Source organism: Osmia lignaria, chromosome 16 (assembly GCF_051020975.1).
Source record: "Osmia lignaria lignaria isolate PbOS001 chromosome 16, iyOsmLign1, whole genome shotgun sequence".
In the NCBI taxonomy this organism is placed as follows: Eukaryota; Metazoa; Arthropoda; class Insecta; order Hymenoptera; family Megachilidae; genus Osmia; species Osmia lignaria.
The window spans coordinates 3,776,877-4,264,463 of NC_135047.1; the positions used below are offsets into that span (position 1 = coordinate 3,776,877).

Here is a 487,587-nt window from a genome sequence, read left to right on the forward strand (position 1 = left end):
TGCCTCCATTCGCTCGCTGCCTCGGAGGCCTCGCTTTCGAAACGGCGCAAAGCTCCTTTCCAAAGAGCCTTTACTAATGGACCGCGGCCACGCCAGGGCCGTATCGATCTCTCTTTTATCCGCGATTTTATAACAAAATCTCCTAATCATTTCATTATAAACACTTTTGATGATCTAAGACATTTTGGACATTTATTTCTAGCATCCCTTTCATCTTAAAATGGTAATTCTTGAAAAGAATTAGCACCAAAGTTAACAATGGATATTCAAAAATTTGTGTTGCAAATCTTCTAACGATTCGAGTGTACGCTTATTAAGTGCAAGGGGAATAATTTTAGAATGTTAATGACTGATGCCGTTGAAAAGAGAGCGATAGGTCAAATACGACCCTGAGGGCGATTAAGGTTCGCTCGAAGGGCCACCAGGTAAATACGCACGCGCTTACATACACGCAGGCCACGATTATCGACCTGCACGTGTACGCCGTTTATACTACAAATTAGTAGGCAGTTATAAATGACACCCGGTATCCTTATTATCGTGCTAGCCTTATTATGGCTCTCGAGATCGCTGACGTTTCGCCGTCTCTGCCCGGGATCCAGTTGGAGAAGCGTAAAAAGATGAGCTTCTTTCGAGGATACCGGTTAAGAAAAATTATTCGATCCATACATCCTCGGACAGGTCTGATTAATGCCAGTTGCGTGATTATTGTTAAATCAAAGTTCTGTAAATTACGTGGTTAAAATTCTTCGCGCGAAAGTAAAAGTAAGGAGAAAGAAGAGACGGGTCGTGAAAAATCGCTAGGAAATTTACGGTTACCGGGAAGCCACCGGTCGAAGGGAAAGGGGGAGTACTTTAACAACCCGCAAACAAGGGGCTGACACGTTTAAACAATCGTGGACGAACCGACGAACCTATAATTAGTGTAGGATCCCTCGGAGAATCTTTTTCGACGGTCGTTTTCTCGACCGTGCAGACGGGTCACGAGGATCCATCGAGCCTGTTTCCGTTCGTTAGATCGTCATCTGCGAGTGTACCGACATGTCGAAGGGACTCTCAGAAGTCACCGCGCAAAATTGGCCTAAACCATGAAGAAGCAGCTTTTGTCTTCTCCTGTCGATGAACGATTTTCACGGATCCTCGTCGTGTATTTCTTAAAGGACATTGTAAGACTCGAAGTAGGGGAACAATGAGCAAATTGCTTTGAAATTGAAGAACGGACCGGAAAGTTTTCATTTTTGAAAAGAACGTACTTGAAGATCTTGAACACGATCATGGTTGTAAGAATTATTTCTGACTTTGTTTGACGTTGCACTAATTACACGAAAATGAATAATACTCGTGATTAACAACGCATGGGGCTCAATGATTATCTTTTAATAGCGTAACCTTTCTTTTTTCCTACGTCTCTTCTACACGATAATCTAGGTTTCCTTGTTATTCTACGAAAATATCGTCGACGAGCGAACAATTTACGAGATATCTCGCGGTTCATGCCAGAAATTTACTTTATCTCGACAAGCTGTTGAAACTGTTCTCTGTGAATTCTAAGAACAGCGATATCGTGTTTACTACATCGCGTTACGATCCGTGCATAATTAGCTCGAATAGCGCTTGAATCGTGATGAGATATCTAATAGGGTCTATTGAGGAAAACAGACGGTTACTCTTCTCTTGTTTCGAAAATAGAATCCGAGACTCCGCGTTATTACAGAGAACAGAGCAATCTTCGAATATACCGAGGGGAAATAATTCTTTGACAGTGTATCTCAACTTCGTGGTTAAAACGAAAACGAACACGAAAGCTCGAGGTTTCGATGGAAAAATAGGTGCACGCAACTGGTGAAGAAAAATCCTCGACCTGCACGAAAGCTCCCTTATCCATCAGTAAAACCAGAGGACGATGCTATCGCGATCTGAACTATGCCACGTACAATTAGTTGAAAACAAGATAACCGGAGCGGGAAACGATGTCTACGAGAGAGAAGGCACGTTTTAAATGCACTTCGAATGAACGCGTGTTCGCTGCACCTGCTCGAACACCGTCGTACATTCATACACTATTTTTATATAACAGAATTGCGAACGATAAATTGAAACATTTCTAGACGCGTTTCTATTACTATATAAATTATAAAAAGATAAAATGAAAAATTTCACAATTTTTCTGAACTTTCTATGAAGTTTAATAAATGTTCTAAGACTTTAAAGCGATAAAATTCATGTGTATGTATGAAGTTCACTCCCTCTTCCCCGTCTAGTGTAATTAATTCCCGGCTCGTCAACGCCAGCAATTAAAATTATACGTTAATGATTTGCAAAAACTTGTTTTGCTGCGGATGGACGACGGTTCGCCTTATCTCGACGCCTAATTATAGCATCCGACTGTTCTGACACACGGCGGGAAACAAATGGAGGAAGATGAAAAAGACCCCCCTTTTCTTCGTTCGCTTCTTCTTCTTCTTGTTCCGTTTCTTCCCCTCGTTCCTTTTCTTGCTTGAAATTCCCTTTTTCTGCCTTTTTGTGCACTTGTTCCTCGGTGCTTCTTGTTTTCGAGTATCGTTTGTGGGAAAATGAAAGAGTTAGGTAGCTGGAATTGTTTGATGACGTTTAGGATCATTACTAATTAACATTTCCAAGACTTTGGAAACCTCAAAAATTAACAAAATTCTCTGATTTCTAAGTTTTAATGTTTGAAATAATTCTTCTTTCCCCGTCTTTCGAGGAAAGCAATCACGTTACTTTTCTTGTTCACACATTACCAATTATTCCATTTGATCGAACGATTCTCGGTTTGTTTACTTTCATTCATTACATCGTGTGATTACAGCTTATCATTTTCTTCGCTGTCCGGGTTCACTTATAAACGTGAGCGCAAAAAGGATCGCTTCTGATTTTATTCATGAAAAAGCGAAAATAATAGGAGCAGATAGATTCGTGATGATTTCGTGCAGGGGAAGCTGGAAAATTCTTTCTTTGAAAAGCTTTGTAACACGCGAACGTTTCCGGAGAAGAGATCCAACGAGTATCGGCTTAACGAGCCCAGTTGTTTTCCGTTTGAGCAGCTGTTAATTGGCAGTGACTAATTACAACGCGTTATCGAGTAGTTATCGCTTTGCTGCGTTTTTGCTGAAACGTTCTTGTGATCTTACTACAGCCTCCCCCTGTCGCGAGGAACGATTTTAAGATGCCTTTAGACAATTAATATTATCGATAATTTTTGGCACTATTTAATTTTCCCTAATGACATTTTTTTTTTTTCAAATCTATAAAATGACCCAGTTGCGTAACAGTATGAGGACCACTTTATTTTCTTTCTTTTAATTTGGTTCACCCGTTTTTTCGGTAATAAAGATACTTTGGTAACAGTTTCTCGCGATAAGACGAATTACGACAGAGTTCGAAGGCTAGATCTACTTGACGAGTTTCTGACGTGAACTAATTGTTGGTGACGCAAACCGAGCATTAAGAGCGTAACTTTGACGAGGATAGGGTGACCTTAAGCCTCGGTTATTAACCACTTAGTTCAGATTTTGTTGGACGAATTTAGACCGTCTAGAATATTGTAGAATTTCATTTGAGGCTTTTCCTAAACGAGTGATTGACACCATCTATTGTAATGCAAATTTTATATTATAAATATTTTCTATAATCTTTTTAAGTGTAATAATTAAATTAGAGATAGTAGTGAATCACCCTAGCGATGAAAATTTAAAAAAATTTCAAGCTGAAATAAATAAAATTCTACAACATTATAGAAATAAAATTCTGAATGGAATTGTCCGTCTCCGAAATATCTAGAGTGTATTGCTTTATCAGGAAGCAGAAACAAAAAGGCAGCAGTCATTTTCGCCGAAATTTGTTTGGTTTCGTTTTGGGTTTGATACGCTGGTATCAAGTGTAACCGCTTAATTAATAATTAGACGGTCGATTCATAAGTCACGCGACTTTTTCCAGGCTGGAAATCGATGTGAATGCCCAGCAGACATTATCACTCTGTGTAATTAAAGCGATACAAGCATCGGAATATACGAGCACGATATTAAAATGTTAATATCAGTTTGCGTAAACATCAAGAGAAAAAAGGAAGCAATTGGATCGCGAGGATATCGTCTCGAACAAGCACGTTCGAATAAATATTTCATAATCTGCCGAACTCGTAAAGCGAATCGTGCTCGATTTTATACCAGCTCGTTTGTTCGACTACAATTCGAATTATTCCAAACTCGAAGCAACGCTCTCCGTTCGACTTATCGAACACGCGATAACCTTAAACGAACAAGCTTTTAATTAGGTAATAATTTCTTTGAGCTATGAATATCTTCGTTTGTTAATTCCGTTTGATACGATGCTCGTATAGCCAATAAAAATTGCAAACACGTATTAAGAGAGTCATAACATTAGTTCACTTAAGATTTCTAATGTAATTCAATAACAGTTCGTACGATCTCAATGAAAAATTGTTTAAAAATTAATCTTCTTACTTAATGGACAGTTAATAGCCAATTACTGTACTGGAATTAATTTAATTAAATGATTTTATCGTGGCCTCGATTACCAACCCCCAAATGGCTTTTAAATATCACAATTTCTTATAAATACCAAACATTTTTCCTTCTTATCCCATAAATCTTTGACTAATAAGTACTTGAGATATAAATAACTTTTCTGTATATTTACCATTGATACCGCAAATTCCTGAGCAGATGAAAAATAATTTTGCTGCAATTAAATCGCAAATCTCTTCAACGAATTCCAAGGATACCAAACAACGAACGTTCAGAGTAATTTTCCAGCTGTCCAGCGGACGAGGTCAAAACTGGTCCTCCGCTCGATTACCAGGTTGACCGGGGGATGCATTTCGGGTTCCTTAGACGGTCGAATTTCGTAAGAGGAGGTCGAAACGTCGCCAGGGCGTGGCACGACCACGTTTCCGAGCCGAACGACCGGCGCGAATTTCTTTTTGTCTTTCAACCATCCCTTTACCTCTCAAATTTTTCGGCCTGACCGTGGCTCGAACGCTGCCGCACCCCCTTATCCATTTCTTCCAGTCGGCCTCTCTTTTCCCTATCGACAACCAGGCCAATTTGCATGAAACTGAGTAGCTTGATACGAGACTACGCCGGCAATTAGTCATCAGTGTCATTGTTCTAAATACGACACCGATATCCGCTCGACGAGGCGCCGCTTTTCCAATTAGCCTTTGGGGGTCACAAGAAATCTGCGGGGCGACTTCCACGATCTTTCTTTCCACGATAAAATATATATTTTTTTTTTTTCAAGATACACCTTTCCTATTTAATATTCTTTGAAATATTTTACGAAGAATTATTTCAATTTTTAAAAATTTCATCTACTATCTGTTTACCCTCCCTGAAGTGTGTACGAGTACAATCTAAATAGTCCAATTACTCCATTTAGCGGGTCGATTAAATCGGACTCATACGATCACGAGTAACATGTAACATGCACATATTTATCTGTACGATTCTTTTTCATGCCCCTCTACCGTCGCGGCAATCCGTGAATGCGTTCATTGTATCGAATTTAAAGTGTTGGTAAATAGTTACGATTACGCTGGTATCTCATGAGAGCGCGATGCGTGTCGAGCCTCGGTCAAAGTTCGAGACTTTCTTAATTACAGTTGCCTTGATACAGATACGGATTTATTAGGCTCGTATACATGTTTATTCTCGGGATATTCGAAAATTAATTTCTGGAAAAATTCTGTGCCACCCTACTGACTGTAAACGAAAGTACACTCGTGTTCGTAGGAAAGTTAAACACCCCGAGACGACTAATTCCATGTAAAACGATTCTACTCGTCCATTTACGGATATTTACAGGCTATATCCGGCACCTTAATCGACGATCGTCAATTTCATTCGAATCGCAGATGGGAAACTGTCAACGCTCGTGCATCCTTAAATCAACGCACAATAACCCGCTACCCTTCCGACAGTTTGCACGGGCCATCGTCCATTGTGAACCGCGACACGCTTGGCCGCTGTTCCGTGAAGCGTTGATTAAAAGTGTAACGTTTAGAAATTACAGGGACCCTCCCATCCACGCGTTCCCGATAATCATCGTTAATTAGATCTAGCGGACGTTCTTGGCCGTGTTATCGTATTACGACACTCCGATATCTGGGTTAGTCAATCACTATTTTTAATGGCAAGGAGATCGCAAACTAGGAATAAATTTCTTCTATTCGCTTCTGAATACGTGTACTGTCTCGAGAACGGTTCGAGGACTAATGAATTCACGGTCGCGCTCCGGCACCTCTGCCGCCGCTCGCCGATAATCCGAATGTTTATCCACAAGGATTATCCTTTCTCGAGCGCGGTACCAATTCGAAACAAATTATATTTCGCATCCAGGCGTAACAAATTTATATTATACGATCGCTAATTAAGATTTCTTTTTAATTTATTGATGAGTACTACAAATAGTTTAATTGCTATTAACTTAATAACAAAATAATTAACCATAAATTTGTAATTATTATTTTATTACTGATTCTATGCTTGTAATTCGTCAATAATAAAAATTTATGTAATAAACCGACTATTTTATTTTATTTTACCAAAAGCACAGGAACCATAAATATGTTTCCAGTGCGTTTTTAATCGTAATCTATGAGAGAATGTGTCATGACTTACGATCGGAGCACGAGGAAACACCGAATCCAATAAAGCGTTGAAACGCGTTCGCGATTAGAAGTCACGGCCTAGGAGAAGGAGCTTTATAGCGAAGGAAATTGCAGGTTGCCGTATAAATTGCATTTTTATTGTCCCCGACCGCGGCTACGATACCCACGGAAACGCACAATGGCCCGTCACACCCGTTAAATTCACCTCATTTCTACTTACGATAATTTTATTACGCGTTTTCATGCGAACTGTCGTGCACTCGTGCAATTAACCGGCCTCCTTGTACTAACTGCACTTGCTATTAATTGTATCATGTAATAGAAAATTACACGATCAGATATTCCAGGAACTATTTCAAAATAGACGTTATTCTGCTTCCAAATCGACTTGAATTTTCATTATAAGCACAGACTGTTTGTACGAGTAAAGTGACTGTTAAGTAATCAAGCATTCACTAAAGATGAAAGTTCATAGGGGAGAAAAATGAAGGGAACAAGGGATTATCGCGTTCTACTCCTGTTTCCTGAAATCTCAGTAATATTTTCGTGGAACAAAACGCGATGGGGGTTGAAAGATCAACAGGGATCAATGACAACCCTCTATACGAATGAAGCCATTCCTCTATCGGGCAGCTGTGATTTTCTAACGAGCCTTTGATGGAACAACGCCCCATTCAATTTTCTTGAGTGCTCTTGCTTCGATTCGCCTATCAATTTTGGCAACGTGCCGTAAATGGTTCCATTAGGTGTCAATATTCCAATAAACACGAATAGACAAATCTATGAGTACCGTGGATAATGGATTGTGCGCGCTCAAACAATCATCGTTTACTTCTTACATTAACAAAAATCAATTTTTCAAGTGTCTGGAAAATGCATGCAAAAAATAAATTTGAAACCCTCTTCCAGGATTTCATCCCCCTCTGCTTTCGACCCAAAGCGAGCACCCCAGCATCTGTAATTAAACAAACAAAAGAATTAGAAAAAGGAGCGAAGAAAAAAAATCATAAATTCTCACAAAACCGTGAACATCGAACCGTCCGAAGGAAAGAATCCAACCATGAAAACGTTGTAATCGTCTATACCGTTACTCCCATAGAAAACCCATAGTTTCCCGCCTCCTGGTATTTGAACGTAGCCAAGCGTTCATCTCAAAACAAAGTAACGGTGGTTGGGTTTTGTAGATTGGATTAAGGGGGTTGGACCACGGAGGGGTACGTGTAAAACAACGATCACGAACGCGACTTAAGTCGTCGCAAGAGTACGAACCCTTAAAGTCTACCTGCAGTTTGCAAACTGTCGAGGAGGAGGAGAAGAAGAAACGGGCGAAGAAATTCGAGCGAGAAAGGGAAAGCGAGGCGACGAAGTGACAGTGACTGGAAAGGCCAAACACTGGGAGAATCCTCTCGGCAACCTGCCAAGGTCTTGACCTAATCCCGAGATCAGATGAGCCGGACCGCCCTGTCAAAACTTGTCATGGGATTTGGAATTAGAGAGTGAGTCCTCCTCGACACCGCGTGAAAGATTGCTCGGGGTAAAAATAAATAGAAATCTACAGAGTTGCTGGTGAATGCCAATTCGAAACGATGATTTTGCGTCAAATCTGGCTTTTCACCTCTTCAGGGACAAGATATCTCTTTATTAGTCTATGTTGTTCAATGTGACAGAAAGAAGCTTCGGGAGTTTCAAAAATTATTTTGCAACCGTGCACACGAATCATCTTACGAGGGTGAAAGAAGTGGAAGAAGCAACTCTTATTACATCAACTTATCCACCGATCATTGAAAGGATGTACGGCGTTTCTGGTGGATTGAAGACGAGAAGGTGGCGATGGTGGTGGTGTCGAAGTAAAGGAGGGTTGGGCTGTTACCACGATACGACGGTGTACAGGGCGCGAGGGGGTTGTTCGTCGCACCTCCCTCGTATCTCTCACGCTTCGCGGGTATTTCTATAGGAGGGAGACGCCCGTCTAATTTCCTGTCCTGAATTTCGAACGAGCGGGAATTTGCACCCTTGAGTTCACATCAACGCGACGATGGAAGAGTGAAGAGGAGAACAGGCTTGCGAACGGTGTCAGGGTGAAGGAGGGAGAGGGGAACGAGAGAAAGAACAGCCGAGATAGAGGGGTTGTAAATGGAAGGGGTGGTCGAGCGGCCATAGAAGGAGGGAGAACGCGCAAAATCGCGCGTCGAGTCCTCGTTCCCAGTCGCCATTTTTCGATACCACCCATTTTTCCGGTACGTTCTCTTTTTCGGTCTGCTTTTTCCGTTTCCCTGCTCGCTTATGCTTTTTTTATTTTCAATCCTGTTTGGGAAACGACAGCGACCGACACGCTTTTTCAATCCAAACACGATGCTACGTTTATATGCACATACAGTCGATCGAAAAAATTTTATATGCACCTCGTAGGTCTTTTATAAATTTTGTGCCATCATTGAAAACTGCGATTTTATTACCCTTTTAATGGATAATACGAGTTTTAATTGAATTATACATAAAGCCTGAAAAATTGAAGAGGAAGTCAAATATGCCAATGAGTACAAAATGCAAAGTGAACGAAATGCATATTTGACCGGACTGTATGCAAAGGAGGACGTCGCGACGCGGCCGGTGATCGACTGTCTTTATCGTGCTCGATTTTGATTCACGCGGACAGCGGACGTCGACTGGTTTTATCGAATGCAGGGCCGGCTAAAAAGGCCTCGAACGACCCACCTGGATTTGACGTAACGTTATTTATACCTCGGACACGACAGAAGCGCGATACACGGACCGAGCCGATTAATTTCCTGCTGAACATCGGAGAAAAGAGAAAAGAAAACGATCGTCGAAGACGTCACGATTTCAACGGATAAAAGAAATTCGTCGTTTATACGAGACGACCTAAAGCAACCTAGCGAAGTTTAGAAGAGGCGTGGAGAATATCCGGGAAAAAGCTAGGGCATTGTAAGAGGAACAGCTCGAGCGTGACGACGCACGAGATCCTACCGGCGAAGCGGACTCCGGACAAAGCCATTATACGCGGGCTCCTATTATGTGATTGTTATGAATTTCCTATTAATAATAAATAAACAAACATAATGGAGACCGTCGCGGTGCGTTAACCAGCAGGACGCATCTGGTTTCGTTCGGGGGTTGCTACTCGACACTATATCCTCGACTAACATAAAGGCGCGTGTCTGAAAGATCCGCTTTACTCTCGCGCGATTGGCTCGACGCAAGTTGCATCGAATCGTCATTGGTTGGCTGCTTGAACAATGACCGGTTACAAATCATCCCCTTTTATACGCCGGGCGATCAAGTACGCGTGACGAGACCCTTATTCTTCCTTTTTTTTTCTCCTCCTCGAGGGTAAATTCGATTCGCAAGATCCGGCTACGAAACCACGTCGATCGTTTCACGACGCGAATGCAGACTTGGCCAGCAAATTGAAATTTATCATCCTTTCAGAATACTCGTGTTTCTCGTTTGCTGTTGAATGTGGTTCAAGATTCAAAAGAGGGATGGCACAATGGAAAATTAAATGAGAATAATTATTCATGGCAATTATTTAGAATTGTATATGAAATAAATATTTTCTAGAGTAAATGAAACCGTAATTAAGCTTTGTCTCGTCGTTACAGAGCTGAGTACAAATTTTTTGCACGCAGCACCGGCTTGAAAATAATACGTGGGACGCTCGCACCGCGTCCTGCAGCGTCGGCCCTCTAATCCGGCCGTCTCTGGGGACCGCGTAGCCCGAAATTCGCACCACGCCTACAGTTTAACGAAATAATGCCGGTCGTTTAAAAGGTACAATGGAATCTTAAATACCTGGAGCTTTGTCGAGCTAGGCACCAGCAACAACCACCGAGTACCCCGGTTTATCGCAGGTGACCAACTTACCCCGCCTCTTTCGACGTTTTAAAAATTAGAATTCACTTACACGTTCGAGAATTGTCATTTACATTCGAATGTTGAAAAGTATTCAAAGTAAAAGATAGCTTTCGTGATTCTGAAAAATAAACGTATCGATTTGCAAATAACGAACGATGTTTTCGGATTAGAAAAGAGAGAGAAGGCAAAGAGGATTGTCAGTGGGCGTATGACAGAATTATTCGACGAGAAACACCAGACAAAACGCGGCACGAACTCTCATGGAGCTTGGAAAATCCAAAAATAATCAAACAGAGGCTGTGCAACGGTTCGCTCGTCCTGCAAACAGGATTAGGATGCACGACGGGTTACCAAAGTTGACCCGGCTCGAAAAGCGCCGCTTTACCTGTTCGTGGAAACTTGACTTTGCGACTCTGACGTTTTCCATCCCATCATCGATGGTCGAAATTTGTTTCCTGAACCGAGGACTGTTTGTACCGTCTTATCTGCTCGCGAGTCTACCCGCCACGTTCGAAACGACGGTGTGTTTGACGATCAAACATCTCTGACCTGTTTTCAAAATACCATTAGGGGGTTGCGTACAAAACGAGACAACCGAAAGAAAGCAGGGTGTTTTTAAAAGAATTCCTCAAAGCTCGAAAACTCTCCTTTCCGAATCTGAATCGCGCGCGGACAAAAGCAGTGATTCTACGCTCGCACGCGAGAAAAAGAGAGGGACGGTGATGGCGCAGAGTCGATTTCAAAACGACTACTTAACTCGCAGGAGCGTCGAAACGAAATGAGCAGAGGTCGACAGAGAGCAGCTAGGGGAGTCGGTCGAGCATGAAACGCCAAACTAAACGGCGCTTCGAGGCCCAAATACGAGGAGCCGAGTCTCTACGTGTCCTTACACACTCCCTGTCGTGTTCTAACGCACAAATACACACACGGCCGTGTGTATTTATACGTACGGTGTACGTAGGAAAGCGCAAAAAGGGCATAATGGACCCCGTAGCCAGATAGGTGTACATAATGAGGTTAACAGAGGGGTGGAGTAAGGGAGGGTTGAGTAGCGGGGTGGTTGTGTCGCGATACGAGAGAAAGGAAGACAGAAGAGAGGGAGAGAGATCGTTCCCCCTTCGTTCAGGACGCATCTGCCCCATTATGCTGCCCTGGGGCACTCCCGAGACCATTAATCCTCGCTAAACGACAGCCATTTTGTACCTAAACTGGATTGCCGACTCACTAACTGGTTTTGAGGACGCTTAATAGACTACTCGCCGCTCCTATTATGGCGATCGCGCATCCGCGCTATATTTCGGTGTCGTTTATTCCCCGCTAATGTGCAAACGGCTTTGGAAATCGAGCCAGCTCCTCCTCGGTGAACATAGCTACGGCGAGAACGAGATGTTTTTTTTTCAGACTCATCGTTTCTTTAGAACAAGGGTTGATTTTGATAAAAAATATTTCAAAAGAATCCATGGAAACAATAATAGTTTGAAGGGAGGTTCATAAAGTTTCGCGAACATCGTTTCCCCCAAAGATCCTTCATTTTCGGTGGTTTCTATTCTGGAAGAGACGCCGTAGGGTTCCTGTCGTACAGTTGTAACAAGATTTTGGTTAATCGGCTTGACTCTGAAGTCTGGGACATGGTAAGTCTGCTCCTCTTCCCTGTTCGGGTTTCTCCCTCGGGACGTTGTGGATTTTAGCTGTCACTCTAGGATATCACCACCAACCTGCCAATCGGATTAGTTTAATCCTAAAACATTGTTTACCGGTACGTAACAAAATTGCCAAGATTTTGCGGACCTTGAAACTTTGTACCAGGTTTCGTCTGATGCTCTTTTTGAAAAATGATTGTATTAGTCGAGAAACAGTTACCATAAATAAATTACTAAATAGACTTAAAGCATTATTCTAAGATTTATATATCCTGTCAAAAAAATCAGTCTGAAAAAAAAAATGAAGCGTTAAATCATAAAACTCTGTCACCCCACCATGCTCCGTTCATTTCCTGGTTCCAGCGAACGACCACTTTGAAATCCACAACAACCACGCTGGACTGCCAATCAAACTTCCAATTTCCATCGATCATTTACCCTTCAACACCCCTGTTAGCGGTCTAGGAACACCTCCCGGTCGTTCGGTAAACCAGAAATCGCGAAACTTTTCGCTGGCAGAGAGAAAAAAAAAAAGGCTGGTGTAACGACATACGTCGACGAAAGCGTCCCGACAACGTCGTTATCCCGTCACAAAGCTCGGCAACTCGCGCGGACGAGGGCGGGAAACGGTGGATGGTCGGTGTGCGCGCACGCACGCACGCAGACAGGCGCGGAAAGGCACAACCACAGACGCAACGGGGATTGCCAATCAATTCGCGCATCGCGCACGGGAATTAGACAATTAGGAGTCGTCACGTTCCCCGAGCAGTTGCCTCATCATCCCGGTCCCCGCGTCGTTCCGCTTCAGCCCCTTTCGACCGACCTTCCCCCATCGACGATCGTACTCCTCGTCGTTTCATCCCCACGTCGTCGGTTTTCAATCGAAGCGACTGTTCGTCCCAAGTATTGCAATGCCATCTGGCGTACGGTGAACGCGTAAACCCGGGTCGATTTCCCCCCCACTGTCACGAAAGGAGAGAAGGTTCGAAGCACGTCGAGAGAGTTTCATTGGCGGAGCGAACGGCACGAAACACGCCTACCATCGAGGGGTCCGGGTTAGGTGCGTGGTGTGTCTGGAGTGGTTGGCATTGGTCGAGGATAGGACACGGTACCGGTTCCACGGGTTTCGCGGGGGCGGCGCGCACAGGCGGCAAGCACCGCGACGCCGGCCGCCACCGAAGAAGAGAGAGAACGCCTCGGCAGGCCTGTCCGCAGTCGAGCTGGTAATCAGTGTCGTTTCCGCGGCAGCAGTGGCCACCACGCGGCAGATTACGCAGATTACCACTGTACACCCCCCGCGTATCCGACCACCGATCGTTGTGACGAGCTTGTGACAGTGCGACTACCGCTGCAACACTTTGCTTCCGGTTCCTTCGGAGCACACCTATCGAACAACGAGTACCGCGAAGTGGACGAGTGCTTCGATTTTCAGTTAGATTACTTTAACTCGAGTGACTATCAAGGTCTAATCCAAACACAGGGCTGGTCGTTGAAGAACCATCTCCAGAGATAAATTTAACCACAGTGTTAATTAATCTCACTCTAGGACCACTCGTACAAAGAGGATAGGACTCTGTTGTCCTGTGTTGGCGCAAAACATTGCAGGGTTTTGTGACGAGATCATCGCGTCAGTTTATGTTCCTCATCGTCAAGGGTGGAACAGAGAAGAAACTCGTATTGTCGTATCAGTGGGTCAAGAGAAACGTGGTCAACCGGAGTAGGATAATGTTGGACGTCCGGAGGAGTCGGAACGTCATGTTGATCTCGTAAAGAAACTGCTTTGACTTTAATGGGGGGATCCGCTCGTGCCGGCTCGGTCGGTCCGCGGCGATGCGGCGGATTCCGAGAATAACGGGCTTTGAAATCGCTCGGGATGCCAGCTCGTGAGAACAATCTCAATGACATTGCGACTGAACTGATTGCGAGCTGATAAAACGTGGATCGAAGTTTTCGACGTTGAGATGACGCTTCTCTGTTGGCTGTCGCGCTGATGTTTAGCAATTCGCGTCACCGCGAGCCAGCCCGCGTGGATAAGCGACGAAAATAGATAAGGATGATCGTATCGTAAAAGCTCGACGATATTCGTGGTGGTCGACGGACAGTTAGGAGGGTAGAGTTAGCCGAGTTAAGTGGAAATTACGATGCGGTTCAAGTGATCGTAGGTGAACTCGTCTGAGACACCCTTAAGACTTCGACATTCACTGTGTGTATTTTAAGGAACAGGATACCAAGAAATTATTGCCTAGTGTCGTAGAACGTTCATCGATCCTGTTAAGAAGAAGAAGAGGAATAAGGAAAAAGTGGATCGGTATGAGCAGCAGCGAGGGCGTGGTGACAGGTCAGGGTACCGGGAGCGATCGTCTGTGCGAGGACGTCGACATGGCAACCTCAACGTCCGCCTCGTCGAACCTGAAGCCGCGAAGCGGTAAAATCAGCTTCAGCGTGGACTCCCTGCTGAGCGACATGAAGAAGACCGCCGTTACCGGCGGAGCGTTCGCTAGGCGCGAGAACGACGATCGAACGGAGACTGAGAAAAACCTGGACATGGAGGCCAGGTACCGCGAACTGCTGATGGAACAGCAGAGACTACAAAGCAGAGAACTGTTAGCGAGGTTGAGCCCGCACGGGCTAGCGTTTGCCAATCACCATCATCATCATCCTTCGAGTAGAATGGATCAGGATCACCCGTCGGCAGGCCGGCAAGAGATCCTCACGGTGAAGGACTTCTCGAGAACGACCAGCCACGACAAGTCATCTTCTCCAATTAGGATAGACCAAGAGGTTCAGAAGGATCGGGACGAGAGACGACTGTCTACCGGTTCTCCGGCCAGCCGGATCACCGAATCGATGATCCAAAGGGAACGCGGCCAAGAGGATGACGAGAGGATGGACAGGATCGCTAATCCGCGATCGGTGTCGCCGGTCAGCAGACGAGAGATCATGGACGATAGAAGCGACTCCGAGGCGAACCGTTCTTTGGAAGGCGACAGAGCCGATCATCTGGATCTCGAGGATCAAGAGATCAGAAGCGTGGGCCAGTCGGAGGATCTGAACGTGATGGATTCCGACTGCGAGTTAGAGAGAGACCTGGACAATAACCAGGAGAAGGAAGAGAAGTCGAGCCCGGTAGTGCCTCAACCGATTCATCCTGGAGTTCAGAGGCCGTCACAAGGACCGCCTTACCTGACCGGTGCACCCGGTGCGCCCGGTTGGAATCCCGCGGGATTTCCGCATTCTCTGGCGGGCTTCGCGTGGCTACCCCCACCCCCACACCCGCACAATCCCCATGGACATCTGTACACACCGCACGGTGGACCCACCAGTCCGAACGGTAAGTGTAATGATCTTAAATTTTTCTACGCTCGAGTAAAGCTTCCTCTGTCTAAGGACAAGGGTAAAAAACCTTGCACCGACTTGCTGCGTACGCAGAATCCTAAATACAGAAGTGGTCCGACGCGATCTTTAAAAATTGTCGCGGGTAGAAGAGAAGCTGACCGGAAAGGGAAGGAATAGATCGCGGAGTCCGTGCGCTGATGCAGAGGAACAACCCCGCGTAAAATGGGAACCGGTTCGCGTAAACGTAAAAGATTGAGTTTGAAATTCAGCGAGGACCATAGAAAGGAGCATCGATTCGAGAGGTTTCGAGCTGCGTTAGGCGAGCAAGCCATTATTCTTCCGCATCAAAGCCATCGCGGCGTTTGCCGAGGGAATATTAGCCGAGCGTTGGGGTACACACTACTTATCAAGCCGATTTACGGGTCGGCGTAACTAACTCGCCTCCGTAAATCGTTATTCTCCTTTCTTTTTCGCCTATCGTCGAGGATTTCAGCCGGTAGCCGGCTTACAATGTTGATGATTAGGAAGGAATATGCCAGCCGTATGGCGGAGCTAGCACGACACTCGCCAGCACGCAGCCCCATAACGCTCGATATTACTGTCGCCGGTCACGCGAGAAGCCGGTTATTATCGGAATTACGTGCTAAAGCATTTGCCGTGGCCCATTTCGCCTATGGCCTTCTAATCGAACTACGAGGAACTCGGAAGTTGTTAAGGATGGAAAAGCTTTTGTTCTATACGAGAACACTTATCGCTGTCCCGTAGGCTCTATCAAATTTATATACCGTTCTATACTGTTCTCGTGTTTCACATTACACTTCATAATTTTTATGAAGCACGTTTTATTAAACAATGTGCAACGTGAACATTAGGTGGCATTAGATCAGATCAAAGATTAAGCCTCGAACGAAATCGTTTCTCTAATTTGAATATAACTTTCCTGAAACAAATATCTAAATCCAGGAAACCGCGATTATATTCAAACGATAGTTTCACCGAGAGTGAATATTTTATTCTCCAAGAGCGCGCTACCCTTCCAGCTTATTTTATTCGCGAGATTTCGCTCGCTTTCTTCGTTTCGACCCACAAACGTCGGATAAAATATGTAGAACCCACGAGATCTCAGTTGCGAATTTAACAAACCACGAATAAACGAGCCGATCAACCTTTCTCGATCACAGTACGATGCCATCTATCTAGGCTATTAGACCGTTAGATCTAACATTTCCCAGCTAAACGTTGATTTTTATCGCTGCTAATAAAATTATCCGTCCGATCACCATGAAAAACTAGCACCATAGTGCTTTGAAGCGAAACGGTGTGTTGAAAGATTCATGATTCATCAAATAGTTCAGAAGTACTTAATAACTTTACCTAATAATCCGGTAATCAACGGGAGGGTAATTAAAGAGAATTGCAAGTAACATTAATATTACATTAATTGCGCAAGGTAGCAAGTGACAGAAAAACGCTAACTTTCACCTCGTATAAAATAACAATAAACTTTTAATTACCTATCAATAACCACGTTACTCTAATGGAGAACACTGTTTCCCTGAAACTTACATAATCCTCGTGTATCATATCTGTAGCGCGTACCGTATCTACTTGACGCTCAGCCACGTTCATTAAGAAGCCATTCATACCTCAATTACACTCTCTTTAATGAAAGGTGCGAAGATTTCTCCGATCTTTTTCGCGAAACAGGAAAGCGCACGAAACGTCCAGCAAAACATTGGCGACTCGTCTCGAGGAGGTTCCACCTCGAGTGGCTGGCGAAATTACGAGCGACGCGTGTAATGAGAAACTCGCGCCGTTTCCAAGAAAGAAATCGCCTTAGACCATTAAAGGCGTGCAGAACAGTCAAGGAAAGAGGACGCGAGGAACGGTTTGCAGAGAACAGAATCATTCTGTCGCGTTTTGAACGCGCGACCGATCTATCGTACGACAAGAGGAGGAAGAGGAATGAGAGGGTGGAGGACAGAGGGAGGATCTTCATGATAGAGTCATACATAACTCGGACCATCCATAATGCATTCAAGCCAGGGTAAAAACTGCCCTTGTTAGGTACGCCCTGGCACACCCAGTTTCCTGACCAACGTCATCCACCAGCCGTTTTTGCTCGTGATAACGACAAGCTTCTGTCCTCTTCGGTCTCGCTGTTAGAATCGCCATGTTTTGCCTTCTTTCCGCGAGCAAGCATCCCCTGTCGCCAGTTTTTCCTTCGTTCAGCGCGAGACCAATTACCCGCGTCTTTCAAACAGGGTTGAAACCCGTCCGTTTCGAATTTCCTCGTCGCTGATTAACGCAGTCCATCCCGAAGCACGTTTCTTCACTGTCTCGATGGATGGCCACTGATTAGACAGCCTTCTCTTCGAGGTGAACGAGTTTTGTTCTTTTTTTTTCTATATCGTTGGATGCTGTTTCTATCGCGCTCGTGGGTGACTCGGTTCGACAAGTTCGACTTTCGAGGGTGTTGTACGACGATCCGCGGATGGCAGAAGCTTCTTCGTTGGTTAGGTTTCCTTTGCGATCGAGTACCGGTGCTTTTTGCCGGACGCGGTTACAGCAGTTTTCTGAGAGATACGACGATTTAACCGCGGGGAAGAGATCGTAGCGACACGAGTTCGAAAACCTTATACAGGTAAATATTAGCCTCGCTTGCATCGTCAAAGCGTTGATGTTTCTACTTGAAAAATAGCCACTTAAGAATTCTGAATTAATAAACAATTTGCACACTTCCGTGAACCAACATGATTTCCCTACGAATGTTAATCGTCGATCACCGATAAACGCAGAAGGACTCGTTTCACGGCAATTAACGCGGTTGAGGGTAGATTTTCTTGCAACCCCTGTGGAAAAAGCAGAGCTCCACTTGGAGACTCTAGTCCGTTGTAAAACACCCCGTGGACGGTAATTACGCTCGCCAAGAATGATGAATCGTTCCAAATATTTTGTGGAACATCATTGGGACGGGCGTCGTTAATTCGTTCCTGGACGCGGAGGCCAGAGCCAGATAAATGCGTGCTGGCCGACGGTGGCGTTCGAGCGTTATAAATGACGGCCGTATTCATAATTTTCGAAAGCCACCGCCCCAGTGACAGGAGCACGGATTATCTATCGGCTGGACGAGCCTCGTATCGCACCCCCGTCCCACCCCCAACGGCTGTTCCTCTGATAACCGTGCCGCGCCGCGCTAATGAGCTTTTCACCGTCTAATTTTTCGATGACGCGCGCCACCGTTTATATTTCACATCGAAAATGGGGTGGGTTTTCAATTTCTACGTTCATGGATAGAAATTCTGACTTTCTAGTCATGGATGGTTGAAAGACCATGCTTTTTTGAGAGAACGTTACGAAAGCTTGTCCTTATTGGAGAGATTTATAGTTGATTTGCACGGATTTTAATTTGTTCGGCATGTTAATGGGCACATCGATGCTAGATAAGTCACATTATTGGAAACTGAAACTAGGATAAATGGTGCACACCTGTTCCAAGGATTACTTTACGAAATCGTACCGGATTTATCGAGAATTTCAAGAAATTTGTTCATTATTTTGTTAATAATAAAGTTCACAATATCTACTTGCTAAATAGCAAAGACAAAAATATTTTCATTGTTAGATAAGTCAATCCGTCGCATTAACGAGAATGCCGCTCGCACGGAGATAATTATTAATGCGTTAATTAACGTACCCTAGTGTATTTCCACGACTCCTCCAAGTTACATGCTCGCGATTTCTCGGCGAATATTCGACAAACATACCGAACAATGAGATCGTACGCCTAATACGGATCCTTAGTCGACCGCAACAATAATCGTACGTATCTGAGCGCATGGTAATTAACAGAAATTAATTAGCAACCGAGAAGAGCATATTGATCGTTTGCACGACCTTTGTTTCAATCTGTTTGCAATGTATTAGATTTGCAACTAAATTCGCGAGCTATCCACGTATTTCGCTTGAAAAATAACTAAGGATTGTTAATTCGAGTGGTGTTTATCTTTATGAAACACATTCATTACAAAACAAACGGAGGGAAAGGTGAAAACGACTTTGTTACTGAATCAACGAGCCTCTGAGAATCCATACGAGGCGATGTGTACACATGCGTGGTCGTGTATCGATCATAAATCATGCGAACATTTAATTAGCAGAAATTAATTGGCGTTCATAAGAAACATATTGAACCGGGGGCTGGTCATTAGCAAGATACGTAAGTAACTGGCCGCGATACGCGAATTGTCAGCGCGATATCGCGGCGGACAGCGAAAGACGACGAAACCCGTTTTCGTTTCATCAACGACCACTATTTTGCCCGGCAAAGAATTTATTGCCGTCGCTTGTTGGAGCAACTTCATCGTGAATTCATTACGCTTTCCTCCTCCCTCGTATCGTCGATACAAATGAATCGCGACAAATCAGTAATTAATAATGAAAATTTTTACGCGACCCCCCCGACACGAGGATTATCAAAACGGACAAAAAAGGCATCGCGGTTCGCGTGCAATGTACCACATATATTTTTCTCTCATTTTGCACGATGCGATCGTTCAATGTTCCGCGGAACGAAATGTTGTTGGATTCGAAATGGGCGTTAATTATCGCGAGTACAGACTATTTCGAATTTTATGGACGTTTGATTTCACTCGATCTTACATCGGCCAGGACTAATTGCTTTCTACTATCGCGTTACCGATTAACGCAAAAACTTCAACGATTCTAGTAGCTTGTCTTATCGTAGGCGCGATTTATTTCCCATCCAGGCGGTTCAGAACGCGTATATTTTTTACGAGCGACACCTCGAGAAACATTATATTACATGTCCGTTGATATTCATAATTATATGGGTCAAAATTTTAATATTTGAGGGTTGAAAATTTTAACAACACAAGTCAACCCCTTGTTTCGATCCCATGATAGTTACAGCGCTACTTATCTCGACTGTTTATAATTCAACGATCTTATTAATTTAAAACAATGCAAGGGGATGCGAAAGAGAGGCCACTTCCGGCAACCAAGGTATCGGGGCAACGCAGGTGCTTTGTCCACGCGCTCGTTCCAACGCGGAAAGTCACGGCGCAAGATATATTTCCTCGGGGATTCTAGCGAGCGTTTAATTAGCAGAAATTAATTAGCTTCCGAGAGGAACATATTGATCGGTTATGTGAGCGGACTAGCCAACTAGCCGTTGAATACCGGCGAAACCGGGAACGGCCAAGCAGAATGGAAGACGTAATACCGATGTCGCGACAGAGAGATCCGCTCTCGACAATGCCGCCAGGCTGTTCCCTTTTTTGTCCCTGGCCGATCGTTAATTAGCGCGCGGAATTCACCGTTGCCCTCCGGTTGCCCAGAAATCGTCATCCTTTCGAACTGTCTCCCCGGTCAAATGGTACTTTTTTATCACCTCAACTAACCGAATTCAACGGTAATATCTTCTTGAATACACCAGCGGACGATTAATGATCGGTTAATCGATTCTTTATTTCATTTAGAACAGAGATATCGTATAACGATTACGTTAATTTCATTTTAAAAAGGGATGTTTTTAAAGTACCCTGGTTGACACATATTTTTATTTTATCGGCAATCATTCACGTCTCGTGCACATCTATTTATTGTTCCTGACAGATACGACGATCCACCGAAAATTGAATCGTAAAAATTAATTGACGAGTCATTTAACGGAGTCGTATTGGTCAATCCGTTAACTCTACGGTCCAAGTATTCGTAAAAACATCTTCAGCGATCGAGGAACTCGGGTCTCCGATCGTCTTTTTCTTTTCGTTTAAAATTAAGAACAAGCACGAAGGAAAATCGAGCAGCGAAGGAATTTTATTCGATCTTCCGCGTGATGAAAGCGTGGTCGAGCGTAAGTTCGCCAGGAAGAAACTCTCGTTTCACCGTCGCAAAGCGGCGGGGAGATGAAACCGTACGAGTCAATCATCGAACACGAGGATAATTATCGTCCGGGAATGAAACGATCTCGTAACAGGGGACAATTTATTTTTTACGATTCAATTTCACCGCTCGTTTCAGCTCGATCAGAGTGGCGGTTGCCGCGCGTCGTCGTTACCTCGGCACCGCTTCTGCAAATCGAGGGATTAAGGACGAATGGCCGACGCTGATTGCGGAGAAACGCGTGTGCGAGCACGCACGATCGACCGCCGGGTAATTTATGTAGACTCGACCTGTACTGAGCGTGATCGTTAACGCGAAATGAGGCTGAATTTTCGCGCGGGAATCGTCGTGTCTTTTTATTTTTTCTGCACACTGCTTATTTCTTGCCGTCTATGAAAGTCGTCTCCGGTGTCGAGCTATGGAAATATGTAAATTAATTGGATACTCGAGTTAACCATCCTGGATTATCATTTTTCTCTGTTCGCGAACGGTGACTACTTCGTTTGTCAAATATAAAAATTTATTATTGAATTAGGGATTTTACGCAAAAGCGATTGCTAGAAAATTTTAAGGATAGAGGATACATTTTCGATCCGTAGTCATCGACCGGGTATTAATTAACGTTATCACCGGCTCCCGTATAATTATTATGCAACGCGTGCACTGAAATAACGAGCCGATAATTTTGCACCGTTCGAACAAATCTGTGTAAACATGATTAATATTACGAAGTTTGCATTGCCATCGGTTTATTCGCGGAACATTCGTCGATAATAAAGCTTAAACGATATTAATGCCGTTTTAATTTCCATGCTGCCTTACTTCTGACGTGGATAATGTTTCCGTTTAATTGAAATTCCGTTCGAGGTACGTTCATGACCGGCGAAAGAAGTAATCTTTCGCATTAATTATACATTATTTTAAATAACCACCTATAATAAACATCTGTAAATATCTTAATCGGGACCGGGCGTGACACGTAAGGGAAAGAATAAAAAGAAAAATCGAATAATTGGAGCTTCTTGTCGGTATCTTGCCTCTCTGTGCAGCTGCAAAGACATTGAACGATTTATCAGTACCGATAGTTGGTCAATAATTATGCAAGCTATCGCACCGCGAGAAAACACTCTTCGACCGGTCGATATCTTAATTCACCTTCGCAATGTAACCGGTCGCGTTAATTATTCCGCTCGTACATCGTTTAATCGTGTTACGCGTCGACTTTTCGGGGCTACTGTTAATTCATTTTCTCGTCTCTCCCTCGAGCCGGCTCGATCAGTTACAATCTCGCTATGAAACGAGCCTTACAAAGCGTAACATTCTACTTTCGACTACTACATTTCCCTCCAGCCTTTCGACAATTAATCAACCTCTTTTTGCATAATCTATCTTGAGTTTTGTTTTAATTGATTAATCAAACATTCTGATTTATTCCTTCTGTAAAATAATATTACTGCAATAGAAATGGCCGTGTGTGGTAAGACGCACTTAGTAGAAATATCAATACCTAGTGCGACACGCTATAATATGAATTATTATCACAATCGACGCCTTTTGAATCGGCTATGTCTCTTTAAAGGATTCAAAATAAATTCCTACGGATCTTCTAGAAAACAAAGATTCCCTTCAATTTATTACACCCTCTTCGAGAACCAGTCCCAATCGTGTTTTGCCACTGATCGACAGTTTTTCGGATTGATTTCAGGCGACTTGAGGCTGCCGGGTCCAGGACCTGGGCCTGTCAGGTGCACCCTGAGGAAGCACAAGCCAAATCGCAAACCGAGGACACCGTTCACCACCCAACAGCTGCTCTCGTTGGAGAAAAAGTTTCGCGAAAAGCAGTACCTAACGATCGCCGAACGAGCGGAATTCTCGTCGTCCCTTCACCTCACGGAAACGCAGGTGAGAGATACTCGTCGGTGGTAGCCATTAAGCTTCGCGCAAGCGACGATTAACCATTAGAGTAGCATCTTGTACACGCTTGCCTTCGGGAACGCGTACACGATGTCTACCCTCAGGGAATAACGTCTGCTGATCGCTTTAAGAGGATTACACGTTGGTCAGGTTAATTAGAAAATTGTTCCTTTAAACGACTTAATTGAACGAAGAATGCTAGTTACATGAAATTAAGGAGCGGCAAATTTTTCTCGGCGGAAGTTAAAGAAATTTTAAAAAATATTTTGGACTGAAAAAATGAATAGATATTTTCATACCGTGTTCAGCTTGTAAATTTCTAATTCAATTATCCCGGAGCTCATTTCTTTCCATCGCGTTTCCATCGACGCGGTTCGCTTTTCTTTCGGCGTTCGTGTTTCGTAACAGTTTGCCGGAGTACGATGAAAACGAGCAAATTCTCTCGTCTGGCTCTCGCATCAGGTACATCACGTTCAGCCGGGTAATTACACACCCTTCTACGGAGCGGATAGCAATTAACATGATTGACGTTAATTAAATTGAACGTAATGAAACGATATTATAGTTAATTTTTGTATCAGCCGAAATGATCAGACGCTCGTTGCACCGTGCCAGGCGTCAGAAGTTCGCGGTTTAAAATGGCAAAAGAATTGTTTGGCCAAGCGTGCAACACGACCCGGCGCGTCGTCATTTCTGACACCGTAACAAATGATTATATATGAATTCGAGTGAACCGAAGCTTTTCGTGAAATTCGTGCTACCTTAATGACTCCATTGAGAGCAGCACGGGGCGAGTCAAGTTTCGCCAACGTGTATTCGCAAGAAATATGAAATACGAAAGAATAAACACGCCTGATATCATCTTGACTTCTGTCAGAATGAATTCAACTAAAATTATCGTGATTCCTTATAAAATTTCTTTTGCCATTTGAAAGTTCATCGAATCCCACGAAGGTTTCACGATGTACATTAATTCCAAACGAGAGTAGACGTTCGTTGTCTCGTGACACGTGTAGCAGACAAAAAGACAATCGCGAGGAAACCTATTATCGTGCAGTTAGCGTGTTCAAATACACTTTGCGCATACATTAGAACGCATCGGGACGAAATGAAGCTTCGTCGTATTCATTTGCTTAGATAAGCTACGATCGTCCCCGCAAATCTCCTCGCCTCCTCTCCTCACCTCGCCGTCCTTCCGAAACAGAACTGGATCGCCACCCCGTGCTGCTCTCACCTCTCATTATTCACTCGCGACGAAGAGGTATGTTCGCGATTTCGGTTGCGATATTCACGCCGTTAGAATGCAATAGTGTCGTTCGTGGAAATAATTTCGAGCCGATTCGACCGCCTACCTAGGCAAACCGACGATATCGATCGGGATCCTTCGATTCCCTCTCCCCGTTCCGAGGATCAATTTTAATCCTACGTGCCGATTAAACGGAGAAAGGAGGCTTCAGAAATTAGAAACCCAGCGTTAAATTGCTATTAAATTATAATTACTAGGATTAGGAAATCGTGGAAGTAGTCGAGAATAGATTGGATCATTTATATGGATAATTGACGATCGAAAGTCTTTTAACTTCTTCTTTAAAAGGATCAGTACTAATTCGATGTAGTGATTGAATGGAGAAAGGAGGCCTCAAGAAGTAGAAACCTATATTAACTTTATAATTACAATTGAATTCGATCGTAGTGGGTAGTAAAACCGTCGGGTTTAATTGAACGTGACTATTAAGGAATGGAAAGAGTTTTGAAAAAGAGGTACAGAAACTTTACTATTCGCATCCCTGGAAAATTGCGCGCAAACGTCGTAACGCGTTAGCGTAGGACCGTGAAAAACAGGAAGTCGTTGGGTTGAGAAAGAAGAAGTCCGTAGAATATTGCAGTGTGTCTTTCCAGTTAGAGAAGCAGTAACGATTTGATTGCACATTGTCACGCGAGGCGAGATTTCTACTTTCTAAGCGACGACGAGTATCCTCCAAGCCGCGTTACCTTGCCTACCTAAGAGCCCGACATTCCGTCTGATTTATTAAACAGTTACCCGATTCGTATCGTTTTTTAACATCTGCATTTTTATTTACCCCCTTCGGTCGTACAACATTTTACCCATTTTAGCGATCAGATTACGGCTCCTTGAACTCGTTACGCGTGCTTCGGGGTGCTTAATGCTAATTCGAAGGGAATCAGGCAGCCAACGAGCATTATGCTCGATAAAAATAATGGTAACGAGAACAATAACGATGATAATGGTAATATTGTCGTCATTATCTGCCGACGTTAAGATTCGAACGATGAACTAGTTCATATGGAGGATATTTTTATAATATTTTCATATTTCCAGGGTGTCTTTTCATTTATATGATAAAATATATCATTCTTCATTAAAAAATTTCAATGACTCCGATATCAGATGATTCAGGTAGATATTGTTTTATTTTTAATTAGGATAATTTGCTTCTTTTTAAATTTCTATTATTCTGAACACCTCCGAAGCATAAATCGCTACATATTAAATTAGAAATCACTTCGGGATCGCGTGCAACAATGTTGCAAAAAAGTAGCTATTCATTGTCTGTACTGATTAGCAACATAGATTAACAGCTCACGAAGATGCCAATTAATTTGTTGCTGATTCGTTAATTGCAGACGGTAGTCGTGTGAACGTAAAATTTTCCGGCGAACGATTTCCACGGAGAAAATCACGACCGCTTTCAACATATATCGCAAAGAAAAAGAGCATATTAGCGAACGGTATGTCGTAATTCGACGGTCCCATCTGTCCAAACACGAAAATTGAACGGCGACTGTGCAAATACAATTAGCGAGACGAATTCGACATATTTTTCCAGGTAGCAAGTTTCCAATACCGTACATCGAACGAATTCCTGTCGCCTCGTTCGATCCTTGCTTTCACCAATTTCAACCGGCTAATTACGCGCTAAATAGCCGTTCATGCAACGCCGCGCGTGTGTTTTCTACTTCGCTGTTCGCCAATCCTGGCGTCCCTTGTTACACCGCTTACGTACGCCCACTTGATCGATAGCGTAATTATTTAATTACGCGACCGTATCAAAGCTCCTCCTGCCGTCCGTTCACCGCTGACATTTTCTACTTTGCTACATGACTCGTCGTGGATTAATCGCTCTGAAAGTTTGGAGAACCGATATACTAGATTGCTACTGGGAAAAATACTCAGAAATGTTGTAATTTAGAATCGTGAATGGATCTTTTAAAAATGGGGAATCGAAAGATTTCAAGATACAACACAGACGATACCACCCGAACGAAATTAATTTAAGAACCTAAGCAACCCAGAGCGAACCAACTCTCCATTGGCAATTTTCCGATGTTCCAGGTGAAAATCTGGTTCCAGAACAGGCGAGCGAAGGCGAAGCGTCTCCAGGAGGCCGAGATCGAGAAGCTGAGGCTGTCGGCGAGGCCGTTGTTGCACCCGAGTTTCGGTTCTGGCTTGATGTTCTCCGGAGTGGGGCCTCCAGGAACACCAGGAGTGCCTCCCTTCATCGCGGCGGCCATGGCTAGGCACACCCATGTCGCGGCCGCGGCAGCCATGTTCATGGGGCCCCCTGGACACAGACCTTAATAAGGCAGACTCGAGGCTCGCGAGCTCGAGTCGCTCGTACCCTGGCGAGTCTGCTCGAAACGCGTCGCGAGTTCCGTCTGTCTCTCGAAAAACCGCAACCGCGGACGATTTTCCGGAAACCACCATGGGATTCCGTCTGCAGAGGCTACGGGGTCGAAGATAAAAGGTTCGAGATTGTGGTAACAGTGCGTCAATTGTGAACGATGATGGAGATTATGAATGAGACGAGAGAAAGTGATATCGGGGTACCAATTTATTGGGGAGATAAAAAAGATTCTTAGGAACAGTGAAGCCAATTACCGAGTATTTATTGGAAGTTCAGGAGCAAAGAATTCAGCGTCGGAAACGAAGCTATAGCAGCTGATTGAATCGGAACGATCTTCGAGTCCATCACCGGTGGAATTCCATGGGAGCCAGAAATTCCACTTCCAAAATTCGAAAAAAATGCATGTATGACTTGAATTTTATGGAAAAATTCAGCTGTTAGCTCGCGACGAGCAAAGAAGTATCAGTGGGAAAACGAGGCAGATTCGTGGCTTTATTTTTCTACGTTCAAAGTCGAAACTCTGATTGTGATTAGCTGAGTGTCGAGTTTAATCCTTGTGTCGATAACCAAGCATCAATTTCCATAGTGACTTTAATTCCCGTTGAAATATTTCGAAATCGTATGAATAAATTGAACGATTTGGTTCATTTCCACAAGGGTTAAACGAGATCCACGAGTACCATGGCGAGTGACAGCATTTAGAAAGCATTTCATGGCGTTGATCTCACGGGGAAACTGTACGGAACCGATGTACATATTGTAAATAGCCGTCTAACCGTAAGTGTACGTATGTATATACGCGTGTACAGGACGTTCGATTACATTCGTAATAAGAAAACAAAAGGGTTCGTCGCGGAGAATTAATGAACGAGGTAGATCGACTAGATTGAAAGAAATAATTAGTTGATTTCACACGAAACGAAAATTCGTGCATTCGAGGCGCACGGCGAAGAAAATCAGGACGATAAGATCTCTAGATGGTTTCATTTTAAGGATAGACGAACGATACGAGACTGAAGAGTATGTACATACGTGCGCGTGTCTAAGGATTGAAAGAAAAGATGTAAATTCTGTAGTTAAGTTCAACCAAGACACAGACATCATCCCTCGCGATGTGTCCCGGTTGTACCTAAGCGCCCTGTATAAATGTAACATGATAATTTATCCATGGAAGTATACCATAGCGAAAATAAAAGCGATTTCAGTATTTAAACCGACTTCACCCATTCGTACCTCGATCAGACAGTATCTCTAACATCCTCGATGATTTTCAAGGAACACGAACCGGGACAAAAGGTAAGTCATTACGCTCGATTGAACCGACGAAAAGAAAGAAAATTAAAATAAAAAAAGGTTCGATGGGCGACGACCTCTTGGTTGTTGAAAGAAGTATTATACCCGGAGGAACTAAGCAAAAAGAAGAAAAGAGGAATTTCGTTGGTCATAACTAAATGTATCGCAAAGTCATCGACGAGGTGAGTGGCGGCCCGGTATTATGGCAAGTAGTCGAGGCAAGTATATAGGGCGGCAGAAAGTGTCCGGCGGATAATTAGAAATATGTTAATCCGGCGTAGCCGCTAATTGGTTTTTGACTAAATTTTTAATTAAGTCTTAAGCCCGGGCGGCGCGCTGATTTATCGAACGGATCCGCTGGCTAATTATAAAATATACGTACGGGATCCACGCACACGACACACCAACTTGTATCTACGAGAACCTCGATTCTGTGTACACAGCTGTCTCGAATAATCCGTCCATGAGCGTCGAGATTGCTTCTTTCGAATCGAACTCAAGAATCACTTATTCATTTTATTCTTAATTGAACGGGGTCACTATGGTACTTTTCCATTTATTTTGATTACCCTTATTCCATTTACTCTTCAAATTGATATGTTATGACAAGTATTTTCAAGATAATCTTTTGGAAATAGCTTTTTTAAGCTTGTTGAAGAGATCGTCGTTATTTGTGTCAAGAATAAAATGGCAGAAGGTAATTTGTTCGACGATTCGATAGGATTTTCGTAGGGAACAGGTGACGGTCCGACGCCACTGTCCGACTTACAGGTCCACCTTCCCTATCTGCGAGAACAGGGTAACCAGAAGAGCCACCTTCTTCGGCTAAAACGAGAAGGCCAGGGGATCCGTTCCACTGGCACGTCCGATCAAAGAACTTTGCCGCCTTCTTTGAATCCTTCGACCGCTCGTAACTGTCGTCCCTTCGGTCGAGACCAGTAGCCTAATTGTTCGTACCGGTGCCGTTGATATATACCGGTTATTAGAACGGGACAAACATCGCCGGAAGTTGTCACCGTTTTACGAGCAGGTCGAGAAACCTTTGCTCTCATTGCCGGCTATTTTCGATGATAATGCGATGATCCGTTAAAAACAGGAAAACCTCCGTAATACCATGTACGTGTTGAAAAATGATTTAACCAGGAAGTCGCACTACGGTAAAGCGTTAACGAGGATCATTAAATCGTAACGATTAAAAGGACGGATAGAATGATTCAAAAGCGTTAGCGAGTAGCGTGACTTGAGGGCACAAAGTACGATCGAAGCCGATGCTGGGCCCGGTGAATCAACTTTCCCCTCTTTATACGGAACTCCATCTTAACCGGAGATCACCTACGTGAGCATTCAGGGGAAATATATAAAGAAAAGAGAGGTGAAATGAGGAGAAGGAGAAATGGAAGAGTAGCCGAGTAAACGCGCAAAGAGACCCTTTAGAGCGACGATTTACCGTTAAAGGGTTTACAAACAGGCGCCAGGTATTTGCTACCTCCGCGGATCGGAAGCTCTCTCGACTCTCCTTCTTTATTTCTCTCTTTTAGTCGACGTTTCTCCGGATCCCTCTACGAGAGAGAGAGGGACTCTTACACTCGCTCAGTCGGCGCTCCCATATAGATGAAATTTATGTACGAGGCCGACCGATCCTACGCATGCGGCCACATTGAGCGCTGACAATTAATTAAAGAATAATTTCTTGTCTTCGCGATACCCGGAGGAGCGTCGCCAGTTGGCGGCCAATTATGCCTCCGGACGAGAACGGAATACCAAGCAGGCCTGTCCACGACATCTCCGAGCCCCTTTCGATGTCTGCTTCGTGCTACTACTCTTCACTCGTCTCTTCTCTCTAACCGTCTTCTTTCTCGCCGACTGTTATACCGTGGAACCGTTTATACACACCAGAAACGCGGATTTTCAACGCTATCCAAGGATTTCACGGACCCGAAAGAATTTCGTTGCAACCAACGGGCCCCGTGAAAGCGTTCCAACATCGAAGGTATCCCATTCTTTTTATACCAACGATAACCACCGCTTTGTAAAAGAAACAGTCTGATCGGTTTCCACGTCGAAACCCTATTGATCCGCGTTTCATCCCAATTACCGGCAACTTAAACACGAAGTTTCATTTCCTTTAACGACAATCGGTATCGGAGCGAGAACGATCGGGAGCCGGTAGCCGATCGGAAATAACAAGCGTGTAATCAGACGATCGTACCCGTTGCTCGATTTCCACCAAGCTCATCGTGCCCGGTCCCGAAAAAGGTTTCCGAGACGAGTCGGGCCTGTGTGCTTACCGGATCGGACCGGAAGGCAAGAGAGTAGGGAGAAAAAATTCACGGTTAACGCGTGCATCGAAAGCGGGCCTCCCCTCATTCAGTTTATCCAAATTAATTGGTCGTAAATTAAGCGGGCCCGGTCTGACGAGACCCAAAGCCAGACAGAGATGGTAGCAGAACCTTTCTCGTGGCTTCTTCTCAAGAGAAACGGAAAAGAAACGATCCTGTTTGATACTAGCCCGACGAAGAAGCTCGAGGAGAAAGGATAACGCGAAGAATACGTGGACTGAAGGAAGAGAACCGAGAAAGAGGGAGTTACCTGAACACGAGGGGAAAAAGAGAATTAAAAACGCAATGCTAGCCGGGGGACAGTAGCGCATCGACACGCCATTATGTGGCGGCTGGGACTAATTTATACAAGAGAAAGACGAGGATGCCGCGGAAAGTCAATCGTGCCACTGGCCAACCAAGAAGGAAAGGGATGCTCAGGTGGCGGTCGTTGGGAGGATAGAGAAAGACAAACCAGATCGCGGGCATTACTTAAAAGAGGGTTCCTAATTGGGAGCCAGCCACTGTTTCGACGGGTGTACCGATGCTCGGATTCGTGTCCTCGAGAAAGGGAATTAAGGAGGAAGAAAAAGGAACCGTGCTGGATTCGAGGAAGGAAAGCTTCCCGTGATACTTTGATCAAAATAATTTGCAATCTTTTGATCCCTACAAACCTTTGACCCAAGGGTCAGCCCTCGTAATAGCCATCATAATAAACACTCTAAAGAATTTTCACACACTCCTCGGACTCGTTATTTAAACGCGACTTACGACTCCGCTGTTGCGCGAATCCAATTTCGAAAAGATTCTCAAGCTGTTAGGCCGCGATATTTTCTAAGGAAGGAATCGCGGCATCTTTATCGTTCGTGCATCTTTCGAGGATCGAATAGCGATCGAAGAGGGTCGTGTTGTTTCCCGACAGTGGAAGCCACGATAGCTCCGACGCGTACGCGCGCTGACTACGAGACGATGGAAGAAGACGAAGGAAGACGAGGGAAAAAAGGAAAAAGCACGAAGGGGGGGGAGGGGAAGAAAAGTCGAAGATATCGATCGTCCGGGAACGATCGGTCGTGTCAAGTTCGGCTTTCGATGGAAACGCGCGCAAGTAAAGTAATCGTTTCTCCCGAAGCTTACACGCGTTTCCCATAAATCGAGCGCATCGGTAGGCAGGTACGCGGATCATGTGCCGTTGCCGGTAATTGCCGGCAAGATGAATCGAGACGAAATCCCGTTTCCGACTTCGTAGGAAATTTACGAAGCCGCTCCGTGCAGAGGCTGGCTTCGTTCGCGCAGCGTTTACGGCGAGAAAGTTTCAACGCAAGAAAGTCGCGGCCGATGCAAACGCCGACGACGAGCATCGCTTCAAAAACCCTCGCACGGATACGCGCTCCCTAATTAGGTACGACCCGATGGCTGTTCTTACACGTACGAAAACGATAGAACGAGATCGAAGAAGACTGGTCGAGAAGACTGGCTGAGAATCATGGCTAATTCCTCTATTGCGATGTTTCAGTGTTAAATAGTGCATCAAGACTTTGAGATAAAATGGTTCCCGACACCCTTGATAGGCGCAGATTTGATAAAATCTGTAATTCTTCGAAATGAAATTATTTTTTGATTAAAATATTGATAAGGAAGAAGACGGATTCGATGGCGGGGGCGTAACTGGGCCGACGGAATTTCAAGAATCTTCCTGAAATTTCTCCATCTGCCAGTAGCGTGTCGGTGGATTCCTTACCAACGATCCCGGCAAATGGCGTTCCGTAATAAAAACTTTTATTACCGGTACAGAAGAGAGATCGCGTTGAGATTGAAGATGCTCCACGAACTTAGCGGCCGGGCAAATTTATTCATGGCGGTAGCCTCGATGTCGAACGTTTAATACAGCCGGGTATAAAATTAAAAATTATCTTCGTATAATGCAATTGAGGCTTACTCTCGTTCACTAAACGACAACTTTCCAACTACCCATAAAACGGTCCCCTTAAAAAGACTGATAAATTTCGGATCAGCCGACTTCATTTCCATAGATGAAGAAAAAAAAAAAAAAAAATAAAATAAATGAGAATAAATTTCTCGTCGTCGTTCGACTGACAATTTGTCACGATTCCGATTATCCTCTGCTCATTCTCGTTCGTTCGTGTTTGTCCAGCTGAGAATCAGCCGCTTAATGAATCCGCCTATCGCGATAATTACCATAAAATTCCAATTTCTTCCTCGCCGCAAGGAAATCCAAGTCCATCACTTTTGTTACCTCCATAATTATCAAATCATAAAATACTTGATGTTCTCAATTAAATAAAAATTGTTTCTGGGAACTGGTCGAGAAGTTTTAGTAGTCATTTTAGACAGGATGCATAACAGATTCGGCAGAAGATTGGAAGATCCACTAACGAGTGGTAGAACCGGAAATGAAGGTAAAACGCTCTCAATTCGTGCTTGGACAGTGGTCATGGACCTTAAGACGGTTCATAGAGTAAAATGATAGAATGAACCATCGATGATCGACTGAACGGTAATAATTTGTCAGATAGTTTGAGCTGGACGCAATCGGCATTCAATTATTGTCACCGAAGTCGTCGCTCGAGGTCTCCGTGGCCGGACGTTCGCTCTTTTTGCTCTCTCGACGTGGCTCTTACGCTTAAGACGATTGTCGCGCGGAATGCTAGTTTAAATAGGTGTTTCTCCGCGAACTACTCCCGGCATTCGAGAGGCAATTAGCCGGCCGAGACCCGGTGCACCGTAACACAAATTGAACCGGTGTTAAGCTTCCCGGCCCTATGACTTCCTCTGCTGGGATAGCCACGTTGCTGCTTTCGTCGAGTACCGGTAAAAAGGAGTAGCTGTTTGCTAGCTACCGAGCACTGCTTCGAAACGTGTTTGAAATTGAATCGTTCCTTTACTTGGAACAGGAAGATTTTCAAGTCGAACAGACTCACTTCGTCGCTGCTACGCGAATGGTCAAGAGAAGTTATCGTTAAGCCAACACTTGTTAACCGTGCTTCAGAAGTTGTTTCAAGTTGGAATTTTACTATCGAGTAGCTACTTGTATTTTTCAACTCCGAGTACTTCAAAAGCTGTTTCGATGTTGGAGAACTTTACTGTCGAGCAGTTTCTTGTCTTTTAAATTCCGAGAATGAAGATATATAATGTACTGTGACGAAGTTCGCGAAGGCATACAGTCGTTCACAAAAGTATTCAACGTTCGCGTATAAAATTATTTGCAACTGAAGTAAGGTGGAAGTATATGGAACGATAAATTCTCAAAACTTTCAGCCTATCTCGCGCTTAATTAACTGCTCATCGAGGGAAATGAAAAATTTCCTAGAAGCAGACGCTATTTATTACACTTCGAGCACACAGATCAGGTAGAATGGTCGATTCACGTAAGACGCGAGAAAATTCCCATTCCCCTGGAATTCCTTCTAACGAGAAGCGAATCGACGAAGAATTCGAGCGACGCTGAAGAGATAGAAGGCGATCGTTCGTTTTAAGGGACGTGCGAAGGTTGATATCGTTCTTTCTCGTCCGGCGAACGCGACCGGTTTTCTAAATCAGAACATAATGCGCTTCCTCGTGGTTATGAATCGTCGCGAGAAAAAGAATCGATCGCGACATGTTATGAAATTGTATTAATTGATGGGAGCCACGAGTATTTCTTAATCGCCGCGACCGACCAGATTCCACGGATCGCGGACATTTTTCGGATACGAACATCACGAAAACGAGTAGGTTAATGCATCCTCTGTCATGATCCTTTGCTAAATTAGCTATCTCATTATATAATTGCTACATTATTTTATGGTTGAAAATTAAATTCAAATGTTAAGGTGCATGGTGAAATTTATGGAATCAAATCAACCCTTTAACAAGTGCATTTCTCTTGCATGGAATTGCATTGAAATGGAAGAAAGTCAACTCTCAACACTGACAAAGAATCTTCTACAATAAGATAAAATTGGGATAGAGGAGATAGAAAAACTCCCTGGAATTCAACGACCCCGTTAACTCAGATCAAATCAGAATTATCATCAGCGAGGAGAAAAATTCTAAGCACGCGGTGGTAGCTAGGAATTAACGGATTGAATAACTCGCTTGTCTCGCCGTGGACAGAGATGGACATTAACGAAGGCGAGTGTCGTGATTAAAATGCTTGCATCGAGAGGGTCCAATAAACTGTCCTCGCGGTGTAACAACGGATTACGATAACGATGGTGTATCTTTATGACACCAAGATGTAGATATAATATCTCAACGAGACGTGTAAGGATGATCGATCAAAAAGCCGAACAAATTTCTCCCTTTCAACCTGCTTTTTCCTGAGCGTTCATTTGCAATTTTAATAATTTCCAAACTGAGAAATCAGACGTAAGAAATTCGAGATAAGTGAACATGTTCCTTCAAAGGGAAAAGGATTCTTATCAAGAAGAGCGGAATCGGAGATGCCTGGCGAATTCGAGATTTCGGAAACGTTCGGTGGGCCGATCACGTTCCTCTTGCAAGGGTACGGAGCGCGGCAAAAACGACGCCAGAATCCTGGGGCAATTAGTCGATATTTTAATGCGCAAAAAGCCGGGCCCTCGTTAGATCCTCGCTGAGAAGGACCAGGCATCCCGCCACTTGCCAAAGGGCCATTGATAAAAACGGACTCGGTTACTCGACCGGTGCGGCACCTTGTTAGCGCAAGGATTCTCGGCTTGACAGCTCGAAGCAAAAATAACACGGACGTTCACCCGATTCCGCTGCGGACAGACCGCTTCGTGAATCGAAACGTAGGAACTCGCGGGTCGCTGTATCCATCGAACGCATCCCCCGTGGCTGAAATCTTTCGACCGGTATCGCTTCTGACTTTCGGCACGTATTTTTTTTTCTCCCTTTTCTCCACCTCTTTTCGCGCTCTTTTTCTACCGTTCCTCTCCGCCTCTTCCAATTCCGTCTTTCTCTTCTTTCCGTTAATTTGTTCGACACACCGTCCCGTAAATCTTCCTTCCCTAACCAGCCGTTAACTCGCTGTGTAACCGTTTAGCGTTACACTCGATCTCTCCAATTTATTTGGCTGTTTATGACCGGCCTATGAATATTCAAGAGCGGCCCTCGTAGACGAGCCTTTCCCAATTTTTACGGCCCCTAAATACTGTTTTGTGTAAATTGAATCAGCGCCCGGGCGTAATTTGATCGTATCGACCGGTTGGATTTCAAGAAAAACAGAATCCACAGATGGAATATGTGATTCGAGAAAGAACACCGTACGTAAGGAGATTCGTTTTTAATTATTTTCTTTTTCCGTTTCTTCAGTATAAACGGTACCGTGATTCCGAGTAACATTCTAACGTTTCCTGTAATTATGGCGCACCCTTTGAGGGTTATCGCCGCGATGGTCATCGTACAACTTTTAACCCCCTTTTCTTCGGCCCCGATAACGCGTTATTAAGCAAGCGGAACGTTAACCCGGTTCTCATGCAACGAGGAACATTTGTATACAAAATGCACAAGAGCTTCGAGCGTAATCGCGCCATAACTGTTTTAACGATATTAAGCGTACTTTATCTCTTTTATGCCGCATTAACCCCGAGAGTGTTCTCAATCCCGTTCCTTTTTCGAGGGTCTCGCTACTCGAGACTTTATAAAACTTCGCGAAATATCTTGGTAAATCTTCCCTTTCAAAATTTTCCCGTTCGCGAGATCGCGTTATTTCGTCGGATCGGAAAATAGGTAGGTGTAACACGCGCGATAGAAGCGTGACTGGTCATTAAGGCGAGGGGTTAATTTCGCGTTACAGGCAACACGGACTATCGGCGTGAATCGAGTTGTAGATGGTGAATTACACACGTTCGTTGGCTGCCAATTAGATATGCGAGCTATCGTTACCGCGCCGATTAATTGCACGTACACTTTTGCACGCGCTGGAGAAACGTCGAATCGGACGCGTCGCGAGTTTAGTCGCGGAGATAACGGGCTCTAACTACGGGGTTATCTTTGCGTTCGATAATCTGCTAATTCCATGGAATCAAATCAACGTTATTACAATAATTAATCATTGTACCTTAACGAACATCAGAAATTTACCACGTGCAAAAGTGTTGAAAAATCGAAGGGGAGAATAAAATGGAACGTGCGTGCGTGTTGATGCCCTATGGCGAACGCGACGACGACGACGACGACGGCGGCGTCGTCGTCCCGGTAGACGCGATGACAATCTCCGGGTGCTGGAGGACCGGCTAGGTGTGGTCCTACGTTCGAGCCCAGTGGCTTTCCAGGAACGCGAGCCATTAGACCTTCTGGCTGGTGTTATAAATTGTACATCGTTTAATTAGGCTCTCTTCCCGCCGGACGGCTCAGTTATTTACCATTTACCCCCGTGGCCCTTGGGCCGCCAGTATCTCTCGAGGCTACTGTGCATCAAATTGGATCGGGATTGGGTTCCGGAGCTGGACGCTGGCTTAACTCCTAGGAGATGGTCACGGTATAGGGGCAAAGGTTACAACACTCATCCTGTCTAACGTTGCCGCAGGAATTCTCGAAGACTACACCGGGATCATCTTATAAGCCACTTATTAGTGAAGTATAAATGAAAATCAAATGTTTCCAATAACCGTACGATCATAAAATAAACGATGTACATACAAGCATTATGAAATAAACTTATTGATTTTAGAGTCAATTAAGTCTGTTGGTGTATTTTCCCTTCTATTTCAATTAATTATAAAGATTTTGCAAGTTGATCCGCACCACTTATCTTTGCAAATTTTTTGTTAAATACATTTCATAAGCAAGGATGCAATATAGTTTCTAGTCATCATCGAGATAGAGACTGGGATCGACGTTACGTTTTGAAACATAATCGTTGCTCGCTAATTTTGCACTATCTACCAAACGTGCTGCGATGTTTCGCGAGGAGGCCTAATGATCCCGAAGACCGGAATTTCTACTGAACGCCGAGATTGCCGCGAAAATGAAGAAGTCCGCGATTCGAAGACGACTCTGTTGGACGACTGACAAAAATTCCAGCCTTATCTGCATCGATGAGATCGAAATTAGTAGCTGGCGATCGGACGCTGGTTTCTCGGAGCCGCGCCGAAGATGGACTAAATAAAAACTCGAAATTATGCTCGCAATTAGAGAGGATACCTCAGATGAGAGAGAGTGGTTCAACGGCGACCGATAAAATAATCAAATTTAATACGTTCATTTGATTTTTTGCCCGCTCGGTCGCTTAAATTACAGCTAGTTAGGCGTCCAATCCTTTTCGATTCGGTTGACAAAGCGAATCGTTTCGCAGAGAGAATACAAATTTCAAAGATATCAATTAGCTACCTTCCCCTCCTCCCCCCGCACGATATATCCTATTCGATTCTTGATGAAAAAGGGTTAACGATCAGGGCATTAATTTTTACCGTCTACCCGAATCTCTTCTACCAGTGACTCGTTAATTTTCATAAAAATATTTTTGACACTGAACCATAAGTTAATGTTTTAAGACGAGATGGTTTAATAACTTCATAGAATCTGTCCATTTTTAATGTGATCCAATATAAAACTCGAATGGAGTCTACCAATTACCAGGATCGGAATGGCTACACGATCCGATCCGGGGCAGAAAATTAAGGACTCTCGGGGTCCGTGTTAGCGCCGGCTCTCTCGAATCGCAGTGGCAAAAATTCCGGTCTTATCTCGACCGATGAAGTCGAAATTAGTAGCCGGCTACCGTACACGGTCCCTCGCTAGCGAGTCGATGCTTGTGAAAATCGGTGATGACAGTGTGTATCGGTAGTAGTGTCGGCCAGGACAAGGATCCTCGCGATGAGTGAATGTAACTGGGAAACGAGGATGTGCCGTATCGGTGAACGTGACAATATTAATAGCCGGTATGCCAATAGCGACCGTGCTGTTCGTGGTAACATCAATGGCAAAGTTCCGGTAATACCGATCGTTTCAACCAAGAAGACCGCGAATGAATTGCTATTTAAAAACTTCTCGATAACACGACTGCGCGAAGTGCAAACCGAAATTCCGAAGTTCCATCATTATTAGCTTGTTGAATATCAATGATATGAAGTCCGACACCTTGTGATGACATAAACGTGATACGAAATAGCACTTGTGGCATATCAATTTAAAGCTCGAAATTTCCTGAATATTACTGTACAAACGTTCGCAATTATTGTTTTCAAAATTTTGTTTTTGGAACGTGGATCTCGTAACTCAAGAAGATAGTAAAATAGTCGAGGAAGCAATAACGACTAATCGTATTGTTAATAGCCCGGTAATAACAGTTACAACGTCAGTGGCAAACGATGATCAGCCATGGCAGTAGTTGTAATCCCGGTGGTAATGGCGCTGGCGAACCAACACAAATTTACCCCCTACGATGTTACAGCGACGAACGCGAGAGTGGAGGAGCGCAACCGTAGACATCCGTAAGTGTTGGATTCTCGGCCGTTGTTAAGTAAATTGGGTCCCAACCGGTTTCTTATTTCGTGGCCACTGTCTTACTCTCCGCGCTCGTACGCCCAACGGCAAGAAACACTCGCCCCGATCGCTTCCCTTCTTCGTCCTCTGGTTCCGTGGACATTCAGGGCCGTACGATACTCCCTACTTATCGTTCGATCTTATATTTCAAGATAATACATAAATTGTCGAAGGTTAAACATTTCTCAAAATTATACTAAATGTTTAAAATTTTCACAAGCGCTTCGAGATTACAATGTCTAATGGTAAGAAATTGAAAAAACTATAGAGTTACGTCTGGACGTACAATATAAGTCTGCCCTATAAACTTGAAGAAACGTTTCCTTTACTTGTTCCCGTTCGAGGAGCTGCACAACGAAACGATCCGCGAAATGGAAACATCGAGCAGCGGTACACAATCCTATGAAATCTCTATTCCCGGAAGTATATCGATCATAGTATTCCCACAGGATAACCGTGTATCTGCGAAAAGCATCGCTGATATCTTACTTAATAATGCGAACCTTTCACCGTGCTGAGTCAAATGCGAACGCAACGTGACCATGTACGAAGCACCGGTCGTTTGCCATTTTCTTCGAAGCTAACGCGAAAACTCGTTAATTGTTCGTGGCTCGTTAACTTGTCCAAGAATAATCCCATTATGGACGTTGAATGCATGTCATGTTAATGATGGGATACCGGTCGGCTTAGGGGGATGAAGCCGGGGCAAAAACACCGTACGAGAAAGAAGTATCGTGCAGGTGGTTTTTTGAACCCTACAATTCTCTGATTCAACGCGAAAAATTATTCAGAATACGAATTCCTGCAATTACCTTCAGCATTGAATTGACAAAAATCTACGGTACGCCGGGAAGATCGTTTTCGTTTCGCAATTTGTCCCCCGTTCGGCAAATGAGATCGGAATCCAACGTGTTCGGCGCGGAAATCACGATTTCTATAAATCCTCATTCCTTCGTCCGGTACGAAAATTAAGAAACAATTGGAAATATCGAACGTTCCTCGGAACGTTTCGAGCGTGCCGAAAACTTTAGCCCGACGATCGTGGTACCGGCGTTGAAAACGAACGCGTGCACACGTGTATCGGGTGAACGGCGTGTCCTGGCCACGTGTGGATGTATCGTGCATGTACGTGCGTGTGTCCAGAAGTATGCGCCACGAGGAGGTGGGTCGCCTTTTGTTTTAGCATCAGGGAACTAAAGGGAGAGCCCCTTCGAGTGGGTTACCACGAGATCTCGCCAGCTGATATCCCTGCTTTTTTGTCAATTTATAAGGATTTATACCGGCGACCCGCGGATACGCTGCTACCTTCCCTCCCGACCCCTCGCCCCGAACCGCGAGAGCAACGTTTTACCAAGGGGTGGTCCTCGTGGCTGAGAATCGACCAGCCTGGCCGGGAAAGGGAGAATAAAGCTTCGTCGGGACAGGCGAAAAGGGGGAAGGTGGGGATCCTGGAAGACGCTCCGACAAAAGGATACCCGACCAAGGTGCTCGTTGTTAGCTCGAAACTTTGCTTTTCGATTTTTCCTTGCCTCGCTCAATTGTTGCAACGCTTCCAAAATGTAGATAGAATTTCTACCTCTACCGGATAAATTGTACGGGGTTAAATAACGGTTATTTTACGGGGTGATGTACGAAGCGTGACGAGGAAATTCGCGAAACGAGTGGACCGACCCTCAGGGGGTGGGAGGTTGACAATTAAGCAATTATCTTCGGTGTCTTCCACCTCGGCCCATTTCTCTCGCCCCGTTCCCGTGATCGTCGTTGCAACGGACAAGGAGGACCCGACAAGAGGGAAAGTGTCGGTCGACGAGTGGAGCAGAAAGACGCGGGGCTCGAGGTGCAAAAGGGTAAAAACGAGCGAACGAGGATCGCGTGAGAGAAACGAAGAGAGAGGTGAAAGAAGCAGAGGGAGGAACCGTATCTTAATGATATTGTAGCCGGCTTGCACACGCGCAGGCTTCCTCTAATTGCGCCACCGAAGCGGCCATGTTACCTAGGGGGTGCAACGAAGAGGGAAGATCCTCCGTCAGGACCACGTTCTGCGCGTGTATGCTCCCATACACACACACGCTCGCCGCCGTGTGCACACGTGTCAAAGAAGGACGGACATGCGTGTTGAAGAGGAACAGCGTCGAACAGAGGGTGTCCGATAGACGAGGAGAAGAATAAAGGGGAGAACGAAGCGAAAGAAGAAGACAGAGGTAAATAGAAGATGTTCCGGCGAGAAGAAAGACGGCTTCAGGTGAAAAGGATACGAAAGGGGCGAGAAAGAAAGAGAAACGAGCAGGTTGAAGCGAAACGAACTAAATGGGAGAGAAGGAGAGAGAAAAAGAGGGGAAGGTGCGAGCAGGAAAGAGAAAGGTAGGGGTGGGAGAGAAGAGGCGACAGAGAGGGGGATCTTGGAGGTAAAAAGCTGGAAATGCAGCATGGCGGTTGGGAATCGGTAGCAATTATTACGAAACGACGCCGGTTGAATGCGAATACCTAGCAAGAGGGAGAAAAAGAGACAGAGGAGGGAGAATTTCGGGCCAACTCGATGTGGGTGGCGAAACGATGCGATAACCGCGTGGAAGAGCCGATTGCAGCTCGTTGCCTTCTAATTGTCCCTACGAGTCCACTCGATTCGTTTGAATATATTAACCCATCTAAAATATCATTAAAAAAGCATAATCACCCTCTGCTTCTACTACCCCTATCCTGTTTATTCGTCAACTCTTCAAGTTTTCCTGATTTGTTTGAACATAATTTGCCATTTAATGATCAAGTTGATGCAGCATGACGGCTGTCGGTAAGAATGCCACTTTTCGAGGGTGCCATTTTACAGACAGACAGACAGCCTTTTCATCCTACAAATGTTGCCTTTCGAAATAAGAGAGCAACTTAATCTCACATTAGCCCAGACCGTATCTCACGTTTAAGGCGAGCGTACAAACGTGACTGCACTTCTGACATTTCGAATATCGTTGCATTTAACCGACACGTATCCCGCTACAAATACCCGTGCCTCAAACTTATCTGCCGCATGCCTATCTAACTGTGATCGCCCTACGCCGAGTAACAATGCGAAATAATGAGAATCCATTTCGCCTCTCCACCTGCCCCTCTGGCAAAATCGTGGTCAGTGGCGAAATGAAATAAAACTCGAAACGACAATAATTCAGTGGAAGTGCCATTATCTCGAATGGTAAAAAAAAAAAAGAAGAAGAAAAATCTAAAAGATACGACAAATTTATGAGGTGCGAAACACGGAACGATCTCTAATGGTAATACTTGTGATTTTAAAGAAATTCTGAATGAAAAAAATCTGATTGTACGAACGCGTAACGTAAACGGTACCATACTGTTGGCAGTTATCGCAATTGCTCGAGTGCTTATCGTAACGTTATAACTGTGGAAGCTCCTCTCCATTTGAACTTCGCTACGTTGCCTACGACCTGGCCGAGTTTGCAACGGGGACGTGCTAAGATAACAGGGATTGTTTAGACACGCTGTTACTTTGGGAACACTTGCACATTGCCGGTTAATTGTGCCGTCGAGAATAGTAACTTCGTCTTCGGCCGGAAACACGGATAGATATGACGTCAGGAATGTTATATAATTGTACGAGGCGGCGATGTGCAAATCGACGCGATTGTCGGACAAATTAGAAGCTAATGGAGAAACAACGATTCGACATTTTTTATTTTTCTACGATCAATAAAAGACTTTCTTCTTTTCATACACCGTTAAATGGCTTGATTGCTGAGGGATACACGAGCAATGGGCCAAGTGAACCGTGACAAAAACACGTATCGCAAGGCGAAATTGCAATAGAAGGTGGAATAGCACGCGCCATGAGCATCGCAAGACCAGGTGGGGGATGCGAGTTAAAATGGGAGGGTTGTTCGGGCAAGCAACCACTTTGGCGCACGCGTAACCGCTGCCAGTCAATATTAACCGACGAGTCAGCCCCGAGACTTTGGTGTCACTGACGTAAAAAGCAGCCGCGTCGAATCAAACCTTTTTTATTAGTCGATGGTGTACGTATCAAACAACCCCTTATGATACATCCTGAATTCCATAAGTAATTATCACTGACACGTGATACTTTGTCACAAGAAAGTTCTTAATTAGTGATCGTTCTGTATCTGGCGCCCTAAAAATTTTCTATACTTCAAATTTTATTTTTTAAGGGTTGAAAGAGACCATACCTCTTTCAATTGTAATACCAAAAAAGGGTCCACTAAAAGAACCTTTAGTTCCCAAGAAATCATCCAACCATTTCCAAACGAGCGGTCGGGGGTGAGAAAGGGTGTGCGCGCGCGATGTCGCAAATAATTGGTCAATAATACCCTCACGGCTGGCGAAAAGCAGGCTGCTCGAGGGACGAAACGTCGTCGGGGCGTTATCGTGAACGGTGTAGCCGTGTTCAACGAATACCAGCCCCCTTACTCTGGTCGGGGCCCCCCCACCCGGAGGCAGCGCTGACAACTTCTCATTGTCCGGGATTCAGCTTGACGTCGCGGGGACGTGCTCATTGTTAATTAAACTACGCGTCGCCGCGCCATTGCCGCAGAACTCCGTGTTACTCCGATAACTGCGGCCTCTACCCGCGCCTATCGAGCCGCTCGCGTTTTCTCCTCGCAACGCGACACGTTTCATCCGCGGCTTTCGCTAATAACCGCGCCGCTTTAATTACCACAACGAATTAACGCGATTGCTCCCGATGCTACTTGGTAGAGGTTGTGCCTCCTGCGTCAAGGTTAAGGGTTGAAAGGGGTAAAAACTGGTCTAGACGAACCCTTATCTTACTGTAGGAGTAAACTTTGAATGAACTGATGATAATTACTCGGGTGTATTCAATGTTTATCGTGACATATTCATTCTTTCTTCGGCAAACAACCCCAGAAAATAATATCCATTGTGAATAGCACAGAATAAAGAGTATATTTCTTATAGGATCTTCTTTGAAGTTCAATATTGTAAAGTCTGTAAGCTGGAAAGCCCTTGTAGCGCGTAATACAAGATTGCATATTACACCGCAAGATCACGATGGTCGCCCTAATTCTCTCACGATCGGGCGTCTCGATGCTCCTTAAGCGGCCCATAAAACGCAGGAAATTACCGGGTAGGAACGCCGTGACGTTCTTCCCGATACGGACCTTATCGTAACTAAACGCCATCGCTTCGAGCTGGCTGGATTCCTGAAAGTTACTGAGTACATAGCTGGAGGGGTTGAGGCGCGGGGGCGAAAGAAGCGAGATAGAGGGTAGTTTCTTCGGTCCTTTCAACGAACCATCTCACGTGCAACGATTCCCTATTGTGTGTCACGGTTGAGGCGTCTTTTTCACGCTTCGAAATCGTCGCTCTCCTAATTTCGGAGTCAGACGATGGGAAGGAATATCACGGTGTGAAGTGTATAATAAAAGGGATGACATAAAATGAACTGCTGAAGTATTTCGTTTTCCACCAGTCGTTTCTTCCTCTCAACATTTTCTATCGAACTAAATTTTCAGATCTATAAGCAAAAGCTTTATTCGGAATAATCGTAGATTGTTCTTAAAGTGTGGTTCGCAGAAACAAGAGGCCAATGGCGGAACGTTCGAAGAATCCGGATCCTGGACGTTCGTGCAAATTAGCAGCGGCCGGTGACAGTATCCATGATCACCGTGACACCAAGTAACCACCGCTCGTCGTTCCCCATACATTCCTATCTGCAATCCTTCTGGCTGTCCGTGACAGCCGCGGGATGGCTGTCGTTGCGATCTCTGCAGGAGCGAGAACTCGAAGAGAGTCGTACGATCTTCGGGAGGCCTTTAGAACGAGAGGTCGCTAGTTGGTAGCGTGCCGTTTACCTCTTCCTCTCGCCCCCGTCTTTTGTCTCTTTTCCTCAGACAACACAGTTTGCTTGTATTCTCGTCTCGTTCCGTTGCCGCATCTCTTTTCCTCTTTTCTCTCTCTCTCTCTCTCTCTCGACACCATCGTCCTTTCCGTTTCTCCTTCTCTTTCCTTTCGACCGCGTCTGCGGACGATAGTCGAGCAGAGCCGTAGAGTAGAGTCAGCTACGAGCACTCCGGAGTGCCGACAATACCCAGGAAATTACATAACTGTTGGAAATATCAACCAATACCAGTGCTCTCCGGCATAGCCGCGAGCCGGCGGCGTCGGTGGCGTCGGCGGTGTCGGTGGCAACCCCTCCGTGCCATTATTATAACTGGGTAGGTGGCGTATTATACGCGGCCGTCGGGGGAACTCAGGCGGGCGAACGAGATAGCACCGTGCTTGGAGAATGAAACGAGAAATTGAGTTGTGCTGGAAACGGGGAAAGGGGATGCTACACCACCATGGAACCCGGGGGCGGCGGAGACGAACGGCGTCGCGATGGACGCGAACGACGTCCCGGGAACGAACAAATTCTTTCACTTTTCTTTTACTCTTCAAACTTTTAATAAAAATCCCGATACTTGTTGGCAATTGTGAATTAATTAAGTCTCAAGTGTCTGAACTCTTTTGTTAATAAATAAAAGGATCATGATTCTTTTTATAAATGAAGTATCTGGGTAACCCAAGTATTCTACTTGAAATTAATAAAAATGTCTAAAAATGGGAATTTTAGAGATGTATGATTTTTAAATGATTTTCAAAAAAGATCGATACCTCGAGGCCATCGCTATTCAAGAGAGACGAGCAACGAGAACGAGGAGAGATAGTGCTCCAGTTGCACGTATACCGGTGGCAGCACGTCGACTGCCGAGTAATTCGCAAAAATTAATTACTAACTTGTTCCACGGCGAGAAAGGATCTCTCGTACCGACTGTAGTCCGGGGACAAAGGAAAAAGGAGCTGCTTCAGGAATCGTCGCACAATGGAACGAGAATAGCTAGCCGTTCCTCGAGAAAACCACCGCGCAATCGTGCATTTCCTCTGACACTGATTTTCCACCAGATTTTTTAAGGCTTTCATCAGTTATTAAACTTAAAAAAAAATTAGAAAGAATAAAGTATCAACTACTCGAAAACCAGCAAGCTCAAATCGGATACTGTATGCATAACGATAACACCAAACCCCAGGACATTTCAATTCGTAAATACAAAAGGGTCCATAAAAACTGGTCGACGATATAAATAAGCATTTAATGTTGCGCGCTCCTAAATTGAATCTCGGCCACCCAACGATCTGTGGACAAGATCCTTAGGGGTGAAATCTCTGGGAAACTATTGTCCACCCTCCGACGCCCTGACGGCTCGTATAGAGGTAAGTGACTTGACAAATCTTTCTCCTCGCTTAATGCACCCCATAAAAGCTGGCATTACATACGAAAAGTCAAGCGCCGCGACGATGGACCCCATACGTTCTCTGTTTGCCTATTATGTATGGTTTACCGTGGTTTAACCAGGGGAAATCTGGTAGCACGAGAGGGTCCGATGGAGGGAGTGAACCCCGAGAGACTTATGACTGTGATTAAGTGTGATGTATCGAGAAATGGATATGAAAAGTTTGGGGTGGAATTCACCCTTCGTCGAAATCTTCGTAATTCCTTTCCTTTCGCGCAAAAATCTTATATCTTTCTCACAGGGAAGCAAGTATGTATTCCTCAAAATTTACATGTTTCAATTACCGATTCTTATCGTTCAAAACATTATTAATCATTTGCATGAAGAAACAGATTTTTCCTTTAGCCTCATTTACGTCATCATTTAAACTAGACTTTACAAATGCGTGCAAAAAGCATATACGTCAAGGAACGTGACATTTAAACGCGCAACAGTTAATGAGGAATATTCCCGGCAAGACGGAAATGAGCTACGTACGTACATATCTGCTTCACTGCAACTACATTATGCCTGCGTTTATTCATTAGAGAACAATCGAACGATCCGCGACATGGAGCATTATTGTAAAAACCACAACAGGGAAATTCAGCCGGTGATATTCAATTATCCTGATTCAAAAACAATTCTTTTTTCCCATGTTTGTCGTCGCCTTTATGCATTCCCGTAAAATTCCTCTTGACATTATCCATTGAAACTTTGTACATCTATACGAGTATCAAAGATCGTTCTATTCATTTCATTATTCTATTTACTAATTTAACGAAACATCTACAAAAATCATCCCCTTCGAAAGTATATGTTAAGAAAAACGAATAGCTTTACTAGTACGAACACGAGCAGAGCATCTAAAACGAGGGCAAGAGACAAAGAAGCGTGATCGAATAAGGAAACGTGGAGAAATGTTAAAGTGACCGAAAGGAAAATGTAAGGGGGATCGTAATGCGGCGGAGAAAGGGAACATTGTGTCGTCTGGCAAAGGGGTAATTCCACAGTAGGAAGCCTTATTGGAAAAGGGTAGATAAGGTAGTAGGCGCTGAGGGGAGGTAAAGGGGAGGATGTAGGTAGGTGTGAATGGGCGTGCAAAGGGTGACGGTGTAGGTGAGCTGGCGAATAAGTGCTGCGGATGCACGCGTGTGTTGGATGGGGCGAAGGGGTGCGGGGGGTGCGGCAGCGTTGAACGGAAATTAAATATGCCTCACTCGATAAGTCAGAGTACCATAGGAGGGCTCCGTATCAACGCCGGGAGATGAGCTATTGTGCTATTTTCGAGCGAAATCTCGGCGAGGCCATCCCCTCGAGTTCTGTCTCTGTAAAACGCTTTTCGCTTATTCCGTCGCCGAGGCGAGCGGATATCGACATGGTCGCTGCTTCCAGCTTGATTCGAAAATATTTTCATTCTTCTCCTTTTTTTATTTTCACGCGAATGACAAAAAAATGAAACATCTAACAGTGAAGTACAATTAACAGACACTTCGATCCGACCATCGTTCGCCCTTTATTATCAATAAAGAAGAATGATGAATTATTCCGAGAATCGTTTTATTTGGCGAGAAACAACGAGACGAGGAGCGAAGTTAATTTAACCGGACAGTAAAGGCCGCGTTGCGAGCAAAATAATTATATCGGATTTATCGTCAAAGTCGGTACAACGCCGCGAGCCCTTAGATAATAGGCTTTTTACGACTCGGTCGCACGAACTACGCGATTCGAAAGTTACGATACTGTAAAGACCTTTTTACGAGGCCGTTACTCGTAACTGTTACTCATATTCTTTTTCTTTTTTTCTCTATTCACCCTTCAATGAATCCAGAGACACTTCGAACAATAAACAGCCAAGAACAATCGTGCATCTTTGTCACAATCTCGATAGAAAATAACGAAATTTAGTTCTATGGGGTGCGTTTCATTCTATTCAGGTTTCTCAATAACGATTTCATAGAAGTATATCGGCATCAGGGGGTGAATCTTGCAGGAGGACAGAAACGTCCACTCGAGCCACAGAATCATCCTCTCGAGATCATAACCGTGACTAGAGCGGCCCATTCACGTTCAACAACTCTCCTGAATGAATTCGTCCCGTGAAATCGTCGACAAAGCCCTGCTCGACCGAACATCATCATCCTGAAACGATTTTCCAAAATCACTGCGCGTTCAAAAGAAGCTTGAACGCATTCACGCGAGGGAAGTTGTCGAGTCGTTCATTGTTGCGGCACCTATTAATGAAGTGATCGTTGATAAAAGATGAGTCGAACGCTTGTCATCGCTACCGAACGCTCTCCAACTCTTTCAATGAATCTTACCACTCGCAAAAATCCGTGCAAAGTGGCTCCTCGAGAAAGCGTACTGTTCATTGAGGATGAGCAAACAAGCATGAATGAATCTGAACGAAGAGGTCTCTCGAGAATATAAACATAAAAGCTGTTGATGCTGGTCATTTTACCGATTCATCCCGATAAATCAATTATTTATATCGGAAAGAAAATTTCAAGCTTTGAAAAATTCTTAGTCATCGTCTTTTGTTACATTTTGCAATTTGGATCACTGATCCTTGAAAATCTAATGCCTAAAAAAAATCAGGAATTAGAAGTTCACTGACCCAAAGCAAATCGTACCAAGATGACCCTCCTCTGGGACATTAGCGATACACGATTTCAGAAGATGGTCCCCATAAAGTCATCATTAGGATTGAGGCCGTGACAGGCTCTCGATCGAGCGGAAGGCGGTCCGGGTGAAAAGTTGGAGCGAAAAATGAAACAGGCTCACGGGCCAGTGAACTGAAGCGGGCTCTTTCGGCCGTTTCTAAATCCGACATAATACGACCCGAACGAGATTATTTCACGATTTATCACCGAGTTCGCTGAATGCTTAGGGTGGTCTATTAGGTATCGGGAGGGTGGCCAGGCAAGATGGCGGCCAAGACTGGCGAACAATTGAGCGTTGGACCGATGACAAATGACACGAGGAACCGTCTGCCGTCTTCTTTGACTTATGACTTTTCCCTTTGTGCGGCTCGAACCCGATACCACGAAACCGAAGCTCAGGTGTTTTCTTCGACGGAGCAGATTTTTCACCACCACTCTGCGTTCCCACCCCCCACCCCCTACTAGATAAGAAAGATTCGCTTTACACTTTGAAACAAATTTTCGTGCTCACCACGCTTTCTCGAAGAACGAACTTATTTTTTCAATAACAATGCAAAATGTCTATTAATCTTACTCAGTAAGTTTCCACGTATTTGCCTACACGTAGGTCAAGTTCAGCAGTTAAAAAGATACTCCGGAAACAGATGAACCTTAACCTGAGTTAACTGAATAAAAAGGAAAAAATAGAACGAACTAGTTTTCAATCGACGATTCATTTAGCTTCGATTTTCCAGCAATTTCAAAGTCGAAGGAGACGAAGTTGACTCCCGGTTTTTGTCCACCGAACATTACAGCAATACGAATTGCATTAGCATCGATGAATGGCCATTAATTCCGACCGCATAAGATATTTTTCACGGCGACGTTAATGAGGTCACTTATCGGTGGTGTATAGCGTTACCGATGCGAACCGTTTGCCAGTACATGCTCAATTTCTCGCAAACAAGTCGAATACGACGACACAATAACAATGCTTGCTCTGTTCCGAATGCAAATCCGGTATCGAAGAAAAGAACAACGAACTCTGGCATTTTCCATTTACCATGAATACGTTCTAACGAGTAAAAGACGAAATAATCGAACGAGAATCGGTGAATATCGATTCGGTATCCTTTAATACCTTCAACAAAGAAAACGAAGAGATTTATACGGAAAAATTTCTACGGTCAAAGTGAAATATCGTTCCGTAACACGCGTGAAACGAAGCTTCTTTCGAACCCACGGTCGAATTCGTGAGGCGTAATGCTTCCGGCGATTGTCGACCGATTATCGAGTCGATTAGAATCGCGGTATAATGAAAATAATTGGAATACAATCACTTAAATGCGAGCCGTGGGTCAATGCTTCGTGCCAGCCGGGGCAGGCATTGACATTTATGCGTCAAACATACACGCGTCACTGATCGGAAGGACACGCGGTATTCCGTTTCGAAACGCATTCAATGGTCCCGAAAATCAAGTGAAATATAATTGAAATCGAATCAGAGGCATAGGATCGAAATCTATTAGGATTCCAATTGAAAATGGAATAATCATCAGAGGATGATTCCTCTCGGAAAAAAGCATGCCGAATCGAATTTGCCGTGTGTTGTATCGACAGTGGTCGCACGATCGCGCGGCAAGATGGACGAGCACCGTGGCTGGCTCCTGTTCCTCCTTTCATCCCCTCAATAAACGAAGAAGCGAGAGAGGAGGAGAAACAGGTCGAAAAAGAATCGTTGGGACAAGGGATAGACGATATCGGGGCCGGAGTTCGCTTGAAACGAGAGCTGCCAACGAGTGGAACACGAGCCAGGTGCAAAGTGACTGCTGGTAGAGTTCCCTGAAGACAGAGGAACAGACTTATCCGAAGAGGTCGAAGAAGGAAGGAGAGAACGATGGACAGAGTCCTCGTATGTCGGCCAGAAGTTTCTCGGAACACAATCGCATATAATACATATGCAATAGTCCCGGTGGAGTCCGCTGCCAGTCGGCCGAGTCCCGAACGAGAGTCCAGAACGGACACCGAAGGTGGACATCGGATCGTGCAACATGGCCGCCTCGCTGCGTCGCGTCGCGTCGCACCGCGCCACGCCGAGCCACGCTCGATAATTGAAGGGCTGCCCACCGAATCCCTTCCTCCTTATTCACCCACCTCCTCACCGGTTCTCTTTTTGCCAGGATCCCTCTACCGACCTGATCGGTAGCCGTAGAATTATGAGTCCTTCGGATAATGTCGCTTGTTATTACGCTCCCTATCGACGTTTCCTAATCTACGGCGAGCAAGGACCACCTTCTCGACACGAAGGCTAATTAAGATCGCTGGCTACGGGACGATGCTCCTCTAATTGAACTTCGCGAGCCCTGAACGTGCAGAGGTACTCTTTGGTACCTCCACTCTCTGTTCCCTTTTATCGTGTTTGCTTACGAGGCTGATCGACGATCGCTTTTTTAATACGAAAAACAAACTCGAGAGGAAAATTTTCTTATGAAATAATGCGAGTGAACAAGGATGATTCTAGAATCGCTTAACAAACAACGCTTAGTCACCGATCGAATCTTGATAATGATTCCGATTTTCTCGCGCACGCGGCCTGCCAAGAGAACGACGGGGGGACGTCGGGACGCCCAGTTATCTCCCGACTTATCGTTCAGATACAATAATGGCCCGGGAAAATGTCCCCGGCACGCAATAATGGCCTGTTAAAAGAGCCAGTCTTTCTCTCTCCTGCCACGTGTGCACCTTTCTATTCCCTACTCTTTTCTTTTGCTCCTTCTTGACATCCCCTACAATCCTACAACGTCGTAAGCAGTGGCGTAGCTCGATGATCGTACCGGAAATTTGTGGTAGCTTGACGTTTCGATTAATAGTAACGAGGACAAAAATATTCCGCTTTTATTCAAAAAAGAAACGCGTTGATTTCAGAGAGTTCTACGCGGCTGCGGATATTACACGCGCGCAAGCTCCAAACGCAGTTACACGCGGGCGGAGGCAACAGGGCGAAGGACTGCATCCTGGGGGTTGATTCGTATTACTCGTGTTTGCCGAAGGGATTTTCAGGGTTTCGGTGCGAGGGGGAAAAATAATTAAAAGCGTTTATCTTGCGTAATCCTGGACACGAGCGGTTGATGGAAGCCGTGGGGGAGGATGGGGTCTACGCACCTGCAGTTTCTCCGCTAAATATGATGGATCGCCGGGAAATATTGCCTGTATGCAACCACCGAAAAATCATTTTTATCACGTTTCTTCGAAAAATATCTTCGTGTCTCGTTTAATGTTAAAAAATTGTTTCGAGTAACCGCCGATATTCTATGAAAATTGAATATTCAAATATCTATACGGCAATGAGGAAAACAATCGGCACAAATATCTTATACAATTATATACGAATCCGATCAAATGTGTTTGGTTCAAATTCAGGGTCTAATGATTACCAAGCACTTCCGCCGATGAATATTTATCAAATTTACCGATCGTTGTCTCGACACGGACCGATACGACGCATCGTTCCTTCTTTAACTCGTGTACCGTCATGCATATGCATGATATCGGGCTGATTTAGAAAACAATATCTACGTTATTTGTCCCTTTACGTAAAATCAACGCGCGATCGACCGACGGAGTTCACAGTTTAATAAGTTCCATCGCGTTGAATTCGATTTCCATCGATTCACCAATGGAATTAAAATTGGTAATTTCCATTGTTCCCTCGCTACACCTAGCCTCTCGCCTTTCTACAAACGGACCCTCTCTTTCTCACTTTCAAATTGCCAAGTTCACATAATGGTAAACAAAATATTTTCCAAAATTTCCGTCAAAAGTGGTGATTGAAATTCGAAGCAAGGAACACGGATTAAACGAGATTGCCACGGTTCATTGTTTCCCTTAATTTCGCTGGCCTAGGGCTCCGAGTTTCGACGCGTTAATCGGCAATTTCGCGGGCCGGAAAAATCTTGACGATGTTACGGTGAACTAATAACGTAAATACAGGTCGGATATATTCGAGGTAGGTAAAGTAAAGCCGCTTCAGTGTGGCGAACAGTTAATGGGAGACCACCCGTAGCCATACTCCTAATACCGACGCGATTAAATGCAGACAGGATATTAAAGCACGCTCTATACACCCGCGCTGGTCATAACACATTTTGACAATGCATCGTCCGGGCAATAAAGTAAAATCGTAAACCTCTTGCCACTCTCATCCGCGACTGGGAGCTTTCAATATCGTCCTACGAACGGAACGCGATACCCTGATGACTTATTTATAATAATTAACCTATGGACCAAAAAATCACAATTTTCACGGTGAGTCAAAGTCTTCCGAATTATACGGGATTTCGAGGAAAAGGATTCGAAAGGGATCGGAATCGAAGCGTGCAACGGTACAAGGCAGCGTGGAACGCTCGTTTCTCAGCGGTGCAAGTGAAATTCGAGTCGGCAGATCTAATGGTGGCAAAGGCGAGTCATCACGTACACCGGTGAACAAGCTGCGACCTGGGTAACCCGTTACGGGGACACGAAACAGAGAATGGAAATCACGAACACGCGAAAGAACCCGTGTCGTGTTGCGGGCATTAGCTAACGCGCGTGTCATCGCGTCGCGGATCGAGCTGGCGGACACGCGAGAATTCATGGAAAGAAATGGTTGCCGGTTAACGATACCAGGGGTAACGAGCTCGCCATGATCATTTGCCTAAGTTGCTCGACTCGCGTGATATTATTGCTTAACATTGGAATTTGATCCGAGGGTTACTTGTTTGATTCGATCCTATCGGAGATTTTTAAATAGCGAACACAACTCGTGTTTCTTTCCTGAAACATTTCAACAATTCGTTAATGCCCCGGGGTAATTAGATTATGGATTTCTGAGCAATTTCATCTATGTTGTTCCAGTCGCGTGATGTTATTGCTTGAGATTGGAATTCTATTTAGCGATGGAAAGAAATTGTCAGGGGTTGCTAGATTTTTACATATACATCGTCGAGGATTAATTTTTAATATTATTTTTTTATGTTCGTATTTTCACGAATGCTGACATTATAAGAAACCGGGACAACGGTGGATAGTTTGAGCTGTCCCTTCATAAAATCTTTGGAACTCGCGAGTGAACATCGCATTACTTTAAATGAACGTAAAACTGCCAAATAAAGAGTGCCATTCGGGGCATGAAAATTACGCGAAGTAGAAGGGGAAACGACTCAATTTATCGGACCGCGAGTTAACACAATATCGCATTAAGAGGCTGCGAGGGAAGCTCGTTTTCGAGATGGCTACTCGTATTTTCGCGCCGCTTGATTCACGACTCGCTTAAAGCGGTTTTCGTACATAAACAGGGATATGCAAGACGTTTCGCGATACGGTGGGCGCGTTCGAGATGATATACCGCCGTCAGAATCGGATAGGGGGCGACGATTCCGCGAGGAGGATCATCCGCGTTCGCAGGTTCATTCGACGTAATTGTCCCTCTACCCTGACGAATATATTTCGCGTAATACTAAAGATCGTTCCTCGCATTTTTCATTTTCACAATATAACGCGAACAGCGACGAGATCGGGCATAATAACGTCGCGATAACTGGAGGGGCCAAGGTTCGTCGTTTTCCTCTTTTCATTTCTCATCATTTGCATTTTCATACGTTGGCCAAAAGGAAACTCGCGTTCGCGCAATTTCGTCGGTTGTAAAATAAAGATTCCTTGGATTATTCATTATTTTTTAACCGATCAATGGCATTCGATTGTTCGTCGCGTTACGCGAAATTGCGATTACGTATTGGAAAGTTGAAGCAATTTTTATCACCTTTATAAATTCTGTTAATTGATACAAATTCCAGTAACAATCGTCGTAGAAATATCTGGTCGAATAACTCGAAGAAACCGTCTGGTTTCGATCGTTTCCTCCCAGATAGGTGAACGGACACCTTTTCAACGAGAGAATCGCTAGTGCCATCCCGTCAGAGAGATAGGACACGGTGTTTCGCGCGGAGTGCAGGATCGACGCGGCAAAACGCCTTTTAATCTTGTTTCTTCGAGCGTCAGGCATTTTTCTGAGAAGACACGGGGAGGGAAGCCGTCTATTTTCGCCCTCGGAGACGAGGATACTAAACGTTAAACGGTGACAAACGCCACGAGGAAGATAGGCTCGCGCGACGCAACTCGAACGGATGCTTGTACCATTAACCGCAGACCACGGATTGGGATAGATCCGAGGACTAATGGAGTCGTTCGGCTGTAAGCGACTCGGCAGAAGAGGGAGAAAAAAAAAAGGAGAAAGAGAGAAAGAGAAGGGAGGAGATTTCGTATCTCTTGTCAAACAAATATCGTCGTTCCCACGCGACTCACGGGGTGCAACATCTGGACACGTTCGCGGTTAAAGTGAGAAAATTTTGGTAATGACACTTGAGGATCTTTTCGAACCTTGCATCTTGCATATGGAATTTCGGAATATGAAAAGGGTGACTCAAATGCTTATGGTATATCACAGTTTCTTAATATAAAATTGTCGATTGTTATTTAGGACGTATAAAGTCTGAACCGATTTCATCACATAAAAGTATTGCAAAATAGCATCTATGGTATATTGAATGGAAGCTTAAAGTTGAATAAATATGACTATATAAAAGTTTCATCGATATTTTTAATATCAATATCGATGGTATTGGTAATTTCCTAAATTGATCCTGAACCACTCGCAAAAATGATGACCAAAGGGTCTGATAGTTACGGCACTGCTCTGTTCCCTTTCCCTTACTGCTATATTCTATCTCTGTTTGGTTGGCGACGTTTTAACCCGTGTGCCGGTCTTTGCCGGGATATCATCTGGAAGGTGAGACGCAGCAGAGAAGCGCACCCGGTACGGTGGACTAATTGGCCGATAAATCAACCTCCGGCTTACCTTCTCTCCACCGTCGCTTCGCTGGACCTTTTAGACTCATAGGTGGACTTTCCGGACGTAAGGTATACACGCGCCCGGAGTCTAATTTTGAACGACGGCTCGTACCTCGGATAAATTCACGATACACTAACGTTTCCGACAGTCCCTTATACCTTTGTGTTTTTCTTATGAAACGTATCGCGTTACGGTTGGTCAATTAACACCTTCGAAGCATGTAATTTGATGCTCGAGAACCATAAGCTTTGAAATTAAGACGAAGAGAAAGAAATTGGAGAATTTAATTTGAAAAGCGCCTTGATGATTAGAAATTATTTAAAATTCTACTCGAAAGCTTGAAACTCTAATGCTTTAATTTTTAATCGCGCGTTCTTGTTAACAGTTAATTACATGCGCAGCTGATTACATATTCAAATTGACGAGATTCAATTTAAAGCATCGATTAAACGATTCGCGGCACGAAATCGGTCCGTATACTCCTCAACTTTATTCCCAGGCGTCGTTTCTCATGATTTCGAGCAAAAGCTACGCATACGTTCGCGTATTTAATGCACCAATCAAGTCCCGGACGGAACGACGCGAGAACGCCGTCCAAACGAGCACGACGAAGATATTTTATCAGCGAGGATCGAGATCATCGCCGATAGCCAACAGTCGACGCGATAAATTCTCAAACTCGACCCTCTCTGCCGAGCCTATTCGCATTTTCGTGAAAATTCTAATTCCTTTTCTGCGTTTTGCGCCCGCGTACCCGTACTATCTGGATCGACGTAAATTTAACACTGTTTCAAATTTCAACTATGAAATTTCCGAGAGGATACACGGTAAGTTCGCTTCATGATCGGAGCCAACAACGTCTCAAAGCGAAAGCTTAAATACAACCGACGTAATTCATAAAATTCCTTCACTAACTTACACAACGTCGTCTGTAACGAGTGAAATTCAGAAAATTATGGTCTCAAATTCTCAACGCAATATTACTGTCCGAATTACCTAGTGCTATGTTTCATTCTATCTAAAAATACAATTCTAACACCGGTGGTAAGCGATAGTTTTCAAGAAAGTTCATACTTAGAGTTCGTATCGAAAAGGGTTAATAATCCGCGGCGACCACCGGCAGCCCCGAGCAAGAGATTATCGCGTCGAGACGATCGGTGTTCGATGCTCCCGTAATTTGTGTTTTCGTTATTGCGTCCGATTCCAGTTGGCCGAAGGCACGGGAGAACAACGACGGTATCTGGTGTCGCGGAGCAGCCGAGAATGCGAGAAACCTCCACCGCGTGTGGAACAGGTTCTTCGTTTTCCGGGGGCAGATCGGTGTTCGCTTGTTACCGCGAACAGAAGGAGGAAGAGGAACCGCATGGAAAGGTGGAGTAAGAGAGATAGAAGAGCGTGTGTGAGCACACCACACCGTACCACCACGTACGCGCACTAATCGCATCGAGCGAACTTGTTGGAATTAATTGGTCCGGCCAATTAACGCTCACGGCCTGAAACGCGTCGAGGGCAATGAAGGCGCACGATTGGCCTCGTCCCCGCCACCCTTCGACGCTCGATATCCTTCGCGGCGAGCTCGCTTCCTGCGAAACCCCTAATTAATTTCGACTCAAGGCTGTTCGCTGAAAATTGGACAATCTACAATGTTGACAGAGAAACCACGTTGTTGATCAATGTACGAATTGCTTTCCGATTCCTTTTTGGGATAACGGATCTTTTAGCATCTACTAATCGAAAGAAACTTTAGAAAGCTGGTACTTTGATATTCCCTTTTTAAATATCGTAAGTCCGGAAGACCTCTCAATAATTAATGAGAAGGATAATTGATACTTGCCACAATTAGTGGAGAAGTTAACGTTTGGATGAAAAACGACGTAGGAAAACGTTATACCCTGCGATAACTCGATTATTACGGAACATATTGATTCATGTATGCTGCACGAGCCGGCCAGCAAAAAGCGAATTTGAATCGGCCGGTAAAACAATGAAATAACGATGTAATCTTCGACAATGGACGGCATAACCGGGCCGTAGTCGCGCGTTGTCCGCTTGTTAGCGATGATATATCACATATGTACAGCAGCTGTCATCTTACTTGTCCTTTGACGGCATATTTATACCGGTTTCACCCTGTTCCATGTCGGCCGATCGCCGATAACGGATGCACCTCGCTAATGCTACTTGCTCACCGAGACGCCTTTGCGCTTCTGACTTCGTTACCGATTCCCTAGATATTATACACGCCTAACCGAAACTAATTACCGAATAATTCTGATCTAATCGTTCGTTATTGAAAAGATTCGTTGGAGGTCGATCGAAGAAGACAGAAAATCCTTGAGATTCTCTATTGAAGAGACGATTTGTTTTCGATAAAATGAAATAATTTGCAAATATCCCTCGTGGATCTATCATTAACTATCTCAACTGTGTTTCTAGGCGCATTTATAGCAAGTTCACATTGTGCATGATATCCAATGATCGATAAGCGACACGCGCATTAACGTCCGCAATCAGGATGAAAACAGGATCGGGATCCGTAATCAGGATCGGCTGTTACGTTCTCGGAGGCCATTACTCAAAGATTCGACACGCCGGGAAAATACGCGTCACATGACGATTAAACGCGCGTTATACTAAGCTCAATTTCTCGTTAACCTGTCGCTCGGAGTTACGTACCTTGAAGTAAAATCGCAATAGGTGTGGTGAATCAAGAGTAAATCGAATAGGATTATCGTCGTTTTTGCGTGCTTCGAGTCACGAATCGAATCGATTATATAATTTAAACTTATCGCGTTGGATTATCATTGTTCGTTGTTTGATAATACACAAATAAATATCGAATATCCCAATGCAGAGGTAAAAAATTGAAAAAGAGAAGGAAGAACTGTTACGGTAGTGTCGGGTTTTCGATCGAACGCGATCCCCGTGGAAAAACACGAAGCGAGGAGAAGAAATGGCGGATCCGTTTAACAAGGTGCTTCGCCTACCGGATAATACATAAGGGGTATTAAGGCCGCTACTCAATTGGGTATGAGCTCACCGAGAGGTGGACGTCTCAATTTTCTTCGCGACTTAATGACCGATCGTTAAAACCCGGCTTCGCCTCGAACCGGCTCCAAGCCGCACGAGAACGACCGAGAGGAAACGAGACGAGGATACTCGGGATCCTCTACGGAGCCTTCTACACACACCCTCGCAGACCATGCTCTCGACGTTCTAACGTAATCACGGTCTTTCTGTCGTAATGACGTTTATAAGTATCGGGACTCTACCGATTCGTCGTCACAATTTCACTTTTCTATGTTATCGAGCCTCATCAGTACCATAATCAAACCAATCCCGACGTTTTTTCAATAATTTACAACATCCATGCTAATGGATCTTTTTAACATTTTGGAATTATACCATTTGCCCCGGACTCCACCCTTAACTCTTTCAGCCATGTATGCCGTCACAAGGTAGCATATTCAACATCGCAAAGTCGCAGTATAAATATTGACTGGTTTAATGACCAGTATACGATTTTGAGTATAGAGGGATCAAGCAAGGAATCATGTTCTAAGATTATTGAATTTGAATGATAACTCTTTCGTCCCGGGCTATCAAACACTAGAGACATCTCTCCTTACCGTCATTACTTACTTTTAGCTTATAGTCGCTAACTATCTATCCAACAAAATTTGTACCTCGAAAACGAGCACCATCTACTTTACCATAGTACAAAAATGAAAGAAATCAAAGCATGTGGTAAGCATTCTCAACCGATGGGAGTTAGAGTCTCACATTCTATATTACCGACGTAATTTAAAACCGTATTTTCGCCAGATGCTTTGTGGTGCACTCTATGATTCTAAAGCATAAGTTTAAATGGCTAAGACGACCGGGAATAATTGGATCTTAGATAAATGCCGCAAGTATGAACACTTACATATTTTTGCATACCAGCTCAAATGTATTGAACAAAATAAAAAATATGAAATTAAAATTTATTATCGTTGGCAAAGACGCGCCCTTTTAGTCGCCTTTTACGACAAGCAGGGATACTATGGGCGTATTCTACTTCCCCCCGCCCATAGGGGGTGATTTGAGACAATAACAGATACAGTATAAAGTTACAATAAAAATGATACAATACAAACAAAATATAATGAGCCGAATTTCTTAATCGTATTTTTACACGATACAATTTTCTTTGGTTGATGAACAAGAAATTATCAGGATTGACTTCTCATAGAAAATCATTCTTCTATGTATATTTTGTTCTGTCATTTCTAAGATTTACTTGAATATGACAATTTCAAAAATTAAGTGTGAACGACGAAATTGCGTATACACATATAAAACTCGCAGCCATTTGCTCATATTGCTCATAATAAAATAATTAAAAAATTATATGATAATACCTTGCTTATATATAAGCCATGAATGACTGAACGTCTATAAATGATTAGTAATTATATTATGGGCAATATGATTGCCCAGGTCTCACCACGTGGAGGTTGCCGCGACTGGAGACCCGCCCGATCCGCACCCATCCACCCTTCCTTTTGCAGATAAAAAAATGTACTATAATACAATACAACTAAATCTTACTATCATACTATCATACATCTTTTCAGTAGTACTCCATTTGTTGTACAGTTACACAACGTACGACCCATGTACGATCTGTAAATGTTACACAAATGGATATATCAGCTAGCCTACCCGGAAACGGTACTAATTTGGAATAGACCTCAGCATGAATCTTGAAAACACACAAAACCATTATGGTACTGATAGAAAGTACCCACAATGGTAACAATGAGCAAAACCATTATGATACTGATAAAAAGTATCCATAATGGAAACGATACACAAATCCCATCGGTGAAGAAATCAGAACATAACCATCGATGATTAACATTTTACCTTCAAATTCATAGGAAATGAACCATATATTCCAGTCACGTGACCGAACCTACCTAACTAAAAAGCTAAAGATACAAATCAATAATTCCAAACCTTCATTCAATGTACATTGAATCCTCCCTAACTAGAAGCTAAACCATTTTCAACAATCGTTTCCACACTGTAACCTGCCTACATAAAAAGCTAAGATACAACCTCAGTGCAATCATAATGCCGTTTTACCCATTTCAAAATTTCGTACAAACCATTGTTTTTTACAGATTAAATCCTCCCTAACTAGAAGCTAAACCATTTTCAACAATCATTTCCACACTGTGACCTACCTATATAAAAAGCTAAGATACAACCTCAGTGCAATCATAATACCGTTTTACCCATTTCAAAATTTCGTACAAACCATTGTTTTTTACAGATTAAATCCTCCCTAACTAGAAGCTAAAAAGTGATTCCAACGTTGTTATTCAAAACGAGAACCAATAAACTCTTCGTGTTCATGATCATCCGCGTCCAAAATTTTTCTAATCTGAAACAAACACAGGCACACACATACGTTGATAATATGCTGAAATACCGTCGATCTCAACTCCTGAAACACACAGAAATAAGTATTAGAAAAGGAGAAAATAAAAAAAACCGAAATAAATAATAAGAAATAAGAAATAAATAAATAACTAAGATCAAATAAAATTGAAATAGACACTTATCTTCTTTTTTCTGCTACTGCCACTGTCTCATGTGCTGCCATCGATGATTTTGTAACGTCCACTTATGTTCTGCTACGTTCTCTTCTATTCTGCTGCGTCCCCTTCTCTTCAGCTGCATTGGCTTCTGTTCTGCCGCATCCACTTCTGTTCTATAAATTCCTCTTCTCTTCTGCGGCCTCCTCTTCTATTCTGCAGCGTCCTCTTCTGTTCCGCAGCTTCCTCTTCTGTTCTGTAGCTTCCACTTCTCTTCTGTAATATCCCCGCTTCCCTCGCTGGCTCTAAAACAGATCTCAGAAATAAATCTCCACCAAAGACTACACCCTGGCATCTGCAATCTTCGCTGCTGTGTCCTATGCCTCCTGTACTGCTTGCCGACTGCTACATCCGGTGACTCCACTACTGCTTCCGGTGCTTCCACTGCTGCCTCCTCTTCTGTTTTGCAGCCTCCTCTCTTCTGTTCCGCGGCTTCCTTTTCCGTTCTGTAGCTTCCACTTCTCTTCTCCAATATCCCCGCTTCCTTCGCTGACCCTAAAACAGATCTCAGAAATAAATCTCCATCAAAAACAACAACCTGGCATCTACGATCTTCGATGCTCCATAGCTTCTTCTCTTCTTTCCTCTTCTGCCGTGTTCCCTTCCATATTGTAGCATTTTTCTTCTTTTCTGTCTCCTGCTTCAGTCTTTCAGAGCGTACTCTTCTTCGTCCTAACTGCAGGGTCCTAACCACTCCTTCCTTCTCCGTTTGTCATCTTTCTTCTCGGTTTGTCTACTTTCTTCTCCGTTTGCCTTCTTCCTTCTCCGTTTGTCATCTTTCTTCTCGGTTTGTCTACTTTCTTCTCCGTTCGTCTTCTTCCTGCTCCGTTTGTCTTCTTCCTTCTCCGTTTGTCTTCTTCCTTCTCCGTTCGTCTTCTTCCTGCTCCGTTTGTCTTCATCCTTCTCCGTTTGTCTTCTTCTGTCTCCGTTTGTCTTCTTCCTTTTCCGTTCGTCTTCTTCCTTCTCCGTTTGTCTTCTTCCTTTTCCGTTCGTCTTCTTCCTTCTCCGTTTGTCTTCTTTCTTCTCCGTTTGTCTTCTTCCTTCTCCGTATGTCTTCTTCCTTCTCCGTTTGTCTTCTTCCTTCTCCGTTTGTCTTCTTCCTTCTCCGTTTATCTTCTTCCTTCTCCGTTTGTCTTCTTCCTTCTCCGTTTGTCTTCTTCCTTCTCCGTTTGCCTTCCTTCTTCTCCGTTTGTCTTCTTTCTTCTCCGTTTGTCTTCGTCCTTCTCCGTTTGTCTTCTTTGTTCTCAGTTTGCCTTCTTTCTTCTCCGTTTGCCTTCCTTCTTCTCCGTTTGTCTTCTTTCTTCTCCGTTTGTTTTCAGAAGCAGCCGGTTCTTGCAGCAGTGCCGCATTGTCTTCTTCATTGGAAATCCTACTCTTTCCTCTTCTGGAACAATCCCTATTCTTCTTCCGTCTCGCTGACAATTCCGTCGAGTTTTTCTTTTCTTCCGCGCTTTCTTCGCTGTTCTACAGCATTCTCTTCTCATTGGCATCGTTCTCGTCTTCATTGCAAACTCTTCTTTTCTTCTGCACCATGCAACCTAACCTAACGGTTGCGAATGTGCCACCGTCTTCAAAAACAAATACTGATAAAATGCGAATACCAGTATAGTCGATCGTATTCCTACGCACGAATTAAAATCGTTCGACACGGAATCTCGCGAATATATCACGTGAGCCTTTTCAGTTTCCCGACGCGACGCGTTGGCTCCCTAATCACCGCCATCACGCTCGGTAAGCGTGGAATAATATCAGTATAGTCACTCGCATTCCTACCCGCGAATTGAATTCGTTCAACGCAGAATATCGCGAATATATCACGTGAGCCTTTTCAGTTTCCCGACGCGACGCGCTGGCTCCCTAATCACCGCCATCACGCTCGGTAAGCGTGGAATAATATCAGTATAGTCGCTCGCATTTCTACCCGCGAATATATCACGTGAGCCTTTTCAGTTTCCCGACGCGACGCGTTGGCTCCCTAATCACCGCCATCACGCTCGGTAAGCGTGGAATAATATCAGTATAGTCGCTCGCATTCCTACCCGCGAATATATCACGTGAGCCATTTCAGTTTCCCGGCGCGACGCGTTGGCTCCCTAATCACCGCCATCACGCTCGGTAAGCGTGGAATAATATCAGTATAGTCGCTCGCATTTCTACCCGCGAATATATCACGTGAGCCTTTTCAGTTTCCCGACGCGACGCGTTGGCTCCCTAATCACCGCCATCACGCTCGGTAAGCGTGGAATAATATGAGTATAGTCGCTCGCATTCCTACCCGCGAATTGAATTCGTTCAACGCAGAATCTCGCGAATATATGACGTGAGCCTTTTCAGTTTCCCGACGCGACGCGTTGGCTCCCTAATCACCGCCATCACGCTCGGTAAGCGTGGAATAATATCAGTATAGTCGCTCGCATTCCTACCCGCGAATTGAATTCGTTCAACGCAGAATCTCGCGAATATATGACGTGAGCCGTTTCAGTTTCCCGACGCGACGCGTTGGCTCCCTAATCACCGCCATCACGCTCGGTAAGCGTGGAATAATATGAGTATAGTCGCTCGCATTCCTACCCGCGAATTGAATTCGTTCAACGCAGAATCTCGCGAATATATGACGTGAGCCTTTTCAGTTTCCCGACGCGACGCGTTGGCTCCCTAATCACCGCCATCACGCTCGGTAAGCGTGGAATAATATCAGTATAGTCGCTCGCATTCCTACCCGCGAATTGAATTCGTTCAACGCAGAATCTCGCGAATATATGACGTGAGCCGTTTCAGTTTCCCGACGCGACGCGTTGGCTCCCTAATCACCGCCATCACGCTCGGTAAGCGTGGAATAATATGAGTATAGTCGCTCGCATTCCTACCCGCGAATTGAATTCGTTCAACGCAGAATCTCGCGAATATATGACGTGAGCCTTTTCAGTTTCCCGACGCGACGCGTTGGCTCCCTAATCACCGCCATCACGCTCGGTAAGCGTGGAATAATATCAGTATAGTCGCTCGCATTCCTACCCGCGAATTGAATTCGTTCAACGCAGAATCTCGCGAATATATGACGTGAGCCGTTTCAGTTTCCCGACGCGACGCGTTGGCTCCCTAATCACCGCCATCACGCTCGGTAAGCGTGGAATAATATGAGTATAGTCGCTCGCATTCCTACCCGCGAATTGAATTCGTTCAACGCAGAATCTCGCGAATATATGACGTGAGCCTTTTCAGTTTCCCGACGCGACGCGTTGGCTCCCTAATCACCGCCATCACGCTCGGTAAGCGTGGAATAATATCAGTATAGTCGCTCGCATTTCTACCCGCGAATATATCACGTGAGCCTTTTCAGTTTCCCGACGCGACGCGTTGGCTCCCTAATCACCGCCATCACGCTCGGTAAGCGTGGAATAATATGAGTATAGTCGCTCGCATTCCTACCCGCGAATTGAATTCGTTCAACGCAGAATCTCGCGAATATATGACGTGAGCCTTTTCAGTTTCCCGACGCGACGCGTTGGCTCCCTAATCACCGCCATCACGCTCGGTAAGCGTGGAATAATATCAGTATAGTCGCTCGCATTCCTACCCGCGAATTGAATTCGTTCAACGCAGAATCTCGCGAATATATGACGTGAGCCGTTTCAGTTTCCCGACGCGACGCGTTGGCTCCCTAATCACCGCCATCACGCTCGGTAAGCGTGGAATAATATGAGTATAGTCGCTCGCATTCCTACCCGCGAATTGAATTCGTTCAACGCAGAATCTCGCGAATATATGACGTGAGCCTTTTCAGTTTCCCGACGCGACGCGTTGGCTCCCTAATCACCGCCATCACGCTCGGTAAGCGTGGAATAATATCAGTATAGTCGCTCGCATTCCTACCCGCGAATTGAATTCGTTCAACGCAGAATCTCGCGAATATATGACGTGAGCCGTTTCAGTTTCCCGACGCGACGCGTTGGCTCCCTAATCACCGCCATCACGCTCGGTAAGCGTGGAATAATATGAGTATAGTCGCTCGCATTCCTACCCGCGAATTGAATTCGTTCAACGCAGAATCTCGCGAATATATGACGTGAGCCTTTTCAGTTTCCCGACGCGACGCGTTGGCTCCCTAATCACCGCCATCACGCTCGGTAAGCGTGGAATAATATCAGTATAGTCGCTCGCATTTCTACCCGCGAATATATCACGTGAGCCTTTTCAGTTTCCCGACGCGACGCGTTGGCTCCCTAATCACCGCCATCACGCTCGGTAAGCGTGGAATAATATCAGTATAGTCGCTCGCATTCCTACCCGCGAATATATCACGTGAGCCATTTCAGTTTCCCGGCGCGACGCGTTGGCTCCCTAATCACCGCCATCACGCTCGGTAAGCGTGGAATAATATCAGTATAGTCGCTCGCATTCCTACCCGCGAATTGAATTCGTTCAACGCAGAATCTCGCGAATATATGACGTGAGCCGTTTCAGTTTCCCGACGCGACGCGTTGGCTCCCTAATCACCGCCATCACGCTCGGTAAGCGTGGAATAATATGAGTATAGTCGCTCGCATTCCTACCCGCGAATTGAATTCGTTCAACGCAGAATCTCGCGAATATATGACGTGAGCCTTTTCAGTTTCCCGACGCGACGCGTTGGCTCCCTAATCACCGCCATCACGCTCGGTAAGCGTGGAATAATATCAGTATAGTCGCTCGCATTCCTACCCGCGAATTGAATTCGTTCAACGCAGAATCTCGCGAATATATGACGTGAGCCGTTTCAGTTTCCCGACGCGACGCGTTGGCTCCCTAATCACCGCCATCACGCTCGGTAAGCGTGGAATAATATGAGTATAGTCGCTCGCATTCCTACCCGCGAATTGAATTCGTTCAACGCAGAATCTCGCGAATATATGACGTGAGCCTTTTCAGTTTCCCGACGCGACGCGTTGGCTCCCTAATCACCGCCATCACGCTCGGTAAGCGTGGAATAATATCAGTATAGTCGCTCGCATTTCTACCCGCGAATATATCACGTGAGCCTTTTCAGTTTCCCGACGCGACGCGTTGGCTCCCTAATCACCGCCATCACGCTCGGTAAGCGTGGAATAATATGAGTATAGTCGCTCGCATTCCTACCCGCGAATTGAATTCGTTCAACGCAGAATCTCGCGAATATATGACGTGAGCCTTTTCAGTTTCCCGACGCGACGCGTTGGCTCCCTAATCACCGCCATCACGCTCGGTAAGCGTGGAATAATATCAGTATAGTCGCTCGCATTCCTACCCGCGAATTGAATTCGTTCAACGCAGAATCTCGCGAATATATGACGTGAGCCGTTTCAGTTTCCCGACGCGACGCGTTGGCTCCCTAATCACCGCCATCACGCTCGGTAAGCGTGGAATAATATGAGTATAGTCGCTCGCATTCCTACCCGCGAATTGAATTCGTTCAACGCAGAATCTCGCGAATATATGACGTGAGCCTTTTCAGTTTCCCGACGCGACGCGTTGGCTCCCTAATCACCGCCATCACGCTCGGTAAGCGTGGAATAATATCAGTATAGTCGCTCGCATTCCTACCCGCGAATTGAATTCGTTCAACGCAGAATCTCGCGAATATATGACGTGAGCCGTTTCAGTTTCCCGACGCGACGCGTTGGCTCCCTAATCACCGCCATCACGCTCGGTAAGCGTGGAATAATATGAGTATAGTCGCTCGCATTCCTACCCGCGAATTGAATTCGTTCAACGCAGAATCTCGCGAATATATGACGTGAGCCTTTTCAGTTTCCCGACGCGACGCGTTGGCTCCCTAATCACCGCCATCACGCTCGGTAAGCGTGGAATAATATCAGTATAGTCGCTCGCATTTCTACCCGCGAATATATCACGTGAGCCTTTTCAGTTTCCCGACGCGACGCGTTGGCTCCCTAATCACCGCCATCACGCTCGGTAAGCGTGGAATAATATCAGTATAGTCGCTCGCATTCCTACCCGCGAATATATCACGTGAGCCATTTCAGTTTCCCGGCGCGACGCGTTGGCTCCCTAATCACCGCCATCACGCTCGGTAAGCGTGGAATAATATCAGTATAGTCGCTCGCATTCCTACCCGCGAATTGAATTCGTTCAACGCAGAATCTCGCGAATATATGACGTGAGCCGTTTCAGTTTCCCGACGCGACGCGTTGGCTCCCTAATCACCGCCATCACGCTCGGTAAGCGTGGAATAATATGAGTATAGTCGCTCGCATTCCTACCCGCGAATTGAATTCGTTCAACGCAGAATCTCGCGAATATATGACGTGAGCCTTTTCAGTTTCCCGACGCGACGCGTTGGCTCCCTAATCACCGCCATCACGCTCGGTAAGCGTGGAATAATATCAGTATAGTCGCTCGCATTCCTACCCGCGAATTGAATTCGTTCAACGCAGAATCTCGCGAATATATGACGTGAGCCGTTTCAGTTTCCCGACGCGACGCGTTGGCTCCCTAATCACCGCCATCACGCTCGGTAAGCGTGGAATAATATCAGTATAGTCGCTCGCATTTCTACCCGCGAATATATCACGTGAGCCTTTTCAGTTTCCCGACGCGACGCGTTGGCTCCCTAATCACCGCCATCACGCTCGGTAAGCGTGGAATAATATCAGTATAGTCGCTCGCATTCCTACCCGCGAATATATCACGTGAGCCTTTTCAGTTTCCCGGCGCGACGCGTTGGCTCCCTAATCACCGCCATCACGCTCGGTAAGCGTGGAATAATATCAGTATAGTCGCTCGCATTTCTACCCGCGAATATATCACGTGAGCCTTTTCAGTTTCCCGACGCGACGCGTTGGCTCCCTAATCACCGCCATCACGCTCGGTAAGCGTGGAATAATATCAGTACAGTCGATCGCATTCCTACCCGCGAATTGAATTCGTTCGACTCCGAAGTTCGCGAATATACCACGTTCTACATCTCAGCCTCAGCTTTAGCGTTCGCCTTAGTTTTCGCTTTAGCCTTAGCTTTAGCTTCCACCTTAGCCTTAGCTTTAGCTATCACCTTCGCCTTAGCTTTAGCTATCACCTTCACCTTAGCTTTAGTTTTACACCTAGGCTTTGGATTCGGCTTTCACCTAGGCCTTAGCTTAGGTTTTCACCTTAGCCTTAGCTTTAGCTTTCACCTTAGCCTTAGCTTCAGCTTTCACCTTAGCTTTCACCTTAGCATCGGCTCTAATTCAAGGTTTCGCTATCTCTCTAATGTAATCACGACGCGACGCGGTAAACATTGTCTCGTCATAAAGTAAATAAAAAATTGGAAATTCTCAAAACGACTGGTGTTGCAAAATATGTACGCACATAGTTCTGATACGTATTTTAAGCGAGCGATCTGAGTGTGCCATTTTCCTAATCCCCTATCCGTCCGCGTACGCCTGGCACACTTAATTCAGGTTCCCGATTAGTATATCGGATAAAATACGTTTCGGTGTTGGTACCCCCCGGCCCTATCCCCACCCACATATGTACTATCATTCCCCATAAGCTATCCTACGGTGCCTTTCAAACACGAATTTTCGCGAAACAAAAAAAAAATTAAGAACGACGAGGCACACAAAAATGTTCACGTTCGCGAGCATGCAACGCGAAGAACTTTGCTCGTACATATTTCACTCGCCAGTCACGAAGAGATCTTGTAAACTAGTGAAACTAAGTATGAAGTGACAAGACAATACTTGTTTGAAAATGATAACATAATGGTACAAATGCATCGGAACCATTAGTTCGCAGTTCCCGACTCATCGTCAACACGCTCGGTAAGCGTGGAATATCATTGTAATCGATCGCATTCCTACCCGCGAATTCAATTCGTTAGTCGCGAATTTCGCGAATGAACCGCGTGAGCCTTATCAGTTTCTCGTGGCGACGCGATGGCTCCCTAATCCCCGTCATCACGCTCGGTAAGCGTGGAATATCATTGTAGTCGAACGCATTCCTACCCGCGAATTCAATTCGTTAGCCGCCGAATTTCGCGAATGAACCGCGTGAGCCTTATCAGTTTCTCGTGGCGACGCGTTGGCTCCCTAATCCCCGTCATCACGCTCGGTAAGCGTGGAATATCATTGTAATCGATCGCATTCCTACCCGCGAATTCAATTCGTTAGTCGCCGAATTTCGCGAATGAACCGCATGAGCCTTATCAGTTTCTCGTGGCGACGCGTTGGCTCCCTAATTCCCGTCGTCACGCTCGGTAAGCGTGGAATATTATTGTAATCGATCGCATTCCTACCCGCGAATTCAATTCGTTAGTCGCCGAATTTCGCGAATGAACCGCGTGAGCCTTATCAGTTTCTCGTGACGACGCGATGGCTCCCTAATCCCCGTCATCACGCTCGGTATGCGTGGAATATCATTGTAGTCGAACGCATTCCTACCCGCGAATTCAATTCGTTAGTCGCCGAATTTCGCGAATGAACCTCGTGAGCCTTATCAGTTTCTCGTGTCGACGCGTTGGCTCCCTAATCCCCGTCGTCACGCTCGGTAAGCGTGGAATATCATTGTAGTCGAACGCATTCCTACCCGCGAATTCAATTCGTTAGTCGCCGAATTTCGCGAATGAACCGCGTGAGCCTTATCAGTTTCTCGTGTCGACGCGTTGGCTCCCTAATCCCCGTCGTCACGCTCGGTAAGCGTGGAATATCATTGTAATCGATCGCATTCCTACCCGCGAATTCAATTCGTTAGTCGCCGAATTTCGCGAATGAACCGCGTGAGCCTTATCAGTTTCTCGTGACGACGCGTTGGCGCCCTAATCCCCGTCATCACGCTCGGTATGCGTGGAATATCATTGTAGTCGAACGCATTCCTACCCGCGAATTCAATTCGTTAGTCGCCGAATTTCGCGAATGAACCGCGTGAGCCTTATCAGTTTCCCGTGACGACGCGTTGGCTCCCTAATCCCCGTCATCACGCTCGGTATGCGTGGAATATCATTGTAGTCGAACGCATTCCTACCCGCGAATTCAATTCGTACGTCGCCGAATTTCGCGAATGAACCGCGTGAGCCTTATCTGTTTCTCGTGTCGACGCGTTGGCTCCCTAATCCCCGTCGTCACGCTCGGTAAGCGTGGAATATCATTGTAATCGATCGCATTCCTACCCGCGAATTCAATTCGTTAGTCGCCGAATTTCGCGAATGAACCGCGTGAGCCTTATCAGTTTCTCGTGTCGACGCGTTGGCTCCCTAATCCCCGTCGTCACGCTCGGTAAGCGTGGAATATCATTGTAATCGATCGCATTCCTACCCGCGAATTCAATTCGTTAGTCGCCGAATTTCGCGAATGAACCGCGTGAGCCTTATCAGTTTCTCGTGACGACGCGTTGGCTCCCTAATCCCCGTCATCACGCTCGGTATGCGTGGAATATCATTGTAGTCGAACGCATTCCTACCCGCGAATTCAATTCGTACGTCGCCGATTTTCGCGAATGAACCGCGTGAGCCTTATCAGTTTCTCGTGACGACGCGTTGGCTCCCTAATCCCCGTCATCACGCTCGGTATGCGTGGAATATCATTGTAGTCGAACGCATTCCTACCCGCGAATTCAATTCGTTAGTCGCCGAATTTCGCGAATGAACCGCGTGAGCCTTATCAGTTTCTCGTGACGACGCGTTGGCTCCCTAATCCCCGTCATCACGCTCGATATGCGTGGAATATCATTGTAGTCGAACGCATTCCTACCCGCGAATTCAATTCGTACGTCGCCGAATTTCGCGAATGAACCGCGTGAGCCTTATCTGTTTCTCGTGTCGACGCGTTGGCTCCCTAATCCCCGTCGTCACGCTCGGTAAGCGTGGAATATCATTGTAATCGATCGCATTCCTACCCGCGAATTCAATTCGTTAGTCGCCGAATTTCGCGAATGAACCGCGTGAGCCTTATCAGTTTCTCGTGACGACGCGTTGGCTCCCTAATCCCCGTCATCACGCTCGATATGCGTGGAATATCATTGTAGTCGAACGCATTCCTACCCGCGAATTCAATTCGTTAGTCGCCGAATTTCGCGAATGAACCGCGTGAGCCTTATCAGTTTCCCGTGACGACGCGTTGGCTCCCTAATCCCCGTCATCACGCACGGTAAGCGTGGAATATCATTGTACTTGGTCGCATTCCTACCCGCGATTTCAATTCGTTCGCATCGCTACTGGAAATTTTCGTAAAACAGCTCGAATGCCTTGATTAAAAATTAAAAATATGAAATTGAAATTTATTAACGGTGGCACAGACGCTCCCTTTTAGTCGCCTTTTACGACAAGCAGGGATACTATGGGCGTATTCTACATCCCCCCGCCCACAGGGGGTGATTTGAGATGATAAAAAATACAACACAATTGATACAATACAAATGTACAGTGCAATATCAATAAAATATGATAAATTGAGTTTTACTTGTTTTTGGATAATATCATTTTATTTTTATTGATGAACAAGTAATTATCGGGGTTGGGTTATCGTAGAAAATTATTCGTCTATGTAGGTAAATCTTGTTTTGTCATTGTTAAAATTTACTTGAATGCAATAATTTAAAAATGTAAGTAAAATGGAAGCTAATAAAAAATTATAAAAATTAATTTAAAAAAAAAAAAAGAAGCGCGTGACTTTACTTGTTAATGTAGCAATCAATTTGATTTAAATGATTTAATTTAATTTGATTGAAAAACAACATATAATATCAGTTCACAATGACGTAGTTATACTTGATGACGTCATTTGTAGAGAAAATGTAATACAATTTGCAATTTAACATGTTTGCTACTAGAATCACATATATCTATCAAAATATTTTGTATCATATGTTTTAAAATACCTGCAATTCAGAGTCTATCACAAAATCCATAAAATAATATAATATAATAATATGCATAGTCTATGGTAATATTTCTTTGTTTTATGTTATTTCATAATATAAGAAAAGAAATAGTCTATGATGGACGAATTTCTAATTAAGTGCTATTACTGAACATGTTAAATTGACAATAGATATCTAGTGAGCATAGTGACTGTAAAAAGTAGTAAAAAAGATATTAATATGTACTTAAATCAGAATTGAAGGATGACTTTCCATAAAAAGAAGGAAAGACATCCTTTGGTGATGTGCGATGATGTCCCACGATGTCCCACGACGATCTTCTTTCTTCGACTACTCAATGAATCAGCTCAAAGATTCCATAAAAATGTGAAATATATTGAAAATGAGTGTCACACACAACGACCAACTATTAAATAGAATAGCTGTCCGAAGCATGCAACAAAAAAAAAGGAATTTTTGAACAGATTTCATTGAAGTAGTCCTTTTTCGTCCGGGCCTAGTGCCGCGGGCGACCTTACATACTAGGTATAGACCAGAATTTAATCAAAATCAATTAACTAAAAAGTAATTGATTCCGATTATACTACCCCAGGTGCAGACTTTTCACCGGACCTATAAGCCTACCCGAAAGAGAAATGTGATCGGTCTGCTTTCCTGGCCCTTCCTACTTACATCTAAATCATACACACCAGAAGTAAGCTACCTGCCTGCCTATCCCTATATTTAAAAAAGCAAAAATCATTCATTCCAACACACACAATCCACGGTACTCACACATAACACCTGGGTGCAAGCCTACCCTAGAGAGAACGTCCCGGGACGCCTCCGTCACCCAAGCTTGTAACACACACATTTATACTTTATGTACGTACCATTTCCTGTAATCGACTGACAACGTAGCGTATATTGCGTTATTATTAATATAATATTAATGTATTGTGTCATATAAAACTCTTATTGGAATGTGAAATGCTGACTTTGAGTCATTCTGTTCTTTATAAAACTAAGTACAGTAATAATTAGTATTTCATTGATTTAAAAAAAGAATATGGTATTCAAATGGTATATTTTCTTCATATATTGTAAAATATTATTATGATTTTTATACATGAAATATTCTCAAACAAGTATCCATTCAATGTAATTTGATTGTATGATATTATACATACAGTATGTAATATGGAAAATATTGATTAGATATGTAACATATTTATTCTGTATGTATTTATATAAACTATTTAAGTTGAATAATAAAATCGACGTACATTCCACTAATTTAAACACACACACACACATGTGAAACGTACATCGTGCACGATACGCTAATACGTTTGTCAATCGCTGCAATATTCCTTAATTCTAAAACCGTACCCATCGCCCTTACCCAACAACGCACACCTGGGTTCGTTGATGAGCTCAGGCTAATAAGTAATGAATACGGGCAAAGAAATAACACACCTACCGTGTGAAGCTGAAAATCCTAAGCTAAAATGATAGATTAATACATAGTAAAGCTAACGGGCTAATAAACATTTTAAATTTGAAAATAAATTATTATGTAAAACATTCTTACGTTGGAACTACGTTTTCTTTGAACTGATGAGATTGAAATTGATTAGAAGAATAAAACATTAAAAAGTGATTCTATTTGTAATACAAGACTCCGATTATTAAAAATTAAAATAAAAAATTGCAATTGAATTAAATAATTATTAAAGTAATTTTATTAAAATAATTAAATTGTATTTAATCATAGCTAAAGAAAAAAAAATGTGTAAAAAAAAAATCACTCTACTTTAAGCAAAAACTTGAAATATCTGTTAAATGGATCTGTATCTGTTGGAAATGCAATTTAATAATTAATATACATGTAATACATCCTCGGTTGATTGCATGTCGAAGTAAATTGTCTAAGTTACATCAAATGCACATTCGAAAATGTTACTTCGACGTTAGAATCTAACCGTCGCGAAATGTCTTCTTGCTCATAAAACATATTTAAATGAATAATATAATAAATATTGTTAATAATAAATAATATTGTTATATAATAAATATTAAAATGAACAATGCATTGAAATATTATAGTATAATCAATGTATTGTAGCAAATGTACGTAATATTTACTGCGTATAAAATATACAAATTTTGTATACATTATCAAAATTTAAGTATCTTTTAATTAAAAAAATATTTTAAAAGTTGTATTTTATTTGTGAAATCGGAGGGTCATCCGACTTCTATCCTACAAACTATTTTTTAAAAAGAGACAAGAAGACCCTAGCCTGAACTAAGAAATACAACAATATAAAAATGAAAAAAGATATGAAGAATATGTAACATATTTCCATGAGTATACATCCACTCATGGGTCACTATGCTCACTTAAAATAAGAATAAAATTTGTAACTCTTGGGGCTCACCCAACCGGTGACTGACTATTGAAAAGTAGCTGGAAGAAAGCACCCGGCGGATGGTCTCCTAAGTAGACTGATGTTGTAGAGTAGTGTAGTAGGTAGGGTGTTGACATACAGGCACTGGCTGATAATTCGGTAATTAAAAGAACAATAATATTACATTTGTGGCATTTTAAATTTACCACAATAATTTACTGCAACTACTTAATAATAAAACTTACCTTCAATTTGGCGAAGATTCATTTAATGGTTCCATATCAGGCTTTTGATGTTTTATTCGAATGTACTTCTGCAACAAAAGAGAACACAACACACAACAATAATATTACATTTGTGGCATTTTAAATTTACCATAATAATTTACTGCAACTACTTAATAATAAAACTTACCATTAATGTGAGCAAGATTCATTTAATAGTTCTATATCAGGCTTTTAATGTTTTATTAGAATGTACTACTGCAACAAAAGAGAATACACAACAATAATATTACATTTGTGCTATTTTAATTTTACCATAATTTACTGCAACTACTTAATAATAAAACTTACTTTTAATTTGACGAAGATTCGTTTAATAGTTCTATATCAGGCTTTTGATGGTTTATTAGAATGTACTTCTGCAACAAATGAAAACACATTTTTTCACACATATGTATATATCAGGTATATTCAATCAATCAATATTTCAAAAAATGTCCATATCCACAAAACATAAATTTTTGAATAAATATTTTTTAATTCTTTAACATTAATCAAATTTGCATGCCTATTATATTATTAATCGTGTCTATCACCGTATAAAAATTAATTCTGAATTGTGAAAATGCGATAATCAACAAATACGAAAGCTTGAACAATGGCTGGAATAAGTGAGGCATTTGAATTTCCCGCTATAAAGTATCGAAGATTATCGACGACATATTGAAATAAAATCAAGATTACTTTTCTCAACTTTAAACACCAAAATATAAGAAAGAAAGTAGGAAAAATGTAAGATATTGACGGGATTTAAGAAATTATCGATAAGAAAGCAGAATAAATGAGGAAAATGATATTTTAATGCACATTTATATCGGCAGAATAGTCAACCACGGGGAGATCAATTATAACGATTTATAACAATAAATTATGGAAAAAATGTAACAAAAACATGAAAAAATGCAATCATGTTCAAGAAATTACTGATATAAAGGGAAAATATTTCAGATTTTGATGTTCCAATTCCATTCTGAATTCACAGCAAGAGCAACAAATGTCAACTCACGTATTTCTAAGATAACCTCGAATTAATGTCAAAAATCAGGAATCTAGACTTTTCTCCAGCTATTCTTTCTATTTTTTGTACCTTCAACACCCGAAAGACAATTTAATTTGATGTTTGAAGATAATTTAATCTTACCTGTTGCAGACGCGTGGAAAGCGAACGAAGCTTCGAAGAGGAATGCTGCACTGCGCCACAAATCGACGCACTCGCTCACACAAGGACGTGTCTGATTGGTCGAAATGACAGGACGCCAACATGGCGCGACCAATCACAGCCATTGGTAGAAGTTTCGTATTACTTCGAAACTTTAATACTAATCGTAAGGGAAAGGTTCGTTAAAAACTATCGACGCCATATTGAAATAAAATCAAGATTACTTTTCTCAACTTTAAATGCCAAAATATAGGAAACAAAGTAGAAAGAACATAAGATTCTAACGAAATTTAAGAAATTGTCGATGTAAAAGCAGAATAAATGAAGGAAATACTTTTTTATTTCGTATCTATATTGGCAGAATAGTCAGAAATGGAAACATCAAGTATCACGATTTATAACAGTAAATTATGAGAAATATGTATTGAAAACATGAAAAAATGCAATAATGTTAAAGAAATTATTGATATAAAGGGAAAATAATTCAGATTATGCTCTTCCAACTTCATTGTTGATTCACGGCAAGAGAAAAAATTTTACCTCTCGTATTTTTGAAGATAATGTCGAATTAATGTCAAAAAAAAAAGAGCTAGACTTCTCCCCAGCTATTCTTTCTATTTTTTGTACTTGCAACACGCGAAAGACAATTTAATTTAATGTTTGAAGATAATTTAATCTTACCTGCTGCAGACACGTGCATAACGGACGAAGTGTCGAAGAGAAATGATGCACTGCGTCACAGATCGACGCACTCGCTCACACAAGGACGTGTTTGATTGGTCGAAATGAGAGGACGCCAACATGGCGCGACCAATCACAGCCATTGGTAGAAGTTTCGTATTACTTCGAAACTTTAATACTAATCGTAAGGGAAAGGTTCGTTAAAAACTATCGACGCCATATTGAAATAAAGTTAAGATTACTTTTCTCAACTTTAAACGCCAAAATATAGGAAACAAAGTAGAAAGAACATAAGATTCTAACGAAATTTAAGAAATTGTCGATGTAAAAGCAGAATAAATGAAGAAAATACTATTTTATTTCGTATCTATATTGGCAGAATAGTCAGAAATGGAAAAATCAAGTATCACGATTTATAACAGTAAATTATGAGAAATATGTATTGAAAACATGAAAAAATGCAATAATGTTAAAGAAATTATTGATATAAAGGAAAAATAATTCAGATTATGTTCTTCCAACTTCATTGTCAATTCACGGCAAGAGCAAAAATTTTACCTCACGTATTTTTGAAGATAATGTCGAATTAATGTCAAAAAACAAAGAGCTGGACTTCTTTTCGGCTATTCTTTCTCTTTTTTGTATTTTCAACACCCGAAAGACAATTTTATTTAATGTTTGAAGATAATTTAATCTTACCTGTTGCAGACACGTGCATAACGGACGAAGTTTCGAAGAGAAATGATGTACTGCGTCACAAATCGACGCACTCGCTCACACAAGGACGTGTCTGATTGGTCGAAATGACAGGACGCCAACATGGCGCGACCAATCACAGCCATTGGTAGAAGTTTCGAAACTGTAATGCTAATCGTAATGGAAACGTTCATACAATATATATCAGCGAAGAAATCGAATAATGTACTTTTTTCAGCAACACCCATCTTGTATTATATTTTATATTATTGTAATTATGTAATAAATAAAGGGAAATATTGCTTTAATAACACTTTCCTATGGTGTGATTTTGATAAGAAATATTTAAGAACATATTATTTCAGATATAAATTTTGACACTTATGTGCAATGTATGTACAAAAATTATATAGAAAAATTATAATCAATCAAAAAAGCATAGAATTCTCACCAGCTAGTGAAAACATTATGGGAAATACTGATGGAAGATAAAGAAAAATTCAATCCCCATAATAGTGGGTGGGGATTTTAGCTCGCAAATCGATAACCTCAATCAAGTATAGAAGAATTAGTAACAAAAAAAATAAATGTAACACACAGCAGGAAAGTATAAGATATTGCACTAAATTGTACAGGAAAATGCTATGACAAACAATAGAATAAATTGGCTTGATAATACTACATAGATATAATCACGGTTCAAGAAAAAGCAGGTATTTGAATAATATTAATGAAAATTTAATTTATCCATTCAGTAACTTCAGTAACAGTGACTGAAGTACCAATAAAAACTTTCAATAACAATATAATTGCAAAACTGAAAGTAGAAGCAAACAGATCTGCATAAAAAATAGGAGATAAGGCACAGATCAAGAAAAATAAACCAATGTTTGATTAAAAATGATACAAATCTTATAGGAAGATATAGAACAAATCAAAATTAACAACATTCTGCGTACACAAATAGCAAATGGAAAAAGCTTCTCCTTACAATTAATCAATGAAATATAATATTGTTATACCATGTTTTTCTCTGGCATCAAACTTATTTTTAATACTATGTTATTAATACTATTGTATTAAATATAACAGATTTAGAGGAGGATAGGAAAGCTTGATATACTCTTGTATTATCTACTTAATGTACAATAGAAAACTGTATGTTATTTTATAAAATGCTCTCAATCGATATGAACAAATGACTGATTATTCTGATTTTGTTTGGCTGTGTAAGACAGAATTACTGAAATTTTATTTATTTTGCCTAAAATGCTGCATTTTTTTAAATTTATGAATCTCCCCTACCTCCTCTATTACTGTAATTTATATAAAATATCTGTGCCTTATCATAAATATTAGAAGCCCACAGCTAATCTTAAATAAACTGACATAAGTATGAACACTGTACTTACCCTTACATTTAAGTAAAGCTTATGTTAAGCAAAACACATAAATATAATAACCATAAAATATAAATACAAAGAAATAATAATGTATCTTTATTCTTCAACCAAATTATTATGTAAAAAACTGTTATACCGGGACCATATTTTTTTTCATATTAATAAAATTGCATTCATTGAGGACAATGAAATATTCAAAAATAATTCTATTTTAAATGAGAGACTCTAATTTTGAACAGTGTAATAAAATAATTGATATTTATTCATAAATACTGATACTATTAATCATAATAATGAAAAATGCTGATATACATATGTAATTGTTATGTAAAAACTACATGCATTTTATTTATTTCAAACTCTAATCAAAGTATATTTAATTATAAAAAAGAAGTAGAGTTTTTTATTCTTTTACTCACCAAACTAATAAGCAGATGTTGAATGGTAGTTGGATGGAAACACTCTGCTCGTGATCTCAGTAGGTTGATATTGAGAGATGATATATTAACATTGGTCGATAATTCTGTAATTGTTAAAGCAATAACACTGCATTTACATTGCCAAGGATTCATTTAATAGTGTTTTATTTCTTATCCAAATATAATTCTGTAAAATGAAAGAACATGTTTTTGCAAACATGTGCTTCAATGATACATCATGTGTACTCGACTAATTAATATTTCAAAAAAACTACTCATACTCAAAAGAAATTCTTTAATAATTTTTTTTTAAATCATTAATAATAATCAAATTTCCATCCCTATTATATTATTATACGTGTTATGCATTGCATAAAAGTTGATTTTAAATCAAAGCTTAAACACTGGTTAGAATAAGTGATACATTTGAATTTCCCGCTAAAAAGTATTGAAGATTATCGACGCCATATTGAAATAAAGTTAAGATTAATTTTCTCAACTTAAAACACCAAAATATAGAAAATAAAGCAGAAAATAACATAAGATATCAATGGTACATAAGAAATTATCGATATAAAAGCAGAATAAATGAGGAAAATGATATTTTAATGCACATTCATATCGACAGAATAGTCAACCACGGGGAGATCAATTATAACGATTTATAACAATAAATTATGGAAAAAATGTAACAAAAACAAGAAAAAATGCAATAATGTTCAAGAAATTACTGATATAAAGGGAAAATAATCCAGATTCTGATGTTCTAATTGCATTCTGAATTCACAGCAAGAGCAACAAATTTCAACTGACGCATTATTAAAGAAAACCTCGAATTGATGTAAAAATTCAGGAATCTAGACTTCTCTCCAGCTATTCTTTCTGTTTTTTGTACTTTCAACACCCGAAAGAGAAATTAATTTATTATTTGAAGATAATTTAATCTCACCTGTTGTAGAAGCGTGCGAAACGAACGAAGCTTCGAAGAGGAATGCTACACTACGCTACAAATCGACGCACTCGCTCACACAACGACGTGTCTGATTGGTCGAAATGAGAGGACGCCAACATGGGACGACCAATCACTGCCTTTGATAGAAGTTTCAAAGTGCTTCGAAACTTTAATAGTAATCGTAAGGGAAAGGTTCGTTAAAAATTATCGACGCCATATTGAAATAAAATCAAGATTACTTTTCTCAGCTTAAAACATCAAAATATAGGACAGAAATTAAAAAAAGACACAAGATACTAACATACTTTAAGAAATTATCGATATAAAAGCAGAATAAATGAAGGAAATATTATTTTATTTGGTACTTATCTACATTTTGGCAGAATAGTCAAAAAAACAGGAAAATCAATTATAACGATTTATAACAATAAATTATGAGAAATATGTATTGAAAATATGAGAAAATGCAATAAGTTTCAAGAAATTATTGATATAAAGGGAAAATAATTCGCGGCAAGAGCAAAAGTTTTCAACCTATGTATTTTTGAAGAAAACGCCGAATTTATATCAAAAATCAAGAATCTAGACTTCTCTTCGATTTTTCTTCCTGTTTCTTGTACTTCTAACACTATAAAGAGCATTTAATTTAATATTTAAAAATAATTTAATCTCACCTGTTGCAAACACGTGCTAAACAGTCGAAGCTTCGAGGAGGAATGATGCACTACGCCACACGCTGCGCACCTCACTCTCCAACGATGAATCTGGTTGGTCGAAATAAGAGGAGACTGTAATGGGACGACCAATCATAGCCATCAGTAGAAATTTCAAGTTGCTTCGAAACTTTAATACTAATCGTAAGGAGAGGTTAGTGATGCTGTATAGGCGTCACATACGATTTTAACGATTATTGTCATTTATTATTGTTGCATGTATTGAATAATTGCTTTTGGATAACAGTTCATAAACTATTTACTTTGATTATATCTAACTTTTATGTTGATTGAGAATGAATAGTGATCTCGGTACACTCAAATGCGCCAAAACGATGACGACATATATTACTTAAAATTAAATGAAAAAGAGTTTCAAAGTATGATTTTGAACACCTACCTTTACTTGAAGACTTCTATCAGCAATGCCCAACAATATTCAAGGGCTTAGTTCGATTCATCTTATTATATCGCACTACACACACGTACTCATCGATCGACGAACAACTGAATGTCGAATTCAACATGGTGTATCATACTAAACGCGCCCGCTGGGGGAGAGTCTGGGAAACATTTTACTTTACTTCGATACAAGCTACAACCGATACAATACATTATGCGCTCTATGATTGATATACATACATATTTTAATAAAATAAGAAATATAAAACGCTTAAGGATTCGTAACAATTTACATTTATACAGAAATAGTTTAAATTTTTAACTTTTCCTACTATGTGTTCGTGGAGGCATCTCGGAAGTCTATCGACGACTCTGTTTGATCAATCGTAGGGGAGCTTGGTTGGACTTCTGTATGTAATATTTCCGGTGCGCTAAATGCACGTTCTCTTTGTAATTTCCGTGTTTCTTTGGTTTGAATATCTTGCACATTAGTGTCCACGTATTTTTTAAAATTATTTGATCGAATTTTCGATATTAATTTCGCGTCTCCGGAATAATGGACAGAACTTTCATGATTCGAGAACTTGTTAAGTAATGCAGTTCTTTCAGTCTCGTTTTCGAACAATCTAGCAATAAGGAAATAAACCTAATCAGTATTAATTAACTTAAACAATTTGTAAAACACAAACAAATGTATTAATAAATTTGTAAACATACAAAATTTGTTAAAGAAAAAAGGGATTATATAAAAACAAGCAGAGATAATCTTCTTACTGAATTGGCAGCCATTTGGTAGATCCCTGACAGTATTTTCTTCTACTTTGCGTGGCCAATTTAGTAATAATCTTTGCATCAATGTTTATTGACTTCGGCTTCTGTGTGTAGCTCTTTAATTTTTCTATATTTAAAGTTAACTGCTGTATCTGTACCTTAAGTACCGCATTTTCATGAACCAATCGAGCGTTTCTTTGTACCACCTAAAGGTGCACATAGCAAACAATAATTACTTTTTTAAGCAATAGACAATGTATATCTTTCTATTCATAACTGAAAGAAATTACAATATTTAATAAGATTCACCTGCAAAAATTTTGCTTTACTAAGCGGCAGAGGCTCTTGAAATTTCTCTGAGACGATAATATTCAGCTCTCCACGAGCCTCATCTAACTTCTTCATCATGTCTGCCATTACTTGCAGGTGTTCATTCAACAGCTGATCAAATTTTTGCCTCAACGAATCTTTAGCGTATTTCATACGTAAAAATTTGATACACAAATTATATGTAGTTTCAGTTTTCTCATTAAGTTCCTCTCTGAGTGACTTGTTTTCCTCTTCCAAAGAATCTCGCGTCTCCTCCAATTCTCTTCGTTGTTGTTGCAATTTCGAGGTACCGCTCACGCATCGTGCTTTCTGTCGTTGCATTTCACTGTTGAAATAATCCTTTTCCCTTTGATAGAAGAACTTTTCATCGTCCAACTGCTCTGGAATTAATTCAATACATTTAAGGATTGCAATAAGGTTAAGAGGAAATTTCGAAAGTCTTACGTTTGATGTTCCTCACGCATCTCTGTTGTTTCTTCAGTTCTGTAGATAAGCGTTCGTTACTTCGTTGCACATTCTGCAGTTGCATGTCCTTTATTTGTATAGTATTCTCCAGAGAAACAACCGTTTCTTTCAGATCCGACACCTATTAATTAAAGTCTTGTTAGTTAATTATCAATGTATAGGATCATTTTTGGTAACCGTACCTGTTGACGTAAGTTCACTAGTTCCTCGTTGATAATTTGACATTGTGCATTCGTACAGAAAACTGTCGCATCCGTATTTTTGATCAAGCTATTCTTTGAATTAATATTCTGCATATCATAATAGCGAATATTACGTTCCAGCGACAAGCGGTAAAAACAGTTTAGTTATTTAAATAATTTGTAAATTTTTCTTTTTAGGTTCTGTCTAGTTGTAGATGGTTTCAAGATTCTTCTTACAGAATAAATTAATGTATCATCCACACGCTGGAAATCATCGAATTATTTTTCTTTTTCTTTAAGTTACTTTACCGAGAACTGTACAAACGAGCAAATTCTTTTGAACACATAATGACCAAAAATAATTTTCATGAAATTATTAACCATGTTTAAATTGTATCGACAATTGAAGAACGTTTTGAATGTCACAAAATTGCTTAACCTACTTTGACAATAAAGTTGACCAGAAATATGGATAAGGTGCTGAATAAAAATTACATCATACGATACTGATTAAAAGTTGTGAAATTTTTTATTGTATCGTATATGTACAAAATAGGTGTACAGACTACTTATCAATCGCATGGGCGCGTTTTGTACACGCTTTGTATATGCATTGACCGCATATAACACTGATGTAAGAGCATCACGTTGTGTAGTACACCTGTAACCCCCCCCTCTTCCTATTATCTTTCATCAAATGGAATGAATGTCGTGATGACGCTTAAATGTTTCTTTTAATTCAGATCTCATTATCATTTTTTTCCTCTTTACAATCATTAATAACATTCTAGTAATAAGGGTTTCTTGTGACTATTACCCCTTTCCCCATCTTGTACACACGAAAATAATAAATTACACTGGAACGTTATCTTTGCATTTTGTTTAAAGAGCGTAGTAGTTCGTTTTTCTGAATCGCGTTTACATGACTACGGTAGAATAGTGTAGCTTCAATTCACTGGAAGTGTCGATGTGTGAACACGGCATCGGAGAAGACAAAAAAGGAAATGATACAAATACACCTCACTGTAGGTCCGTCCGTGCTTTCCACTTATTTTATTAACAACAACTGGGCCAAATGTTTATGTTCACTTTCACACGTAGAAAACGGTATTCTTGCACTGCCTCGCAAACTCCTTACTAATTTTGATCACATTTTTTATTTTTTTTTTTCCTTGATAATTCCATTGGAACGAGATAGAACAAGTTACTATGTGCGTTTAGCTCTCAGAAGAATGCCCTTCGAACTTTATAAAATTTAGTCAAAAAAATAATATTTGATTCACGTTTTTAATATTCCACGAAATTCGTCTAATCTGTTTCAGGGATCATTCTTCTAAGGCATACAGAGAAATCTTCGAATAGAAAATTCTCACTTTTCTTCTATGTTAAACCTTACATTACTTAATTAAAATGGCTATGGACCAATAAAACTTGCCATTATTCATTTTATACTATGTAATGTTACACGTTATACTATTTCATTGGTCCAGTTGTGTCGTAGAAACGTGGAAGGCAACGTTTGTCGTCTGATAATCTGGTGAAACGATACTAGATTCGCACAAATGCGGATGATAATGATGGACTTACGCTTATTAGCCTAACTTAAAAGTTTGTTGTATTTCCATTAGTATTAAGGCTCATGCTTATTTTTTCTTGTTCTTATTAGCTTGATTTTTGTATTTGGCTGCAGTTGTTAATTTGGCGTTCTTCTTCTTGGGTTCATCTTCATCATCTTCCTCGTCTTCTGGCTCCTAACATATCGAAATAAGAAAGAGAATGTAACTCTGTAGATACTTCGAAAAAGTTTTAATAGTGATACAAGTAACATTAAGACAAACAATTTAGAAACAAAATTTTTCGTATAAAAGATTGTATCGCTGACATTCTAATGTTTCCTTTCCCTATAATATTGGAATTACGAGTCCAAAACTTAAAATGTAAAAGAGGAAGCATGATGAGTAAAGAATAAAAGCAAGCGTTTCGAAATGGGATGATTTATTATGCAGAAAAAAAAATAAAATAGACACATGGAATGAAGACACAAACGCAGGAAGTTATCTCCACGACTTTCGTTTATTCTTTAAACAATCTTCAGAGCCCTCCCGCCCCCCGCAAATCTTAATACTTAAAAAACGTGACTTTAAAATATTCTTGGTAAAATTCATTTTTGGAGGATGATTGAATAGCAGCATTTTAATATTACGATTCTATTTGTCTACAGCTTCATCCATCCTGGCACGCTTCGTGCCATTTTTTTTACCCTCTGCAGAATGCTTTCGTTTCTTTTGCGGTGCCTGAAATTTGTATTCCTAGTATATAGAAACTGAAATACTATCACTTCTGATAATATACATAATAAAAGTATACTGAGAACTGTTAATATCCATTTGTTTTGCTCGTATATATGTCTGAAATCATTTTGCCGAAAATATTCTGCATTTCTTTTATGTCAAGACTTAGGTGATTCTCATACATCCTCTATTTAAAATGTCAGTCACAAATACAATCTTTTTTTTTCCATTATAAATTTCCGCGTAACTTTTAATATGTACATGTATATCTATTATTTTTGAGTAATTATTTAAGGATATATATATACCTTATCATCATCGTCATCATCGATGTTCTCTTCTTCCATCTCATCATCCATATCATCAAATTCTTCCATGTGTGTACCTAAAAAGTGGAATTAATAGAAAATCATTTATTTTTGTTTGCAGTATTCTTTTCGATTTTTCTGTAAAATAACAAAATGTTTTTAAGAAATGAATATTAAACAAAGAGATCAAAATACGAAGTTTTTCGTGTATATATCCAGTTAATTAAAATTTGTTTCACATATAACTAAAATTGTTTAATTCTACTATACATGTATCACTATATATATTATTAAAAGGCGTCCCGTTATAATTTTCGCCCTTCCATGTGCTCCTTTGGTCCAAACATACTAAAATACTGAAAATCCTATACTTTAACATGCATTGTAAATACTATTGTCTACTATTCAATACAAATACATTATGGGAATTGTAGAATATACATAACTGTTATGGATGTACATCAACACATGATATATGTTCTTACCAAGAAGATTGTGTCCTACTATGTGAACAGGGCCACTGCCTTTAATCAAAGTAAACGTGACTGGAGGGTCGGGAAAACTAAGGTCCAGGATAATCTGTGCTGTTTTTCCCATCTCCAACAGCGCAATTGGTGTTTTAATGGGTCCTTTCAAACCCATTGCTTCTACCTGTAGCACATTGAGCTCCCCGGATTTAGCCTCGGGACCTAAAAGTGCCTATAAAAAAAATAAACATGACCAATTAAAATGAAACTTGCTTTAGACCAGGATAGCTGTATTATTTCTAAAAAACAGTGTATCCAAAAATAACAAAATTATTGTATACTACCATATAAATGAAACATATATATCATATTACCAGTACATACAAATAGAAACTAAGTTTATTACATATGTATAAGAAATCACTAAAAAATTACATGATTATGTAAAATAAGTTTTAATAATAGATTTAAGTTAGGTATTACAAATTATAGTATAAGCAAGTAAAATATACAAAACTTCTAGGTTAGCGTTATTAATATACATTTATAACAGTTTTAATATGTAAATACAATTACAGATTCAATCATAATTAACAAACTGTTTATAGGGCCACTATAAAACATACTATTAGTGCAGCCAAGAAGCAGTATCGAACATTTTGATTGTTTCATTTCTCGAAAATTCGAAATTGAAAGGATATAACCTAATTTACGAAGACAAAGAATATAGGCAACGGTGAAGTCCAATATGTTAGTTTTATATCAGGGTTAAAAATTCGCGCGCAAACATAACGAGATGTGATGAAAGCGCTCGAAAAATCGGGATTACCAGTGACGCCAAATATTGGTCATATAATTCTTGCACGGTTAATAGAACGATAGACAAAGAGCCGCTGTGCTTCGCAAAACTTGAAGAGCATTAGAGTCAAATAAATCGAGAATTATATACATCGTAGATGAAATAGAAAAGCTGTTGCCAGTGTGATCGCGCGTCAACGAATATCCACCACTTGTAACGGAAGACAATGAAAATTCAACCAAACATTCATGGCATATTAAAAACCGATAGAACATAAAATAACTCTGAATATTATCTCATCGATAAATTTCACATACCATTTTTATGATAAGCTTCTGATCGGCACCGAAATGTTGGTTCGTGCCGTCTGCATCGTCGTTCTTGTGTTCTGGATCCCATACCTCGCTAGAATTGAGTCCTTCGAGAGTGATTCCTGAACACACAAATCACAAAAGTACGCACACGAAATATCGTAAATGATTGCCGTTATATTACAGATAGATAAAAACGCAAGTTCGTTAGATCTTCAGGGACAATGGGGGTTCGTCACAATGGCCGAAAGCCAGCCGGCGTCTCAACCATAATACCGCTCGCGTCCAATGGCCACTGACGACGAAAGTATTGGCGTGTGTCGTAAAATAAGGAAGCCGCAATATTCACGGCAACACGGTTGCTGATATTTACCGTAAAGATATTCTTCTGCCATGATGATCGACTTGATATTAAAGGATTCTCGTTAGTGGATGTATAGAAGTCCGTTGGAGTGTGCGTGCCGAATGAGAATGGAGAAGCTAAAGACGCCGCGCGCACAACGGTCACTGCGCGAAGAACAGTGGTCGCACGTGCTAGACGAACGCGTAGCAAATGAGTTTCGCGTACTCAGCCTTGCGCGCCTAGAATACGTTCTTCTGTTTGATTGGTTGATGCACATTCAACTATCGTAAGCAACGTTGCCACTTAATGTCATAAAACATCACTGAAGGATTTAAGACGGGTGTTATTTAGCCCCCTATTTTAGGTTAATCATGAAAGAAATTAATCGAATCGAAAACGAATTCGTTTAGTTCCGTACTCTTCAGAATTTTCTTCAGCTAATCAATTTAAAAATCATTGTATACCCTTCAAAATTAATACATGAATTATTGTAAAGAGAAGGGCTATCTCGCTCATATGTATATTTTAATTATTAGTATTTTTTCGAACATTAAATGCGGAAATTACACGATATTCTTTTATACATACAATTATACTTTACAATGAATATAAAAACATGAAATATCATATATTTACAAATATAAAAATTTCAAGAATATAAGTTCTTTCTACAATAGATATAATAATATTTATTAGGCGTAGAAAAACGTTATAAAATGAATAATAATACGGTCTGAATGAAAAGTTTGGCAACGACGCGCTTAACGACTATTGGTCTACATAATCCTTGATGGTGAAAACATGAAACTAGCATCGATACATTGCCTGCATAAATATCAGGCGCAACACATGAATAACATTTAAATTGAACAGATGTGCGATGAAAGAGCTTCGTAAAAATATTAAGAAAGTATTTTAATACGGTTAACAAAAATTTATTGAAAAATTATAAAGAGTTTTGCGGAAGTTGACGGCGTATCTTGAGAAAAGTTGTATCCCTTGGTCAACGGCAAGAACTTAGAAGAATGCAATCTAATACGATTATTCTAACATGTTTACTCTTGTTACCGGTAATATCCGGTAACACGGAAAAAAATGAAACGACATTTATACCAACCCGGGAATGGCAAATTGTAAAAAAAGGTAAGTAAACATTTATTTAATATTCTACGACGAAATGTATGGGACTACTTTTTTACGCAGCTGATTGTGCTCTTCCTAATACCACGTCAGTCAAATTTGGCATCCTGATTTTTTCGAGAACACGAATTATAATTCCTCTGTCATTGTTTAAATGTGATATCCTCGATCTAATAAAAGATTTTCTGTAAAAATTTTGGTTTATGTTATTTCGAAATATATTAAATACATATATTTAAATATGATATAGCACAAAATATATACCACAGTAACGTACACAGAAATGTATTTATGGGTGCGAATAAAATCGTTTATAATACGATTCATTTTTGTATTTATTATATGTTTTATTAGGTACACCACTACCTAGAGGGTTGCACATACGGCACAATGTGCAAACTGGAGTTACAGAAGCCAAATTGTTGGATGTTGAGGATCTGGATGAAGAACATTCTACTGACAATTTGAATGTTACACATTCAATTACAGATTCAGCCACAAATTCTTTAACATTACATCCTGAAAAAGCAATTTTTGAAGATGAAGACACTTCTGTGACTACAGAAAAACCTGACTTGTTTGAACATCCAATACAGGAATTAAAGGCTAGATTAAAAAAGATGAAACAAGATAATGCAGAGAATATTCCAGAATTAGATGTAATTATTTCTATTCTACACAGAAGATTAGAATAAATTTTCTATATATATTGTACTTTTAGGACGAACATGCTAAAGAAATAAAAAAAAAATTTCGCGACTATGAGACACTGAAAAAAGAGCTTAAAGAACTTGAGATAAATATTACAACCGATTCAGAACTGTTAAATAATTATATTCAAAAGTTTCAAACTCATAAGAATGCAATCACTATGGGAACTTTAACAATAATAGAAGTGAAGGAAATATTAGATATTTTGCATAACCTAGAATATTTACTTCATCACATTGATAATGCCAAAGTGTTTACCGATATGGAAGGGTAGGTATAAAAATGACTTACCTATAATGAAATTACAAGGATTTACATTCTTAATATCTCAATTCCAGCATGAGTAAAATTGTATCTCCATGCCTTAATGGAACAAATAATGAAATAAAAGCTGAAGCTTTAAGGCTTCTTGGTGCAGCAGTTCAGTCCAATCCTCAAGTTCAGTTGAAAGCATTAGAAAGTGATCTTGTTCAGAAACTTTTATATATATTATCTACAAATAATATAGTAGATGTGAAATCAAGGTGTCTCTTTGCTTTGAGTGCCTTAATAAGACAGTTCCCAGCAGCTCAAAAAATTTGGATTGATCATGGAGGAGTAGAAATATTTGGAAAGATTTTGGTTGATGATGAGTTGCAAATACAAATAAAAGTCATGAAACTAATCAGTGACCTAATTATTGAAAGACAAAATATAGAACAAATCACGGATGCAAAACAAAAGCAAACAAGAATAAAAGCATACGCACCTGCAGATATAGAAAAAAAAGTGCTAATGTACGAGTATTGTAAACATTTAAGTAATCTAATGATAAGAAGTGTTAAAGAGGATCTTAGTTCATTATTTAATGATGAATTCCTTGAAACCATTGCCGAAAGTATGAACACTATTACTCCGATTTGTATAAATCAATTCAGAGAAACCAAAGATGTATTACTTCCAATCGTAAAGCATTTTTCGAACTCTTACGATATCTTAAATGTGCTGGTTGAAAAGCTTCAAACAGTTGAAAACACCCGTGATGAATTATAAATAGGAAATATGAAGTGTGTGTGATTGAACATTCGTGAAGAAGGAACTCTGGTATGTTAATTCATGTTCTAAGTCATTGTACGAAGTTTTACGCGTAACGAAACTCCTTTAGGCATAGACACTTTGATATCGCTTGTTGATATTACACAAAGACTGTGAATAACTACATATTCGGTAACGAATATGTTGCAAATTTTAATAAATAAATATACAGTGTATTATACAACGAGTGTGCGTGTGTATGTGTGAATCAAAGAAACAAAAAATAATACATAATGTCTGTATACAGGGTGTTCGGCCATGGGTGAATATCATTTGAGAGGATGGCAGCTGGGCTGATTTCGAAAAACTTTTTCCCTTACCGCAATACTCATTAATATTTAATTTTTAAATTATTTTAATGGAAAACACTGAGAAATCAGAACGCACATAGAACGTAGGCTAAGCTGCGCGAGTGTCGGCTACAAAACTGGTTTAGAGCGTGCTTGTTTACAAACTACTCGACAGCGAGTCGTGCTCAGTTCGTAGCCGACATTCCTGTGGTTAAGCACGCATTCCATACGCGCTGTAATTAGTCGACGTTTTTCATTAATAATTTGAAAACTAATGTTTAACGAGTATTTTGGTAAAAGGAAAGTTGATCATCTCGGTCATCACCCTCTTAAAGGATACTCCCCCTAACCGACAATCCTGTATATGTATAGTATATAAGGTACTTCAGTTACCTGTCTAATAAAGGTAAAGAATTGTTATGTTTCTTATGTTCTAAGAAGATTGTTTAATAAATTATTTTGTACTATTCTAATTCGTGTTGTTTGTTAGAACGAAAAAAAGATTTCAAACACACCCAGGCTGGTTTTATAGAATAACATATTTTATTTACAAATTATAATGGTTATATATGAACAATTTGCTTGTTTAGTCATAGTTTATAGAAAATATACTTGCCAAATTGCTGTTTAAACCAGCTTCATAAGTATAGAACCTCTATTTACACATGATTGAAAAGAATACTCATGTGTCAAGTTTTGTTGGTGAATACCTTGTTTTCTTTAAGTACAAGGATTATATTTGTTTTTGTGCCGTTCATTAAATCGCACATGATACTATGGAGAACAGATGGATTCTCCTTTTAGGTCAATGACTCACTTAATCCATGATCTTACAAATTTTCTAAAATACTTGATTTTACACGATTTTTCAAATTTTATTAAATACAATGTCTATATCTACATACCAATTTTACAGACTTTGCATAACACTTTAATGGATTATTTTTCTTTATGTACTGATGTATGAATTTTGTGTTTTTATATCTGTAATAATTTCTTTTTTTCCTTGTTACTTCCACGATAAAATAGTAAATTCGATATATTATTTACAAAACTGTGTAGGAACTTAAAATATACATCTGTCGTGTCGGAGTACGTGTGTCGAACGAACTGACGTTTATATCCGAAAATATACTTGCTTTTTCTGTGTGTAGTTTACAAAATGTTCTTTCATTTTTTTTTTCTTTTTTTCAAACACTAAACAAGGAAGCATAAACATTATATACACAATGATTCATTTCACAACGTGAAAGTCATACGTCAATACTAGATTCACATATGGAATTTCTGGATAACAAGGTTTAAGTGTGTCGATATCTCAAAAACGGAATCGCGTTTCTTTACAACATGCTTTCGATAGTTTATAGAGGAACATGTATATATTCATGTATAAACTATGCAACTGTTTATAACAATATCTCTCAAGGTATTAATATAAATTGATAATACCGAATTGCCAATAATACGATCCCCAATAAACGATCGAAAAATATAAAAGTAATTTGTATAAATACTTCCTTTCATTTCGTTTTCATTCTCTTACTTCTCTCATTTTCAGAAAAACACGAACATTACTCACCGCAAAACGAGACCGACGTACATCACCGAGGTGCAAATGAAACTCCTTCATTAAGGATGATCACAGGTAAACTCAAAACCAGTATTAGACCGATTTAAAAAAAACGAAAAGAAAATACTACATTCGCGTAATGAAATCATGGTTCCTCGTTTTCGCCGTCTCACAACGTACATTCACCCCTATTGAGCAACAAGTATTACACGGTACAATTCTTTTTTTTTTATGGCAAACTCGAATTACTGTCCTGGTACGTACCGAGATCCTACCCTCAAAAAACTCTATCCTCGGTAAGCACCAACATTAGTAGATCGACCACTGAATTCTAAAGGCTATTATAAAACAGCCTAACCCTAGTCGCAAAAGATTGTTAGAATTGCCATCACGAGAATACCGAATAATAACGCGGTGAACTGCTTTAAAGATTCTTTGGGATTAGATTCTTTAAGCAGTTCAGGCAAAATGGTTACCAATCCAATGTGTAGAAAACCACCCGCGGTGAATGGTAATATCCAACTTGTTTTTGCGCCTAGACACAAAGTAACATTTCAATTAAAAATTGATACATATTTTAAAAGATTGATCATAAATGTATATAAATATACCTACCTACTTCACCGCCGGAGAAACATACTGCAAACATAGCTCCAAAAATGCCACCAGTGGCAGTGAGAAGCTGCGCCCGCGCAGCATCCCATCTGTTAAATCCACTGCGTAACAGAATAGCAAAATCTCCAACCTCGTGAGGTATCTCGTGTATGAGAATAGCAAAAGTAGTAAGAACTCCCAAACGGAAGGAAACAAGGAATGAACCACCCACGGCCAGGCCATGAGTGAAATTGTCTATGATATTGGCTACCAAATTAAGGTAACCGGTTATGTGTTTGGCTTTGTCTGTCGTAGGAATCTTTTTAGCGCTAGGGACGTTACTTTTTGATGATTTAATCGAGAAGCCATTGGTTTTTGTCAATTTCTTCAAGCAATCTTCCGCATCATTTAACGACAGTCCTTTCAGAGTATTTGAGAACTCGCTGCACATTAAGACTGGCTTGATACCATTGATAAAGCCATTCTTATGAGTATCTTTGTAACCATTCGACAAGTGAGAGTATCCATTCTTCTTCTCCAAAAATGGTTGCATCTGCAAAAAACCATGTACATGAACATGCATGTAGAAAAATCTTTGTCCACGAGTATCTTATAGAAATTAGGAATATTGATATATTACCTCGTTCATAGCCTTTTCGAAGTCAGTCTTGGTGTAACGTTTCGAGAAACCATTTTTCAGATTGTTTCCCATCGACGTGATACAATTGTTGTTCTCCATTTCCTTCTCATCATCAATGCTCGTTTCATCGAGTATTTCTTTCTGATTCGCGAACGCATCATCGGGTTCAGCTTCCTGCTCGAATCCAAAGAGTTTTTCCGCTATGACGAACACCAGGAAGCCACTAAGTACCCACATGCCACAGCTCATCGACGGATGTCCAGCGTCGGTCGCTGAAATGACAACAATTTTGATTAACTACAATTTAATGAAGCAGGTAACTCGGAAATCGCATGTGAACTAGAAGAATCGAGTCGATTTCATTCAAGAGAGGACAACTGGCAATTGAAATCCGCAACTGAGGCACAATAGACTTTCAGAGCGTCGTTTGAACCGCTCACAAAGAGGTCGACGAAGGCAGAGGATCGCTTCGAGTCTGGCCTAGCATACACGATAGAACTATTCAATATTGTCTCAATTAATCTGGACTTAAATGTGAACGAAAAATTCCTGGAAAGACTGTACATTCGTCTCTGTCGTTTGAAACAGCGATAACATTCGGTGACAGGAAACATTCTAGGTAAAAATTTTTGCAGACGACACGGGGTCGGTAGAGTTCAAAACGATTAAAAGAGTGATAAAGCAACCGGTGTCTCGAGGGCATAGACGCCATAGCGAGCGCACAAAATTGCGGATGGCGCACGTGAACTGCACATGCATTCTTGATTGAACGATACAGAAAGAGAAGAGTAGAGAGCCTGTATAGGATGCGCAGATATTATTGCACTGATCGATCGGTTTCTTAATATTCGAAGTCGATAAACAGGGGGACTTTCCGGGCTGCGTCGTTCAAGGCTTCATTAACCCCGTGACACTATTGCTGCTTCCTTGTGTCGCATATTTACGTTTCATTGTTATATAATTTGTCATACTCATTACGCAATGTTTTGTCAATAATTTGTTTGAAATTGTAAATTATGGACCATTCTGTGCAAGCTGATTTCGTACTTCTAAGTCATTCTAGGAGCCATTATTAATAAATGATAGGATATCGTAGCTAAAGAGCAATCCCTTATAGTTTCTTCAAAAATTTTACAGTAAAGTAGAAATAAGCCTGCAGAATTTCGTTCGAAGTCCATTCATGCGGGCTTCGCGATTGGTTTATTCATTATCTAATGTGACTCATCTTTCAACTGAATCACGAAACGCCTCTGTTGCCATTTTGTGCGATGGTATTGCAAGCAAGGGCGAACCACTAGTTGCTAATACCTTCTATCTCCATTTCTTCCGATAAAACGCGTTTTCTTCGGTCGAATCGCAAGAGGCATCCAAATCCTCCAGTATTATCGTACCTTTTTGCATCGAACTGTTCGCCCATGCTTCCGGCAAAAGGTGGAGGAAGACGTCGCCCAAAAGACCACCGACTGCGAAGCTCAGCAATACTTTCAACGTACCGGCGCTGTCTGTAACATAGAAACCCAATGGAGATACGTTAGATTCATAGTATATTGCGTTACTTGAAGGATCTAAAATTCGGTCGTTAACCTTTTACACTGGAGAGGCAAAGAGACTCTCACTCTCCGCTTGATTTAACGCAGCAACATGAATGATGACTGAAAGGCAACAATTACTGTTTTATCAACAGATATCTGTCCTCTTTACATTTTAAATATTGGAGTCTATTGTCTAGGAGCATTTTACAACACAGCATTGTATTTGAAGTTATTTTGCATTTGGTCTGTTGATTTTACATTGTTTCATGATAGAGACATCCGGTTGAATAGGAAGTTTTCTGTCGTGATTAATGAAGGAAGGGTAACATCCGAAGGCTTTGTTATTAAAATTTCTACGTCGAATGCTAGCAATTATCGAAAATTAGGTCCACTGAACGAACAATGTGATCCTAGCAAATCCCATTTACTAAACCATACATATGAGTAGAAATATCGACACGGATGATGAGTTGGTTTCTCCTGCGAGTTGTCGATAAATTTCGAAGCCAAATCGCGTATCATCGATAATTTCACTCGCGATTGATTTCCTCGCATGGATAGAAGGTGATCGTATTAAAACGCGATCCAGTCAACTCGATACCTTTACCCTACATTTTAGTCCTATTTCAATCGATCACCCACACTATTCCACACTTAATAAGTTAACCTTTTGCAATGATTTTCCGGACCGCTTGAGAATAAAATCCGAGGGGATTAAAAAGTAAAATCAGTTTAATTCTCCTTCAGAAACAGCCACTTGAGAAGAAATCAAACACCGTTTTCCCTATCATTCTGTACGATTAGATGATATCAATCACTGCCGGCAACCGATCGCCAATTATATAGATTATTGTATTTTTCATTACGTCAACTGTACTATCTTCTTAGATTTACAAAAAGAACCAAATATAATTGGTTTATCGCGATTAGTCCAGTCTTGATTTTGGACAAATGTTCAAGAAATTTTACGGATTATTTTTTGCGATTAATTGAGAAAGATAATCGGGATCTTTTTTTATTTTAATGAAAGATTATTTTAAAAAATGTGTGCCTGCATCAATGCGAGATTGAGATAGTTGCTCGGCAGACCTTGATCCACTTTTTGTGGAGCAGATTATTAAATGAAGAATTAAGAAGAGCGCAGAACGCGCAGTATTCTTAATGAACAGTATAGACACTCGTTCGTTGAAAAATTCATCAGTTCAGTTTGAAAACAATTTCAGAACGATAACGTAAGACGGAATATCAAATCGGGTATTCAAGACAGTCGACGTACCCTCGATTAATTTTCTCATACGACAAACAATAATAATCGGACAATTACGACCGCGGTTAATTATTCTATAAAGATAAACGTTCGTTCGTTTCGAGCGAAAAGTTCAGTAAACCCCCGAGTTTTCTCGATACGACAACCTTTTCGTGAAAAATAGTTGCAGCTAGTTGCACGTCTTGTCCTCGTGAAACAGACCTTTACAATTCCACGTGGAAATCTTTTATTCAATCGACATAAATCTCCAGCGTACGAGGGACTTTTCGTCTCGGACGTCGAACACGAGCACGCGATGCAGGGAAATTGGAACAAATAAAGTCATCGGTTGCAAAAGTTGCACGAACGAGTAATTTCCCGAGTGTAATACGTACGCAGAGGAAAAAGAAGGAAAATGTATATACGATTAATCATTGAATTTCTTTACTTATGCGCTACTTTCACTCCATTCATTGCTTGAATTATTTATAGGAAAAAGAAATTTGTAATGTGTAACATCATTTTTTAACATTCTATCCTTAATAATATAATTCAAATGTATGTACATTTTCTTTGATGCGTGCAGAATCAGCATGTATTTCCCCTCGCGGAATCGCGAACCTTGCACCGACCTCGTGATCGATGGGACGGATCAATAAATCTTGCGTTAGTCTCGATACTTTTTAAGACGAATCAGTGTTTACACACTGCACACGAGCCACAGTTACTAGGATATATGAAACATGTCAACCGTTGTTCCTTAAAAAAGATTCGGTGTGTTTACAATTGAAATGATTGAAGTAGGAAAGAGTTGTGACAGCGGTTCTACGAATGAATGCAAACAGTCAAACAATAAGCCATTAGTAATAAAAGTTGCGATGACACGTTAGCGATAAACTCTCTGCAACGGAAAAACCCTTTCCCTGTTTCGTTTACACCCACTGATGGTCAACCGAACCGTGTCTAATTACATGCGCGTTTTTTTGCATTATGCAACTTAAACTGCATTATTCCATCTTTTTTTTTCGGATGCTCGGTTCTGATATAATTTTAGTACAGTTGAAGTATTCAATTTTGAAGGAAATTGTCACCAAAACAGAATTCATACAAAATTAACTCGGGTAGCAAATTTGTAACATCTTCTATACAGAATCGCGGATAGTTTTATTTTAACAACGTTGCTTGCAAAATAAGTGCATGAGGAAAATAAGCGCGTTTATGGCGCGTGACCAATGATAAATCTGTGTTATCTTCAACGACGAGTTCCCGAATTGCGCTACGCGATAATTAGTTGTACGATAATTTGGAAACATGAGTCCGAGGCATTGAATTTTCGTTTCTGTGTCGCGTGGCGCCTTGGAATCAAGCGCGTCTTGCATCTTCATCTTACGATCTTCATCTTAAACGCGATTCTTAGAATTGTTTATGGACAAAGAAGCATTTTTCATGATGAAACAACGCAACGTTATTGCACTCAACAATCTCCACCATCAAACTTGCTTAATTGTGCTATTACGACGCGCATGCATTAGAATAATTAATCCCTTTCGCGAACGTTTTCTCGCTGTTCTTTGAAAACAAAACTTGGAATATACAATTTAGAGAGGATGAGACAGTAATGTATTCTGTTACTATCATCGCGACATTTTAAATGGAAACGAGATCAATTTGCATGGCAAATCGTTAGTTTCTTTAAATTCTAAATTTACCTGCTCCGAATGATAAATATTTTTAGTATCGAGAATTTATTAAATTCCTGTTTCAAATTCAATTGATAAGGAATCTTTTCGTTCTACCGAATCATATATCATTTTTATTATCTCCGAAATGGAATTTTTAATCCTATTCATTGCGTAATATTTGAAATACTTCAGATAACTGTGCAATTTTAGAAACATTTTAGTTATGCTTAAAAAAAAGTCGCGATTTTATACACGATGGTATCATTACAATGTCGCTGTAAAATTATCGATCAATTTGATAGCTTTATCAACATTCGCTCGCAACAATATCAACGGTCATTTTGTTTCGTTTATTTTTATTGTTTCTTATCGAAAACATCATATTTACTGAAAAAGTTGCAAAAGATTACTAGACGGACACTTGACTCCTGATTGCTCCGTGGTCATTTTTGAAAAATGCACGGCAATTCGATGAAATTATAGATACGATAGAGGATCAATCTTCAAATTGTCATTTGCCAATTAATAAAAAAGTCTTTTCTGACAAGAAGTTTGATGAATTAGCTTGGCAACTAAGTATTGCTTCAAAGTAGCACGCAGCTGGATCGAAAATTTGCCACAAATAAAGTGAAATCTATCATTTATCAATTTTGATAAATGACAGGAAGTGACTCAAGGTCTACCGCGATGGAAAAAATATAAAATTGAGAGACGATTGCGACTGAAAAAGAATTGAATAACGAAGGAATGCATGTAACATAATCATACTTTCCATTCCATGGAGTTGATCACGATTCAGAGGTTCAAATACAGATTGCATTAGAACGAGTGTCGTGGGTAGCACAACGAGACAAGCTTGATAATAGACTCTAGAATAGTCGGTGTCTCTGAGAGAGAGAGAGAAACGTCATTTGATGCTCCATCCGTTTCGTCATTTCCAGATTCGTTCAGAATCGCTGCGTTCTAAACTTTAACATTCCATCCTAATCCTTTTATACGTAACACGTTTCAAAGAATGCAACCAGAGCGTAGGAGACAATAGAGGTGCGATAATTGCACTTTGCCTGCACACCTGGTGCTCCATTTACGGCTAAGGAATTTTCCTGCTCTAATTCTCAAATTCCAGCGAACATCGACTATTTTTCTCTGGATGATTTAGAATTTAAATTGAAATCTACCAAAGAGAATAAGCAATGAGAAATTCAACGAAAGTGCAGTTTGATCGAATCGCGAAAAAATCATCTTGCTCAACGTTGCATCATCGATTTATGTACAGTTTCGCAATTTAAATGGGATACTTTGCTTAATCCTGCACCACGATACGATCATCGAGACACCAGCCAACGAACACCATCACGAAGAGGAGGTCGATGACCAAACACGGTAACTGCAGCTGTCGAAGAACGAACAGAGAAACGATTCACGTGTTTCAATAAAGGGAAAAAAAGAGAGAGATACAGAGGTCTCATTTGACTTGCAAACGAGGAAAACAATTAATAGCGTGGGGTAAAAATAATCTGTCAGGATACGGTCAACCATTTAATCCTTTCGCTGCCCTCGACGTGCATATACGTCGTCGAAAACCGATTGCCAATTGCAGTACTCGGCTTATCAATTGAAACAGAGTAGTAAAATAAATAATGAATCAATTATTTATCAATAGTTGTGCGTGCGACCATAGCATGCAAAATATTCGATAGAATTTTAAATATCGTTTGCAAGTTGTTTAAACGTCCTCGACCTTATTGATCGTCCTTCGAAGGAAATTTCTAGAAGAATTTCCGTCAATACTACAGCCTGACGCGTGTCTAACCAACGAAAGTGCAAAAGTGAAAACCGCCTCTACCGTGTCGTTGACAAGTTTTCAATAGAAAAAAGTATAGCAAAGGCAAGCAAGCGTATCGATTTGTTTCGTAATTTTCCTTCTTCATCTCCAGACGTAATCGAGGGTTCTGGAAAATGCCAGGTGTTGGACTTGATCCTTTATACTTTGTATGGGAGGATTTTGGGCACCCTTAGGAACCATAGGTGTTACCTGGTCCGTATAGATCGTTTCGATCCAGACATGTATAAGATCGTCTTAAAATATTTCAATAAAAAGAATAAGAAATTTCGATGGTTAGTGCGACTAGCGAATTCCAATAATAATTATGCAGACAGGAAATCCATTTGAATATAAAGAACCAACCAAAGTATTTACGACTGATATAACTCGTTACGAGTTTTATGAGAGGCCTAATAAAGAAAATCGTCATTTCTTCGTGATACGAATTATTATTAAATGAATTGTCTGCATAAAGTAATTTATAGACACATTCATTTTTGATAGGAGAGAACTACTGCAAAACTTTATTACAGTTATGACCGTGTGCACTGGTATCATTGCAATGGCGCCCTTGAATTGACGTGTTGATTAAAAACGGTGTTACGTACACTTCTACTGTCCTCCTACATACGAATTGGAAATTTCATTCGTATTCTCCATTGTATCCAACAAGTTCCACGACCTTCGAGGTTCCCTGTGTCGTGACACAATATCCACGTTCATGTGGACTTCGCGCGTTCTTTTGCTACATCCAAATGTTAAACATCTTTGAAAAACACAATAGAAAAGATAGATCCTATTATACTCGAAGATAAGCAAATTTCTTCAAAAGCAAAATGTGAAAGAAAGAAGTGTAGAAAACATTCGACTAGATGAACGGGGCCAAAATGGGGATCCACCTTTCTCGTTCGTGATCTAGATACTTAAAAAAGGAATTTGCATGTTCTCCTCCATTTCTTCTTGCAACTAGCAAATTCCATTGACGCTACATACATTCTCAGGAACTAGTTCGACGAGCTTGCATGAAAGCATTGGCGTGGAACAATGAGTGTCGCGGATTAACACGAATCGCGAATTCTGTTAACGCGTTACTCAGCTCGCACAATGGATCATCTTGTCGTTGCGTCGACCATGTTACTCTGAAGCATTTGCAGAATTTCATGGCAGCGTTGTTCGCAGCTTACGAACGAGGCAGTGGCGAAAATTAACTCCTCGAATGGGGAGGGTGAATACAGACCCCCGTGCTTATGAAATAAGAGGCGTAGAGATATTGTCCAGATCCTCCTACGTTTCTGTCTCCCCCCTAGTGATACAATAAACATTCATCGCAAATAGTCTGGCTCGATACGAAATGTTTTCCGCTAAGAGACAAGATTACACTTCGGGAGAAGACGCTGGCACGATGCGCAGCAGTGAATAATGTGCGCAGCAGAATCTTCCCATACGGGCCAAATGTGTTTCTTTTTAAACACCGGTGGATCCTACCCGACGTAACAACCTATCATTATTTTTATCCCGTCCACGGTGCCACGGTACCGTGTATAATTTCGCGTGCACGAAATCGTGGAACTATTAAAAAGAACGAACAAGTGAACCGCAACATCAGCCAACGCGACCAAGTAATTTCTAAAAATGGACATCTCCACCAATCTGAGAGCCACGTTGCGTTAATACGTCGTTTCATTTGCAATTTGTTTCTTATAACAGTTAATTCGTTCCAATTAGATAGATAACGGAGAAAAGGAGTAAACAATATTTAACTTCAATCAGTAGATCTCTATGGATCAGCTTGTCTGAAAAACATCCATAAACTTATTTATCTCTGTTTTATTAAAGAAAAAAATCAGCTTAGTTTTATGCGACAAGATATAGTACGAATAATTTTTGCATTTGTTGTGTTATTTCAGAGAATTATGGATATTAATTATTTGTTTGGAAACTAGGAATCCGTGATATAATAATCCGTGACCTCAGACTTGGAAATCATGACAAATTCCTTTCGTACAAATATTTACCTCCTGTTTCGGTCAAATTTCTGTGCAGAATTTTGAAATTATCTAGGTAGATTCTAACATTTCGTTCGAAAGCATATCGCGACGAAACAGAAACTTAACGAGATAAACATTGTCTGATAAAAATACAATTTGCATCGGGTATTAATATCCAATTGCGTCCGAAGAATTACAAAATCGATACAATAATTAACTGTCCCAATAAAATACGGAAATGTTACAATTTAATTTCTAATAATTTTACTTGAACACGATTCGCTATTTGTACAAAAGATCATCGATTGTTATCGTGTACTTATGGCTAAGGGAACTTGGTTTCGCAAGTCAACTATTGGCGTCCAAACTAATCGATATAATTTTGTACAGCCCATACAGATTATTAATTTCATTTATTTCTGATTATCTTTGAATCGTACAAAAGGAAAGAACACAATTTCATTAAGCGTTATCTGTCGCAAACAAGTCGAAAAGGTGTATTGATTAATTGATGATTAAGTAACCAATCGGACGGGACCAACTAAATATAGTATAAGATTAGATTAATTGTTAGTGTTAAAATTCATAAAAACTTAAACTCATCCACTGTAAATTTGTACTCTATCTGAAAGAACCGGAAGTGCATATACCATTAAATGTATATACCACCGCATCGCAAAGTAACAAACCATCTCATTGGTCCACTTGGGTGCAACAAAGGCTTTTCTTGGTTAAAGGGAAAGGTAGAGGGAGAAGTCTCCCGCCATTTGCTTTTAAGCTTGGGGAAACCCCCGAGAGAGTCTAGCCTAGAACTTTCTATACCAACGCTTAAAAAACATGGACAAATAGGACAAATGGTGGAAGGTTTCCTTAACTAAGGGAAACCAAAGTTGCACCTGATCATATAGATCATCTGTACTAACCTATTGTGAGCTATTTCTCGCGTGCGCGTTAAAACGTGTACATAACCTCCTATTCATGATCGTCAAACTTTTTCATAGTAGAAACAAATATGAATCGTACACAGTCGTGCTAACAAAATATTAATAATGATAAAATAATCCAATGAAAGGAAGAAGCATTACCTCCTGTTTTTAGATTGGCACCTTCTTCAATAGGGATGATCAGCAAAGGGAAGATACCAGTTAATCCGATCATAGTGCTACCGATCAAAGAAAACAACCACGGGGTTTGTTCTAAATATTCCACCATGGCCTCCAAAGGTGTCCACATATCCTCTGTGATCATTTCATACAAAAATCCAACGGAGTCGGTACAATTCTGTTGCATGCACATGTTTGCCGCCATATTTGTGCGTTGCGTATCGAACACTTCTGCTTGTCAAAAATGAAATGTTTCTACTCTTCCGTTTTCTTCGATAATCTTCTTAAACAATTTCAATGATCCTCGTAGAGCTCGACACGGTTGTAATGAAAGAAAAATCACAGGCAGCTTCCAGCTTCTTTTTTTGTCACAGTTTGTTTATTCTAAGATAACCCTGCTATCGTACCAGAGCACCCCCAATAAGACTGTATCTTTATCCTGGCCAGTTATGTAGAAATGGCACATAAACGTGTAGAATCTCTCGGAGATAACAATCTCGTTATCGTGCGAAAAATATCAGCACGAAGAACGAGCGTTTAGGAAATCGTCGAGAGGACGACAAACCGAGCGCCCGACTAACCTACACTGAGGATTGAGTACGGACGCTACAAATCAGACGGTCTCCGCCTCTACCGTTGTCGATTTTGTTGATCAAATCAAGCCTCTTGTTATTTCATACCGTCGCGATGCAGAGTGCAAGAGTACCAAGATCGTACCTTCAAAAATAAATGCGCTGAAGTAATTGTCACAGTACGAGTACAACGTTGGCTGGATCTCAATTGTTCTTGCGTCTTTTATACTGTTACTGTTCTTATTTTTTACCGTTAAACTTGTGCTGATCATTCGATTCGTGCACGATGCGATAGTATATCATCGAGATAAGAACACAATGGAAAGTGACGTCGTCTGTCACTGAAAACATCAGCCGGGTTTCTTCTTTCAAGTTTCTTTATCGACTATGTCGATTTATATACGAATTGGTACACTTTTTAACAAATTATTCGTGGTCACTTTTACCGCCAGAAATGATAAACACGATTACACAACGAGTCGCGATACAGAACGTACTTCAAGTCGGTCCGGATCTTCTCCTTTGTGTTCTTCGTTTATTCTTGGATTATGTACGTTCTCAATTTATCCTGTTTTCATTCGAACAAGTGTAAAATACACCGTTCAACAGTCAGAATCGTAACGTTGTGTTTATTTTGTGCAATGTTTGGTTTGATTTGTTGGTTAAGAAACGACATAGAATTTCACACAGTCAGCACATCGACGCAATGGTTAATGCGCGTTACGACGATGGCGATCCCTTTTTATAGCTACCCAAGCACTCCGTCAGGTTGCTGCACATGCAAGACAGAGAAGTGGAATTGTAGACGATTCGGATGACAAGGAAAAATAAAGAAAGGATGAGAAAGGGTAAGAAAAACAATGAAAGAACGAATTTTGAAGCAATTTTACAGAACAGTGAATTGTTTTTGGATGTTAGATAAGAATCGATATTGAAGAAACAAACAAATAACCTATACGTAGAATGAAATTTTAACTCAATCGTTACCGAGTACTGAAACAATAGAGGCGCTACTGTAACATTTTTAAATGAATTCAATTTTTAATGCTTTTTCCTGTGTATTTTTCTCCTCAGCTAGATTAAATCAATTCAATTTTATAATGTAATTATTTCCAATGAAATACTTGATTCATCTGCAGAGATATTTAGCATTTTTATCGCAACACTTCTGTGTATTGCATATCTCCTCATGTATCTTGGTGATAACAAAAACGTCGTAGCAGCAGTTAATTTTTAAAGGATTAAAATTACGGAGATAATTATATGAGATAATGCAATTCCAAGTAAAATAGACACATGATATTCCATGAATTATCTTTTCTATGTATAAACTAAAATTTGAAGAATGACGTACTCTTTCAATCGTATTTTGTAAAGTCTTTCTCTATATTACAGAGAAATGATTAATTTTGAAGCTGAAATCATCGCATAAGTCATATTTTATACATTTATTAAATTTAAACAATACCTTTAGCGTCATCTAGCGATTCTGATCGAAAGAACATTGATTTCGATGTTCACTTCTAGATAGCGCCAGGGGTATCATTTTTAAAATATGCGCTTCAACAAGTACAAATGTTTAACAAGTTAATTATGCAATTATAAACAAACCGTATGCAGAAAATTTACATCATACAAGATTCTGTAGGTCATCATCGTTGCACCTGTGTTATACGTGGCCTTAATTAATCAAATTGCTAATGGCGCCGAGCCAAATGGTACCTATTTGGCCTGCAATCAAAAGGATATTCTACAACTGTCACGGTTACTCGACGTTTATCATTCCCAGAACTTTTACAGTAGACATAGAAAGTCGAAATTACACAAATTCATATTTCGTTTCATTCATAAATCTTTAATTCTTCTTATTTGAATGAAAGAATCTTTTAAAGAACGTATCATCATTCATTTTCATTGTCTTCTTTCGTAATTAATTAATTTTAAGAAAATCTCGTTCACAATATGAAAAATAGTATTAATTATTGAATACATATTGTTAATAATTTGAATTTATTGCCCAAGTAAAACATCAAGTGGTGTAGTAAAATTTATGTAGGTTTGAGTTAGCACAGAGTTAAATGTTGCTCAACCTTCTGACAATTTAATTATCGTCGATGTTAATTAGGATGTAAGGAAGCAATTAGAAATGAGAATGTACGTATTTTTTCTTATTGTGTTTTCGAAAAGTCCCGCAAATGTAACGTGACGGCTCTCTGTTGGCTGTGCATCCTTGCGTAGCAGAGCACTCCAGCGATTCTATTTTAGGGAACGACAGAAAGTTAAGATTATTTTAGTTACATTTTTCACCTCCGACCCAGAACGTAAGGTGCTTAGCACAAGAACATCACGATGGTCGAGTAGGTTAATTTTTTTCACCATCATCAATTGCATACGTTCTCAATCATTAATTAAAAAAAAAAAGGAAAAAAGGAAAAAATTGATTATGCAAACCAGTTACATAACTGAAAGATTAATTCGTAAAAATTATTTCACGTTCCTAATTTTTGCCAGAGAAAATTTTGAAAGGAAATGAGAACGAAGAACGTATGCAATCTAGATTTCTGTGTTACGTCGTGTCTTTCTTTTCCTGGTGCTTGTGACGTTTATTCGTGCAACAATCTGTCATTTGCATATTCGACTAAGTATCAATGATATCGCAAGAGTGCCTAATAACATTTTGGTTGAACAAATCGTGTAACGTCCGAGTGTTAAACAGCTTTCAAAGAAAGTTCAAGTTTTAATTCACTGATGTTTGAATCCATTCCCGATCTACGATTAAATCTTCATCATGGACATGCGAAGAATGTCCAATTGGAACGTCCTGAGCGTGGAAGCAGCTCTTCAACAACTGAACACTTTCGAGGATGATAATACAGAGATCATAAGACGTCCGAATACGGTAAATCATAGATAATAATATTTCTTCCTTCGTTGCAAGGTTTATAAGAAACTGTTGCAACAAGCAATCTTTGATTTCTAATTAGAATTATTGCAAAATTTCGAGACAGTTACATTTGGAAGAAACCAAGACCATCTATTATTAATTTTTCCCTCGAAAGATTATCATGGCTTGTTAAGATAGTTGCAAAATTCCTAGATAGTTCAGTTCCTAGAACACCCTGTTAGGATCTACTGAGAAATTTTACTTATTATTAATCTTTCATTTGAACAAACGTCACAGCTTTTATTTACAAAGATTCTAGTTATAAAATGGTTGCAAAATTTCAATACAGCAGTGTGTAAAAGATAGAATTCTTTCCTAGATCACGTTGCTAGAATTTACCGATGGGGTCTACCTATTCTTGTCTCGTCTGCTTGCCTGACTGACTGACTGCTTGTCTTTATTTATAACTAATTAAGCTAGATGCAGTTCGAAGTGTAGTATGATCGAGTCAATCGGCAGACTTCTAACAAATTGCTCTCTTCTTACTTCGTTTCGTGCTTCTCTGAAATGGCTCCCAGATTGACTTGAATAATTTTTGGTGTTTGAAGTGAATCTTTCTGGATTAATTGTTAAGTTTGAGACTAAGTTTTTATAATGAGTACCTGGCATCAACTGAACGTGGAACATGCGACCAGCGCTATATCCAGGGAGGATCTGGGTGCTAGTGTCTATCGCAAAAAAATTGTGTCGAAAGCGGTAATATTTTAATTAAAATAAGGAGATAAGTAACAAAAGATCCACATTCCCTATATGTCTTTAATATTTGTCGACTTTCATTTGATTTGCGATTATTGCACAACAGACGCCTCATTGAAATTCATTAATCATGGTAATCGAACGTAATCGCATTTGCAATATTGCATAATACTGTTGCAACTGTATGGAATGAGGAAAACCCTCCAAATGGAGATGTTATCGATCTCCATAACATATGACACCTCTTATCAAAACACTTTTAATCTTTTCCTACGATAAAACCAACTCTTGGAATCAAGAAGTATAAACTCAATTATTTTATGTGATTAAACAATGTTACTCATCTTGCTATGAGATCGAACCATTTGATATCTCGAACAGGTGATAACTAAACAATATACACAAGTGTTTCACCAGGAAAACTTGTATTTATTTAAAAAAAGTCTTTTGTTCTGCTGCATGTATCTCCACGCAAGTACCACGTGCATTAGTGCACCTCATCTACGGTCTCGTGTCGGATAAGTTCCAAGTCTTAAATCAACTTGAACATTTTGGCAGATTTTTAGAAAACCTAAGACTTATGGAACACTAAAAATTCTACAATTAATTGCTCGACGCTTGCAAAATCTCATTAACCCTTTAGCTACCAAGGGTGACTAGAATCGTCCACTACAAAGTGGGTATATCTCAAAATAAGGGAGATACAATAGAAGTTTTACAGAGGGTTTTGTTTATGGTATTTTTCAGTAATTTCTAAATTAATTGAGTAGAAAAATTTTTGTGGAAAGAAAAGAGATGAATCGTTGAAACGGTAGCGGACGAAAGTTTTGAATATTTTATAAACTTCAACCCGGATTTGACGTTTCACGGGGGAAACACAAGGAAATGCACCTTGGCTGCGGGTGACGAGTTTAAAATTAAAGCACAGACGGGTCTTCCAAGTCTTATATTTAGGACGACGCGCATGCGTGATCCGATTAGAAATCCCGTGAAGACTTAGAATTTCTGGTTCCTCAAATTCCGACGTTCGACGCGATTTTCGCGAAACACACGCACCAGCAATTATTATTACCCTTTTCTGCTAGTGTTTCCTCGAACGCGAATTTCAATTCACCCGCGCCACGTCGAATCCAGAGTTCGATCGATAGATCGTTGTTCCGTGGATCATTTGATGAAGTACGATCAGTGATAAGAGTCTTTGTAATAAAATTATTAGTGTAACCGAGCTGATTTTGAGAAAATTACAAAATGGATCTCGGAGGCGTCGATGTCTGGGGTCAAATCGCCGTGGAAACGTCTCAGATGTTCGTTTCTGAAGGCGGTGTCATTAAAAGTCGTTTTGCAGGGACAGTAAGTGAATCATTCTATTCGAAAAGTAAAGCAATTGAAAATCTTCAAGGTGTCTGTCGAACAATAATTGCAAAATCACTACATCTTTTTTGTATCGAATTGGGGTAAAAACCACCCCTTTAACGAAAGGGGTAAATATCTATCGTATTAACTTTTCAAACACTCTGTCCTTTCAGACTATAGAAAAATTGCCAGACAAGGTGCTTCTGAACGTCTTCAGCTACCTCTCTCATCGCGAGATATGCAGGGTGGCACGTGTGTGCAAAAGGTGGCGGCAAATCGCTTACGACACACGCTTATGGAAACACGTATCCCTGAGACCGGAAATCAGTGGATTACACGTGAATTCCTTGGACAATCTACTGCATTTGATCAGGTAGAAAAAGATAATGTAAAGAATGTTGGCAGAATATCTCGTTACCGAAATATGCCCTACCATTTGCCAAAATACTATCGTAGGATATTATTCAAAAAATTTCCATTATACACTAGCACACGTTTTGGAGCTTCCTTGAGGTACATTGAATTACCCATCGAACTGATCACCCACACGGTGCTCCATGAGCTGGCGAACAAGTGTCCAAACCTGACCCACATGCTCCTCGACTTCTCCACTGCGATGCAGCTGCACGATTTCTCGGAAATGCAGGCGTTTCCTACGAAACTGAAGTACATGTGTATCTGTCTGTCGGAGGTAATCTTCATGGAGGGTTTCATGAGGAAGATTTATAACTTCATTAATGGTTTAGAAATTCTCCATCTGATAGGTTCGTATTTGATTCCCGCGATATTAATTTTTCATGACCCAATTATTAATCGAATAAATAATCCAGGGACATACGAGAAGGTGGAAGAAGAGGAAGAAGAAATCTACGAAGTGATAAACGTTCACAAACTTAAATCAGCCACCCCAAATTTAAGGGTGATCAATCTGTATGGTATCAATTTCGTAGATGATTCACATATTGATGCATTCTCTTCGAACTGCATCCAACTCGAATGTCTGGCTGTGAATTTCTGCGCCAAAGTCACTGGCTCGACCATGAAGACCCTCTTCCAGAGGAGCAGAAGATTAAAGTGTCTCCTGATGCAAGGAACAAGTACTTATCATTCTTTTCAACTAGCACCTTGATTTTTCGAGCTATCAAGGAGTTCACGAATTTCTTGCAGATCTTCAAAGTGAATACGTAATGCAGGTGGAATGGGAGAAGTCTAGTGTCCAGGAGCTGGACGTGACCGGGACAGATTTGTCGACGGAATGTCTGATCGATATGTTGACCAGAATTCCAGGTCTCCGTTTCCTGAGTGCAGGCCAGTTGAACGGCTTCAACGACAGCGTGTTGAAAGCATGGGCTGAACTTGGCAATCCACGGAACCTGATTGCCTTGGACTTGGACAGTTCCGACAATCTGAACGACGATGGTCTACATAAATTTTTGTCCAGATACGGTCACCAACTGTGGGGGCTAGCTTTGTCCGGCATGCCTCACATTACCGATCAATTATGGCAGAGCGTGTTACCAATATTAACAAACGCCAAGTGAGATATATTTTTGAACGAATCATGATGTACATAGGGTGTTACAATCTTCCTTTTCAATTTTTCGAAATCCATGCCTTTTAGAATTCTGGTAATGGGAACGCATGAGAGATTGGGCGTGAATATTCACGTGGATCAATTGATGGATGGAATTGCGAATAATTGCCCGAATTTAGAACGTCTGGAGCTGCGTTGGGACCCGGAGAACCTGAGGTTCTCCGACAAGAGTCAGAAGGCCATAGACATACTTCGCGTGAAGTGTATTAAATTACGTTGTCTAAGTTTGAGGTAGGCAGAGAATACAAAACAGATCCACATGATTTATGCTTATAAAAATTGATACGTTTCAGCGATGGAAGATATTATGAAATAGTCAAAGCGAACTTCGAGCGTGCCGATAGGCTGACGGTCGTTCGAACGACGACGTGTTGCCGCGTGTCGAATTACTACCTCTTAGCCAATTATAAGGATCTAATTTTTAATTAATACTTTCTATAACTATACATTTATAAACGAGAGGGATTTATGCGTAAGTTTTGTTCCATAGGATCGACGAGTCACCGAGGCGACCAATGATACCAAACAAGTAAGACGGAAAATGAGGAAGATCAATCAAATTTCAGGAGATCAATTGTTTAATAATTAATCTATGTTCCAGATAGTGGATCATGACTGCTATTGACCAAAGGAATCGACTCAAGTATTTATTCCACGTATTACTGTAAGAAAGACCGTGCAAAATGTCGGATACATATTTTTTTACGCTACTTTCGATCATGTATATAGATAAATTTAATTGTAAGCTGTAAAAATTGATTAAATCTCGAATGTCTACGACAAATAGCAATCCTGTTATTTGTACGAGAGCTGAGGAAGTCATTGAAGTCACTTTACCTTGGTTGATGCTAAACGTTTTCCTCCTTAATTGTGTTATTACCTTTTGATTAATAAGTCAAAATTTTCTGTAATTAACAAATTTTTTTCTTGTAAAATTGTTATTTTACGCGGTACGAAGTGTTCAATGGAGGGAATTCAACTCCATCGCGGGGGTGGAAACGTCTTTCAGGCGCAATATCGACAAGGTAGTGGCACGCACAGTGGCGTTTGTAGTTTTATCGATTATTCGCTAATTTATTCATGCAGCCGACGACGACGACGTCGCACTGGCCACAGCTGGTGGTCGGTCGATTCGCTCGATTTCATTCTCTCTAGCCACATGCCAGACCCTTTATATGTTACATTATAGTCGACGAACAACCGTCGTTACATTCACAACTTTTTCGTATGATTTCCTGTTACTTTTCTATCTTTGGGTTTATATTTTATATCTTCCATAAAGATCTTCCTCCATGTCTGAAGCTGAAGAGGAATTGATCACGAAGAGGCTGAAGATCGTCCTCGTCGGTGATTCCGGAAGTGGAAAAGTGAGTGTCGATGTGACCTGGATATTTTTTTTTTTTAAATAAGGAATCATATTGATTTATTGTCTAAATTATTCAATTCTAGCATCGATCTTCCACTAAAATATTTCTAAGTTTCTAAATTTGATTTTAGCTTTCTAGCATTAAGGGTGAGTTAGTATAATTAAGTCTTTAGATTTTATTTTCGCAAAATTGTTTATTCGTGACTCGAGTCATTTTATAGCTGTCTATAGTTCTTTCTTCAATCACAGGTCTTGTGCTCTCTAATTAAAAACACAACAGGTTCTCGAGGAAATTAGGGTTGCACTACTAATCAGCGAACTGACATAACACGCGAGTTTTCATCGATGTAGGATTTCCATCATCTTTGCTAATATTCTTTGAATTGAATGAACTTTTAACTAAAATCATTATAGTTTCTATACTGATCGAGTAGACGATTCTATATAGAACTGAAGTTCAAGGATCCCTGTTTAGACGAGCATCGCTCAGAAGTTTTGCAACAACGAGTTCACCAGACAATATACGCCAACGTCTGGAATTGATTTCTTCCTGAAGAACGTCAGTGTCGGTTACTATAAGAATGTAAATCTCCATTTGTGGGACGTGGGTGGACTTGCTCTTCATGGAAGCATGTTGGACAAATACGTTTATGGTGCTCATGTAAGAAAGAAGAGCAAAATTGTCAGAAGATATTTTCAACCTTTCATCATTGACGTCTTTTTTTCTAGATAATCCTGTTAGTCTACGATGTTACAAATAGTTTTAGCTTCGAAATTCTACAAGAATGGATAAACAAAATCAGAAAACTAAACAGTGATTACGAAGAAAATCCTTTGATGGCTGTGGTTGGAAATAAATGCGATATCGAGCATCAGCGATCGGTGAAGAAGGATCGAACACATAAATTCGCGGCGGAAAATGGATTTCCATCTCACGACGTATCCGCAAGGACTGGCGAGGCTGTAAGTAAAGGACTAATTGTTAATTAAACTCACTAATTTTGACGGATCATTCTAATTGCAGGTGTCTTTGTGCATAGTGACTCTAGCAGCACAGGTATTAGGGGTTCATTTAACGAAAACGGATAAAGAGTACCACAAACCCATAATTATCGCGGAAATAGGTGACACGGTCGACATAAACACGGTTCACAAAGTTGTAAAGAGAATTCCCGTGAAAAAGCAGAATCACATTCCCTTTTATCCTCATTTTCCCGGTTCAAAATCGGCGGTGTGTGTATTGCAGTGATTAAATAATTTTTAATAAGAAAATAACTCGAAATTTTATTACATATTTTCGACTTATTTTCTTACATAGGGTATCTTGTATATTTAGAGGGGCCAATGCAATAATAAACCACTGGTGTCTTCAGGGATAGATTTAAAAAGAAATTTATTTATCGATAGAATCTTACTAATTGCGTGTGATCGTGTTAATATGGGTCGATGTAACAATGTTAAAAATACTTTTACAATAATAGGTAATATTATACATTCAGTAATTTACATACATTGTAGATTGAGTACATGCCATGAACTCGGTATTAGAGGCTTGAGATGATTTTTATAAGTGCTCTTAAAAAGATTATCCGTGAAGTAATCACAAAGCGAACCGAGTATTATAACTGGTTCTTCTTTTTAATTAATTAATCATAAAATTAAGTAGACTATAACAACAAACATATATATTTATTCGTGTTTTGAACACGATAGAATAAAAATTATTTGTAACACTGGTTTTCATTAAATCTAATTAATGGCACTATTCATGCAATCAATACACATTGAACGTACGTATAAAATAAAACGCAATTAACGAGGGAATACGTCATGTAACAGGTAAAAAAACAGGTAGGATCGCAATGTGTGCGCATTCTTGGAACAATCAGCTTCGAATAAAAGACGAATTGGAAGCCTTCGAAAAGGGTAAAAAATTGTTAATAAATTAGCAAGTAAGTTAGTCGTCTTAATCAGAAATTATACGAAAAAGGGGTATTAATAAAGAAGAGTATACAATGTTTCCAAACGACGCTACAATTTATCAATTTTAAGATCAATTTTAAAATTAGCACTTCGTACTCTCAGATAATTGATCTCGTTTCTATATGTTTGTATATACAAGCTTGAAGTTTAAATTCATATTTTGGAAATGCTAATTGAAAAACTGTATTAAAGTCGCCTTTTTTAAGTGCACGGTTTACTAAAGACTTTGAGCCTGATTCTTAAAAGAATAAACCAGACTAAATCCACGGACGGTGCAGTCGTTTGAACTGAGACCAAGATACGAGGTGCAAAATTATAATTTTGCTAGATTTCATATAGTATCGATCGATGATCGATTACTCGTCCTTTTAAAAAACAAGGATTCTAAATATTTCAATTAGTACGTCGTTTTTCTTTACCCTAATGTGGTCTTCAGTCTCTCATTACGCAGTATGGAAGCTAACTTCATTTTTCAATTTTAATATTCATTTTACTATAATTCTGATTTTGTTAGCGGTCTTCTTGGCCACACGTTCTTTTCTAAAATTTTCTCTTTAGCTTCCCACAATTGTACAAATTTCTCATTCATTGGAGTAATGTATGTCTCTACCCATTCTTGTACCGTGTAATTATCGTATATCTCTTCCAAAGCCGATCGCATCTCTTTCTCAATATACATTATTTCCATTTTATGTCTGTCCAGATCAGCAACTGCTCGTTCCACGTGGCTAGGACTTGAAAACGAATACTTCAGATTGTATGGTTTCAACCATCCCTTGAAGGTATTGTCCTGCTCCATTTTATTAACTTCTTGGGTCAAGGCGAAAAGACGTAAAATTGTGGCATAAACTGATATACCATGATAGCTACATTTAGTCCACCCATACTGTGGTTCTGGGATACTTAACGAAATCATGCCCTCGCATTGTAGTGCTTGTAATACAGCGGTAGGTACTTCTACTGGAAATCCGCTTAAATCTGGAGCTTGAAGAATGGCTAAATTTACAGCAAGAGAGGGTATAGCAGAGGGTAAGAGTTCGCAAAGTACGCTGAAATGATCGTATCTTTGCCATCCCGTCAAAATAACGCCTTTGAATGTAGTTTGAGTGGAGTATTTATTAATAATCTCCAACCAACGTTGATGGTTTTCCATGTGGTATGCGATATCTGTGTAATATCTATCAGGTGCAGTGGCACCTTTGAAAGCTGTAGCAACCCAAATATCTTTCCAAACTGATGCATAGCTCTCCCACAGCTGATCAGTTAATGATGTTGCAGGATCAGTGGTATATTTCCAAACAACTGGCTCCACCATTAAATGCAAGCCTCTGTCTATGATCTCCTGAGGTAAAATTTCTCTGAACTCATCATCCCACATGAGAATGCTCAGCTCTGGGTATTTGTCTTTAATGTATCTTACTACTTTTGAAACATGATCCAAGAACAATTGCTTCTTGCCCCATTGCCTCTTAACCATTATATCCAAACATCTGGTACATTCTCCTATCTGATATACCTCATCAGCTCCTATATGCAAATGCTTTATATCAGGATGAGCAGCTACTACTTGATCTATCATTTCATAAAGTAATGGTAAGGTCTTGTTGTAAGTAGGACATAAAGCTTGTGGATAATGTGGCACTTCTCTGTAATCTTTATATTTCTCTAATTTCAGAACAAATTCCATGTGACCAAAGGTTTGAATCAATGGTATAACCAGGAGTTTGTTTTCCTTGGCTATCTCTTGAATATTTGCAATATCTCTCCTGGTGTAACAATTACCTGCACTGATATCTTGTATCTTACCATCAAAAGGGAACATGTCCTCATATTCTATAAGTATACCAGTGGCACCTAATCTCTTGAGCAATCTGAACAAGTACTTGTAATAACTTGTTTTAGGAGGAGCACCCTTTAAATCCAAATGTACAATTTTGTGACCTTTGAACAAGGGTATATTTTCTGCATCTGATCTAGCATAATTGAAGTCACTAAATAATTGTCCTCCACCGCTTTTCAATTTACCCATTATGTGAGCCTCTATTCGTTGTTTTCTGGCAATATTACGGGGGTTTTCTGTGAGATCACTCAATGGGTAAACTTCTTCGATCTTTAATCTTGGATTTAATTTACTGGATGCGATGTCCTCGACCTCGTTACTGAGAATGTGATAAATCACAATCAACAGAGTAAAACTGATCATTATGATGACCATTAAAGAGGCTCTGCCTCTTAGTCGTGTCATGATTGTCAGTCCAGCAGAACATCAAGATCGACTCGCTTTATTATTACTTCTGTTTAATCGAACTTATTACTAATTAACACGATTTAATTGTTCATATCACCGAATGTCACTTTACGAAACAGATGTACAATCGAATTCTTCAAAGCTCAAGATTTCTGTCAAACGTAGTTTTACTATTTGAAAATAATTTAAGGTTTCTTAAATAATTATTCTTTTAATAGAGATGAGCCTTTTCTTTATCACAGATTAATGATAGAAATAGCAGACCGTTGTTGCTGCTATATATATATAGTGACTATAAATATAAAAAGACTGAACATATCATTGTCTACGAAGGGTCATGCTTTTGGGGTCCAAGATATCCCCATATGAAGTTAGGTCTGCGTGTAAAGAGCATAGTCGGTATGACACACGGGTCTGTTTTACCAGTTCCTCTTTTACCATACTTCGTCTATAAATCATTTTAAAAAAGTAAGTGACTTATTATTTAAATAACATATTTCTTTCTTTGCTTTTGTTTTAGAGTAACTATGAAACTTTTTATTTTATTTCTTACGACATATTATAGTAAAACGTATAGTAATAATGTATATTTCAGTCATAATTGGGATTCATGAAATGTCATGCAATATTATAATTAATTAGAGATTATAACATTGCAATATAACGTGCATAATATTTTTCTTTTACAGAAAATTTATACAAGCGAACATGTATCAAGAAAGCAGTAATATTTAGTTCCGATATTCGTCGCTAGGTGACGCATCAGACTTCGCTGTAGCGCGGAGCCTTCAATCAGTTATGGCGTCACCCCCCGCGTGTAGTTCAGTGGTCCGTGTGGTGTTAATATATTCAAGTTTTTCTGCCAGAAAAGGATGAGTTGAACATAACGAGAGGGTGAGTGACTTTACTAGATGTTCTTGCTCATTAAATACAGTGTCATTAAGCTGAAAGTAACAATTAAGCGACGTATTTCGCGGAAGGCGAAAATTTCGTATTCACCGCTAGAGCGGAGACGCCGCCATTTATCACATGCGCATTAAGCATCCCGCCCAAGCGAATTTGTTTTTTAAAAGAAAAGCTTTATCATATCATTCATACTTTATCAAATATAATTATTAATGATACAGAGGAAATCTAATTGCGTTTAATTGACGAAAGAATATGCGTTTCGTCTATCTTCGATGCGATACAATATTGCGGGGGGGATTTTGAATTCCAAATGCAGGGCCGTCGTGTGCATTGAGGCGGAAGTGGTTCGTTGTCGGCACTGCAACGCCAAAATTCGATTAAAGTTCTCGCGCATGGGCCGAAGGAAATCCTGTTTTCTCAAATTTCCCGGAGTCTGTCAGGTGGCACCACGGCGTTCACCGGTCCGGGGTACATCGCATCGTACATACGAGAGCAGTGCGATCGCTTTTCTAGGTTATAAAATATACGGAACCCGTAACGTATCCCTCGAGTAGAGAGTCAGATATTCGCCACGAAAAAATAGACAACGGTGGCCCCTTTAGTCGTGCACCCCCGTGAGAATTTCGTGAGTGCTTTGAGCTGTGGCGGGCGGTGAGATGGCTGTCTCTCTTTCTCTTCTTCTACACCTAACTCTTTCTATATAACTCTCTCTCTCTTTCTTTCTCTTTTTAACTGGTGTTTTTCTAGATGTTCGGTTGAATAGATGTTCTCGAAATACTGTAAACCACGCGATACGCGTAACACAACGTGTATGTACACATACATCGATGTACACAATGGTCCCGATGTGTCGAGGATCAGCTCGATTGTCAGCTACCTAACCGGAAGTAAATAATTTAAACGAAATTCACGCAATACCCTATAATACATCGCATTCCCGCGAAATTAATAGCTGTATATTTTTAGAGAATTTGAAACGAGCAATTTGTGATTTCTAAATTTCTATCTGATACAAATTACAATTAAAAAGAAGATTACAGCTGATCATTTTTGGATCAATTCCAGGATCGTTATCGCTTCTGAAATCGATAATTAACGATCGAATAAATCAGAGTAATTTCCAGCACCATTCTCCCTGTCCAGTCGCGAATTTCGTTGAAATTATTTGACAAAAGGAAATTGAATCATTCCTGTTTCTCTATCGGGCCGTCCTGTATATACGTGTCCATTACTGCAATGTTTTTCATTTCATGGCTGTTCGGTGTTTTTCGTTTTTCTTTTTTCATTTAATGCTATACCATAGCATAGCTGTCTCACCTGCCTTGATCTGTACTTCTTTGCGTATCATTTTTGTTCATTGCATCCCCTTACAATCAGAAGGTTTTTCGTCTCCGATACACAGTTCTACGAATGATATTGTTATCGGAATCTCAATGTTTATTTCTTTCTCTCGTCCGGCAACGTTTTACGAGATTCCGTGAACTGTAACGTTGCCGACGAAGTCTTACGAACACAGTCGAAGAAGAAGCATTATAAAGTGAACTGTTCCACAACGTATCCGTCGTGTCGACGCAAGAGCTTCCTGAATGGAAGTGATCGAACGCAATTGCCGATTAATTGCGCCGTTCCTCTCCTCTTCTCTAATTCGATAGCCTGCTACTGATAACACGTGAACCATCGAGGATCGTTTGATACGCGACACGAAGGAGAACCGAGCATGCAATCACGATTAACGATAGACATCAAAGATGATCGAATCATTTTCAATGGTTACCTGAACGAACTTTCATTTCTTACATTCCTTTATTTTCACTTATTGTAAGCACGTATTAAATTCGTTATTCCGAGGGTTGTATACGAATGCAATTCGATAGACGAGAGAAAAAAACAATCCTTCCCAAGGGCTGTATTGATCACGGAAATTGAAAAATTTTGATAACATTGCACACCCGTAGGAGTTAATCGTTTATTGATTTTTCTGCGATTTCGAGTGTGCTGTCCTAGACTGTTCCATAGTATTGTACTATTTGACGTGAAAATCTGTGCGAAGCGACTGTGTTCCAATTCTTTCATAAATATACATAGATATACAAACCGGTGTATCTAGTTGTAGAAAGGAAAAAATGTTAACACGTTGATTAGTACAAGGCTCATTAGTAAAAATCGTTACAAATTTAATTTACTCCAATAATTAAAAAGAAATTGGCAAGGCACTTTTACTACGTGTCTGACTATATGGTTGAATCTACTGTGACAGTGAAAGCGTTAACTGCAGCAAGCAGAGTTCTTGCGGTTCGAACAGGAGGCGGTCTCTTTTTTTTTTCCTTCGGGGGTGGGAATTACAGGGCGAAACGAATGAAATTAAGCCATATGGTTATATCGTAGGGGTGTGCTCGACCCGATGCGCGGCGCAACTGGTTGATTTATCGGTGCTTTCGCGTCGCGAAAACTAGCAAGAAGACCGAATTGGATTACGCTGCGTGCACAAATTGCTTTATTCAAATGCAATTTAAGGGTCGCGCGTCCTTCGTTGACTGCAAAAGGAGAGTTTAAACAGGCTATTGTGTTAGACACCGTTCTCACGTATACACTCTCCTAATTTATTGATTTTGTCCCTTTTATTTATTTATTCACCTTGGTAATAGTTTCGATCGATCATCGGTAGATTGTTTCTAGAACAAGAATTTATTTTACGTAACAGCTATGATAAATTTCTGAAAAATCAAAGGGGTGGAGTTTAATCGACTTTCGTCGACGGTGCGTCTTTAAGAGGTTCAAGCTTGACCTTTACAGTAACGTAGGTGGATGTTGAAATTATCTCAGCTCGATATGTTCTAGTTATATCTTCTTCTTTGACCAAGGAATACTCGAGATTGATCACATCGTCGATATGTCACCATTTCATACCCGCGTGGGTAGAGCTTTATTCTCGTCAAACTTTTCTATCAACTGAGATATATCAACGTCTATCGATTATGAAATTATTTCGACCTTGTGGCTTATCGATTCACCGGTACATCGTTGCACGGATTAGATAGTTAAGGTACACTTTAGCAAATCACGAGTCACTGCGTTACGGTTGCTTTCATCTCGGGGTTTATACCACGATTTATTCAAACGACCATCTCCCTCGACCGTGCAATATCGAAGCGTGATTCCGTGCTTTTCTACTCGCTGACCTCCGCGTTGCTCTTACTTCAATAATCCTAAACTGTTTACCTAACTCGGGAAACGAGTGTGAGATGGACTCCGGGGGTAGGTTTAAGACCACGGTATACCCTTCGATTCTGAAAGGTTCGGTGATCAACCGTTGGAGGAGAAATCGTAAGGGGCTTACGAGTGAATTGTTTTAAATAATCACCCTGATTCGATTTTGTAAGTGAAAGCTTACGTAGCGTATGGAAAGTTCGTGTAACTTTCGGTCGTAAGGGATGATTTATATTTGAAAAGGAAGAGACTTTAAGCGGTAGTTTGGCGTTACGTAAATTTTCACTAAATTTCACTTTTGGTAAGTCTTAGTTGGTCGGGGGCCGATATTGTTCGCCATCGTTTTGTATCACCGTGGAAACTTCAGCCATTTCCCGCGTCACAAATCATTTCAGTCGCGACACGATTTAATGGCAGCAGCAGCAGCCGTTAAAATGTCGCGAAAGCTATCGTTGCTGAATTCTCAGTTGCAGATAAAGAGGTGTGTGTATAGTGTGAAAATAACCACCACCCCCCCGGCTAAACGGTAGATTCATTTCGATCAGGACCAAGCGAACGCGACACGTTTTTCAATCCTTCCTTGGTGGTTGTATTGGACCAAGAGTATACGGGGTGTAAAGTAATAAACTAAACACTATAAAGTATAAATTTATCAATAGTACCATTTTCGACGAGGAAAGAAACCGTATATCCCTTGAAATATACCATCATCAAAGTGTTAAATTCAACCCTGAAATAAACTCTATATATTAAGTTACACCCTGTACATTCAGTATATAGAACGAAGTATTAATTCTCTTCTTTATCTCGTTTCTAAAGCTTCCAGGGCGGGATTGGTAATATTATGTTACTTCATCGCCCCGTGAGGTGGTAGGATCTTTATTATCTCTTTCAAGTCCGTTTTTCTTCTTCTTTTTTTTTATCCTTGGTAAACGTTGTTTCCTGTTGTATCGTGTTCCTGTTCCCATTCGAATGAGAATTTAAGCCGACTTAGCGCATCGTTATTCACCAGGCGTTGTCACGAGGTGCAAGTAAGAAGCGTAAACACCATAGAACCTTTCGAATGTATTTCCGGCCGGCATTGGATGGCGTTTGCCGGTGATATTTACGATGGAAAATAACGACGATCGTGTTCCAGGGGATCGTTGCTGGTTATTAGGACTGTGAGGAAAATCGTTAATCAAACTGTTCCGCGAAATGGGACGAGCGAGTCTAATAACTTGCTCGCAAGACAGAATAGGCTGCACGGTGAATGGGAAGTAAGGCGTCGTATTACGCCAATGTTCCGAAAGAGAAATCTTCCTTATAACGTTGGATTGTTATGCGAGAGGAAGGCTGTATAATGCCATTGTATCGTCGGGTATAATAGGGCTATTAAATTTGCTATGCGAATATCATCGAACGATAAAATATCCGTGATCGCTTATTAAAGTTCCCCTCGAGCTGCCCTACTTAGGCTTGTCGTTCAAATAAACATTTGGACATTTCAATTACATGTACAAAATTGTTATGTAAAATTATCTAACCAATTATAACAAACAGATAATGAATAGATTGATGAAATTAAAAAATCAACCCCTGTTCAAAAAATAGAAAATTTCATTTGATTATGTATGCAGCCATCGAAGTGTTAACGAGCTTAATTAAGAAGGGAAGTTGGTGGGTCCGAAAAATTGATACTCCATCGAAGATCGTTAGAGTAATTTCATGGACAGGAGTATTCTTGGCGATCGGACGGTGAAAGGGTGTAACAGGAACATTGGCGGTATACAGGAACTAATTTGATAGCGTTTTGGGTCAGTCAGGGTCGTACGGGAAAGGAAAGAGCCCCTGAAGGTTGCGTCCTACTTCGAACGTCGTGATGCTGGGGGTGGGGGTGCAACAGAAAGCAACGGGTCGGATAAGGACTGGGTGGATCTAGGGGGTGGGAGAGGGGAAAAAACTCTACCGCGAGAGAAAACCGAATCAATAAACCTACGATCTCGCCTCCAGTTTCCAACCTTCTGCCTTGCACCTACTTATGTAACTAGGCGACCAGTTACGACCCCCTTCGAACTGCATGCTTGCATTAAATAGGTGAATCGAGTGTTGCGAATTAGTCTCTACCTCGGGGATAATTAATTACCACCTGAATCTTTTCCCTTGATTCACGAACTGTTTTATCATCTTTCACTTAAGATTTCTCTTAGATTGACCGCGATTCCTTTCTTTTTTTTCCTTGAATTTGTTACGCTCTTTCTTGAATGAATCGTTCCTTTCTCACGAATTTCTTTCATTCTTCACTTACTCGCCTTTCGAAAAGATTTTTAACGAATTTAGAGACTGATTCGAGGCTAATGCACGTAATAGAGTACGCGATGGGGTGGGTGACACCCCAAAAGGTGTCTCTACAATGACCAATTTCATATCGCTCCCCAGTCGACGACAGAAAGGGAGAGCCCCGAGCAACGATCTGATTATACAGCGTTTAGGATCTTGTATGTTTGACGACGAATAATTAGGAACGGAGTGTATTTTATCCCCTTAGAGAATGAAGGATATTAACTATGGGACTTGATTATTTGATATTGTATTTCAATTTTCTTTAAACGTGGCCCATCCTATTTGAAACATTTTATCAATGTATTTACTGTCAGAGGAGAATTGAAAATTCAATCAAGAACGGGAATTTGATCAAACGCCGAGATGCTATTACGCTTCATTTTCCAGCGGGACAGTTATCGTAATGCTCGCGCAGACAGACACCCTGGCAATTGTTACTCCTCTTTGTTTCCTCGAGACATTGTTCTCTCATTACGACAGGATGTCACGAGGTTTCGATTTCCGCGGTACATTTAAATCCTTCTCGTTCGATAGTTTGTTAGCTTTGCCTGTCGCCTCCGGGCCGAGTAATTACCAGCCGGTGCTGTACCAATTATTTTCTAACGGTAAGATAAATTCAAGATGATTAATTACTCGTTAGATAATCAACGTACAGAAATTAATATTTCTCCCTTCACCAACAGTTATTCCGTTCGTGGCTGATGAATTTTAAACATCGAACCGGGCTTCTATTTTATAATTCATTAAATATTATCATTGTTCCATTGAACGATCTGATGAACTTGAAAAACTGTCTGGACACTTTAATGGCGAGAAAAATGCGCTCGTAATGGTGAGAGAAGTGAAAAGAGAACGGAGTACAAGGCCGGGGCACAATGCTGTCTGCCTTGAATTTTGATTGGAACGTCCATTGTCTTCCATCTCTTAATTATCTTTTTAATGCTGGCCCTCGCCTCTTCTATTCGTACATGCTTGTCTCGTATGATCTTCGTGTATGCAGATATTTTTTTTTTTATTAATCGTTCGCAATTAACGCGTCAAATGAGAGTCATCAGCGATCTGCACCACAAATTTAAAGAAAAATTAAAGGAAATTCTAAATAGTATTAAAAAACAAATACTAAAATAATAATAAAGATTCCTGTTTGGACAGTTTGATGGGGGTTCTCGTTTAATTTTTGTATTAAAGTTTGATGGGGAAAGGGAAACGGGATCCAAAGAGGGGAATCCACCTTCTGTTTCCGATGAAACGAAATATTTGGTTAGTTTCATCATCTACAGTCTGTTACACAAATACAGTAGCCACGTGCCATGAATGGAACTTCAAACGATCGCCTACGAAGGGAAGATATTAAACTTCGAACGTAATGGTAGCTAGATGTCTGAGAGCGTGTAACCCACGGGAATTTTGGAAAAGAATTTGAGAAATTTCAACAATCCTGCTCGTTCTTTTAATACCTCGTATAATCTTCATACAAAATTTATATTCATTAGGTAAATTTGTCGTTGGAATTTTGTTAAATTAATTGTATTGATAATTTCACTGCGTCACTACTTTATCGAATATTCCACTAATTATCAATATTCAATGGTACAATTCAAAGTTATTGAAACGCTTCTCAATTACTACAATAATTCTCCCCTATTTCATTCGAGACTAGCAGAAGCCTCGAAACAAAACACCTTCTACATTTTCCATGAAACTTAACCAGCTCCCTCGAAAAAAAAAGATATTCTCAAATCGTCCTTTCGCGCGAGTAGTTTGGAAATCGCTCGGCAAAGCTCGAGATATACGCTCGTGAAACGACCGACTGCCAGGCAGAAGTAAATAAGACAAAGGATTCGAAAAAAGGGACGGTAGAATGTGTGTGTGTGCGGTGACTAGGATGGTAGATAGCTTTTCAAGGAAGAAAACGTGTGCGCGGGAAACGCGGCAGCTCGTGTGCCGGCTTGCCTGTGGACAAAAGCGTGCTTCGAGCTTTTTTTAATTGTGTCCCTCCTACACCTGCTCCACGTCCCTGCTTCATTCAACCCCGCTGACAACACCTTCCACGTGGCCCCATTATTTTGTTCGTCCTTCCTGAATCGGCTCGGTTTTATCGGGGTATCGCTCGACTTACCCCAAGGATGACGATGGTGTGCGGATCGTTGGTGAAAACGCTACGATTTCTACGGATTCGCGATCGAGGGAAATAGGGAACAGAGGGGGTGGATAGAGACGCGTGAATCGAAGAGATAAAATTTTATTTCTCCATAGGCGTAACGTTTATGCAACTGCTACAAACCGAGGGCTTTCCGAGGGTACAGATAGATAAGTTGCTTCTCTTATCACAAACTTGATGATTTATTTCCTTTCACGAGTATTCACATTTTTTCATTTTTTATTACATTTCCCGCAATATTGCTGCAAACCAATTTCGATGATATTTACACAAAAGAAAATTCTCAAATATTTCTACAGTTGTAAATTTCATAGACTATTGAGCGTGGGCGCAACCTACACGGGTCGAAATTTAATTTTCCCGGAAACGAACGTAACGAATTTATCCCACGTTCAATTTTGCCGTGTAAAATCACCGGTTCCTACGATTACTGTACGTCCTCTATGTTCTCGTTTCGTTGGCTCGCTGTCCGATTCGTAGTCCGCGACAGCTTTCAAAGCTCTCTCAATTTCTCTGCTTCTCTTTTTCGAGGACCCACCTACGCGAATTCGTACTTTCACAGGGAGAGACCTCGGACTACCCGAGAGTTCCCTGAAGCTTCACCCAGTCAGAAGTCCTTTTTCAGCTTTTGTTACTTCGACCACTTGAATTCAATGCGCGCCAAAAGGGATGCTGCTATATTTCTACTCTACGATTTGCTACCAAGTATTCAGCTTTCGAGAGAACCAAGTTCACTCTATCTACCAGCTTCTTGTCCAGCTGGTTTCAACGGTTATGACCGTGCTAATGAAACGCGTGCTTCATTGAAACATAGATTACCTAACGAATAGATTCTACGTTTGTAATTACCCTATAATTCTACCGGGCTGCAAATACAGTTGATTTTGCCATGACCGATACCAGCAAAACATGATTTCGTGCAACATGTCCACAGTAGATACGATCATATTTAACCAGGCAAACGTTAACACAGGAATAGGGAAAATTCTTGCACGACTGATCGCGAATTCCCAAACAACCAGTTTCTCGACTTCAGCAATCGGTTGTTCGAAGTTTCTCAAATTCGTTTTTCTCCAGAAGGAAATCGTATCATCATCCGGTATCGGTTCGGCAGGGAAAACAAAGTTATAACAGTGTCCCTCTCTATGGTATCGACTCTTTGTCTTGCTCTGTTTCGACGGCAAGGAAGCTCGTTCGTGCGACAGAATAAAAGACGAGGCTGAATTTCAAATTACTCCTTCCTGTCGCGCGAGTCCTCTGAAGGATACGCGTGTGTGCTCGGTGTGTAAAGGAACCCGAGAGCGAAATCTCGAGTTTCGATAGAACGTTTCGCTGGTTAAAACAAACACAGTCGAACCCCTGCGAGGTATTTATCTTACGCAACAGATTGTCGGTGAATACTATTTACGTTTGAGCGATCCTGGATGAACGAAATAACTCCTCCTGGATCATAAATTATTTCAGTTTGTTTAGTTATGATTAACGAAATTTCATAAAATTGTGATTTCAATTTGATATTTGAATTTGTATTGATTTTCTTCTAAAGAAATCTTTTATATCTGCCTATCTATCGCGATACAGCCTGTACTATAACGCAGCAAGGAGTTCATTTCTCATTGAAATACCGTCCATATTTTCACCATACCAACGCGTTTTGTACCCATAGCTGACTAAGATTTACAATTGAACCGTACTCGGTCCCGCTAAGAAGCAAATCGTGCGGCACACTTTCTGTGCCTCGAATTGGAAATAATGCGAGAAATGAAATCTCACCTCCCTCCGGCACCATTCACCGAGAGATCGTTTTATCGTCAATTTTAACATTCCTGTCGCTGACAAATCTCCTCACTTTCCTATGGATCACAAACGTGATATCTATCCGCGTATTTCCTTTCAGAATCGAGTGGTTTCTAAGATCGTGCAATTCGTATGAAATCGTCGATCGAAAAATAACATTTCCCGATATTTTCTAATCGATACGCTCGTCGAGTTCTCCTATCAATCGAGCAGGTATTCGCAAAAGTCCTCGATTGTTCCCTGTTCCCAAATGAAATTAAAACCGATCGATCTCGCTGTCAATCAATCCCGATCCACTCATAGATATTTGACGGCTGCCGTGAAAATACGCATCGACGGGCCCTTCTAGAAATTCTGTTACGCGCTTATTATCCGTCGTTGCTCACCATCGAATTTATATATATATATATATAGAATATTTAATTAAATCGCTGCTGACTGATCGAAGCCAGACACGCCGAGCTCGACTTTAACGAACCTGTCAGCGCGTCATCATTTCCCGAAACGACCACTGGATATTTTACCAGGCAAATGTTCGATCGCGTTATTGTTTCGTCGTGTTTTCATAGAAATCACGTTACATAATAATCGTACATTATCCGGTCGAACAGTTTCGTTTCAGGGAAAAGTTTTCCTCGATCGTTTTATACCGACGCATTATCCTTTTACAGTCTTTTTGTTTCCATGCTCATCTATTTCAACCCTCGTTCATCCCTCTGTTAGATACTCAAAGCTACTCCGTTGAAACTTTTACTTCCCCCTTGGACCAATTGAAATTATCATTTCGTCGTTCGTTCTTCGTCGTTACTTTTTTCTTTTCCTTGCACCCCTGTCTCACCTTTTCAACCCCGGTACGTCTGGCAGCCTCCGCGCAAACCGATACGCTCGGGGAAACAGATAAAGCCGTTGAGCTGATTTCGAATTCTTTGCCGCGACAACGAAATCGTATTACATTCATTAAAGGCTACGAAGTCGGGCTAAGGATACAAAACACGAGGAGAGGGATGGCGCAGAGGGTGGTCGGATCGGTGTACAAGAAACGTATCGAGGGACGAAGAGAATGGAACCGTCTGAAGCGAGCCAGAAGAAGAACGGAACCTTCTAACCGCGATACCGTTGCAAGAAGACACGAACTGCAGTTGCAGCTTTCACCCTTTCCCCTTTTGCCTGACCTCCCTTGCTGGCCGACTCTTCGATGCGCTTGCGATCCGTTCCTCTTGGTCCAAATTTCCTGTCTACGTCTACTTAGCGATGGCGTCGAACCAAGTATCTTCTTCAGAGTATCGTGCCATTCGAAATCTTTTCACTTTTTCTTACCTTCTCCTCTGCGTAGGCTGCTCATTTTAAATTGCGCATTTACTGAACTTTAACCTATTCGAAACATGAAGGTTAATATTCGATACCCTCTGACGTAGACAGGAAGACGTGTTTCAGGGGTTCGCGAAATCGTGTGGGAGGGAAATCTCAATCAGTGTGGGCAGCGAAATTGAATACCTTTTTGTAAGCTCACTGCCCACGTTTTTTGAGAAAATGGCAAAATCATCCGAATCGAAATGTCACGATCTATTCGTTGCAAAGTAATTCTTTGCGGTCGTATCTCTGGAAGAGACTACTGTAATCTGTGTTTAGATATAAAAGGAACTTGAATCTTGCTAGAGTCAAAGATTCCATCGAACGTATCACCCGGCAAAGCGTTAAATACACGTTTATTCGTTACTTTATCGAACGGCGAACGAAAGCAGGAAACATTCCCGATAAGAATCGACAGTTTGCAAGGTATCGATAAGTCGACGCGAGGGTATTGGTCCCATCGCTAGCCGCGTTAGGCTAGAGCTCTTCAGGTATCCAGAGGGTGGTGGAGGGGTGAGATTGGGCGCAGAACCGGCGTCGGTAATGGTGACTACGTTGGCTGGTAGATTCCACGGGGTTAGCACGGTCCTAGAGAGGGGTGGTGGTAGTAGTAGTAGTAGCTACGAGGAAGGGGGTTGGTACGGCGCGGGGGTGCACCGCAAGCTCGAAAGTTGGGAAAAAGCCAAGGAAGGGGTTGTGCTTCGAGCAGAGACCTCGACAAGGGCGCAAGCTCGAGGTCGTCCCTGTATCCTCCCACTCTGTTACGCGATAGGTGGAGCTTCCCTGGCCGCCAATACATGTCCCGGACCCGTGTACGCTACGTGCGTAAAACCCAGTCAGTCCTTCCACGTCCGAAAACGAAAACGCGCGCTCTACGCACCCGGTGCGAGCGAGCTTAGCGCGGGCTCTCCCTGCTCTCTTTGCCGCGCTACGCTGCGCCCAGCGTAGCTAACCGAACAGGTTAGCCATCTCGCGCGCGATCCAATTGTGCTTGATTAGCCGACATTCATTCACGGGATAATTGAGATTTTTATTGAGAATCTAGTCAATACAGAAATTGTTTGCTCGAGGAGAGACACGTCTGTGAAGTTGCTAGAAAATTGGTCGTGATAAGTTAGTCCTGGAATCTATCCTTTTCGATGGGTCATGGTATCTTCTTATTTATGGAATTTATGGTTACTAGTCTAAGGGTTACGTTTAGATTCTCGGAAGTTGGTCGGGATGATAAAATCATCTTGGAACCAGTCTTTGGTGACACGTTGATGGGTCGTGTTATCTTCTTTCTCTTGGGATTTATGGGAATATCATGGGTTATTGGTCCAGGAGACATCAAAGAAGTTGCTTTGAAGTTTCATACAATTCCCATTTAAAACTTCTCTTTGATGGTACCTAACTTTGTTTGATGAGTCGTATTATCTTCTTTCTCCCGGAATTAGCATTTACATCTTCAGTTACTGATCTAGAGGATATCAATAAAATTATTCTGAAGTTGGTCGTGATGATTCTATAAACCTACATTCGATACATCTTCGGTGACACGTTATTCTGTTCGATAGGCTATGTCACCTTTCTTTCTCCTGGGATTTGCATGAATTTTGTATGTCATAAAGTGCATCGTTTGCTGCGCCAGCTTGCTTTTTGGATACCGCTATGAATCCGCGAATGGCACAGTTCAGTGGATTTTTATGTTAAAGCGAAGTTGAAGTGAACAGTTGCGAAAGGATGGTGTAAGAAAAAATGCAGGTGCAACTAGATGTTGCAAAATTAAAAAATGGTACCGTTCAGTGGGTTTAAACGGTAATTGAAATGCTTGAAACACGGATTGAAATTTGTGTATCGTGTCGGAAATAATAAATACATGAAATTTCATTCGATCGAACCGATTATCGTGCATCGATTGAAATTGTTCTTCCGATCGACTTGGAAACACCAGTCGATTTTCCTGTGTTTTCGAGCGATAGAAAGAGATTACTCCGACGATACCATTCGACAGAAAACAGACAATGATGCGCAGCAACGAGAATCAGTGTCGATGAAAACTAATCCGGTGGTGAAAGCGTGGCAAACGTAGAATAATAAATAGCTGAACCGTGCGATTTCTATTTTAATACACAACAATGAAGAACCATCTATTCCTCTATTCTTTCGAACTAACGAAGCTGAGAAAAAAAAATTATAGCAATAATTACTGCGATTGCAGATCGTGCGGTGCAAAAGATTTCATTGTTAATAGTACACGTTGAAGATGGCGCGTTTAGTTTCACCTAGCACGATCCATTTCTACTTTCCAACGGCTCGTGTTGCGCAAAGGGATGCAATTATCGAAAATATACATGTCAGTGATGCAACTAAACATTGCATGCCTCTTGCATGAGTTGCATTTCAATAGAAGTACCTATCGCTTGCTTCCTGTCCATCGTCAAACATTTTCCTTTGGATCTCGTTGGACAATAAATGAAGCAATTAAAGAGTGTGAATAAACTCTGGACATGATCGCACCGATGGCATTTTAATCGTTCTACGATGCGTTTCTCTGATTTTCTCTACTGCGCCTACGAATACGTATAAAGCTTCTTAGAAAAGTGAAACTTTCCAATTACATGTACTTTCGAAGGTGGTTTAAGCTGAACTCCATCTTTACCGCATGATTATTTTCTTTCTTTTTTAATTAATTTATAATTGTATTATACAGGGTGGTCCATATCTGGATCCATACATTTTTATAGGATCCTCCATTGTCATCCTTGAAATACTTGAAAGTATAACTATGAAATTGATAGATCAGGATTTATGTTTAAGGAAAAACATTTGTAACTATCGAGGAGCGCATTTCGCAAACTGTCGAGGTCATGTAGTCTACATGGCAGTATTTTCAAAGCCGCGAGGCTGTAGGGAAAGGTGTGCCACACAACCGATGGCAAATTTCTGTTCAGTCGACGTTGTCTCGGTCAATAGTCAACACGTTCCTTTCGCCTCTCGTTCAGTTTTCTACAGTTTCTTCCCTCAGCTCGATTGAAAGTGTTAACACAATTCCCATTGGTTAGTTTCTTCTTGTAAACGTTCGAACAGGACGTTTCACTTGGTGATAAATATTGGGTTCCTTCATTCGTTGCACGTGGTATACCAAGGGATTTTAATTTCATTTTATTTTTTACAATTTTTATAGTAACTTCCTGTTTCTATTAAGATTTCAATTTCTCTTCGATCAAACAACTTTGAAAATTCACCGAGAAAATCTTTTGTTTCGAACACGTTTCGCACGATGGTTCCGGGACGAAACGTTCTCAAGGATAATTGATCGTTTCGTAAAATTTAAAGATTTTTCTGACCACGACAGCTCGGAGCACAAGCGAAAAAATAAGAGAGAGCAGGCGAATGAAACGGAGGAGAAAACTGTCGCGAGGTTTCATGGTGTCCCTTTCGAATTCCAGATCAAACGTAAGTGCGCGGTGTGTGGTTGGTGTGTGGATACATACATGTGCCATCCTTTGCGTTGACGAACGGAGGAGAAGAGGACTCGGGCCAACAGAAGCCGGAACCGAAAAATGGATGCGACGCCACTGCGACTCATTTCCGTACTGCTTTTGTTCGCCTACACCACGTCACACTTCAGTAAGTCATTTTGCTTAATAAAACTACTCTGCTTCTGAATGCTTTCATCCATTGTACGAAATTACTCGTTTTGCTGGACCCCGAGTGTGACACGATGAAACACATTTGTCTTTCGTACTTACAATTCTAACACTGAATTATATTGAAAAAAATACGTTTAATTTTATGCAATTTATTTATTTTCTTTTTAATATGCTTAGGTACTGCCTATTTTTGAACACCTTCGCAACCCTTTGCGTATTCGTTCATCTAATTAACATTTCTCTACTTGCAACACTTTGCATTTCCTGTCTCCCTTTTCCACCAGCGAGAAAGTATGTCGATCGAGGTAACGCGTGTTTATATTCAACCGACATTCGATACGAATCATTGAGCGTTGCACGCTCGCGGTTTGATGTCCGACAAAAGTGCATAACACGCGAGGAAGATTTAAAAAATTGCGTTAGATCAACGACGTTCGTCAAGCCTGCGGTGAAATAGTTCGATTAAAACGAATCGTTGTTAATTAGCGGAAATAACGCGGACGTATCGGCGGTGACGGTTATGGTAATATGAAAACTTTGAGCGATTTAGACGGTAAATTGCTAAGGGAAATGAGGACGTGGTTGGTTGGGCCGAGGCAGCAGTGGAAAGACGGCAGCAAATGCGTCGCCGTAATTGCATAATGGCCCTGGTGTGTTCGCGTCGAGATACGAAGCCCTGGCCTGGTTTTTACTTGAGGACTTTCACTCCGCATCACTGGACTTCTCTCTTTCCTCTTTCATACACTGTTTCCCTGTTAGTCTATCTCGATCTCACCTCTCGGCCATTTTTCTGTATCTGTTTCTCTCTTCCTTATTTTATTCCACGCTTCCTTTGTTATTCCCCGTTTCGTCTTTTTTGTCTGTATTTTTCTTTTTGTCTCTACCCTCAGTCTGGTCGTTTAGCTCCGGCAGGCTATTATTTTTATCTTCGACTCCAAAGAGACCAGCGGAGCTTCGCGATTTCGGACGCGAACGCGACAAAGTAGATCTACCCCCCTCGATAGACGGTATCTTTATGCACCGTTGCGCCTTTGTTGCTGATTTCCACCTCGGTTACTTTAATACGAATCTTCATTGACGATTATAATAAAATTAAATCACATCTTCGAGGTAAACCTCGAGGAATGTTTCTCGTGGCGATTTAGGGGTTGAACACCCGGTACAAGGAACTGACGGGGCTGTAACTCGGTATTAGTCGGTTTCAAGTACGGAATATTGTTTCTAGAGATCCAGCCGCTCAAATTGCTAGCATTTAGCAGCTTATCTGGATTATCGTTTCCCCCATGCACAGCCTGGGGGAGAGAACGTTCCCGTGGGGTAAAAACTCGGCACGGACGAATCACGCTTTTCGAAATTCATCGTATTTTCTATGGAGCTATTCTTTTTTTCCAGCGTTGAGAATCGGATTAAACGGTGGAAAGGATTAGACACGTTTTTCTTTCCATTATCGTCTTGGCTACTTTGAAGGAATCATCCCGAAAGAGGGAGTGTATTAATGAATTCAGACTTTTCTGTTTGCTCGAATAGTATGCAACTATAAAAAGAATGCATATCCATTAAAAAGAAAGTATATTTGCATTTCTCCTTCTCTATTGTTTCTAACAATAAGTTTTCTTTACAACTTTATAAAAATTGTTTAAATCTTAAACCAACAATACGTACAGGTGTGCATTTCTTTCCAAGATTGAAAGTACACTGTAATTGTTCTAAGGAAATTCAAAATATATATCCTCCGTATTCATGGAATCTTAATCGTGCATCTTTCAACGATCATTAAATGGTAAAAATCGCTGAAACTTCCCGAGTGGAGATGCGTCCTAAAATTTTTAATTCGACGGAATTGTTAATTGATTGCAACGTTTGCCTTGATTTCTTCATCTACAAATACACGCGGATGAACGTTTAACGTTTGACCTACTTTTGGGATAATTTGAAAGGTTTTTCAACGCGTTCCAGGGTCAATCGCGCGTCCACGAAATTTTACCTTGGAATTAGAACCGATCGGAAATTTATTTGTAAACGAATGTCTATGAATCGTATGTATTTTACATACGTGTCGTTAGTTAATCATTTAGGAAGCACTACGTGCAAAACTTCCGGGACACCTTGTACACTAGTATATGCAGAGATAGGAAAAAAAAGAGAATAGACTTGCACATGTAGCTTCCAATAAAGCTTCGTTCGGTGCTCGATCGGCACTCGACGAATCTCCAATCGGACAATACCCTCATGGCACGTCCATCTGAAATAACCCATAAGGTTTAACCCATCAGTGTACAGCTACACTAACGCACAAAAGTATTTATCCCCTGTTAAATATATTACTTTGTTGTGAAAAGTAACAAGTAGACAGCAATCGTTTATTTACTATACTGATGGTATAATTGCGAAATTAATTAAGGTCCATCTTTAAAAAAATAATCATGGATCATGTGGGGTTGAAAGAAAAATATTTTAGAAGGATAGTGTATGTAATATAGGATTTAGTACTGGCTTGTAGAACGATTACGAGTATCCTCCTCTGTACAGCAAAGCTACGTTTTTTATCTTCTTTGCAGGGATTACTTCCGGGTCAGTAATCTTGCCTCGATTGTGTCCAATCCACAAGCTTACAGATTATTGGACACACTTGTCACGATGCGTGTAATCCGCACAGTATTTTCCTCACTCTTTCCCTGTTTTTCTCTGTTTCGTTTTTTTTTCCTCGCTATGAAATCAATCCAAACAGGTGAAATTTACAGGGGCATAATATTTTTATTGGAAATCGCTCGGCTTCAACCGGAAATGTTTTTTTTTTGTTAAAAATACCATTCGCGTATGTAGGTTAAACTCGATATTCTTCGTGCGTCGAGAATTTATTGACGCGTGGAAGAAGTCTTCATTTAAAAACCAAAGTACTCGTCGAATCGCGGAAGTGGAAATCTCGAATGAGGGAACACGCGTTGGTACGCGTGTGCGATCGCGATGTTACCACGCGACAATTCGCGTTGCAAAAGTAATCGAACAATTTTTTTTCCTTTTTTTTTTTATCTTGCTTTCCCTTGGGATTACTTCCGGTTCAACGAGTCCCGCTCAGTCGGGTTCAATCTCCGTACTCTGTGTCAGATTACAGAGTACTCGCCGTAGTAACATCTATAGTAACACGTGTGTAGTATGTAAACTCGTGGTGTACGCGTGCGCATCCATGGACTAGGCGCCCATATGCATGGCAGCCAACTGCATACACCGATTGAAAAACTGCATACACCTGCATCGGTGTGCGCGCTCGATGCACATCAGGGGCGCGTCTTCCTTTCTTTCGATAGAGATTATAACGCATCTTCAAATCATTTCAATTCCATCGAATATTATTCTAAATTATCGTTTGCATACTATTTCAAGAGAATTAGTATAATTTCTGTAGCTTAAGATTAGGAATCAAAAAAAATTTATCAAATTGAACCATGGAAATTAGAAAAATTTTGATGAAAAATTTAAACTTCTTTTTTCGTATGGGTGCCGAGGGTAGAGTGAAACGTGGAACGTTGTGTACGAGGCTTAAGTAGCCCCTGCCACGAGTGGAGAAGTGGAGGGCGTCGTTTCACCGCTCAGACAACGGCATCCCTTCCATGATGTTCCCCAGTAGTAGAGGGGCGTCATTTCAGCTCTCAGCCAGGGGGTTGATGCGTACCAAAGAGCACCCCACCATCCGACTTTACTATGGAAGTGGAATAGGTCAGCCGGACGCTCTGAATCAACCTCGTAGTTACGATTATTCCTATACATCTTCAAACTTTCGATTCTTCTGTATACTTTTGTCCAAGGAGCGAACTCGTGGAATGTTTAATACAGAAAGTTGTATTTTAAAGTTACTTCTCCTCTGGATTCATAATGATGCATCTTTTATAGATTCGATCGATTGTATCAAAGTAGCACTATTGAATTACTTGTTCCACTAAGTAATTTGTCCAATTGTTCACACGCTACGGAATTAATTGAAAATGTAGTACTTTACTGTTATCTTCTTCTTGCAATCAGCACACCTTGACACAAATGAACTGAATACCTAGCATACTCAATGTAGAGTTCTGGAATTCAATGTCTCGTCATTCTATTGTCCATGATCTAGATTACACGTAAAATCATTACACGCGAGGCTATTTTTACTGTGCCAATTAACAATCTAGAAATGGATATTCTCTATCTATTAAATCATCAAAATTCTTAACATTCGTAGCAAATACCAGCGACGAGATATACGGAGTATCGCAATTAAAATTGCAATTGTAATCAGAGGCAACTGTGCAATCGAAGATAGAGGATCGCATGTGCACGTGGGTGACAGGGTACTTGGAGTAATTGGAGTCGGTAACCGGTGTACATTTAATGCGTGTACTTGTTGCTTGTCCGCCAGATGTGTGACTCCCAACGGAGCGTATATGGTGGTTTCAGGCGAGAAATAGACGACCACCACCCCTGAAGATCGTGGTTTGCCGTGTTACTAAATGTACATGACCAATTTCGGAGTCGGGCTAAAAGGACTTCTCGATATCTGTTATCAATTAACAATCCCATCTGTGGCTAACGCCACCATAAAACGTTATTAATTTCCGGTGAGAAAATGGCTGTCTAACTACCAATAAATAAATTCCAATTAACGTCTGATGAAATAGATAAAAAGTACTTTTCGCAAGAAATATTCGCCACCGTATTAACCGCTGGCTGATACAAAACGTTCAGTTTGTATTGTCACAACCCCCTCTTCCTGTACCCTTAATCTATCCGCAATCAAATGATCACCGGTCTCCCTACGGGGATCCCTTTCTCCTTTCATACTATTTTCTTATCGACTCGTTTGAGTGGAGGATAATCTGGAATTGCATCGTAGCTGCGCCTATCTTGTAGCGAAGTGAAACGAAAGCCGGAGTCAAAGAGCGCGGACGTATCAGGGAAACAATTTAACTAATGGAACGGTATTGCCTGTAGAAATCTATGATCGCACCGCCGACTCGTACCTCTACCTTTGTGCTATATTATCCGTATCTTTCGGTACTCGCGTCGGTCGTTTCTTGTTATCGGTGATCGATTCCAATTTCTACGACCATCCACTGATATCGGCCGCTTCCATGAACGACCGGGCAGAATTGCAGTCTTTCTTTTTTAAATTTCATGAAATTCGAGGAGGTCGAACAGAAATGAAATCTACTGTTTTAAAATATAACATTCGTAACTTTATTTTCAGAGAATAATGGAGATATAATATGAAAATTGGTATCTTTCCTTTTAACGTTTGTCACGTATGGTGACGATGTATTTAATTGGCTTCCTCTCCTATAATTTACACGTCTTCAGGGTGCATAATATTAGATGAACGGCTGACACGTGCTCTGACACGATGTCATTATCGACCGTTTCACGCGTTTCACATTGATGCAATTATTTCCCATTTCCCGTACCTAAGTACCAGTACGCGAACAGAAGGGAAAATTTTCTTCCGCAAGGGTTAAAATCTGTGCGGATCAATTGAGACCAAATGAGAAAATTGCCAGTCAAATATTCTGATGGAGCATAGTGATCATTATAGCCGAAAGGGGACGATATTACAGTGTCTCTGGTTCATGTTTGAGTTCCACTGCGATATGAATGTCTCCCTATGGGGGTGTCGTCGCATATCGATTGGAATGAGGTGCTAGCTACGCGTGCATGTATGCATCTCCGTACGTGTGTATGCACGTCCCGTTTCGAGCGGTCCTATATCGCAACGCGAATTTCGTGGGAACTATAGCTACGAAACGGAGGGAGTCGACCATGAATCGTATTCTAGCCGATGACACGGTCACCATCGGTTCTCGGGACGATAATGGTGTCGACCAGAAACGTTTGTCACGTGTTCGCATTAGGGCGCGTCGTGCGTTTCAAACACGCACGGCAAAAGCCATCAAGTCCTGATGTCGAGATCAATTAAAGTTCGATTCGGTTCATTTGTACCGTGGACATCCTCTAACTCTTCTTGATCTTTCCTTAGGATAATTAATCATTTTTCAAGATTTTTCTTAAATAATTCGTTGCATTCATACGAGAGTAAATAGACTGGTTATCGGATTACCTGTTCACCCTTCCACGCGTCCCTTAAGCTGGTGGGGTCATTTAAAAGACCGGCGATACCATCGGAAAGATAATGCTCCCTTCAAAGTTGCCATTACCCTAAGCTGGCTTTTAATGAGCAACCTCCTGATCAAAGATAAATACTCCGTCAACGGAGTCCGCTTAAATGACCATAACCGACAGGAAACTTTGATCCGTTTACTTATTGTTTGAAATCGAAGTAGAAACGTAACAACGTGTTCTATCGATCGGACGCTTTTGTCTGTTTCCTCGGTCGGCACTCAACAAACGCGAGAGGTAAAAACAAAAATAAATTGAACGGCAAGAAAACGTTTTATTTACAAAAGTTTCTTAAGCCACGCTTTTATTTCGTACAGCAGTTGTTTGTCGAGCTCCTTGAGCCTCGAACACCGTCCTCCCAGCACGAGTTCCATTTCCCTGAAATCCTGTTTCTCCTTCGACGTCCTTTCAACCAGGAAGTTAATCGTCCTGGGAGGTGTCGCGATGTTTCTGTCACGCGATTTGACTGCTTGATATCGAGAATACGTGAAAATGCCTCGAGATGAAAGCACGTTAGGCGATGAAACTTTTAGGAAAAATCATTTGTTAAAAATAATTTTATCGTCGTTGTTTGTTTGTCGATGCACCGGTAACAAACAAGGTGCGAGAAACACGGTGTGTATTCTGACTGCGGACCGAGTCGCACAGTCAGTTCGATATTGCCAGAGGGTGGAGGGTGGTTGTGAGGAGGGGGTGGTCTTAATGCATTTGTCGAGGTAGCTATGGTACGCATCACCAGGCACCCTTTCTGCAAGCTCAGCATGCTCTCTCCCTACGTTCCCTTTCTCTTCGGCCCTTTCTTCATCTCGCTTGTTCCTCTTCCCTTTTTGTCTTCCCTCTCCTCTATTTTCCTATCCACCTCTTTCTCTTTCCATCGCCTCTTCTTTCAATCGATGGTGAGATCTCTCTCACCGTTTTTCTTTTTATCTCGCCTCTCTCTTCGATTCATCTAACCCTTTCATTGTTCCCTCTTTTCTTCCATCTCTGTTTTCTGTTTATATTTTCATCGAGTTTCGTATCTTTCTCTACGATCTCATTTCACCTTTCTCTCAATCAATCTCACGTTTCTTCCCTCATACCAGGTTCTCTCGGACCGTCTTCGTTCACCTGTGCTCCTTCTCCCTCGATCGTTTTTCCTTTCGTTTCTCCATCCTTTAGCAGTCCCCTCTCCCGAGAGTATAATGGCTCTAAAACGAACGCGGCCGACCCCTTGGCTTTAATCTCTTAACGGGCAAACGACAGAAAAAAATATCATTCGTATTCTTCTTAGGAGACGGACAAAGCGACTGTCTGGACTGATCAATTAAGAGATTGCCTTGTCTACGACAATTATACGGATTAACCGATACGCATCGAATGAATTCACGGATTAGAAGGGTGCACCCTAACCCTGACCCCCTCGATTAAGACAAAGTTTTCCGTTAACCATCGAAGCGTAAGGAAGGAAAAGGAAGATCTTGGGAAAATCTTAGGGAAGCTATTAAACATTCAGAGGAGACGTCGTCTTGCGATGAAATAATCGTAGCTGAGTAATCGAATATCGTACAGGAAATCCGGGTTGTTTCGTCACGAATCAGGCAGCATCGTTCCTCTAGCGTTCGTTACTTTCAAATTCTCGGGTAGTGTCGCAAGTAACGCTGTCGGTCGGGAGCACTTAGAAAATCGATAAGCCCTGGCTCACTTGATCCGCCGTTGGCTGCTGCCAGGCCATATCTTGATTAAAATCAGTGCCGCCCCGGCACTCTCCTTTCTTCACCCTTCCCGCCAAGATTCACCCTCTCTCCTACGTTCCCGATGAATCCGGTTAGTCTCGTTAACGTCTTAAGTCACCGGCTCCTCTCCAACCACCTTCTCAACCATCTCCTCGTCCTCTTCCTCGCTACTTTCTCCTCTCGACGACAATGGAACGTCGAGCTTCCTTGAAAACTTGCACTGGCACTTCTCTTCTCTAACGCGTGTCCGATAAAATCGTTCACCGGCCTTGATTAACCCCCCTGCAAACGATACCCGGCCACTTTTGACCCGTCTCTCGAGCGATGAAAAGAGAACAATCATCGTCGACTGCTAAATGCTGGAACAGATTATCAATTCATTTTTCTTTTGTCTAAACTTTCATTCTCACGTTTCGCACCTATGAGAATCATCTCCTTCCTTCGTCTCATGCTTTCCAATTCGAGCCTCACCTTTGTGCATTCTTTTCGTGGCACCTCGTGCATATTTAAGATTCTCTTGCCTCATCAAACTCGTCTGATGTTAGAATATGCGTAACAGAACTGTTTCGTTATGAGAAAGTGTGTCTAGGTTCACTGACCCCTTCATAAATTATTCTAGAGGTGTACGAATCGCCTAACAAAAGAAAATATTTTGAGGAATGATAAAATCCGATTTCCTTGAACGATTGATGCGTTTTCAACATGATCGGAAAGTCGTATCGGTTCATTGCTCTTTCCACGATCTCACGGTGTCTTGTTTTGTTCGTTTGTTGCCGAAGGAAACCGGCCGGCAAGAGGAAAGTGAAAGTGGAGGTGTAGATCTGGTCGAAACGGCTGGTTGGTTCGCATGTAAAATCGGATCTTGTGTTGATTTTTTCGTGGTCTGATTATCCGCGGTTATTCGAACGGGTTAAATCGGTCCCACGAAGGTGCGAGTTACAAAATCGGCGAGAAAGCGTTTCCCATTGTGCAGCTAGGTTGTAGAACGCTATTTAAAAGCTCTGATTTCTATAGAAATAATTTTTGGAAAATTTAAGCTCAGAATATCTTATGTCTTGCATGGCTGTATCTACTTGCGTCGGTCAACGCCTAAACAGCCGGTTTTCGCGACATTATACACACGACTGGTAGCAAAAGCGTTAGACGAGACGTTAATTGAAAGTTTCAATTAGAATTCGTTATGACATAACGACTTGCATGTTACGCAATAGAGGGAACCAACTGTTTACGCGTAACATTTAATACTGCATAAATCATCGTGCAGCAGAAGGTCGGTTCAAACATTGGAAAGATTTTTTTATAAGTTTCTGAACCTTGAATAGAATGATGCATCTTGTGCATCCTGTTTCCACGCGCGGTAAAAACGATGGGGAACACGTTCACGGGTTTTTCTTTTGTTCGAATAATTGTATAGCGCAGGGAACACAAGACAGATTGATTTTACAGCGTAACAAAGAAGCATTCGTGGCTAATTGATTCTCCAATTACCTCGCGATTCCTGCAATGTTGGATACATATTGTATGCCGTATAATATACTCGTAAAATCGATTTACGTTCGACTGGAGGCTGTGGGAAGATTCGAAACTTGATCAATGTCGCGGAGAGAAACATTATTTCCGTTCGAAGTTAAACGGAGAATGCGTGCCGTGGAACGGCTTCTTTAACAGCGAGGTAACAAGAGAATTTCTTAAGACTTTTCTCGTTAAATGTCTGCCCGAGGGCACGTAAACGAGAGCGAAGCCCTAGAAACCGTCCAGTTCTTGCCACCGCGTTAAAAAACGTTTATTTCTAATTAATTGGTTGGAAGGTGGAACGTAAAAGGAGCCAAACTTGTCGTCGCTTCAAACGTCAAGCAATATCGATGAAATATTGTATTAACGATAGCAAAAAATAGATACTCATACGGAGAAGTACCCAAGTGTTACACTCACTTATTAATGAAACTTTGCCAGCTTGTAGTGCTATAATCATTGCATTTATTAATAATTAATTACACTGCACTTTTAAAGAATATAAGTTATTCAAAATAGAATATAGAATTTTAGTTTAGAAATATATAGAATTTTAATTATTCAAAAACAGAAATTATTATCAAAAAAAAAAAAAAAAAAAAATGGGAACCGAGGATTTGAACCGAGGACCTTTAGTTTGCGAGTCATGTGTTTAACCACAGAGCGGATCCATGACTCGCAATCTGAAAGTCCTCGGTTCAAATCCTTGGTTCTCAAAAATTTTTTTTTTTTTTTATGATAATTTTTATGTAATAGTTATTCAAAAAAAGACAAATTATCATTAAAAAAAAAAAAATGTTGGGAACCAAGGATTTGAACCGTGGATCTCTAGATTGCGAGTTGTATGTGTGAGTTTGTCATACTTCAGAATGTAAGGAGTAACTAACTGTAATTGTTAATATCTTTTATACAATTAGCCGCTAGTCCCCAAAAGGGGGTAAAGGCGTGTTCAGCTCGACGAGCTCTACAAGCTAGCAAAGTTTCATTAATAAGTGAGTGTAACACTTGGGTAGTTTCTCTTGTCACTCTGAAATTATACGAAAGAACAGGGAGTCATTTGCACAATTTGTTACTAATTAAGAAATTGTAAAATAATCGAGAGGCAAATGAATTCAGCTCTGTCGGTTCTCTAAGGTTCGTTTGAAATTCCGCGACAAAAAGATGGGAAAAACGAACGCAATTCTTTAATTTCCTCGTCGTTGGCGGTGCGTGGACGAAAATAACGAGTGAATTTTTCACGAGGTATCCTCATTAAACGCGTGGCCTCAGGCGAGAATCGAGGATCCGTTGAATCCGATCGAAAGAGCAAAGACCATCGGCGCCAGAAGGTAACGAACCCTGACGTTTCCCAGCCCTCTGGATGCGATTGTGTACTTGGAGCGCATGCAATATGCTTTGTGCCAGGATGCCCGGGGCTAAGGTATTCCCTGCACTGGTGGCCCCCACGTGTAAAGCCGTGGCTAAGACCGACGTGTGCCAAGGGACTCTATTCGAAGGACCTGTGCACGATTTCGGAGACTCATCGACGTGAGGACGGACAGATATAGCGAGGAGGGTTGGTCCAAGCAAAGGGAAGAAGCGCGACTGAGCGATACGATGTGTTTACTCTGCTCAAATGTTGACCGAACTCCCTTCGCCACTCTCAGATCATATCCTGCGCTTTCGGACGAGCCTCTCAGGATATACGCGAACCTGGACCACCCTCTAAGATACCAGTCACCATCTATAGTCGATACAGACGATACACTAGAGGGAGATATTTTTAAAACAGTAAAAAAAATGAAATATAATAAACGTGAGTTTTAAGAGACAGCACCCAAAGCCTAAGTACTGTGCGTCGCCGACTCTCCGCAGCTGCAGTAATGATCCAACTCAGGTGACGGTCAAATTGTAACAACTTTCTCTTATATAATGAATGTGTAGAGTTTGTTGCGTAACTACGTAAAAATCAACGATTTAACGTGGAAAATTGTTGCCCAGATTGAAATTGCGTTTGAGATACTCATACGGTTTTAATTAATTGGAGGTTGATTATAATTTCCTGACTTTTCATTAGAGTTCAGTATACGAAGCAGATAATGAGCAGCGTACATTGCCAGAATGTTTGTCTAAATTTTCCAGTAAATATTGCAAATACCTAATCCTTCAGTAAACAATGTTAAAAAAGGAAATGTTTTTTTTATTTGTACGCAAAGAAGATCGCCTTAGATTTCACTGGACAATTCTCCAAGCAAAGTTTTAACCGTTGATATTTTTTTTTTTGCACTAAAAACCGATACTCTGCAAATCTTCTTATTCCGTACCCGTCGAATGCACGAACGTCCCTTCGAATCTCGTCGCAATCGGCTTAATGGTTCGATCGGAATTTTGGATTTAGGACACGAGCGCGCACTCGCTCGAAACGCGTGTATTTTCAACCAACTGGATGAATCGCGTGCGTATTTCCATCAGAAAGTAATAAACAATTCTATGGATTTTAAATAACCGAGTTCGAACGGAAAAACCTTGCATTATATCGCGTCGAATCTGTTTCACGGCTAATAGCAATGGTACGCTGTCAAAGGCATAGTTTTGTTATCATTAAGCTCGAATCTTCCACACGTGTTCACCGTGATGATCCAATATTAATACAATTTCTAATATCCGAAATGGACGTTTCGATGAATTAAATATTGAACGTCAACTAATACAATGATACGTATGACAATCCGGTTACATAACGGATGCAGTGCTTTGATTAAATTGTATTTTCATTTTCCATCAATGTTCGGGAAAATCGCGTAACATATTTTGCGATCATCCAAAAGCAATTATTTTACATAATTCAATTCGATGACCCTTAATAAAATTTCATAAAAATTCGACAATGATCTGAAACTTCGAAAACCTCGAGAGTCTAACTATAGCAACGGTGATTAAGGTCCGTCCCCAATTAATTTCCATTGAAACGTTCGACTTGCTTCCACGATTTTTGCTGTACGCGAAACATCGGGATAATTAACACGTCGTTGGTGCTGGTGTTCGACCAAAACGTAGACTCGAGGCTTTTAGTCCACCCTCGTTCCCCATTCACCCCGTTCGTTGGTGGTTGTATTGGTGAACGACGAGGTTCCGGCAGTCGTTCTTCTCCAACCATCCTTGTCGACGTCGTCGTCGTCGTCGTCGGTACACCCCCTCGCTATATAGCAGGATATTACGGTGATGCGACAATGAACGCAGTGATCGCTATCTGGTTGGGTATTGGGGATGTCACCCCTGTCTACGCAGCAACGCGTACAAAATCGGGCATCGAATGGTAGAAACGAACGGAAAAAAGAGGGAAATCGAAAGAATTTCTGGGGGTAGAGGGTTGTAAAAAATATCTAGTAGTAAACACACGCTCGTACACGATTCAAACCAGAAGAGGAACGTAGTGCAATACACTCCCTTCCATAAGTCATGGAAAATTATCATTTTAAAATAAATTTGGAATTTAGAGAATAATTGAAGATAATAATAATTAAGGCATTGCTAAAATATAGAAAAATTGAATTTCAATCCCGTTGGAATAAACTGTGTACAAAGCCCCATGACTTATGAACGAGAGTGTATGTAGGTGCGTGCCTAAGCGGCAACCACCTAAACTACCCCCGACTGGTGCTTAAACTGCCTCCCCTTTTATTATGGGCCGCGACGGTTATTGGATTGTACCGTGCTATTTGTTGGCTGCCAGACTAATGGATCCATAATCACCGGGACAAATTAACGCAATGCGACGAGGACGATGGGGTGCTACTTTAAACACGACGCTTCTTCACGCTCGACGACTCAAACGTGCTTCTTGATTCAACCCTCACGAGGCTATTTTATCTCTGTTTTACTATAACTAACACATCAAACTTTATTTTCAAAGATTGAAAATCTTTTCAATCTTTGAAAATAAAGTGACAACGACTTCTCGGTTAATAAAACCCGGAAATAAATTCCATCCTCCTTCGTTTCTTTCTATTTCCATCAGATGGACTGTTAAAAATCAGAGTATTCGTTTTGAAACGATCAAATCTCAGAATCCGATCTCTAATACTCGGTGAACAACTTTTCCGAATTAAACGTTCGTCAAACTTTATGGGCGAGCAAATGAAATGAAATGAAATGAAATGAAATTCATGCAAATCGCGGCACAACCGACCAGTCTGGAAGGGCTTTTGTATCGGGGCGACGATGCGTCCAACCTATATCACGAGGGTGAAACCGTACTTCCCCCTTTGAAGCCACGAGCTTAGTGAATGAAACTTTGAACCAAGTCCCGACCACCATCGCGTCTTTTCGTGGTCTCGTTCGTTTAGGGTCGCTTTCGTCCATGTGCATCGTTACATTAAAAATTTCACTGTCCATATACTTTGACCATCGTTCGACCATTTTAAAAATAGTAAAAGCGAAGATGAAATCCCTCTAACAATTGAGTTGTCATTTCTGTTACAGATCATGCAAAGAACGGACCCAACTACTACGGTTCATTTGTCGGCAGTCTAAAAGAATATGGTCACGGAATCAAGGGCGATGTATACGTCCTGGACAGCTCAATGATATTCATCAAAGGATTCTGCTACGATGGAACCGGACCGGATGCCTACTTCTGGGTTGGAAACACTTCTGCGCCCAGTCCGCAGGGTTACATCGTCCCGTATCCAGAGATCGATAAGAACAGGTGAGAGATAACGCCTGTTTTGACTCGATTTCAATCACGGTTAACTCTTCCTGCGCGGATAAGCAAGGGCGATGAAGAAAGGAGTTGGTCAAGGATGAAGCGTGACAAAAACGTTTCGGGAAAGAAGAAAGGGACGTAAGCGACGTACCGTAACCAAGGGACGAAATGAAACTCAAAGAGTTTGTTGTATACGACGCACGGGGTAGTCAAGGGTGAGACAAGGGGGATGAAAACAGACGGAAGGCTAGACGAACCGTTCGCGGGGGTGGAGTTAATAAAACGGGAATTATACGACGATCTCGTCCGGATTTTATCCACGCGAGCACTTTATTACGTTTCGACTCGTATTTTGTTAAAAGTATTTCTTCCTCTTCGTTGTGGGTCAACTCGATACTCGATCGATAATTGCTTGTTTGCCGAAATCGTCCAAGTGTAATCGATACGATCAGATTCTCACCAGTTTCAGCGTTAAATACCGTGTCTTACCTAACACGATAGCGTACACATCGTACATCCTTCAAGCTCTATTTTTTTTTTGTTTCGTTACTTCCCGTCTGTACAGGGATCCACCGGTGTTGAAAGCGTACAACTATACGGACATCTTTCTGAAGCTGCCTGACGGGAAACAGATACGGGACATCAAATGGCTGAGCGTTTGGTGCCGTCGATTTACCGTGAGTGAACTCAAACATCTCAACGTTCCTTTCTTCCTCTATTTACCTGAAAATCGTAGCATCGAATGTTTGTAACGTACGTGCCTTTAAACCGAGGGAAAAATCGAAGCCAACTCGAGGAAGGTCTTAAAGAAAGAAAAAAGAAAGAAAGAAAAGTCTCGCTCGATTTCCTCTTTCTTCGTACAAATACTCTTGTCTCGTTGGATCCGATAATAAAACGACGATCCTCTGTAATCTCGCGCACGATATTTCCGATAGATTTGTACGATACAAAGTCCTCGATCCGCAACCCCCTCTTCCCCCATAAGATCACCACCCCTCGCAGTGACGTTTTATTCGAAACCCCAGCGATGCACGGAGAATGGAGATAACTTGATTTTTGAGGAGGTCTACGGCCTACCCTATCGGACGTGCATTCGTGGTCAATGACGCGTGTGAGATGGATACGGAAGCGGTAACTAGGGTGGTGCACGGGTTTTCGCAGATACGCACAAGTACGCGTGCCAAGGGCTTCGTTGTTGTGCGTCTGAACATGTGCGTTTAAGTCTCTCTTTACTCCCCTATTCTCTTCCTACTTAGATTTTTTCCGCCCGGTTTAAGATCAGCGGGTTACCACTTGCCTGATGTATTTGATTATTTGCAATTGGTACTCGTTATATTTATTTGCAATTAATAATTAACATATGTATAATTGAAACGGTCCCGCATACTAGGAGACACCTTGTATATTTTTACGCTTCCTCAGGAGCCGTCAGCGCGAAGTTTAATAAATCTGCCCATCCCCTTTCCAGGATCCACCCTCGCACGCCCACTCGCTTACCCACGAAATCCTGTCGTCCGGTCGGTCGCACAAAAGTCAGTCGGTATCGGTAGCTTGGAAATTTCCGAGAGGTAGGGGAAAAGGTTTGAAACGAGCATATCGACGGTAGAGAGCAGAGCTTTTGCTCTTATATTAGAAGGGCTTTAATATCGAAGTCTGAGGGGTGCTCTCGTACCGTGACAACCCTCCATCAGACACGCTCTGTCACCGCAAAACGCGTTGTCCGCCGCCTATGCTCGGTTCTACAGGGTGTCCCGTTACGATGTGTCCCAGCAAAGTGATCGTCCTTTCCTATAAATCCTACCCTTCTCACCCTCTGGTACGTTGAGTGCACCGATCGGGAACGTGAGTGGTAGCCGAACGTCGAACGTGCAAGGGACCACGATGAATCGTACGATCACGATTTCGCGATAGGAATATAAAAAGGACTCTTGTAACGTTTCGAGAAATGGTACCCTATGAAAGATTAAAGCGTTTCTCTTGAAAGCTGGTGTACCTTCCCCTCGCTACCCAGCAACGATTAATCGCGGAGAGTACATTTTGATCGTTGGATTTGATGATGAAAAATAATCAGATATTTATATAAAATTTTAGGTGATAGATTTATCAAATCCGGATCACCATAGAAATTTTCCTTGTTAGCCATACAATTTGTGTAATGTATGAATGCATCTTGATACGGCCATCAAATCCGAGTTCCCTTGTTTCCCTATCCTCTTTCATCTACTTTCGATTCACAGAAGTCTCGGAACGAGTGAAGTGTACCGATCTCTCGAAGGGGCAGGGGGTTGTCTGATACACACTGGGGTAGACGTAGGTTTTGCTTGGGTATCTGGTAGACAGGAGCTGTCTGTCAGTCAGCACACCCTCGTCGAAGGATGTATTGTCGGAATAAGCCTTCTTCTTGTTCCGCTTCCCCTCTCTGTCATTGTACCCTCTCGATACACCACCGACACGGGGCTGATTTCTTTTGAAAAGGAACAGAGATATCCTCGGTCGATATCAAACCGCCGTTCAATGGACCACTGATTCAGATAGGATTTAGTAATTTTTTTTTTTCTTCTTCTCCCAGTGTCCGTCCCCTTGCCGACCAACGTCCAAAATGGTCCCGCCACTTTTGCACGCGATTGGAGAGGGGAAGCCGAACGGGATCTCTTATCCACGGGGCTTCCTCGGGGAATCCAAAACGTTAAAGCCGTTGATCGGTCTTTCATCTCGTTTCGTCCCTTCCTTTTTCCCTATTTCTCTTACCTAGCGATACCGTGTCCATTGCTGACCCTTGGGAAACTCTGTTTGACCACTGTCGGGAAGCAGTGATGAAAAAAAAGGTCGATGACTTGTGAAAGGAACATAGATCCTTTAACCCTCTCGAGATAGCGACCTGATTCGGGACCAAGTATTCTTAGTACTGCAAATGTTCGTTTACATCTTCGTCAAGTTAATGGGATAATGAAAAAACACCTGGTATGTGTTATACAACTAGTCGGCGCTATTAGGGGGCGTTTCACTTGCTGTCTGACCAATGCACGACACACTCTACTGCGACATGTTCAGGGTAAAGGATCTCGCGGAAATGGTGGGATAAAAGGAAAAATCGAATCGTTTTATCTCTTAATCTCGTACGTACCTTTCGTATTACGAACACGATTCGTGCTACATAAATTTAATCTTCGTTCCTATCTTTACCGCAATTACCATCCACGCAGTCGCGAAACCGGAAGATAAACGTTTGCGTAACTAGAATTTTATTACCGAGTTTGCAATTCTGGTTCGCGCACGAATATATTACAGGGACAATTATAAAATATTATGCTAATAATCGTCAGAAACGAAGAAACTGTCGAGTGGTTTCTTTGTCGATTTTCTAATTCGATCCCGACAAAACTCGAATGGGATTTAAATTCTTTCGGGAAAAGGATATCGTTTCGACCAGCGGTTTTCGGTGATGCCTGTGTTTTAACCGGAAGAAGAGAAGGGTCGGTCCCGTGGGCGTGTCACGGCATTTGCATCTGAATTCTCCTTCTCTTTCCACGAACACTGGAGTTAATTAAACGCCTCATAGTTTTCGGGGTTGGATGACGAAGTACGACTGCTTGTGGCACCAAGTGGACGATCCTAGCCCGCGACGAGCGTCAATTAATAACCGTTTCAAACGGATTCTAAACGTCGAGCACCGTTTTTATAATAGGATTCTTAACAAGATCCCTCTGTTTACCGTCGCCTATTATCTACACTCGAATACCATTATACAGGGTGTTCGGTATAACGTTCGCCGTTTTTTCGCGATTCATAGACCTCTGTGTGTTTCAATTTTCATTGAAAACAAAAGTAGATGAGTAAAAATTTCGATCAAAGAAGCCTTGATGTTTAAAACGTCGATTGCCAATACGATAGGAATGAAAAAAATAATATCTGTACGCTCGTTGAAAAAAATATTCTGTCGTAGATTAGGCGCGTTTTGAAGATGAAAAAATGGTGGAAAACAACGTTGCAAAAACAGAAGCGAAAGCTCTCGTATAAATCGTTTGCATTGACAGTATTTATTGTGCCGGAACGGTAAATGTTTTCCAGTCACGTTGAAGGACTCCTCGGAAAACATTCCATGGCATTCCCGTTTCCCTCTTTCCAGTCGACGCTAATCGCCGATCGAAAATCGGTAATATCGTCCCCAAATATTTTACAGACGTATTAAACACAGACAAGGAATATTATTTTAAACAATCAAAAGATTTCCTTTATATTCATCGTCAGTCATAACATGTCATTAAAATCTGAATATTTTCCTGAAAATTTTGCAACCAATTTAGGGGTCTTTTAAAATTGTTCTGGTAACGTTTCACGCAGCCACCCTTTTGTGACCATTGGGAGTTAGTAAATTTCAACTTGATCTTTAGAATAACGTAGAGAAATGTTGTTTGACAAGGGTGACAACAAAGTCGTTATAAGTTGAGAATTGGATCGGGCCCATCACTAGTCCTGGGTAAAATTGTTGCGCATGGGCAGAGAGCAGCTCACCGGGTCGATGTTGGCCGGGGCTGGCTGACTGGCTGCCGGCTGCTACCCGAGGATGCTCTCCCCTTTCTCTTCATCTCTATCTTCCCACCCTTCTGTCCTCTGTCCTCCCTCCAACCCCCATTTCCACCCTTACTCTCTAACCTTTCTCTGTCTCGATCTCGCTTCCTCTTTTCCTCCAAAAATTCTTCTCAAAACCTTCCTTGTCACCTCTGTTCTCGCCCTCACTTCCGCTTCCTCCTTTTGTACCGTTGCATCTACACTCTCTCCTCCCTCTACCTTTTTGAAAAATTATTTAACTTCGTCGCCGTTTCTTCGTTCTCTTTCTTCTCGCGAACTTTTTACCTTTTTATCGTTCTCACGAATATTTTTCAAAGATTTCTTCCGTGTTTTATTATTCATTCTTAAAATCACTTCGAGGTAGTTTTCTTTTACTTTGTTGCCAGTCATTCTTACTTTGTGCCTCTTGTCGGGTCCGTCGACTTAAGCAGCCGCCATTTTGAGGAGACACTGCCGCGTTCAGAGCCGGTACCGACTTAAGAAAGCTGAAAGATACTTCGATCGAAAGCTGCGAAAGGAGTTCTTTGAATTTTAGAAACCATATCGCGGTATCTCTAACAAGGATTTTTCTGACGGGAAAAAACGAACGAAGAAACAAGCAGAAGTTTCGTGAAACTTTTCTTGTTAGCCTGTTTTAAAAGATGAACCTTACCGCGTTATCTGATCGGAAGAGAATCTTTTTTTCTCTTTGCTCGGAACTGGAGGTGGAGGGACAAATTTGTTATAACAAATTGTTCAGTAAAACGTTGTTTGATATCGTTTGAATACCAGCTCGTAATCTCATAACTCGAACGATGAAGGGTGGTAGTGTGTACCGTAACAGGACGCCATTTTGAAGCCACCCCAAAGCTTTGCACACACTTCAAAGCACCCACAGTGGTGCATCAGGTGCACCAAGCTGCAGTCACGCATATAGGGCGATACAGTGCAGCAAGTACCGTTGGAATCTCGCCAAAATTGTATAAAATTACCTCCCACCGTGACCAAAAAAAGAGAGAGAAAAAAAAAGAAAGAAAATTCGCCGCTCTATCGAGATTTTAACGCATCGAAAAACGCGAAAATCCAGTTATCCCCGTGTTTTTCTTTCCTTCGTCAAGCGGAACGTTATTAACGAGCGGCATGTGCTGTCGCTTGTTGCAAAATAAAAAACCAAAAAAAACGAAAAGAGTGCAAAATTAACACGAATACGATACACTAAATGGTTGTTCTTTTACTAAACCGACGGGCTGGTCTATCGAGTGTTAAGTTTGAGAGAGAAAATTCGTAATAAATGTCACTTTATGTTTGAAACTACAAATGGAAAATTATATCCACCTGAACTTATGTCCTGTGACTCGTGTCGCATAACGTAGTTTTGAATAAAATGGTTTCATACTTTTAGCCGGCAGTGTATGAACTGTAACTGCGTAGCCAGCATTCGGATATACACATAAGTGGTCGAGTACACACGAGTAGACGTGGAAATGAAATACCGGGCAAAGTGGTTGGCCAGCGATGGAGTAGAAAGAGTAAAACGCCGGTACCAGAGGTTCGAGGGAATGAAAGGGGTGAAATGAGTAGAACGAAGTTAGCATCTCGCGTCTGACCACCAACGTGCTTCAACAAAAGTTATCATTTTTCATTCCGTTCATCCCATCCCCTTTCTGTCTCGTGTGGTCTCCATCTTCACCCTCGTCCTCCCTCTTCGGTGTCCCTTCTATTTGTTTCCAAGTTTCTCTTCATTATTCAACAACTTTTAACTGTTCATTATATTCAGAAAAGGTTGAAGCATCTTTTAGTATAAATGACTATTGCATACCTTTTATTACATGTCATTATACTTCGTTCTTCAACCCCTTTTTTCTTTTTATTTTAACACCTTTCCCTTTATTCTTACCCCTTTCTACCTCTTACTCTTCTATCATTTTCTTTTTCATGTAACTCATCCGTAGCTCTTTAACCCCTCTCTTGGTCTGCCTCGACTGTCTCGATTCTTCGTTCTCTTTCTAGCATTTCTCTCTTCTGCAACTCTGTTTTCCTTCTTCATCTTCGCTTTTCACCCCTGGCTTCTCCTTTCTCGCGGTTCTTCTGTCCGTCTCTTTCTCACGATTCTCTGTCCGTTCGCTTCTCTTTCGCACCCTCTGTCATCCGCTACCCCTCTATATATCTTCCTCCGTCCCGACACGCCGATTGGACGCGAGAGCTTGCGAAAGTTCCAGGTATCCCGGAGGACCGCCCACCGGTCCTCCTGCAGCCGGGAAAGTTTCGTCGTTCCATGCAGGACAGGGTGGGAATCTGCTGCTGATGTTGCTCTATCCGCGACGTTGTATACCTTGGCAGTCGGCCGGTCCTATCGTGGTACACGCTACTTTCTAAGATCCGCTTCAAAAAATTAACCTTAGAGATTGAAATTTATTCGTTACCCTTGAAAATTAATACATTTCTTTATTTTACAGCTGGGAATCCTCGGGTATTTGGTGACAAATAAACGGTATCAATTCGCAGGGTTTAGGAAACTGTTGAGCTAGAAAGAAGTTGGAAGTGACGCGAGAAATCCGTGTAATTAGACTTCCGGAACGTATTTAACGGGAGCTTATCCCGGCTAGTATAAAGTTTCGGTCGAAAGAGAGAAAAAAAGAAAGTTCCATTAAATCCGTCGTCTAAGATATAGAGGTATTACGAAGAGGGTGGCTGGTTTAATTTATCACCTACTTAAAGTCCGACCGGTGCTCCCGATGGAAGCGACTCTTTTCAGCTCAGGTTTCAAGGTTCCTGCAGCCAATTGCCTGAGACTCCAGGCTGGAAACTTTATGAGGGATTTGTAAAAAAAATTCGATACATCGTGACCTTGTTAAAACATAATAACAAGGTGTATCCTTGTCGCTTTTCTTGTAAAACGTTCTGTTTGATCGAGTACTTCTGTAGATGATACAATTTTAAACAATACTTGCAAGTCCAAAGAAGGGTTAATTATTCGTTAGAACATGATTCAGGAGCAATAAAACGCAATAGAATGCGCGTGTTGGTCCGGTGTTCGATGGAACAAGGGGCGTTGCTATCGAGCCTAACGAGGCTCGATGTCTCAATTTCCGTAAGAACGTGCCCCTCGCGACAGGAGGGGGTGATCAGCGTGAAGGGGAACGGCCGACTGACTGGGGATGATACGGGGATGATAAGGTGTTAAAATAATATACAGCTATGACCTGTCCGGGGGTTGCTCGATAGTGATCCTTGTTCCCTCTTTCTATCAATGCATGCGAATAGGACGATGATAGCAAGGGGGTAAAAATAATCGGCAGATACACAGGCTGGTTCCCGCAAAATGAACCGTGTAAAAAATGATACGAATAACGTATAAAATAGAAAGAAATGGCATAAAACAGTATTTACGATATTAAACAATAAAATCGTGGGGGTATTTGCTAGTTATCCGGACAAATTATTAGATTTCTACGTGCTCGATCGCATAGTCGCTCCCTTTCTCTGCAATTGTTTCTTGATGCTATCTCTGACTCTCCAGTTTGTTAGGGGGATTTATTTGATTGAATATCGACTGCTCGAGCAGCCGCCTGCGCTATAACGAGTATATCAGCATCGGCCGTATCGCGACCGTCCATGGGGACCAGCCAACCCCGTGAATTGTGTCCAGAGGGTGCTGCGTGGATGAATCGTAATCCAGATCGATGTAACGTTCACGTTTTTTCCTAAATAATTTGTGGAAAAATAACCAGCGATAGATTTCTTCCTTCTATTGTTTTCAATTCAAACTTAGAGAAATTTATTTTCTAAAATGAATTCGAAAAAATTTACTTATAATTATTTATACTTTAAGTATTCCCTTGAATACTGTCTTTTATGGTATTTGGAAAAGTGTCTTTGGGTTTAAAGAGGTTCATGCATCGCTGATTGCACGTCTCATACGTAGATCTACCAGTGGTATAATAGAACCCGATCCGAATCTAAATCCAGGCTTACGAGATAAACAGTCTATTAGGGGCTGCAGCAACCCCTGTCGAACCTTGGACCCATCGTATAACGATCAGATCAAAGGTATCGAATTGACGAGGAACCCTCGCGACTACCGCATCCTGCTTTATAAACTGCTGCTGGTGTCTTATCATCAAAATGGTAACCGGAAATTGTACCATTTACCAAAAATACCACCCCTTCGATTCTAAGTAACATTAATCATGCCACATGCTCCTCGATAACTGTGTTCATTTGAAATGTAATAAGATAATATTCTGTACCGTAGAATATTTGAATATTTTGAATAACAAGGAATAAAGGATCGATTAATTCGTTCAGCTCGAAATTGAACGTGGAAACTGTCGGGTAAACCCTCGAGTCGCGTACTCGCACGAGGACCAATTTTGAGTAGATCGTGCCCACTCAAAACACCATTAAGCTCGAGTCCTAGTTCATTGGTATCCAACATCTCCGTTCTATCTCCGTTCCTCTTTATCTGTATACGTGTGCACACAGCCACTCCGCCGAGGGTGGATATGATTGACGAGCCCTTAAACGAAATGGGATTAATGCGTGTGCAAATTTCGAGACCCCCCCCGGGGGAAACGTCGACTCCGCTCGCCGATAATCATTATTATTAACGATGGAATTAGTACCCGACGAGGTTGCGGACTTGGAAGAATTCGAATCGACTCCGCTTTTCTTCTTAATGTCTTTCGAACTATGAATAACGAGTTTCAGAGAGTTTCGACTCAGGATGGACTTCGATGATTTAAGATCGCATCTTGGTAATTGAGCTGAAGGTGTAATTAAAAAATTACAAAAGTGTCGAATGTAACATTGACTCGGGATGAATGGGATTGAAGAGCAAATTATACTTTTACTATCCTTTGAAGTTTCGCTTGATTTCCTTCACTTTTCTACCCCGTAACTCGCAAAGTTGCCTTTCACTCTGGTGCAGCGCCGTTTAAAAATAAAGGTCAGCATTAATTTGCCGGTTGAATGGTTGAAAGGAGTGTATATCGGTGCAGGATTAATTTCCAGAAGCAACGCAGAGACCGTCTTCCTGATGGTCCCTCTTTCAAAGGTACTGGCTCAGTTAATGAACAAGTTTTCTTGGCCGCCGACTTCCGGGCTTAGCGGAGACTTATTAATCGATTTTCCTTTTCAAGTTAAAGTCGCATTTACGTTCCAAATGTGTATCTTCGTTTGATAATTACCACAAATTAGACGGTAAGCAAACATGTTTATGAGCCTTTAGAAAATTGTGAAAAAAGGGATGTTCCAAAAACTTTCTCTACTTTTTACACAAGTTATTCTGGAAACAAAGTTAGATTCGAGTTTAAATGCTAACAGGATAATTCCAGTGAAATTATTTTTTGAGATTTTTCACATTTTTCTCCTCGACGTGGGAAACTTTCGAGGCAATAAATGATAAAAGTCGTCGAAAAGTTTCTTTTCCTTGAAATTTCGTGGCCGAGTTAAGGTGACGTTTCCAGGCCAGAGGTCGGTAGAAAGGGAAAAGCAAATAGGTAATTTAACGAATTGAACGACCCTGATATGGAAACTCATATCGCCAGTTCAAGGTATCGCGCGTATCGATTCCTTTGTAGACAGAAGTCTGGGACCCGTTTCCGAAGAACATCTCGAAACGCCGGAATCAGGCCACGTATACAGTAGCCTTGAGCGGAATATCGAAGACGTCGAAGATATTCACCGACTTTTCAATCTTCGACTCTTGGCACACTTTTCAAGAGTCGATAAAAAAGGAAAAAAGAGGAAGATGAAGACAATAGAAAAATACAAGGCGATAGAATCGGTTAATCGCTGCGCCAACCATGCGAACACGTATTACATAAAGCATCGATTTGATCGAAATTAATAGAAAATGAACGAATAGATTTAAATAAATAATGCTGAAGGTAGAAATAAAAGAAGGGAGATGGAAGTATATAAAATTGTATCGTACGAGAAATAGATTTGTCCGGGGTTACGGAATGAGTTGAGAAATCGTCGCGAACGTTGAATTTTCTCCCATAAAATGCTCCCTCGAGGGTAAAGAGAGTAGATCACCCTGTATACGGGGGTGGAATCCGTTTCTCGGATTTTACGAGCTCCCGTTTCAGATCTTTCTCTTTTTTTTACTTTCACCGTTTTCCATCCCCTTCCCTTTCTTTTCCTCCGCTCTTACTCCCTTCTGGTCTTACTTATTCAGAGGTTTGACGGAACTTAGAATATAAACGATCCCCCGAACCAACCCCTATCGGTACGTCAGTTTCAACAGGGGAGCAAGGAATGATAGATCGACTTTTTCGACTTCGAGGGTGTAAATATGCGGTCCCTGAAAGACAGGTTGATGAGACGATTCCTTTACGAAGTCGGAAATCACTCTTTTCGTCTTTTTACTCTTTGAAAAGCGAAAAAAAATATATATTCAGACCTTCGTCGTTACTTCGATGAAACCTCGAGAATTTTATTTGTTCTATCATCTTTCATTTGTTTCATTTCTCATTATCTTTATTCTTGTTATCGTTCACCATCACGTGGAAGAGAAAATTTCTGGAAGGATCAAGCGTGTCCCTAATTTGTCGCAGGTTAACTTTGGCGACGTGTACATTCAAGCGAATCTTACAGTGCCCAAGACAAGAGTGTTGCCGGAATTTTCGAGATTGGCTCACGGTCTTCGAAGCGAGAACATCACCATCCTAGATAGCAAAACTTTCTACATCCCTAATTTGCATTACGACGGTGCTGCTCCGAACGCTTATTTCTGGGTCGGAAATGGCTCGGAGCCCAACACGTTTGGCGTCAAAGTGCCCAGCGAAATAAAAAGGTGCTGCACTTCAGTCATTTCGTCGCGAATAATATCATCGAAATTGATCAAATCAAAACGAATCGTGTATCTTTATTTGTAATCTTTGCATTTGAATAGTTTGGCTCCGTTAAGATCGTACCAAGGAGAGGACATAGAAATTGTATTACCAACAAATTTGACTGTGTACGACATTGACTGGTTAGCAGTATGGTGCGTGGATTACAAGCAGAATTTCGGCCACGTCCTCATCCCGAAGGACATCTACGTTCCACCAGCTCTTGGTCAAACTAAAATCACGGTAACTAAATACAATCGTTCGTCTACTTTGCTAGTGTCTACTATTTTATAAAATAAACGTAAGCTTTAATTAATAAAACCTGATCCTATACGGAATAGCCGCCTTGGTGGTATGATCCTGTAAGTAACACGAAGACAACTGTACCCGATCCCTTCGTTAAAAGCTTAAGATATCTATTACACTATTACAATGATATTACACTACGCGTGTAGGTGGTCTTCAAAAAGTGCACAGAGTGTTTTATTCTCCAGTGTAACATCAAACAAACGTTCCCTTCTAACGTAACGTATATCATTTTTCCAGACGAGCAGCACCCCGCAACCTCCTCTGTCCAAACACGAGTTGACCAATTGCAAAGAGATGCTGGAGGGTCGAGTTCAGGTACAATGGGAAATGATAGGTGACGCTATCCAGATTAAAGTATCGGGACGTATCAGGGAGGACCAGTACATCGCGTTCGGTTTGTCCGGTCAGGATGGAAAGGCTGAGATGATCGGCGGCGACGTGGTCGTGGTCGCGTACATAAACAAGACAGGTAGATTCATCGCAGAAGATTATTACATATCAGCGTACGCGCAGTGCGACGGCAGAAAGGGAGTTTGCCCGGATGTAAGGATCGGAGGGAAGAATCATGCCGATTTCGTGGATGGAGAACGAAACGACGGAGTGACGACAGGTTGGGAGTCCATGTTTCTAGGATTGATCGTCGAACAATTCTTCGTTTAACCTTCGACCCGTTCGTATGTTTCAGTTACTTACACGAGACCATTGAGAACGGACGAACCTATGGTGGACAGAGCGATACCGTCTACGGAAACGAGCGTGATCGCGGCGATAGGTCCTCTGAACGTGAGAGGAGAGGCTAATGCTCACGAGAGCTTCGACATGACTACCGCGGACATTCGTATTGATTTTACGTCGAGGAACGTCCACGAGTGTACAAATTCCCTCTACAACCTTCCGGATATGCCTGACATCAAACCCTGGCCACCGATACTGATTACCAACGAAACTACCTTCAGCGCGAGGATCGGGCCTGCTGCTGCCAAGAGAGGATACACGAGGCTCACAGGTATCTCTTCCGATGAATTCTCCGAGTTCAATTGGATTTATGTTTATTGCGGCGATCATCATAGTCAGATTTGTTAAATCCATCGTGATACGTTAAAACATAGGGCAACCTGGCTGGGGCATCGCGTGGTACATCAACGACAAGCTGATCCCAGAAATTACCGTGGAGAGAGGACAAACGTACACGTTCATAGTGGAAGGTGGAAATAATCCTACTAATCCAGCTAGGTGATTTCAAATTTCAAACTATTAATCACTGTATTTATGCATCCCCTCCTGATTTCGCTGTTCGTTAATCTCATAGAATTCCACTCTTCGTGAGGGGCTGTAAGGGGCTGCGACATAAAATTGAATTCAAGTGCATGTTTTGTAACACAGGTACCATCCATTCTATATCACCGACAGTCCAGAAGGTGGATTCGGCCAAAAGACTGAGGAACAACAAAGAGCACAAAGAGTATTCGCCGGAGTGAAATACGACGCCGACGGAAATCCTTATCCAAGCGCAGCTGGTCGTTACTGCGAATGGGTTCTCAAGGCAGGCGATACCAGTGCGAACTCGGAAACCTTTGAGAGTTTCTTCGAAACCCTTAGACTTGATTGCAACGAAGGTCAACCAGCCGAACTCAACTGGACTGTAACCGAAGAAACCCCAGATTTAGTATACTACCAGGTAAGCACCCCTAAAATAAGCAATATTTAACGAAAGAAATTAATTAGAAGATCGATCATCCTGAGGTTCAAACGACGATGTCTGTGGTTTAAATTATAATATCGATTAGGTGTTGATTAATTATACAAATTTTCTTTCTTCAGTGTTACCAGCACAATCACTTAGGCTGGAAGATACACGTTGTCGGCGACGCACACGCAATCGTGCCATTAATGTCAATGGTTCTAACGACGCTCTTAGTCGGTGTTTTAAACTTCTTAAGATGAATCTTTTGATCGTCATCTTACATGCAAAATACGCGGGACAAGTATAAATTGCGCGATAGAAGGCTCTACAGGGAGAAGGGAAAGCACAACTCGGAAGGAAACTTATGGAAAAATAACGATGGTGATACAAAAAAAAAAAGTAAAAAATTAAAACAAAAGGCGATTGTTTAAAATCGGCTGAACACGATACAAGGTTGTAAGAAAGTACTTAGCTCGTAAGGTTTAATCGTAACGTAAAAAGATTAGCAAAATATTTTTAAGATCTATCAGATTCAATATTTCATATTATACGATATATGTATATGTATATTTATACATATACCCAACACTCATACATATATATATATATATACATAAATACACACATTAACACGGCACACGAGGAGTACGAGATTCGAGGTGATTTTTAAAACGTTTAAGAATTTAAGAAACTACATACTTTAGGGAAAGGGGAGGGAAATATTTCTCTGACAATAATAAATAAATTGAGGCGTGGTGAGGGTAAACGTGGAAATTCTGACAATAATGAGAAAATAAAAAATGAAACGAATGTTGTTCATCCGGGAGATTTGCTGATGGTAGAATTGATCGAAAGTTGTGATGTGTTGATGAATGACGATGTGAGAGAACGAAAAAGAGAAAAAGGGAGAGAGCGTATCCGTGGTACATGTACAATGTAAATTTTGCACAAAGCTATATAGTTGAATATATGATGTAACTTTAAAAAATCGAGTAGCACGTAAGGTAATTACATTTATAAATGCTGTCGACTTGACAATAATACGTAGGTTAGCGAACGATGAAGGAATCGCTGGGGAAAAATGAGAAACGAGAAATTATGTACAAGGTAACGTCAGACATTAATTATTATGTAATTTAAAAAAAGGAGATACAAGTTACAAAACTATCCCCTATATACGTGTAACAATGCTATAACATGTACATACTATAGAGTGGACCTTCCTAAATGAAAACGGAATGAAAGTATAAAATGTGCCTTGGGTACAGATAATGAACTTCTTTAATTACACGAATTAGGAACCACTCGGACAGGAGATACCCTATGGTACTTAGGAACTGGTTTCCTGCTCGTACGTCATGAATTAAAGAAGATAAGCATTATTCCTTTCGTTTTATTTGATGAAAAATTCGAAAATACGAGACGTACGATAGGTGGAAGGAATGAAAGAGAGTTTACAACCAAGAAATCAGAGAAATACATAATCACTCTAGAAACGTAGGCGTTATAACTTAGCGAAACCTCTCAATCTCTCGATGAAAATTTCCATGCTCTCCTCCGTTGTCCAGGTTCTAAGTAACGGGGTGTCCTCAAAATTAACCAGCTGCGAAACATTCTTTACAATTCCAATTGCTTATCACACGAAGACCAGTCTGTATTTAAACTACATACGCAAACATACCTAACATAAACATTATATACATATATATATATTAACGCATATATTAAAACCTGCATAAATTACTTAAGGTACTATATGCATACGTATAAATGAAATTCGAGGATTTACGTGATTTAATAAGCGCAATGGCGTTTGTGAACTTAATTAAGCGACAATAACGAAGTCTGGATCCCAAGTATTCCGGCAACACTCTCAATGGCGATCTATAAAAAAAAAAAAAGGATTCTTACACGACTTTCTTCGCGTTTACGCTGCTTACAGTTGTATCCTTCCGCCACTTCCGTTCCCCGCGCGGTCTACCCTTTCCTTTGTTGTCCTGTTTTCTAAGCGAGTCCTTCGAGCGAGCAAAGCGGATTCTAGTAAGTAAGCGGACGTAAAACACCTGTTTCTGTGAACGACAATAATAAGATACCGACTTGCCGGATTGGAAGTTAAACGGGCTGCTCCGTGAAATCGACGAAACGCGATAGACTTTCACGCGGGTCGAGGAGATACCGGAAGTCCCGTTTCAACTTGAGACAATAACAGTCGATCAGAATCACTCGGACAATAAATAACGATAATAATTGAAAGATCCTATATTTTGTCTGGGGGGGAGTAAAATCGCGTTCATTCGTACGGTTTATCGTCCCTAATTTTTAATGTAATTCGGACAATAATTGTGCTTAGAGTTTCTAGAGTACAAAACATCGATGGTCGACCTAACGATCGTTTAGATCAGACAATAATAATGTAATGAAAGCTCTGTTACGGGACAATTATCTTAGGAAGCAGATACAGTAATGCCCCTTTAATGGTCCCAGGTTTGAAACCTTGTTTGCGACTACTATCCGGACAGGTAGGTCTTGTCTTTACGATCCTGTTTGCAGTAATTCAATTGAAATTTTGATATTTTTATCATTGATCAAAATTCCGTGACCATTAACCGAGCATCACTGTATCTGTACGGATCAATTATTCGAAGTGTAAGGTGTGTAAAAATGAATAGAACCCCTCGTTAATTGTAACGAATGTACAGAACGAACGAAAGTCGTAGATAGAAATGTAAAATCTCACCTTTTTCTCTTCGGTATCTACTATATACGTGTACATTTTCTACGTACCAATCTTCTATCATTCTATCTCTCGTTTGACACTTTATCTTTTTAGGATACTAATGATAAACTGTTTCAAACATTCACGGAGCAACCCCTTGTCAATATCCCACAAGTTGTTAGTGGTTAAGAAACGAATAATAGCTTAGAAGCTAAGAGAAGAATTCCTTTTCTTTTTTTCGTTGTATCGACGTGTAATTTAAATGAAAAGAATGATTAAGATCAACCAACGTGTGATCTGGTTCGGTGTACCGAATGTGGAACGTGATTTTCGAATTGTTAGCGATTAAAATCGTTGAACATTTTGTGTCTCTCGTAGTTAAGATTCTGGATAGCCTTTTCACTCGTCTAACTTTTCTTCCAGTACCACCGCGACGGTCTCGTGGAGATCGACGAACTCGAGGATCTTAACACTTTGACGGTCGCACATTTCCTTACAATTTTATGTTCACTTTTTTAAATAGAAAATTATTTTTCAAAGCTTTATTTGCAGTGTAGATTTTTCTAAATTAAGGGAAAGTGTAGGGGGTGGAATTTCCTATTATTTAATCTTGGGAGATCCGAAGGGCAGCCTGTGTTGCACCCAAGTAATTACTTATTTCCAAATTGTAATTAGTAGATATAAAAAATTGTGCAAAGTCAAAGTGTTAAGAGAAAAAAAAAAACATAAAGATGATAGAATGTGATTCTATCTTGTTAGCGTTCAATTCGGTCCAGCTGTCTAAATATCTATGTATAAAAAACATTTTTCTCCTTGTGTAGTGTAATCTTCGTTGGTAAGTCAACGAATTTGATCATTCTTATCTCGTCTGTATTAGAATTTCCTTTTGTGACACCTGTTCACATATCTCTACGCACATATCCCTAAAGTAATGTTAAGCAACAAAATTTTCCAATGAAATGTTCTCGATCGTCGTTTCGTTCTCAAACAGCGGACTAGTATCTTGAATTTAAATGTATAAATTTTAAAAGTATTAGATAGAAAAATTGTCGCTCGTCCTCGAGATCGGCGTCTATGTGTCTGATTTGTCCCAAGTGGCCGTCTGATGAATATTTCAGAAAGTCGATTAAGAAAGTAATCGGAAACAGGAAACATTGCGCGCGGTGATCAATTTAGAGATTAAGTAAAGAACAACATTCGAAATAGCGAATTTTAAATGGTGTCGATTAAATCAAACGGATGTATAACACACTGTCAATATGTATGTAACCAAGAAGGTTGTCCTCTTGTTTCGACGATTATCGTAGGGGTAACTTGAAAGCTTTTTAACTGGACATCTTTTTCCAATCTTATCCTCGTGGTAGAATATATTTTCACACATAAGAACAGGACGTTGAGAGCCGGAGAACGGTGCTTTCGTCAGCTCTTTGCACTCTTCGAGTATGCTGGTTTTTCTTGTATGTTGTTCAATTAATACGTAAGTGACGAGTGATAATAATTCACGATTGCGATATCGAGAACGTACAAAAGAAAAGATATAATAAAGGTTCGTGTAACTGGTGGTACAAATACCGGTGATTCTATGTAAGAAAATTTATTCGTCTAAGGATTTCTTTTCGATCAAATGAAAAATGGATAAAATTTTCTTTTCAGAAAAATTCAATAATCATGTCTAATGTTATTTTACATTTTAAAATAACAAAATAATGTTGATCATCTTATGTACCACCACTTAAATGATACCTTATACATATTGTATACATATATATATATATAAATATACATATATGAGAAGAATTGATTCGTTACGATAGACCGTCCTGAGTTGTGTTTAAAAAATTTCAAAGATATATATTTTTGAACGACGAGTATCGTTGAACGAATGTTGTAATATTTTATCGTCAAAGACAGGGGTGGTCTCGATTATTCTTGAATGACTGCGTCTCAAGAATTCGAATTCGATTGAAAGTAATTAGAATAGTCGCTCAATCATTGAAAATTAAAGAGTGCAAAGAGTTGAAATGTGATTGAGAAGTCCACGAGAAATCATTTCCCAACTATCCGTAGGTAGGTCGTTCTCGAACATGCTGACACGAAACCCATTTAGTAATTAGTACATCCCGTAGATGAATAAAACTTAGTTCGTGAATTAACGAAGAAACGAAAACAAACCAAAAAGAACAAAAAAAAAAAGAAGAAGAAGAAGAATAAGAAACAAAATCAAATTTATCGACTGCTTTATCGTATGGAAGCAAAAACGAAGGGAGGATAAGTTGAATATCTAATGTTGAATGGTTTCGGCGAATTTAACAAGCTCTCGCGTTCGAAGAAACAAGAAAACATAAAAGAAATAAAAAAAAAATATGATGTAACGTAGCATTATCGAGAATGGTAACAATTGTCAACCGTTTTTTTCAACGTTTTACGTGTTAGACTATATAGATTAATCAGCAAAGTAACTCTATTAATCGTGTACTCGTATTACTGTAAAGTCGATTCCGATTCTCAAAAATTCCTCGTGTTTTTTACGAGACACGTGCGAAAATGTTTTCCCCCCCCCAAAAAAAAAGAACATATCGACCTCTTGATGATTTGATCTTTTTCCTGATCGATGAAATTTACGTGGAATATCATTAATTATAATTAAGACGTTTACTGGCACAGAGTGGAAATACCTGCGTATATTCACACACGTTATTTCATTTGGCACCTGCTACCTTGCGTAAATAGCATAATATTAATGTTACATAAAATTTTCTTTTTAACGTCAGTCTCTCACGTGGCAGTGAACGTGTTAATTTCGCAAACTGTTGAACGTTCGTTCCATTCGTTGCAAATACTCGCACGTGTCCGAAATCTATCGTCATCGTGAATGCAAACAGAAGAAACAAAAAGAGTCGCTTGTACAGAGCGCAAGTCAACTAACTGCATACAAAGATGTATACGAGTTTGAATTTCGATGTCAGATACAGAACAGTGCGTTTTGAGTCGTGTATGTGTATGATGTTGCACTGTGTCACTCTTTCTTTTCCTCTTATCTGTTTTTCGCAATCATTTGATTACATTCGAGATATCATTTAAATATTGATTTACCCAGTTAGAATATATGAAGAACCATTCACATAAATTGTTAATTTTTCTTGATATATAATCTATCGCATGGTACAGAAACTAACGAAGGGTTTTTCATTTCCTTTTATCTATTTTCTTGTAGCGTTAGTCTGTCTCTCGAAGAGAAGAGGAAAACGGAAAGCATACATACAATATAATATAATATATACACGCATAATCAAAACACAAAGAGAAGAAACGCTATACGCGTGTTCCGACTGAACAAAGCTCGAAAGCCACAGTACGAAATATAATACTATAATGAGAGAGAAAAGAAAATATAAAAAGACTGCTCTCGCCGGCAAAAGCATCATTGTCCCATGGAAATAGATTTAGAAACACCAAAACATATACACCACGCGTCGCGAAACATCTTTGTTCCTTCTTTAAACTTTCTTTCTCCTTCCATTTCATTTTTTCCCTTTTGTTCTGTATTTCTCCATTGTATGCAGATCCACGTCCGAAGGTTTACGAACGAAACAAGAGATTAGAAGTGGCTAACTATATCGTGGAATTACGATGATTATTATTCAAATGAAAAATATCTCAGGATATTGTACTCCTTCATTGTCCCTCAGTTTTTCTCCGCAACGTTTCACGCGTTAAATCTACAGCTTTGACAGCGCTACATTTATTAACGATTGGGTAAAAGGAGCATCTAAGTAACCATGAGGTATATAATATATTATGATTATGAATTATTGAACATTGTATCAAATTTTATATTCACTTCTTGTGGTTGACAATAAACTGGTTTTATAAAAAACAATAGAGGACTTTCATACAAATTTTGTCGACGTTTCGCTTGTGGTCGCTTTGCGTATGTTACAAGGTATCTTATATATTTTTCAATTATTGTCTAATTTTGTAGGATCAATCATTTTGGATAACCCCAAGGATCTTTCTTCTGATCCATCAAAACTAGGGATGATTCACAGATTTTTTTGAACACTTCCCGTAGCCTCCCCTTTTGGAATACCTGAAATAGATCAATAGAATTAATAGTTTGATCATAATCACGATGATACAATTACATCTAAAGTCTAATTACTTTGTAAAGTTGATATTGTTCGGAGGCAAGAATATCTGCTAGCTGAATGCATCCAGCGTGCTCGTTCATTTCAGACATTACAGAATGCAAAAGGAGGGTAATTTTTGGTATACAAAGCTCTCGTAATTTTTCCATTTGTCGTTCGCGTGATATTTCTTCTGGTGTACATGGTTCGTCACCATTGTTATTTGAATCGACGAGCCAACCACCGTCCGGAAATAGTAATACGTTATACAACAACTGTTTAACTGCCTGTAAAAAGAGTATTATTTAAAATTACTATTCATTGTAAACCGACCATCTTTTTACAAACCTTTGTATGATGTTGCATCGTAGTTTTCCACCTTTCCATTTCAGCGTTGTATTGCGCTTGCTTATGTTCGTATGCAACCTTTTCTGTGAACGTGGCATATGGTGGTAATTCTTCTAAAGGGGTAGGTTTACCGTGATGGTAATGAGAGAACCATTCGGCAAAGCCTTCTTGCGCATCCAAGTATATTTTATAACACAGGTACTCTCGAATCGATGAAGACGCCCTTCTTGATAGATTATTCGTTATCGTAAGGTTCGTCAGTGTGCCTTCCATAGTTGGATATTCAGCCACGATAGATTCTATGGTGTCCGCTGGGATCTTATTGAAAGCTTTCCGCGCAGCGTCAATTCTTTCATTCTTCAAAAAGTATCTAATGAGAGCATTAGTTTGCCATAATGCTTCTTCCCGCTGGCTTCGATAAAATATTAACCAGTCTAAGGCGTTAATCTTTTCTATATCCGCATCGGTTATGGCGCCTTTTAAGTCTGCACTATCGATATCTACATCTTTGCTACGTATTCTTTCTACTACTAATTTCGTGATCGCTTCCACATTTAAATTAGCATCCTCCGCCGCGGTCAAGCATTTCTTTCGTTGCTCGTAATCTTTTATAGTCTCCAAGTAGCTTGCGTAATTCGTTATCTGAGCCTCTTGCGGCAACATAGCTGTGTAGAAAGCGATCAAAATCGGATCGTCCATTTCGATTAAAACTCGAACGTACGACAGCAAAACTTTATCCCCAACTTTATCGTTTGTATTTTTACCAATTTGTCGGAAAAAGAATATCAAATGTCCTAAGAATCTTAAAAAGTGAGGATCACAGTTCTTCGTGTCTATCATGGTTTCTATCTCTTCCATTAATTTCGGTATCTGATCTAATATCAAATATTTCTGAATCAGATGATCGGGCTTGTTTGACTGAGTACGAATGATTGGATTTTTCGATGCGTGCAACTCTTTAAACACATCTTCCAAATACATTTCATTCTTCCAATACTCCTCTGGCATGTCCGTGAAACTTTTTGCTACTAAATCCCTCATATCTCTTTCGACCTTAATATCTAATAATGCTTTCATGTAAGCCCATAACGCGTCTTGCCACGAAGATGCAACTTGAAGCATTTGTTGAACGTTTCCGCAAAGACTAGCGTAAATAGAGCGATAAAATTGACCTGAATATAATAGAAATTTTATTATATACATACATAAATACATTTCACTTATATATTTAAAACAAACGGCTATTACCTACGCGTTTATCCTGGCACAGTTCCCACGCGCATAGCTTCCAGAGACTTCTATTAGGATTTCCTTCAATTGGTAATTTGGTATCAGATAATGGATTCAGATAATTAGGATCATGGTTAGGTATCCATCCTAAAAGACAGGCAGCTCTCCAAGGCTGCCCACAGTGTTCCGCTAATGCCTGTGCTTTTTGAAGACGACCGCAACGCACCTGTTACATAAAAATATATATTTCCCATCTTATAGTCTGCTATAAAATTGTTTAATTATCTTTAATACAAAACTCTGTATACCTCTATAAACATTCTTTTTTCGAGTCTTGCATCGTCTTCCCTATCCAGATCATGGAGAGGTTTACCCTCTCTTATCGGAGCATCTGGGTCTAGGGATGATACTAATGGTCTAGACGAACGAAATGGAATCTGATCTTTATCTTTATATGTAAGTAACTGTCTGACTGTATTCTCCCATGCTAGAGTTTTGTCTGTAAACTGTTCTGTGGTTGGATATTTATCCGCATCATCTAATGCATTCTTTTCCAACCAATCAATTATCAACTGATATTCTCTAATGTAACTTTCAGTCTTGAATAAATTATCTATTACAACTTTTTCAGATATGTAAGTATTATTTTCTTCTGAATCGTCCTCCATTGCAGTAGTGAAATTTATACTATTTATTCGATTTTGATATAAACAATAAATAAGTCTCCATGTATTTCTTTCATTCTGCAAGGAAATCTCTTCTTCTGATACTTCATTGGTTTCCACTTTAGATTGCATGCCTGTACAATAAGAATTTGAAATTGGTATGAACATTATAGATTAGGATGTAAAATTAGTAAAAAATTATTTGTATACCTCTCATTATATCCAAGGTATCTGAGCAGTTTTGTATGAAATCTGCTACGGTATCAAATATCTGTGTCTCTGAGAAGTTCATTTGTATACTATGTAAAAAATCATAATACAATTTGGACATGATTTCTCTCCATGGTTCCTTTGTCTTTAAAATAATCCCTGTTGCACTGCTGTCTTCCATCATTTCTCTCAATGTAAGTTCATTCTTTTCTGAGGTAGTCATTATATCTCGAATTTCATGAGGAGCAAGTGTTATTGAACTATCAATATCCATGAGATCATGAACCTTCATTAATTTTGAATTGTTATATGACTTAGCCAACATTCTGGCACTATCATTCAACTGATGTACATCGTCCAATTCTTTTCTTAAATGATTGGCATTTTGTAATGATATTCTCTTAGGAGTTGTACTTTTCGTACTTAACCTTAAAAATGACTTGAGCTGCATATTTTCTTGATTAAACCCTTGAACAGATCGTTCTAAATTTTCGGAACTATCGTTCATCGTATCCATTTTTATATTATGAGTAACAAATGCAACGTTTCAGTGAAATTATTTTATTTAACAAATTAATATTTACAAACGTACATACACAATGCTTGACACTCATGCCGGTTTTCGAATCTTACAGTAATACCAATAAAACAGAGCCTGTTGGAAAGCCTGTTTCTCTAACCCCATCTCACGAAAGAGCATATTTCTTTGCGTTTTCGCTTATACCACGCATGTTTCGATTCTATATATTTGCTGATCTATGATGAAGCGCAAAAGCCAAGAAATATACAGGGTGTTCGACAACAGGTGGACAATATTTTAAGGGGTGATTCTAGGGATCAAAATAAGACGGAAATCAAGAATAATGAAATAGCGTTTACGACTTTGTTTTCCAGTTATTAACGTTTAAAAATTCGAGTAAAAAGCGCCAGAAACCTGCAATCCGCTCAGCACCGACGACCGAACGTCAGGTCAGCAGGGGTCGGTACAGTCATAACCAAGAATCGTTAAATAGTAGAAACTTACCTCGTGCTATTCTGTTCATCAGTACTACAGTATTCGGCTTCGATTTTTGGTTATGACTGTACCGACCCCTGCTGACCTGACGTTCGGTCGTCGGTGCTGAGCGGATTGCAGATTTCTGGCGCTTTTTACTCGAATTTTTAAACGTTAATAACTGGAAAACAAAGCCGTAAACACTATTTCGTTATTCTTGATTTTCGTCTTATTTTGATCCCTAGAATCACCTCTTAAAATATTGCCCACCTGTTGTCGAACACCCTGTATATCCGTAAACAGAAAATTTTATGATTTTTGCCGGTAATGTCACCACAAGGCCTAAAAATCATTAAAATAATTGTTTAACAAATTTAACTTCAATTACTTTGGAAAATAAATCATTTTAGAAAAGCAATAAATTAATTAAAGAATCGAAATGTATTTGTAACTGTTATTATTGTAAAACGTTCAATAACTATTTGATAAAAATCAAATTTATATTAAAACACAATAATCACTTCTTAATATTGTATAAAAATTAAATAATTCAAACAAATTTACTGGATATCCGTGTTTACAAGTTAAAAAAATAATAAATTTCAATAGATATAACAATAATTTAATTAACAAACAATTGTAAAATTATAAATAGTAATTAAATAAATTTGAACAGAATAATCAAACAAAATTTTGCAATATACCCACGCGAAAATTAAAGAAATAAACAATTTAAACAGATATAACAATAATTTGATTAATAAACAATTGTAAAATATAAAATAATAATTAAACAAATATTAACAAATATCAGATAGAAATAGTTAAATCTGCGAAACTGGTGAAGCGGAACGTCATGCTTGATTGCGCGCGCCGCGCGCCGGTACAAGCGCGACCTGGAGGAAGGTCAAATCTAGTCAGTCTTATCGCGACCGCCGAAGGATACGGATGGAGCTGTCAAACATATACCGGTACGGGTTGACACTATGGATATTCGTGCATGGATTTATCAGTGTGTTACCACAAGTGTTTCTGTGTGTGCCTATGGTGTTTCCTATAGTGTTTCCCATATTTTGGAATAATTATACGGATATATTAGTGCGACTTATGGTGTAGTCATCCATGTGTTCTGACATTTTTATACAAGTGCATTAGTGCGCTGTGTGGTGTGGTATCCCATGTACCTGCATGTGCTTTATTGTGTTTTATGGTGTGGTTTCCTTTGTGTTTTGGCATATTTATACGGATTTATTAGTGGGTTTTATGGAGTAGTACCCTTTGTGTTTTGGCATATTTATACGGATTTATTAGTAGGTTTCATGGATTGGTACCCTATGTGTTTTACTATAATTTTGCAAATATTTTAAAGTGTTCTATGGTTTTGATCTTCAAGTGTTTTGGGATGTATTTGCATGTGTTTTACCGTGTTTTATGGTGTAGTTATTCCCATATAGTTTTGCATGCATATTTTTGAATTATCCTATGTATTAGCATATTAACTACAACAAATTGAGAGAAAACATATATCCTTCAAGAATCGTGATTTTTATGCTTTCAGATGAGTGCTTTGGCCAGTGGGGATACCGTTTCTTTGACGAGCCAACAGACGAGCTAATAAGATGTGTGGCGAGTGCAGTGGTGCAAGTCAACGATCGGTGAGTCGCATGCTTTAAAGTTCCTCCGGTTCCCATCATGTCGTAGGACGAATGGTCCGTAGCGACACGGGAATTGGTTGTAATTTTTATATTTTGAGCGAGCATAGTGACCCACGAATATCACTGTATCATTTTATACAATGATAATCGTACAAATTGCTTTTTTCTGTATTTTATGCCTTAGCTCAGGATAGGGTTTTCTTGTACATATTTACACATATAGATTTCAAGTTTAAAAATGTAGAGAAGTCGGATGACCCTCCGACTTCACAATACATATTCTTTTTTATATGTACAAGAATTTATTTCGCGATGAGCGGATTTCAATATCAAAGTAATAAGCATGAATACTATAAATTACTATAACTACTTACTTTGATAACGAAATCGCTCTTGAAATTGAAACGTTTTTCCGATTTTACTCGTGAAATTGGCATCAGTTTAGTATATGGGCTGGCCCCCAGAAGGGTCGGTATTTGCTCTTCAAGCATTGTATAAAGTTCTCCTTTCGCACTTGAAATTCATTCTGTAACGTTCACAATTCTCGACCCTAAACACTCATCATTCGCACTTCAGCCTCACATAATCATTTATCCACCCGCATACTCTTGTGTAGGGAAATATTACCCCGTTAGGATTTTCAAGTTTAAGTAGTGTTGCGAAAAATTTTCAACGTGAGGGTAAATATTACCCCGTTACGATTTTCAAGTTTAAATAGTGTTGCGAAAAATTTTCAACGCGAGAGTAAATATTACCCCGTTAGAATTTTCAAGTTTAAGTAGTGTTGCGAAAAATTTCCGGCGCGAGAGTAAATATGACTATACACTGACTAGTATTCGGTGGGAATCCTTTTGGTTTTTATTTGATAAAATTAGTTACAAGGATTCCGCGGCATAAGACCGTGAACACCACCTCATGGGAGATAAAACCATGCATTACTAGGCCTTTGCAGGCACAGCCATAGAGTACGGAACATTTAAGTATGTTGCATCCCATACGCTAAGCTGTCTTAAAGTCCTTTTGCCTATACTATGGGCGTCCACCACTCGGACACGTTGGATGCAACGTGTTCGATGGGTGGGTAGCGCTCTTAGCGAAGGGGTGCACCCTGCCTGGGCCTAGAGCCTTAACAGGCGGGGTGGGTGGTATGTAGCGTCGGGCGTAAGTCCAGGGGGCCTAAGAACCTCCGTTGCCAGCTGATATTAGCAGTGGACGAATGTTTGAGTCATATTAGCTCTATTTTGCTTTTCAATATTTGCTCTTCAAGCATAATTTAAAGCTCCCCTTTAGTGATGTTGCTAGATCAGGATTTTCTATTTTAATTAGTGTTGCGAAAAAAAACGCGAGAGTAATTATGACGATGCACTTACTAGTATTCGGTGGGAATCCTTTTGGTTTTTAAACTCAATGTTTTATTTAATTAATCAAATTAGTTACAAGGATTCCGCGGCATAAGACCGTGAACACCATCTCTGGGAGATATACCCATGCATTACTAGGCCTTTCAAGGCGCAGTTTAGAATGTGGCGCACATCCATATGTTCCATTTAATAAACTGCAGTCCTTTTGCCTATACTAGGGGCGTCCGTCAATCTGACACGTTGGATGCAACGTGTTGGACGGGCGGGTAGCGCTCTTAGCGAAGGGGTGCACCCTGTTCTAGGCGGGGTGGGTGGTATGTAGCGTCGGGCGTTAGTCCAGGGGGCCCGAAAACCTCCGTTGCCAGCTGATATTAGAAGTGCACCATTTTTGCGTCATAGTTGCTCTATTTTGCTTTTCAGTATTTGCTCTTCAAGCATTGTAGAAAGCTCTTCTTTCGTACTTCAAATTCATTCTGTCACGTTCACGGTTCTCGACCCTAAACATTCATCATTCACACTTCAGCCTCACGAACTCTATCACATAATCATTTATCCACCCGCATACCTTTGTGTAGTGAAATATTACCCCGTTAGGATTTTCAAGTTAAAGTAGTGTTGCGAAAAATTTTCACCGCGAGAGTAAATATTATCCCGTTCGGATTTTCAAGTTTAAGTAGTGTTGCGAAAAATTTTAAACGAGAGAGTAAATATTACCCCGTTAGAATTTTCAAGTTTAAGTAGTGTTGCGAAAAATTTTCAACGCGAGGGTAAATATTACCCTGTTAGAATTTTCAAGTTTAAGTAGTGTTGCGAAAAATTTCCGGCGCGAGAGTAAATATGACTATACACTGACTAGTATTCGGTGGGAATCCTTTTGGTTTTTATTCGATAAAATTAGTTACAAGGATTCCGCGGCATAAGACCGTGAACACCACCTCATGGGAGATAAAACCATGCATTACTAGGCCTTTTCAGGCACAGCCATAGAGTACGGAACATTTAAGTATGTTGCATCCCATACGCTAAGCTGTCTTAAAGTCCTTTTGCCTATACTATGGGCGTCCACCACTCGGACACGTTGGATGCAACGTGTTCGATGGGTGGGTAGCGCTCTTAGCGAAGGGGTGCACCCTGCCTGGGCCTAGAGCCTTAAACAGGCGGGGTGGGTGGTATGTAGCGTCGGGCGCTAGTCCAGGGGGCCTAAGAACCTCCGTTGCCAGCTGATATTAGCAGTGGACGAATGTTGAGTCATATTAGCTCTATTTTGCTTTTCAATATTTGCTCTTCAAGCATAATTTAAAGCTCCCCTTTAGTGATGTTGCTAGATTAGGATTTTCTATTTTAATTAGTGTTGCGACAAATAACGCGAGAGTAATTATGACGATGCACTTACTAGTATTCGGTGGGAATCCTTTTGGTTTTTAAACTCAATGTTTTATTTAATTAATCAAATTAGTTACAAGGATTCCGCGGCATAAGACCGTGAACACCATCTCATGGGAGATAAAACCATGCATTACTAGGCCTTTCAAGGCGCAGTTTAGAATGTGGCGCACATCCATATGTTCCATTTAATAAACTGCAGTCCTTTTGCCTATACTAGGGGCGTCCGTCAATCTGACACGTTGGATGCAACGTGTTGGACGGGCGGGTAGCGCTCTTAGCGAAGGGGTGCATCCTTTCCTAGGCGGGGTGGGTGGTGTGTAGCGTCGGGCGTAAGTCCAGGGGGCCTAAGAACCTCCGTTGCCAGCTGATATTAGAAGTGCACCGTTTTTGCGTCATGGTTGCTCTATTTGGTTTTCCGTATTTGCTCTTCAAGCATTGTAGAAAGCTCTTCGTTCGTACTTCAAATTCATTCTGTCACGTTCACGGTTCTCGACCCTAAACACTCATCATTCACACTTCAGCATCACGAACTCTATCACATAATCATTTATCCACCCGCATACCCCAGTATAGTGAAATATTAGCCCGTTAGATGTTTATGTACTAGTCATGTTTTTAGATCAGGATTTTCTATTTTAATTAGTGTTGCGAAAAATTTCCAACGCGAGAGTAAATATGACAATGCACTGACTAGTATTTGGTGGGAATCCTTTTGGTTTTTAAACTCAATCCAATATTTTATTTATTTAATCAAATTAGTTATAAGGATTCCGCGGCATAAGACCGTGAAACACCATCTCATGGGAGATAAACCCATGCATTACTAGGCCTTTGTAGGCGCAGCTTTAGAATACGGAACATATGAAAATATGTTACCATATTCTAAACTGCAGTCCTTTTGTCTATACTATGGGCGTCCGTCAATCTGACACCGTTGGATGCAACGTGTTGGACGGGCGGGTAGCGCTCTTAGCGAAGGGGTGCATCCTGTCCTGGCGTTACGACGTCCAGGCGGGGTGGGTGGTATGTAGCGTCGGGCGCAAGTCCAGGGGGCCTAAGAACCTCCGTTGCCAACTGATATTAGCAGTGCACCATGTTTTCTGTCATAGTTGCTCAATTTTGCTTTTCTGTATTTGCTCTTCAAGCTTTATATTTGCTAAGTCGAGTCACTTTTATTAAAAATAAAACCCCCTGGAGGGGGCCAGCCCATATACTAAATCGGAGCCGTGAAATTTCGCCGATATTCTTACTTTTAATAAAGTGAGAATATCACCTTTAGTTTTTGCTAATCATACGTTTTAGCTTAGGCATTTCAGCACACATGAAGAAAACTGGTAGGTGAAAATACCTTTGGCCTTGTTCATTTTTATGCCCAAAGCTCATTCGGGTACTTAGATGTACTCGCGTGGGTGGAGGGCGGTGGACAAGGTTTAGTTTTAAGTGACATTTTGGCGACTGACAAAAGTAGTGAACCAATAGTGAACCACGATAGAAGTTCCACATGTGTGTGTGTGGTTAGGATGTGGGATTTGTATCGTTTATTAACAATCTTAACTTACTATAATATTACAAAATACTTATCAAGAATAAATTGAAAAATTTTTACATTAGATAATTCAATAGAATACGAAAATGAAATGTATTACTTTAGCATAATGTTCACTATTATTTGTCAGTCGATTTCAGCAAAAAGGTATGATTTTATTAGAGTGTGAAAGTTGAATTGAACTCGGGTGTCGGAGGCGTCCCGGGACGTTCTCTCTAGGTGTAGGCATTTTTGCACCCGGGTGGTTGTATGAGAACCGTGGAGTGAATTTTTGTGAGAATGATTTTTGCCCTTTTTTAAATATAGCGATAGGCAGGCAGGTAGTTTACTTCTGGTGTGATTGAGTTTAGTTTATAAGTAGGCAGGGCCAGAGCAAGCTTTCATGTTTCTCTTCGTACTCTCCTCTAATACGTGAGAAGCTTGTATCTGGGGTTGGGAAACCAAAAATCAAGAGAAAAGATGAAAATGCAATTTAATTAATTTATCAATTAATTAATTTAGCATTCTCTCTTGATTTTTTCAAGGCCAAGCCTTATTAGTTTGTAAGTCGTAGTCGTGGTACTAGACCCGATTACAAAAATGAAGTATTAAAGTGAAAGTGCAGTGAAGTGAAGTGAAGTGAAGTGAAATTAAAAAGTGTTTTGTGCTTGGACATTTGCAAAAATTGTGCAGGTATGCGAGTAGCGATTCAAGGAATCGTTGTTCGTTTACGTGTTACATTTTTACAAATGTCTGAGCAAACGTAAAATTTTCGCGAGTGATTTTTGTGAGGCTATTGCCGAAGAAAGAAGAGGCTATATGCTGAAGAGCCCCGGCAAAATTTGCCCAGAAGAGGGGAACTACTAATGGCTCTCCATCTTCGGATGGACAGTCATTCTGTCACTATGCTCGCTAATTTGTTTTTTCATTTTTTGTGTTTTTCCTTGAACGGTATGAATAATACCGTCCAGGACGTATTGAACTCGACATTTTACGAGTTCAATACCCAGCTCGTTGAATGGTCAACTCGCGATTTTATTTCCCCTATTTCTTTTTCGTTTATTGCTTTATTGAAATAAATTATTCTTTTCTTATTGATTTGCACATGAATTTGCACTGAGATTATAATGGTAATTATATTTTCTGTTGTCGGCATTTTTCATTTCAATTGTAATCGAAATTATGATGTTAATTATATTTTCTATTTCAGCATTTTATTGTTGAATTATTTTTTAATTGTTACTGATATTATGATGTTAATTATATCTTCTATTTCAGCATTTTATTGTTGAATTGTTATTTTGTTAATTGTTACAGAAATTGTGGTGTTAATTATATTTTCTATTTCAGCATTTTATTGTTGAATTGTTATTTTCTCAATTGTTTCTGATATTAGGATGTTAATTATATTTTCTATTTCAGCATTTTATTGTTGAATTGTTATTTTGTTAATTGTTACAGAAATTATAATGTTAATTATATTTTCTATTTCAGCATTTTATTGTTGAATTGTTATTTTCTCAATTGTTTCTGATATTAGGATGTTAATTCTATTTTCTATTTCAAGATTGTATTGTTTAAATTTTTATTTTATGTTGTCTGTTTTGAATGGTTTCACGTTATTGCATATCTAATCCTAATAATTATGTTTTCCGTTACAGCATTTTATTGTTAAATTATTATTATTTTCTCAATTGTTTCTGATATTAGAATGTTAATTTTATTTTCTATTTCAAGATTGTATTGTTTAAATTTTTATTTTATGTTGTCTGTTTTGAATGGTTTCACGTTCTTATGATTTTAGGGTGGGTCACTAACGTAGCCACCTCCACGTGGTGTGACCTGGTAATTGATATCGTTTTCTGAAGATAACTTTTAGAAAGCGATATCAAGCTAAGAGCTACTATAAAAAGATTTATATATTTTTTAATTGGGAAACAATAGTGTAAATTCAGAAAAGTATTTTCGGGATTGCAATATTATCATATAGAACGTATAACTATAGTAATTTTATAGTTCCTGAAAAAGGAACTTGTATGATTTTTGACTAATTACAAATGACTAATTACCTCCTTCTTTTCGAAGTCGGTTAATAATAAAATAAAAAGAAAATCACAAAATATGGAATTTAGAAAGAACGAAGTTGTTTGATACGCAATGGTAGGAAGAAATCAACCCTGACGAAGATATTTCAAGCAGAGACGTTGTACATTGGAAAGACCATGACTTTATCCATGACTCTGGTCAAACGCCAAATCTCGCTCTTGTCCACAGAACACATTGACTAACAAATGTTGGTCACACATACGTTGACTAACAAATATTTTTCTTATAACAATTTTCAAGAGGAATTTATTATTGAATGAAAGTAAAAATTTGCATAAATGGAGGGTGGATGGGATGAGGTAGAGCGGGTCTCCAAACCACAGCAACCTCCTCGTGGTGATAACTGGGCAGTCGTTATTATTTGATGACTAATTAATAACTGTATCATTATTTCTATTATACATTTATTAATTATACAGCAAATAATACGAGCGAATTGGCTGCGAAATTTATGCTTCCTTTTCTATTTAATCTCTGTTATATATTTTTCAGGAACTATGCCTTTCAGATTCTGAAGTGTATCACATTGCAACTACAATTTTACGGAACGAAAAGTAATAATAATGAATGCATGGTCAGTATTGTTTAATTATGTACTTATACATATAGCTATCGTAGCATTGAGTTGATAGGGTTGATAGGGTTGATAGCATGCGATAATTGAGGCGGCGCTTAAATCAGTTTCTGTTCGGCCTAATTTTCGATGAAACGTTGACTGTTTTACCGACGCGGAATTCAAAGTTCGGCCTCGACGCTAATGATTTATTTTTATTAATAAAATTCAAATAACTTTTCTGTACATCTCCCCCTGTGGCCCTGGGGTTTAGAATACGGCCACGGTAACCCCCTGCCTGTCGTAAGAGGCGACTAAAAGGGGGATGTAGAGGAGTGAATGAAAGAGTGTGAAACTAAAAAGTATGGATAAGGATGAGTGGAATTATAGGGAAATTTTCTGTATATTCATCCCGAAGCACCGTTGGTACTCTTTGCATGTTGACATTATCACATTGGGGTGTCAGGGACCCCTGTGCATAGGTGACGCATCGTCAAGTTGTGACAATGGCTGCTCCGGTAAAGAAACGCGATATTCAACGAAATATCGACAACAGAAGTAGTGATGATGATGATCAGAGTTCATCAAACAGCGAGGATAATGAACAAGATATGCCAGAAGAACAGGTGAAAAGATTACCTTAAATATTACCGATACAAGTTGCCATTGGTTCAGATAACCTTTCTTTCAACCACGAGGTTGTTGATTTAATTTTGTTTGCATCTATCATTCGCGATGATCACTATTTCTTGCAAACAAAATTGCCATAAAATTACTACAATTATTGTTATAATAAACATAGCAATCACACTACAATGATTTTTTTGACAGTACTGTTCCTTTTTTCGTACAAATTGAAATCCAGAATGATTTTATTCTGTTCTGTAATTAAGTCAATCCTTAAAAATCCTTACATTACATAATTCATAATATATAGTTACAACATAGAATTCTTGATTAGGGAATGGAAATTCAAGTAGATTTTGAGGGAAGAAATCCATTAGATCCAGATTATCATGGCATTAAGACCCTTTTAAAGCAGCTCTTTTTGAAAGCACACATTGATTTAGGTGGTCTTACAGACTTGATTATTTCTCAAAACTATGTGGGTTCAGTTGTCAAACAATCAGAGGATTTAGAAATTTCAGATGATGAAGAGAGTGACATTAATGATGTATTTGGTATCACCACAGTAATTAATTTATCCAATGGACAAGTAAGTGAATCACACCAAATAACATATAGCTGATATTAATGGCATCTTCTGTACAAAAATTTTATTTTTAGAATTATCTTTGTGTACAACAACTCAGAGACTTGCTAAGGCAGATGGCTAATGAGCATGCAACGGATGCAACAAACACCATGATAAAACATGTTCTTGAAAATGATTCTGAAGCATTAGGCTTATTAATTAATGAAAGATTTGTTAACATTCCAGCTCAAATTTCTGTACCACTATTGGAAAACTTAGTTTCAGAAATAAAACGGGCAAATAGCAGAAAAATGCCCTTCAATTTCTCGTATTATATACTGATATGCAAACTGTATAAGACACAAGACAAGAAAATACAAAAGAGATTGAAAAATAAAAAGAAGGACAATGTGGAGGAGCCTATCATTATATGGAGTAATCCGGAGGAAGAAATTTTTGCTGAAGAAGCTACGGTTAGTTTCGAATTTTCGGTAGAAAAAGATTCGGATAGTGGTTTATGTGGAACATGGAGCGAGGGGGATGATGAAATGACGCCCTATAGAAGGTTGCTTTTGTTGGACGCCAACAAACTTGAACCAATTATCGACAAAATAAAAAACCAAATTTCTTAATCAATCTAAATATTGATTCATCACATATTCCTATGAGATCCTTCCTAGTGATATAATAAAGGAAGGTATAATGCTTTCAAAGAAGAACTTCTTTGATTATCTTTTTGTACAATGAACTGTATTTTTACAGTACATGTAATCGGCTTTTTATAATACACCTTTTTCATAATGCTTGCTGCAAATCTGTCTCCTATCACTTGCCCTTCAACCGTCTTTTTATTTATCTGCTGTACATATGAAGAATACGTCCTGCACACTATACAAATGTATTTCAACTTCATCATATAAACCTATGTATCTTATATATGTAATAGTAAAAAAGAATTTATTTTTTCGGCTAAATAAATAATATCATTGTAAGCAGATCGTCTCGCAGAATTTCGAGATACATCCGAAGATTTTTTTGCACCTTTCTAAACAACGTCCTATTTTTATGTAGGTGGGTCTGTTGATGGAAAAGATTGCTTTACCGGTTTGGCTCTTCTTCTCATGGTACCTAAAATATTTAACATTTCCGAGACAGCCGGCGGTGCACTTTCCGCTTCCTGTCGCCTTTTTCTTTCTTCCTCTCTTTGTTTCTGCAATGAATCATTTCGCATTGGACACGTAATTCACGTAAGAAAATATTATTCACGAATACGAAATACTTACGTCCGTCTGTTTCAACGTGAATCGTCCACCTTTTATCTGATTTATAATATCGTCGATAGCTAGAATGATTTAAAGACACATAATTACGGATAGTTTATCAAAAAATCTGACACAGTTTCAACAAATTATGAAACTCAAAACTCAATTACCAGGTTGTTGCGTAACTGTCGGTGTTTTCTTGGTGATACCAAGCATACTTTCCATGTCGGTCACCGCATTCCGTTCCGAATTCATTTTTTCCCTCGTCAGCAACTTGATGGACGATTGACCACCGTTGTTGTTAAACATTGGTGGCGGTGGAGGTGGTGGTAGAGGAGGTGGAGGTGGCTTGGAAAGCTTCTCTTCCATTTCGCTGATCTTCTCTTTCAAACTTTGAACCACACCTTCCAAGTTCTCCACCAATTGTTCCGCCCTTTCTGCCCTTTGATTAGCAACTTCTAACTCTGATTCAGCCAACTTCAACTTCTCCTCGACTATTTCGAACTCCACGTTCGATTCTTTCTCTTCCAGTTTCTCTTCCAGCATTTGTATATGGGAAGCATGATTCTGTTGCTCTTCTTCTAATGATCTCTTCAATGATTCCACTTCTTGTAACACGGTTAACAGTCTTCCATTCGGGTCATCACCAACTTCGGCCATCAAAAGGGCGCTCTGATGAGCCAGCACGTTCCTTTCCTTTTGCACCTGTTAACATTCGTGTAAGAAATATTCAATTGATATGTGAATCTTAATTAATCTTACCCTTTCTGCCTCGATTTTCATTATCTTCGCGTTCTCCCTTTCGCGATCACATTGAGCCTTCAACGCCTGCACCTCTTCAGCAACCATTTTGGTAACCCTTTCCATATTTTCTTTGTGCACCTTCATCTCGTTCACTTTCTCCTCACCTGTATCAAACGGTTATTTAGTCAGTGAATATTTATGATATTACAACTTTCTTTCTTCAATTACATTTCTGCCGAAGAGTTCTTTCTTCCTCCAATTGGGTTGTTAAGTGGGTCACCTGTTCCTGGGCTTCGAATTCTTGAAGACGAGCGGAATGCAATTCGGTCTGAAGCCTCGCTATCTCTTTACTCAATTCTGAAAATAATTCTCCTGATTAGTTTATAATTAACAGTGGATACTTGACGATCTAGAGATCTTCATTTACCCCGGACAGTTTCTCTTAGCTCGTCAAGATCTTCAAAATTCGAGTCCACTTCGTCTGATAATTCAATGTCTACTGCTCCTTCCGGATTTACTTGGAGGAATTTTTGCGTTATGATCTGAGATCGTCTCTTTAATTCACGATTTTGTCTGTACCACTAAACGTAATTTTGTATAAAATTAGTTAAGATGTAAAATTGAAGTCGGTTGTTTTAGATTTACCTGAGATGCTTGTTGCATTGCTTTATGCATCGCACCAGTCTCGACATCGTACTGATGCTTCAATTGCTCGTACTCTTTACATACTGCCTCAGAAACTAAAAGAAACATTAATTTTTTTAAATAGATATACTCCTAATCAAATGATCGAATATAATTACCTGTTCGCAACTTTTGTAACTTTTGTTCTTTATCTTGGACCTGTGTCTGTAGAGTGTTATTTTGTTTCTGCAATTGTTGATATTTCTTCTCCAATTCGGCATGTTCTTTATTCGCTGTAATTGATGATAAAATATTTCTATATTCATTTGTAGATACACTCATGAATGTGAAACGTAACAAAAACACCAGTGGAGATATTTTATTCCGATCAATTTATAATTTTATCGCGTACCATCGGTGACTAAGAAAACGTCACTGGATTCGTTTTGCATGCAGCAGTGAATCACAACCGAATAATGGTTAAGCTGCATTACAGATGATTGGCCGTGAACTACAATCACGCATCAGTCACTTCCCTTTCGCTGTGTATTTTGCTTCAGGCCTGACTTATTTTACGTAAGTCCCTTACGAATTTTTATTTCTCGACTAAATTCAATTTGTAACAATTACCCTTTAAAAATTAATGATTTAATGGAACTTTCAGATATATAAAATTGCAAAGGTCATAGATTGCACGAGGCTCGTGATCATCGAAGCGTTAAGTATCCTCAGACTTGCAATTAGTAACTTTTTCTAATATTACAAGGATTTGTGTCAGAAAAGGAGATAGCAATTAGCCTACAAAACTCGGGGAAAAAATACAAAAGAAGAAACAATATGAAGTCACGTTCGACTGTTAAGATTGCAAGTGCAATTAAGACATGGTTCCATATTAACCAAGTTCTTATCGCAGCTGTTTAATCAAATTGAAAACCAGATAGAAGGAAGAATCCATGTTTCGTCACATCCTTAATGATGACTAATGGATTCATAATAAAGTTCCTTAACGACTTTAGCTGCTCCCCATCCAACTGTTCATTAAGCTACGTGAAACTTGTTACTAATTATTAATTACCAGCCTCGCTCTTCTGTAGCAACAATTTCCTCCTCTTCTCGGATTCCTCATATTTGCTCTTCCATTTGCTCTCCAGGCTGTTGCTCCTGTTTAATTTAGCGATAGCGATCGGTTCGTGGTTCGTCTTGCAGTTGATCGTCGACGAGGCGAGCTTCTCCGCGGAGTTTCGCATCTCGATGCTCGAACTCGACAAATTATTGTTCCTCGATCGTAATTGAACCGCAGCATCGAGCTTCTCGAACGATGCCCTTTGAGCCGCGACGGATACGCCTCTTGATAGCTTTTCGAAAGATCCTCTTCGCGGCGGAGGACATCTTTCCTGTGCTTTAATCGCATTCGTGATCCGCGGCACTGGAATGTGCGAGTGAATTACGCTCGAGGATGTCTTTGCCGGTTCTGTGCTCAGCACAATGTTCAGTTCTGTTTTATTCATCTTCTCTCTGCGAACAATGGTAGTTTTCTCTGGTAATTAATCATCCCACGATAGATATACGGCTTAGAAGATAAGAAATATTTTAAAAATTTGTAAAACTTCTCAAGTTCTTCTATTTGGTGAACGGCACGAATGATTCTATATACCGGGTGTCTAGAAACAATAATTTCATGGATAAATCCTCGCATACTGTACAAACGGGAATGAATTCTATTGAAGTGCGCGTAAACGGTAGAGGGTTAATAACATCGGCGTTTCCTAAAAATAAGCATATTGGTCTCACCCCCTGCAGCCACGGCACGTTAGAAATAGCCGCACTGTCAAAACGTACTCGTGACTAATCTGGTCTCCGGGAATCGCGAGCTACTCGGTATTGAAGATAAGGTGTTTCACTAGCCACGTGAACTTATCGGGAATTGATAAACTCCTGTCGAACGAAGCTGCAAGTTACAGGTAATTTCGAGAATCATTCATTCGACGAATACTAAAGAAAGTATAGTAGAATCTCGATTATTGCCTGTACGATTCAATAGCTGAGGAAGGTTGGAATAAATTATCATTCTTCGGGTGACACGTAGTCATCCTGTGAATCACTCGATTCCCTAGGTCATTTTCCAACTAATGACCTGGGATAATCGAGGTCCTACCACCGATTCGAAGCGGTGTTATACCATCGATCGGTGTTAATCGAAACACGTGTCGAATGTCAATTATTCTCCTCGGACATTTATCGTCTTACAGCCACTCCTCGAATTTTAAATATTACTACCGCGCCTCTTACGTCATCTCTCAATTGTTCTCCATCGTTATCGTCGAACATTGTTGCTCCTCCGCTAGACACGATCGTCTTCGACTGATATAGTAATCTCGAGTAATATTCTCGAGAATATTACTTTTGTTTACACTGTCTAGTAGTCACGTGCAAAGTGTAGGAACGTGTACAATGAGAATAAGAGACACGTGTTGGGTTTGTCTTCGTGGGAGTCAACGAGACCTCCCTTAAACATTTACAAGTTAGTTAATTCGTTGGAATGCGTGCGTCACTACTTCCCTAGGATGATCGTTAATACCCTGTCGACGTCATTCCGTCGAAAGTTTGACGTTTCGACCGCTTTCACGATGCATTTTGGATAATGGCCAGGTTAACGGGGAGAAATCTTGCCATTTGTTCGTCTGCCACGAAATATTGATCTTAACTTGCAATTTATTTTACTCAAAATTACTGTTTCCATTACTTAAAATTCTTTCAAGTTTAACGATTTTAACTTGCGATATACCCTTTACTTAAATGGCCATTTCGACTAATTAGGACTTATTACTTTGTCTACTATAAGACTGTTTAAATTCTCTGCTATAATTCAGGTCAAAAGTTTCTGAATATTATTCCCCCAGTAATCACTGACGTTTTCCTACAGTGATTACACTTAATCTCCCAGAAAATGATTCTTTCCGTCGACCGTCTTATCTAACCAATACCGCGCAATTTCTTCGACGCTCGTTTAAAATCATTTCACAGGAATAGGAGAAATTCGAAGAATCTTTACGGGTTCAACTATTTTTAATTCACGCTCAGCCTCGCCTCGATTTAACGGATGCATTCTCTTCAGGAAGAGAGAAATGATTATTTGAAACGTGCCGTGTCATGCTAGCCTCGGGCCTGCAGGTCGACGGTCACGTAGATCGTTGCACTTTTCCGCTTGCAATTCAATCGATCACCTTGTTTGTATCGTTTCAACGTTTACGTTGCTCGACTGGTAAACCAGTGACGTTAAGACACTTCTCCCGTGACGATTCTCGTTACATCCGCAAAGAGAACTCTTTCTCAAAGTGTCCTCTTCCAATTTTCACGAAACTTTAAGGGATGCATTTTCCATCAAGAACCTACGCTATCCTAAGGGGTTCTCTTATTAATTTTCTTAAAGTTTCGAGCGTTTGAAATTGGAAAATGGCACTTCGATATGTTTCCTCGTCGACCGTGCAACTCGGTCGATTTGAATAGCAGTTTACTTTCGGGATTAAACTCGGTCAAGAAAATAGTGAATTTTATTCTGGCACGTATGAAAGGTAGAACCACGTGCTGGATTGCCTCTACGGGAAGTCTATGATATCCTTTCACTTTTCCTGTTTCCCACTTCTGGATGTTGAACGCTGTCAAACGGACCGTTCCCGTATCGGGCACACGCTCGTTTAACTTCCCGCATTCTTTTCCCTCGAGAAAAGCGTTCGATCTTACGTGAATCAATCCGGAAGAAAGGTGGACCATTTAGAATTTCAGATATTTAGAAAGATTAATAAAAATTATACTGTTTCATTCTATTAACTCCTGAAACACCCCGTATACGTTACAGTAAATGTACTAGTCAATGTACACGCATACTAATTCGATTGGTAAATATGTACACAAGCCATGAAATTCAAACTTTAAACTAGTAATGTAACACTGACGTTGCGGCAAATGTATACATCGTTCGGTAAATGAATACCAAACATTCGAATACTTTCTTGTGCCACTGTGAGTGAACTTAGAAGGCAGGTGAATGGTTCCATCTTGCAACTAAGATCTTCGGTGAACCTTTGCTTCGTTGAGTGATAAAACAAAGTGGAAGAAAGTATGATTTAAGATCCTTAGGTGTTAATGTTGGCACAGATCCGCGATAATACTATCACTGTATTTTTAAAACTAAACTACTTCACTGCTTAACGATTCTCAACGATGAAAGGAAAGAACTATATAAACTTACAGTTGTCTTTCTCAATTTCTTAACGTTGACACCAATAAACGAGCAGATCGAAATGTCACGCGATCGGACACGTCACTGCATCTTTCGAACTTATCGATCAGAGTTCGTGGAGCCAGGTGAATCGTACAATGACGATTTCCAATCGAGTTTACAGCGGGTACAAAAGTAAAGAAGGTGCGCGTTCTCCGACGTTCGCGCGCATACTGCTCGCACGGCTGACCGTAATGTCACGTTATCTCAGGAGGTTCCAGACGACGGCGACGACTCGAAAGAGTTAGAGTAGAAGTGCGTGCCCTTCCTTTAATGAAAGCCATCGATGTGTGCGCTCGTGGCCGCGAGGTTTTTTCATTGTCAGCGGAAAAAAAAGGAAAGAGAAAAATGTCGCTCCACGCACAAGTCCTCTTTCTTTTGTTTACAGATAATTTCGCGATGTGTTGGAGTTTCGAAAGAAATGCAGTTGCCAAGGCGCAATCGATCCCGTACGAAACTTGATTCTGTCTTTTATATTACCAAATCGAACGTTATGTCATTGTAATCGATAAAACGATCGTTTTTATTATCCCGACACACAAAGTCAATAAAAGTCAACCGTTCCTCATTTATACCCGCAAAAAGAACATTAGAAACGTTTCTTGCGCGCTGCATCGAGTAGTTCGCTTTAATAACACGCTATCAATGGATCTATCAGCCGTGAAAGACCCTTGAGAGCGTATAACGAAAGCATGCATATGGCTGGCAACTGGAGAATTTCCTCCGGGCATGTTGAATATTATTCGAGCGCAATTTCATTTGCTGTTCATTTGATATTTGATTTCAATTCATTATTCGGAAAAATGAATTTCTTGAAATTATAATTTTTAATCAATTCTTCGACACGTAACATTGCCTAATACGAAAAAGGAATAAAATTCACTGCCGTTCGCTCGTTATCAACATTGACAAACAGAAGATGTGTATTTTGTGCATACCGCGACAAATAACAGATTTCTGATTTCTCCGAAACACCCAAACCGTCGAAGAATTTTGTACAGAGAGAAATAACAAAGAAGCCAGTTTTATCAGGCACCTTCTATTACTGTGAACATAGGATAAGTACGTATGCTGATTTTTTCTCTCGCGTTCACGCACCGCTCTCGAGTTTCCGCTTAATTGGATGGTAATTAAAAATTGATACGAATACCACGCGACGATTATCGGGGGAGTTAAGTCAGGCAGATTAAGGATGGCACAACGACCTTCTCGATACAATTATTTTTCCCATGTAACAGCTGCGTATGTAAGTACGTGTTCGCGAAAAAAGCTGTATAAACATAGATACAGCGTCTGCATGTGCGGACTTGAGTCATGATTTCTGAATAATCGTCCAAGCCAGTCTTTGTCTCGATTCCGTCGCTACAAAAGCATGTTGACGCCTTTACGATTCAAACTCGTACAATTTCTTTGTAGAATTAAGTATGTTCCTTTTTCTTTTTTTAAATTATAAGTCGAACACAAGATCTTTGTGGGTTTGAAGAATTGTTATTATAAATTTTTAAATGAAATTGATTTATTATGTTAGGTGAATCGTTTTCTATTCGTATCTATGATATTAGAGATTTACTTTCCATTGCTTCGAGCATGGTTATCGATCAGCAATTGCGCGGATCAGCGCGGAGAACGATGCAATTCAAAATCCGGCTTTCTCTTCAAACAGCAGGAATAATATTTTCTCACGAGACAAATATCTTTCCCCTGACACAATCCATACCGCATCGGTATGTTAAAATATGAAGGAAGGTATCCTTCTTTTTGAATAATTTCCTGTCACCTTATCAGTGATGGATTTTTTATTTGAAGAGCCCTAGGTAAAATGAATATTTACATTGCCTGTTGATCATTTTTATTATGTTACAACTCGTGTTGTAGCAAGTTGAATTCAAACTCCTACAGAATGGCATCATTAAACAGCTTTATTGTCTAGAATTATTCCCCTACTCTCGTCATAACTAAACAAGCGTTAGTCACGTTCATTAAGTATGTAACGGGTGGCCGTAGAGTTCGCGGAAACTGGAAACAAGATAAAGGACTTAAGGATTTAAGATTTCGCCGTGCAGGATTCGATTACACTAGCCTCGAGCCTCTCCGGTTTCGCTCGTCTTCGATTCTTTTCTCATTACGCATACGAGAACTCTATTTTCGTTCCTAGTATTCCATACTGTCCCTTATTTGTTTCGTATTTTATGCGCCTAATCAACGCGTATTTGTACCATAAATTGGCGAACGCCTGAAATTCTTTGTACTGGCGTGTTTTATACTGTGATAAATTGACGTTTCAAGGGATTGGTTGAGTAAAGAAAAAACAAAGATAGCATAGAACAAGTATTTATTTAATATCGTCATACACCCTCGATCTCTAGGGAAAATGTTGGTCTAAACCAGCGGAGGGGAAGGTGTTCCCGCCGCTGGGTATGACATTCGAGCCAGCAGGCATTATGCTTAATTCACAGGAGACACTTTTGTACTCTAGAAAGAATAAAACTTTCTCAAATAAATAGTCGGTAAAGCGAGTCGGTTCGTTAATTAACCAATAAAATGAATAATGAGCTCGATTCGAAAGTCGGTTGTCAAAATAATTAATCATGCTTAGCTGCTTCCGATATTGAAAGCAATTGGAAAGTGGCTCCCTCTGCATTGACTACCACCAGTGATTACAGATCCAACAAGATTGGGTCATCAGGGCCGCTGGCGTTGGGAGTGGGGGCTCCAGACGCCCTTGCACACGGCCAAGGAAAAGCCGATACCGGGTGCGACCCTCGATATCGGCCACATGCTAGGCACCCGAGTTAGGCACCAGTGTGCCAGGCGCGGAGGGCTCCGGAGTAACATGCGTAAGGTCCCAGAGCTCTTTTAGCGCCAGTGCCGGTCGCCGTGGGGTTTTAGTCAGTAGGAATCTGACACTCCTTCGCCGCCCACCCCCAAAGGACGGTGAAGGGTCTTATGCAAGATTTCCTCACGTTAAAAAATAAAAAAAAAAAAATATTTACAGGCATCGATTCAAGTAAATGAAAGTAAACATTGCTGTAAAACGCGTAATCCAGATTTATCGCTTTGCAACATTGTGAAATATACTTATTTTATTTCCTGCGTTCATTTAATTTACAGTATTTACCTTTTCAGCTTGTTGAATAAACTCATTAGTGAGTTTCACGATTTGTTCGTTTTTCGTTCTTATATTTCGCTAGATTCGGTCAAACCCATCACTATTCCGAACAAGTGAGTTTCACGATTTGTTCGTTTTTCGTTCTTATATTTCGCTAGATTCGGTCAAACCCATCACTATTCTGAACAAGTGAGTTTCACGATTCGTTCGTTTTTCGTTCTTATATTTCGCTAGATTCGGTCAAACCCATCACTACTCCGAACAAGCGAGTTTCTCGATTTGTTCGTTTTTCGTTCTTATATTTCGCTAGTTGTTGCGGGGTCCTTGAAACCCCAGGTAGCATAATATCGGTGTCACCGTTCCGCGGGGTCTCAGACACCCCGGATGCAGTAGTGTCTGTAAGTAAAGAGTGCCGTCGGTGCTTCGGGGTCCTTGACACCCCGATGGTATAATATTAATATGCAGAGATACTCGCCGGTGTTTCGGGGTCCTTAGTACCCCAATATTGTATCAGGTCGGTACGTAGAGATGGTGACTGGTGCTTCGGGGTCCTTAGCACCCCGGAAGGTATAGGATCGATATGCAGAGATACCCACCGGCATTTCGGGTTCCTTAAGACCCCAATTTGATATCAGGGCGGTAAGTAGAGATGGTGACTGGTGCTTTGGGGTCCTTAGCACCCCAGATGCTATAATATAGGTATGCAGAGATACTCACCGGTGTTTCGGGTTCCTTAAGACCCCAATTTGATATCAGTGCGGTACGTAGAGATGGTGACGGGTGCTTTGGGGTCCTTAGCACCCCGGATGGTATAATATAGGTATGCAGAGATACTCACCGGTATTTCGGGTTTCTTAAGACCCCAATTTGATATCAGTGCGGTACGTAGAGATGGTGACGGGTGCTTTGGGGTCCTTAGCACCCCGGATGCTATAATATAGGTATGCAGAGATACTCACCGGTATTTCGGGTTCCTTAAGACCCCAATATGATATCAGAGCGGTACGTAGTGATGGTGACTCGTGCTTCGGGGTCCTTAGCACCCCGGATGGTATAATATGGGTATACAGAGATACTCACCGGTATTTCGGGTTCCTTAAGACCCCAATTTGATATCAGGGCGGTACGTAGAGATGGTGACGGGTGCTTTGGGGTCCTTAGCACCCCGGATGGTATAATATGGGTATGCAGAGATACTCACCGGTATTTCGGGTTCCTTAAGACCCCAATATGATATCAGGGCGGTACGCAAAGGGCGTTATTGGCGCCGCGGGGTCCCTAACAGCCCAGGATGAATTCAGGACCGTATGAAGAGGGCACAACCAGTTTAATAAATGTCATTTAATTTTTTCCAGAGTTTATTTAATTTATTTCTTTTATTTTTTTTCGCTTATTAAATAAGCTCATCGAAGGGGAATAACATTTATGATTATATCCCTCTTCTACGTCTTAACCGAGGACCCCATTTATTTTATTTTTTCTAGTTATGTATATAATTTTATCCCCCATTATAGGCCAAGGCCATCTTTGCATCCCTTACATCCCTGCATACCTGAGATTCCAGCAAACCCTTAAACCCCCATTTTTTTTTTTTTTTTTTTTTAACGTGGTGGAAATCTTCAGAAAGACACCTCCCGCCCCCCTGGGGAGGGGCCGGGGGTAGTGTGGGATTTTTACCCACTAAAACCACCACGGTGACCTGTACAGGGGCTGTATTGAGGGCCCTCTGTCCCTTCGCAATGCGCCAAACTCCGCCGACATCGGGGGCCACACCCGATGCGGCACTACTCGGGCCGCGTGCAGTGGGGACCGGGGCCCCAGCCCCGGACCCCTGCGACATCCTTTACATCCCTCGTTTAGTTAGATCTCTACACCCCTTGTATCATTACATTCTTTTCATCCCTACATTCTATTCATCCCTACATTCGTTTCACCCCTACATTCGTTTCATCCCTACATTCTATTCATCCCTACATTCGTTTCATCCCTACATTCGTTTCATCCCTACATTCGTTTCACCCCGACATTCGTTTCATCCCTACATTCTATTCATCCCTACATCCCTTTCATCCCTAAATCCCTTTCATCCCTACATCCCGTTCATCCCTACATCCCGTTCATCCCTACATCCCGTTCATCCTTACATCCCTTTCATCAGTAAGTTAATTTTTCGCCATAAATTTTGCAAAATTTAGTTCCTTTTTTCGCCACCAGAGGGCACTGATTCGACTTCGAAATTTTAGTTCAAATTTTTGCCGCTAGAGGGCCAAAAACTGAGCATGATTTAGTTCCTTTTTCCAAAACCAGATGGCGCTGATTCAACATCGAAATTTTAGTTCAAATTTTTGCCGCTAGGGGGCGCTTTATTTTCGAGATTTTTCGCGAAAATCTCGAAAAAACAGCGCCCCCTAGCGGCCAAATTTGGAACTAAAATTTCCGAAATTTTTTTAGTTCGAATTTTTGCCGCTAGGGGGCGCTGTTTTTCGAGATTTTCGCGAAAAGCTCAGAAAGGTAGCGCCCCCTAGCGGCAAAAATTCGAACTAAAAAAATTTCGGAAATTTTAGTTCCAAATTTGGCCGCTAGGGGGCGCTGTTTTTTCGAGATTTTCGCGAAAAATCTCGAAAATAAAGCGCCCCCTAGCGGCAAAAATTTGAACTAAAATTTCGATGTCCGATCAGCGCCCTCTGGCGGCGAAAAAAGGAACTAAATTTTGAATGATTTTACATAAAAATGTCGCGAATGTGTGAAGGATGCAGGGATGTAAGGGATACAGAGATATAAAGGATGTAGGGATGTAAGGGATGAAGGGATGAAAAGAATGTAGGGATGAAAAGAATGTAGGGATGAAGAGAATGTAGGGATGAAAGGAATGAAGGGATGAAAAGAACGTAGGGATGAAAAAAATGCAGGGATGTGAGGGATGCAAGATGTAAGGAATGTAGGGATGTAATGGATGAAGAGATAAAAAGAATGTAGGGATGAAAAGAATGTAGGGATACAAAGAATGTAGGGATGAAGAGCATGTAGTGATGAAAAGAATGAAGGGATGAATAGAATGTAGGGATGAAAAGAATGTAGGGATGAAAAGAATGTAGGGATGAAAAGATTGTTGGGATGAACCAAATGTAGGGATGAAGAGAATGTAGGGATGAAAAGAATGAAGGGATGAAAAGAATGTAGGAATGAAAAGAATGTAGGAATAAAAATATGTAGGCATGAAAAAATGTAGGAATAAGAAGAGTGCAGGGATGAAAAGGGATATAAGGCATGTAGAGATGTTAGGGGTGCAAGAGTGTAGGGAATAGAGGAATGTAAGAAATAAACGAAGGTAAGCGTTAAAGGAATATGAAGTATAGAGGGGTTGAAGAAATAGAGGGGCGTAAGGGATGTAGTGGCTTTTACGACAGGCAGGGGATACCATAGCCATATTCTAAGCCCCCGAGCCACGGGGGGTTGACTAATAATGAGAAATGGAATATAGTTTTTGATATCGAAACAATCTGCTATTACCATCAAAGTGCGTTAGACTGCTGCATTGCAAAGTATTTTTATACTAGGATAAAGCAGATGGCGTTCGTTTTCAAGGCGCATATTCTAAATCCTGTCCAGTATTGTTGGATCTATAGCAATCTATAGTCATTGCGCAACGTTACTCGTTTATAAGCTGGCCTATGCCAACTACTATAGTTGCAAATCCGAAGAAATGGCGACTCGTCTGCTTAAAGTTAGCTCCGCTTTGCGGACGTGCACTAATAAAACCAGCCTTGTAAAGGTAATGAAATAGAAATTTTATATTACAAATCTCATTGTCAAAGTAGGCTAAAATGATTTTTTTAAAGTTGTATGTAAATTAAGGTAACTTTATCGAAACCCAAAATCCCATTGACTCCGTCTACTCCTTACGTAATAAGACTAAGTTGTTTAAAACTTTATAAAAGCAAATGCAAAATGGTTAAATTATTATTAATCTACAACAAGCAGAATTCAATAAATTTAATTGTATGATGTATTGGAATTGGCATAACCTTAGTATGTATAAACGTTTACTGAGCAGTAATGTTACTAGTAAATCGTTTGACAGATAGAATGCACTTTATGGTTTTGTTTTAGGTACAAAAGCAATGGCAATCTACAGCATCATCTTTAAAGGAGATACTTATCAATCAACCTGCAACAAAAGTTACAACTTTAGACTGCGGTATGAGAGTAGCCAGTGAAGATAGTGGATCTCCAACAGCCACTGTTGGGATATGGATTGATGCTGGCAGTCGTTTTGAAACTGATGAAACCAATGGAGTTGCTCATTTTATGGAACACATGGCTTTCAAAGTAATTGATATTTTCAATATATTTAATAATAAATCAGATGTTTTAGTTACAAAGCAGAATTATTAATAGGGAACTTCAAAACGCTCTCAAACTGACCTAGAGTTGGAAATAGAAAACATGGGAGCTCAGTTGAATGCTTACACAAGCAGAGAACAAACAATATTTTATGCTAGATCTTTGGCAGAAGATATTCCAAAGACCATTGAAATTTTGAGTGACATCATTCAGAATTCAAAACTGGGTGAAAGTGAAATTGAAAGAGAACGTGGTGTTATTTTAAGAGAAATGCAGGAGGTTGAAACAAATCTGCAAGAAGTTGTTCTTGATCATTTACATGCAAGCGCATATCAAGGCACACCTTTGGGAAGAACAATTCTTGGTCCAACTCAGAATATTAAAAGTATTACACGAAAAGATCTTCTTGAGTATGTTAGGACACACTATGGTCCACCTAGGTATGTAATTACAACTTGCAATGATCCACGAACTATTTTATTTATGTTAAATTTTTCTCTTAGGTTTGTTTTAGCTGGTGCAGGTGGTGTAGATCATAATGCTCTGGTAGATCTGGCTCAGAAACATTTTGGTCAAATGAAAGGACCGGTCTATGATGAAATTCCACCTCCCCTTGTACCGTGTCGTTACACGGGATCTGAAATAAGAGTTCGCGATGATAATATTCCCCATGCACATATTGCCATTGCTGTTGAAGGTGCTGCATGGTCTGATGCTGATACCATTCCTCTTATGGTTGCCAATACTCTTATGGGAGCATGGGATCGCAGCCAAGGAGGAGGTTTAAATAATGCGAGCTATTTGGCTCAAGCTGCTGCAGCTGGGCTAGCCCACAGTTTTCTAAGTTTTAATACTTGCTACAAAGTTCGTATTACCTTATAAATATATATATTTTTTTAAGTTATTATATACTAATCATTTTTTCTATATAGGACACAGGACTTTGGGGTGTATATTTCGTTTGCGATCCCATGTCAATAGAGGATTTTTTACACTGTATACAAACTGAATGGATGAAATTATGTATATCAGTTACAGAGAAAGAAGTAGAACGCGCAAAAAATAGTCTTAAAACAAATATGCTTCTTCAATTGGATGGAACTAGTGCAATTTGTGAAGACATTGGCCGACAGATGCTTTGTTACAATCGACGTATACCTCTTCATGAACTTGAAGCTAGAATAGATGTAAGTACTTCGTCGAAATAAAATTTTCGATTTATAATGTACACTTTTCATCCAAATAAAATTTTTTACAGGGCGTAACTGCTTCAAATATTCATGATGTTTGCATGAAATACATTTACGATCAGTGTCCAGTTGTTGCAGCCGTTGGACCAGTTGAAAATCTACCCGATTATACCCTAATTCGTGCCGGCATGTACAGATTGCGAGTATAAATATATTTCTTCAAAAAAATTTAGGGCGAGTCGCCAACAGCATCACTAGCTAAAATTAATATTCATGATTATTAAATCTATAATATATAAAACAATCCATTCTTCATTTTTTAATACTCCATAGTCTCATCTAAATCCCAACAAATTTATGGCCATGTATTATCTGGCTTCAGTAAAACAATAAATTTAATTTAATACAATGTATTCCTTTGATTTATTGTTATGTCAACAGAATAAATTTATTTAAGAAATAAAATTATTTAAATCAATTTCTTTGGTATTCATTTATTTCAAATTATTTATTAATTGCGAATAATAAATAATTTTTTATAACGGGCTTATTACTTTGTACTTGTTGAATAGTTAGTGGTATTCTATTTATCTCGTTGTATTGTTACATCTCATACAAAATATGACATTACATAAGCATTTGAATAGTAAAAAATTATTTATACAATTATGAATTTTTATGAAATGATTCTATAAACAATGCATCATTTTTTCATGACATATAATGTACAAAACCGAGTATAGTAGACTTCCTCGGGGAATGTGACGATTCCCCGTAGCGTACTTCTCACCTCACCGGTGTTCCCGAGAGAAATGGTGATGCTTGGGAGGCGCCGCTATTTATACATATAGGTCTGTCCACCCCCACCACCTGAATATGGACGATTCCGCGGGAGAGTTTGAATTGATATCTATGTTAACGCCATTTTCTCTAAGGAAGCCTACTTCGATTGAGAGTGTGTAATGGTAAATGTAACTACTAATATGTAATTTTAAGAAAGAATATAGAAAATTATTTCGAGATATCTACATACAAAACATAATTATTGATTACTTTTTACTATACATTCATAAAAATGTGGATATTGTAAAACATATACAATTTTCGAAAGAATCGTAATATATTAATCCTTAAGTTTTTAATTACATCAATTCAATGATGTTAATGCACACAGAAATAAATGCACAATTTATTTCCTGTATAATACGATTAACTAGAAAGAGATATACTTACATTAATAATTCATCCCTAAACGGGAAAATTATTTTTACGATTAGTGCAATAATGGAAAGATGTAAGCACTATATGTAATGAAGTTTCCAATGCAATTTTTACTGAATTTCTAGATATAAAATAATAATAATTTGTGGCAGTATGACAGAAAACAATTTTTCAGTATTTTTCCATAATATAATACAGAGGTATACCTTGAGTTCTATACTTACATTAAAAGAGGATTTACTTTAACTAATTTCGATTTCATTATTATGCCTTTAACAAGTTTAACCACTATCTAGCATTATTTGATGGTGCTGTGGTTTGTGTTGGTGATGCAGTATCCTTACAAACCTTAGAAGTCATTTCAGCCAATGGTTCCAATTCTTTTGTATTTACTAATTCAAATTCTGTTACAAAATAGTAAAAATGTTTGTAACATGTATTTACATGTGCCTCCTGAAATATAAAAATATCTTTAACTATATCAATATAAAAATGAGATATTATTTTATCAAATACACACAAATCTAAAACTTACTGCTCCTATGGCAACAATACGATCAAAATGATGTATGTAAACATGGACAAAAACCCTAAACAAGCGTGTCAAAATTTTTCTACACAATGGTACAAATGTTTTTGGGAATGGAACATCTATAATAAAATTTTAAAATAAATGATTTAACAAATAAATTGTTATCTAAGCTTCCATAGTTTTATACCTGTTGAAACAGGAAATATAGTTTCATTATTAATTTGTGCTTCTATCCAATCCATGAGAAGACTAACATATTGTGGTGCTGGTAATGCAGTAGGTTTTTTATATTTTTCACCATCTGCCCATAAATATTCAAATCGAGCCCCACCGCTCATAGTAGGACAAGATGCAGAATCACAATATTCAGAAACAGTACCATATATTAGATTTATTCTATTAAAAAAATCTACCACTGAAATTATATTAAATAACATAGAACAGTTATATTTCTTAAGCTAAATTCTTTGGTAGATAGTTAACAATTTTTAATACCATGCACAGCAATCCAATCGTTCAAGTCCTCTCCAGGAGGTAATTTTACAACAGATCTTAAATTAATTCCAGAATTCAATGAAGCTTGTGCTTGTTTATGCAAAGAATATCGCAATGTTCCATGGGCAAATCGCTTTTTTGGTCTGAATGTCTATAATAGGAATTGAACATTAAAACAATGGGGAAACTATCATGTTATGTTACAATTTTATAAAGTGGATATATCATTTAAAACAATGAACTAACAAGAAATTTATTTTAAAAACATAAAACTCTGAAAATCAAACGTAACGTGTTATATTTATATAAGTACAAAGATCGGTAAATAGTATCTCGTACGAGGTTAGGTGTTTTGTTATATTACAAACGAATGTAATATAAATAACAAGTAATATCTACCTTTCCTTTTTGAAAAAACTCCATAAAACCACTTAACGCGGTCATCGTGAACAAGATTATGCAAAATACGTATTTATTACACGAATATCGGAGTAATATAAATTTACCCAACACTCAGTATATTCGTACATGTGCTGACCAGAATTCTGTACCGTATATATGTATAAATCCTTATTGGATTTTCTCATTTTGTATTTATTGATAAATTTTGTAATAAAATTAACATTAAACAAATACTTTTCATTAATGTATTATAACTACTAGAAGTAATAACTGGCGTGATAACCGAAATTCCAGAAACGTAATATGAAACTAAACACGCAAACAAAATTATCACAAAAAATATATCAAAAATGTATATAAATATACATTTTTAATAAAAATGATTATACACCTAAATTAGAAGAAAATCGTTAAAATTTTTATACAGATATTTTATTACATAAACAGGTAGTTTGATGCACAAAAGTAAAAAACTAAATGTTACCCTGGGCATCATTACCATTCGTGTCTTTCTCCTGAAATAGATCTTATTTTTATATAACAATATTTGTACATACGTATATTAATTAGATTGTAATTTTGTGCATGTGTGTATACTACTACAAACTTGTATTTCAATTAGTCTTGCTGTTTAACTGTTATTGGAACAATGCTATCAATAATTGAATTTTCGCATTACAAACTTATTACAAATAAATACAATGTGTCATTTACTTTCAGCTGTAATTAATGTTCAATAAACATTACATTTTCCTTACGTAATGCCTTTATCACTCAAATATTTTACATTTTATTACACAATAGCATTCTTATGTAATCAATACATGTAGTAGCTAACTCTCTGTTTATGTAGTTTAATATTAATAAAATTATTTATAAATATACATCTCTTTTCAATCTTGATCATAGAAGTACATATTTATTATTATAAAGCAAAATAAAAGTGATCAGTAATTTGTACACTACAATTCTGTAATAGCAATGAACACTCAGACAGATGGAATGATTCCTTATGGTATTATATTTTGGAATTGAGTTTTATTCAAATAAAAAATGAATATTCCTGTCATATTTCACTGTTAATCATGATAATAGTATTGTCACGTGTAATTTCAGAAGAAAAGAAACATTTTCTACATTAATTAGGAATTTACATGAAAAATATCGTTTTTGTGACCAGCACAGTTATCTTGCAATTAATAGATCAATGTATTGATGCCATTAAATGCATCACAGTCTTCATCATTCAGGATCTGCTTTAGTCATAGATGCAAACATTAATGTTTTTTTTTTTGCTTTTAATCAAATATTATAAATAGTAAAACTCACGTATGCAGCAGCAATTAAGAAATACCTTGATACATACCTGATATCATTGCAAACATTTTTTACTATACAACTTCACTTGTAAAACAAAGATATACAATGTCATAGCATAGAGGTAGAAACATAATGTGGAGATGAAAGTGCAATATCTCTCCTGATTAATACCCAATAAAAACACTGTATTCATAATTACATACACCGTACGGTAATCACAGCTGTTTAGAGCCTTCCGCTTTTTTGGCTGGTGGTGGCACTCCAGGGGCTATTGGAGGATTTCTAACCGGGTCGGAAGTGGAATTACTTTTAAGAACCGCGGCTGACCTTTCTTTTTCCGTTTCGGATGAAGATGTGCCAACACTTTTCTTAGAATCTGCAACATTTTCATCTAATTCCTCTTTACCATAACCTTTTTCAGTCGTTACAGGCGTAGCAGGAACCGGAGATTTAGGCGCAACATATTTTGTTGCAGTACATTCTCCATCTTTAAGTTTTTCACTTGTTTCCTTTTGTAATGTTTTTTGTATTTGATCGTCTGATTCTAAAATTTCTTCCTTATCAATTAATTCAAGTAATTCATCTACTTGTTTTTTGCTCAATTTAATATCCTCCTTTCCAATTAGTTCTAACACCTATAAATTAAATATATAATGGTATATAAATTTTGTTTACCCCTTTATTTATTAAATACCATGTATTACCTTAAGGACGTCTTCGACTCTTATAGCACCATCTCTATCGTCATCAATTTTTGCTAAGATTTCAGTTATACGTTGTAATCGATGTTGATCCGGTACATTCTGAATTTTCCTAATAGCTGAAATTAATTCCTCTATTTTAACTAATTCTTCAATGGTTTTAGAACTTGTGCCTTTTTCTTCATCAACATTTTCTTTCTTTTCGGACTGTTTGATTTGTTTTTTCGACTCAAGTTCTGATACAACTTCATCCATCTTATGAATCATTTTATTCACTTGTTTAAATAATCGTATAGCACCCTTGGATACTTTAATATTTTCTATATCCTTTTGACCCTTTGCAGCCGCTTTAATTTCGTAAAACTCTTTAAGATCTTCTTGATAATCGGCCATTTCTTCTTTCAGTTCTTTTAGTTCTCCTTTTTCAACTATATGCTTCTTATCCTTGATAAAATCAGAGATAAACTTTACCTTTAAAATAAACAAATAACTACTGATCTTCTAACCGTTCACTAAAATACTACTTTTACAAACCTCTCCAAGAGAATCTAATGCCTGTTCTATTACTTTCACATCCGTTTTCGTAATCTCATCAGTTTTGTGTTCTTGATGAACAGCAGGTTGCGGTTCTTTTTCTTGTCGTTCCTCTTCAATCTTACGTTCTTCCATCTTTATAATTTCAATATTCGTCTTATGATCCATTTTACCCTCCTTCTCTCCTATTGCACACTGAGTACGCGCAACGACCGTATCGGGAAGAGCTGATATAGTAGCCTTTAATTTGTCTGACATAGGGATCGTTTCTGGGACCATTAATGCTCGTGAAAGAAGCAACAACGACGGTGGAACCTTTTTGTTTAAACTTAAGTCTAACCATTGAGACAACTGCTCTTTTAATTTACTGTCTGGCAGTCCGTACGCTCGCATTCCACGTGCTCTACACGCCTGTTGTAGCTCACTTCTAGTAAGAGAATCTATACCTTCTTTCTCAATTAACTATAAATATAAATTATGTCATTATATAAATATTTAATATTATTACCTGGTAATTTGGTTATGCTTGAAGAAGAAAAATTACTTTATCATCTGCGGTAAGACTCCTTAACCGCATTCTAAGTAAAAATCTTAAAAAATTCGTCGTTCCAAGAGTTTGCACATCTAATACTCTACATAATGCAACTAATTGCGGTCGACTAAGGGAGTCTAAAGTAATTTCATCCTCAAAAAGTTTGCTGAATTGCATTATTTCTTCATTGCTGGCTACAGAACCAGAACTACGAACTTTATAAAAGAATTCGGCAAATTCTTTGGCTCTTTTCGATTTATAATCGGACGATTGCACAGCCATATCACCCAACGTTTTTTGCAAAAATTTAGCCATTTCAATTTTCATCTAAAATAAAAAATTGTTATGTAATATTTGTTAAAACAATTATGTTAATAATAAAAGACGAAAACAGATCTATACTTTTAATGCTTGTTTCAATTTATTCTCCTTGTCTGTTGCTGTTTGGAAGGTGGATGGTAACAACCCAGGGAAGAATTTAATGACAATTGGAAGCAAAAATTCCATGAAGGGTACAATAATGAAAACGGAGAAAGGAATAAGCCTGAACACATCCCCTGTTGTTTTTACAAGCTGAAAGTAGTTTACAAAAATTATTGATAAGATTAGATTGATCAGAACAATAAAGTAATCTGGATGTAACTTACAAGTCTATGTTCTCTTCTACTAAGTTCATGACCCTTCAAAATTCTCCAAAGTAGCTTTGATGATATTTTCATATCAAGGCCCAATAATCTAAATCCATGATAATAATGTAAAATTTCACCCTTTACTTTTTGCCATAGTGTAGGCTTTTCTATAATTTCTTTTGGAACACTTTTAGCAACAGAGACTTCTGCCTTTGCCTTTTCTTCTGCCTTTGCCTTTTCCTCTGCCTTTTGTTCCTTGATATTCTTTACAGTCTTTTCAACCTTAGAAGATGACTCTTGACCCTTCCATGTTGGTGTTACATAAAATGTACGGAATTGTACATATGGCAAATTATAATTATAATTAGGACAATTTTCTGCTAATGCTGAATGCATTAACAATCTACTATTTCTTGGGTCTCTTCTACCCATATAAACAAATGCTAAGCTACCATTTATTTGATTGGTACTGTACCATAATTTAAAGCAGCCATACTCTGTAAGAAATACATAACACATAACTTTCAAAATAATTAGTAATATTATTACCTAAGGTAATATTATTACCTAAAACATTACAGTTAGCATTTAATTGATAATTATTAAAAATACAATGGAATATGTATTACAACAATGAATTACAATATAACCTGCTGCTAGATGTGATTATATAAATTACAAAATGAAAACAAAAATAATACAGCAAACAAGTTTCTGTTGATTTATCATAGATATTAATAGATCTATCTACAAATTTACTAGTTATATGTATATAATTGGTACAATATGTATAATCTGTGGGCCGGAAAATGTTAGCTTATCATTCTGATTAATTTATCGAATATAATTAAGGTACATACGGCGTATTGCTGATCTGTGACCAGATACCATTGCTTTTGTATGAATTAACGAATTCATTTTATATTAAAATATTGTTTTCGTAATTTTCGTTCTTTATTAAACTCGTATGTCGCCGTAGTGTGGTAAAATACCATATGATACCATACCATTACACATTTTCTAACTTGAACATAGCGATGAGAGATCAAAGATCAGATGGTTGTTAAACTGATAACCACGTTGCTAGGATAAATTAATACTGATTTATATTTAATTATTCTTGCACAGTTATGTTTCCAAATACATTTACGATTCAATGTATACTACAATTATGTTGCAAAACTGAATTTTCGTTTATTTACGAAACGATGATCGGTATTTAAGAACATTCAGGCAGTGTTCTTATTACCCTTACCCTTACCCCGAATTTCGCCCAAAGGCTGGCATTTTTGGAGACTTTTCTGTCTCCATGTTGCCCAACGAACGCTTTCCACCACGCGCCTTCGGGGATGGGTTGGCAGCCCCGCCAACCCCAAACCCCGCGCATTTTTTTTAAATTTCATTACTCATACTTGTCTATACTTTTAAATCTTGCACTCGATCCATACTTTTAAAGTCTGCTCATCTTTTGTACGTGTGTGTATGTGTTTGTGTGACCCCTTTTAGTCGCCTCTTACGACAGGCAGGGGATACCGTGGCCGTATTCTAAACCCCCCGAGCCACAGGGGGCTGTTTTTATTACAAAACGCTTTAATAGAAACGGGATAATATACTTTTTTACAAAGCAATTAATAACAAATCATTTAATAGTTATGCCATATTTTCATAGCCATACTATACTATATAATATTTTCCTTGCAGAAGTGAATTTCTTTAATAAATTCCAACTACTTTCGACTTAGTTTATCAGCGCTAAGTTCTACCAATGCAAATTAAGTTATGGGTATATCGGTATGTTGATGAGTTGAGGAACACAAAGGAAACAGGAGATTCATTTTCGAACACACTAAAAATCTTGTGCAAGAACTGACCAAGTGCCAGTAAGCAGGGTGGGGGAGGTGTACTAAAGCTTTTAGTAGCCGCCATGTTTTTCTCTGAGTGGGGTGTGTAGAAGAGGCCGGGGTGAAAATCATCTCTCGAGGCATGCAGGTATGTCAAAAGATTGAACATTTTCGTTGATCACGATTTAAATGACCACCATGCTTAATATTAGTTGACAGTACGTCACGTACAAAGAGAGGTTTGCTTTCGTTTCGTAACGTCATATAGTTGTTCTTTTTACAACGAAAGAACTATGACTCAGGCGAAACGCATAGCGCAATTGGCAAGGTTATTCGCATTGCTCGACCAATGTCTTTGCCAACAATTCCTATAGACAGCTGTGCTGCAGCGTTATGCGTTCGAATTTGCAGTTTGTTTTTGTGCACCAGTTCGAGAGACATCTATCAAGTGGACGAGGCTGGTTGATAATGCGTCCAAAACTCAAAAATTCATATTACATTCCACTTACTCGTACCGCGTAATCTGGTGATAAGCATTTTTTGACAGCGTTGATAACGGTTCCGATCCGTTTCGATCGATCTTGCGGCTTGTTTTTATTTTGCAAAATGTAGGGTTGGTAACCCGTTTTTTAGCCACGACGTGGAACATTTATTTTGGATCCATGGTTCGTGCAACGTGACTTAATAGCCTCTAACACAAATACGTTTCTAACTACGTCTTATATATCTAATTGCATTTTGCGCAAAAATGATTGCGATTGTTTGAAGCTTGTACACGCGCGTAATGAACAGAACGTTTGAAAAACGTAGATCATGAATGTTCGTTTTGCGTTTTAATGAAACAAGTAAAATTTAACATGCAGTTGCCTTATTTTCTTTTTGTCTGAAAAAATAAATATTCTACTTTCACTTAGGTTTAAGAAATCAAATTTTTAAGACGTTTAATTTACGTACCGAGAAAATGAACACATTCATGATATTCTGTATCATATTACATCGTGTTTATTAAATAAAAAATTAAGTTTTTGATACGATTTATTACTTCATCTAAAAATGAGATTAATCTCTAATTTGATTTCTAAATATTGTGTTAAAATATCTATGACTGACATTCCTTTATCTTCCTTATAATATGATAACAGTTATTATGGCAGACTAACTGAAGTTAATTATAAATAGAACACTACATATTGGCTTAATTTAATAAAATTTTGTGCATGGTTTTCTTTTAACAAATTAGGGCTCTAATATTATAACAATTGTATTAATTGAAACATCCATAGTAGATTTAAGTTATGTGTAAAAGAATAACGCTGTTAATTATAAAAATAAATAAAAATAATGAAAAACTTTGTATTGGATTTATTTATTTCTGTAAAATATGTTGTTATATTCACACTGTTCATAAGAATAATTTGGAAATCATAAAATTTCAGTGTCAAAATGGGAAGGAGACTATATTTGTTATCCTTCGCTAAGACCTGCCAGCCTCATTTCCACAAGATATCCACCACCTGTGCACAAGAACTAAGTAATTTTTAAACAACGTAACTGAAATCACAAGAAGTACTATTCACTGATTGTGGGCAACGAAACTAAAAGTGAGAAATTACAAGTAACAAAGACAAAGAAAAACGTTTATCGAACTAGTAAATGTCAAGGTGGTGGATTCAGTAAAATTGAAACATTAAAGGACAATAATATAATACCGTAACTCTATTGTAAATAGGTAATTTGATTTATCATTCGCTTTATCATTGAACACCGTTGTAACAAAATTTGTGCAAAGTGTATTAATTTATTTATCTTTTAAGGAGAGAAGATGATCACCCTGGAGGTAGTGGAATCCGTGAAAGTTCCTGGGTCTAGGAGGAGCTTAATTAAAAAGAAATGAGGAATCCGGCATTGCATCTGGTCGGGATAGCGACGTCCCCTGGAGGTGGTGAAGTGTTTGGTACAAGGGCCGAGGAGGAGTTGCGTCAGTGGCTAGAGACACGCTTGGACGCATTGGGAATTGACCCCGTTGCGTACTCGCGATTTGTACTTAGCCTGCTACGCCGCCCCGACTCGGCCCTAAGCCCTCCAGAAGAAGCAATAGGTACAGGTAGAAACGGAGGACGTCGGATTCGGGCCCGACCTAAAGCTAAGCTGCCAACGCAAGGAGACAGAGAACAAAGACGTGCTGTTGTGCAATGCCTGACAAGTGCTGCCGATAATGTAAGACATATTAATAATTATAATGTAAAATGTAAAACTGTATATAATTTACATAAAATAATAATGTTCGTATTACTTCTTTGTTTTTAGAAATGTGGGGTGGAAACTTTGGTCGATGAATTGTGCATGAAATTACGAGATTTAGAAGGAGGTGGTTCAGATGAAGCGAAAGAAGAATCGAAGAGCACAGATGACGATAATAAAACAAATTTAGAATCGCTTACACCCCGTGACAGAGCTCTCAGATACTACGCAGCATTTCCTGCTTTGCAACCTGCAACTCTTAAGAAGTTTCCCCAGAAAAAAGATAGAAACTGTGGAAATAATAACAACAACAACAATAACTTTAATAACAACAACAACAACAAAATCAACGGGGTCAACTATAATAATAATAAGAATAACAATAAATCACGCAATAAGAAAACTAAAATGTCCATTGTAAGTGGTGAAATGAATGATTTCATGCATCATTTGTATGCTAAAGAGCATGTTCCATTATTTGTTTTACTTTTCAGACTATTGACTCACGAAGATCAGACGATAAAGGGAGCTTTGGGTTTGCTAAGTCAATGGAACGCGAACGGGAAAAAGAGCGGGAATTAGAATTGGATAAACTGAGATTGGCACAGTTGCAAGCGAAGTTTGACGAGAGCTTAGAAGCACTTTGGGATTCAGGACCAGGCAATGCACAGGACACGGCTTCTATTTGGGCAGCACCTACTCTTTCTATTCCTTCAGGACCCCTTTGGCCGACAGACACTACCGAGACAATCTTTACTTTATCCACCTCAGACAATGGTTATGCTTCTGACACTCCGTACCAGGAATCTATTGTCGACGACTCACCGCTCATTCCATGGGATATTGATTTGATCAGCATTGAAGATTATGCGGATGAATGTAGTAACAAAAATAAATCAGGTCAGTACTTCGATCATATGTGTAATTTCACATCATGATATAGTAATGTTGACTTAAGTATACTTACGGATAGGAGATCGTTCTAACATGTAAGTAAATAACAGCGTATTAAGTTAGTCAGCGTTTCGTCGTGTCCAACTTTTATGATCATTCCTGTTTTGTACGTACCCATGAAGATGGTAATTACGTTAACTTTAAACATACTATTTCAGAAAGCAATGTTAACTGGTCTGACTCAGCTATGGATGGATCATGGTGTTGGAAAGGGCTTGGCAGTAATTTAGCTGCCTTGGGCCACAGTCCTCAGACAGGTAGCTGCTTCTTTCCAGTCGCACCGCGTAAGACTCCCATTGGAACACGCAAAGAATCTCGTTCAAACCTGAAGGTAAACAGCCTTCCAGAACCGGACGAGGATTTGCTTACTTCCGCTCGCACACACTTTCGTCCAATAAAGGATGACGGACAGTGGGCCGATGGGACAACATTTCCTGTGAACAATACTTTAGAGCGGGTCGCATATCGCAGATCTGAGTCAGGAAACTTGTTATATCTTCCTGGTGGAGAGAGCCCTTATATGGAGTATCGAGAGAATGACTCGCCGCTTCCTCCAGTATCTTCGAATTTAACATTGAAATTCAGGGTGCGTCAATGCGACAAGTGCGTTCAAACCGAGCCCATACGATCTCCGGTCAAACGCAGAATTCTCTCCGAACAGGATCATGTTCGTTATACTCCAGTCGGAGTGGAAGATACTGTTATTCGCGAAGAGGAAAAAATCGAGAAAGATTGCTATGCATTGGGTCAGCTGGGCTGGGTACGATCTAATGTACCTCTGCACAATGATAGGAAAAGGTAATGAAATGTCTCTAAAAGGATCCATATTACGTGTCTATAGCTTTGTTTTTTGTTTTCTCTTTTTTTTTTTGCTTTGCACACGTTTTAAGTTCTTTTTTTTTACTGTGTCAGTAAGGATGTGTTCCTACTATCTTCCATTAATTATTCCAATACACGGTGAACTTTAAATTACGTTCGAACGTGAAAGCCTTTCTCGTTTGTTCAGAGGTACGAATGTGTAGCTAGACCAAAGATCATAACGAATGAACTTTATGTTACTGTTAAACGATCAGACGTTTACCTTTTTTTTTCTGTTATGTTTGTCAGTCTGTAATCCAAAATCGATAAATATGTATACGTATCTATATATCTATATACACGCACGTAATCGTGATATGTAACACGCTACGAAATTAAAGTATATATTTTGAAAAAAATATTAACACAGCGAGCACGTATGTCTTCAAACATTTGTTACAACTTACAGATCGGTTTCTAATTCTCAACGCGTATGTAAATCCTAGCATAGAATTTAAATGTGGTCTGTGTACTTAGTTGCATCGTTGCAGTTTTACGTAAAATGTTATATGTTTAATGTATTTTGTTTCGATAGAAGGCACAGTAGCAGCTTCGGATGCCAGCCTCTGACGACTTTGCGTCCGTTGACCTTATGAACTGGATAAAATACGAGCTGCTAAAAATGCTATATGACTGGAGAGTTTAAGGTTTAGCTATACTTTTTTTTCCAAGACGAAGACGAAAACTGTTAAAGAGAAGGTATGACAGGGGGGCCTCTTGGCATGTGGAATTTGTTATGCATGTATCCAAGATGGTGCCGTTATATACACATATATAGAGAAAAAAAAAAACAAAAAAAGAAAAAATAAGTATCCCCCATTGTCGACGAGCAGAGTGGAAAAAAATAAAAAGGTCAGAAAGAGAGTGAAGCGAGATGAAAGGAATATTAAACGTTCATTTAGATAATTATTATTAACCCTTTGACAAATAAAAGAAAAAAAAGAAACGGAGCAAAATAGAGGAAAAATGTATATGTTACGCAGTGTTTAATGACGAAAGCGAGAGAGGGAGAGAGAGAGCGCACGAGAGATAGAGAGAGAAAGAAAAAAAAATATCGAAAACGTAGTCAATGAGATTTCGTTTGGTAGCTTGTTGATAATTTTATGTAAACTTTTTCAAAGAGAAAGAAACGAAAAAAAAATTAGTGCGCTGATTTTTTTTTGTTTAGAAAATGTAGCGAGCAGGTGATTTTTTTTTTTGTTTCTCATCCGATGTGCAGGCGTTCTATTATGTGTGTTTGCATTGGATGCATCGCAGAACGAGAAAGAAAGAAAAAAAAGAAATAAATGTAACCAAGAAAATGCCAAAAAAAAGAATGATACTGAAGAAATTGAAAGAGTAAAATTCGAGGACGGAGTACTTATAAGTATAAATAAAAATAGGGAAGAGAAGGAAAGAAAAAAAAAAGATAAAAATGCCGCACGACATTAAACCAAGAACCATCAAAGTACCATTCTATTTTCTTGTTGTTTTTTTTTTTCGTAATTATTAATGAATTATCTTAATTATTATCCCTTTAATTATAATTTAACGTCCTAGAAGATTAATGTCCCTTTGTCCCTATCCATCTTCCACCAAATCCCATGTTTTAAAAGAATCCAGAGTATCCAATGCTTTTCCTGTACTCCCTCAAAGGAAATACATGTTGAATCGACGAGAACGTACATACGAAAGAAAAAGAAATGGAATATGTAACTTGAAGAAGGAGATACAGAAAAAGAAGTGTATGTATACGTCCGATAAAAGAACGTGAAAGAAACGTTATTAGGAAAATGAATGCCTTTTAAACGAAAGAGAGCGAATATAAACGCGATAAGAAGAAGAGGAGGTGTTAATGTTAACACAAAGGATCGTTTATGGTGTTGTACATGAAATGTAATGCGAAGAGAACAATGGAACTAAGGAGAACGAAAAAAAAAAAAATCTAAATATTCTCTGCGCGAAATAATGTACGCAAAGGGAGTAACCAAATAAAGGCATTGCAAACGCTGAAAATGTATATCATTTACAATTCCCCTTTCTTTTTTCTCCTAAAAAGTTTTTCATTATCAAAAAGACTTATCCTCCTTTCTTCCCTTTCTTTATTGCTCGTTGAGCAGTAACGAGCATCAACGTCCTGATACGGAATAAAAGATCTTGAAGAACAGGATAATCGAATCTTCGTGTATTTTCTTCATCTTACAAGAAATAACTTTAAAACCTCGATCTGACCTGGGTTGCTTGGAAACCGTGAGTTGGGGCTGGCTGTAAATTAAATCTAAGTGGTTTTATTTTCGGTAGATTACCTTTGCTAGGGCTGTTGCGATCTATCTTCGTGATCTTCGTACGATGCCGATAATACCAGTACTCAAAGGCCAGGGTGAAACAAGCAAAAATAATACCGAGGAATATCACTACAAATACACCCCCTATATTATGAATACTTATACCGTCGCTTTGACTGTTCTCCGCGTCGCAATTCTTTTTCTCAGGATTCTTCTTCCACCATTTGTCCTTCAGCTTCTCCAATTTTCGTTGGTTCAATAGTATCAGAATTCTATATCGAAATAAAGAATAGAAATACATTGCGAAATCACGTTTATAGGATACCAATCGAAAGCTTACGCATTGTTGAATTGATCCTTCAGCGGAGATCCTTGTTGAACCGCAATCGCGTATGGTTTCCTCGAGAAGTCCTCTCCAACTTGTACCAGGTCACAGTTCGTCATGGCAAGATACCTGATGGTGGTAGAATCCTCGATATAAGCGAATTCATTATTCGAATCTTCACGTCGAACTCGTCGCAAAGCTTCTTCGATAGTGGCTGGAAAACCAGCTTCTTCCATCGCTTGCAACATTTTCGTGTACTTGTCGCTGACGGGATAGTCCCATACCGCTAGTTCAGCTCTCTCTACGTCCGACAAACTATCGTTAAGACTCATCTCCTTCCAAATGCTAGAATAAACGTAAGAAATCTTCAGATCAATCGTTTCTAACTTACACGTAACGCGAAAACAAACTCACTCGTAAAATCTCCATTCGATAGCAGCCATCCTCTTGAAGTAAATGTATGCCGAAGAGTAGAGTACCGGGGCGTATTGAATCTTGTACTGTTTGCTAAGATCTTCCAATGTTTCGATCGGTATCTCTAACCTGGACACGGTCAGAAACGCGGCCAGATTAGCCGTGTACGAGGCGATGATGATAAATCCGAACAACCACCATGTGGCAGCGACCAGTCGTCCGGAAAGATTCTTCGGTGCTTCGCCGCCACCCTGTGGTGTCAAGGAAGTCATACAAAACCAGAAACACTCTCTTAAATTAAACTCTCTCTTCTCCTCATCGTTCTTGTACTTCGCTCTGTTATTTTGGTAGCTGTACGGTGACCAACGATCGAAGATCCACAATAGGACGCTGGTGAAAATGTAGGCGGCGAGTATGCAGAACCAAACCTCGTTCTCCAAAACGGTCAAAAATTTGAACAACGAGGTGGTGGTTTTAGTTTTCAACATCATGATGGAAAGACCTACCAGATCGTAATAAGGCACCGTGAAATCTACCACAACTTCCCTTTCCGCGGTGACCCAAAGGGAACCAAGAGCTATGTCAGCTCGTTTCTCGATCAATTCCTTCATCATACCGTTCCAGCTACCGTTTGGATTCAAATTCCCGTACATTTTGTCGTCCGCCTCGCGTATCTCGTACTGAAAGCCCACCGTCTCCCTGATCTCGTTCAACAGGTCAATGCAGAAGCCGAAGTACTCGTTCTTCTCCTCGTTGTACATCACGAACGGGGGATGAAGCACGGTAACTACCCTATAGCTCTTCACCGCCGTGGTGTTCATCACGTCGCTGTTCGTTATCTACGCAGAAACAGATGGGTTTATGTTGATGGTTTAATCGATATAGGAGGGGGTTAAGGGATGTTCTTAACACTTCCGTTACGTGTGGCACGCGTCGATTGTGCGACGCATATTAACATTCCGACAGACGCATATTTTATGTAATTGCTTCTCATGGTAAATGGAAATAAAGTGAAAAATACGACCGTCGAAGTGGAAGTAAAGTAACTTGAAGTTTAAAAGAAAAAGAACCTACACTCAAGCTAGGACTATCGAGAGCTTCTAAAAAGTATTTCCAAACTAAACATGTAACGCGACATTCACAGTATGAAACTACGAGTCGAAAGAGCACAATTACATAGTGGTTCTTTTTTTTATGGATTGCACGAGCAAATAGAGTTGCATGTGTTATCTTCATCAGTACTCCTTATTATCAGTAATCGGTGTAAATAAACGTAGCGGCGGTGTGTCAAGGGTATAACTATCGCGATGGTTAACTTAATCAGGGGTCATGACTAAGAAATTACTTTTACTTTGATATTTTCTAAACGAAACTTTCCTTATATTCCTCACTCCTATTGTTCCCAGTTCGATCGAAGTGGAAAACGTGGTGATTGTACATATCTTTAAGGACGGATTTTAATGAAGTATTTATTTTCATTCTATTCACACGATTCAGTGTTATCTTCCAACCGTGACATTCGATTATCGAGTAGCCTCATCCTCGCGTGACTAAAAACTACCATTTTTTTGCTGATCAATATTAGACCGACCTAATTTAGTTTAGTAATGACACGTGCACGGCACTATCCATTTGCTCAGTTGATTTTGCCGGTTATAAATTTTAAAGGTGCTCTTTCGGAAATTAAATGAATTTTATATACCATCGTTGCCGTCGATCGTTCCGAAGTAACGCGCTTTCAACGAGCCATTAAACATTCATAAAGATTCTAAAATACCTCGAATGTTTCTGTATTTCATTTCCTCGACGCAAGATCTAAGGGAAAATTAATTTTCTTAATTTGCCCGTCTCTGCACGATACAAAGAAGAAAGGATTACCAAATCAAAGGAATTAATGATTGGAATGTTCGAAACTTACCTCCAAGGGTGAATCGATGCTAGCGTTCCAAGATCCGCTATCCACCATATCGGAAATCATCTCTTCCTCGATGTTCACCAGGTGAATGGACATCTCGAAGCGAGCCTGGTGCTCGCCGTTCTTTGTTCCCCACTGGATTCCAGCATAAGTTGGCGTCATGTTCGCGTAAGCGGCTTTCAATTTCCCGAAGAAGTCCAACTTCCTCACCGGCGTGTTCGTGTTATTATATTCGTCGCAGGTGATTTGTTTCGGCTTCAGTGGCCACTCGCCGTTGTCCAAGGCCGATTTCATCGCTTGAACGGCTAACTGAAGCAGGTCATAATAGAAAGCAGAAGAGATAATCGGTTTCGGCAGGATGGCCTCCACCGCGGGCTTCTTCTGCACGAACTTAGGCTTCATAAAGAGGACCGTCACGTTTTTGCACTCGCATTTCGGCCAAATCTCAGCTTCCGGAGTTAATAAGAACCAACCGTACTTTTTCCCGGTGAAGCTCAAAGTCTCCGCTGCTTCCAGGGCTACGTTGATAGTGTTCTCGTCTCCTAGAATGAAATAATTAACGATATCGAGGTCCCTCAACCGTGGTAGCTGCCTCTTCATCTTCGCCACTTGTTGAGAAGCTTCGTTGATCACGTGTCTGGTGGGTACGTTCAACAACAGACTCTTGTACTTGTGATCCATGACGAAATTATGATCATACAGGATCGCCGCGTTCGTGATGTTCAACTGAATCGCCAATCGTCTGACTGCTTCTGGTATTAAATCAGTCGGAGGCATCACCTGTACTAGATAACCCTGCTGATCGTCATTCAAATTTCGCCAATAGAGAAGATCTCCCTGTTGGCCGTATTGGGCGGATAGCGTAGGGATTCCTAGGGCAGCTGTGAACGAGTTCGTTATCTTGGCACCCAGGCCAGCTGTCGTAGTGTCCACCACCAAATCCGGCACGTTCGTTCCCCCTTCCTCCACCGCCGCACCCCATAAGTTACAAATACGGTCCAGAGTGACGTTGATGTCTGTACCATTCACCTGAACCATCCACACCCTTCCCAGATAATTAGGATGTTTCTCTCTGACCGTCTTCAGGGCGGCTATCAGACTGGCGTTGGCCACTTTGTTACCTTCATCGTTGATGATGACTGACGGAGGTACATACGATAAAAGAGAAGATCAAGATTATTTCGGAATTTAGAATTTCGGATTTGAAGAGTTACAACGAATGCGAGGAATCGTGGAATTAGGAATGGCAGTAGTTTAGTAGGTAATAAGTCAGACGCGTTCGAGCGCCAGGAGCTCATCGATTCCCTGGCACTTTTCACAGGATTCTAGAGAAATTAAAAATTCAGAACACGAAATTTGTTACTTACAAAGATTAACTGGTCTCGTATTCGAGGCTTCTCTATCCTTCCCGTCGTTTCCTTGTCCATGGACCGAGTATCCACCACGAAAACCGAGGAACACAGCGAAGATAAGATACTTGAATTTCATTCTGAACTTGTGAAAAGAGCCACTCGTCAAAATTATGGTACATAAATGGCTGATTCGTTTCGGTTTACAGGTGTTCCGTTTCGAGCCCGGTGATATCGCGCGAGGAAATCGGTCGAGCAACTGAAGGGTGGTCTAGAGACCCAGACCCAAGTTGGCTCACTCGCTCTCCCTCTGTTCTATTTGTGTTTGTCCATCGGTTACCGCGGGGACGACCTAATCAATTTCCCGTATCAACGCAATTTGTCTCTTCTTTCCTATATCCTTCCCCCTTTTTTTTTCGTTCGTCAAAATTCTGGCTCGCCATTGACCTTTGGGTGCGCGAGCGAGCAATTGGGTGAGCACGACACGAGAACGGACCGCGACACTTTGCGATGAATTTGCATGCGGCTGGCTCGCGTGTCCTGTTATCTAGTAATCGGCTAGTCGATCGTTGGTTTTTTTCCCCTCGTCACGTATCACTTGAAACTTTCGTTTCAACGGTAAGTAACATCGATAGCTTCGTGACTGAAGTTCATAAACGTTCCCAACGCATTGCACGCCCTTCGATTGTTCCTTCACGAAATTGTTATAGGGCCTCGTAATTGGATGAGCTCGAGATTGTAATTCGTGATAGAAGACGTTTAAAAATTAAATTTACAACCGTTGCAACTCGTGAAAATAAGGAAACACTTGGAAATTGAATTTATAGGTATTATCGTTCATAAAGGAAAGAAAATTTCTCTATTTACAACACCTCTGTATTGTAGAAAGAAAGATACGGAAATGGCAAGAGAAAATTGATGCAATCATGCTGAAATTAGGACAGAGCAATTGCAGTAGACTGTAATGGGTTTGAAAAGAGAACTTTGTTGAAGAGAACTGGAAAATCGCACTACTGTTATGGATTAGCTAATTACTGTAAATATCCAAAGAAAATCTCAGTATTTCGATTCCCAGAAAGTAGGCTATGGAAATGTCAAGGGAAGGTACTTTTCCTTTGTGTGTTCAACATTTTTATTAAAGGGCGTAAAATGATTTGTTTAAAAAGATGCAATTGAACATTGGCAAACCAAAGAAGTTACTTCTCCGATGTTCCTTTGATTTTAAACATTTCATTAATTTCCGTATTTCTGCCCGAGTCGAGTTTGTAGCATTCTTACAAAGAGGGCATACCTTTTCAGCTGCCCTTCTTTAGTTGATATCAATACCAGCAATATCGGAGGCAGAGTATTAAAGCAGCAAGCAATATGCCGACGAGGATCAGTAGAAATGTAACTGTCAAATTGTCGAGGTTGAACCTCGCGTTAAAGTCTTTGTCGGGCGAGCAATTCCCTCTCAAAGGGTTTTCATTCCTCCGTTTCTTCCCCTGCAGCGTTTAATCTCTCTTTCAATTACCAACCGTGTAATCCTTTAATTAACCGTTAATTGTTACACGTAGCAATCTGCTTTGTAACACTTTACAAGAACTGAGAATTGTGCTACGATTATTTCTGTTTTCTAAATAAGGGTCTTTTGAACTTTATGTCCTCGAAATTTTTGCCAAATCATTGCCAATATATTCTCTGATCAATTTTTTGAGATGTTTTCTTCTTTTCGAGAGGCGATCGACGCGAACGCGAACCAGAAGAGCTCCTTCAGCGAACAGGATCGATCGTTCGCCTCGTCTCGATACTTTGCCCGATTGTTCCGGTAGCTAAAGGGCGAGTACCTCTCGAGAATATATAATAGAAATATCGTTAAGAGGAAAACGAACGGGAAACCAATCCAGACATCGATCTCCAAGATCATTAGGAACCTGAAGAACGGATTCTTTTCTTTCCTCAGCATCATTATCGCCGGACCGATTGGGTTCTTGTACGGAATCGTAAAGTCTGCCATTTGGAAGTTGAACTTCTATGAAAAATCAATTCATTGAAATATTTAATCATCAGTTTAATCGTGCATAAGCACAGAGTGTTTCAAGACTTTTCTTTCATACCTGAGTACTTATAAAACTTCTTAATGTTGGAAGAGATTTCTGTAGGGAATATAAATAATACAGAGGATACGCTAATTCCAGTAGGAACTAAAATTAGAAATCTCAAAGAAAGGAGTTACTTACAGGAGAGTACGTAGAAATAATTAACTCCTTCAATAAGGAAGCGTTGCGACGAAAGTCGAGCACAGACTGGTGATCTCGACGGTGATTCGAATAGTAGCATCCAATTTACAAAGCACACAACAGTACATATTTACGACACGAACGTAACCGACGAAGTCCCGAGTAACCGGCTTTGGGTTTACGTTTCCTTGTTAACTGCAAACTTCCCTCTGCTGTTCGGACGTCTTTGAACGTCGAAACCCGCAGTTAAGGGTAGTTGTTAATCTTACCAACTTACAGCCGGTGTTATATCTAACTTCGATCACAATCGCTAACGCTGAGCAACGCCATTAATTTCCTGGCTAAACCCTGCGTCACCGTTTTTGGTAATTAAAGTGACAAGGTACCTAATGCAGGAACAGATATGTATGTCCTAGAAACCTCGATTACCATCTCTAAAATTTGTACCAGAGAAAAATATTTTGAAAATTATGTAAGCTTTCAAAGTGATTTTCTCTTTTAATTTAAACTATACTGATATTCAGATGGTTAACACTTTACCAGCCTGTAAATTTACGTACTTATAAATTTTTTTACAACTCCGGATCAAAGAGGTCAAAGTAATTTTCTCTTCGATATTTCAGCGAACGCTTCGGGGACGGAATGATCAAGGATCGTAAATCTTTAACGAAGGGTGCAAGGGTCGCGTTAACACGCCATATAATTACGAGCCTCGTCCACCCTCTGACCCGTGCAGTATCTCTACCACGATCGGATATTAATTCGTCGGTAACCTTTTAACAGGGCCGATATCGGAATCGTGAATTTATTGCCGAGGCTGGTGTGCTGCAACAAAAGCAAGCAGAACAATTCAGTTCTGCCGAAGAATTAACGCTGATAAATGACAGCGATAAAAAATGTTCGAATATCGCTGCCATAGGTAACAATTTTATGCGGTATTTACTTTTGGGTGTCAAGAATTTATTTCTAGTCGAATAAAAATAAATCGAAACTCTGGAATATTATATTCCATTAGTAATATTTTGTGAGATATGAAAAAGAATTAAAAATTTTAAGAGACAAAAATCGCACAAAATGTACTGCCATCAAAGTTTTAATATACTTTGTATTTTTAGATCCCACTAATAATACAAGGTAGTAATATCTCACCTTATATTTCCTCGTAATTTGATGTATATAGAGCTGTATTTTACACGTTCAATAAAAATTCTACCATAGCAGCAAAGTTTAAAATTGGTTATTTTTTCCCATTGTCCTTTATCGTTGGCTGTACCGCGATTAGACTCACCTCGAATTCGTGGTTACTTTTTTATCGCAATATCGATATGTTTGCGTGCTAGTGGAGGGTAATAACCAGAGAAACTATCCCGCCCCTCGAAAATTGGATTGTGAATTCTATCGTGGTAAAGCAGGAACAATAGAAGCATAAAAAAGACCCGTTCACGTTTTTCCGAGGTGCGAACTTTAATTGCTTCGAATCAATAGAATAAATTAATAGAATAAATGAAACGTCGATCGTTCAATAAATTCACGGTAAATTGAAGCGGATATAGAAAGATTCTTTCCGAACAATTCGCTAACGAATGAAATAAAATTAAAGCGTTTCCGAATGAACGACTAAACGTGTGAATTCGATCATTTGCTCTAAGAACGTTTTGCATTAACGTGTCTAATTTCAAACGGGTAGATTCTGTGCCAAATGAATCCTTGACGAGTTATTACAGATGGAGGAGCTTCAACGGATCTCTCGAAAGGATAAATTGAACGCATTCATTTCAAAATCCTCGTGAATTTCTCGCAGGCATTTGAAGGATTCCATCTCTAGCGAAAGATTATTATATCAGATTGTTTCATATCAAATTGCTCGTCTAAAAATCTGGAAAATTTGACGGAATTAATTAAGATCCTTGAAAATCTCCTCCCGTTTCCTGTCACCGGATAATGTAATACGTATCCAAAGTTCGAACCTTTGTTCGGGAAAGTCAGGCCCGTATTGAACGTATCTAATTTCTAAGTGGCAAGAACAGAGACGGTAGTCGCAAATTTTGAGTACTCTCGTCTCGAAACAAGCTTCGTCGGCGGGAAACTTTCGATGACTCGAGGAAGTCGTTCGTTCGAATGGGTCGTGAGTGTAAAATCTTGGAGAAGACTGATCCAGGGGCTCGTTTATGTTTTTTATACCGGTTGCCGCAGGGATGTCACAGTCAAAGCTTACCCGTTGCTTTTTTCCACCCCCTTCGCTTTTCTCTCTCTCACGCTTCCTCGCTTTCCATCCACCTTTTTCTTCTCCGTGTCGCCCGTCCTACTCGCTCTTTTTTCTCCTCTCCTCTCTTCTCTTTTTTTTTTACACAAAGTATTTCTTTCTCAACAATGCCAAGCACTATATTTAGGCGCTGTATTGTAAATCAGCAGCGAGCTTTTTCCACGTATTCGCACGCAAATTGGGGCACCTTGACATGCACATACATAGATACATTTGTTGCTTTCCCGCTGTTCGATTTTCCCCAACGTGTACGATATTGTCTTCGTGGCTGTGCGTCTATTCGGAACTCTGTCCGACAAGAGACAACCACCGTCACGGACGAAAATGAAGCCCCCGACGGTACATCGGTCCGTCGCGTTTCCCTCCGTTGAATGGATCTTAATTGCCAAACGACATTATTCTACGCTACGAGAGGAAGAGACAGAGGGAAACGGAGTTTCTCTTCTGTTAACGAGGACTAATATTAATTAGGAGTTCTCATGTTGGATCAGGTTTTCGTTTTCAAAGAGGTATTATGATCCTACAGATCCTTCATCAATTAATGACATCTTAGATTTACGATCCATCGAATTGTTCATTAAAATTCATTCGTTACCAGAGTCGTTTTGGTAATTAAAATAAATGCCTGTATTGTATTTGTAAACCATTATTCGACGTAGATTGAAATATGAACCCTGAAATTTCTACCTACTTTTTTCCCTTTTTTATGTAAAGGATTGAAATTAAACCCCGCACCAAATATCTACCACGTCGATCCGACATGGGTAGAAATTAATATACCAGCAGTATCATTGTCATCTGGTTTATTCCACAAATGACGTATCTTCTATAACGAGACCCGAATTTTCGATAAATAATTTCTCACGTTAAACATTTTCGACACGTGTCATCCGTCAATGTTCCATCGATGAAACTAACTTGCTTTCCATTCTATATAATATTCCGATTGATGCGACTTTCGAGCAATTCAATTCTAATTGAAATCGTTAAATTCATTGGAACAACTTTAATTTCGAATATCATTTGGAATTGAAAATTCATAATGTTATATGAAAGGGTATCGATAGGAAAATATAAAACGATAGACTAGCAAAGGTTTATGAAATTCGAATATTTCCAAGGGTGTTCAATACGAAACCCTTTTGAAAATACAGAGAACGTGATGCGTGCACGAGCGGAACGATGGTATTCAATTTAATGCATCATTAAGAAAATTTTCAACCTCTTCCTTCGAAAGTGGTATCCCGTGCGACGTGCTTCCTTATCGGCTTGATTTGTGCAAATTACATAATTTCCGCGGAAACTACGGCGAGGTGGAATCTGATATCGAGAACTATCAAAGCACGAGCGTGGCATGCTTATTCCCAGTAACAATTATGGAAATAAAGACTATCATTATCTTCAATTTCGTTTTGAACGTTCGAGTTTGCCTTCCTTTATCGAGAAGCGTCCATATATCCAGCATTGATTTCCTAACGAAATTGAAAATATTTTTTCAATCGACCTATCAATTCTTTTTAAACCTCCATTCGCACTACAATGAATAGATTAAAATTGATTGATTGCTGCTGAAACTATTTTGAATATCTAGTATTTTAAGTCCTTGTCAATTAGAAAATGAAATTAATCTTCTGGAAATCATTGGAAGATTGCTTTGCAACGTGAAGCACACTCGTTATGAATAATCTCATTAAAAAGATATTACATGATAATTGCGGGATTAAAAAGAATTACAGGATTATCAAATCCAAGCGATACAATCAGTGTTAGAAACGAACATGTACGTGCGTTAAAGAATTTAATAAACCAGTATCGCTTGCCAATCAATTCCTACAAGTTTAACGCTATGGTCTCTGGCGGCCGTGTCATGTTCAGATAAACAGTCATTTATCGCCGCTTTCGTGTTGTAATTCACCATTGTATCAGTAATTTATTGCTTTGTCGCAGCGGTTCTCCAAGCTCCTGCTGTTCATTTCTTCCGTGCAATTAATGGTAGAAAAAAATGCCCATTAGCGATCGAACACTCTATGAACCGTCTAACACATTCCCGATCACTATTTCCTGTTCACTTAATATAGTAGTAATTACTAGAACCTAATTCCTCGATTTCTACTTCTAATTTCTAACACGATTTCCTCTGAGTCTCCAGTTTTTTAATTATTTATAATCGAGTCAAGTACTCACCGTTGACGACCCAAGTGACAATCAGCATATCGATGGTACCAAGAAAATGAAAAGAAAAAAATAAAATAAGGGGAGGAAGAATGAACGAGTGTATTTTCAATGGGCATTAAAACATTGGACGTGGGTGGCCAGAGGAACGAAAATGAAAGAGCAGCTACACAGCTATCTAGATCTCGGTGGAAAGTTTCATTATGGGAACTGCAACGCGAGAAAGCGGGAACAGAAAAGTGCGCGTTCGTTCTCTTATCGCGATCTGCACGTTCGTTCGGTTCGCCATGCTTGCGTGAATCTCGAGAACCGATGCCTAATGGGCCTATTAATGATTCGAGATCCACGGACAATTACGCGAACACTGCACGTGATTTCGCGATCATTTATGTATGCATTTGAACCCTCGGATCAGCTTTCCGAAATTTCTATGCTAATCTCAGGTGTATACATACCGCACCTTGCCATTTCATTAAAATTACTCCCCAATTTTCATTCATTTTTTTAAAATAAAACCCATATGGGGATTTAACTAATTAGGGAAATGATGAGAGAAACAAAATTGAAAAAATCACTCGTCTAAAATGAGAAATTTCCCAGTAATTATTTTCGGAAAAATCCCCGGAAGAAGCGGTATCGCGATGCATAAAACATTAATCAAAAACATTAGTGGACACTCCGCTCTCGTGGATTTTATAACTTACCTCGGTAACGAAGTACCTCGGAGGGCACTCATGTATTTTTCATTGAATTTGTCCCGTCTATCTCTATGCATATTTCCTTTTCATTCCACCGAAATTTTTCTTCTTTTTGTCAATGTCATATTTCGCGCGTGTCCGCGTTGCTCCTGCGAGTGTGCAGGAATAAAGCGATTGCGAGGAAGAGAAAAGAACGAATTCCAGGCTTTTAAACGGGGAAATTGCATTAAAAGTGAAACAGGGAAGAATAAACAAGCGAGAATCAACTCGCCATCGTTGGACTTGTTTGGGATAAATTTTTCTTTTCCATCGCGCGGTTCTTTTGCTTTGTTTAAGCAAAATTTAATTTCTTCGAATTTCCGTCTCGAATGGCCAGTCGTTCGCGGCTGAATCGATAAAAGCGATTCAGTGCAAGCTCGATTGTTAAGGGGTGGAAAACGAAAGGTGACTCAGGAATTTGCTGTGCTTGTAATGCTTGACCAGTCTAAAGAAGCTTAGTCAGCTTAAATCTACAAATTAACTGTTTCAGAATAAAGAACAGCTCTTTTGTTCTGTCAGCGTAAATCACCTTTTTTGTATGCCGTTCGCTTAGCCTTTGTGACGTTCTCCTGGCCATTGACCGAGGCTGCAAATTTAATTTCATCAAACAATTAGAAAAATTAAAAAAAAAAAAAGTACTCGAGAAAAGTACCAAGGGTCGAATGAAACTCGACGATTGTTCGAGTAATTGAGAAGTAGTTTTTACACCTCTTTTCGGGTGGCTCTTTACGTTAAAAAGTCTGATTTTTATACGGGGAGTGAATGAAAGAACAGGTGGTTCAAGTATCAGATTGTTACATATCGAATTTCCAAACACTTTGCGTCATCAAATCAGACACCTCTCAGCAGAAAAATCGCATTTTTAACATAAAGAGTGTCACCCGGAAAAGGTGTGAAAGGTATCGCTCGATTGCTCGAACAATCGTGCAAGTTTCGGTCTACATCAGCGAACTTTTCTGAAGTTTATAAGGGTGAACAGTGGACGAGTGGCAGGAGTTTCACGGGCGGGAACACTTGGTCTCCTCTTTACTTCCGTTTCAAAAGACAAATTCCGCCACGAATCATTGTAAAACACGAGAGAGAGCCTTGTAATTCCTGTGGACGATTCGTTCGCAGACGATTCAGAATGTCGCGTGCAAAATCGTGGCTCGAATAAAATTGCGCTAAAGTGCTGGCTCGCGCTGTTAAATCTCTCAGGCATGGATTAGACAGGTGAAGCAGGATTTTAAACGTATCGATCATCCTCGCGAACGAACCGCGCGAAATGTGAACTTTCCACGTTAATGATGCGCTTGAAAAGATCACTCGTCCCGTAACAAAACGAGATTATTCAAATCGGTTTATTATTTATGGCTACGCGAATGCATATACGCGACTCCCCGTTGTTTCATAACACACCAGATTCAGATCCATTGTACGTTTCGCGATAACTGATTGCGTGAAAATGTTGAAACGATGTTAACGCAAACGATGGAAAAATAAATCATTTCGCTGATGTCAAATATAATTTCACGTTTTTCCCACGGGAATAATGGGAACCGGGTGCGGTATATTCGGTGAATGCAAGCTTTTGCCTGCGAAACGCGGTATATCGAATGTAATTTGTGCAAAAATTGTGAATTTTTTTCGAGCATGCGATTTTTCCTTTTATTTTTCGAATTAGTTGCGTCTATACAGGATGTTTCTAGATTAAACAATCAAATTGTGTCAGTAATTTCTAATCATTCCATGGGACCACGTTTACAACGCGTTAATATTCACAATTACTTGGAAAATTAATTAATTAAGAGGGCGTGGATATTGTATTTTGTAGAGAATTTTTAAGAGCACCGTCACGTTTATTCTGTTGTTTATCAGACTAGAAATGCACCGAGTGCTTAATTCGATTTTTCAACGGTGTCGGAGTTGCGTCGAGTAAATGGTAGTCGACGTTTTGAATTGCAAAAACTTTTTGAAAACCTAGGTTTATATCACATTTTATCTTACACTTTTTATGCAACTGACATAATTTGTTAGTTTCATTTGAAAACATCTTATATACACATATGAGCCTGGGAGAATGGTCGAGGATGCTTTTAGGAGATTAATCACATCCGAAAAGGGTTTCCACATTTTACTGGTACATATGTACTTAAGTGTGTCTGTGTTGGTGTGTACGTATCATATGTATTTTATCATTTCTTTCTCACATTTCACTTGAGATAGACGCACGAAATTTTAAATGGAAATTTAACCCCGATGGTCCACGTGGAAATATAGTCAACCCTCCATCGTCCAGATTTTCTGTATTTACAAACAGAAATTCGTTTCGAAACACAATATCGATGTTCTATCACTTTATAAAAAATAAACTCGTTACATTAACAGTGGTGCACTAAGAATAATGAGGGAAAGGATTCATTACGTCAGTTGTATAGAGGGTTAAAAATCGTCCCGACAATTATCCAGTTGAATAAACAAGACCGGTGGCTTAATCGAGTCGCTCGTTTATCGCTGAACAAAAGCGTGGAAGAATGAGAACTGGATTAAATTTCGACTTAACCCCCGCAGTTAGAGAGATCCGAAACGCGTTTCTCGCGCGTGTACGTTCGAGGCTGGTGATCTCCGAGCGTTAGCCTCGCTCGGAGATCGCGAAATTGAATGAGAACCCCGCGACGTGGACCTCGGCTAATCCACGTGAAACGGGGAAATGCAAAATATGGAAATCAGAGACGCGGCAGACTTTCGGCCTGAAAATAATTAAAACGATTCTCCGCGGATGGTGGTTTACGCTGTGCGAAAAGCTGGTCGCGAGTTTTCGGTCGAAAAGCAACGAATGAATTCCACCTGGATATGCAAATTTTACATCATTCTCTGCTTTTCAATTCCGATGAATGTATATGGAGAAGTAGAAAAGAAGAAAAAAAAATGAAAAGGGTGTTAAACATTTGGAAAATTGCGATGAATACAGAGAGGCGGGAAATTTCGTGCGTCTTATCGAAAGAGATTCATTTTGTTTTACATTTCATTGCGAAGGATAAGGACGATCGTTTCGATAAATTTCTTTCTTTCTTTTTTTTTAATTTAATCATTCACACGATACTCCACACGCTTTTATTCAATACACGTACACGAACGGCTTCTGTTTTTTCTTTGTTCATTGATTTATTTTAATATTTACACACTCAAGCGGCAGGCTCACATGAACGCTCGATGGTCCACGCTTTCTAGAATTTCAATCGGATCGTTTTCCTCTCTCCTTCTATTTCTGGTTTACATTTCTGTTTGTGTTTAACTTGTTAGCTTTCACGAGCGATTTCCAGAGCTTTTGTATTTTTCCCCCCTTTTCAACTGTATTAAATTCGTGATCACTGACGAACTGTACCGCTCTCCTTGGTTAAACCGTTCGATCCGAAGCACCTAATTAATCGTCACACTCGCTGTTCGTATACATACTTCGAGGAATAATAAAACGATAAAACTTTATCGTTCTCCGCTGTTTCAAAATGTTAATCAGGAAAATTGAAGTAAGGAGGGCAGTATAGCGAACGCGATAATAACAATTTGTATCCGTTCTCGCTATGTTCTCGCATGAATTTAATTAACATCCGGAATATCGATGAAAACATTTTTCCTATAATTTAAGGTACGCATTTGTCGCATGATATCCAGGGTAATATACGATCTAATGAAATATTTTCCCAAGAATTTCTGACAAATTTACGAGACCGAAATGTTCGATCAGCGTTCCGATATTAAAGATACGATACACAAGATATAGACGCGAATGCGTTAGAAATATTTCGTATCGTTTCTGTAGCGATGGCAACGAAAGTCGGATATAAATTAAAAGGGAAATCTGTCGAATTAAATCGGATACGAAGTGCTGTCCAAAAATTTCAACCAGCACGACATCGGTTTTAATCTAATAAATTCACCGGAGAGGGAAAGTCTGTGCGCGATCTAGGTCATGGAATTCGAGCTCTCCTGTATTGCTATACTTGTAAATCACAACCAATGGAGTATTAGTTTAATAACTAGATGTGTATATATATATATAATATATTTATATGTATATGTTATACGTATCTAGCGTAGTGTTTCTCTCGATCGGGCGACCAGGCCCAATTATAGAATAATTTCATATTTATACACAGGGTGTTTTTAGAAAAAATTGTACACCATGAAAATTAGATTTCTCAATGGAATACAATCTTTTTTCGGACAACCTGTATAATATCGTCGTACCGTTTCGTGGATCGAGGTGCAGTTGCTCGTTGACCAAAGTAAATGAAAAATTAATGATTAATTTCCTGATGTGATTATGAAGATACAAAAATAGATTAAAAAATATCTGATCAATGGTATCAATGATATGGAAGTTCAGTAAGGAATGTATAGAGAGAAAGATATTTTGAATAAAAGAAAGGGGTGAATATGAACACCCTGCGTTTCGATCCCCGAAACTAATCTTGAAAATCAACCTGCGGATACGGATGTACAAGTAAATGTAATGTATTAATGTAATATATAACGCAGTACAATAATATAACTACCGAGATTCCCATCCAAAAGGATTACCGAGAACACTTTGCGACCCCGACGTTTTCAAAACGAAGAGAGAATACTATTGTTTAAGGTGCGGATCGTGTAAATCCCAGAAAGTAATTAGACCCTACAAACGGTCGCGTTAGAGCGTCAGGGGACGGTTTCGCATTCTAATGGCCGACGAAACATACGGTGCACCGGCTCGAATTAGCCGAAATGTAAGGTAAAGCCGTTCTTGTTCCGGTCGTTTCGTGGCCAGAATAGTTTCGTGAGACACGAAACAGTTGGAAAATCAAACGATAAAAGAAGTGGAACAGACATCGAGCGATTTGAAATTCTACTCTGACACAGCTATTCATTTGCATCCCGGTTAATGAGTACTTTCAATTACTTCAAATACATTGTAAAACATAATAAAATAGTCGTTGATTAACCGTAATCTATAAAAATTTGCGAAAGTACAGAGTACCCGTCGTTAACAGCCCGATTACTAGGCAACGAGTAGTACGAGTCAGGCATTAGTCAGGCCTGCCAGTAGCAGAAGCGAAACGAGTGAAATGCGGGCTATTGTGAATTGTCAGGACAATTTCCGGTTAATACATGAAGGCATCGTTTAAAAAACTTTCTAATTGCTTTGCAACGTGTAATTGTTTTCGGTTCCTTCGAGCTTGTTCGTGACAACTTGTGAAACCATCGGTGAAACGTTTTCTTTTCGAAGAACATAAAACGCGATTTCCGGGAAGAAACTTTGGATATTCTTTCTTATCGTACCGAAAATATATCTGTCACGTTGTTCGGAAATTCGGGAGTTTGGAAGATTCGACGCTATGGGACGCGAATCTAATCCAAAGTTAACCGAAATTTGGGAATATTTCGGAGTTGGCTATAGGAAGTTTGCAGAATATTTTGGGGCGGAAGTCGGATCGACGAAACGAAATATTTGTGTGTACACAGCGATATCTGAAGAATTTCTTGACTCTCGGTCTAATCGAAGTTTTAATTAGGTAGATAATTAGCAAGCAATGTCTCAAGAATGCGCTAATTGCCCGAGCTGAGATTCATTCTAATTACTTTTCACGCCTATATTAGCAAATTTCAGCAAGTTTCAAATCAATTTCCTACTGATGCTATTCAAACTTGGTTGAAAATTTATTTCCGACCAGTATTTTGGCACGCTTCTACCGTTCTTCCGCGAGGAGAAAATAAAATCAAAAGGGAAAATATCCTGGAATACATAGTTTCAATGCGGGTATCCAGCATTGATTGCGAGTTTTTTTCTAAAAGCACGTACGTCCATAGGGGTATACGTGTGATTGAAATTTCATATCGTCAAAAGAAACATGAAATAAATGAAAATTGAAAGACTGATATAAAAGGATATTCCAAACGTCTGTGCAACTTGCATGAAATAGTATCTCCTTTGGTGAACATAAAAAAAATATTGAACAGTTGCTTTGAAGTATCTCGCGTATCAAAGCGAAAAAGGAGAAACCCTTTAATCGTTGATTACTTAGGACGATCGTTCGCTAACTGGATCTATACGATCTAAATGGAAAGTATAAAATTTGCAATAAACGTTTTACCCGAGCTCTTGTTTTACGACCACTTTGGAAGAATGTAAAGTCCAGCTTCAATTTCAGCCTGGTACTCCGTAATATTCACTGTCACCTTAACTCTCTATGTATAGAGAGAAAGAAGGGGCTTATTATACGGTTCTACTAAATAAAAGAAAGAAGTTATTTAGCGCGAAACTAGTAAAAACCAATCCTTCAGTCTGCAACTACATAATTTTAAAATGAAATTAAATAAATTTCAAATAAATTTTTCGATACAAACGAATAATTACTCTTTTCTGTAAAAGGAAAAAGATAAAAAGAGACACTTGAAAGTTACATGACCACGTAAAGAGTTAATACAGTTTGCTATTGTAAATGGGTACGTAGAGGGAATAAATTTTTCTCTGAAAGACGAACAAGAGAATAAAACGGTAAGAACGTTGGCGAGTAAAGATAAAAAGGTAGGAAAATTTCTCGCGAAATTTTTCAGCAAAAGAATTAAAGAAACGTTGAGAAACTCGAGGTCGGCTTTAACGTCCAGTTAAAACTATTCAAGCGTCCCGTTTAATTCCCAGTTGGATAGGAAACTCGGTGTCGCGAGTTGGACAGTGCCACGAATAAAGTAAGGTTTCATTTGTCTATCCTAATAATTAAAAATCTTGTGTTGTTCGTAGCACGGCTACGAACGTGTTCTCACAACCTTATCACAACCTTATTATAGAGTGCCCTGGTGACGAGGTCGAGTATCAATATTAGCTTCTCCGTTCACAGTGTCCTAGGGTTAACATCTCTCCCCCTTTTTTTCCCTCGTTTTTCTATTTTTCATATATATATATTTCTTTTTATTCGATTTGGCGTGGCACTCGAGGGGACGGCAAACGCGTCACCTATTCCCTCGTTGATCGGTAACGATTCGTTTAAATTTTCCGAACTCGCGCTTCAATCGTCCATCGATAGGAATAAAAAACCAACGATACGCGATTGTTTTCGATATTCAGTTACCAGTATGGATTCGTTGCCATTCGTCTCGTTATTCGACGGCTGAGTGATTAAAATTTGTTCACGATTTTTGTCTCGATTATTCGCCGATTAATCGTAAGCTTTCAGACCCACATTTTGTCGAACGTTGAAACGCGAGGAACGTTATTTCTTTTTTTTTTTTACTTTTCAAGTAGAATGACTGCATTCTGTGCACGATTCGTGTCGGTCTAACTGAGTGTCGATGAAACGAACACTGGAGGCGACTTAAAATGTAATTTTATACAGAGACATGCACACGTTCGCATGTCGAGGATCTTTCTCCCTTTGTGTACGTGTAGCTGTGTGTTCGTGTTTACAGATTCGTCGTATTCTCTTTGTTATTTAAATATTCACAACCATAATGCTTGCGATTTGATAACGAACGGGGTAGGTAGCGTACGTTTAAGAATACGCCTCTCGCTCGTTACCGTTGCTAGAACGAAACTAACAAAACGAATTGCTCCTAGGAAAATGAACGTTCTCTCGAGGAATCTTTGAACTCGACCGCCCTATAATTTCCACGGAAAATTAAGGGACAATCAACGTGGTTGTCGATTGATCTGAAGGATCCATTAACGACTAATCGCGCGAATGGAAGAGTCGGATTGAAGTCTAATGAATCGAGCTAAATTATCGCGCGAAAACAGCGAAATACTGTTCGTTCAAAGAGGTCGATTTCGACGTTCAAAATTGGGTCGATTCAATTACAGGGATTATCGATTCCGAGTTTCTATTATTTATATAAACGCGTTAGAAATTAAGCAAAATTATTGCGCGAAATTAGTGAAACGCGGATAGTTCAGTTGCAATTTGTATATTTAAAATCCGGGTTGATTTGGTTACAGGATAAATCGTATCCAGTTCTGCGAAAGCAGAATTTCATATTTTATAATACTAATTGTATAAAATTAACGAATCGTTGGTACCTTTCTGACGATACAGACGGAAGCATTAGAGATAATTTTATTGCGTGAAATTAACAGAGTGCTGATATTTCGGAAACGTTGATTCTCAAAGAGAGAACCTTGACTCGATTGCCCAAGGGATTCCCACCGATTTCCAATTCGTTATCTCTGCGGCCATGAAATCAAGGCATTTAACTGGCACTCCGACCTGAAGGTTCTTTGAAGGAAGAAAGGAAGGTTGAACATCAAGGAAACTGACGGTCGACATCAAACAAAACGTTCTTTCACGAACGCTACTCGAGAGAACGATCATTGGCTATCCCGAAGGAGGGTAACCGTTCTCTATTGTTCCACGAGAAAATCCCCGCTCGTTTCCTGTCATTAAGAGAGCAGAAAACGTCTTCCATCCACCTATGTCACGGTCTTAAATAGCTGCGATACAAGTACGGGTGCGCATACCATCTAAAGGATACGGTAATCTATCATCTAAAACGTCTTAACAGGAGTCTTGGTCGATTTTCGTAGAAAATTCCTATCCGTAAACGTGTGAATTGCTCTGCTTTCATTTAAATTGCCGGCCAGAAGAATCGTGTTGCCCTTTCGGCCGATCGTTCCATCATTCATCCATTTCTTTTTTTTTTTTTTTACCCCCTTTCCCATGAAATATCGAGCTCTTTCGATTCCTTGCGAACCGGAAAGCGATTCACTGTATTCGCAAGTTTCCGGTTCACGACGATATAATGGAGGAGGGAAAAAAGCCTGGAACGAGGAAACTCGAAAGTATTTCCACCGATCAAATATCACCGAGGTGATATTTGAATTCTCCTTTCGACGCGAGAACACTATTTCCACGAACGTTCTTTGGAAAATGGAACGATCGACTCGATGCCAAACCCCGAACAACTTTTCCAATATGATATATACACCACCCGTCAAAAGTATGGGATCATCTCACCAATAAAATTCAAATTCTATTCACGACCTCTTGAGCCGCGAAACATTTTAATGCACGAATAGGCAAATCAGAAAGATTAATTACAAAATAAAAAATATATGAAACAATAACGTGCCATTATAATTCTATCCATGTCCTTAAACTTGCAAATAAGAAATTGAACATATTTTTTATAACTTACGTTATGGAAAAAATAATTCTGAATAAAATGGTCCCTGCTTTTGACCGGCACTGTACACCACGTCTAAGCCTCTCGTTTCGAATTCAAGGCATCGAAGATCGTTTCTCCTTTCATTACGCACGATCGAATTCTAGAAGACCTAAGGATTACGTTTTCACGCGAGAGTACGTCGTGATCTTAAAAGTTGCATTTCGATAGCAGTGGATTTGATGCCGCGACAGCGGAAAATCAGAACTCTCGTCAGATATCGCGTGAAAGCGTAGTCTAAGAGGTAACCGGTGTTAATCGTCGATGGAAAGAAAGGTAGACCCGTGTTTCTCGTGACCGAGAGAATTGAGAAGACGGGGGGAACGATCCGAACGGCGAACGTCGACAATCTAACCTGGTGACTTCGTTTCGTTTCTCAAGATCCCTTATCCGCGTCCTTGTTTCCTTCGCTAACCCAGGCCACGATTAATGGGGCAACTTTAAACGGAACGACCTTCGCCGTTGTACACGCGCCCTGCGAGAACTCTAGCGCGAAATTAGACTATCGTGTTCACTGTGTTTCACAGCACTTAATCTCTAACCACGATTTCGATACTCGTAGCCAGCCTCGTATTCGTTATCCTTCCGGAAAAGGTTACATGGGGATTAACCGTTCGAAATTACACGCACGCACACTTCATACACACTTCCGATTGATCATCATCCCCTATCGTCGTCGTTGATATTATATTTACAGAATTCTCGACCGAGCATGGGACACACTCGGCGAAGCTCGTTCGATTAAAGTTTCTTTAATATCCTCCAGCTCTAGTCGTTTCATTTTTTTACAAACTCGAGATCCATCCGGTGTCCTGGGATCGAGACGATCCTCGAAATTAGTACGACTTCCGTGTGTTATCATCGAAAACATTCGAACACCCTTCCTCGAGCAATTCCGATCGAACCGAATAACCATCTCGACGCCTCACGGCGAATGGAAACGGAAAGGAGAAACCGAGGAGCAGCGTTTCCCACGAATTCGGAATGATATCAGCCACCCGGCTTCCTTATTTTCAACGTATACGCAGCAACCTTCTGAAAGCCCTCCTGTAGTCGAGATTGAAGATCGTGTAGATGAGCGGGTTCAAGGCGCTGTTCACGTAACCGAGCCACGTGATGAAGTAGACCATTCGATCGGAGGGGCAACAGGCTGGACAGAACGGCACGATTACGTACATGAGGAAAAAGGGTAGCCAACAAACGACGAACACGCCCATGATCACTCCGAGTGTCCTCGCGGCGCGTCTCTCCTTCGACAAAGAGATCCTTTGTCGTTCCTCGATGAACTGGTAGACGGTTGTGGTGGTGGCTGCGGTTCCTCGACCGCTCGCGGCACGTCTCGAGGAGGTGGTAACCGTGGCACCACCTCCTATCGTTACCTCGGTCGGTTCGTCGTCGATCAACGAGGGTTTCGCGTGCGATCGCGGCGTCGATCTTTCGTTATGATTCGTCTCGGAACTTACGGATTCCTCGGCGTCGTCCACCTCGCGATGCCTGGTAGATTGGACCGTGTTCAGTCCGCTCTGTCTGGCACGTTCGCGAAGTCTTCTTCTGGTAGCCAAGAATATCTCTAGGTACACCAGACTCATCAATAGCAACGGTATGAAGAAAGATCCTAACGAGGAATAAATAACATAGCCTTGCCTTCTGGTCAACTGGCAAGGTGTTCCCGGTTCCAATTCCTCCGGCCAATCGTTCCAACCGGCCAAAGGTGGCGAACTGATCGCTCCAGACAGTATCCAGACTCCAGCTATCGTCGCCAAGACCCTCTTCAACGTGCGTTTCTGAGCGTAATTGATCGGATCGGTGATCGCCCAATAACGATCCAAAGCGATCGCGCAGAGATTCAAGATGCTGGCAGTGCAACAGAGCACGTCGCAGGTCAACCAGAGTTTGCAGAGATGTATACCGAAGATCCATTTGCCCAGAAGTAAATAAGCGACGTTGAACGGCATCACCAAAATGGCAACCGCCAAATCGGCCACGGCCAACGACACGATAAAGAAGTTCTGCACGATCCGCAGCGGTCTGTAGGTGAACACGCTCAGGATCACCAACGCGTTACCCAACACCGTGGCCAGGACGAGGAAACCGAGTGTCAGAGATGCTGCCGCGGCTTCCCAGACCGGCAAGTTTGAACCTGTTTCCTCTTCCGGTGGACCGCAGCCTGTTACCTCGTAGTCCTCGGTCATCGTGCCGCCCGATTCGCTGCCCGAATTCATGTTGTCCAGGCTGGACCCTGAAACAATAGCAGCTCGTTAGCGAAGGGATCTTGAATCGATCTGATTAATCGAACGTCGATTAATTTCACGTAAACCGGTCACCGCTAACGCGCTTAGTTTTCCTTAGGGAAAAAGGGGATGTAGAGGAAGGAATCGGTACTCTATTCAACACTCCAGAGTTACCGTGTACCAAAACTCGATTTAGTATTCCGTAATGCCAACTAAAGTTTGGAAAATACTCGTAGTTAAAAAAAAAAAAAAATAACTCGAAACGAGAAGTGGTTGATTGCGAAAAAGATCGAAATTCAGTGTCGAGTTTTAAAACGATCGTTTGATTCGAGAGACTGCATATAGAATAAGGGGGAAAAGTCAGCGACGAATTTAAGTACCACGTAAATCCCGGCAGCATGTTCCGCTTTTACCGAGTCCCTCTTCATCCTCATCCACTTGTTTTATCCCTCGACGCGATGCAGGATTTTACACGCGATGGGTCAAAGCTATTTGACGCGGTACCAAGATAATCCTTGATCAACGATATCAGAACGCGGCTGATAACACCCGTAAATCTCTAACTCGCTCCTACATCCTAGTCAATTTTCTGTTATCGCCCTGCGTTACGTTTAAAAGGTTTTCCTTTTTCCTTTTTTAAACTGTTCCATTTAACCGGATGAAATGTTTCTTCAATTTTTTTCAAGTTACAATACAGTGTACACTATAAATAAAGTTTTCAAACATAATTCTATTAATAATGTTGCGTGTTCCAGGAAATATAGGTCGTCAAAGTGTTAACTACAGCCGGACATTAGTCTCCGTGCTCATTCCATAATGAACGACTATAATCAACGTTAGCAGCGAAAGGATTAAAGAAGACAAACGTTCGTTAACGGTAGGAATAATCCTAGCCGGAGAAGTGATTAACTCGGAAAACCAAACAGCAAGACCGCAAAATAACGCGAACAGAAGAAGAGAAAACGGGAATTTAACCCGTAGAATTGTTCTCAGTGGATGCGCTGTTGGAATAATCAGATTTAATTCAAAAACAAAAGGATTGAAAAGGGACGATTGCAGGTACGGTGTTTAAGGGCTGAGGATTAAACGGCAGTCGGCCTTGTTTCAACGTACGGCTATTTCCTGCGACTTCGCCGTTACAACGAGCTTTCCACGAAATTCCCAACCACCATATCGAGACACTTGGTCTCTCTGTTTATAGGACGGAAATTCCGTGGCAATTCGACGGGACTACCGCCCGATAAACTATTTCTATACCGCTTTACACGCCTTTACCTTACTATGCAATCTCTGGTCGCGCGATATTTGACCGCGGGTCATTATAAATTTAAATTAACAACGCGGAACGATAGGAATTTTTGAATAAAATGCTCGACCACCTCGTGCTGACTCGTTGCTCCGTGTTCTTCCGTGAGAGAAAAAGAGGAAATTAAAAAAGGAATTCTTGAGCGAATAACGTGCCACTAGGCGCGTTGCTGTTCCAGGGAATCGAATTGAAACGGAAACGGCTTTCGTGTTTTAAGCAATCTTGCTACGTATCAGAATATAATTCCTTGGAAAAGCTGTTGATCGATGTGAAATTTTTATTTCCTTTGTTTGCCGGCTGATTTTTCTGCTGTTAGCAATCTTGCCCGTCTGGAAACCTAGTTCCATGGAAAACTGATGGATAACGTTAAAATTCTCCAAGTAATTTTCTTCGAACTTAAATATTTACTAATTGCATTCTGCTATCGTATATTTTAAATCCTGATCTGTTTCGTGATACCAGCGAATCTTTGTTAATAATGATCTAAATGGGAACGCGGGGATGTGGTCATCCATTTGTTCAAACTAGGAAAATTCGTTCCGACATTAAGATCGAGGATACGATATTACGGAAAACGTTAATGGTTCTGTTACAATTTGATCGATATTTAAGGCGGAGATTTATTTTGTACCCATCTTGTTTCCTCGTTAAAATACACTTATGATCATAATAAATAAAATAAAAAATATTAAATGGAAACGCGTATTGTTCGATATAGAATATCTGAAATTTTCATCAATATTTGTATGTCCTGAATAAATTTCACCTGGTGGTTATGTAACGCGTTTGCGATCATTATCAGATTAAAAATGAACATGTAACCAATTGTACGTTTTAATCATTAGCAAATTCATGCATACGTGAAAATCGTAGGTGTGAAACTTTGATACCTCGAGTATTTTTCGATTTTACCTATTCATGGAATTTTCTTTTGATTTATAACAGTATTACAAAGTGCCTTATGTTTCCCTAAGCATTTCTATTACGTTCCTATGTAGTACCCCTCTTCAATTTATGGTAGAGTGCAATACAAGCTTTGTAACACGGTACTTGTGAATAAAACATTTTTATTTCTTACGTTATTTCCCCGAGAAACACATCATACACGCTATTATCAGAAGTACCGTGAAGTTCACATTTCTCTAAGTGTTCCTGTTACCATTCTGCATAGAATTTTCATTCGATGTATAATAAAATCGTTGTAACATACAGACATTGTAACGCTTTGCTAGCGAATAAAATATCTTTTATTTCTTACGATGCCTTGTGAATTCTACCCTTTTCCCTCGCTTGTAGAAACAAGCGTGAAAGAAACACAGTTATTCCATCCGTGTTTCGCCGATAGAAAAGCAGACAGTGTTGGAGGAAAGCGAACGCGGGTAGAGCATCGTTCGTACGGAAGCGCGAACTAGCATGGATAAAGAAATTCGTTTTTCTCGCTCCTCCCGGCACCATCCGTGGAGTTCGAACGGATAAGAGAAAACGGATAGAACGGGAAACGTCGTTCTTGTTTCCCGGAATCAATGATCCAGGGGAAAAAGCGACGCTTCGCAGAGGGAACGTACAAGGAATTCAAATTCAACGAGCTCTTTATCCCAAAATCGTTTGCTCCTCGAGTACGAGACGAAGGAAAGGAGGATGGGCGAATACGGTACCATTATCGAGGCGAACTCGTACTCGAACGGTAAGGTACAAGTTTGCGTTTGAGGATCTCCGAGCTGTGGCACACCATTAGCGAACTTCTCCCTTCCCGATTCGTCCGGAAATGTCAATCGATTCAAGACGCTCGATTGACCTTTCACTTTCATGATGAATGTAAGAGAAGATTGCCATCTTTCATACACCAACCAGGTTCATACATCTCGAATATCGTCGTTTAAATAACTACGAGAATCTAGAACGGATCTGTACATCGTACAACCTGGTCCATTCCATCGATATTCTATTTAATAAAAAGGTTTCACTATCCTAGCTGTACATTTGTACCATCCCTTGATAAAAGCTGTTCGACTGTCCTCTGAAACATACTCAGGGAAAAAGGTATCGAAAACCGTGCACTTTGCGTCGTTAACGCTTCGAAATCGTCTTCCAATCCCATTCACGTTCGTTTAGAAAAAGCTAGCCAAAGGTACGGTGGCGTTTTTCCCAGCAAGAAATGAACCTCGAGGAAGTCCAAGTGCCGTGCAAACAAGACGGCGCGCCGTTTCGTTGTCCTCGTAATTTTTAATACCTTCCGCCCGCCTCTTCTGTCCTACCCTCGTTTTTCGACGAGTAAGATCGATTTTCCCGGAGACTAGACTTGCCTCGTCGAAGGACGGGAGTCGACTCCGTCGAACCGTTTTCCCGATCTGGTCGTCGGAGCTTGGACTCGCGTCTAATGGGATTGATTTAATTACATTTTCTTTTTTTTTTTCAGAAATGGAATCGATTTGATTAATCCCGCCAGGGATAAAATCAAATTTCCATATCGAACAGACGGATATCGACTGACTCGAGATTCTTATTTTTATTTTATTTAAACTTCCCTCGTTTATGGAAATGAAAGTTGGATAAAATGTTCCACCCTCGGATGTCGTAAAGGAGAGCTTTATTCTATAACGTTGGCAAACTTCCACAATGGGCTAGGTTAAACGCATTAACGAGATGTTGGTGGAAGTAATTAACCCTTTGCCTAGGGTAGAACTAGACGCATAGCTGTTCCTTTATACACTAATAACTCTAATTAGTCTGTACAGTGCTACACGCTTCCCGCAATTACAGATTATACCCTGAACGCTAGTTGCGTTAATTCGCTGCGGCTAAGATTGAAAGATGATATCGTGGAAATTGTTCTCACAAATATTCGCATTGTATATCGTGTACACGGTGCGATTGTTGCAATGCTCATCCCTATCCTGGAGCAACGATGCGACTGATAGACTGATCAGACTTCGAACAGTGAGCAAACAATCGTTCCTGGTACGAGGGTGTGCAACGGATGGCACGAGAAGAAAAGGGGAAATAGAGAACTAAACGGAAAAATAAAACGATGAAGAGAATAGGGGAGGAAAAAGTGCACGACAGCACGTGAGATCAGGGACGTGGAAGAATCCGGGAGTAGAAAGGATTGAGCGAGAAGATCGGTGAGACACTGCGACTCGCAGCGAATACTAAGCATCCGTGAGCGTATCTCGTGCGAGTAACAATTGCTCGGCGATAAATCGCACGGAAACTCGTAGTCCCGTGAAAAACCAACGATCCACCGTGAATGCAACCTTTATCCACAATGCACTTTCACACGCGTAACAATTTATTTCTGTTGCACCCATCGCGCTCGGTACCATAGATTGCCAAGAGTTATCGGAAAGTGCAACCCGAATGCGCACGGACGTCTGGAAAATTGGTGAGCGTGTAACAATTCGTTGGTGATAAATCGTACTTAGTCAAGAGTTCTCTCGTTATCTAAGCACGCACGATCACGGAACAACTACCACCCCCTAAGTGCTTCGACCAAGAATCACTGTTTCGTGGATTAATTCTGGTACCGGAAAGTTCCGACAACTAGTTTCATTATGTCGCGTTTATTCTGACAGTGCGATCGTATCCTGAATAAGATATTTCCTGCTGCGTTCCTTGTCCCGTCAACCCCAGAATTTAGGGAACCCTTCCTAGATCAGGGATGGGTTGCTTCTATAGTCTTACGAGCTAATAACGCTCTTAGATCAGTTCTACGACACGATAACACCCTATATTCAGCAATATACTCCCCTGAACTTTTCCCTAATTCCAAGGTTGCTATTTTGCCTTTACCAAGGAAAGTGGAACGGTCGAAAACTCGTAATGCGAATAAAATGAGTTTTCAATTTAAGAAACTTGGAGAATATAATTAGAGCATTTCAGAAGTAACCGGAGTAGTTAGACGACTATTAAGAGTAGCCTCATGTTCCCTGTCTAATCGAACCGTTCAGCTGATAACGCGATTTCAGATCTGCCACCCACTCGGGGCAAACAGGTGGCGGGGTAACGTTACACAGCGAAGCAACGCGGTGGATATCGACAGCAAGAGACGTATCAACAATTTAAATCGAGTTACGATGACGATGGTCGACCACCTAGCCAGCGATGCTGCCGGCGAAGCAAATTCATTATCTCCGGTGGATGGTGTTTCAGGCAGCCACGGGGAGGGGGACGGAAAGCGGTCTTGCGAAGCAGCCTTTAAACAGGAAATTGGATTTCTCGTTCGCGGCGATTGGAAATGCAAAGAAACGTCTAATAAGCGGCGGGAAATTAAGCCCGGGGAATTAAGAGAAAATTTACTAAGCTTTGACTTGGTGCCGATTGAAATTTACTCCTCTCATTTTTCTTCCATCGATTTATATCCGACGATGGTTGATTAAAATTTCCTTTGATCGATCGACGGTATTTGCAACGATGTACCATTCGGTAAAGCGAACCTTCATCAAGATCCCCTATTTACATTTCCTTTTTATAATTTATATAGGATGAAAATTGAAAAGTCAAGAACATTTTATATTTCTTTTCTTTTTGGAACACCCTGTATGCAATATTGTAGAGACGGCGAAGAAAGTCCCTGGGGATCAAGCTGAAGCCAGTGTTCTATCCGGCACTGCTCACCGACCACGAATATTGAATAAGGTAAAAAGGGCATAAAGTTGTAGAGTTCATCATAAAAAGTTGTTGTTCTATTTTACACGAAAGCGTACCTAAGAATGTTATAGCATAACAGTATAAAAATATAACAATGTTCGATCCTCCAGTGATTCTCAACAAGCCATAGCTATTTTTGAACATCAAATAAAAAATGAATAAATTGGCTTTTAGTAAAGACGAATATACGTTAATTGCAACGTGAATATTTAACTGTACGCTGCACGAAAATGTGGGACGTAATTTTTGCCACGAATTAAAAGAACTTATGAAGTTCAGTAGCTCGAGTATTATGAGCGCGATGGGGTTACGTTCGTAGACCATTTACGCAGCTCCATGCATAATCATTTGCCTAGAGAAATTATTGCCTTTTATGGCGGTAATAACGTTAAATTATTTAGAAGCGCGAAAACATTGACTAAAGCTATAATGGAGAGTACTACCTCTCTCTCTTTCATTCTAAAGCCTCAGCCTTTCGTTCTATCCTCTCTTTTCCGTCAAAGAGGAGTAAGCCTCAAGCGCATTTTCGTAAGGCGCTTGTTCCTTTCCTCCATTACGGGAAATAGTTTAAGTTTCTTTCGAGAATGGGGTGCTGAAAAGGAACAAGCACTCGTACCTTTTGATAATTTCCTCCTTGCCACTGTAACGGGTAGAAAGATCAGCCGTGACTGGCTTCAGTAAAAATGATTTTTCAGAACATTAAATTATCCTGAAAGTCAACATTCATTTAAAGAAGATTAATAAGCCATTGAACATTTGATATCTTCCAATGGAGGAGCTGTAAATTGGTTGATCTATGGTCTGTTACAGCGAAAAATCAGTCATTGTCTATTAAGATTATCGATGATACCTTAACGTAGTTATTTTCTTCGGACCTTAAGCTTTAAATTCATATACCATACGTGCTATTTCGCGATACTTTTCTGTCATGAATTCACTCCGCAGACTTTCCATGTTCCGAAATCAACTATTTGGCACGCCACGACCTAGTAATGCCGGTTGCCGGTGACACGTACGAAATTTTACAAGAACTGCAAGTGTTCCAAAGTAAGCCTTCAATAATCGAGTCAGGTTAAACGCGACGAAACGTGGTTCACAGTTGTTACGAATTGACAATGTTTAAACGTTGTTTCAGTCAATGTGTGCATGTTTGTTCCACGTGCGGCTTTGAATTAAAGGACGCTCGCATGCTACGCGGGCGTTACTTGTTTACCAATTGGGTAAATGGGATTTCGAATATGGTAATTGAAGCGTTAATAGATATCTGATTATCAGGCATGATACCGTTGGGAATTTCCCGTGCGTATGATTGCGTTTAATTTCTGATTCCTTGATAATTAACTATGCGATATCTGTTTGAACTTGTTTCACGCGGATCAGTTTGATCTACTCCGAGTTCGAAAGATCCTTCTAACTAATGATAAAGATCGTAAGGTTAATGAATTTTAAAAGACACCTCTAAAACTCGCAAGCTTTCTTCGTGCCAATTATTGGGCTTACCCATTGTTTTCTAGCAAAATCGATACTCTCTTATTTTGGCACGAAACAGCAACGAACGCGTTTCGGGTGATGAATGGGAAGCTAAATTTTCCAGAATCCGAGGGACCATGTTTCACTCGGACAATAAGACCTTTAAATCTTGACAGATCCTATCGTTGTCTGTTTGTCCTAGTCCAGACGAGAAACAAGTCGTAAGATAATTATCAGTCCGCCTTTAATCTACTTAATTAGATCGTTAGGTGTTGATCTCGCGAGTGAACGAAGTTGTAGGAAAATTAATTTTATTCTACAAGACAAATGAATTCTTCTAAGATTTCATAAGTTATTGCTCCTTTGAGAATCTTTCACTGCTTGATATTTGAGAATGGGAGTTGGTTATTTGAGATAAGAAGTCGGCATGGAAGAGGAAATGAGGAAATCGTCGGGGGAAAGTTTTAGTCGTCAAAACTCTCGTTTTAATTCCGGAATAATTGCACTTTCCGGCGTGTATTTCGCCCCGAGTCTTTGGCAGAAGGATGCGTAAGACTGTTTGCCAGGTGCTGTGCACTGTATTGAAATTGCATTGTGCTCGTGGTCCTTGATATTAATCCCCGGGGAATCCGTGAGTTTCGCAGCCGAGGGAGAAGCAATTATATTCGCGTGGCAGTTAACGCGACGGTGAAAGGAAACGGGGATATTAAGAGATGAAAAGTTCGTGGCAGAAGCGAAAGAGGAAAATTCTTCGGAGTGCTGCTGCTTGATCGAGATTGATCGGAAAAAGCGTCTGAAAGACGGAAGCTACTTCGGTTGAGTACGTTTCGCGTTCTCGTCTGTTACCTTTAGAACATGTCCTTCTTGATATTCTCGAGTCGACGCCGGGAAAATCAGTTTCGATCGAGAATTTTCACGGTTAAAACACGATGACGGCTCCTCGACGTCTGCTCGACGCGTGAAGAGAATAACAATGCGCGACTCCTCTTTTCCGCGGTTTTCAAAACTTCCTCGACACAACCTTTTTTTCACCGCGAAAGCTGTTTTAATCCAGTGAAACCCGTGTTCAATCCGTTTTTCAACGCTGTGGACGTGGATACGTAGGTCGAAGCAACGCGATTATTGATTTCACGGCTGCAGTATAGATACAATTTTTTTGAATTGCATCCACGGACTTTCGGTCTCTGATTGATAAAAGCTGACGAGAAGCACCATGTCAAATTTGCAAACTTTTAATTTGTTATTTCAACTTTTTCGATTCAGGATTTTGTACGTTAAAAAGGATTCTTTTGTTCAAATGAAATAGAGAAACATCCAATATTCTTTTCACACTGTTTCCACTTGGAACTATGTATACAATATTAAAGTGACCCAATTTACTTTCTCCTATTCAACAGCACTTCGTCGAAAGTATTTAACAATAAAAGCCTACAATCAGAGCGGCGGTGAAAAATAAATGAAATTTTCGTTGCTCCTCGGTGAGAAACGATCGCTCACGGCGAAGTTTTCCTAGCAGACAGGATTCCCTTTTCACGGTGTAGAACGAAGAATGGCGTAATTGGTCGGAAACTTGACGCGTATCTGACGTTTCTGTTCAAGCTGGCTTCTTTCACCCTCGCCACCCTACCCCCTAACCCTTCGTTACTTTATTCCCGCGGGTTGTCTGGTCCTCGAATCGCGACGCGTTCGTGCAAAACGTTTCAGACACCGACGTTTCCTCTTCCGTTGTTCTCTTTCCGTTGACTCTCATTAATTAACATTCTACCACCGTCGCGAACGAAAAATCTTGACGAGCCACGGTGAAATTTCCGAAATAGAACCACCATTCGCTCGACGTTTACTGCAAATCTTTCTGTCTCCTCTCTTTTTCTCTTTTCCCTCCTGTCGGTTCGTTCGATCGCGGGAAACGAGGACTTTTAAACGGAACACGGAATCCCTGCTTTAAATGCCACGCTTGTTTTCGTGAAAACCGACTACCCTCTGGAATATGCAAGCAGGTATTGGGACGATTTCGGCCGTCTCGGTTACCATGAGTTTACAATCGGTAAAAAAATTCTTGCCAACCGGTGGAATAATTAATGATCGACTTCAATTACTCGCTCTCCTTACAAGTGATACAGTATCCATCATTCAAGTTTGAACACTGTGTATGTATTAGGTTTGATTTAGAACTTGATCCAAAATTTAACATATCGACTGCCACGGGTAATATTTGGAACGATACCGAATCAATACTATCAATTCCAACCCGTAAATTATGGTACTGTGTCGAATAGACGTGTAGGTATCAAATAGAGTCGATATCCCTTTGATACCCATTTGTTATTTGAAATAATAACAGACATTAATATTTTGTTGAAATTTGAACCAATTTCAAATTAATAACAATAATTTGGTATTTGTATTGAACAGTGATACCAAGTATATTAAGTTTCTATAAATATTAAATTTTAATTAATAAACAAAATTTTCAAATAAAAGAGGAACACTTTTGCCTATTTAACGCTTAGGCAAATTCCCCCAGTTTTGATAGTTCTATCTATTCGAGGTAGGAAGGAAATCCTTAGGAGGATCTTCTTTCTTCACCAACGATTCCCAAAGGATCAACGCGAAGAAACGAACAAAATCCGACCTAGCCAATTCTAGCAGTTCGTTCTCCTTGCAAATTCGAGCCACGAAAATAGGATCCTCTATCTTCTTTTTCCTATTTTCGGCAAAAAGGGAATTGTAACAATCGGCCGCGCGGAGAGAAGTCTGGATAAAAATTAAGGGCAATTTATCCGGGATTTTTGCACGGTTCCGCTAAATTGACCCGTGTGTGAAACGCATAAATAATGAAAGCGCGCAGCTGGAGAGAGAGAGAAAGGGAATGGAAACGATCCGTTGCCGAGTAAATTCGTTGTACGTGATTCATGATGGTTAGAGATCATGATCAGAGATAATCGCAAACACACTGGAAAATAGCGATTCTCTAACACGGAATAGAGGATTAACGAAACATGCTCGATCCAATTTCGCATTGTTTTTGAACGATTTATGATAAACGATTGCGAGTGTAACTAGTTCTGCAAACGATAAAATTAGACTGCAAATATCGTATGAACCGAAAGTCTAAATATTCGAACGCAGGGTGAATTATAAAAACAGAATAATTCGAACAGAAATTATTCTCTTCCCAAACCATCGTCATGCCAATTAGCTAAACAACTGAATTACCAATAACCAATCTGCTCGCAAAATAAAATCTCGTAACAAAAATAAACGCATCTGTTACCAAACGTTACGCGAACAAGTTATACATTTATACAGCCGTAACAAAACCTGATCGCACCGCTAACGATAAAAAAATAACTGGAAAATTCACGGACGTGAAAACACCGCTCACCGATTCGCTTTCACGGTTTACAAATTTATGATATTGTTGTAAAAAAGGAAAAGGCAAAATGTTTACCATACAAGCCTGTATTTAAACAATTGTAAAGGCAAATGAAAGCGTTACTCGTTCACGCGATGGAAATGAAATTCATTCGAGGGCACTTTACGCTCGCGGTTCGCAACTATTTACGAATTACGTACGAACCAATGCCAATTAAACATTGCGGCGGGCAACGCGTTGCTCGAGTTGATTTATCGTCCGGGAACACGTTATGAATCAATCACAACGGTTTGCAGGATCGGTTCGAACCTTGGCATCCTACGAATCGGTTTCCCCTAACAAGTTGCACCCTCGTAACACGTTCGAATCACGAACTCCGGTTACCAAGCTGCCAGCCTTTACAACAACCCTCCCACGTACATATATATTTACCAGTGACTCGGTAAAATAAAAGTCTCGTTGTTGTATTAAATGATTTATATATTAATATTTCCATAACGCCCACCTTTACAGCTGTTTTTGTTAGAAAAAAACTTGCCCATCTGTCTTCGAAACGCCCACGAGACCTCATTTATCATGTATTCTCAGCAGTAATATCATGAAATATTATTATCAGTATAAATATAATACGAAATACTTATAAAACCGCCGATAAATTCAACCTACCAGCCTCGCAACTGAAATAGTTACTCGGTGCATGGAATGTTACTCTGTTTCCAGTTTCCATCCGCGGCTAAACTTTACATTCCTTGGCGCATAGGTGTGGTTTGTAAAAAATTACATGAAAATCCTTGCGGTACGGTAGAATGTGCGTCGGAGAAAATAAGATTTCCAGTATTTATGCGCTAGGAATTAGAGGATAACATCAGGACGATAGCGCGATGGATATGTGAGTCTGTTTCCCAAGCCCAGGAAATTTGTTAAAAGTACGATAAATCACGCAGCCGGCAAGTCGTGCAAGAACTTTCCTAACTTTTCGCGGACACTATAAACCCCGGGCAAGACGGCCACAATTTCCCGAGACACAGATGTTCGAACGTCCGCCGGTGAATCCGTGTTTTCCGACGAAAAATGTACCTTCCCATTTTCTCCGCGCGTTTTCCCCTGTTCCGTGTTTTTCCTAACGTTGCATCGATTCAACGAGAGAACAAGGGCAATAGATTTCCGTCGGTTTTTCAAGGGAGAGAGGAACGAGATGATGAACGAGCAGGCAGGAGGACAAAGTGACGACACCGGGATTCAGGACAGATTGGAGGCAGAGAAAAATAGCGGGAAAAGTAACGAAATTTTTCAAGGGTCCGGAACTGAGGGAAACGATAGGGTCCGTGGTCAGGTCGATTGTCCTGGGGGTCACCTGTGACCGACGCCAGAAAAACACGTCGAATGGCACTGTCAAATGTGTAATTGAAAGTTTAAGTTAAGAAAAAGTATTGATTAATAATTATGCCAATAGTCTACTTTCGGCTTTTCAAATTTAAGTAAAATTGAACTAAATTTTGAATAATTTACCGATGACACTTGCATCTTTGTAATTACAGGACCTGTAATTTTATTAGTAACATAATAAAGAACATTCATTTGCTCATTAGCATTCAGTTATTTAATGAAAATGTCGATCGTTAGCGACCCCGGTGACATTCGACGGGTTAACCGTGCAAATTTGCACAATGTTGCAGAGTGTAGCTTTAACAAAGCTTCACGAGAGCGTGAGATAAGTCTGCATAATCAATGCATTCCATTTCACATGGCCTGGCGTGATATGGCATAGCATGGCGTGACACGAGCAAGTATGTTTCTGCATTCATGCACTTTTGAACGTAATCCATCCCCCCCTTTTCCACGATCCCGAGGGTCGCGCAATACTTCCATCGCGAGGGCCAGAAATTTTCAAGGACTTCTTCAAACTTTTCGAATCCCGGCCAGTTCCTCTCCCGGCAATGAAACCCGTATTAAAAGCTAATTATTCCTCAAGGAATCTTAATGTTACTCTTTTGAAAAATATTTTCTTGGTGGTTAAAACGCAAAAGATTTTGAATATCACGAAAATTGCATTAGAAATTCAAAACAGCAAACTGAGGATTTAATTAGAAAATTAATCTATAATTTAGCTTCCAGTTGAACAGCCAAAGTGTTAACGAAGACGTAAGTTAAAGCTAACAAATTTTCAGGTGGCAGCATTGTTGATTAATTGCAACGTTCGCGAATGCAACGGGGAATCTTAAATCAAACACCTTAAATAACAGCGGACACCGCATTTCAATGCGACTTAACTGTGAAGATTGTTTAAATTAAGAAGCACTGTCATCGATTAAACTCGGGCAGAATTTAATTATTCAAAAGCATTCGAGTTCCAGAAAAAACTGCTCCAGAATATTAGTTGGTTATTAAAACAAGCTCCTCTGTTATTTTTCGCTTACCTCCCGAGCTCGTTTCCCATTCAACATATGACAACTGCTCGTGAAAACGAACTGATATTTGATGACAAACTAAAAAGATCGCGTCACTAAATGTCGTCAAAATTGACCAAGACTATTCAATAGAATTTCAGATAGCATTTACATGATCTATCGCAGCTGTTTGCACGGTCATGTGAAAAACCGTGCTCGACTCGGCCGGTTTGCTAATTATCGCGTAATCTCATCCAGGCTGTGCTCGCGTGCACAAGCGAATACGGTTTAATGAGTCCCCAAGGAAGCCTGAAAAGAATCAAGGACGATCGTTTCGATCGTACTGACAACGTTTCCTTTTCCCTCTTTATTTTCTCCGCTGGAAAAACGAGAAAATCGTCTGTCCACTGATTTCTCTTCCTGTCTTTTCTCTCGCAGTTTTTACAAGAATTTATACAGCCACTTCTTGTAGCATTTCGATTTAAAGAAGAAGACATTGTGAGGGATCGATAAGGAGGAGGAGAAACTGAAGAAATAACGCTGAGAGGGGAGAATTTTGTATTACTGCGATTCGATTGCGACTTCATCGAGCAAGAAGTTCAAGCTTTCACGAGATACCGATTCAAAGAGCTCGAACGGTCCCCGTTTATTCCCAGGGAAAAGTTTTCGCAAATCTCTCGAGACGATCGTGACCAAAAGACTTCCTTCCTTTATCCAAGATCTTTTCTTACACACGCAGCTCGGTCCCGGTATATTTCCTTATCGGAAATGTACAGGTACTTCCGAACAACTTTACAAATTACCGGCTCGCTTTCTGACGATCCACGATTTCATTGTACCGCGTTTTCCTCGCTATTGATCAACCAACTTTTCAGGTACCAAGTAATAAATTCCGATTGAAACGATAAGGACCCGTTGAAAAGTCAGCCATTGATGGCATTTAAAAAAAAGAGTGCAGCTGCATTTTTTAAACGCATCGTTGCACTTACGAAAAATCTGAGATTACAGATTTTCTTCTTTTGAAACTTTCCTCTATCTCAAGCCAAACTTGAGTTATAAACCGTTCCAATTGACTGATTTATCCTACATAGCTTGAAGAATATCGTAGCGAAGGGGTTGCAGAGAACCAAAAGAGCGGAAATGAAAAGAATACGAAAATTTATCGCCACGATAAATATTCGGCTCTCGTACGGTCACGATTTTCTTGTTCGAAAACAAAAGCAATGAAAAGAGTCGTACAAGACAGGGACGTGTTTGTACAGTGTTCACGGTCAGAAAGAGGCACGTTTTATGAATTTTTCTGTGGAACGACTTTTATGAAACATTCACGTTCGAAGGATGCGGGGTGAATATTACCGTAATCTTTTTCTTTTCTTCCCTTTTCTTTTCTTACGTCCCTTGAAGAGTTCGAGTTTGCTCTCCTTTTGAAATTACGCAAAACCGGAAAAGTCACCGGTTCTTACATATTATTCTTCGCATTACCTCGGCCGTAAAAACACTTTCTAGAGGTGCACGCGAATTGTGTTTCCCGGCGACAGCGAAATGTCGAGCCAACCTACGGAAGCGACAATTTTTTACGACATGTCGAGGAAAAGTGGCTTCGAGCCGCGTGCATTTTCGAGGGAAAAACGTGGCTAACCGCGATCGCGACCGAGTTACCAGACTGCATTTATGATGAGAAAGCACTTTGATATAACACCCGTTTCGACAGCGAACCCGTGTCTCTTTTTATTCTTTCTATTTTGATAAATTGAAGTTCTTTGTTTTATTCGTTGTTCAGTTTTTGCTTGCGGTCCTACAAAATGTTGAAAAAAAAAAGAAAAAAGAACAAAGGAGGTAATACTTGGTAAACTGACAAGTGAAAAATGGTTGAAAAAAGAGGCTCTTCCTCGAAATGTAACATATTTGTTCGAAAGAAAATCCGTTTAATTTTCTATACCAAAATTTCATTAAAGAATTGAGTTTAACTTAAATTAATTATTCGGTGATGTAATGCAATTTAATTAACGCTAATTACCGTGCAGATAATGCAATATAATTGGAACGAAGAGATTGAATGAACGTTGCTGACCTACTATTAAATCGTAATGTATCAGCAAACTCGCTTTCGTGTTCAAATATTTTTGTTAGAACTTTTTAATAAAGAGTTTCCGCGCCTATACCTATATCACATCTTTTCCTTATTCCCACTCGTCGAATATAACGGCGAACTTTGATCATTTAACTCCGGAACATTCTGTATTATCGTATTATTACCTACGTATTTGCGAAAAGTATTTCACATATTCTCTCCATTCGTTCCTACATACATTTCACATCTTGGTATTGTAAAATTGGAAAACTTTGCCTGTCCACCGTTTCCTGAATATTTTTAATTATTTTTCGTTCCCAATTTCGAGATTACACGAAAACACCAAAGAATTATCTTCATTTAATTATTAGACAGGATGTAACAAAGTATCTACCGCAAAATACCCACCGCGGGCTGGGAAAAAGATCCACAGATAATGGAGCTTTGTAAATTACAACGCGCTGTCTTATGAAACGGCGTTTCCACGGGGGTAGATGTTTCTTCGCGTTGTTTCCACCATGGGGATTTTTTGCCCCGAGAGAAAAAAGATCAGGATAAAAACGAGGGCGAATGTTGGTTATGACCCCGGGTGGAAGCGTGGCAAGGGAAGAATGATACGTCCTTCGAGAATGAAAACGAATTTCTTCGGCGACGAGTCAATTTAATAAGCGGATTGATACGACACAGTCGATCTTATGAAAAAATAATATCGCTTAAAGGGGGTGTATCGGGAGAAAAGAAATCTGGAACGAATGAACCGAAGGGTTATTCGTTCCAACGAATCGTTCCAGCAGCATCATCCTCGATCCTAAATACATATTTTCTTTAAAAATTCAATTTATCCCGGCTCGAACGAAAGGAATATTAAATCGGATAAGCGAGGCTCACGAGAAAATGAAAAGTCGACGAATCAAAAGTGAAAGTACGTATCGGGGCGAGAATTAGAATGCAAGCCGGGACAAAAATGGGACAAGGCTTTAGGGTGCGGGTCGGGTACGTCCTCCACAGGCATCTATATAGAATATAGAAAGACCGCGAGACTTTCTCGCCCTCTCGAACAGACAAAGGTATTGGAAAAGAGATAGAAGAAGAGAGAAGAGAAAAAGGTAAATGCATTGACTCGATGATGGTTTCCTTATTGCTTTTAGCGTGGAAGCTTGCTGCAAAAGACCATAAAGATCGAAACGATTCCTTCGTAGGTGTGAATAGAAAGAAATTATCTTGTAACGTTTCCATTAAACCGTACGAGTCTTAAGTTAGCTACTTTTTTTATTATCCTATCAGAATGCAAAGTTTTCGAAATATCCTGGTTGCATTAAATCATAAAATTGAAGAGAAATGAAACGAAGCTTAATATTTCCAAAATGACTAAGCAAACAATGACTAAAAACAATATCGCCCATTGGCAAACATTTAATTTCCAAAATGTTGTAATTTTTTTATTATACATAAAAATACAAATGATTGAAAATTGGATATTCGTTAATGGACAGTGCTAAGCTGCATTATTTGTTCGAACAAAGTGCCAGCCATTTTATATCGAGAATATTGATGAAACCTTTATGTAGTTATGTTCGTTAAGCTTTAAGCTACCCATTGATATACTACAATTCCAATTGTGCGATACTTTTATGTGATGAAATCGTGGCAGACTTTCCATCTTTGAAAATCATACACTTGATATGCAACAAGCAGGGATAAAAATTCAAAGTTCCTCAACAATGATAGGCAATCGTATGGAACAACACTTTTCCCATCTATTTGTCCTCGGTACGCCGTAATTTAACCAGTAAGTCCTGGGTACATCAGTTCCTGACCCGAATTCCCTATTCTCAGGACTAATTCATACGGTTCCCATTAGTCACGGTCGCGGCGAACCATTTCGCAAATCGCCATTGTTTCCGCTGTCGTTGTCCCGACGTTTATTACTCGGGAATAGTACGTATCGAACTCGTATCGAAGCTTATAAACGTTTTACGGACGACGATCTTTATGGTGGACAATCGACGGAGCCATCGAAGGGGATCGATAAACATAAGTCGAGCCCGTTAATAAAGTAACACTAAACCTTGCTTCGAGCCGGGTACAGGCAACCGTTCGGCCAGAGTTTGGGTTCGTCTTTGTCGTCGAGGCAATCGATAGAGCTTAATTGACTCGAACATGAGAGAGAGAATTCGTACGTTCGACGTTACATCGACTTCATCGCCGATTGAACCAGGTCACGGTTTCGGTGGTAACCGAAATTTTCGAGCACCGACCGACGAACGTTAAGAGAGAAACTCGATCGAACTGTTCCAATACCAGATCTGGTCTTTTGTATAAAAATGAAACAAAATTTAAAAAAAAAAAAATCAATTTCCACGAAGAACTTTATAAATCTTGAAGAATATCGACAGAGTTTTATAATTTAATCTCCTCGCTTACTACCTGGGGCAATTAATATTATACATTCCACAGTTAATTTGAAACTTTCAATTTTCTACCTTGTATCCTGGGGAAAGTGCTGGACAGCTATTTCATAGACCAGTATGTTTCTAAAGAAAAAAATTCTCGTTATCGAACGAGTATCCTTAAAAAGTCTAAGTACCGTTGAAAATTACGCAACAACGGAAACGTGGATAAACAAGGGAAAGAGAGAGGTAGTAGAAGAAAAGTGTTACGTAAAGCAGGGATAGACAATTGACTGCACAATGGGTCGGATAAAGGGGTTACCGGTGACAAGTGTTTCACGATTAAAATCATCGAATATGCAGCGGTCCATTATACACGCTCAAAGTGACGAATTAAACCTCCAATTACGGCATCGATTAATGACCGTCGCTGCGGTTCAAACAACGAGGGAATTTTTCAAACCGGACGGCACGCAACAAACGATTCTTTTTGCAGGGAAAACGTAACCAGTTATTCCGCTGCAACGAATTGAGATAATTCCCGACGATTAATCGTTTCGTTTACAGAATATAAAAAAAAAAGAGGAGGTGGGAGGAAAAACTTTGAACGAGAAAATTGAACAGAGAACGAACTCGGTGCCTTTTGTGTTATCGATGAATTCATTCTCTGGCCCAGAATGAAAAGTATTTCAAGAAGTATCGTAGCGTGACGCAAACAATGCAGTCTAAGTATCCTGAATATTTTAATCGAATCAAGCGATTCGTTCGGATAATTCGTTTGCAATTAGCCAGCGAAAACTTCGCGATACCAAAGTTTCACGTTACTTTCAATCGGATCGTGTCGTGCAAAAGAAGTTCTTTTTTTTAATCTTTTTTTCTTGCAAAAGCGATCAGACGGAAATAGAATTTTTTGTAAAGCACGACCATGCACTTTGTAATATCTTCTATCGTTCAAATAAAAATTCACGATAACGTTGGTAATGTTTTTTTACGGTCACCCGATAGCAGGACCGCTAATAAATTATGCAATCATTCGCGCCATTATTTGCAGCGAGAATAGGACATCACCAGGCCATATTTCCTGCCCCGGAAGCTGCTTTGAAGACCGACAAGTACATCGAGGATATCGCGAAGCTGTCCGAACAACATGGAATTTAAAATCGAACCATCCCATTCAGCTGCTGCATTATCTCTGCTACCAAAGCGAATATAAATATATTCTATATTCTATTAAAAAGTCGACATTTCGGCTCTCGACGATGGTCCTTATCGGGGCCGCACAATACATTTCACGTTATAGAATATTTGAAATTAAATCTGCTCGATTTATAACCATATCTATCTGCAGCCACGAGTTTTTCAGTTTTCAAAAATCGAACGCGATACGGGAAATAATGTTATCGAGGATAATACTCACAGTCAATCCACCGTCACGCTTCCAATAGTCGTCCAGTCTTCTCTATTCGAGCCACGACCGTCGAGTGACCCCCGCGCGTCACATTTTTGGTCGTCTGTTTCCGGTAATCGGGCCTTCGATCAATTCGGGTCAATTTCGAGGGCTGGCCAGGCCAGTAGAGATCATCAATTCTTATCCAGGATTATATCACCTGAAAGCAAAAAAAGGTATCAACGTTAGTAAGTTTTTACACCAAGGAACACTGGTGATTTTATCGCGTCGATGTTCATCAATTAGATTTTTTTTCTTGTTCAACTTGTACATCGATGATCCACTGTTCTCTTGTATCTTAAATCTCTACCTTCTGTATTTTGAAATCTACGTACGATTAATATACAAGCAGATGCAAGCAACAGTTTGAGATAAGGAACTGTCATGACGCGTATGCACGCGGTTCAGACGAACGAACTTATTAGCGAAGTTAATATTTCCCTTGGAAATGCTCGGTCGCGTTTATAATCGTCGTCGCGAGTTCGTCCTCGAGTTGCTTCGGCTACGAGGAAAAGTCGTTTCCAGCCTGTTAATCCGGCTGTTATCGAGGGATTGTCGCGCGAAAGCCGCTCGAGCGGGTCCCATTGAATGCAAGAAGGCAAACGGTTACCGTTTCGTCGCGCGAAATCTCTCGCGACGAATACGGGCAAGTTTAAATGTATATCGTTGGAAGGGTCTGTAAGGGTGACATCGTTTCGCGTAATAGCTTTATCATGTTGCTGCCAGCGTTCCTCCTGCAGTCTGGCATTCTGGCGCCGATGAAAGCGTTACATTTACTGCCGTGAATGTTAATCCAACGAAGGGACCTTCTCTCCCGCGAGAGGCCTCGCTAGGCCAGCAAGTTAAATTAATTGAAAGTTGTTTTTTTTTTTTAACCCTGCTTCGCGTCGAGTTGCTCGATTTTCAGAGCATCGATCGACGACAATACACGAATCGTTCCCGTGGCGAACTTTCGAATCAACCCGGACGAACAGGAGAAAAAGAGGAAAGGATAAAATTCATCTTTCTCGTTCGCGTATACGTTCTGTCCTCGACGTTGCGGATATCAAAGAGAATTTCGAAATAAGAAGAACCGTCTTACCATCGTCGCTGCCGCGATGCATTTCCCGGCGAAACGATGTGGCTCGCAAAGAGGATTTGAAATACTCGCGGACGCTTTTGATCCGTCGCGTCCAAGATACGTCCAGTCTCGTACCACTTTCTTGCGGAAAAATTCTGCAAGACCTCCTTTCGAGCGGTTTAACGAGACACGAGGGGAAAAATATACCTCGCGAGATTGGAAATGAATTTTCAACGATTCGAAAGGAGTCGCGCTTCGATGACTGCCCTCGAAAAGGATCTTAACGAGGAAAGATTTCATCGAACTAAGAAAGAGTTGAAACGAAGGATTTCGTTCGATGAGGCGAGAGAAGAAATCGTTGCTTTATCGAGCGTGAATAAAAGTGCTCCTTAAGAATTGTTAAATGGTCGAGAAACGTGTTATCGGTGAAACTAAAGGAAGATGTTAAAAAATGATTATTCCTGGTTTCCCCAGAGTAAATACATTTTAAATTCTATAAATTTTGCAAAGCAACGAAATCGATTCGAGGAATTCGATGGACGATGCTCGTATTGGACATAGCAGATTTACGAGTTCTGTCGGTGGAAAAACAGGGAATTCGTGAAACCCATAAACGACTGACGGTGATTTACTCCGATCAATCAACGTTACTGCTAATCTCCAACTCGCTCCAATTATTTTTCAATTCGAATTATTCATTTCCGTCAGTGGTTCCGAGCAAGTTCGTGGTATTACATAACACAGTATCTACCGTTTAAGTTTTCCTGAAACTACCTAACTGTGTTTAACTCTAACTAAGATCGAAATTGCTTCTTATTTCGATTAAACTTGTTGGCAGCTGACTAACCAATTCGAGTGTTCGCTGATTGCTACCAGACCAACTGATTGCTCAATCAACTCTGTCTGCAAACCGAATTTCGATCGCAAACCTAAATTATTCTAATTTCGATATCGATATCGATTCAAAGCTGCAACAACTTAAAACCATATTTCATTATGCATAATTTCAACTTCTTTCGACTTGGTACATTCTTTTGTATTCCATTTCAAGAGAGTAGCTTTGTGGTTTTGTTTCCATTACATGGAAGGGTTCGAAACAATCGGTTTTTACGATCGAGCACGTGTCAACAGAAGCAGCGAACATCCGATTGAATCCTCGTAAAACATCTCGTGTTCACACGGCTCGTTGGATAGGCGTTTGCAAGGAAATCGTGGTTTTGTACTTAATCGTTCCGAAGGTACGACCTGTGAAATTGACTCGTCGAGACGCGCGAAACGATATTTCTCCCTTCGTTATCAGGGGAAAATTATTCCGAAGCTGCGCTCTTGTTAATTAACAGGTCACGCGTGTCGAACGAACAATATCTGGCCAAGTGTAGAGTAATAACGTAACTCGTAACGAGGTTAGCGTATCCGATTTACATATCCAATTATTAATGCGGAAATTGTAAAACGAACGTGCCTGTTATTTACAGTTGGAAAATGAATGCTCTAACGATGAACCATAAATTACAGTGATATTGTTTATTGGGCTTTCACTGCGAAAACACTCTGTGCCCGCGCTCTTTAACGCAATTTTCCATCAGATTCGATTAATCCAAGTGGATCGATTCCACGATAAAAGGCTAAAAGGTAGATGTAAATAGAATTTACTTTTTCCCGTCCATTCGGTTGTCCCTGTACGAAGTTATTAACCGTATCATACATGTCCTCCTTGTTTTTCCAACCACCCGTGGTGTATTGTTATTCCATGGAAACGCACAGGAAATATTGCATCCGCGATTATCTGGAGAACGATCGAGTCGATGGATGCAATTCAAATCGCGACGAGTAAAATTCTTTCCGAGTGGATCACACGCAATATTCGCGTCTCTTCCAGGAATATTCGATTCCACCGTGCCCGTTTCGGCGGAATCCGTTTGACGATTTTAAAGGCAACGATTTCACGTACGACTAAACGCGACCACTTATCCTTTCTTCCAATAGCGTGCCTAACTTGCCGTGAACAGAGAAATAACGACGGCGGGCTTTTGCGTAAAAGCTCGGCTCCCTCGTCTTTCGCGACTTTACGTTTCAACACCTTCGCTTGGGGTTGAAAATCTTTCTCCGTTATAAAGGGTGATTTAGGAATATGTGGCTAAACTTTAACACACTGTACTTTACTGTTGTTCACGATATTGCTTTTATAAACTTCATTCTCTTCTTTCAATTAATTGAATATATTAAATTCGCGGACACTTCATGGCGCGAGATAAATTTTAAAATTTATCCCCCCATTTCTGTGGGATTTCTTCCGAAGCAAGAAACATCCCTGGCAATGGACTCGCGTAAAGTCAGCATATAGCGGCGTGGTCCTTTCAAACAATTAGCGTCACGGTTTCACCGACATCACCTGCACAACGCTAACAACACAATCGCGTCTCTACTTTCCTCCTGTCAGTGTTAAAAGCAACAAATTCCATGTTACACGTATACCACAGTCGTTGAAACTTTAACCAGAGAGAGAGTGAGGAAAATTACAAACAATAGGAACGATAAATTATCAGGATACCCTTGCTCCTGGCTTTTATTTACGTTCACGAAGTGGGAGATCAGGATCCGACCGCCATAACGAGCCGATAAAGGTGATATAGATGAGGCGGGTTCAACGATTTTCCCTGTTTCTGACCGATATAATAGTTCTACCTTCTTATCCAGGTAAACGAACAAGTCTCCCGCCTGTTCGGCAATCGACCCGATGGTAGCCGTTCATTCATCGTCGAACTCGTGCTGGGAACTCGTCATTTTCAGCGATTCCCGACGGTGCGATTTTACAGAAAAGAGGACGAACGTAGAGAGTCTGGGAACACGATAGAGGAAGGCGAATTTAAGCCGCACGACACCGGTCGCCGATGTTGCTGGCAAACTTCCACAGGAAAATGAATTTCTCCGCTCTACAATTCGCCGATATTGAACTGTTCTCTAATGGAAACTAGCGAGTGACGGGAACGAATGCCGAGCTCTTTCACGCTACGATGTTTCCGCGAGCAACGCGTGTTCTTTGCCGGTGACTACGACGATGAAAAATGTTTATCCTCTTAAGCTCATTGTGACGGCCGGTTTCCACCTCGATGTTGATCATGGATCAAAGGATCTGCATGATGTTTGCATAGATTTCTTGGTTACGCGGAGGGAATTCCGGTATTTGATAACGTATCTATCGAGTCGTTCCATAAGCAATGTCGATTTCAAACTAACTTTTATTTTAACACGGTTGAAGAAATAAATTCAGTAAAATGCAGAAGATTTATCCATAAAGCTAGCGAGAAAAATAAAATCTCTCTGTACGAAATGTATTTGAATGGATCAGTCAAGTGGAAACGTACGATTTCATCGTGGAGAAATATTATAAAACAAATCAATACTGAAAATCCCTTTAACAGGATTAAGAAACCGATCGAGAAATATTCTGCTCGACTGATATCTTTTCCTAGGTTATCGCGGCAAACCACCGAGCGTCTGTTTCCCGCGGAAAATCGTACGTTTACGGGGAAGATTTTCCGATATACGAGCGAGTTGCCTGGTTTTCTCCGTACACACCAACTCCTTTAACGAAATCCCACCATTGAATTTCACCGGTGGTTGGAAGAAGTTTCGTTCTCGTCCCTCGACGAGCTTTTCTTTCACGCGAACCATCCACGAGGCTGGTTGCCGGTGACTTGGGGCTTTTACTTTTTCGAAGAAAAGAAGAGGAGAAGAAAAAAAAAAAAAGAAAAGAAGTCGTATCTTGGGGAATCGTAAATGGACGTATTACCTGGACCGTTTCCACGTCCGCCCGTTTTACGGTTTAAATAATAAATGCGATGTTCGTCCTGTCCCCTTATGCCGGCTTTATTTTGAGCGACGTTTCGTTTGTTCCGGCGTTTTTCATGTTTGTCGTATTTTCATTTATGGTTGTTGTTTCACGCCGCGTTTTTGTGCATTGCGCAATTGAAAATTTCTTGGGTCATCTACTTTTTGTTCCATTATATTACAGAGAGTAAAGATCGCGAGATGAAAGCAAGAAAGAAATTTAAATCGTTGAAGATATCAGTCCTTTAGGAAAGGAGCCTCTCGACAGTGGACGCACCGCGCGGCCGGACTCCTTTACTTTTAAGTAGTAGAACACGTTATACGTCAGACCGTTCGTTCGCGCCAAGTGAAAGCTACCGATCAATGGCGCGGCGCATCAATGGATACTTGCCATTTCTAATTCTACTATAATAAACTCTCACGAAAGGCAATTGTCTGTCTTGCATTACTAACATAATTTTCAATGGCACAATAGAACTCTATTTATGTAAGCTCCATTTATTCGAATGAAAACTAAAGCCTTTACTGCTAAACCTCTCCTAGCAAACTGTAGAACAAAGTAGTGAAATTTCATGCTCGAATCCACTTAACCGAACGCGATTTTCTGTTATTCGAAGAAGAAATTTCTGGGGAAGGAGATCAGTAAGATTCTATTATTTGAACAGTCATCCGAACCGACTTGTCCCCCCTCGGATGTTCAAATAAATGGAGCTCTATTGTATTTAGAATTTTCTTTCTTTCTTCGTCTTTTCATTGTTTGAGTAGACGCGATTCATATTTGGACAGACCGTCTTGCTCCTCTTCCTTTCTTTATCTTTTTATTATTTAATTTAATTCAATGCCTCAGGGTAGCCAATTGAATACCGTCCCGAAATTGTTAATCAATAGTCTCTCATTTGTTTGCGACTGTTATTGTCTACAACGGTTGTTTCAATCTGCACTGCGTTGAAAATTGTTCGAATAAGCGAAGCAGTGAACAATACAATTTATGCAAAATCGCATAGCATCAAACCAATGGAAATTGAGAAGATTATATCGCGTAGATTAGCTGTCATTTAAAAAAAAAATTACGACGAGGTAATAACGTAGGTTAATGAAGGTATTAACGTAATTATAAAAAAAAAAAAAAAAAAAAAAAAAATAACGCGTTAAGAACGTAATCTACAAGCGTTAATAGCACCACTTGAGACTCGGATGAAATTTCAAGAGCAATTAATCGTAAAGAAACGATCGCATAGACGATAAGAAAATAAGATTTGCATCGTTACACAAAATATATGTTTCCATTTGAAACTACTCGAGCTTCGCCTATCGCAAAATAATCTTTCCGGGGTTAAATTCAGCCGGTGTTTGCCATTCGAGCGTCGTCCGTGAAGCGCGCAATCGCCTCCCTCGTGGTTCGAATCGCAACTCTCGTGGGGCTCGTTTCTCAAGCATATTTGCTCGCAAATGTATACAAGCACATGTATACACGCACACACAGGTTAGATATCGAAGGATACCAATGCACTTCACCGGAAGTCTACGGCCGAAATCCGGAGACACAGATGCCAACCGAGACATCGCTTATATCTTCAAATACTGTTGGATTATCTGGCAATAATCTAGTTACAAAAATAAGTCGAGTAATAAACTTTATCCAAAGAAAATTTCTGGGAAAACTTAATCGATAAACCCAAAATTTAATTAAGATCAATGTAATGAGAAAAGAAGATAACACAGAGATAAGCCACTTAATAGTGAAACAAGCTTTTACTCTTCGTTTTTTAATGCCTCCTAATTTCCCGTTTTCCCAAGAGCGTCATAAATGCCGTTTCGTAACAGCTAACGAAATAATGATCCTTCTTTGTGATCCACCGTGAAACGCGTACCGTCCGTTTATTTCATGAATATAAACTAACCGGAAGATATATTTATATAGCTGAATAAGGGGAGTTTGGTGAACGGGGGTGGAGGATTATCCAGAAATACATGCACCAAGGAGCCAGGAATTTTGATATGAACACACCGAAAATTTATATAAACCCGTAACATCGGTGCCGTGAAACGCGCTCGTCTCTGACTCTTTTATAGCCGCCAGCGAAGAAATACGAGAAGCGTCAGGTAACCATCTGTTTTCTTTAGATGCATGCTCGATCGGACGAAAAATTGTACCGGTAAACTGAAAAATTGTATCGACAGGTGGCGGGCATATTCTCCCGAGCTGCGAAGAAACGAAATGGAAAAATATCTGGTTGAAAAGTCAACGACGATCTTTTCTGCTTTCGCGCTTCGTCTGTTTGTCTATTCTGCTTGCACGAAAATGCGAGACGAGGAAATAATCTGTGTATTTTTGAATGATTTTAAATAAAATCTGAAAACATTAACATTGTTTCAATTTCACTGGCACAGAGAACCTCCTTCCTCCTTCCTTCGTTCTTTAATTAACCATCTAAATTAAATCCACAATGGCAGTCGACGCGTTAGCGTCCGCCCGCGTGTTGACGTTAAATTTACATTCCAGCCAGAAGCAGAACGTCGAACGAGAGTTTTCCACGTGCTCGTAAAAGTATCGTTTTATGCAACACGAATGCTAACTGGATACGACAGCTCGCGATACGTTCCTCGTTACTGTTTGCCATCTGACAAATCCTACCGCTATAATCTTCGCCACGGCTGACATTGACGATCCATTACTACTTGCGTCTGACAAATCCCCGTCGCTACACTCTGACTACTTAATGCCCGATGCGCGTCTTGTCAACCGGTAATTACTCGATCGCGACTGCTTCGTACGTAGCCAATCAATCGGGGACACGAAGCAGACCGATATCTGTGTATCCAGCAAAGAAATCGAAACGCTTTGAAAAATATTTACGGAACGTTTACGCGGCGATGTTCCCGTTGAAATGCCCGCGGCGTACGCATTATCGGTCGCTACTTATCACTGTCATTGATACGAAGCAATCTGATAATGGATCCGGATGAAACCAGCGTTTGTGCGCCCTGAAAATCTTTCTCCTCAATGATCGTGCCTCGACCGGACGATTTACGCGTTTCAACGACCCTTTCTTGCCCGATATAAACAAGCCCCGACCACGAAACGAACGATCGAAAGAGGTGACGAATGTCGACGATCAATCTGACTGACATAGAAAAAAAAAAAAGGAAATTGTTGTGTCTACGATCGCTGGTAATTCGACGATTTGTCTTCCGGATAGCGGAATAAAGAACGCGACGGGGTGCCGTGTTCTGGGAGATGAATTAGAGGGAAAAGAGCAATCGAGTTAACTAAATTTTTTTCACGCTCCAACAGATAATTCCATGGTATTACCTTTCAATCTACCCGTCGCTCGGATCGAACGTTTAATCTTATACTAGATTTAACGGATCGACGAAGCTGACGGTTTTTTACCTTTCTGCCTGAAATTCTAGCAAAAAGAATTAAAAAAGAGAGATGTTTCACGTCAGTTTTATGTTCCTGTTACAAACGTTCGATAAAGCTGCGCTCGTGCAACTTTTTCAACTGAAAGAAATCCAAGCCACTGTATACGTTACGCAGTTATTTAACACCGGTTGCAAGCGCAGAGTAGACAGGTGCGATTGAAAAATACTTTTTCACTCGCGAACGAGTTCGACGTAAATCCGATCTACATACTTTTCGTCTCTAAAAGTGGGAAAGGGTGGCTTCGTTTCCTCCCGGCTTGTCAAGTTGACGTATACTTTCCATTATGAAGTTGCCGTTCGGTCCTCGCGACGATCCGTTTACCCTTACCAATGAACTTACTTGCCGCAACTCAAACAGTAATCTCGTTACCGGAGAGTTTCGCTGGCGTTCGAGGAAAAACGGGTGCCAATTACGCGAAACGGAAGATGATCGCAAAATCGAAAGAAGTACGCGAACTCGGAGATAGAAGAATAAAGACATTTTTCTGCCGTAAGGAAACGGGTCGGGCTTATCTCGAAGCATTGACGCTTTAAAAAAGACGATCCTGTTTCGAGTGACAAGGAGACGGTAACTAATTCAACAGGCAACGAAAGTTAAGCAGACGCCTTTGAAACGAGGCGGGGACGGTATCGTAGAAGCAGCCGTTTCAAAAAACGAGAACAATCGGCGAAATGGCTGGAGATTCTTGTATCGATACAAGCCACGCAGTTACACGGCATTTCAGCTTTATCGCTTTTATGGAGAGCATGGAACTGGCCAGATACAACGTCGCTAGAACCTCTTTTCCTTTACTTTTATAGCCAGCGGGATAGACCCTTCTATTCTCTTCTTTATGCACCGACGATGCATCCATAAAGCGAATCGCGCTTCGATGAATGAATGCATTTGATCGGTGCATATCGAAATATAGAAATTCTTATGCGATTTTATCGTATAAAAGTATTGCAGAATATCTCCTGTGATGTATCAATTTAAAGCTTGAAATTTGATCGAAATGACTGTACAAATGTTTCGATAATATCCTTGCTACAAAATAATTGATTCTTCATTGAAAGAAACGATGAACTTATGAATTTTCATACAGGTTTCAATATTTTCCTACAAAGTCTCTAGAAGTTTGAATGAAGAAATTTACTTTATGCAATGTTGCTACTAACCAAAGAAAATTTGCAACTGCTTTACAGCTTATATAATGCTTCCAAATTGAACACTTCAAAATTTCAACAGAAATGCTCCCCAAGCTATATTCCCGGCGTCGAAACGAATCGTACCCGAAAGCAATGTTCGTTGAATATTACCTCGTTCGCGGAAGAATGCCAGGAATGAAAGGAATATTTTCCGCGATATAATTGAAGGTTTTCTCGAACGCGAAACGAAGGTCGGCTCCAGGAGATCCCCCGTAATTGTGCTTCTAAGAAAGAGTAACTTACCGACGCTTTGAAGGGCAAACGTTATTACGCAAACACAATTTAATCCGGCCAAAGAGATGAAGCCACGTTCAACCTCCCCCCGTTTAACGATGAAAATTCAACCGTATTCTCGTCGGCTGCGAACGGAAAAAGAGGAAAAAGCCGCGTGACGGGGCGGCAGGTTTGAAAATTTACGTTTAAGCGACGCCTACTCGACGGAACTCAACGTTTATCACCGTTTTACCGAGACGAGGGGAATAATTAATTTCCGTGCCATTAATTTCACAAAGTATCCTTGTAATCTCACGCGCACGCGAGCTATTTCGTATTCCATAACTCTCTGCCGGAAAGTATTTCATAATGGCCGCATCGCGCAAATGCGGGGCGAAAATCAGCTATGTTGGTTGCCAAAAAAATTAAGGAGGAACATGCAAAGGGAGAAGATCGAAAGGCGAAACGACGACCGGGTCGGGGTAAGAAGCTTACCGAATGCTCTGACAAAACAGAGAGAAAATAGAAATCAGATATCGAAGGCGAGCCTATTCTTTTCGCAGAGGGAATCAAGGCCGTGAAAACTGTGCGGATACTTCGCGATTTTTATTTTTGAACAGACATCGATCTACAAAAAAGAGACTTGTGTCACGGATACTCGACGCTTGTTTCCAAGGCCTTTGGTCGTCATCGAGAAGAAGAAGGGTTCGTAGAACATCCCTATGCTCAAGTCCCAAGTGTCGATTTACAAACAACCAGGGATGGAAGGGTAGGCAAGGTTTAACTTTGACCCGCCAGGTGTAAGGAGAGGAAGGAAACGGCTCGTTGAATGTGTTTCGAAAATAAGAGCACGATTCAAATCGTTCGCGACGGCGAAGTTTCGTCGAAAGCAGCTTCTTTCGTTCGGGGATAAGACCGGATTTAAACGCGACAGAATACCAGCGTGTTATTTAAATTGCATGTACATAGATACACGATGATGTATAAAAGAGAAATATACGTGTACCTTTGTCCAAATAAGAAAATAATTGTATATGATAATTTATTTCCCATCACTTATTCAGTTCTTTAATTTATTTTCAACGCTGATTGTCCCGGTGTTAAATTAATTACCCTTCAGGGCAAATCGGCACGCAAATGTTCGTGACATTTATTAACGAACTTCCGATCCAATTATCACACACAATTCCGAGTTTTATACGAGCGCAATAAAGGTAAACGCGACATAAATTGAGCACAGTTTCGAACGACTAGAGCATGGTCAAAATAAACAGACGGGAATTACAAGATCGTTAACCCTTCGTAGTCAATCTGGGTCGTTGCACAAACGCAATTCGACTCGGCTGGAAAACTTTAAAATTCCAAAAATTAAACAAAAATATTCCTGTCGCCCGTCTATGTTCGTCGCATCAGTCGTCGATCAATTTTCCAAGGGAAATCTGGAAAACGAATCACCTGAAGCCAGTTTTATCTCGTGGATCTCGTCTGCTTTTGGCATGAATTCGTTCACATCGGAATTAACGAATAAAATTGACATAGTCTCGCAAACGAAGCGACAAGTCGCAAAGTTAATCTGCTAGGACACGAACGTTCGATCGGCACGTGTGTGCTGATCGAGTTAAAGCGTCGAGTTATTATCAGGAAAGTTTGCTATTTAAGTTAAACGGAGTTTGGTACGAATATTGTCGAATATCTGGCGCTAATATCGTTCGAGAGATTCACCTCGATCAATTCGTGCTGTTTAACAATTACCATGCGATGTTGGTGCGTTCTCGCGAGTGATTCGCAGCATCAACCGAGGTTAGACAAAGTTTTGAAGGAAAATTAATGTTTCCTTAACGTATGTAAAGTAAACTACTCCCCGTCCGCTTGCAGATAAGCGTCCTGGAGCGTTTCGCCGACTGCGAGATGAACTTTTCTTTGCTACGATACTCTACTAAGCTGTTGCCGAGCTCAGACATCTTTGTCAGAGTTAAATAGACATTTCTCACCCCGTTAATCGCCAGCACATGTTCGCGTAAAGTTTCACGGGTAAATCAGCAGCCAGTTGCGAAGGATGCGTAGAAAATTGCAGTACAAATGAAACGGAGGTTGCCTTTCAGAGAAACTATTTTCATATTAATGTAAATTTAAAGGAGTGAGCCTTCTTTTGATCGCAAAGCAATTTCAAGGATGCCTTGTGCATCTTTCAGCGAAATATGACCGAACATGGATAATCAGTCTGCATATTCTCTTCCATTATCTTGGATCCGCTGTTAAAGTATACTTTGAACGTATTTGGGGGAGATTGAATATCTCGATACAGATTGAATATCGGGATTCATTTCCGACCGATTAAGCACTTACGGAAATGGAACGCGATTTGATATTCGCCCCTCGACTCTGCTAGAAAGTTAAATTCCCGATTAAGAACGATTTTCCCGTCGATAACGAGATCATCGTTGCGGCGAGCGTGACATTTTCTCCTCCTCCTTTCGAGATAATGGTAAATCGAGCGTGTCCTCAACATTTTCGGCTCGCTGTGCTTCCTGTCGACTCCATTGATTTTCTCAACGGGAGCACCTTTTACCAACCCGCGCCCATATTTACACGGTTAATATTCCCCTCCTATTATCGTGGACGTTACATAAATCCTGCCATTTTCCTAGCGCGAGAAACGAAACAATCGGGGAACGTATAGTGTAAAATTACACGTATCACCGTTAAGGGAGAGAGAAGCTTTTAAAGCATATTTCACCGGCACAAAGGATACCAACATTTCTCTGTACTTGTTATCAGATGGTATTGAAATCGAAGCAGTCGATTCCTATTGTATCACCGATTTCACGGGGAATTTATAGAACGGGAAGGTTCGACAATTTTTACCCGAGAAAGGTCTTCGAGCGTCACGCAATTCTAAATATCCGGAAAGTTGAAAAGACTCGCGTGATGGCAAAGAGAACCGAACGAGAAGTGAAAGATAGCATCGTTCACAATGGAAGAAAGGATATGAAATATCGTGTAGTTGAAATGCGCAAGAAATGTGAATCTTACAAAGTCAATTCTAAAAGATATACATAATGGAAGGTTCGGATGATTTCTTTCAAGTGTCAGACGAATTGATATTCCTGACAAATTAGGGAGCATTGATAATCTACTCCCACAATTCGAATGTCATCCATCTTCGTCTAATTCGTATCCAGTTTCTCCCATTAGTATTATTTTCTTTCAGACCACGTCTCCCTATTTTGCTGTGTCATACATCTGTTTTTCTCAGCTTTATTAACAACAGTATTGTGTCTTTTTTCCTTTCCACCTGGAAACTTCCTTAATTTTTATTTTTTCTTCGTCATCTCTTGATCATCTATGTGATTAATGATCAATGTTCATAATGTACATGATCCTCAGCCTACGCTACAATGCTACTTTTGCTAATTAGCGAAGTGGGGACTTGGAAAATTTTCCCTCCAAGGCTATCAAAACAATGTAATCTCTTGGAGATTATTCAGGGACAGAGGTGCGAACGAATAGGGAGGAAATTTCAACGCAATCTGTACCCAGATAAAACTTATTCTTTATACAGATTAGCGAATCGTACCCGTTTATTCCATTGTGAAAAAGGGACGACAAAATTCGTGATGCTCTTTTTTTTGCTGGAAACGCTTATGGACAACGTGTAACCGTGTCTGGCAATTTTGAAAAACGTGTTATCAGCAGCTGAACACGTGCTGCAGAGTTTGCATAAGTTTGCACTCGCTTTGTTCCCTGATAAAAGAAGCTTGATGAAAATTTGAACGGCTTCCCGGCTCGACGATGAAAAGAACGAGAGAAAATGATCGGTTTCTAGATAATGACACCTGCTCGACGCAACAAACGAATCAATTAACAGCGAAGAGCAACTTCATATGTTCGTCATCCATTTTATTACGTACGGGATCTTGCCAAACGAGATCCCCCCCCCGGCTCGTTTTTCGCACTCTAATTAATCATTTCCCAAACGTCACAGTCGATTGGAACCGCGAAGGTACGTGAATTATCGTCGCAAAATGACTGGATAAATCTGGCGAAGTTTTAAACTTTGCTGATCACGATCGTTCGACGAAAGAAAAGGCGCGGGGGAGGGAAAAAAACGAAGAAAAGAACGATCATCCAGCTACGTTTAATCAAGCATCGAGAAGGTAGCAATTTAGCAACGCCAGGTTACATTTAGTTCCGCGGAAAATTAACTTCCCGTTATCGTGCTAGGAAAACAGACTTTTAATTTGGAAACTCTCCACCTTGCGAGGCACGTGAAAAATTTACCGACTTTACATTTATTTTGTAGAGAAAAGAAAAAGAACAAGCAAGAGACGAGCGAACGAGCCGCCTGAGGCGTTTACAGAGAAGATGAATTTAAGCTGGCCCACGAGGGTTAAATCGTCGCGTGAAAAGATTTAATCTACCACTTCGTTTTCGGGAACTAAATTTTCTTAAAATGAACGTACACTCTTTTTCTTCATTTTAACCAATTATAAAATAAAACATTTTAAATGACAGAGATTATTAAATGTAAATTCAACCTTGGTTGTTCTGAAATTAAGGAGGAACAATATTTTAATTCCAAACAATGGATAATAGATAACAGATTAGCGTGGGAAGGTGTTGTTAAGGAAGAGAAAAGAATCTATTAATTTCGTATTAGACAAAGTATCCTACGAATGGTATGTAAATTTTCTTAACAGTGAAATCGTAGGTGTTTCACTTTTAGAGCTTGTCTAGCGTGGATGATCATAGAGTGTGGTGCGAACGCACTATTACGCCTGTAATTGGTTGCCATTAGGTGAAATTTATGCGAACCGCTTGTTGAGTTCGGAGGGAAGGTTACGTCGACCGACATTTGCATATCCGCCACCACCGACCAATCGAAAAGAAATACAGTTAAACGTTTGCCGAACGATGGTCAAAGATGAAACAGGAACGATAGCTGACTATTAAACACCTCGATAGAGTAGTGTTATTGGAAATTCTCTTCTTTTAAATTGAAACACTCGTATCGACGGGGTTTAAAGTGCAAATATCTCTTTTCATTCGTAATCGGAGAAAATGTCATCCGCCCAATTTGACAGACCGCAACAATTTCATAGACTTTCGCGACTCGCACAATACGCCGATACTTATTTGTTTTTCACTATTTACGATGTCTGAATGAAAATCAATGGTACGGAAGTGGTTGTGCTCGAGGATACAGTCGACGATCTACTAGCAGCCGATGAGACACTCGAGTTACCACTTACCTTATTAAAGCTATTTTAATTGATGGAAAACACGACACTATTTACGTCCTTATTTCTCGGCGAGCTTAACAGAGCGCTGCTCGTTACGTAAATAAGGGCGAATGTCTAACAAATACTCGTGACTTTGTCACGCTTTATGAAAGCTACGTCGTGTTAATTAATATAATGCAATATAAAAAAAAATAAATTTATTTTTTCACGATCAAAAGCCCTGTCTGACGTTTAACGACACATTCTCCTCATAAACTACAAAATTCTTTAAATATTCAATCCGGTGAAAATCGTGTTTAAAAAGGAATTTAATATCCCATGAGAAAGCATATCGTGTGACGAGCAGAATTATGCAGTATCCAGTTTTAATCGAGAGGAAAACGAGTAGATATTCTTCGGTAGAATTTTAAAATAGTCTACGGGAAAAATGGAACGGAAATGATATCGTAATTTTCCAGAATTAAACAGTAGAATTTAATTTCTCATTCCAGTAAGTCTGAAATCGTATCTTACGGTGGATTGATGAGAGATATCGATTTCGGGCGTAGATATATCAATGCTATCAAAACAGATCTCAGTGTTTACCTGATAAGCGAATAATGGGAATTAAGATGAGAATTCGAGACGAATTACCAGGTTATCGATCAAACGCGGACGGATTTCATCCCCGTTAGAACTGGCACAGTGGCTGTTAGAGGATCGTGGCGATTTTAAAGAATCGCCTGGCGAACGATATTTACGCGTCTCCGGTGGCTGCTCCTACACGATCGGTTATTTATAAAGCCATTCACGATAATCAATAACCTATGCCGCTCCCCCTGTACGGCGAAAATTCACCAACACTTCGAACACTTGCAAAACCTTCTATCTTCCTCTCTGTCTCTGTGGAACGATACGAAGGGGATGTGAATATTTATCGAGGGCCTGACACCAGGGATACCCGATTCGAGAACACGATATAAAACGAACAAATTCACGAAAATCTTCTACCTTGAGCCGTGTTAAGTCTCGTTCGCCAGTTTAATCACTGCCAACAACGAGAGGGATGTTTATTGAATACCATCCCCTAAGGTATACAGACCGAAGGAGGGTTAAGATTTAAAATAACACACCGATTGCGGGGAACGCGTGAAATTCAGGAAATAATAATGTTTCGAGGAGAAGCATGAAGTTAACCCGTAAAACTGTTAAAAATACGAGCGGATAAAAAATGACTGATAGTAGTCTCGAGCGGATCAGTCGCGTTGAAAAAAAGAAAACGTAAAATCTTGGTTTACTACTGGCGAGGAAGGATATTTATTGAATGCCATCCCCCGAAGATATACCAGATTGAGAGAGACTCAAGATTTAAAATTGATATATCGTGAATGTTACTATTTCAGGATTAAAGACGCGGTGACCGATAAATCACGAAAGAGATTGTCGTCAATTTATGGCTATAAACGTTTGCGATACACGCGATAAACAATCACTGATGTATCCTCGGCATTGAATCAATGGGAAGCAGTAGGTGTTAAATTTATCCTGGTCGAAAGTAGGAGGATATAAAAGGAAAGGATGTTGTATTCCATCGGATACGATGATGCAGTAGTTCTTTCCCCGGGATCGCGGCCTTCTTTTCACTCGAGCATCGTAAAAATTTCGAGCGACACGGGCAAATGGAGGGAAAGTTTCGCGGTCGCTTGAAAACTACCCTCTTCCCTAACGAAACGACGACTACGTAGACGACGCGACGTTCAAGTGAACTTTGTTTCGTCGTCGTGTAGAGAATGCACGCTGACCGGCCAACCGAAAACTCCTCTCCTCCTCTTTCTGTACCATTAATCCGGTCGCACGACATAAAGGCCGTGCACGAGTGACGTGCAAGAATAGCTACAGGAATCCTCCTAACGAGACAAGACGGGACCAGCATTATTTCCTGTCAGTGAAAAATATTCCCAAGCCCGTAACAATGAAATATCTATTCTGTGTCGCAGCCGAGATACACTCGCTTGCTCTGGTACTCTCGCGCGTGTATCACCGCTAAACCGTAACGAAGCGAAAAAAGGAACACGGTAAGATGTTACCCTTTTCATTTTTTTTCCCCGTCCGATGCGTTTTGTTTGTTTCCTTTTCCCGTCTCTTTAACACCAATGTACCTACGTCTTCTTTTCTCGCGTGGACGAGAAAAAATAATCGAAATTCGAAATCAGTCAGGTTGTTTTTAGGGTGGAACCATTCGAAATTGAGGGATGAATTGCGAACACAAAGGGGATTATTTTAAAGGAACAATTCTACGGGGATGTAAACGAGTAATACGAGTAACAGAGAAGTTTAAACAATTCGCAACGCGGTTTCGATTGATTGAAACGTTCGTCGAAACGTCCGGTCGAAGTTCGGTTAACTACGTTAACTGGACTACGGTTTAACTTGCCCCTGTTTCTCGGGCCAATCGAAGAAAACCGATACTCTTAACCTGATCGACCAAATACTTCAACTTTTCCAACAGTTCTATTCCCCTTCGTTTTCTATTAATTTAACTTTTTCACTGAATCAACATGCTCGGCCACCAAAGGATCGCCAAGAATGCAAGTGGGGTGTTTTTTCTGCGGAACTCGGCTCCAAATGTTTCGATAAAATATAGGATAATAAGAATTTAAACATTCCTACAGGGAATGATAAATCGAAAAATAAATAAATTCTAAAGTTACCGAAATATTTCCACTTACAATTCATACAAAACAGTAAAGTGGAATCATTTCTGTAACCGCGTGGCATAGCTTGAATTCCTTGGACATTCGTGAAACTTGGACGAAATAAAAGCCATGCTAAAGAATTTTATACAACTACCATTATATTATCTTCAGTATCCCCTTCCAGCATTCAAAATCAACCTAGATTATTTATTCGAAAATTCATAGATATTTTTCTCATCCATCCTGTATACATTTTGTGCGTCACGTTTCAAAGTGACGCTTGGATATCATCGCTAATTAAGGTGGTTCCTCTTAAAACGCGGCTCTGGCCAGGCGTTAAACATTCAGGGGAAGAAAACGTTTAAACGAGAAAGAGATCGGTCCCCGTTGGCAAGTAAACGAGGTAAACCGTCTGGCGCGCAAGCAGCACCTTTATCAAAAGCATCCCCCTTCTGAATCCGTTGGAAATCTGCCATACAATCCTTTCGCGCTTCTTTGATCTTCGACACAGAACGGGTCTACACACAAAACGGTTTTAATCGTTTCACACGTAGTCCCGGGACGTACACAAAACACCGCTAACGAGACGAGGGTAAGCAGAGAGACCGCAAACTGCCCAAGGACCGACTTCATACCCTCCACCGAAAAGTATCTCACCCTTCTCGCCGTCCCTGGTGACATCGTGAAAGCTCTCCAGAGGCAAATAACGTTTTAAAGCTTTACCGTATATAGGTTGCGTGAATCGCAATATCTGTCTTTCTCCCTCTCTCGGAGAGTATTAAGAAATCTCTTTTTTCCTATTCGCGCTTACGAAACGGTCGATCGAAACGCGATCGAGACGCGACTAGGAGATCGTCGAGAAAGGAAACACGACTGTAAAAGAAACTTTGCTTCCCTCGTGAGGAAGAAAAAAAAAATCGAGGACATCGACTGAACACTCATCTGGCTGGATACGATAATAATTTCCTCCCTCGAAGTTCCTCCGTTTTCCATCTCCTTCTTTTTTTATAATCAATCGATAACTGGTCGATGATTACGCGTAACCCCCGACGAATTTCACACGGAACCACAGAGAAGACGAATAAATTGAATTCGAATCGTACTTGAGATTCTTTGAATTAAAAATCAGACACGGTATTAATTAAAAAATCTCGAGTAGACTTAATCGTTGCGCTTGTCTGTCGCGTGCGTGCCGAAACCACTAAACCGCACAGAAGGATCATAACAGAGAGAGAGAGAGTGGTAGGGAAGAGGAAACAGCGAAAAGATCAAAGCGAGTTTGTCGCACTGGTGACCACAATGAGCCAGCGTGTTGCTACCATTGGAACACACGAGACCGCACAAAAATCGCGATGAAAACGAACGATCGACGGTTCTCCACGAGAAAACAGATTCGTCTCGATCTATCATCCGGCGACGAGTCACGTTTCGATCGAAACGAACCACGAGATACGCGGTGAAGATAAAACGGGAAGAGAAGCGATTCGTCGCGGGGGTTGTTCGATGTATATGAAGCAGTTTCTCGGGGGATGATAATGATGATTCTCGCGTACCTGAGATCGGTTGATCGGTGGTGCAGGGCGCGGCGGCATGGTCCCGTCGCAACACAGCGCCGTTCGACGAGCACTGAGCAGCTATTCTGCGCCAACGGGGTTGCGTCGACGTCGAAAAGACGTGAACGGTCGTCTCTCACCCCCTTCGCTCGGCTCTCCTCCCACCACCTATACTACCGACGCCACTCTTCAGAGGGTACTCTCACACGTATCAACCCCCCTGCTCGTCCTTCTTACTCGCACCGAACTGCATCCACTCGTCCTCTTTCCCTTTTCCTCTCGTTGTCTCCGGCGCTGGTTACGTCCTCGAGGCTGCCACCACCGTGGCACATGCGCGGATTCTCCTAACCGACAAAACTCTCCTCGTAGAGCTGCCAGAATTGGGAAAAACGAGCCGAGGGAAAAGGAAGAGGCCACGAGGGGTAGAAGAGAGATCTGAAGGGCGGTGTTTTCTGAAAAACGTATGTTCTCTCTTTCTCTCCTTCCCTCTTTCTCTGTCACCCCTTCCTTACTTTCTTCACGGTTCCTTCTGCTCCTTGTTGCTTCTTTCCACCCCTCTGCGTTCATTATTTACCACCCTCGTTTCGTCTACCCGTTCGGTTCGCTCTTATATTCCCTCCTCTTACCGATTTCTTCTTCCCATTACGTTTCTCCCAATTAATCTCTTTTTCAACCCCTTCCGTTCTCTCTATTTCATCCTCTTTCTTGTTTCTATCTTTTCGACCATCTTCTTCCCGCCCACGCTTCATTGTTTCTTGTTTCGAGCTTGTACGGCCCGTTTCAAGCCCTGGCTTCCGAGAATAACATCTTTTTGTCCATTCGTGTCACGCGAAGTCGAAGTACATCCCTGAAACGCGTGGTTAAACCGCCGGTACCTTCGAGTTTAATTCAATGAATCTTCTGTTTGCCCGCGCTTCTGACTCCGGCAGGGGATTTCCGCAGGCTTTTGTTGCTTGACGGGGGGGGGGGGGGGGGGGTCGTGGGCCAAAGTACGCGACGATTCGCTGCAGTTTTACCGCTTCTGTTTTCCCGCTTTTCTACTACCCTTTCTTCCTTTTCTTCGCTCTACCTCCTCCGCCTCCCCGTCTACCCCTGTCTACCTGTTCCGGCCTAATGGTTGCACGCGCACATTCTTCGTTATTTCTGGTACACTCGGAAATCCTAAATAGCCCGGTCATTTTTTTGTTTCTTTTTCTTAACAACGATCGTGTTTAGCAGTGCTTTTCATTCGCAGACGAGTGTTTCGCGTTCCACTTACTTCCGTCGAACGAGCGAACCGATACGATGGCGAGGTGGAGGAACCGTACACGAGAAATGCGTTCTCCATAAAGGCGAGGGTATGTTCTTACGTTAATCGCAACTTTTATCGTCGAATAAAACGATAAGCAGCGATAAAACGAGGCAAATGTGAAATCGTATCGCGCCAAAGCAAAGAGGATTGTAACCGATACATGGTCGGAGGTACAGAAACTCGAACTTCCGTTTCGAACACCTTTCCCCGAATGCATCGACTCGATTGGCAATGAATTCGAGTCGCAAGTAACTTGGAATATTCGGACAAACCAGCGATAATCGTGTTTCCGTCTCGATAAAACACACGATTCTCTTAACACCGGTTCGTTGTTTATAAGCCTGGAATCATTGTTCTTGCCACGAGTCTCGGTTCAAGAAACGGTTCTCTCAATGATAAACATTACATTGTGTCGCGGTGGTTGCGCAAATTAATGGCAATGCCGGGCCAACGATGAATAGAAGAGGAAATTCACGAAATAGAAGATGAAAAGGTTTTACTTCGGGAGCAGTGAAAAGTGCTTTCTACCTTCATAATCACCCGACGTGCTCTTTGTATTCGAGAATTTCGCCTAAACAGACCGACCAGTTTCTCCGGTGATCTCCTCTTATCCAGAGTAGCAAAACAATGCGATCGAGATAGGATTTAAGCATCGAGCTCCACGCTTTCTACCCCTCTTAGTCAAGTTTTTTCTTTGTTCTTGCCGGAGATTCGATGAGTTCTCGGGAACTTTTACCCGCTGCTGGAAAACGAACGGGATACGATGGTATCGCGAGCCACGTTACCTATCAACGCCAACATTTCCTTAATTTTAAGTGAATTCACCAAAAAGGCTGACGTTATAACGTGCGGCCCTGCCAACTTTAAATAGCTTTCGAAACTTTTCGACTCTCCAAGAAGGATTGCTCTGTTTTTCGTACGGAGAACAAAAGGATCCCGTGGTTAATACCTTTACTGGTCAGTCGACTATCTTCCTGGTTTTCCTCCAAGATTTTCAATGTTTTTAATCGAATACAACGCGTTCGATGCGATATTTCCGAAATTTACCTCCCACGATTCGAATCGCATCGATTGGCCTCTCTAGATTTCGCAAATCAGCGTAAAACTACGGTTAATCGGTGAACACCGTTAATTATTTTTATCGGCAATTACGATCGGCTCCGCGCCAGTTACGTAAACCAGCACTCGTTAACGACGACTGTTTATGGAAATACTTCATTTTCCTTTTTTGTTCCGTGAGAACGATTAACCCATATCCATAGTGGGCTATTATTTCCTTAAGCATTGAACTTGCTAGGTATCTTAAAATTTAAGTATCAAAGTCACGAATAGGCGACAGTGAACTATTTTTTATGCAGAAAGTTCCAACAAATCCGTCTATCCGTACTTTCGGAGTTTTCATTACATTTTGATGAATGAACATTCGCATTTCGAAGATTTACAATTTCAATTTCGATTCGAATATTTGACAGGCATTCGCGGCACCGTGTGCCTGTCCTCAAAGGACCCTCAGATCGTCGGTCGATCGACTAATTAAATTCATATTTCGCCATTCGTTTGCACGCGAACGAACAAAAGCCAGATAAATCTCCGGTCACAAACGTCCCCGCGTGAAATGCACACGCAATCAATCGAGTCAAATCGTTGTCCACAATGACGAATAAGTAGTCCACTAGGAACAATGGATCTGACAGTGTGGATGACAAACAGCGGTTCTATCGTTGCTACGAATCGAGCGATATTGCGCGTTGACGTGATTTACAGCCATTGCTGATTCTTACGGGCCACTGTCAAAACTGGATAACCAAAGAGCAGCAGGGTTCCTGTATACGCGGTCTCGTAACATCCGGTTCAAAGATTAAAGCAAGCGGGAATGATCGATTATTAATCCCCCGGAAGCACTTGCAGAGTTTCACTCTTCGCGTGAACTTATATTTTATTTCCTTCGAATTCAACAAATTCGAAGATCAGAGGGAAAAGAATTTTTCTACCGGAGATTTTAGAACGTTTACATCTATCTAATTGAAACATCTTCTGGAACACGGTGAATTCCCTTTGGAACATTATCTTGGAAAGCAAATAATTGAGAAGATAATTGCATGGATAAATTAAAATGGAACATTTTGTGTAGCGTATAAGCCGTGCTGCTGGTTTCTAGTTCATTCAACGATGTCGTAGGGATCACGTTGGATTACGTACAACTAGAAATTCACCTAGTACGATTGCCCTCCGGCTAACGTGTTCCTGCTGTTTACGCGAATTTTAATTGCGCCCTCAACTCGCAACTCCAGCACACACAGAATCGCGTAAACAACAAGGTATTTCATATTTTCCGACACGTACCCTTTTCGTGATTCGCATTTTCAATATGACTCTCATAATTACGTCTCTCAACGTTACTCTCTTCCCTCTTTCTTCGACTGAACGTGTAACGCCTGACCATTTTGTTAATCAAAAGAGTTACTCGATGGTTTTCCTCGCTTTCATTAGAGTAACTGAGAGTAACGACTGAAATTTAATTTTTACTTAAATTTTTATTTAAAACATCCCTAACTATACATTAGAGGAAACGCGTTTCAGATGAGTAGAAAAGTTCTTTAACCCTTTGACTGCTATGAACGCAGATATACGTCCGATGAAAGCTATCGGTGCAGACTATAAACGTGTATTTGCGTCCATGGATTATTTCTTGTATATACTAATTATAATTAAATAAAAGTTATCAATGCATATTACTAATTACACGCCATATATTATCACATGGTAATGATATGACAAAACACTGAAAAAGAAAAACAAATGAAAAAATATACTGAGAAATGAAATAGAATAAAAAGAAAAGTAATAATTTCGCTGAGAATCCTCAGCAGTCAAAGGGTTAAAAAAGTAGCCACGAGAAACTCGTTAATCCGACAAAAGTGCGTCATCCGTCTAGAGAATCTATAATTCCCTAGCAAACACAATCCTCCGACGCTTTCTAGCGAGCATGATTCCCTAGTAAACAACGATGCAAACAGACCGATTTACAAAAGCGAGAAGAACAAACATCGAGAGGCCGCAACAGCTTCCTCGTTTGCACAAAATCGTGTTCGTTTCCTGCACGCGTGTGCAAGCGATCGTACACACAAGATCTATCTGACGAACACTAAGAGACATCAACGAAAAAGAATGAGTCAAGACGCGAGAAGAGAGATAGCCGGGACGCTATGTTTGCTCGATTTTACCCGGGTCAAAGTTCGCTGACTCTTCGCCGACTGCACCGTGAATTTCTTTGCACAAAGGGCGCACGAAGACGGACTTTGCGTGGCCTTGGATCTCTTGTCGTCATCGGAGGCATGGAGGATTTTTTCGAATCGTCATCGCTAAGGTCGGTCATCGCGTGCAAACGTCAAGACGGCCCCCGGAGAAGAATCTTCCCCCACCGATTCGTACCGCACGTTACATTTATTCAAGGATAAACTTCTAATCTTTTACTCGCGATAACGAGCTTTTCTGCCGCGATTTCGTCGAGCACCAAGTAGCAGTGTGTCGTTGACCATCGTGGCGACCGCTCAACATCAATATCGGAGAGCTTCACGTACAATCTAACTCCTCTCCTCGACTTCCGTCTTTCTTTCCCTCTTCTTTCTCTTTCTTTCTTTCTATACCATCCGCAAAGAAAATTCACCGACAGAATTTTCTCCGGATTATCAGATTTTTCCCCTAAGAACCTGTCCTTCCGATCGGTAATTAACCGAACCCCATCGCACCCCTTTCCTATCTCGAGGAACATCGGTTTTCATCGTCGAGCAAAAGAGAGACACCCGAATGATCGTCCGGCGTACGTTCGATCGTAGAAAATCGTAATTGTGTTGTTACTTCTTGTGAGATCGTGAGAGAAAAAGAGGCAACCATGTACGCGAAGCTGTTACTATCGAGGTCCACTAAGGTTGGATGTTTTCCAAGAAGATTGGCCTCGTCCTCGTCGAAGCTAAGGATTCCCGAGCAAGCAGTACGTGCAACTTTTCTTATTTTTCACCTTTCGTCCGACGAATTCGAAGCCGAGGGATCGTTCGATCCAACGGGCGCGATGATTGGACGTTCTGCAGTCTTGATTCGATTTTCAACGCGTGCTCGATCATCGCTTTTCTAATCGAACGTTGCCGTTCGCAGAATCTATGCGTGTCGTCAGATGGTGCAATTAATCGACCTAACAAACCCATGCACATTTATGCAACCATCAACGCGAACAACTAAATGAGGGACAGATTCCCGATTTTGCTATGACACTTCAGTCGAAATACGTGTGATTTTTGATTTTAAAAAAATCTGTCGTTTCTCCGAGGATTTGATATTACACAGACACATAATCAAAACATGGTTATAATCATTACGAGATAAAAGTGTACCGCTAAGAATCTCAGAAATCTTCTGTTAAATATTTGCAGAATGTTGTGGAAAACTTCGCTAAATCTCTTTATTTTATGAAAATTTCGCCCGATGCCGTAACAACTTCCGCTGCGATCTTACCAAGTTCCGATTTAAAAACTTGATACTATTTATTTTATTAGAAACATGAAAATTCATAGCGAAACAACTTTTTAACCGGACGTTTTCCGTTCAAAGAAAATAATATTCATTAAAATCCTCCAAATATTGGCTTTCAAACGTGGGCATACCGTCGTAAGCAAATTGAATAATTTCATGATGAAAATTTGCGTTATGTTGCGTTATCTCAAACAACGAGTCTCGTCGAAATTAAATAATCCCCGCATCGAAAATTGTTTATACGCAAATTGAACCAGGGATATAAACAACACGAATAGATGTTGCATAATAACATGCACCGTTCGATAAGTTTCTAGCAAACAGTACGGAATAAAACACATTTTCGAATGCACGATACATGATACGATTTTAAAGATCACTGATATAATTGGCTGTACCGTAACATATGTAACGCGGCGTTATCACGAATACATAATACTAAATGATATCACTGTACACACACGAGCGATAGGATATTGAAATTATAAATATCATTTTCATTCGCCCATTTTGTTCTTCCGCAATTACATCGTAATGAACTTTCCCGGGGCGGTCATGGAATATTTTCTTGTTTTCAACGCGATTAATGTATCGAAAGGCTATAAAGTGATTGATTGTACAACGCGATTAACGATGTATCAGAACAGAATTTGTTTATTATTGGATGGTAACACAAGTTCGTTGTGTTCTTCTTATTTTTTTTAACATAAAAATTTTTACGACCCGATTGTATTCGTGCTAACAGATAACTGTTTCTTTCCTCTGTAATATCTTTATCTCGTATTTTCCATACGTGCTTGTTAATTTTCTTTCGCGGGAATGCTTCTAAATTGCTTCGAGTATCTACCTGGCGTCGAAAGAAAACTACTTGTTTCATTCGTACTTTTTCTTCTTCACGGGAAACGATAAGAATCGTGTTTTATCAAATTGTCACTGAATTACGATCCACTTGCTTGCTACGATAAGCGAGAGTAACGTGAAATTATCATCGATTATTCACTGGTTCAACATATGAATACCTTTTTTGCATTTCGAGAGCTATCAATCCGCGAGCTTCTTCCATGCCAGATGAGAATCAATACCGGTGAAAATCAACAGGTCGAAACAGATAGTTCCCAAAAATTTGAATTTACTAGGTGATAAGTAGAAAGGAAAAACTGAAATACCGAATTTTCAAGATACTGAATTACGAAATTCAGGATTCGAAACTTCAGGATTTTCACCTTCTCTTTTTAAGAAAGCACCTGTACAGGTTCAACAACTTCGGTATTCCCCACAAGAGATCGGTGATAGGAAAGATAGAATTAATTATATTAGATCCGCTATCGTTCTAGTGTTTTCTATATAACGTTAGAATTAGAAATTGATACCGTCGAGAATAAACTGCGCCTCGGGAAGTTAGATAAGAAGCATCGCGACGATATGATTTACAACGCACAATCGGTAATCTTTCGGTTACGAAACTGACAGAATCTGCGTCGGAGCGAATCCAAAATTGGCTATCTCCCAGTGGAAAAGAAGGGATGCACTGTCTTAGAAAAATCTGTAACCTCGGCGAACCCGTTGGGAGCCACGATAACGTGTTTCTATTGGAAATTAAACTAAATACCTCTCGATACTCGGGGGAATCGACGATGAACAACAGCCAACAAGAGTTATGAAACGAAACAAATTGCTGTTGCCGCCGGACGAATTGTTTTGATTTTCTATGAATATTCATTCGACGCAATTCCATCAACGTAGATTAATGGAAACGGTGTTGAGGTAGAAACTAAATTAAATATCTAACCACGGTTCTTCATCTTTCTTTTATCTTGCCCCCCTGTTTCTTGAAAAATTTGCACGCGTACACACGTGATAGTGGTGTGTCGAGTGGCAATCGAATCGAAATTACATTCCAGGGAATTTTACGTTCTCGAGTGAAGTATTTCGTGGACATAGATAACCTTCGTAATTTGGACGATTGTAAATACAGATACGTAAATCGTGATGCTGGATCATTTAAAACCCGGCATTAAATCTATCTTATATCGAGCTCAGACTGCGATACTTACGTGACATTCACTGATTTATCGTTCAATTATATTTTCCTGTCGGTTATCATAATACTGACAGGTATGATTTAAGAAGCTAAAATATTCGATTAAATAAAAATCTGACCCATCAGCTGTCAGTTAAATATTGGCGAAATATCAAATCTGATTTCATCGAAAATAAATGGACATCCGATCGGTGCACTTCTGTTAGGATAAAATACAAATTAATTCATTTCGATGCAAGAGACGGTACCGAGAATGCAAGACAGATTATAGAAATTGTTCAAGGATTTTCATTTGCAAATGGAATCGTCTTCGCTTTCGATTACTAACCCGTCTCGCCGTATACGTTTCAAGAAACAATTCCAAAAAATGTCTAAAATATTGCGCTATAATAAAATGCATATCTCATTGAAAAATCTCACTGTTCGTTTTTCATCGAAGCACCTTCGCACGCGTTTCGCATGTCTGAGCCACGATTAATTACGCTCCGGCGTTCGAGAGTTGATTAATCAATTAATTATTTTAAAGAGATATAGAATGGACTTACGTAGAGAGCTGCAGACGGCAGAAGGGCCTCGGAAAACAGCGATATTCAGCGAACGCAGCCAGTTGACTTACACGCGTCGTTTGGTGGTGAAATTGGGCAGCGCTGTTATCACGAGGGAGGACGAACACGGACTGGCGCTGGGACGCTTAGCTTCCATAGTCGAACAGGTAGCCGAATGCCAAAACGGAGGTCGTGAATGTATTATGGTCACCAGCGGTGCGGTTGCATTCGGTAAACAGAAGCTCGCTCAGGAGTTGTTGATGTCCTTATCGATGAGAGAAACACTGAGCCCCGGTGGCCACATGAGGAAACGCTCAGGTATGATTCTATATGACAACGAAAAAATAACAATTATACCGACCTAACGAAATATTTGTTACTCTCGTATATTTTACAAGTATTTTAACCCTTTGACTGCTATGATATTTGAATAAAAGTTATCAATGCATATTACTAATTACACAGCCTATGTTATCAGATTATAATGATGTGTTAAAACAATGGAAAAAAAAATGAAAAAATAAATTGAGAGGTGTTATTGAATTAATTCTTATTTCGTACGCACAGAAGACGTTTAAACCTGAAGTACTCAGCAATCAAAGGGTTAACTGTAAACGTATTTCTGTTCGAATACTTTATTTTATTCCTTCGTCGGATCCTGGAGGATAATACTTCAATTTGCCGGCAATTGCGTTACCGATCCCTTGATTCGTAGAAATTACAGTCGACCTTTACAAGCGTTACTGCCAGCCCATGAAACCGAGAAACTTTACACACGATTCGCATTACAATGGTGCACGAGATATATCTCGTTCGAAGAGAATCTCTCTTATTTCGCGAGAATGCAACGCTATGACTCGAATATCCGGCGGTAATTCGTGGCTGGAGCCCATCGTTTCAGCACGAACTTCATTTTCGGAATTATTATCATCTAACTGCAAATTGGAGTGCGCGATATCCGTGTGTCTGTATCTTTCTCGTTTCGTCGACGAGCTGGGTGAATGGTGCGCGTACTTAAAATTCACCGCTACCAATCGATATTCATTTTATTTTCCCTTCGAATTCATTTTTGCGCCTCGTTAATTAATCATAATAATGCCTCGGCCGCGCTGGCGGCACGAAAAACAACGTATTTTCACGTTCGCGGTGCGAGTCGATTAAGCGACTAATTAACAAGGAAATTATAAACGATTAAATTTCTCATATAAATCATGCAGCAACGTAATCAACCGAAAACATATTATTTTTCCACAAACAAGACACGCCACTTAATCTCCAAGAAATTACATCACGAACTGTATGAAACGTGAGCGTAAGAAAAATTCGAGACACATTTATAACATAACACGTGGTTATTGTACAAACGAATTCCACTAGCCAAGCCACGGTAAATAAATTACGTTTCACGGGAACAATCTTATTTCTACCTAGAGAACAAATAACCCCTTTGCGACTTACGGTAGTAAAACCATTCTAGACGCTGTTTTCTCGTATCAACGCGTTGACGGTAACAATAAGAACAATACCCCTTAGAACGGTACACGTTAACGGATTATCGAGAATTAACGTTGGGAGATCAAATGGAATCTTATCTACGATTGTTAATTAATTCACAAAATCGATCAGCAGCATCCGTCGTCTCAATGAACGCGTTTCGGGGGAAGCTGTTCCTTTTTTTTCACGGATTCACATCGCGTCTGTATAAAAAGGACGGATACATATGATCGTAAATTTCAAAGCGAGCACATTCGCTTAGAAAGGCTCGATCGTTTCAGCTGAAACGCGTTGGAACATCCCCGAGGTACTTTCGGATGTCCAGGAACTGTTCGCAAACTTGACAATGTCCAGCTTTCCCATGTAGGTTAAACTAACAACTGGCGAGCCACCCAATTCTTTTACCGACAATTCCTTCGAGATTCTATTTGCCCGGGAAAACAGTCGTGGTAATTTTCCTTTCGGGAGGCAAGAATCGAACACGATAGACTGAAATTGTTGAGAAAATAGCGCGGCCTTGTTTCTTATTGCCCCCGAAGAAACGTTTGTACAAACAACCGAATGGTCATCGACTTCCTGCGTTCTTCTAACGCGTTCAAAGATAATAAAAAATCAAATCGCGTCGGTCGCGCGAAGCTTTGTGAAAATAAGAAAGAAGAAGAAATTAAAGAAACTTACTGGCGCAGGTACTCCTTTGGAGCCAAGAGCAGCCGCGGCAGTGGGTCAATCGGGTCTGATGTCCCTGTACGACGCCATGTTCGCCCAGTACGGTGTAAAGTTGGCCCAGGTGTTGGTCACCAAACCAGATTTCTATAACGAGGAGACCCGGAAGAATCTCTTTAGCACCCTCAGCGAATTGCTCAGCTTAAATATCGTACCCATAATCAATACGAATGACGCGGTTTCACCTCCTCCGCAAGCGGACGAAGAAGTGGCCGGTGGCGGAGGAAGAAGAGGCATCTCCATCAAAGACAACGACTCCCTGGCGGCTATGTTGGCTGCCGAGATCCAGGCAGATCTGTTAATTCTAATGAGCGATGTCGATGGTATTTACAACAAACCACCGTGGCAAGACGGTGCCAAGATGTTGCACACTTTCAGCTCTGACCTAAGGGACACCATCAAATTCGGTCAGAAGTCAAAGGTTGGCACCGGTGGCATGGATGCGAAGGTGAACGCTGCATTGTGGGCCCTCGATCGCGGTGTCTCTGTGGTGATCTGCAATGGAACCCAAGAGAAAGCAATTAAAAGCATCCTGTCTGGAAGGAAAATTGGCACCTTCTTTACTCAAACATCCGAATCCACCACCCCTGTGGAGGTGGTCGCTGAAAATGGTAAGTTTCACTTTTATATCGACCCTCTTTATGTCTTTATGAAATTGAACAAACAAACGCGCAATGTTTAGCATGGTTTTAAAAATTCTGTTTTTATAAGGACACTCGAGAGATCGATTAATTTTTCTTTGCAAAGCAAATTATTGGAGAAAGATTATCGCGTCGGACGCGACAGTTTTTTCGTTAGAGGGATCGGTCACCTCGCGTCATTTCGTTCTACCGACCATAGAAAATATAGGTCATCGATTATCGAAGGTAGAAATGAAACAGCTTACGGCCGCTGTATCGTGGCCGTTGTACCATTATCTGCGACACGTACTCTGCTCTCCTAAGATACAAAAATAAAAAAAAAAGTGGCGTCGTATCATTCGGGAGTATATTTAATTCAAACAAGTTGGCTGGCGATCCCATTGAAAAAGTTAAGCGAGAAGAAAAGTAGTTGAATATTCTTAACTGGAGAGCTTCTCGGCAGATAATTTTTATCGGTGTCGGGTTCCATTAAAACTTATTCAATATTTCCTTTGGTTGTGCCACTCAGTGGAACAAACAGAGGGAAAAATCTCCGTGAATTATAGGATAATTCTTTAACTACGATCTAATTTTAAACAATCAACAAGTCTCCTTTGCTCACCGCTGACTAATCGGTGATTTTCAGCTCGAACCGGCAGCAGAGCTCTTCAAGCACTCCGGCCGGAGGAACGAGCTAGTTGCATCAACATGTTGGCCGAACTCCTGGAAACCCGTCAGCGGGAGATTCTTCAAGAAAACGCGAAGGATCTGGAGGCCGCGGAGAAGACTGGTCTAGCAAAGGCTCTTCTCTCTCGTCTTTCTCTGACACCCGCGAAGTTGAAGTCGTTGAGCGCTGGGTTACGGCAAATTGCCAATGATTCCCTGACGAACGTCGGCCGCGTTCTCCGCAGGACAAAACTGGCCGAAGGTCTGGAATTGAGACAAATTACTGTCCCCATCGGCGTGTTGCTGGTGATCTTTGAATCGAGGCCAGACAGTTTACCTCAAGTGGCCGCGTTGGCGATGTCCAGCGCAAACGGTCTCCTCCTGAAAGGTGGCAAGGAAGCTGCCAACAGCAACCGGTACTTGATGGAACTCGTGAAGGAGGCGTTGAGCAGTGTCGGAGCCGCCAACGCGATATCTCTAATCTCGACGAGGGAGGACGTCGGCGATCTATTGTCAATGGGAAAACACATAGACCTTGTTATTCCTCGAGGTAGCTCGGAGCTGGTACGCTCCATTCAAGAACAGTCGAAACACATACCGGTCCTCGGACACGCGGAAGGTATTTGCCACGTGTACGTGGACAAGGACGCGGACCTTTCCAAGGCTCTCAAAATCGTAAGGGACTCGAAATGCGATTATCCTGCCGCTTGCAACGCTATGGAGACCCTTCTTATTCACGAGAGTCACATGAAAGGAAACTTCTTCTCCGATGTCTGTAACATGCTTCAAAAGGAAGGAGTAAGTAATACGATAAATACTATAGTACCAAGTATTGCGAACTGTTTGTACTGACGTTTTGTTTCTCCTAAAATTTCAGGTGAAAGTCAACTCTGGACCAAAACTGAGACAGCTGCTGACGTTCGGACCACCTCCAGCGAAGAGCATGAGGACCGAATACGGAGCTCTCGAATGCGCCATCGAGGTCGTGTCGGATCTCGACGACGCGATAAATCATATTCACAAACACGGTAGTGGACACACCGATGTTATTGTTACCGAAGACAGCCAAAGAGCTAGCCATTTCCAAAGGGAAGTGGACAGTGCATGCGTCTTCCACAATGCCAGCACACGGTTCGCTGACGGATACAGATTCGGTCTTGGCGCAGAGGTGAGTCGTTCAAATTGAATGGGTATTCGTTTATTTTTAAATATTCTGTCCACCTGGGCTCCTAAAGAAAATTTATTTATATTATTAATAATTTATGACGTGTTTTGTTTGAAAAGGTCGGCATTTCCACGGCAAGAATCCACGCACGAGGCCCGGTAGGAGTGGACGGTCTGCTGACCACAAAATGGGTGCTGCAGGGTGACGGTCACGCGGCTGCCGATTTCGCGGAGGGTGGTGATAAAGTGTTCCTTCATCAATCTTTACCGTTGAACGAGTCGGCATGAATCGATGCTACAAACTCGGACAAGCAGGATAGCGAAAACTCTGCTGCAACGACAGGGAAGATCTTACACCGAGAGGAACCAGCGGAGAAAAATCGCGTCGCTCCTCCGGATTCGTTTAAAAAACGCCCGAAATCGCAACGCGTTCATACATTTTTCTGTACCATTCGATCTCTCGTCGCTAAAGCCCTAGAAATTATTAAAAGCTTTGTAAAATAGAGGCGCACAGACCCGCGTGAAAAAAATGTGCGCCTTTAATTAAAGTGGACAGTAGAAAAAATATTACGTTTTCTACTTGACACTCGCAATTTTGTTAATTAAATGTGAAATTTCTGCTAGACTAAGTATTATTCATAAGAGTTACTGCCGTGAATGAAATATATTCTTTTTCGACATCTTCAACGAACCAAAGAAAATTCCAATATTAGGAGAAGTGAAAACAATGTAATTTAACCGTGCAAATATATTGTCGATCAATTTATACTTGATTTGTTTGGTTGAATTTTATTATACATACCTCACTTCCTTTTCTGAAACAGGGAACAGGTAAAGATCAGGATGGGCTTTTGATTTTGATGGGTTTATGACTAGGGTTCGTACCGTCTTTGACCCTCGAGTAAATAGGCGACTGTAAACAGTCCAGATACTCGATGCAAGGTGGAGGTCCGCAAACGCAAGTGGCTATCAGGTGTTATAGGGATGGATTGTTTGTAAAATCGTAAAGTTCAGGATAGCAAGCAACCCAATACTTAAAAACAAAAACAGCCTATTATTTTTTAAAGACCTGGCTATGAAGCAGGGAAAGGAGACATCTATCCTGGTACCGGAAAGGAACCAACCCTTTCCGTTTAAATTAGTGACTCCAGGGTCCAAATTCATGATACTTTCAACTGTGATGAGTGATTCTATGTGTGTTTTATGTTTGTGTTGGCTACCTCGTGGAACTACTGATGAAACGAGGATAACTGGAAAGGAGAAACAAGTGGTAAGTATGTAATATAAGTATTTAAAATTGCGGCGATGCCGCCGCAAGAGCAACGTTGACTTTATCAACGTTTTTTATATCTTTATTTATATCATTAAAACATTCGAAAAATGCAAAACTAATAAGAAATATTATGTGATACATCGATAATTTTTAAGCCTTTCCAGTACGATAAATAATCCAAAAAATACTTCCAATGAATTTTATGAAAATCGGAATAAAACTCAGTTATGATTGTTGTAATTCAAATTACAAATGATATGTGGGATTATTTATAATTATATTTATCAACTGTGACGTAAAACTGCACGCAGATAATAAAGCTATAAGTACGAAGTCCGATTCCGACGATTGACCGAATAACCCAGCACAATTTCCGTGAATAGTGTTGAAAAGCTTAAAAATCTCGGTCAACGATATCAGCGCCGAATATTTCTTATCAGAACCAATGGAATGTTTCAATTTTTATACAGGTTATCATGGTACGCTTTGTTCACTTTGTACCAGCTAAAACAATTGATACGATAGTATCTTAAAGCTAGCGAATCAAACGGAATAATAATACCGATAATAATTCCTTTATCTATGAAAACATACGAAAAAGGAATGGGCGATTAAGAATAAATGTTTATTCATTCTCCCGTCATACAAAAGTGAACTATTTCCGTACAGTACAGTATCAGAAATAGCATAGTCAAATATTTGTTTTCGTAGAAATCTTTTTACATACATTCTGGCGCCCAGAGCTTGAACGTTCTATCGTAAGAAGTAGTCGCGATAAATTTGTGGTCAGGAGAAATATCAACAGACATCACTTTACCATCGTGGCCTGGTAAGGTTTTCAGGGGTTGCCAGGTCTTGTTCGACCATATCTTGGCAGTGTTGTCGTACGAGGCTGTAACCAAATACTGTCCTTCTATCCTCTGATATTTAACATCTGATAATAGATTCGTATGAGATGGTATCGTGTACACGCAGGATCTCTTTCGTAAATCCCATATTTTACACGTGTTATCTTCGCTCGCGGTCGCTATATGAAACCCATTAGGAGAGAAATCGATACCAAAAATAGACTTCAAATGACCCTCCATAAACATAATACATCTTCCCGTGCGAAGATCCCACACCCTACCGAAGGAATCGTGTCCACCAGTGGCGCTTACGCTGCCGTCACACTGGAAACTATAAATTTATGCCGATTTGAAAAGATCCCTTTAATCAAAGATATAATTAATGATTATAAGTGATGTACGTACCTAATACAATGCACAGCTCTAGCATGACCCTCTTGGTGTAAAACCTCTGCCTGTTGCTCTAAATCCCAAAGTCTCCACGAAGCATCGTGACAGCATGTTCCAAGAAATCTACCAGAAGGATGGAATGCTAATCTCGAAACTCTGTGCGGCTCGTGTCCTTCGACTTCGGCTAGAGGTTCTTCGCCTGACCCACCGCTCCACAATTTCACTGATCCTGCACACACAGAAAGGAGATGTTAGTTTATCACATGTTACAGATTTCTAGCATAATATAAAGAAAATGTTTATATACCATCAGCAGCACAGGATGCCAATACACAAGTCTGTCCTGCTTTCTCCCCTACCACATCCTCAGTAACAGTAGCTTTTGGATGAAAAACAATGCAGCCAACATTACAAGTATGCCCTTTAAGGGTTCTTAACAGAGTACAGTCAGGTACAGACCATATTTTACATAAACCTGACCACGAAGCTGTTGCCAACAATTTGGAATTTGAACTAAACTGACAATACGAAATTGGCCTGGTATCGCCAATTTGAGAACAGTAAATCGTGAGTGCTTGTAATTTCTTCAGAAGCTCTTGACGGCGTGCTGTACGGGTAGCCGCTGGTAATTCTAAGTCTTGCCTTGCTTTGTCCAATCTACCCTTTGCTCTAGGCAATGAATATGCTGTAGAATGAATCAATTATAAACATAGAATATATTACTGAAATTAAAAGAAAATATATTTTATACTTACCAGCAATCCATGAACGTGCTATCTGAAGAGATTCTGGTCCCTCGTGATACCAAGTTGTCTCAGTATCTCTTTCAATTGGATGCAAAGGTTTCTCATCTTCTTCGTGCTTCTTTTTAATTGCATCTTCACCTAGGTTGGCCAGTAACTCTCTTAATCTTGTTCTTCTATCAGCAGGCCCCTCGCCAAATAAGCAAATAGGTTCGCCTAATTGTCTTAAATTTTTCTTTACTTCCGAGTCATCAGTGGAAACATTAATTTGGCGCGCTTTTTTTCGACGCTCGAACTCCTCTAAGAGGGCTTGTCTATCTTTGGACATTTCATCTTCAAGTTCCATATATTCATTAGATATATGCACATTTGCCAAAGTAACGGCAGCATTGATGCTCTCGCCCAAATTCGTAGAATCTTTTTCTTCCTCGGAAGATTCGGCTGCCGCGGCCAACCTTGCGCGTTCGACTTCCTCGAGCGATCCATAATGAACAGTTTTCTGTTTCTTTACATAAACCAAATCCTCGTCGTCTGACATTATGAACAATTATTTCTAATAAAGTTTGACTACGTAAAATTAAACTATATAATTCATATAGTAACCCAAGAAAGAGGTTAGGAAGAACGTGATTATAACCTATAAAACAGAAGAGCTGCTTGTTATTATTTTACATACAAATTTTATATGTAATGCATGTAAAGTAAAATGAAATACGAAATAAACTTACTTTTGAAACTTATTTAGTTAATGTCATTCATAAAATCACTTCACAATATAAACAAACATTTCTAATAGCCAACTGTCAAGCGGTAGACGCTTCCTCCGTTACGAACCACCTAAGATGGAGAATAATCGATAGTGCCACTAGCAATTTAAATAGATTCTTATGGAAAGTTCAAACAGCTTCGCAATTAGAACATTTACAATTAGTATAAATGGTAGAGGGTATGATATATTGTTAGGTATAATAACATCTCCACATATGTTTTTTGTCCTGTTCCTGAGCCATGCTGTCGTTATTGGTAACACTGAATGTATACCGCAGTTCACCAGAGTCCATAACTGCGACGCGCAGATTGGAAGATGGTGGGGGAATGCAGCGAGCTCTCAGCTAATCGCTTTCCACTTCGTTTGGGAGTATCGCCAATCAGGGCGAAGATGCGCACTGGAGAAGCGCAAAGAACGAAAACTGTTTTCGCAGTTATGGACTCGGGTGAACTGCGGTATAGGGACTTTAGAATGGTAAAGGTTTTTAACAGTCTCTGGAAAGAATCATGGAAATTTGATTGGCGCGCAATTACGTTAACTTATTTCAATGTGATACTTACTAAATTTATATTTTTAATTTTTGCAGAGTAAATATCAGTTTGTATTTTATAAAAATTAATTATAACAAGTTTTGCTCGTTGGAAATTACATTCTACTATACACTTCCTGCTGTCTGGTCTGAAACACAAGAATTATCTACGGATTGAGAAAATTGTTGGCCCTAAGAAGGGCCGATAAGGAATAGTAATAGGAATAGTTTTAGGAATAGTAAAGGATTGAAACAATACCGTTCACTTCGAACTGGTGTATTTGGTAACTGCTTTGGTGCCTTCAGAAACAGCATGCTTCGCCAATTCACCAGGCAATAGGAGTCTCACAGCGGTTTGGATCTCCCGGGATGTAATGGTTGATCTTTTGTTGTAATGCGCCAAACGTGAAGCTTCAGCAGCAATTCTCTCGAAAACATCATTCACAAAGCTGTTCATGATGCTCATAGCTTTGCTGGAGATTCCAGTGTCAGGATGGACTTGCTTTAATACTTTGTAGATGTAGATAGCATAGCTTTCCTTCCTCCTCCTCTTCTTTTTCTTGTCAGTCTTACTAATATTCTTTTGAGCTTTGCCGGCTTTCTTCACAGCTTTTCCACTTGCTTTAGGAGGCATGATGAAATTCAATCGCTTCAAACACAAGATACGATCACGTCAAAGAGTGTAGAGAGAATGTGCTCTGGCGTACCGTACCTGTTCTTATATAATGGGGGAACGTTGCCTACAGCGCACCAATCACGTTAGACCCCATAGCTTCTCCTATACAGCGCCATTTGCATCATGCACCATGGTGGGGTTGCATATGGCCGTCTTATTATCTTTGTTGGGATTCCAAGGCACAGGGAGTGGATCTGAGGAAAATAAAAATAAAATTAGTAAAGTTAGTAAAGTTTGCAGTGTGGATATTTAAGAAATTGTCTTTATGTATTAAATACAAGTACAGAACAAGAGTAATTCTGCGTATTAAATATTCCGTGGCCCTGAAAAGGGCCGTTTTGATATGATTGGATGTTCTTATTTAAAAACAAATTATTTTTTGGCTGATTTTACTGCTTTTGGTGTTACAGTTTTCTTGGGTTTGGGAACCCTGGTCTTTGCTGCTGGAGCTTTAGTGGTCTTCTTAGCTTTCGACATAGATTTAAGAACAGCTTTAGGTTTTTTGGCAACAGCTGCTTTTGCTACGTTTTTCTTTATTACTGCTGGTTTCTCCTCTACTTCAGCTTTCTTAGACAATGCTGTCTTTTTAGCTGCAACAACTTTCTTGGCTACAATCTTTTTCTCAACTAACTGTACTTTCTTCGAATCATTTTTCTTTGGTGCTTGCAACATCTTCTTTAGCTTAGAATGGTCGGAATGTTTTCCAAGAGGAAGTTTGAAAGAGCCTGAAACTCCTTTACCCTTCGTTTGGACTACAGCTCCAGATGTTAAAGCAAATTTCAAATATCGTTTTATGAATGGAGCAAATTTCTCTGCGTCCACGTTATATGTTGTAGCAATATATTTCTTGATCGCTTGCATAGATGATCCTTTGCGATCTTTTAGTTCTTTAATGGCGGAGTTGACCATTTCAGAGGTCGGTGGATGCGACGCCTTTATATGCTGGGCTTTTGCCTTAGTTTTAATGGACTGTTTTGACGGCATGGTTAAATCTTCTGCCATTTCGACTGCGGTATCACCAGAATTGGCCTTGATTTCCATTCTTCTTACCAGTAGTAGCCTGGAGAATCCTCGACAAGGGTGTCGGCGGACAGTACAGGCTCGCTTTCACAGAGACCGTTGGTCTTAAGGTCTCAGAAAACCCTTTAAGGGTATGTTCCGGATCTTGAGTTCTTCGGTACTAGCCTCAAAGGATAGTCACAACAACTTCAATATCTGAATTACAACAATAAATGATCGCTTGGAAATAGAACGCAATATTACGCACGAGAATTGAAACACGTCTGTACACCACAACGTCTGAGACGCAAATGTATCGTCAAACAGGAACGCTCACTCCATCTGCATTATATAAAATCAATGTCGTTGCAGTATTTCTACTAATGATATCAAAACAATTACTAATCACAAATTTCATACTTCAATATTATATGGTTAAACAGAAAAGAGCACGTGTAAAATTTTTTAATAATATAAAATTATGTGAGATAACTTATAGTCAGTTTTAGATCATATCATCTGTAACAAATGTAACACTTCCTTCATTATTATTACTGTTGAAAATGTTGATGCATTATTTTACATTTTATATTATAAGTTAAAATGAATATAATGTTATAAATTAGAAGAGAAATGAAATCATTGATCGCTCTATTGGTTGTTACACGGTACATACTGCGCAAGTCAAATAGCAACCGCGGAAACTATTCAGGACTTAAGATTTTAAATTAAAATGATAAAATAATGTAACTAACGTTATGACAATTAGTGTAGTTACTTTTCACACTTAAGATGTTTAAAACAGTTATAAAAAAACTTAGGAAGTAATTCATAAGTTGATCTGATCTAATATCAAGAGATGAAAATTGGAAAATATGTTGGCAACGAGACTGATTTACGAAATACAATTTGTTGGCCCTGAAAAGGGCCGATTAGGGAATGCTGTAAAGCATTTACTTCGAGCTGGTGTACTTAGTAACTGCTTTAGTGCCTTCGGAAACAGCGTGTTTTGCCAATTCACCGGGCAATAAAAGTCGCACAGCAGTTTGGATCTCCCGAGATGTAATGGTTGATCTCTTATTGTAATGTGCTAAGCGTGAAGCTTCAGCAGCAATGCGCTCAAAAACATCATTTACAAAGCTGTTCATGATACTCATAGCTTTGCTAGATATACCAGTATCAGGATGGACTTGCTTCAACACTTTATAGATGTAGATAGCATAGCTTTCCTTCCTTCTCCTCTTCTTTTTCTTATCAGTCTTACTGATATTCTTTTGAGCTTTACCAGCTTTCTTCACAGCTTTCCCACTTGCTTTTGGAGGCATCTTCGCAACGATTTCGTAGACTTGAAATACACCCTTTCGTAGTGATGGTTCAAGACTGAATGTCGGAACGCAGGCAATGGCACGGTATATATGACATAACGGACCAGTGGTGGCGCACCAATCATATGCCACTGCTTTCTCGTTGGGCGATTCAAAATGGTAACGGTCGGTATAAAAGTGAAGCCTCATCCCCCCTCTTATGTACACTATTAAGTGAAATCGTGTAAGGTTCGTTTCGCTTGTTTAAAAAGATACTAAAGAAAAAATGTCTGGTCGTGGCAAAGGTGGAAAAACCAAGGGAAAGGCAAAGTCTCGTTCTAATCGCGCTGGACTGCAATTTCCTGTTGGTCGTATTCATAGACTTCTTCGGAAAGGAAATTTCGCAGAACGTGTTGGTGCCGGAGCTCCAGTATATCTTGCTGCTGTAATGGAATATTTGGCAGCTGAAGTATTGGAATTAGCTGGTAACGCTGCTCGTGATAATAAAAAGACCAGGATTATTCCTCGACATCTTCAACTGGCCATCCGTAATGACGAAGAATTAAATAAATTACTTTCTGGCGTTACTATTGCTCAAGGTGGTGTATTACCAAACATTCAGGCAGTGTTGTTGCCAAAGAAATCAGACAAGAAAGCATAATTATATAAAGAACCACAATAGAACTGGCCCTTTTCAGGGCCACAGAATAAATCAATACAAAGGAATCCTCTGGGTGTTCATACATTTTAAATTATCTTTTATTTCATTTACTGCAACATCTGCTAAACCTGTTCTAAGGTAGCTGAAAATTGAGGGAACAATACAATAGGCACTGTTCAGGAAAGTACCATTCTAAAAACCAGGTGCTGAGAGCAGCTGTTTCATTTTAAGCGGAAAAAACCTCATGCGACGTTCTTTAGATATTTTTAACGGTCATAAATATCATTCCGAGATAGTATGTATTTAGTTGGCACCGATTGTTATCGAGAATTATAAAGTTATCTGCAATTGATAAGAATGTTGAACGTAGGTATTATATTGGATGGAATAAGTCTGACAAATATTTTGTTCCTAAATTCAAAGTAAAACTAATATCGATATAGCTGAAACCGCGAATTACTACATTACGACCAATTTTGGCCCTGAAAAGGGCCGATTGTATCATAAAAGCTAATGCTTAAGCTCTTTCTCCACGAATTCGTCGAGCCAGCTGAATGTCTTTAGGCATGATGGTGACGCGTTTTGCATGAATTGCGCACAAATTGGTATCTTCGAATAATCCCACAAGATAAGCTTCGCTAGCTTCTTGTAAAGCCATTACAGCAGAACTTTGGAATCTCAGATCAGTCTTGAAATCCTGAGCGATTTCACGTACGAGTCGTTGGAATGGTAATTTACGGATTAAAAGCTCGGTACTTTTCTGGTAACGTCGGATTTCACGAAGAGCAACTGTTCCAGGTCTATAACGATGAGGCTTCTTAACACCACCAGTAGCTGGTGCACTTTTACGTGCAGCTTTAGTAGCCAACTGCTTGCGTGGAGCTTTTCCACCAGTCGATTTGCGAGCGGTCTGCTTGGTACGAGCCATAACTTATATCAAAACAAAAACTGACAGCGAAACTTTCTCTCTCAATGTAGGATGCAAAATGCGTGCTTTCTGGCACTACGACGCGTCATTATATACCATCCGATTTGCGCAGCATGCTTCTGATAGGCTACAGAAGAACTGGAAAGGGAATAGTGGGTATGGTATAAAACGGCCAAGCTGAGCTGCGCCAAGCATACTTCGCAACGTCTATTCGCACTGTTCGTATTGTACGTGGAAGAATTCTATCATGACTGGTCGTGGAAAAGGAGGAAAGGGGTTGGGAAAGGGAGGAGCGAAGCGTCATAGAAAAGTTCTTCGTGATAACATCCAAGGTATCACGAAGCCAGCGATCCGCCGTCTGGCTCGCCGAGGTGGAGTTAAACGTATATCTGGCTTGATTTATGAAGAGACACGAGGTGTTCTGAAGGTGTTTTTGGAAAATGTCATCCGAGATGCTGTAACTTACACCGAACATGCTAAAAGGAAGACTGTTACGGCAATGGATGTTGTCTACGCCTTGAAACGCCAAGGAAGAACTCTCTACGGATTTGGTGGTTAAAACCCTTAGTTTACGCTTCTGTTCAACAAAAACGGCCCTTTTCAGGGCCACTAAATTTTTCCTATCGTATGAACTCTCCGTTTCAATTTTGTAAAATTGTCTACTTTAAGATTTTAATACTCCTAAAATTAAAAAGAGGATATTGCACCCATAAACTGTGTCAATTACTGTATTAGCAATACGACACTTTACGATGACAGAATAAAATAGTTAAAAACAATCTTTGGTTGCTTACAGGAATTGTGCACTGTATAATACTGAAATAGCGAAACAATACTGTTATCAATAACTTATCAATAAATATTTACAGCCTAAACATATGCCTAAACCATTGATTTAATTACATTACCCAATTTTATTTCATTAATTTAATATACCTCCATTGAAATGTATGAGGTACATGGAATGATGGATACAACTCATTAAGTATATATAAGTAATATTATTTTTCATAATTAAATGTTATATTTTATCAGAGAGAAGTGGGCTTTTAACGATGTCAACCTTTACATTAGATAAAATTTAAATTGCAATAATATATACAAGCATATAAGCACTCTTGTAACACCGAAATACGATTTCAAAGCACCTACATATAGTGTTCGATAAATTTCCAACTAAAATGTGTGATATTCTAAATTTATGTAAGAAAACTTCTTAAATAAACAATTTTTATATTCTACCTACATTTCCATCCATAATTAAATATTAATAATCAAATTAATCGTATTATACAAACGAGTATCATGTCAACTATTTGCCTTGCGTCTTCATGATGATTGTATTTCTCTCCTTGTAAAACTCTTGAAATTTATGATGATATCTAGGCTCCATTAACAATTAATGAATATAAATTGATAATTCTAATATTAGGACGTCTATTCTAACAAGAGAAATCAATTTGAGTCAAATATTCTCCTATTTATTACACAATTTTCAATATTAGTCTACTCCTAACTCAGAATGATCGTAGGACTGTGTCAATTTGAACGAATACAACAACTGAAAAACTAGATAAAAGTGTGATTGAACGATACTGTTGGAAACTACTGACAGTAATTGAAATTTTACATGCATAATATGCGCTTTGAATGCGGCAAATAATTGCATAAATCGCAAATGTTTCCGTGCAAGTCTCGGATTCTCAGCAACGTAGTATTGGAAACACAGCAGAGGTCTTTCTTGCAGGTCCGCGTTAAAGAGGTAGGTTAGCGATTTCTGGGGTCTCTAGCGCACTCTGTGAACGAATCGTGAAAGTTTGCTGTATTTGAGTAGACATTTGCTGTACGTTTCATACGTAATGGAGGACAAGAATAATTCTGAGAAAACCGCTGCAGTGGAAAATGCTACGGCTAGTCCATCGCCAGCGAAAAAGTCTGTAAAATCGAAAACTAAATCGCAGCGTTCGAAGTCGTCCCATCCACCAACTTCGGAGATGGTGAATGCTGCTATTAAAGGGCTTAAAGATCGCAAGGGATCGTCACTTCAAGCCATCAAGAAGTACATAGCATCGACCTATAAAGTCGATGGCGAAAAAATGGCACCGTTTATCAAGAAATACTTGAAAGCTGCCATAACCTCTGGTGTAGTGGTACAGACTAAGGGGAAAGGCGCCTCTGGGTCGTTCAAACTCTCAACTTCCAAAGGTTCCGAACCAAAGAGTAAACCCAAACGCTCTGTGAAGAAGACCGAATCTGTTGCAGCTGAAAAGAAACCTGCTGAGAAAAAACCAGCGAGTCCCAAGAAACCGGCTGCTCCGAAGAAAGCAGCTGCAGTAAAGAAGCCACCAGCACCGGCCAAGAAACCTTCCCCGAAGAAGGCTAAAACTGCTGCTGCGAAGAAAGCAGAATCTGCGAAGCAAAAGGCAGCACCAGCTAAAACTTTGTCGAAAACAAAGAAAGTCACAAAAGCACCAGCAGCTAAGACGAAAACACCAAAACCTAAAACAGCGAAATCGTCGAAAGCTGCGAGAGCAGCGGCGAAGAAATAATTCATTGCAGAATACCATTGGCCCTTTTCAGGGCCACAAATACTATTTTACAAAGAAACAATCTCGATTTGCAACTTTACAGAATTAACCATACATCCTGAAATTCCTTTTCCTTTCAAATGAAATTTTAACATAGAACACAGATTACACATAATATGCATCCCTTTCACAATCTCATAGTAACCTAAACGAAATAGAATATCAATAATTAGCAGGTATATAATTATGAAGATTGGTAATAACGTGAAAAAGTCGACATGGCGCGTGATAGTAGAGCCCTCTTCCAAGTAAAATTAGTAAATCCCCATCATCAATACAGAAACTCAAGACCCAATTAGAAAGTCCATCATCTGAATTATAAGACACTGAAATTGTAACTTTCAATTAGAAAAGCGAAAATGAAAAATATCATACATGTTATAATAAAAATATTAATTCAATACATAGTCAATGTATCCACATTAAGTTATAGGTTATGTGGTTGAAATGCTTATTTGTTAGTCAGTATTCATTTAATATATCTTCACTAAATTAGGGCACAGAATTAGTATTTATAGTTTAAATTTCATTGCCTGTAAAGATGATCTCATAAGGGACAACTTGAAAAGAAAGAACCTTAAGAGCAAGTATATGTGCATTAAAGTCTTGCATACAGTGCATAGGTGGAAACTATCTTGGTTAAATTAAGTTTTCTAATCTCAAAGAATTGCATTAGGGAGTCCAAACATTATTGGAAATACATGATAGCTTTCTCCACAATGTGTTATTTTCTTTTTTAATCTTTAATGCAGAATTGAAACATAAGCTTGTAATAACTGGAAACCTTTCTTTGAACTATGGCACACTGTTTCAAAGTGGGAGTAAGCTTCGTTCTAGCAGGGTAGTCAGATAATACCTAAAGAGGTGACAGAGTAATTCTGAAAAAAATGGTAATTCTTTTTGAGTTGATGCGTGCGCGCGCGCGTGCACACGCATACTTGCACCGAGCGTGCAACATCAGCCCACCAATCAGAAGCAAGGGGTCCCAGCTCAACCCGATTGGTTAGGAGGGCGCCCCCTGTAAAATGTATAAAATGAATGCGTCGTCCTCCACAACCATCACTTTCCAACCATCTGTGGTGGAGAATTCATCGAGACTTTATCTTTATACAAACCATCAAGAGAAATGTCTGGTCGAGGAAAAGGAGGCAAAATTAAGGGAAAGGCAAAGTCTCGCTCTAATCGAGCAGGCTTACAATTCCCGGTTGGTCGTATTCATAGACTACTTCGCAAAGGCAATTACGCTGAACGAGTTGGTGCTGGAGCGCCAGTTTATTTAGCAGCAGTTATGGAATACTTAGCTGCTGAAGTATTGGAATTGGCTGGTAATGCAGCTCGGGATAATAAGAAGACTAGAATCATTCCACGACACTTGCAACTTGCCATCAGAAATGACGAAGAATTGAATAAACTATTGTCTGGAGTAACCATCGCTCAAGGTGGCGTTCTACCAAACATTCAAGCAGTTCTATTACCAAAGAAGACCGACAAGAAGACATAATTTGTTTTCCATTCATTATCAACGGCCCTTTTCAGGGCCACCAAATTTATAACGAAGGATAGTCTCGAATTGAACATGTTCCCTAGAATTCTTCCCATTGAAACTTATAGTTATTTATCTTGCTTCTTTTTTAGTTACTGGTCTGTTATAAAATAATTGATATTAGGGCATTGATTGTGAGCACAATGAGTGCATTCATCGTGTAACGTAGCATCATTATCTGCTAACCATATGCTGATATGAAAATGATAGCTCAGATGGTAAATCGACTAGCGGGGAGAAGGTTCAGCTGTTTAACGACGGCGCTGGTGGGTTACCTAATGATAGTGAAAAGAAAAGGAGCGCATTTCGAAGGCTGCTTTGTGCAAGAGCGTTGAACCCTTTTTGTTATACGAACAACGTACAAAAGCGAGTCATAGATGCAATACGAATTTGTTTCAAATGAATTCATGTTCAAAAAATATATTTTACGATAGAATATCAAGTAGTTTCCGAAGGGAACTTGCAAGTAAAGAAACGAAGGAACACTCATCAGTTCATTGCCCCGAAATTATGACCCAAGTTTTTAGCTTTTGAAGGTCGAACATCCTACATTGGGACGCGATACGAAGAAGCTAGAAAGAGCGCAGACTAAACTGGAATTCGTCAATGCCATTGATGATCGCACACAGACGATCCAGGTGACGATGATCACTCGTCGATGTGCGGAGGGAACGTTGTAATCGTGTCCATCCGCTGCCGACGAAGCGTTACCAGGTGACTCAACCGTTGTAACTCGGTTTCAAAGCATCGAAAGAAAGGGAAAGTACCCGGGACATCGAAGCATGGTAGCTTGCCATGCTCTCAGTCCGCGGAAAGCAACTGAACGCACGCGAGAAGAAGCGATCCTCGGCGCCTATCTATCTCGCAGTCGCGAAGATCGCGATCGAAATTCGTATTTGGAGTGACCAGCGTAGCCGGTAAATCCCTGTGCTGATCGAAGGGAGATCGGAGTGTGACTGGGAAATCGTTGACCTCAGCCGTTTTCCTGCAAGGTGGACAGTGCCATATCCATTAAAGGTGAGAGATCATGGATAAATTTATATTATAGATATATTTTCCAAGGATTATTATGTAATTAACTTCATCGAAATTCAAGGATCCTACACTTGTTAATTTCTCCTTTTCCCATTTTATGAACATAACTTTGGGTTTCTTCGAATGCGCTCGAACCCCTCGAAGGACGACGCGGTATCGGAGAAGGGATCGAAAAATATCTGGAAGTCCTTCACCGGTCGATCCATTCTTTTCCTTTGACCTACAAACACGGGGCCCCAATTAATAACCCTATATTTTCCATTCTCGCTAAGCACATAGCAACGCCATTATGGAAATCTATTTCGGCACGTTTCTCGAGTAAATAAAATATTTCACTGTATGCTAAATAAAATTGTAAATTTTCGATCAGCGGACAAATTACAAGAAACATTGCAACATTAATCTCCGTTGCGTGAACAGTGGACCTTGAACACTTTGGGTGGCCTTCGATCGTTTGGTCGGATCATTTTGATATAAGCTCGACGAAATACTTATGCAAATGACGATGCGACCAGCCCTTGTTTGTTCTTCCGAGATTGGCGAAGAAATAGAATTCGAGGATTATAAGAGAATCTATCGTAGTTTCATCAATGATACGTCGCTTACATCGAATAATAGTATTATGCGAGCATTATGCAATCGTGAAAATTTCACTTTCCACACAGCGATCGAGGCTGTTGTGTGCGCGTTCGCGCGATCAACTACCATGTCAGGATAGAACGTCTATAAATGTGCATAAAGTGCACGCGCGTTTTGCTTCTAGATATCCGTTGCCGATTTTTATGAAATAACATTGCACTCGCGTTACCTGTCTCTTTTTCATACTTTTTCTTTTTTCGCGCGGCTTGCCTAACCGGTCGCTCTGTCACGAGAACGCACGTAGTCGTACAAGGACGACCATACCGAACGTGCTTTTAGGAGATCGGGGTCTCCTTTGCTCGAGTTTCGAAAGCAAATTCAAATTTTCTTCATGAAATACGATATTTTCGATGTAAACCGAGTTGCCATGTTATATAGGGGCAAAGTTGCTTCATTTTTACCGGTTGGTCCACCGCGTAAGAGGAAATTACGTATAGGTGCGTTAATATAATTAGAAAAATGCTAAAAGATTTTAATGTACTGAAACAAGATCGGACCGCGAAGTGTTAAGTAAGTTTGGCTAGAGTAGAGTGTTAATACACCATCGGTTAAGAAAGCTGCTGACATCGCAAATGAAATTCGTGGCAGAGAGCACAATGGCCGATTACACAATTATTACAAACAAACCGGTGGCACGATTGCGCAACTTGCAACCAATATGTAGCCCACGGATCGCATTATTCCATTTCTCCGTGGTCGAGCTAGAAAAATCCTGGTTCCACGCGGAAAATAACTAGCTCGATTTATCCGCGTGACGATCCGCCGCGGTCTGCTGCGCAATCCTGCGATCATTATTTTGTATATTGTACGGAAGACTGGCTCACCTTTCCAGCTAAACTCGTCGTTGTGATGCAACGGACAAGAACCGTATCCTTGAAAGTGGCGATCGTTGCCGAGCATCGATGGAAAATTAGAATGTTGTCATTCGAATCTATCGAATCCTCGTACGACGCCATCGATTCGATATCCGATTCTTGTCCTGATTTTTAAGTTTTCAAAAAACCACTTCACAAAATTAACGAATCACTAATTAAAATAAGAGCTGAGAACTGAACTACCCAAGTGTTACACTCACTTATTAATGAAGTTTTGCCAGCTTGTAGAGCTCGTCGAGCTGAACACGCCTATACCCCGTTTTATGGGCAGATGGCTAATTGTTTAAAAGATATTAATAATTAAAGTTAGTTACTACTTACATTCTGAAGTATGACAAACTCACACATACAACTCGCATTCTAGAGATCCACGGTTCAAACCCTTGGTTCCCAACATTTTTTTTTTTTTTTTAATGATAATTTGTCTCTTTTTGAATAACTATTACATAAAAATTATCATTAAAAAAAAAAAATTTTTTTGGGAACCCAGGATTTGAACCGAGGACCTTTAGATTGCGAGTCATGTGCTTAACCACGGAGCGGATCCATGACTCGCAATCTAAAGGTCCTCGGTTCAAATCCTGGGTTCCCAACAATTTTTTTTTTTTTTAATGATAATTTTTATGTAATAGTTATTCAAAAAGAGACAAATTATCATTAAAAGAAAAAAAAATGTTAGGAACCAAGGATTTGAACTGTGGATCTCTAGATTGCGAGTTGTAAATATGTGTGAGTTTGTCATACTTCAGAATGTAAGTAGTAACTAACTTTAATTATTAATATCTTTTAAACAATTAGCCGTCTGCCCACAAAATGGGGTATAGGCGTGTTCAGCTCGACGAGCTCTACAAGCTAGCAAAGTTTCATTAATAAGTGAGTGTAACACTTGGGTAGTTCTCCGTATGAGTGGTACGAAAGTCAGACCGGTATCGTTCCGTGCCTATGCCCTGAGGAGACTAAAGGAAAACTGAAGGAATAGCTTTGGTATTTCTGAATTGCAAGAATCCTGTGTGCTATTTCTCCATTCGGTACCTCATAAACGGAGGAGCAATTCGTTTGAAAAGTGCAACGACAGGGCTGTCTATAAAGAAAGCTAAAACCCATTGACCTTCGCCGACAGCGACCCAAGAGACCCAGGAGGATCGTAAATTAGGCCCATCCTAAAGGTTCCTAAATCTAAACATTTCAATCCTCGTTTAGTGACAGAATAATTAAAAATAAACTATGATCTTTTCTGTGAAATGAAATTTCATATCGGTGTACCTATTTATAAATTCCTCTTCCTTTCAGGATCGTTCTTCGATGAATAATGGATGATGATTTTAAAGACGGCTGATAAAATCAAACTGTTGCAACGAGTCGCTGCTTCGACGTTTCTGCATGCCTGATTTCTTCGTTCATCAGGATTCGCGATGTTGGATCCGATTCTGGGAATATCGTCGGTATGGTGGTTGGTGATGTACGCCAGTATTTTGCTGCTGCTCTCCCCTCTGGTGCTGCTTTTCATCGTTTTCCTGCCGAATTTCCCGATACTGCTGCTCAGAAGGATGTGCTACATTCCTATCGAGTCCATATGACGAATTAATGTGAAAAGAATTACCGAAGTTCTAACGTTATTTTAATAATAGAAGCCGGGAAAAGGATCGCGGAGGTTTCTAAAAATTGTCTAAAAGTACAACCTCATCGTTATGCTGCTATGTAAATTGCTATTTAAATAGTTACGCTTGGTCGATGGAAACTTCCATACTTCATTGCACGATTCTTACCCGCTGTACCGTTATGGAGAATTATAAAGGCCTCTAACGTCCGTGCAAAAGAATAGACGAACAATGGATATGGTTTGAATGGTCAGGCCAAGCGAACAGCTGGAATATCTGGTTTTGATGGCGCCCATTTTCCATGTCTGGTTCAAAGTGTAATCAAAATCGCATCAAATTAACTGTACAGTTATAATGATACCTTTAGTCATATAAGTTATATCCGATACATAGAGTCTATTTCTTTTTCCTTCAGCTTAAGAATTTCACGAAAATCAAACGATGTTTGCATCAACCGTAAATAAATTATCTGGCAGGATAGAATTTACTCAAGCCAAACATTCTGACTTGCGCAAACTTCAAATTTCTATTCTGCGATCTAACTGTACGAATTACGCGAGCGAATAAACTCGACAAGCGGGAACGGTGTTTCGCAAAACGCGGGTTACGCTCGTTTCCGGCGCGGACAGCTCGACAATTTTGCGAGAAATCAGCAGATTTTTCGAGGTCTGCCCGTTTCTTGCGTCAGCGGGCATTTTCGAGAGTAAACATCTCGAATGTAGAAATATCGAGCGTGATTCTACCGTTGAGTGACATTACTTGGTCACGAATCGCGTTGTTCACCGTTCATTTTTCGTCTCGCGTGTTATGTAAACCGGCGCACGTCATTGAACGTTCACCATTGATCTTGCTTTTTCTTGTAATCACCGGACTCGCGAACGAATTACGCGGCAATAAATGGCACCTGCGAAAAATCTATCGACGAGAACCACTGTTAAAACCAAATGATTGACGCGTGTCACTTCGCTAGGGGCTCAAGTTTTCGTGACCCGTCGTTATTTTTAATAACAGAGTAGAAATGTCGAGGTTATTTTTTATAACGGGGAATGTTAATTCAGGTGCAATTTATTGCTCGTTTGGTAAGCGAGCGAAATATTGCACACCTATTTCCAGCTATTCTATTCGTTCTAAGAGAAACATTCCTGCTCGAACGGGCATAATTAGGCGGTCTGTGTAATTAGCAGACTCCCTTAATTATCGCTTCATTATTCTTCTTTGATTTCTTATGGTTAGAAGAAACAGGCGTTTTCAATACAATTTACAAGCTCTTGCAGAGAAATAAAATGTATTGTATTTCGTGCAGTAATATTTGTTTAAAAAGGTTTTTTAAGGGGTACTAAATGCATCGCGTATTACCGATGATGCGCTTCACGTTTTGCTTATCAGTCGGACACGGTGCATCCTGTGCATGGTAAATGCACGTCCTTCTGCAGTTCACCAGGTGATATAGGCGGGCCCGAAGTTGAACATTACAGTAACGATCGGAGAGTACTTTCGCCAAGTAGCGTTCGTAGTGGGGGAGTTGAGACTTGAACCCTGGGACCTCATGGGCCATATATACAACGCTTCCATGCAGCTCTCTTGCTACTTGGTGTCAGCATCTCGACGATCCTTGCCGTTGTACGGGAAAGATACACCGAGTGGAGGACCGATCAAGTAAAAGGTAAGCGTCGTTGATTGAACTCGCTAACATACCTTGAGCAATTAACTCGAAATACCTTCTTCCCTTTTTTAAAATAAAAACCCATCGGAAAATATAGCTGACCATTTGAAAAGGATTAGAATCAAACGGTTCATTGCACTTGGGGTAAATGAAAATGAAATAATCGAATAAACGTTATGAATCATTGCGACGAGATGCGATCGCGTAGCTTTCTGATCGTGAGTCAATCCTTTGGGTATTTCCTTTCTAAATAACTATTTAAATTGAACCGAGGAGGATAACAATAATTCTATGGATATATTTTAAATTCTATTCAAGTAAGGAGCAACTTTCGTGTGAATTAATCTAATTTATCGTTAGAAATGATCGTCTAAGGCGGTTCAAGTTCACGCGACACAAGAATTTCACCTAGGCGCGACAATTCAATCTCACACGCACACACTTACAAAGAAAACCGAGGAAATATTCCGTGCACGCGTATCTAAGCTCTTTTGTATGCGCTCCTTCTATCGCACACACGCGATGTCCTTTTATCCACGGGTGGCAATCACCTTTCCAGAAACAATGCTACCTACCTGGTTGACACGTGGCTAGAGCGTGCCCTCGTGTTTTCCAGAAATTCATTGCTCGGGATTGTGAACAAGGATCACGGCACCATTTTCTATGAAACTTCGAACGCAAAGTCGGTTTCTCTTTCGTGACGAGTTCGAGAGATTGATAGCTGCGTCTGGGTACAATACGACGTTGCTGCATTGCATTGTCATTGCATCAATCGTTGTAATTATCTCGTACGTTACTTTAGGGTCACCCGTCTGCGCATGCATGCGTGCTTGTTCTAGATTTATCGATGCTATACTTAGACAAAGGACTATTAACTATATAATTCAGTCGATGACACATTTTACCTGTATCCGCTTCAACTATGTTGTCATAATCTGAAAAAAAAATTTGTATTATAGTTTCGTCATTGTTACCATTATCTTGTTGTATTTTTCTTTCCAGATGATGTTATTAATATCGTTCATGATGATTGCCCTGGCGATGGGAGAGCCAGGGTTGCTGAGGGTGCCCAAAGTGTACAACGCGGTCATCACCAGCAACCAGAATCTCTCTCCATCGAGAGCATTTCCTGTGATACAACCAATAATTCATCGAACAGCGGTCGGCTACGTGCCACCCTATTATTACACCCAAGTGTCGCCTCAATTCGCTGGACCCGACGTGGTGCACCTTTCTCAGGGTCCCTTGAAACCTGGCAACGAGGGTGACGTTCGATCGGAACCATCAGCCACCGTGGAATCTTCCCAAATAGCAGGTACGAAGGCAGAAACAGAAACTGATCAGGGTGGAGAGGAGAACAAAGACATACCGAGAGGCGGCTCGAAGAACAAGAAAGAAGAAGAACCCCTCAGTTTTTATCCCAACTACCAGTCGCTCTATTACGACCCCTATTTCTACACCTACAACGGTTTCAACCCTCACGTCGTTCCGGGGACTTATTACGTGGACTACCAACCTTTCGGTACCGTCCAACCGATCCCTGCCTCCACGCCGAAGAATGGCCTCTCCCAACACTTGCTCCCCGGTTACCACGAGGAAAAGAAACCCGTTGCAGCAATGAAGGAGCTGAAGGAGAAGATACCAGATGTGCCGCCGCCACCCCTTCCGACAGCTGTACCGAAGAGTTCTTGAAACGGTACCCAGGATGATTTTCTCTTCCTTCGTTCAGACTGACTTTACGTGGACATAGTGTGCGATAATAAGTGACTGTAAAAAGGAACTATGAATTCGATGTATGTAAACGTTGTGTATTTCACGTCAGTATTCTATGTACGTCGATACATGATCTCGTTACTAATTTTACTATCGTAGAATCATCAGATCATCCGGCTAATTGATCGTTTAGGGTTTAACTCTCTCGCAACGATCGCCCGTTTTATCAACAGCCCAGATTTTTATAATGTACGACAGCAATCCCTGCTGGAAATCTGTAATCAAGAGTTGCACGAAGTTAAACGTACCATCTGCCGCGCGATTAACGTCGAATGATACGGTGGCTCGGGTCATGTTCATTGGTAAAGCTCTGATGCAGGCGATGCAGAATGGTCCCTCTACCGAAGTTGTCAAATTCACTTGGACGGACGTCGAATTGTGCACGTTCACGTTCAGATTATGTTGGTACACTAAGTTTCCCGCGCAAGTACCCCATTTCATTGTGTCCTTCTTGTTATCATCCTGAGAACAAACATTTATCATCGCTCGATTGTAATTTTTATATGAATAATAAATTTAATTCGTCGTCACCTTTCTGTGTTGAAAGAAAATAAATTTGTTTTACTTACTGCGCTCCATGGCTCGTCATTAACGAAGTTTACAGAATTTGCATTAGAACGTGGTTTATTATCGTCCATCGTGTAATAATCGTAGTCACCCGATACATCCTCTTCGTTATTCACTTCGGACGAATATTCCGTAGGCTGAACTTGTTTGGGATAACTATCACGATCCACTTTTGTTGTAGCTTTTGTAACTGGTTCCGGAGTCTGTGTCGTGGCAAAAGTGGTTGTACCGAGTTCTTTATTTGTGTCTAAACCAAACGTATAGATATATTTAGGAGTAGTGGACAATTTTTTAGCATATTTCTCAGCTATCTCCTTTTGTCGAGCATAAAATCTTTCCATGACCGCTTTTCTCTGAGCGTAGTAATCAGATTTGTCGTCTCTCTTCGATCTCCCTCCATTAACATGATAATTTAATTGTCGCCGCTTGATTCGCTTCTTCGTCGTTTCTTCGTCCGCATACTTTCTACCATCTTTGTTCTTCCAATTTTTCAAACCACTCTGAGTCTGCGCCAACTTCAATTTCGTGTAGCTTTTCTTCGCATCTTTGAAGTCGTCTAATTCGGTCACGTTTCTTCTGAATCTTCCTTTATCTTCTCCGTTTCTTTCGTTCACTTCGTTGAAAATCGAACGTCGTTTTCTGTCGTGGAAGTTATTCGATTGTAATTGAACTCTCACGAATTTCTTACCTTGAAGATCTTCGGCCGAGTTGTTTTCGCTCGTAAATTCGCGAGCTTTGTACTTGATCTTCTTTGTCCTGACATCGGACGACTTCAGCGCGTTTTGTTCCTCTTTGTCGATGTTCAATCGATTCTTGGCGGACGTTTCCGTTATCGCGAGAAGCACTAATGTCAGAAGAACGATGGAAAGACAAAGATTTCTCATCGTCTCGTCTGGATGGTTCGAGCATCGGAGATGTAAATGAAGGAGACTGGAGGCGCCGGTGCATCTTTGACCTCGGCTTATCTACGATTTCTGGGGTGAGGGACCTGCTTATTGCTCATGCACGGGAATGATTGCTCTTCTTCAAAAGATAGCTAATTATAGCGAGTTAATTTATAAAATTGCTCGATCCCCAAGAAATTACTTATCGCGAATCGGTGACAGCAAACTGACTGCTCGTTTGATGAGTAAAATGGAACTCTGTTAGAATTCATTTTATTGCTAATAAAGATTCAATTTGTGAACTGTCTTCCACTTTCTAAAGCGTGTATTCATGATTCGACCTGATCTAAATACCACATGATCCATCAATTCTTTCTAATCTTGATTTACGAGCAAAAAGATTTGGTAAGCAGATTAACTGACGCAAATTCTAAATGCGGACAAAGTTGAGCACAGGAAATTCTCAGCTCTACACTCCACGATCTCTGTAGAAAATTAATTACAAAATTAATAAACTTTATTCAATCAAAATCAATTCACGTGGAAATACAAAAGAGACTGGTTTCATATTGAATCTACGGTGATGCTGTCGTCGTCGTCGTTCTCGTTCTCGTTGCTGTCAATTGGTTCCTTCATTTCCTTATCCGGTTCAACTTTCGTGTCCAATTTCTCGAGGCCATCATCGCTTTCTTCCGTTGGTTTCATGGTGGTCGTTGACGGTGGGTTTGGCTTAGGCAGTGGCCCTGGTTGACCAGGTTTCAATAAAGGATATACCTACAACAAGCCCAATTATAAAAATACCCTTCAAAGTTTGGTCAATAAAACAGCAGGATTACACACTGGGTTTAATGGGAACCGGAGGTCGTACACCGGAGTGCCATAATAAAAATTATAGGTAGGTAATTGGGGGACCGCTGGCTTTCCATTTGCAAGGATGGTTGCAGGAATTGCATTTAAGTCCGTGCGTACCTGAAAGAACAGACGTAAACGTCAATAAAATAAAAATGAAATAAAGGAGATTAATTTTCACGACGCATTACATTGTAAACGTAATAGGGAGAATAGGTGTCCTGGTACTGAAGGAGTTGCGGCTGCACGCTGATGGCTTGCGAAGGATAATTGCTGACGTACAGATTCGGCCAGATCGGTTTCGACTCTATCGATGCGACCAGGATCACAACGACGATAAGCAGAGCAACGTGAATCTTTGAACAAGAATTCATAATTAAAAATAAAAAGAAAAAAAAATTGGAACTGAAATCCTTTTTTCATTTATCCCGCTATCAGTGAATATAAAATGAAAGAGAACGGAATGACGGATACTCCTTGGAGCAAGATAAAAATGTTTCAATTTATGTGACACGAGAAACAATGCGGTAGTTGGACTCGGAGATTGATCGCTCTCTGCGTCGAATAAAGAAACAGCGCGAGTGATGCGGATCCTTTTTGATAATACCAGCTTGGTCTCGATGCGCAGTAACCGTGTTTCGCATATCAATGATCTCGATTCGCGAACAACGCGGAAACAGATTTTGTCGATAGGTGTAACGGTGTTCTTGTGCCGAGAATTATTTCTAAAAACAAGCGAAACGGTTCCATGGAACCATTGGCATTTTTTCAGAAACATTTCATATTTTTCGCACGTAAAGAAACAAATAGAATTGTCATCATACATCACACGAATACGTAAAACGTATAAAGTTGATATTGTTACAATGTTTAAGAGTAAAGTTGTAAATAGACGAATAGACGAATAGGACTCACCTGCATGGCGTGATCACAGCTTCGCGATAGGCTCGGAAACTATCTGTACTAACCTGAATTTAAGCCCTACCCGCGATTTATATATTCTTCGTGGAGAATAAACCCCCACCCTACCGAATATCATCCGTGATTGTTTCTTTTTTTTTCCTTCGCTCCTACGCTTAACTCTTCCGTTGTCTCCTCTCGATCCTCCGCCATGACGAACGGGATACCTGCTCGTGATTCTTTTTTTCGACGATGTAAGTGCCGTATAATAACCGAACATATTTGGGCCCATTGTATTTTCATGATCTATCCGTGAATCAGAGTGTGAATTTCAATTTCCTCCTGTAGGGGTGGGTTTTGTTCCAACCGGATATCGTGGAAATTTATGAAAAATTATGGTCACGCATTTCCAGTTTATGTAAAATTCTGAATACTTTTATTATTTCGGGGATATCCTTAATTAACGGAGAATGTCCATACTGATGATTATAAAAAATTTTTGTATTATTCATGATATTCTATATGAAATGTTGTATTTATTGTTACAAAGAGAGTGACTAAGACGAGGTGAAGGAAGGACAAATACGTGAACCGGTTAACGTTGGTAAATTGTTGTTTAGAATATGAATGAAGGGTGTGGCCTGGCACCTCTAACACCCGAATTTACATTGCTAATGCGCTTCGGCTAGTATACCTGTCATCGTACCGTTTCTTCGATTTTGATCGATGATTATGTACGAGGAATTCGAACGCATTCTTAAACTTCAACAGAGGAGAAATAGGAGAAATAGATATTCGGGATTGACTTCAAGGAGTTTGATTTATGAATATTGACATTTCGGCGAGTAACCTAAATTCACGATCGTCGATGAGAAATTTCTCGGTCGGAAGAAAATCGTGGAGTTGATAAGGACGCGATCGCTCGATCATGGACGTGTTGGGAATTTTCCGGGACTGACGATGAGATGTTTAATTTTGATGTGACATGGCCCTTGAAGCATGCTCTTCGAGGCTGATTAATCAAGGAAAATGCGAAAGACAAATAGCAACGGTAAGAAACGAAGACGCGACGCGGCGCGTTGACAATCAAGGGAAGAGAAGCGACGCGAGCAGATGTCAAGCTGATATTCTAAGGTACGTATTAACCTGCAACAAAATTAACCTATTGAAAAACAAATTTCATCCCACTGGATATTTTTACCGGGCTGGTTGGATCAATGAAATCGAGTTTGGGCGATTGAATTCGTACGAAAGACCCGCGCGAATTGCGGATAAAACGGTGGTGGACCAGTTTGAACGAGAGCGCCGTTTCGAGAATCGATAGGGCGAAGCTCGTGAGGCGTCGACTGTGCTCGTGAAAGTTCGCACGGCTACTAATCAATCCGCGGGAGCTTTCGTGTTTATCAACAAGTGCCGCATACGATTCCGTGACAGCACCCACTGCTTTGCGAGCCACCGCGTTCAGGGATCCGTGACACCCATCGTCGCCTATGGTGCTCGACAGTTGTCATCGACGACGAGGTTAAGACCCCTGACCGTGTCCTTGCACCGCCGCCACCCCTCTAGCAACGAACAGTGCGTGTATTTCCGGTCGTTCATCGACGAGAAGGTTACCTCTGCCTGCACTTCCTCCACCCACTCATTCCTTTCTCTCCTTTCATCGTTTTTCCTCTCGATTTTCTTGCTTCCCTTCGCGGATCCATCGAAGACGCAGCGCTCTATTAATAACCGCACGGTGTCGTTGCTCGTTCGTGTTTTCGCCTTGGTCATCGTTGTTTTCCCCAGGATTCTCAAGCTCGAGGACGAGCAGGCTCCGTTCAGCCGAGAATTTCTCTGCCACCCTCGTCGTTACATGGGTTTAACGTCGTGAAAGATACTCGAGTGTAGGCTGAATTTTAATGGGGATGGTTGGAAGTTAAGGGTGGTTCGGGTTTCCTTGGAATCGTCGAGAAAAGGGGTTGTTCTCGTGGTTTTTAAGAATCAAATTAAATTGGAATATGTTTGAATTACTTGTCCGTGAAATTTTGGAAGTGTATTCATAATTATTTTCGCTGACTTCGTTTCGACAATGTACGAATCTATTTAAGGATCCTCGAGAATCTCGATACAACTCGTTTGGAAATGTCCGTGCGTGTCATTCTTATTTAAATCGTGAATATTCCATTCGCCGAGTCATGTAATCACCTGTTCCTCATAACTTAAAGTCACACGTTCCACCGAAAATTAATGTGCCTCTAGCAAGGTGGCATAACGTTTTCCATTTTTTGGCAAGTTGATTTCGAAACAGTTCATAATGATTTACAATCTCTTTGTTAAAAACTGTATCTAGCCTCGCAACAATGAATATTTTCAATTTACGCAACAGAAGGTGGCAGAGAAATTTTTATATAAAAATTCGTAGTTCATAGGTTACGGTGCGAGGATGAAAGTGAAGTGCAAGTTGGTTTCGCAATGGTTTCTACAAGTGGCCGGAAGGATCTCGCGACGATGACTATGTCATCGCGTGAAATTTTCATGGTGCTGGTGGTTCACCCGTTCGTCCAGGAAACCGGACAACCCCCGTTCGTCAGAGGGTGCTAACAAAGGGGGTCTCGATGGAAAATATGAGAAAAGGGGCGCGGTTTTCGGAAAGCGGCCGTCACTATAAATAGAGTCGCCTCGTGCGTGCGTGGTATGCTTTTAAACATAGTTTTGGCAGCGCGAAACGTCAAACCGCCTCGGAGTGGCAAAGCGCGTGGATCGTTCCGCGAATTTCACGGGAAACATTGACCGAAATCCCTGTTTCTCCCGTCCGGTATCTTGGTCATTCGTGAAATGTGACATCGGCAAACGAGGCTTTACTTAGTCGGTCGATCGTGTCAAGAGGTTCGCCCGCGACACGAGTGTAAAATCGTTTAAACAAAGAAGGTCGTCGAGGTAATAATCGATATCGGGACGCGTGTGTGTTCGTTCCTGGAACCCTTCTCTTTAGTGACTTGTCTTGGAACGGAAAGGAATAGCGAAGAGTTCGAGGAGGGAGATAATGAAAAGTGCATCGGAGAAACCCGACAAGGAGAACCAGCGGCCGATGGAGACGAGCCACGAGGCGGAGGAAAACGCTCAAGATGCCCAGGACGAAGAGTAAAAATTCCAACACTAACAAAAACACTCGTCCCCGCGTTTCGTGCGTGCGCTCGTCGCACTTTGTCAGGTTTCCGATCCCGTTCTGAACGCACATCTCCAGACGTCGCACGCTTCCTTCGCTCATTCACGCTGTCATTCGAACGATCACCTTTCCTGGCTCTCGAAATTTATTTGAAATCATTTTTCTACGAAGAGAAAATGCTTGGAGTGACGATGAACGAAGGAACGAATTATTTTCATGGAGCGACGTTTGAATATTTTACTGAAACACAGAAGTAACCGTTTGGCTGGACGGGGAGATAATTGCAAAATTTGTATTGGCACCGTGAGACATCACTCCGGGCCAAGTGAATCGTTGTATTGTTGGAAATGTTCGGCTGTTTTGCCGACCGTAATATTTACGGGCAGTAATTTAATCCTGATGTTTTACAATGTGGTTCTCGAACGTGGACTTAGTTGTCATTGAAAAATGCAGGTAGTTGGACCTTGTCGTACGGGATTGTGTTTTCTACCTGCATTTTTATTGCTTAGACGTTATCGCTTAGAAACCTCCTCAGCTTTTATGATGTCTTTACTCAACTTTACAGCAAACAATTTGTTCGACCGGTTATCCGTGTTAAGAAAACAAAAGACAGGGTAAAGATACCATGAAATCTCGACGAGGAAGAGTAATTGGCCATCGCTGCTGATTGTTAATTCACATAACGAACGTTTTCCAACAATTCTTCTCTTGTGGCTACATTTTACAACCATTCGCGCGGTTTATTTTCGATCGCAAGTTTCTTATACGAGCGTGTTAATTAACCTTGAACGAGACGCGAAACGCTTTCCAACATTCGATCTTCATTTCTGCGACATTGGCTAACGATGCTCGTGAAAGGAGATTAATGCGCATTATGTTCGAAATTGGCCGGTCGCCAATGGACAGTCGATTAATACCCGCGAATGACACCGACGCATACAGTTTAACTCGTGTTTTCCTTCTAAACGGAAAAATCGTGATTTCTTTATCGCAGATAGACCAAGGACTATCGTACACGACGAGAGTAGGACGAGTAGCTGCGCTCCTTTGGTTAAGTACAAACACGAAAATGAATTTCAGTTTCTTTTTTTAATTTCCCCTTTTTGTGTGACTTCAAACGTGACAGACCCAAAGAGATTTTCTTCTTCTATTATTTTTATGAATTACACGCGAAAGACCGATTCGATGAACGACGAATATCGCGTGGAATTTTGATAGTTTAATGAACGATGCAATTAAGCATCGTTGGGCTTGCTATGCGTGTGCGATTTTACTTTTTATTTTGCAGAAATTTTTGATACCGTCTCATGTGACTTGGGCTTCCTTTGATTAAAAGTAAGCCTAAGGGATGAAATGTTCCACCACTCGCCTGGGATCTGTAACAGAATATCAAAGGAATTAGAAGCATGGAGTAGAGAGCGTACAATTGTCGTTTGCGAGTAATTCAACATCTCTCGTTCAAAATCTATTGTCTCTTTGCGGCGTCTAAATAATCTAAATAATCAGTAATAAATAATCTAGCTGATACAGTTTGTGATCGATCTAACATCGACAGAATCGAATATTCGATCGCGGATGGAGTCATAACAGTTATTGAATAAATTGTCTTTTTACCAGATTTCTTCTCTTGTCATTTCTCGCTGATTTTCCTTACCCTTTCGCGCCTTTGAGAAACTCAAAGTTCGATTACCACTTTGAGATCGATCGATCACCTCTTTTTTTGCCGAGATCCTCGCGTCAATGTCCTTGCTAAGAAATAAATACGGTTACAGATCTTTACGTAGGAGGAGAGGAGGTTCTAAGTTAGACTCTTCAGGGTTCTCCAAAGATCAAAGGCAAATGGTGGGTGGTTTCTCTCTCCACTTTACCCTTAATCAAGAGAAGCCTACGTTGCACAAATCATTGCATGTTTAACCATCGGTGTGCTACGCCTACGTTTTCACTTGCAAATTCCACTTTGTTCTACCCTGACTGACTGATAACTGTGCGTTCATTCTTGATTTCTGCGATCTAGTGTGATGTCACCGAGCAACAAAAGCGTGGACGAGGCTATAAACGATGCATTGTTGGAGAAACTTCGAAGTTGCGCCACGAAACCTCAGGAGACCGGTGATACGTTCCGAAATGTCGTGGCGAAGATTCAAGCCCGAGTTACATCCTCAGGTAATCTCTCAAAGTGTCAATTTTTATTTCTTTCTAGGTTTCATCGAACTTTCTTCTTTCATTCATCCTTCTCTTTTCGGAGCACGAGCAAACGTTCAGCACGAGTCTCGAATGCGGCAGCAAAGTTTTAAACGAATCGAAACAGATTGGACACTTTAAGACGAGGCTCGTGCCGCTAAATTGCTATTTTTACCGCGAACGTTGGCTTCTATTTCATCGGACTAATCACCAGAAACTTGCTCGATTTATTATTACTGCCGTCATAACTTGCACGCCGCAGTCCTTTACGCGAGATCAACGCTCGATATTTTTCACCCCTTTGAAACTTCGCGTTTCCCATTTTCTCCTTCTGTTTACGCGACAATTGAAGCAACGTTTAATTAACGGCACGAATTGTCGAACGAGAAACGTCAAAGTTTCGTGTCGAAAAAATGAACCGGTCGCGTGAAAAAGCGTCACTTCGTACTCTTCTAAACACGTGAAAATCCAGGTCGCTTTCGATTGTTCCTCGGCCTTTACCTTTTTTTCATGTAACATACTTCTCTGAAAAAAAGGCAGGAAGTTGAAAGAAGGAAAAACGATGAATAGCAACGCAACGAGCAAACAATTCCTCAGATGCATGCATACATTCGTGTTTAATCGCGCTTCAACATGCCACGAAATTATCACCGCTGTCTAATCGAAGCTGCATTTCGTTGGGGTATAAATTTAGACTACCCTCTGTTTATTTCGATACAAGTGTCAGTCACGCGCGAGTTGTTGGAGAAAATCACGCGTTTCTGCGGATCGACGAACAGGTGTTTTAGCAACGGGCTACGTTCGACGTCACTTGTTATTTTCGAAAAGCCGGCTATCCCGTTTGTTCGATTACATAAGGACATTCGGTGATAGATCGTTTGGACGTGGCCCAACGTATAACCGGCAGAACAATACACTGTTAGACGATTCCCGAAGTGAATTGCGGTCGTGCCAATTTGATAAGGGCTTTTTGTCGCGTTGGTCGATATTTCTGCACCCTCGAAAGCTCATCGTCGACGCGGTGTCATCATACTGACTCATCGTTTCTGGTGTAACCAGCCTGTCACGATCGAGGAAAAAAGCTTTGATAAGCTTTTTGATAAGTCACCTTGTTATCTCTTCGTACATTATGTCGCCTTTGAAGTTCGACACTCGCTTTTCCCTGTGAAATTGAACACCATGTTTCCTCTCTCACCCACTAATTTTCAATCAAAGACGCAGATAATTCCTGAGAAAAGCAACCTTTCAAACGAATTATTCGGTGTGAATTATCAATGTCCAGTTTTTTGTAGCTGGTGATCATGGCATTGGAAATGATTGGCCTTGTGTCAAGTCTGAAACGAGAGCCACACGTTTCGCCAATACACAGTACGCCTGGTATTGCATGGAGGACACTGTTCCTCGCACCTGTTCCCTCGATGATTTATTATACCAGATACTTATAACGTCTGGCAGTAGGAGGACGTGTTTGTCGCCTAAAGATTTACATCGTACTTTCTTGTCTCTTTAATGAAGCTCGTTATACGGTTTCGTTGCTGCAGACGAGTGATAATCGATCAAATTCTTTTTTCTTTGAATTCATAAAACGGCTTATTCCTTAGTCTAATGTATGCATGAAATTGCAATTGTAACATTTTCATTGACACGTTTCAGATCGACGTGTACGGGAACGCACGCTGGAGAAGTTATGGCGGAAGAATTCCGGGGCGATGGAAATATTCATCGCGACACTGGAGGTGGGTGATTCTTAATTACACTGCCCGTACAAATCAAGTTTCGTCGCTTTGGTTATCACGGTCGTCCACTTTCGTTTAACGACCGCTATCGTGTCCCATTCGCGATTATTCGAGAGCGGTGGTTTTTCGAGGCCTCGCGTTTAATCAACGATTAAGCGAGCGGATAACCGTGTCACGACGAAGCATTCAGCACGAAATGGCGTGGTTAGGTCGCATCCCATTGTCCGTCCTTTCGACAGAGCTTCCTGCAGCGTGCAAAACTGGAAAGCAGTTCGTTCCATTTTCTGATAAGCACGCACGCCGCCTCCGATAATTATCCCCGTGGCCTTTCGTCAAACATCCTCCTTGGTTCTCGATAAAAATCATTGCATTTTGCTAAATTGCATCCATTGCAACGACCATTCTTACCCCGGGAAATGCGTTTGTTTCAGAATTGCAAGGATCACGTGATAAACTGCAGTATCGCCAGCATTCTGCACGAGTGCGTGTCGCCTCGATTTCCCAAGGGGAAAAGCAAAGGGAACAAGAACAAAAGTGCCACAAGTAATAGCAATTTCTAGCTTTCGGCAAGTTAGTGTCCCTTTGTTCCGACGAAACTCGATCGCGTGGCTTGTAGAAACTGATCGTTATTCGAGGAGGACAGATCAATCGTAGCTGATAGATAAATGGGTTTACCGATAATTGAATCGTTAATTTGCTGTCGTTCACAGAAACTAGCAGTCGAATGGCAGTGATGCAGTTGATCAATTTAGGAATCACGCAGGTGCTGGTTAAGCTTTTGATTAATCTGCTGCACGTGGACACAGTATCGAGCGAGGTCCTCACGCAGGAGGTGCTTTGGATTTTGGGCCAGGTACGACGTCCTTGGTTTCTCCTAATATCCTTTTAGAACCTTGAATTCCTGTTTTGAACGCAAGGTTTCGCGCATTGCCAACGAAAATTCCAGGTGGCACCGAGGGATCAGAAGTTCGTGTCCAAGATGAAACTGCTAAACACCATTAAAGTGTTCCACGCGCTTCTGAAGCTGCATTACAACAACAGCAAGACGCTATTGCCTTTACTGTTGATCATTAAATGTCTTGCCAGAAACAGTGAGTAATCTTACCAGCAGTCTTTTCGTGTTCTCCTATCATTTTCTTAAAAATTCATTCTTTTGGTTAGCATACTCTCTTCAGATATTAGTGAAGGACGGAATCGCCAGTACCATGGAGAAAACCTTCGTTTCCATCGGCTACATGCCGCACCTGAAATTAAGAATATTGTTAGAATGCTTCAAATATTTTACGACAAGCAGTACGTAAACTGTGTTGAAAGTGGTAGCTCGAATTTTAACGAAACAAATTATTCGAATAGCTCATCTTTTCAGGATTGTTCTGCACGAAGTTCGTAAGGACTGGCTTGGTGTACTTGCTGATGAGAATCTTCGACAGATGGGAACGATTCGAGGGTCCCATTAAGCTGAAGATTTTAAACTGTGCCTTGATCACTTTGCAGCATCTCAGTGTCACCAGTGAGTTTATTCTTCATCCCTGAAAAACAAATTATAATTTGTATATGTGTCCCCTTCTTCGGTTGCATACATTTTCTTACCAGGCTGGTCGTTTTTTTTAGCACAAACGTTTCGTATGCAAATCGAAGTCCCCAGTGGCTGTTGCACGGAGTCATTACACTCGTGTTCCTTCTGCTTTCAGAAGCTGGCAGGAAGGCAATCAAGTCGAACAATGGACTACACCTATTGTACCGGTTCTGCAGCAACTGTCCGGAGGATAAGGCATACGATTGTCTGCTGTCACGCGTATGCGGGGTTATTAATCAATGTCTGGAGAAGAAGGAGTTGCCGATACCCGAAATGTCTCCGGCAAGGTGAACGATACTTTCAAGGTTCATCCGAATCGATGGACGCTCGAGTCGATTTTAGAAACGGTAGTTTACCATCGATCTGGACTAAATGCGATCTAGAAAGTTTCTCAACTAAGTCGTCTATTTGCTCTAGAAGACCCTTAAATGTTTTCTTTCTTTTCACGCTCTAACACTGGATTTCCCATGCAACATAGAATCAAATTATTACCAGTGGTTGTCAGGATTAGAACTTGACACGCTAACGGAGAAAGTTATATTTCATCCAGTCGAGCGTTCGTGCGATACATCGATGTACTTTGAACTTGATCAGTGTAACACACGTTGCATTTAGAAACGAAGAAATATAATATCTAGATGGACGAAATGTCTCAGCCATGTTTTTCTTTTGCAGATTTGTACTACCAGTAACGAACGTCAGGTCGAACAGTGCTGAGAGTGGCAGCGACGTTGATAGTCAGGTGCGTATTTTTGTCGAACGGAATGATGTAATGGGTGAAACGTAACTGTTCGGGGCGTTACACAGTCATGAAACGTGGTATAATTGCATCGAGGTGTGAGATGTTTCATAAAGTTTCTTTGGGTCGATGAACGTGGATGAGATCAGGGTTTTTATTTAGGCGAACAGCGTGGCTTCACTTGGAAGATTGTACAGTGATCTTGATTCGGGAGACGAAGAAGAAAGTCAGAATTCGAGGACCGACGATAAAACAGTTCATTCGGCCGACGAAGTGGACGAAAGTAAATTTTTCGCTGGGGTCTTCACGTCGCAGAGATCGGTGGAGGATCTGACCGAGTAGGTTGATGATATTTTTAATCGATGATAAACGATTAATTCACTTCATTTGTTGGCCAGGTACGAAACATTCTTCAAGGAACTGAGCAACATAAAGTCTCAATTGTCCCTTCAAAATTCATCGACAGGTATAATCGACCCTGCGAAGGAAAATAAGTCCAACGTACCTAACACGAAGATCTGTGAAACAAAGGTTTTCACAAACAATTCGATGAAAGAAGAAGCGAGCAAGGAGAACGGAAGCAACTCGATTAAAATCTTCAACGACATATCATCGAACGTCACGTATAGACAAACTTATTGCTTAGTGGCGAGTAGAGTGAAGAGCGTGATTGGTTTCGTGAAGGTAGCTTACCCAGATTTGGTTGGTGGCGATGGTCTAGGAAAAGATGAACCCCTGAACAGCAAGGACCGGAAGGTCTGTCGTTCGAAGCTACTGACGTGCGTGGAACGAGGTCTTCATGGTGGAACCATGTTGGAAGAGGTGGTGTACGACCTCGACGATGTAACCTCCATAGGCGAGCAAAATTCCGACGACAGACATTTGTGTAACTGGGACGATACCAGAATAGGAAAACGTTGTTCCAACACTAATCAATTGCAGTTCGAGTCTCGATTCGAGAGTGGAAATCTGAGGAAAGCTATTCAGGTACAAATTCCATCTGAAACGTGTCAGGTTAATCGCAGCAAATCACCGTCATTTCTTTCCAATTCGCTTCCTTGTAGATAGGCCTGAGAGAATACAATCTGATCCTGACGCCGGACGTGAACAGCGGCTCCAGGCACCAATGGTTCTACTTCGAGGTGTCGAACATGGAAGCAAACGCGCCGTACACCTTCAACATAATCAACTGCGAGAAGGCAAACTCGCAGTTCAATTTCGGGATGAAACCTATTCTCTTCAGCGTGACCGAAGCTCAGCTAGGTAGACCAGGTTGGGTGAGAACCGGCGCTGAGATCTGTTACTATCGAAACTGTTACCAACGACCAGCAAAGGGGAAGAATTACCTAACCACCTCGTTCACGGTCGCCTTTCCTCACTCTTACGACGTCTGTTACCTAGCGTATCATTTCCCATACACGTACAGTCAATTGATGACCAACATCTGGAAATGGACCAAGAGAGTCCCCGCGAACACTTACTTCCGCGCCGAAACCCTCTGCGAGACTTTGAATGGCAATGAAAATCCTCTTCTAACGATCACGTCTTTGGATTCTAAAAGCAACCCTATCGAGGTAAATGAAAAATTCAGGCTTCGTAAGATCGATCGCGACATTTCTTTTCTAATTTTTCAGAATCGTAAGGTGATATTCCTGACGTCGAGAGTTCATCCGGGTGAAAGCAACGCCTCTTGGGTGATGCACGGCACCTTAGAGGCACTGTTAGATAACAGCACTTATGCGACGAGTTTGCGGGACGATTACGTGTTCAAGATTGTACCGATGCTGAACATCGAGGGAGTGGTGAACGGCTGGTGAGTTATTTCGATGATCTGAAACTGGAATACCTCTTATTTGCTGGCAGCATATCTGTAGGACGCTGAAAATTCATCTTCCCCGCCGTGACAATGTATTTCGTACCTTTATTAATATTCAATTACACAAGTTGCACATTCGCGCCGTGTTTTACGCAATAATATTCAAAGTTCCATGTGTCAATGACTTATCGTAGCAATAGAAGAATCGTTTCATTTTTTTTTTTTTTTTTCATCATCATACGTCTGGATGACGGAAACGTTGCGATTCACGCTTCTTCCTTGAATAACGTCGATTCGTTAGCTATCCTTCGAGAGCCCAAATTCTCCGACTTTGCAGCAAACGTTGACAATAGATCGATCGAAAACTTATTCAACATTCTGAGTACCATATCTGGATGACTCGTGAATCTGTCAGCTATTTCGATGGAAACGATGTTAAAATGTAACAACTGGAAGGATTTTCTGGAGTTTGAAGATGGCACTGGATGCGTCAAGTCGGTCGATCGGTTTTTTCCAACATTCGATTCGAAAGCAAAGGAGAAGGAGGGTCAGGTCGATCGATTGCAGAACGTTTCATCTTGCAGACGTAGGGATAATATTACCTAAGATGATTACATCGATATGCATGAAGATTCGTGGCGCTGGCAGACTACCAACTCCCTACAACGATCATTATCCTCGGTCAGCTTTAATAGCTGCAACCGTTTCCTACCATAATGCCTGAGATCCCACGCAGACGAGTTCTCGCGTTCGCATTACTATCTACCCAGCTACTTGCCTCAAAGTTTCCATTAAACATCATCAAAGAAGAAGAATCGATCAGTAACGCAGATGCAACACGTCTGCCAGCGTCACAGAATGGGCGATTAAGAAACGAGTCGAATGAACGAGTTTGCAAATACTCCAATTAAAAGGACGTCGGTCATCGTCGGGAATTCAGCGACGGAAGGAGAATCGTCCACTTAAATTTACCCTTTCGTTTCAGTTTCTTTGAGCAAACAGTTTCAGCTTAATCTATTAATCGATTGAAATCGTCTTTTCGTTTAGTCGTCGGACAAAGCTGTCGAAAGCAATGAAGTTTCTCTCCTTCCGTCGCTCTTGAACGACGAAGATTATTCCGACGAGTATCCGCGGGAATGCGTTGCTGGAAATCAAAACGAACAAATGAGAGATGACGGCACTCGCGTGTGCCCGATAATTATCCACGATATACACATGTGAACGTACATAATACATCTAGTTCCTCGAGAATCTCCCATGCTTCACTTATCAACGAATAATAACGCGGGACGATATAGCCTAATGAGTAAAGCGTTTACTTGGACGGAGGATCTAATACTTTGCCGTTGGTGCGCACTTTAATGTTGTACCTGTAGGCCGGTTCCGCCTCTGGCAGGATCGTGCTGCTGTCATCGTCCTGATCCTTCATCATCGACGATTCAGCCGCCTCCGGTTGGTCGTTCGCGTAGTAATCTTGAACGCTGTCGTACGGGCCGACAGTGTGAGCGTCCTCCAGACCGTTGTTAGGAGTTTCTGTCTCACCTTGTGGTTCCACGTAATCAGGCGACTCTCGATGTTCGACCTTCATGTCGGTGGACGAGCGCAAAGAGGAACGATGAATCTCTCGCGTTTGTAGACCCTCGAACACGTTGTCCTTTCTGGCCTGTGGGCCAGGACTGTCGGTGAACAAGCTGGTTATGTCCGGAAGATGATCTGGCCTGGCGTTGTCCAGCTCAGCGTTGGTCGGTTGCTCGTGATCTTCCTCGGTGGCGACCGGCGAAGATGTGGACGGTGGTTGTTGCTTGTCAGACGCGGGAACGGCCGTGGTAATCAGCCTGCTGACGACCGGGTCTTCAGGTAATTTCTCCTCGACGGAACTCTCCTCGGGTGTTGCCTTCTCGTCGACGATGCTGTCGATGCTCTCGTTCTCGTTCTCGTCGTTCTTGCTGCTATCGCTTTCCTCGTGGTCTTCGACCTGGTCGTCGCTGGCTGGCGCCGAGGTGGTTGTTATGTAGGGTCTGCGATTTCTGGAAATTCGGTCACACCATTCACAGCCGAGTGTCGCTGTCGCGCAGTTCAAAGGCAAAGCGATAAATTTTGGTTAAGTTGAATTCACACGTTGGTGCAATTTCCTCCGACTTGCTTGTACCAGTATCATCGTGTGAACTCAGCTTTGAAAAGAGTTCGATCATTAGATAGGTATAAAAAAAATGAGTCGTTGTTGTGTAATATTAGCGGTGTTAATTGGTTGTAGCATTAGGAGGCAAGGAAAAAAGTCTGGAACCGCTACCAGGCTGATAATAATTAATAGTTCCTACTCGTAGGATCCACACTTTTTCACACTTGCCTGTGATGTGTGTGTACGTGTGTTGCCTGACGTTTGCGAGAAGCGAGAGAATGCGTTATTAATTAAAAAAAAAAAAAAGCTGCATCACGTTTTATCCTCGTGATATTAATATCATCGGTAATAAGCGATTACGTTCGAACGCCACCAAGAGTTGTACAGTTTCCCAAGTACCATTATATCTTACTTTCTTATTCAGACTATATTATTCAATGAAGCGTTATCGGTTTGTTCCATTAAGTCGCATAACTGCACGGAGAAAAAAATGTCCCTACGATAGGTCCGTTAATTCTGGACTGGTCGGTTCGTTAGATCACCGATCTAATTAACCAAACGCAGAATCACTAACCGAAGCTAACGAACTCGTATTATCGGAACTTCGCGTAGTTCGCTATGTTAATTTCCATACGAAGAGACTAGTTTCGTGGAAAAATCCTATCTATTAAAAGTACGCTCGCTGTAAATAGCCGGGATATCTCGGCGAGTCGACATTTTCTAATCCTTATCTACCGTTTCTATTTTTTTGTCCGTGCGACGTCAAGATTCACCTTGGAACACGTTGGATTCTTCTGATAGCCTATCTCTCTGAATGTCTATCTCTCTTTCTCTCGGCGGTTTCGTGTATTTTTGTGACAAGTATTATCTCACCTCTTACCCCTGAGTCGCAGAGACTGGAATGCTGCCGTAGTTGTAGTAGTAGCATCTTGTTTGCTCGCAGATGAAGTCCTTAACGAGGGTGCAGTCCTGTGCCTCCCAGGCTAACGTGGGCGCAGCCATCGCGACGCATCCGTCCGCGCTGCCGCTGTCGCCGCTGCAACGGACAAGTTTCCGGATTAGAATTTCAATCACTCGACCCTCGGTGACGTTTACCGATTCGATGCACGCGTTTCCGGGTGGAGACGCGCTCCTACGGAAGGGACGCACCGATAATTGTCGTTCGTGACAATGAATCGATCCACGGTGCTATTGTCTTCTTCGATAAGATAGCATGATTCATGTTTCGACTTCTTGCTTCTGCTTTTCGTAAGAGTATTGACCTTTCGTATGATAGGAGAATAGGGGTTCGATGATTTACGATGCGGGTTGATATTTTGGGTGCCACGGAACGCGATAAGTTCTTTTTACAATTAACCCGCGTTCGTATCGTTTTAGATAAACGTTAGAGGAAGTAAGAATAGTAAGGAATCATACCTTTCACGCGCTACTCGTTGAGGTTCAGTACCAGGTGGAACATCAGCGGGTCTGTTGCCAGGTCGCCTCAACATGTAATCGAAGGTAGCGTTGAAGGGGAGACCCGTGCTCATCCACAGGAACATGTCCGTGCCCAATTTGTTGCCCGATGTCCAAAAGTCGTATTTCACGTAGCCGGCGTTTTTCAAATATTGCGTCATCGTGTCAGCTTTTTCCTTCGTCTCGAAAGAGGCCAGTTGAAGGCCCAAAGAGCGACAGTATTGGTAGGCCAGAAAATAGTTCAGTTCTGGGCTGTATGGGTTCATCCGGGACACAAAGTACTGTACACCGTCCAGCTGAATCGTTGTGATCCGTTGAGCTGTAAATGAATTTTTGTTAATTAATTTTATTCATTCCTATTATGCTTGGAATTATGCGTTTCTCCTTCGAAGTTTATTTGAACAGCTTCAAAATTTATGAATACCAGATGAGCTAGGCTGCTTTGACAAAAGCTAGCTGATGAATAAAAAAAGGAAATTCCTTTCTTGATGTCGTATTATCTCATCGAGGCACGTCTCTGCCATTGACTTCCGACCAGACCACAAATGGCAGCCCCCAGACGCGGTAAAAATCATCCTGTGAATTCTAATCTACTCAGTGTCCCATTTTAGCATCGCTTATGAAAACCGTTACGTCTGGGAGCAACTGTGAATATTTGAACTCGTTAATTAACAGATGCATCCTATTCTTCCATTGTATTATTAATTTAATCTACCGAGTTCCATTTTATCTTTCTGTCTTTCCCATCAATTAAGCTTAATGATAAACGTGATAAGAAAAAAATAGTGTCTCTTACAAATTCTATTTAACTCAACACCAGCCTCTGAATAATTCTCTAACGAGATTTTAATTTACCTTTGGATGTATACACTCCATCGACGCTGTTCGTTTTAACTAATTTCGCAGTGACTCTGTGCTTTGTGAGAAGTGCCGTCTGTTCACACGATACACCGTGCGAGTTCATTCAACTTATACGGCTATTTGGTTAACTGTAGTTATGAATTATGACCAGTTTAGGCCACCAAACAACCTCCAGACGATGAATCTTTCTATTAAATTTAGACCTTGAAATTTCTTTTGCGAGTTATTTTGTTGGTTACATGAAAACAACCTTGAATTTTAGGACGATCTAATCTTCTTCATAACTTCTTTAATATCGCGAAGCAGAACAAGTGGAGAAAATCTTTTGAAACACACTGGATCATGGGGTGGGAACGCGAACGCTTCGAAGCGTTTAAAGAGAAACAAGTAAAGAGTTAATCGGTTGCATTTAGCCTTAAAAACGTTCTGGATCGCGAAGCAAGCGGCTCAGGTGGTGGTAAATGACCCGAGGACCTTGAGACGTCTGCCGCCACTGTTCTCTTGAAAGAAGACGCCTGCTTCGAGTGGCAATTTCATTTATGAATTCGCCATTTGCGTCTTAAACGAAACTTGAAGCTCGAAGAAACTTTTTGTCCATTCAGGACTGAACAAAAGAACATTGAATCGTAGCGTAAATAATGAATCGTGGAGGAACGGCTGAGAAGGACGAGCGATCTTGAAGTCGCGTGCGTGATCAACGCGTTTCCTCTTCGCTCTTTGAATGCAACCGGACGTCGAAGTCGGTGTTTGCCCGGAGAGACAAAGAACAAAGTCACGTAAAAGTTAAATGCAAGGATATTGCAGGAGGTCGATCGAGAAAGCGGGAAGAGGTCCTCGAAAGAAGAATAATTGGAATGATTCCAACGCGAATTATTCGTCTCAAAAAAATTATCCAGACACTGTCAGAATTCGTAAATATATTTCAAACCTAAACCTTCCAACACTAAACCGCATGATGTACAATAATTTTGTTGAAATACTAACCTGAAGCGAAAGCGACGACGAGCATCAGCAGCATAGCGATCTTCATGGTGCCTGCGTGTAACGTGGATTAATCGGCGTGGCGTGGATTAATCGATCAAGCAGTCGTTTCCGTTTCCGACTCTCGGAATACACCGGATGTTAGTGTTAGGGTCGCGTTCTCGGACTGGCCTCGCGCTACGCTGTGGGCCCCCTTAAGAGTCTTCTGCCCGGATCCCAGAGGAGGGGGTCGTTGAAGATGATTCACTGGCTAACCTAGAGCAGGACGAGCGAAGCTCGCTAAGGGACGAGCGTGTACGAGTGGGACAGCGAGAAGGAGAAAGTGAGAAAGAGACGTCGTCCATCGGGGGAGAGATACGAACCGATCCGAAATGTAATCGACTTGACCGTGTAAAAAACCTGCAAGGTGACAAGGTCGCAAAAAAGGTACCACAATAGACGTCGCCGTCGTCGCCGGAGGGTTACCGAGGATGATGCGGTGCGTTCGTTGAACCTCGAACTTTGCTCTTGAAGAAGAAGAACTTTTCAGACGGACATGGGAAGGTGAGCTGAACGACCCGAGAGATTCATGGGTGACTTTGCTCGAATCGGACAATGCTCTTTGAAAAATCAACGAGATTATACCGGGTGTACTCTAATAAAACACTTTTCCACTTATAAAAATTTCTCAAGATTCCAACAACCTTTCCCTATCGCTCGAACATGGGGGAGTAAATCGTAGTTGGTTTTGCACCGTCAGAAACCAGAAATCTCATCACTGCACTTTTCCAGATGACTCGTCATTGTCGAATGTACGATCAAAGTTATGTATACTAAAATAGCTATCGATCGAGTGTTTTAAATTGACGACTGCAGTTCGTAGGTCTCTTGTTTAACCGAGCCGCGTGCGGATTTTACGATAGAAACGAACGAGTAGACCTGTAATGATTTTTCTCTGATAACTCGGTTAGGGATGAGATTGAAATTCAATGGCGTGTCACGGTTCGCGTTCTATTGGTCACGGACCGAGAAGATGAGCCTCGATGATCCTCGCGGCTTGATGGAACGAAGAACGAGAGGCACGAAGCGGTCTATCCAGGCGGACAGCACTCGCGAGATCGTTTGTCGCTGAACTCCGGTTCTCGGATCTATTTGGAGTGGCGGTGCAACGCTATTAATAAACGTTTCTACCGTCTTTTAGTTTGTTTTACGTTGTTCGGCGGTTGCGAGCCGATGGAATTTCGCTCCGCCGTCTGTTCATGGTCTTCAACGTGCTGAATGGAATCGTATCGACGCCGAGGCGGTAAAAACACACCGACCTCAAGGTAGACTTCATTTCTGAGCGTGCCTGGGAACGCGTCATAACATACCATCCCTCAAAATCTCTGCGATCGATCGATTAAACGACGTCGAAACCATCACCGTTTAACGACGTTATCTACGTCCTACCTGTCGTCGCTCAATGCAGAGCGAGGGGCTTAAACAACCTCGTCAGAATCAATTTCAAATATTTTGTCGTCGATATACGGGGTGTGGTCGAGGAAAAAGATTCGAGGGTAGATAGTACCGAGCAGAAGGTAGAAGTAAGAAAATAGGACCGTGTATCATTTTAAAATTGATCCAAGATCGTTAAAAATTTCTTCCTTTGTTCAGCAAACACGTATCTATGATCTACCCTTAAAGTTTCGAATCCTATCTTTGTTATCACTCTGTATATTTCGTCGAAGGAGCCGATGATAAACTCTTAACACTCGTCAGCGTGACTACCGATCCCAATTACTCGAAGAAACTTGGCGCACGGTTGCAGTCGAGCAGGATATTACGAGGATCATAGGAGCGTCCGATATATTGTAAGGCGGTCGAAGTGACGCTGGAATCTCCATGAACGTCGTGTACACTCTTGCAGGAGGTATGAACCGGTTCCCTTGTTAAGCCTTTGGCGCCGTCTATTCTTATTCCTTCTTCTTCCCGTGCTTAATTTTTTTCTCGTCGACGTTGAACGGCCCTCCCCGTTAAGGGTGCTGGTATCTCCGATGGCTGAGGAACGAGTAATCGCTTCGCGATCGTTTAGATACAAAGATTTTCAGTTGAAACCTTCGCGCTTCCACCCTAATCGCTTCGAGTTACCAAAGCATCGTTACGAAGTTTCATCCTGGCGTTTTCGCCGACTTATCTACTGGCGGGACCAAGCGGATAAAAAGCCTCGTGTACTCTTCAAGGTAGTCTTCATATCTGGTCGCGTGTTTTCGTTCAAAGGGATCACCTGCTTCTGGAATACATACGTCTAACAACCGTCCCCGGACTCGCCCTCGGTTACGACGTCTAACCGGTCCCGGACAACCGTGCACCCTACAAAGCAGATATCCTTCTTTTTCTTCATCTTCCTCTTTCTTCGTACTCTTTGTTCGTATCCCGGCACCGATCGATTCGGTATCTTGTAACGTACGCTGGATCAATGATCATACGCGTGTTATTTCTGTTACGCGGTGTGCGACCAGTCCAGCAAAAAGGAGCTCGCGTGACATTCGAGACCCACCGCGATCCTCCTCCCCGTTCGTTTCTTCCCTGCCACGAATGCACGCCGATTTCGATACCGATCTTCAGTGGTCAATTTCCTTCTGTATCGCTCTGCGAACCACTCTCCTGCTACCTCATTAAACAGCAATTGCAATGGACGTAAGTTTCGATCGCGAAATAGAGATGAATAATTACGAGCGACATCGGACAGTCGCAGGAATTATAGGTGATTATGCAGAACAGGGTACATCTTGATGATTTCAACGACCTTGAGGTACGTTATAAACGTCGATGCCCTGAGTACACATCCGACCGTCTCGTACCTTTACTTTTTAATTACCATGTACCGCGGTTGAAGGTTCTTTACAAGTACGGAGCTATAATATTGTACGGATGATTTACATAAGTGTTGAATTTTTTTCTTTTTAGATCGACATCAGGCCCTCTGGACTGAACCGTGAATCATTCGCGATAGCTCTATCGTTCACGGTCTCCGTTACAAATTTACCGCGACCAAGTCCTCTTGCTTTCCAACCGGAATCACCGATGGAAGCTTCGTTTCCATCCCCCCCTGTTCCCCCTTCGTCACGGCTTCGAATTTACTGCAACGACGTGGTTCGTTAACAAACAAGCTTCAGTTATCCGTTTGGTGAAGCAAAAAGAGGAGGATCGATGGGTCGGACGCGGTCGAATCTAGTATGTTCGAGGCTTGGCTCGTTGCGTGGGTCACGTTTTGCTGGTAACGTTGGCGCAGGTCAGTTTAGCAGGTCGGATTCTCAGCGACGCATTGCCATGGGAATGCAGTTGGAGTGCAGTGGAAGTGCACTTAGGTCCGGCAATGCCTACGGGGCCCTCTGTTCGTGGCCATATATCGGTGGGTGAAGCGAAAGCAGAAGCTCGATCCTGGATAAACAAGCGATCCTCCACCACCTTCTTCTTCGGCGTCCTCGTTCTTCCTTCGTTCTTGCAGCTCCTCGCACGAACGAGACTCTAGAAACAACTTCTCACAGCCCGGTCGAGGCACTTGGTCCTTTTGTCTGAAAACAAAAGCAAAGAAAGGGCGCCTCGAGCTACAGGCAACGCTGGTTGCCGGACGAAGAAGAAGAAGAAGAAGAAGAAGAAGAGTCAGAGGAGAAGGTGGTGGAGGAGGAAGCGGAGGAGGAGGAAGATAAAAAGGAGGTGCTGGTGGAGGAGAGGATGCTACAGGGGGATTCTCGAGGTCTATTTCAGGCCCTGCCAGCAATCGCTATGTAAGGCCCCTGCTTCTTCCATCTTTCTCTCCACTACTCGAAGAACTCTTCTTTCTCGTTCGTTCCTCGGTTTGTACGTTGGTACCTCGGGCACGGAGCGGACTCGGTTTTAGCCCGCGAACAGCCTCGACGTTCGAGACGATCTGAAGAGCCACACCGGCCCCGAAGGCTTCCACAGCGTCGACTCTCTTCCATTCTGATACTCCTAGGACAGTGATCCTCATCGTCCTGTCTTCTCTTTCGATATTTATCGCTCTGTCTAGCTGTCGTCTTCTTAGATATCCTCTTCCTCTCTATCGACAGGTGGAGAATTCTAATTTGTTGCGTTCTTCTGCAAGGCCCAGGACATCAGGCTACCTAGGAAAGAATATGATACGTTAATTATTTGCAGGACGTCCAAGATTCTGTTCGTTTCCTAGAGAATCCAATTAAACGCACGCAGAAGTGGTCGGACGACTTCGTAGTACTAAAGGGTCGAACGACCTTGCACACTTCTCTTCTGATTCACTCTTAGGGTCTATAATTCAGTTAGCTCGTGGAAGAATTTTTACGAAACCATTCTCACGAGAGCTGAAAATCTTGAGAATATCTTGGAATGTTATTTCTACTCTCAGCGCGATGTCTTCCTTGTTAGCTTTTCCATTAAAATATTCCTCGATGCTAGGCCATTAGACTTTAGATAAAGTCCAAGTGGTGTTGGTGAATTTTCCGGATGCGAGAGGATGGAAAATAAAATGTAAATTTGTTGCACACTCGTTCGTCGAGTTTGACGAGTATCGGGGAGGGGAAAGGGTTTGCGAACTCGAGCCTGTTATCGATGATATCTTGGCTCATCGATTACGTGCCCACGCCTTGTTATGTATATCCCCGGCTGGTTTGTACATATTTAGACGGTGCTGTTCCTCGGCGACTTAATGCGATTATACGGTCCCGTGGTTCACCGTAGGAAAAGACCAGGTCCATCGCGGTAGACACGTAATCCCGGTGCATTCTTTAAATCATGAGAGGTGTCGGAACCGCTCGCGTATCCTGTGCAACCTTTCTACCTTCCCAACGCGTACCGACATCCGATCGCCGCTAGAATGCAGAAATGGATGATAATAATAGCCGTCGACTGTGCACCGTCATTAAATGCACCTCGTGCTGCCCACCGTTTTACTTGAGCCCCCTGTTCTTGCCGCTGTTACGTGCCTTGGCCTCCACGGAGTGACCTAGAACCTGAAACCGTGAACCTCTCCGCTTCTGCTTGCGGTTACACGCTTTCGAAACGAGGCCTGACCCATCGTTTTAACGTAACACCGAGCCAACCTGCATCGTTTCGCCAGACTTACGAGAAATTTTCATGGAAAAGCGAATGTTTTGATTAGAACTGTGTTGGGTCTCCTTCGCATCCGGTTTCAATCAATTAGACGCGTCGTTAGGATTTATGAGCTCATCAAGGATTCACAACGGAGGCGTGAATTCCTTCGTCATTACAAGGAACTCATTTATATTCCTCGACTATGATCGAGTGATCTACGTTATCGAGAGTGGGGAACATCTAGAAGCGTCGAATATTCAGGAGAAGATTACATATTTTCGACGTGGCTGAACTCGATAAGAAGATCCGTCATTGGGATTTTTAATTATTCATTTATTTGATTGAATATCTCTCGTTTTTTAACGAATCGAAGTTGGTTCCAAGTATTGGAAACTATCAATTTGGTTCATCGTGGAACAGCCATCAAAGATCAGCTTCATTAGGAGCCTTTAATTTCTTTTTCATCCTATTTCGAGGCTAAATTCCTCGTTGCCTCGGTTGTATTATATAGTTTCTTGGTACCGCGTGGATTTACCTAGAAGGATTCCACCGTTCACGGTTCGGTCGGCTCTCTAAATTAAATCTCGTTTCGGATAGGCGCGAAATCTATTCGCAGCTGGTGCAGGGACATTCGTTTCACTAACGAAATCGCGAAATTAAATCTCGGAATTTATTGGACCGGTTCCAGGAGCGTGGCCAATGAATGTTTTGCGTCGGTTCGATGAAAAATATTCGATCGAGCAGTTACAGAGATCTTGTAATTTCGTTCTCGGTGAAGGTACGCGTTTCAGAACGGCGTGAAATCGCTTTTTGTTCCTTCACGGACGAGCTGCTAGTCCAGCTTAGTAATTTCCTGGTTGCCCGTCCTTGAAGTTGACGTGTTCGAATTAACAACTACCGTTAATAATCCTTCTTATTCTTTTTATCCTGCCTCGTTTTTTTGCGAGTCAACAGCTAACACAAGACACCGATTACGTCCAAGCAATATTTGTCGAATTTACACTTCTTTTTGCCTCGCTCAATCTATTCTGTCGGCTGTTTCTATTCCTGTCAGCCGACGGCGCACCGTGAAACGCGAATTTTACGAGATCCGTGGACGCGTTCGTTGCGAAACGAATCGCGTTATAGCAAAAACCTCCACGGGCATTCCTCGTTTCGTTCGTAAGGGACTGCGCGCCGCGTAAGGGCTGCTCTTTTGCCGGGCCTCAGCTTCGAAGAAACGATCGGTCAAGGTACAGAAGAAGTGGCAACGAATGAATTAGCTCTCCCTGTTCGCCTGCGATCGTGGCAAAGGAGGAAATAAAAAAAAAAAAAAAAAAAGGAAGAAAGGGAAAGAAAAGAAAAGGGGACTCCGAGAGGCCTTGGTTTCGCGAAGGAATGCAAATCGGGGACCGGTCACGAGTATTCTAATGCGCTCCGGTGTTAACCCTTCGCCGCGGCGAGGGCCCAGCATCCTGAAAGCAACGTCAACTCTGTTCGGGCCCTTCGGGTATCGCATCGGGTTGACGCTATAAAGATACTCGAACGCTCCTGTTGCCGTGTTTCTCTTTCGTTGTCCAACGACGTATGGAGCAGCTCTTTAAAGCGGCTCGCGATACGACCGCGAGGAACATTTCAGATAAGCGAGCCGGCAGCTACGAGAAGGTGCACCGGGGTAATTTGCACGTTTTAAAGACGATATATCGCGACAAATTTAACGCTCCTTCGCCGGATACCCGTGTTAACTGTGCACCACTTTACGTTCCATGGAAATTCTTCATTGAATCGTTCTTAGCCACGATGGAATTCCTTAAGAGGAGTGTATTTCCTCCGCTAATAGTCTTATACCAATTTCCACGCTGATGTCAAAAATGATGTGCATTTTCGTTTCTGAAGAAACTGTACGCAACACGATTGCGTAGACAATTTCATAGCGTGTTAGATGGCAATGAAAGCGAGTTACGGTGGTGTTTGAACGGCGCAGGAAATAGATTTCTTACCGGGAGCTGAGAAGTAGGGGCGGGCAAAAGAAGCAAGGGAAAAAGGAGTTCACAGAGCGGTTACACGATCGAACCCTGGGATAACCTCGAAGAAAATGCCCGCGAGGCGAGAAGAGATAAAACAAAGATAGAGGACGGACGAGCCCCGGCTGGTAGTAAAGTTCACGGAAGAAATGCGTGATACGTGGAAGACGAGCGTGTTCCCAAGGTGCCCAAGGATTTTCGCTTTACGATTACAACAGCGATTCGCGAATTTTTCTTCCTCCTCGCGCTTCGTCGTGGCTGTTTTACACGTTCCTCGAACAACCGTGACTTTTGGCCGTGTTTCCTTAGGAACTACGTAATTCCTCGATCGGGAACCGGTAGATAAACGAGACCGGAATAGCTGGCCGATAAACTGGTAAAAATTATGCATAACGGGTTTGAATCAACCTTTACATAGGATCCACGATACTCGTGTTTGCAAATCGCTAATGCGTAAATAACGCTTACGTCAAAATGCAAACTGTAAAATTTCTCTTGAATCGAAAGGAAAGAAAAATGTAGGATCGCTAAAGGATTCCTTCGATTCGCGTCCTTTTGCGGAAGGATAATCGCCGATCGTGGGGAGCGAAACGAAAGAGAACGCGTACAACCACTTTCGATGTAATCCGCGATCGCAAACTGCATTCTGCCGCATCGGTAATGCGGTTCAGTAGCTTTTGTTCAGTGGGTTTCGATGCTGGAAGAAATTGTAACGAACGAACGAGAATGAAAATGACAATGAGATGTACGCCACGGACGCGGCTTCAAACGTGATTTACGATCGATGAAATTATGACGATAAATCGCGCGCGAATCGATGCTCGTTAATCGTAATCCAACGAGCGTCCAAGTAATTCACCATTTTTTCTCTTTCTTTTTTTTTTCGGCGATCCACCGGCACGATGCGAGGCGGCCCCTTTGAAAATCTCACGGAGCGAGTCCGGGACGAGCCACTCGGTTAAGGGTAATTTGTACAGGATCTCTCAAGAGGTGAGAGAAGTTTGCGGTCAAGGCTCCTCCGTTCGAGTCATTGACATCGCCTCGCTAGCACGAACAGACTGATGCTGCCCATTACATCGGCTGGATAATAAAACGGCAAAGAAGTTCGTTGTACAATTGCTTCATTGTCGTTCACTGCGTCTTCGCTTTATCCTCGAATAAAATCTTCGCTCTACGCTCGATTAATTCCCGTGTTTATTATGTAGGAATTTTTCAATTCTATACAATGTTCAATGGCAACATTAACCCTTCGCTTTCATTCGCACACCGAATTGCGTAACATAATACAGAAACTCAAACGAAATAATTTCATTCGACAAATTTGATTTGCAACGAGGAAGGGGTTGAAATCGCGTCGTTCCTTCTTTCCGTTCCGAGTTTTTCCAACGTATAAATACAACTAACGGTAGCAGGGTTTCGAATAGCGTTAGAGTTCCGTGTCTAATGATCGTTTTTAATGAAACGATGATTTCGTTTTAATACACATCCGGGAGTGATAGCTTTGTCGAAGGTTTTTTCGTCGTTCTCTCCCCTCTCTCTCTTTATTTCCCACCGGACGAAATCTATTATATCCGATGACTTTTGTTTCACGATAATTTCTGCTAATGTCCGCCGGTGAACGTCCACCGCCACGAGGGAACATTTCTTCGCGTACATCATCCTCAGGTGCATCGTCACCGGCCGTTCATTATTCTTATTATTCCTCGCCATCTGTTCGACGTAAGGTATCGATCGTTACGTTGCTATCTTGGACGTGTCACGTGCCTCTGTTCTACCTTAAAGACCGGAAGCGATTACGAGGCGTCAAATTGCTAATGTTTCTGTTACGTGGCCGACGTCTCGATCGGAAAGGACGCTCGACGATTCCTGTCCAGCGTGTACCGATTGTTAATACCCCCGACGAGCGACTTTTCATTTCCGTGACCGCTATTTCGTAATTATTTTTATCCTGAGCCATTGATTCATCGATACCGGAGTCATTGTGACCATCGATCACTCGGAAATTAAATTATATATTCAAACGACCGATTTAGAGACACAGAAAGTTTGCTACGGCACGTATTGCATATCGATTTGAAACTTAAATTTTGATGAAAATTACTGTATTCAATTGATATGACATCGATGGTAGACGTACCTGTCGAAGGAACGTTTCAACGTTTCTGACAAAATCGACAGGTGTAATTAGTATTCCATGTACGGTGCATCGTACACATCTTAAAACAATGTCAAGACGATAGGTCTTGAAACGAAGCGACGCTGTTGTGTCTCGGCTATTGTCAGGGGTCCACGGTGCCCCGCCATTAGCTATGCAAGACGCGGAGGCGTCACTTCCTCCGGATCGGCTTCCGGCCGCCGGAAACGTCCTTCTAACCGCGGCTGAATCCTTAAATGAAAACCATCTCCGAGAAGGCCCTTTTCCTTCTCGGTTGCAGGCAGCGTTCGACGATACGCTTCAACGTGCAGCATCGACTCGCAAACTGACAGGAAATCCTAACCAGCCTGCTTTCTCGGAACTTCGTTTCGCATTATAGACGTTCTAATCGATTTAAAAATTCATTTTTGACTATTTAGATATTGCTTTACAGCAATCGGTACGGATTGACGAACGAAGATCTGAACAGACGATGGAGCAACCCTAACCGGACCCTCCATCCGGTCATCTACCACGCGAAGGGTCTGATGGAGTACTGCACGAGGGTGTTGCAAAGACCTCCCCATGTTTTCGTCGACTATCACGGCCATTCACGGAGGAAGAACGTGTTTCTGTTCGGTTGCTCAAGGTCGGGTTCTTGGAGCGCAGCGGACAGGGCGAAACCGGACCAGCCGGTGCAGTATTTGGTAAGGGACGAAAAACGAAAGGAAAAGTCCGAAGGGATGTTATTTTTAGATCGATCGCGGTTACATGTGACGGGAACGAGTACATCGGCTACGAACGGTAATCTAACGCGATTTATCGAAGTCAATTTACGAGCGAAGCGGTTCTCGCGATGGTAACACGCATTCGTGCAAACTTGTTCGTGCGAATAATTTACGGTGAACAGGATTGAACATCGATCCGGTGCTCCAATTTTAGATCCTTTTAACCGGGAACATAGACTAACGAAACGATCCTATTCGTCTTCGTAGCCCGCGGGGAATCGATTTTGATTTATCATTGATTACGAAATCCTTGAAATTCTACATTGATCGAGCAGCTGGTTTCTCGTAGAGCTTGTTAACAAACTGTGCATATCTGTTTTTGTAATTTCATTGATTAATCACTGGATGTTTCTTTTCGTTCGAATAATGGCTGAGAGTCTCGTTTCTCTCCTGAAGGTCTTCAGGCCCTTACAATACATCCGTGTTTCAGATGTTGCCGCATCTGATGCAAAGAATATCTCCAGCGTTCGCGTTGCCACTGTGCTCATTCAAGGTCGAGAGGAATAAGGAATCCACCGCGAGGGTAGCTATATGGAGGCAGTTAGGTGTTTACAGGTACTTTTGATCTTGCTTCGTCCACCACCGACTCGGTTTTGCGTTAACGTTTCATTTCTTCGATTTCAACAGAAGCTACACAATGGAGAGTAGCTTCTGCGGTTGCGATCAGGGTCCATTGGCCGGCTTGCATCTGGACACGAAACACCTGAAGGCCATCGGTGAAGATTTCTGTCAGGCTTTGTCGATGATGAAAAACTCGGGCATAGATTGGGATATCGACAAGTATGTTAACGAGCGGTACGATTTAATTGTTGAATGAAATTTGTTATTCGGTTAGGCAATCAAATCTTAATGATCTTCTGAATATAGGTCGATGCTGGAGGTCTGTTGCCCCCTAAAATGTGTTTTGCAGGATTCCAAAAGGATTGCAAAATGCATTCAAGATAAAGCAGCGGTGCATCATATCGCTGCTATTCCTTAGCAAACACTGAAATAGATCGAAGGCAAGATTTCTGAATCTCGTGTGTGCACATGTCACAATTAACCCAATTATTTATTCAGATCTTCTGTGGTTTTTCTTAGTCGTTGCTAACACGCTCAAAAATAATCTTGCCTGATCGTCTGTACTAACTGGAATTGAAGTGCTAACAAAATGTTGCAAATAATTGATTTCTATAGGATCAATTTATGTTTCTTATAGGATTCCTATGGGAGATGGTATTCCTGAGGAGTCAGGGTGTATGGAGGGTGACATTTCATCCAGCTGCGAATCCGACGAGTCTGATTTCGAGACTTAAGCTCATCCTGAAGTATCAGATACATCGACGATGATCTTCATTTCTTCCAGGCCTACGTTGTGCTTCCTTGCGTACATCGAAGTGGCTATGCTAGTTTTGGTTATCGAATAAATATGAACAGATACCACGGCGAACATTCTGCACACTTTGAAGAATTTTTATTTCAAACCCGTAACAAATGTCAAGCTAATTCTACGGAGAATCCTACCTACAACCGAAGCGCCGTTTTGTATATAACTTCGAAAACGTACGCGTCATCTGTCTTTTATATATTGAAACTTCCATTAAATTTGAGCATCACGGACGAGCAGGAGAGATCGTTAACATACGAACATGTATATTCCCTGTAACCGGAATTTGTGAACTTCGTTCGAGAGGAATGTTAATAATTAACAGAAATAATTCAGGCAATAAGAAGATCGCAAACTAACCAGTTTGACAAATATTCGGAACTGTTATAATCATCTGGAAAACGAAATTTTCCTTTCCCCTTTCGCTGTTTACTTTGTGCATACGGTAATTTATCAAATGTGATCATGAAGAATAAAGGCTACTGATTCAAACTGATATTCATTTTCATTTTTATCCCTATTTTCCGGGTATTCTTAAAATCTTAACGCGTTGACTACCATCGTAGTCACTTAAGATCGACGCCTAAAATTTGTAATTGAATAATTAATAATGGAAAAGAGAATGCGAGATGTTAAATTGAAAGCTTAAAATTACCTTAATAATGTATCTCACTACTGTGGCAGTCAAAGCGTTAACCATATTCGACATGGTGATTATTCGATTTCATTGTTCTACAAAGTAATTAGTGCATAGATCACTACGAAGTTTGGCAAATTCGGGTCGTTTATCGCGTTGCTCATTTTTAATATAAGCTTTACAAGCGGTACATACACTGGATCGGTGCTTACGATAAATCTAAGCCTCGTGGCGAGACACTCTTGAAGCGGCAAAATAGAAGGTGTTCGAAATGGAAACGTGTGGGTGTAAATTGAAGAAAAAAAGAATCGGGCGAAAAAGCTGAGATTAAACTATAGAATCGACGAACAAACAAGAACTTTTTCTATGGCATAAAAATGTGTAAAGTTAGTAGGCGATAGAAATATTCAGTCGATTTGTCGTGTAAATTTTTGATAAGCTTGACAAAAGATAGTTCGACCTGCGATCTATCGTCGAACACCCTAAATCGTGTCAATTTACGTTAATCAGGCAAAGCTGGTGAATTGAATTCTATGATACTCTGATGATTTGCTGGCTTTGTGCGACATAAAAAACTGTGTCATTCGAAACAGCTATCATCAAACGATTTACAAAATCGTTATAATTATATTTTTATGGAATTTTATAGAATAAAAGTTTACGACAGAGAATAATAATACTTTCTTCTTAAAATCGGATAATAAATATCATTCGCTTGGAAACTTTGTCCCTTTTCTGCAGCTTCTGTTACTCAAAGGCAGTCGAATTTCACGTAGAATTATAATGATAATCGTCTACGAGGATCGTACTAATTAGTATCCTAAAACTGGTCTAATCGATGAGCGTTTTAAAATACAATAGTATCGATCAACTAATACTGTACGGTTTACCAACTACTATTACAGCCTCCACGAATATCAGAGATATTGAAATCCCTAAAACAACATAGAAAACAAGAACATTTTTGTCGTGGATAAACTGTGGCAATGAACGTGTGTAAATTAAAAAAAAAAAAACGGTGACACAGCCCCAATTAATAAGTTAAGAATTACTCTTTAATGTGAAACGTACATCAATAGATGATAGGTAACATAGCCTTTAAAAACAGACTACGAATCGTTCTATCAGAAATTTGATAAAAATTGTGCCCTGTACAACATTAATTGACCCGAAACGAGATTGTGAACTATTCGACCGTATTTTATAAATCTAGCAGCGATTATTAAATCATTCCCATTTAACATAATTTAAAAAAAAAAGAAGATAATTATAATTATATGATAGCGAAGCGAAGGATCCTCATTAGCTCGTGGTTACAGTACGTCGAAGAATTAACCGGAGTCTAGAAAAGAAAGTCATCGCGATACGGTGTGTAGCTCTTTTCAACAAACCTTGCAAAATTCTTCAAAGAAATTTGTTGAATCTTATTGTCTGTCTGGCGTTTCGTAATGCGTACGCAATTTTAATACTAGCTATCCATAGAGGAAAATTTTCGTTCTTTCTATTGGCCTACTTAGATTACCTAAGGTTGACTTACATAGTCAAAATGTTTCTTTATGGATTATTCAGAGATTCCTATAATTGTCCCGATCGTACGTGCACTTTTGAATTGTTCATTTGATACAGGCCAATTATAATTTTTGACGGATAATTTTCTTCCGTGTTGAAGTTATCCAATGACGAACGTTAATGAACATTAATTTTTAGATATTAAGTGCACGCACGGTCACAACTATGGAAAGAAAATTAAAGATACAACGATTGATGGGAGAACTGGCTGCCGTCATTCAGAACAAAGCTATCGAAATGACAAAACTAATCAATATCATGAAGTATCGTAAATGTTAAGTCTGTTAAAATTAAAGTCTGAAGAAAAGTCCTATTTTCGTGCGAACAGTGTATACTAAGAAGCAGCATTTAACTTTCCCTATCAAACATTCTTCACCCTCTAGGCATGTATAGGCAAGAATTCTATTTATTACACACGAAGTTGAACTAACGAATCGATACAAAATAACATGCAGTAAAATTATACGAATAACGAGTTGCAGAAACGATCGATGAGACGACAAAGCAGCAGACAAAGATTCTATTCGAAACGACGAAATCTAAACAATACACGACCTAAACGTTCTCCCATCCCTAATCTACACGATCAGAGTACAGATTATGAAGCTGCAGTTGATTAAAACACGGTGTATGCATGTGTGTATATACGATCGATGAGGAGGTTCCGTGGCGAACGGTGTTTACTGATTCATGTTTTTCGCGTAGATCTTGAACTGCTCGTAGGTGATCCAGAGAACGATGTTCCAGGACACCAGCCGAGTGAAACTTGGCACGAAGCCTTTGTAAAAGGCTGCCAGACCTTCCTCCTTTATCATACGAACAGCGCATTCCTTGACGCCTTTGTATTCGCCCGGGGCGCTGTTCATGTATCGAGTCTTCACCACGTCTACAGGACTCGCGGCGAGGGTTGTGCACAGGCCAGCTGTGACAGCGGCAGACAAATGGCAAGGAATACCATCCCTGAGGTAGCCAGACTCCAGGATGAAGTCTTTGATGACGTCGTAGCAGACGATCTCTGCCACGTTCACTATGCAGTTCCTCGAGATGTTAGGAACGGTTCCTGGATAGAGAGACGATTGCTTTGAGATTCGGCTTTTAGGCACGATTCAGATCTCGAGATACCATTATTTGAATTTTTGGAGGGAAATTTGGAACGAGGATACAATCTACCTTTCCAAAGACCTCGGGTCCCTTCCTGGGTAGCGATGTTCTTGTATGCCTGCAGGGTCGAACTGTATCTCACCGTTGATCGTCCAATGCTTCCAGCCTGTAGACGAACCTTGACGACATCAGTCGGTTGAGCAAGGAGCACCGCCAAGGCGCCTGTCGTGATTCCAGCGGCAATTCGTACAGAAATATCCATCGATCCGCTCTTGTTATTACCTGTCAAGACAAAAATCTACGATGAAAACGTTGACGTTAAAGTACATCTGGCGGTATTTTTGCTTTTATTCGAAATACGTTCGGTTTTTGTCTCTTAACAAATTGAAAGTAGGATGCAGGGTGGGTCAGATCGCGCTCTGCGCGGTTTATCACGTTTATTATATCTTCTGATTACAAACAATCTTCTCTCTTAAGATCCGAAGGTTTTTCAATGAGTATCACGACATATGAGAGTACAATTTATTGGAGTGGTTATCGAGATTATCGAGACGCGTACCTGAGATCAATTGAAGTTAACGATACGAATGTTAATTCATAAGGTAATAATTTTAAATCGAGATGGGAGAATCATATGTATTTTTTACTTTGATCGCAGGTACTTTGACGTCCTCGATCTCAGCAAACATATCTATGCAAATGGTCGAAATGGAAAAGCGATCTTAAGAAGTTACAATTATATTGATCAGTTGCGAAAGGAAACGTTTATAACATGCGACATTGAAGATCAAAGACGGAACTCGAAATTCGCGGTACGATCGTTCAATACATTTCCATTTTCGCGGGTGAATCTTCAGGATTGTTATTAACAATCATTAGTTACATTCTAATAAATAACCGATTCTCGAGTCGGTGTAATAGAAAAGATCAGTCACGATTATTAAAACAGATACTTTAAAAGAGAATTCAAAGATGTACTTAAAAATCTTCTGAACGCGAAAATAAATAATAAAAATAAAATAAAAATCAAAGATACACTAAGTGACAGCAATTTATTAAGAATTATCCAATTAGCAAGGAGGAGGAACGCTGTTATCTTAACTCTTCTTTTTTCTTCTCTATCACTTCCTTTCGACGGTCGACTACCTCAACCGTGGACGACGATCGACCAAACACGGCATTACTTTTAATCAATTGAAAATAAATAAAAAATAAAAAAAATAAATAAAAAAAGGGTAAACGATGTCGAAGATGCTGAGTTCCGGATCGCGCGAAGAACAGCTCGTCAGGTTATCTTGCCAGAGCTTCCATTTATTTTTTAATTTTTTTTTTCGTCTGTTGATAAAAAGCACGCGGCAGCCGATGGTGGTTGATGATACATAATCAACCAACCAGCCGTTACTTACGCGTGTGTTTCTTACTGATTCGTGGTAACACAGATAGAGATGCACGTGTGCGAGATGGTCGCACACGCGTGTGTAGGTCTACCCGGGTTATCGTATATCGTAAGGATTACGTAATCAAAAGTTAGGAGTTTGTTGGATGTACCGTCGATGATTCCAGCGTAGCGTGACTTCACCCCGTCGTAGAGGCCCAACCGTATGCTGGCGAAACACATCTGTCTCTGGAGTCCCGCGGACAGACCTCCGTACAGGCTCCTGTAACCACCCTCGCTCAAGCTCACCGCCCTCACAATTTACCCTCAAACGCAACCCAGGGTAATATTTCTTTTTTTTACATTTCTTTTCAACTTGTTTTTCTATCTCTCTTTTTTTCTCTTTTTCTCTCTCTCTCTCTCTTTAATTTACTCCCCTTCGTTTAAATTGACTTTACAATACGCTCGAAAATTAGTCTCTCCCTCATTCTCTCTCTTTCTTTTTCTCTTTCTCTCTCCCATTTTTTCCTCCAGTTAACCCTTGCATGGGCAAACAGGCATCGAATCCCCATTCTATGTTTTCAAAATAAATCTGAATAGACGAGCACCTAGTTGCCCATTCAAGATTCTATCGTTACATAAGACCTTTAACCATCTCATTGCCGGAGATTTCAATGGGCGTCGAAGGCAATGAAAGGGTTTAGAGTCTGAGATTGGCACACGAAGGGAAGCCAATAAAGCGTACGAAACATTGGAGGAGCACGAGAGAAAAGAGAACGGTTCGAGAGTGAAATTAAAATTGAATAAATACCGGGAGAGAGCTTGCACCGAGAGAGCTGGACACGGTTATGATATAACGTGCTCGCGATGGAAACGTGAACCAAAATAGGCACTGTTTCGTTAAAAATCGTTAAAGAAAAGAGATTTTAACCGAGCAAAAGACAAAATAAACGGAAGCAGAGATAATAGGAAAAGAATTCGAAAGAAATCGATAAAGGAGATTAGTACTACGAGGTGCTTTCCTTCGTACAGTTAATATTTCGAGGAAAAATTTAAATTATACTGTCGGCACTTTCAAGGACATAGATAACCGAGCAGTCATATTTTATGGTTATCGGAATGAAGAAATTAGGAACGCACCTCGCACATTCGAGAGAGAAAACAAATAATAAGACAGATAGAGAGGTGAATGCCATAGACGTATTCGTTTATCGATCAAGTGGTTATTAAGTAGACGACAGTAATTGACCACGTGCGAGACAGTTGCGCAATTGTCCGTGGATTCAATGAACAGTCGATGGCACTCAACGCGAAAATTGAACCGAAGCTGTATAAGAAAGAAAGAAAAAAAAAAATAGGAGGTAACCCAATTAGCATTGTAAACGAGTAACGGTAATTGAAATAAAATGCCAGTGCGTCAACGGTTTATCAAACTTGTATATCGCGATTTCTTTATTGCGATTACGCTATCTCGATCTCTGTCCGTCTCTGTCGATGATCGATTAAATATTAATCGTTTTCTTTTGGTACTTTTTATTGCATGCATATCAAGCCGAGTAACAGCGCAATTAGAATACGACAGGGACGGAGACATCGATCGACCCATTAGCTAGCAAACAATGGAATTGGAAGAGCAATCGAATCACGAAGCAGAGAACTGGAGAACCGAGCCACGGAATACCAAGAGAAGCTACTTCGAAGTGAATTAAAAACTCGTTAATTCGAGAAACAACCCTACGATCAGCCAGTACGGAATTTAAAAGTGAACCATCGAACATTAATCATTGATTCGGATCGTAAGGATCGTACACGCGTACGATACCCCGTATGTACAATTGTATCGCATAATTTTATATTTACCTACCCCTTTGCTCGTCTTAAATTTACGGATAGGATCGTGAATAACGTACCTTGGTCCTTCGACTCTGATGATGTTCCCTACTGTCCTCCATAATCCTGGCTGCGTGTTTCGAATCGCTAACAAGGAGCCGTCCGTTGCCGCCAACTGAATTGGACGACTTTCTCCAGCGATCTAAAAATCCGTTAGAAAATGATAAATTTAATGAAATATCGAAAAGTATTATTTCGGATTACTTTCGAAGTAGTCCGTGGCTCGACTGCCTATCTGCAAGAACAAAACTGCTCAAACGTTTTAAACATTGAATCTAACATGTTAAACGTTCATTATACTAGGATAAAATGATGAATTAGATTACGGTAGACTTACCTGCATTCTGACTTTGGCGGTGTCCAATGGGAACGTCGCTAGATCAGCGATGCAGGCTGCTGTGCCTGCAGCGAAGATCCTCATCCACCAAGGGAAATCGTTCGACGCTTCTTGCTTCACTGTACTCATTTTCGTATCTTTTTCTCTCTGTTTCTCTGGCTTATCCAGTGTTGTGGGGCGATTTTTGATATCACCGGTGCGGTCTAGGTGCGTCTGGTGTGCGTCGGATGTATCGGGAAGGTGGGTATAGTGCAATCTTTTCGAGCTCTCTGGACTCCTTTTAAATCCCCGCGTGACTGTTCGATCCTTCGAGCTTGCTCGGCTTATCTGAGCGAGACCCTTTGTTAGAAAAGCGATATGTACACTATATACAGAGTCCTACCAGAGGACAGGAACCTTTAAATGTTCATTTAGCAGACGGCTGGTTTAGAGGTAGAGCTTATTAGGTTCCCTGAAGTGATCAGGATACGCATGCAGTCCCCTTGACCGCGAGCACTCGTGTTTGATGTCTTGATTGTGAAGTACTTTATACATACTATTCTTCTGTAACAAAAAAAGAACACGAACATCGTTAAAAAATGCGACCGTCAGTCCAACGGACCATTATTCATCACGTGCACTCTGGTAATTAAGGTCCCTCTAGTTTCAAGAAAATTAGAGGATAGTATTATACAGGTATTTCACCGTTTTCATGATACGAACATAAAGGGTTATCGTTGAACACGACGCGGACGCGCGTGTTTCTGCTATAATAACGTCAAATTGTTTTGTCTGGAATTGTTGTTATCGCGACACGTGCATCATAATCGGCACGTGCAACTCTTTAAATTGTTCCCACGCTCAATCTTTATGTAACTGTCACCGATACTCTGCTCCCTCTGATAGCGTTTTTTGCACTGTGAACGCGTGAGCTGTCGAGTTAGATCCGATGAAATAGAATGGAAATAGAACAGAGAGAAAAGTATTGGAGGGCAGCCAGTAAGCAGATGCTCGCGCTCGGCAAACGTCAGCTGATTCAATATGCTCATTGTTTAATTTCGCTTAATTTCGTTTAAATTAACGAGGTAGACAAAACAAAAATTTAATGAAGAGAAGTGTATCATATCTATCAATGTCCATCATTAAAGTGATTTCCATGTATTTTGAATCTCCCTGTATAGATCAGGGTAAAGTTCAAGGATTGCAAGGAAGTTGACTGACTCGACTGACAGAAGTTTCAAAATAACTTTTCCTCATCTTTCGCAAAAACATTTCTCAGACACAAATGTTACTGTTTTTATTGATATTTTTCGTTTTCCTCGCGAGCTGAAGATTTTATCTGATCTCGTTCGCAAAGTCTGAGCGGGTTATATATATATAACGAGTTATTGCGGCCGTGAGGCTATTTCGGTTAAAAGTTTCAGGTAGGCGATTCTTCGACGGAGCCAAACTAGAAAGATCTCTTGTTCTTTCATTTTTCGTCCGTGGTCCGAGGATACCACGTGGCCTGGTTACGCGATCTTCGACCAGTAAAAAGAATACCGTTTGCTAAGCAGACTCGAACAAAGTCCGACGCGATTTTGTGCGAACTCAGTTCCGCTTGCTTTTTGATTAATCGTGATGAAACGAGTTTCGATTTCAGGCCGGGATTAGGCCATGGAGGGGCACGATATCGTACGATTTCGTTTCCCATCGATGACAGTGATGCATCGTTTTGTGAGAATTATTTGAAAATTTTGAAATTCAAATGAAACGAAAAACAGGCGATAAATGAAAATATTTTTGAAGTGTCTGTCATAAAATAAATGATTTTCATAACTACTCAAATGATAGACTATATCGATAACGTCTGTGTATGTTGAGAACCGCTTGTCGTAACCTTCGGCATGTGATTTCCATGAAAAAAATTTGATTCTATCCACACTCCCGTCGGGGAATTCGCCATTAGGAATGCGTAGCGTTGGTATAGAAAGACCATGGAACCATCTTGCAAATAATACGATCGATCAGAAGGGTCAGCCATGCGCCTGCACCCTTCCCTGCATTCATCGCTATTATTTGCACACTGCACAATTCTCTTTTTACCACAAACAAGATACATGTAAGAACGTTACGATTAAAAATAAAAATGAAAAAGTTATTTCTAAACCATCTATTCTCGTTCTCGAACGGTTAATTAAACAAAGCGTTCGTATTTTGAAAATATTTCTTTACGTTATTTTATGTTGGTCATTCGAAGAAAGAACCGCGAATATAAACAAAATAACTCGATGAATGCCCGACATCTTTTCTAACGATCTCGACGAACCTTGAACGAACAGTTGTGCAATATCCTTGCGCACCAGGATACAGGATACGGTTGGAAAGGTGCGGGTATATTGATTATCCTCGACGCGAACGCGACACAGAAATCATGGACGCACGGCGAACAGAACATAATCGTATTGTTCTAATATTTTCAAATGCATTCAGAATGTTTTTTGTTCCATTTTAAACGCGAGAACAAAGGCGAGTTGATTGATCCGTTGCTGTTTATTGGCCATTTTGCTTCGGCCTCGAGTATACGCCCTCGAAAAATGGACGCTTGAATGGACGCAGGAAGAATACCGAATGCTAAAAGTATAATATTATAGAAAATTGAAGAAATAGAAAACGAGTCCTCGGTGAAAGTGGTAATCACGATGTTTGGTTTCTTTTTTAGAATTTTAGATGACACTTTAACTGCCACAATGAAAACGGTCGTACGTAGTCAGACACGCTATTGGGGACGAATAAATGAATTATTCATGGCAATTCCACGAATTTTCTGTGGTTTATTGAACAGAGTTTGATAAATCGATATAGCTGGCTTTGACCATTCGCGCATATGCATTGCAGCCACAGAATGCGGACGCAGGAAATCGAATATCAATTTTGACGACACGTCGAAATTTTTATTTGCACGATACGTTTGAATGATAAAAGGTATATGTAAACATCATTGACACAATTATTCTTTGAATCACGACTGTTGCATTCGATGGAACGTTCTATGATTGCAACTGCAGTTTGCACAATTCGCTTAGGGAAAGTAAGCGCCTTTAATGGTCGCGCGTCAAAGACGTTGACAGTCATTGATTTCTGTCCTATTACTGTGAAATATTCAAAAATGACGAAAGGTGACACAGGGACGTCAATATTTTCGACTAGGTCGCGTCGACAGCAGTAATTTAAATATAAAAAGGGGACTATAAGACGTTATATTTAGATCACAGAAATTTTAGTACGATTCAGAAGTATTCACAAGAAGGATATTGAAAACAAAGAAGGATTGAGAACGAAACACCTGTAATGCTAAATTAGGATGCAAAATTCAAAATTAAAAATGAAAATTAAAGATCAAAAGGGAACAAAATTGTTAATAATACTGAAACGATGGTATATAATGAGAAAAAATGATAAAAAAATAATTTCAAGTCGAATGTATCGTACTTACCAAGTGTACAGTGAGTGAATAACAACACAACTGGAACAGGTTACTGTGAAAGCACCGTTTATACCGGCTCGCCAACCAATGGCGAACGTCCACAGTTGAATTCTGCCTATCAGCTGCCGTCTGTGACGTCAGTTTTAACCAAAGAAAGCTCAGCTTGCGGGCGGATCGATAACTTCCAGGAACGTGGTGGTATAATGCTCCTTTAGCTGCATACATGCACTATAACTATATGGATATGCATTTGGAGGGTGCAGGCGCATAACGCACTCTACTTTTGCCAAGCGACGCTGGCATGTAGCAAAATACAGCGATGAACCATCATTGGAAATTACCATAGCTCATCGTGGAAATTTATTTTGTCGCATATACTGCAACCTTTTACACCTACGAGTTCGCGATGGAGCTAACAATACTTTTCTACACGTGCTACTTTGAAAAGAATACATTCGCGTATGACTGATAGATCCTGATGGATGTTTGATCAAAAATTTGCTCGTTACACGAGTCGAGATTTTTCATTAGAAACTCTATTTACATTTTGCTATGTGCCAGATGGAATTCAGATTGTGCTGATAAGAATGTAGTTAGACATTCATTGAAATTAATCGGGAGATTGCGATCAAGGTCTTTGGCTTTTCCAAGACACTTCAGAACTAGACACGAGTACAAATGTTCAGAGAGGCTGGGCCTATCTTATCGTTTTGACAACGATGATATAATATTTACAGTAACATCGTGTTCACGCGTGTCTTTCGTTAACTTTCGATACATGCGATTTGATACGTTTGACAAAACGTGCCTATCATTCGAGTCGTTCAATCGATTGAAAATGCATAAGAAAATGAAAACGAGTTGTCTAAACAGAGTAGATGATTCGGGAAAATGTATGGATGATAAATAAACACCCCGAAGATGAATAAAATTCCAAAAAAAGTTAATTCCATGGCCCATGGGGGGATCGAACCCGCGACCTTCGCGTTATTAGCACGACGCTCTAACCAACTGAGCTAATGGGCCGCTGGCTATTGTTGAACTATATAAAAATTTCAAAAATTATTAATGTAATATAAATTATTTTTTCCGATAAAGGGTTGCAGAGTTAATAGAATGCTTTGTTTTAAACTAGAGATGCAATCTATGGTAACACAGCGAAGTTCATTTGTAATAGTTAATAATTGTACCCTGAATCGTTCAGTCTATCATGGCGATTTGCAAGTCATTGCATTGAAAGCAATTGATTAATAACGTTTTATTTATTGACCGATGCTCATCTGCGGTTTGGACTTTGCGTACAAAGAGTCAAACAGAGTTAATTTTTGTAATCTCCATCGATAGATAAGTTATCAAGGATAGCTTGTCATATGAAGAGTAAATAAAGGAATTACTCTGTTATAGTTTGCATTATATATTACTACTTTTTATTAAATTCAATGTTCAAATATATTTAACTATAAATTTGATTATTAAATCAGGACCAGATTTAGTTATTTAAATATTTGCACGTGTATAATTCTCAATATGTTATGAATCCCTTACGTCCCTATATCCCTTATATTGCTATTTCCCTTATATTTCTATTTGCTTTACAACCCTGTAATTAAATTAAGTACTACTTATATAGTTCAACATAGTAGACAGATCATTTAGTTCCAGATCTCATCACCAGGGAGCGCAATATCATCGTTCCAAATTTAGTTGAAATTTTTACCGCTAGAGGGTCAAAATTTTTGAAAAAATTAGTTCCGATTTTTTACCACTAAAGGGCGCTAATTCGGTGCTGAAATTTAGTTGAAATTTTTGCCATTAGAGGGGATATCTCTTCCTAGAGAAACACTGAGCATGCTCGAGGATGTATAATGTACATACTCGTTGATGTAAATACAAACAATAAGTATTATACTAAAAACACGGTAATCATTAGTAATGTAATGTGAAATGTCTATGTAATTGAAATAGAAGATTACTTTTAAACATATAACTTATAAATTCTTACTATAATCTGAATGTTTTATGAATTGTATGTAATTTTATCAATTGTAAGTTAGGTTATACCATTAAAAATGAGTGAGAAACAGAAAGTTTTAATATGCGGCGATGTAGAGGGTCATTTTAAATTTTTATTTAACAAAGTCGAAGCCATCAATAAAAAGAGTGGCCCCTTTGATTTCTTATTATGTGTTGGAAATTTTTTCGGCAAAAATAACGACGGTCTCGAAATGTATAAAGGTGGCATGAAAAATATTCCCGTTCCAACATATATTATCGGCCCTAATAGAGAATCCGATGTAGATAATTATCCAGACGTTGACGGATGCGAAATGTGTCAGAATCTTACTTATCTTGGAAAACGTGGCCTGTATACTGCTAGTTCAGGACTTAAAATAGCTTATATCAGTGGTACAGAAGATAATTCATCAGAAACAAAAGTTACCTGTTTCAATGAAGGGGATGCCATAGCAGTTAAACAAGCTTGTCTAAAAGGGCAACCTAGTTTTAGGGGAATTGATATATTATTGAGTTCACCTTGGCCTGATGGTATTACAAATTTGGATCCTAATAGACCAAATTTTAAATATCAAGGTTCCAAATTAATTGCTTGGCTGGCTACTCAAGTAAAACCCAGGTACCATGTAGCAGCTTTGGAAGGATATCATTATGAAAGACCACCATATAGGTATATAAAGGAACATGGGTTTATGATTCAGTATCAGCTTTTATATTAATTTGATGTTTCTACTTTCAGGAATCAGAGTCAACAAGAGGGTAATATTGAAATAGCAACAAGATTTATAGCACTTGCACCTGTAATGAACTCTCAGAAAAAGAAATGGCTGTATGCTTTAAACCTAACACCTGTTGATAGAACACGCTTATCTGATTTAGTTATGAAAACTACAGATGAGACAGATAGTCCATATCCAAAATCAATGTTATCAAGTGAACCATCTATACAGAAATTAGAACCTAAACGAACCCAGTTCTTTTATGACATGGAGTCTAAGGAACCTACTAGGAGATCAAGGCACTCAGAAGGACCTAATAAAAGACCAAAACCAGAATTTGATCAAGCAAAATGTTGGTTCTGCTTATCAAGCCCTGAAGTTTCTAAACATTTAGTAATATCAGTTGGAACAGAGATTTATGTTGCCCTTGCTAGAGGTGGATTGGTTGAAAATCATTTTCTAATTCTGCCAGTAACACATCATCAGAGTTTGTCTATTTTACCAAAAGAAGTGAAAGAAGAAATGGCTTTGTATAAGGATGCCATAACAAAATATTATGCAACTATGGATTGTGTACCTGTACTTTTTGAACGTAATTATAAAACATCTCACTGTCAATTGCAAGCTGTACCTGTTCACAAAAATCAAGCACCTGCCTTGAAAGAAACATTCCAAGTAAGTGTATCGATTATGATTGATACTAAATGTTAAACAAGCTATAATTACAATTTCGTTTCAGGAAATGGCAGAATGTAATAACTTCGAAATAACTGAATTACCTCCACATGCAGATTTGCAGCAAATTGCAAAACCAGGGGTTCTATATTTTTATGCAGAATTACCAGATGGAACAAAATTATACCACAGAATTAAGAAAGATTTTCCATTACAATTTGGGAGAGAAGTACTAGCATGTGATAGAATATTAGACATCAATGACAAAGTCGATTGGAAAGATTGCCAGCTAGATAAAGAAGAGGAAATTGAATTAGCCTCGCGAATTAGAAGAAACTTTCAACCGTTTGATGTAGATACTTAAAACTGTACGAAAATTAACAAACTGAAATTGTAAAATATGTATATACATTTATACATCAATTTTTTTGTACAATATACGAGTATATTAACTCATCACGACTTACAAAAATATGGAATGAAGATCATGATATTAACTCAAATATTGTAACTCGTAATCAGCCGGAGTTGCAAGCGGATCTAATCCACTTAATTTCATTTGTAATGCTATGTCAAATAAATAATCATAACATTCCGTCCTGAAAAGAAAAGCACTTATATTTAGAAAATCGATATATTAATATACTATATAATATTAATTTACATACATAGTTTTGGCTTGCTGCCATGTATCACCCCAAACATAGACACCATGTCTCCTTACTAATACAGCACAAGTTTCTGGATAAGCCTCAATAGTTTTATCTAATTCATCCCTTAAGTCTTCTTCAAATGGAGTATTTTCTATTATTGGCACTACAAGTTCTTCATCAAAACGATAAGCTCTTCCCAATTTCTGATTTCTAATGCCTGTTTAATGTAATAGGAACATGTTTTAATAGACAAATGTAATAGCATTTTGTATTTTATACAAACAGTTGTTACAGATTGTACCCTTTATCATTTCAAGATGAGTAACACGAAATTCCTTTCCAGGCCAATGTAATGTAACCATCACAGCAAACTTAGAATGAGTATGAATTACAGCACCAGCATTTCTTCTTGTGTATGCACATATAAATAATGGAGTACATTGTGATTTTTTCAATTTCTTTTCTGGCGGAGGCAATTCTAAGTCTTGTCCGTTAATAGTCTGTACAAACATTTCATCTGGTAAGATACGTTCTTTCTGGACTCCAGATGGAGCAATATAAATCTTGTCCCTGAATGTACAACAAAATATTATGTAATGTAAAAAATTTGATATAATATGAAAGATGTTACCCACTCATGTTTAACAGATATACCACCACCAGTTCCAGTAACCCAGCCCAGATTATAAAATTGTCTGCATAATTCAGGTATCAAATTTCTTGGATGTTCCTATGAAATAAAACCATTTATACAGTATAATAAGTTTTTTTTATTTTATTTTAATGATAAGGTAAAATTAATTTAAACATTTTTAATATAATACCTTATCGTAATTATCGTCGTGCGCAGACATTGTTAATATAAGTCACAGAAATGTGTTTCAAATTTTACGACGATCTGTAAAACGATCATAAAACGTTTCAATTTTAATTCAGAAATCACGATAAGAGCGCCCATTCATATATGTACTGCGATGTGCAGGCAATAAATTTTCACTCATAATTTTAAAGGTGGTACACCCAACTGAAATTCATACATCGTGATGTAAACACTGTGATGCAAATGTCGAGGCTGAGCTCCGAATTCCGCATCGGTAAAACAGGCCATGTGTGATCGAAAATTAAGCTGAACAGAAACTGATTTAAGCGCCACCTCAATTATTGCATCCAACTAACGGCATGCTATACTACGTTACCTTTCGCAAATACCTATATGAGGCATGTATGCTATATGTATAAGTACATAATTAAACAATACTGACTATGCATTCATTATTATTAATTTTCCTTCCATAAAATTGTATTTGCAATGTGGTACGCTTCAGAATCTCAAAGGCATAGTTCCTGAAAAAAATATAACAGCGATTAAATAGAAAAAAAAGCATTTTCGCAGCCAATTCGCTCGTATTATTTGCTGCATAATTAATAAATGTACCATAAAAATAATGATACAGTTATTAATTAGTCATCAAATAATAACGATTGCCCAGGTCTCACCACGGGGAGGTTGCTGCGGGTGGAGACCCGCCCTACCTCGTCCCATCCACCCTCCATTTATGCAAATTTTTACTTTTATTCAAAAACATCATCCTCTTGATGCACATTTGCAAAACGTTTCGAGTGTTGTGCAAACGAACAACAAAAGGAGCATTATTTCTATTCACTACCTACCTATCTACTTATCTATACATATATTTACGTAGATTTTTATTTTTTATTCCTATCGCAACATTTTTTCATTTTGATTTTGATTACAGATCAGTAATTAATAAATTACTTATATTCCTACATACTTATATTACTAAGAATACCTATCAATACGAGCGCTCGTAATTATATTAAAAATTAGCTTAAATCTAACGCTTTCTACTTAAACACTGCAGTGTTTGACGATTATATTTTAATGACCATAAAGTCATTAAGAAGTCGTTAAGTCATTAACATCATTAATCATTTTACAAAACCATAAATTTACAACGTGTTTATATAAAAATTTAAAGGGATGTACATAAATAAATACAATGAATTTATTGATTTTGTTGTCCTCGCCAGAATACTTCCTGAAATAAACTACGAAAGATTAGATACAATTTTCAAAAATAATAAGGCACATATTACCTTAATACGCGAATAGTTCCTGAAATATATGGAAAAGGATTAGATACAATTTTCAAAAATAATAAGGCGCATATTACCTTAATACGCGAATAGTTCCTGAAATATATGGAAAAGGATTAGATACAATTTTCAAAAATAATAAGGCGCATATTACCTTAATACGCGAATAGTTCCTGAAATATATGGAAAAGAATCAGATACAATTTTCAAAAATAATAAGACTCGTATTACCTTAATACCAGAATACTTCTTGAAACAAACTAAAAAGGATTAATTACCAAAATATGTCCTGAGATATTTCTCTGCAACAGAAACTTATTAATTGAATCCATATCAAGACAAAAAGTTTAATAGCTGAAAAGAAGTTGCATTAGTACACACAAAATTTCACAAAAATCAGAGTCATTGTTAATGACTCATTTCCAATGAAAAAAAGGAACATCAATTCAATTCGTTATTTCAGTACCAAAACAAAGAAAAGAAAAGATTTAGAAAAATATATCGTCACTCAATGATTTGATTTAAAAGGATTAATTGTTTTTCATTTTATAGTATTTAATATTCGTTCATTTGTTAACAAACAAACAGTACACGATATTTTAATTGAAACAATTATCTTTTACTGCAATATACGTACAACCATGACTTTACTTGACTTTATTGTATTATATTATTCAATACACCTTTTAATGCAAATTTATTATAAATGGAAAAACTGAAAAGAAAATCGCGAGTGGACTTTGCTTTTCAGGAAAAGAATTTGAAAATTTATAAAAGTAATTTAATTAGCTTCTCCGTAAGCTTGAAACGAAACATCGCGATCAAAAATTAAAACTGAACAACTCGAACAACAATTATCCTCTACTTTTGTTTAAATAAAGTAAAATAAAAATTTAATAAGCTATCTCGAATGAACAAATATTCCTTGAAATAAATTATCACCAATCATCAAAAAATAAAATGAATTTCCATTTTAAATAAAATTTTGAATAAAGTTCTCTTTAAAACTTTATCGTATTTAATAATATCCTGAAAACATTAAATTCATATATTATTTAACAGTATTTCCAATAACCGAATGCTCAAAATTTTCAAAATTAAAAAATGGGAAGAAAAAAGAATGGGGGCGTGGCAGTGGGAGGGAAGGTACAGGGGAACCTGAAAAGAAAAGTTTGACTGCCCATAAGAGCAATCCCTAAGCAAACCCTATATAACGAACCGAAATCACACGCAACACTAATTTCAAAATTGCAAACATTTCTGAACTATGACAAAACATCGGCTGGCAACGAGGGGTCTCACGCCCCCTAGACTTACGCCAGACGCTACATACCACCCACCCCGCCTGGACGTCGTAACGCCAGGACAGAGTGCACCCCTTCGCTAAGAGCGCTACCCGCCCGTCCAACACGTTGCATCCAACGGTGTCAGATTGACGGACGCCCATAGTATAGACAAAAGAACTACAGTTTAGAATATGGTAACATATTTTCATATGTTCCATATTCTAAAGCTGCGCCTGCAAAGGCCTAGTAATGCATGGGTATATCTCCCAGAGATGGTGTTCACGGTCTTAGGCCGCGGAATCCTTGACTAGCAATGGATTCCCACCGAATGTGAGTCATAGGTACTTCCACTAATTTAATAACAATCGCGAATTCAGTCGTAACACTAATTTCATTAATTATATAATATGTACAAAAGCGTACGCGTGAAGGCTGCTCCATTATACGCAACACTAAGCTGAAAAAAAGAAAAAAAGAGAAAACGCGAACTGTAACGCAACACTAGTAAAATCTACCGAATTTTGTAAGACGCAACACTAATCTAAAAAAGGGGTACAGCCAATCCAAGGCTGTACCACGGCAGCTAGTCCATAGCTGCCTTATGGACCATGGCAACTCCACTGGATCGTTTTGGGGCATTTCTAATGCAAAACGCGAATATTTATTATCGCTACACTAATTAGCAGGGAACTCTATAAAGTAATGCAAAGCAATCGCGTATTTATAAGTCGCAACACTGGGAAACAATCGCGCTAATGTTTATCGCAACACTATCTTTAACAGACATGCAATTAAAATGCAGAAAAGGGGGATTCTCAAACCGTGAATTTTTTACTCGCAACACTAATTTTATTAATTATATAATATATACAAAAGCGTACGCGTGAAGGCTGCTCCATTATACGCAACACTAAGCTGAAAAAAAGAAAAAAAGAGAAAACGCGAACTGTAACGCAACACTAATTTTATTAATTATATAATATATACAAAAGCGTACGCGTGAAGGCTGCTCCATTATACGCAACACTAAGCTGAAAAAAAGAAAAAAAGAGAAAACGCGAACTGTAACGCAACACTACTCAAATCTACCGAATTTTGTAAGACGCAACACTAATCTAAAAAGGGGGTACAGCCAATCCAAGGCTGTATCATGGCAGCTGGTCCATAGCTGCCTTATGGACCATGGCAACTCCACTGGATCGTTTTTGGGCATTTCATCATATATCGCAACTCTAATGCAAAACGCGAATATTCATTATCGCAACACTAATTAGCAGGGAACTCTATAAACTAATGCAAAGCAATCGCGTATTTATAAGTCGCAACACTGGGAAACAATCGCGCTAATATCATTCGCAACGCTATCTTTAACAGACATGCAATTAAAATGCAAAAAAGGGGGATTCTCAAACCGTGAATTTATTACTCGCAACACTAAAGCAATCAACATTAAAAAGCAAAACTCTCAGAAATCTTAAAGCAATCAACATTGAAAAGTTAAATTCCATTTTAAAGCAATGCAAGAAAGAAACGCGATATTTAAAGTTCGCAACACTAAATGAAAATCGCGATAATCATGCATACGCAACATTAAATTGAACCGCGATCGATATTCATTCGCAACACTAAATTGAACCGTGGTCAATATTCGCAACACTAAATTGAAAACGCGATTTGCCCAAAATCATGGGGGTCACGGGCCCCCTCTTGTCCTGAAATTACAAAACTACAACTACAGGCAAGCACAGTGACAAAGTAGTAACGATAATGATTTCCCATCCTTTTTTGCAAAAGGATGCAAAATCATTAGTAGTTCCCCTCTTGAAAGACAGTTTGTCGGGGCGCTTCGGCATATAGCCTTTTCTTTCTTCGGGCGGTCCACCCACCTGAAACTTATATCTAAAGCTCGAGACTTGCAAATCCGCAAAACAAAAAAAAACAATCAACAAAAAAGAAAAATCGCGAAACTCTAATTGACACGTAGACGAAAAAGGACTTTATATAAGTCGTTGTTCGTACACACGTGCCGTGCTCGAGCAGAACTTGTGCGTTTCGTATCATCGCGACCGCGTATGACGACTTATGAAGTCGCCAAAAATTTGAAAAATTGTACAGATAGATTCGAAGGCGAACGGCATACTCCGTTCGTATCGATCGTATCGTCAATTCTTCAAATATATTCCAGGTACAGGTTGATCACGCGAAATCGCGCCTACCCGACCAAGAGACTGTGACAACCTGTCCCGGCCCTACCTACTTACAATCTATCACACACACCAGAAGGTATACTACCTACCTACCTAACCCTATATTTAAAAAAGGCAAAATCACATTCTCACAAAAATTCATTCCACGACCCCCATACACTCCACCCGGGCGCAGAGCCTAAACTAGGGAGAACGTCCCGGGACGCCTCCGTCACCCGAGTTTCATCTCACATCACACTCTACGGTACGTACCATTTTTCACTGAAATCGTCTGGCAAGGCTAGCAATCATTGCGTATAATGATAATTACAAAATTTAATTAACTACTTTGATATGGAATATTTCATAGTAATGGTAATAATCATGGTAATAGTAATGATAACAATAGTATTTGGTTTATACGTTCATCGTACATCTTGTTGGATAAAATATTATTTCAAATTAAAAGTAAATGAAAAAGTTATTAAACCGACGCAATCCCACAGCCTAAAAACACACACACCATATGTGGAGATTACGTCGTGCACGATATACTAACACAATGCCAGCCGCTTATTAATTATTATTCTTATGAACTAGGTCATCATGCCCATTGCCTCTACCCATCCAAGTAGCACCTGGGCACGTGAATGGGCTTTGGCAATAAACACGGAAGGGGTTAAATCTGAAAATCCTGATCTAAAAACATGATGAGTACATAAACATCTAACGGGCTAATATTTCACTATTTTAATAAAAATGACTCGACTTTGTAAATATAAAGCTTTAAGAACAAATACTGAAAAGCAGAATAGAGCAACTATGACGCAAACATGGTGCACTGCTAATATCAGCTGGCAACGAAGGGTCTCACGCCCCCTAGACTTACGCCAGACGCTACATACCACCCACCCCGCCTGGACGTCGTAACGCCAGGACAGAGTGCACCCCTTCGCTAAGAGCGCTATCCGCCCGTCCAACACGTTGCATCCAACGGTGTCAGATTGACGGACGCCCATAGTATAGACAAAAGGACTACAGTTTAGAATATGGTAACATATTTTCATATATTCCGTATTCTAAAGCTGCGCCTGCAAAGGCCTAGTAATGCATGGGTATATCTCCCAGAGATGGTGTTCACGGTCTTATGCCGCGGAATCCTTGTAACTAATTTGATTAATTAAATAATAAAAATGATTGAGTTTAAAAACCAAAAGGATTCCCACCGAATACTAGTCAGTGCATCGTCATATTTACTCTCGCGCTGGAAATTTTTCGCAACACTAATTTAAGAAATGCAAAATTTTAATAAAAAAGAATTTAATGTCTTTAATTAAGAATTCTTTGCAATGAAACAAGAATTTGTTGTGAAAATTAAAAAAACATCCTCGGGAGACTCCCTCCTCAGAGTAAATTTTCAAGAATACGCAAAATGTGTTGAAATAGATCACTCTGAGTTGGAAATCTACCCGTCACGAATTGTCTTCTTGCACATAAATTGTTCATTTTTTCATGAACGTGTAAATAAGTTAAACTTCGTTATTGAATGAATGAAATTTTAAAAAATTCTCAAATCATATTTGAATTTATAGTGTACAAAATGTAATTAAATCAATGTAACAGCATCATTAATATGTATATCCAGTATACAGATTACATAATACTATTAATATTATATTGTTTTGAACCATCGTAATAATTAAGTCAGATAGTATTTGACTTCTCTATTACAGACAAACTAAATAAAATTGTTTCGGTATTAAAATATTCTAATTCCACAGTTAAGAATATTTAAGAGCATTCATATATTTCAAAAATATCTATTAGAATATGTGGAATTGAAATGATATTAAAACGCGGAGTACAAGAAGACCTATCCTAACTAAATGAAATGAAACAATAAACATGTTACTACTCATGGGTATGTATAATCATACCCATGGTCACTATGCTTGCCAAGCACGTATACAACTAGTAGCCCGTGTCGATTCGGACCATTCGTCCTACGACATGATTGGGCTACCAGAGGAACCATAAAACATGCGACTCACCGTTCGCAGATATACTCTTCTTCAGGTAGGAGGCTGCCTTGTAGGAGAATACTGAAGTCGTGAAGAAATTCATCTGTAACAAAAAAAGAAGAATTACGGTTAATTTTGAAAATTATAAATTTTTATTCTAATAAAATTATATATGAAATTGAATTTTATAAAATATTAGCAATTAAAAAGAAATCTCAATTATCAAGGGTTGAAATTGTAAATTATTCTATTATAATAAAAAGCAATTAAGTGACGTACCAAGACGGAAGTCGTGAAGAAAGCCATCATCAGGATATCCAGGAACTCGGCAATAAAAAAATTCATCTGTAACAAAACAAAAAAGAATTACGATTAATTTTGCAAATTATCAATTTTTATTTTAATAAAATTATATATGAAATTGAATTTTATAAAATATTAGCAATAGCAATTAAGAACTTTCAATTATCAAATATTGAAATTGTAAATTATTCTATTTCAATTAAAATTAATTAAATAAAGTAATAAGATACTTACACTCTTTCCTTATGGAGCAACGCCCAAAACTCCTCTTCAGTGGTACTTTGACTCTAATCCCGAATATATCGAGCAATTACAAAAAAAATTAAAAATAAAAATAGTAACGCGACCGTGAATAATTTCCGGCGAACAATTGTAAAGACTCTACTTTCACGATAGAAAAAGAAAAATCAGAGCCGCGATGCTCTAGAAAATGTTTTATTATACGCAGCAAACACTGACTCTACTTTCGCGTGATTCCTAACTGTACAAGCGCAACTCTATTCAGGGCCAGTTCACCCTTGAAAAAATCAAAACATTGGAAATATGTACGTACAAACACTGACTCTACCGACCGCATTGCGCGCGGCCACAACAATTCCTGAAAGAAAAACTTAGTGAACAGGGATGGGCTGGGTGGAAATATACAAAACAACATTCTTCTTATTGAACATTCGTAACGGAAATACTGTTATTAATGACTTGTAAATGAAAATATCTATGTTCGTGAAATATATTCGACGAGCACAAATATTGTTAAAGCTGAATATTGATTCTAGATTGAAATGAAATGTTTTGAATAAATGTTCATAATTATTTCAATGAATATTACATCGATAGAAAATCATTTTGTAATAAAGATAATAGACAATTGTATTAAAACAGAGGATTTTTGTTGTTAAGATTGTAAGCATACTACAAATTATTGGAAATTCTATTATGGCATGATTTATAAATTATCTAATTCTTTTCAATAAGCAAAGTCCAATAATTAACCATGCTTAAACAGCATGTGATTTTATAACGTGATTCTGTTTTAATTTAATCTTGCATCAAAAGCTGTATATTATAATATAATTACTATGATTTAATAAAAACAAATTGTTTAAAATAATGAAAATATAATTAAATAATTGTTGAAGAAAAGCAATCATCTGCAGTAGAATACACGTTGTTTCAATTTTGTTCTAATTTAAAACACACGTATTAAATTATTAGTTGAAATTATTTAATAAAATGAAAAATTAATTATTCTTTTTCTATTAACTGATCAAAAGAAAATTTCTTTAATCTTTTTTTCCTTGACCTCGATACCAATTAATTATCAAACATGCTTACACTTAACAACGATTCAAAAAAAGCATTAATAATTGATTATAATAAATTAAAACGTTACTAATTATATTATATACCCTTTACAAAATTATATTTCGAACCAATATCAATGGCGTTGTATCCCATGGTGCCTTTTTGAAATCAAATAAATATCTGTAACAAATAAAAAATAAAAATTTATGCAAATTAAATTTAACCAACAAATAAACAAACGATCGAAGTCGATAATTTATGCAAATTATTTAAATAAATAGACTATGCGTACTTTTGCAATAGCTTATGCGGGAGCACGACCTAAACACGTCTTCTCACTTCGACGCTCGAGAGAGCAATGGGGAGACCTTCCTTCCCATCGTAGACCGGTCGGCACTTCGGCAACACTCGGCAATGTTCGGTATATTCTGCTATAGGCCGATCCCTAAGCAAGTACACGACACGAACACGTCTAAACAGGAACAATATTACGATGCTCAAGAAAAGATGTTATTAAATTAAAAACAGCAAATTGTGTGAAACAATATGAAAAACATTCGATAATGTTTAGGAACTTAACGATATAAAAGAGAAAATAATTCAGATTCTGCAATTCCACTCTTATTGTACATTCCCGGCGAGAGCAAAAATTTTCAACTCATGTATTTGTGAAGAAAACGCCGAATTAATGTCAAAGATCAAGAATTCAGACTTCTCTTCGATGTTTCTTTCTGTTTTTTGTACTTTTAACACCCGATCGGCAATTTAATTTAGTATTTAAAGATAATTTAATCTTACCTGTTGCAGACACGTGCTAAACAGACGCAGCTTCGAAGACGACTGTTGCACGCCACCACACTCCGCCCGTTGCACCCTACAACGATAAACCTGATTGGTCGAAATGGTAAGACGCAATAATAGACGACCAATCACAGCCATTGATAGAAGTTTCATATTGCTTCGAAACTTTAATACTAATCGTAAGGGAAAGGTTCGTTAAAAACTATCGACGCCATATTGAAATAAAGTCAAGATTATTTTTCTCAGGTTAAAACATGAAAATATAGGAAACAAAGTAGAAAAAATATAAGATATCGACGGGATTTAAGAAATTATTGATATAAAAGCAAAATAAATGAAGGAAATGTTATTTTAATTCGTATTTATATCGCTATAATAGTAAAAAACGAGAAAATCAAGTATCACGATTTATAACAATAAATTATGAGAAATATGTATTGAAAACGTGAAAAAATGCAATAATGTTAAAGAAATTATTGATATAAAGGGAAAATAATTCAGATTCTGTTCTTCCAACTTCATTGTCAATTCACGGCAAGAGCAAAAAATTTCAACTCACGTATTTTTAAAGATAACCTCGAATTAATGTCAAAAAACAAAGAGCTAGACTTCTCTTCGGCTATTCTTTCTCTTTTTTGTATTTTCAACACCCGAAAGACAATTTAATTTAATATTTGAAGATAATTTAATCTTACCTGTTGCAGACACGTGCTAAACAGACGCAGCTTCGAAGACGACTGTTGCACGCCACCACACTCCGCTCATTGCACCCTACAACGATAAACCTGATTGGTCGAAATGGTAAGACGCAATAATAGACGACCAATCACAGCCATTGATAGAAGTTTCGTATTGCTTCGAAACTTTAATACTAATCGTAAGGGAAAGGTTCGTTAAAAACTATAGACGCCATATTGAAATAAAGTCAAGATTATTTTTCTCAGGTTAAAACATGAAAATATAGGAAACAAAGTAGAAAAAATATAAGATATTGACGGGATTTAAGAAATTATTGATATAAAAGCAAAATAAATGAAGGATATGTTATTTTAATTCGTATTTATATCGCTATAATAGTAAAAAACGAGAAAATCAAGTATCACGATTTATAACAATAAATTATGAGAAATATGTATTGAAAACGTGAAAAAATGCAATAATGTTAAAGAAATTATTGATATAAAGGGAAAATAATTCAGATTCTGTTCTTCCAACTTCATTGTCAATTCACGGCAAGAGCAAAAAATTTCAACTCACGTATTTTTAAAGATAACCTCGAATTAATGTCAAAAAACAAAGAGCTAGACTTCTCTTCGGCTATTCTTTCTCTTTTTTGTATTTTCAACACCCGAAAGACAATTTAATTTAATATTTGAAGATAATTTAATCTTACCTGTTGCAGACACGTGCAAGACGGACGAAGCTTCGAAGAGGAATGCTGTACTGTGTCACAAATCCACGCACTCGTTCTCACAACAACGTGTCTGATTGGTCGAAATAAGAGGACGCCATAATGGATGACCAATCACAGGCATTGGCAGAAACTTCGAATTGCTTTGAAACTTTAACATTAAAAGAATGAAAAGATTCGTTGAAAATTATCAACGCCATATTGAAATATGATCAAAATTACTTTTTTCACTTTAAAGCACCGAAATATAAGAAAAAAGGTAGAAAAATACATAAGATATTGATGGCATTTAATAAATTATCACCATAAAAGCAGAATAAATGAAAAATATGTTACTTTAATTCATATCTGTATCGACAAAATAGAGTATAAATTTTCAGCTTACGCATTTCTGAACACAATATGGAAATGATGTCAGAAGTCACGACCCCGGTCTTTTCTTCAACTTTGTCTTCTGTTTTTTGTATTTTTTATACCTAATACACAATTTAATATAATATTTTAATACTATTTAACGCGATGCAAGCGTCGAGGCCGCTTCACATACACGAGCTGCGAATGATTACGCGATCGAACATACTAAACGAATGAACTGCGCCCTACAGAAAAAATGAGGAACTAAATTTGTAGTCTGTTTTACCTTTTCAACGTCTTTTGCGAATGAATAATGAATGAACTTTAATAATTGCTGTGATTAACTGTAGTTAATAACCTATAATATGGCTACCTGGATCACAGTAACACCGCGGTAGTATTTAAATTTTGTAAAAGTTATTAATAAGACTTCTTAGAATTCCTCATATTTGATGAGTGTTTGAAGCATGAAATTGCTTTGGAGCATCAAATGTCTAGAATGTGATATAATTTGTATATTTTAAATAATAGGCATTGATTGTTTTAGGCTTGAACAAGGTCTGAGAATAGCAAATCAAATAGACAGCAGTAAATTTCGATTGCTCATCAATCGTATTTGCCAAACACTGCAGTCTGATGCAAAGGCAAGAACATTTAGCGAGGAAGAGGAAGAAAAATTATTAGTCTCTCTAGTTTTGAATAAAGATGAATTAGCTTGCCTTCTAGATGCATTAATCTTGTTTTATAAACAAGCTGCATGTAATATCATAAAAGTGCAGTCTATGGAAAGTACTTTGAAAGATACTTTTAAAACAGATGACGATAAGGTTCAAATATATTTAAATGCATGGATTGCATATGGTAAAGGAATCATTGATAATTTTAGACAGATATCCATATTCCCTGTTCAGGTATATTATAATGATAAACATTAATATTTGCATTATGAAATATGAGCATATTTGGTATTACTTTATTTTATTTCAGGTCAAAGACATTGACTGGTGTTTGAATATTCAAGCTGCATCATCTACTATCAAAAAAGACGTACGTCCAACTGCATTAATGCAGTTAAACTTGACAAGAGAGGAGCAATCAAAATTAACAGTTGAATTTGATAAACAAAAGCTGATAGATTTGTATCAAAATTTAGAGAAGATACAATCACAATTGGATGCTCTTAAATGATCCTTAATTAGCCATTGTTTTTAATTTAAGATATATATTTTATATTACGAATTATTAAGTATAACAAAATAAATATTTATCATTGTATTTTTATACAGTTTTTAATAATAATTTCAATCCTTTCAAATCTTATTTACGCGTTTCTGAACTGACTACAAAAGCAATGTCTCCAGTAAACAATTTGCGTGCAGATTGGCAGCAGATCTAATACTGTTTCCGCATTTGGCTTGGTTTCTGCAAACAGAACCTGCTGACAGAATCATATAGCAGATTTTGTTATATTTCTGCCGTCAATCTGCTACAATTGCTGAATTTAACACATTCTGCATCAAATCTGTCGCCATTGTTTACAAAACCTAACAGCAATTCGACAGAATTTGCTATGCGCAGGATTGACTGATTGGGTCTATGAACAGTCCTTAAAAAGTTCATCCACTTCAAATTCAGATACATTAAATTTATTCAAACTTCAATTTCCATAATAATCTTAATGTTCCAAGCTTATGTTCTTATAATTTACATTAAGATTAAATGATATTCATTTATGATTCACAATAGTGAATAATGATGCCTGTAGGTGTCATCAATGAAACAAATGGCGACAAGTGCAAAGTTGAAATGAATCATTTGAACGAATAAACCGTAAATTTCAAGGATTTGTTTCGGATAGCTATTAGTCCTACGACGTCTGTTTGTTATCAAGTAAAATCATACATATTTTATACTCCCCGACGAATGTAAGAGCAGTTTCCTACGGGTTTCTTCTAGAGATCGATAAATTCGGGTCAAACGTCGAACCTTGCGCGCAGGTTCGCCTGTAGTGTGTATTATTTCTCCCGTCGAAGATCTTCGACGTCAAAAGATGTCCACGTCGGTGACAGCGAAACTTCAAGATGACATGAACAGTATACCATTGGCAGATGATGATCCTCAGGGTAAGGGAATTTATATATTACATCTCTGACCCAGTTCTCTTGATTTCGTTAGCGCACCTTGCTCTGTTATAACCTGCCTGCTGTTCTATCCCTAATCAAAATATTGAAATATCTAATAAAAATTACCAAAAATTATCGAAACTCTGGTAAATTTGGAGCATTGGAGGATGTAGATTGATATAGGAAACTTTATATAGAGATACAAGATAATTAAGTTAAATGTTTTTATGTATAGTGATTATTCCTGAGGAAGAAGTTTTGGATAATAGCTGCCACATATCTGATGCATTGGGCAGAGGACGCAGCATGGATTCCATTCCATCTACATTCACAAATGGCAGCTGTAGCCCTAACAGTAAGTTCTAAACTGTCATGGTTTTATAATGATATATATTGCTAAATAATCAATATGATTTAATTGCAGGTTTAGATCCTGATATCAGTCCTGATGAACAAGAAGAGAAGGCAAGATTGATAGCTCAAGTGCTTGAACTTCAAAATACATTAGATGGTAAATAATTTGTGCCTTATAAACATCTTATCTAATTGTATGAAATAATCTTAAATGTATATTCTTGTTCTACAGATCTATCACAGAGAGTAGACAGTGTAAAGGAAGAGAACCTAAAATTGAGAAGTGAAAACCAAGTACTGAGCCAGTACATTGAGAACCTGATGTCAGCATCCAGTGTTTTTCAATCTACAAGCCCCAACACCAAGAAAAAGTGAATTCACGTTGTTAAAGTAGATAAAGAAATATGTTCGAGAAACAGGGATCTTAAACTAATGTGATCTGTAATCTTCTATGAAAAGCATGTACTCATATCTATAATCATGACTGCCTTCTTTTACTCGAGAAAAAACAAAATTATTGTTGATGCGAGAATTTCCAAGATATCGTCTTTATTTCATCTGTATGTGTTCTATCGGTGGGTACATACTTTTCATGGGAGCGAAGTTTATGAGCGAAGATTACTTTAAAACATTCGTTCGTATTTATCATTCGAATTTGAGCATTGCAATTTTTTCTTCATTCACTGCATATGCTTCTTGCTTGTAGAACAACGCGCTTATGATTATTATCACCAAAGAATTTCATTTTGCATTTATGTAAAAGTATCTTATCAGCCATGACATTTAATTTATAAAAACAAAAAAAAATCCAAATATTGCTTGTTGAGACGTGTGATTGAATATTTCTAATCGAATATTATTTTTTTAACATTATTCGTTGATACATTCTTTTCATTTTTCCTACAAAAGAAATTATATTTATGTTAACCATTGGCGTTGTATTTGATATTTACAAATAAGAAGCGAGGGTAATAAATGTTTGTAGTTATCGTATTTAATCAAACACCAACGTTTTTTAATTGAAGCTTTCGCTTAAGGGTTTCGATATATGCAATGTATGTAGGTGTACAAAAGAGATAAGAAATAGTTATATATACAAGGTGTCCCATGAAACTGGCCCAAGGTATATTCCTGAAATGGTACAAGACAGAAAAAAATGTCATTAGATAAAATTAAATAGTGTCGTATGGATCATCGCGTAATGCATGTGTCGGCTCCATTCGATGCCATTTAATTTTGTCTTGGCCCAGTTACATTGGACACTCGGTATACAATTATTTATAAATATAAATATATGATTATAATATATTATGATATAAATTAGCGTTCATACGAATGCTGCGAGCACAGTGTAATTTTTCATGCATTTCTTGTAACGACTGATTTCAAAAATTCGATCGACACTCTGCCTGCAGCATAGTCGATCAACGATTAATATGATTAATAAAAAGAAAGAGAGAAAAAAAAAAGAAAGAAATATGTACTGCAATATAAAACTGCAACTTGCGAGAAAGTTTCAGTTGAAGGGCACAAGCAGAATGCACAATCTCAAATTATTCCATTGTTGAGTAACACAGTGTTATAATAAACATTATATTCTATTGGAAAGTAACGAAGTTATTTATTTATTGTAGAAAGCTCCTTCATCTTTCATCCTCTCCAACGAATATATTTATTTACTAGGGCAACTTTCTTTATAATATAAAGAGCCCAAAAGAGGAATAGGATAATAAATAGTTAGGGAGCGTGAGTCTTGGCCCATAAAGAAGAATAAAATAATTAATAACTGAAAGGGGTGGCCTTGGCCTATAAAGAGGGATAAAATTATAATAAATAACTGGAAAAAGTGAAATAAAAGGGGCCTCGGACGAGGCCCAGAAGAGGGATGCAATCATAAATGTTATTCTCCTTCGATGAGTTTATTTGATAAGCAAAGAAAATAAATAAATTAAATTAAATAAACTTCGGAAAAAAATTAATTATTATACTGGTTGCACCTTCTACGTACGGGCCTGATATCACACTGGGGTGTCAAGGACCCCGAGGCATCGGTGGTGCCCTCTGCATATAGCCCTGGATATCATCATGGGGTTTCAGGGACCCCGGCGACTCTATCCGCGCACCGACAAAATATTGTCTTGGGGTTTCAGGGACCCCGGCGATACTTTCTGCGCCCGACAAAATATTGTCTTGGGGTTTCAGGGACCCCGGTGACTCTTTCTGCGCGCCGATAAAATATTGTCTTGGGGTTTCAAGGACCCCGATGACTTTCCGCGCACCGACAAAATATTGCCTTGGGGTTTCAGGGACCCCGGTGACTCTTTCTGCGCGCCGACAAAATATTGTCTTGGGGTTTCAGGGACCCCGGCGACTCTATCCGCGCACTGACAAAATATTGTCTTGGGGTTTCAGGGACCCCGGCGACACTTTCTGCGCACCGACAAAATATTGTCTTGGGGTTTCAGGGACCCCGATGACTCTCCGCGCACCGACAAAATATTGACTTGGGGTTTCAGGGACCCCGGTGACTTTTTCTGCGCGCCGACAAAATATTGTCTTGGGGTTTCAGGGACCCCGGTGACTCTTTCTGCGCACCGACAAAATATTGTCTTGGGGTTTCAGGGACCCCGGTGACTCTTTCTGCGCGCCGACAAAATATTGTCTTGGGGTTTCAAGGACCCCGGCGACACTTTCTGCGCACCGACAAAATATTGTCTTGGGGTTTCAAGGACCCCGATGACTCTCCGCGCACCGACAAACTATTGTCTTGGGGTTTCAGGGACCCCGGTGACTCTTCCTGCGCGCCGACATAATATTGTCTTGGGGTTTCAGGGACCCCGATGATTCTCCGCGTACCGACAAATTGTGGTCTTGGGGTTTCAGGGACCCCGGTGACTCTTCCTGCGCACCGACATAATATTGTCTTGGGGTTTCAGGGACCCCGATGACTCTCCGCACACCGACAAAATATTGTCTTGGGGTTTCAAGGACCCCTAGCTTTATACATATATGTATATATATATAAGATTTGAAATTTAATTTTCGATTTTATCAAATACATTACATAAATTCTTTATAAAATCTGTAATGTTTTATGTTTTTTTTATAATAAAATTTTTGATTTGTTGTATCGATTGTTGCTTTAGAAAGATCCTGTTTCTGTAATCTATCTGTTAATTTGATTCAATGATTAATTATAAACAGAGCATATAAAACATAATTCATACGAATTATTCTTGTCGTATTGCTAAAAATTGTATCGCTTTCTGTCCCCATCGTGTTCTTGATCCTGGTTTTGCTCGCCCATTCTTCTTTATCCCTATCCACCATCCATAATTAGCGTACTTTTTCGAGCGAAAAGCATCATAGGAACCAATGTTCCATTGTTCCCATTCTGTGGTCTCCTTATTTGCATTTGGCTGAAAGTTAATTAAATATCTCTGTTAGCAAAAATTTAATAAGGGATATCTAACATACTCCAACTGCTGAGGGTTTTTTTTTCTAGAATGCACCAAAATTAAAGAGTAAAATAAATGATTTTTTTTATTAAAAATTCATGGTCTTACTTCCCCGTATAAGCGTCCTTTCTTGTTGAAAGCCAGATACAGACTAGTCTTGATACTTTGTATTCGAATCACGCCGAAAGCAACCGGTATGATATGAAGCAAACCTAGAACATCACGTAGCAAAATCCATAAAAAGATTGTTAATTTTGCATGATCCCAAATTTCTATCGGGTCATTCCATCAAATCTTTGACGATTAAAGAAAAGTCATTATAATCTCCATTATAATTACCGTGTGGTTCGTTTGTAGCACTCAACCCTCTAACACAACCCGATTCCGAAACTCCAAGATGATAACCAGTTCGGCAAAACAGTTTAATTACCAAGCAATTGTACACCGGATTCTGAGCTGGTTTCCTGGGATCCCATATTACGCAAGGAGGAGGTTTAACCGATTCGTTGGTGATGTAACGTGACTTTCTGTAAAGAAAGAATCGAATTGCAAACACGTACTTGAACTCCTTGGAAATGTGAATTCGAAGTCTGTAAATATACTCTCAACTTTGACACGAATTTCAGATAGACGAGCCTTTGAGAACGTTTCAAGGAAATGTATTTCAAGTTTCTAGCTTTCTCTTAATCATATTTCAGCATCGAGAAACGCGATTGCGCTTTTACAATTCGCTGGCTTTCCCTTTTAGCGTATTAAATTTTTTACGACAGAATATTTTTATTAATCGATGACGCTTCATCGGAGGTACATAATGTTTGCGGTCATTGAAAGAAATAGGACGAGAGGAAGGGTGCAGCGCATTGTTAAATCTAACGCGAGGTGACACATAGGGGGTGCGCTCTATTTATAACATATCATTACGTTTGGAAAAACGGGCCGATCGACTTTTCAGGTCAGCAGGCTTCGTGAATGAAGCTTCGCTTCATTGCATCCTACACGTTTTCCAACCCCATTAATTTTAAACGCACGCTCCAGGGGAAGAAACGCAATGCCGATACACACTTCATCCAAGAAGCGCAACATCAACTGATAACAATCAAGTTAATGGTACCGATCAAGAGACTGGAATACATTATTATAATTGAAATTAAAATTGCTTAAATAAATTGACAAAAAAAAGAACATATTTTGGGACGAAGGTTACTATGGAAGCAGAAATTATTCTTCTCGTTTAAAATTCATCATCGGCAAAATTACTCGTCTTAACGTTGCGTAAGGACGCCTCCGTTAATTACACGTGGAACGTGCCGGCGATCTGTTTGTTGTAACTCGAGTATGCGATCATGAACGTCGATCCTAATTTTGCGTTACGTGTCGCGCGTGCACTTTAATGCAATTCTCGCGAAATTGCAGGTCTGGTCGGTTTCCACGGTGCTCGAATGCCGGTAATAATATAACACGAGCCGGTACCTACTACTACACACACCTAGTGACCCTGCAACAATATAGAGGAGAAAATTAATCGAGTCAAGTGATCAATGAATGCATATCGGAGGACAGCTACGCGTTCAAGAGCAATGTGATCAAGGTGTATCTGCATCAGAGATGGATCCAAGTACGAAAGTTTCTAAATTTCACAAGAAATTCCATTTACCCGAAACGCGCAAATGTAAAGTTTTCTCTTCCTTATCTATCCATCCGACAGAAAATGTTCTAACCGAAAGTCACGTACAGTGAAATCGAGGACGTGTATGTAATGTTGTTAAATATTTTCCTGAATCGTCGGAAGGCAGCATTAATATTTTATGAAGCAATCTCCGCACAGCTTACGTGAAAGTATTTCAACTAATATCATCGAGTTCACGGTTAGAAACGCGTCGTCGTTTAATTAACAATCCGGTTAATTCGCTTCCGAGAGCGCGTTTAAAGTGGCACACCGTGAAGATTGATAAATTTGCATCATAAAAGGTGGCGCGAAGGATTAAATAAATTTCGTTCGGTTGATCGATGAACTCGTTACGGTTAACCGTGCAAAAGCAACTGCTTTTGTTTACCAATAATAATCGTCTTCGTTCCTCGCTTCACTCGTTCGCTTTGCCTCCCTGTTCACTGACCTCTTTCACTTCGGAATAATCAATTAATTTCGCTCCGCGATTCCATGGCTAAAAACATTCAAGAGATCGTTGAACGACGGAGAAGGAGCCCGTGAAATAATAGGATATTTTAAACTGTTAACTTAACTGCGTATACGAGAGAGAGAGTTAATCGATTCAAGTGATTAATGAACGCTCGTTGTACGGCACGTTAGAGGGAAATTACGTTCACGGACTTATTGTTGGTATGATCGAGGGAAAATCGCTTGAAACTATACATCAGTCTTTCGTCGGTGTCAGAACGTTCATGCATCATTGCATAAATCATTGCGTTAATGTCGATCAAATAAGATCTCCGGGCATGATGGATCGATCCTCCTACTCTTAATTTGTCAACTAAATTTACATACTCGAGTTAGTTTTCTTTTCTAGATCAAAGAAATAAATTTCTAATATTAACGAGCCTACTTTCATTTCTCTAGAATTACCTAATCAATAGACTTTCAATCTGTTAAACAAAGCATTCAAACGAACCCCATCTCGATTACTCATTGAAACATCACAAAGATTCGATCTCGTCAATTACTGATAGTTTCTAATTATTGGCAAATACCCATTCTCGTCGAACTTCATTGTAGCCGTCGAGTGTCGTCTGCTTTCCTTTTTCCATCTGCGATCCCCATTGATCTCTTTCTCGTTTCCTGTTCCTTTCTCCTCGCCGATCGATAGATCGGAATCATAGCTGTCGTCGCTGCAACTATCATCGATGTCGCTGCATTCTTCGTCGCATGTCGGTGCTTCTAAGTTTTCGTGAATCCAACGAAGACTCATCCTCTTATGATAATTTTCTTTCTTTTGATACCTTGATTAACAAACAAGAATTCTGTCAGAAACACTTTCATTCGATTCTATAATTGTTCATCTTCACCGGTGTACTTTTGTGGAAAAGTGGAATTCCGAGAAAGTGTCAGTGTCAGATTTGGAGCAAAGGTAACGGAGAATGGTACGGTCCAGGATTAGCGGTATTTTCGGTCTGATTAAACAAAAGATTACCTGAAAGAAACCAGTTTTTTTCTATTTTCATTTATATTATTATAACACTTTGATTTGATAATTTTTTAAATTTCCATCACTTCTATTATATTCCATCAAATTTTAATAAATTAAACTGACAGCTCACCTGAAAACACCTTGGTACCAATTTCTTCGGTGTTTAAGACGCGACTTCCGAGTTTTTAATTTCGCACAGATCCGAATAAAAACACGGTAGTGAAACGACACTGGATTGTTTCGCAACACTTTATTGAGCTGGTCGTGTTCCGTTTCGCGGGGTCCACGGGCACATTGTTCACCAGCGTGTCGGATGGATGTGTGGACGCACCTACCTAGGTGCTCCACGTTTATCACACGACTGAGCCGGCTCCGCGTAGCTAGGTTGGATAATACTGGATATGACGCCGGTCTCTTGGTAGACGGCGTAGTCAGCAGTGGTCAGCAATTCGAGGTAGACTAAATTAAAAATGGGACACGAGGCGAAATGCGAACCAAGTGAAAGATTCTTTGCGATCCTCGTCTATACGGGATTCATAAAAACGTCACCGGATACCTATTCGCTCGGCTATTAGTGTCAACGCGACGAATGTTGATGACTTGTTTCTAATTTAGCTTCCGCGACTTGTTGCCATTTAATCGAACCTTTTAACGGTAGATATTTTTTTCCTCTTCTGGATTATTAAAATATACAATCCCAATAATTAAATTTTTAGAAGCTTTGTTATTTTTCTTAATCATTGCTCGATGAATGATGACTCTAATTGGTCTTAATTGATTTTGGGAACTCTATTCTTAAAGGTACCGAGTATTTACTAATTAATTTGCATTCTGTGCTTCCTGAACAGTAGATAATGTACTGATATCTATTACACGCTTTATGCTTAGTCAACGTGTTACCTTTACAATGTAACCGAGCCTAGCTTCCAGAGTCTCATTAACCGCTCTAGGATATGTGGTTCCTGGACAGGCAACAACGGTTGTGGTCAGATCAATGCATATAATGCATCAAACAACCACAGCATTTCTCTGTGCAACTTCTAACAGGATTATCGATAAGCAAAAGAATTTCAAAAGTTCCATCCTGTTACCTAATTAAAATCATAAAATAAACAAGAAACTTATAAACATCGAGTATCGATAAACTTTTTAATTATACTTTAAGCATTTTCGCAATATAAAAATTCATTAACGGTACAAGTGTATTGGTATTCCATAAAAAAATAAGCTAACTACCTGCTTTATTAGATGATTCGACGTGTAGCCCATCAGAGCAGGTGTGTTAGTGTCTATTAATGGAAAGTACCAAAATTAACGATGCCGATAAAACGACTCGATAGGTCGTGTTTGCTGTTACGTCAATGCAAATGATTTGTCCTAGGTATATTTGAATGTAAGCTGAGCTAAGAAGAACTCGAGTTCAGATCAATAAGTCTTCCCCGATGATTTAAAAATCATTACAAAATTGCAGAATAATTTCTTTGCCAATTATTCTTCGTTCTATAATTCGAATCTCGCGTGTAGTTGTTCGTTGCGAAAGAAATAGTGAAGGATATTACAAATGGTACTTTTGAAGAAATTAAGAACGAACCGGGGGGGTTCCGTAGGAATGTATGTATAACTCGAAATGACCTGGAAACAAAATTGCGTTCATGTGCAAGTATTCCATCCAATTGATTACCTATTCGACAGGTAAATAATTTTATGGTGGACAACGATCTAGGTGGTTGGAACGGCTACGCTCCAGTTCTACGTTCGTGTTCTTTGTGTTTAGTAAAGTGAGGATACGCGTGTTTCACGTGTGACCATGCTGTGTAACGGTTTCAAAGGATTGCGAAAATCCATTTCCTTTTTATTTACCGATAGAAATATAGAAAAATTTAAATTGGTAAAGGTTTCTGAATTCGAGATCTGCTTCCTCTAATTGAGATGTCTTTAGAAATTGTTGAGTTTGAAAGTCAAAATGATGACTTGACATCATGACAAGACTCGAAATCTGTAAACTATGAAGTTCATAGAAAAGTTATAAATAAATACCTATACACGTGTACTATGTTCAGAGGAAGGGAGTTATCCTATTAATAGAGGGACCACTGCTCAAATTACTGAAACTGATAAAGCGTATCGAGAGGTGACTGAGTAATTCAATTTCGCGTGACGAGCTGCGTCGTAGTCACAGTCACCGATTTCTATCTCTCTTCGATATTTTCCACGGTGATACGCAACTCGATCTAGAATTAATTGTTTCCAAGGAATGTGGAAGGGTACGGATGCTTTCAGCGACCGGGCATTACGCTTTATTTGCTTCAGATATTGTTTGAGAGTTTAAATAAAATTTGCGGTAAACAAATATTGGGGTATTTTATAATAAAAGTGTTTCGTGCCAGAAGAGTATCACAGGAAAATGTTTTTTTTTCTTCTATTCTTATGATCTAATCTTGCGATAAAAATACTTAACGTTAACGCTAAAAATACTAGGGCGTGCCAGATTAATTGAACCCATAATTCATCGGCTATCTTCGTTCGACGACCTTTAACATCCTTCTTGACGTCAGAAGATTTTTTTACCTACATAAAAAGATACCCTGCATCTTCATTTACACTGCTCAAAGCCGCTAAATATATCTTGCTGCTGTATCAGCAGAGATGTCCTCTTTGGGAAGAGATTCATCTATTTATTCGTATCCTGTTTCCTGTGCTATGATCAACAGCTCAAACTACCGTGTAATTAATTCGAGTTCATTATGCACTTACCGTTATGCAATCAATTTAATCAATCATAGCGCCAGAGGGTGAAAAGAAGATTTCAGAGGATCGAAGAACGGGTCGAACCACATCGCTATAATAAACATTTATTCTCGATAATATATAAAATTACATGTTGCAGTAACACGAGATACGTATCATACAATATTTCACAATAGCAAATTAGCATTACCAATGCGAACGATAGATACCCCCTTGGCCATCATCGTCCCATCGGTATCAGAAGAAAATAAAGAAAGAAAAAAAAAAGAAATTAATACTCGAAATCGCATCTCGTTATGCAGCTTCTATGTGTTAACGATCAATTAAAAGATCCGAACGATCTTCATAAAAGGAATCAATCAATTTAACTGAAATTAAAAATCATCTACTGATTGTAAGCACTGAAAAAAAAAATTAATAAAAATAGAGAGAAAATATAGAAGTGTAAAGGATAGAGGGTTTGTTGTGTTATTATAGCCTTCATATATCCGGGATCTTTCATAAATACCACGGGGTAACTATATTACAAAAATATACAGTGAATGATTGCCGATATCGAGGCTAAACGGCGGACAACAGCTGCCTTTGTGATTTCTTCTCTCAATTCCCTATCTTTACGCTAATTACATAAATACACGTTTATTTACACGTTCTAACGGTTAGTCGATTGAAAAGAAATCTTGTTACCAGTTCAAAATAAAATTTACGAAAAAGGTGAACTTCTCGTGTTCATTGATCTGGTTTGCTTTTTTTTTGTCTGTCGGAGTGTTATGTACAGAAATATAAAAAGAAAATCTGTTGGCGTCACTCTCGCGTGTTACGGCTAGCTAAATGGTCAACTATAACTTATAAAATATAGCCGGACGATGCTATATTCAAGTTAGTCAGTGTGCACCCATTAGCCTGGTTCCGTTTCGTTTCACACGCAACTGAACTTGACACCTGCAACAAAATGAACGAGACAAGCGTTAGATGTAACATTAATTAAGTTATTCGTGAAATCAACTCGTAGACGTTATGCTCAGGGCTCGTCTCAAAGACATAAGCGAAGATAAATAATTTGTTGGAAATTTTCTAGATGGGAATAAATTAAACGTGGATACCGTCGTCACTGGAGTAGCAGTTATGGCAGTGAAGCTTGTGATTCCGAACACGCACGTCTGTTCCCATTAGTCCGTCACCGAGCCGCACATGACACACGCAGCACTTGAAACATTCCATGTGATAGAACAGTCGCAGGCTTTCGATGATCATTGCAGCACCTCGACCTGACGATCCAAAATTAGTTAAATCATCGATTCTTTGAAACGCCTTATCGTAAATCATTTGCTATTTCAAGAAGCAAATATCTGATCAATTTTGAAGAAGATCCGCAGATACCAGTACATCTGAGAAACTCTAAATTACTTTAATGATTAAGAAATTATTTTTATCGTCATTCGAAGTTACTACTTCAATTCTATTTCACTCTCTTCGTACCTAATTCATCTCCACAATGCGAACACTTCTTTTTACCACTGACGCTCAACATTTTCTCCTGATTTTCATTGTTGATCGGTGGTGGTTGTTGAGATTTTTGTTGCTGGAGCACATGTTGCTGCGGTTGGTGCAACGTAGACAGATGTTCCTGGCTGGAACTATGTTCCAATCTGAAAATAAAAGTAAAAAGAAACGTGAACACGTAGTTCGAATTTAAATTACTTTCACCAAATTCAATTTAAGACCTTCTTCTGGGTGGTAGAGGCTTCTCTTGCGCTCTGTTTTGTACCCTTTGTGTGAGGGTTTGTATAATAGAATCAGGTAATGGTTTACTGTCCGTCCTCGTTGGAGCGGTAGCATAAGGAACCGAGGTTCCTGTTACGTGCATCTGAGATTTCCGGCCTGGGGATCGCTGATTCTTTTCGCTAATTCTTCTCTGCTCCGCTTCCTGCGTATAATTTCATAACGTTAGCAAGGAACATAGAAAATATTTCTATAATATTTACTTGAATGAGCCAGTGCTGATAATTCAAATCGTGAGCACCCCTTGGCACGTCGCTCTTCCTTCGTTGCACCCACTGATCGCTCTGAACAATTCGTGGTCGAGGAACTGCACTAAGCGCCTGCAACGTCTGTCTGCTCATCTGTTGGCCTGCATGGCTCGAAAGTGTCGTGACCGATGCACTGTGTCTCAAGGATGCATCCACTTGTTGAGGAATCGAATCCGCCGATGGAATTCTGCTGTTTCTATTCATTTTACAAAACCATCACATATTTGTGAATAATAATTTTTTGTTCAAGCGTAATTCAGCGTTTAGAAGATTAAGAATGATCGAACTGCAGTCGAAGACTGACAGAACACGTCGTCCAGACCCAGAAAACGTTACATCAGACGCAACAAAGCGGAAAGTTTCAGCAGGAAATTAAACGACACGATTAATGACATTGTATTCCACCTCTAATTTGCATTTCCTGCTAGCTACCGTCGCTATAAAACGCTGACATAACAATATCCTGATGCAATTCGGCAGAGTGCATAGGATTACGTCTTTCCGAGTGCAACTTGCTTTCTAATGAAATCTAGCTTATTTTTATTAGTAATTTTGTGAAAGTAAAAATTATAGAATTACCTAATAGTAACATCCCTTTGCCTTTGATCTACCAAACGCAACGGTTTAGCCGGAGGTATCGGAGGAGGTGGAGGTCTTCTTCTTTGCGCGTCTTGAAGCTGAAGATTCGGCATCGATGACCTATAATTCACCGGTGGCTGACTTTTGAATGGTTGAATGTTGTTCGCCGAGCTATGTGCAACATCTTGCAACGATTTCCATTGTTCCTGTAATTGTTCTGCCAGTTTAAGCTGCTTTTGTTCGCGGTATGCTAGATTGTTTCGTTGACGTTTCAATTCTTCCTGTTCTAACTGAAGCAATTCCCTTTCCACTCTGAGTACTTCCTGCTCGAAGGAGATAAGAAAGGGAAAAAATGATGATTAATTAATTAATTAGAAATTTTGTTTCCTAATTATTATGTAGTTTTAATTTAAATTCTGAACGATGCTTTGAAGTATTGTCCATAAATTTTTATCAAATATTATTTACAGTGTGTTTTGAATTTTGTAATTTCTCATATTTTACATAATAATTTGATCCTATTATAATTGCCTCGTCTCTGTTAGAAGCAAGCAGTGAAACAAAGTAGTGTTTGCCCTTACCCCAGAAGCAAATTCGTCTTCTTCGTCGTTCAAACCAGCACCACTCAATGTTGTGTTCTGCGAATAATTATCAACGATATTCCCGTTAGCGTTTGCAGTGCAATGTACTTAATTTACAGCATGCAGTTACCTCGAAACTAAAGTTAGGATACTTATATTTATAATTTCTTACAATTGTCATTATTCTCTTTTCTCATTTTTCTCTTCTCTTTATTTCAACAAATAAGTAACTCAAATTTCTTCAATTTCATGAATTTTCGAAAAGCTTACGCGGAATTTCACATTCTGCATAAATGTGTCCAAAGCAACCACAACCAAACAAATTATCATAATTTTTACCTCTTGCTCGCGAATTTGATTTTCCATAGCCCTGATGCGTTTCTCTTCGATTCTACGAGCATCAGCGATTCTCCTTTCTTCCTCAATTTCATTCTGAATCCTCAATTGTTCCGCCTGCACCCTGAGTTCCTCCTCTTTCTGCCTCATCTCTTCAGCGCGTTTCGCTTCAGCCTCGGCACGTGCCGCTTCTTGTTGTCTAGCGGTTTCCTCTTGTTGTTTGCGCAACGTTTCCTCCTGTTTGCGCATGTTGTCCTCGTTCTTTCGTAGAGTCTCTTCCTGTCGGCGAAGGGCCGTTTCCTGGGCGCGTTCCCGCTCCAGTTGCATCTTCTCCTCTTCGAGCTCGCGCAGCTTGTGCGCCAATTTCTCGCCCAAGTCACTGTTTCGTTAGGAATTTTTTGTTGTTGCGATTATTTCATTTGAGTGGTTTGTCACATTTATTTTTACCATATATTTATTTATTTAATTTGATACACAGTAGAATACTATTAGATTGTTGCATTTTGAAATGTAACTTTTTTATTTATGAGAGAAAATCATGAGAATGGATATGCAACGATCTAATATTATAATAAGAGAAAGAGGAATATAATATACAGCAATAGAAATGTAGCGACAGGAAAGGATTACCAGATTAAGGTAAAAGTGTTTATTTTATTTATAACCGTTTGTACATCGATCCCGGTATACAAGTTTATCATAATTTTGTATTTACATACAAGATATCAGCTTAGAGATGGTATCAGATCAATCAATAGATTCGTGCATATTTTATTTATCATGGTATAAAGAAGATATCTTTTTATAAGGATCTGAACGAATGTATGGATTGAACTAATAGATCTACTATTAGCTATCGTCGAAGGTGGCAATTCGAGCTTAGAAAAATAAAGAAAAATGTATTCCTTTAATGCTGGGATATATTACAATAAATTATATGTGTTAATAATAAATTATCAACTACTCTTGTGTGTTTCTTCTAAAGAATTATAAATAATTAATAACCCATATTATAGTATTTCTACTGTGACGATCAACGTGCTAATTTGGCATAAACAGAATTCAAGCAACAATTAATAATTGATTGCAATTAAAAAAATAATAAAGAAGCTTCAAGATATCAGAATCGGCACCTTCGATTTCATTGGCATGCATTCGAATTAAACAATATTACAATAAGAATCTTCATCCACTTAGCAGAGCAAGTTAAAGAAACCTCAAGCATGTTTAACCCTTTCACTATTAAACTTAAGAATAGGAGGCATGCAATAAAAATTAAGAAGTAACAATTAGAAATAGAAAATACCTACGATGATAGATAGTGGATGCCACCGTAAGATGACACGTTCTACACAGCAAAGTTCAGAAATGTTAACTTTGAAAAAAATTTAATAAACAAACATACGAAGGTGTTTTCCATCAAAGACAGCCATAGCGAAAGGGTTAAGGAAACATCTACATAAATAAAAACTAAAAAGCCGACGAAATTTATAGACGAAGAATTGACACTGAAACCCGAAGAAAATTCACATCCGTCGAAATAGAAGCATCATCGAACCTTACAGTTAACCCTTTCCGTCTAGGAAATTGCCTCGAAGAATTCCTACCTGTTCAATTCACGATTGTTCCCGTACCGCCACTGTTCCTCCTTCTCAAGCACCTCGATGATTTCCCTTTCTTTCTTCGTGATTTCGTCTTCCTCCGAGGAAGTGACACTCGCACCAAACGGTTCGCTACTTTGCCTGCTATGTTGGGACATATCAGGGCTGACCGGTTGTTTCGTCCAGTCTTCGGCATGGCCTAATTCAACCCCAGAATCTCTTTCGTGGCTGGAGTCTTGCTCATAGTTGCTGTCTGTGTCGTAGGAACGACGATGAAGTTGCTCGATGCGTCTCTCTTCGGCGAGAATCGCTGCCATGTCTGGTGGTTTCGTCAGGGTAAGCTCGCGTTCCAACTCGTCATCGTTTACCTGGAAAATAAGAACGACGCTTTTGGAGGATACAGTGGGTGTAGAAAATATGTTAATCCGTTCCCTCGCACATTTAATAATATTTAGAATATTAGATGAAACTCGGTATCTTTTTTTATTTCACAATATCAGTCATCAAAAGACTCCATCATTCGTCAAGTGGGACAAATCTCCATAATTGCGTTCGTGCGTTACGTAAATCCATTCACGTGCTTCAATTAATACTATTAAACGATGTTACGCCAATGATACTATCTTTCGCAACGCTAAACGCGACTGTGCCACCAGCCATGGAACACATTAACTTCCGGAAACAAGTGAAAGCCACCGGAGGAGGTGGAAAATCGTGAGAAGAAACGAAAGTAACAATGAAAAAGTGTCGAGTCTTATGGCGAAGAAAAAAAAAGTAGAACGTTAAATAAATTTAGAAGGAGAAATTGCATTTGATAATTAACGATCATACCCCTTCGATTCCAAGAAAATCAGAGCGTCTGGTACGAAGTTCCTTCTTTATTCTACGGGTAGAATTCAATCTCTTCAAGGGTTCTATTGGAAGATTTTCTTCGTCGCTGATATCTACTGGTGGTGGGGGTGGTTTTTCTTTCGGAGGTTCCACACTGGTTGGTGGTCCCAGAGGAAACGATAGTCCTGTGACTATTTCCTCATCACTGGACAAATTCAGTGGCAGAATCTGTTGAATTTGAAATTCCGTATAATTAATATTTCATTGGACCACCCAAAATTAATTACGCTATCGATGTGCCAGTTTTCATTTTTGGAAAGAGGGTGATTAGGATCCCTTACCTGTTTCGAGATGGGCGATACCGGGCTGAGTAGATTCATCGTGTCCATCATCGGGATTTCCGGTTTGCCGAGGGTCAAGGTCGTCGGTCTTTCAGCAGCAGGGACGTTCGCCACCTCCTTCTCAGGTGCATCGTGTGCATCGATCGACTCTTCGATCGACTTTCGCGGTGGTTCAAAAGTCTCGATCATCGCAGTTTCCTTTCCCTCGTGCTCTTCGTGGACGACTGGTGAGCTCGTCTGGCAGATCGTCGATGCTTCCTCTTCGTCCGCTTTCTCGGTAACGATCGGTTCCTGAAGAGACGCACCTCGTTATTGCTTCTGCAGTAGTACGGAAGGAACTGGGCCCACGGCCTAGCACCGCCACGAATTTTGCAACGCCACATTCTATGCAAATCGACATCGCCGTGCTTCCACGACGCTGTGCTCGAATGGACAGGGTTTCTCAAACTTTACCGAGCTCGATCGCCTTTAAAATTTAACCCTTCGATGCACTCTTGGCATTTGGCAACATACCTAGATTTTTTAACGCGGACGTAACTACGGTTAATTATCCTTCTTTGGTAAAATAATACTTGGTTTATTTCGAAATTTGCAAAATTATGAATGACAGCCAAGAAGCTTTCGTGTTAAACGAGGTAAGTGTTTATCGAAGCTTGAGAAACACTGGATTTCGAGCAACAGCTTGAGATGCAACATTATTTTGAATTCATTTAAGGTGCATAATAAAATGCATCAGGAGTTCATGCTCGACTATCATAAGTGTTTTTTTTAAATTTGTGCAAAAATGAACATACGAATAAAATTGTGTTAATTTACAAGAATTGAGAGGTGCAAATGAATAGTTAAAAGAAAGAAGATATTACTGCTCTAATCATAAATCGTGCGTCTGATTAAAAACACTTTGTATCACTGAATTAATTCATGCACCACGAAAAAGTAATTCTTATTCACCATGTAGCTCACTGTTTCGTAAGTTTTCGAACAAATATGATGTCACGTGCTATTACAATCAGCTGACAAAGTGCGAACAAACAATGATAACACCCTTCTTCAGCAATAGTGATAAAACGTTTATCTAAATCCAATAGGTAAAGAAGGCGACTGAATTCTCACCGACTGCTCCAGATTAGATATGTTATTTGAAATATCACACAATGATTTCAATAATCATCGAATTCTCACGTTTGAAACGTGAAAGTTATCCTGATATCAAGTTTCTTGCGAAGTTTCGTTTTAATTAAGCACGTGAGAACGGAAAACAATCCTCAAACTTTCGACCAACTCCTTTTGTACAATTCAGAATTTTTCCAAGGAGATGTTCAATCTTCTCAACTGAGAAATTCTATGAAAAATCTAGTCTCCTGTAAAATTTCCTTCATAACTTTCAGTAATTTCTTGAGAATTATATTTTTCCAGAAAATACGCGATAAAATTTTGTCGAAAAATAAAAACATTCATTCGAATCAGGATGTAAATATTTTTAAAAATAACTTTACGAGGTTTCTCTGAAAATTTTAATGATAAATGGAAAGTGTGTTTCGATATCGGTGCAATAAATCATCTCACCGAGAACAGTCATGATAAGATCCGAAAACAAACACGATCGTAAACCGCCTATGATCGATTATGTTAATTCCATTGGTCTTCACTTGCGAAACAAGAGAAATAAGAAGAAGATTAGATGTGTCGACCTAAAAACGATTATAATTGATTTTTGCAATTATCCAAAGGTTATTCAGATTAAAAATCGTGTTTGGTTCATTCTGATTGAAGTTTTATCAATGAAGAACATGAATTTAAATTTAAATTTATTTTCATCTGGAACGTAATGGCAAATTATACAGTGATATGATTTTTGACGATTCATTCAGAATAATTTCATTGAATAAAACACTGAAAACGATTGAAGATAAACAGACAATTACATTCCATGAAAAACTCAAAACTTAGAAGAAACAATACGTACCTACATTATTTAAAAAAATTGTAAAAACGAAAGAAAAATGTGAGTGGACACGAAGATTACCACTAAACTAGGGAGGTGATAAAAAGCTGGAGCCATGCATCAATTGATCAGGGATAAGCAATTATTAAAAATCAGCGACAAGCGGAAAACTATTATAAATCAACGAATCAATCGTGGGGGAAAAACAACAAAGTTTTCGAAAGCTTCCTCTTACCTCTTCACAGTAGCAGAATTTTCAGATTTAGGATGATTGTTGACGAAGAATGAACTAGTAAAAATTCAAAAGCCACGTCTCGACGATGGCACGATCTCGACGTAGGACGAGAAACGATAAGTTATTCCCCGGAAATATCTCAGAAATGAAAATTTAAGTGATCATCATGGCAATCAACGTGTTAACGAGCTTTCTAGTTAATCACTAGGAAATTATGTGGATATCAAACCAATCGGGGACACTCCGATCGACAACAGAAAAATTCTGGATGATCACAGGATTGATTCTTACCTCTATGAAAGCACTGATCACTATGTCAAATTGATCGAGCACTGCAAACGAGAGCACTTGTGACAGTCGACCGATTAATCGTAACAATTCAGGACACTTTTATCGTGACTTCTTTCGTAATAATTAAATGTACGACCTCCGATCTGCTCGGGTCACGAGGACGACACTTCGGACGTCGGATTACAAATGCACGTCGGAGTTCGACTGGTTTGTTTAATGATAACGATTCCGTGAAAACGATAACACGATTTTTGATGACGGTTACGAAACGATCGTTGAAATTTCATTTTTCGCTACAACCCGCGATCGTGACGGATAAAGTAAATAGAAGAAAACCGATGAAAATTTATTGTTTCCCCTTTATTTGCCATTCAGCAGAATTTCCAGCTTTCGTTTCGAACAATTCGAAGTGGCACAGACAATAAGGATGATCGATAAGTTAAGGGTTTTAATTCGTTTCGATATTCGGCAGTGTATTTCGTGTGGGTGAAAGGCGTTTGATAAGATTCGACGAGGTGAAATCGGGATTTTCGGAAGCAATAGAGAGGCTACTTTCCAATTTTTCAATTTTCCTATTCGTTTGTGTTTCAAAAAATCCCATTTTCCAGGAAAATTTCGATGCTAGTCCACCATGGAAACACGAGGGGTGTATTTTATAATTTATATGTTCTTCTCGAATACTACAATCGATCGTTACCAATCGTATTAAAATCGATTATGAATCTATCAAAAATTTAAATTTTAGAAAATGGTAGTATAGTCTTTCCTAAATATCAGCTTAAGAGTATCTATAGAAATAAGCAATTTTAGATTTAAAAGATCGAATATTATTATTAAAAATCGATCGATTGATATAGGCATATTTAGGTCAAAAACATGTTCCCTGATAGATTAGGCCACTATTTCATATGAGTCACCGTAATATTAATTATAAGTCATTGTTCAACAAATTGCAATTATTCGTTCAAACCTGCAATATTCAATAGAATTTTCTTATCAATTTTTCTTGCAAATTTTTCACCAGCTCCTGTAAATTTTGGAAAAATTTAATTAAGAAATCCTTATTGAAAATTATAAATCGAAACACTCGTTGAACAATGCTTTCAATCTTCTTACTCGAACTGTTACATCGTTTACCTCCGGCTAGTACGTGTTTCCGGTTACCTGATCTAATTCTACTCAATACTGGGGTAAAGGAGGAGGGGTTTGGGAGATGAGGTTATTATATACGTTTTGCTCCTGCGTCGTCTATTTACATCGTTAGCTATGGTCTCACGCCTTCGTTTCCAGCCGAGATTCGTGCGTAATAACGGATAATAAATACGTGTGGAAGCGATAGGCGAGGACGGGTTACATTTAACCGGTAGTCCTAAGTGGCAGGATTTAGTTTCCTCGTTTCGACCGATTCGAGACGCGGAAATGATCTTCCGGGATTATCTTGGATCGTGTTTGCCAGGCGGTCTCTTTCAGCTTGGAACGAAGACGATCGGCATGGATCGCGTACCACCGCTAACGGAATCGTTCATGAGAAAACAATCTCTTGGGACATCGTTGAAAACCGTTCCAGATGATTTCGTATCCCGCCACTTGGACGACCCACTCCGACTCTTATGTACAAGATCTAATCGGAAGTTAGACGAATAGCTAGGTCTAACTAGGTTGCCCTGAGAGACAACGGCGCTACTCAACGATAGCCATGTTTAACGACGAACGGATATCCATGTTAGGACTTTCTCAAAGGGCTGCTAGATGATTGCTGATCGATCCTAACCTCGGTCGTTGAGCTCTGCTTCTCACCGACGCGATCCACCGTGATGAATGGCGTCACTGGAGGGCTAGTGGGTGTCTTGCCACGTGGTACCACCACCTTCTCGCAAATCTCCACCACCGTTCGCCGTCTCTCCGCAGCTAGTGTCTCTTCGCCCACCGTCACCTGGTGTTTGGGACTGGGAACGTGTTTCGAGGACTGTTCCGAAGTGGACGAGGGAGAAACAGGTACGGGTATTTCTGAGGCTTTCGAGAACTGAGGAGATGGCGACGATTGATTAGTTGGACTCTTAATGCTTCTTACCTTTATGGATGGTGTTTTGGGAGAGGATGGTGAGATGGGTGGGCTTAGGGAAGACGTGGAACTCGTCGGGGATGATTTAGCGCCTATTGTCTTTCGAGGAAGCGGGGTAGGAATCTTGGAGAGTGCGCGTGGAGAGGTGACTGGGGTGGTTTTTGGAACTTCTTTGGATGAGGTAGCGTTTGGGTCTAGTTGAAGGTTCGTCGGGACGATCGCCGTCCTGACAGGCGACAGAGGACAACTGTCTACTATGGCTGAGTCGGGTGATGGCGAAGAGGTCGTAGTTTTGGATGAGTCCTCTTTCGAGGGACTCTGATTCGTTTCATCGACGCTACGTTTGGAATCTTGCTCTTCGGAGCAAAACTTGGCAGACTCTTTAGCAGACTGGGAGTCTGCTTTGCTTTCGACTTGATCTTTGAAGATGGGTAACTTTGGTTTGGGAAGAGTTTCGGGAGGTGTTCTTCGCGGAGGTACTTTGGGACTTTGATAAACGATCGGGCGACTCGTAGCAGGACAGGGACGAAGTGTACTAGAGTTAGTAACCTCTGTGTGTGCCTGCGATTGTGATTTGTTAGTCGACAGTTCCCCAGAAGTGTCAGCAGTACCCTAGAGAAGCAAAGAGTTATTCGGTACTACCTGGCCATCCCGTAGCCAAACAAGATTAGGTTATTTAAGTGCCAATTGTTAAATATTGCGATCCAGGTGCAGTCGTGAAGTAACTAGATTCAATAGATTTTTATCCAAACCCCAGATTATAGCCAAATGAATTTGTTAAATAGACAGAAGAAGCGACAGAAAAGTATATGGGAGAGATGCCTAAATCAGCTGATAATTGTGAGATAGAATTAGAAATAAAGAAAGAAGAATTTTGTTTCAACATTTTCAAAATGCATCAAGCAGACGTTACTTGACGACCGACCTTGTAAATGAAACTGTCCCGAACACATAATGATCTGATCATTCAAAAAGAAAAAATACTTTCAACGAATTTAAAGCAATTCAATTTTGTATCCCATTCCAAAGATTCTCCTCTAAAATACGTCACATAAACAGTTACGAGTATACTCTTACCCGATAAAAAACCTAGCATGCAGTATCATCATTACACGTTACCTTCTTTGTTACTACTGCTTCCGGCTGGCTGGCAGAAGTCGAAATGTCGTTCACGGATCCCGCGGTGCACTGTTCAGAGACAGTATCGTCAACTGTCTCGACGTCACGAGGTTCTTCCGGTGTCTCTTGGATCACTTCCTGTTGTCTCTCAATAATCGTGCTGGTATGCACGATATCCTCATCCACCGGTTCGTCAGCTTGGCTAACAGAGCAGCTCACGTCTGCTGTATGAATCCCTGAATCCTCTCGATCGGTATCGTTCAACAATTCAGCTGACGACGAGGATGCCGGGTAACGTCTGCCATAATCGAGTTCCTCCAGGCTTTGTACACGCTCGAAGGTGTCGGGACCACTGGAGGCATCAGCGTCTAGAGAGTCCAGGCTTCGGTGGAAGGCTGCCCTGGGCACTCGGTACTCCGAATCGGGTGACGAGCTTCTTTCGCTGGGAGTCGAAGTGTCGATTCTATTTTCCTGGTCCCGGAAGCACAGCGAGTGCTTGACTACGGAGGATCTCTTCTCGGCTTCCTTGCTCCTAGCAGCGTCCAGGGCGTTCAAGCGATCCTTGATCGTCCTGGCTGACAACTCGCCATTGTGTCTGGACTCGTGAGCTGTACCCGGTGCGGATGACTCGTCGCTGCTGCTATACTTTTCTAGAGTGGACAATCTCTCTCTAAGAGGTCTGACTGTCTCCAATTCCTCGGTACTCAGCTTACGATGCGCCGAATTTTTGTTTTCCCTCTCGGAGGCCTGTTTCTCCAGGTGTGATAATCTCTCACGTATTGAGCTCATGTCACCGGACAGTCTGCTCAACGCCTTTCCAGTTTTGTCATTGCTCTCTGCGTCGTGCTTCTGCTTCTCCAAGTTGGACAGCCTTTCCTTGATCGATTTCGTGTTGGTGAAATCGCCGGAGAGCCTGTTGTTCGCTTTACTCTCGCTGTTCTTCTGCGATGCTTTCTCGAAGATCTCTCGCCTCTTCAGGATGTCCACCTTCACTACCGGCACAGCGGACTTTGTGTCGTCGTTTAAGCTCGTCTTAGAGCCGTTCGTCGATGACTTCGAGCTTTCCAATTTAGCATCCAAACTGGCTAAGGATCGCCTCGGTATGTTTTGCGATACTCGAGACACGTAACCACGGATCGCACCTTCGTACGTGTACTCTTCCGGTTCCGGAGAGCTGGTCGTCGCTGTGGTCGCCGAATCGTACTCTTGGTTGTTGTGATTATGGTTGCTGTGGAAGCCGTTCCCGAACGGTTTCTTCGTCGTCGTAGTCGTTGCTGTCGTGGTCGTCGATGATGTCGTGTTGTCGCTGCCTATCATGCTCTCGCTCGCCACGTTGTCCACGTCCGAGTGATTCTTCTCGATTTCGCTGTCTCTGTCGCTCTGGAACATCCAAAGATCATTTTAACAAAATGATAACGAAATATAAAAATAAAAATGCATCACACTAATGCAGTGGTGGTGGAGATTTATGTAAAAGAGAATAGTGATCGGGTTTTTGATTTTTCCATGAAAGTAATACGAAGAGAGATGTTAATCTTACCAAGACACTGTGTGTGTCATCATGTGTGTCGCCGCTAACCGAGCTCTTTCCGCTGCTGGTTCCTATACCAAGGTCGCTCAGGTCGTTGGCATCTTCTTCGTGGTACATGGCCAAGCTGATGCTCAGTTTGCGACCCCTATTGCCCCTCTCTTCCATCATTTCTGAGAAAGTCTTGCTTCGACGACGCTGCCGATCATGTTCCTCCAGCTCGAGTTTCTTCACCTCGACCACCCGCTCGATTATGTGCTCTTGACGCTTCCTTCGACTGCTCTTCCAGTTGTCCAAATTCTATAAACATCATCGAAAATGATGATCGTCGGATTATTGAAGCAATTTTTTAATTTGCTACAGTTTATAAAGATCTTACCGATTGCCAATCTTCAGGATCATCGCGAACCTCCTGTTTGATCTTCTTCACTTCCTGAACCTTCTGCAACTGCTCTTGAGCGGTACGATACAACGAGCACGGTCCAACTTTGACGAATTGAAGGGGATTGGTCGCTTGTTTAGGAGGCGTTTTCAGGGTTGTCTTTAATTTTGGCGGCTCGTGTGTCATCTAAAACAGAATAATATCGTTCCTATTTACAAAAGCAATGTTTCAACTTTTGAGAACGGTGTTTTAAAATGACTCATCGATCAGCAAAATGAAAAGAGAATTAAAAAAGTCTGGAGTTATAATATTTTTAGATGCTAATGAATTCCAACAACGAGTTTCCTTTTCCTCATGGAAACTAATTATTAAATATAAAAAACAGCGACGATGAATGTGTATCACAAGAAATACTAATCGGCTTCTCATTTAATGTTAATAACTGTTTAAATCGGTTACGGCATCGTCGGTTAACCGGAAGCGGAATCACGCTTCTACGCCGTTAAGGCTTTTCAAAAGCGACCATCGTCGCGAATCGCTGCGCGGCAGTTAGAGTCGATTATCAATCGAGTTCACGGAAAATCGTGTTCCTTTGTCCTCTTAACCCTTTCATGCGCTACCAATTTGACAGAAAACTATGCTGACGATATCATTTTAATTACAAGCAATTTGAAGATTGGATAATAATTTCAATATTTTTATTTTTAATTGGAGAAGTGATAGATACTCACCATCCTCTCGTTTCGCCGCTCTGTGGCGGCGGATTGCGAGGCAGGCATCCTTCGTTCCTTCCTCCTTTTCTCTCTTTTTCAGGGGAGCACCTCCTCTTCAGTGTAGCACGACTCCTCGCACGGTCGGGCCCATCCTACGCCTCGTCCCTGGAATCGATCAACAGGAAGTCTCATTAAACGATCATCTAACGGACGCCTCGATAGTATTTCTGTCAATATTGCATCAAAATCTGATAAGATACCACTATGGATATAGTATAATAATTGTATATTGTTATTTCGGACATTGTTTCCAAGTTTCTTTTCAAAATCATTCCCTCTATATAGAAGAATTTTAGAAGTATAGAATTTTATTCAGGTACTAGACTACACAACTGAAAGGATCTGAATGGAAAGAAGAGAATAAATTTCTTGAAAGGGGATGCGACAAAAGGAGCAATTAGACTTGAAAGAGCTTAGCAATTTTTGGCCGGCAATAAAACCCGAAAGAGGGAAACAATAGAAATTGAAAGAAGACACTGAACAATAGACAAAAGATTTCGCTTGAAAACGTTCCATCCATTGAATTACAGCGTAAAAATAGATAACGAAGAATTCTCACAGAGAGATCTAAATATATCATGAAAATTGACGATGAATTGTTTGTCTTCGAGTTTCTAATTAAAATTTCGTAATCGTTACGATAAGAAAATTTCCACGATAGATCATTCTTTTTATGACCCTCCGGCTTCCTCAGCTTCTCTCGCACATATCGTTCGACGAGCAAATATTATTACAGAGCCGCTATGTTTGCGCGATGCATCCGTTGCGGACGTTCTATTTCCACCAGTAACCTCAGCTTTCGCGATCAGCTGAAAGCATTTCAAGGCTGTTGATTTTTGAACCGGGGGGAAAAGAAAGAGCATCGAAGCTCTGAGCACGCGTAAAGTGCATAAGAAGAACAAAAAAGCGGGTGAAAGAGAAAAATTGCCTGTCTCGTTGTACATCTTGGTCTCTTATTCGATGAATTAGCAAATGGAAATTTTTCACGGAGCAAGTAAAATGAAATGAAATGAAAATTTCAGAATTAACGATGCAAGCCCATATTTCATTTAAAGTTTACTCTAATTTACGGTATCGAGGCAGGTGCAAAACAGCCGGTTACGCTCATCGCGACACTTTTACGGACCCTAGATAGATATACAGTTGCATTGACCCGACGTCGGTCTCTGTACGATCGTCGGTTACACGCGAAACTGTCGCAAGAACGATGACAGTTAGACGGTGACGACGGGGATCGCTTTTCCGTGACTCGTTTACGAGCACGTTCGCTGTATGTACCTGACATTCCGGCCGTGTGCTCGCGGAAGAACGTGTTCTTGGACGAGTCACTCGTCTGGAATCTCTTCGAGGCAAGTAAAACCGGCCTTGGACCTCCTTGAGGCCTTCCCTCGTGTCAATATGCTACGCCTGCAACCCTCTCCCTTTTTTGACATGCAGATCAGTACTGCCAGAGGAAACGAACGTGCCTGGCTTTCACGAACTGCCAGTTCCACTCGCGATACGAGCCGACGTTTCAATGCTCGCTGATAGTGACGGGATTCAGCCAATGGTATACTTGTTAACCCTTTCAGTGCTAGGTATCAGCGCCTCAAGGTGTTCTAGAAATTCGTCCTTATTCTTTCACAGACATCGAATTAATTTTATTTATCGTACAATAATTTTGCTTGAAAATTTCCTCAAAATCTGCTCAACTGAATAAGCAGTCGCAATATTTTGATTCTGATTAATATTTTATAATACAAAACTTTGAGCTAATTCCAGAAGGAGAAATAAGGAGGGATAAAAGGACAGGATTTAAAGGATTCAGGGTCGGTAAACATAGTTCCAGAGGATTCGTTGGAAGGCAACGAGGTGTTAATGCCGTTTTCAGCAACTCCACTGGCGGACTAAGAAGATTACGCAGATTTGCGTTCACCGTTTCGAAATTAATGGCATCCATGCGATATCACACGGACGGATAGAAGAAGCACAGCTTTGAGAAGATGAAAGGGTAGAGGAGAAGAATCTTAACTCACGCCTAAACATGAAAGCCACCGAGTCGACTTAGCGCGAGTTATATCGTTTCGCGTGTATTTTGCATCGGGTCGCTTTAAATCGCGGTTCAACGCACGCGATACCACCTTGAATTACGATCTATTCTGGCACCGTGTTCGAGAAAAATCGGCGATTTTTCAGGCAGAAGATCAGATTTGGTATTCTCTGTATTCGTTTCCAAAAAACAAAATAAAGACGATTTTAACACTACCTTTCTTTCATTTCATTTTCCCTAATAACAATAATGATAATTCCTGAAATTTCGTGAAAATAACAGTATTATTGTAAGATAAGGTAACCCCAGGTGGTTCTTTTAACGGTAGTCGAGCTATCGTTCCACCGTCTTTCGATCTCGAGCGTTCGGTATCGTTCCGCGTTCCTAATCGCAAGAATCTCGATACCCGGCTATTCATTTAATTCCTGTGGGAATCTTTTTGCATGATGAATTCATCACACTGCCCCTGGCAGATTAAACGGCATGATAAACGATTATAAAATGTGCCGCGGATATCTCGTTCGAATTCGCGGCATTGAATTGGAAGTGATTGAAACATTATTACATCCACGGGACAGGAAATTGAAAATTCAGGAAACTTCACTGTGAAACGGCGTAGAAAATAGGAAACTGTAAATGGAACGAGCGAAGCGTTTCAACGTGAAACCGAACATAATGATACTTTTTTCTTGGGTATAAAAAAAAAAGAACGATTTAGAAGATTGTGATGTTTTCGAGGAAGATACACGATTTCAAATTGTTTATTAGTCGATGGTTTCGTAATTACATTCAGAATGATGAATATACTGTCCGGAGAGGATAGCAAAAAATATAAATTATATTACTATTATTATTAAGCTTCTGTTGATTGATTGGAAAAAATAATTTACAGACAATAAACTGAATATTTATGATCTTCCTTTGAAAATTTATAACTCCACCGGCGATCGTACGTGCTTTATAGCGAGATCGATCACGATTGAAAGGGATTTGTGATCGTTACCAAAGGCGATACGAACGGAACAAACACTCTCTCAAGTTGCAATTAAGGTACATCGTACGAACGACGTACAGAGATGGCGGCGAGGGTGTAATAAAAACGCAGGAATGAAGATAAAGGAATTTCTGGCGATTGGGTCGTGACCCTTTGAGCCCCACGATGAACCCTCGATATACGGGCCGACACTGCCATATTGCACACGTACTGTGCATTAAGATACGTCGTGAATCTAAGAGGAACAAAGGTGAAGGAGAAGGTAGAAACCCCAGAAGGATTCGTAGATATAGTGTAAAAACAAAGGATTTGTAGCGTCAAGAATTTCTTCTATTTCTTATATGAAAAAATATTATGCTATGCTACAAAGCTACATCCTAAAAATTTTGTATTTGAATTCAAAAAAGAGCAAAACTTTAATTAGAATAATTACAAACATCAGTTCAAATGATTCCATCTAAAGCTGGAAACTCTGGAAAAATTGAAAGGGGGTTCACAGACGGTCGAATACGAGGTCGCAGACACGAGACGAACGAGTTCTGAAAATATCGAGGCAATTGCAGCTGGGGGGACGAAAAAGCATGCGAGTCGCACGATAAATTCGCTAATTCGCCACAACAGCCTCGTATTTCCAAGGTCTTACGACCATGTTCTAACCATGTTGCTTCTTCACCCTTTTTCTTTGGACTTGCTGCCTCCCACGTTTTTATTTCGCGACACCCTAACCTCGTTCCCCTAATACTGAAACGTCTTTTTGTCCTTCGATGCTGTAAACTGTATTTTATAACAGTTATGTCGTCTGCGAAAATAGTAGGTTAATTTGTACCCTGGATAAGTCCAAGAGATATTTGAAGAATGAGGATCATTAGGGTAATTAGGTAGAGAATACGGTGGTTTTAGTTATGATTTTAATAAAATCATAGAATTGAATATTTTGTTAATAATTCAAGATACTGGAGTAGGATGTAGCTCGACTATCTAACACGATCTATGCTAAGAGTAAGCCAGCGACCGTGTTCCCCTTTCCTTCGTTTTTCTTATTTTAACCCTTTTTTCCACGAGACAGGCGTGCAAACACGCCCCTCGAGAAGAAGTGCCGTAACATTTTATGGTACATAAAACGGTGACTTTATGCCGGCACGATTCATGGTCTCAAGTGGATCTTTTATTAATCTACGTCACGGTGTTTTACGGTCATCGAGCGCTGACCTAGAGCTCGTCGAATTTCAGTTCAAACGGCAGCCAACCAGTTAAGTCATTTCGAATATCACGAAAATTAATTTCCATTTGATAATCCACTTCGTAACCCCTGCACCGGACCAATTTTATTACCACTTGTGTTACCTTTATTACCCCTTTAACCACCCTCTTCAATTTTATTGCACAGCCATTACGGTCTGGATTTAACATAGCAATAAAATTATGTATCTTCTTTGAGAGCTTGTTAAATCGTGGTCGTAAAAATTGTATAAATAATCTGCATATGTATTCGAATAAGTAAATTTTCTTTGCATATATTCATTATGTATGTATTTCGATATCAGAATTAAGTTAATTTCTTGGGGAGTTTGATAGTTATTTTTGGTATTTAATTAGATTAATTAAACCTTAAATTTGATTAAAACAATACCCTCTATGTGAAGATTAAACAGACTGTAACTACGGTATGAATTGACACGAATAAATAATAAGTGCAATCAGTCCATTCGGTGATTACAACCTTGTAATCCAGTTAGCACGTGGCGAAAGTGGATAGTTACTCTTGATACGGCCTCGAGACCTGGAATATCGCGCAAGTATTAATAGTTATGACGTCGATTTGTAGTAGAGGGTTTATTATTTTTCCACTGTATTGCATTCGCTGCGTGTGCATACCGAGTATGAATTATATCGGCTGCAAGCACCAGGAGGCAATTCGCATCTCTACTGATTTTTCTGTTACCAATTGATGCTACCAGAGGCACGGACTTCGGAAATTATTAACACCTACAGACGGCTTAAATTATGGAAAACTATCTGTTCCTTTTCAAAATCTAACAGAATTTCTAAAAAAATTGCAACGCGATTCTATCATACAAAAATTGTATTCTTTTTAAAACTGTTAGCTCAACAATAAATTAACGATGTTTCGGTGTTCGAGTTCTCTGGATACCGCCCTAATGAAAAGATATAAGCGTAATAAATTGTAGCATGCGTGGCCGACACATTTCAATTCTCTTCTCTTTGTGCGCCACGATTCTATTTCGCTACGAATTAAGAGGATTGCACGCGATCGAGAAAAAGCCACGAAATCGGTTGCGTTTTATACTTGGTTTTAGAGTTTGCAACGAGCTGCGTGCGGGAACGCACGCGTGTTCGCTTCGTGAAATACGCTCGCCTTCTGTACGCTCGAATGGAGAAAATTTCCTTCGCGAACGGCACGAAACTAATGGTTCGCTAAATTAATGAAACGATTCGTCTGGACTTATACTCTCGCGAAACGATCGCTAGGCGTACTGCGAGCTACGAATCCAGTTCTACCAGCCCGAGGAATAGTATCGCATCAATTTAACTGGTCCAGTAGATTTACGCTGATTAAATTCCTGATACGTGGGAGATTTTTATGCCAACCATTAATGGGGAAAATTTCATTTCGTTAATAACATAATATCGTGTGAATGCGATTCAGCGAGGGATGAGTTTTAATCTCTTCGAAGAAGAACATCTGTTTTCATAAAATAACAAATGTATGCAATACTTAATTTATTCAAAACCTTACTAAAATCATTCTATAAAAATATTAATAAAAGTATGCAAAATAAATATTGTAGAATTCCATTGAAATGTAAGGTAGCAATTGTGCTGACCATCCGTCTGACTATATACTGACTTATACTACTTTCAATTTCGACGCGTTCAAACCCCTATTTTTCACTTCATTTTTAAACGAATATCAACTTTTTTTTATCTATTTTTTTCTATTAATTTTTCTGTATTGATCTATAAAATTGATCGTAGAAATGGTAAAAGAATAATTCCAGGAATCCATCTGTCCTAATCCATAATTAATCGCGCGAAACTTGAAGAAAAAATTAATTCAATTATGGAAGGGTTAAACGATACCCAAATGGGGAGAAAAATAATTCGTACGAAGGAAATCGTATTCAATACCCTTCGCAGTCTTCGTGCTTAATGCACAGTGTACACATGTGTGGAGGATCATGCGTGTATGCGTTTGCCCGAGGAGCGGTGGCTAGGTCACGGTCAGGGCGATGCCCTCTTCCCTCGGAAGAGAGGAGAGACTTTACGTCGGATCTCCTCCGTTTCTTCGTCTCTTCCTCCTCCTCATCCTCCTCTCTTGCTTGTTCACGCTGAAAGTCTCCTCTCGGATGATCCACGCATCCGTTCGAGCATATCTTTCGCCGTGCCGTTCGGACTCTATCTACTTCGGTTTTGTCCGACCTTTTTTGCTTTCGACTATTTATTCCTTGCCATTCGCGCGGTTTTCATTAGGAATTAATTTGATATTAAATAAAAATTACAGAGATTATTCGCCGAGTATTTAAAGTTTAATGTCTTCATCAAATAATAAACAGATTATTCCTTAACGCTTTGATAGCGCAGACGTTATAGGATATTTGAAATGTTACCTTCGTCTTCGGATACTAATTAAGAGGAAACGAATACCACGTACCACACACTGTAATAATTTATTATCCCGTTCTGGTTCACCAGTGGGTGTCTACGTGATCATCTTGTCGAGAAGCAGGATGAAAATCATCGATAAGAGTCGTCACACCCTCGCGGAAAGATCATCGCGGAAGTCTTTCTCGGGTCGAGTGATCGACTTTATTCTACACCGCCCACGTGCACTCGTAAATATAATTTCTCGCTAATCATGCACGCCATGGAACGCCGACTATTAACCACCCAGAGAGCTACGCCGAGTTGCATCTAAACGGTTCCACTGCATCAAGGGTTCGTTTCGTCGAATAATAAGAGATGAGTCTCCTTCATATACAGGGTGGATTAAATAAACTATTTAATACTAAAGAAAATTTAATTTCCATCAAATTATTAGAGCCACGGTAAAAATAAAAATGTCTAATTGACTGTTGTTAATTTAAATAGTACCTAGTACCAATGATCTATTTAAAGCAGCACGATTCAGTGGTATAGAGAGCATGGTTGCTCTATTCGAAGCTAGCAAAAATCGGCCGTGAGACGTCATGCTATCAGTGTATGCAATCGTGAAACCAGACAGGGGAAGCCCTATAGTAGCTGCACTCTCCCGTATAATGCAGTTATCGGCGTGGCGGGCTACGTTAATTGCATCGCGAGAAAGTGGGGCATCTCGAATTTGCGATCTCTTCCTGTCCTCTCTCTCCCTCTTTCTGTTACGAAGGGTACCAAGGGGACGAACTCACGCCTCGTTACGCGTATCTAAAACTCCCTCTTGCCTGCCTTAGAAATATGCATCGTATCCACCATCGTCGCGACGATTTATTCACGTCGTTCCCGTGAGAATCGTTCCGTGCATCGGCTCGATTATCGCGACTCACTTTCTCCGTGGACGTAACTCAAATTCTTCGTGGGCATACGAGCGTACCTTGCCTCGTGGTCATTTATTCTGGTGACCGAATCCAGCGCCGTTCATAGCCAACCAACGGGGAAATTAATTGAAAGTGAACGTACGATGCTCGTGTAATTAACTCGGAGACGATGACGCGATGCTATGAGACTTTTTGGAAAGAGAACGGTATAAGAGCTACCTGTTATATCTGGTATATAATTGAAGATATTTGGTGTGTCTAGTTGTTAATTAATTTTTTATTCTTTTATTAATTACTCAATTATATTAAATTCATGGTACCCTACCACAATGTTAATGTTCGTGTACATACAGTGTTGAAATTATAATATTTAAATGCAGATTGCTACACTCATGTACTTAATTGAATCATAATATTCTGTGCAGCAACTCGTCGAGAATTGCGTGAATATTACATCACTCGAACTGCAACCTGTTTTCCAACATCTTATCACTCCTATTAATCGTCAAAAATGTGCACTCTTTGCATCCGTGAGAAATGCACTGTGCATCGCGCGACTAGTATCCGTAAAAATGCATCGCTCGTGATTCGATTCACTTTCACCTTGGTCGTAACTGGAATTCCAGTTGGCAGAATGGAACAAGCATTCAGTGAAACGTAATCGAATACACCTACTTCGTTTGTTTTATATTAGAAATTACGTCAGTTTCGTACGAACGAACGATTGGTGACTGCATATATCGTAGAATCTAATTTTCGAATTGCAACCATCTGATTCCTTTTTTCTCGATCGAGTGAAACGAATGAAAAAGAATTCAATGTTTCTTGAGAAAATCACCTTGTGAAAACTTCGCATCAATGGCCTCAAGATTCGAGCCACTTTCACTTCAACGTAATTCAGATTCCTTATATGCGCGCCTGTCCGAGTTTTGCATCGCACACATGCAGCTATCGAAGGATTATTAAAAACCGCGTGAAATCGCGGACAAGGTGCACAAATTACAAAATAGGTCGATGAAGATCGACGTCGAGGCAAAAATGAATTTTACATTACCCCAGGGGATTGCTTAGAAAGCTGACTCTTCGTCAACTCTTTCGGAGAAACTTTAAAAGTTCTTCTCCGGCATCGAAGCTAATCTTTAAAACAACGATAAAATCTAGGACCTGAATAATAAATACAACATAACATTATGAAAATCAACTGCCAGTTATAAAAATATTCAACAGAAAATACTTTTTATTTCTCAATGTACCATCTATCATACCGTTTGCTCTTTATTTAATATCTCTTTCGCAAGAACAACACGATCGTCGTGACTTCCTCGTAAAAAATCTAGCGAAAGGAGGGAAATAAATTGCCAGGAATGGGAGAAAATTTTTCCAGATAAATGGACGATAAATATAAACGACAGTCTTAGCCGACATTTCCGTGTGTTTCTTTTTGTTACGAGCGCGAAAATAAATCAGAACGAAGGAATATCAATGAACAGATAAGATCGTTGTTTCGCATGGTCGGTGCAAGGGTGTCGGTGATCCACCACTCGTTCTCACGGATGTTGGGAATATTAATGATCTACTTAAATTGGCAATAATATGTTCATAGCGACGATTTATAATCTCTAAGAGACGACTGTAGGACAGACACCTCGTATCTTCCTTACTGAATATCGTGCTTCAAGAACGATTTACGACCGACTGTTGCCTTTTTCAACGACACAGGAAATATATCAGAATTGTGCTCGCTTTCCTTAGAAATTCTATCGCGATCATGTATCTAAAAGTTGATTTAATTTTCAGAAGAAATTTTGGAAAAATTCTATTCAAATTGAAATTAATAGATGTTTGTATAAATGATAAAATAGCTACGTCCCAAAATTAATAAGGCTATTGTTCATTGCATCGTTCTTCTAAATTAATCATAACTCGATGGTAAATAAAATCGAATCGATAATGCATTCAATTTCTCAAAATTTTTCCCACCTCCTCAACGAGGCTGTTACTATCACACCTGCGAGTCATTAATTCACATCGCTGATCCATTCAACTTCGTATCATCGGAACAAACCGATAAATCGTCTGGCTACGCGACGAAAGCAGAAAGAAGCGAGAATACTCTTGTAGCAATACCGAAGCATCAAGAATAGACGTAAATACGCGACATGATTAACGGCGACGCGTTAATTGGTCTCCAACGGTGTGCGTGTCTACCTTTTGGAAGCGATCGAACGGCTATCCGTTCGCCGAGCTAATCACCAAAGAGAGAAAGAGAGACTCATCTCGCGGACTCGTATTTTCGTTCGCGTAGAAAAATTCGTTGAATTAATGGCGAGACGGCTACCGTTGCGATATTTATTGCCATCGCTTTAATAGAATGTTACGTTCGTTACGTGGCGCATTAATAAGTTGCCGGCTGCAAAATACCTAGCTGCTAATCAGATGGAAGCCGTTCGTTGCAATCGCGATACAGAGGAAGTGGTAGTTACACGAGATACTTTTTATTTTTTAACCTACAAGGTCTCGGAATAATAAGAAGAAAAGAAAGCTTGGAATAACATCACGGAATTTTACGTGAAATGTGGAGCATAAATCAAAATGTGGATTTTATAGAAATTGCAAATTTTTTTTATCTCTTTTTAGGTAATTCAAAAACGTTGGGACATCTCTTAAATGGTCTGGTGAAAGTAGCGTGGAGACAGGAAATTCTTTTCTAGATTTGATATATTGAAATGTGCAAAAAGCAGCGTTGAATTAATTAGTGTTTTGTTGACGATTTCACTGCTTCGTATTTATTAACTTTTGGCATTTCTTCAATCGTAAACCAGTGACCAAAAGTAAAGTAATTCTGATTTTTTTAATTAACATATTAAAGAGTTGCCGAAGAACGATGCTCACTTTATTAATCAAATGAAATTTCACTTGATTAATCAGTGCATAAAAACCAAACAAGCATTATCGTATAAGGGGTGTCTTAAATTTTCAATATCGTAACGCGATAATTATTCTATGCATGCTGCACAAAACTGGGTTAATCAGCTTAATTAGCTCTCGACCATGAGAGAAGCTAGATGGCAAAAAGCAACGATAAATCAGTGAATAAAACTCGTGATTTTGCAAGGACGTAATCGAAACAAACGTCAGTCAATTCGTGGCATTGATAGCACACGTTTTTATTTCATCTATACAGCAGAGAATTATGATGATCATGCTAATTCACTTTTTACATCGAGCATATGGCGTGGATCATGTTCGTCTCGTTACGAGCAGCGATTGAATCGACACACCTCTTTTCACGATCAATTTCTATCACGTTTGACGTAACATTATTAATTTAAAATAGATGATAAAGAGCATCGATGCTTAATCATCGAAAGGGATGCTTAATTATCGATCCTTTGATCATGGAACAGGATGATACCTGAGTATTCCATATGGTCGTGGATAATTGGGTGATTTCTAATTACACAAAAATAATTAAAATTCAAATGTGTACAATTTCCCTCTAATTATACTGATAGAAATATAATATTCATCGAATAAAATGCATTCGAGCATCCTTTGAATCTATCCTTAAATCCACCAAGAATGATCGATCAAAAAGATATAATCTTCGATAAAATCAGGGTCGAAGTAAGTAACAGTGTGTCATGCAGTACAGACTGCAATAATGGCGAATGGAAATGGTATGTACTCAAAGCTTCGTCTATGGAATTCAAATAAAATATTCTCTATACTCAGCAAGATCGTCCTGATGCTAAAAGGATTGCGAGTGCATCGATTAAAACGAATGATAATAAACGTGAAAGTGATGGGAGGTATTCGATAACGATCTGAAATATGATTTATAATAAAAAAATAATCAACAGGATGGATTGTACTATATTCAACATTGCTAGCTAAAATTATATCAAATATATTTACGAACCTGATTATGATTACTCTTCGCGATTAAAAAGAAATTTAAATCCTGCTTCATTACTGAAGTAATGAGATTTTTTTCCTCGAGCATAAATGAATTTGCATAAAACGATTAGATGTAAAGAACGAAAGATAAAAAAACGTGTCTGTGGAGGAATTTAAAGGGAACCTTGGACGTCAGCTGAATATCAAACATAATAGTACAAAAGTAACGGGCATTAATAGTAGAAATTGATTGGCATAGTAAACTTCTACGTTCTACGATCATTAAGTGATTGCAAGGCCAGAATCGTCATCTTATACCTTTGATTATATTTTTCAAGTGAATTCAATGAAAATATTATCAACTGGTTTTGCGCCTATTTCCAGTGAACCAATCTCATCTCTTTCCCCTCGATTACTATCATATTTTCTTTGCAAGACCTTGTACCAAACCATAACTCAATAACTCAAGACACCAGAGAGACGTCGCCCTCGATGGTACACTGAACAACCATAATAAGATCACGACCCATCAACGACCATAAATTACACATCGCCTTGTCTTCGATTCAATTAACTAACCAGTTCAATTGATACTCGACTTCTATCTGAAAGAACGTTAATTAGATAAGAAACGAAGAGGGTAGGAAATGACATGGCAAGAAAAGAAACTCGTAGATAAAGTGGAAAAACAAAAGCAAACGCGAGCTGCGAAGGTGGATAAAAAGATAATTCCTCGACTATTAATTATTCCGAATGCTTTCGAAGAGAAGGCATAAGTGTCGACGTTACATAAGTTGTACGTGACTGGAAAAGGTTTAAGCTGCGAGGTTTAAGTTCATCCTCCGTTGCATCGGTGAATATGATCTCTCTCACGAAGCGATGCGGCCTTCCGAGGATTCCTGCTATCCTGGCTGGCCTTGAATTCACCGAAGAAGGTCAAATGTTGGTACCAGTAGGAGGTTGCAACTCGATATCACTACGATTTGCACGCTTAACGCGATTCCTGGTGATTTATCGAACGACGTGGTAACACCGATTAAACGTTTCGTCGAGTACGTGTTTTCTCAGATTGGTGTCCTTTAAATTGGATACCTTGCGATTAAGTGCTTCGTAGATTGGGTTACGAATACCATGCGACTCCAGTATTTTATGTACTCCAAGAATGGAGAACGATAAAGGGAACTGAATTCGATGAAATTAAAATTGTTTTATCTTCTAATCTTCTCGAGAAGAATATCCTTTTATTTTTTAAAGAAGAATTATAATCATTCAACCACAATGTACTCGACCGTAATCAATAATTTCTAAAAACGAAAGAGAATGTTTTCTTGATAAGTTGACGCGAAGTTAGGCTAATTACACGCATGATTTTACGGTGACAGCGAAAGGTAGAATCATAAAGTAAATCAGCATGGACACGAGAAATCGAGGAACAGGAATACGATTTTACAATCTATTCTTCCCACGAGAAGAACGAGCGCCTTGTAATACTTGATAATGATCCGACAAGGATCCAAGTAATAATGGTAATGGCGCTGCGGAATGACAGAGATAATGACGATGTAATGTGAATGTTAATGTATCCCGTGGGCGGACGTCGTAAAATTGGACGCTAGGGGTAACACAAAGAGGACCCTTCGACCAGGCACAAATTATAACATCAGTTTCGCATAAAACTCTCGTCACGGAATTATGTGCCCGATCTTTCGAGACCTTTGAATAATTTTATCGTACGCGACTGAATTTCAAAAATGACCGACCCTATTCGTATGAAAATCTTGATTGAACGAGCCAAGAACAGGAAAATCACGTCTGTCGTTTGGAAAAAGAAATGCAACGGAAACGGAGCGAATGAGAACTATGTGGATCCTGTCGAAAGGACCCGGATTAACGGAACATCGGGCTCGTTAAAGTCGCTGCAACGCGGGTTGCACGTGCGATCGTTAAAATCTTCCAACTTTTTTGCCATTTTGTCAGACTTTCTCGCTCAACGGGGCGCCGTCGTTTGCCTCGTTTACAGGCGCACGTGTATCGACGACCGATACAGGGACACAAGTAAATCACACTGCAATCGAGTGCATTCGAGGCCTAGACATTCCTTCGTGTAAATGGACCGATGGAAAATTGGCAAAAAATGGGCGAACAGGAAGTATAATTAACCCTTTGTATATTTATTAATCCGAGTCAACAGTATGATTTTTAAATTTGAAAATTGTGGAACCTGAAACCAGTCATTTTGATTGTACAGTAAATCTACTAGCACGATCCAATGTTATTATTCTTTCTCCAATCGAAAGTTTGCCATTCAATGGCAAGAACTATGAATGTACATAAAGTATTACAGGTTCGAGTAAGTTTGATCATGCTCATTATTCATTTCTCTTCTCGTCGACGACACCATTACTCATTTCTCCGTTGATCAACGACAGTAATCGGATTCAATTATCAGGATTCTTAACTTTCTTCGTACTTTTCCACTCGATGTATCATCGAACAACAACGCGCCTAATCTTCCCATAGTATCGAAGAAAGTGCAGTCCATGGATTCTCGACTTTTCTTCTGTTGCAAACAAATTAATCTTGAATCATTAATCAGAAAGCATTCATCAGCAAACTGGGACAATGTAATTGATGGAAGAGCGTAATAAGAATCTAATTATATGATCACATCGATACATCAATAATCCATGAATTTGATTAATTATTTCGAAGTTTCGTAATTGTAATTTCGAAAACAAATTAAATTTCCTAACATTATCATTATTCAAAAGATTCCTCATCGTTGTCGCGGCAAAAAATCGCATCGAAATACCGTAGATTCGTCCGAGGAATATTAAACCGCAATTAATTCGCGAATATTAATTAACCAGCAGAGTGGCGTCTGAAAACGTTTAGCAAAAGAAGGACCGGTCCATGACTCGTTGAACCGACGCCAGATAAATCTTATGTAATATGCTAAGGGTGCACGTTTCCGCGTGTTTCGCGTGCCTTTCGTGTGTTTTCGCAACAGGGCTCGCGTCAGATCAATGCCAGCGGTAACGAGAAATCATCGAAATCATCGGCTGCTTTCCCCGTAGCGGTCGCCAGACCTGGTGAGAACGTTCCCAGCTTCCCACGATAATCGGCTACCGAAGAAAGTGCAAGGCGAAACGAAACAGAGACAAGAGAGGACACGATCCAGTGAGAAAATGATCGATCAGCTGGAAAAATGATCATTCTCAATGACCGTTTCATTACATAGTCCTGCAGTAAAATATTATAAATATAATATATTTATTGAAGATTATAAAATACGATGGAACTTTCAATATCCTGAAACGATCGACAGAAAACGAAGAAAATTCTTCGAGGTATCGATCCGAGCGATAAATAACAAAATTTCTTCGTTTCTTTTTTGGTAATCTTGTCGAAGACATCGATCGAAGTGTGTCACTTGCACTTGTCGTGTATGTAAGGTTCACGAACAGCAAAGAAAACTTGCGCACACAGCATCGATGTTGATCTTCGTGCGGAAGTGGGTCGAGAAGAAATAGCCGCGATGCGTATGGATCCACGCGAACGAAACGCCGACAGTCGGCCGCGATCGAGGTAGAAATTTTCATCGTGTCATTTATATCGGTGTCAAGACATTCTACACTCCGGATCTCCATTCGTCCCTGTTTTCTCCGGCCATTTTTATGATTATTATCGCAATTATCATAGCGATATATTTTTTCGCAGCTTTCCGTTCAGACTCTTTTCCTCTTCAATAAGAAGAATAGAAACGATTATTATAAAATATTGGAATAATTGAATAATTTATTTTTTTGTGACAAAAGTATCTAAATTGATAAAAATAAACTACGATACACAATCGTTTCCTGTATTTTTATTCGAAGTGTACTTTCGCCAGGTCGAAGAGCAGTTTTTCGCGAGGGCATCGATCGTGTCCATTCGGTAAATCGAAGTGGCGTGTTTCAATTAGGAGAAACTTCATCGTCGGCAGACTTTCGAATTGTTTAGAAAATGCATTTTCTTTCCACGCTTGAAAAGATATTTACGACCGATCGCGATTCCATGATTCACCATACCGCGTGAAATTACTGTCAATTAAACGCGTGACGCCCCATTGTTCCGTTAATTACTTGATTATCTCGCGGCAAATAACAGGACAATCAGGAATTTCTGCCCTTTGTCGGCATCTTCATTGACGCGTAATTAGAAACACAAAATAGATAAATAATTATAAAAATTGACGCGATTGTTCTAAGCTTTTCATTAGAATTTTCCATCTTGATGTAAGTAAATTGATCGGGTGAAAATCGAAAGCATCCTTCAGCTAGGACTCAAACAAGCTATTGAATAAGTTGAGGCATAGAATGCCAATCTATCATGGAACTTGTTGAAAGGAAATATGCAAGTCATTGATAACATTGAAAATTAATTGATTGCATGATAACCGATCTTTAATAAACCTCCTATCGAGCCTTTTGTAATCATTCACTGAACTGTGGATGGAAGTTTCGAAACAGCGATCGAGTCAACTACAATTTCACGCAATTCTATTAATTTCCTCTTTCTAAGACATCTAATACTAATTCAAAGAACTCAGGTGTATACAACGTGCTCAAAAAACTATCGAGTCAAAACTCGATCATAGAAATGATCAAAATTACTCAGCTTCTTCACCGATTTTTGGTCATTATCATACTAAATTTCTACAACGATCAAGATGTACGGACAAATTGAATATTAAGAAATAAAAACCAGTTATCAATCATTTCACGGGATAATTCCATCACGCTCGTTTCTGCAATGATCTCGGAAGGTTACCTTGTCATAAAGTTGAGCCGTTACCTCAGCCTCCAACGTCGAATCTTTTTGATCGATGAATTCACGAACGAGAGAATGATCTGTGAGATCCACGAGGCACGTTCAAGGTCCGGGTCAGGCGAAAAAATTCTACAAACACATGGCCATATGGCGAACACGTGTTTACAAGTCGTGCATTACCCTAGACCGAAATACGTGTAAGAGCATGGTGCATACGTGGCCGCGATATATTCTTGGCATTACCGCGTGTGTTCCACCCTGAATCCCTTTCACAGGGGTCGTAAAGATCGTTGATATTCATCTTGGAATATCCAGTGGACGCGTTCGAGGGGCCCCGAATACCGTGTGATCACGACTCCGGATAAATGGGTCTCTCTTCTATAATTATCGCCTGGCTTTTCGGGAGATTCGGTGGATATTTCGGGGAATTTGGACAGCTGGGTAATTCGAGAAGACGAGGTTCGCGTATTGTGTCACCATCTGCTTTTAGAAAGCTTCACTGATCGATGAACCGATGCATCAGCGACTTGGTTTTCCAAATTTTCACTTTCCTCGAAGATGGAACCAAGGAGATTCATTGAGACCACCGATTAGAAAATATGTTACTTTTCTTATTTAGAAAATTTCTGAAAAATATCAAGGCTGGACTTATTAAATGATTTCACTATTTCTCTAAAATACAACGTAATACTATGTATCCTAATGGTAATTACGAGGCAAATTAAGGCTTGAAATAAATTTCAACTGATCGAGTGGAACGGCGGAATGACGTTCTTGGACGTCAGCGTTCCATGATCAAACCCTTCCAGCTCCTCCACCCCCGTGCGCACTATTATTAGATAGCGATTTGGCAATTTGCCTATCGTTTCCTTTCATTCATGTTCCTATTGCTGCAGTTGGTAAAAGCGAAAATAAACCTCGATGAATTACAAGGAGTCCTTCTATCAGAAATAACCCATTTCCCTCTCTCAAACGTTATCGATGCTCGTATCATAGATGCAAGTAAACAAATTATTTTTGTACGAAATCACATAACAATTTAAATGTTAAAGTATATAATAATATATGATTGTGGTGAAGAAAAAAATTTTCCATCACAAAAGAATTTATACACCAAGATCATTAAGCAAGGCTGATACGACATTGATGACTTTATCATCGAGGCTCGAAAGGATATTCGACTGTACGTAAGCCGTCACAACATGTAGTGTGAACAATTTCGCATTCAACGCGTGTTGTTAGTATTCGAAGGTGACGTGGTTGCGAAGGGCAGAGTATGAAAGCGAAAGGACGAGGTAATCAATTTTAATGACAGAAATAACTGAAACTGATCGAACAGTAAATGTCATGAATTTCATACTATCAGGAATAATCCATCACCCGAGATTAAATTGTCGAGATAGTATTCCTCGCATAAAAGCACAAAATAAAACGAAGGATTGAAAATATGAATCGATTAATAAATTAATGTTCATCGAAAGCTAATTAAATCGAGGAAGGTGCGACAGAGTGTTGAAGGCGAACAGAGACGATGCCGAGAGAATGTTTAAATCGCACAGGTGCGGGCCGACATATTCACGATGTTCTTGGTGAGTAACGTGGCCTTTCTCCGTGACATTTCAGAGAGGTGAAAAAAAAAGACGTAGGTGGAGTTCTTGCATCTTTGAATAGGATGCAAGGACGACCAGCTACGAGCTAGCTACTCGACATTCTGTTTCATTAATTAATTTCAATGCTCTCACTTTTTCTGCTGCTTTCCAAAGGTATATTTCCGCTCAAAAGTCATAGGATACTCATTTCATTTCCTCTGTAGGACAGAAAACTCTGACAAAGCTACCGTCTTACGACATTTTCCCTCGGCTTAGTGACGTCTACGATTCGGTCAGCTGGCTACCCGGAAAAGAAATCGTAACCGGTTGTTACGCAAACAAACACGATCGATTAGACGAAAAGACACGTTTTCGTAGAACGGACGGTACATTCACAAATTTCTACTTGAAACGGCGATTCTTCCATGGTCCGCAAACATTTTCTTCTTTTATCGGTCAGAAAAACAATTTAAATATTACATAATATATTTAAACCGCGTCATTATTTAGAAAGTCTGCTAAAATTTAAATACCAAACAGAAATTTACTGTTATTATTTAAAATATTATACGAATTTACTATTATAGATGCACACACGTTATTAGCGGATGTTTTTACATAAGCCTCGAGTTCTCATTAACTACTTTCACATTTTTAATAACACAGACGGCAAAGTAGCAGGAAGAAATTGCAATCCTGTTTAAAGTGTAAAACGAGCGCGATCCTCGACGCGATACGTGATAGAATCCCTTTATTAGAATCACGTAACGTTCTTTGACTGCCAATCGTATCTCATAGGAAAGCTGCTGTCAATATTTAACACCGTTTCCCCATCGGCGTGTTGCAATTCGAAACGAGCCAATTTTTTATTCGATCGATACACCCGGAAAGGAAAATATCGTTGCGCAATCGGACGTGAAGGGGCAGGAAAGGTGAGCTAATAACCGGTAGCAGGATCATAGATCTAATCTATAAATTGATGTACCATAATTGCGATTCTACTGACAGATTAAAAATCTGAGCTGCTATAAAATCATGTAGCGAGCAATGTTCTGTTAGCGATTGCGAAAAGCTGATAAATAATAAGTGTCTCAAACGGCGTTGAAGAATTTGCGGTGAAACAGGTAAAACCGCGAGGTTCGAATGGAAAAACTTAGCGGGTCTAGATTCGAGTAATCGTCGAGAACATGCTAAATCTTCAAGTAAAACCTTTCGAAATCGTACGGTTCAGCTGCGTCATCGACCTAACTAACGGCTACACACGTTAGTAAGCCGAATAAGATCTGAAAGGCAACTCGGTTAAGCCCGACGAATTCTAAACAAACGCGTATCAATCACCGGTACTGGATTTCTATGAAACTTTTTACCTTTAAGCTTCGTTCCCCTTTTGTTACGCTACAACACGACGCCACGTTTCCGTGCACGTGTACGAGAAACTCGTCAAGGATAACAGCTACGAGGAATCATAACTGCGAGCGAATCGCGGGCGAATCGCACTCGTGAAGAACAAGGAACTGCGATCGCGGTGCACGTAACGACTGCATTTTATCTGCCTCTTCGATTTAACCGATCTTCCTCGCAGGAAATCGCCTTATTCTTTTAACGCAATGTGTTTTTTAATACGTTGCGTGAAACAGTGAAAATGAACAGTGAAAACTCCATTAAGGACACGAATGGTTCATCTTCAAATTTAAGCTCCAAAAATTTGTATTAATTATTTGATTATATTAGAGTCGAAGCATTAGAAAATAATTAGAGGATCACTTGCTCCATGACCATTCCTCCTTAAAATAATTTTCCCCTCAGCATCTCAGATGTCCTTAGAAATGAAAGTTTCTTAACCCTTTACTTAAGCTACACTTGTTTGTTTAAAGCATTCAAAAACTTAATCCTCTAATTCTTTTGGCTGTTCTTTTGAACGGCACAAGAAACAGCGTGGAGAATAAACCTGAACGATTCAATAACCATGCTTCAATGTCAACGAGATGATTCTGTTTTTTTCCCAACAGAGTCAATTGCTTTTTTCTACCGCAACAAAGGAGTACAACTTAATCCATACTTCATTTGTACAGATATAAAAAGAATTCGTAGATAAATGATCCTTTTATCAGATAATTTAAATATTGCAAGATAATGATGCATTAAACATTGTATAATACTCAGTGTCACGAAACACCGTCCTCTAAAGTGTTAAAATGAAATTTCACAAGCTAACAAATAAAAAGAAGGTGCAAGGGTGGTAAGAAGAGGCTTTGTCGGCATTTTGGGGTGCCTGGCCCATGCCTAGTTACCCTAATGCCCAAATTACAAAGAACCACGGGTGGAACGCGTAAGAATACCGATAGAAAATAGAAAAGAAACGTGGAAAGGATCGCAGGCGAAGAATAATGAGGGGTAGGTTCAAGAAAGGGCCAAGATGAACGAACGTACGAATTACGAGCCGGCTCAATTATCCGTCCGGCACGACCGTTAATCCAATTTACGAAATGGCCGGTCACGAGCGTACCACACGCGGCGCGTGCGACGAAAAGGAGCGTGGACCACGCTTAATCGTGGGTGGAAAGACCGCCCAGCGTTTCGCGAGCGTACGCTTTAATGTATGTACGCGCCGCGCTGAAACGAGAGGGCGGACAAAGTTGCAAAAGCCGCCGGGTAAAATCCTCGTATAAGTATCGCCCGTTGCGTGCAAATAAACGCTGGATCGGACTTGCTATCCGCTCCAAGGAAAAATAAAAAAAAAAGAAAAGGAAAAGAAACATTTCGCACCACGAACGTTTCACCATCTAACAGGCGTTAATTTCATGTATAGGCGGAGTACGCTGCTAGCCGACGATAAAAGACTGAACAGAGAGAACGGATTCGAACGATTCTATAATTTCTTCAGGCCGGTTGCTGAGACCATAATCTCACCTCTCGATTGCTTTATCGCCGCGTATATATTTGAGTAAGTATCCGACAGATTAGATAAGGCGAACCGTAATGATATATTGATATAATATTCGTATCGAAGTTATTGGATTCGATTTCGTTCGTGATTGGTTCCTTCATTCAAGAGCAAAGTTTTATTTTTATTTATTAGGATCAATCAAAAATTTCCATCATTCTAATTTGAGCGTTGATAAGATATATTTTAGTAGAATTTGTGTCGATGTTGGTTAATCTACTTCAAAATACACACAGATGAACAAATGACATTTCTGCACATATTTTGATTAAGGACGTAAAAAATGAAAATCAACAGTTCGTGAGATATCTCAAATTTTTGTAGGAATCATCACATTTCTGAATTTAAAATATCACACGAACTGTTGATTTTCTTCAATATATTCCTTACTCTGTGTATTTGTTGTTGAAAATATTGAGATTCATCTTAATGCAACATCGTAATAAATCACAAAGACTAATGATTCTATAATTAATCATCTAACGGAACGACGTATCTTATCGCCCTTCGCTCCAAATTCAATTACCGCAAGTACTTCACTCAGATTAGATTGAAAGCTATATTAATATAAGCTTGTCAATTTACATCATGACCTTCGCATATTTTTTTACAAAACTATTGATTTATTAAAATTCAACAGATAACGATTTTCAATAAATTTAAAATAATAAAAACTCACGTTTTTAATTTAAAATTAACATGAAGCAGCGAAGATTGCCATTGAATTATACTCCAAACACGAGGAAGATTTAAAAATCACTGCACATACTATTAATTTGATCGAATACTCATCGAAAATTCATCGAATTAATAATTCAATTAAAAACGACACTGAACGATTCGATTTTACAACGTCACATTAGCGTAAACAGATTATAAACATTATACAACGTGCGATCGACCACACCGACAAAGGACGGACGGCGACTGAGGATTTAATTATTTCGTATTTCTGAGATCTCCCACTTACTCCATCACGGCTGCGCACTAGCGATCTTGTAGTTATTCTGCTTAGCTATGCGCATTCACTTGATGATTTTTTTAATTCTGCGCAACCTTTCCTTATCACCTGATTTACCTTGCATTAATTACATTATTTCTTTAATTGACTGCTTTTTTTGACATCGATATAACGCGCTGTAACAAACATATTTGACTTGGAATAAGTCGAAAGCGATTTTGTTGACAGAATCTGATAGAAATATAATTGTAAGCAATTACTAATTGAAAAATTACATTTTCCAGCCTAGATGTCCATTAAAAAAGGAATAAATGTCATGTTCAAGAAGCTATAAATTCAAGAAACTTCGACAGAGTACAATTGCAATTCAACAGAAGGGAATCTGCGATACAGAATTCCTCGGAGCGATAAGCAATTAATCCGGCAGCAAGTCGAAATTGAAACGTTACAAGTCAACACACGAAACCGACGGTACTCCGGCAACATCGTCGTTACACCTACTTCGCGATAAACTATCACGATGCATGTACACTTTCACGGCTCGGTACAACGTAAATCTCGACGGTTGTAAAATTTATCGCCTTACAATGTATATCCTCGCGAAAACGAGGAACAAATCTCGAGCAAACGGCTCCGAGGAACTCCTGTGGAACGCCTCGAAAACAACGAGTTCTATAAATCGACGGCGAAGAATCGACTTATGAATCGAACAAATAGCTCAAGAACGAAATAAACTCGTATACAAATAAAGCTTTATATTTGGAAATTTAAAAAAACGGCGCCAATGGAGTGTAAAGGATTAAATTTTTACAAAAAATTTATAAATATCCCTCTGAATTGTTTCTGAACATAATTCAAGTGTGAAAGGTTCCTAACACAACCAGCATTGCCACGTTCCAGGTAAAACAAGCAAACCGTGTGCACTCGTGTTGAGACATACAAGTGAAAAGCGTGGCATGCGTTTCGTGCACGCTTTTATACGTAATACATGTATTACAGAAAGCAGACACGAGAAAACGAATAGGGTTGTTGGCGAGGATCGTGCAAATGAGTGTACCACTCGCGAGCCAGATCGCGGCTACACGATCGGGACAATGTAATCGAGACGATAAGCTCGATAAATCGTAATTAAAGTTTCTAGATCGATCCGTGACTCCGTGGAATGAATTAATTACAAGTAATTGCGAGATCACGTTATGTAACGGTCTCTGGCTGCGGAGCCTGATTTTGTTTGTAAAAGTAAAAGGAGATCACGACGTTTGTTGGGTAACCGTTAATCTCTATTGTTATTTATTTCTTCATTGAGCTTGTGTTAAAGAGGACGCGATTCTCATTTTTCAAGATACCTTATCGTCAACGGAAGTTACATCTTTTCATAATTTAATTTAATTAACAGGGGAATTATTTAATAGAGGATAAAAAGTACAAATTATATTTTTCTGTATCTTTTAAAGAGCTTATTAATTTGCAACTATGTTTAATCGAAAGAATGTGGTATATATTAATTATCATTAGCAACTTCATTAGTACCCAGCGAAACGATAATTAAACAAGCGTGACTAAAGTTAGGTGAGTTTCAACAGCAGGAAATTCTGAGTGGTAATATGGTTAATCGTGGTCCCGATCGGGAGATCGATCGAACCTAGCCCGATAAACTACAATTAAACGCCGTGAATTAACTTTCGAACGTTTGGATCCGATTCGAGCAACATTGAATGTGGGTCGTCGAAATTTTTACTTCGTGATACCAACGTGTGCCCATATAAACCAGCCACGTGCACAATATAAACGTAATTATGCGCGGTGTGTATCGTCGATTTTGCTTTTGGGTCGACGGAACCGGAAACCCAGAACGACCCCGGAATATTAACCAGTCGAAAATCGTCCGGTAACCGCGTTGCGAAATCGAATCCGTTTCATTCAGAACGGTTTTCAGTTCCATCTTTAGAATGAAATAAACCGTCTACCGTCTCGATCAGCTCGAAATCAAACTGGCACACCGGCAGTACAAGAAGACACGAGTGCAGTAAACTGGCTAATGAATTCCATGCCGTACTTAAAAGTTAATTAAAAGTTAATTAAGCATGTGCCGGTGAGTTCCACGGGATTTCAACGAGCGTTGAAACAATATTTCCTTCGTAATAATTAGACACGACAAGCTTCGGAAGAAGCGAACCGGCGTTCCTCGCGGGCACAATTGAGAGTGAGAAACGCGCGACATGAGGCGAGCGGAATAGAGAGGAACGAGAAGAGAAATTGCGTACAATATGCAGGGAAACAAGCGGCAGTTAGTTGCGACCAGTGTCAGAAACGGTTTCACATTCCGTGCGATCTGTATTTTCGGGCTGATTTAATATTCGAATATTAAATTTCGATAATTAGTCGCGATACGTGTCGCGCAACAATGCTGGACAACGGACATCGATATTTTCCGAGCTATTTTCATTTTCCCGCACCGACGGGATGCACTCTGGTATGCGCTCTTCGCTCGCGTACCAGACGCTTGTTACGTGAAATCCGTGTCTCGATGTTCGCGACAATTAACGATGAGAAACAAGCGGACAAGCAGCAGCGAGGAGAAGAAAATAGAGTGGCGAGGATGACGTGAAAATGTTAGCTGTCAACGTCCGTAAGGATTGTTTCGTATACACGAATGAGTTCCCGGAAACTGTTACCGGGTTTTCGATTAATTCTTCGAAGATACTTGAGACAGTCGCAATTTTATTTTTATTTTATTAATACGTCTGACTTATGATTGACTCGGTTCTGTTGTACAAAGAATAATTTGATAATTCAGATATTTTGCATTAGTGTAAAGAAACACATCCCTGACCTACGCACACTCTGTTCCATGAAACAGAAATTCCACATTTTATTCTCTGCAGAAAAACACGTAAGATGTGTGTTCCGATATCTACGGTAATTTATGGATGGTACATAAATTACAGTACACTCGTTCAATTTAAGATAAGCATTGAATAAGTCAACAAATGTGGGGTGCTCTTCTTGGTAGATGTTATTTCGTACTGTTTGCATTTGATTCTGTTGCAGATATTGTTTGTTTTTTCAGAAAGAAACAGATGGATTTCTTCTTTTCGATGAAACGATTTTGTAAGTTTCAATATGTGTTGCATTCGGAAGAAAAGAATGGCACGTTTTATATAATCATGTAAATAAACAATCTATATTTGTTTCACTAAAAGACGTTATGTAATTATGGGGAAGAGGTGATATTATGCGATGATCAGGTGCAATCACGGTTACGTATAATTAATGCCCGGCTACAATTATGTCCACGAAGCTTTCGAAACTTCCCTTTCTGTACTCTGTCGCTCTATATACGTGGGCGTGCATGTAGGAGACACCGTGCACTCGTGACGATGATTACTCAATTACCGCTGATCAACGGCAGAGAGTCCGATTGAATCCCCTTTCTCCGTGGATATGACTTCTCAGAGCCTGAAAGGCGCGTAGGACGCAGAGGTTAATCGCATAATTGCGACTGACGCGTGGAATGCATTGTGAACGAGGCTTAATTGGGTGAATGTAACCGACTTAAGAACCGAATCGCTTTTGCACTTGGGTTCGTTAACTGTTTTGAGATTTCGAAAGGACATTAAATCTTTTTAGAATACAATATAAAAATCCCGGAATTTCTCAAGTCATTAAAAATCTGATCCATCAAACTGAAAAGTACTGAATGGCAGGAGAAAAGAGCAAGTGGAAGAAGAGACTCAGAAGTGTTGCGAGACGTTACGAAATCCGAGGTACCAGGTGCCATTGTCATCCCGTTGCAACGATATTCGACAACGGGGCGTCGTGCTCGTTAAATCGAAAGCTCCGTGAGATTCTCGTGCCAGGAAGTCTATTTTGCTCTCCGCGGAATTCTTCGTCGGCTCGTCATTGTACGCTCATGAGACAGGACGTCGTCTGTGACCCGGCTGACGTCGTAACGCGCTATTGTCGCGATACCGCGATCAACGGCACAGAATAACCCGTTTTCTGTCACGTTACGCAACGCTCTTCCCATTGTTCACCTTTCAAACTCGTTGAAAAACAATTTCGCGCGCGTTCGAGACGGTGACAAGAATTTTTACGCGTTTCAAAACAGCTGGAACGCGACCGACTTACGCGAGAATCGCTCTCGATCAGCTTTGGCTGACAATGCGCTATTGTTTCCCGGATTTTCCAGCCGAAAATCGAGTGCCACGCATCTTTTTCATCGTTCTCCCGTTACGTATTGTCCGAACCGACTAACATACGTGACAGAAGTTAAGGTTGACGCGAAAGAATTCGGGACTCCCGAGTGTTGCGTGTTCGACAGACGATGTCTGCATACGAATTTTTTGAGTATGGTTTTGTATAACGATGAGTATTATTCCGGTGATGGAAGAGCGTAAATCATTCCGTTATCTTGCCCGATGATTTACGAGTTTAGGAACCTTGTGTGGAACCGCGGTGTCATTTCGTGATTTGCATCTGTGCGCAAAGTTGCACCGAGTCAGTTGCATCACGCTGCATTACGTTTCTTTTATAATTAATCTTGGAAAAACAATTCTGTAATAATCTAAGCTACAAGAAATCTATCATGGGTTCCCTAATCTCAACGTCTGCTTTGTATGTTTAACAAATATAAAAATTGCGTAATCTTCCCTGAAATATCATATTATGGTTCTTCAGGGAGTATACCGATAATCTTTGTATGTTTACACACACGATGATTGTTATCGCGTTAGTTTAGCAAGAAATCTTGGTGTCACTACAAATGTAGACTAAAATAATCTAGAACGTATAATACATCCGTTTGAAGGTCTTCTAGGTCTTCAATAATGAATCAGAATTCGATAGTTCCTTTGTGACTAATTAAATAAAATGTAAATACTGGAATTATCTTCCCCCAAAATTCCATATTCTTTAGGGAAAACTATGTTATTTAATGTTATAAAAAAAATTTCTTCTTAGGATATCATTTTCCTTTTACAATAATTTTTCACTCATACCTGACCCCATATCCACGGATCGCAACTGGAGGATGCATCGAAAAATTGTCCCGAGACCTTGGATCAGCTGCACTCACCTGAAATCAGAAAATGCAATAGTGTTAGAGTGCATTCGTCCGTGTTCGTGTAGCTGGCTGTTTGAATAGAAAGGGCTAGACGATCGTAAATTTACCTCGTTTACCTTGCATGGATAAGATATGTATGCGCCGTGGCTCGTGAGAAGACACGAGCTAGTCGAAAGAGGGTGTCGTAAAATACAATGTTTCCTATACGTTGTAACGCAAGTTGAACGCGAGTCTCAGCTTTTCGAAATTTGCATTAACGTCGCTGTGTTCGCTCGAAAATGAACGGCTCCATGGGAAGCTTAATTATTTCCAGCCACGTAAGCATCTCCAGGCCTGGCTTTCCGCGTTTCCGAAATGCAAATCAACCGGATGCTTTGAATCGCTAATTTCTACCTTTTCAACGTGACGACTTCTTTATTGCCCACGGTTTTACAGCCTCGACTCCCACGAGATGAAATAACGATTCCCGTTCCACCTTGATGTACAACTTCTCACCGCAAGTTTGGACAACACTATTTCGAAGTGTTCAATTCTTCAGGTTTATAGTCAACTCGGATGTTACAAAGTTTTGTAGATATACGTCTAATCTTATCGATTGCTTGTTAGGCGACTGGTATTATGAGGATGAAATACGTGTTATATAATCGGCAAGGCGGAGCTGATTAGTCTTTGATCGAGGAATTCGCGCAATGTGTACTTAATCTGATCAAATAGCCGCTATATAATTGTATCAATGCTAGTTTAACCAGTCATTAAGTTGTAAAAGAAAGAATTAATAGGCGGGGTAAGAATGGAAATTACAAAGACCTGGGTGAATGACTTTGGGCTTTGGAAAATTTATAATTTCAAGGAATATAACAATAATAAATCAACCAAAGATAAATTTTCAGCTAAAATACGTCTCAGTAATTAAGTCATTGTTACTATAAAGAGCAAGAGCATTAGTGCATTCTTGGTGCAACGGTCCGCCATATGGAAAGACAGCTTCACTTTAAATAGGTAAGTTTCAAAGAAGAGAACGTGGCGAGGTCACAAATCGAGTAGTCACGATGGGATCAGTGTCAGAGACACTTCCTAAAAGCCCTCGATATCCGCGTTGCATCGACGTTCACTCAGCCTTTCGCGCGGTGCATCCAACGCGAGAGAAGAAGTGCATTCACCCCGACCGTTTGCATCGTTTACAGCCGCTTCAACCTTCTCCGGCTTTTCTAGACTCTAGAAGCCGGAGTGCAGCTCTATCTCGACCACGGACCACACTTATGCACTTACGCGTTAATGCCGTAACGACCGTGCCTGCTGCTGCAGTTGCAGTTGCAGTTGCAGTTGCAGTTGCAGTTGCATCGACAAGCCGAGGGCAAGGCAGACTTCTACGAGGGCAGGCTACCAACACCGATATCCGATTTATTTCTTTTTCTCTGTTTCTTTACCTTATATATTTTTCTCTTTCCTTTTCCCTAATAAATTTCTTTACAAATTAATGGAAAATTAATTTTTCCTTTTGAAGAAGACCTTATCAAAAATCGTTTACTTCCAACTATTTTTTACCTAAACGAATAAAAACATTCTTGCTAGCAAAAGAAACATAAAACTATTCGAAAAAATGCATCGAATGTCATGTTTGAAGAACGTATCGGCTCTTTGAAAGAGGATTTTTCAGAGCACGTTTCTTCCTAGTCATAGTACGATCTGGAGCAGAGAGGTTCGAGTTGCTGGCGAAGAATAAGTACACGGGCCAGGTAAGTGATCGGAAGAAGGCCTTCACGGCCGTACGCCCACTGTAAATTTTACTACGTCATCTCCAGGAACGACCTCGTCCCACAACCGATACTAAATCCTTTTACGATCCGACCGGCGCGGCAGCTGGCCAGCTCCGTTCCTCCATGTCGTTGACTCGCTTTTTCGTTCCGTTCTTCCAGCTCGAGGAAGAGTAAACAAGACATCGAAGACGTGCATCGCGAAAAGAACGAGGAACTAGCATCCACCAAGCTCGAGGAATTTTGTATTTCAAGACTTCCAGGTGAAATAAAAGAAGAACATTGGTATACACATAAATCATAAAGGCATTATGATAATTCCAATTGAATATCAATGCGAACCGAGGTATTTCTGGAGTTGAATCCGAAGGTGAAGTACAAGGTGAAAAAGAATGGAGATTGGAAATTTACATCTGAAATCTGCGCATATCGAAATGAATCAATTAAGCGGTAATTTGCATAACAATCAGTCAGAAAAACATACATATTTTTATACTAAACGTACCGTGGATTCTCGGTTTAATGATTAAATTAAATTATTCGTTAGCCAAAGATTAATCGTCTGATTTTCTACCCGTGTAAAATCAATCAAATTCGTTCTGCTCCTTTGAATGCAAATGGTGTCACTGTATCGAAGAATCGAGACCAAGAACGCAAAGAAAAAGAGTTTAAAGCTCAGTTAGGCTAGAAAGTAGTTGAAAACGAGGGAAACCGGGTTCGATCGAAGCTACTAATCACGATCCATGCAAAACAACCGGGGCCGGAAGGAAATTAGCCTAACGTTCCGTGAAAATAAAGCGTGTCATCTTTCGCTTTCTAGGACTCGTCGGCGAATTTTGTTTTGCGACCCGTGCTGCTAATTAAACGCTTTCACCGTTGTCCGCCGATGTGTAGCGATTTCTCTCGTCTTCGAAACCTCGACGTAGTTTGTTCTTATTAAAACACGATGACCAGCACTGATTGACGTCCGAGGGAAATAACAACCTCGAATACTGCTAACTAATTCAACTCGTTATATAACAATTACGTGTTCGAAAAGAATGATGAAGTTAAGTTGAAAACTTCACGAATCATATGAAGTGGAAATTAAAGGTTGTTATAAAAAGTATCGCTATTCAAAATTGATTAATTACTCTGTTCTTTTTTGTTCTAAAATAATATCGATGACGTGTGTAAAATGCTATCATGCACGAACATTTTGAGGGACAATAAAGCACTTAGGAGAGGAGGATATAGTGCGTGACAGGTGTAATAGCGCGGGCCGCCAGTGCAAAGGAATATTTTCACGTGAAAATACGATTTAATAGGGCGGTGGAATTAGCACTTGGTTAGCTGCTGCGGAAGCAGTTAATTATACATTTAAACCGTAATTCGAGCGAGTTTTTTTTAACCCTTTGAACTGGACGTACTTTTCTGACCTGAGTAAATTTATGTCAAACATAAAGCAAATATAGTTTGTTACATATTTCTTGGTGAATGAAGAAGTAAAAAGAATTTCTTTATCATTTTCTCTGCAAATATTGTTTCGAAATGTCTAAACTTCGATCTCTATAGGGAATCGACACGACATCGTTTCTCAAATCATATTTCTTAAACATGTCGATGCACGGAAGCTGCACTTTGGGATCACGAGCATGTTAGATGGCAATGCGTCTATTATTCACGATGGCTACGATATATGTGTATCGACCAGTTGCACGGTTACACGGTCTCCTGTGAATTATTGTAACGATCGCGGAATTGCAGTTTAGGTAACGCTGGAGATGCATCCACGAATGCACCGAGCTGCGACGATGGGAAACATCCTCGAGGCGTCGAACACGAGCCTTTATAGAAATTGAAATCGATTTCGTGTCGGATCGCCGCAAGAGATTGCTGGTAACTGGTGTCTTTGTAAAAATTGATACGATCTGGGAATCGCAATTTCGCAGCCGGCTATGGGAAACGTTGCGAGAATTTATAAATGCAGAGGATCTTAATCTGCCTTGTTCCTTGTTCGAAGACAAGATTTTTTCGTGTTCTTCAGTTTGTCGAAATACATCATTATGTGTGTTCACTAGTAATTTGCTATTGCGTGAATTGAAGTTTAATTCTGATGCTGAATGAAGATGGTTAACATGTTCGTTTCATGTATGAATCAGGGGAGTTCAAAATCAGAAATGATATATGTATTTCTGACAATTCTATAAGTGTTCTTTATATGTAAATAATGATTTAATTAGACATTATATAATTTGATGAAATATGATACAAATATTTTGATAAGTATATTATTAATTACAAACCGGACACGTTCAAATCTATGTACGAGTGGACCAACCTCCTCTGCATTCCTCTCGCGTTCATTTTCAGCTTAACCCGTGCATAAATCGCGTTAAGTAATTCCCTTTCCATTTTGCGTATGTTAATTTTGAGAAACGACCGCGTGTCTGTCGTCGGTGATAAAGCCCTCGCGTGTTGCGATCCGGATTTATCAGCAGCGCAGATAAAATAGGCACGATTTATCGATTACTTCATTAACATTAACCGAGACTACTTTCTAATGAGTTCTAACAAGAGTCTGGTCACGATAATGAGTTTATCCGTGGTATATATGCAACAGCGAAGGTATTTATAATTATTTGCACAGTATAATGAATGTATGCAATGAGTAATCGTTTTATAATAAATTTCGTGGATGGTGGTTGCTCAACGAAACTTGTCTCGAAATTTCTGAAAGGAAAACTTTGATTGCTCGTGTTTCACGCGTGTGGGAACCGATCCACGATAATTCATTCGAACGATCGTGTGCGTTAGTTATGGCGTGGAAAATTTACTCGCTCACAGGCGAAGAGGAACGATGCACAAAGGCTGCACGGTCAGAAAATAATACGCAGAAGGAAGGATGATCGTACGGAGGAAGAATGCCTCCTCCGACCATCGTCGGAAAGAATTCTGAAAAGATCCGTTCGCCTTGCTTTTGTGCAGGAATACAGAAGACGAGCTCCTCCTTCCATTCATCACGGCTTCTGAAAAGTGCGCGGTACGGATCCTTCAGTCTCGAGAGGAATCCTCAGCGAAACGACACGATATAGATTCGAAGCAGCTTAAATTATTTTTCATTCAGGCGATCATCATAAACAACCATCTAAATATATCATACCAGCTTTCAGATAAATGGACCAGGTTCTAAACGCGGACACACAGGTGTAAAAGATCCTCGCGGGTTTCAATTAATTAGATAAACGGATAGATTTTCGCGGACGGAGGAGTACAGTCTCCTGCCAGCTGGAAATTCTTTGGAAAATGGGTCGACAGCTTTGAAGACGCTTTGCTCCGCTTTTTCTACGCCGATCGAAGCCTTTCAAAGGGTTTCACGTTCTACGGAAACTAGCGCGTAGGCGAAAAAACAACAAATCTTCGTTTAACCGAAGCTCGGTAACGATCTTTGCCGTGTACCAGCGCCACGGTGGAATAAAGGAACCAGAAATAACCATGGTACGACTATTTTCGTACCGTGACCCATCAGCTGCTCAAGCTGTTGGACCTTTTGAATATGGTCGAGACCAGCCATGCGGCATTTCCGGGCCGAGATTAAACGTTTCAAACGAAGAATCGCTTTGATATTCATTGATCCCGATCGAGTTCACAAGAGTTCCAGTTTGACTCGAGAGGATTGTTGATGGAGCTTCATTTTGGTTTGTTTTCCATGGAATGAACGATTGAAGGCTTTATCGAGTGGGAGTTATAAGTTCTAAGAGAGAATCATGGAATATCAGATTTACTCAAGAGACACGCAAAAGAATATTATGTCTAATTTTTCATTTTTCCCCTTTGCTGATTCAAGATCAAGGAATTCACATTTTTCACGGTGTTCTGGTTCGGTAAATCGTAAGACTCTCGCAGCGACCTACCACAAATCCGCCACATTGACCGTGACAGCTGCGAAATCTCTTCCTTCCGTCTCCAGGCACTCACGAATTCCAGATTTTTGAAATTTCACGAAATACCAACGTTGTTTCAACAAACAGTCACCACCGACAGTTATTACCATGGGCGAGTGTTTTGAAAATAAACTGGCCACGAGACACCCGCGGTGTCTCGTACATTTCATGGCAGATTTCTGGAATTCCAACAGCCACGTTCCGAAGTTTATATTTAGCAAGAGAAATAATCGAGACTGATGAGTTTCGACGTTACGAATACCTTCGATGGAATGTAAAAATCTGATTAAACGCTTTGTTGATGACGTTATTAATTGAGACACATCTGTGGGAGTTAATGCATCAAGGACGTCGTGTTAAACACAAGTTAATTTAAATATGCATTAATGTAATATAACACTTGAGACCTTGGTCGAGTCATTTGTCAACGAGAAATGTATTGTGGTGAGAGAAATGCATTGTATGCAAAAATATCGGTGCTGTTTCTTCGAAGTGATCGTCGAAACATTAACAATGTGACACGTTGATAATTGTAAATTGAAAGGGTGTTTACAATTCAATATTTCTTTTGTGACACGTGTACAATATATGTGCTTAATTAGGAGAAATTTACCGAGGACAGTTTCTATTCCTTCCTACAACTTTTTCAGCATCTCTAACGCAGAAAAACCTTGCAGATATTTCCTTGGTTTTGTCCGATACACTATCAGATGAAAACAACAGCCACGACAGCAGTGGGAGTTTGCGTTTACGAGACGATTCTAGGCGTAGAAATCCGTATTAGGAGAAAATCCAGTAATCGCGTCAGCTGCACATATAAGGTATCGATTCGTAGTGGTTCGAGTCGAGCACAGTTCTCTTTGGTCTGTCAGTAAAAAAACATCCATAGTGACTTTATTTTTTGACAAAATTTACAGTCATCCAAACGTGAATATCTTAGCAATCAAAGTAACAAATGAAACTCGAAACCTTACAGGATTATTAAAATGATTAAAATTCTTTGCAAAATATTTGAAAAAATTGCAAATTTAATTACCAAACGAATGACCTATCACACGCAGAAGAATAATCATCGCTAATTACCAGTTGCCAATAAAATTCCAAACAAGCAGAGAAATAAAATATGAAACAAACCAAGATGAATAAAACAGCATTCATAATTGGTATAAAATATGTGACACAAGTAGCAGAAATTCCATTACCCGTACACGTATGTTTCCTCCTAATTGACCGTTTCCATAGAAGAGGGAGGGATTTTAATCCCATCATCACTGACGTTCCAGGAATTCGACGATGGGCCAAGAGTAGCACGATAATCCGACATTATCGTCCCGTTAAGATGCCGTCAGGCTCGCTTCTGCCGGGATCGTTGTACGTCGATACCAGGTGAAAGTCCTAAAGTCTACGACCGGTTACGCCGAAACCCGTTGCAGGTGCATGTATGCATCAGCGCCTCGGTACCGGTGCATCCGAGAAGAAGGTCACGAGCGGATGCATTCCGGGAGCCGTTTCGATCGTCCTTCCACTCCGGCAAGGTCGTTTACAGGAGCGCCCGATAAATTAACCAGGAGACGATGAAAAAAAGGTTCACCGAGGGAGGAAACGAGTAACCCTGATTCGTTATAAGGACCGCTCTTTCTGATGCACTTTTTATTGCACCGGCACTTGATCACCAGTAACTTCAATTTTCTTTGTGATATGTACGGTTATAAAATTTTATTGAAGACTTTCTATCATCCTCGTAGGATTATCCTAATTGCACTTAGGTTCTACCAGGTAGAAACTAATCATCTTTCCATTCATTTATTATGTCCTGGCGCTAAAATTTTGTGACCACTTTGCTCCTTACTTTTTGCCTCCAATTTCAAATACCTGAGAATCTTCAGGACCTTGGTCTTCTCCCCATCTCCTATTCATAGGAAACACGCTAAATTTACGATGAACCACGATAAAAGCAAGATTGACAATTAAGAATGAGGAGGATGGAGTAAGGTCGTTAATGTATTCCCTAGACAGCGTGGCAATTATCCTTGCGGCTACATCTGCACCCTGCAGCGAGCGCGTCCTCCAGAAGAGCGTCGTTTACACGCTATCGAGCGGAACACCGGCTTATAAATCATTTCTTGCATCGATCGCTTCTCACGAGGTAACCATTAGCCGTTTCATCCAGGACCCGGTGCAAATCCACGACGGCTTTCCGCTCACGTTTTCAGCTACCAGCCACGCCGTGATCCGCGGATTCCGAACACGAGACCTCGAGTGCATCTGTGAGGTCTTGGCTCCGTCAGCTAGGTACCAGGATGGCGCATCTTTCCCAGCGATCGACCTGGAAACTCGTTTGGACGCGCGCCACAGGACGCTCCGCTGATCCAACACACTTTTCTTACAGACGTGTCGCTCGAGTGTTGATCGTTTGTCGCTGAACCAGTTCGAGACACGTCTGACACTTTTTGGTCCCGATCTAACGTCTCGGGTATGATGAAATATTGTCGAGATCATTAAGGGAGCACCTAGTGCCAGGAGAATGTTAATCGTTTGGATGTCTTGTTAGCAATGGGTGATTCTAACGTGGGAGCTCGATTATCAAAACTAATTAGTTATAATAAGAAGTACGTCAGACAGGTGTGAGATTACAATTTCGTTAACTATCATTTGAAAACTCTTATTTTGTACCTATATTTTACACAACTAATCAGTAGCAGTTTATCTTCACTGCAAATGAAACATACATTATTTCAAATCCCTGAATTATGCGGTTCTGATAAAATCGCGGATGCAATAATGTGTGGAATTTAGAAAACATTAACTTCTACCAGTTGAAATTTCTACCAGAGCAAACCTTGTCTAGAAGATAGAAAGTGTGCTAATATAAATATTTGTTTAGATTGAACAGATTGCAATTCAATATTTTGAATCTAAGTCAATGCAAAGTAAATATCTATACAGGAAATACTTGATTATCATAAGTGCTACAGAAAATTTTCTATGAATTAAAACTCATACCCGTTACTTTCAACACAGCTATTTAATGTCAGCCTATCTCAAACCTGTACAAATTAAGCTTCTGATACATTTTCATTCGTGTATTTCAAAGCGGAGTATGATTATATTGTAAATGAAATTTCTACGCGTCGATATCGGAAGCAAATTGCAAGCAACCTGGCCATGTACGCTCTTTTTTTTTAATAAAAAATATTTCTTGTCTAGCTACATCCTCTTTCGTGAAACCTGTTAATGACCAGTTTACAGTCTGAACCCGTCTGAGTTACATTTACCTATCTGGTCTCTACCTTTTCATCAATATGTCGTGTCGAACCCCCCTTCCTTCTTTCAAAATGCATTTCTACAAAATTCTGCAAAATTTTCAAGAAATCATCGTTCTTTTCTCTTGTCAGTTACCAAATGGCAATATAATAATTTGGAAAGTCGAAGAAAAGGAGAAAGGAATACCATCGCGAGATAATTATTTTCCAAATTAATTTGTGCTTCTCATGCAAAGTGTTTCGCCTACACCGTTGCAGAGGAGTCACTCAAATACCAACGTGTCGTCACGAGGATGATTCGAGCGGATTGTCGATCGCATAACGTGCGAGGATCGCATCCGGTAGCCGCCTCACGACCTCCCTGTTTCTTGCTCGTCCTTCTACATATGTTCCACGTAATATGTGGTTAGGATCGACGTACGACCGCTCGTGTTCTACCGAGACGGTATTATATAAAAGAGCAAAAAGAGAGAGGCGAACCGTCGCTGGACGAGCACCGTTTACAGATATTTTATGATTTATCGTCGTCCTTGCTGCTGCAGAAATTCCTCGACCGATTTTTCCACGTCGCGACCGGACAACGCACGCACGCACCTACTCCAGAAAGGTAAACCCGTGTTCCTCGCGCGTGAACGTGCGTGTGCACGACCGGATCAACTAGTTTGCGAGAACGCTTATTTATTCGGCCGCCAAAGTGTTCACATAATTTGCGTACCTATGTTTCATGCCTGTATAAACTAAGTTTCCGAGCCCACGAGCGTGCACCACCTTAAATTACGAGTGTACTTTTTCAATTCTACCTTCTCCTGATAAAAATCCTGTTACGTTCGAGTACGAATGTAATTGCAACTTTTAATGAGGTCATTTATTCATCCTAGACCATTTACAACTAAACCTATCATTGATACTTTCATCATTTGTATAACATCTTGCAAAACTACTGACCTATTTCATAACTCTGCAACTTTATTTTCCTTTCAAAATAAGATCATAAAATACTCCACGTTTTACATAAGTCAAATTTTCTCGCTTCTTCGTAAAAATGACTCACCATTTTGAACAATTATTCGAAAACACGCTGTTCCATGCTTATTCGAATGCAAACGAGCTGAGATTCAAAGGTGGCGAGGAAGAAGAAGAAGAAGAAGAAGAAGAAGAACGAAGCAAAGCAGGTTCAGGAATTTGGATCTTGTCGAGGACGAGTTCAAGGACAGGTTGTATGCAGTGGTCACCAAGTATGGATCTTCCATGGTGGATCCAGAGAAATCGTCGAGATCACGATATCGTGATAAGCTTGCCCGCAATGTGGCATAAGTTGCATGCCTGTAAATCTGGGACGCATAAAACTGCATACAAGTGCATTCGGTTGATTGTCAAGTATTTCTCTTTTAAAGTGCATCCCCTTATCTCCGATTTTTTGTTCCATTTTGCGTGAAATCTCGGAGTACCATTAACGAGGTCGTGATCGTGATTAAACAATTAATCACGAGATGAAGAGATCGCAATAAAATTCAATCGTCTCGGATCGTAACATTAATTAAGTCGCCGGATCGCATCGCGGTCTTGCAACAAAAGGAATTTCGAATCAATCATATCGAACGAAATGTCATTAATAATTTCCTTGGGGTAAGGATCGAGCTGACGGGCTCACGTTTTGCACAATTGTCTTCCGGCGTAGCGCGGCAAAATCGTCGATCGATGACATTCGAGCCATCATTTCTGATCGTAATCATCGATTGTGTCGACACGGGGCTACACGATCGCAAAAGGAATTTCTGCTCCGAGGGGATACTTTTCTCGATCACACCCAATACTTCGTCTATCCTTTTTCCCTTTCTCTTTCTTCGGCTGTAGAAACGTCCAGAGACGTTCACTTCCCTGTCCTTCTCTCTTATTCGCCACGACCTTTTGCCCGTGCAAATTTTTCTCCCTCGTCCGCTTCAAAAGTTCACGCGACTAGCCTAAGCGATATCTTTCCCTTTCGCGAGAATAACACCTAGAAGGTAGGAATGTTTTTCCCCGCCGATTCTTTTCCAAACGAGTTGCAAAATACCGTTTAACGACAGAAAAGCGTAATTATTCCGAATGACTGACAGTTAAATTAGCTGCAATTATTTCACCACTTACTGGATTATTATGCTGGAAGCTTCTTCTGTTGGCGCGGTATTTTATGACAGAGATTAGTCCCATTTACCAGGAATAAGAAACTAATTAAAATTATTAGTACGATCTTCAGTCTTTTTATTAATCAATTAATTTATGTTGAAATAGCAGCGTAAAAAAAGAAATTTTAATTTCTGAGAATACTCCGATACTTTCTAAGTTCTACATTCCTGTAATTAAGTCAGGCCTTTCTTTCATTTCAAAAAGTGGCCGAAGGAATTTGAAAAGGTCGGCTCGACAGCAGCCAATTACTGAAAGGGACAGACACACCCACGAAAAGGATACAGCGGCGAAATAAACGGTGAGATTTCGTATGGTATGGGGTCTGCATCAGCGGTAAAATCCATCGTTGCATTGTTCCACAGAATCGCGACGAGTGTCGAACACGTAAAAGCAATAAATTCCGGCACGATTGCGTGCCGATTGTTTCGAGAACGGCCAATTTGGCCAGTGAAACAACGCCGACGACAATAACCAACGATCATCAGCTATGATGATCGTATATACCAACCGTGCGCACACACAGCACGTTCAAGATTGTAGGCGAATACGATCGATTCTCCGGTAACAAGCTCGAAATTACGTGTTTCGATCATGACAATCGCGAATTTACTTGCAAATACCGGTTGGTTAACGCGTAAACGCGACACGCGAACTAACTCGCGATTATGGTGGAAACAACTAGGTTCCTTGACACCATTAAATCGTTAGATACATTGAAATTTTCATTATTCACCTTCGATTCCACGATTTAATATTCAATCACCTAATAATTTGTTCAGAGTAAATATGAAACTTCCAAGTGAAAATCCGATAAAACTGATTAACTTTGATACAGCTTGTACATATTCATATCCCTAACCTACCTTTCAAACTTATTACCAGCGCATCTAGCAAATTCGTCGTCCAATTACTAGTTTCTCATGAACACTATATAATCATCCAGCTATTAAATTCCCAACGAAATTAAACTTTCGCGTCTATGAAACATCAAATTTCCATATTCTCTAATATTTATCCATCGAAAGTGGATCGTTTAAAGCGTTGTTGGGTCTGTAGACGTGAAAAACCAGCTCGCTTTCGTGCGATTTATGTTATAAATTTGCATACCACAGACAGCTTCAATAGCGACTATGCACGCGAATATCTTTCGAGTCTATTGATCAACTTTGCTTTTTCTACTCTCAAGATACAATTCTTGCACTCGTTTTCGACTACATCGTAGGTTTCACGCGAGATTTTCAATGTCTTTATAGAATCGAGAGACTCGCGAAGAACGGGTTAAAGGACAGTTCATAAATCGCGGGAAAAGTATTAAGTCAAACGCGATTGCATCGACAATTTCGTGATTCTTTGATGCTCGATTGCATTCCTCATTTCGATCTTATCTCGAGAATTGCACGAGACTTTCTCGCCGATCTATCCTCGATATTTCTGCCAAGCCGTTCGTGAACACGTGGATCGTATCGATGAACGATCAAACTTATTTTATTTTCAATTCCAACTATTGGCTTGAAATACTTTTCTATTAATACTGCACATGATCGATATAAATCGATTAAAATTCGAAGGAAATCGAAGTCCAAATTCTAGTGGAAGCCAAGAACCTACATTCTACTGGAATCCAGAAAATGACGCAAACGATGGAAAGGAAAATGAAATAGTGGTAGCGGAAAATACTGGAGTCAGTGATCTTTGCGATATGCGGTAGGGAAAGAGAGTGAACGTAATCGGAGAGTGAACGAAAGAGGAGTGGCGCTCGTCCACTCGAGAGGAAACGCAAGGACGCGACATCGAACTTATTCTTATGCATTTTTCTATATGTGCATATTTCTGTACTATAATTAGAATGAAACTTAACATTTTGAAAACACTTTTGAAAACGAAAATAAATAAAGATGTTACATTATAAAATTCGGTGGTGCCTCTTATTACGCGACAGTAGTAAAATGTTCACAACTTCAGCTGCAATAACGTTCCAAGAAAATGATAAAAAAATACTGACTTCAACACAGCTACCTACTCGATCGAGTTGAACAACTTTCGAGACGGTAATTAAACCGCGCGAACGAGTTGTTTGAAAACTAGTTGACATTTCGTTGGTGTATCTTAAATTCGCTACGGTAATACCGTATGTACTTACTCCTGACAGCACATTAGGCTACTAGTTTCCTTAGAAAGGAAAACACCACAACAAAAGCAATTGTCTCCTGGTTTTATCATCTGTCACCATCGAAATTTCAAGGATCACTGGATTAAGGAAAAATGTAACTGGAATTAATCCTGACGAGAATAATTCATAATGTTAAAGGTACGTTCACCTAGGATCGGCAGAAAAATGGAATTTAAATTAGAAACGGCAACCTTCGATTGCGAATGGCGACATTCAACGAATAGCCAGAAGAAAAGAATTCGAAATATCGTCAACACGTCCCGGGAACATTCCCGTAGAACTCGCATAATATGGCAATTATGGTCGTCCAAGCTGGCGCGCCGCGGCGCCAAGTGGCGCTCGAAGGACATGCACGTGCACCAATCACGCGTTTCGAATAGTGTGTGCATATCGGTGCAAAAAATGGTAAATGTAACGGAGTACATCTAACGAAGCGATTGTATCGTTGGGGAATGTATACGACGTCCAAGGATCAGCAGGTGACTCAAGGATACTATAACACAATTTTCCCCTCTACGCTACATGACAGTTACTTCTAATTTTGAGTTCGCGACGTCTAACACCTTATTTACTAAAAGTTTATTAATCCTTTTCTCAAATGATGAATAATACGAGTACTTGGGACAAGTAGTACCTACAGCAATCCGGAATTATTACTCGAACGAGGCCAACTTCGCAAGAAGTGCGTCCTTACGAAAGGCTTGTCACCAACCTGTATAACATTTCCACGCTGCCGTGGGAAAACGACACTCGTACGGACGTAGAACGACGATAATCGGGTAACATTGCAGAGATTGCTGCATCCCGATTCGATGGACTCGTAACAATCGTTATCGAGCTCCGCCATCGACGACCGACATGCCGCATACCTCGTGTACTTGGACTGTACGCAACAGGTAAATCTGTCATGCCCGATCGCGACTACATTCTCAAATCAATGGGCATCGATGTCGAATCGAAAATACCTGCACTTCCATAAAAGCGAATTGAGAAATACAAGATTCTTAACCCTTTCGATGCGATGAGTCTATACAGACGATCACAGAAACATTTATATTCTATCGATTAGGAATTGAACGTGCATGTGAATTTTAAATGTAAATTTAATTAATCTGCATGTGCATCATAGCTGCATGTATATTATTTATTGAAATATTAAAATAAAAAGGTATAAATTGTACCATGCTTCTAATTAATGTATGTGTTAAATTTATACCCTTCTATTTCAATACATCACTAAATAATATTTTAATAACGTATGCATATGCAACGTCCTATGCAGCTATGGATGCAACTACAGAAAGTTGTGTAAGTAAGCGTGACATGGGAAGCAGCCGTAGGGCAATCACGTAGCTCCAAGAACGAGGTGGTTGCACTGGTACCCCATGTCGTTGTAAACAACGACATTGCATAATTCCGTGCACGACGGAAGAATAATTCATGCTTTTAGCGATACCGAAGGTAGATGGTTTTCGAAACGTACCGATCGCTCGAAAATACTTCAACTTGTCTACCTTGAATTCTATCGATACCTCGTTAACGAATATTTGTTGTGGGAACAATTAATTGATACAATATTAGCATAAGCTAATTATTATACTCCTGGAAATTGAATTATCGCGGTATATATTTATTTCAGCTACGAAAAAGAATTCCTGATTCCTCGTTAACCTACACGAAACCAGAATAATGCCCATAAACAATTTCCTTTCGAAAGGGTTAACTTATCGAGTAGTTTGGTCGTTGCGCAGGTATGCGAGGGAATAAATTCAGCTGCCACCGAAATTCGAGGACTCTGAAGGTATTGTAAGAGGCGGTTATCGTAAAAGGTACCGCGGAATGTCCGCTAATAACTCAAAGTCCGCGTTCCAACCGAGTAATTAGCATTCCGATCGCTGTCCATTTACGCTAATTAAATTCAATTGTTCGTGTCGGGTTGCGATCCATTGTACGATACAAGGTTGCAGACGCACGCACCACTCGAGTAATTGCTCGAAAAATAATTAGCTGTCGACAGACTTTCGCAATGGTTTCGATTCAACGTATCGTTGTCCACGGATAACTACTTACGTGCACGTTTTACGAAATTTCCAAACAATTGTCCCTTCTTTTCTGTTCCTGAAATGTTCGAGGTACGATGTTGAACATAGCGAGTCTTCCCTAAAGGTAAATGATAGGAGGACCAATCGTTTGCCTCAATTATATTAACCGTTCAATCTAATTGATCATCAGATATTTATTGCCAACAAGTACGATCATCCAACAAGTACGAATCCAGTGATGGTCGTGTTTCTCACGGCGTCGAAACGCCACACGATCAATTATCCCTGGAGTTCAGATTTTTCTTGACCGAGGAGCTGCGCGAGAATTTCTGGCCTTCGCTCGTCACACGCGTTTCGAGGAAACGAGCTCGTATAGAACTCGTCTCGGAAGGCTGTTGCATAGAAAAGCGCATATAACCTGCATTTCGCGACGCGATGCCATCGGCCTATTCTGGAATGTCACCCTGGCCGGTGTCCAGTGCCCAAGGTCCAGTTCTTTCTCGAGGATGAACTGGCCTTTCCTTAAACCAGGCTTCTCAGAAAATCTACCTGAAAACCGTTACGATAATATGGCCATCGGCCGATGTCATCCAGAGGCGCTCTTTCGTTTTACAATCTACAATCTTGATAATAATTTCAATTCTCCCAGGGGTCTAATTAGAAAGTCTAAAATAATTAGACGACCCAGTTTGTCTGAAAGGTAAATAACAATGTTTCACATTGCTCGACGATGAAGTAAAAAAACAAAGTTACAAAGCTGACTTTGTATCGATTTATAGGGAATTATATAACTGGATGCCAATTAAAAATCCTCGTTAACACGTTCTCCCGATCATTGAACGTTAACAGCTTTCCATCTGAAATGGTTACAGTGAAAGAGTGAGTATCGAAGTGCAGAGATCTCGAGAGGTAACTTTCTCGATCGATCGGCCTTACGAATAACGCCGGAACACGCGATACGAACCATTCCAGTCGATTTCACTATGCGTAGGATTGCAGTTTCTTAGATTATATTTCTCCGCGAAGCATCGATACCAAACGACAACCACCTCGATATCGATCACGTGAAACGTTAGTCCGCCTGTTAGCAACATCCGAGAGGTTTATTAAATATTAAGTTCTGACACGAAACGGGTATCGTGTTCGCTTAGAAGAGGCCTAAGCCTTGACGTCGAGGCTTGCTCTGAAAACAGATCATTTTACGAATCGATGCTTGTGAAAATACGTCCTTCTACCAACCTGGAAAGCAGCTTGTCTGTCTAATTATAAATTAACGAACGATCGAAGGTGTACACGTAAGAACCAGCTGTGTATAACAGTAACTCAATGATTACAGGAAACTTGTACAAAGTCGTGACATGGAGAAATAGAAAATGAGAATAACGATTTCACGGAACGAGTTCTTTTTATTATGTTTCTTAATAAAATTTTAATAAACATCTTGTGAAACTTAATATGCAGGTTATCTTGGAAGGATGTGAAAGATGAAAGAGAAGAAAGTGACCCATTTAATTACTTTCATGTGACAATAATAACCGCAAGAAATTTATACAAATAATAATGATTTTCTTGGAGGATCATTGACCCTTTGATTGAGAAGCCCTACTGTGCAATGCAAAGGCAGAAACAACAATAAATTTAAATTAAACATAGAAAACCACCTTTCAACAAACAAACCCAAAATATCGTTTGAATCATACCGAGTCAACACACGTGTCAACTAAAAAATAAAAAGGATGTAATATCTCGGCGACACGCATCGAGGCCGTTCCGAAGCGACGAGTCAAAACAACGAGCGCGTTTGGCACAACAAATGTTCCGTTCAAGTAGACCGCTACTAATTGTAACCGCATCACAGGCGTGGTTCGAATGCGAAGGGTTTAATATTCGGATTCTCGTTGCCAGAAATCTCCTTCTCTCTGTCACTCCAGTACCCTAACACGCTGGGTCTATTTTCGGTCGGTCACTTATTAGTTTCGTACCACCGAAATATCGTCCCAGTGGAGCCAAGGTAGGCGACCATTAGTCCGAGGAAAAGTCAAGCAGAGGCCAGAAAGGCCGGGCATTAGTCGTGTATAGCATGTGGAGGTATTCGCGGAGGCACGTGGGAACGTAGCAATGCAAAGAGAACAGCCATGCGTTGGCCTGCTCTGGCCCGGGTACTATAATAGAAAACCGCGATAATTGTAGGCACACAGCCACGAGATCGACGGAATGCCGCATCCTGGTGTGCTTTATACCCTACCGAAAAAAGAAATCTTTCGTCTAATAACGCGCCACCCCTTCGATACACCTGCGATCCACAGAAACACCTAGCTTTTGTCAATATTTTCATCTACACCTGGGAGAAAATGGCATACGATTCACTCCTATGTTTTGGTAGCTTTCGAGAGCTGTTCTCGTGTCAGGAACTTAACCCTTTCATTTGTATCAATAGACCAAAGATAAATATTGTCCCGTGTAGCAGTAACGGGACACCATGTAAATGGATCGATTCGAGTGAAATCAGGTCTACAACGATTTTCGTGTACCGTATTAAATTGAACGTTCACCAGCCCCGAGTCGAATATTTCGTGTCGTATTTTAGATTTAGGTTCAGAGGAAGTGGATCGCGTTTCAACGGAACAAGAATGTCTCGAGTGCGTTCCACGAGGCGTTTCCTCGTGACAAAGTGCTCCTTTCTTTCTGTCGTCGACGTCTCACGGTTGCTGACTTCTCACAACAGACGGTGACAAAAGGGAGCTGAGGAACGGAAATTGAAGAGCTCGGAGACAATAACGGTGAACGGTCTTTCCTTTCGTACGAAAGAATGATCCCCGGCTTAATTACCTGTCGGTCGTGCCGACTCTGTGATCGGTACTGCACCTACAAGGCATCGAAGCATTGTTTTCTTTCACCGAGATACTGCTACCGGGACTATTAAGAGGAATAAACGTGACTAAACGCGACTATTTGAAGCTTGAAATAATTGGATGGACTGCTTGATTGGTTTCCTCTTTTTTAATAGCTGACGTCATTAGAAACGTGATATAGATGTTTATTTATATACTAAATATTTATTAAAGGTATGTATATTAAGGTGGAATAAGAAAAATGAAAATTAGCTATGGATTTTTAGACTAACTTTCAATTCTATAATTTGTCTATTTTATTTTATTATTAAGGAATCTGCTTCACTAATACCAATTTCAATAAATATCTCGAAAAAATATGCTTTCCGGCACTGTAAAATTAAATCCCATGAAATAATGTCTGAGTATAAAAAGAATCTCGTAAATCAAAGGATGAGTATAGCATTATCGAGCAAAAAACACTACTAACTATCCTCTGGAATAATATATCAAGTCTCTAATGGAGTTCCAAGAGGATTAGAAAAAGCTCTCCGCAGGATGAAACTCGAAATCCCCGTCGTCACGATGACTCGTGATCCGTGTGAAAAGTGAGTTTTCCCGACGCGTCAGGAATGTTATGCCGGGATAATAATATAACGAGAGCGGCCAGCTTCGCGCTGAGGAGATATCGTAACGCGTGCTTCTCCTGTCAGCTTCGGTGAACAGGACACGATGTTTTGCATATTCATGGAATAAAAGTAACGGCCGATTATGCAGATCATTAGAAGCGAGTCACAGGTACACGTGACCGCATAACGCGAGTCAATTCATACGGAAATAACGTTTCTATAAATATATTTCACGCTCCGCGTGATAGAACCGTGTATTAGTCCAGAAACGGTGGAATGCGTAATCGTTAGACGACCGTAATTAAAATAGCAAATAATTTTCATAAAAATTGACAAAATAGAAGAGAAAAGGAGCAGCAAAAACTTAATAGAAATTGTTACGCAACTCATTCTCAGAAGGATATCCAAGAAATTTTAGTCGATAAAATGTTAAACGATCAATTTTTGCCTGATGATCGATGAAAATAAGTCTGAGGTGTTGGGTCACCGTGAGAATCACGGCGAAACCGTTTCACCCGTCGAATTTCTCAGCCATCGTTTCCTCGTAACCGTTTTCACAACCACGGTGCACAATGGGAGTCTCTGTAACCATTGCAGAGACGGAAATCCATGGCTGAGAAGAGCAAACCCAAAGGGGTTTCGTTTCACGATTCACGATTCACGAACAGTTTCGAGTAAGCCAAGAAAACAGAGAACGTCCAGGTAACATCATACGCACCTCAGGATATCCATGAAGGGAAACACTATCCTCGAGGTCGATTCTACGCATGCTGCACCTGTATGGACATGCGCGTACGTGTGCGGAAACAGAGGTCGTCGGATTTAAGGTGTAACACAGCTGGTGAAAACTCATCGACACGGAACGAAGAGTACGTATCCGTTTGATTATCCTACGATTTCTAACGAGACGTCGTTAAAAGTACTTGAGCGGCTCTTTTCTGCGCGCTAATGAACGACACCCCGCGTTCATTAGACGAAGATGAAACAGGTTTGTACGATTCAACGTGCTGTTCATTCATGAAAATTCAAGGTGTTACGGTGCTCGAAATAATTATGGAACCAAGTTGGGAAATTCTGAGCGATGAATGGAAGCTTCGTGAATGAGAGAAGCAATTTATGAAACGAGCTACTTCGGATAGTAAAAAATAAAATTAACTAGAATTACGAATAATTTATATTTTAGTCGTTACGTGGAAGACATTCAGGTGTTCTGTTAGCCACCGGCAATACCGGAAGGAAAAACATTCTGGGTAATTGGATAATTTCGGTGCTTTGCAGAATCGTAAGGTTTCCGGCAAAGTCGTTCTCTTGAAACAGACGTGGGAAGAAGGATACACCTTAAAGCTTAATGCCACTGCAAGGAATACAAAGACAATTTTCGATGGGTTCTTCAAGAGAATTCATCAATTCTTAGAACTTTGCTACATCTGTCGTCTCGAAATTAGTTTTTGGAAATCATTTATGTAAAATTTCACTAATTACCAAATAAATAACAAACGTGGTGTAACATAATAGTAATTTGTAAACAAGAAAACATTTTCTAATCACCGTGCATGACAAGCTCTCCTGTGAAACTGTATGTTCATTCTTTATAAGAAATCTTGCTAATTAAACGTGCATGCTTAAACATCATTTATCTAACACCCAATGTGTTTGTTGAAAAATCAAATGGTATTTGAGGATTCGTAAAGAGCAACTTGTGTCTAATAACGTATCAAAACATACCATTCGATGCAGCGTTGTTTTCATCTGAAAATTAATTTCGCTCGTAAAGAAATATGAAAGTAATTAGTCACTGGTACCATCACGCAATCCCGGATTCCCTGCTATCTCAAAAGATGAACACGCGCGCGCCATTCGGCCTAATTTTCGCGTGAACGAGGACTCGACTTAATTAATGAGGATATACGATCTAACACGTGCTAACTCGCGGCTCACTCCGATTTCCATTCGTTAGGATAATTAGCTGGGAGCACGATGAGACGTCCGCGCCGTGTTCACCCACCTTTTACACTCTTTTATTGTCTCCTTCGTGCACAATTAAGACGAAACTACCTGCTTTCTAACAATTGCTCTCTAACGTCCACAGGTGTAACCATGCCCTAAATTTCCATCGCTTAAAATAAATATTATCGAAGACACGAGAATTAAACAAAGAAAATTCATATTTTCAGGTATTTAGATCGAAGCCTTTTGAAAGCAGCTGTGTCACTGACACCAATGCATTATTATCTTAAATGGTTCAGAACCGATGATAGAGTTCCATTTAAGATATAAATTAGATTAAAATATGGTTTCACGTACAGATTAAATTACCTATTTAGGCGAAGAAAGCACGGAGAAGCTTCTTTGCATCCGCTTTCTTCCCTGATCGCCACTTAATTGGACGTTTCGGTGAACGGTGAATCGGTCCATTTGATAAATCGCCCGTGATTACCGCGACACAAACAATGGCAAGGTAAAGGAAATTTCTCTCGAACTAAAGTCCCCGACAGGATATAAACGAGCATCTTCAACATTTTCGCGTTTCATGGAAATTAAGTAGGCCAATCATATATTGATATATTAAATCTCTCGATATATTAAATTTTACCCAATTGTATCGAAGAATTTCCTGATAGTGTTACATATTCTTGGAACTGATCAATTTCCTATAAATCGATATTCGTGTATTTTTTCAAGGATTAAATAGGTTAATCAGCGATATTCACGATCGCCTCGTTCATCGAAGGACACGACTTGGCATTAAAACGAGCGAAAGCTAGAGACCGCTACCGATGAAATTTATTTTCTTCCTAGATACGAGAACACGACGGTGACCGTCTCGTGGGAAACGAATGACCTTGAGGTGCAAATTATTCCCCAGGTGGATGATCGTCCATATGGTGGAAGTTTAAGTGGCAATCAAAGGTGTTATCCGCGAATTCGAGGGAAATCTTTTAGCGCGATGACCTTTTCTTATGCACAATAATTGCACAAGGAAACAAAGATGCAAACGATGCATCTTGATTTTCTTGTACATGTATATCGCACAGATCTGGGTCACGATTGACCCTGCCAGAGTATTTGAACGATTCTTAAAGCTCACCAACGAGTAATTAAAGCAACTGGCTTATCCGTCGAGTGATCGGACATTAAACGTTACTCACAGGAATGTGGAAATTTAATGGGGTTTAAATCTGAGATTTTATAGTTTACACTTGAATCCGTGACATCGGAACGCTGCGTCAGTTTCCCCCGATTTATGCGGTTCTTGCCTCGACACTTACCTGAAACATAAAGATAAGCCGAGTGGTTATTAAATCTTGTTTCTTTTTTTTCTATGAGTAGCGTGGTGTAATATATACGTCTCCATATGCAAAAGATTCTCACAAAATTATAATCGCAATTATTCAAAATAAGACCATTTCATTTTTCATTATAAATTTCCTACTCTTTTTCATTTCACTTTGTTTCAATTATTTTACAATTACATTAAATTTGCAGTATCAATCATTGGTGGCAGTGGACGCGTTAATAACTATTATTATAAAATGCTTTACTGCACGTGTCCATTTTCACCGTGGCACTCAACGAGTTAAGGAATGAAAAAACAGAAATTTTTCCAGTTAATTGCCACCCATGAGCAATCAACTCCATCTAGAACTACATACGCGCTAATAATAAATTAAACGGAAAAACCTTCGCAAGAGTTGTGACTATGAAACCAAGCTCTAAACACCAGTAACGTAACATTAACTTGCAAATCAATCACGACACGATTTAAAAGTACGTTCACTCGAATTACAAAAAGTAGGTACATATATCCTTTCTCAAACAGCGAGTGTAATAGCAGCTAAATCGTCGCGAATAAAGCAATCACGGTATCGGACTAATCGGAGCTTAATGAACGATCGAACAGGTCCCCGTAAATTTCTAATCGATCGATCGATACGTCCGTAACGTTTTTCACTCGCGTGATTCTTGGGAAGGAACGAGGTAATCGGTCGATTCGATCTAAGGGTTGCCGCAACGATCCAGGGATCCATGTCGAGATCACTCTCGACGCTCCATCGCGCCAGAAGGTTCTGGTACACGTAATGTCTTCCGTTGAACCAGGAAACACGCGTTCGAGGCGTGGTTTGAATGGTAACACAGCCATTTCGAAGGATCCGGCGTTATACAACTGGAATCCACTCGGCGTAACGTTGTTGCACCGGGTTTTATCCTCGCCCTGTTACATTTGCCTGACTTTAACGCGATAACGATCGACTCTTACAGGTGTTGATTGCGAAAATTTCGCCTCGTTTCGTTACGAACACGCTCGGTCGATAGAATCCGTCGATGTATTAATCGTTCGAAGGAAACATCGAAGAAAGAATCACGATTTTTAGTTCGAATAATTTCATATCACGTCCTGTGACCATGTTTGGAACCAGTCCTGTCTTAACAGGAAAGAATGCTGTGACGTGTCCGGGTTTTTTTTTCTGGCGTATCCCTAGGCGGATCGTGCCGTTCGCATGAATCAGCTCGATTCGAATGAAAAACGCGAGAATTTGCATAACGTCGTTATTTGTCGCGAGTCGTCTGGCGGCTACGGCTCGCGAACAAATTCCAACGAGCGCGACAAATGCTGTACACACTCGTCCTTGCTGCACCCCACGCAACGAAACCGTAATCTGCACACTGCTGATGCATTCCGGATCGTGTGTGCGCGCATCCAGATATGCAGATAGGGTAACTTGTGATCATCGCGCGGTTGTTACATTCCTACGGCTGAAAAGGTAGAGGAATCGAGTCGAACAAGTAATTGCTCCCTTCGGCTTTTATGGGGTGATACTTTTCTGCGAATGAACTGATTACGGAATCTCCTTGGGTATGAATGGCTCAATTCTTGAGGATCTGACAACATTCGGTGGATGGTCGAGTGTACGTGATTTGGAAATTCTGTATTGAATTTGGGAAAAGAAGAGTATTTCAACCCCTAAAATTGCCACAGTTTACAAAATAATTATTTATCTAAATTTCAAGCTTCTATTGACCAACACGGAACTAATTAACTGTGTTATTCCACAATTGCCTGCATAACAGAAGTGTATTCACGCATTTACGCCCACCTTGTACGATAACGCGTTCGATTAACCCCTTTACGCACACTGTGTTTTCCAGTCGAGTAACCGGAAAAGGAGCGAAAGGAATCCGTTGTTTTTTATCGTTATCGGTAGACAACGAGGACCGCGAAGAGGACTCCGAGTTACCAACACCTAGGTGAGAACTCGTTACAAGCCTCTGCATTAAGTCTCGGTTGATTTATGCGCCAGTAACCGTGCAACGCACCTGTACGCGGATTTTTCTGATAAATAATGTTCACGGCGAGAAATGAAAAGCGAGGTTCGCTCGTTTTGCATTAGCATTCGCGTCCTTGGCCAGGGAAAGGGAAGTTCGTCGCACTTAAGTCCTGTTGCGTTTCTGGAAAAACAGAGCCGAGGTCTACGTCCCCGACGTTTTATCCGACTGTGTAATAATACGGTTAATTAGAATAATATGCTGAACGGTGCCAGGTGATCATTTAGAAAGGCACCGCTTACGAATGTCGAAGGAACAGGTGGGCGGTGCACTCGTTGCCTGCGTCTTTGAATGATCGAGCAATGGAAAGGTACGCCACGGCCTTTTTAATCCGTCATCGTTCATTTCCAAGCGAACTGCAATACCCTGAGATCACGGGCCGATTCAGCGACGCGCATTCATCAATCGGCTGGATACTGAAACGCGTGATATTCAACAACAACGCTTTTATTCCTCGCTCAACGGTGAAGCGAACCCAACCCTCCATCATGGTGATTTTCTAATGCCTAAGCGAGATCTTGATTAATATTGTGCTTGTTGAGCCACGCGAAAGAAAAGAGCGAACACTGACAAAGAAGGATTAGACCTTTTTGTTACTCTTCAAATTGAGCAGTTGCTAATGGATCTTAAAGATTAAAAGGAGTAACCCTTATTTTTAATTCAACAACCGAGTCTAAAGTCTTATTAATAGGCTTCTGGCAAGTAAAGGGTTGAAAAGAAGTTCAAACGCTTTCTTTCTTTAGTAACCGAGTAATAATACCGATCAAATAGAATTCCAGGAATCTTTCGAAGAATCGATCAGTGGGTTTTTATAGAAGACCCAGACAAAGGGGTTATTGGCACGAGTGGTGCAAAGAACGACTCGCGAACGGAGCGTGTCTGTCGAACGGCAATTACCGCAGAATTGGCACCTCTTAGTACTATTTTAAAGAATTCTACGAATGTGCTCCACCAGCTCGATCAAACTGTGTCAGCTGTCGACTATACGTAACGAATCGATGCCTCGATGTCCATTTAAATGTATCCTAATCGTGTCTCGATTTAACTTTGCGACTTATGTATTTGAAAGTGAGCCATTCGTTAATTACCAAACCTTATCAAGAATTACAAAATTATAAAAGTCATTAATTTTATGAAGTAAATCAGATATATGAGACACTGGCAATCAAAGCGTGTAAACTCTATCCTCCGACTAAATTACCATTTAATTAAATTACAGTCAGTGAAACTTATAAATTGTGTCACGAGTGCGATGCGATATCACAGGCCAGGGTGTTAATTATCTCGTACAGAGAACCGATCAACCACCGTGAAATGTACCTCGATTTTTCATTCTGAACAAGGAAGATTAACGAGGAAGAAACGGTGCAAGAAAGAGACACGAAAATCTGGCAGACGGTGTCTATTCGAAACCGGTAGTCAGCACCGGGCTGACACTTTTGTTCGGTTACTTTAAGGCGATGTTAAGAGGGAGCAAAAGGCATTTGGCAGCGAACACAATCGATCGCATATTCCATCGGTCGTTCTCCCTATAAATATAGATCAGGGATGCCAGGTACATCGCGTCAGAGGCCTCTCTTTGGCGATACTCCATACGACCGTGCTCATCGTGACGACGACCTTTACGATTCAGCCCGAGAAGATAATTATATTGTGCTTCATTTCGGGATACCGTGAAACCGAAGACTCTTTTAACTTTGTCACCCGAGCTGCACCGTACACGGGAAAATCAATTTCTAATACCGATTTCTTCCTTTGATCAAATGTCAAATATTTCAGGCCGTTCGTCGTCTCTGCCGGAAATTGTACAGTACCGAGAAGCGAAGTGCAATACGAGTTTGCCTCTAGTTACATGCTTAGCTAATGCAACTAATTGCACTTGGGCTTCTGCAATTAACGCTTCTTCTGGTTTATGTAAGATCCTGTTATCCATTTATGAACACTTGGGTATAATATTGCATAAAATTAATACAAAATGTTATCTTTTATAATTGTTAACGTGTACTTTTCCTTTGTATCTGATCTTTAATTAAAATAGATTGGTATGTATATAAATACTCAGGATTATAAATAACAAAAATTCATTCATCTTTCCTTTCATAATTTCATTTCTGGAATTACAGTGAAACGTTTTAAAGTGTTCTTAATGTTCGAAATAAAACAGTAAGTACTTGAAGGTAATGGTCTGCACGAATTAGTGGCGATATGTTTGTGCCTCTTTAATTACCGTCGGCCGTGTTATCGTGCCACGTTATTTTCCAACTTGAATAATACCGAAATAATCGTGAATCAGAGAGCCAGTTTGTTATCTTCTAGGAGACACGGCGCCAGAGTGTAGTACCAGCTTGAGAACTTGAAGACGTTCCAATTCGATGAGTAGAACGAACATTGCACTACTCATTTCTTCGTCTGCTATCCTAAATGGTTATTAATCGTATCCTCGAGCTTAATGATTTCATTGCACACCTCCTTGCATAACAGATTTATCGGCAGACTCTTTAACCATGCTACTTCTATGTTGAAAACTTTCTCGAATAAACGTGTGGAATCTAACATGATTTGATGACAGAAGTATTGCAAAATGGCACTCATGGCACATCAATTTAAATTTCAAAATTTACTGCAGATATTTACGGGAACAAAGAACAAACTTCGGTCCTTTAATGAATCAGACATACACAAATTTGAACGTTGAAATAGTGAATGAGCTCGGTGATTGCTAAGTCACAAACATTGTAGTGATTCATAGCTAAGAAAATAGTTATAAGGACAATGAAGAATAATGTCAATATCGTTATCCAGGATTAAAGTCCACCATTCTACCTTGTTTAAATAATCCTCAAATACATTTGAAACTTTCCAATTCTGATGTTTATTCTTTCGGAAGAAGGAGACAAATTAACAGACATCTAGAAGAGCATAAGTAAGATGGGAAGAAGCTGAGACAGAGATACGTTATGTAAATCAACGATAAACTGGCGCCACGGTGCATTCTTTCTCGAAGCAGCAACGAATGCAACCGCGAAGCTAGAAAAATGACTGCATTAACTCTCCCCGAGGATTTATCGAGGCGAGGTAGTCAGGCAACGAAATTACCGTTTCGTTCTTAAGAACTGAAGGAATCCCTCGACTGAGACAGCTCTGTTTACTTATACCGTCGACCTGGCCTGTACTTATAAGTCATTAGAAACATTTACGAGGCACACCATGAACACTGAAACCCAACGAAGAATGTACCCGTTGCGCTACGCAAGGAATCTTTAATCGATGCAAGAAACTGTGTTACTTTGCGCAACGACTCTGCTAAGATATTCGAGTAGAAGCAAGCTCAACGAACGATCGTTAAATTTTAAGAACACTCTTTCGTTAATCCCTATAACGTGAAAAATGTTGAAGAAAAATGAAGAAAATTCTGATATAACAAAAAAGTCATTTGACCAATTACACTCGTGCCATTGAATTTACTAATTAATGCGATATTTAGGAATATTTTTCCCCCTTTTAAATTGTGCTGTTGATGTTCGAACGGTGCATTCTACGCAGGATACGCATACGTAGTGGGTACGTAGCTCTTGGAATAAATCTTGAGCCGTGGGAAGTGGGCTCGCAGGAAAGTTCTTTCTCACATGCACCCGTTAGCGTTCATTGATGCAAAGTTCAAAGAACGAAACACTGAAACGATACTTTAATCCCTAGCTTGTTAAAAGAATTTAATTGAAAACTGAAACAAGGATGTTGCGAGGAGATTCGGAAAAATTATGCAATATTTTCACAAAAACATAAGTAATTTATACCAGTTGCCCATAGAAGGGTTAGATATGGGTTAAATTGCATTCACCAGAGATAATAATCCCAACGTTCACAAGAAAGGAACGAGTTCCAAGAGAACGAGGCTTGCATGCAAATGCACCGAGTACCGATGCAACAAGGAACCAAAACAGCTCGTCACCCATTGCCAAGGGTGCTGCTCCTCGACTCCCGTTATCGAGCGACGAACCAAGCTGCCTACAACGTCCTTGAAGAATTGTGGTTACCTTTCATCTGGCAATCGCGACGACTACCACGACACAATGCAGTGCCATTCTAAGGCGTGTACTATGTATTATAAGGCGCAACGCGTTTCGTCACGGTGTCTGGAACGACTAGCAAGAGGAGAAAGGAAGAGTATCGAATATCTGGAACAAGGTGGGTCGTGTAGGTAACATACAGAGAGGAGAATGGAGTACTCTCCAGTGTCGATTCACGATAAAAGACAGGTGCCTCGATCCTTTACAGCCCGTTATTCTACCTCTGCCCGAAGCCTGACCACAGGATATTCTGAAATTTTAGGCTAACTTTGTCTCACACTTCGCGAGACAGGCTACTCGTTAAAACGTTCACGCGCCTTATCGTCGAACAGTGTTACAAATGCATAAAGGAACTGTATCATTAATCATGGAAATGTGGTTAAGCTAAGGCAAATATCATCGAGATAAATCCGCGACTAAAGAGATCGCAAACTAACCGTGGAAATATTTTCTGGTATTAGAATCAGTGGTAGTACGACTTCCAAGTTCTTCTAGGTTCTCCATTGGAATTGAGAGTACGTAAAGGCCGTTTCGTGTAAATCGGGTTCTTACACAAGGTGGTGCACGTTACCTGATGTAATAAAGAAACACACGCACGTTGGTGCACATACAGCCGCTCACGTAATCGTTAGACGGCTTCCACGCCTCTAAATGTCATTTATACAGGTTACCTGCAATATTGCTGTTGCGTAATTTTTTTTTCCCCCCGTTCCATTGCACGAATACGGAAAACTTTCAGGTGAACAATTTTACTATCACCCGACATGCGCATGGAAGGGACACTGAAAGTCTCGAGAACCGCGGTCGAAACAGCGAGGGCAATTGCTTGGATCGAAAAACAGCGATCGGTGCATCGGTGCATCGGTGCATCAAATGTAACGTTACGCGAGGAAAACATTGAACTTGTCCGGCCCGAATGTTCCGTGAGTCTGCTCCAGATTCTTTCCAGAGGGTGTACCGGTGGACCAGCAAGAAATGTCGTGGCATTCTCGTGCCGTCCTTCACCTCAAGACAGTGGGGAGCAGTAGCCCTCGACCGGGACGTTCGGTCGCGTTTTATTTTCATGCTTTCGGTCGGCGCTCTCGCGCAATTGCATAACGGTCACGCACACGCACTCGCGCACCGATGCATGCATGCATGCACGCACTACCGACACGCATAGTTGCGCGATGCACCGCTGACTTTTCGCCCGCGTTTGTTCCCCGTTGCATAAGAATGCGCCTGTTGGCACCATGCGAACCGAACGAACGGAATATTAACACATTACGGTCCCTCCGCGCGCTTACGGATTGGCAAACTACACGTACGCCCTTGGTGCTGAGAGGGTTAATCCCGCACCTTAACGACGACGGTTCAAGGTCTCGATACCTGACATTAGAGAATTATAAATATTCATGATCGGTTATAATTGATCGATCAATCGGCCGTCGAATCGACGAAGGATCGCGTTTTCACCGGCATCAATCTTCCAGCGAAACAGCAGTAACGATTTGCTAACTCGCACGGTATTTCGCGGGAACACCGTGTTAAAGATCGGCCGACAGAAAATATCCTTGCGTCAACGAGGAAACTAATGACGGCAACCTATAGGCTCGATAATTCGTCGTGTAAACGGCATCAAACGAATCGTTCAGTCACGGTTGTGAACAACTATCGCCCGGTCCCCCGGTTGAGCAATCTTGGATACCAAGCACAGAGACCTTTCGGTTAGGTTCAACGTATGCCGAACATGCAACAACATAACAGACGTAGTGTCCAGTCATAGGGTCAGGTATTCCTAGTGTTACGTAAACCTTGTCTAGTTCGATTTATAGCAAGCATCTGTTGTCCTAATGCCTCCCTTTCTTTCGCTTTCTCCGACGTCGGAGAAAAACACTGCTCGTCAACCTCGGTCTCAATTCCCTCGAACTACTTGTCAACAGTGTGAATCTAGGTGAATTTTTATCGCGTTTCTTATGCACAGCAGGTGTGAAAGCAAGTTTTTCCCTTCATCTTGATCAATAGATCTTTCACTTTTATTTTTATTAACATTTGAATATTAGATGCAAAGTGAATAGTTATTAGGTTGTATTGTATCAGATGACCGACTTCGAGAGAAAGTTTGACACGATTCGATAACATTATAATATTGCAAAAGTAGCACTTGTGCTATATTAATTTGAAGCCTAAAGTTTGAAGAAAGTGACTGAATGTTTCATCAACCAATTTGCAGCTTAATGTTGTCGATTAGCACGTAAGCGATTGGAAGCTGGATATTCGATAGTAAACAACATTGAGCTGTAAATAAGTTAATTTATTACTAATTATGCATTACTTCTATTTACTGCATACGCTACTTAACGATGTATTCGTGAGAGATCACCTGACAAGCTAACAGCTATTGCCAATTTTCTTCAAAACACTTCCAACGTGATTATTCGATTAAAATACAGTCCATTAAAATGTGACAACTTCGTCTGGCACATTATCGACTGCATCATAGCAGTTCGAGGTAGTTTCAAGGCGGCAGAAAGGTGCGAAATTGCATAATCATCGACGCATAGCGGTACACTGCTACCTGCAATGACTCAACTATCCTTCGAAAAGTAATAGTAAATGCTACGATAACGAGTTACCAAAACGAAAGATTCAAATAAGAAAATTAAACGTGATCTGTCACGTACTCGCCAGAAACCGTAAGCTTTATTTGACACGCTCGAAATGAAGCTAGGGTATGCTAGACATGTTCCGTAAAAGTGCATAGAAATCTTACGATTCGTTATGCACGTTCTCCATTGTATGTTAAAACATATAGTTAGACCGTGTCGTGAACAATTTTCAGAGCTTAAGAAGTTTCTAAGCGTCTGTGAAAATTTTAAATTAGACAATGCTTATTCGTTACGACAGCGATGGGCAATGAGTTTCTCAATTTGAAAATTGAAACCCACCGACGAGAATGTCGGCTGAAAGAGGATGCATTCCAAGAGGAAACGCAAGAGATACGTGACATCAGCTAGACAGCGACTTCCGACTCTATTTAACTGTACTCTCTATGCACTATTTAACCGACACGAGTCTAGCCTCGCGGATTGCAGCTCGCTCTGCACTCCATGCAATTCCACGTTCCAGATTTGTCGTCGGAAGGGTCGTGTGTACATCGCGTCTAACGTGTCTCGTTTCATTCGGCTGCTGAAGAAACGGGCCGTGGGTTTGACGTTAAAAGCGACGTCTTGTTGAAAAGCGCTAACTGTCAGCGTGTGGCAGTTACTCTAACTGTGCCTCGCGGTACTTACGTAGAAATCAACCGTTCCGGCGAGGCATTGTCATTTTTCTCGGTTGCCCCTCGTGTAATTTACGTCGAGGACAAAAGAGGAGGATTCCTCTCGTGCATGCCGTCGCGACCTCCGCAGATTCCTCGACGCGGAACCAAGACGAGACGAAGAAACACGCGAGCGCGCGAGCGAACGCACGAGGCGCAACGTCAGATGCATGTGCCGTGACTGCGACGAGAAGCAGGTGCATCCATGTCGTGGACTCGTGCCAACGGTATCGCGTGTGTATGCGTTTTTGCACCTTAAGGACCTCGAGGACGAGGTCAATGACACCTTAGTATCGTGGACGATGACGACACCCATCCACTGGACCGATTATTTCATCCGATCGTCTTTCAGATTCTGGGACACGTTCAACCAGCTCGCCTAACAGCCTTCCTCGTAAGGTTTCTTACCAAGGATATTTTCTGTCTCATTTTTTTTTGTCTTCAACGTCAAAGTAGACGAGTGGATTTTGTGTCAGACTTAATAACATAGTACTATTTCAATTATTTGCTAATTTTTACTAATTTCAATATAGACTAACAAGGGGAACTACCCAAGTGTTACACTCGCTTATTAATGAAACTTTGCCAGCTTGTAGAGCTCGTCGAGCTGAACACGCCTATACCCCCTTTTGGGGACAGACGGCTAATTGTTTAAAAGATATTAACAATTACAGTTAGTTACTCCTTACATTCTGAAGTATGACAAACTCACACATACAACTCGCAATCTAGAGATCCACGGTTCAAATCCTTGGTTCCCAATATTATTTTTTTTTTTTAATGATAATTTGTCTCTTTTTGAATAACTATTACATAAAAATTATCATAAAAAAAAAAAAAAAAAAAAAATTGTTGGGAACCAAGGATTTGAACCGAGGACCTTCAGATTGCGTAACACACGACTCGTAATCTAAAGGTCCTTGGTTCAAATCCTTGGTTACCAACATTTTTTTTAAATTTTTTTTTATGATAATTTTTATGTAATAATTATTCAAAAAGAGTAGGGAACAAACAGCAAAATTTGTCAGGTGTTTTGAAATAACAATCGGCGATAATTATTAATCACCGAGAGCAGGTTTACATACACGGTAAGTACATCATGTTCCACATCGCTTCCTCCAGCTGTCCTCATTTGCCACTGGCTCATTTTCAACGTTTTCTCAGCTCTTCCGTCATGCATCGAGACAATTTATTGGCGTACGAATGACATTAATTGTGAACGCTGTTACGTTTCTGCCAAATTTACTGACATTGAACGATGAATAAGCGGGTCCCGTGACACTCTGACAACCAACACCTACGGCCTGCTTCTTCTGATCTCGCGTAGGATGATCACCTCGGTAAGAATGCATTCCAACGTCCCAATGACACACGAATTTATTATTTCGAAATTTAATTAAACCCACGCCTTAGTCTTACGGTTGCTACACATCAACAATTCTAGTTTTCAATTGAATCGTCAAATGCCAACTCTTTATCACCGTCGAGTCTAAATTGAATTTATATTTAACATTTTAATTTTGTTGGACAACGGCTTTCGAAAATCCTTGCAAATTTTGATACGCTCTGTTTAATTAATATATATAGTCGATGAATGAATACTTGACGGTATACTTCATCTCGTGAATCCAAGATTGAACAAAGAAAAGAATTATTTTCTAGCCCGCTCGTGTGTATCCTCGAACGAATTGATCAAAAATGCGCGGCGTGCTGTGTCAACCACAGGAAGTGTATTTTGAATGGGCAGGAAGAGTGCAGGTAGGTGAAATCGTTGCCAGTTGAAATGGGTGAAAACAAGATTTGAGAAGGTACGGAAAGGCAAGTTGGTACGTGTTCGAAGAGTTAAGCAGGTCAGTTGGAAATAAGCGCAAAGGCTTCTGGCAACTGCCAAAAGGTTTAATCGTCCGCGAATCGCATTGTTGCAGTTCCTTGAAATGTTTTAAGACTTTCTCGGTTCGACAAATCGACAATTCAGATCTCTGAGCATTGTGCTACCTTACTTTCGTGCACCCAAGAAAACCAAACCAAAGATTGGACAACAGAGATAGTGTTACGAGTGCAATTTGCAAAGAAATTTAGGCCTTAATCAAACTTTAAGCCATTTAAAGCGCAACTACTTATTATTTTAATATCTAATATCACTCACAATTAAAATTTCAATGGAATTTCAGAGACGCTTCATTCAGGCGTAAAAATTGTAATTAATGCCGACGAGAGAACATTGAAACGCGTGAAATCATTCGTTCCAGGATCCTGGAATTCTAATAAACGTTTACCATATCGAAACTATGCCGCCTTTCTAACCGTTGGAATGCCACAAGAAAATTGTACTCGCTTAAAATCATGAAATGTATAGTTGTCGATCGCTACGAATCGTTTGTCCGACTGTGTCTAATCAGACTTTAATCGGTTCTGAATTAAATCCAGATTACGATTAACCGTGTGCAACACGCTTTCACTTCTATGAATGAGAAACAATTACGTTATATCCGGAACGAATCAAAATTTGTTACAAGGCATATTGAAATGCTGACTATTGAAAGTAGAAATATCAATTCGTTGAAATCCAATTGGTTTTACCATCGTTACACGACAGAGCAGACTATTGTGAACTATTGCCACCGGATATCCGATGCTTCCTGTACAATTCTATGCGATTCATTGTCCTATTATTCTATAAAGCTTGGGGAAGCCTGGCGATTGCACTCGCGAAGCGCTTCAAATTCAACAGTAAAATCCTACCTCCTGTTATATTTTCAAAATCGTACAAGCATATTTAATTAAACAGACACACTGCTCACGGCTGTTACATTGAATACATTAACGTTAAAATGAATTTTAGAGGGGTACAACAGTTGCTTGTATGTACGTATCGCTGTTAAACTCAATTTACACGAACGAACACAAGTTCTTGCACCAATTCACCGAGCTCCAGTCATATTCATAATCATGTCACGTTTCATGGTATAAAGGTGAGGCAAGCACCTGTTACTTTGATAAATTATTCCCTCCACCGGGATCCTATCGTCTGGGTATTACGTACGATGGAATTTTTCGACCTCAAGAATCCGACGAAGCATCCTAACGACCGTCTCCCTGTTATTGATTGAAATGCTCCCCACAGATTCAACGTTTCCACAGAGGATTCACCCCATCGGACTACAGTTCTGCGAGAAGTCTTCGCAGATTATATCCCTCGAGCAAAAATTAATGTTTCTCCTCTTTGCGGTTCAATTTTCTGCAGCATTTTTATTTGTTTTCTTGGAAAGGAAAATTTAAAAAAGAAACTGCTGAAGTATTTTTCACGAACATTTGCTGACACGAGTACCTAACGTGTTGTATTGATCGTGATACTTCACATCTGACGTTCGTAAGGGGGATTCACCCTCCATACTTATGTATTAGTTCAAGTGGTGTACAAAGTTAGGAAGGGTGGCATATAATGAGAGAAGAATATCGTGTACTATTTACAAATATATACCCTTCCTTTCCTCTGATACCCAATGTAAAAATTTAAATACTAATTTGCAAATAAATCATATCATAAAGAGCTGCTGACGTTAATTTAAGCACGAGGGTGAACAACAATGCACTGTATGCAACGTGCATACATTATCTGCGAAAAACCTACGCAGTTTCCTAAAGGCTGCTACGATCCCGTAATTTCTCTCATTAGCATTTTTCTACGGTGTAAGGAGATCTAAGATTTTGTCAGCGTTTTATTATATCTTAGCCTTACTTCTCACGCTACTCACACGAGTACTTATGAAAAGGAAATCCTTTGAGAGCGGTACACTTACCGCGTGGGAGACTTTTTTTATGTTATAACGCGTTTTCATAGTATGAAAAAAGAAGAAAAACGAACAAATACTGTTCTTATTTCAATAAAATTGATATGATTTTTAAAAGATTAAAACGCCAGTGACTTGGAAATTTAAAGTAACGTTCTAACGAAGAGGTGGAGAAGGTTCAAAGCAGCCTTTGAAACCGCGCTAACCGCGAGGAAATGAAAAAGAAAAGTGGTTAGAACTTGTGGGTGTGAAACACGACGGGGAACACTGTTTGCACGAAACGAGGAAAAAGACACAGGTTACAAAGATAACGCTGCAAAGAGGACAGTACGCGCCACACCTTTTCTCCTAACAACTCTTTCAACTAAGGTAACACTTTTCTATGGAACATCGAGCAAACGTGTATTTCTTGCATTCCATGAAAAATTTTCCAGAAAATAGAATTATTTCATTTATTATACCGTCGTAATTAAATTCGTGATCTATAGTTTTATCAAAGTCTTAATTTTTAATAACGATCCGTTTAATTATTTCTGCGAAATTTCGTATATAATCTACTGCTGTAAAGTGGGCTAATTAAAAAAAAGAACACGGTTAAAATCAACACTGGAACGAAAAAGATACTAAATTAAAGGAATACGGGCGGAGAAATATAAATGTGAGACATAGATGCGTAATTTTGGAATGACTAGACGCATCCAAGACGCCCTAAAAATTAGTCACGCCAACAGTAATAACAAACATGTTTTTGCTACAAATAGAAGAATTCTTTTCTTCTATTGATTACCGGCTATCATTCGATGCGATCACGATCGAAGTGCAAATTTCACGGAATGTCTCGACGGTATCGATGCCATTCGTTCCGGAAGATCCGTCGAAAGAATGCAATAAGAAACCACGCTGCGAAAGAAATGCACGAGGCTGTTCACACGAGAAACACGAGAGAAAAAAATCTCTTGCTGCAATAACACCACAACGAGGACACCGTACGTATAACGCCTTCTTCGTCAAGGATCTCCTCAACTGTATCTCGTTAATTTGCACCATGACAATGTGCGTGTATGGAAATTTCCATTTTGCCTTCTGATCCATCGGCATTTTAATTATCACAATGATTCAGCGAGAACGAAAGTCGTATCATTCTAACGGATAACTATGTCTAATTGCAACAAATTGGAAATGAAAGTTTATTTACTTCCTGCTCCGGATATTTTACAATTTCGTTCGCAGAATGCGGTCACCTATGTCCCGCCTTCGTTTTCGGGTTGAACCGGATTAAACACTCGCGATAAGATTCTAGATTAAAGACTGACAAGACGAAACAGATGTACCCAAGTGTATACATTGCGCAAATGTAATGACTGGCGTCATTAACAAGTGTTAGACGTCTTAAAACAGATCAAACACAGTCTTGTGATATTTGACATTGGAAACGTTTGAGCTATTTTAGCGAAACATAAGTATTCAACGGTATTTCAACTAAAATTAGATTTATCAGTTTCCTACACTAGGAAATAATATTTCATAATTCTAGATAAATTCCACCGAGGAATGCTAAACAAAAATTCCACGTCTTCTGGTATTCCTTAACAGTACTAACGATAAGTTTCTACACAATGTGAATGCACGCAGGTACCATAAATGGGACACGGTTGGAAAGAAAAAAAAAATGGAATCGTTAGGTTTAGAAAGTTGGCAACTTTCATGAATGGACAAAGTTATGATCGACGAAACTTCCATTGATTTCCCACTTAGCGAAGTTACAGATGCAGTCAGGTGCATCCAGCGGATCTTACGATTCCGTTCGCTTGGGATGCGCTCCAGAGAAAGTCACGGTAGATCGAGCAACGACTACCGTGCAATTTAATAGACCGTTCGAAAGTCAACGTTTCCGTGGACACAAAGCACGTCGGTGCTCTCTTTAACCTGAACACTCTGAAACCATGAAAACTCTTTGATCCTTGCTTTAGTCCCGCTTCGAAAATATCTATCATTAAGACCGCTGAAATTTGTTCAAAGTGACCGCGTGTTAAACGACGTGACTCTTTGCAATCCACAATTAGAAATGACCTGGTTTTTCAACTAACGAAACACTGTCAAATCATTCGAATTCTATTTTAGAATTTAATATCGTTACAAAAATTAAGAATTACAGTAACAGATAATAATATGTAAAATGAAGCTACACCAAGCTACACCATTCAAGAAGTTAAACAAGAAACTTTCACGTTTCATGTTTTACAATTTCATTACAGTTCAATTTGTAAATGGAGGCAAAAAGCAACGTCGTACGTCTACTCGCGAATATTCGCGTATAATAGATGTTCCAGACATGTTTTCCGTTTCGAGCGTAGGCTTTGGAAGAGAACAGGGAACACAATTCCCATTGAACTGTGTTAGAGACTTCAACTATGGTGGCGCCTACGGATGAAACAATAGACAAGTTTCTGTCACATCAGTCTATACGTTCGAATCCTCCTACATACATATATTCTATATGCTTTCAAGTAGCTATGGCCTACGTTTCGAATGTCTGTCTGCTGGTACAATGGAGCAACAATGATCTTGCGAACCTTAACCCTCTCAAGATGAAGGCTGAATCATTTCAAAGTTAACGTAGAGTCATTTAAATGAAAGAACAACTAAAATTTCTGTACACACCAAGGATATTTCTGACTCTTATCGACATTCCTCACTTATCCACTTAATTTAATCCCGACTGCAACATCCATATAATTCCATCAGACAAAACCATTACGATGCAAATCCATTAAATCTTATTAGTTCCAAATGAGAAATAATCTGACCACCCCGTTCCAAAGTCCCCCATTCAAGGTCGAAATAATTGTCACAAATGATCTCCATCGCTGTCGTCAGCTCTAGATCTCCCAATATCCTTAAACGAATCGTTCTCGATAGTGGATCAAGCATCATCCTTGGACGTCAGCAACCGTAACTCGGTCTCTCGCAATAAATACCTTTCTCATTACCGCGGCTCGTTGCATCGATGCAACGAAATGCATCGCTCGTCACGGCGCGTCCTCGAGGGTTCTATCTCGAGGTGAAATCGCGCGTTTACAATCGCGATTGATCTTCCGACTGCTGCGAGATTGATTAATAAAAACGAGACAAACAGACTCGGGATGATTCACGAGGAAATTTTGCAACGTCACCTTCGAACCGATCCTTTGTCTCGCTATCACGGACTACAGGAAAAGAACCTACGACACCATTACGCGGTGTCCTGACTAATTCGTTACCACTCTTGTTAGAGCTTTTTACGCGTTAACGAGTGTCTGGAAGCACAAGGAGAACTTTGCGTTCTCCTGGTACGTTGCGCTACGGTCACCGTCGTGCATCGACCTCCTCTGGTCTACTTGGACGAACCTAAGTAAATTTATTAAGTCGATAGGGCTCCCGTCCGCCGGAAAGTATAATAACCGTAAAGCAAACAGCGACCAATGAACCCCCTCAGTCGTGTTACTGAAGATAATCTATTTCTCTGTACATTTGTTCTCGAGAACCGAGGTTCGTGTATATCATAGCAGAGTTTATGTTAAAATAAAGAAACTTAAGAAATTTCAAATGGTTTCCATTTGTTCTAATAGAATGTATCAATGTCTCTACAAACTTTTATACCATCAGTGTTTCTGATGCACACTCATCAATTAGCTTGCTAATTAGAAACCTCAGAATTGACACTGCAGATGTGTTCGATAAGGATCTACCTTGCAATTAACGAGTAGTTCGTATATTTTATCTGAACGAGCTGCAAATTGCAACAAGCCGAGAACAGAGAAGACAGATTAAGAGCAAACTATAGGATGGCACGATATCTGCTTTCTAAATTTGTATCAAACGGCGTCACTTTCACCGCCTGAATCGATAAATCGCAGGATGTAATTCATTGGTCTCTGTAAGAGAAAAGCAAGTATGATCGAGGATTTTTCGTAACCATTTCAGCTGCTAAAGCGGTCTGCGAGGATCGATCAGTTCTAAAATCGAGTAGTCGATCGGTTGGTCTATTACGGTAGGAAGAATTCAAGACTATGGAGCTATGAGATTAGAGCAGACGATCTAGGTTCTGGTATCAAGCTATTTCGCCATAACTACTTGCTGTATATGTACAATAGTCAAACTTTGTATCAGGCTTTCAATCGTAAGCCTTTCCCTACGTCACGTCAGGTAAAATCGAGGAAGAGAGCGGAACTGACATTTTCTCGATCAATCAGGAAGCAAATTGGTGAAAATTGTCATCGTGGTTAACCGTATTACAAATCGTTTCTCATCGATAACTCCTAACCAGCACAAGATGAACCCTCAATATTCTTGAAAAAAAAGTAACTTTATTTACCGCTGCGAAGTCACGTTCCTTGCAAGAGTAATATTTAATCATTCGTGCCTGAAGGGGTAAACATTTTTACCACCAACGAAATACGTTCAACAACATGAGAAGTGCTTTCGTTAACTCTTTTAAATTCCTCTCCAAAACAACACTAACAATTCCCATAAGAGTATGCATGTTAAAACATTGAAATTAATCGAGCAAGTAGCTGCCACTTCATGAAACTCCCAAAAAGATCACCGCGAAACCTAACGAATCCATCAAAATTATGCCACGTGCCATAAATATGGTCCGTCATAATTACCAGCTCGAGGGGTTAATCATGATATATATCTCGTCCCGACGTGGAATAATCTCTCGGTGCTTCGCAAAGACCAAACGACGGACGGGTTACAAAGTATGCAACAGCGAAAGCTCGCCGAAACTTGCGTCACGGGAAATCCTGTTCTCCATCCATCCACGCGGATTCAACCCTAATGCATCAGCACAGTGAAGATGTACAAGTTCAGGTTTATCCAGAGTTCTCTGGGACGTTGTAACGGCACTCGAAACGTCGCTCCTCCGCGTCTCTCTCGTTTCGTCTCCTCCGGCAAGGCTTTTCTACGTGGTCCGCGCTCGACGTACGCACGGGGCACGCACATCCGTTCACCTACACGCTCGTAAACACGGAGCACCTCGACGACCGGTTTAATACGGCACCCAACAAACACGCGTCGACAAACGACAAACGGTATACACGTACAAGAGAGCTTCCTTGGGTTTCGTAAAACCCGCGTGTTTCGCCTCCCTCTGCCTCGGTCGAACCCTTTGGAGGACGGTTTTCAAAGGGAGAACAGAGCCAGAGGGAGCGGCGAATTTACGAGCGAATCGGCCACTGGCAAGTTTTTAAATTATTCGGAAGCCAGAGGGATTCTCTGGAAGCTGAACCCTACGAGCTCGTTCTTTATTATCCTGCAGGTATCCCGGGTTTTACTATTTCTTTGTTTTCGAGGGTCTTTGTTATTTTTCAAAAGCGTAGAGTTAAATTCAATGTTCGAAAAGTAGTTCACGGACGTCGAGGAATGTTTAGGCATAGGCGTGGTCGGTTAAAAGCTTTCTTGTTTATTTCGTTTATTCAAACGCAATTAAGCAAACATGTTTCGAAATAAGAACGCGTAATGATTGGTTCAATATGCAAAATTAATACGGGGATCAATTACGTAGCAGGAATCAACGATGCATTCAACGTGCTACGTATCGGAGATTTTTAGGGCAACAAATAAATAAAACGTACGCGTTGGAACGTTTCAGGTTTACCCGACGATTCGCGATAGTTTTACGTAACATTTACCTACAACTATTCACCGGCAATGGCAAACGGTACATCGGTTCGACGAATATTCATGATTCCTTCGTGAGCCAGGAGATTACAAAAGCGTTTCGTTCGATTAAAGTTTAATGAGAGAGCACGTTTCCCTCGAAACCGCAATCTGGTTGCAAGACTGCCAAATGAATTGTACGGAATGACGATTAAAAAATGCCGCTGCTGGGTTTAAAATTAGTCCCTGCCAACGGTACTTCGACCGAATCGGTTGCTGAAATAATTGTTTCCACAGTCTAGTCACGATCCATTTTTAACTCTAGTGAAATTTTAAACCGGTCGCAACATCCGCCGAAAATCCTTCTGGTTTATTTTCTGAATGCAATGCGAACGTGTGTTGTATATTACGATACCAAAGAATTTTAACTCACGGATAATTAAAAGTACAAATAATAATTTTATATACCCAATTACAATCAAGAGAACAAATACACGTTTCAGGCCTTGAAATTTGTAATCAACAAGGTTCTATTTATTGTCAGGAACTTCTTACTCAGAATCATTGCCGATGTCTTATTTCAGAGAAACAAAACGCCGTAATTGGACATAGCTTCGGCTATATTTCTCGCGTTTTGTTTGCGGATTAGTCAGACAGTGACTACGTGGGGTGCCCTACGAGACATCTTCTGAATCATTCGCGGAGCCCGAAAGTTTTAGAAGCTAGTTTTAGACGAGCGTCTCCCACGGGGTGCACCTCGCCGGAGGATTTAAACGGTGTTTACCACGCGACAAAGACACTTGTGACTAACAAGTGGATACGTAAGGCTCGCTACAAGTATGTAACTCTTGTACACGTTGCTTCGCTCGGGTAAACAGACGAATTTAAACACTCGAAAGGATATTGCGAGGCGTCTCGATAACTTATCTTTGCGTCTGCAAACGCTGCAGTTTCGATGCGATAAAAAGAGTACCGGGGAATGCATCGTGGTAAACACGAGGATCATTTAATCATCTGCAAATTGATTCTCGGAATTCTGATTTATTGCGATAAGATTATATACTTCTACACGTCGACCCAGCGAAAAAATAAAAAAATTTTCAAAATTTGCCTCAAATAAAAAACAATTAATCAGCAAACCTCTGTTTGCAAATGAAAGAGTAATATTTTGGAATCGTTGACGCTATTTGCAGTTACTTCCTGGATTTTTCGCTAGGTCATCACGAATAACAAAAGTAACAACGTAAATGATTGCAACGATCGGTTGAAAGTAAGCAGTGCTACCGTAATTTGCTCAATGTAGCACTGCAGACCGCAACAAATTAGCGTAGTCTACTAAAGCAACTAATATACAGTTGGAAGACAACAGTGTAAAGGATGAAATACACGGTGACGAGAAATGAAAATGGATCCAAGAGACGTTAATAAACTATGCTCTACACACCGTTCGCTATGTTTCTCAAAATAACGAAATTCAATTGGAAATTCAGAGAAAACAGACTGCATGTCTGTCTGGGTGAATTACACCCGGCACCCTGGCAAAATATAAACAATACTCCGTTGAAAAGTGTCCAAGAGGTGAATGTAACGATTTGGCCGGACCGGCGGAATAACGTTTCGCATAATTTTGGGACTGAAGGTAAACCGTCGTTTAAGTGTCAACGGGTACTTTAGCAGAAAATTTCGCACGATCTCGTGTTGGTTGTCACAAAGGGTGGCCACGGTTTAACAGGGTAGACGCAAAAACGTCTAGCGTCACGATTTAAACGGCCATCCATTATAGATCACAGACTGTAATCGGCCATCAGTGCGTACCTATTTCGTTTGAATACTCTGAACATGGCTCCGATCGATAAATATACTCTCTATTTCCGGCATCTCTCGCGAGGCGTTAACCTCCTTCTTTCCTCCTGTCCGCCTCTAAATCATGCTATCCCATTTGCTAAGCTAAGTTTCTTTAAGCTGTGGCTACGAGCAAACTGCTTCCTACACTTATCTTTTCGTCCAAACGAAACAACCAAGAGTTGACGTTACGAGAGTACACAATATCGAACGGTTGAGAATCGCTATCTGAATTGGAATCTTCGACGGATGCAACACGAGTTCCAGAAGCAGTTCGAATTACCTGCACAGTAGGTAAACTGGTATATGCGATCAATTATACGACTGTTTTGAGATGATTTCGTTTCGAAGATTCCCGAGATCGGATTCGGTTCGCTGACTTCGAATCGTTTTGTAACTACACCGTTTTAGAAACGATTTTAGCGATTGCGATTACGCCATTACGAACTACGGTCGCACGAAGCGCGACTCAAGGATCCGCTACGATTCTGTTTACGCGACGCGACGCGACGTTTCGTAGGTTAGTTGATTCCAGGATCGGAGCAATTTTTAAAGCGACAAGTATTTAAATGAATCTACCTTTGATAGAAGATCCCGTTGCGGGACGTCGAGTAATCCACAGGGATGCAGAGGGTAGAAATCCACAAACTGAACAGCCTCGTCGTCAAGGAAGTTTGTCCACCAACAATACGCACTGACCGTACGCGATGATAGCACGAGGGGATTACTGATCACTGAAGGGATTATTTTGTTTGACACGAGAGAAAAAGAGAGTGAAAGAAAAGCGTGTACGCAGCCACCTACGAGGACGATTATTGCAAACAACAGAGACGAACGAAGTTAACCGAATGAACCGGCTTACCGTGAAGGACTGACGATGCGATTCGATTACTGCGTGCTCTGTCCCGCAGCCTCTACGCTCGGCTCTCCGCGGTTCCATTCGGCGCTACTCGGCTATCTTCGGCTAACTTCGACCTTTCCCGACTCCCGCGCCAGGATACCGGTGTGCGAAAAGGAAAAACGGTGAACAGTAATGGCGGGAGTGAGACGTAGTAAAATACATAGGCTGGCCTCTAGCTCGACAACCTCGACGAACTTTTGCTCAGGTCGAGGCCGTACGATCGTTTCTGTTTTCGTGCTGGAATTAAAGAACCTCCTTCGGGATCGACCCAATGATAACGTAAAATGCATCATCCCGTACTCCAGTGTTACGCAACCGACGCTTTCTCGTTGCGTATACAGACAGGCAGCGTGGGACAACTACGATGCAGGCAAGTGTAAATATTTGTATGGCCGGTTGGAATTTAATGATCGATAACATGAAAACTCGTAGTCGATAAGCTCATTAGGAAACTATTTTTCTATGACACACGAAGCTACGGGTCACTGAATTAGAACTTTGATCTTCGATCGAATTGAAACGCAATTGGTGCGTCCATCGTTTGTTTCCAATTCATTGGCGGTTTTTTTTTGTAGTTAGTTTCTAAACATGTGACGCAAGCTTCGTGTTAAAGATTTATTGCGCATTTATTGTTTCTTAAGCCCCGAAGAGCACATTTATTTAGTTTATCTCTTTTTTGGAGTAAACGACGCCATGTTTTTTTCGAAAGCATATAGAAAAGTAAAACAAAATGGCGGCCGTGTCGATAGAAACCGGTAGCGATACGAAGCGATACTTCTTCGTTTCTCTAATACTAGAGTAGTGGCGTGTTATTTCTCGATTAAGTGCTGTTTAAGATCTGAAAAAGAAGCAAGGTTAGGACGTTACCGAGATTGAACGATCAACGGTGGATTTATTAGCGATTCTTTACACTGTTTTAGGGCGTTCCTTGAACGGTAAAGGGAAATGAGGAACGAGCACATTTGAGAAATATCCTGACTACGATCGTTGTGCCAGACAGTTCGCTCATTGAAAGTCAATGGAAAATAGAAAGTAAGTAATGCCATCGTTGTCCTCCAGGTTTAGCGGTGAAAAGTTGATTTCGAAGGCACGAGGCATTGCACGTGCGTTTCAGTCGAAAAGGTCCCCGCGAAAATGTTGAAATTAGGTTAGGTTCGGTAATCCTAATACACGATTGACATTTAATGACAATGCTCAATCGGTAGATTCATTTGTTGGTATTTAGTATCATCTGTTAAAAAATAGAAATTAAAATAAACTCTAGTTTACTTAGAACAAAAGGTGTTGATAAAAGCGACATTAGTTTACATACGAAAGTAAGGTTATTCTGAATGAACTAAAAAAAGATCACACCGTTTACACGTGGGAAACAGAAGGATGCAGGCGAAATAAAACCTAAATATTTTTACTAGGCTGAAACTTGGACTGTCTTGTGTCACTGTTGTCTTTAACGAGTTCACGTTTAGTCGGTGCCACATTTAGATAAGAAAACGCAAGCGGTATATCCACCAAACAGTGTGGAGTTAATAATACTCTTTTATGAACTCCCTCGAATCATTATTATCATCTCGCTTCATTCAAAACTAGCATTCCTATTCATTTATCATTTATTCATCCTCGTAATAGTATTATTCTTATATTTCTTCTTAAGAAGATTTTTCCATTAGCTTCTGACCTGAGTAAATTCAAATTGAATATCCCAGCTCGTAACGTGTTCAAGGGCCCCAGTCACGTTTACATGATCACGTAGGAAAATTTATTGCGATATCAAAGGGCACGCGAAGTATGCAAACGAAATGGTCGATAACCACAACGTATCACCGTGTAATTAGCTAGTATCTTTTACAGCGTGTTACACGCAAGAACCGGTAACAGATGCTTCAAAGACAGTCCTTACCGTTCAGGAATCTCTTTGACGTTCTATTAGTCCATTACGACGAGCGTGGCGATTAAAACGGCTTCTTAAAAACTGATTGCAACGTATCGTATTCATCCTCTCTACGTCTTTGTCGAGTCTTGTTATTACTCTATTCAATATACGGCAATATCGCTTATTCAATGTGAAACAAAAACACGTACGAAAGTGTAAATATTTCAAAGCAACGCGAGGTTTGTTGACATCAAGACGTGTTTACGTTCAGTGATTTCTGCGATTTTAATAATAGGGATACATATTGTATTTTGACTCAAGAGAAACTTCACTCGTAGCTTTACAAGGGAGATATTTTATTCCTAAATATTCAAAATTCCAATTAAGAATAATAAAAATAGATTTTAATGGGCCTCCAGTGTACTCGATATCTTGATATCAATACCTAAATGCCACTGTAAAGCAAACAGAAGAAGAATGCGCAGGGAACGTATGGGAGAAGGTTATCTTGTAGCTGTCCAACAGGTGGATAAAGGTGGTCCTTCTAGGTATTCTAGATAACAGACGAAAGGGGGTTGTTGCTCCCGTCGGTCTACCTCCTGTAATTTCCTTTGCCACAAAGCAATTAAACATTTTTTCCACGGCTATAATCGAGGCTAGGCGTTTAGGTGCTCCCGTGTTCCGACGAATACAACCTTTTCTTTTTCCTTCCCGCTACACTCCTTTTTCACCTCACGGTTCCTCGTCCTTCCAACACGGCCCTGCGAAACCCACCATTATCTACACGAGGGAAAAAAGGACGAGCATTAATATATATTCAGCAGATTCCGCTGCACCGCTACAGATCATTATCCCGAAAGGAGAGGACGGATAATCCGCCTTCGCGCGGTTCTTCCGTTCCTTTGTTGGCTAAGATCTCTCGATGCCATTTTGTTTCGAATGTCGGGAAATCGATCGGATCGATATCTTCGAATTTTCGTGCTCGAATGAACGTTTAGCTTATTTATTTATTGAAATTAGTGGTAGGGAAGATTTACGTTGCTCCATCAACATAATTCACGATTGATGCTGTAGACCCGCGTTGTATATTCATTGTATATATCACCTCTGCTCTTTAATTCGGACGAACCGGTCGATTTGCATTCTAAAAACGAAGCAAAAGGATCTGGCGAGGGTCGAACAGAGCCGAGATGTCAGAAGAACAGCAAACGACATCAAAGAGTTCCTTTACCTTCCTTTCCCAGTCTTTCCCGAGAATCCGATCATTCCTTTTCTCGGAACATCGTAACTTCTTTCCTACGATGGATGCAAATGAAAATATACTCGGTTTTATATGCACGGTATTCAGCCTTTAAAACAGTGCATCTGCGAACAGTCAGAATGTCTGGGAAAATATCGGGAGTCACGTGGATGTATATACTCGACCAAGGGACGGGGTTTTGAGAAAGAAACACGAGGGTGAAAGACGAGCCAGTTGTATATACAGGGTGCAACAAACAAAAAAAATTAATATAAACGGTTTTGTTCTTTAAAAAGGAATAATTTCAATGTTTCATCAAGTGGGGAAATGAGTCTAACATCATTCTAAGAAATTGAATCATTCTCAGTATCACCTTTGATAGGTTGTCTGTTGCTTGTCGATCTTACTATCATTCAACTATCAGTTTATGACAAGTTATCGTGATGGCAAATTCCAGTAATGGTTAGTATACTGATATGATTCATGTTTTAAAAGCCAGTAATAGCAATTCGTCATTTCAAACAATATTATCCAAATTGTCAACATTAGTTTAGAAGGATAATGCAATTTTAGGAAATTAAGAAGTTTATTTAGCTGATTTTGTATTTGGGGAAAAGGTGATTCATAGGTATACTATTTCACAACATTTGGAATGAGAAAAAGATTAATTTCTTAAGAAGGAATATTTAAATTAGTTTGTGTCGCGTTTACGATATGTTTGCATCAAATTTTCCGCCGCACCCTGTATATAAGGTGGATAGTCAAGGAGGGTCGAAATTATCCCCGAGGAGGCTGAGTCGGTGCCTGTGGGCTCTCGCTTTAAATTACAACCAGGAAGATGGTTGGCCCCCGACCATCTGGACCCTTTGTTTCACTCCCGATCTCGTCCTTCCCCAAGGCACGCGATACGTACTTATATACTCGCCTCAGAATCTCCTCCTCGGGAAGTGAAAATAAAAGGACACCAGCAGTGACGTGTTCCTCTCTTTGCTTTGCAGGCCATCGCAGGGGAGAGAAACTTCTCGGAGCATATAGCGGCTGGAACGACAGGAAGAAACGAGAATGTTTAGCGTCCTGTACCTACTAGGATTTTTCAACCCTTTCTTGCGTATCGCCACACTAATTGCTTTAATTGCACGGGGAATGTAACCACGCCACGCAGAATGAGGCCTTAACGTTCTGACCTGGCAAAAAGATCCTGACCATCGCGCACCAGCCTTGCTTTCCACTCGTTCTTCCAATAACTGCTCTCGTCACTTCACGAAAATCAGGTATGTGGAAATAATTTACAATTTTTCTATATACGTAATTATAAAAAGGCGATGAAATGTGATGTTGTCGTGCCTATTTAGGCCGTTTCTTTTCCAACGTATTCACCATTATACTTAATACTGTACGTTATACTTTCCCTGCTGGATTCCAGCAAGTGAAATTTTGAAAGAAGTTTGTCGTTGCTCAAGTAAATTCGTTTACTTTCTCGGTATATCATGTTGAAAGAGCATAGAATTTCTTGAAAATTGCGTAATTGAATCAGTCAATGAAATTTACGTGAACTTAATTCAATATAACTGGGCGTTATAAAAAAAATTGTCCGTTTCCCAATTTGACCGTGGTTAAAGGAAGCAAGAAAACGTCGGGTCGGCGCTTTTAGAATCACGTTCCTCGCTGAAAGGCGTGCTACGCATTTGCGCATCGACAGATACCGAATTCATTTGACATTCTAAACGGTCCTCGCGTCTCTCCTCGTGCATTCTGATCTCGGAAAAAGGACTAACGAACCGGCTGACTCGATAAATGGCAATCGTCCCTCGATGCTCGCCGGTGACAGGTTTACGCACGCGGCATCGTAATTCATCAGAGCGATTTTGGACTTAGACTTTCTATCGTGAAGGAATCGGTCGCGTTCAGCCGCGATCGCGAAAAAAAAATAAATTCTGTCGACAGAGAAGAAAGTGAACGAAAGTGATCTCATAACGGGGCGCTTCGCTTATTTTTCATTCCTGTCGCACTGTCGATGAAAGCGATCCGCTGGAACGCATTCCTGCATCTCGTTAAGTGTCATGAAATTTGCATATTCGCGGTTTCCTCCGGGCCCGACAATTTACTCCCTTTCCACGACGATTTTATGATGTAATCGTTCGTCACGCTTCCAAGAATCACATTGGATAACCATAACACGGGTACTAACTATGCTAATTACCATAATGATAACCTTCGACATCGGACGTCTATTGATCTGTAGCTATAAAGTCATTAAAAAATACACGAGTCGAGAAGCTGGATGAAATTTTAATTTCAGTGAAAGTTTCATTACAAAGTCAGATAAGCAATTGTGCAATAGAGTTTCTGAATAATTACTCAATGTTCATTAACGAATGCAGCTAATCGCAAAGTTGATGCGCAAAGAGGACATTGTATAATCTTCATTGTTTCTATGTGAATTATTTTTATCGCGGTAAATTTTCAACACTTTACCATCGCAGACAGTTGTTGCGTCTTGCATCAAGGAATTTCCGCGAAAAGCGAGGAAAAACGTGCACGCTTGACAGGTCGACCGTTCTACCTACCGTTTTAATCGCGCCGGTAGTTTTTTCAACTTTTCGGAGTAACGCGAACAAAAATGGTGGGTGAACAGCATAACTCGTTCGAAGCGTTACCAGAAATTAATTAATCGTATGCGCATAATATACGAAAGGTTCGATGTCGATTGCTTCTCAACACAATCTCTATTCCTTTCTCTTTCGTTGAATTAAAATACAATAAATGGATCCAGGTGCAAAATGATACGGTACAGACAACAAGGTTTCCATACAACCTCGATTTAATTCAGACCCCTTGTACGTATTCAAATAGCAAATACACCTGAACGTACGCGTACGTGTAACATTAAAGTGTAAGCAATATCGTAACGCGTTATGCAACCACCTCCATTATACCGTGATTTCATGTACCTACGATTACCTGAATTGCACACGTAGAAAATTGCGCGCGATCTTACTTGTAACGATTAATAAACGCTTGATTGGAAAAGATATCACAATTAGTACTCACGGATTAGTTCAAAAGTATTTGATCATCTATGCTTCTCATATTTGAGCTGCTCTTTAAAATAGTACCAACGATCGTATAGTTTATCTTGTACGAGAGACACAATCAGACTCGAGGATTATTTTTCCCGCGGCTAAAAGTACCGTGCGGGGAATTGAAGAAAAACTGGTGGAAACGGAATGTTAATTCGTTTCAAGGAACTTTCTCCGCGACACGGCATTCGTGCAGAGGGCAATCCCTTTTGCGAGGACCTTGCACATCCTTGGCAAGACAGCAGAAAGTAGCGTGCGGTTTCAGAATTTTCCGTGGTGACCATTTACGCGTACCGACGGCCACCATGTTTGGTATCGCGAATCCCTTTTTCTACCACGAGAACGGTTGAAATTTGCATTAAAGAAGTGACGTGACGCGGTGCACCGCTCTTCTAATGCACTCCATTTCGCGCGCGTGCACGCGACCAGTGCATCCGATGCACCGGGACGAGAGAGCATCGCCAAGAATCGATGCGAGCCACGTGGGCGACTTGTTAAGTGCACGCTCGAATCACAGCGAAGCTGCAGTCTCGTATGCAACTCTTTGCACCCATACAAGAGTATGCACTTTGATTTAATGCCCCACCGTGCGAGATAACGCTCGACCAGTCAAGGGAATCCGATTTTTTTTTCTTTTCTTTTCTGGATAATACAAATGTTCGTACGCGTGCATAATAATGCCGAGCAAGGTCGCGACGAGTGTGCGTTTGAGTAATCGAGCATTGTGCTTGCATCACGAAGATGAACTCGAATGGAATGAGCTAAGATATGCTTGTTTGGACAACGCAATGATCACGATTAAACGTTTCCTTCTGTCCGATTTTAGATACTGTTATTAAGAGATGTTTATAAACCCCTTTGAGAGATGTGCATAGTTAGATTTTATTTAGATGATAGTATTTTTTAATAGAAGGTAATGGTATAGCGGAGTCTACTATTTTTATCTTTTTCTTTTGTGTGGTCAGTAGAAAACTTCTTCCTTTTACTTCCTTCCTTATCTTCATTTCTGGTAGAGAGAAAACTGCAAGTCAGCATTTCCAGTACTTTCTCGTTACTTCCTGTCACTGTTCATGGACATACGTGTGTGTATCGTTCTTTCAACATACCAAATATCTATAAAATTAGATTCCATAATACGAATCTCTTTTTCAATTAAAGTGATCAGAAATCTATTTCTCGCTCTGGTTTCCAAAACTAATCAGACCAGCCTAATAATGCATAAATTGAATGATTGTATTGTATAGAAAATTCGGAAAATTTTTTAGCATTCTCTATTTACTTTCTGTTTATAAATGTAGAACAATCCTTGATTGCTCGTCTTCAGCATAAAAAGGCACCACTTGCACGATTGCTATAGTCGAATAAGGGGGTTTCTTTTGCAAACCGCAAACCATGGTAACTAATGTCATTAGTTACTATTTATTTCGTGTTTTCATGGGAAAAAGAAAGGGGAATAAATCGAACGTTTCTTTGCACGCGATTGCGGTGAAATAGAAACGACATTATATTCAAATACGCTGGTTGCGACGGAAAGAAAGATCTTGAATGCTAATATCATGTTATTTTTGCCCTGCTGCGACGTCTGTGACAAGATAGCTTTATTAGCGCTTTCCCTTGCTCCACATGGAAACTGGAATTCTGTTCCGACAGGAACACCTGTCTACTTCGTTCGTAACACTTTGTAAACGATATTAACGATGCGTCAGGGAAAAATCACCGCCTACGTGATTTACGAAATGATAAATTAATTGCAGAAAATCAGAAAGTACTCGTGGATCCGGTCGGACCATGCCGTACAAGTCGCTGTTTCGCGAGATGATTAATGGTTCACGTATGAAACCCTCAGTCAGGAAAATAATACAGAACCTTGTTGAACGGTACGGAAAATTAACGTAGGAACTATCGAACCTAACGCGTGTAACATTTAACTTTCATGATTTTCGTTCATTTTTATTTCTCTACAAAATCATTTTAAAAGCTGCTAGGGTTCAATTTTTACTCGCTTTGCCTGACACTTACCAACGCCGCGTCGTAATCCTAAAACAGGAAAGGGGTTAATAATATCACAATGATAATTATAGGGTCCGCCGCGTATGAATATGACTTTCCGGTCATCTATCCAAAACTCGCAGAATCCTCGAACGAGTTCCACCTGCGCGGATATATGCGGTCTGGGGATTACTCACACGGCCTCTGAGGGTGGGTCGAAATAGAACGCTTAGTCAGACGTCACCAGGAACTGCATCGGGGGAGTCACCGGCTCCCCACGCACGCGCATTTTACTTTGTTACGCTTTATGCACTTACTCGTACAATTCGTACAATGCACCGCGTACTAGCCTTCTTCGGGGAGAAAACGTAGGGAAATAATGCTCGATTTAATTGCATGTCTATTAGTATTGAAATATCATTCCATCCTATGTCGTAACAGACGTTCATTCGTTTCGATAAATTTCTTAAACCCAAGTGTCCGCACAGTTCTTCTGAACCTGTCTCGATCGTTCGTAAAACCCAAATGGACATCGGTAATTAACTACAGCTTCGGAAGAAGCTTCGAAGTATCGGTACAGACTAGCAATAAGGTAGTTTCACTGCTTCACTTGAAGCACGTGTCTCGATGGATGCTATATAGGCGAGGGCTAGTTTAAGATCGCTGATCTTAAAAGGGGAGCACACCTGGATCGAGCGAGATACTTATTTGCATCCGCTGCATCTCCATACATCGATCCAGGTGGTTGATCTACGCTGCACAGCTTACGCTACTCGCTTCGGGGTATGTGTAGGTAGCATCCGAACAAAATTGTTTTCAATTACGGTAGCCCGTTTTAGTAGATTTGTTTCTTCCATCGGTGTCGCTTGGAATTTGTAATCAATTAAATTGTGGACGAAAGACGATTGTTGAATTAGGCGTGCATGTTCGAGGGTCGTTTTATAATAAATTAGGCTGGAGGATTTTGTCATATCCGGTTGAACAGTCCAGAACTTGTTCCATCAGATTTTTTTATACTTGACCCAGCACGAAGTGAAAACAAATGTCTAAAACTAGCTCAGATTTCGGGACAAAAAATTTTTGGCTGTTAGTAGAAATAAGATAGGAGACTGATGGGACAAGTGGCAGGAAATTATGTTAGGAAGTAGGTCAGTTGAATAAACCTTTGCAGTCATATGAAATAATAAACTGCAATATTCTGATCAATAAAGTTCGATAGCAAGTATTTCAGAGCAAGAAGGATAATAATGATATCACATGTCTTTGTGTCATTATTATTATTCTATTAATGATCTATGTCATTATGTTTAAGTAATGAAAGAGATTGATTGCTCGTTTTATACTCGAGTTTAGAACTCTGAATCGAAGAGCAGAGTGGCGCAGTGGAAGCGTGCTGGGCCCATAACCCAGAGGTCCGTGGATCGAAACCACGCTCTGCTAGTTGGAATAATTTTTTATTTTTTTCTTCTTTTTTTCACTTAATACCACGAGATACATTGTTGTTAAACAATATTTTGATTTATACAAAACGTTAACAATTCTTCTAACTAAAACGAAATACATCTTATCTTACCGCACTTCACGTGTCGACTTTAATTCAATTGCGAGGGCGTTTAAATTGCGAGTTGAGCAATTTGCAATGCAAAAAGGAGGTAGAAGTGTGTCCTAAAGTCCCGTAAGCCCGACACACAAGTACAGTAAGCAATGACACGCACAACGATGAGTGCCATTCCTTCGTCATTGTCCGTAAAGAAAAGATGAGACAACGAGTTCAGGAGTTCACCAGAGTTCACGAACGTAAATTTGGTGGGTGTCATATTCGCTTCGCGAAGTATCTCTTTAGAGTTTAAGAAGGAACTGGCTTTGACCGAGATTCCTTCAGAAAGAAAAACACTCGACCACTGTACGGTATCCATGTCAATACGATTATGAAAAAAAATCTATCCTCATCACAATTGTCATTATAACATGTTTTGTTTGATGGCTTCAAAGGGTTGTAATAATAGAAATTAAAATTGTCTGTAAACGTATAGGTAACTTATCCCGGAATCATTAGTGTCACTTAGAACGACCATGGTCGCCTAATTACAGAATCAGAAAAAGGGATGCCTATTGCAATTATCCTCCACATTATTAACTTCTTGGTCTATTATTATATCACTCTTCCGGGTTTGTTTTATTCGAAGCACTATCTATTCTCGAAACTAACGTTTCCTTGTAACGTTAGATTTTCTACTAAAAACAAGATCGAGTGTCAAAACAAAAGTAATCACTTGCACGAGGTAATGGAGATATAAAAATAGAATTTCTATGGAGATAGAAAGCAGATATTAACCACTGTCTATACGGCGCCTACTCGCGAATATTGATAGTGTTTACTCGCGCTCCTTATAAATGGAATATCAATGAGAACGGGCGCGTAACCCCGGGTCGGAATTATTTAACGTGAGCACGTCGTATATGTGACAAAGTGGCTTGACCGCTTGTCAAACAGACACAAACACGAGCTTTCATGGCTCGAAAGGACCGGATCAGTACGGGTCGCGTCGCGTGGCGCGTTGTTACCGTTAAGCACAAGCATCGAATTTGCACGTGCTCGTTCCATTGTACACGCCCACGCAAATCATAAATCATGGACAAAGTATTAAGGGCTTTGTAATTTGGTGGTACCTCGATTATCTCATTACCCTTTCGATGGAATATCGAGGTATTTATAAAAATATTTGATCAATCTTACAAAATAAACGCAATACAGTTAATAAATAAATATGTTTATCTTTATTTTACATACTTAAATATAATTTACTATAGATCTCTTATCTTGACACACTTGCTAGTAATTTTTTAATATTCATTTTTTCTTACTTAATTATGAGATCTATGAGAATTATAATAGCTACTTATTAGAATCGTTATTTTACATAATATATGGACAATTTATACGAAAGTCGGTACACGAATTGGGACGACCAAAGGTATTTCTAAGAACACTATTTCTTCGGTTTATAAACATTCCATTTAGCTAAAATATCGTTAAGCTCGTTGCATTCTGTTCGTTGTTTCACATCGTTCCGTAGAGGTAGATCACTTGGATGAACTTTAAAAATAAGCGCGTTATCACTGGATTCAGAATGTATGGAACTTGTGAACGATTTTGACAACGTTTGTCTCATATTTTCTTCTTTACACGTATTTGGTGTATTATCCTTATAAACTGGGGATTGTGACCGATGCTTGCTATCCTTTTTCATGCATTTAATGGCATACAATGTACCTGAATAAACAGATACATTATTACAATAATATCATAAATGAAGGAAGAAAGTAATTCCACTACTAACGTATTGTATCGGACGCCAATCGTACAGCCATCCTTTACCAATAAATTTCAACATTGAGAATATCAAAATAACCCTCGTCACTCGTAAATCTTTCAAAAATTGTATCGGTAACTGTAAACGGAATATGTTTTGTTTCCTTTCTTCTATAGGATTTTGTTTCGAGGGTAGCTGAATCATAGTATTCGGTATTTGATATACAGGGGCGGTGGCAATTAATTATAAAATAAATTCATAGCGAAAGGGTTAATAAGGCCGTTGGGAGGTAGTGGGGCAGTCTGGAAACTCGAAATTCCGCAATAAAAATAAAATAAAAACGAAATAAACCCGAGCACACCTATGTGTAACGGTTGTCCCGTGGACAGGGACCGTTCTTCCGCGTATGAAATGGATTCCGATCGATGGACAGCAGAAAATAGATGATCACGAACAATGTCGGGTCGGTACGCGGGCAACCTTGGAGCAGGAAGCCAAAGGCTGTGGTACTGTAAAACGTCTTCGGTTACCATCGACCGCAGCTCTCTGTTTATTCGTCTGATATCCGGTGTCTGATATTAGTTAACGTGTCAACCCGGCCAGATAAATAAATGTTAACGTCACGTAGCCATGGCACCTGGTAACACGATCTAAGGTGCCACAGGAACAAAAGGAACAACATCTTTCACGGAAGCACGCGTGATACCTCTATCCGCATTGCTCAGGAGTATCAAAGCTCCGTACACTTTCCCTGTAATTTAGGACACTGCTGGAAAGCGGCTAAAGGTACACCATCATCCTCCTCGGATAATTGCTGACATTAAAACGTTTATGGCACACGCGAATTATGATGGAAGTATCACGAATTAATATACGTAACAGGATGAATAGCTGCTAACGATAATGTCACTCATTAACATTAACAGTAGTTACATAAAACATACAGATAGCTTATTATCGTTAAATTGTACATAGAATCTCACTTAACTTGAGCACTTCAAGTATTGCTATTTAGTGCCCTGATAATATTATCCGTGCACACGCGTGGTCATAATTCGCGGGAATCGCGAACGTATCGTTAGAGCCGGCTGCAATCAATGCTATTATTTATTTACTGGCTCATTAGCCAGTAAGACTGGCACGTTTTAGCGCCGGTTTCTCGTAATTGCAAGAGGGAGAGAATCGTTGGTGGCAGCTGGTCGAGCTATACGAAGACGAGGATTTCGCGCGTTCAAACGACACGGTAGGTGCACGGTACGGGTGAGGTAGGCGGGCGAATTAGTCGATAGAGCGGGCAGAGCGCGTAATGATCGCCGGCACATAAATTTAGCGAGGAGACGAGGCGAGAGACGAAAATCCCAGGCGAATAATCCAAACATGATGAATGCCGAGTGGCTTTACTTTGGAACGGGTCCACGCACGCTCGGTCCAGTTCATATTCCCGACGATACGCACCGTCGAACTTGCCGACGAAACCTTCTAACACGTTTCGACGTTTGACATATGCACCCACGTGCACCTGCTGACGTTTCCTCGACTCTATGTCGCGCCGATTATTTTCGCTGGAAACGAGTTTATTACTCGGCGTATTGCGTCAATCTTGTATACCGTTTTCTTCCAGCTATCCGCTATTTCAGTTTTGGAAAGGGTAAATAACTATAGATAAGTCGAGCAACTGATTAGCGCTCGAATGTTTCGGTAAATATCTATTTCGCTAATTTTAAGTGGAAGAGCTATCCGCGTTGAGTATCGATTGGTCAAGGCTTGCCAAAATTTGAAATTTCAACGATCCAATAGGTAAAAATGTGTGTTTCAATTTAAGAATGCGGTTTACTCTGGAATTCTAGTCTTCCAAAGGTCGTAGAACCGCGTTTGGCATCGGGCAAAAGTTTCGTTCGCTCGATATCTCCTTGATCAATGCTCGTGTTCATTCTTTCCGCTGTCGCAAACCGAGAACTTTGCCAAATGGAGATTTCCTTCCAGAAGAGAGTGATTTATAGCATTGAGATGGGCGTAGCGAACGCGGCAGTTACTTTTGGCTTGTTCGGTGCATGCATTTGCTTTTCTGTATCATCCGCTGACATGTTTGAAAATTCACGGAAAGAGTGTTTTCTAGTAAGTCATCAGCTGTAAACTTTTGCCTGTTCCTTGTTTTTTTCATGCTATCATTCCATCAACCACCACAAGAAATAATTGTGTTACAAAATTTTCAAAGAACATCCTCTGGCGATTGGAAGGATTATTCCACGTTCAAGGTTTCATCGCATTTACAAAGGCACATTCAACGCGTGGTATCTGTTTCGAGTTAATGTAGATTGCACGATATGAAATGTAGAAAGCGAATTGTGGATGGTGTAGGGAGAATTAATAGGAGGAGGGTCGTAGAGATGAAAATACGCGAGTACACAGTGCGTACAATTGTATCATAATTGGTACGTCGACGCAATGGCGAACGATATTAGATAGCCGAGCCAGGGGCAAGCACGCGTTCTACTCTCAAACAGATAACCGTGTATCATGTTCAGCTATAAACGCGTGTATCATTATGCAGGAACGTACTCTGTCATGACTGTATTAGGTAAAACAAAGGGAACTACCCAAGTGTTACACTCACTTATTAATGAAACTTTGACAGTTTGTAGAGTTCGTCGAGCTAAGCATGCCTATACCCCCTTTGGGGGGCAGACGGTTAATTGTTTAAGAGATATTAACAATTACAGTTAGTTACATCTTACATTCTGAACTATGACAAACTCACACATACAACTCGCAATCTCGAGATCCACGGTTCAAATCCTTGGTTCCCAATATTATTTTTTTTTTTAAATGATAATTTGTCTCTTTTTGAATAACTATTACATAAAAATTATCATAAAAAAAAAAAAAAAAAAAAATTGTTGGGAACCAAGGATTTGAACCGAGGACCTTCAGATTGCGTAACACACGACTCGTAATCTAAAGGTCCTTGGTTCAAATCCTTGGTTACCAACATTTTTTTTAAATTTTTTTTTATGATAATTTTTATGTAATAGTTATTCAAAAAGAGATAAATTATCATTAAAAAAAAAAGGACCTATATTGCGTTAATTATAATTCTTTTTACCCCAATTTGAAAGGAGATATCAGGCAATTAATCACGCCAAACGAGAGATGGAATAACTCAATGTATAACAAGCTTAATGATCAAACTGTATTTCACGGCAAGACATATCCTAAAATAACAATCATAGTTCATAGCGACATTGCATAATGGCGGTTTGTGTGTTGGAAAAATCGAGCAACGCAAGCTGGTAATACCGGCGCCAAGATTCCTAGGTAGCTTTTACCGAAAACATGTTTCTCTTTTTTCGCTGCTAACTACCCTTGTCAGAGTAAGACCTCAAAAGATCCGGGAGGAGTAAGACAATTTATTATTCCCTCTCACAGTAACGTTACAGCTCCGTTGATCTTTGATGTTTTCTGTCACTTACTGTTGCTTTCTTTGTTAGACAGTTTCGTTGATCAAAATAATTTAACACCCTGACCGGTGCTGTGAAAATGATAGCAGGTACTTATCCATTTCACTTATCATAAAATGTAAGAGGTATTTTTCGAAATGAAAGGAATTGAGTATTTTTTTAACGGCGCCAAGATTCTTTGGCTATTTTCAATCCCAAGTTATCTGTGTTGGGATGAAGTCGGTGAACAGAATAGTATTTGGAAATACCACGAATTCTTCGAAGCACTTGGATTTCAATGTTGCTTTCAATTGCTCGTATAATTTTATATCCAATTCATCGAAATATCTCAGTTGTTTCCGTTCGGAAAGCATTCGCTAAGTAACGCGAATGGATTGCTTTCATTCTAATTGTACGTTCTATTGGCGAATAAATCGATGTAGAGTGTAAAGAGATGAAAGATAAGGGAAAGATCTTAGTAACGGCGTTTCGTAGGCGATATGTTAAGTTTACGACTTCACGGTGCGGTTCTAAACGCGTCGTCGCTACGGCACAATGTGTTTATGACTCGCAACTTGAGTACCCAGTTGGCGAAGCCAGCGATGGATATTATTTACGCCAATTACGGCGCCAAGCCTAATTACGTATCGCCGTGCCAAAAGCGAAATTAGGCTGCCACTTCTAATAATTCTGAATCACTCTAAAGAATGATACTCGTGCAATACCTAAACGTTGCTGTCAAAAAAGGACCTGTTCCTAGCAATTATATTGTTTCCTTCAAATTAAAATACTGATACATTAATTGCCGAACTAATTAAAATTTTTCTGAGCAAATGACATTTATTTTTCTGGATATTTGAAATTGCAATGTTTAGGATTTTAAGGATAGTTTCTTATTATCCGTTGAGAATCCTCAAGTTACCCATCAGTCAGCTAGTTAATGAATAATGAAATTATTCCATACCCCTCGCCAGACAAAGATTAGAACCGATCGTCGTTCAGCATGCTGTATCTTTCCCTATTTATAGTATCCAACGCGTATCTGAGGACGCGACGCGACGGAAGGATTAATCGCGTTGCCGAAAGCTACGCGAAGCATTTCCCGAGGTAAACAGGTTCGTTGTTCTCCAGCAGTTTTGCAACGGAAATAGATTGTTAGACAGAGGTTGGTCCGCGCCGCCGGCGAGGACATTAGCTTTCGATCGTTTTTCAACGCGAGGCAATAACGGACGCGGCCGAGTAGCAATCTCGAATGGCGGAATACGGTACGGAATCGGTCGTAAAAGTCATGCCGAATTCATATCTACGTCTGCATTTACGGTTGTCCCGTGGAACATAGCCACTCGTTTCTCGCTCGTATCCACCGGTGAGAGGGCGATCGTAAAATTTTCATAGTACCTTGATTACGGTTAACGCGTTCGTCTCTATCGCGGCGCGGAACGGCAATTTGTCCCGCGCGAAAGGGTAATATTAACTTGCCGGTAACCGCGATCTCGTGTTCGCGATGCTAGAGTACACGCGACGATATTTCTTTCTCTCAACGACCAGGCCGGCCGCTATTTGGAGGCGTCCAATATGTCGTACCTCCACGGGAATCGGTCGACATCGGGCCGGTTATTTGGGGACAGAGAGAGACACTATCACGAATATAAACATCCGACGACCGCGATCCTTATGGTGGTACGGAGTTAGGAGGCAAACCGTTCCGTTGCCAAGAATCTCGCGTCCCTGCAGCATCCGCCTTGCCCGTGCCAAGAGAACCTAACCACATACTCTCCAACCCCCTTCGTTCTGCCTTTTTTCAATTATAAAAATCCTTTTTCAATGATGAAAATAGGTGTATGATAGGCATAGAGGATGGGGAGAATAGGAGAATAATTTTATTCAAACTTTCAACTGTTATCTTCTTGCATATTCTGCGTTCTTTATAATAATCTAATAAAATACAATAATATGTTACAGGAATCAGAAGCACGTGGGGGCAAAGTGATATCACCACTGCTATGAACAGTGCTCCAGTTCGGTAAGTGCAAATTTATGTTTACGATTTGGTACTTCTTACCCTTTACCCGCGTTCAATTGAATAATTCATCGAATAGGTAAATCGTCACTCTTACCTTCGCACTTCGTTACACTTTTCTCTTTGCATTCTCGTATATACAGATGTACATATTTCCCTCGCGTTTCGGTGGGTTTTGTCTTGGCTTGAGATACCAGTGACTGGTAGCAGCTTCTCAGCTACCAGGGTCCACGATCCGTTGGATTCCAATGCCCAGGGAACGTGTAACGAGAGATTAGTCAGGCACGTAGGTAATACGGGTCTCTTCTCTTCCATGGACGCGACGACGAGTAACAGGAAGCGTATATATTATACATACGTACATTATCGCTTAAAAGCTTGAGACATTTATTAAGTATCGTATAAATTAGTTAAAAAGAAAAAGATAAATATTAATTTTATGAAATTCTGAACGTTTCACTTAATCGATCTTCTTAAATGAGTAACAGATAGTTAAGTATTGTTGAAATTTTCAAATTTTACGAAAAATGGTCTATGTTCTGAGACACTTTTGACCGGTAGTGTAGGGTCGCGACTAAAAGGAGTAAAGCGACAGGCGAGCAAACGTCTTCATACCAGAAGGCAGTGATGGAATAGTGTTATGCATCAACGTGATATTCGAATTTGTCGTAATTCGTATCGCTTAATGGTACCTGGGTATTTCCGTGAACACCTCTGATGAATCGGTGCCGTTGGATATTGTGCTCCTCACGATTCTTGGACCGATTAAAAGCAGCTACCACCAGGCGTTTCGTCTTTGATCTATTCTCCTCGATTCATTTCGTAGCCCCGGGTTGGCATTATGGATCACGGTAAAGTGATCAGTTTTGTACTTCTCTAACTATACCACGATTAATCGCATTTTTCTTCTAGTATAATATTTTCCGATAAAGTAGTCATAGGAGTCTCGATAAAATGAACATTGTATAAAGTACAAGGAAGTTTCCAAGCGCATTGGCGCTTCGTGTAATGAAATCCGCAACTCAATCCACCGGTGTCGGTATTGTGTTTTATCAAGGTACAGGTTCAAAACGTGCCCTACCGTGACCGTGCCACGCGAAGTTGCCCCCGGGACGCCGATATCTCCTTGTAAATCTAGCTTAAGAATTCAATTTACATAATTAGGGCTGTTTGTATACTGCTGCTTTTTCTTGTAGATTGCACGGCTTCTTGTTCCTCGCAGCTATCTTTGCTCTGAACATTTCTAATGATATATTTATATTACGGACAGCTCGATTTGTCTTTGTTCTCAATACGTCTGTCAATTTCTAATGTTCAAGTGTATCAGGTGGTCAGAAAATTTGATAATAAACATAGGATAAAGCGATCTCAGTTTTCGTGTTCGACTAAATTAGATGTTGAATCATGAAACGATTAGCTGTTGTATCTTCCTTGAATGTTTTTCAAAAATTCGTAAACGATCAGTCGAGTCGGTCTGTGAGAAGGTCACGGGATCTCTCGGAGTTGCGGAGCACGAGGTCGAATCGCTTAACGATAATTACTCCGACGTAGCATTCGATTCGCGGGGTAATTGTTCCCGAGATCCTTTTCGAGGAAGTGAAGAAAAAGTCTCCGGTGCTCGCACGAAGTTCCTTCATGTAACTTTGCTCGTTTCTCGCCAATTTTTTACTCCCACCCTTCGGCCTCTTTGAACAACCGCAAACAACCTTTATCGAGCCTATCGTATATACATAATTAAATTTTTCAATAGTTTTTCAATTTCCATTTAATATCCCGATGAATTTTCGTTCCGTCTTATACTCGTAATCTTAGTGAAATACTGATTCGATCACGATTCATGAATAAAATTTAATTTTCACTCAACCGCCCGATAAACGCGCATTACATCATAAAATTAGCCGGTTTAATTTCCTGTTATACACAGATTATCATCGCTCTACGAGTATGAATCTATTAAACACTTCTATACGATCGTTCATCTACACAGGTTCCTACTTGTATAAGCAATTTGCTATTTAAATTATAAATTGAAGAAATAAGATCATTTCGCTGTTCCTTTTTAGAAATTCGAAGTAAATTCTTCTTCCTGTACAGATCCCACACAATCGCGGCTAAACTTGAACAAACCAAATCCAATTCAATTCCTTAAAAATTGTATAGTGGCAAGAGGTATGACTGCTGTTTATCCATTTCCGTTTGTATCGAATTCACGAAAGTGTGGGTTTCTTTTCGCGTCAACTTACGATATCGTACGTAGGATTAATAGACAGATGGATAAACGAACGGGCACGGACGAATATGTTGGTTGTAAAGAGAATATAAATAGGAGCAGAAGAAGCACGAGGCAGAATGCGGCCTAATAAATCAAAAAGACGATGCATCGGGTTCTATCGGCGAGCTCTTGTACGGTAGTACTCACGGACGACTCGTGTCCGGCACTTATCTCCGACTGTCCAGGACTCAATTCACCGCAGACGAACAGCAGTCAGACAGATTGCTCCGTGACGCGTCGTTAACTTAGATGTTCAAAGGGTATGAGGTTACTGTAGCTAAATTCTCCTCCGATGCTAACATACGGTAACTACACGGATACTAGGCTCATCCTCGCGAGCAATTAAAGTATTTCTCATTTCTCATTTGTCTGGGAACATGGAAGTTTTCACCGCAACACCGAATAGCGATGCCTATGAAATTCAAGGAAGTTAAAGATGTTTGAAAGATAACGATGTAATTTGAATACATTGCGAGCAGGTTGAATCTGATTAATTTGGAATAGTTCTATGACCAAACCAACAGGTGTTTGAAAGAATGCGAAACCCTTGAACGTAGGTATTGTTCTAAGCAACGTATTGTGCAAGGTTATTTCGCAAACGTGGAAGTAGCTAGGCAAAAATTAGCACGATTTGTAGGTAAGCACGATTTAATCGTCCAATCACTGCTACTGCTATTAAGTAATCCAACACCTTGGTGGTACGTTCTACCTGATATTTAGCAACGAACCGATCGTTAGAGATTCTTGGAGAAGCGAAGTAATTACGTACGAGCTTGTATTTTCATATCGAGTGACTCGAGTTCATTATATTTTTCAAACAATTAATATTAAGATAAGTATTGGCAAACTGGGCATAATTCGCGACTATTATAGCGAATGGAGCCTTCCTCCCCTATATTGCTATTTTCTCTAAGGAAGCATACCTGCTCGGTGCTGTACCAACATTCTCCATACTAGAAAATTGCCATCTTATTTACATGTAATAGTACATCGTTACTCCAGAAAACTGCATGATTGATAGTAATCCTAGCTTACGATGTGTTTTCTTATTCATCGGTACAAACCTCCCTATCAGGAATCAAAATTGCTTCCATGTCACAAACGATTTTCTGGAAAGACACGTCGCTTGAAATTCTTCGAATCGATTTCTAAGTCAACATACGCTTGTTACCGTGACTAAACCGGGAAAATGGAATAAGAAGAAGCTTATGGTCTTAACGCCACGAATCTACGCATCGGTTCTTTCACCTGCAATTAGCAACGGTTACAGTGATTATGGTCCAGAACCGGGCCCGTTCTTCGTTCAGTTATCCCTGTTAGACGGTTCACTATATTCCTGATCGTCGAACGTTTTATTGTGAAAAACTTCACCTCATCCTTTGGGTACCGTGAACGATAAACTCGGCCATTCGTACGGTTGTGAAACTAATTTTATTACCGAGATAATAATATCCGTCCTGCGGATCTACGATGTCGTTTCGCGTAGAAATCCTAATCCCGATCGAAAGAAAAGACCGTAAGCTTCTTGCACGGGTTTGTTTTAGTGGAACGAGCACGGTTATCCTGGAATAGACTATTTCTGTAGGAAAGGTACCCGAATGGAATCTGGAACAAATTCGTTCGAATGTGACGAACGATCGAACTCTCGATGTTTATCATATTGTTTTATTCATTGGACTGTTACCGTCTTTACTGTTCCGTATCCTGGCGAACAACACAAAACACTCGTTCCGAGGGGAATAAAAAAGGAAAGTTGTGGCCATGGTTGGTTATATTACCGTTTCTTTTCCTTTTTAAATGCGCACTTAGTTTGCAGTATGAATAGTTGAATACCAAAATCGTATGGTTTTCTTGTTTTATTTTTCGGTCACAAAAAAATGTTAATTAGTTTCCTTAAATTTAAAATTTCTTTTTATTCGACACGCTAAAAGTTGTCGCGTTAATTGCATAATGCGGGATAATAAATACCGTGAATTTATAATTTAGATGGCCAGTGTTTAATCGTACTTTCTATTTCTCACAAGAGTCAATCGATCGAACGAAGAAAATTGCACTCGATCCAGTAAATCCTTGAATTATCCCATGATTGTTCGACTGCAACGCGTACGCTTTAATTGAAGTGGCACGAGTTTCCACGGTTAGATTAAAATCGTTGAATTTCCCATCCTTTCGGGTCGAATTCGTCTTGTGGGAAGTGCGCTAGGTCTCCTGATTCGTTGTGTAACGAGACATGCAATGCGAGTACACGCCAGGTCGAGAAGATAACAGAAAAAAAGCTGGCTGTATGTGAAAGTGTATGAAAATCACTGGGAATAATCAGAGATAAACGTATTTTCCATTCTACAAATGCAATCCATCTGTTGTTTACGCGAAATTCGTAGAAAAATGTAATTTTCTTCTTCGCTTGCTTAATTATTGTCAACCAAAGGTATATGTATGTTCAACCTCAGCTGGATTTGTTCGATCGAAATCGACAGTGAAAACAAATGCACAGAAAAGTGATAAAAATGACTTGTGAAGATCCCTTGACATTTGAAATTTTAGAGTGAAAGTATTACGCCCACGTGTGAAGTCCCCTGAATGTGATTTAGCGTCAAAACGTTTCCATGATTGAGTAAGTTAATGCATTTCGTGGGAGGCGTGGGCGTGATGATTTGTAGCTGGTCTTTAAGTGACCATCAACGATACCGTACGTAACGGTTTCACGATATTTCACGTACGAATCGATGCTGTGTATTGTGTTGTGATACCGCGTGCATTCCAAATTTTCCTATCGTTCATTCATGTCACACGTATCACATATTCATCGTCGATAAAGGGACAGTGTAACAATGGCCAATTTTCGTATCGTTTGATGGGATAAATAGAAATATTTCTATGTCAATTAGGATACCTACACATGTTTTCAGATACCATTCACAATGTGTTGAAATCTGGATCTTCGTTTACTTGCTGCAGTTTAGTTTTTTAAAGAAATTTTAAAGAATTTACAGAATCGAGTATTGTATAAGGCATATTTATTCCTCGATAGTGGATACTTCACATCAGCTACAATCCTGGAATGGAATTGCTTCTTCTCATTCTACAACTTACTTTGTAAAGTGGTCAGGGCTTACCTTTCAAGTATAATTGACAGGCGTCTTTATAAAGTATAATCGCGAACTATGAAATCCTCGTAATGTAGATGGTAGCAAATTACCTATGTTCTTGACCCCAATATTAAGTGATTTTTTAATATACCAAACCTTTTTGAAAGTCCAAGTGACATTTAAATATCAGCAATCGATTTATGATTCAAATAAGTTGCAATTACTTTTTTTGTTAAATATGGTACTTGACTTTTGTGTTTGAAATCGTAGTTGCATCATAGAATCTGAAAGACTGTGCTTATTGCTATTTTTCACAAGATGGATTTATAACGATTCTCACAGTCAGTCTCACAATCATTGTCTGTATAAGGATAGTTCTTTTTTTTACTGCCACTATTGCTTTTACTTCGAGTTAATAGAATAAAACTGTTAATCTCAAGGACGATTACCCTGGAGCAATTATTTCTTCACGTATTGATTCTTTTCTCGGTGTAATTGCACGGTGCAGATAGAAGCAGAAATTGCAAGGACCTAGCAACTTGTTTGTTCAACAGCCGTATAATTATTGTAAAATATTCTTGTCATACCGTTCACCGACACGTAAATGTTCTACCAACTTTTACGCTCCTTAATTTGTATAACTAGCTCCTCTAGTTATCCGCAATTTGTGCACGAGTTTCATGTCGCTACACAATGTTTCATCAACCCGTTTTCAATAAATATTTTCATAGAAAAATATCGATATCGAACGAAGAAAGCCGAAAATTGATCTCATTGATTATTTCAAGCTACCTTACCAAATGGAAATGCAAATTACTCGTAATGAGAATTCCTGCCAGGGGCAGTGCAATCATTAGCTCTGGGTGTCATTAATATTGTCTCGAGATGCAAAACAGAATTTCCGCATTCTATTTATATAAATAGTTCACTTCGTTACATTTATTGATCACTAGCGATTACCTGCGACTTCGTTCGCATTGCATGCGTATAAAAAATTAGCTGAAAAAACCATTATTTCGAAATCACAGACAGACACTTCAATTTTATTTATACCTATCTACTACAGATTACGGTGGTCCCCGAATATATTGAATTTGTTGCGACAGAAAGCTATTTGTCATAATTAAATGGCAAATGGATCGGTATGAACATATATCAATATCATTACTTAGTTAGCAATCTTGATTAGAATATAAATTTCAACGAATGTATGTTAATTTTCTCTTCTTACCTTTCTTTTTAAATAATTGTCGCCTTGTATTTAATAATTCTTTCATCATTATTAACGTCTACGAAATAAAAATGAAATTCTCCACACCAGGGCAAATTCTCGGACAGCTCTGCCCTAGTTACAAAATAACCGTAAACATTTTGATTACCGATACAAGGGTGAAATATATGAAGTGGCTCGCGGCCAGCATTAGTTACGTGTCGCGAGTGATTATTTCAAAGGTGCGATACGAAGCAGGGTGAAAAATGGTCGATCGCTCTCAAGGATCACCCAGTATACATGTGACGACAAGAGGGCTCGTACGCCGATCAGACTGGAGATGGTAGATACCGTCCGAGATAAATATTCACCAGCACCGTGTGTAATCGTTTATTCCGGCCGCGGTGAGCAGATATAATCGCTACATCACTGTGCTCGCCCAGCGACATCATTCTCTTTCGTTCCTCTTCTACACGGGCTGGAGCATCCACTCAAGGGACGAAACTCTGCTGCGTAGAGTAAATCTTGGTTCGAGGCTGTTTTACGGTATCTCGAAATACATACAACCTTTTCCCAGCTGGTACAGAATACCAGCTCCGCCTTTCTTTGCGTTCCTCCTTCAATCCACTTCTCCTCCTTCCTCTATTTCTTGTCCCGCTATCATTTTTCTACCCTTTCTTTCCTTTATTCGACCTTATCTTCGTTTTACGACCGTTTCATTTCTCTTTCTGTATCATTTATATTACTGCTTCTCTCTTGCTCATCACCGTATCCACTGGTCTGATTGCGTACTTCTTGTACCACTTCTTCAACAGTTCCTTACGTTTTCGTCATTCCCCAGGACGTAATTTTACGATTCCGTTTTTTTTTGTACCTCCGCAATTTCACGGTTCTCTTTTTGTCAGGCTCGTTCACTTGCTCGCAGTTATCTTCTCGGCTGCTTGTCTTTATTTCAGAAACATTTGTACTAATTTAGGGGTGGTTGTTAACGTTGACAAGTTTTTACTGCGGTTTTCTCTTAAAATGATACAGGAATGTTTGCGCACGATATCTGGTAGATTTCAAAATAGGAGGCATGCGATGGGAATTTAGAAATGGAAAAAGTAGAAATAAAATTATAAACTTTTACTCCAGATTTAATTATCTTTCGCAATATCAATACTTTGACTTTATTCTTTTATTCCATCGTGTTTAGATAGGGAAATTCTTCTATATCAGCTCATTTCGCTTTCAATTACTCTTGCTCCACGAACGGCGATGACTAAAGACATCAAAGGAGACAAAGAATCTTCTCGGGTTCACTTTTCACGCGCCACGGTAGCAGAAGATTAATATACTTGTCCTCGAGAGCGACACGAAGCTCCTCTCGATTCCCATTCACGATAACATTTTTCACTTTCCGTCGGTGTTACCGAACGCGTATACTGCTCGTTCATGAATATTCACGAATACGAGCGAGCATTTATCCGGTTGCTCGCACACGATTTGCTCTTATTCCGCGCGCCACCGCTCTTCCCGTTCCTTTCGTTCCGCGTGCATCGACATCGACGCGTTTTTTCACGCGTGATTGCGACGTACGGCCGACGCCACTGACCTGCTGCATTCTCGAAAGATGCTCCCTTTGATTGCATCCCGAGAAACGCAGCTTCCGCCTCCTCCTTCGATGCACCGGCTTGCCGAGTCTCGCGAAATTGTGTCGCCCGATAAATTTGGCGGTAACGGTCGCATCTCGTTTGATACTTACTGCCGGACAAATGCAACAATTTTCTTGGAATCGAGTTGTATTTGTACATTATTACCTGACAATTTGATAACGGTACAAAAGAATTAGTATCACCACCCTAGACTCTCCTTAAATTCTTCTGTGTTTCTCCCAAGACTTGAAGCAAATTGTAAGAGGCTCCTCTATCTTTCTCCCGAACCAAGAGAAGCCTACATTGCGCCGAGGTGTACATTATTTATCGTCTTTCCTTGGTTGTGTCGTGCATTCCCGTCGTACCGCGCGACAAGGAACGAGTAGAAATAATAGCGGTTGTACGAGCAAACGACTACATCGTGCTTTTAATTTTATCCGGATACGCCGGGAATAATGCAAAGATAAATCGCGTTAATAACCCGGACCAGCTGTATAACGAGGCGTTTTTGCATCACGAACGATCGTTCATGTTCGATTTCGAACGGCGCGCACTTTAGATCACCGTTCACTGTTTTACGTAAGGAACGATCAAGAACGCGATGATATATCGCCAGTTTCCGCGGGGACCAGTTAATACGACGTAGCACACCTTCGGCGAAGTTTTGTTACTCCGGTGCAGCTACTAATTTCTACTTAACATCGTACCGTGTCATTTCGTTGCATACGTAAAAATATCCCGCTCGCAATTTGTAGCGCGGCCCGCGTAACGTCCGGCTAATTTGAGACCGTACCGATATAACTATTCCTGATTTATTAGTCCTGGGTAATTTGGTATTCGTTAGGTATTTCGTGATCGGCGAAGGACTAATTTACAAAGAGTTAAACAAATTATCATAGCATAAAAGAAGAATTGTGTGTTCAATGATAAATTATGAAAGGGTTAAATATTTTGGTAAGAGAATTCAAGATAATCTTCTTCAATTTTAAAATTCCAAGAATAATTTTGAGAAATGTTTATTATCCACCGCGTGAACGATAATTTGTACCCTAGAAGACGTAGAAGAGACGGAGAAACTGAGAAGATCGTTGAAATCGTTTCAAAGATTTATTCTAATAGGAAGACTAAGGACATTAGTTTTCTCGTTGCATCATATACTCTTCTGACAAAGTAGATGCGGTGTTTAGGTAAAACGTTCAATAGCCTGGCAAGAAGTCACGGCACTCCTACGCGAGAGCATTGCGGTCAATAGTTTGGGCGTGCCCGATTTAAAATCAATTTCAGAATGCATCGTACGCCTCGCTGCCAATAACCTTATGGTGTCAACGCAGATGTAAAAGAGGAATCACGATTGATCTTATGAATCATGTAAATGTATGCGGTGTAAAATGAATGTTTCGAATCGAGCTAGCCAGGAAATATGATTGCAAAACCTTGATACAACTATTGTTCAATTGTTTCAATTAATCCATTGACAAATTTAAATCAGTAACTTTGCGAATAATTTATTAATTAAAATTATAAATATCAACACTCGTATCGAAATACATTAATTTCTGTGAAAGATACGTAAGTACAAGCACCTCGTTAGGTATGCACCATACCTAAGTACAAGTTTAAGTGCCATTATCTGTGCTTGGAACATTTGTTTGCACTAGGGACAGAAACACGTACCTTGTTAAGTACATGCGGTATTATCTGAGCATGATTTTCAGTACACCTGACGACAAATCTTTTACACAATTTCTATCTGATATACAATGTGTATGTACTTAAAATGAATGTCACATTTTGTTAATTTCTAAATTTTAGATTCTATATCTTGGCGTAGCTAATGATTTCTATAACATAAAGTAATTTTTCTTAACTTCAAGTTTATTAACAGTTACAATTTTTAAATAATCAAATGTAGAATCTTCCTTATTCAATTTACGAGTAAAATATTACATCGTTTGATCATATTACAAGCATGTATGTAAAGAAATGAGGAAACGATTCCAACGTACATTCCTTTAAATAGTGTCTAGACTGAAGTTAATTCAAATCAATTTCACTTCACTGGAAATCTATGACTTACCTAATTTCATAAAACATCGATTATGCGGGTTAATAGTAAGAAATTTATGAAGGTGATCAACCTAGAAACATATCTACTGGAAAAATATCGTATAGGTGTACAATGTTCTGAAAATCATTTTATACCCCACAAATAATGTAAATTATTAAACAAACGCCACATTCTTACATGTTTATGTTCTCCTTCGAAAATGGCTGCACGTGTAAATGACGTATAAAATGAACTCTGTTAGATAGTGTTACCCAATAAAATTTCTCTTGATTCAAGTAAATGTTACATTACGTACATTTATTGAGTATGCAGAATCTCTTTAACTTATGGCTGTTTAAATAATTCTAAATCAAAATCGAAGCTTTAAAATAATGTGGACTGTAATACGAAATTAATCATAAACTTTTCTTATCTGTTACAGATTCTATAAAATTCTGGATGACAATTTCCTTGATGATATCTAGTGTCAAATGGATCATCAACTTGCTGTCTGCGATTGGTGAGTCGTATGCAATTTTTAATTACACATTTGATTTGTGATGAGGATAGCAAAATAGTAGCTTCACTAACTTTACGATAGCGATTAAAATATGACGGGAATCAAGCTATCATCGACGATGAAATCATAATGTTTGTTTTCGCGTTTACTGCTTCGGATTTTTACATAGAAAGGTTATAAATTTATTCTTAGCGAAGATAATTTATGTTTACGACCATTAAGTGAAGACGTTAGGGAATATAAAATTACGCTTAAACACTGGGGTGTTTAATTAAATGCGTTAGCTATTAATTAAGCAGATATATTGCGTTATTAATTACGAACGTTCATGCAGCTGGATGAATTTAGCATTCACAAGTAGATAGAATAAATATTCAATTGCATATTTATAAACATTCGAAAAAGTTCGAATCGCAGAAATTTTTCCATTTTTTTTGTTCGTTGACGGATTGCAAAAAGGAAAAAAAAAATCGTGTCCTTTATCTTTGACAAGAAGGAAGTTGGTCTGTTTTTGCCGTTGCTTTCACATACTGGATGGTAGACAAACGTGTGTTAAGAATCACCCTGGCATCGACCGCGGTGATCTAGGCCTTGGCCGGTCCGCAGAACTAGTTTCTCTATCCGTGCAGAGGATCTCTCGGAGAATGGCACGTAGGACGGCGATTATTTAGTGGCACTTCGGTCTCGAGAGCTCGGACGACATTGTAACGGTTATAATAGGCGCGTATCGGTAATGTATGTACCATTATGTAGAAACGTACGTATACGTGCAGCTATTGCCCACGTGTGGAATGCGTTCGGTGATTGTGGTACACGCTCGTGTCTTTCTGTGACAAAGCCCGATGCGTTTACGAGCGGCCGCCCTTCTCTAACGATCTCGGTCATTGCGTAAAAGTTCATTGTACCTAAGACCTCGAGGAAGGTCGACTTCGAGGGGACGGATTTTCAAGAAATTTCAATTTAAGTGAATTTTGAAATTTAACGCTTATGAAAATGATTCATTCTATATCTTCAATTTATTTGATAAATTCAGTTGAAATTTTATTTCCTTCCAATGAAGTGAAATTGACAGGGAATGTAAATTTGATAGAAGTAGGTTCTACGATTACTCGTTTTCTCGTTTTTGCAATTCTAACACGGCTGCAAGTGACGCGTGAAATGGATGTAAAACAAGGAAATTTATTAAAATATTAAATTCATGGGGCGTAATAAATATTTTCAGTACGGTTGATTGCAAAATGATAGCATGAGACAACGTCGTTTGGTGCGATAAAAAGGTGTTAAAGAAAATGGAACGTGACGAAAATGTTTATAGGTCGATAAGTATTTCATTTATCTTCGTTTTCTTTTTTTACTACGAGTATCTTTGCTCGATGTATTTAGATGCTTTTACGATCTGTCGATCTGTCAGGTTACATTGAGGACGATCTGGAGAAATGCAAATGTATTTCTCTGTGAATCGAATATTTCCAGTCAATGAATATCTGGATTTGATTTCATTCGTTTATAAACGATTCACTTTACCGTACTGGACGGGGACAGGTTCGATGGAATGCAATTGATTATCTAGTTACTGCAATACTGACTGTCGAGAAATGTTCATCAGCGATATAATTGTCAGACGTTCTCATTACTAAATTTCTACAAGAATTTTCTAACGTAATATTAATTTTATTCTTTCAAATTCTGTAACAGTTGCAAAATATTCGAATCTTTTTTTCATTCCTCTGATTTGGATCATCAGTTACAGGAGTATTATGAAAATTAGTATAAAT

The 487,587-nt window shown here is 40.2% G+C and overlaps 40 protein-coding genes, 7 long non-coding RNA genes and 2 other non-coding genes across 93 annotated transcripts; 20 read left to right on the top strand and 29 right to left on the bottom strand.

Annotated features, from left to right (window-relative positions):
- The first annotated feature begins 13,265 nt into the window (after window positions 1–13,265).
- On the top strand, window positions 13,266–55,460 carry Msx (homeobox protein Msx). Of its 4 annotated transcripts, none has more exons than XM_076692968.1 (3): window positions 13,266–15,499; window positions 23,098–23,313; window positions 54,889–55,460. In XM_076692968.1, the coding sequence occupies exons 1-3, from the start codon at window positions 14,479–14,481 to the stop codon at window positions 54,894–54,896; spliced, it is 1,245 nt and encodes a 414-aa protein (XP_076549083.1). In that variant the 5' UTR covers window positions 13,266–14,478; the 3' UTR covers window positions 54,897–55,460. The 4 variants fall into 4 exon arrangements, with proteins under 4 accessions (XP_076549083.1, XP_076549082.1, XP_034173369.2 ...); XM_076692967.1 differs by having other exon boundaries at window positions 13,267–15,499; window positions 23,117–23,313; window positions 54,889–55,188; XM_034317478.2 differs by lacking the exon at window positions 54,889–55,460 and adding an exon at window positions 26,681–28,192 and having other exon boundaries at window positions 13,267–15,499.
- A 19,012-nt stretch (window positions 55,461–74,472) lies between these two features.
- Window positions 74,473–76,293, bottom strand: LOC117600860 (uncharacterized). Its single transcript, XR_013063590.1, has 5 exons — window positions 76,169–76,293; window positions 75,319–75,386; window positions 75,158–75,225; window positions 74,989–75,056; window positions 74,473–74,891 (listed from the first exon to the last, which is right to left on the bottom strand). It is a non-coding gene; the product is annotated as an uncharacterized LOC117600860 (long non-coding RNA).
- A 644-nt stretch (window positions 76,294–76,937) lies between these two features.
- LOC143306148 (uncharacterized) lies at window positions 76,938–80,005 on the bottom strand. The gene is made up of 3 exons (XR_013063591.1): window positions 79,386–80,005; window positions 77,567–77,734; window positions 76,938–77,045 (listed from the first exon to the last, which is right to left on the bottom strand). It is a non-coding gene; the product is annotated as an uncharacterized LOC143306148 (long non-coding RNA).
- Window positions 78,088–81,174, top strand: LOC117600925 (uncharacterized). The gene is made up of 3 exons (XR_004580552.2): window positions 78,088–78,276; window positions 80,344–80,529; window positions 81,036–81,174. It is a non-coding gene; the product is annotated as an uncharacterized LOC117600925 (long non-coding RNA).
- LOC117600922 (uncharacterized) lies at window positions 81,035–83,405 on the bottom strand. Its single transcript, XM_076692908.1, is given in 5 exon segments — window positions 81,035–82,078; window positions 82,227–82,429; window positions 82,533–82,991; window positions 82,993–83,139; window positions 83,201–83,405. Coding segments are annotated over 5 exon segments (1,218 nt in total). The 5' UTR covers window positions 83,315–83,405; the 3' UTR covers window positions 81,035–81,783.
- On the top strand, window positions 83,086–84,385 carry LOC117600926 (uncharacterized). Its single transcript, XR_004580553.2, has 2 exons — window positions 83,086–83,208; window positions 83,399–84,385. It is a non-coding gene; the product is annotated as an uncharacterized LOC117600926 (long non-coding RNA).
- LOC117600923 (nucleoplasmin-like protein) lies at window positions 84,327–87,939 on the bottom strand. 2 transcript variants are annotated; one of them, XM_034316995.2, is made up of 6 exons: window positions 87,750–87,939; window positions 87,383–87,498; window positions 86,285–86,498; window positions 85,800–85,876; window positions 85,404–85,494; window positions 84,327–84,951 (listed from the first exon to the last, which is right to left on the bottom strand). In XM_034316995.2, the coding sequence occupies exons 1-5, from the start codon at window positions 87,769–87,771 to the stop codon at window positions 85,408–85,410; spliced, it is 516 nt and encodes a 171-aa protein (XP_034172886.1). In that variant the 5' UTR covers window positions 87,772–87,939; the 3' UTR covers window positions 84,327–84,951; window positions 85,404–85,407. The 2 variants fall into 2 exon arrangements, with proteins under 2 accessions (XP_034172886.1, XP_034172885.1); XM_034316994.2 differs by lacking the exon at window positions 85,404–85,494 and having other exon boundaries at window positions 87,750–87,938.
- Window positions 87,940–88,498: 559 nt separating this feature from the next.
- Window positions 88,499–92,630, top strand: Sil1 (Sil1 nucleotide exchange factor). Its single transcript, XM_034316990.2, has 4 exons — window positions 88,499–88,862; window positions 89,214–89,518; window positions 89,581–89,840; window positions 89,909–92,630. The coding sequence occupies exons 1-4, from the start codon at window positions 88,745–88,747 to the stop codon at window positions 90,600–90,602; spliced, it is 1,377 nt and encodes a 458-aa protein (XP_034172881.1). The 5' UTR covers window positions 88,499–88,744; the 3' UTR covers window positions 90,603–92,630.
- On the bottom strand, window positions 92,074–104,420 carry Zip99C (Zinc transporter Zip99C). Of its 2 annotated transcripts, none has more exons than XM_034316991.2 (5): window positions 103,097–104,420; window positions 95,130–95,240; window positions 93,739–94,010; window positions 93,120–93,651; window positions 92,074–93,039 (listed from the first exon to the last, which is right to left on the bottom strand). In XM_034316991.2, exons 1-5 carry the CDS (start codon window positions 103,317–103,319, stop codon window positions 92,864–92,866), a joined length of 1,314 nt encoding a protein of 437 aa, XP_034172882.2. In that variant the 5' UTR covers window positions 103,320–104,420; the 3' UTR covers window positions 92,074–92,863. The 2 variants fall into 2 exon arrangements, with proteins under 2 accessions (XP_034172882.2, XP_034172883.2); XM_034316992.2 differs by having other exon boundaries at window positions 95,047–95,240; window positions 103,097–103,239.
- A 1,268-nt stretch (window positions 104,421–105,688) lies between these two features.
- Window positions 105,689–112,253, top strand: FipoQ (F-box/LRR-repeat protein FipoQ). 7 transcript variants are annotated; one of them, XM_034316986.2, is made up of 10 exons: window positions 105,689–106,585; window positions 108,853–109,052; window positions 109,169–109,443; window positions 109,510–109,776; window positions 109,847–110,216; window positions 110,301–110,504; window positions 110,567–110,802; window positions 110,875–110,916; window positions 111,556–111,640; window positions 112,102–112,253. In XM_034316986.2, the coding sequence occupies exons 1-7, from the start codon at window positions 106,475–106,477 to the stop codon at window positions 110,700–110,702; spliced, it is 1,563 nt and encodes a 520-aa protein (XP_034172877.1). In that variant the 5' UTR covers window positions 105,689–106,474; the 3' UTR covers window positions 110,703–110,802; window positions 110,875–110,916; window positions 111,556–111,640; window positions 112,102–112,253. The 7 variants fall into 7 exon arrangements, with proteins under 7 accessions (XP_034172877.1, XP_076549022.1, XP_076549021.1 ...); XM_076692907.1 differs by having other exon boundaries at window positions 111,576–111,640; XM_076692906.1 differs by having other exon boundaries at window positions 105,690–106,585; window positions 110,875–111,640.
- LOC117600924 (ras-related protein Rab-28) lies at window positions 111,566–112,888 on the top strand. The gene is made up of 4 exons (XM_034316996.2): window positions 111,566–111,640; window positions 112,115–112,300; window positions 112,369–112,602; window positions 112,664–112,888. The coding sequence occupies exons 1-4, from the start codon at window positions 111,566–111,568 to the stop codon at window positions 112,886–112,888; spliced, it is 720 nt and encodes a 239-aa protein (XP_034172887.2).
- A 127-nt stretch (window positions 112,889–113,015) lies between these two features.
- LOC117600918 (hexosaminidase D) lies at window positions 113,016–116,158 on the bottom strand. The gene has a single exon (XM_034316983.1). The coding sequence runs from the start codon at window positions 115,865–115,867 to the stop codon at window positions 114,116–114,118; it is 1,752 nt and encodes a 583-aa protein (XP_034172874.1). The 5' UTR covers window positions 115,868–116,158; the 3' UTR covers window positions 113,016–114,115.
- A 66-nt stretch (window positions 116,159–116,224) lies between these two features.
- LOC117600917 (protein Skeletor, isoforms B/C) lies at window positions 116,225–163,980 on the top strand. Of its 5 annotated transcripts, XM_076692903.1 has the most exons (13): window positions 116,225–116,338; window positions 116,560–116,764; window positions 131,048–131,228; window positions 145,081–145,306; window positions 145,869–145,980; window positions 156,415–156,653; window positions 156,753–156,933; window positions 157,032–157,052; window positions 157,237–157,609; window positions 157,685–158,005; window positions 158,109–158,232; window positions 158,383–158,677; window positions 158,821–163,980. In XM_076692903.1, exons 3-13 carry the CDS (start codon window positions 131,162–131,164, stop codon window positions 158,941–158,943), a joined length of 2,082 nt encoding a protein of 693 aa, XP_076549018.1. In that variant the 5' UTR covers window positions 116,225–116,338; window positions 116,560–116,764; window positions 131,048–131,161; the 3' UTR covers window positions 158,944–163,980. The 5 variants fall into 5 exon arrangements, with proteins under 5 accessions (XP_076549018.1, XP_076549020.1, XP_076549019.1 ...); XM_076692905.1 differs by lacking the exons at window positions 116,225–116,338; window positions 116,560–116,764 and adding an exon at window positions 117,240–117,292; XM_076692904.1 differs by lacking the exons at window positions 116,225–116,338; window positions 116,560–116,764 and adding an exon at window positions 128,459–128,576.
- A 639-nt stretch (window positions 163,981–164,619) lies between these two features.
- Window positions 164,620–168,623, bottom strand: Nup107 (nuclear pore complex protein Nup107). The gene is made up of 6 exons (XM_034316978.2): window positions 167,980–168,623; window positions 167,413–167,903; window positions 167,123–167,330; window positions 165,875–167,046; window positions 165,562–165,813; window positions 164,620–165,489 (listed from the first exon to the last, which is right to left on the bottom strand). The coding sequence occupies exons 1-6, from the start codon at window positions 168,494–168,496 to the stop codon at window positions 165,388–165,390; spliced, it is 2,742 nt and encodes a 913-aa protein (XP_034172869.1). The 5' UTR covers window positions 168,497–168,623; the 3' UTR covers window positions 164,620–165,387.
- Window positions 168,624–177,832: 9,209 nt separating this feature from the next.
- On the top strand, window positions 177,833–179,749 carry LOC117600706 (protein BCCIP homolog). The gene is made up of 3 exons (XM_034316454.2): window positions 177,833–178,185; window positions 178,521–178,775; window positions 178,847–179,749. The coding sequence occupies exons 1-3, from the start codon at window positions 178,066–178,068 to the stop codon at window positions 179,384–179,386; spliced, it is 915 nt and encodes a 304-aa protein (XP_034172345.1). The 5' UTR covers window positions 177,833–178,065; the 3' UTR covers window positions 179,387–179,749.
- A 68-nt stretch (window positions 179,750–179,817) lies between these two features.
- Window positions 179,818–185,918, bottom strand: LOC117600705 (uncharacterized). The gene is made up of 10 exons (XM_034316452.2): window positions 185,634–185,918; window positions 182,460–182,899; window positions 181,564–181,677; window positions 181,406–181,500; window positions 181,188–181,341; window positions 180,989–181,117; window positions 180,779–180,924; window positions 180,187–180,721; window positions 180,038–180,096; window positions 179,818–179,964 (listed from the first exon to the last, which is right to left on the bottom strand). The coding sequence occupies exons 2-10, from the start codon at window positions 182,890–182,892 to the stop codon at window positions 179,818–179,820; spliced, it is 1,812 nt and encodes a 603-aa protein (XP_034172343.1). The 5' UTR covers window positions 182,893–182,899; window positions 185,634–185,918.
- Window positions 185,919–192,385: 6,467 nt separating this feature from the next.
- UQCR-C1 (Ubiquinol-cytochrome c reductase core protein 1) lies at window positions 192,386–194,719 on the top strand. The gene is made up of 6 exons (XM_034317602.2): window positions 192,386–192,544; window positions 192,883–193,101; window positions 193,171–193,556; window positions 193,620–193,980; window positions 194,049–194,303; window positions 194,375–194,719. The coding sequence occupies exons 1-6, from the start codon at window positions 192,476–192,478 to the stop codon at window positions 194,513–194,515; spliced, it is 1,431 nt and encodes a 476-aa protein (XP_034173493.1). The 5' UTR covers window positions 192,386–192,475; the 3' UTR covers window positions 194,516–194,719.
- On the bottom strand, window positions 194,528–198,071 carry Mob3 (MOB kinase activator 3). Its single transcript, XM_034317612.2, has 6 exons — window positions 196,954–198,071; window positions 196,555–196,705; window positions 196,247–196,474; window positions 196,063–196,178; window positions 195,752–195,980; window positions 194,528–195,648 (listed from the first exon to the last, which is right to left on the bottom strand). Exons 1-5 carry the CDS (start codon window positions 196,996–196,998, stop codon window positions 195,816–195,818), a joined length of 705 nt encoding a protein of 234 aa, XP_034173503.1. The 5' UTR covers window positions 196,999–198,071; the 3' UTR covers window positions 194,528–195,648; window positions 195,752–195,815.
- Window positions 198,072–198,221: 150 nt separating this feature from the next.
- Window positions 198,222–201,930, bottom strand: Letm1 (Leucine zipper and EF-hand containing transmembrane protein 1). 2 transcript variants are annotated; one of them, XM_034317592.2, is made up of 7 exons: window positions 201,533–201,930; window positions 200,691–201,169; window positions 200,446–200,616; window positions 200,056–200,370; window positions 199,512–199,973; window positions 198,981–199,448; window positions 198,222–198,911 (listed from the first exon to the last, which is right to left on the bottom strand). In XM_034317592.2, exons 1-7 carry the CDS (start codon window positions 201,588–201,590, stop codon window positions 198,492–198,494), a joined length of 2,373 nt encoding a protein of 790 aa, XP_034173483.2. In that variant the 5' UTR covers window positions 201,591–201,930; the 3' UTR covers window positions 198,222–198,491. The 2 variants fall into 2 exon arrangements, with proteins under 2 accessions (XP_034173483.2, XP_034173484.2); XM_034317593.2 differs by having other exon boundaries at window positions 198,981–199,421; window positions 201,533–201,927.
- Window positions 201,931–202,538: 608 nt separating this feature from the next.
- On the top strand, window positions 202,539–207,375 carry LOC117601166 (uncharacterized). 3 transcript variants are annotated; one of them, XM_034317595.2, is made up of 7 exons: window positions 202,539–202,661; window positions 203,950–204,242; window positions 204,328–204,730; window positions 204,821–205,171; window positions 205,249–205,654; window positions 205,867–206,506; window positions 207,102–207,375. In XM_034317595.2, the coding sequence occupies exons 3-7, from the start codon at window positions 204,404–204,406 to the stop codon at window positions 207,160–207,162; spliced, it is 1,785 nt and encodes a 594-aa protein (XP_034173486.2). In that variant the 5' UTR covers window positions 202,539–202,661; window positions 203,950–204,242; window positions 204,328–204,403; the 3' UTR covers window positions 207,163–207,375. The 3 variants fall into 3 exon arrangements, with proteins under 3 accessions (XP_034173486.2, XP_034173488.2, XP_034173487.2); XM_034317596.2 differs by lacking the exon at window positions 202,539–202,661 and adding an exon at window positions 202,933–203,178; XM_034317597.2 differs by lacking the exon at window positions 203,950–204,242.
- Window positions 207,376–208,024: 649 nt separating this feature from the next.
- On the bottom strand, window positions 208,025–227,309 carry Ir25a (ionotropic receptor 25a). Its single transcript, XM_034317591.2, has 5 exons — window positions 212,852–227,309; window positions 211,488–212,623; window positions 209,570–210,408; window positions 209,171–209,500; window positions 208,025–209,102 (listed from the first exon to the last, which is right to left on the bottom strand). Exons 1-5 carry the CDS (start codon window positions 212,970–212,972, stop codon window positions 208,760–208,762), a joined length of 2,769 nt encoding a protein of 922 aa, XP_034173482.2. The 5' UTR covers window positions 212,973–227,309; the 3' UTR covers window positions 208,025–208,759.
- A 144-nt stretch (window positions 227,310–227,453) lies between these two features.
- Window positions 227,454–270,841, bottom strand: Oct-TyrR (Octopamine-Tyramine receptor). Its single transcript, XM_034317607.2, has 3 exons — window positions 269,910–270,841; window positions 250,691–250,880; window positions 227,454–231,634 (listed from the first exon to the last, which is right to left on the bottom strand). Exon 3 carries the CDS (start codon window positions 231,615–231,617, stop codon window positions 230,409–230,411), a length of 1,209 nt encoding a protein of 402 aa, XP_034173498.1. The 5' UTR covers window positions 231,618–231,634; window positions 250,691–250,880; window positions 269,910–270,841; the 3' UTR covers window positions 227,454–230,408.
- A 3,859-nt stretch (window positions 270,842–274,700) lies between these two features.
- Window positions 274,701–283,753, top strand: P5CS (Delta[1]-pyrroline-5-carboxylate synthase). Its single transcript, XM_034317594.2, has 6 exons — window positions 274,701–275,191; window positions 278,295–278,631; window positions 280,494–281,141; window positions 281,797–282,614; window positions 282,694–282,984; window positions 283,101–283,753. The coding sequence occupies exons 1-6, from the start codon at window positions 275,093–275,095 to the stop codon at window positions 283,266–283,268; spliced, it is 2,361 nt and encodes a 786-aa protein (XP_034173485.1). The 5' UTR covers window positions 274,701–275,092; the 3' UTR covers window positions 283,269–283,753.
- Window positions 283,529–287,071, bottom strand: U4-U6-60K (U4-U6 small nuclear riboprotein factor 60K). 2 transcript variants are annotated; one of them, XM_034317600.2, is made up of 5 exons: window positions 286,963–287,071; window positions 286,247–286,871; window positions 285,799–286,176; window positions 285,507–285,720; window positions 283,529–285,432 (listed from the first exon to the last, which is right to left on the bottom strand). In XM_034317600.2, exons 2-5 carry the CDS (start codon window positions 286,770–286,772, stop codon window positions 284,973–284,975), a joined length of 1,578 nt encoding a protein of 525 aa, XP_034173491.1. In that variant the 5' UTR covers window positions 286,773–286,871; window positions 286,963–287,071; the 3' UTR covers window positions 283,529–284,972. The 2 variants fall into 2 exon arrangements, with proteins under 2 accessions (XP_034173491.1, XP_034173490.1); XM_034317599.2 differs by having other exon boundaries at window positions 286,247–286,887.
- A 492-nt stretch (window positions 287,072–287,563) lies between these two features.
- Window positions 287,564–288,385, bottom strand: LOC117601185 (histone H2B). 2 transcript variants are annotated; one of them, XM_034317624.2, is made up of 2 exons: window positions 287,792–288,238; window positions 287,564–287,681 (listed from the first exon to the last, which is right to left on the bottom strand). In XM_034317624.2, the coding sequence occupies exon 1, from the start codon at window positions 288,164–288,166 to the stop codon at window positions 287,795–287,797; it is 372 nt and encodes a 123-aa protein (XP_034173515.1). In that variant the 5' UTR covers window positions 288,167–288,238; the 3' UTR covers window positions 287,564–287,681; window positions 287,792–287,794. The 2 variants fall into 2 exon arrangements, with proteins under 2 accessions (XP_034173515.1, XP_034173514.1); XM_034317623.2 differs by lacking the exon at window positions 287,564–287,681 and adding an exon at window positions 288,245–288,385 and having other exon boundaries at window positions 287,795–288,181.
- Window positions 288,386–288,392: 7 nt separating this feature from the next.
- Window positions 288,393–289,263, bottom strand: LOC117601179 (uncharacterized). Its single transcript, XM_034317616.2, has one exon. The coding sequence runs from the start codon at window positions 289,247–289,249 to the stop codon at window positions 288,581–288,583; it is 669 nt and encodes a 222-aa protein (XP_034173507.2). The 5' UTR covers window positions 289,250–289,263; the 3' UTR covers window positions 288,393–288,580.
- Window positions 289,264–290,153: 890 nt separating this feature from the next.
- Window positions 290,154–290,721, bottom strand: LOC117601180 (histone H2B-like). Its single transcript, XM_076692874.1, has one exon. The coding sequence runs from the start codon at window positions 290,719–290,721 to the stop codon at window positions 290,161–290,163; it is 561 nt and encodes a 186-aa protein (XP_076548989.1). The 3' UTR covers window positions 290,154–290,160.
- A 76-nt stretch (window positions 290,722–290,797) lies between these two features.
- Window positions 290,798–291,172, top strand: LOC117601183 (histone H2A). Its single transcript, XM_034317621.2, has one exon. It carries the CDS (start codon window positions 290,798–290,800, stop codon window positions 291,170–291,172), a length of 375 nt encoding a protein of 124 aa, XP_034173512.1.
- Window positions 291,173–291,689: 517 nt separating this feature from the next.
- Window positions 291,690–292,100, bottom strand: LOC117601182 (histone H3). Its single transcript, XM_034317620.2, has one exon. It carries the CDS (start codon window positions 292,098–292,100, stop codon window positions 291,690–291,692), a length of 411 nt encoding a protein of 136 aa, XP_034173511.1.
- A 181-nt stretch (window positions 292,101–292,281) lies between these two features.
- Window positions 292,282–293,341, top strand: LOC117601186 (histone H4). Its single transcript, XM_034317625.2, has one exon. It carries the CDS (start codon window positions 292,348–292,350, stop codon window positions 292,657–292,659), a length of 312 nt encoding a protein of 103 aa, XP_034173516.1. The 5' UTR covers window positions 292,282–292,347; the 3' UTR covers window positions 292,660–293,341.
- A 566-nt stretch (window positions 293,342–293,907) lies between these two features.
- On the top strand, window positions 293,908–295,364 carry LOC117601178 (histone H1.0-like). The gene has a single exon (XM_034317615.2). It carries the CDS (start codon window positions 293,960–293,962, stop codon window positions 294,647–294,649), a length of 690 nt encoding a protein of 229 aa, XP_034173506.1. The 5' UTR covers window positions 293,908–293,959; the 3' UTR covers window positions 294,650–295,364.
- A 77-nt stretch (window positions 295,365–295,441) lies between these two features.
- LOC117601176 (uncharacterized) lies at window positions 295,442–304,387 on the top strand. 2 transcript variants are annotated; one of them, XM_034317614.2, is made up of 3 exons: window positions 296,902–297,248; window positions 300,071–302,041; window positions 303,044–304,387. In XM_034317614.2, exon 3 carries the CDS (start codon window positions 303,044–303,046, stop codon window positions 303,731–303,733), a length of 690 nt encoding a protein of 229 aa, XP_034173505.1. In that variant the 5' UTR covers window positions 296,902–297,248; window positions 300,071–302,041; the 3' UTR covers window positions 303,734–304,387. The 2 variants fall into 2 exon arrangements, 1 of the variants encoding a protein (XP_034173505.1); XR_013063574.1 differs by lacking the exon at window positions 303,044–304,387 and having other exon boundaries at window positions 295,442–297,248; window positions 300,071–302,994.
- Window positions 303,801–305,313, bottom strand: LOC117601171 (uncharacterized). Its single transcript, XM_034317605.2, has 2 exons — window positions 304,384–305,313; window positions 303,801–304,276 (listed from the first exon to the last, which is right to left on the bottom strand). The coding sequence occupies exons 1-2, from the start codon at window positions 305,263–305,265 to the stop codon at window positions 303,944–303,946; spliced, it is 1,215 nt and encodes a 404-aa protein (XP_034173496.2). The 5' UTR covers window positions 305,266–305,313; the 3' UTR covers window positions 303,801–303,943.
- A 434-nt stretch (window positions 305,314–305,747) lies between these two features.
- On the bottom strand, window positions 305,748–307,128 carry LOC117601181 (uncharacterized). The gene is made up of 4 exons (XM_034317619.2): window positions 307,030–307,128; window positions 306,306–306,470; window positions 306,106–306,234; window positions 305,748–306,039 (listed from the first exon to the last, which is right to left on the bottom strand). Exons 1-4 carry the CDS (start codon window positions 307,033–307,035, stop codon window positions 305,830–305,832), a joined length of 510 nt encoding a protein of 169 aa, XP_034173510.1. The 5' UTR covers window positions 307,036–307,128; the 3' UTR covers window positions 305,748–305,829.
- Window positions 307,129–307,844: 716 nt separating this feature from the next.
- Window positions 307,845–336,881, top strand: LOC117601161 (cytosolic carboxypeptidase 1). Of its 14 annotated transcripts, none has more exons than XM_034317585.2 (20): window positions 308,455–310,134; window positions 311,154–311,214; window positions 312,174–312,322; window positions 313,994–314,076; window positions 314,508–314,619; window positions 314,787–314,929; window positions 315,023–315,167; window positions 315,238–315,369; window positions 315,443–315,586; window positions 315,768–315,939; window positions 316,328–316,394; window positions 316,554–316,729; window positions 316,790–317,378; window positions 317,456–317,965; window positions 318,026–318,204; window positions 333,261–333,513; window positions 334,025–334,149; window positions 334,222–334,389; window positions 334,462–334,595; window positions 334,793–336,881. In XM_034317585.2, exons 1-19 carry the CDS (start codon window positions 310,119–310,121, stop codon window positions 334,571–334,573), a joined length of 3,336 nt encoding a protein of 1,111 aa, XP_034173476.1. In that variant the 5' UTR covers window positions 308,455–310,118; the 3' UTR covers window positions 334,574–334,595; window positions 334,793–336,881. The 14 variants fall into 14 exon arrangements, with proteins under 14 accessions (XP_034173469.2, XP_034173468.2, XP_034173470.2 ...); XM_076692871.1 differs by having other exon boundaries at window positions 310,059–310,134; window positions 311,154–311,209; XM_034317578.2 differs by lacking the exons at window positions 308,455–310,134; window positions 311,154–311,214 and adding an exon at window positions 307,845–308,148 and having other exon boundaries at window positions 334,222–334,374.
- Window positions 318,416–323,965, bottom strand: nw (narrow). Of its 2 annotated transcripts, none has more exons than XM_034317603.2 (4): window positions 323,627–323,965; window positions 321,743–322,100; window positions 321,207–321,362; window positions 318,416–320,234 (listed from the first exon to the last, which is right to left on the bottom strand). In XM_034317603.2, the coding sequence occupies exons 1-4, from the start codon at window positions 323,670–323,672 to the stop codon at window positions 319,523–319,525; spliced, it is 1,272 nt and encodes a 423-aa protein (XP_034173494.1). In that variant the 5' UTR covers window positions 323,673–323,965; the 3' UTR covers window positions 318,416–319,522. The 2 variants fall into 2 exon arrangements, with proteins under 2 accessions (XP_034173494.1, XP_034173495.1); XM_034317604.2 differs by having other exon boundaries at window positions 320,092–320,234; window positions 321,200–321,362; window positions 323,627–323,952.
- LOC117601173 (dicarboxylate carrier UCP2) lies at window positions 336,820–345,467 on the bottom strand. Of its 4 annotated transcripts, none has more exons than XM_034317610.2 (7): window positions 345,324–345,467; window positions 342,266–342,412; window positions 341,870–342,196; window positions 341,553–341,674; window positions 339,816–339,925; window positions 338,337–338,549; window positions 336,820–338,226 (listed from the first exon to the last, which is right to left on the bottom strand). In XM_034317610.2, the coding sequence occupies exons 3-7, from the start codon at window positions 341,996–341,998 to the stop codon at window positions 337,847–337,849; spliced, it is 954 nt and encodes a 317-aa protein (XP_034173501.1). In that variant the 5' UTR covers window positions 341,999–342,196; window positions 342,266–342,412; window positions 345,324–345,467; the 3' UTR covers window positions 336,820–337,846. The 4 variants fall into 4 exon arrangements, with proteins under 4 accessions (XP_034173501.1, XP_034173502.1, XP_034173499.1 ...); XM_034317611.2 differs by having other exon boundaries at window positions 342,252–342,412; XM_034317608.2 differs by having other exon boundaries at window positions 341,870–342,412.
- Window positions 345,468–346,266: 799 nt separating this feature from the next.
- On the bottom strand, window positions 346,267–346,340 carry TRNAI-AAU (transfer RNA isoleucine (anticodon AAU)). Its single transcript has one exon. It is a non-coding gene; the product is annotated as a tRNA-Ile (tRNA).
- Window positions 346,341–347,027: 687 nt separating this feature from the next.
- Window positions 347,028–349,085, top strand: LOC117601168 (CWF19-like protein 1). Its single transcript, XM_034317601.2, has 3 exons — window positions 347,028–347,997; window positions 348,067–348,721; window positions 348,786–349,085. The coding sequence occupies exons 1-3, from the start codon at window positions 347,384–347,386 to the stop codon at window positions 349,083–349,085; spliced, it is 1,569 nt and encodes a 522-aa protein (XP_034173492.1). The 5' UTR covers window positions 347,028–347,383.
- Window positions 349,086–349,178: 93 nt separating this feature from the next.
- On the bottom strand, window positions 349,179–350,445 carry LOC117601175 (methylthioribulose-1-phosphate dehydratase). The gene is made up of 5 exons (XM_034317613.2): window positions 350,199–350,445; window positions 350,010–350,104; window positions 349,676–349,944; window positions 349,390–349,591; window positions 349,179–349,320 (listed from the first exon to the last, which is right to left on the bottom strand). The coding sequence occupies exons 1-5, from the start codon at window positions 350,226–350,228 to the stop codon at window positions 349,215–349,217; spliced, it is 702 nt and encodes a 233-aa protein (XP_034173504.1). The 5' UTR covers window positions 350,229–350,445; the 3' UTR covers window positions 349,179–349,214.
- Window positions 350,446–352,448: 2,003 nt separating this feature from the next.
- Window positions 352,449–358,229, bottom strand: LOC143306149 (uncharacterized). Its single transcript, XR_013063595.1, has 3 exons — window positions 357,523–358,229; window positions 357,265–357,330; window positions 352,449–357,088 (listed from the first exon to the last, which is right to left on the bottom strand). It is a non-coding gene; the product is annotated as an uncharacterized LOC143306149 (long non-coding RNA).
- Window positions 358,230–358,597: 368 nt separating this feature from the next.
- On the bottom strand, window positions 358,598–359,506 carry LOC117600891 (uncharacterized). The gene is made up of 3 exons (XR_004580547.1): window positions 359,392–359,506; window positions 358,886–359,065; window positions 358,598–358,773 (listed from the first exon to the last, which is right to left on the bottom strand). It is a non-coding gene; the product is annotated as an uncharacterized LOC117600891 (long non-coding RNA).
- Window positions 359,507–361,397: 1,891 nt separating this feature from the next.
- Vlet (COMM domain containing 10 protein valette) lies at window positions 361,398–362,392 on the top strand. Its single transcript, XM_034316560.2, has 3 exons — window positions 361,398–361,553; window positions 361,707–362,070; window positions 362,147–362,392. Exons 1-3 carry the CDS (start codon window positions 361,525–361,527, stop codon window positions 362,345–362,347), a joined length of 594 nt encoding a protein of 197 aa, XP_034172451.1. The 5' UTR covers window positions 361,398–361,524; the 3' UTR covers window positions 362,348–362,392.
- Window positions 362,393–362,905: 513 nt separating this feature from the next.
- On the top strand, window positions 362,906–365,113 carry LOC117600743 (uncharacterized). The gene is made up of 4 exons (XM_034316562.2): window positions 362,906–363,282; window positions 363,518–363,637; window positions 363,707–363,793; window positions 363,869–365,113. The coding sequence occupies exons 1-4, from the start codon at window positions 363,210–363,212 to the stop codon at window positions 364,009–364,011; spliced, it is 423 nt and encodes a 140-aa protein (XP_034172453.1). The 5' UTR covers window positions 362,906–363,209; the 3' UTR covers window positions 364,012–365,113.
- A 32-nt stretch (window positions 365,114–365,145) lies between these two features.
- On the bottom strand, window positions 365,146–371,240 carry LOC117600742 (fibroblast growth factor 1). Its single transcript, XM_034316561.2, has 5 exons — window positions 370,368–371,240; window positions 369,801–370,049; window positions 367,434–367,621; window positions 367,203–367,306; window positions 365,146–367,055 (listed from the first exon to the last, which is right to left on the bottom strand). Exons 2-5 carry the CDS (start codon window positions 370,016–370,018, stop codon window positions 366,867–366,869), a joined length of 699 nt encoding a protein of 232 aa, XP_034172452.2. The 5' UTR covers window positions 370,019–370,049; window positions 370,368–371,240; the 3' UTR covers window positions 365,146–366,866.
- Window positions 371,241–373,073: 1,833 nt separating this feature from the next.
- On the bottom strand, window positions 373,074–458,085 carry smash (smallish). Of its 7 annotated transcripts, XM_034316532.2 has the most exons (18): window positions 457,769–458,084; window positions 414,381–414,457; window positions 387,578–387,724; window positions 386,844–387,032; window positions 386,477–386,764; window positions 384,937–386,316; window positions 383,527–384,429; window positions 379,285–379,575; window positions 378,944–379,171; window positions 378,119–378,480; window positions 376,515–376,890; window positions 376,176–376,232; window positions 375,595–375,917; window positions 374,971–375,211; window positions 374,710–374,912; window positions 374,465–374,634; window positions 374,089–374,253; window positions 373,074–373,927 (listed from the first exon to the last, which is right to left on the bottom strand). In XM_034316532.2, the coding sequence occupies exons 3-18, from the start codon at window positions 387,623–387,625 to the stop codon at window positions 373,905–373,907; spliced, it is 5,247 nt and encodes a 1,748-aa protein (XP_034172423.2). In that variant the 5' UTR covers window positions 387,626–387,724; window positions 414,381–414,457; window positions 457,769–458,084; the 3' UTR covers window positions 373,074–373,904. The 7 variants fall into 7 exon arrangements, 6 of the variants coding, with proteins under 6 accessions (XP_034172423.2, XP_034172422.2, XP_034172424.2 ...); XR_004580507.2 differs by lacking the exon at window positions 414,381–414,457 and having other exon boundaries at window positions 374,089–374,191; XM_034316531.2 differs by lacking the exon at window positions 414,381–414,457.
- Window positions 458,086–459,329: 1,244 nt separating this feature from the next.
- Window positions 459,330–464,791, bottom strand: LOC143306139 (uncharacterized). Its single transcript, XR_013063571.1, has 3 exons — window positions 464,252–464,791; window positions 461,192–462,238; window positions 459,330–460,740 (listed from the first exon to the last, which is right to left on the bottom strand). It is a non-coding gene; the product is annotated as an uncharacterized LOC143306139 (long non-coding RNA).
- A 2,846-nt stretch (window positions 464,792–467,637) lies between these two features.
- On the top strand, window positions 467,638–467,709 carry TRNAM-CAU (transfer RNA methionine (anticodon CAU)). Its single transcript has one exon. It is a non-coding gene; the product is annotated as a tRNA-Met (tRNA).
- A 1,343-nt stretch (window positions 467,710–469,052) lies between these two features.
- Window positions 469,053–469,768, bottom strand: LOC117600744 (uncharacterized). Its single transcript, XM_034316563.2, has 2 exons — window positions 469,611–469,768; window positions 469,053–469,543 (listed from the first exon to the last, which is right to left on the bottom strand). The coding sequence occupies exons 1-2, from the start codon at window positions 469,639–469,641 to the stop codon at window positions 469,260–469,262; spliced, it is 315 nt and encodes a 104-aa protein (XP_034172454.1). The 5' UTR covers window positions 469,642–469,768; the 3' UTR covers window positions 469,053–469,259.
- Between the last annotated feature and the right edge of the window lie 17,819 nt (window positions 469,769–487,587).

Excerpts from the sequence above, each read along its gene's own strand:
- LOC117601161 (XM_034317577.2), top strand. The coding sequence starts at position 308,000 with ATGGCCCTTGAAGCATGCTCTTCGAGGCTGATTAATCAAGGAAAATGC. Across the intron at positions 308,149-312,173 it reads TGTCAAGCTGATATTCTAAG|TGTGATGTCACCGAGCAACA; the intron begins GTACGTATTAAC and ends TCTGCGATCTAG. Across the intron at positions 334,390-334,461 it reads GACAAGTATGTTAACGAGCG|GTCGATGCTGGAGGTCTGTT; the intron begins GTACGATTTAAT and ends TTCTGAATATAG.
- LOC117601181 (XM_034317619.2), bottom strand. Across the intron at positions 306,235-306,305 it reads CTCCCTATTACGTTTACAAT|GTACGCACGGACTTAAATGC; the intron begins GTAATGCGTCGT and ends CTGTTCTTTCAG. Across the intron at positions 306,040-306,105 it reads TCCGGTTCCCATTAAACCCA|GTATATCCTTTATTGAAACC; the intron begins GTGTGTAATCCT and ends GGCTTGTTGTAG.
- Oct-TyrR (XM_034317607.2), bottom strand. The coding sequence starts at position 231,617 with ATGAATTCGGGCAGCGAATCGGGCGGCACGATGACCGAGGACTACGAG.
- Letm1 (XM_034317592.2), bottom strand. The coding sequence starts at position 201,590 with ATGAATTCGTTAATTCATACAAAAGCAATGGTATCTGGTCACAGATCA. Across the intron at positions 200,371-200,445 it reads AATTGAAACAAGCATTAAAA|ATGAAAATTGAAATGGCTAA; the intron begins GTATAGATCTGT and ends TTTTTATTTTAG. Across the intron at positions 199,449-199,511 it reads CATTAGATTCTCTTGGAGAG|GTAAAGTTTATCTCTGATTT; the intron begins GTTTGTAAAAGT and ends TTTATTTTAAAG.
- LOC117600924 (XM_034316996.2), top strand. The coding sequence starts at position 111,566 with ATGTCTGAAGCTGAAGAGGAATTGATCACGAAGAGGCTGAAGATCGTC. Across the intron at positions 111,641-112,114 it reads GTGATTCCGGAAGTGGAAAA|ACGAGCATCGCTCAGAAGTT; the intron begins GTGAGTGTCGAT and ends ATCCCTGTTTAG. Across the intron at positions 112,603-112,663 it reads CCGCAAGGACTGGCGAGGCT|GTGTCTTTGTGCATAGTGAC; the intron begins GTAAGTAAAGGA and ends TTCTAATTGCAG.
- Sil1 (XM_034316990.2), top strand. The coding sequence starts at position 88,745 with ATGCAATCTAATACGATTATTCTAACATGTTTACTCTTGTTACCGGTA. Across the intron at positions 88,863-89,213 it reads ATGGCAAATTGTAAAAAAAG|GTACACCACTACCTAGAGGG; the intron begins GTAAGTAAACAT and ends ATGTTTTATTAG. Across the intron at positions 89,519-89,580 it reads AGAATATTCCAGAATTAGAT|GACGAACATGCTAAAGAAAT; the intron begins GTAATTATTTCT and ends TTGTACTTTTAG.
- LOC117600917 (XM_076692903.1), top strand. The coding sequence starts at position 131,162 with ATGGATGCGACGCCACTGCGACTCATTTCCGTACTGCTTTTGTTCGCC. Across the intron at positions 145,307-145,868 it reads CCAGAGATCGATAAGAACAG|GGATCCACCGGTGTTGAAAG; the intron begins GTGAGAGATAAC and ends CCGTCTGTACAG. Across the intron at positions 145,981-156,414 it reads TTTGGTGCCGTCGATTTACC|GTTAACTTTGGCGACGTGTA; the intron begins GTGAGTGAACTC and ends AATTTGTCGCAG.
- Mob3 (XM_034317612.2), bottom strand. The coding sequence starts at position 196,998 with ATGACCGCGTTAAGTGGTTTTATGGAGTTTTTTCAAAAAGGAAAG. Across the intron at positions 196,475-196,554 it reads CGATTGGATTGCTGTGCATG|TGGTAGATTTTTTTAATAGA; the intron begins GTATTAAAAATT and ends ATATAATTTCAG. Across the intron at positions 196,179-196,246 it reads TATATTTCCTGTTTCAACAG|ATGTTCCATTCCCAAAAACA; the intron begins GTATAAAACTAT and ends ATTTTATTATAG.
- P5CS (XM_034317594.2), top strand. The coding sequence starts at position 275,093 with ATGTACGCGAAGCTGTTACTATCGAGGTCCACTAAGGTTGGATGTTTT. Across the intron at positions 281,142-281,796 it reads GGAGGTGGTCGCTGAAAATG|CTCGAACCGGCAGCAGAGCT; the intron begins GTAAGTTTCACT and ends GGTGATTTTCAG. Across the intron at positions 282,615-282,693 it reads ACATGCTTCAAAAGGAAGGA|GTGAAAGTCAACTCTGGACC; the intron begins GTAAGTAATACG and ends CTAAAATTTCAG.
- LOC117601173 (XM_034317610.2), bottom strand. The coding sequence starts at position 341,998 with ATGAGTACAGTGAAGCAAGAAGCGTCGAACGATTTCCCTTGGTGGATG. Across the intron at positions 339,926-341,552 it reads ATCAGAGTCGAAGGACCAAG|GAGCCTGTACGGAGGTCTGT; the intron begins GTACGTTATTCA and ends GGGTGGTTACAG. Across the intron at positions 338,227-338,336 it reads GACCCGAGGTCTTTGGAAAG|GAACCGTTCCTAACATCTCG; the intron begins GTAGATTGTATC and ends CTCTCTATCCAG.
- LOC117601183 (XM_034317621.2), top strand. The coding sequence starts at position 290,798 with ATGTCTGGTCGTGGCAAAGGTGGAAAAACCAAGGGAAAGGCAAAGTCT.
- FipoQ (XM_034316986.2), top strand. The coding sequence starts at position 106,475 with ATGGACATGCGAAGAATGTCCAATTGGAACGTCCTGAGCGTGGAAGCA. Across the intron at positions 106,586-108,852 it reads TCATAAGACGTCCGAATACG|ACTATAGAAAAATTGCCAGA; the intron begins GTAAATCATAGA and ends CTGTCCTTTCAG. Across the intron at positions 110,217-110,300 it reads CCAATATTAACAAACGCCAA|AATTCTGGTAATGGGAACGC; the intron begins GTGAGATATATT and ends CATGCCTTTTAG.
- LOC117601182 (XM_034317620.2), bottom strand. The coding sequence starts at position 292,100 with ATGGCTCGTACCAAGCAGACCGCTCGCAAATCGACTGGTGGAAAAGCT.
- nw (XM_034317603.2), bottom strand. The coding sequence starts at position 323,672 with ATGAAGATCGCTATGCTGCTGATGCTCGTCGTCGCTTTCGCTTCAG. Across the intron at positions 321,363-321,742 it reads CAACGAGTAGCGCGTGAAAG|CGGCGACAGCGGCAGCGCGG; the intron begins GTATGATTCCTT and ends TGTCCGTTGCAG. Across the intron at positions 320,235-321,206 it reads CCAGTCTCTGCGACTCAGGG|AAATCGCAGACCCTACATAA; the intron begins GTAAGAGGTGAG and ends CCGAATTTCCAG.
- LOC117601185 (XM_034317624.2), bottom strand. The coding sequence starts at position 288,166 with ATGCCTCCTAAAGCAAGTGGAAAAGCTGTGAAGAAAGCCGGCAAAGCT.
- LOC117601166 (XM_034317595.2), top strand. The coding sequence starts at position 204,404 with ATGAGGAATCCGGCATTGCATCTGGTCGGGATAGCGACGTCCCCTGGA. Across the intron at positions 204,731-204,820 it reads TGACAAGTGCTGCCGATAAT|AAATGTGGGGTGGAAACTTT; the intron begins GTAAGACATATT and ends CTTTGTTTTTAG. Across the intron at positions 206,507-207,101 it reads CTGCACAATGATAGGAAAAG|AAGGCACAGTAGCAGCTTCG; the intron begins GTAATGAAATGT and ends TTGTTTCGATAG.
- LOC117601178 (XM_034317615.2), top strand. The coding sequence starts at position 293,960 with ATGGAGGACAAGAATAATTCTGAGAAAACCGCTGCAGTGGAAAATGCT.
- LOC117600923 (XM_034316994.2), bottom strand. The coding sequence starts at position 87,771 with ATGGCAGAAGAATATCTTTACG. Across the intron at positions 86,499-87,382 it reads AGAAGCTTATCATAAAAATG|GCACTTTTAGGTCCCGAGGC; the intron begins GTATGTGAAATT and ends TTTTTTTTATAG. Across the intron at positions 84,952-85,799 it reads ATGATGACGATGATGATAAG|GAGCCAGAAGACGAGGAAGA; the intron begins GTATATATATAT and ends TCGATATGTTAG.
- LOC117601176 (XM_034317614.2), top strand. The coding sequence starts at position 303,044 with ATGATGTTATTAATATCGTTCATGATGATTGCCCTGGCGATGGGAGAG.
- LOC117601179 (XM_034317616.2), bottom strand. The coding sequence starts at position 289,249 with ATGGAAATCAAGGCCAATTCTGGTGATACCGCAGTCGAAATGGCAGAA.
- LOC117600918 (XM_034316983.1), bottom strand. The coding sequence starts at position 115,867 with ATGACACGACTAAGAGGCAGAGCCTCTTTAATGGTCATCATAATGATC.
- Nup107 (XM_034316978.2), bottom strand. The coding sequence starts at position 168,496 with ATGGATACGATGAACGATAGTTCCGAAAATTTAGAACGATCTGTTCAA. Across the intron at positions 167,047-167,122 it reads GTGCCAGGATAAACGCGTAG|GTCAATTTTATCGCTCTATT; the intron begins GTAATAGCCGTT and ends TATTATATTCAG. Across the intron at positions 165,490-165,561 it reads AACAATATCAACTTTACAAA|GTATTCCAAAAGGGGAGGCT; the intron begins GTAATTAGACTT and ends GATCTATTTCAG.
- smash (XM_034316531.2), bottom strand. The coding sequence starts at position 387,625 with ATGCCTGCCTCGCAATCCGCCGCCACAGAGCGGCGAAACGAGAGGATG. Across the intron at positions 378,481-378,943 it reads ATTTTCTTGGAATCGAAGGG|GTAAACGATGACGAGTTGGA; the intron begins GTATGATCGTTA and ends CTTATTTTCCAG. Across the intron at positions 375,918-376,175 it reads AAGACGAATTTGCTTCTGGG|GAAGTACTCAGAGTGGAAAG; the intron begins GTAAGGGCAAAC and ends TCCTTCGAGCAG.
- Zip99C (XM_034316991.2), bottom strand. The coding sequence starts at position 103,319 with ATGGCGGCAAACATGTGCATGCAACAGAATTGTACCGACTCCGTTGGA. Across the intron at positions 95,241-103,096 it reads TGCCAATCTAAAAACAGGAG|ACAGCGCCGGTACGTTGAAA; the intron begins GTAATGCTTCTT and ends TCTATGTTACAG. Across the intron at positions 94,011-95,129 it reads GAACAGTTCGATGCAAAAAG|CGACCGACGCTGGACATCCG; the intron begins GTACGATAATAC and ends TTGTCATTTCAG.
- Vlet (XM_034316560.2), top strand. The coding sequence starts at position 361,525 with ATGGCTACCTGGATCACAGTAACACCGCG. Across the intron at positions 361,554-361,706 it reads TGGATCACAGTAACACCGCG|GCTTGAACAAGGTCTGAGAA; the intron begins GTAGTATTTAAA and ends TGATTGTTTTAG. Across the intron at positions 362,071-362,146 it reads TATCCATATTCCCTGTTCAG|GTCAAAGACATTGACTGGTG; the intron begins GTATATTATAAT and ends ATTTTATTTCAG.
- LOC117601175 (XM_034317613.2), bottom strand. The coding sequence starts at position 350,228 with ATGTCTGCGCACGACGATAATTACGATAAG. Across the intron at positions 350,105-350,198 it reads ACGACGATAATTACGATAAG|GAACATCCAAGAAATTTGAT; the intron begins GTATTATATTAA and ends TTTATTTCATAG. Across the intron at positions 349,592-349,675 it reads TCATCTTGAAATGATAAAGG|GCATTAGAAATCAGAAATTG; the intron begins GTACAATCTGTA and ends TACATTAAACAG.
- LOC117601171 (XM_034317605.2), bottom strand. The coding sequence starts at position 305,265 with ATGAGAAATCTTTGTCTTTCCATCGTTCTTCTGACATTAGTGCTTCTC. Across the intron at positions 304,277-304,383 it reads ATGACGAGCCATGGAGCGCA|GATGATAACAAGAAGGACAC; the intron begins GTAAGTAAAACA and ends GTTTGTTCTCAG.
- LOC117601180 (XM_076692874.1), bottom strand. The coding sequence starts at position 290,721 with ATGAGGCTTCACTTTTATACCGACCGTTACCATTTTGAATCGCCCAAC.
- LOC117601186 (XM_034317625.2), top strand. The coding sequence starts at position 292,348 with ATGACTGGTCGTGGAAAAGGAGGAAAGGGGTTGGGAAAGGGAGGAGCG.
- U4-U6-60K (XM_034317600.2), bottom strand. The coding sequence starts at position 286,772 with ATGTCAGACGACGAGGATTTGGTTTATGTAAAGAAACAGAAAACTGTT. Across the intron at positions 286,177-286,246 it reads AGCACGTTCATGGATTGCTG|CATATTCATTGCCTAGAGCA; the intron begins GTAAGTATAAAA and ends TTCATTCTACAG. Across the intron at positions 285,721-285,798 it reads GGCATCCTGTGCTGCTGATG|GATCAGTGAAATTGTGGAGC; the intron begins GTATATAAACAT and ends CTGTGTGTGCAG.
- UQCR-C1 (XM_034317602.2), top strand. The coding sequence starts at position 192,476 with ATGGCGACTCGTCTGCTTAAAGTTAGCTCCGCTTTGCGGACGTGCACT. Across the intron at positions 193,102-193,170 it reads TGGAACACATGGCTTTCAAA|GGAACTTCAAAACGCTCTCA; the intron begins GTAATTGATATT and ends AATTATTAATAG. Across the intron at positions 193,981-194,048 it reads GTTTTAATACTTGCTACAAA|GACACAGGACTTTGGGGTGT; the intron begins GTTCGTATTACC and ends TTTTCTATATAG.
- LOC117600742 (XM_034316561.2), bottom strand. The coding sequence starts at position 370,018 with ATGAGTCTTCGTTGGATTCACGAAAACTTAGAAGCACCGACATGCGAC. Across the intron at positions 367,622-369,800 it reads ATGAAGTTCGACGAGAATGG|AAAGTCACGTTACATCACCA; the intron begins GTATTTGCCAAT and ends CTTTCTTTACAG. Across the intron at positions 367,056-367,202 it reads AAGGACGCTTATACGGGGAA|CCAAATGCAAATAAGGAGAC; the intron begins GTAAGACCATGA and ends ATTAACTTTCAG.
- Msx (XM_034317476.2), top strand. The coding sequence starts at position 14,479 with ATGAGCAGCAGCGAGGGCGTGGTGACAGGTCAGGGTACCGGGAGCGAT. Across the intron at positions 15,500-23,116 it reads TGGACCCACCAGTCCGAACG|GCGACTTGAGGCTGCCGGGT; the intron begins GTAAGTGTAATG and ends GATTGATTTCAG. Across the intron at positions 23,314-26,680 it reads TTCACCTCACGGAAACGCAG|GTGAAAATCTGGTTCCAGAA; the intron begins GTGAGAGATACT and ends CCGATGTTCCAG.
- Ir25a (XM_034317591.2), bottom strand. The coding sequence starts at position 212,972 with ATGAAATTCAAGTATCTTATCTTCGCTGTGTTCCTCGGTTTTCGTGGT. Across the intron at positions 212,624-212,851 it reads TACGAGACCAGTTAATCTTT|TCATCATCAACGATGAAGGT; the intron begins GTAAGTAACAAA and ends TACCTCCGTCAG. Across the intron at positions 210,409-211,487 it reads GCATCGATTCACCCTTGGAG|ATAACGAACAGCGACGTGAT; the intron begins GTAAGTTTCGAA and ends GTTTCTGCGTAG.
- LOC117600706 (XM_034316454.2), top strand. The coding sequence starts at position 178,066 with ATGGCTGCTCCGGTAAAGAAACGCGATATTCAACGAAATATCGACAAC. Across the intron at positions 178,186-178,520 it reads AAGATATGCCAGAAGAACAG|GGAATGGAAATTCAAGTAGA; the intron begins GTGAAAAGATTA and ends ATTCTTGATTAG. Across the intron at positions 178,776-178,846 it reads TTAATTTATCCAATGGACAA|AATTATCTTTGTGTACAACA; the intron begins GTAAGTGAATCA and ends TTTTATTTTTAG.
- LOC117600705 (XM_034316452.2), bottom strand. The coding sequence starts at position 182,892 with ATGAATAAAACAGAACTGAACATTGTGCTGAGCACAGAACCGGCAAAG. Across the intron at positions 181,678-182,459 it reads GCTACAGAAGAGCGAGGCTG|CGAATAAAGAACATGCCGAA; the intron begins GTAATTAATAAT and ends CATCAATTACAG. Across the intron at positions 181,118-181,187 it reads GCTAAGAGAAACTGTCCGGG|AATTGAGTAAAGAGATAGCG; the intron begins GTAAATGAAGAT and ends AATTATTTTCAG.
- LOC117600743 (XM_034316562.2), top strand. The coding sequence starts at position 363,210 with ATGTCCACGTCGGTGACAGCGAAACTTCAAGATGACATGAACAGTATA. Across the intron at positions 363,283-363,517 it reads GGCAGATGATGATCCTCAGG|TGATTATTCCTGAGGAAGAA; the intron begins GTAAGGGAATTT and ends TTTTATGTATAG. Across the intron at positions 363,794-363,868 it reads ACTTCAAAATACATTAGATG|ATCTATCACAGAGAGTAGAC; the intron begins GTAAATAATTTG and ends CTTGTTCTACAG.
- LOC117600744 (XM_034316563.2), bottom strand. The coding sequence starts at position 469,641 with ATGGCTGTACGATTGGCGTCCGATACAATAC. Across the intron at positions 469,544-469,610 it reads ATTGGCGTCCGATACAATAC|GTACATTGTATGCCATTAAA; the intron begins GTTAGTAGTGGA and ends CTGTTTATTCAG.
- LOC117601168 (XM_034317601.2), top strand. The coding sequence starts at position 347,384 with ATGAGTGAGAAACAGAAAGTTTTAATATGCGGCGATGTAGAGGGTCAT. Across the intron at positions 347,998-348,066 it reads TATGAAAGACCACCATATAG|GAATCAGAGTCAACAAGAGG; the intron begins GTATATAAAGGA and ends TTCTACTTTCAG. Across the intron at positions 348,722-348,785 it reads CCTTGAAAGAAACATTCCAA|GAAATGGCAGAATGTAATAA; the intron begins GTAAGTGTATCG and ends ATTTCGTTTCAG.